At 42.9% G+C, this 489,975-nt stretch overlaps 2 protein-coding genes and 3 long non-coding RNA genes across 11 annotated transcripts; 4 read left to right on the top strand and 1 right to left on the bottom strand.

Annotated features, from left to right (window-relative positions):
• The first annotated feature begins 2,841 nt into the window (after positions 1 to 2,841).
• On the top strand, positions 2,842 to 36,566 carry LOC128350626 (uncharacterized). Of its 2 annotated transcripts, none has more exons than XR_008319360.1 (3): positions 2,842 to 2,925; positions 33,406 to 33,513; positions 36,442 to 36,566. It is a non-coding gene; the product is annotated as an uncharacterized LOC128350626 (long non-coding RNA). The 2 variants fall into 2 exon arrangements; XR_008319359.1 differs by having other exon boundaries at positions 2,861 to 3,115.
• Positions 18,722 to 171,982, bottom strand: GPATCH2 (G-patch domain containing 2). Of its 6 annotated transcripts, none has more exons than XR_008319351.1 (11): positions 171,514 to 171,982; positions 163,198 to 163,914; positions 157,425 to 157,486; positions 153,714 to 153,896; positions 151,913 to 151,992; positions 78,607 to 78,674; positions 76,539 to 76,578; positions 66,861 to 66,931; positions 43,037 to 43,119; positions 21,971 to 22,095; positions 20,056 to 20,185 (listed from the first exon to the last, which is right to left on the bottom strand). XR_008319351.1 is itself a non-coding variant. In XM_053308990.1 (11 exons), exons 1-10 carry the CDS (start codon positions 171,567 to 171,569, stop codon positions 21,678 to 21,680), a joined length of 1,407 nt encoding a protein of 468 aa, XP_053164965.1. In that variant the 5' UTR covers positions 171,570 to 171,982; the 3' UTR covers positions 20,060 to 20,185; positions 21,633 to 21,677. The 6 variants fall into 6 exon arrangements, 3 of the variants coding, with proteins under 3 accessions (XP_053164960.1, XP_053164965.1, XP_053164976.1); XM_053308990.1 differs by lacking the exon at positions 21,971 to 22,095 and adding an exon at positions 21,633 to 21,724 and having other exon boundaries at positions 20,060 to 20,185; XM_053309001.1 differs by lacking the exon at positions 21,971 to 22,095 and adding an exon at positions 20,545 to 20,603 and having other exon boundaries at positions 20,068 to 20,185; positions 171,514 to 171,981.
• Positions 171,916 to 311,274, top strand: SPATA17 (spermatogenesis associated 17). The gene is given in 11 exon segments (XM_053309011.1): positions 171,916 to 171,975; positions 171,978 to 172,054; positions 178,158 to 178,247; positions 182,168 to 182,249; positions 185,028 to 185,078; positions 196,343 to 196,446; positions 235,496 to 235,619; positions 253,687 to 253,878; positions 263,733 to 263,881; positions 272,546 to 272,678; positions 310,692 to 311,274. Coding segments are annotated over 11 exon segments (1,128 nt in total). The 5' UTR covers positions 171,916 to 171,930; the 3' UTR covers positions 310,773 to 311,274.
• Positions 311,275 to 350,331: 39,057 nt separating this feature from the next.
• Positions 350,332 to 356,411, top strand: LOC128326548 (uncharacterized). The gene is made up of 3 exons (XR_008308112.1): positions 350,332 to 350,516; positions 355,730 to 355,815; positions 356,279 to 356,411. It is a non-coding gene; the product is annotated as an uncharacterized LOC128326548 (long non-coding RNA).
• An 80,406-nt stretch (positions 356,412 to 436,817) lies between these two features.
• On the top strand, positions 436,818 to 454,800 carry LOC128340545 (uncharacterized). Its single transcript, XR_008313783.1, has 3 exons — positions 436,818 to 437,125; positions 448,046 to 448,222; positions 454,157 to 454,800. It is a non-coding gene; the product is annotated as an uncharacterized LOC128340545 (long non-coding RNA).
• Positions 454,801 to 489,975: the final 35,175 nt, after the last annotated feature.

The raw sequence follows: 489,975 nt of genomic DNA, 5'->3' as shown, positions 1-489,975 counted from the left end.
AACAATGCACTAAGTTCAAGAAAGACAGAAAGGTAAAGCAAAATAGCACCTGTAGTTAATAATCCATAGTGAGTATGGGAGTGGTGGAGAGGGGTTAGTTAGCATGATGAGTTGATGAGTTAGTTAGGGTGGGGTTTCCTCTGGCCCTGGACAATTAAACCCTCAAAACTTAATCTCCCAAGGTCAGGGAGATGAGGGATGAGTTATGCTAACTAACTCATCATGATGAGCATGATGAGGGATGAGTTCGCATGGCTTCTGCAAGGGCAAGTCTTGCCTCTCTAACCTGTTGGAGTTCTTTGAGAGTGTCAACAGGCATGTGGATAAAGGTGATCTGGGTGACATAGTATACTTGGCCTTCCAAAAAGCTTTTGACAAAGTTCCCCACCAAAGACTCTTGAGAAAACATAGCAGTCATGGGATAAAGGGACAGATTCATGTATGGATTGGTAACTGGCTGAAATACAGGAAACAGAGGGCAGAAATAAATGGATAGTTTTCCCAATGAAGGGGAGGTAGAAGTGGGGTCCACCAGGGTTCTGTACTGGGACCAGTGCTCCTTGTGGATAAATGATCTAGAAGTTGGGGTAACCAGCGAAGTAGCCAGATTTGCAGATGACACTATACCTTTTAGGATATTTAGGATACTTTTTCACACAGTGCGTAATTAATCTCTGGAATTCTCTGCCATGGGATGTGGTGGCGGCCACTTGCTTGGATGGCTTTAAATGTGGCTTAGACAAATTCATGGAGGACAGGTCTATCAATGGCTACTAGTCTGGTGGCTGTAGGCCACCTCCAGCCTCAGAGGCCTCTGAACACTAGCTGCAGGGGAGCAGCAGCAGGAGAGGGGGCATGCCCTCACCTCTTGCCTGTGGGCTGCCCAGAGGCATCTGGTGGGCCACAGTGTGAAACAAGATTCTGGACTGGATGGGTGTTGGGCTTGATCCAGCAGGGCTGTTCTTATGTTCTTGGCATTGGAAGACTAAGCTCAAATATTACATATCTGTCTGTCTGTCTGTCTAATTTGTATGCCCCCCCTCCAACTTCCGTCTAGCAAATTTCATTCACAGTGCATAACATGGTTCATGATTGTAGCCTCTCCAGTCTTCCCGCTAAGGCGTGCGCATGTGTGTGCGCTCACATGTTTTTGGATATCCGCTCAGTTAATTTTAGATCCTGTTCAGGTTGAACCAGGAAGGCCCCACTCTGAAAGCACCTGCACACACACTGCCTTGACACTGCCACCCAGAACAAAACTTATTCCACACACAGATGGAAAAAAATGGAGAACACTGAGCCTCTCCTATATAACGTTAAGGTGAGGAACATTAAAATTAAAAACAATGCTGCAGTAAAACCTGTTGATTTGAGAAAGGGTTAAATAGGGTAGGGGGAGAACAATGGGGCCAGCCCTACCATGGAGCAGGGTGAAGCAGTTGCTTCAGGTGGCAGATTGTGGGCCAATTCTCAGGAGCAGCCAGTAGCCCAAGCAGCCCCCCTGCCCCCCCATGAATGGCCTGCAGAGGGACAAAAATGAAATGGCAGCTTGGTGCTTTCCTCTTCCTTTCCTCTTTCTGTGGACATCCGGTGATGTTAGAGAGGGGATACATGTCCCTGGTGTGTTCTTCCTTCCCTGTGTGAGTAGGGGAGCAACTGGACACAGTTAAAGTTTTGGTGAAATCATCAAGGCTATTGATAAGTTAGGCGTGAGAAAAAGAAAAGGAAGGAGGAAGGAGACGTTTGAAAGAAGAATGGGTTTTTTTTTTTTTGCTGAAATAGAAAAAAAGAACGAGAGAAGGGGAGGGCAGGGAGGGGTGTCATTTGATGCTCATTTCAGGCAGCAAAGTGTTGTGAGCTGGCAGTGGTGGGGGAAAGAGGGGATAAACGTGAGTTGTAGCTATGCATGTAGCTGGAGAGCCTAAATAAAAATGCAATTGCAACGAAACACAAACACTTTTCTGAAAAAAACTTGATGAGAAATCAGGTCTCATTGTTCCACTGCGAATGCAATGATGTCTGAATCAGAGGGAAGATTTATGCTGTCTGACAATTCAAAGACAGGAGACAAGTCTAATGTACAGATAAAACCAGAAGTGGCAATAGTAGATCATCACACTGACAGTTAATGGGACTGACTCGCTGGAGAGAAATCTGGATCTACTTAAAATGTCAGGTGTGTAAAGTAATGAGTCTGTGCTTAGTGGGAGACCACCAGAAGGAGACTTCATGGTCCACTTGTCAGTTGAATATATATTAGAGCAAACCTGTTAAATCAATGAGTATTTAATTCCTAATGACTCAGGGTTTTAACAATCCCCCCCCCCAAATACCCATTCTTACGCCTAAGATAACTTGTGCTTTTAACAAATCACAATTTCTTAAAATAAATCAGCATTATTGGAAGGGTTAATATAACAATAGCTAAGGTGAGCTTTCTTCTACTACAAAAACAGCTTGTGGGGAAAAATAGAATGGTTGATTACCCCATCATTTCAATGCAGATCATTTTATATTGCAGGAATTCGGGCCAGGCAGCAAGTCTTGGAGACTGAGGAACTTCTAGCCTGACTCTGAGGCCTGGCCTGGATACCATTTGAAACAGTAGCTGCCTTTACACCTTTCAGCAAACCGTGGATCCAACAGACCCGCAGTTTGCCCCCATTCCCCGCCCCTCATGTGCTTCCAGATGATGCTGATCTGCAATCTAGGAAACTGCAAGGGGTGGGTGAGTGCTGACTGCACGGGCTTCCTGTTTCGCATGAATGAAAGCCATGGCTTCCAATCGGAGAAGAGAGGGAGGAGCTTTCTACTCACAACCCCCAATTTACATAGTGGCAGCGCAGCCTTCCAACGACATGGTGCCACTTTCTGACCTAAGGCTTTGGCAGTCAAACTCAGGTGGAACCAAAGGTTCCAATTCAGGTTTGGGGTTGAAAACCTTGTGTCACTTTTGTAATGGAACTGTTTCTGGGGTGTGTGCCTAACCACCACTAGAAATAGACTGTGTTACTACGGAAACTCTTCATACCATGTGAAGAATCATGTAGTATTGAACATTATGGTGATGGAGGGAAGGTACCACAGAAAGGTTGTTTCAGCTGGCCTCTAGACTGTGAGTTAAAGAAATGTGCAAATGAGGATTTAGCTGTGCTCTGGGGTGGATTATGGGCTGCTTTGGTTTTCACCCAGGTTCTCAAAGGAATAACATAAACTTTAAAAGTTTTAATCGTTAAAGCCTTTAAAAATGTGTTTTAAAAACAGCCTTGAGGGCCTGCTTTGAGTTATACTGTATAAGGCGCGATGTAAATCTTCATAGTTTTCTCTTCTCCAGGCTAAACATATCCAGTTATTTCAACCTTTCCTCACAGGGGTTCTTTGTCAGACCTCTGCCCATTTTTGTCACCCACTTCTGAATCTGTATGGTGCCCATAGTTGGACATAGTACTCCAACTGAATTCTGACTAGTGTGGAATAGAATGGAATAATTACTGATCATGACTTGGAAACGGTTATTATGTTAATACAGTCTACAGTGGCATTTGCCTTTTTTGCGACTGCATCACACTCCTGGCGTATTCTGCTTGCAATAAATTGCAATCCTGAGATCCTTTTCATGTGTTTGACTGCCAAGCCAGGCATCCCCCATCCCATACTTGTGTACTTGATTTTTGTTTTGCCCAAGTGCAAAGTGTTATGTTTGTCTGCCTGGTGAATTTCATTTTGTTAGTTTCAGCTCAGTTTGCCATTCTGTCAATATCATTTTGAATTTTATTCCTTGTCTTCTGTGAAACAGGAACAAACTCTCTCTCTCTCTCATTTTTGTGTCATCTGCAGATTTGATTGTTCTTCCCACCCCTTTGTTTTTCATGATGCAGAATTACTGTATGGATCACTGAGGCAATCTATGTAAAATGCTTTGATTACAGGAAAAACAATGATATATGTAGAACTACCCTTAAAATTTCTTCACTTTGGAAATAATTGAAACTTTAGCTGGTTCAAAATGTCATTGCCAGAGTGGCTTAGTGGAACACGTCATCCCAGTATTGTCTGATCTGCACTGGCTTCCAGTTTGTTTTCAGGCTCCCTTAAAAGTGTAGGTTCTTACCTTTAAAGTCCTAAGCGACTTGGGACCTGGGTACTTTAAGGACCTTCCTCTGCACTCTGCTCAGCACTTAAGATCCTGCTTTATGTTCCTCCACTGACTGAAGCAAGGCAGCTGTCCATGGGGAGCAGGCCTTTGTGAGTGATAACCCCAACTCCATGGCATGCCCCACTCAGGAAGGCTGAACTATTATTTATTTATTTAATCAAATTTGTACACCACCCCAAACTTTTGTCTCTGGGCGGTTAACAATTGCATAAAAGCAGTTAAAACATATACAAAAAACATAAAAACAATTTAAAAATAAACCAAAGATTAAAACCCATTTTTTTTCAGGGAACTGAGAAAGCTTGGGCGAAAAGATGGGTTTTCAGGTGTTTTTTGAAAATTGCCAGAGATGGGGAGGACTGTATCTCAGCAGGGAGCGCATTCCACAATCTCTATCCTAAACTGAGTGAAGATAGGAAGCTTCCATTTTACTGAGTCAGCCCATAGGGCCATCTAGCTCAGTATTGTTTACCCAGACTGGCAGCGGCTTCTGCAAGAAGTCTCTCCCAGCCCTATCTGGAGATGCCAGGGAGGGAGCTTGGAACCTTCCGCATGCAAGCATGCAGGTGCTCTTTTCAGAGGGGCCCCGTCCTCTAAGAAGAATATTTTACAGTGCTCACATGTAGTCTCATTCAAATGCAAACCAGGGCAGACCCAGCTTAGCAAAGAGGACAATTCATGCCTGCTCCTACAAGACCAGCTCCCCTTTAAGGCAAAAACCTGATGTTTTAGAAAGGCCTTTGGGACTGGTGCATTGTAACTGTATGCTGCCACTCTGCTGTTGAAATGGGACGATGTTCCTTTTCACTGCTTTGTTGCTGGTGGCTGATAAGATGCACAAGTCTAACGGGGATGGAACAGATCAGCAGCCCCATTGCGGTGAACCTGAAGCTGCGGTGCCACTATTTCTGACCAGCAGGTTCTCATGCAACGTCCCTGCAGTTCATCCCATTCGCTACAGTCCAGCCTTTGTTGTTTGTGATGATTTGATGAGTTTTGTTCCTTGTTGTCATGTGGCTTAAACATTGATTTTGTTTTAATTGATTTTGTTGTTAGCTACTTTTTATTTTGAAAAAGGGGTTCCTTTTTTTTTAAAGTACCTAAATACAAATGAGACCGACAACAAAATGGAGTGGAGAGGGTGGACAGAGATAACTTTTTCTCCCTCTCTCACAGCACTAGAACCAGGGGTCACCCCATGAAACTGAAGGTCAGCAAATTTAGGACCGACAAGAGAAAGTACTTTTTCACACCACGCATAATTAATCTATGGAATTCCTTGCCATGCGATGTGGTGATGGCCACCAGCTTGGATGGCTTTAAAAGGGGCTTAGACAGATTCATGGTGGACAGGTCTATCAGTGGCTACTGTTCTGGTGGTTGTGGGCCATCTCTAGCCTCTAAGGCACGATGCCTCTCAATACCAGTTGCAGGGGAGCAACAGCAGGAGGGAGGGCATGAACATACCTCTTGCCTGTGGGTTCTTCAGAGGCATCTGGTGGGCCACTGTGTGAAACAGGATGCTGGACTAGATGGGCCTTGTGCCTGATCCGGCCAGGCTGATTTTATGTTCTTAAAATGTTGCTGTGTATCTTTGGACCTGGAGTGGAACTCAACCTGTTTAGGGCTCCACTCAGCCTGGAACAGAAGCTTTGTACAGCTGTTCAGGCCTCAAGATGTGGAATTTCAGGAGTGGGGGGAATGGGAAAAGGACTCATTTTCTTTCCCATTCCCTTGAAGCTTTGCTCTGCTGTGCACTATAAAAATAAAGTGTGCCGTTGAGTCGGTGTCGACTTCTGGCGACCACAGAGTCCTGTGGTTGTCTTTGGTAGAATACAGGAGCATATAGCACTGTGCAATAGGCAAGCGTTATGTGCATGCCCTCTTTCCTGCTGTTGCTCCCCTGCAACTGATATTGAGAGGCATTGTGCCTCTGAGACTGGAGGTGGCCCACAGCCACCAGACTAGTAGCCATTGATAGACCTGTCCTCCATGAATTTGTTTAAGGCCCTTTTAAAGCCTTCCAAGCTGGTGGCCATCACCACATCCCATGGCAAAGAATTCCATAGATTAATTATATGCTATGTGAAAAGGTACTGTTGCTAGTGTATATCTGATGTTTCAATTGTGTGCCCTTGGGGGATAGGAAGCCATTTTATTTATTTGTTTATATCTATGCAAACCGCTTTGGGAACTTCTGTTGAAAAATAATATATTAATATTTGCCGTCGTAATATTGGCTCTAGGAAATATTAATGCAATGACTATATATAGCACTGGTATGCTTAATAACATGCATAATAACTTATTATTAAAATATGTTGTCCTCCCAGCAGTGGGCAGACTAAAAACTAGACATACATCTAAACAAGGATGCAATATGGAATGACATGAATTACCAAGTCTTTTCTTTAATTGTTGGCTGCACTCCCGAAACAATACTTTCAGCGTGGATGTTACCTGTCGATTCAATTTCACTTGAACACCCTATTCTGCATTTTAAAAAATCAAAATGGAAAGACATATGGTAAAAAAGCCTCAAGCTTATTAATAATGATCCCCTTACTCATATAATATCTGAAAATGCTTACAATTTCTCACAGCTTCCCTGTGTTGATTATATATTGAATGAACATACTGTACTTTTATTAAAACTTCTCATGTATGTACAATACTCTAGTATTACTTGGATAACAAATTAATCAAATGTATTATATACCTAACGGGTTTCCTATCATTCATTCTGTGCATGCCAAGACTTAGAAGGATTGAGATTTATAACTCTATTGACGAGAAAAATATCTGCTTAAATTTTCTATCCACTAGTAGATCTTAACCATCAAAATACTCACACTGGTATTTTACCACAGGGCATAGCAACTTTGAATTAAAGTAGGTCTTGTAATAAACTAGTTTAAAATCTGAAGTACAAATCAATTCCAAAGTATTGGGGTTGTATTACTAAATATCTAAAGTGCCCCCTTCCCTCAAGAACACTGCAAACTGTGATCACTAGCTCCACTTACATACATCTACATTGCAAGAGAAAATTTTTCATGGGATGTGGTGATGGCCACTAGCTTGGATGGCTTTAAAAGACAAATTCACAGACAGGTCTATCAATGGCTACTAGTCTGGTGGCTGTAGGCCACCTCCAGCCTCGGAAGCAAGATACCTCTAAATACCAGTTGCTGGGGAGCAACAGCAGGAGAGAGGGCATGCTCTCCCCTCTTGCCTGTGGGCATCTCAGAGGCATCCGGTGGGTCACTGTGTGAAACAGGATGCTGAACTGTATAGGCCTTGGGCGTGATCCAGCAGGGCTGCTCTTATGATGTTCTTAAGAGGAACTGCAATGTATATTACAAAAAGACATGGTAGGGTGGTGATCCCCTTACTCATATAATATCTGAAAATGCTTACAATTTCTCACAGCTTCCCTGTGTTGATTATATATTGAATGAACATACTGTATACTTTTATCAAAACTTCTCATATATGTACAATACTCTAGTATTACTTGGATAACAAATTATTGCTTGGACGCATGAAGATGCAGGGACATTATTTGGTAGCAGGATCACTCTGTTAAATAGGTATAATTCAACTTCTGTATTAATCATGAGAATCTGTATGGAAATATGACCATAAAGATGGGCTGTAGTGCACTGGGTGTACAAGAGTCAATTGTGAATTTCCCTCCCAGCTTTGTCCCATCTTTAACTCCTGTGAACTCCACTTTCACAACTCTTTGTGAATCTTTTCTAAGCTGCTTCCTTACCCTCCATCTAATTCAGCTGTAGCCCATCTTTGAAGCCATTCTTGTGCAATTTCTCCCTTTCTCCAACGCCTGGTCACTCATGTTGTAAACAAATAGTCATGCTGAGTGTTGGTCACCTCTGCCCACATTCATTCTTGACCCTTTGCATGGTATTTTCTGCAGATGTGCTGGTTGTTAGGCATGCAAATAGATCTGAAATGAGGGTAGGGATTGGTGGAATGGTGGATGCTGTCACAAAAAGGAGAGCTGGTCTTGTGGTAGCAAGCATGAATTGTCCCCTTTGCTAAGCAGGGTCCACTATGATTTGCATTTACATGGGAGACTACATGTGAGCACTGCTATTCCTCTTAGGGGATGGGGCCACTCTGGGAAGAGCATCTGTATGCAGAAGGCCCCAGATTCCCTCCCTGGCATCTCCAAGATAGTGCTGAGAGAGATTCCTGCCTGTAACATTAGAGTCACTGCCAGTCTGTGTAGACAATACTGATATAAGACAACTTCCTATGTTCCTATGTAAAAGAAGGGGAAAGCTAGACTATCTCCCTATGTATTTCCTAGGGGAAAGGGTCATTTGCAGGGCAGTCTCCTGGTGAAACATTGTTGGGTCTCCAAATACATAGGCGGAACTGGGGGGGGGGGCAGCCAGGGCACGTGCCCTAGGCGCCATTGAGGAGGGGGCACCACGCCAGTTCCTGCCACCCTATTGCCCACCTGCCCAGCCCCAGGGCCCCTGCTTGCCTTGCCTCTGCTTGCCTTGCCTCTGGCTCCAGCCTAGGATCGGAGCGGCCTGCAAACTGCAGAGCTCTTCTTCTCTCCCCACCTCTCAGCTGATTGGCGGGTGAGCGGGCTTCCAGAGGGGCCTCTGAGTAGGCCTCCTTGAAGCCTGAACTCGGCAGGCCCCAAGCAAGCCAGGAAGGAGGCAGGCAGAGTTCTCTGCAGCAGACTTCTGCCCCGACCATCCAGCACAGCTTTTGCAAGATAGACTGTGAATTCCTTTTTGTGGTTACCCCCCACACCCACCCCGGGTATATAGGGATCTGCTTGCCATAGGGCTTTGATATGGGGGTGGGGAGACTGAGAAGGCTCTGAATATTTAATTTAAAACAAATTGAAAAATGTGCTGGCTTTAAAAACAAAAACTATCTAAAAAGGCGTATAAGTGGTTTGTTTCATGGCAGAAAATTACAAAAACTTCTGGAACAAATATTTATTTATTTATTTATTTATAAATGTACTTATGTTCAAGTTTTTTTGCAACCCAGAAAGTCTGAGTGAGAACTGTGAAGCATATGTTGTGCTTTTATTTTATTTTATTTTTCTTGCGTGTGAACTGCTCTCCAATAACTTACAGGGACTTCAGGGTGAATCTGGCCAACATGTGAATGCAGCACCTCCATTCCAGAGGAGATGTGTGTTAAGGGCTTTAAAAGCCTCATGTGAAAAACCTCCTGGAATCAAACTTTACTGAATTTGTTTGGAATTCTGAGAAAACAAACATAGGCTCACCCTGCATGGTTGAAAGTCTCCTTTGCTAATCTGCAGCGAGGGGGCCATTTTAATAATTAGCATTGGTAGCTTGTTCTAGGCATTAAAAGTAGCACAAATATATACTACTCAATGTATATCACTATATATTGTGAAGTGTGCGTGTGTGTATTCAGTGAAATGTATTTCCAGGCAGCATACTTATTTTGAAATATCAGACTTAAATCCTTGGGGGCCTGGGGTGGGTGGAGGCCCTGGACTTTGAGGGGCTGGGGAGCCATTTTAAAATCTTATCTTGACCCATTCCAACCTCATATGTATTGATCACTACACATGGGTTTCTGCACAACACCTGCACAGAAGAAACTTCCATGTAGAAAATGTGTCATTTATTTATTTATTTATTTGATTTCCATACCACCCTTCCAAAAATGGCTCAAGGCGGTTTACACAGAGAAACAACAAATTGACCCTGAATTTTCCATCCATGACTGGGATATCTGAGAGTTAGCGTCAATAATAAAAGAACAGCACACTGCTTGTGACAAGAAGGGACAGATTACAATTATTTCTTAGTCTGGCAGGGGCTGGTTTTGGTCCTGACAGAACTTGGCTGTCTGCTCCTGTTGAAGATTCCACTGTCTAGTGTGGCAAACTAATGTATCCTCCTCCCACCTGGTGTGAAAGTAAGCACTAGTGTGGTGAGTGCACATATACCCCATCATGAGCCAACAGTCATCACAAGACAAAGGCTGGCAGGAATCATTCACTGGTTTATAGACCCACCCCCTCTGCCATCACCTTCTTCTTCCCCTATTTTGCTAGTGGCTATTTGGGCAGGTGATCCTCTAGGACAAAGTCATGTTTTTTAAAAAGCATGAGATGAGACAGAGAAAATGACACTTGGAATCCTCACATAACTCCTGACTGTTGTTCTAAGTCTTTTACAGAGATGGCTCATGTTTTCAGGTTTTGATCAACAACCATGTTTAGATGGTACAGTGTTCCTTTTAACAGGGATTTCCAGATATTGTTGTCTACAAGTCCCATCATTTCTGTTTGGACAGGGGCGCAATTTCAGTACTTGCCCTAGGTGCTCTTTTCCCTAGATACGCCTCTGCCCAAATACAAACTTTTCTTTCCTTTCAGCTGCCTGATATTCTGTGGTCTCAGAGTTTAGCAAAAATTGTCCCTCAAGGGCTCACAATCCAAATATCTTTTCAAAAAATCGCAAATAATGCAAACTAAACCAGCGAGTGTCTGTAAGTGTGAGAAGACAACGGTGAGTTCAGATACCCCATGAAGCTAATGTGGGAATCTCTGACTTTGGGAATGTGAAGTCAGAAGAAATTTATATCCAAGTTCTCTACCTCTGTTTTTCTCTACCTACTAGAAAGATCGTCTTGGGTTCAGATCTAGGCTTATTTCAATACTACTAATAATAACATAATAACAACAACAATTAGAATAAACTGATTGGTAGCTTTGAATGTCACCATGATCCTAGCATCTTCTGGATGGCAACAGAAAGTCAAATTCTTCCAAAATGTAAGCGGAGGAGGAGGAGCACACACCTTTAAGGCCTGGGGACTTTGCACAAAGCCAAGGCTTAACCTTGACTCTGCATGACATCTGGAGCTGCCCAATATGATGTGATTAATTCACACTTGTACATGTTGCTCTGGCTTAGAGAGCTAATGGCCCCATCTCAACATGGTGTAGTATTCTGTTGCCAGCCTGCTTACTTACAAAACACTTCTCCTTAAAAAAACCTTTTCCTTCCTTCCTTCCTCCCTCCCTCCCTCCGCCCCCCTCTCTCTCCTGGAGTAGTTCTGCTGGAAAAATCATAGCAATACTATCCATGTGTGGCACAATGGTGTGCTACTAGAGTGCATGACCTACAAACTGATGAGGCCGTTCACACGAGCAGCCAAGTCTGGGCTGGGCTGCCTATGTGAAGCATTGGGATCAGTCTCGATCCCAGCACTGCCATCACCCCGAGCCTGGGAATTTAACCTGGGTTTAAGGGCACATGCATGCCCTTAACCCTAGGTTTGGGGTTGTGTGTGCACGTGGGCTGCAGACACACAGAGCTGGGCAGCAAGAGCGTCCGGCTGAGGGGGGATCCCTCAATCCACCGTACTTCTGGCATGATGCACTGAGGAATGGCAGAGGATTTCCTTCTCTAGACTTCCTCTTCCTGCTCTGATGCTCGCTTGTGTGCTAAGCAAACGGGGGAAAGAGATTGCATGTGTGTGGAGGCAGACCCCCCCAGCTGCAAATCAGGTTGTATGTACGACTTCAAAGGATACCTGAGGGACCGCCTGCTTCCAAGGGTTGCTGCCCACTTGACAAGGTCATCTGAGGGGGCTCTGTTCCGGGTGCTGACTGAGTGAGGCTCAGTTGTCGTGCACGCGGGACAGGGCCTTCTCTGTGGCTGCCCCCAGACTCTGGAATGCTCTCCCAGTGGCTATTCGCTCCTTGGTCTCCATCACAGCTTTTAGAAAAAGTGTAAAATCTTGGCTTTTTGCCCAGGCATTTATTTGATTCTCTGCTGCTGCTCTTTATAGTTTTTATTGCTTTTATTTTAAAATTTTTAAATCAGATTTGTTTAATATTTCCCCCCCACTTAATATTTTAATTGTGTCTTTTTTTACCATCTTGTGTTAAATTTTTTTTTAATGTAAACTGCCTTGGGATTGCTTTTAATGAAAGGCGGTATATAAATTTAACAATAAATAAAATAAATAAATAAAATAAAGGATCTTCTCGTTTAAAGTCCAGTTCTGCAGACTAGCAACTACCCTGCTATCTATCTATCTATCTATCTATCTATCTATCTATCTATCTATCTATCTATCTATTTATTATTAAAACTTTTATACCACCCTTCCAAAAGGCTCAGGGCGGTTTACATTAAAACACCATTAAAATCAATTAATAATTAAACAAAAATTATAAAACATAAAACAATGATTAACAATTAAAAACACAATAAAACAACAATTAAATAATCAAAACAGTTTAAAAACAAGTTTTAAAAAGCTGAGAAAGCCTGGTTGAAGAGATGTGTTTTCAGGTGTTTTCTGAAAATTGCCAGAGATAGGGAGGATCGTATCTCAGCAGGGAGCGCATTCCACAATCTCGGGGCAGCAGCTGAGAAGGCCCGTCTCTGTGTAGCCACCAAACGAGTTGGTAGCAACTGGAGACGGACCTCCTCAAGTGACCTCAGCGGCCGGTGGGGCTCATAGCGAAGAAGACACTCTCTTAAATACCCAGGGCCTAAGCCATTTAGGGCTTTATAAGTTATGACTAGCACTTTGTATTTTGCCCGGAAACCTATTGGCAGCCAGTGTAATTCCATCAACAAGGGAGTAATGTGGTCTCTCCGAGATGACCCAGAGACCAACCTGGCTGCTGCATTCTGAAACAGCTGAAGTTTCCGGACTACGTACAAAGGCAGCCCCACGTAGAGCGCATTACAGAAGTCCAGTCTGGAGATTACCAACAAATGTACCACTGTTTTGAGGTCACTGATCTCGAGAAATGGGCGCAGCTGGCGTATCAGCCGGAGCTGATAGAAAGCACCCCTGGCCACCGCCTCAACCTGAGAAACCAAGGAGAGATGTTGATCCAGAAGGACTGCGAACCTGTTCCTTTTGGGGAAGTTTGACCCCGTCTAGAACAGGCAGATCAAAATCGTCTCTAGAATTCCGACCCCGCACAATAAGTACCTCCGTCTTATCTGGATTCAGCTTCAGTTTATTCTCCCTCATCCAGCCCATTACTGCTTCCAGGCAGGCATTTAGGGAGGATATGCCAACTCCTGAAGAAGTTGACATGGAGAAGTAGATCTGGGTGTCATCAGCATACTGGTAACACCCAGCTCCAAATCCCCTGATGATCTCTCCCAGCGGTTTCATGTAGATGTTAAAAAGCATTGGAGAGAGTATGGAGCCTTGAGGAACACCATACTTAAGCTCAGATTTTGAAGAGCAACAATCTCCAATCGACACCATCTGGAATCTGTCCGAGAGGTAGGAGCAGAACCACTGTAAAACAGTGCCTCCCACCCCCAACACCCTCAGACGTTACAGAAGGATACTATGGTCGATAGTATCGAAAGCCGCCGAGAGATCCAAGAGGACCAACAGAGTCACACTTCCTCTGTCCATTGCCAATTGGAGATCATCCATCAGGCTGACCAAGGCAGTCTCCACCCCATAGCCTGCCCGAAAACCAGTTTGAAATGGGTCTAGATAATCAGTTTTCTCCAAGACCGCCTGGAGCTGAGAGGCCACCACCCTCTCAATTACCTTGCCCAGCCATGGGAGATTGGAAACTGGCCTATAATTGCTCAACTCTGAGGGATCTAACGCAGGCTTCTTTAGAAGAGGTCTAATAATTGCCTCCTTAAGACAAGGAGGCATCCTGCCCTCCCTCAGAGAAGCATTTATGATTTCTACCAGGCTGCCTACAACAGCCTCACTGCTAGATAGAACAAGCCATGTTGGACAAGGATCAAGAGGACAAGTGGTAGGCCTCACTGCTCCAAGCAACTTGTCCACATCATCAGGAGTCACAAACTGAAATTGATCCAGTCGGCCCCTTCATCCATGATCAAATCATGGATGAGTTCTGATGAGTTCATGAACTCATCCATGATCAAATCATGGATGAGTTCTGATTTATTCTGGACCGACCTGGCATTGCAGAGGAGCAAGGTAAGGTTATGTGGGATGTTGGCAGTGTCTGGAGATGGGGATCCAGGGAGTGCCTTCGTTGAAGGTGGGGCAGCTATTCCGGTGGTGTTGGGGAAATAGAAGAAGAAACGTTGGCAGGTCAGCAGGCTGTTCTAGGGGAAGAGTGGTCAGAAATCTAGTAGCTGTCACCCTTCCCCCATCCCTCAACTAATTGTCTCTTTTTCAACTACAGCACTAGGGGTTGGCAGTAACTGGTGAAAACTCTGATTGCCTGTATTCTTCTCTATCAAACATTTTCCCGGCAGTGCTATCAGGATTTTCTGGTTGTGGTGCCACACAGACCTGCCCGCCCATACACAAGTATCTATGGGCTCAACCCATGCATGTTGCTCTGACCTCTTGGCCACCCCACAAAGATTAAAAAGTTTACACATGAGGATTTTCTTCTGGGCCTGCCTATAGACTCCACCCCTAAGCATCCTCTTTATCTCTGGACCTGTGCTTTTCTCAGGAGCATAATCTCTGTTCCAACCTTGTAGGAATGCAGTACTCTTACAAGCAATACCCTGACTTTAGGTAGCAGTTAGACATAACTTCTTTTAAAGAATCATTTTTCCACTTTCTTCCTTGTAGCACCCTTCTTCTGGCTACAGTTCAGGGGTCCCTAAAGATACTTTCCATGGCTCCTCCCTTCCTTTTCTGAGGATTTTGGCGATATACCCTGTTATTGTAAATAATTAATAATAATAATAATAATAATAATAATAATAATAAAATATTGTATCAGGCTATCACCCCTCTTTTAGGAAAAAGTAATGGGCCTTATCCTGGCTGAGGCTATATGCCTGCAGGCAAAAGCAGCACAAGTGCAGTGGCTGTGGCCCCACTTCTGAAGTGTGGGTGCTTGCAGACAAAAGGTGATTTTTCCTCCTTCTCTCTTTGCCCAGAAGTGCTCCATGCCACCCACAATTACATTCCTGAGGGTTGTGCAGCCCTCAGGGACATAATTTTGGATGACACAGAGCACATCTGGGAGAAGGGGAAATAGGCACCCCCCGGATGTTTAAACCTGTGCTTTAAAGGTGAGGCCACAACATTTGTATTTGTGCTTGTTTTGCTTGCAGATGTGCAGCCTTAGTCAGGGCAGCTAGTAGTTGCAGTATGGACCTGCCCAGAGCCACCTTCTTATTTACATCCCTTTTTCTCCTCACCATCCTGTATACCGCAAATGTGAAATGCTGCAGCTTCAATGTGAAATATGTACAGAAACACTACCACCCCATGAGCTAGACTACTTTATAATCCAATTGTATGCTGATTGCGAAGGACTTTAAAGTCCTTTCTAGTGTTTAAAAAAAAAATTTCTTGCATAGGAATTAGAGCACGGGTTTATGTGCTGTCAGCTCCAAAATCTGACCTTTCATATTTTGACAATTTAACCCAATATTGTTCAGGAGATTAAAAAATTCCAGGAACTGAGTTCATAGAAATATTAACAAAAATGTCTAAGTTAAAATTTATTTCAAAAAGGCCTTCACAATGTGGCTGATGAATGCAGAGTTGTGGTCAATGTAGCAATCTTATATTATACTTGAATCCTAAATGCATTTATTCAGAAGACCCAATGATAAATAAATGACTTTAATCTTACTTTCCCATCCTCTTTGATGCAATCTGCAATGCTTCTACTCACTGCAAGCCATTAAAATCCTCAGTTGTTTATCAGAATAAACAAGAAAGAAAAATGTGCTAGAAAAACTAGGCACATATTTTGCTACCAAGATCAGTACATACAATGTTTTAAATATGTAATTAAATTAGCTTTAAAGAAAAACAGAAAGGTACTAATTTTGTATGCCAGCTCAGAATGTTATTGTCTTGCCAAACAATTCCTCTGCTATGGAGATTAGAGGACTGTATGAGTCGGGTGGGGGTGAGGGGGAGGATGCTAAAGGAGAACTAACAATGTATTAGAAGCTCAGAGATCTGATCTAAGCTGTTGACCAGAGGCTTTCCTCTTATCTATTCTTCAGCCAGGTAGCCTGGATCTTATTGGGTGAAAGGGGAGAGAAGAGATAGGAGACTGCAAAGGCTGAGGGTATCGATGTAGATCGAGTGCAGAAGTTAGTTGCTTCTGCAAAAATGTAACCTCCTAACCAGCTGACATCCTGGCCTCTCTTCCCACACCCAGAGGACATCTCATGCTAGGATGCTGGAGCAGGGAACTTATGTGGTGGCTTGATATAGAAGCATCTCAAAGATTACACTTATTTATAGGCCTCTTTGAATTGGGTTTACTATGGAACAATTTATGTGAATAAGAACATAAGAAAAGCCCTGCTGGATCAGGCCAAAAGCCCATCTAGTCCAGCATCCTGCCTCATGCCATGGCCATGTGCATCTGGGAAGCCTGTAAGTGAGGAAAAGAGGATGTCCCACTTTTCCACAACTGCCCCTCCTGCTGCTGTTCCCTAGCACCTGGTGCTCAGGGGCATGTTACCTCTGAATCACTTTCATAATTCTTATTTCAAGGCCATGTCTACCCAGTATTTTTCCCACTGTGTTTTTCTCTTCACTACAAACATCAATATCTCCTCACCAAAGGCATAAGTGCTTCCTCCTCCTTTGTTTTAATGGAAACTAGCAAAATGTCATTATGACAGTCTGGAATGATGCAGGGACAGCAAATATATTATAGGTACTTGTGTCTGGCGCAAGCGGAAAGATCCTGATGAGAGTAGCTGACATAGGACACCACACAGGACTCCACAGGACACCGCACAGGACTCCACAGGACACCGCAGATCCAAGAGTGAGGCACACACTCCCTCTGTGAAGTACTCAAAAGCACAATCACGCTACTTGCAGAGGTGGGGATGATCCATGCCTACTAAGCCACTTGTGTTGAGATTCCCATTGGGAATGATAGGAGTTGCATCACAACTGTGATTATGCAAGGCTTAGTAGACACACAGCAGCCCCGTCTCCACAAGCAGTGCAGATATACTTCTGAATGCATTGCAGCCTGGTATGTGCCTCACTCTTGGATGTGCAGTGTTCTGCATGGTGTGCCAGCCAGTTTTTAGCCTACTTTCCAGTAGGCTTATGAGATCACCCTGGTTTCTGTGTGTGTGTGTCCATGTGTCCCCCAGCCTATCAACTTTGCAACGCCTGGACCGATATGAACCAAATTAGGTACAGTTGTAGGGATACCTCAATGGTGTAGTAGTTTGCAATGTTGTCATTCACCCCAATCAAAGATGGCAGATGTGAACTTTTGAGGCACAAATGGGCTAACTTGTGAACCACTTAACTGATTTGAACCAAATTTGGTACAGCTGTAGGGACACCTCAATGGTGTAGTTTGTGATGATGTTATCTACTCCAATCCAAGATGGCAGTCGCATGACTGTCAGGCGCAAGATGGCTAATTTGTGGACTGTCTAACCCATTTGAACCAAATTGGGTACAAGTGCAGTGAGTGACACACAGGGAACCTTCAATGGCATAGTTTGCAATGATGTCACCCAACCTGATTCAAGGTGGTGGAACCATAAACTTTTGAGGCACAAGTGAGCTAACTTGTGAACCACTTTCCTGATTTGAACAAATTTGCTACAGCTGTAAGGACACATAGGGAAACCTCAACGGCGTAGATTGTGATGATGTCATCCACCAATTCAAATTGGCGGACACATAAACTTTTGAGGTGCAAGTGCACTGACTTGTGGACAGTCTAACTGATTTGAAACAAATTTGGTACAGTTGTAGTGAGTGACGCACAGGGACACCTTGATGGTGTCGTTTGTAATGATGTCATCCACCTCAATCCAAGATGGCAGATGCATGAACATTTGCGGTGTAAGAGATCTAACTTGTGGATTTTGATTTGAACCCAATTTAGTCCAGTTGTAGAGACAGTGAAAGGAAAGTAGGCTGATTAGTTCTTACTATAACTTGTTCTTCCTCCTTCAGTGGGAATAATTGAAAATAGAGCTGGCTCTTGCCCTGATTCCATTTCTTGGTTATGCTAGAGTGATGTACAAAAGTGACAAGAAGTTAGGATCCAGGAACTGGATTTTATTATTTGCTTGTATCTCCCTGCTGTACAGCTGTTGTTGAGATTAAAAGCCAAAGTACAAATAGAGAAAGGGTAGGATCTAGAGAGCCCCTTCTGTTTACAGAAGACACTTCATGCAAAAGAAGGGTTCTGCACTTTCTGTTGATTTCCCTTCTGCCTGGTGCCACCCTCTGCACTATGTCCCATGATGTCCCAGAGGCATTCTTGGCTTTCAGGGACACCTTTAGGGGGCAGGGGAGGAAGAGAGAAGAGATGTCATAGAAAGGAAGAGACTGGGAAGCCCATTGCATGTGTGGAACTCTGCTTGCAGTTCTCTGGATCCTTCCCATCATTTTTGGTAGAACTAATTTGGGAATCTTGCTACACCAAAAGGAAACCAGTAATGGGTGGGGTAGACTCTAAATATGGTCATATCTTGACACCAGTGTGTTATATGAGTTCTAAGGCAATTACTTTGTGGTGCAAGTATGATTAAGCCAAGTTAACATCCTCATTGAAATAAATTCTTAGTCCATTGGTAAAAGATGGCCTCTTTAATGGATTTGAACTGTCAGCACAAGATAAGCAAAAATATTAAGCTGGAAGTTAAGGCTGTTGATATTACCAAAGCATTGCTTACTTTACTATTTCAGGTTTCTCTCTCTCTCTTTTAGAATATCTGCTTGGGAAGAGGGTAAGTACCCTCAGGAAGCCACCATTTGTCAGTTAGGAAATATACCCCCAAATTATACCTAAAATTGACAGACTCTAAGGATACTGTCCCATTTTAAATCCACATAGCTATCAATGGGTTAAGATACACATTCACAGTGATTGGGAGAAAGATAGCAATACCATAATCCTTGCTTTTAAAATAAGACCATCTAAGATGCAAAATCCAATTAAAACTGTAGTTGGAAGATGAGTAGTTAGGCAAGAGAAGAGGATGGAGTTAACATGCTGCAACTGTTGGAAGAGAAACCTGCAATTTGCTATGCATTCCTTGCACAAAATTGCATGCTGGGGAGCAAAGGATTATTAGGTTAGCTCATCTGAAAATACTGTAATCCACAGGAAATATCAAATGAAACTTTGTCCTGAAATGGGGCAAACACATGAAGGACAACTGTCCATTAAGGTGTCAGAGGTTAGATGGAAAATAATAGCTAGAACACTATAGAGACAGGGCTGCCATCTTTCAAGAACGTGAAATCTGCCATTCCTACTTTCTAGCTGTGCCTCCCATGTTTGAAGCGGTTCTCTATCCATGTTCTCCTTGGTGGACAGCCCAGCAAGCACTTCTGTGATGTAGCTTGCAATTAATGTAATGTGGTTTATGCAGAGGTCCCACACAAGCCTTACTGAAATGGATGTAAGATACACAGCACAGTGCTTGCACCTTCACCACCTAGATAGTAACACTACACTTTCCCTAGGGTTAATTCTCCATGCTAATTTCAGCTAGCAAAAATGGTCTTTTATAAAGGGGAGCTGGAAAGAGACAACTTGAGTGCAAGTTGGCTAAGCTCTAACTGGGGAAATAGAAAACAATCTAATCAGTTGTTGGAATTTTTGACAATAGAAATCGTTAAGACCACAGAAAATTTAAAAAGTACAATTTAAAATGTTAGCACCATTACAGAGTTAGGACATCAGGACTGACCTAATGGCTGGCCCTTGCAGCTGTAAGAGAAAACACTGATGTTTCTGTATTCAAAAGTTACAGTAAGAATCACGGGATGTTTTGACAACAGCTGGATAAAATATTCTCAGTTATTTCAAAGTTAAGGTTGATCGTCTTGATGACTGAGCAGCAGCTGGAGTGCCTTTTGGTCAGCTGAATCCAAGTCCAAGTCCCTTTGGCCTCTGGATTGCTCGGATTGGTTCAGCTATCCCTTTGCCGTCTGGTCCAAGGCCTGTGCCAGGTGTCCAGCCCATACTCTGGAGCATCCTATTGCCAATGTTGCTATCTGAGATTGGTTGAGCATTTTCACCTACAAACCCTGAGATTAAAAAACAAAACAAAACATGCAGCATTAATCAGCACGGCCATATGCAGAAGAGCAGGATAATCTCCTTTAAAGCCTTAAACCTTCTTATTCTCCTAATTTATCTAATAGGTTGCTAGAACAGGATGTCTTTGTACATGCTGACCTCAAGGTTGCATGCTGGTTTGAGAATGTTATAGGCTAATTTCTTTTATTTCAAAGGGAATGGATGATTTAAACTCTTAATACCATTCACACTGTGTATGTAAGAAATTCATTAAACATTGCAACATGACCCAATGGGTGTAAGAACCATATAAATAAAAGCAGAGAAACCCAAATGCATTGTTCTATGAGGAAATCTCAAACCATACCTTGGATGCTCAAACCATATGGATCGATATAGGTTAAATAAATGTTTAAACAGTGGTCACTGCAGCAAACAAAACAAGTGGCATTTCAGTCCGTTGCAAAGAGATACATAGGACCATTTTTTGTGAATAGCTGCTATGGGAAAATCCTTGCATATGCTACTTGCACTGTGTCAAGCTGGTTGTGTGCAGATGCCACAACATGCAGAATTCAATCTTTTGGACCAACATAATCCACATTTAGGGGCATGCCAAAACCAAAATCTAGTCCATGGTGGCAAATGAATCAAGCTGTCCTCCAAATGTGTATGAGTGGATTATAATTCTTTTAAATCCTTTTCTACTTTCTGGTAATGTTCACTACAGTCACTCCCCCCCCCCGCCCATTTTATAAACTACATCAAATGAATGGCAAACTTTCAAAGAACAAAATCTAAGATTTCCATGAGCTCAACAGTTCAAACTGATAAACCACATGATTTGTACTAAAATAATGGCAGGTGGTAAATCTGGGCTGAGATCAAGCTGCTTCCAAAACTCAGGAGGAACCCCAGAAATAGCTTCAGATGCGCTGTTCAGTACTGTGGTTAGGTAAAACCCAGCTGTGCATATGCAGGTGCTTGCACACACCTAACATTTTATTTAATTTATTTAATATATTTGTATACCTCCCACTACCGAAGTCTCTAGGCAGTCCGCAGTAATAAAACCAAGAAGTTTAAATAATTAGAACATATAAACATATCAAATTAAAATACCCATTAAAACAGCCAAATAGCTAAAAAGCCTGGCTCTTTGGACAATTGCCATGGTATGCCAAAGAACAGTTTTTCTAAGCAGGTGGCACTAATTTCTGGAGTACCACAACACTTAAAGTAAATTGTCATGAGTTTGGGAGGGCGATGTCTGATTGAACCCCATTTGATCCATCTGGATCTAGGCCCCTTCCAGTAGGGAACAAGACATGTGAGGAAGCATCTCCCACCCACATTTAGCATTTTGAGATAACACCACATGGGACAGATCAGTGAGCCATCTCCCCAAAATAATGCAGGCATTTAAGACAAGGATAGTAGCACATATGTACGCACATTCCTGTTTTCTCCTCAGAGGATGAGAGGGTAATTCAGGAAAACTTAGTCTGGATCATGAACCTTTCTCAGCACTTTCTGAATTAGCATCTCTAGAAAAGTGGATAGAAAAATCTATCACCTTCTGTCCTAAGCATTATACATTTTCTACCTGATTACATGTGCTGGTCAACGACCGTAATAAAGATTATATAACCTGATTACATTCAGTTCTCATTTTTGGGGTGGGATGGGGTAGGGAAGGAAAAAGAGCTAAAAAGACAGCTATTTAAAACATCCAGCTACTAAGTAGCCTTGTCTGAGACAATACAGATTACTACTTTACTATGTATTCACACCTGTAGCATGCAATTGGTGATGAAGCTACCCTGGGGTAATGGAGTCATCTGTATTATCTCTGTCTGTCTGTCTGTCTCTCTCTCTGACTAACAAGGTTGTTGTCTCAAATGATGCTCTGAACTCGCTGGAAGCGAGATAGAAATGTAAGAATAAATTATTACGGTTAAGTAAGAGTCTGGAGCAGTGATAGTCTTATAATAACCCTGTTAACAGAAACTACCCCATATATAGGAATATAAAGCTGAACAATTTGTACTCTATAGTGCACAACTTTATAAAGTGATCTTTCTATTTTTGATACTATGCCCTTAATACAAAGTATGCAATTTTCTCTTGACTGACAGGTAATTGAAAGAGGTTTGTTTTTAGCTGATGCTTAAGTACTTTAATATACAATATAATAATTTTTCCTCCTCAACACAGAATGTAATTATGCGAGTTTGAAAGCCCTGGATTTCCCCCCACTTAGCATCTATAAATGTACAAGCAGCAGCTTTGTTGTCTGTATAGCAAGACCACACATGGCGGTTCCTATGTTAATACAAGCCAGTTCATCTAGTGCAGGAGTTGGATGTGAATTAGTACTCAAGTTAATCCTAGCCTTAACTATGAAGTGCACTGGATGGCTTTGGACAAGCCACCAACTCTCTCAGCATAACTTTCCTTACAGGACTGTTTTGAATGCTAATACATTAGCATTCATTAATCTAGCACAGTGCCCGTGGCAAGTGCCCCCAGCTCTTAGACAAGCAAGACACTCAGCACAACCCAGAAATCTCTCACCAGAGGTCTCATTTCCCCTGCCATTTCTGAGAAGGTAAGAAACACTTTCAGTCAGAAAAATCATACAGTTTACTACTCAGGACATGAAACCCAAAGAAGAAACAGTGTTGCTTTCATAGGAAGGATATAGAAATGACAGTACTTGGGTACAATGCAGTCAGTTACCAACTAATTTCAATTAGATTTCGTGGACAACCCTTTAACATGACAGTTCTTCAAGTCTATGCCCCAATGACTGATGCAGAAGAAGAGGAAGTTGATGAGTTTTACGCTCAAGTCCAGGCTGAAATTGACAGAACATGCAAGCAAGATGTGATGTGGTGGTTGGAGACTGGAATGCCAAAGTTGGAAAAGGTAAGGAGGAAAACACAGTCAGCCTATATGGTCTAGGAAACAGAAACGAAGCAGGAGAACGACTTATTAGTTTCTGCCAAGTCAATGATCTCTTCATTGCTACATTCTTCAAACAACCAAAGCAATGCTTATACAGATGGACATCACCAGCTGGAGTATACAGAAATCAAATTGATTACATTATTGGTGCAAGGAGGTGGAAGAGCTCAGTTATAACAGCAAATATGTGGTCAGGGGCCGATTGTGGAACAGATCACGAACTGCTCATGTGCAAGTTCCACATGCTAAAGCGGAAAAACAAAGCTATCCAGCTTCCACAATATGATCTTGAGAATGTACCCACCATTTCCAAGGAGAACATCAGGAACTGCTTTGAAGTTCTGAACTTCATTGATAGGGAACCAGAGGAGCTGCGGAATGAAATCAAAGAGGTTGTTAAGGACAAATGGACTGCCTAAGACCAAGAAACAGAAGAAAGCAAAACAGATCTCAGAACAGACAGTGGAAATTGCCAAGAAGAGGAGAGAAGACAAAGTCAAGAAAGATAAAGACTTCAGGAAGGAACACAATAGGGAATTTCAGAAAGCTGTTAAAAGATACAAGGAGCAGTATTACAATGACATCTGTAAAGACCTTGAGGATGGAAATAGACATCGAAAAACACAGTTTTCCAAAAGATCTCTGAACTCAGAGGGAGGTTCCAACCTCAAATTGGTATGTTAAGGGATGCCAAAGGACAGATAGTAACTGATTCAGAGAAGGTCAAACAGAGATGGAAGGAGTACAGTGAAAATCTGTACAGCAGGAATGTCAACATCCAAGATACTCGAGAATACATTCCCTACTTGCAAGAACCTCTAGTACGGGAAGATGGAGTGAGATCAGCACTCCGGTCATTACCATGTCGGAAGGCTACAGGAATTGATGGAATAGCTACAGAAATATGGCAGGCAACAGAAGAAGAATCAGTCAAGGCTCTAACCAAACTATGCCAGCGAATTTGGAGAATGACACAGTGGCCAACAGATTGGAAGAGGTCAGTCTACATACCCATACCAAAGAAAAGAGATTTAACAGATTGCACAAACCATCACACAATATCCTTAATTTCACATGCTAGCAAAACAATGCTCAGGATCATCCAACGCAGATTAGAGCCCTATATGGAAAGGGAAACGCCGGATGTTCAAGCTGGCTTCAGAAAAGGCCGAGGAACAAGATACATCATTGCTGATGCATGCTGGATAATTTAGAAAGCCAAAGAATACCAAAAAGAAGTCCATATGTGATTTATTGACTACAGAAAAGCCTTAAATTGTGTTGACCATGTCAAGTTGTGGAATATCCTTAGGAAAATGGGCATCCCAGAACATCTCATTATTCTTAAGAGAAACCTATACACAGGAAAGGAAGCCACAGTCCAGACGGAACATGGTGAAACACACTGGTTCCAGATCGGCAAATGAGTAACACAAGGCTGTATACTTTCTCCCTCTTTATTCAATTTATATGCTGAACATATACTGAGAGAAGCTGGATTGGAAGAAGATGAGCATAGTTTTAAAGTTGGAAGAAGGAACATCAATAATCTGTGCTATGCTGATGACACCACTCTGATAGCTGAGAATGTGGATGATCTGCAAGGTCTAGTAATGAAAGTCAATGAGCACAGTGAAAAAATGGGACTACAACTAAATGTCAAGAAGACTAAACTAATGACAAAGGGTACAGCAACTAGCCTCAGAATTGACAATGAAGACATTGAAGTGGTGGATAGCTTCTGCCTTTTAGGATTGACTGTGAACAGTAAAGGACCCAGCAGTCAAGAAATATGCCACAGACTAGAACTTGGTAGGGTTGCAATGAAGGCCTTGGAAAGGGTATTTAGATGCTGTAACATGTCCACACCTACAAAGATTAGAAATGTTTGGACAATGGTTTTCCCTGTGACACTCTACGGATGCGAAAGCTGGACTTTGAAGAAGCAAGATAGAAAAGGCATTGATGCTTTTGAACTTTGGTGCTGGACAAGACTTTTGAGGATACCATGGACAGCCAGGGAAACAAAACAAATGGATCACAGAACAAATCAAATCAGAATTTTCACTTGAGGCACAAATGACCAGGCTCAAACTATCATACTTCGGACACATTATGTGAAGATCCAGCTCCCTTGATAAGTCCATAGTGCTGGGGAAAGTTGAAAGAAAGAGAAGAGGATGACCAGCAGCAAGGTGTATGGACTCGATTACGACAGCAATGAATGCACAACTGAGAGACCTTAAAGGCCAAGTTGAAGACAGATAATCCTGGAGAGAATCTATCTATGTGGTTGCTAAGAGTCTACATCGACTTGATGGCACTCACTCACGGAAAAGCAGGAATCTTTCTGAGCCATAGGAGAGGGCTCCCACTGTTTTTTACAAGTCCAGAGGGTGTTCCCAGTTGCCAAGTCATGACATGACATCTGTACCATGCCTATGTAAGTTTCACTTTCTAAAAAGACCTAGTAGATGCAATCCATATTTGTTGATTGTAGAAAACTTTGAAGCCTCAATCTGATGATGACTTTCTAATGTGATTCACAAATTGTAGTTATTTTACTTGTCTTATTTTGATCGCTGCGTTATTTCTGAGGCAGCAATTGCAATCTTATTTCTTGAAGCTCTTCTCTGCCACGTAAGACAAATGAGAAACAAACAAATGCAAGATTTCTCAATGTTTATTTGCTGTAAGGTGAGGAACAGGAACACTTTACGACTTCTAAACTGTTTAATTAAAGCAACTGCTTCAACTTGGATCATCATAATACCCAAAATGTTGGGAAACCATGCCTTGGTTTCCCAGCCAGGTGCTTCAGGAGCATCCTAACATGTTGGCCCCAGAAAATATGGGGTTACTTTTGGGGTTCTATTCTAACCATGACCAACTGCTTATAAGTATCAACTGTTATTAACTCAAAGAAATGCAGGTATGCAGACTGTGGAAGTCAGGGAAAATTTCTAGATATTTCATCAGGGAAGACTTTGTGACAATCTGGAAGAGAGCAGGGGTCATACTGTTTGCAAACAACTTGTGGTCTTCCAGTGGCACACAGGCCCCTTGGCCTTTTAGATACAGTTGTGATCAAATTTTGCAGCAATGAATAATGCCAGATTTCCCCAGTGAGTGTCCAGACTGTCAGAGCAGTGCCAAGATACTATATAAGGGAAGGGCAAACAGTTGATGGACCAGCAGCAAAGCAAAGCTGTACAATTCTTGGGACAACACTGGGCAGTCACAGCAAGCCAATGAGTCTTATGATGTTACCAATGCATGCTCTCACAATTTCTTGGGACAATCCTTACTTATGCAAATGTTTCAGACGTAATATCAAGTCCATAAAAGCAAAAGGCAATAAAGTTTGTATATAGTAAATCAAGGCATTCCTTTAAAAAAAGAAAGAGAGAGAGAGAGAGAGAAAACAAACCCTGCAATTAAAATTTTATTTCAAAATAATATTTATGATGTCATTAAAGGTAGATTTCTATGAAAATTAAGGCATGTAATTTTTCTCAACAGCTGTTGGAACAGGTACATTCTGGTTAAACAGAGCACTAGCATTCAGTGCCATACCCTTGATTTTACAGGGATTGCCATGAATTAATTTAATTCCATCTGTAAGCTAAAAATCAGATCAGAGGTCTAACGCTGCTGCAGGCTTCACATCTGTTTAATCATTTTGGGATACAACAGCTTGCTGAAGTTCAGGTTTTACATTTGCTTAATATTTAAGAAATAGCGTTTGTTAAATTATAGCTTGAGAAGTAGAGCAGAACACACACACACCCACACACCCTGAAATGTTGCCTATACCTTTACAGATACTTTCATAATAAAAACCAACCAACCACTTTATCTGTATATAAAGTAAAAAAACCCAAAATTGTATGCCAGCTAGATACTGAACACGCAATGATTAACAATTAAATTCTTGATTCAAACCATGTTAACATTAAGTGCTCACTCTACAGTTGAACAACATACCTTCCTTTTCATGTCAGTAAGGATCATATCAGCAGTCTGTCATAAATTTTGCTTTCCCTTTAAGAGGAGATCAGTGCTACCATGCCAACATTATTCCTAGGAAAGAGTAAGTCCCACTGAACTCAGTAGGAACTTACAGCTTTGGATGGGCTGTAAGTACTACATCGCCAAAGAATCGGAAGAGAAATAATAATACAAAAAAAAAAATAAAATAAAATCATGGTGGTTAAAAACATGTGACACCAGATCAGTTTGTTTTTATGAAGTATTGTTTTATTGGGTTTTTATATTTTTTTCTATATTCTTTTAACTGGCAGCACCTTGAGTTGCTTTTGGCAATAAATATGGGATATAAATATATATAACTGGCCCTATCCACCTCCAGCACAGTACTTCCAGTGACTGTTGCTGGTGTCTATCTTATGTTTCTTTTTAGATTGTGAGCCCTTTGGGGACAGGGATCCATTTTATTTATCTTATTTATTTATTTCTCTGTGTAACTGCCCTGAGCCATTTTTGGAAGGGCAGTATAGAAATCAAACGAATGAATGAATAAATAAATAGTTGTAAAATAAGTAAGTTTAAAGTGCCTGAAATGACAAAGATTGATGTTTTTGTAGGGCACACAGGTCTGAATTAGGCTGTTTTTAGAAGCAATTTTGGAATTAATTGAACACACTTTTAAAAATGTAATTTGACCAATCATCTAAACACTCCAGCCTTAAATAAATAAGGAAATGCTTTTCTAGCCGAGTGGAAAAACTGGTTAATATACACTGGAAAAATGTGGGAGGAACAGAGTACTCTTGGATTTATAATTAAGACAACATGCAACACCAATACTGAAGTATCCAATTAAATAATTTTGGATTTACAGTTGTCTTAATATTTCTATTTTATGCTGTTTAAAAACAGAACAAAATTGTAAGTGTATTTGGCATGTCATTTTTCTTTGAGAAGATTAGCAAGTTATTTTAACTTGGTTGCAGCAGGACACCCTAGAAGTATTATTTTTTTCTATACCCCCTGGCAGCCCTAAATCCTTTAAGTCCTTTCCTAGAAGGATCTCTTTTTGCTTGGACAATTTTTGCACTGCGTGGCCTGATAACCCTGACCCCCCTATTCTAGATCTCACTTATGCCTATCACAGCTGAGTTAGTCTTTCTACCTTAAATTCCCAAGGAGCACTGTGGATGGTAATTCACTTGAGTAATTGGCTCAAGAGATGAAAATCTTGTATCTGCCTCTCTTAGCCACTAATCTATCCAGCTGACTGCAAGCCTAATTGGCAGCTTGTTTAGTAATTTGGCTCCTAAAGTGTTGTATTGATGTTGGATAAACAGCCAATGGAAAATGGGGAGATACATGCTGCTTCGCTTTATAACCTAGTGTACCTTTCCCCCTGTTCTCTGAAGGCATTTAATATTCAGAGTATTCCTTTCAGGGCTCTATTTGTGGCTGCTAAACTAGACAGCAAAATGCAAAGGTCTAAAACAGTAGGCTTTGATCTTGATGCAGGGCAACTGTGCTATCACAGCATTGCTCTCAAAATGATAAGCTGTCGTGCTCGGCTTCATTTTTCCTAAAGGATTCCCTACAGCAAATAAACCACTATGAATATATCTATATCTATCAATTTATTGTTGAATAAACAAAACAAGAATATAATGGGGAAGATGTTTTGGCTTCCGTCTTCTTCAGCTGCTCCGATGTTATAGGAAAGATATAGTAGTACAAAATAAAATAAAATAATAATTATTTTACATTTTCTATCCCGCTCTTCCTCCAAGGAGCCCAGAGTGGTGTAGTACATACTTACGTTTCTCCTCACAACAACCCTGTGAAGTAGGTTAGGCTGAGAGAGAAGTGACTGGCCCAGAGTTACCCAGCTAGTTTCATGGCTGAATGGGGATTTGAACTCAGGTCTCCCTGGTCCAAGTCCAGTACTCTAACCACTACACCACACTACACCAAATGATATAAATAGCAGGATCCCACTCAGTTACAAGAGAGAGCGAGAGAGAGAAATTATGATTTTCAAGAACTCTTCAAGTCATCCACTTATGGCTACTTCTATATTCTTCCAGCTCCAGTTAATGGGTCATAGAACAAAGCAGCTCAGTAGCCGGAATTTTCATGCCGCAACGGCTCTTGAGTAGGGATGTACAAACTGTTTCGGGGTCGAACCAACTCCCCCCCCCCCGCCGGTCCCATCTGGAACAAGACTGAAACCCCCTCATACCAGTTAGCAAAGGCCACGGGGTGTGTGTGTGTGTGTGTGTGTACACGCGTGCGAAGGTTCCCTCTCTCCCTGCCGGCCTCAGTAATCACTGCTGTGGCCTGTTTGTGCCTCCATAAGTAGGCACGATGGTCATTTTGCCTGCCGCCGCTTATATGCATATGGCCTCTAAAGATCTGTGAACCCCCCTGGACTAAACTGAACCAGGGGGGGTTGAAGGGGGGGCTAGATCAAACTGATCTGGTCAGGTTCGGGTGAAGTTCACATTTGAACCGAACTGGGCCAGCCAGTTCCGTGCACACCCTTACTCTCAAGGAGACCCCCACTGGGAGTCTCCAACAAGCCTCCCTGCCTCAGGGGTCTCTCCAGGATGCCCTGTACACTCACACATGGCATCCTGGGACTTCCGGGTGTGTGTGTGTGCACCCCCAATCCCCACCACCCCTGCCGGCTCTGTGATGGAGCCAGCAATCATGTGAGCGGCCAATCCAGTTGCCCAGGGACGGGCTCCCTGCCCGTGTGCGGGGTGAGTGGGCTAAGCCCACTCTCCCCGCACAAACCTTGATGGCATTTCACACTAGCTTTGTGCTAGCATTTACAGCCCACTTTAGGCAAATGAGGAGGTCCTATGGGTATGAAGGACTTCCTTATTTCCACAAGTAAAATGAAAGCTCTACACTCTGGATTTTCTCCTGCAAACTATTAAGTTGAAATAGTCTAGATAGAACACGATGTGTTTCACATTCTGGGCACTGCAGAAGCTGTTAGTCCACTGCAGAAGCTGTTAGTCCAAGCAAAATCTGCCAATTTGCATCTTCCAATACAAAGCCAATGGACAATATTTAAAGAGCTCCTAAACTCACACAAGGGGTTGCACACATCCAACAGAGCAGGGGGCTACAGCTCAGTGAGAGAGCAAGCACATTGTATGGTTCAGTTCCTGGCATCTCTAGTTAAAAAGTTTCTGGGGTAACAGGATTGAGAGCAACGTCTTCCTCAGACACTGGAGTGATAAACAATATGGAGCTAGATGAACCAATGGCCTGATTAATACAGCTTCATGCATTCAACAGAGATTCTCCCTTGTCTCCTATTAGCCGCTCCTTGAACAACACCAAACAGGATTTCTAATTTTGTCTCCAGTTTCAGGAGCAGCTTGCTGAGAAACAGAGGACTTGACTTGGGGGCGGGAAGGCAAATTCATGATACTGTGCCGTATCAGAACTGATGACATCCCAGCTTCTTCATACTGTAAATGGAGACTACAGACATTTTTTATTGGTTCTTCTCTTTGGCAGAATATTTAAAACAGGCTGATCACACAATGCCAACAGAAACTTTTGCTTAATACAGGAAATGAGGAAGCGGATAGATTATAAATCTTACACAGAATTGGAAGCAAGCTCTCATGACCAATGTGTTGGAAATTTACTCCAGCTTATCCAGCTAACCCAAATCTGTCTTCTCTCTATAAACAGATCAGAAGGCTGACCTTCACCACAAGCTAGGCCTGTGTAACCTCTGCTGGAATAGTATAATCACAGTATTTTCAAATTATCATTTTGGCACCACACATATTTAAGTCTGATTTTTAATCACTGCCACATTAAACGTCAGCAAAATAGTTTTGCTGGCAATTTTTAAACGGAATGAAAACATTTAGCCTTTTGATTACCTTGTTAAAGAGAGTCATGATGACCTTATAGCAGTATTTGATATTACACGCCATAATTGAGAATCTGTCAGATTTTTCATTAAAACACTTTCTTTTTTTTAAAAAAAGTTGATAACTCAAGTCATTTCAAAGTGCATCAGCCTGAAACGTGACATGTAGCCTACCAACCCAGGCAGAACATTAAAGCATTTCTTTTGAACAAATATCATCTACAAACTTTGTTCTACGGTCATATGCCAGGATCTGCTGCATTTCAAGAATGATTAAAAGCATGCTGCAGCATTCTGCCTCGCATGTTTTAGGATCACACTATTTATATGTGGTTTTGGGTTTCTTCTTGCTATCTAGGAAATGTATAGTGTATGAAGTGCCCTCAACTACTTCTTCATGGTCTCTGGGCAGTCAACCTATAGGATCTGAGCCTGTGTAGAGCCTTGTTTGGGACATTCTAGAGCACGGCTTCAAGAATTTTGGTGTGAGTCTCGCCTCCATGGAAAGAGGTGAAAGGCCAGTCCTTTCAGTACTCTTTCATCCTTGAACTGTATAAGCTCTTCTCCTTCACTAAGTCAAAGCCCATCTCTTCCCAATCTCCTGTAGCCATGCAAGTCATATGTGACTCTGTGAGCCTCTTGTTTGTCTCATATCTTCTCCAGTTCTGGAGAATGACATGGCAACAAATCACCTTAGATCATGGGCTTCTCACTGCTGTTTGCAATGGCTGCGTATTAGGCTTTACTCCCCCTGCAAGTCTTCAGGACTACTGGTCCCACACTAGTTCTATTCAATGAAACAAGAATCATGCTTTGCAAAGATGCAATTGTTCTCTTACTCAAAAATATATTAAGCGTTCTACATTTGCTACTTTACTCTTCCCAAATGGGACAGTGGCCTCTGCCCTACCCTTGCCCTATGTAAGTATCTTGATTTGGATGATTTCCATTCCTACCACCCTTTACTTCCTGTATCCAGATGCATCACTAGACTTAAAGGATGTCTATATCCATATAGCCATAAGACCCCAGCATTAGAAGCATGATCTTTTGCTATTAGCACCCATGCATTCTAGGACAAAGTCCTTCCATACAGACTGTTTCTTTTGTGTTGTCAGCGAATGTATGTTGGTGGTTGCTGCTTATCTTTGGCACCACCACATCAGTATATTCCCCAATACTGACAGTTGGTTACTGGTTGCTCGCTCTCATCATTGCCTTGCTGAGGATCCCTGAATAACGATCCATGCTCTTAACTGAGACAATTCCTCCCTTCATGCATCCAGTTTATTGGTGACATGCTAGACTCTTCCTGAGCCAGAGATTTCCACCCCTTGTCTCTGTGTGATACTTTCACAGCATTGATTCTGGATATTTTCCACCTGGGCTTGCAAACTGAGGTTAAACCTTTGCACATCCCAGTGAGTGTGTGCCTGCCTCTGGTGGTGGTCTCACACCAGTCTCTTGATAGAAGTTCCTACTACTGCATTGACTCCCTGACCCACAGCCACCCGCAGATAACTCAGACTGGGGCACTCCCCATGGGGATGTTAGTGCATCTTAATCCCGTGCCAGGCCACATCACTACATCAAGTGACTTGAACTCTTGGAAATTTCCAAAGCCCTCTTGGTGTTTTACTCCCACCAAGCCATGGACATTGTAGACTCCACAACAAGGTGGTTGGAGATCCCAGTCACCTCTCCTTTTCTTTCCTCTTCTGGAACTGGCATCCTGCTCAATGTTCTTCTCAGGGGCATAACTATAATAGGGCAAGGGGAGACAGTTGTCTGGGGGCCCACTGCCTTGGGGGGGCCCCCAGAGGCAAGTCACATGACTGACTCCCCCAGCCGTGCACCTGCCCGGGCTTCCTTCAGTTGTATTCATCCTCCAAAATTGATGGGAGTGTTAAGATCTGGAGCTACCAGAACAGCATGTCTTTCTCTAGTACAATTAAATCACTTGCATCATCCACAGTTTACAAAACCTTTAAAAACATAATTTAAGATTTCTTTACTTCATTAGCTGAGCTTCAGTGAGGGGGGCCCCATTTTAAAATCTTGTCTCTGGGCCCACTCCAACCTTGCTATGTTCCTGGTTCTTCTCTCTTTGATCATGAATCTGAGAATGTTTCACTGACTCTTCTCCAAAGGCAACTCTGAAACTCCCACAAATTGACACTTGCATACCAAATATACTACAGACCATTTTAGGAAGTTGGGGGACCCTCATGCTTGACCCATTTGCAACCTGACACAACTTACAATGCTAATCCTTCTGCAGCAGGGTTGGCAATGACAACCATAAACTGTGGGACGCCTTAATACAGAGTTGGGATGATGGACTGTTATATCTTTTTTCTACCATAGGTGCTTCACAAAACCTTCACTGACTATTGGACTGCATCTTGATAATCCCATAGTGACCATGGCAACCATGTTTATCTTTCACAGGACCACTACATTCATCTCCCTCAGGTATCACACTTTCTATCTAGGAAATTCTTTACTTAACCACTTGGAGACTCCTGTCTTGATCAGGTCTCACCCTGGCCCTGCACTGGGCTCTCAAATCCTGGAAACCATTAACCCCATCACAACTACGCTGGAAGTGGTCTTGGTTCTCTTCCTTCAACATCCCATGGATTGTTTCAGTGTTGGTGCCCAGTGTTGCTTGCTGTTCTATGACCGTAATAAACTAAACTAACTAAACAAAGTGTTGGCTTCCATCTAGGGATGTGCAGGCCATTCTGAGTGTTTAAACACCCTTTAAATAAAGTGCTTGTTCCGAGCTTGGAACAGAATGACTCCGTTTTGAGTCTAAATGTTTCAAGTGCCATTTTGGAGGCCTGTTTTCCTCTTGCTGATTTTCTATTCCTGACTTCTGATTGGCTTGCAATCTCCTTGATTGGCTTGTTACCTTACAAATCAAGTATTGTCATGGGCAACTCTGTTCCCATTGGCTGGGGGGGAGGGGGGGAACCGGAAAGGAGGGAGTTTCAAAATGTATAGGGACTGGGAGGCCTCTCTCACTGCTCTGGTCTGCTCTGCAATCTGCAGTGCAAGGTGTACTCAGTCAAAATGTGGCTGAATTTGCTCTAGTTGAGTTTAGGGCTGTGCTTGCTGCTAAAGATACTCTGTGGCAGCTGTTGCAGTGCTAGACGTAAGGAGTAATAATTGTGTTAGAGACAGCAACTTGTGCCAATGATATTACTACAGCACAGGCATTGTGGCTGGCAGTGGATTCTGGGTCAGTGATCCTTTTTTGTCCATGTTTGTACTGTGTTTGAAATGTGTGTGTTGGGAGGGACAGAGTCCCTTTTACTGTGTGCTTCAGAGTTTTTCACGGCAAAGTTGCAAAATGCTTTGCAAATTGCAATACAGAACTTGTCTGCACTCTTGAATGCAGCTTGCTCCAGTTATAGGGAACAATGGGGAAATTCAAAACATCCCATTGTTCCTCATGGGTAGCCCCTAGGGACACCAAAATGGGTTGTGTGGTAGAGCATGATGGGTGCTACCTACCACACAACCCACAAAAGAAATGGGCAAGTGGGCAATTTTAAACATTTTTTAAACTCCCCCCTCAAACCACCCATAGGATTTGTTAAAATTCATCCGTTTGCCAATTTCCTTTGTGGGTTGGGTGGTAGGTAGAACCCATCATGCCCTACCACACAACCCACTTTGGTCTCCCTAGGAGCTGCCCAGGGGGAACAAAGGGGTATTTTTAGTTTCCCCATTGTTCCGTATGGAAACGTTTCTAGTTTTGTTTTGTCGAAACAGCTGGGTCAACCGCTGTTTTGACAGAAGGTTTCAGTCATTTTTGTTTCATTTCAAGCTCAAAATGGAACACAAAATCTGTTTCATGCACATCCCTACTTCCATCCCCTCCAGCATCAAGTCCTTTTCTTAAGGGCTTCAGGCCTCAGGACCATCTCTCTTAGTACCTTCTCTTCTTTCACTTGACAGCAGTTTCTGCCTCCCACCCACCATTACTGTCTGGAACCCTCTTCATCGACTTCCCTGGCAAAAGCTGCTTCTTTTCTATACTGCATTGGTTTGAAGGGCTCAAACTGTCTTTGTATGGTACACGTTTTAAATTATTCTGTAGAGTTTAGACTACAACTGAACCACCAAAACGTGTGCGTGTGCGTATGGTGGGGTGGGGGGGAGGATAATAAAGCACAACATGCAAGGAGAGAGAAAATGATGAAAAGGCACCTGTTAGGATTGTGCCCATAATGGAGAGTAGTTCAGGATTCAGGGGAAGTAAACTAAGAGATGGCATATTCTTAGTTTAGATGGCTTACTCTTGAAAACAAGATGTCTTCAGCACCAGAAAAGCTGAAGATACAGTCAGAGCTGCAAACCCTGCACCAAGTGAGAAACTTTGGGTGAATCTAAAGTCTCTTAGGGGAGTCCCAGAAACACAGAGGTGGCTGATGGTACCCTAGTTTAGTTTTGAACCTCAACACTTCTTTAAACTTCCATTGCCAGCCCACTTGTTTGAATGTATAGCTACGCAAACCAGTAAAGTGTAATACACACAATCAGTGATATACAATGTAGTAAAACTCGGGCAGCTGAGCACCGCTCAAACTGCTGCATGTGTATATACACCACCCACGTTGTTGTGCTACAGCCTTGTTTCAGTGTGGTGACTTAAAATTGTGCAAGTGCAGTTGTGTTATGCAACATGCATTGTAAATAATGGACATAACATCGTGCAACTGCACTTGCATGACTTTAAGTTGCACCGGAACAGGGCTATTCTGCAACAGCATGGGTAGGATTTAGACACATGCAGCAGCATGGGTTGTGCTAAACTGCCCATATTTTGCTGTGCTGTGTGTCAGTATTCATTAGGTGAGGGAAAAAAGGTCTCTACTGAATACTAAAACTGGTTTCTTGGATGTCCTCCTTTCCTACTCATACTGCACACAACAGGGGAACAGGAAGATGTTCACAACAATGAAAGCAGAAAACTGTGTTCGTGCACGTGCACACACACACACACACACACCCCTCTCAAGGACAATCTATTTTTGCAATAAAGCCTCTTAAGGATCCATACTGAATAGTGTTACGTTCAGGTGGTTAGCAAGCAGACAAAGGCATTTAGAATGACATGCTCCCATGTCAGATACTGTATTGCTTCACTAGTCATCAATTCCTTTAGGTATTTATTTCCTGGAACAAATTCATGGCTGCCCTAAGAGGAACAATACATTCTAACCATTCTTTGTCATTTTAAGAAGGTTGTATGTAAACTGTAGGCAATATATGAGAACCATCTTTTGTTTCAGTTGATACTCTCACTGGTTAGTTGCTGCAATGTTTAAAAAGAAGCTTCATCTTACACTATAAAGTAAAATGTTTCCTTCTTTCTTTCTTTTTCAACAGATTAAGGCCCTATTGCTTCAGCTGTTGACTGGAATTATCTGACAGAATTCACCTTATTTTCTTCACTGCTTTAGTTCACCTTTACAGATGACATTTTTCAAACAATAAAATGCTCTCCACTGCTAAAAGTTTCTTGCTTCAACAGTTTCTCATTGCTGTGAGAGTAAATCTACATCCTTTGTTACTAATACACAAGGTGCTATTGGTATGTGACTTTGTCTCAAGGCTGAGAACAGGCTATAAATTTAGAAATCAATAGCTAACTCTATCAATATTCATTTTACTTTTTCAATACAAAATACAAAGGTGAAAGAGCAGTAAATAAGCCAGAGCGCTGAAATAAATTGGGTGTTCTTGTCACAATTAATAAATGTTTAACCAATAACACTTCTAGCTACAGTAGTCTACAGCCCTGTAACGTAGCTGAAAGTACTTTGCAGCACAGGTGCTGAACAGAGGATTCACAAATATATAAGCAACTAGTCCAACCGTCTGTTTGTCCTGCCATGCTATCTATTCTCCAAACATGCGTAAATAAGTCCTTTCAACATACTGCATGTAAAGATAAGAAAACCATTTGTCTCTGACAGACATTTATGAATTTAACAACTGAAATATTTTTATCATGGCTTTGCTATGTTCATAAGCCTTTACTTCTATTACTATGAAGTACACTTCTTCTTTAAACACATCTGAGCCTTTGGGATAAGGTGAGATAAAATCTAAGAAAATGAAAAACAGTAATTAAACTTTTCTTCACTCACTCACAATATCATGTACCTAGTTACAAATGATTAAGCCCTTTTTGACTTAAAGGTGGGGGGAAACTCATCTGTCTGGGTGCACAATGGTATAAACAGTCACAATGGTATTTAAATATAGTTTCGTTCTTGTATTTCACTAATCTAGTCTTGTGGAACTGTGTGTAAAAAATGAGAAGATGAAGAAATGTGGCTGTTAACAATCTAATTTGATTTTTTCAAAAGCAGAAGGGCTCAGTCCTATTGCTCAGTGCTCAGGGCATGTAAGCTTAGGTCTGAATTTGTGCTAGGATTTAGCCTCAGCATCTGGTTCCAATGCCTGCTCTCAGCTCTGGGAGACACAGAAGAAAGTGTCTCTCAGTGGTACGGAATATATTTTTCATACCACACAGTAACTATAAAGAGCGCACATTAGAGATTAGGGGACAGGGCTTCCATGATCAAGGGCTATTGATGCACTTCGGCCCCAGAATAGCTTTTTCTAGATGTTAAGCACTGCATCATTTCATGCCCGAGGGCCCTGGTGTTCTCTCTGCCAGTTTACTGCCTGAAACCCCAGCACTGTAGCATCTATTGGTGTTGCTGCTACAGGAGCTGCCTTCTGTTCCCCCACTCTTCTATGCAATGATGCCACATAAAGGCACATGCACTATGATACTGGGAGCAGCAAGGTCACTTTCTGAAACTGGTATGGTCCTTCAGGCCTTTATTAGATTTACCCAGGCTATGGAGTTTGGACCAGTCCTCTATCATCTCTGCCATATGTTTGGGGGTAGCTTTCTCTGGCAGGAAGCATAGGTGGATTATTCTTGCTAAGATTGGTTGCTGACTGAGCTGCAGTACCAGCTCACACTTTGTGTGACTAATACAGATAGGATGGGGTGGTGCGACTAAAAGATAATGGTTTGTTTTGGGCCACCAAGTGGCCAAGTTGACCTATGAACCAACTTGGGGGAGCAACCAAGCTCACAACTCAACTGATTTGTGATGTCAGCTCTGTCCAAGCTGACCTTTATGGAGCAGCAACATTATTAGCAATCTCAAAGGCAATTCTGAACATCTTAAATAAATAAATCACAAAAGTCACCGAAACAGTGTAAAACTGTTATGAAAATAAAAATCAACGTGTTTTTGTCAGATACTAAGAACTTTTCAGGCCATCACCACAAGAAAACTATGCAGGAGTGTCAGCTTTCAGAAATAGAATACGATGTTAAATATGTTGGAAGCCCGGCTAAAATGTGTACTAAAGTTAATTTTATTATGCTTTATATGCACGTACACCTTACAAAATTACTTCCTTCTGTCATGTATAGGTTGTGAAGTTAAAATCACCTTGTAGAAATAATTATATTATCCTCTCCTCAGCCATTAAGCATTTTTCTTCTCACTACACATATGTTCGGAGTCTTAGGACCTGACCTAGACATTCTCTTTTTCCACATTACTGCCACTAAGGTACTTTAGCAATGAGAGTGTTCTTGGTCTGTTTCTGTCACTGATGACTGAAATATTGTGAAAAGGAAAAGGCATTTTACTGGAAAACCAAAGTTAAAAAACTTCACTGATCTACAAGCCAGTGTAAGAACTATATGTGTATACTTGCTTTATATAGGCACAATAAATAAATTGGTATATTTGAAAAAAATGTGGACTATAGTGGCCAGCATCCAGATAAACCCTGCACCAATGGGCCAGGGTTTCCCACTGCGTGAGGGGCAAATTTCAGTGACCACCCGCTCTCTTTGCCTCTGCAGCTGCTTGTGCCTCCTGAAATTATGTCCCTGAGGGAAGGGGAGTGTCAATGAAAACTGTGCCCTGTGCCATGGAGAACTCTGGCATGTTGGCACAGGATTAATCTGGAGGCTGGCCACTGACTTCCAAGCATATATAGCAGTGTTCTTCATTGAAAGGCCTGGGGCCAGTGGCATACCCCTTCAACCTTAAATGCGGCCCTCTGACTAATTGCTTATTGGGCCTGTGTGAAGCTTTGGCTGAAGTTGAATACTCTGCTGAGGTCCCCCTGGCACCATATGGAGATGACCATTTCCATTGTGCAGTGCTGCGTTTTGCCCAGTGCCTGGGGTAGGAGGAATGTTCCTTGAAGGGAAACTGAGCCTTCTTGAGCCCCTGCACCATCTTGGACGGTGTGCACAGAGTGTTGAGATTGGGAAGTGTAGCTCTTTCCAGCGCTTTCCTCCTAGAGCTCTTAAGAGATGGCTCTTTCTCTCCCAGAACTGAGAGAAGTACAATACTGTGAAGAGGTTAGCACAGTGGGAAATGGCTCTCACACTGAAGTTTTGTTTTTTTTTGGCCAAAGTGGCCTCTGCTTGAAAAATAGGGAAGATCACTGATACACAGAAACAATTTAGGATAAACAGTCAGACAATTAAGAGCAGCTTATTTTATAGGCGTCTCCATGTACAACACATGGTTCTCATATATCTGAAAACAGTTTTCAGTCAAATTCAGTCCCTTTTGTATGGAACATACTGATCTCACATAGCAAACTCAGATTCATGTGCCTAGTACTAAATATTAAGCAAATATATCATTAAAGACTAAGCACTAACCATATGCTAGAACACAGACAGGTAACTGTCTGTGATGAAAAGACTGACGATTTAAGTGAGACTGAAACTGGATTGAGAAGCCTCTCCCCACAGCATGTGCCGATCCGCCCCCCCCCCAATTACCAAGGCTTGGGGATCAAGCAGTAGTTTGCTGGAATGTGGTGGGAGTGTGCAGGGCAGCAAAGGCTCAATGCACGATAGGCTCCACAGCAAACACTCTATGGACAAATCCGGCCTTGTAACAAAGTGCATTGCTGTGCTGTAAGATGCACTGCCACTTTTTAGACTAACCAGTTCCACTGCCACAAGCCAAATGCACAAGGCAATGCATGTTGGGGAGCAAAACTGTTGATCTAAATCCATCCAGACATTTACAGTTGAAGTGGGAGGGACTGAGTTAGCAGAATGGTGATGACAGAGGAGGAGAGGAGCAAATGGTAGAGGCGAGGCGATGGAACAGGGGTAAAAGGAAGGATACACAACGTGGGGGGAGTGCTGGCTGGGAAAGTGTAGCTATTAACCCAAGCTTGAGACCTCCTGGCCAGGAATGTCTCTCTCTCCATTTCTAAAATGCAGTTGTATGCAACACTTAATTCTATTTGCTGCTATGCATTCACATCTTGCTATAAATACCATGACCAACCTGTTGCACAGCATAATGTGGGTGTGGGTGGTGCCAATCGGCCAGCACTCCTGCAGGCTCCTAATGAAGCACGGGCAGCCTTGTGTTGTAGTGCAAGAGTGAAAACACTTACAAATAGTACGGCTGCACTCCAGAGTGCTGCGTAGATTGGAAACACATTTCTCGTCTGTCAGTTACATGTTTCTGATCTAAGCAGTGCTCCTGGAGTGTGCGTGCAGTACTTAAAAGTATTCGTGCTCTTGCACAAGATTGCTGGTGCTTCTTTAGGAGCCTGCAGTAGCACAGGCAGATCGGCACCACCCACATGATGCTGCGAAATGTGTGGGCCTAAAACTGCAAGTATCAAGGACAGAAGAGGAGGTCAAGAAGGTGTTCTGGGGCATTCGCCCTTAGGATTCCCAGACAATCCTTACTGTTTTTCTTCTTACTTCAGTTTGTCCCAGTAAGTAAAGTTGTGCCATTGAGTCGGTGTCGACTCCGGGCGACCACACAGCCCTGTGGTTTTCTTTGGTAGAATACAGGAGGGGTTTACCATTGCCATCTCCTGCACAGTATAAGATGATGCCTTTCAGCACTTTCCTATATTGCTGCTGCCCGATATAGGTGTTTCCTATAGTCTGGAAACATACCAGTGGGGATTTGAACCAGCAACCTCTTGCTCCCTAGGCAAGTTATCTCCTTGCTGAACCATTAGGTGGCTGATTCTCCTTCATATGTTTCTTGAAAAGATGCACTTCCTCCTCTCAGAATTGTGAGTATGGGTATGTGGGTGCATGCGCGCGAGCGCACACACACGCACATTTAAAGTAATTAAAATAATTACTGCAGGAGTGACCTGCAGAACTTTCCATGGGGTAGTGAAGTAGTCAGTGCTGTGCAAAGTCAGAAACAACCCATCTGCTTTCCCCAACAAAATATATAAAAGAACTTAACACAGTGGAGATAGTGAATGTTATAATCATTGGGCGGAAAGGAAATGGGGGGCGGGGGGAGGAAAAAGTAAGGAACGGAATGGTCACAATGAAGGAGGGGGTCATTGTGAGATGTTTGTGGGCATATTGTGTGAGGTTTATAGCTCTCTAATGGGATCTTAATTTTCACATGAAAGAGCCAGGCTATGAAGAACTGATAAGGACCAATCTGTGGCAGGATAAGGGATGAACTGCACTAGAACTTCCTACTGCTTTCAGTGTCAAATTGCAAGACAACGTTTTTTAAACAGGTATTCTTAAGAACTATGTATTGCCAACTGTCTTGTTATATGCAAATAAATTCCAGTAGATGTCCTATTTACCTGAATCCAAGACTAGTTTTCCCCCTAGTTCTTTGTTGCTAGAAAAGGGGTGGCAGTTGGGGTGCATCGTAAATTCAGAGTCCTCTTCCTTTTGGGTAAATACAGGTATAACTTGTGTCTAACATACTTTTTTTTAAAAAAGGAGTTCATCTTAAATTCAGAGTAATCTTTTATTTGAGTAAATACGGTTATTGCTTCTTCTTTGAGATGGTTCACACATACACTTTAACTTTAAAGCTGCCAGAGCTTTTAACCGTAGTATGACCGAATGCACAGAACCCGTTAAGTCTCAAAAGTTAACTCCAGTTTGCCCCAAACAACTCCAATTAGGACCTGAGTTTTTCTAAATGGTACACTGCTGATAACTATGGTTTTGCCACCGAAGTGTTATGCCTGAAGGCAGACTCGTCCCTAACTGGAGGTAAGTGCCCCTGTTTGACAACAATCACCTTTCAGAAATTCAGCCCTCCCCGCCACATCCTTCCCTCTCTTCTCTGTTCTGTCTGGCAACAGTGATGTGTGCTGTGGAATTTAATGAGACACAAACCTACTAATTCCTGCTGCAAGGCACTGTAAAGTCTTTTGTTTCACAGGAAAGTAAAATCATTTTTTCTATATCTGTTGTGTACACACAAACCTCTAAAAGCAAGCCACACTTCTACAGCTGCAATCCTATGCACTCTTATTTAAGAGGAAGCCCACTGAACTAAATCATTTACTTTTGAGTAATCCCATCAAGCTTGCAAACTGTTCTCAAAACTCAGGAAAACAGCTACTATTGCATGGCCTGGGTGATCGTACTCCCCACCACCACCTCCCTTCACACAGCCACAGCTTGTTTCGGATCTTATCTTGATGTTTCAGACTTAACACGTTTATGTGTGTCACGAAATAGTTAGCTGTCTTCCTGAGTTTTGAGAACAGTTTGCAGGCTTACTAGGATTACTCAAAAGTAAATGATTCAGTTCAATGGGCTTCCTCTTAAGTAAGAACATTTCTCTTTCCCCGCCCTGGACTGCTGCAATACACATAGCTAGGAGCAGAGTGAGGAAAGGGTTAAGCTGTCATCTGCCTGAGGAACACGCCTCCTTTGAGATTGTGGCCAATTGCAGCCACTTTGCTGATGTGGTGATGCTTTGCCCACAGCCAGGCTGCGGAGCTTGCTGGGATGTCCTGAAACTGGAGTTTTGCTGGCCACAGTTAGTTGCACGTCTGTGGCACGAATTGGAGTATGGAATTTTAACTCCAGTTAGTGTTAACTGCCGTTAAAGTGAAACTGGCCTTTGTTTTGCTTTTGTAATGTTGCCATAGTGAACCTGCTTACCAGTGGGTCCTGGCAGTGGTGCAGCTTTTCTCCTTCGTTTGATATCTCCCATACATAAGGATCCTAAATGGACACTTGTTTGTCTGTGAACAATAACCAGAGAGATCTATTAACCAAACAGTGAGGAAACGATCTGTACAGAACAATTAATATAATAAATCCCACACTTTACTTAAAACAGTCTCAATAAAGATGGAGTTAGACACTGGAATCCTTCATATACTGAAACCTAATTATGTTTGTTGACAAGCACTCAGCACATAAACGCAGTATAAATCGCTTCTGGAATAAATAATGTAAAGGGAATGCTTTTAATTTTTCAAAACTGGCAATCTTTTGGACTGAACATAAAATGAAATGCTGATGCTCCTGACAAGAAAATAGACAAGATTAATTATCTAAAGTGATCACAATATTGTTGATGAGTTATCAGTTGGTTACTAATGCCTGCTGTTGGGACAACATTTGTTATGGCAAAAACATCATCAGTTCCTTTTTAAAGTAACAAGCAGCCTTCACAGGATGAAAATTTGTGGCAAACAAAGCTGTCATTTTCAACTGCATTGTGAAATTTAAAATGAGACACACAATAGTATTTTGCTTCATTCTCACATTGTTGATCACAAATTGTCACATTAGCACATTTTGTAGTAAAGAATTCCATGTTGATTATGCAGTGTAAGAAGAAGTACTTCTGTTTGCCTGTCTTGAAAATACTGGCAATCAGTTTCACTTGTTGATCCAGAGTTCCAGTATTGGGGGTGGGGTGGTATCACCATTCTGTCGCCATAATGGTCATAGCTCACTAAGTTGTGGCCAATATCCTTTGAGGGATGTTTTTACTCATCTATTTATCCTATCACAACAAGAAACATGCTTGCTGACATGTTCCTCAGTGGAATGTGAGAGATTCTGAACCACCTACACTGCTGCAGGCATCTAAAACATACGATTAGTAGCTGTTCCACTACTACCTACTGTTGTGTGATTTCACGTTGCAATGCAACTTGCATTGGGAAGATCTGCCACCAACTGGATTACTGATCAGTAGGGACTCTCTAACTATGGTAAGTAATTGCTTTGGGATACTACGTTATACTGTAACTATCTTACAGTATATACATCCTATATAATAAAAGGCTTGAGTGTGATCCCGTGCGCCCGTGTCTTTTTCGGCAGTTCTGAGCATGCGCGGAGCGCATGCTCAGAACTGCCGAAAAAGACATGGCCGCCCAGACACTGGCGGTCATGTTTTTCAAAATTAAGGGACAGACCATGTTGTGTTGTTTTAGATTGAGGGCCCAAACGGCCCATGTAAATGGCCCTGCGGCCGCCGCCGCCGACCAGCTGCCCGCCCTCCCAGCTGTTTTTTGCTCCAAACCCCCCGCCACGTTTAAGGGCCAAAACGGCCCATGGAAATGCCCCTGCGGCTGTCGCTGCCAACCGCCCACCCGCCCTCCCAGCTGCCGAGACCTCCTTACCCATTCTAGATCTCTGTAGCCCCAGGCCACGTCCTTCACTCAAATACATTAGCTATTTAGAGAAGGAGAGAGGAGCTCGCACGCAGAGCTCCTCTCTCTTTAAAGCCTTTTCCCAAACTGGCGCTATGGATGCAAAGGATGCAATAGGCGTCCTTTGCGCCCAAAGCGCCAGTACGGGAAGAGGCTTTAAGGAGTGAGGAGCTCTGCATGCGAGCTCCTCTCTCCTTCTCTAAGTTGCTAATGCAATCGAGTGAAGGGCGTGGCCCGGGGCAGAAGAGGTCTCGGACAGTTGGTCAGCGGCGACAGAGGGCGGACGGTTGGTCAGCGGCGACAGCCGTGGGGTCATTTACATGGGCCGTTTTGGCCCTTAAACGTGTGTGTGTGTGTGGGGGGGGGGGGTTTGGAGCAAATAACAGCTGGGAGGGCGGGCGGCCGGTTGGCGGCGACAGCCACGGGGGCATTTTAATGGGCCGTTTTAGCCCTTAAACATGGGGGGGTGGGCCCAGAAAGACAGAAAGAAAAAGAAAAACACACACTAGCGCCCGTTATTATAACGGGCTTAAAAATACTAGTTATACTATAGCTTCCCATCTCTTTTCATGGAACTCCCCAAAGGTTATCATATTCTGTCTTAGTTACCTGGCCAAAAAGACAAAAGGCATTAACATGAGGTGATTAAGGTTATGAGGATCTGACCACTCCCTACATGGGAATACACAATTGCATTAATTAATTAATTATTATTTATTTATTTTAAAATGTCTATACCGCCCAAAACTTACAAAAAACCTTATTTTTTTGTAAACTACACAAAGGACAAACTTGCAGATAAAATAAATAAAAATAAAAAATGTTATTTCTAACACAGTATTTACCCTAGATGACATTAATATGGATGTAGGGCAGCATCAAGTCTAATTAGCCATGTCTAAGCCCTTTTGGAATACATGAGATGAGTTAGTAATGACGAACTTAAGTCCCCTTAAATTCAATGGGACTTAATCATGACTAACAGTCTGGATGCTGCCTGTAGTTTATAGCTTAGTTAGTTAGTGGAGAACTGTAGCAAGAAGCAGGAGTTCCTGAGTTAGAAAACAAAGTGATCTGAGTGATCTCAAAACAAACTGATCTGGAAGCTAACTCAGTAGTTCAAAGTGATTGAGGAAAGAAGAATAGGCAAGGGGCACCCTTATCCTAAAGTCTCTCACATTAAGGTTGAACACACAGGAACATAGGAAGCTGCCATATACTGAGTCAGACCACAGGTTCATTTAGCTCAGTATTGTCTACACAGACTGGCAGCGGCTTCTCTAAGGATGCAGGCAGGAATCTCTCTCAGCTCTATCTTGGAGATGCCAGGGAGGAAACTTGGAAACTTCACTCACTAGCAAAATCTGGTAGTCACATAATGTTTCTGGTTCTGCTGCTGGTAACAACTGGACCACTCACTGAAGTGTCACAGATAATAAAATATACTTCTATTATGTTATTACTAACATATAACAAATATCCTTTAAAACCTGCAGTCTGAGATCTAGAACATATTATTGTTGCTTCATAGTACATAAAGAGCACACGGATGTGTCCAATATATATATGTATATATTTAAAAAAGAAGGTGACGCCTGCAAAACAAAAAACCAACTCTCTCCCATTCCCAAGCAGACTCAGGGTCAAGCTACACATTTGTCTTCAATATCTTGCAGGATAAGTGTCATCAAGTATCCTCGACATTACCATGTGCCCCCACCAGCTCCTCACATGCAGTGTCAGGGGACATTTCTGTTTTAGGGGTGGCTTGAACCGAGTACTCTGCTGCTCACACTTTGGGTCAAACTGGACTTAAGTGTTTCCTTGAAAATTAAACCACTTAATCCATTATATCCTACAATTTATGTTTTCTCTGAAATGGTCTAAATTAAAATGTAAAGAATGCCAAACTTTAAAAATTAGACCTTGCAGATACGCTAAAGTCATGTCTTAAGTTGGTCCAAAAGTGACTGTATATCAGTGAGTGAAAAATCTAATATAAATTCCACAAAGAAACATTAAGTCTCTCTCTCCTCTGTCCATACCAGCTCCTAATAGTATTGCAGGGTCATAAACAGTGAAAGACTTCTTTCTAGCCACAGCTTGTTCTATAATAGAATGTAGTATTTGTCAGGATTGCTATAATGAAGGGAGTCTGAGAAGGAATGGGAAGGAGGGAAACAAGAATTCAAGTAGGATGAAAGATAAAAATTAATAAAGTCAGCCAATTGAACTTGAAGACCCTAGCTCCAGGAATAACAGCTAGCTGTGCTTGAGTAATTCTGCTCAGATTGATTATCTGTTACACCGCATTGAGATATCCAGATTATTGATCAGTTAGATTATGGAACCTGGATTCCTCCTCCCTATTTCCCTATCGGCACATGCAATGGAGTGGCAACAAATAACACTAAGGACGGACGGACTACTTTGTTATTGTTGTCACCCTTTGTGTAGAACATTGCAGTTACTTTTTAATTTAAAATCAATGAATGTCTGAAAGGCAGTGGTGTTCTTTCAGTGTAAATGAATCATTTGTCTTTGCAAAGCACAACAATCTGATCATTAGACAAGGTGAGTGCAATTTTCCTCCCTATTGCTATTTTGAGAAAAAGTAGTAGGATTTTGCATAGAGGAAGCAATTAAGGACTGTTAAAAAGCAGCAACTCAAATGTAACGCCACTTTAAGACATTTTAGTGAAAAGCGACTAATACATTAAACAAATATAGAAATAGACTTCTAATTCTATTAAAATCCTCCCACCCCTCTCAAAACAAGACTATCAATTCGTTTGGTCAACCTCTTAGCCTAAAAATCAAGGGCTACTTTGCATAACAACTTACAGTGTACAAGAGGATTTGCAGACTGCCTCCGCCCCCCACCGAATTCTAATGTGCAAAAAGTGACATGTTTGCCATGTCACTATGAAGAGCTGCAATCGAACCCTGAATATGAAGTTCATACACCTTTCTGCTAAAAAGATCTGTGAGTTTCAACCATGGTGGAAAGTGGGAGGACAAGTCTACTTTAATATCAGATTTTTAGTACCAGTTGTCGCACATGAAGCAGCTTTGAATTTCAAGATGTACTATAAAATAAAGGGTTCATTACAAACAAAGAATCCTAGAGTTGGAGGGACCCTCTAGTACTGGTACCTGACAGATGCAGGAAATCCAGAGCTAATGTATCCCCATGCACTAGCTGTCCAACCTCTGCTTGAAGACCTCCAGTTAGGGGTGTGCACAAAACCAGTTTGCCCAATTTGGTTAGAGTACGAACTGGGCTTGAACCAAATTGGGCATGTTCAGTTTTGGTGCCCTGAATGAGGGGCCTGGCTTGGCTCGAGTTTGAGCCAATTCAGGTCCTGTTTGGGTGTGCGAGGGATGATTTATTTTTTTTAATGGTGAACTTACTGCCTCTGAGGCCTCGGGGGCTGCTGCTGTGGCCATAGGGTGTGTGTGTCTCCGGAGGTTCCCCCTCTCCCCGCCGGCCTCCCTTGGATCTCCCATGGGCCATGGGCAGGCAGGAGGAGGGGGAACCACTGGATACTCCACTCCCGCAGCCCTCCCCCAAAGCCTTGGAGACAGTAAGTCTGCCATTAAAACCAAAAACCCTGAACCAGCTCAAGGGTGAGCCCTTAGACCAGGCTGGCTTGATGGCGAACCAGCTCAAGGTCAAGCCAGTTTGCACACCCCTACCTCCAGTGAAGGAGAGTTTCACCCACCTGTTAATCAGTTCTTACCGTTAAGATGTCCAACCAAAATCTACCTTCTGTAAGGGCAGGTTTCCTATCTGTAACTGTAGTTCTTCGAGTGGTCTTCTGTGCATTCACACTTGGGATATGTGCCTGCGCAGAGACCAGGTTTCGGAACCTTCCAAAGCTTCACCATAAAAGGAAAATAGAGTGGGAAAACGTAGCTCCCCCTATAGGACTCTATCCCACTCTACCTCAGTCGACTGCTGCCAGAGTTTCCTCTGTCTTCACTTATCTCAAAGCATACTTAATTTGGTCATTTCTTGTTTATTTCTAGGTTTTTTCCCCTTCTGTCATATTCAGTATTTCTGTACGTGTTGCATTTTGATTTCACTTGTGGTCCCCTCCCCCCATTTGTGGGCCTGTGGGCCATTATTTTCTTTATGGTCACAGCAACAAAACTACTTTTAAATGTTGTGCGAGCTGTGCTGCTAAAATCCCCACTTCAGACAGCCACACAAATTGCCTTGGGTGTCTAGAGGAGACTCACAGAGTGGACACTTGTACTATCTGCAGAGGCTTTACCAAACATGCCTGACGGAATTGGGCTTCCTGCCTGGGAGTGCATTTGTGGGAACATGCGCTCCAAGCAAGTTCAGCGGCGACTGAAGAGAGCCCCTTGAAATGGGCAACCTTCTCAGTCTCCTCTTCTCCAGGCTAAACATACACAACCTTCATCCTTCAACCTCTCTTCACAGGACATACATCAGTATTGCTTTCCACAAAGGCTTTGCTCTGTGCTGATCTGCATTGTCACAGAAAAACAAAAGGCTGAATGGGTTGTGAAATTTCATTCATCCAAAGGGCCTGGAGGACATCCAAAATGCAAGACCCACCAGAGGTCTACCAGTTATCCTCAGGTTATGTCTGAAACTCTGCAGGCAGTACAGTCTATTTAGATGAAAAGGCTTGTTTATGGAGACTTGGATTCCAAATGTCCCACTATATTCTGGGGAAGAAATAAAGCAATAAACTTCTGCTACTTTTATTAAGGAGAAGTATTAATGGCTCCCTAATTTATTGACACACACATTTCCATTCCCCAGTTCCTTCAGTGGGACCCGGCAAAATAGAAGAAACTCTGACCAGTCCTGCCAATTCATTCCTTAATATGAAACTGCAGACTTGAAGATTACTAAGAGCGATTTCCCCGATTCCTCTTACTTATCCATAGCTTGCTGGAAGCTATCATTTATAAATAGTGTTCTGGCAGGAAGCTGGGCATGCTGTTTGGCAGGGGGGATAGAACTTGTTAAGACCACCTTGCCTGAAAACTTGGCTGTTGATGTGCTGGTGACAGGGACTCGAGCAAGTCGTGTCAAAGGGAATAATTTTAAAGGGAAGACAACAGGAACTTGTCGCCTCATTGTATGCATTTACAAACAGGGCTTTCCAGAGTATTAGGCCTAGTTAAAACTGCCCCCTGGATAAAAAGTGTTCCCGAGCAGCCTCAGACAAGCTCGGGAGACAAACAGATGTGACTATGGTCCCTGGCATTTGGCAAGAACACTCACTGTCACAAAGAGAAATATAAGCCTGGACAGGGCATCAGCTGCACAACAGTGGAGCAGGCCTGCAAGTGTCACGGCAGCGGCAAAGTTGTGGCAGAGGGAAGAAAAAGGGCTGGAAAAGCCAGACTGGTGTGAACTTACACTAGGAGGCCAAATACATATCTATATCTCTATACACACACACACACACACATATACACACAGACGTTTGTTATTGTCATGCATTTTCATATTAAGTGAACAAACAGAAGATTGGAAAAACCCTTGCCAAATTTAAAAAACAAACAAACACTTTTTCTTTTTTATACAGTGTTTGAAGTCTTCTAAACTGTATGTAATTATGAGAGAGAAATAAGGGGCGTCGTTACACAGAACTGGGAAATAATTTATGATAAATGGAAATGTACAATTGCCATTAACAGCTATTGCATATCATCAGGGTTTTTTTTAAAATGCAAATTTACCAATATACATTGTGTCTACTATTTGATGCGGACATTTCCTTTGCTTTCTTCCCTCTCTTGAAAGTCTCATTCCCTTACAATTTAATTTCACACTTTGTTATTCTGCATGGCAAATAAATATTTCCTTTAATGTCCACAAGAAGTTGTTGCCATCATTGTGATCTAAAATGCGAGGAAAAGTCTCTGTTGTGAAACATAGCATATGGATGCTGCTATTTTTCAGTGCCCTTTTATTGGGCACTATCTGTCCTTTTACTTAAAGGGCACTAATCCTCCTCTGCCCACCGCAGCACAGGTGAGCCTACGGGGTCTTTCTCCTTCCCCTCTATGATGCAATGTAGATAACTTGCTTTAACCATTTTTAGGGGCACGATACACATCATCTTAGCTTTTAAATATTGTGACATCACTGAGCTGATACTTATCAAGAAGCACCCTACCTCTGTTGACAAAACAGATAATTAAGGATCCGTTCACATATGCTATCTGTCCTATGTAAATATAATATATGTGTAGGGAAAATTACCCATATATACTGTTATATATTAAGCTGGTAATATATAATGCTTTTCAATATCTACATGAAACTGCTGGGTGAGGTCATCAGGAGATTTTGTGCTGGGTGTTATCAGTATGCTGATGACACCCAAATCTTTGCATCATCATCAATAAATAGCACTCATTCTCTAAATGCCTTCCTACAGGCAGTAATGGGCTGGATGAGGGTTAACAAATTGAAGCTGAATCCAAGCAAGACGGAGGCACTTATTGTGGGGGCTCAGAATCTGAGGAGCGAGTTAGATCTTCCTGTGCGGATGGGGTTACACTCCCCCAGAAGGAGCAGGTGTGCAGCTTGGGAGTATACTGGACCCAGGCCTCACCCTGGTATCTTAGATGGAGGCCATGGCCAGGAGCGCTTTCCATCAACTTTTGCTGATTTGACAACTGCATCTATTCCTTGAAGAGAACCATCTGAAAACTGTGGAGCATCAGCTGGTAACTTCGCAGCTCGACTATTGCAATGTACTCTACATGGGGCTGCCTTTGTACATAGTCCGGAAACTTCAGTTAGTTCAAAATGCGGCAGCCAGATTGGTCTCTGGGGCAACCCAGAGAGACCATTTTATGCCTGTCTTGAAACAGTTGCGCTGACTGCCAATGTGTTTCCAGGCAAAATACAAAGTGCTGGTTATTACCTTTAAAGCCCTGAATGGCTTAGGTACGAGTTATCTTAGAGAGTGCCTCCTTCTGCATGATCCCCACCGCACGTTAAGGTCATTTGAGGAGGTCCATCTCCAGTTACCACCCGTTCGTCTGGTGGCGACTCAGAGGAGGGCCTTCTCTGTAGCTGCTCCTGGGCTGTGGAATGCATTCCCGGCAGAAATCTGTAATTTGAGTTCATTACTGTCTTTCAGGAGAGCCCTTAAAACCTATCTGTTTGGCCTGGCTTTCCAGGGTTTTTAAACTACTGTAAATTGTTTTAAATGGTTGCCCTGGTTTTCCATGGTTTTTAGCTGTTGAATGTTTAATCGGTTTTATTCTGTTTTTATAGTTTTGATTTTAATCATTAACTGGTTTTAATTGTTTTTATCCTGTTGTAAACCACCCTGAGCCATTTTGGGAGGACGGTATATAAATCAAATAAATAAATAAATAAATAAATAGATAGATGAATAAATAAATAAATAAATAGTACAAGGGTTTCCCAAAGCATGCATTTTGCACATTTGCACAAAATCAAAAAAACTTTACAGTGACATGTATCATTTTGACATGTTAGGACTACATGCTTTCTCACTGCTGAGGTTATCTTTATGTAAAACCAAAACCATGTGCTCAGTTTAAATGCTAATTTACAATCCCCACAAAGTTCCTTCCTCTTACTAAATGAAAATCCTATATGTGTGTTAGTGTACAGACTTTACAAAACAGCAGGATGATGGCATGCATTAAAAATATATTAGCTGGATCGGGCGCAGAGCATCTGCGCCTCTAGTTTGTTGCCTGTCACCACTCACCATGCCCCCCCCCCGCTGTTGCCTTTTTGTCACCTGCCCATTGTCGCCTCTTTCTTTCCCTGCCCGTCCATTTCCGCCTCCTTCTTTGCCCACCCCGCCCGTTTCCGCCTCCTTCCCTTGCCTGCCCGTTTCTGCTTCATTCTCCCCCCTACTGCTGTCTCCTCTCCCCCGCCTGCCTGTTGCCACCTCCTTCTTCCCCTGTCTCCGTCATTTCCCCTCTCGCCCACCAGCCAGCTGGCCAGCCTCTGCTGCCATTTCCCCCCAGCCACACATCCTGTGGCTAGCCTATCCGGCTGCTCTCCAAACTCTCACAAGAGCTGCCATGCATGGAATTAGCCACGGGTATGCCTTCGAGAATTAAATATATAGATGTGGTCATCACAGTGGTCGTCATTCAGGGAAATGCATGCATGTACAGCTTCACCCACATTCCCCACTGCTGCTGGCGAGTCAATGTATTGCACCAAGGGAAAGCATGGCTAAGCTGTCAGCTCTTACTGCAGCATGGCCAGTTATAGGCTTGATGCTCACAATCCTTCTTGAAAGAATCAGAGTTTATGAGTATCTGCAGGCTTTCAGGGATTTAACCTTGACATCCTAGAGGCAACATTTAAGAGACCCCAAAGCTTCATAAAAGCTGCCATTTGCTGAGACGGACCGTTAGTCCATCTGGCTCAGTGTTGTCTGCACTGACTGGCAGCGGCTTCTCCGGGGTTGCAGGCAGGAGTCTCTCTCAGTCTCTCTCATGCCAAGGAGGGAACTTGTAACCTTCAGTTGCCATGCTAACTGAACAAAGACACACCTTTTGAAAAGTGGTGATTCTCTTTATTGAGCAGGAGAACAACTGGCCCTATCTATCCCCAGCACAACATCCCTCCAGTGGCTGCTGGTGGTGTATACCTTATGTTTCTTTTTTAGATTGTGAGCCCTTTGGAGACAGGGAGCCATTGTTTGTTTGTTTATATCTATGTGAACTGCTTTGGGAACGTCTGTTGAAAAGCGGTATATAAATATTCGTCATATTTGTATTTATAACAATCTGATTACTGTCAATGGCTGACATTCTAACGGTGTGCTTGTGCAATGAACAAAGTTGCGCTCATGCAAGAAGACTGCAGAGCTGCATGAAGTTGGGTGCTCTGCAATAATGCACAACCACTACTTTTATCAGACAAATATAAGGTTGCAAGCAACCCACTGTTGCAGGACTCTCACAGACATATTTCTTGGAGGCACAGGGAGCTGCAGAGGAAGTGGAGATCAGTGGAAACTGCTCTTCCATCACTTCATGAACCAAACATGTTTCAGCATGCACAACATTATTATATCAGATGTCAGTCAACAACAATTGAATGAGAAAAGACATATCCTTGTCTCAAAGGGCTCACAATCTAAAACTGAAACAAGGGAAGGGAAGGAAGACTTGGGAAGAATATGCAATTATTTCATTCACACCTGTTTAGGTTTAGCTAAAACAGACTAGGGAGCTGGGTGTAAGGTGTCAGCCGGTGGGGAAGAAGTGATTAATGAATGCAAGTGTCCCACATTTCATCTTGCTTCAGTCACCCAAAGGCACTACCGAGAATGTATTTTGTCTGGCAACTCTAAATGCCTTTATTTACAAGTAAGTTCCATTGAAAACAAAGGGGCTTTCATTCAAAGTAAATGTTTTGAGCCCCTGCACAAATGATACCCAAGTTTGTCGTGTATTTTAAATTTAACCAAGGAACCCTATTAAAAATGATCAGGAATTTGTTCCATTTATAAGAGGTGGTGTTTTTCCCAATATAGTCCTGAAGTGACTGGAAAAGTCTAATACATTGGAAAGCATCCTAGTTTAGAGCACTTAGAAGCCTTTTCTTTTGGACTATAGATTCCTCAATGTTAACCTGAACTTCCAAAGAAGTGGCTGTTGAGAGAAGGAGTTAAAGATACTGTTTCTCTAACCTGCAAAACAAGTAATAGTTACTGCAATTTTGTGCATTATTTCAGAAAGCTTCCATTCTACTGAAGCTTTATTTAACACAATCTTTTCTTTCTTTACCCCCTTTCAATCAGTAAGTTGCTCTCACTTTGCACTACACTTTTATGCTGCACTTAACAACTCATTAACCCAATTAGAATCATGACATTCTATGAAAATAGCAACAGGAATTTGGCACAGTATCAATGAGTTCCTGCAGATGGCTGTAGAACCCTTTGGTTTTATCCCTGTTGGATGCTGCAGTTAGTCTGTGGCTTTGACAAGAGAGACCTTCTAAGGTGGTCTCAAAAGGATAATGTAAAATGGTTGGAGTTAAGTGCTCTTCATCTCAAAAAGGATAGAAACACATTTTTAGTAAAGGAGGCATTTATTTCTTTTCAAGAACTACTAGAATGTTGCTCATTCAGAACACGAAGTAGTCTCCAGACATTTTAGCAGGTTTCCACAGCATTTAATAAGGAAGATTAAATTATAGGTCATGAGAGTTCATTTTGAAAGTGTTCAGTTGCTCTGACCAACATGAGTTAAAATAAAGAGCCATTTTACTTATGGTGGAGGCCATGTGCATGTCAGTGTCACATGGGGGCAGCTGCGAGCATAGCTGGGGGGAACACTGTATTTATGGAAGTGGCAGCCGGCGGAGGGGCACGTATGGACCTGCTCTCCTCCATGTTAAAGGGGATGTGTAACTCCTCCATTTTGAAGGGATGTGCTGTGATTTGGTTTCCAAATTGTGTTTTGTGCACATCCCTAATGTAGACTCTTGCTTCACAGGAATGAATTATCATGGATGTGGAAATCACTTCAGATTTTTACAAAGCCAAGACAAAAAGGGCTAGCCCTTCTCATATATATTACTGTACTACTGTTGATCATGTCACATTAAAATAATAACCAGTGCTTGTGAAATACTACTGAAAAAGAAGATTCAGAATAGTGCATGCTATAGACCAGTAGCTCTTAACCAATATGAGGGTTGTAATCTACACATCATGATGATTACATCATGAGCTATTCACACGACCAACAATGGAACTATTCACACGACCATTCGGGAGGGAGGGTGGTGGGGAAGGCTGTGAGACCTTAGCTTCACCCCAGACAATCCTCCGAACGTTGCTGGGAGTGCAGACTGCACTCTCAGACAAGAAGAACTGCACCAGGCAGTGCGGAGCTCTGAGACAATGTGTCCTGGCCTCTGGGTATCCCACAATGCACTGTGTGCTGAGTGTGGTGTATTGGGGGATTCCCCTGTCAGATGGCTACTCTAGGTGCCTGACTCTGTGTCTCCTTGGGCTGCACGCAGCTCAAGGAGACACGCAGTCCTGGCAGCTAGGTTAAGGGAGCCCTCACTCCCTCAACTTCGACTAAGAGCCGGGCTTAGAAGTAAGGTTTGGCTGGGCAAGAGTATCAGGATCCGTGAGGATCCTTGCGCTCCACAAATGTTACAACTAAAATAACCTACATCTATCAATCTCATTGGAATCTAACAACCCTATGCATATGTCTGACAAACCGAGACTACAAAATATGCAATTAACTTGTGCATTCATCCTGTATCTGACTCTACCTCAACCATCTCTTCAACAAGCTTATGCACGAACATGAGTATATGACCAATACAAAATCTCAATTTCAACAGGATAAGGATAGCACATTAAAGGGCAAACATACATGAGAATGTACACGTATGTGCCCCTGAGATGTTTCAATGAATGCTCATGGATGGGCCAGGGCCAGGCAGATGGGCACACAATTCTATGGTATTATAGTGTGTGCATAAGCAAGAGCAGCTCCAGTGTGGGTGGGATGGGGTGGCTTCCATTTCTGAAATGGGTGGGCCCCATTTCTGTTTCAGATGTTTAATATGGGGGACACAGCTTGCCCACCAAGAAATGCACTTTGCCCTTCTGTGCCGCCACCTCCCCCCTTTTTTCTTCTGGTGCTGCCACTGTGCACAAGCCCCAATAATTTCATCAAGTCTAATGTATTAAGCATAAATTATAATTAATATAAAGTGTCTGTGATAATATCAGTAGCAACTTCTTTAAGAGGAATGCTATTACATTTTCGTTATCATCAGATAATAAAATCTTAGTGGTAAACATGTCACAACTGCACAAAGGTAGACTTGGCACTGCATTGTATCCTATGAATGGTCTTCCCATCTATGCCCTTTTCTACACCCCATAACTTAAAAAAAAATCCTTTGCTATTCCTACCTCTTTTGCACCCTCACATGAGTCACAGAAGATGTGAAAGATATATACATTCCCTCCCTGTCTCATGTGGAATGTATATATCTGCTGTGGTGAGATGTGTCTCTTCCTCTGTATGGGTGGGCACACATGTTTTGTTGTGGAGCTCTGGAAGCACTGGGAGGTGGGGTAGGTAGAAGAAAGGGAGCAAGTGTGGTTCTGTCTTTTTTTGTTTCTGCAGTTCCTATGAAGGCACACCTGCATCACTCAGGGTAGTCTTCACCCAGGCCCTTCACTTCATTCTTAAATTTCCATATGCCAAAAGATCCTATAAATTTCTGAAGAAGAGAGAGTAGGGCAATTAGATGAAAAAGGAGAAGGCTCTTGCACTTCGGATAAAAACATGAATTGACTTCCTGGATCTAGCCAGGTGATCTAGTCCAGCATTCTGTTCCTGACAGCAGCCAGCCAGGTGCCTCCAAAAGTTAATGAACAGTGCATGAAACTGATGGCCATCACCTCATGTTTGTTCCCAGAATCTGATAACCAGTGATAGAGTGCATCTGAATATGAGCAATCTCACTCAATGATTACAGATGATTGCTCTTGATATATTCCTTCATTAACAAATATGTGAAAGAGAATGCTCACAAGTGAGAGCTTTCCCAAGCAGCAGCTGTGGAAATATTTCCTTCCACATGTTAGGACCCTGTACTTTATTACATCTGGGCACCCAAGGAAGGCAGGAGGGAGAGGTGCTGTACCAGCCTTGATGTGATGGAAGAAGCTCTGCACTGTTATGAGTCTGCTGTAAGTTGCCTGAACAGCATTCAAGCCTATGATGCCCACCCCCAGTATCAGCTCAGCAGCAGCCTCTAGTGTTATTAATTCTTAAACAGCATCATCTTCAACTGGGAAAAGTTAAGGTCAGGAATGTGTTGGCTCTAAGACTCCCACACCAAGGCAAAATGTTATCTTTAATTTGCAACTTTTAAAGTTGCAGTGTATGCAATGCTTCACAGTTTTGGGAAACCAACCACCAAGAGTCTTCAGTCAGTAAACAGGAAGACAGAGTGATCGATGGAGGAATCGGATTTGGTCATTTAAACATTTACTGAAATTGCTAACTGGTAAAGCTCATTTTAATGGTTAAATTCTTAAACCATTTAGTATTTAACATCCTTACAAAGAATCCAAGTCTCAGAAGCTGGCATAGGTCTATTGACTGCTGTCCTGAATATAAAAGAAAGAAAGAATCTGGGGCTGGACAGCAGCTATGGATACAAAATAAGGTTAATTTGAAAGCCTTCACAAAATTTTAGTTTCTCTTCATTTTTTATATTTTTGAACAGTCATTTCAAATTTACTGAAAAGTGCATCTTGCCATCTAAAATTTTTAAGTTTTTTATTTTTCCTGAGACACTGAAATATGTTTCAATAAAAACAGTTTTTTTTAACAGAAAAAAACATTTATCTGCCATCAAGACTGCTCTTCATTTCAATGTGAAACCTTTCCCTTGACCCAACAACTGAGGAGATCCAGGGATGATCCACACTTTATGTAGCTGTCAGATTTGCTATGACAAACATGTCTATGGACACATGTTAGGAAGCTACAGTCCACTGCAGCCCCCAGCACGTTAACCACATTCTCCCATATATTTAAAGCAGGGCTGCACAACTTCAGCTTTCCTGCAGATGCTGACCTACAGCTCCCATAATCCTCAACTGTTGGGAACTGCAGCTGGGGATGATGGGAGCTGTAGTCCAAAAATAGCTGGAGAGCTGAGTTTGTGCAGCCCTGATTTAGAGACAGACAAGTCTTCTTTATGGTCTTCACCAGGAGACATGTTGAATGAATGGTAAATACATCTGCCACATGAAGTTTGGTGACAAAATTGTACCCTTTTCATACAACACATTCTTCCTTAAGATTTACTTCCTCCACAGAGCTTAGGTGTCATTAGTTTTAAGGCTGAACATAGAGTAATTTTCAGAAAAACACCAGATGGAGTGGAGGACAGTCATTCCTACCAATGAAGAAGAGTTTTCTCCACAAGCGGTATTTTAAGAAGAATATACATACGTAATCCTTCAAGGCATTTTGCTATTTTCTGATTAAAATGAATTGCAAGAAGTGTGTAAATAAGGATCAAAGAAAACTCAAACATTTCTCAGATATTAACACATTGTTTCTAGGATTCTCAGTACTTCGGCTGGTTTAAACAGTGACTAAATTCTCTCAGCTTTAACTTGCAGATTGACTTTCAAAAACAAACACACACACACACACACACACACACACACACACACACACACACACACACACACCTCAAACCTACCTTGCTGATGTTTAAAAACAGCCTAGTCTGGGAATTTTGATGCTCTATTTTATACAGACCCCATAAAATATATGCATATCTTGTAATCTATTACCACTCTCTTTTCAAGATAGCTGTCTACTTTTAAATTGTGTTTTTAAACCTATTATGAAGGTTTTAAAATACAATTTAAAAGTAGACTACTATCTTGAAAAGAGAGTGGTAATAGATCACAAGATATGCATTTCTATTTTCCCTTCTGCCACATTATAGTTTCACTTATTTAGGTCATCTGTATCAAGAAAAATGTAGGGGGGAGAAACCATATCCAAAACAAAAAAGCAAAAAACCCAAGGAGGAAGGTATAAAATCATGAGAGCAGTGAAGATTTGTTATTTGCAGGCACAAAAACATAGGAGAGGAAATTAAAATGGTTAAAACTGGAGATGGTTGATATAGAACAAGTTCCTTGAAATGCAGCATTATCTAGTTATATTATCCTATAATTCTAAAATTACTGATGCAAAAATAGACAGTCTTCCACATGTTATATGTGTGCAGCCCATATGATGATATACTGTGCCCTTCTAGTGCCATTCACATAATGGATTTCTGTTCACAGAATAACTCAGGCAGCCACCACAACTGCTTCAATTGAAAAGGTAGAAAAACACAATTTATTCTAAGGGCATAACCAGACAGCAGCCCCCTGAACTCTTTGTTAGGAGTTCTATTACAAAACCAGGAATGTGGGAAGTGCCTTGGGAATGACAGCTTTTCTCCTGGAGCTACCATGACACTCACAATGGGAACAGCCAGCTCTGTGGACCACAGAACCTGTGCTGGTTTTGTGTCAGCAAGGAAAACCAGAGTCTCTCTACAGCATATCTGAATTGTACTGATCCAAGAATACACTCAGTACTGAAAACTGCCTACACGCTTGGACATGCTCAGTGCTCTCTGCTTCCTCCTTTTAAATGTAGAGCTAGTGTGGTGTAGTGGTTAGAGTGTTGTACTAGGACCAAAGAGACCCGAGTTCAAATCCCCATTCAGCCATGGAACTCACTGGGTGACTTTAAGCCAGTCACTCATCTTTCAGCCTAACCTACCACACAAGATAGTTGTGAAAATAAATATAACCATGTACATTGCTCCGGGCTCCTTGGAGGAAGAGCAAGATATAGATGTACAAACAAATCAGTAAATGCGTGTAAAAATAAATCAGAATATAAATGTAAAAATTAATAAATAGATTTTAGAGTTTTTTATAGTAATAAGAGGGAATGACAACACTGGTGGATGTGCCACTGACTAGCTTGGTCAAACCTCTCCCATCTTTTCGCATGCTGCGGCCTTTGGGATTATTGGCTATACACATTCCCCCCCCCCCATTATGTTAGCCTGTCTTCCAGCTATGCCAACTATACTATGCCCAGAAATCTACCTTGAAAAAATGTTTTAATATCCAGCAAGCTCATTCTTTTTTCAAGCAGTCTTTCCGAGAAGATATAAAATATCTTTGTATTTTGTATTTAGGGAAAATTTTAAGAAAATGTATATCTAAAAGAACATTTAAAAAACCAACCGAAACTCCAAATGTTGACTTTTCATATCTAACTAGTTTGTTCAGTCAAATCAGTGTCAGAAATCTCACACAGCTTTCACAGCAAACTTTATAGCATTGTTGTCTGGCAGTGGTGTGAGCAGTCAGTGTCAGCATGGAATGCAAGTTTCAGTTCTAATGTCTACAGATGAAATGTTGACAGCTGCTATCTTGGCAAACTGTACACAATTTTTCACAACTTTGGGGGCTGGAATTCAGAGAGAGCATGAAATTTCTCATTTCAGGCTACATACTAGGGGCAAAAGCTTTGCCTTGCATTCACATCCTTCCAGACCTACTTAGCAAGAAATGACAGGGACTAGTTGCTTACATTCACAGCTTTTACAGAAGCAACAAGAGCTGACAGCAATGGCATCAAATAAAATCTGAGGGGCACACTGATGGAAATACTGACCATATACTAATTTTATTATGTATTGTTCACCTGAAACGTGCATCTTAAAGCTATATAAGTGTAAGCTAGAAAAGTGTATTGTAATAAATACATTTTTGAAATCAAAGCTTTCTTCACAAGTCCGTCTCCAGTTACTACCAGTAAGTCTGGTGGCGACTTGGAAGCGGGCCTTTTCTGTAGCTGTTCCTGCCCTATGGAATGCATTCCCAGCAGATATCCGCAGTTTAGGCTCGCTGTTGGCCTTTAAGAGAGCCCTAAAATCTTCCTTGTTTGACCTGGCCTTCCAAGGTTTGTAAATGGTTTTTTAAAAGTATTTTAATTAGTTTTAAGTGGTTTTGAATTGTTTTTAGCACTGTGTCTTAAATGGTGTGTGTTTTTATGTCTTTTTAAATTTCTTATACACCGCCCAGAGCCTTTGGATGGGGTGGTTTATAAATGTAATAAATAAATATTAAAAATCATAGAATTGCAGAAGCTTTTCCATAATAATTTAACACAGGGTTTCCCAATCTGTGGTACTCCAGATGTTGCTAAACTACAACTCCCATCATCCCCAGCCACAATAAACTGGAGGGCCAAAGTTGTGCTTCCCTGATCTACATTAAGAGCATAATCCAGAAAAGTTAGAAGTGTCTAAGTCCTGTATGAGCAATAGGTCATAAACACAGAGTTCATTTCAGTGGCTAACAGAGCCCCATAGGGAATGCAGCACTAGCCATTGAACTACTCCCTGTATTCTAGGGAGAAATGTAAGACTTCATCTAGCTCTCTGAAATTCCTCCAGCTGCTGACACCCCACTTCTATCTGAAGTTAAAGCAATTGGGATCAACCTGAACAATATCCCAGGGTTAAAACTGTCTCTACAATCCAGTGCAGGTTACCAGAGGAAAACATTCTCTGAACAATGAGTCTCTGGATGCATTTGCAGGATGCTGTGTACAGGCAACTACAAATCTATTTGCCAGTTCACCAGTGGCAAGTGCCCCCAGCACTCTGGCAAGCAGGATACCCAGCACCACACAGATCTCCTCACCAGAGGGGCCATTTCCACTGCAATTTTTGAGCAAGTAAGAAATAACAGGAATCCTTTCTGAGCAATAGGAGAGGGTTCCCACTGTTCTTTACCATCTCCATTTTCCTAGTGCAAATGAGAGAAGACCTGTCTCTCTCCTAAGCCCTCTCCCTGTGTGCCAGAAAAGGATCTGAGCAAAGAGAGGGAATTGGTGGCAACCAAAAATAAACGTAAATTTGTGGATCCCAGGTGGGCATAATGTCTAAATGCACTAGACAAGAAATTAGTCACATGCATCAGTAGCAACTGACTGGGGAAGCTGCACCTGTTCAATTTGTGCCTGGAACCTCCCTTCCCAGCCCAATGTTGAGCTGAAAGACCACAACAAAATGTGGGAGCATGGAGTCTCCCATATTATACTTGTAAAACAAGTATAATATGGGAGACTGTGCAAAGTCTACTTATGTGGTGTGGATGTTCAGGTGACCACTTTAACTGGCAATTCCCATGACTTTTGGAGCACAAGTAACAACTATAAGCATCTTATCTATAATCAAAGTTTTTACATATATGTGTGTATATACATATAATCAAAATTTCACACTGAATTCAGTTGTTGGCTTGCCGACTTCTGAAGCCTTTCCTCGGGCTTCCATCCATCTATAACAATGACATCATCAGCGTAACACACATTGCAACATCTGCTTTCATACTACTGAGAATGCTATTGTATGAACAAACAAGAGCTATGGCCATTCTTCTTCTTTTTAATCAAATGTTAAACAGATGTGATAGAACAATTCAGCCCTGTCAAACTCCTTTTATATAATGCCAGTACGTTAAAATTGGGGCTTTAATTGTGACACATTTGTTTTATATGGAATGGTAACATAATGTGACTATGAATGAGGAAAAAATGCATTTCTCTTGCCAGGAGACTTTCTCAGTTCTGTGCACAGTACTCTAACACCTCCTAGCTGTTCTAAACCTTATTCAAACATACCTGCAGTAAGCAGGTTTGAATTCTGAAAAAAGAAAACCTAGCAGGAAATGAAGTCCAATTGTAGAGTTATTTTTAATGCACTACACCGCCTTGCCTCCAGAGACTCATGAACTTTATGCCAACCAAAAAGACTTTAAAAAAACTGTATTAGAGTCTTATTGTCCTCAGAAAGGATAATGCATTGTTTTTTCTTGCTTCTAATTAGTAATTTAAGCATATGTTCAGCATTTAACTCTAAATGTTTGCCTTTTCCCCAAGCTCTAAGACAGCTGTCCAAGATGTGAATGCCAGAAAGCATTTAAATATCAACATCTGTTGAATTATGTTAATGCAATGTAATATAATTGGGCATGAGTTGGAATTGATCAAAAGTATATGAATTAGACAAAGGCAAATCCAAACCAATATTTCACTGCACAAACAAGTCAAAGGTAAGAAAAATCTGTTTGTTATTAAACTAACATGATCAGAGCACAATGTGCAGGATTCCCAGGTCCAAACTATGAGACCATGGAGGAAAAAAGCATTTTAAAAATCATCTAATATAAACTGCAGCAGAAAAAATCTCCAAAGCAGGCAGTGCTTTGTTAGCTCTGGCCTAGAACTTCATTTGTTTTTAGAAATATTACTTTATAATCTAAGACAAGCTAATAAAAAACAAGTATTTTAAGCTAAGAAACAATTCAGAACATGGAGAGATGTTTCAGATCTAGTGAAACAGAATATATTTACAAGATACTGTTATGTCCTATTGTTTCAGAAATTCCAAGGGAAAACAGTTGACTATCTACGTTTAAGGAAAAGTGCTGACAAAACTATAAACAGAACTTTGTATTACAGAAGTTGATGTGGAGACGAGTTATCTGAGACTGAAGACTTATTCCTACTTAACCAAAGAGGTGTTGGACCAAACTCTTCAGAGAGGTCAATGATGAGTGATAGTTGCTATCTGTGGTGTTAGGTTAAGTATAGCAAACATTAAGGAGTGCTCAATGACCTAGCAGACTTGGAATATTCACCAAGCACTGAAGAGGGAGGCTATGCTTAATTTGTAAGCAATTTTGATTTGGTTTCTCCCCACATCTGTAAGATGGTTTAATACTTGGTTCTGGCTGTACTATTTCCTTAGAGTTGAAACAACTTTCATTGATGGTTCTCTGTAGCTGTCATGCGCATTCTGAATCTGTTTCTATAACTATGACTACTATGCTACTATGACATTTAAATCTCTGTACAAGCTTACTAATCAGGTAACTCCTTTCATGCGGGAAGGTAATGTATTGCACCAGAGAGCAGATTATCAGTGTGCCAGCAGGGCAGCAAGATGCACCCCTGCCACAACCACTGGAGCAGCTCTTCAGGACCAATCCTTGCAAGTTTTGGACTGCCTCCTGTTTCTAATCCACTGAGTGCTATGGAAGTGTAATTTCCAGTTCCTCCCCTCATAATCATTCTCTCTTCCGTTCAAGAGTTTTAAGCAAACAAAATAATCTCAAATTATGATTGAAAATAATGCAATAAACTTGATGCAGTTAGGTTAGCACAGCCTTGTAATTAAGTCCCCAAACCTTACCTGCCTGAACAATTGTTTACTTGTCTGCTTACTTTTGTTGTTGATGATGTGGGGTCATTCTAAAGCAGGCCTGCTCAACTTAGGCCCTCCAGCTGTTTTGGACAACAGCTGCCATAATTCCCAGCCACAGTGGCCAATAGCCAGGGATTATGGGAGTTGCAGGCCAACATCTGCAGGAGGGCCGAAACTGAACAGCCTTATTCTAGAGAAAAAGGGTAGGAGTTGGCTGCCAGGGACGTTATTGGCCTTTCAAGAGTGGCTGAAGTCACTGCTGCCCACAGAGGCAAGTTTCAAAAAGAAAGAAAGAAAGAAAGAAAGCCCTACCAAAGCCATTCACCCTGACATAAATTCCAGGACACCTATGGTGACCAGGCAAGTGCTTAAAGAATAGACCAGATTAGTATAGTTATGACAAAAGTTTACATAAGAATGAAAAGATCAGGCTTAGTAAGAATGGGAAAGTTATTGTTTCCTGAGAATTTTTTGTTCAGTATAGGTTCCTATTAGATTCCTAAGACTTATCTTTTTTTTTTTTTTTAAAGATGTTTTAGTTGTCAAGGCAGCTGGGACTTGAGCTTGGTGCTTTCAGACTGCATTCTACAACTCTGTCGTGAACGAATGAAGGATGCAGAATGGCAGATTAATTGGGCAGTGATTCTCCTAAACCTCTCCCCACACAATCTAGACTACTGGTTTCTCATGACCTGGCTTGGTTGTAAAATCTTCCAGGCATGGCTTTGGTATTTGCCTGGGCAACAGACCCTGGCCTTGTGCTGTGTGGCTCTCTAGGTCTTATTCTAGGTATATCTGCCTGTCAGTCTGCTGGATCCTCCTTAGTCACCCAGCATGCCTGCTTCTTTACCAGTCTGTCTCCTTGAGTTCCACTGTCCTTCCGTTAGATTCCTCAGCTCAGGCCTTAGCTTGAAACTATTCTGCCTCTGGACTGATCCTAAGAGGGGAGAACACAACTAGCTGTATTTTTTAAAAATCAAATAAAACCCAGGCATATTGCTATTAAGGTATGTTGATGCCACTTTGCAACTACAACAATGAGACCGTGTTCACCTTTTGGATGCTGTCATCATTCTCCACAAAAGCCACATTAAACAATTATAGTTCTAGTAATAAAACAGTAAGTGTAATGTACAGTTTTTCTACCCCAATCTATTAACAGCTGCTCAAAAAATGTAGTAATTAATGGTTTCATTTATTTTTGGCAAACCTGCAACACGACAAATAATTTTCTATCTACTGCAAATTAGGATTCCTTCCCAAACAACAGATGACATGGTGGGAAAAAGGGAGCAGGCATAACTCTTGCACATCTTTGCCTCTTTAGAAGATCAAATAAAGAGCAGCTGTAATTCTATTTGTCACATCTGTGTAACAAAATATAGTCATCTGTATCATCAGAAGAAAATGAACACACACCGTTCATATGGAAATGGATTTTCCACCAACCTGATGGGAAAACGCTCGCTACAGGCATAATAGAAGGTTTTGTTGTCTGCTCTCCCAGTGCTGTTTTCTCCCCCTATTCCTTTATAACTATGACTTATTCGTTACTGTGAACATCAACATTAAACATAATCACTGAAACATACATATATAATTTTGTTCCGATATCACCAAAAGAGTATAGAGATCAGCTAGGTTGGTTGTGTTAAAGGAAATAAGAGCACACCAGATCTATTTAAACAATATGCTGCAATACATCATAAGTTTAAATGAGCCCTACATTTTCTTCCAACACTATTCAATCTGCCCCTTCTAACAGCTTTCAGATCCTCCAGAGAGCAATTTTTTGAAGAAGAAAAATTGAACCAAACACAAAAACCCAACTGTGCTACTCGGGTAATAGATTCACTAGCCATGAAATTCATGTCTTAATTTTTCTATCAGCCTCCCAAAGTGAGGGTTTACCCATGCTGCAACACTCATTTTTAAAATGCTGAACAAAAAACACACAATATGGGGGGAATGGTACTTGGGATGTTTGGAAAAAAGAAGAAGAAAGAAATCAAAACTATCTGTGATAAGGAGATGAACGAACTGTCGTTTGGGGAGGAGCAAGTGTTCATTTTAAAACCTGGCTATGATGCTTAGAGATGACTGAACAGCTATCCCAGGTGTGTAAATCAACCAACATCACAATAAAAAGGAAATCTGATGGCAAAGAAAAGAAAGAAGAGTCTGTTCTATACATCAGAATATCCATTGTGTAGTTTATTCGATATGTAATATCCTGCTTCTTCCAATAATGAGATTCCTAAAACAAATACACAACAATATTCATGCCCAATTGAATAATATGCGCAGGACCCTTTTAAAGACTCTAGTAGCAGGGGAGGCGACAACAATGACCTGTTTTGATTGGCCCTCAAGTAAGGTAAATCCTCATCAGACAGACAGACAGACACACACACACGAAAGCTACATTGCATATTAAGCTCACCTGCTTGCTGTTTTCACGGAGATGTTTTTCTTGTGTCCTCTCTCTGACCGGTTGTCCCGCAGCAGTTGAAGCTATACAAAATATTCAGAGAACATAAATACTAAGCCAATGAGTGCATTTTTCAAATGAAATACTCATAAGCTTTGTTTTGTTTTTATACTACATTTCTTCAGCAATAGACCTCACAGTCTTGAGGTAATTTCTTCATAATGCATCTGTTGAGACAGGTTTAACTGAGATCCTCCCTGAGTTCACTACCCTATTCCTATATCTCTTCCTTTCCCCTCGCAATGCAAAAAGCCTTGCATTGTTGTAAAAGTTCATGGAGGTGAGCTGTGGCTTTCTACTATCAAGCCTCCTTTGTTCGACAGCTGGGAGCCTTGGAGCTGCCCCTCCCCTCCCTTCGTTTGCTGGACGGACCAACTTAGCCCAGCACAGTCCTGCTGCCTAATTGGGATCCTCCCTTCCCTCAAGTGCCGATGTTTACCACCTGCAGGCACTGACTGATCACATCAGCTCTACCCAGGGTCCTTTGAGAGAGGAAGGACTCTGGAGGCTATTTAAGGGAAGGGCTACGGCAGCAGGCACAGCCTGCAGGCAGCCGCCAAAGGGGGCCAGCCTTTGGTGCTGACCCTCGGTGTAGGGCTGCACTCTATTCAGTTTGGCTATCTGAGGAGTTGCAGCAGTAAGTATGCCAGCTTTGTTACTGAGATTGGGTAATGTGTTTGGGTCTGCCTGAAGATGGGGGGACAGGGGGCGCCTTCACTGAATGTGGGGCAGCTATTGTGGTGGTGGGGAATAGAAAAAGTAACGTTGGCAGGTCAGCAGGCAGTTCCAGGGGAAGGGTAGTCAGAAATTTTAATAGCTGCCAGCTCTTTGACCTCAGGGAGCACTGCCAACAACCCACATAGCCTCACCTTGCTCCTCTGCAATGCCAGGTCGGTCCAAAATAAGCCAGAGCTCACCGGAGATTTGATTATGGATGAAGGGGCCGACCTGGTTTGTATTACTGAGACTTGGTTGGGGGAGGCACGTGGTCCAGTTTGGTCCCAGCTTCTCCCTCCAAGATATTCTGTAGAGGAGCAGGTGAGGGGACGTAGGCAGGGAGGTGGAGTGGCTGTGGTCTATAAGGATGACATCTCCCTTACCAGGGTCCCTGTTAGGGTATCGGACCATATGGAATGTGTGTACTTAAGTTTGGGAACCAGGGATAGATTGGGACTTCTGTTGGTGTACCGATTGCCCAGCTGCCCAACTGAGTCCCTTACTGAGCTCACGGACTTGGTCGTGGGACTTGCATTGGAGTCTCATAGACTTTTGGTGCTGGGGGACTTCAATGTTCATTTTGGGACCAATCTGTCCATGGTAGCTCAGGAGTTCATAGCAGCCATGACAACTATGGGCCTATCCCAAGTGGTCTCTGGACCGACACATATTGCAGGTCACAACTTTATCTGGTCTTTTCCTCTGATCAGGGTGGTGTTCCATGGGTGGGGACACCTACAATCTCCCCATTGTCATGGACGGACCACCATCTGGTTAAGGTTGGGATTACAACCAGTTCCCACCTCTGCAGGGGCGAGGGGCCTATTAGAATGGTCCGCCTGAAGAGGTTATTGGATCCAGTAGGATTCAATGAAGCCTTGGAGGAATTTAATGTTGGTTTTGCCAGTGATCCTGTTGACGCCCTGGTTGAGAACTTGCTCACCAGGGCAGTAGACATGATTGCTCCTAAGCATCCCCTCCGACCCACTTCAAAATTGGCCTCTTGGTATGCAGAAGAATTACGGGGGCTGAACCAGCAAGGTAGGTGACTGGAGCGCAAGCGGAGAAAGATTCGACTCGAATCCGACAGATTACGACATAGAGCACATTTAAAGATCTATGCTTAGGCGATATGTGCAGTAAAGAAGTAATTCTTTTCTGCCCGTATTGCTTCTGTGAGTTCATGTCTGGCGGAGTTGTCCAGGGTTGTGAGGGGACTAGTATCTGCCCCCCCCCTTGAACCAGAATTTGGAAGCATCAGTCACCCACTGTGATGTGTTTAATGAATTTTTCGCAGACAAATTCTCTTGGATTTGGGCCGACCTAGATGGAGACTCCACAATTAATCTGATGTCTGAACTGGAGGTGTCCAACAACTCCTCTTATGCAATCCGGCTGGATCAATTTCAGTTTGTGACTCATGCGAATGTGGACAAGCTGCTTGGATCGGTGAGGCCTACCACTTGTTCGCTTGACCCTTGTCCAACATAGCTTGTTTTATCTAGCAGGGAGGCTGTTGTAGGCAGCCTGGTAGAAATAATAAATGCTTCTCTAAGGGAGGGCAGGATGCCTCCTTGTCTTAAGGAGGCAATCAGACTTCTTCTAAAGAAGACTGCATTAGATCCCTCAGAGTTGAGCAATTATAGACCTGTTTCCAACCTCCCGTGGCTGGGCAAGGTAATTGAGAGGGTGGTGGCCTCTCAGCTCCAGATGGTCTTGGAGGAAACTGATTATCTAGACCCATTTCAAACTGGTTTTTGGGCGGGCTATGTGGTGGAGACTGCCTTGGTCGGCCTGATGGATGATCTCCAATTGGGAATTGTCAGAGGAAGTGTGACTCTGTTGGTCCTTTTGGACCTCTTGGCGGCTTTCGATACTATTGACCATAGTATCCTTCTGGAACGTCTGAGGGGGTTGGGGGTGGGAGTGTTTTGCAGAGGGAGTGTTGGGGGTTGGAGATGTTTTACAGTGGTTCTGCTCCTACCTCTAGGACAGGTTCCAGATGGTGTTGATTGGAGATTGTTACTCTTCAAAATCTGAGCTTAAGTATGGTGTCCCTCAAGGCTCTATACTCTCTCCAATGCTTTTTAACATCTACATGAAACCGCAGGGAGAGATCATCAGGGGATTTGGAGCTGGGTGTTATCAGTATGCTGATGACACCCAGATCCACTTCTCCATGTCATCTTCTTCAGGAGATGGCATATCCCCTCAAATGCCTGCCTGGGAGCAGTAATGGGCTGGATGAGGGATAAGAAACTGAAGCTGAATCCAGATAAGATGTAGGTACTTATTGTGCGGGGTCCGAACTCTAGAGATGATTTTGATCTACCTATTCTGGATGGGGTCACACTTCCCTAAAAGCAACAGGTTCGCAGTCTGAGAGTACTCCTGGATCCACACCTCTCCTTGGTTTCTCAGGTTGAGGCGGTGGCCAGGGGTGCTGTCTATCAGCTTCGGCTGATACGCCAGCTGCGTCCGTTTCTCAAGATCCATTACCTCAAAACAGTGGTACATCTGTTGGTAACCTCCAGACTTGACTTCTGTAATGTGCTCTATGTGGGGTTGCCTTTGTACATAGTCTGGAAACTTCAGCAGTTTCAGAATGTGGCAGCCAGGTTGGTGTCTCAGAGAGATCATATTACTCCTTTGCTGATGGAGTTACACTGGCTGCCGATAGGTTTCTGGGCAAAATACGAAGTGCTAGTTATAACTTATAAAGTCCTAAATGGCTTACGTCCTGGGTATTTAAGAGAGCGATTTCTTTGCTATGAACTCCACTGCCCATTGCGGTCAACTGAGGAGGTCTGTCTCCAGTTACCGCCAACTCATTTGGTGGCTACACAGAGACAAGCCTTCTCGGTTGCTGCCCCAAGATTGTGGAATGTGCTCCCTGCTGAGTTACGATCTTCCCCATCTCTGGCAATTTTAAAGAAACATTTGAAAACCCATTTTTTAACCCAAGCTTTCTCAGGTTTTTAAAAAAATACTGTTTGTTTAAGTTTATGGTTTTATGGTGATGACACGAGGGACCACAAAACAAAGACTGAGGGACTTCAAAAAGGCAAGTGGCTCCGCCGTGAAGTTCGTCTGCTTTGCAGCAGTGGGAAATGGGGTGCCTGGCAGAAGGGGGTGGAGGGGAGAGGAGACTGGGGAGGGAGGCGGGGGAGAGGAGACTGGGGCGGGAGGTGGGGGCGGTGCAGAGGAGACTAGGGCAGGAGGTGGGGGTAAAAAGGAAGCTGAAAGGGATCATTCCAGAAATTATGGAGCTTATTCAAAACCACAATAATAGAACATCAGTTGGAATGTATACTAAGAAGGAGGAAAGGTACCACTAAGTTCAGGGGGACGCCAGTGTAGTTAACAAATAGAGTCAGGAAAGCTATAAAAGGGAAGAAGACTTCCTTCAAAAATGGAAGTATTGCCCAAATGAAGAGAAAAGAAAGGAACAAACTCTGGCAAAGGAAATGCAAGGAGATAATAAGGGATGCAAAAAGCAGGTTTAAGGAGCATATAGCTAGAAGTATCAAAGGGAATAACAAAAACTTCTTTAAATATATCAGAAGCAGAAAACCTGCCATGGAGACGGTTGGAGCCTTAGACGATGCAGGTGTGAAAGGGATTCTTAAGGAGGATAAGGAGATTGCAGAGAAGCTAAATGCGTTCTTTACACCTGTCTTCATGATGGAGGATAATGACCATATTCCCACTCTGGAATTGATCTTCTCGGGCTTGGAGGCTGAAGAACTGGGCCGATTTGAGGTGACGAGAGAGGATGTTCTAATCTGTCTTGGAAAACTAAGAATTAACAAATCGCCAAGGCCAGATGGCATCCATCCAAGAGTTTCAAAGTAACTCAAATGTGAAATTGCCGATCTCCTAGCAAAAATATGTAACTTGCCCCTACAATCAGGCTCTCTACCACAGGACCGGAAAGTAGCCAATGTAGCTCCAGTTTTCAAAAAGAGATCGAGGGGGGAATCCAGGAAATTACAGGCTGGTTAGCATAACTTCTGTGCCGGGTAAATTGATGGAAAGCACACTTAAGGACAAAATTGTAACAGAAGTACAGGCCTTGCTGAAGGAGAACCAGCATGGCTTCTGTAAGGGAAAGTCTTGCCTCACTAACCTTTTGGAGTTGTTTGAGAGTGTCAACAGGCATGTGGATAAAGGTGATCCAGTTGACATATTATACTTGGACTTCCAAAGGGCTTTTGAAAAAGTTCCCCACCAAAGGCTCTTGAGCAAACTTAGTAGTCATGGGATAAGGGGACAGGTCCATGTGTGGATCGGTAACTGGTTGAAGGACAGGAAACAGAGGGTAGGAATAAATGGACAGTTTTCTCAATGGAAGTAAGTAAGAAGTGAGGTCCCCCAGGGATTTGTACTGGGACAAGTGGTCTTTAACTTGTTCATAAATGATATAGAAGTTGGGGTAAGCAGCAAAGTGGCCAAATTTGCAGATGACACTAAACTATTTAGGGTAGTAAAATCCACAACAGATTGTGAGGAACTCCAAAAAGATCTCTCCAAACTGGGGGAGTGGACGACAAATTGGCAAATACAGTTCAATGTAACCAAGTGTAAAGTGATGCATATTGTGGCACACACCCCCCACCCACACATATACACTGATGGGGTCTGAGCTGTCAGTGACCAGATCTTGGGGTCGTGGTGGACAGCTCACTGGAAGGGTCCACTCACTGTGTGGCAGCTGTGAAAAACGCAAATTCCATGCTAGGGAGCATTAGGAAGGGGATTGAAAATAAAAATGCTAATATTATTATGCCCTTATAAAAATCAATGGAGCATCCGGTTTTGGAGTACTGCATGCAGTTCTGGTCACCGTATCTTAAGAAGGACACTGCAGCATTGGAAAAAGTGCAGATAAGGGCAACCAAGATGACTGGGGGCCTGGGGCTCCTTCCTTAGGAGGCAGGGCTACAGCATCTGGGACTTTTTAGTTTGGAAAAAAGCCGGCTATGGGGGACATGTGTATAAAATTATGCATGGATTAGAGAGAGTGAACAGAGAAATTTTTCTTCTTGTCTCACAACACTACAACCACGGATCTCTCACGAAAGGGCAACAAAAGGAAATACTTTTTCACATAGAGCATAATTAATCTATCGAATTCTCTGCCACGAGATGGGGTGATGGCCACTAGGTTGGATGGCTTTAAAAGGGGCTTAGACAAATTCATGGAGGACAAATTCATGGTCTATCACTGGCCTCTAGTTTGTTGGCTATAGGCCACTTTCAGCCTCAGGCAAGATGACTCTAAATACCAGTTGTAGGGGAGCAAGAGCAAGAGAGAGGGCATGCTCTCATCTCTTGCCTGTGGGTTGCTCAGAGGCATCTGGTGTGGGTCACTGTGTGAAACAGAATGCTGGACTGGATGGGCCTGGGCTTGATCCAGCAGGGCTGTTCCTATGTTCCAGGGGAAGGGGAGACTGGTGAAAATCATCCTGGCCCCCATGATCCCCGGAGCTGTATTAGTACAACTTCACAGTAGAACCTGCACTTCTTAACTAGCACCCATACTGCAGCTGACATACCTACCCCACTGCATTTCTGGAATGACTTACTTATGCAGTAATAAGTGAAAATGAATAATAACACAAGTAGAAGTGAAAGACTACATGAAATATTTAATAGTGAACAATTATGTACATGGATTTTATAAGGTTTAAACGTTCCATGGGAGACAAAGAAAAATCTATTCTCCAAATATCCTTCCCCAACATTCAGATACTAATTTGAATAGAGGATTTTAAAATTAGCATAAACTTCATAACTAGTCTACTGTTCAAACAAAATAAAATCATTTGCTGAAACATTAAAAGACTTCTCCAAGATTAAAACACATCATTAGTTATTATTAAAAATCTGCGTTCAAAAGACTGACACTTGTAAATTATAAGAATAGCAAGGCATTGCTTGCTATACGATTATATAAAAATAGCTATATATACTCACTAAATGGGGAAACAAATCTCAAAAGGGCACTTAAGATTATTGCTTTAATGGAAATAAAGCTAAATAAGAATTCAGTGGCCAAATAAAATCGGCAAATCACTGTAGCAGTACTTAAGAGAAGTCATGATCAATTTTTTTTTTAAAAGGAAATGATTGGAGGCACTAAGGACTTCAGATTGCCACTTTATTATATTATTATTATTTTTACATTTATATCCTGCTCTTCCTCCAAGGAGCCCAGAGCAGTGTACTACATACTTGAGTTTCTCTTTCACATCAACCCTGTGAAGTAGGTTAGGCTGAGAGAGAAGTGACTGGCCCAGAGTAACCCAGCTAGTTTCATGGCTGAATGGGTTTTAGGTTTGAACTCAGGTCTCCCCGGTCCTAGCCCAGCACTCTAACCACTACACCACGCTGGCTCTCACTTTAGTCACAAGAAAATGATGCTAAACTCTGAAAAACCTTCAAAGGAACCTGAAACCTAAAACCAGTCCTCGAGAATTCCCTATATCCTGGTTTTGTTTTTTTTAAAGTGTTAACATGGATCTCAAAGAATATGAATGTGTATGCATCTGTACTGTAAGGAATGTCTAGTGTCACTTATTTTGATATAATGGCCAGAGGTCTCATTTCTGTCTTTGTCTGTGTTTTATATCTCTAGTAACTTAGGTGACTAAACATATCCATTGTTAGGAATCCAAATGAAAAAGTCCACATTTTCAATTGTGAACACTGGAAAGGACAAAAAAGACCTCCCTAGAGAGCGGTTGCCAGCCAGTATAGACAGTAATGAGTTAAATGGACCAATGTTCTGACTTCTGTAAAGGATGCTCGGGAATTTTAGTTTATTAAAACCATAAGCAGCAACTTTCCTTAGCATAGCTTAAACCTTACGATTTACCACTTGCCTGTTCACCTTGGGAAATCAAACTTGGGTATGTTCTGAAGTAACATAATGTAATAAGCTTCATGAAGCTATGCTGTTCTGGGTCTGGTGAATGCTTTGACTGTCTCGTGCCAAATGTTTGCTCTCTTTAACTCCATGGAGTGGAGGAGAGGCGAGATATGTATGTAATGCATACATAATAAATCATTACTCCCTCATATGACCATCCAAATTACAATGTAAGTGGCTTCACATGGAATATGGTAAGAAAGGTTGCTGCAAACCTAGCACAAGCTACTACTTCTGTGCCAGTCATATTGTCTGAACGCAGTAACGTCGGCTTATCCTACAGCACTTCGCTCTGACAGCCCCAAGATCTGTAACCAAGTTTTGAAATTGGTTACAGATGTCAGGTAGCTGAGAGGAAATGCTGCAGGATAAACTGACATCTCCAGGTTTAGACGCAATTATTGGTGTCGAAGTAGCAGCTCGTACAACCAGAGGGAACTGGCTTTCTTGCCATATTATTTGTGAAGCCCCCCTCTGAATATCCCTCCTGTGGGGTGCTTTCACACCTTTTCCTCAAAAAGCAAGCACCTCAGAGAATAATCCTGGCACAGCATTGCCTTCTGTTGGGCAATGATGGGTCAGGTGTGCAAGAGTCTGAGCTTCTCCCTCTTCTAATTCTTCCTCTTTTAATTCAAAAGGTGCTGACCCTCAAAGGCGAATACAAGGAGCAGCAATGCAGAAGGAGGAAGGCAGCACTAACTGAGCAGGATTGATGACCAATTCAAAAACATTATTATTATGCCAGCTTTGCAAATAATGTTATCAGCCACAGTTTTAGCCCTCGTGTCGGTTCTGGGAGCAGCCAGTCTCTAACAGCAGCAAACTCTTAGGTCAACGTATTTGCTACCTCAACATTATTGCATTCCACCCCCCTTTCCCTATTCGTTCTAACAGTTTCAACCATCACCAATTTGAGTTATAATCCTCAAAGCTATTTACATGGTAATGCATTTGTCTGTTACACATCCAAAAAGATGTTAACATTTTTAAATGAAGTCAAATGTTCTAGAGGCTTCCTTTCTACCCCTATCGACCTCAATTAATATTAATATTTTAAGGCACAAAAGTCTTCAAGGAACAAGAATACTTTCTTTAAAAGATAAACTGACACTCTGATTTTATTATGTAACGAAATAAGGACCACTTGAAGTGCGTTCAGTCCAATACAGAGACCTGCTTGGGTACACAGGAACTTTGGTGTTCACACATACTCCTGAGCACACAAGTCTCCTATCTTCTTTATATATATATTTCTCTAAGGCATACTCGCTGCTAATACCATGTGTGGCAACTCTTGAGAGAGTTCGCGAGCAGCTGCCCGGATAGTGATGGGGAGAAAATAGTGATGGTGGCCGGACCCCACTGGCTGGCGTGAGGAAGCAGCAGGAGGAGCGGCAGCTGCCGGCAGGAGTTGGCAGGCTGGCCGGTGTGCAGGAGGTGGGTGAAAAGAGGTAGCTGCCAGTGGGAGTTGGCAGGAGGAGGCAGCCAGCAGGAAGGTGGGCGGCTGGCAGAGAAAATAAGTGCCAGCGGGGGCCAATGGCAGCGGGTGGGCAGAGAGAAAATGGCTGCGGCAAACTAGAGGGGCAGATGCTCTGCACCTGGCCCAGCTAGTTCACTATAGTATCAGTGGAGTTAATGAGGCACCTGCCACCTGGTGATCTCGGGGAGTGCAGTGCAGTACCCATATTACATTCATGCTGGGCTGTTTGTCAATTTTTTTTTATTGTTTAGTAATTTAAATGTATATTGTTTTATAGCTGTTGTGAGCTACCCTGGATGTTTTTAAAGATGAAGAGCAGCATATACATGTTTTAATTAAACACATTAATAAAAATAAATAAAACAAGTATTTTCAACAGCTATTGGGGAATAAATCCACTTCTTATTTCACAAATTGGTGCCCCGTTGCTTTGGCCAAGCAACAGTTAAATTCTTTCAAATATATGAAATAAACTGTTCTTGATCAAAGTAGTTCTTACCTGGCTATGTTCTTTCCTAGCCCCAGGGCTAAACCAATGGCTATGGGAGAAAAAGGAAAAAAAAGTTTAGTAACATAGCAAACTGAAGCACGAGCTGTCATATGACCAGCCTGTGCGTGCTCTCGGGTATTTTATTGTCCACCAGAAAAATGTAGCCTTTGGCTATGATTTATTTAAATGGGATATTTTACAGAACTCTCAAGGTCTGTAGCAGTTTTCACAGGAATGTAAGAATGTATCTCATTCTGCAGATTTCTACTGCTTAGGCAAGTGAATATACACTAAATCAATTTGGAAATTTCATGCTGCATATCCTGCAATCTTTTATATACTTCATCTTTTTGATAATATTTTCATTGAGTTGGTGCTACAAAGATCTAAAGTTCTGACTACTGCATAAGAGAAACTAAGAAGCATTGATGGCTAACAGGAACATGTTTATTCATTAAAGAGTTTGAGTTTAAGGCCTATGCTCTGTTGCACACATACACATGACCCAGGATGTCTAAAATGCAATGCAGTTGAGCATTAAGGGTACTTTCTGAACTGCAATAGCCATTGTAAGTGGGGATATCACCAAGCAACAGGAGACACACCATAGCTTTAGGCAGTAAAGGGAAGTAAGGGAGTAAGGGACACTAAGCATCTGTCCGTATCATAGCTTAAGCATGCTGGAACAAAAGGCCAACACTGTTTTATCCATGATAAAGCCTCATTGATTTTGAGGGAAGTTACATCCAAGTAATTATGGGTACACATTATTCAAAGGTAAAGCACATGGAAGTTCTAGAGATGAGCAAATTCTTACACTTAGGTGATCATGCCATAAAATAAACACCCTGTGCTTGCACAAACTAAAATGAATGCATATGAGTTTAGAGAGCCAGTTTCACCAAGTGGTCCTCTGGTTTGTCTGTCACACAGGCAGAGCAGTTTTCATCTGGTAAGATGGTGCTAGAACAGGGTTTCTTAACCTTGGGCCCCCAGATGTTGATGGACTACAACTCCCATCATCCCCAGCCATGTCCATTGTGGCTAGGGATGATGGGAGTTGTAGTCCATCAACATCTGGGGGCCCAAGGTTAAGAAACCCAGTGCTAGAAAATAAAGTTACTTTATAGTTTCTTGAAAACCATCTGGTTGCTTTTCAGAACTATTGGACCACACACTGAAAACTGCCTTATTCTGAGTCAGACAACTGGTCCATCTAGCTCAGTGCTGTCTACCCTGACTGGCAGTAGCTCTCCAAGGTTTCAGGCAGAAGTTTCTCCCAGCCCTACCTGGAGATGCCAGGGAGTGAACCTGGAACCTTTATGCAAGCAAGTGATCTACCACTGAGCTGTGGCCCCATGCCCGAAGGCAAATATCTTACAGCAGACAATGCTCACATGTAGTCACCCATCCAAATGCAAACTAGGCTTGACCCTGCTTGCAAAGGGGACAATTCATGCTTCCTGCTGCAAGACCAGCTCTCCTCCTCACACTTTGCTGTGGAGCCATTTCATAAAGAGCTGGGACCAAATTTTCAGTTACGTGTATGTTGGTTCTTCATCTAAATATAGTCAAGTATTGAAGCTCTCAATCATGCACTAATTTTGGAAAGCAGTGAATAAATGTCCTATTTCTCATGTCCCCACTGTCCCCTAGAAAAGCAATCCATTCTTACTCCAGAGGCACAGAAATAAGTCAATCATTTCTATTAAGTCAGAAATAAGTTGAGGGCATACTCAAGCAAGATCTCTTGCCTCTCTCTTTCTTCTTGCCCCAAATGTAGAAAGAAGGTGGTGATATGTACACATACATAGAGAGTGTACAGCATGGGCCCTAACAGTCTCATGTTGAGGTTAATTCACCAATGTCTTTTCAAACAACAATACTGGAAAGGGCTGCACATGCTGTAAGAGCATTATTAGAATTATAAATAGTCTGGTAGACTGGACACTTCGGATAAAAAATCAAGATGTAATTAAAAGAGTCAAAATGTAAAGCAAGCAAAAGAAATAGTGATAACCCTAACACATTTATTTAATGAGTTAAATAAATAATAATAATCCTGACAAATACTTACTCATGGTGATGAGAGTCCTGGGACAAGTGTGCAGCTTTCTTGTTACTACATGAACCTGGAGTAGTAATCTAAAGGAGGCACAAATAAGTTTCATAAATTGGGTGGAAGAATGTAAATGCACACAATGCTCACTGAAAGCAAAACACCTGCTTTTAAACACTGAAAACATTAAAAACCACGACAAAAACAATCAGGTGTGTGTGTGTGTGTGTATGAATATGTATTTATAAATTAAAAAAACACAATGAAAGTTTTCATGCTTTGATACAGATGCTAAATTCAAACCAAAATTTTAACAGATCAAGTCAGCTTTCTGTGTTGTATATCCAGTTGCTAGTTTGCATCCTGAAGATGTAGGATTGAAAGCCCTGACTGAAGCTTTTCTTGGAATTTTCCTTTCCAATATTTTTTACAATACCAAGCCATTACAATTTCCAAGATTACTATCAGTAGTCACCTGGAGATCTATGCCACTTACTGGACATGGCAGGCCAATCCTGGAAGGCTGGCAAGCCTATGAACACACCATGATGCTTCCTTTTAATAGTTTTCCAGAGCTGTTACTTTTCTAAACCTTTCTTCTACAACTTTCATTAGCACAGGCCTCACCCATACCCCACTTCTTCAATAGGTTGGTATAGCAGCTTGAAGGAGGAGATTTTCCAGTGATCACACTGATGTGATCACTGATGTGCTCCTCAATCAAAAAGTGTTTTGAATACTATGCTGCGGATATAATTAGGCAATGACCAAATATTACCTGACATGGAACTGACAGAAGAGTTGGATGAAAGTACAACACTGCAGCAATATTCAACCTCCTGCAGCAGGAAGCTGTTACAGTTTGTCCCAGAACCCTAGAACTGATGAAGGACAGCAACAGCACTACAGCAGAACCTGCCAGTTAAAATGGGCTTCTTACCTATTACAGATGATCTGGCAGTGATCCAGCGACATTAATAAATAGTGGGTTCTGCGCCTGCACAGACCGCTTCGGGCAAAAGTCGTTAGCCCCTCAAGATGTCCCAAACCTCCGGCTGCATGTGCTCTGCCCTCATTAGAGAGCCAGCGTGGTGTAGTGGTTAGAGTGCTGGATTAGGACCGGGGAGACCTGAGTTCAAATCCCCATTCAGCCATGAAACTAGCTGGGTTACTCTGGGCCAGTCACTTCTCTCTCAGCCTAACCTACTTCACAGGGTTGTTGTGAGGAGTATGTAGTACACTGCTCTGGGCTCCTTGGAGGAAGAGCGGGATACAAAATGTAATAATAATAATAATAATAATAATAATTGAAAGGCTGTGGCAGAAAAAGACCAAAATAATCCCAGTGGTAATTGGCGCCCTGGGTGCAGTTCCAAAAGACCTTGAAGAGCACCTCAACACCATAGGGGTCACAGAAATCACCATCAGCCAATTACAAAAAGCAGCTTTACTGGGAACAGCCTATATTCTGCGACGATAACTATAACAATTGACAATAAAATTCTGGCATCCCAGGTCCTTGGGAAGGATTCAATGTCTGGATAAAACAAACCAGTCAATAACACCTGTCTGACTGTGTAAACAAGAAATAATAATTATTATTAAAAGCACCAGCAAAAGGTGCAGTTCCAAGTAATTATAGACCGATAACCTGCCTGCCAACCATGTTCAAATTATTAACTGGAATAATAGCAGATGAAGTGATGCAACACTTATTAACTAACAAACAGCTTCCAGTTGAACAGAAAGGAAATTGCCCGAACACCAGAGGCACAAAAGACCAGCTGCTGATTGACAAAATGATTTTAGAAAATTGCAAGAGAAGAAAAACCAATCTAAGTGTTGCATGGATTGACTACAAGAAAGCCTTTGATTCATTGCCTCACACATGGATACTAAAATGTTTAGAAACAACTGGTGTCAGCAAAAACATTCAGATATTTATTTAAAATGCAATGAGCATGTGGAGTACACGGTTAACAACCAATGGCGAGACACTTGGACAGGTTAGCATTAGTAGAGGCATTTTCCAAGGGGGCTCACTATCCACTCTGTTGTTTGTAATCGCCATGACCCCACTTTCACAAATACTAAACAAAACAGGCCTCGGATACCAAACATCTAAAACATCAAGTCAAATCAACCATCTGCTGTACATGGATGATCTGAAGTTGTATGGAAAGTCCCAGTCAGAAATGGAATCACTGCTAAACACTGTCCGTATATTCAGTAGCGATATAGCAATGGAGTTTGGACTAGACAAGTGTGCTGCATTAATAATGAACAGAGGGAAAATAAGAAAAACAGAAGGAATAGAACTGCCCAATGGAAGCAAGATCAAGAACCTGGAAGAGAAAGAACCTTACAAATACTTGGGCATTCTCCAGGCTGATAACATTGCACACACTGAAGTTAGAAGAAAAATGGGAAGTGAATACATCAGGAGAGTTAGAAAAATCCTCAAGTCCAAACTCAATGGCGGGAACACCATACAAGCCATAAACACCTGGGCTATACCTGTTATCAGATACACTACAGGAATAATAGACTGGACCCAGGCAGAGCTAGAGACGCTAGATCGTAAGACCAGAAAAATCATGACCATCAATCATGCCATGGGGCCACAGAAATCACCATCAGCCAATTACAAAAAGCAGCTTTACTGGGAACAGCCTATATTCTGCGACGATATCTATAACAATTGACAATAAAATTCAGCCATCCCAGGTCCTTGGTAAGGACTCGATGTCTGGATAAAACAAACCAGTCAATAACACCTGTCTGACTGTGTAAACAAGAAATAATAATAATTATTATTATCAGCAGTTCGGCGTCCTCCTATTCAGTTCTGTCGACCGACAACGTCTCTCTCTCTCTCTCTCTCTCTCTCTCTCTCTCTCCCCCCAAAAATATTTTCTTTAGCTTGTGCTCTGCAGTGAGGATGGATGAGAGGATTTTATGAATGTCACTGGATCACTACCAGATCATCTGTTACAGGTAAGCAACCTGTTTATCTGGATATCGATCCAGCGACAGTCATAAATAGTGGGTGATTTATGGGCTTCCCCAATAGTGGTTGGAGCCGCAAGCTATTGAAGCACCCACTTTAGAACTGCCCTTCCAAAGTTGGCCACTGCAGCAGAGCGAAGGTCCATAATGCTTTACGAAAGTCTGGTCTGAGGCCCAAGTAGCAGCCATGCATATGTCCTTGTATTTTAAAACCGACAAATGGGCTGCTGAAGTTGCATATGCCTGAGTAGAATGGGGTCTGAGTAGAAACTGGTGGAGTCACCTTCTGTTGTTTACAGGCCATAAATATCATTTCCACAAGCTAATGTGATACCTGCTGGCATGAAGGGGATAGGCCCTTTCGACAGCTCTTAAAGCACACAATCATTTTGTCCTTCTAAACTCACTTGTTCTCTTCAAGTAGAACAGCAGAGCTCTGTGTACATCCAGGCAATGCAGTAGATGGATTTCTAAAAAATGTAGGAAGAATAACATTTTGGTTTCGATGAAGTTCCGGGACTATTTTTGTTCGGAACTCTGGATCCAAATGGATCACCACCTTATCTGAGTAGAACTTGGTGTATGGTCCGTCCATGCATAGTGCAATGAGTTCACTCACTCATTTTGCACTGGTTATAGCCACCAAAAATATAGTCTTCAATGCCACTAATCTCACAGTCGTAGTTGCCATAAAATGGTTTTTCTGTTAATGTGGAAAGCACCAATAAGAGACTCAATTTTTCAGCAAACCTTTTATCAAAAACATTTTGCATTCCAAGTGGGAAAATGCAGTCTCCCCATCCCAAACTTTGTGGTTGGATGAAATTGCAGCTAAATGTACTCTTATAGACGCACTGGCCAATCAACTGGTTTTCAGGGACGTGAGGTAGAGCAACACTTCCCTTAGAGATGCTTTCCAGGGTTTAAAGTGTTTTGTTTTTGCATATTCACAAAATCTCTTCCATTTAGCAGAGTAGTTTCTTCTAGTGGATGCTTTCCTGTCATTCAGCAAGATCTTTCTCAGTAACCTGTCTTCCATGCCAGGGTCCTTAACTTTGGATGCAGTAGTTGTTCCCTCTCCTGCCTGGGACATTAAGGGAGTCGTCTGTGGTTCTGGCCAGATAGTTTGAGTAGCTGCGGGAACCATGGTTGCCTTGGCCACCAGAGGGTTATTAGGATGCCTTTGGTCTTGTACTGTAGCAGCTTGGCAACCACTCTGTTCAGCAACGGATAAGGAGGAAACAAATAGAACAAACTTCGAGTCCATTGGACCTGGAATGCATCGCTCTTGGAATGAAACCCCAAGCCTGTTCTCAAACAGTATTGTCTGCAGTACCAGTATTGTCCTGTTCCCCTGTGTCGCAAAGAGATCTACTTTTTGGAGTCCCCCAGAGATCAAGCAGTTCCTTTAGGAGACAAGGGTTCATCTCCCATTCGTGTTGTGGTAGCAGAATTTGTGATCTGCTTTGCGTATCTGCTAAAATGTTGTCCTCACCCTTTATGTGGATGGCCACCATATATATATTTTGAACAATGCATCAATTCCACATCTGTAGGCTGTGTTGGCACAGATATCGCAACACTGTTCCACCCTGCTTGTTTATGCAAGCTACTGCAGTGGTGTTGTCCATCTGAATCTGTACCACTTGGTCCGTTAAACGTCTTTCAGATGATTTGAGAGCCCTGTACACTGTGAGCAGTTCTAGAAGGTTTATGTGTAATGTATTCTGCTGCACAGTCCATAGGCCCTGCACTCGTAAGTCTGAAAGGTGAGCTCCCCAGCCCAACATGGAGGCATCTGCAGTCAATGTCACTGTGGGCACTGGTGTCTTGAATGGCAACCCATGTAGAAGATTTGTCCTGCGAGTCCACCATTGTAGGGAGGCTTGGACCCCCTCCGGAATGTACAAAATCATGTTCTGTGAATTTACATTGAGGTGGAACAATGACAGGTACCATAATTGAAGTTTCCTCAGATGCAATTTTGCGTGATGTACTATTGACATGCAGGAAGCCATTAGGCCCAGGAGTACCTGAATAGATTGTGCCTTTTGTCATGGTTTCACTAGAAATGTCCGTACTAATAGACTCATTCTTTCAAAACGGTCCTCCAGCGAGAATGCCTTCTAGTGTTCCATGTCCAATACTGCCCCTACGTACTGAAGTCGCTTGACTGGATCCAGATGTGACTTTTCCTTATTGATCTGAACTCTTAGGTCATTCAGTAAGGTTGTTACACACACTGTATCTGTGAAAGTAACTGGTCTTTTGATTTTGCTGTGAGTAGCCAGTTGTCCAGATATGGAAAGACGGACAGACCCTGGGTGTGAAGGGAGACTATGATCACTGCCATACATTTTGTGAATACTCTCGGGGTTGTTGCTAGGCTGAAGGGTAGTACATTTTACTGATAAATTCTCTTGCCGACTGTGAAATGTAGGTATTTTCTGTAGTTTTCCTGTATGCCGATATGAAAATAAGTGTCTTTTAGATTCAACATTGCAGTCCACATCTCTTCATGTAGAAGAGGAAGGATTGCCTGCAGTGTTATCATGCAAAACCTTCTCACATTGACATACAGGTTCAGCCAGCGAAGTTCCATTATCGGGCAAATGCCTCCATCCCTCTTTGGGATTTGGAAGTATCGGGAATAAAAGCCCATTGTACTGGTGATATCGCCCTCTTCTCCAAAAGTGTCATGACCTCCTCCATCAGCGCGGATGTTGAGGGAGTGTATTTTATCCCCGTGAACAACAGCAGAGAAATGAATTCTATTGCATCTTCAGTCTGGACTACTCTTCAGACCCACTGGTCTGATGTTATATGGTGCCATGCTTGCACATGACTTGCTAGTTTGATGTTGTTCCTGGCATATGCCAGTGAGATGTTGGTTCTGGGATGGATGGTGTGGTCATGTTGTTTTTGTTTGCCATCGATGGTACAAGTGCGTGTGCCGACTGATCAAAGTTTGGCCGGTTGCATGGTCTTATTATGGCTTCCCTGATTTCTTTTATTCTTTGTCACAAATGCCTTTCAATTATATCTCTGGAAAGGCTTTCTAAACTCTCATTTTGTTGGTATAAGTTTTGTCTACGTTGGTATGGCTGATATCGTGTGCCAGTAAATTTGGGCATCATTTTTGTGAAAGCTGTATTCTTAGATTTCCCCCCATTTCTCCATAGACATTTTTTGAGTTGTTGTCAGTAGAAGAATTTGATCTATCAGAAGCAGCCTTATCAGGTTCCTTTGACATTGCTTTTTGGGTAGCAATACAATGAGGTAGAGATATGGTTTCTGTACAAATGGCATGAACTGCCCTCGGTACAGCAGGTGTTTGAGTGGACATAGCCACATGAAGCTATCCACGTGGAGGAATAGCAAGTGGAGGCAGTAAATTTGTTTGTATAGCCACATCTTGATTTGCCGATTACAGTGCTTGTTTGCCAGTGGTCTGTACTGAGGCATCCTGAATTACTAACTTAGTACGTGTGACCCGAGTGTGGAGTCACTATTCTTTGCATCTTCCAAATCTTGAACGGCTTGCACACCTCTGACAAAATTGGTATTGTGGTAGCAGAAGCATCTCTCCAACCCCACACAGGCAGCAGTCCCTGCAGTGGGGTGGTATCATATGCATATCCCAAAGTCACTGATGGTGTCTTCGGTACTGGTGGTATATGCTCTAGTTCATCAACATCCTCCACATCTAGCCCATGGCTTAGGAAACCTTTGAAAGTAGTTGTAGATGGTGTACTCTTGCTATATTCTAGAAGAGCCATAATGTTGTGTGCCAGTGCAGGGTCTAATGCTGCCTCAGCATTGAGTTTGGCACAGAGCTTGGTATCAACCGTAACCAGCGATCATCCTCCAGGCTTCAATGCCGCAGACGTCACTGTCAATAGCAGTCAGTGTGGCATTGGAGATTGATGTGGAGTTGGCACTGGTGACAAAGAAATCACTTGGCGTAATGGAATTGATGTCAAAGTGTTGTCCAGAGAGACATTCTATCCTAGAATTCACTGAGGAGTGTCATGGCTCAGACGTCTGACTCAGAAGAGTCAGATCAGGAACGGGAGGATTCGCCTGCTAGTGAGGGCTCAGAGGCACAGCAACAGGAGCTGGCAGGGAGACCAGACTCTGGAGCTGAGGATTTGCAACAGCTGCCAGACATGATTTCTGATGGGGAGGAGCCTGGGATTTTACCTGTCTTGAGAAGACGGCTCAAGAGGGAGACTCAGTGGAAGACACGCAGGAGATCACTAGAGAGGAAGCCGAAGTGCTAACTCAGGGAAGCCTGACTGGCTGCTGGTTCTCTTGAGCCATAGATATTTGGCAGTCTCTCAATTGCTCAAGTGCTGTTTGCAACTTTCGCTGGTCCGCAGACAGTGTGCTATTGAATTCCAAAACTTTGTCTGAGTTCCAGTTTGTCTTGTTTATGCTTTCCTGCTTTGTTCTGTTAATTCCTTGCTTCTGTTGTCCTTTGCTATTTTCATTCCTTGCTCTGTGTTTTCCTTTCACTTATTACTCAGTTATTGTTGTGGGGGCGGGCTAGTTCAGTTCAGGGGACTTAATTCATTTACTGTTTTTCTTTGTGAGCCTTTTATTTTTCACTCGTGCAGTTCTGCTGCTGCTTTTTGTTAAATCACTGGGGAGTGCTGAAGGGGGTTGTAAATCCTGTTGGGTTAGCCGAGCTAACATATTTACGACAAGGAGTTGAGAAATCCGAAGAAGTGATCGCATTGGCGGTCAGAAAGAAACTGAATAGGATGCAGAGCATGCACAGCCGGAGGTTGGGGGCATCTCAAGGAGCTAACAAGTTTTACCCAATGCGTTCTGCGCAGGCGCAGAACCCACTATTTATGACTGTCGCTAGATCACTATCCAGATCTAATGAATTTTAGTTCTTTCGATTGAAAATGTGTAAGTAAGTGGAACAAAGCTTGTCCCTCAGATCACACAGTCTGCTTCTCAGACTTGAGAGATTCTAGCAAATTCAAGTTCTAATTGTGAAATAGTGATTGCTGCTAGGGATACAATCCTTTAAGACAGCAGAAGTTTGAAAACGTGTTCATGCTTGTCTATCATGTTCACTGCAGCACTTTCAAGCATAATCATGGAAAGCACACCAAAGTATGGATTAATAGTTGTTAATCTAGAGCAGGATGCAGGTGGCAGTGATGGACCGATGAGCAAATGAACCGGTTGGGGTGGGCTGGAACGGCAGCAGCAGAAGCAGCAGCAGTATCAGGCGGGCACAGGCAAAGGGTCACTCTTTTGGTCAGTTCCCTCTTCTCAGCGGTGGGGGTGGGCATCCTCTTTTCTCCCTGGAAATTGCTTAACATTGTTTATATGTTTACTTGGAAACATATCTCAGTTTACCTAGTAAGGCTTACTTCCAAGTAAACATGCCTAGGATTACAGACTGAAGCAACAACGATTAGGGAGAGGAGATGACTTGGCATTTATCTGGGGCTGTCATGTACTCCAGATGCCCCACTGACTGAGCAGGGACAGGGCCTATTTTCTGGCCACTATCCTTGATTAAAATTGTGGGTCCCTTGACAAGGGGAAGAGATCCACATGTAGCTAATAAGTGCTTTCATTAATACTAATTAATGTTAATGTAATAACTGATGTGCTGAAAATTGACCTTGGCCCCCACACACCAAGTCATGGTTGGTTCTGGCCCCCTGGGGCACTTGAGTTGTGCACCACCACTCTAAAGGATTTAAAAAGCATACTCTCAAGAAAGGCAAATAACAGGAAGACACACAGCCAGAATGAACATGCAATGCCTTGCAGACATATTGCATCTTGCATCTCACTAAGGCATCTTTGCTATTAAAAAAATAAAATAAAAATCCTAAGCACACTTATAGTTTCTGAACCACAGACTACAGGCTACAAAAGCAGCCTCTGATTCTTACAACCTGCAATGCAACTCATGCTATTGCCCTACTGGAAAAAATGTCATCATGTACGTTATTAGGCCTGAAGATTTATATGGTACAAGCTGGCCCATGTGCAGAGCATCTGCACCTCTAGTTCTCCCTCATTCTCGGCCCCTCGTTTTCAGCCCTCCCCCTCCTCTTCCCCACTCCAATGTTTTTTCTCTCTGGCCAGCTGCCTGGCCAGCCACCTTTTCCAGCTGCCCATCACTTTCTCCCTCCCTGCCCCCGGCGGCTGCCACTTTCTCTGCCCGCCCACTGGCCTGTCTGTTGGCCCTATGTTCCCCACCGACATCACTTTCCTCTCCCCCTCCTCTCGCTCGTGAACTCTTGAGAGAGCTGCCACTCATGGGATTAGCCACAGGTACATCTTAGAAAATTATATATAGATAGATTGCATGCAAATTCTTGGTATCTAGGTTCAGAAATCATCCTACATCAGAATTAAGGCTTGGCTTAGCTTACATGTCATGCAGTGTATAGTGGGTGTTGCAGAACTGCCTGTACCACAGCAGGGTTCTATCATGTGGAAATGGAGCTGTGCAAGAGTACAACCAACATGCTGCATGATCGCACATTGCGCACAACTTCCATCAAGAATAACGGAAATCATGCATGACATGCGATCACGCAAGAGGTCAGTAGTTCCGGCACTGGCCTCTTGCACAGCACCATCATCACTGGATGTGTTAGAGCCTCACAGTGGTATGAGCAGTTCTGCAATGCCAGTATTACACCACAGGATGTATACGCCACTATTACAACCCTCAGGCTTCCCTACCACCTCCCCTAAGGGGAGAAAATTCACAACAACTACTCCTGGCTTAAAACAACCCAAAATTTGTTACTGTGCCCAGATCTAGCAAATCCTGTTTTCATTTAACTGCAGTTCATGAATAAGCCAGGATATCAAACTTAAAGTCCTAATTTGATAACCTGGTTCACAAGCTGTGGCTAGAACATGTTGGGATTTTCCAAGTTCAGGGCAGTGAAAAATCCCAGTTCATTTTAAAACAAAATTCAAGTTATAATTTTCCTCTGCTTGTGGAAGAGTCCAAGGCTTGTGATGGTAATGCTAAACCATGGTTCCATCATGGTTTACTGCAATGTCTGATCTTTGAAGCCAACCACTGTGTCACAGATGTATAGAAAACATGTTCCCTGCAAACTGGGCAAAGAGGACCCTTTAAAAAGAGGACTTTCTAAAGTTCACATATCTAGCAGAGGGAGAGCAACAGTTCATATTCAGACCAGTAGAACATCCCTCTTGTTAGCTGTTGCTAATGGTGTGTGTGTGTGTCCCAAATGAGACAGGGAACATTTTTTTTTTCATACCCTTTGCTATGAAAACTGCTCAGAGAACTTTTTTTTAAAGCTGAAAAGCAGCATATAAATCTTTTTAGTAACGATAATGTAAAGCAAAGGTATTTCCCATGGTATGTGTCAAAAATTGCTATTACTTTCCAAAACATGCCTCTATTAAATTTCATTGGAAATAAATATTACAGGATTTTGCTTCACAGTGTAAAAATAGATGTATAACAGGGAAAAAAAGTTATTTTCATATTTGACTTATAAAACTGAATATGTTCCCCTTCTCTCTGGAAGAAAGTGGAATGACTGACTGATTATAACATTAACAACACAACAGTTACTTTTAACGCTGGAGGTAAACATTTGGCTCAGCTCTCAAGTTGCATCCTGCATTAATCTCAAAATGAGGTTTTCATGCTATTCCAGTGGGTATCCCTGGAATATAGTAATCCATTTTCTACACTGTGGCTATAAGAAAAGCCGACTGTGCCTATGTCATGCTTTGTTAGAGGTTCATGATCACATTATCTCATGGTGGACCTGACACTTTTATTCAGTTTACAGTATGTTCTGTGTACAGGCAACTTATTTCCTTTGCCAGGGCTGCTGACAACCTTTTCCACACTATATTAATCTTGTTTACTGACTTTATCTTGGTACAAATATCAGAAAACTGAACTTTTTATCTCAGGGAGAAAATAAACAACGTGTTGACAGAAGCAGAAGCTATTTTCTGGACTAAAATTGGTTGTTTACCTCCAGCCATACTTATGGAAAAATGTTTTTAAGTCCCCAGCTCACTCAAAATACATAATCTATAATTTAATAAATGTGGAAATTCCATGGAAATTCACTCAGATACCCTGGAAGGGATAAGGAAAACAGGAACACTGAACAAAATACAATTTGTAGCTAATTTACACATACACATGTTTTATCTGGCCAACAACTGACTAGAGTTCAGATTTGTTCTACATACCAATCAGAGGGTTTTCATTGTCATAATTTGCACCAGGGTGCTGTTGTAATCTACGCTCCCCAGACCACACTATGAGTGATGAAGGTGACAATAGCTTTTGGAGCTAGATAATCAAGTTGAAGCCCTCCCTGTTGCTTATCATTACCTCTAGAAGTCCCCACTTGGGAAGTCAGTAATGAAGTCTATAACGAAACGTAAGAGGAAGCAACATTAGTGCATAAGTCCAGAGGCCATCAGCACTCATATCAGAGACTTCTTTAAAAAATGGTGCCATTAATTCAAAATAAACCAGTTTTAAGTGGTTCAAATCTGCGTGAGACTACCTCAGCTTATTCAAGTATTGTGAAAAATATACAAGACCTCAAAGAAAATTTGTACACAGAACAGGTAAAAAATGAAAGCTTAAAAAAATGAAATATTTTTAAAAGGATATATTGTTTAAAAAGAGAGATAAATATTGATCTGGAGATGGTGAAGAGTGCAGGAAAATGTTGTTGAATTTGTATAGCCTTTGAATAGAAACAGAAATATCAATAACTTCAAAGATCAGATTTTGGATCAACTCTTCTCATTTGGAAGAATGCAAAAAGAAAAATTGCATAATGTTTATGAGACTGAAGAAATATCTAAATATGTTCAAATGTTCTCTCTAAGGGGTAACAAAGGACTCTAGAGAAAGGAAGGATGTGGCAGCTGTGAATAAGTAAACTGATTTCATCCTTCCTCATTAATAAGGTTTAGTGAGAGTAAGAAAAGTGTGCTGTGAAGTACAAGGAAAATTGGAACTTATAGAGACAACTGTTGGCAGGGCCATACCAGGTAATTGTGGTGTGCTTAGAGTGAGGATAAACAAACGTAAAGAAGGAAAAATATATTGTCAAATTAGTGTCCAGCTTTATATAGCACGCTGTGAGTGGCCTCTACTGGCTGACCAAGGGCTACATAAGTCACCTTGTCATCTGTTGTTATGATGGCAGTTTCACAAAGCATCTGCAAAAATAACATGAAATAAGCCTCTTATCAAGGTAACACACAAAGTTTAGCCCACCCAAGAAAATAGTGAGAATGCGAAAGTAATACATTTCTATAATATTAAGAAATGAACAAGAAAGTTACATACACAAACATCTCTTTTATTCTTTCCCGAAGACAGAGAAGTTTGTAGTTGGCAAATTCAAATTAGAACTTATTGTGGTCAGGTGATCTATTATGATAGCAGTGATCAAATTATTTGAATTCTCTCTAGCACTGATAATTTTAAAAACCAACTCAACCCAAAATATCTGGTCTGGCCCTCTGATCCTATTTTTATAACTTCTTTCTATTATTAATTGCAAAAGGGAACAGCAGAAGTTTACAAAGGTTGCAGTCCAACTCCCACTGAAATAAACAGCAAAATTCCTATTTATTACAGTGGTTGTGGACAGGGCTGTGCATATGATGTACTTGGGGTTGTGATGTGTAAATATGATACAATTCAAAAAAAATCTATGCATATTTACTTATTTCAGGAAAGTGGCAAATTGAGGGTGAGCCATTTCCACTCCCCAAGAGACAGCTGTGTCTCTGGAAGGAGCTCTTCTCTCCCGTGCTGTTGTTGGCTTGGTGTGGTGAGATGCATCTCCAGAGGGACTGGAAAGCAGGTGGAAGTGATTCTGGTGCTAGATAAATGCCAGGCCAATGGCCTGAGGACCGGGAATAAAAGATCCAATTGCTTTTCAAAACTTGATAGAAGAATGGTAAATTGAGCCCACTACTGTGTGGATGGCTGACTTTTAGGGCAGGGGACTGCCCTTGGTGAGCAAAACAACACAACTTAATGCCCTCTCTATCATCTCAGTATCATGGCTTTCCCTGGTTTACAAGGGAAACTGTTTACCCTGGATTTGCCTGGTTTACAAGGGCACTGTAACATCAAGATGGCAAGAGAGACAGAATGAAAGGTGGAAAACCCAGACTAAATCTGATTTCATGTGGTTTAGAGTCTACTATGCAGATATGTTGTGGTGGTGGTAGCAATAGTGGCAAAGAGAGCTTCCTTTTTCATCACAATTGCACCAGCAGAAAGTAATCTAGTAGAGCTGTGCTAGGTGATAAATGCATTGATGATAAATGCATTCATGAGGGTGCGTTAGTCTGCTCTAACACATTTGCAAGATGTTCTGCAGACAAAGTCCAAGTTGGAAGCTGCTGTTAGAGAAGCATCTATGCCCAATTTGGCACAAGCAACTGTTTGCTGCAATTGCTTGTATCGGTTTCTGTCAGTTTCCCTTAAAGATAAAGATACTATTTCCTTCATGATTTTGTGACTGATCCTTAAGAAAGCATGATTAAACAGGTGAGATCCCTTCAGCTATGGTCTCGTGTCCTGCTTGGTGTATCTGGGGAAGGTGGCAGAGAGTAGAAGCTTCACAACTCCAGATTTTCTGGAGTATGCAATTTTTTTTTTACTCCTGCCAATTCAGCTTTCAGTGATGGAATGCAAGTGAGTTGTTTCTAATGAGGCTGCAGGACCATTAGCCAGCTCTGGCTAATTCCCTTCTGGGCTGAATTTTAGATGCTGCTTCTATCTCCTTTTCGAAACCATCTTAGGTCCAGCATATCTTAGGGAGCATACTCTAAGTTCTTAACCGATCTTGGAAGACAAGGACTTTCTTAGTGATGGCTCTCTCTTTGGAAGTCTTATAAAAGAATACCACCAAAACACACTTTAAGTCTTATAAAGTTAAAAAAATAAAATAAAGTTCAGGATATTGAATTCTGGTCCCAATAACCAATCCGTACTTGTGCGGAATCACAGAATTCACACAGTTCTGCTTGTAGATGGCACTCAGAGCAACCAACTATCGTCTAATTTTGTGATCCAGATCACAGTTATGCATTCTTTATTTACAATTTTAACTAAACAACACAAACACCACTACTAGATGTTACAAGAAGCCGCAGAGAACAGAGAAAATTTAGTAGTTAAGCTGGATTTAATAGTATGATGCAATTTCTTTTCAATATGGTAAAATAAGTACATCATTAATAAAGTATCAATGTATATATTTACTATTTAATGGAGAAGCAAATGAATCCATTCTATTGCAAGGATATTTTGGCAACTGGCTGATTAGAGGGTGACACAATGACCACTTACCCTGGTATTGTCTATGATTTCAGTGGAAATATACTACTATAAAATATCAGTGAATTACACCCTGGTACTTAAACACAATTTGAAAGTAGATGCACTCAGATTGCTGTCTCGCATCCAAATCCTAACTCTGTTTACTCTAACGTAAGTTCCATTGCTTTCCATGAAACTGACTTTCAAGTAAGCAGGCTCAAGAGTGTAGCCTTGCTCTCTTGTTCAGTATGGGATTATGCACTTGATTCTACCATTCCCTTAATTGCACCCTATTAAGGAGAATGTTGTCAGACCTAAATGACTAATGATGCCAAAAGGTGACTGTAGTTGTAAGAAATATTATTTTGTCGACACATAGCATGGTACTCTGGGATATTTCTAGCCTTATTTCAGAATTCTACTTCGCTTCAGAATTCAGTCCCATTATCTTGACTGCTCAAAATTGTTCACAGGGTTATCTAGCTGACATATAAGATAACCCTCCATCTCACTAGACACCACTGGGATATGACATACTGACCCACAGTAAGCCTTGATTATTAGCCTGAAATATATACCACACAAAAAGGGAGCTCTAGCTCAAGAATGGCTTAAAAAAATCTTTCCATTGTATTTAATTGAAAAAACCATTTAAGATGTGCAGTAATCAATTTACTGGATAATTTAAAACAAACAAATGTTATATGCTTACACCCAGATCCTTAAGAAATGTACTGGGAGGCAAGTTCTACTGATTTGAATGAAATTTTGTTCAAAATAACTTTGTTTAGAACTGTAGACCTACATATTTTACCAAGAGATACACGAGAAGCTATTTCAGAGTAAACGGAGAGTGGACTGTAGCAATTCCTTTGATTTATTAATTCTATTCAGTCCAAAAGGTATTTTACAGTTGGTCTTATTTACACTGTAGAAAAAACACATATATCTATTGTGAACATACATAGGGAAAACCTTCCACCACTTCATAATACTACAGAAGCCGCTCCACTCAAATTACTGAACAAAGGTCAACAAGTACAACTACATGAAGCATTTTAGGTGCGAAATGTGGGTAGGCTTAGAACTGATGCAACAATCTGCCAAGTTTGAAGCAGGTAACCCCATTCTGACATCACTTCTTTATGATAAAGGGCCAGACACTACTGTTTAACTCTTGTTTGATAGTTGGGGTGAAATGTACCTTGAAGATGATGAAAACAATTTATAAAAATTTTATTTGAGTCTTCTACAACTCCATGCTTCATGCATTTCTCAGCTATGATGAGGTTTGAATTGTCGTGCAATGTTTCAGAAGGCCTAAATCTAGCGAAAAGTTGATGTGTATAGTCTAAGTGTTTTGGGGTCAATTCTACCCCAATGACAAGGAAATTGAAAATCATGGACATAAGGTGCTTGGAATTCACATGAGCCCACAAACTATTGCTTTTGCTGTTTTATTGTGGATTTTATATTTTTGTTTTGACTGTAACTTTTACAATGTACATCATACTGGGACAATGTGAAAGACAATTAATAAATACTAAAACAAATACATATTACATGCATGGTACTGGCACAATTCATTACTGTATTTAAAACACCCACAGAATCAATTAGACTTCACACACCATTCTTGCAGGCGTTAGGCACTTTACACTGTGGGGCATTATTGACCCCGAGAACCTCTTTGCACCTATATTGTTTTACTGAAAAAAGAAAGTTCTCAATGAAGATTTGTTTTATTTGCAAATTTTGCCAATATTAATGCTACTCCCAGATGTTTTATTTTTATGGTTTTCTTGGGGGTACATTTGATCTTCAAACCAGGTTGATACAGTGAATCCTACGATACAGAGAATCCTGCAATTATGGAACTGTCACACTAAGAATAGTACAAGATGCTTTTAAGCAAAACTGATTGATTAATGTTGGTTTTATCACCAGGACTACTGTGTTCACTACATAATTCTAAAATAACTTTTCAGTTGCTGAATTTAATTGTTGCTACAGGTGGAGAAGACTGATGGATGCCTCTCCATTGCCATGGCCATTCTGGTTTTTGTTTCCTCAGATACACATACGTTAGGAGGATCTGTAGGGGAGTCCTCACGCAACTCCTCCACTCCTCCTGCGCATGTGCTGTTGTGCAAGGGACTCCTTCTGCCCTCCAGAAATAGGGATGTGCATGGAACTGGTTTTTCTGGTTAGGCTCGAATCCGAACAGGATTTGAACCACCCTCGGAGGCTTGGGCTCAACTGAGCTGGGCCCGGTCCGGCTGTCAAGCCGCCTCACGAGTTGGCTCAAGTGGGTTGAAGGATATACTTGTAAAGGGGAATCTGGCAAGAATTCCCATTTACAAGTAAAGGGCTTGGCAGCAGCAGAGACAGTGGTGGCTACTCCCATCCCCTGCTGGCTTCCCAAATGACAGGTCACGCAGGCTGCGGCCTGTTTTGGGCTTCTGCATATGTGCAACTGCAATTAGAGTGACCTCCACATGTATGCAGAGGCCAGTTGTGTGGTGTCACTCTAATGGTGGCCATGCATGCACAGAGGTCTGAAACAGGCCGCAGCCAGCCTGGCCTGTCATTTGGGAATCTGGCAGAGTTGGGAGGAGCCCCCGCTGCCAGTGGCTTGTTTTAAAGGTAAATACGACCTAAAGACTATCTTTTCCCTCCCCCCACCCTATTTACTATTGGAAAAGTTTGCTAAAGGGGAAACCTTGAAATCTGGCCCTGGGCTAGATGTATTAGAACTCTTGGTAGCATGCTATGACACATTTGCACAGCACTTTGAGGATAAAGTTGCTTGCATTCACCAGGAGTTCCCTCTACGGCTGATGCAGGATCATTGAGCGAGGTGCCCAGAGTAAAACCTGGCCTAGTTTTGTTGGAGGATTTTCAATTACTGGTCCCCAAGGATGTGGACAAGGTATTCAGTCAAGTTTGGCCAACCACTTGCATGCTTGACCTTTGCCCACAATGACTTATTAAATCTAGTAGGGAGAAATTTTTTAGCTTATGCTTCCCTTCTAGACTGGCTTCCCCTTCCCTTCCCACCCTAATTCGAACAGTTATTTAAAATGGAACTTGCTTCCACATCAGATTTACAACTCTAGCACATTAAGACTTTTCAGAGTTGTGTAACGGTACATTGTCTTTCACATTTTGCCCAATATATTGTTAAAACACACAGAGATATTGTTAATACATGTGCATAGCTTGAGAAATTCAGTCTATAATATACTTTCCACATGCGCCAACATCATTTGCTTCATAAGGCAGCTGAAGTCTGAGAACAAAGAATTGTTCAATATCATGACAGTTTCCTCTCAATCATTTGAAAACATTCCCATGGTTTTGTTTTTTAACAATATTAATTTAATTTTCATTAAAACATGAAGTGTGATTATGAAAGTCATGAAGATTTGTGCAAAGTTGTACCCACTTTTATGAAAGCGTATGAATTATCAACAATCTCCACCAAAACCAAACCAATAGGACCACAAAGAAAACAGCATAGCAGAAAACCTCTGTGAGAGAATATAAATAGAAGTTTTCAATCACAGGAGCTCTGGAACTGAACAGAGACCATAATCCAGTGCAGTTATTTCCATGAGATTTAAGAGCAAGCAAGGGTGATCTAGAAAGCAACCAATGAGTTTTAATATGTGTAATCTGCAATATCCATATTTTGATACCTTATAAAAACATAGAAACCTTATGAATCTCTCTCATACACTATTACTCCGTGAAAAGCACTTTATGTCTTAACTCTGTGATTCAGCACCAATAAAATACTTCAGTGAACATTATTCAATTCCAAAATAAAAAAGTAACCACTACTGCATTCTAACTCTCTTATGCAGGTCCTTGGGGTGGAATGTGGATCAGCTTTGCTACTAAAACCTGTCCATCTTGGCAGCTGTTGAAAGTGGCTTGACAGTTCCAAATCAATGTAAACCATGCGACAAGGCAAGCTTATTTCACACCAGAAATCAGATTCGGATTCCACCTGCCTCTCCTTTTCATTAAATTGTTTATGGACAGAGCAGCATGACAGAATACCCAGCAAACATGGTGTCATGCCAAGTGCTAGTACCTCATTGTTGACAGGCATCTGACCTGACACGTCTACAAATATCCAGAAGTGGTGGTGGTGAGATGTTTTATTTAAAGCACTTGTACATCAGACTATTGGGGCAGAAGATGAGATGCAAAATAGGAAGTCACACTTCAAATTATGGTGACACTGATTTTGATATTCTTTTCTCTACGGCAGAACTTCAAAATTATTATTATTCCTACAGAGCCACCAATTGCTTTAGAAAAGAGACAGATCTCTGCCCCAAAAAGCTTAAAATCCAAATTCTGACACAGTGAGGGTGGTAGTGGGAGAGAGAAAGGGAAGACAAACAACGGAGAATGAAGGAATAGGAGAGGCAAGACTACTGAGAAGTACATGTGTTATGTGTACCTAGCCTTCGTTTTCAGATGGCAATGAGGAAAAATTTGAAGAAAGAATTAGCAATCACAAAACTGATCTGGAAAAGAGATCATGTCATAAGGGGCGTGGTTGGAATCACCTAAGAAAAAGAGAGGCACACTTTTGGGTATCTGGGGGTGGTAGAGCTGCAAGAGCAAAGAATCCCTTTAAGGAATATTATATTATTATTATTATTATTTTATTTTTATTTTTTACATTTATATCCCGCTCTTCCTCCAAGGAGCCCAGAGCGGTGTACTACATACTTGAGTTTCTCTTTCACAACAACCCTGTGAAGTAGGTTAGGCTGAGAGAGAAGTGACTGGCCCAGAGTCACCCAGCTAGTTTTTTTTAATGGCTGAATGGGGATTTGAACTCAGGTCTCCCCGGTCCTAGTCCAGCACTATAACCACTACACCACGCTGGCTCTCTCTCAGAATAAGGAACAAGAGCAGAAAGAATGGTTGGGCAAGGTCATGGTGAACTTTAAAGGACAAAGAGGTTGTGTTGGATGAAGAAAGGGATGGGAAGTCAGTGTTCGCTTTTAAGGAGGGGTGATGCATGGTGAAAACAGTTCGAATTTCAAATAATAAATCCACTTCTACTTCACTTCTGGCCTGGGTTTGGGATTGAAAGAGTCTTGGTTGCCTTACTGGATGGTTTCTGCCAGGAACTAGAAGCAGAGTGCATCCCTGTTGGCTCTGCTAGACCGCTCAGTGGTTTCAATACCACAGATAATTATATCCTTCTGGATCGCATTGCTGGGATAGGACTTGGGGGCATGGTTCTTCATTTACTCCAATCCTGCCTGCAAGGCAGATTCCAGCAGGTGGTATTCAGGGAACATAGGAAGCTGCCATATACTCAGTGAAACCATTGGTCCATCTAGTTCAGTACTGTCAACACAGACTGGCAGCGGCTTTTCCAAAGTTGCAGGCAGGAATCTCTTTCAGCCCTCTCTTGAAGATGCCAGGGAGATTACTTGGAACCTTCTGCATGCAAGCATGCAGATGCTCTTCCCAGATAAGTCTCATTCCCTTAAGGGGAAAATTTTACAGTGCTCACACATAGTCTCCCATTCAAATGCAAATCAGGGTGGACCCTGCTTAGGAAAGGGGACAATTCATGCTTGCTACCACAGGACCAGCAGGGATTCCTGTTATGCACCTTGGCTGTCACCTATAGTGTCTCACAGGATTCAGTACAGTCTACCTTTTAAAACATCTACATGAAAATACTAGGAAAGATAATCTGGAGATCTGTAGTTAGCTGTCATCAATATGACAGCTTTAAATGTCTTAATGGCTACTGCCTTTAGTAAACACCTGGTTGTAATTCTGCCTAAGGTGGTTTTAGATGTATGAGTTTTATATGTTCTGTTTTAATGAATAAAGTTTTATTATAAACTGCTTTGGCAAAGCACCGTGCTTAAATGTATAACTTATTATACATTTATAAAATAAACAAATATGTGGATGATACTCAATTCTCCCTCTCTCTTTGCCATCTCAAACCAGGGAGGCTGTGGAGGTCCTGTCTGGGATCAATGATGGGCTAACGAAATGAAATTTAATTAAGGCAAAGATGCCCTTGGCCAGAAGATATGCAGACCCAATGGTGGAGAGTTGTCTGTTCTGGATTGGGTAGCACCCCCTGGAAAGACCAGGTTCACAGCTTGGATGTAATTCTAAAATCCAGCCCTTATCCTAGATGTCCAGGTGGAAGTCATGGCCAGGATATCTTTGACAAGCTTTGACTGGTGTGCCAATTGCACCCATTCCCAGTTCAGTCAAATCTGGCAAGAGTTACCCATGCAGTAGTGCCATCAAGGATGGACTATTGTAATGTATTTTACATGCGGCTGCCCTTAAAAACTGTTTGGCAAGTTCAGCTAGTATAGATTGCAGCTGCCAGACTGCTGACACACCATATCACACTGCTGACACACCATATCACACACCATCTTCACTGGCTTGATCTGTTTCCAGGCATAATAGAAACAGCTAGTCATCCTCTCTAATAAAAGCCTTGGTGTCCATCCGTGGACACCCAGGCGTGTGTCCGTGCCTCCCTCGGCCGTTCTGGGCATGCGCGGAGCGCATGTGCAGGACGGCCGAGGCAGAAACGGACAAAGGGACCAGGCGGCCATGTTTGTTGCTTTGCCCGGCCGCGGGGTGGACAAAGGCGGCCACGGGGAGAAACTTGGGAAGAGCTGGCAGGGGAAACTCGGAAAGAGGCAGTGGGGGAAGAGGCGGTGGGGGAAACTAGCCGAGGCGGCGGCGGAGCTGCCGCCTCAGCCAGAGGACGCGGCGCAGCCGAGGCAGCGGCAGAGCCATGGCCGAAGTCTGGCCGCGCCGCCGAAGCCGGGCGGGGGAAAGAAGCGGCGGGGGAAGCTGACCGAGGTGGTGGCGGAGCCGCCGCCGAGGCCTGGTGGCACCGCCGAAGCCGGGCAGGGGGGAGAGTTTGGGGCCCTTGCCCAGCTGGTGAGACCGGCCACGGCATGCAGGCTGGCGGCAGAGGGAGGGGGAATGGCGGCTGGGGGCCTGGAGCGCCACGGGAACTCCAGAGAAATAGAAGAAAGGCGGCAAGAGAGGTTACGAGGGGGAGGCTGGAATGGAAAGGAAGAGCAGGGCCGACGAACTGCAATTCCCCCCGATGCAGGGGGTCGCTTCAGCTGAGGAGGGCCACGCAAAGCGGTGGGAAGAAGACCGAGCGGGCTGAGGGGGCGGCGGCGGAAGGTATGTGGCCGACAAGGCGGAGGTGCTGCTGAGCTGCGTAGAAGGAGTGGCAGCAGCAGGCTGTGAGAGAGAGAGCGAGACCGTCGTCGAGCGGGGAAGGTGGGGCTGGAACAGACCTGAAAGAGGGGAAAGGATGGGGGCTGAGGCTTTTGACTGGGGGGCTGGGGTGATGTTTCTGGGGTGGGTGGGGGAGATGGGCAGGCAGGCTAACCTCTGGGTCTCAAGTGCTGCTGCTGGGGTCGAGCCCCAGGGAAGAGCTCTAAAACAGGCTCTGTACTAGCGCCCGTTATTTTAACGGGCTTAAAAACACTAGTTACCTATAAAACCCAACATAGCTTAGGACCGAGACACCTAGAGGAGCTGTTCTAAGGTTGCTTGCCCCCTAGGATTGCTGGGTGAGCCCTTGCAGTGTATCCTGTCATCACTAGAGGTTCAGCTGGTGGCAACATGTGAGACGGCGTTTTCCACAGTGGAACCCAGGCTGTTGAACTCCCTGCCCTGAGAAGTTGTTTAGTTTTACTCTACTAGTGTTCTGCAGATTGTTGAAAATGTTTTTGGTTCACCAAGCATTTGACTTAGTCTGCTTTCCTGTGTTTCAGGTTAACAATTCATGCTTTCTTTGTCACCCTCCCCTGGCTCCACCGCTGTTTAAAAAAAAATATATATATATACTGGTTTTATTGGATGTTTTAATTATGTTCATTAGCCTTAGGAATCTCTTGTTGAGAGAAAAAAGGTGGGATATAATTTTTTAAAAAAGAAGTAATTGTTTGTTTTGTCATTGAGAATAGCACCAAGGAAAAGAGCCCCAGATGCTGTAGACTAGTCTCATAAGGAAGGTGCATGAAACTGAAGGTTGGGAAATTTAGGACCGACAAGAGGAAGTACTTTTTCACACAGTGCATAATTAATCTATGGAATTCCTTGCCATGGGATGTGGTGATGGCCACCAGCTTGGATGGCTTTAAAAGGGGTTTAGACAGATTCATGGAGGGCAGGTCTATCAATGGCTACTAGCCATTGATAGACCTGCCCTCCATGAATCTGGCTGTGGGTCATCTCCAGTCTCAGAGGTAAGATGCCTCTCAATACCAGTTGCATGGGAGCAACAACAGGAGAGAGGGCATGCACATACCTCTTGCCTGTGGGCTCCCCAGAGGTATTTGGTGGGTCATTGTGTGAAACAGGATGCTGGACTGGATGGGCCTTGTGCCTGATCCAGCAGGGCTATTCTTATGTTCTTATGTAGTTTTAAATAACTAGTCACATCCCACCAGACAAAACTTTGCAGGTATAACCTGCCAGATTTTCATCATTCCACTCTTGAAGCCCATAGTCAAAGAGTTGAAGGCATGCCCTCTCTCCTGCTGTTGCTTCCCTGCAACTGGTATTTAGAGGCATCTTACTTTTTAGGCTGGAGGTGCATACAGCTAATTTAAGTGGCAGAATTGTCACTGTCTCTACCATGCAAAATTTGGTAGCTGCAGGTCATGGGGAAGTATGTTGTTCACAATTTCTTCTTTAAAAGCCCAACCTTTCTTTGAGCATATTCTGCTGTAAAAAAGAAGAGAGAGAGGGAGGGAGGAAGAAAGAAAGAAAGAAAGAAAGAAAGGGAGTGAGAGTAAACAAGTGGAGAAGGAGGAAGACAGAAGGTGCAAGGCGAGTGAGGGAAGGTGACATGAGGTGGGTGAGAGAAGACTACAAGAAGGTGCAAGGTGGGTGTAGTCCCCTGGAGATGCATTGGAATCAAATCCGGCCCACCATGCAATATGATTCCAATACCCCTGCCATAGGTTAATTATGCATTGCGTGAAAAGGTACTTCCTTCTGTTGGTCCTAAATATCTTGGCAATAGTTTCATGGATGCCCCTGGTTCTAGTGTTACATGAGAGGGAGAAAAATTTCTCTCTCTCCACACTATGCATAATTTTATAGACCTCTATCATGTCGCCTCTCAGCTGTCTTTTTTCTCAACTAAAAAGCCCCAGGTATTGTAGCCTTACCTCATAAGGAAGTTGCTCTAGGTACATGAAGTCAGGGGTCTGGTGTCAATGTATTATTTAGTCACTTTACAGGATTCATATCTGATGGAGCACTAAGAGCAAAAAGCCTAACTATAGTTAGCAGCATTATATTTAATCAACTATAGTTGTATGATGATTTGTGACTATTTCAAAGGAGGATGCAAGCATCCACATGCAATAAACTCAACTGTAGACATTTCATATGCACCAGAATTACAATACATTTTCTACAAAATAAGCCGATTAACTTGTAAAATGTATAATCCCTATATTTTACGTGTTATATGTATCCATTCCTTCAAAATCAGCCCTTTACCTTATTATTATTACGAATATTTAAATATCACTTTCTGACCAAAAAAATGTGTAAAAAGAAAAAGAAATAAGGTAGTTCTCTGTCCCCGAAGAGCTCACAATCTAAAAAGATTATTAATCAGAAATTTTTAAGTGGCTCATACCCTTATAAGTTTGCTATTCAAAATTTGTAAGTAAGTAAATAAATAAATAAAAAGTCCAAAGCTTTGCCAATATACATCAACCTATACCAACAAGATACATGGCATGTATATGCTATGTGCATATAACAGAGCAAACTCCTTTAATTTGCCTGATAAAATATGATTGCTCCTAGCTTTTTGCAACATCTATTCTCTTCTTCCATGTTTTTGAGCTGTAACCTTCATACTTGTTTATTTCACAGTGAAGGAGATTCATTGATTTTAAACCTAATAATGGTTTACATGTTGAAAATAGTGTGCGAGTGGGTATAACTATTAATATCTTCTGTCTCCATCTGCAACATTGAAACAGACTGACCACTAGATGTTTTGAAAAGGGCAACTGCCACATTGTTCCCTTGGCACACCAGAATGGCAGGTCAAACTTTTGTTCCTCTTGTCCTACAAACAATTTTCGAGCCCATGCTCAATAAATAAATTTGGTCTCAGCACTCCCAATCAGGGCTGCTCAATCCCCTCAGTAGCAGACCTATGATAAATGGACTTATTTTCCCAAATCAAACACTTGAATTTAAATTCAGATGAGTTAATGCAAAGGTCAACATTGTAATCAGTTCTTTTGATCTTTATAGAATTTCTGGAGTAATACATAATAAATCTGAAACAAGGCAATTTGCAGCGCTGTATGTGTGGCTGGTAATAAAAATCTTAACGATTAGAGCCTTTATGTACTTAGGGAACGTTTTATAGTAATAGCTATAGTGAGAACCTCAATGCACGAGGAACGATGGCAATAGATAACACAGAAAGACATGATTGCTTGATTGTTTGTGGTTTATACAGTATGTGTTCATATATACTATAAAACAAATTAAATCACACATCTGCTGATGAGTTTAAGGCTCCTGTGTTCCTTGCTCATCGGCGGTGTGTAACTCACTGCTATTTAACCCACCCAAAGCATCAAAATTCTTGCTGAAATGCTAACTGAAAATTGTTCAGTGAGATGTTTGTTTCACAAAACAATTTTAAAAAAATCTCAACAAAAACTGAGTGTTCTTTAAAAATGTGGAGGTGTGTTTATAAGTAATGGCATGGCATGTTTTTGTTTTTCAAACACTCATTTTAAAATCTCAGTTTTAGACTATGGTATATCAAAGGAACATAGGAAGCTGCCTTATACCCAGTTAGACCATTGGTTCATCTAGCTCAGTACACTGACTGGCAGTGGCTCTCCAAGGCTGTATGCAGGAGTCTCTCCCAGCCCCACCTGGAGATACGAGGGAGTGAGCCTGGGACCTTCTGCAAGCAAGCACACAGATGCTCTTCCACTGAGCTTTGGCCTTATCACCTATGGGAAATATCTTACAGTGCTCACATGTAGTCACCCGTCAAAATGAAAGCCAAGGTAGACCCTGCTTAGCAAAGGGGACAACTCATTAGGGGTGTTCATGGAACTGGTTCTGTGCACACCCGGGGGGGGGCTCCTCTAAGGCATGGGGAGAGTGTTCCCCACCAGCAATGCTTCAAAAACTGCTGGTGCGGGGTGGCTGTATACTTTCTTGCCACCCTGGTCAGCGTAATACTGGACATGCATGGGCCACTTCCAGCATTATGCTGACCAGGGCAACAAGAGGGTATACAGCCGCCCCACCCCACCCTGCGGGTTTTGAAGCAGCGCCAGAGGGGGAAGTGTGGCGGGGGAGGTAAGGACACCCTCCCCACGCCTTAAAGGAGCCCCTGCCCCCACATTAGAACTGGTTCGAATGCCAGTTTATGAATGGGTTTCTAGGAATAGAACGCCAAACCAGTTCGTCACATCACTACAATTCATGCTCACTACTACAAGACCAGCTCTCCTCCTTAAACCAATTGCCCTGGTGGCGCAGTGGTAAAACTGCCGCCCTGTAACCAGAAGGTTACAAGTTCAATCCTGACCAGGGGCTCAAGGTTGACTCAGCCTTCCATCCTTCCGAGGTCGGTAAAATGAGTACCCAGAATGTTGGGGGCAATATGCTAAATCATTGTAAACCGCTTAGAGAGCTCTGGCTATAGAGCGGTATATAAATGTAAGTGCTATTGCTATTGCTATTAAAATGAAGCCATATTAAGAGTGCAGTGCACCATGCTCTTGCACAGCTCCCCTGCATCTCAAAGGGCTATATAAAAAAACCTCCCTGTAGATAGCGTCCTATGTCAAGAGCACGAGCTTGAAACCACTTTGCAAAATGGTTTGCAAAGACCGCCCAGAGACGGAAGTTTGGGGTGGTCTATAAATGTGAAAAATAACAATAAAATTAAATAAGAGCTCCAGAAGTCGTAGAGCTACACAAGGAAGTAACTTTAAGACTGGAAACTAAAGAAAGAAAATCTCAACTACTACATAAAGCTATAAATACTATACAGACAAACGGAAGGCATTCTAATTTTCAAAACTAAAAGCTAAGCTTGAAAGCAATATGACTGAAAAAATATTTTATGTTGTTCTGTAGAAGTTCCTATTGTTAAACACCCTCCTTTTAAATGAAAATGTTATATTTACATCTATTTTCAATAAGCAGTGATTGAAAATCAGTAGTGAATGGCGATTTCCATACCACATAATGAAATGTGCATGAAATTCACTTCTAATTTCAACCTCTGAAATCAGAAAGTTTAGGTAGTCTAGCCTCTTTGTCCACAACAACTGACTAAGTGTGTGGGAGCTGTAAGTATATGTTGGGGAGGGAGTACTTTACGTAGGGCTGTCCTTGAGGACTCTTTGGAAACTTAAGCTCTAGCTCCAGAATGCAGCTGTGAGAATTCGACTAGGGTCTTAAACCCAATAATATCTGTTCTCTTGCAGCTGTATTGGTTACCAGTTAGTTTCTGGGCATAATTCAAGATGCTGCTTTTGACCTTTAAAGTCCTTAAAGAGTTGGAACCAAGGTGCCTGAAGGATTGCCTGCTCCTACATGTATCTGCCTGCCTATAAGAGCATCAAGAGAGGTCCCCCTACATGCAAAAGAGAGGTTCTTCTGAGGTATGGTTGGTGGATAGATGGATAGATAGAAGAGGTCCTTGTCTGTGGTGACTCCCTCCCTCTGGAACTTCCTCCTGTGTGGGTTCTGACTGGCACCCTCACTCCTGAGGTTTCATTGCCTGGCGAAGAGCTGATTTTTAAATCCAACTCTCTCTCTTGCCATGTGATTATTGTTTTTTATGTGTTTCTGATGAAGAAGATATTAAAAACATCAGGAACTCAGCATTTTATCCTGCGTTTTATTTTTAATTGTTCTATATATTTTATTAAATGTTGCAAGCTGTCTTGAATTTTATCTCAAGAAAGGCAGGATATCAATATAATACACAGGCCTCAAAAGATTCTTGAGTGTTAAAAACCATCCCCGCAAATAGCTAATTGTTTCATTGGACATTACAGTGAGTGGGAAATAGATGAAGGAGATACATTCTCTGGATAGTTCAGATGCAGGGCCAAACCTTCACTCTGCATTACGTGAACTAGCAATCAGAAGCCTTGGGCTTGCGTGCTAGTTCAGATAAAATGGCAAATTATGGTTTGTCTCAAACCAGAGCAGGAGGGAGGGAACTGCTGTGTAAGAGGGGAGGGGGAAGTGTGTGAGCCTGAAGCTCCTGACTAGTCATTCATGTAACGCCAAACATTATTTCTGATCCAACTCTGACTCCTAGCCAATGATCCCTGTAACAGGGAGTCCCAGATGTTGTTGACTACAACTCCCACAATCCCCAGCCAAAGGCCACTGCAGCAGGGATTCTGAGGAGTTGTAGTCAACATTTGGGAATCCTGGTTACAGGGGACACTGCTCCTAGCCTTGTTTATTATTCACAAAATGTTTAAGATACTAAGTTCTACACAGGAGATACGTTTCATCCAAGATCAAGGTGAACATAACCACTTGCTGTTCACCAAATTAGGATTCACTCCAGTCTAATTATGTCTAATTTCTCTACTAAAATCACATCTTGTATCAGGGAATTCAATACGATGTTTTGATCCTTGTGTTTTTCTGGTTTAGAAATAATTTCTCAGGATAGTCCCATGACTAATTTCACTGGCCAACATCCATCCAGACTAGCATGTGTGCACGCAGCAGTGGAAGTTCCAGACTACTTCTGTGCTTTCACTGAATTGGAGAAAGGGGCAATTTTCTCTGATCACCCCTTCCCTCTGTAGCCCACTGTGTCCCTGAGAATCATGTGCTGGCCACTTAGTTTTGAGTATATGGTATTAGAAGGATGATATATTTGGCCACTTTAGTTCACACAAAGTATTAGCTGATGCCAAGGGGCATGTCACTTTCCGATTTGCTGGGAATTGTTGGAGACTTGACAATGATTAAGACATTAAAGTCACCACATAGTTGCTGATAGAGGTAGATATTCTCCATGCAACTGGCAATCTGAAAGGTGAATGACTTCAAATGTCACATTCCTATGCCCAAATTTAAACATTTCAGCAGTAATCACATGGTAGCCATAATGGCCTTTCAAGTAAATAAACATCCCAATTGAAGTACAAACACCAATTGAAATCACACCAAAAAAACTGGTCATCACTGTGACATCCAAAAGATGGTGTGTATATTTTGCTGAAAGTCTTTCTGGGATCTCACCTGAATATTCACACATTACTATAAGTTATAGCACAATATGGCATATGCATGTAAAGGTGATGGTTACAGGACTCCATAAAGTAGTATTATAAGCATAGGATCAATGCAAGAGAACCTACAGGTAAGCAGAAGAGCACACACCCAGTAATGAAGAGCACATGGCCCCATTTCGCACAGAATGTCATATGCCCACAAAACTAGCCTTTTCAAGTAACCTGGAACAGGGAGAAAAATCAATCCTTTACTGTCAAGCAAATGATGAGAAGTTCATTGGATTCAACTGATGAATCCCCAGGAAGAAAAACAGAAACTGATGCTTTGTATCTCAAGGGACTTTGATCATGAGGACAAGTTGAGTTATTAGTCTGTTTCATAGACAGCCCAACATAGCTTTTTACAATGTCATTCTGGGGACGACATTACTATCTGAAGTTGTATACCCATGAACTGAGGCACTTAAAATGTGAAGATTTTAACTTGCATGTTAGTACAGCTATAATCTATACACAAAGGAAAGAGGAATATGCTACATTTGTCAACAAATATGACATGAATGCAACCAAAACCTTTAAGCATGTCATGTTGGTGCATTCCCAACCTCTGGCTCAGCAGAAACCACCAGCCCTTCCTTTGGTTCATGCAAAAATGACTAAGTATTGTTCTATTATGAAGGAAGATGATGCCATCTAATGAAAAATAGGAACAGATTGCAGCTGCAAAGCTGCTCCAATGTTTCTTCCATCATTTTGCCATATTTCAGTTATTTTCCATTTTACCTCTTTTTTCCTTTGATCAAGGTCTTCATTCTGTTTCTCCCCAAAAGTGTGAAGAATATTAAGTCATCAACTCTGTTTGCAAGCAAATATCACTCTCAACACTGTTCCTGGTTTGTTTGTTGGTTGGTTTTTTTTTTAATTTAAGCTGCAAAAATTGTGAACTGTGGATTTCTGCCTTCTGCTATAAATCCAACAAACCATGAGTCTGAACATTACCCACCAGTGACACAAGCATTACTTGCTAGTAATGAATACAGGACACTTCACTGTCATATCAGTGCTGGAGAAAGACGGAAAAGTGCATGTTTATGCATTTAACAAATATTTTCACCCTTCACAAAATGTACCCCGTGTGTATGTGTGCGCGCGTGTGGAGGTGGTGTCAGCAAGAGGGAACTCAACCTCATTGCCAAGGCCAACCTGGTAGATATACCTTCTCCCCAGTCCTATCAGGCACAGTTGATTAGTTGGGGTAGAATGTGGATAGGGACACATATTTAAAAGTGCATTTGAATGTACATCCCATTGAAAGTAATGCAAAGATGTATTACATCTACATGTGCATCCATAGTCTTCTCCAACTAGTCATGTGAAGCTAGATATGGCTTGTGGGAGGAGTAATTGTGTTACCCAAAGATGGTAAACAAACTATCTGCACAGTGGTGTAAGACAGGGCAGATTGTCCTGGTTGCCTGGGTAATGGGCATGTGTCCAGTTTCTTTCTCTTTCCTTTCACTCATCTTTTCAGACTGAGAACAATAGAGATGGGCCTTCACTTGCCCTTAATGCCACTGGACAACATCCCAATGCTGCGCAACCCTCAGGGACATATATGTGAGTTGCACAGAGAGCTTCCAGGGGAAGGGGAGTTCGGCAAAAATTACACACCCTGCCTGCTGTGCATGAGCCCTCCATGCTGCTGAAGTGAGAACACATCAGCCACCGTAACACAACTGAATCTTATTGCCTATATGGTGCTATGACATAACCATGTTCCCTAGGTGACCTAAGGGATTGTGCACAGAGAAATAAAAGAAAAAAATAGATAGAAGCAGCCATAGATTGGATAAACAGTTGCTGTGATCAGGTCTGAAAGAGCAAAAGATTTGTTTTTTGCATCCTCCCTGTATTGAAATGGCAACTCAAAGCTCACAAAATGTGGAGAACTAGGGCATACTCTTTAACAGTTGGCTTTTATTTCATCCCCTGTCCCAGAGATCACTCTGCACATGGGATCTATTAATGCAAGTCATTCCTGGATGAGAGAAGTGGATGCACTGGTCTGTTGCTGCATGCCTCTACAAATAAGATTCCTTGCAGCCATGCAGAGGAAATGGTTTTCTGAAGATGAATTCACATCTGTGCCATTACATGTGTTTTCCCCTCATTTACTATAGCAGTTGCATGTAATGTCTTTTTGTGTATGAGCAACTGTGAATCACAGAAAACAGGGCAATTGTATTAAAACAATAACCACCTTGGAGCCATTTAGCACAGGGTAGAAAAATAAAATAAACCACCTAATTCAGTGAACACTTCCATGGAATAATTTAGTATAAAATACGGGCAGCACTTGCGCTCAGATAAATTTTACTAGATTGCACATTCAAAACAACAAATAGATAAGTCTTAATTGACAATGTAATCCTCTTTAACAAGTGAAAGTAACCTCCCTTACGTATTTTTAAAACTCCTGTTCCATGTTGAATTTTCTCATTAATACTATTTCCATATACACCGATACTACTCAAATGTGTCATCCTAGGGAGCATGTGGCAGCAGAGGGGGAAGGGGCAATGTCCACATCCAAGAGGATTTCAGCTGGACAATGATGAAAAGTCCATATGTTCCAATGCCATCATAAATTATGTTGGAACGTATGGTCAGGCCACAAAGGAACTCCAAAAATAGGCTGGAAACAGCTCTTTGACTGAAAACAAATTGCCTAAATTCCAGTATGAGAAAACAGTGTTCTTGACATATATTTTCAGTGGCCATTGCTGTTTAAAGCTAGGCCCTGAAGAGATGAAAAAGTATATGTTGCAGTTTTAAATTTGGAAATTATTATTCCATCCAGACACGAAAATGCAGAGAAATCTGCATGGGTCTGGTGCCTCTAGGCTCAGAGATTTATTATGAAGTAAAGGAAAAATGAATGATGATATGTCAGCTGGCCAGGACCCTGGTAATCATCCTACACATTAAAATATGTTTGTAAACCATTTATTGGTATTCTGGCCAAATATTTAAAAATCAAACTGAAAGTATTAAGGAAGCAGAAATTAAAAGGAAAATTATGCTGTCGAGTAGCATGTCCTTATAGGAACATATAATTTGCTAAGAGTACATTATTTTAAAAATTGGCTTTAAAAAACCCCTAACGTCTAGCTAGTATTTAATATACCAAGATAATACCACATCTTATGATAAAAAAATAAAATATTAAAACTGTGACACAAGTGTATATACCTGATGAAGCCTTTTCTGTATTGTGCATCACAGAAGTAATATGCAGTTTAATTATACTGATTCCACAAGCTAACATTCAACAAACAAAACCGTTGTGCGTACTAAACAGCTACTGCACTTCTAAGGGAAGGAGAGGAGAAGTAAGCTGAGGTTCTCTGATACAAGTTTGCCAATTAATCTTATGATCTCACTGAACTATCTAATTATCAAATGAATATTACATCAAGCGCTATGTTAAACTATGCAACTGTCGGTTTTTCTGAAATCCTGCCTCTTACAGGCTTTAAAAAAAAATCATACTGGTTCGATAAACATGTTTGAAAGCTACACACACACACACACACACACACACACACACACTCTATAAACTCAGAAGAACTACTTTGGCAGAATAAAGGTATAGAATTAAAATGCACTAACACATTTAGACTGTATATGATGCAAATCTGACACATTTTGGGTGCTTAAATCTTATTGAAGTTAATCAGATTGAAGTAATTTAACAGCATGCAGGATGGCAACCATAATCATTACAAGTAAATTGCTAGAGGCTAAATCAACTTAAAGTGGCAATCCTAACGTCTGTACTGTTTGGGGACTCTCTGGATAACCCAAAACATAGTCTCAGGAAAATGTCTTTTAGATAAAATATTTGAATTATTAAAAATATGCAAGGTTTGGACTATAGTTTTACATGCAATATTGTTCTGTTTAGATTGTGTGAAGTCCTTTTATTGAAAGTTTCTATGCAAATACACAAATGCTTGGCCTGGGGCAAAATTTAAAAAGTGAGCGAAATATTTAGTTATTTTAATTACCAGGGCTGTAACAAACAACACAAAGCCATATTGTCCCACAGCATGAAGTGATCAGATATCTGCCCAAAATGATGGACAGCTCTGGCCTATTGAACAGGCAGGAAAAAAAAGAAAGAAAACCCATTTACTTTCTGCCAGATGGGACCTACTGGACGCTTCAGCGCAAACAACTCATCCTTCTTCAGACCTTCTTGTCCAGCTCTTGAGCTAGCTCCAGCTGATAATGATGGATATCAAGGCTACAGTAAAGTGGGTGACAAAAGCAGCCTTGTTATAGCTGCCAGTCTTTCAGTCTTGTCATTATTACACATTGAAGATTTATTTGAGTTTATTGTTGTGCACTGGGTCTAGCCATTTGCAATTCATCACCTAGTACAGAAGGTTCAAGATAGTGGCCATAGCTATAATTGCCACCTCCACCTGCTTCTGGAAATTATGAGGTCAGCAGCTAGGGCAGCCCACTGCTCACGGAGCTACACACATCAGGAGAGTTGCCTGCTGTAAAATACTAGGCCTGCTCTTCCCTACAGAAGTGCTGGTGCCAACCTTGTGGAAATTCAGCATTACATTTTTAGTTAACCCAAATAAATCTACATAGGGTCTGGAATGACTTTAGATTCACCAGAGTTTTAAGAACTACACCACCACTTCGATGCTGCTACAGCTTTACTTCCACAGAAATCTATCAAAGTCGTGGAAGAACTGCTTGGCTGAGCAGTCACATTTTCCTATGCGAAACAATACATTAAAACCATCAGAACAATCCTACCTAATTTTTAAATACATTATCCTAAGTAGTTTTTAAATTTCTGAAATGAAAGATTCTTTGGCCTACCAGAACATTATTATACCTTTTGAAATGGAATTTCTTCCCTCTGATCCCAGATTTGTTGTGGCTGGGGGTTGTTACCTCAGCTATGAAGAGGAAGAGGCACACTGCACATACTCAAAAACATACAGCACACATCTGTATTATTTCCCCTGTGAGGTGACTGGACCCTAGACCAGGCATTCAGAAAGAGGCTCCACTTAAGCTTCCTGCGATATCGAAATAAACTACTAACATAAAGGAGTTTATTATGGATAACATTTTCAATGTAAAAATAAACTGGGTAGGTTTGCTCATAGAATCATAGTTCTTAGACAAATAATTGAAAACCATCATTTTTTCATGACAGATGTTGACATTTCTAGGTTATCTTAAAATTCAGCACATTGTCCAAATTATTAAACTACACCACAAAGTTCAAGTTTGCACATACATTTCATCTCTTCCATGCAGAGCACTTGTAATTCATCAATATACCAGAAGAATACAGGGGTGGAAGACTGATGGTCTGGTGCAATCACTGGCTAAATAACACAATGATTGGACAGCTTGTTGCTACAGAGGTAATAGCAGACACACACACATACACACACAGAGACAAACTCTATGAAACTGACAGTAATTCTTTCATGTCTTGATATAAGCCACCATTTATAGAGAGTATCAAAACATCCAACCTTGAGCTTTGCAATCAGACAATAAGGCGGGGGGGGGGGAGATTGAGATTCCACTCAGGTTTAACATCAGTTAAGGGTCACCAGTGTAAGAACTCACAATAATAATCAGTGGGCACACCAGTTAGGTTTTGCTTAAGAATTTTTAAGGAAGTGCAGCACAAAATAAAGACGTTGGCTGACATCCAAACTTATGTTGGGCTAGAGTACTGAAGTTGTGCGTGCACATGAAAGCAGAACATGATGCATAAATCTACTTATGTGCCATGTTGCACTAGTATAACCTGTTATGATAGCACATTAGTCTGGAATGCAAGTTCCTAACTTAGTGCAGCAGCCTTGCACTAGTGCAACATATTTGTGCAAATACAGCATTAATTTTGATGTCAGCCATTCAAATATAGATTTATAAATGACTTACATTTTTAATATACAAACTAGAAGACTTCTACTATACTACTTCATTGATAGCTATTATTATTCCACACTGGAAAGAGAGACGTTCAAGGACTTTAACATACGATCACAAATGTTTTTATGAGTTTCCAAACTCACACGGAAGTGATCAAAAATGTAAGAGAAGCATTTGGTTTTATTGCTGGAAAATCTTCCTACAAAGTCACTAATAGAAATTGTATGTTGTGCACTCGAAGTCACTAATAGAAATAGTATGAAGGGTGACTACATTAGCTAAAACAAAATGTTACATACACACGTGGACAAATGTGTTGGTACCCCTCCACAAAAAAAGAACCCCCCACAATTGTCTCTGAAATAACTTGAAACTGACAAATGTAATTGGCACCCATCATTGTTTATTCCGCATTTGACAAAAATCAGACTTTGCTTTAGTGTTTTGATGCAACAGAATATTTCAAATAATAACACAAATGAAAATGGCATGGACAAAAATGATGGGACCCTTAACCTAATATTTTGTTGCACTGCCTTTAGAGGAAATCACTGCAAACAAGCGATTCCTGTAGCTCTCAATGAGACTTCTGCACCTGTCAACAGGTAATTTGGCTCACTCTTCCTGAGCAAACTGCTCCAGCTGTGTCAGGTTTGAAGGGTGCCTTCTTCAGACTGCATGTTTCAGTTCTTTCCATAGATGTTCCATAGGATTCAAATCAGGGCTCATAGAAGGCCACTTCAGAATAGTCCAATGTTTTGTCCTTAGCCATTCTTGGGTACTTTTAGCTGTGTGTTTTGGGTCATTATGGAGGATCCATGTTGGAGGATCCATGACCTGCGACTGAGCTTTCTGACACTGGGCAGTATGTTTTGCTCCAGAAGGTCTTGATAGTCTTGAGATTTCATTGTTCTCTGCATAGACTCAAGGCACCTCATGCCAGATGCAGCAAAGCAGCCCCAAAACATAACTGAGCCTCCTCCATGTTTCACAGTAGGTATGGTATTCTTTTCTTTGAATGCTTCATTTTTTCGTCTGTGGACATAGAGCTGATGTGACTTGCCAAAAAGCTCTAGTTTTGTCTCATCTGTCCAAAGGACATTTTCCCAGAAGCATTGTGGCTTGTCAATATGCATTTTAGCAAATTCCAGTCTGGCTTTTTTATGACAAAACTGGAGCTTTTTCACAAGTTAATTAATTACAAATTAAAGCACATGACCCATTTCTGTGAAGCCTGAGAGCAAGCTTTGTAGATTCTTCTTACGAAGTAACTTATCTAAGAACAAAATCTTTACTGGGTTTTTAGAGCTAGAAAGCCAAATGCTGTAAGAGCCCCTCTGTCAAGAAGTCAAACATTTTCTCCACCCCGCAGCTTTGATTATTCAGTTTCAAAATACTCCACCATCTGATGAGAGAAAAGATTCAATTTGTATATTAGCTACCCAGCTTCTAGAGGGAGGAAACCACCATTCCTTCCCTTAGAAGATTTGCAAGCAATATCGTTTAGCGAAATAGCATAGAGAGGGCAACAGAATTAGATGTTACTATCCCAGACCAGAAGATGTAAAAATATCCCCTTGAATAATATTAAAAAGCAATTAGAAACACCATTAATTCTAGACATGTTGCTTGCATTGCTGAAGGATTGCCACTACCTTGGATTAATAGCAAAAACAGCTGCTTAATATTATGCCACTTTTAATATTATGAGCTGCTTAGCAGACAAGAATGTCTCTGATGTCGTTAAAACTTGAGAAAGGTTTTCTAGAAATGTATATCCATGCATTTAACCCATTAAAATGCCTCCTTTGTTTTGACAACATAACTGAGCCCTTTTAAAACAAAACCTAGGAAATACATAGGAACATAGGAAGCTGCTATATACTGAGTCAGACCATTGGTCCATCTAGCTCAGTATTGCCTTCACAGACTGGCAGCGGCTTCTCCAAGGTTGCAGGCAGGAATCTCTCTCAGCCCTATCTTGGGAGAAGCCAAGGAGGGAACTTGAAACCTTTTGCTCTTCCCAGAGCGGCTCCATAAAAGAGATCTTTTACCAAATCTCCAAACTTGTTTTCTTCCTAGTTGGAAAATCATATGGAACAAGCTGGATGGGGGAGAGCTGCAGAGAGGAAGTCTCAGAAAAATTAAGTTCTCTATGCAAATGTAGTCTACACCTACAAATCCAGAAGGCACATGCACAACATCTGTATGTACAAATCTCTGATAAGGTCACTTTACCAATTAATATAAGAGGGCTGGAAGATTAAATTCCTAGGTATTTTTGGAAAAAAACCTAACATACTCAAAAATGACCTGATTAGAATAGTAGGTCTTGTTCTATGAATTTTGTTAGAAACTACACTCTTCCTGCATCCACCTAAATTAAGAAATGTAAACGGGTGTCCAGATGTTAAGAAATGACTGTCAATTGTATTTATGTGAGGAAGTACTATATCCAATTGAATTCTGGCCTCTAGGCAGCCCAGGTAAAAGGTCCACTTAGATTTTATTATATTTAGAATAAACAGTATATACTTGAGCTATGAGACAACTGTACTTGTTTAGTAAATCCCATGCATGCTGCCACAGAAGCAAGTCACATTGATTCAAGGGGGCTTACCTCTAAGTGTTCACAAGATCAAAATGTTGCAGCACATCACACATGTTTACTCAGAATCAAGTCCCACTGTCTTCATTGTGTTAAAGTAAAGTTTGCAAGTTAAAATGTCTGTAGGATTCTTGTCTTAGGTTCTCAGTCTAAATAACACACATTAACAACTGAAGCTGGTGGGCCGTGGTACTCAGGAAACATTTGGAAGAGCAGAACCCATGTTATTTTTGTAAAGATGTGATGATCAGGCAGTAAGTAATGAAATTGTTGCAACTCTTTATGAGCTGAAAGGAAAGGCTATACAGTGCTGTGTGTTCAGAACATTTCAATAATAAAAAAGTAATAAGAGCAGACTCCTCCTAAAGGGAGTTAATAATTAACTAGGAAAAAAAATCTAAATTAATCTGAATAGGTATGCACACCATCACTCAGTTGGGCAGTTGATTGCAGACATTCTTGTCACCACTGGTCATTACTTCTCCTCTGCCAATCCTTTCAAAAGGTCAAAAATCATGACTCAATATGTTGCACACGTGAGTCTTGGATAGTGCCAAATTCTCTAGCATGCTACTTGTCAAATATTCACACAAGCCTCCCCACAATTATTGTAAAACATTAGCATATATAATATTGGAAGTGGATGCCATAATCAACAGAATATATAATTAATACATCACAAAGATTCCTCTACTATTTTGATTTGAACTATCAGTGCAAGCAGAAATAAGGAAAAAAGAAAAGTTGTGCTGTCGAGTCAGTGTCGAATCTGGGCGACCACATAGTCATGTGGTTTTCTTGACAGAATACAAGAGTGGTTTACCATTACTTTCTCCCACACAGTATGAAAGTATGCCTTTTATAGGAATAGCGATATTCCTATATTGCAGCTGCCCGATATAGGAATTTCCCACTCATATTCTGGGAAACACACCAGTGGGGATTCGAACCAACAGCCTCCTGCTTTCTGGGCAGATTGCTTCCCCACTGTGCCATTAGGTGGCTTGCAAGTAGAAAAGGACCATTTAAATAAATGAAGCATAACTAACTTAAGTTCCCCAAATTTAATGGGATTTAGTCATTACTAACTTAGTCTGCCCAATGGCTGACATGCTGAGCAGCCATATGAGGGAAGAGCAAGAGCTCCATCCTCACATGGAAGAAGGGAGGGGGAATGATTTTTGCTTTTTCTCCCCCTCTTGAAAAGCCACTTCTGTGCCCATGAATATGCCCATGAGGGCTGTACAACCCTCATGGACATATTCTTGGATGCACAAAGGCCTTTTGAGGGAAGGGGAGAGAACAATTGCTTTCCCCTCCCTTCTGCCCACCCAGCACGGCAAAACAAGCCTCACATGGTTAGTTTAGTCACTCCTTGGGAGGATGGAGCTCTTGCTCTGTCCTTGTAAGTTTGTGCAGCATGTCAGCTACTGTTTTAATTATAATCATGGGAACCATAATACCTGAAATGGAATTGGATATCCTTTCGAACATTTTCACGACAAAGTAAACCTTCTTCAAGTATTCTGCATGAAAACCAGAACACACAAATTGTTCAAATGGGATACAAATATTGCACTCCGGTCTATTGGTGCAATTGATTCTGGCAGAAATTCCATTGATTTCATTGGAGGAGAACAGTAGCCAATAGTTGACAACTACAAAAACAAAACAGCTGGAACTGGCCTGTTATATAAATCAAAGAGAGGGCATAAAAACTGGAAAAAGTGATGAATCTTAAACATATGGCTAATTAAATACTGAGGAATTTTCTGTGTCTTCCTGACTAGCTGATGCCTGTGAAATAGCAGAAAACATACTAAGAACAGCACCAAAAGTTTACCACCCCTAATTTGACAAGCGATATAAAAATAATCTCTTAAGAAAGATAACATTATTTGCAAATTGAGCAAGAGGACCCCAATGATAGCCATATATAATCAGTTGTCACCTTGCAGCTCAATTAGCCCTCATGTAAAAACGAGGCATGTAAGGAGAAATGAGGTTTTGACATTATCTCTGCCAGCAAGATAATTACACAGCCTTCATTTAACAGTAGGGCAACACTACTGTAGCAACAAATTAACTCAGCTCCATTTGCAATTCATGGTGTGTTTTCTCATTTAACACCATTTGTCTTACTCCAGTGAATGTTTCCATTAGTTTTCTTCAGCACAGCAAAATACTCTGTTTTGACATTACGTCATCAGATCACTGTTCCAGTAACTCTGAGACAACCAATATACATTTGATTTAAGTCTCTTTTGATACAATTTTAACTAAAACTTTGGGGGTTTGGTTTACAGATGAATAGAAGTACTTTTGAATGTAATGACTGCACAAATTTGTTTCACTTTGCATTCATTCAATTCCATGAGAAGCCTAAGCTGTCATTTTATTAAAATAATGATGGAAAGCATGCACTAGATTAAACTGCCAGTATAACCAGCAAATTCTTAAAGGTTAGTTGAAAGGAAAGGAAAGGTTGTGCTGTCGATTCCTGGCGACCATAGAGCCATGTGGCTTTCTTGGCAGAATATAAGAGGTGTTTACCATTGCCTTCATCCTTTTATGCCTTTTAGCACCTTCCTATATAGCTGCTGCCCGATATAGGAGTTCCCCATAGTCTGGGAAACACACCAGTGGAAATTCGAAGAAACAGCCTCCTGCTCTCTAGGCAGGTTGTTTCCCCGCTGCGCCATTAGGTGGCTTAAAGGTTAGTACTATAGGGCTTATGAGCTGATGCAAAGCTAGCTCATTGCAAACCACAGTTTGCAAATAAGGAGACAGTCTCATGAAAGTACACTCCATTCTGTTTTCCCCCTCTTGAAAAGAAACACTTTCTTCCTTTCCGTGTTTGCCTTTATTCTATTTAGTGTTGAGTGTGCATCAATACTAAATATGGCTAAAGTTACCCAGATTCCCAATAAACCAGGGTTTGCAAACATACCTCAAATCTTGTTTTAAAATTCTGGTAAAGTACAGGGCTGGATTAAGGCTATGAAGGGTCTAGGGGATAATGGAAGGCCTAAGGTAGAGCCAAAAAATATGAGGACCTAAAGCTACAGCCTTAATCTGGTCTTGGTGAAGAGGGGAATCCTGCTTAGCATGACTGCATATGTAATGATAAACCATGGTTAAGGGCTATAAGACATGGGAAAGGGGAAATTTGTTTCAGTGAGGAAAGGAAGAGACGTCTGTGTCAGAGCAGAGTGCAGGCATTTTAATATCCTCTATTTTTCCAAATTTTGGTGCTTATTGCCAGAGGTGGATGAGTTGATTGTAACATCCCATGTTTACATGCTAAAAACCAACACAAAAAGCCAGTGACCAACATCCTCAGTAATGGTGCAGTAATGGGATATAAGGTGTCTCCTTGGCATTTTAGTAATCCAGAGTCCCACTGCATGAGGGCCCATTTTCATCAATCTCTCCTTCCCCCCAAAGCTCTTCTTTAACATCTATAAATATGTCCCCGAGGTCTCGCACAGCCTTCAGGAACATATATATGGCCGTTAAAGAGCGCTTCTGGAGAAGGAGAGATCGGCAAAAACTGCCCCCACATCTGCTGCATAGTAGGATTCTGAATTACTGAATGCTGAGGAGGTGCTCTGCAAGTGGCGCATCCAGCTTATTTTTAACAGAAATCTTTAAAAATTGTAAGCCGCTTTGGAGGCCTTACTGGTTTGAAAGGCGGGATTAAAATCCTTTCAATAAATAAGGAAATCCCCATTTCTGGAGCAGGAAAAACTTTTCATATGACAGGGGCAGAAAAGCAGAGGCGCTTGTAAGTCATTTATTAAACACCGCTACAAAGACACATTTATTTCCTCAAATGCAGAGCTTTGTTTTTTTTAAGTAAATGAACAAACCACCAAATTGATGTATGCCTTTAAAAAAACCTGTAAGGGGTTAGCTATCGTCTTTTGTACCACTGGCAGCTCTATCATCATTCAGATCATACTGAAAGCTTATCCAAGAGATGCCCTCTCCTTATCTTCCAATAGTTCTTTGTGCTTGCTAACATTAGCTTACTAACACAAGGAATCTCTGGATTAACCAGTATAGCTATTTGGAAAGGTCTTTGTTACTATAAAATAAGGCCAGTTACATTAAAGGCATTCACATAATTATGGTTACCTGGAAAGCAGCAACAAGAAAATACAGAGCCAGCACTTTACGAGAAAAGCCCATGCAAAAGCTAATTAAAAGGACCTGAAAACATTAGAAATAGTCTTTTGAAACTTTTCTGTATTTATACATTATGTTGAATGTCACCCTTTTCTACTTCGAATGAATGACCTCTGATAATCATCTGACCCTTTGGGCAGGGGGTAGAAATAAAACTAGTTATACTCCTTGCATTATTTAACACACGTTAACTTCATGAGTGTCAAAGGAAAGCACCAACTATTTCCAAAATTAATTAAACAGAACAACAAATACAGCAGACAAACAGCTGATCTGTCTAACTCAACTTCACAAAATCTATCTAGCCTATAGTCAAAGAAAGGGTGTCACTTTCTGTTATGTGATTCCAAGGTGACTGCTTATATTTTGAACTGCTAGGCTAATTCTAGCCTGAGCAAAAATCTGTCTTTTATTTCATAATTAATTCTCAGTGTCAAAACTGGTAGATGTCCTTTTGGTACCAACCTACTATGGCTGTTCACTAAAACACAACAAAGTGTGATTAAACAATATTACAGTCCTGACATTTAGAAAACATAAATAGAGTAAAGGCTATGGCAAAATGACAGGCAATATGCATTCCTTAACTATATTCTTAACCAGGTTAAAAGCATATTGCATTTCTAGATTTTTTTAGACAAACATTTCAAACACGATGACAATAACGAATGGTGAAATCCCTGTCTCCACAATTTATCAGATGAATTATCAGGGCTGTATCCTGATACAATTTGTTCCTAACAGAAGTTCCTACATGACTGCAATAGAAACAATCAATTTAGCTAGACCATCCAATAACCTGGTATTAATTTTTCTGGTTCAACAGAAATTTTCGGAGCCTATATCAGTCTATCCCAGTTAAGGAACAGAAGAACAGTACTCATTTATATCCTTATCGTTACTTATTTCTCTAAATCAAAACATAGCTTTCCTTCTTCAGTGTACAGAGTTTCTAGTTTTTGCTAAACAGGACAGAAAATTTGGTTGCAAAGACCTATATCAACCATATTTACATTTTCTGATGTATCAGTAGAGAGAGAACCCTTAAAAAGGCAGAGCACAAAAATGCTTCCTGAAGCAAAGGCCTATGTTCCAGGACAACTTCACATACAGATACGTGTTTAATCTTTCTAGCATATTACCAACATGTATTGAATAGCCCAGCTAAGAAAATATTAATCAAGTATTTTATGCCTCAGTTCTAAACAGGGTTAACTTCAGTTCTCCAAGCTTGGATTCAGATACGAACTTTGAAGATGCAGAAACCTGCCTCCTCCAAAGGAGAAGAGAACTTCCATGGCTCTCAGGAATCTCAGCTTGGAAAATTAAGTTCTCTTAACACTAGTCCCACAAACCCTTCCAAATGGGCATTTTCCCTTACCCTTGCAGCAGTAGTGCTGGTGGGTTGCAAGCAGCAACCAGGGAGGGGGATTTCCTTTCTCCCTCTACTCACTCATGTTACTCTGGCACATGAGGAAGTTTCTTTTTCCTTTCCTTCTTGCAACTGTGACTAGCCCCTGCAAATACTACAACTTCCAGTAGCCACTGTGCCACTCTTCCTGATGTGCTGAGGACCCAGCCAATCTGATCATTTGCAACAATGGAGGAAAGGGAGCAAGGAGGGAAACAGCCTCCTTGTGTGCCATGCACCAGGACAACACATTGAGGGGTGGTGGTGATGGGATAGAATCCCTTCCCAACAATACTTGCTTGCCACCTGCTATTGCTACTGGAGATACGAGCTATCATGTGAACAAGATATTGTGTGATTCACAGCTATGTGTGAATAATCCCCAAGTCTCATTCTTTCTATAGTAAACAGGCAAAACAGATGTGGCAAAATACTGAAGAACAAAAGCTGAATAAAAGCAAAATTTTCAACAATTCTTCACATTTTAAACTATACTATCCTGAAAATAGTATATTTTCAGTTAGCCCATTTCAGCCTTAAATGTTCACATGTCCGCCATCTTGAATCGGGGTGGATGACATCTTCACAAACTATGCCACTGAGGTGTCCCTACAACTGTACCCAATTTGGTTCATATTAGTCCAAGCATTGCGAAGTTGATAGAGGGGGACACACAGAAACAGGCAGAATGCCGGGTGATCGCGTGAGCTTACTTTCCAGAAGGAAAGCAGCCTAAAAATAAAAGTGCATTTGTTGTGAGAGAGTTAGTGATCAAATAGTTCAGCGCTAATACAGTCAAGCCATCAAAAGAAAGTACCATGATCACATTCAAGGTTTGAAACAAATGTTAAAAGACATACTTGAAATAAGAGTGTTAGGTTTCCACATGCTGCATTCTAAGCAACTGAGGAGATTCAAAAGCAACACATTATGCATAACATTGTGAAGAGCACATTAGGGCATAGATCCCAATATACACTGAAAGCAACATCTGTGTCTACATGTATTAGTGGCAGTGACAATCATATCAAGATGTGCAATGTACTCCCAGAAATGAGCAATGTTGTTATAAATCAAATCCAGGAGTTACAAGGATTCTCTTATTAAGAATAGATTCCTTGTAGAAGTTGTTAAGATTATGACGTGCTGGTACAGACACAGAGCTATTTCCCTGCAACCCGTAATCTACGATCTGTGAGCTCTCCTTAGGGATGGGTGTTCTTCCACAGTTCTCTCTTCAGAGCAATTTCCTCTTATTCAGTATCAACTATGAGTTCATATTACACATGCACCAATTCTGTTTAAAATGTTGTGCCCCCATCTTCAGCCCCAGGGTAGCTTACAACATAATTAAAAAACAAAAACAAACAACTGTCAAAATCAATAAAATAAAGTGAGTGAGAAAGCGAGTCACTTATACTATGAAACAGAGCCTGTGCACCAACCAAATCAGAGAAACAAACTGAATGCATCGTGGAACAAAAATGCCTTTAAGGCTTGCCAATTACCAAAGGAAGCCCATCAGATTTCCCAGGAAAGGGAGTCTGACAACCTGAACATTCTTAAAATTCTTGCTCCCCTTGCCCCAAAAGTGCCCGAACCACAGTTTGAATCACAGTTTGTGCACATCCTTACTTCCTTGAGGTGCTGACCAGAAGTGCTTTAAGGTAATTGTGCAGCAGCCCCAATGCTACGCTAATGGGGTTACTTTTGAAGTAGAACCTACTGGGTTCCTACCATCGATGGTGGATTGCGCACCATGTCGCCCATGGTCTCCTAAATGTATCCCAGCCAGGGGTCCAGAAAGATACCTCAAACTTCCAAGCAACTTGTCCATATTCTCAGGATAAACAATCTTAAATACATTTAACAACATGGGACAAGCAGAAGTCAAGGACACATCCACAGACACATGTTCTCAATACGGAATCCAAGCTGGAGTGATTTAATTAGCAAAGAAGCTTGCAAACTGGTCACAGTGGGCTACCAAGGACCCCCATCTTCTACGGGGCTATTATGCAACAAACCGCTCACCACTCTGCTGGGATGATACTGCACTGATGCAATGGTGATGGAAAAGGAAGAGTAGACTAATTCTGTTCATTAAGATTTGCTGTGAGCTTTCCTCCTGGTGTAAATCAGGATCCCTTGTAAAGTAGAAAGGTGCAACTAGCGGTGACACTGGGAGATCCATGATAAGATCTGCTGCATTTAAAAAGTTTAATAGCTGTGGTGGGTGAGGATTTGATAGGGATTGTAGTACTGGAGGTGGGCTTAACCTTTTTCTCACACCAGTTTTCTTAATGAAAATGCCTCCCTCCTAGCTGAAGCTGCTGTTTGGCCTGCAAGAAAAAAATGTACAGGTACCCATCTGGATCCCTCATCATGGCTGCTATTAAAGTTTTAAAACAGCAGAAATTCAAATCGCAGGTCTTTCAATATCATGTCTAATTTAGCCTCACAATCAGAGGGATTCTGCTTTGCACTAGCCATGGAAAGTGAGCATGCATCCCTGAGGCTGGCTCCTCAGGAATGGTTTGCAGATTATGATTATGCAGATTATTAGAATTATGCTTGCATTAGCTCTATATACAGTGCTATGGTCAAAACTATTTCTTTATAGTAAAAAATATCCCTTTTTATCATGTGGAGAGACATGGCCATGCAAATTCCCCACCACCCCAGACAGTATGCCAACTCCTAATTGCAACCAGATTTGGCGGTGGATTTCCATTCCCAGCTACGAAGGTGCATAAACCACTTCACTCCCAGCTATGCTCTTGCTGCCAAACTCTTACCTGCACTTTGGTACACAATATATCCACAGGTATGGCCCCTCACCAGTTACGATATCTATAATATTAATAAAAAAATATGACACAGGGTAGAAAACTACTTCAAAATAAATAGGCCTTCTATGGTGGGTGGTTTCTTTCCCATGCCCATGTTAAGCCCTTTGGGATGGTGGTGAACACGCTGTTTATCTGTGGAAACTTCAGTTTCCCCCCACCTTGATGATGATAGTGTCTCAAAACCAGTCTGAGGCATTGCATAGTTCTGTGTTCTCAAGTCAGGACAGATGAAACCAACCCTTCCCAAGATGTCAGACCTAGTGTTTTGAAAAAGTAAAGCATTTGGAAGCATCTGACCTCACAGAAGCAGGGATTTTAGCCAGCAAAACAAAGCCAAAAGGATCATAACAGCAACCACCACCACAACAAATCAGCTTCAGTAAGCCTGGCATCAGTGGATCAACCATCCACAGTCCATCTCTGGTCTTTCCCCATTTCTCCTAGTGGGATACAGCCTAGAAGCGGGGGTTGGAGCTTGTTTCCAGGTGGAGAGAACATGGAGATGTAGAGGTGAAATGTGCGGCACTCAACAGTCTACTTACTGAACCTCACTCACCTGTCAGTGGAGGTACCAAGATAATGGGTTACATGAGGAGCAGAAATGGCAAAAGGTGGTCTACAACCAGACTATCACTTGCCCACTTCACAGTGGTGAGCTGGGGTTGGGGTCTTCTGGTGAGAGGCCAGACTAAGAGAAGTTTAGTCCAGCAGGAGGAGACAGTGAGTGAAGCAACTCCCTTCCCCTTTAATCTTGGTGTGCGGGAGAGAGAGAGGATGGTTCAGAACAAACCATCATGAACCCTGAGGGATGAATCCAAATACTGCCTGGAGTCCTGGTGAGCCACTGCCAGTCAGAGTAGACAATGCTGCTCTAGATGGACCAACGGTCTGACTCAGTAGGCAGTAGCTTCCTTGGTTCCGATGGAAGCACCTTGAATTAACAGAACTGATAGTGTATCTTAGCCTGCTAGTCCTGGTTGGTGTGTTTCATGTCAGTTATGAAGCACTGCAGGGCCTCTGGGTAGTACATTTGGAGTCCTCCCATTTCTGTGCCATGATGCAGCTGAGATGATTTGAGGTCAATACATGTAATTTAAGGTTTGATGACAAAGCCACCTGATAGGAGAGAAGAGTGATTGCCAAGCTGGCAACCATTAGAGGAATCTGGAGCTTGTTTGTGCGAGAGCTGCAGCACAGCTCCATTCCAGCAGCTGTTAGGATTCCGAGATGCTGTCCCTTCTGGCAACACATGACAAGCAAGCCAAATAAGGTTTGAAAATATGGTGGTGCTATGATGCAAAAAATAATAATAATAAAAAAAAATCCTACCCACTGATCGGTAACAAGCTCACCAGTAGAAAGGATAAAAGCAGATTAGAAATTGGGCAGGAGCCTAGGTGTATGTATGATCAGGAGTGAAGACAGGAAGGAATTGAGGAATCGCACCTGAGCATGCTGGGAGAAGGGGACAGACTTCAGCTACATGAAAAACACCTGAGATTTGCTGTCTAACAGGAGCAAGGAGTGAAAGTTAACCCTTTGTGAGCCGTGCCCTCTGAGGGAGAAGGACCTCTGTCCCCAAAGGGCTCATAATCTAAAAAGTAACATGAGAGACACTGGCAACAGTCACTGAAGGCACTGAAGGGGTACTGTGCTGGGGGTGGATAGGGCCCGTTGCTCCCCCCCGCTAAATAAAGAGAACTGCTACTTTTAAAAGGTGCCTTTTTGCCCAGTTAGCAGGGGCATCCTGACTAATCTGAATCCCTGATTCAAATTAGCATGCCTCTCATGTGATTAAAGGATGTGCCAAGAGCACATCAGAATATCCGCCAGTGACATCAGGGCATCTACTTCAGAATAAGAAGTCCTACTCATATGTAAAACATGATGACTCCAGATGAGGGTTAAAATATTTATTTATTTATTTGTGGCAGAAGCTGAATTTGATGATAGGGACATGCAATTATATAAAAAGTGGGCAATGTAGATAAAATTATTTTATTTATTTCTTACATTTCTATACCACCCCATACAACCCCCCCCCAAAAAAAAAACCAAACCCTGGAGGTTCACAATTTAACAATACCAGCAATCATCATACTTGCATTTTCCTAACAAATGCAGCTTACCCCCACCCCCAACCTACTCTGAAGTACAAGCCAGTAAAGCTGCAATCCTTAACATTCTTTCTTGCAAGTAAATTCCACTGAAATCAATGTGTCTTCTTTCTGAGTAAACATGGTTAGGATTGGGCTGCAAATACTATTCCTGAACGAGTGACAAAGAAATTAAGGGACAGCATAGAAATGATTGGTGGATTAAGCACCTATTGCAGAAACCTCAGGTGAGTAAATTTTTGCATTGATTGGCAATGGCTTGACAAGAACTCAATCAGCACTTAAGCAGGAGTCAGGGGATCCTCTGACAGAAAATTTGATGGCATGCGATAAGCAGTCATTCTACTAGCCAAAATTCAGAAAAACCAAGGTAACTGACTAATATAGACAACAAATATGTAAATAAACAATTCTACCATTGAAGCTGAAAGATATCAAGAATTCAGAATGGATGTTCCCAGCTTTACTTTTATTGAACTGCAGCGATCCAAATACATTCACATCATGAACTAATTCCTTTTGAATTAAATGAATTCTATTATAATGGAATGAGTGAGAGACTTGAAAGAATTGCTTACAATTGCACACAGAAGGAGAAAAAAAGATAGCTAAGTCTAAATTAAGATGTCGGCTATGAAGTTTCCAATAGGACCTTGACATGACTGTTGACCTACTCATGACATGATCACACCAGTAAGGATTTGGAATTCTATTAGTATTACCAGAGGAAAAAAGTCAAGGAGTCATCAGGAAAACAAATCTATATCTGCTACTCCATCAGCCAATTACTGTTGTTAAAGTGGAATTAGATGGGTATTGACAATGCGAAGGGGATAAGGATTAAACAGATGACTGAGTATACAGCTAGCAATGGGGCTGTGCTTTTGCTGCATAAAGTTTGCAAGCAAAATGTTCTGGGAAAGGAAAAGAATAGAATTATATTGTGAATCTCAATAACAGAACTTAGAAGAAAAACAGGTGTTTATTTTTTCAGCAAGTCAGACCATTTTCTTCTAGATGAGGTACTAAATAACAGCACTCTACTGGAGTGCACTAACAGAATATTATGTTATTAACTTGGCAACACAGTTCAACCACGATTATCTCAATGCCATGGGGGACTCTGAATAATTTTAAATAATTACCTTAAAAAATAATAATCAAGGGATTTCTTTCAATTGAGTTAACAGATGTCTGGGGGACATGAACCTGATAGTGGTGAATGGAGTTTGCATTAGAGAGGACGGACAGTAATATTAACACATGCATACACAGAGAGACTTATATGGCATGTTTACTGGCTATATTATCTGCGTAAAAAAGCAAGCAATATTATTCCCACTTTAAAGAGAGACAAACTGTTGCAAAGTTATTGGTCCTAACATTTTGGGCCACAGTGTACTGTGGCTTGTACATTCTTCTGTGAATTGAAGGAGATCTGTGCTTCCAGAAGGACCTCTTTTAATATAAGAACTCTTCTGTTCATGAAAGCCACTCCAGGCGAAGGAGTACCACAGTGTGAAAAGTCAGATTCTAACCCAGCAGTGACTCACACAGGAGACAAAAAGAGCACCGAGCACAGATGTCATAAGTCACTCCTGTGTTAAATACATTTGCTTTCTGGAGGCCACATGCAGGGCTTCGCATTTTGTCTACCAAACACAGATAACAAAGCTTCAGTGTAGCCACCATTAAGCAGCCATTGTGGAAACATGGTACCACCAATGTTCCCTCTAACAGGGACTCCCAGATGTTGCTGACTACAACTCCCATAATCCCCAATCAAAAGTAATAGCAGCTGGGGATTCTGACAACATCTGGGAATCCCTGTTAGAAGGAACACTGGGTACCACTAATGGCAGCTACAATCCTGGCCATTTCCCACCAGGAGCAATTAGGAACAGTGGCTGACATGCAGACTAATGAAGCATCTATGCAGTAAGCAAAGTTGCATGAGAATGCAAGCTTCGGATTTAGCACAATAGCCTTGGACTAGCACAACACGTCTGAGTCAGCACTTCGCTAATCTGAATGTCAGTCAGTATTTAAATATGATACACCATTTTAATTTAAGAGATATTTCAAAGCAGTTAATGAAGCCCAACAAAAATCAATTTAAATATTCTCTCTCATTATCTGGGGCATGTCTCTGGTAATAAAGTTAATTGCTACGATATCCAGAGTTGCATCCTCCTGCGGAGAGGCTGCTCCTAACTCTCCCCAAGAAGCAGAGTGTGCGGGAAGCAATTTTTGCTGCTCTTCTCTACCTCCATAAGTGCTCTTTGCCTTCCAAAAATATGTCCCCCAGAGTCACTTTTCTGAAGTATAAACGCTATACACTCCGCACACACACACCCCATTTTATATAACATACTACCTGCACTATTAGGCTTAATGAATCCTCTGGTGAGCTACTGTTCTGGCAGACATGACCAAGTATGATGAGTTCCAGTTCAAACATCATAATCCTATCTTTACTTGGGAGTAAGTCTCATTGAGTTCAATAGGGCTTATGCCCAGGACCGTGTGCAGAGGACTGCAGCTGTTTCTTTCCTAAGATATTCAAAATGCAAAGCAAAAGTTGTTTGATACATTTCCCTATCCTCTGACCCATAATTTTTTCTTGCAACACATTGGTTTGATATATTGAAGTATTACAGTGCTAAAAGAGATCTTATGTTCTTGTGACTTATTACAGTCTATTCTGATTAACATTATCCAGTGGAATATTGAATCTATTCTTTATCTTGAGAACCTAGGCAAATTTCATATTTACTTTATGTATTAATGGACACACAGTTGCCTCACTTGGCTAACCAAGAGTGCTGCCTTGTGACATTTAAGGGTGAGAGAACAGCAACAATGTTTGCTTCACACTACACACACTCTTGATTAGTCAAGAGAAACTGCTGGCAACTACAATTTAAACATTTGATACAATTTTCGCACAAGTCAAGCAAGGACTACAGAGTATTCTTCACTCTGAAGTGTCAGAAATAACAGTTATTTTATTGCTACAGCAATGTAGCAATCTTTAATAAAATGATTACATTAGCAGCTATAGTACTATGGAAACACATTAAACTTCTGTTTGGTGGGAGGGGATTCTGTTTCTGAGTAAAGATGACAAATCGCCCTTTACTCTGGCAAAATACTGCAGAAGCTTTTCCATTTTTCCTTAACTGGGAGGGTGGAGACTGCCGCATCACAAGTGGAGAACTGAAAACTGTGATGTGGTAACTTGGCCAAGGCTACCCAAGGGATTTCTAGAGGAGAAACACTGAACATGGGGCTGACATGGGTTGAATGCAGCCCTCTTTTACTAATGGGATGGGCCAGTGTACTCCTCAAAATAAGAGAAACAATTCTGATATAATCAGCAGAGGCAGTTAGCCAATAGACAATCTATATATTTAATTCTCTTAGGTGCAACCGTCGCTAATCCTATGTGTGGCAGCTCTCGTGAGAGCTGCTGATTAGCGACAGGGGACTGCGTGTGTGTGGTGGGGGAGAGAAGTGGCAGCCTGGCGAATGGCCGGCTGCCAGGGGAGGTGGGGAGAAGACTGGTGGCTGGCGGACAGGCGAGTGACCCCAGTAGGTGGCCGGCTGGAGCAGCCACAACTGGTGAGAGTGCCCAGCAGATGGGCGGCCATGAATGGCAGTCATGAATGGCAGGTGGGCCCGGAAGGCGGGCAGCCACAGCCAATGGTGGGTGGCCGCAACCAGCAGGCAGGTGGCCACAGCAGCTGAGACCGGCCAGGAAGAAGAAGGTAGCAGTTGCGGGCGGGGTGAGAAGAGGGGTGGCAAGCAAAAAGGCGGTGGGGGAGGGGGGGACTAGGGGCGCAGATGCTCTGTGCTGCATCAGCTAGTCCTTAATATTTAGTTTGATAACTCAATCTGTAACTCTAAACATTTCCCCCCTGAAGATGTTTCTGTTAGTTCAAACAAGTGTATTTAGGATAGAGCTTCCCAGCTTCCAATAACTAAAGCACTCCCCCCCCCCGGAATTAAATTTGAAGCACTGTTCACTTTACTGTAACTATCACCCTAACCCCACCCCCAAGTGCCCACTCCCTCTTTTCACTTGCTTAATCACTGAGTGCTATTGCCTCCTCAGGACAACAACACTGTCATTCCCAACGTAGAAATACAGCAGAAGACAAGGCCAGAGCAGTGACTCATTCAAAGATAGTGGGCAGCACTCCGTCTGGGCTCCCAGAAAGCTTTCCTTATTAAATTATTTTATTTCTCATGGCACAGGACCTATCTTCGTTTGCCACACACTGTGGCCAAAAGTTCCTGCTGCCAGATTTAACACATCTGCCTTCTGATTTGGCTTGAGCTCATCATAAGGCTGGCTGCTGGCAGTATACTTCCTTCTGAATAAGCAAAGTTTTCTAAGCACTGACAAAATAGGGGATACCACCAGCCAAAAGAGTAGTATTGATCAGGCATGGAAAACAAGGGAAAGAAAAAATTGTTCCCAACAGTACACAGATACATGATCTGTGTTTTAACTAAAGAATTCAACTGTAAGTGCAATCTAGAACTTGCACAATTTACTTCTGCAGTATATCTTAACTAAGATTTCAGTTCTATCTTTGTTAGAACAACTTTCTGACCCACTAAACTCATTTCTGTCTTCCAAACTGTAGATATGAACATCAGAGTTGGTGATGATTTACAGCCAGTTATTTGAGAGGACAGCATTTTCAAGATAAATATTAAAATGGACTTTTTCTATGTCAGGATTAGGGGCTTTTAAAAACTCTAATACTGATTTTGAATAAAGGGCAAAAAAGTGAAAATGTTTAATATAAGGGTAACAGACACAAATATAAATTTAAAGCAATCTACTTTATGTAACCTGCCTTGCCAGATCTTTTTTTTAACTTATTGGGAAAGTCACTCGACTTAATATTGACACATAGATGTATAAATCAATACATTCAGAATGAGTGATATATTTTAATTTTAAAATGCTCAAACTATAGCAGTAAATCTATGCACTTAGCACATACAGATCATCAAAAAGGCATGCTTCTTGGGATTTAATATTGAGATATCACATGAGCACGGGGTACATATCTTGCAATGCAAATCTAAAATCTTTTTATTTGTCCCCTTCCAACTGTACACCACTATAAAGAGGGGATGCCATCACAGACAGGGTGCTTGAATTCCACAGAGGTTAATGGTGTGGCTAGAGAATTTACATGGCAAACATATCACTCCAACATATGCATCACCGTGATAAAATATTACTATGCATGTTCAGCAACTTGTACGCTATCTAGCTTACCAGCTGATTATATTCATAAATGTTCTTGCTGTTAGCATTCCCATCCAGTGAAATGAAAGGGGAGAACTTTTACCCAGACAGTAGTCTGAGGAACAAGACCAAACCAGAGTCTTTAAGTCTCAAATTTTTTATTTGAGTTCATATCCCACTTTATCTGGGAGGTTTGGGACAAGCAACAACATGTGGTTTAAAATTGCAAATTTAAAAAAGTAAAAAGTAAAACTAAATTTAAACAACCACACTACTTGTTTAATCTTCTTATAATTATTTATAAAATGTCTCACTTTCTGCTAGATGTTGCACAGATAAAACACAAAAACAAGTCCTGAGCAATGGATTAAAGCCTATATATTTCAGTCACCAAATGCTTGTGAACACAGAAAAGCATTACACTGCTTCCTAAATAGGGCATGTTCAACCAAATGTTCTTGTGATCTTTCAGGAGAAGGGAGCTCTATGGTTGCACAACACCAAACTCCTTCTGTCTTTAATGTATGAACTTTTTGTACAGGTATTGTTATGAAGGCATACGATCGGTCATGGGGAACATAACAGGATAGAGAGAAGAACATTGCCTTTAAGTACAAAGCCATTAGGGCTTTAAAGGTAATGGTCAATACCTCAGTTAAAGGTATTGGAGGGTTGCTGAAAGCCAGTGCAAACTCTGTAGTACCTGCATAATTGTGCTCTTGGCATGATTTATGTCCCTCAAGAGGCAAGCTGTTGTTTTCACCAATAGATGCAGGCTTCCAACAGCCTTTGGAGGCAATTTTACAGTATTAGCATGATATATGTGAAGGCATTGGCCCACATTTTCTACAGGCAGCCTGGACAGGAGAGGAGAGCTGGTCTTGTGGTAGTAAGCATGACTTGTCCCCATAGCTAAGCAGGGTCTACCCAGGTTGCATATGAATGGGAGACTAGACGTGTGAGCCCTGCAAGATATTCCCCTCAGGGGATGAAGCCGCTCTGGGAAAAGCAGAAGGTTTCAAGTTCCCTCCCTGGCTTCTCGAAGATAGGGCTGAGAGAGATTCCTGCCTGCAACCTTGGAGAAGCTGCTGCCAGTCTATGAAGACAATACTGAGCTAGATAGACCAATAGTCTGACTCAGTATATGGCAGTTTCCTATGTTCCTATGACACTACCTATGCTGAAGGCTTGCTTCTCGGAGCAGCATGCGGAGAGGGGAACATGGACACAATGTTCACTTTTCTTCCCCTTCCCACAAAAGTCATGTTCACTGACAGGAATATGTCTGAGGGCTGCGCTGCCATGTTTTATTACTCAGAATGGACTGGGGAATGACACTATTTTTATTTATTTATTAAATTTATATACCGCCCTTCCAAAAATGGCTCAGGGCGGTTCGCAACATGATAAAAACAATTAAAACAAATTAACAATTAAAATCAAACTATTAAAACACAGTAAAACCAACAAAACAGCTAAAAGCTCTAAAACAGTATAAAATTTAAACCACACATTTAAAAAGCTGAAAAAGCTTGGGTGAAGAGGTGGGTCTTCAGATGTTTTTTAAAAATAGTCAGGGATGGAGAGGATCGCATTTCAGGAGGAAGTGCATTCCACAATCTCGGGGCAGAAATCGAGAAGGCCCGTCTCCGTGCGTCCACCAGACGAGCTGGCGGTAACTGGAGACGGACCTCCTCAAGTGACCTCAGTGGACGGTGCGGCACATAAAGAAGAAGGCGTTCTCTTAAATACCCAGGGCCCAAGCCATTTAGGGCTTTATAAGTTATAACTAGCACTTTGTATTCTGCCCGGAAAGCAATTGGCAACCAGTGTAGCTCCCTCAGCAAGGGAGTAATGTGGTCTCTCCAAGATGACCCGGAGACCAACCTGGCTGCCGCATTCTGAACCAACTGAAGTTTCCGGACTACGTACAAAGGCAGGCCCACGTAGAGCGCATTACAGAAGTCCAGTCTGGAGGTTACCAACAAATGTACCACTGTTTTGAGGTCATTAATCTCGAGAAACGGACGCAGCTGACGTATCAGCCGGAGCTGATAGAAGGCACCCCTGGCCACCGCCTCAACCTGAGAAACCAGGGAGAGGTGTGAATCCAGAAGTACTCCCAGACTGCGGACCTGTTCCTTTTGGGGAAGTGTGACCCCATCTAGAACAGGTAGATCAAAATCTTCTCTGGAGTTCCGACCCCGCACAACAAGTACCTCCGTCTTATCTGGATTCAGCTTCAGTTTATTCTCCCTCATCCAGCCCATTACTGCCTCCAGGCAGGCATTCAGGGAAGATATGCCATCTCCTGAAGAAGTTGACATGGAGAAATAGATCTGGGTGTCATCAGCATACTGATAACATCCCGCTCCAAATCCCCTGATGATCTCTCCCAGCGGTTTCATGTAGATGTTGAAAAGCATTGGAGAGAGTACGGAGCCTTGAGGGACACCATACTTAAGCTCAGATTTTGAGGAGCAACAGTCTCCAATCAACACCATCTGGAATCTATCCAAGAGGTAGGAGTGAAACCACTGTAAAACAGTGCCTCCCACCCCCAACACCCTCAGACGTTACAGAAGGATACTATGGTCGATAGTATCGAAAGCCGCCGAGAGATCCAAGAGGAGCAACAGAGTCACACTTCCTCTGTCAATTCCCAACTGAAGATCATCCATCAGGCCGACCAATGCAGTCTCCTCCACCCCATAGCCCGCCGGAAGCCAGTTTGAAATGGGTCTAGATAATCAGTTTCCTCCAAGACTGTCTGGAGCTGAGAGGCCACCACCCTCTCAATTACCTTGCCCGGCCACAGGAGGTTGGAGACAGGCCTATAGTTCCTCAACTCTGAGGGATCTGATGTAGGCTTCTTTAAAAGAGGTCTAATGATTGCCTCCTTAAGACAAGGAGGCATCCTGCCTTCCCTCAGAGAAGCATTTATGATTTCTACCAGGCTGACTACAACAGCCTCCCTGCTAGATAGAACAAGCCATGTTGGACAAGGATCAATAGAAGAAGTGGTAGGCCTCACCTCTCCAAGCAGCTTGTCCACATCCTCAGGAGTCACAAACTGAAACTGATCCAGTTGAACCGCATAAGAGTTGTCGGACACCACCAATTCAGACATCAAATTAATTGTGGAGGCTCCGCCTAAGTTGGCCCGGATCCGAGAGATTTTATGTGCGAAAAATTCTTTAAACACATCACAGCGAATAACTGATGGCTCCAAATTCTTGTTCAGGGGAGGGGGGGCAGATACAAGTCCCCTCACAACCCTGAACAGCTCCGCCGGACGCGAGTTCGCAGAAGCAATACGGGCAGAAAAGAACCGCTTCTTTGCTGAACATATCGCCTGAGCATAGATCTTTAAGTGTGCTCTATGACATAATCTGTCGGATTCAAGTCGAGTCCTTCTCCACCTCCGCTCCAGCCACCTACCTTGCCGCTTCAGCCACCGTAGATCTTCCGTATACCAAGGGGCCAGTTTTGAAGCAGGTCGGAGGGGACGGTTAGGAGAAATCTTTTAACGAAACGCGGTATAAAAATGCAAAAAATAAATAAAAATAATAATAATAAAAAATCGTGTCTACTGCCCTGGTGAGCAAGTTGTTCCAATTCTCAACCAGGCCATCAACAGGATCACCAGCAGAGCCAACATTAAATCCCTCCAAGGCTTCTTGGAATCCTACCGGATCCAATAACCTCTTCGGGCGGACCATTCTAATAGGCCCCTCGCCCCTGCAGAGGTGGGAAGTGGCTGTAAGTCCAACCTTAACCAGATGGTGGTCCGTCCATTACAACAGGGAGATCGTAGGAGTCCCCACCCACGGAACACCACCCTGATCAGAATAAAAGACTAAATCAAGCGTGACCTGCAATATGCATCGGTCCAGAGACTGCTTGGGATAGGCCCATAGTTGTCATGGCCGCTATGAACTCCTGAGCCGCCCCGGACAAATTGGTCCCGAAATGAACATGGAAGTCCCCCAGCACCAAAAGTCTGTGAGACTCCAACGCAAGCTCCGCGACCAAGTCCGAGAGCTCAGTAAGGGAATCCGTTGGGCAGCGGGGCAATCGGTACACCAACAGAAGTCCCAATCTATCCCTGGTCCCCAAACTCAAGTACACACATTCAATATGGTCCGATACCCTAACAGGGACCCTGGTAAGGTAGATGTTATACTTATGGACCACAGCCACTCCACCTCCCCGCCCACGTCCCCTCACCTGATCCTCTACAGAATATCCTGGAGGAAGAAGCTGGGACCAGACTGGGCCACCAGCCTCCCCCAGCCAAGTCTCGGTAATACACACCAGGTCGGCCTCTTCATCCATAATCAAATCATGGATGAGTTCTGATTTATTTTGGACCGACCTGGCATTGCAGAGGAGCAAGGTAAGGTTATGTGGGTTGTTGGTAGTGCTCCCCGAGGTCGAAGAGCTGACAGGACAGCCAGAAGGGGAGACAGCTATTAGGTTTCTCACTACCCTTCCCCTGGAATGGCCTGCTGACCTGCCAACGATATTTCTTCGATTCCCCACCACTACCGGAATAGCTGCCCCACTTTCAACGAAGGCACTCCCTGACTCCCCATCTCCAGACAAACCCACACACATTGCAACTTCAACCCAATTCTAAAACAACTTAAAAACTAATTACACAGAAGCCCCACTATTGAATACCCCGCTACAAATAGTTAGATAAAGTGTCCCGCCCTCGCCCTTGTCTCTCCCCCGAAGTGGCTCCCCCGAAGTGGCGATCCCCTTTGGTGTCGCCCTTCGGTGGCGACCCCGCCGTTGGCGGGCCCGCCACCACTGGCAGTCTTCCTATATAGGCTGAGCAGCCAGCAAAGCAGGTGGAACCAGGAAAAAAACTGCCCAGTCACCCTTGCAGCCCCAGTCCTGCAAAGCCTCACCACAACCAGTCCTGGGGGAGGCAGATGGCAACCAGGGGGGCAGAGCAGAAGAGGCAGCCAGGCTGGCACCCCAGCCTCTCACCCTGGGGTAGATGGTGTTCTCCTCTCCAGCAAGCTTCTCACCCTGGGGTAGATGATGTCCTTCTCTTCAGCAGGCTTCTAGGGGGCTAAGGGCACTGGCAGTCTTCCTATATAGGCTGAGCAGCCAGCTCAGCAGGTGGAACCAGGAAAAAACTGCCCAGTCACCCTTGCAGCCCCAGTCCTGCAAAGCCTCACCACAACCAGTCCTGGGGGAGGCAGATGGCAACCAGGGGGGCAGAGCAGAAGAGGCAGCCGGGCTGACACCCCAGCCTCTCACCCTGGGGTAGATGGTGTTCTCCTCTCCAGCAAGCTTCTCACCCTGGGGTAGATGATGTTCTTCTCTTCAGCAGGCTTCTGAAGTTCTAGGTGCTTGCACATGATCAGAAGGGGGTGGTTTGGGGCTTGGAAGAGTCCTTACCCCATTTTGGACAGACAAGCATAGCCTCCATTAGGCTTTGCAGCCCCTGCTCCCAAACGAATGCTGCAGCGGTGAGCTTGGATCAGGGAAGTCCTCCAAGAACTGGAAGAACCTTCCCACAATGCACCATGTGGCCAGGAGGTGGCAAACCCATGAATTCAGCAGCCACACTCTGATTGGTCACAAGGTGCAGGAGGCATGCCCAGCCCTATTCAAGCCACTGCTAGCATGAGACCATAGAGCATGGTATGCACATTCATACCTAGCAGCCCCTCAAACCGCAGGGCTTTCTCACAAACATGGCGGCTGACTGCCGCAACCTGAAAACACCGGGAAAAGTGGACACATAAGTCTAGGCACTGGGGCTCCTGCACTTCACTAACCTGAGTTAAGAGTGAGGGTTAGAAGCAGGGTTATCCAGATTCGGACTACTATGGCTTGGAGCATTTGCCCTGGTTCCTATGTGCATGCAACCCTGGGTTAGAGGCAGATAACCCAGGTTTAGCTGCTCATGTGAAGAGGCTTACTATGTCATTACAATAGAATTATTCCTCCTGCACTCCACGGCGGCGGGGGGGGGGGGCGGGGACACGACACATGATGGTTGTAAGGTGCTGGAGGTGAAAAGAGCCTGTCACCACTCATTACAGAGGACAGCATTTTCTGTAAAAGAAAGAACACATTCCTGCTGCCGCCACTGGTAAACACACCCTCAACTTCCGAATATTTTCAAACATTTTGTTCCCACTCAAATACAGGGGCTCCTGTTTTCACTGCCTACAAAAGGAATAGCAAAAATTGGGTACGTGGAGGCTTTGATCCATATGACTTCATGTTACAGGGAAGGAGACATTGTGCAACTGCTTTCAGTGGGAGCAACATGTCTCCATCAGTGTATAGGCCCGGCTTTAAAATGAATAAAAAGGTTGTAGTCTTTTCATCAGATGAATTTATAAAAAGCACCCCAGCCACTGCTATAAAAGTATAGGTATACAAGGAAGGTGCTACCAAGTATCCCAGCCAGGAACCTCCACCTTTTCTGCATATATCTTCAACTACACATATAATAAAGTAATAAGATCTGTGTGGCAAGAGCTGCCAGAGCCGCCAGTGACGTCAGTGAGGGAAGATGGCTACTCTATTAAGCGCTAACAGATTTATTTAGAATGTCTTTTTGTTAGTATATTTCAAGTTTTGAGCCACAAAAGCTTTTCCTCAGAGGCAATTCTTGGGTAAATAAAATTGATCTCATTGACTTATTGGTTTCTCTGGAAATATCACCCTACATCAACAAGAGTATTTATATATTTCTTTCAGGAGCAACTCTCTAAAACCGGGAAAGATATAAATACTCTTGGTGATGTAGGGTGATATTTCCAGAGAAACAAATATAAGTCATTGCGATACATTTTATTTACCCAAGAATTGCCTCTGAGGAAGAGCTTTTTGGCTCGAAACGCATAAGGCAAAACTGAACAAACCCACCAAAATGTACTAACTAAAATACATTCTAAATAAACTTAATGAAACTTATCAGCATCTTTGGGAATCCTTCCCGCCTTTTTTCCATTTTCAATTTGCTAGTGCTGGGTCATTTTCATCCCCCCTCCTTCTTTGTTCTTACTCTATCAAGTCCCTTCCCTTGAGGAGTGACTATCCAGAAAAGTCACCCCATACTGTAACTAAGCTTAAATATGCTAACCTGAAGTAATCACACATTCTTCCTCAGTTTGTACTTGCTTCCACTTCCCTTTTCCCCCTCTGTTGTCTCCACTGTGTTGATTTTAGATTGTGAACTCACTGGGACAGGAATCTATTTTTTCATTACTTGTATAGAGCCATGTAAGCTAATGATGCTATACAATGAATACTAATAAATAATACTAAATATTACTAAGTAGAACTTGCCAATGTCAAATAAACAAAGCAGAGTTAAAAACCAAACTAGGTACTACTTGAAATGCACAGTTAACCCTGTGGTTTGGATTCCTTCCTTCTTTAATAAAAGCAGTGATGGGGAGGGAAAAATTGGGATCATGGGGGAGAGGACACATTATATACAGTGGTCCCTCGACTTACAAACTACTCGACATAAGTATTTTTCGAGTTACAAACGGCAGTTTTAGATCCAGTTTTAGATGCGGTTTTTTCGACTTACAAATTTTTAGATGGGGTTTCCTCGACTTACAAATTTTACATGCGGTTTCCTTGACTTGCCTGCCTGTTTACTGCCTGTTTATTCTTGAAAAGAAATGTTCCTGTGCAGTTTGCAAGCCTTACTGGGGGTCTGGGTCTTTTTTCTAGGCTCCGGAACGCATTAATCCGTTCCCAATGCATTCCTATGGGAAACCGCTTTTCGACTTACGAATTTTTCGACTTACAAATGTGCATTCGGAACGGATTAATTTCGTAAGTAGAGGGACCACTGTACTTGATTTGCGGTAGTACAGTCTGAGCAAAGAAAGTTTACCAACTGACAGGTGTTGATAAGACTGCTTTTGAGTGGTCCTACTTGTCCTGGTCCAAAGGCGTGCGATGAGTGTCAACTGGAAATCTCTCTTGTTTAACCTTTCCTTCCTATGACATTTTCCTGCTGAGAATGAAAAGCTCTTTCCAACAAATAGCAGCCAGGGGAGGGTTCAGAGCAAAAATGGTGGAGGATGGAAGGGTTAAATCCCACCCCCCACATATCCCAAACTGAATTTGGGGGCCCACAACTGTTTTGGGTGAAAGTACAAATCCCAAGCACAGAATTCATCCTCACATATAGAGTAACATCTAGTTCGGCAATATACATCTCACAGCATGACCTCACCAAATGACCTCATATATGCATTGAGCATGAAGGGTGAGGAGAAATGGACCACCACAAGAGAGGTTTCCAGTTGACACTCATCACATGCCTTTGGACCAGGACAAGTAGGACCACTCAAGAGCAGTCTTATCAACACCTGTCAGTTGGTAAACTTTCTTTGTTCAGACTGTACTACCACAAAGCAAGTATATAATGTGTCCTTTTAACAGTAGGGCATTTTTTAAAAAATCAGGTACAGTTTAAGGCAATGGATTCTCACTCATTTCAACAAAGAGAGAGATCAGATAATCCAGACGAGACACATACCGTTTTCTCAGAATTAGTTACTTAAAAGACCTCTGTGCTAAGGGGTGCATAAAGAGCTTTAAAGAATCTGCACCAGGCATTTTGCCAAGAGACAGACCATTAAAGTCTTCAATGATCTCCTCCTCAGAGATGGACCTGCCAAGACAAATCCTCTCAGATATACTAGGGAGGTTAAATGAGGTCATAAAGTCCCTCCTCTCCCAAGCTGTGGGTGCATTAGCAGTTTGAACATTTTGCTAGAGAAATAAATGAACGCTTTAGGAGTTTATCTTTAATTAGGCTGGTGCCAACAGAGTTTCTCTGAGCTGGTACTGTGCTTGGGCTTTTGTCTGACTTGATTAACTCAGCAAAACAGCCGACTAGTTCTGTCACTCTACTGTAGCAATCTGTTTGGTGAAAGTCAAGGCCACTGATACCTCTGGGCTAGATGGATGCAGACAGAAGAGCTGGCCACTTCCAGCTCTTCCACCAAGGCATAAAATGAAGCACAAGTGTACCTCATCCTCAATGATTATGTTTTAATTCTGCAGAGATTAAGTCCACCTAATTCTTTGGAGGCATCAAATATACTTCCAAAGTGGCAAAAATATACTTCCAAAGTACAAAATGGGGTGGGGTGACCCATATAATTCTAACATGCATTTTCACAGGAATTCTCAGCAGAGGGATAGCAAGTGAGCAGGGGACTGGACTAGACCACTTCAAAAAGCCCCTTACAAGTTCCAAATCTAAACATTCTATGGTTCTATAAATAGTACCAACATATACTATAGCATGCATATAGTGTTGTTTGGGGTGTTCAAAACACTTCACATACAGTAGCTCAGAACTCTATACAGCAACTTTATAAAAGGAAAACCACGATTATTATTCCCATGTTCAACTATGAGCCCCTTGAGACCAGGTCAGGTCTTTCTCCGTTGATGAGAGTTCTATGCATAATAAATGCTGCTTTGCATTCTCTGAAGGGCTAGGACAATGGAAGAAGCCCTGTACGGGTGCAAAAAGACTGGAGATTAAGTGTGATCCAGGCTTCCTCTGAAGCCCTAGAAGGGAGGAAGGCACAATTTTAGTTGTGCTTTTAGATAGCTTTCAGTGACCCTCAGGAAAAGATTCCTACATGTGAAAACTTTATCTGGAGAGAGGAGAGAGCAGTGAAAATTGTGTCTTTCTCCCCTCCACCAGGGCTGAGTAGGAAGACTGGAGCGCACTTAATCTCCAATCTTTTTGCATCTATGCAGGGCTATTTCCCTTGTCTTAGCCCTCCAGAGAACGTAAGCCAACAATATTGCAATTGAGAGGAGAGGCTGAGAGAACAGAGGCTTGACTAAAGTCTGCTACTGAGTTCATGGTCTAGGTCAGTAGTTCCTAAACTGGGAACCTCCAGATGTTGCTAAACTACAACTCCCATCAGCCCCAGCTACAATTTATTGTGGCTGGGGATGATGGGAACTGTAGTTCAGCAACATCTGGAGGCTTCCAGTTTGGGAAACACTCGTCTAGGTCAGGGTTTCTCCATGTGTTGGTCCCCAGATGTTATTGGACTTCAACTCCCATAATCCCCAGCCCCAGTGGCCTTTGGTTGGGAATTGTGGGAGTTGAAGTCCAATTACATCTGGGGACCCACACATTGAGAATCCCTGGTCTAGGTGATATCTGTGCTGATCCACAGCACCTTACTATATGAGCTTATAGAAGAAAATAATACAGGACAACTACAGTTTTGTTGTAGAAGATTTGAATAGTCCCTATTCATAAATACTTTTAGGGCTAGAAAATTCCACACTAAAAAAATAAGATGAGTCCTTTTGGAGCAGACCAAAGGCCTACCTAGACCAGCATTCTATTTTCCACAGCGGTCAGATGCCTCTGGAAAACTCACAGGCAGGACATGCAGGCAATAACTCTCACTTTTGCTCTCCAGCATGTGGTGTCTGGAGACATACTACCTCTGAAGTTGGAGACACTATCCAGTCATTAAGACTAGTAGCCTTTGACAGATTTATCCTCCATGAATTTAGCTAATCCCTGTTTAAAGCCATCTAAATTGCCATCACCAAAACTTATAGCAGTGCATTCCATCAATTAATTATGTGCTGTGTATAGAAGAAACTTCCCTTTGGTCCATTCTGACTATCTGGTCAATCAGCAGCACTAGATTAACCTGGCTGGTGGAGAAGGAAATTTCTCTCTACCACCATTCCTAGGGAAGTTAATGCAGAATGCCTTGAAGGTGTCTGAATGTTCTTCATGCTTAAAGGATGTAATTTTGACATTTTCATGGAATTCTACCTAAATTCCTTTGCCTTGCCTAGCTTTGAGCAACTTACTGTAGTTAATAGTACTTGACAGAATTAGAAAACTAATCATGCAACACATCCAACATGTCAGGACACACAAATTCATAAATACACCTTGCCGCAAAAATATTCAACTCCCACAACACAACATTTTCCTGCTACCTGGGCATAGTTAGGTTGTGGCGATATTATACCCCAAACTCATTTCTGTTTTGCTTATCAGAGATTATTCCTAGTTCAGGATTGTCACCAGCACTCCAGTGTCTCAGGCTGTGATGTGGAATAACTCAAGTTGAGTCTCAACTTGATACATTAATAAGCACTTGTAGAACAGGGATTGTACATTTTAATAGCCTCCTTCCCCCTCTATTGTGGTTGCAAGATATAGTGAAATACAACTCAATTTCTGGTTGCATATAACTTTTAGTACGTACACACACACACACACACACACACACACACACTTGTGAAATAACTAGAAAGACATATTTTGTGGATTAAAAGATGTCTATTCTAATCTAAAGTACTCTTGGGACACTATCAGTGGACTAATATATTCTTTTTTCTTTTGGCTAGCGTACCTTTACTTGAAAATTACTTTATTAATGAGGTCTTGGCAACACCATAATGGCATAAGACTTCCTATGAAAATCAATTTAAAGAGAGAAAACTGAACATATTGACACTATTTTTAGATGAACAGGTAAGACCTGTAATTAATGTCTGCTCTTTAGTGAAGAAAACATCTGTTTTCTTCACTATGTAATTAGTGAAATTAATGAATTCTACTGCTTCTATGCAAATGATTTCTTTACGTCTGAAATCAATCATTTCAACACCCAAGATGTTATCAGCTAGCAGATTCACCAATATGCAACTTCTACTTGATCTACTGTATTTATTATGTCATTTTTCTTCCCAGTTGTCTTTGTAGTGTTTTCTAACATTCTCCTAGTCTGTCAACATTGTGGAGTCTATGGTGTAAACAAAACATGATTAGGTATTATGACATTTGTATAATAGGTAGTAATTATGCATAATGTCAATAACTGAATCTACAAGTCATCAGAACTATCTTAGACTGTGGCTGGAACTATACATGCAGCAGAATGAGGAGGTAGAGTTCTGAAAAGTATTATAGATTGTAATGCTTCAGACTTCAATAAGGGGGTCAGATTTTTTAATATATCCCTATGTAAAAGACAGAGAGAGGGCTAGGCTATAATTTCTCCACATGCTAAGCTAGTTTTCTACTTGGAATTGTGTATATGGTTGTTGTTGTTTTTTAAAGGAAAGTAGCTTTTTTTTAAAAAGGCATCTCCTGCCAGTAGCCTGAAGTGGTACAATCCACTCTGCCACTTCAGGACCGACATCATTACAATTTCATTCTGCCACATTTACAGATCTGGCCTGCTCATGTGTTCAGAGAGATGAAGTGCTTGCATGTGATTCCAGACAAGTGATTTCAAATCTGTGTTCAATTAAGAATGAAAAATTTGGAAACAACAACAATAACAACATTTCCATGGGGAAAAACACACCCTAGACGCAAACCTAGCACAAAGGAAGTGGGCCAAGTCAGAACCATTGACCCCAATGTTTTTCATTTGTCAGCCATCTCTTACCTTCAGTCTGAAGTGGTATCATTTACTCAATCACTGCAAATTTAGATCTGGCCACAGACTGGCTCCCATACTGCACAGGGAACCTCTGATCCAAGAGAGGAATGGAATCTTTATTTTGGTCATGATGCAAGAGAGAGGTACCTGCGCAGCTTGCAAACCACTTGTACAGCCTGCCCCTGCTGCTTCCAAAGGCGTAGCTGCTCCATGCCATCACAGTCACAATGTTACTCCCGCCATTCCTAATTGGAGTAGCATCGCAACTGTGATGACACACTCCCTTGTAGGCAAAGAGCAGCTATGCCTTCGGAAGCAGTGTGGGTGGGCCTGTCTCTTGGATTGCCTGTCTCTTGGATTGCCAGTTCCCTGCACAGCAGTTACTCACATGATCTCCAATATGTACATAATCTCCTCTGCTGAAAAATGGTTTCCCACTTTCAACTGAGCAATTTGAGAGAGAGAGAGAGAGAGAGAGTGAGTGTGTGTGTGTTTTCATACTCTTGTGTGTATGTTGATCAGCACTCTGCACTGAAATTAATAGTGATTCCTGAATTATCCTAGAGCTCTGAGTGTCACAGCATGCGAAACATTTGTGCTTGGAAAGCAAGGTTGCATTGTAGAAGAAGAGGAGGTCTTTGGATTTAAATCCATATTCCTTTGCCCTCTCCCCCAAGCATAGAGTAGTTTGGTTTTACCATCTATCTTTTTAACAGCAATGTACTGAAAGAGACAAAAAAAAAATCATCTGAGCAATGAATTGATCAATCCTTGGAGGATTTTACTTTAAAATAAAAACATTTTACATTGATATTTTTCAAACAAGTTATACTGGAAGTAGTTTACATATCAGAAAATAAAGTGTGAAGAAGAAAAGAGAGATGATTACAATGGGAAATATCTATCTAAATGTGTGCAGTATATGTCTGTAGAATTACTATTGTGTTCCCATTATTAAAAGATAACAAAAGGCTGTTGGTAACCTCAGTACATAAAAACAAATGCAATGGGGTATTTCTCCTCATCTGTATGCAGTTTACAAAATCTCACATAGTTTGTTCATTTGGTTTAATTTTTTCATATGAATCAGAACTGTGTTAAAAGTATCCCAATAATCTCATAACTATTTGTTTACTACCTGGTCCTTTTTCAACAAGTTGCAATGAAAAGCCTTTTGATCATGTTATAATAAAATTTACTGAATTGCATCAAAGTTCAAGGGTATTAAAATGTGCAAAGGACACAAAAGGGAAAATGGTTGGGTTATAGATTTTAACTTCTTAACTAGAAAATTGACTCAAAATAGATTTTCTAATTTACAATGAATCAAAAGAAAAAAAACATTAGACCATAGCAAAAGTGGCACAAATGTATCAAGCAGCAAATGAATAAACATTTGAGAAGATTTATTATTAGAAATTGTAATAAATTTTCAAAAGATGAATTGATTTTAGTTAAAAGGTATAACTGACAATTTATTGGGCGGGAAGATGCATTATTTTCCAATTGTTATCCACCTACAGTAAAACTGATTTGTGTCCTATTGTATTTTATGGAAAAGGAGAGAGCAACTTTCAGTGATTTAGATTAAATGTATTAATCATAACCAGACACTGTGAACTATATATCTACTATTAAAGAAGATTTTTGACATTTAATTCTGTAGCAATATTTTGACTCTGTACCTCTCTTCCTAAATCTAATTCCTGCTACAGTTGGCAGATTTCTTCCTCTAAATTTTATGAGACTTAAAGTAGCATTTTAACCACCCATGCGGTAAATAATGCGGGATTAGAAATATTTAGTGTTTTGTTTCCCTTTGAAGAGTACAAATCCATCAAACCCAAAAGGGGTTTTTTGGGTGGTTTTTTTAAAAAAAGTACAGTTTTAGCAATAGTCAATATCGGGTATAGTAATAATAAAATCTATATAAAAGAATGCACCTTGAATATATAGTTTTAAAACTAAAATAATCTGACATCTATGAACTGGAAGTGAGAAAAACATTAATAAATTAGGAATAAAAACATGTATAACAAATATTAATATTAAAGTATTATCCATGGTTAAAAACTTGTTACAGACAGATGAAGCTAATATCAAAGATTCACATCCTGAGCCAGCAACAGCTATCTATACATTGGAGCAACTTTGTAATGCTCTCTTAGATGTGGAAAAGTGTTGAATGGGATGAGAAATCCCATATCCAGAACTATGAGATACAGATGTCGTGATCTCTACTGAACTGAGTTCAGGTGTAATTAGCTTTGACAAGATCACATAAGGGGTTTTATAGCCCCTGTTCCCAACAAGCTATTGAAGTAGTAAGAGCTGGCTGACTCTCTGCTCTACAGCAAACACATGTAGGTACTTGTGTGCAGCACTATTCCTGCATGCAAAGATTGTGGCACAAGGTCTCAAACCTGCTTGGCCCTCAACTCTAAAACTACTCCAGATGTGTTCAGTCTATATCCTGGATTTACTCACAACCTCACACCAAAACTCAACCTTGACCTCCCCTACTCCAAATATTTTCTAGCTTTTTCTTTGCTTTCTTTCACTGTATTTTCTGAAACAGAAACTCAAACTTAAAGTAAAGGTGCTTACTAACCCCTGCTAATGGAGCAAAGAGAAATCTTTGAAAGTGGTGATTATCTTATATTTAGCAGGGGGAGAGCAACTGGCCTTATCCAGCCCCAGCAGAGCATCCCTCCAGTGGCTGTTGCTGTTGTCTACCTTGTGTTTATTTTTAGATTGTGAGCCCTTTGGGGACAGGGGACCATCATATTTATTTATTTATTTATTTTTCCATGTAAACCGCTTTGGGAATTTTGTTGAAGAGCAGTATATAAATATTTGTAGTAGTACTAATGTGGACAGTATTTATCAACACTAGCCTGGAAAGAAATATTATGTGTGCTTACCCCTCCCAATTCCTGAAGCAGCTCTATTTAGGTAGGGGACTTGGAATTCCCAACCATATTTCCAGAAGGATGGTTGAACTGAAACTGGAACAGATGAGTCAGCACAACTGATCTTTGTTAAGATTGACCCCTGCTGTGAATCTCTACTCTCCCAATGACACACTTCTCTGTTGCAAATTTTGCTAGAAAACAACATATGGTATTCTGAGTGTTCCCAGTGTTTCATATATATAATCTAATCCTTACATCACTCATCAAGAAGACTCAGAACTATTATCCCCATTTTGCAGGTGAAAGACTAAGCTGGCATGCCCAAAGCCACCTAGTGAGGTCATGTCAGCAGTGAGATTTGAACCAGGTCTTTCCCTTTTCACAAACTCTTAGTCATAAGAGCACAGTTGAAAATATTGCAGCTCTAGGACAGATATTCCACCTAAAATTTTCTCAAGTGTTACATTAGAAGGCTTCTTTACTGAGTCTAATGATAGCAGTTGTAAGGGGTGTGCGTGGACCATTCGCTGTGGTTTGGTCAGAATTTAGACCAAACTGTGGGTCTGTGAGCCAGTTTGGTTGAACTGAACAGCTAGGCCAATCGGTTCGCTGAACCAGCTCAAACTGGTCCAAATTGGCTCATGATCAAACTGGCCCAGTTCTCAGCAGACTGGTTCTGCATATTCCTAGCAGCTGCACCTATAACATTAATTAAATCAACCACTGATAAGTAAATGGCACCACTGGAAGGGCAATGGGCTGGATGCATGTTTCCCAGAGAGTTCTATTTTTACCTAATGAATTAGGTTAGCAAAATCCTACACATATCTAGAAAATCTTTTCTCTTCTGACACATATTATCATTTTTCCACATTACCTGATGTATGGAATGAATCTTGCAGTTGAATGGTTGAAGAATTCACCCATCTGGTGTGAATTAAGAAGGCTTTCATATTTTATAAAATTTTCAAGTGGTGATTGGCTTTTTAAAAATAAATATATTCATTATTTTGGATCCTAGAAAAGAATTCATCTAAAAGATTCTGCCTTTAGGAAAAGTGAAATGTCAAGGCAGTGGTCCATTTAAAGGCAAAGGTCTTGACATTAGAACCAAAAGCAGAGCATTAGAGTCAAAAGCAGAACTTTAAGGGATGCTAGAGTCAGAACTGGCACTAATGGGTTATTCCATTCAACACCATCATAGCCTCCATCTAGATGGAGACTAGGATGGTGTTGCTCTGTCCAACCCTTGTTTTTTAAAACCTCTAAAGGAAGGTTTCCCTACCATTTCCCTAGGAAAATAACCCTATATCGAACTGCTCTTTTGCTCATCTGATTGGGAGGAGGGGATCCTCTGTTGATTCCCCCCCGCCGAGTTGCAGCTCCCACATACCATATCCCATGCCATTCTAGAAGGTCACCTAACCAGAAGAAGCAGCTTTTCAGGGAGCACAAAGAGTGCAGGGGAAAGGCAATAAAGCTCCCTAGCATAAGTGAAACTCCACTTAAGTGTTCTGTATCACATATATTAATTTTTGCAATATTTGAAAATAATCAACCATACTCTGTATTTGTGATTACCTGTGTACAAAGAAAGCTAGATGTAGAGATACCATCAAAATAATAGCATTAGTCCTGAATCCATGGCTCCACATCTTGTTGTTGCTGCTGCTGCTGCTAAAAATGGTATTGGCTACTTTCATAGACTACTGGTTTATCACATTTATACAGTTATACAATTAATACAAGATTTTGTATTGATAGGCGTAGGAAATGGCTTAAATCCAAAAACCAAGGAATGGAGAAGATCTGCGAAGTTAAGACTATGAGCAAGCTAATTCAGCACATTGGACAAATTAGAAACCCAAATTTGAAAACTAATACAATGGCCATCAGCTTTCACTTTGTATGCTGAATGGTTGTTCTTCCCCCAAATGAGTGTACCTCCTATATACAAATGCATCTTTTTTTAATTTCCTAAAATGCCTGTAATTTTCTTACCCTTTGTTACCCAGCTTACAGTAAGCATTTGTGTGATAATATTTTAAATGCAAAACATACTTCTCTCTCATTAAGTAATAATCATTTTTGTATTATTTACTTTTGTTTATATTTAGATATTTAAGTTTTCTCTTTAACTATAATGTTTTATTTTGCTTTTGGAAAAAGGTAATTTGTTTAATAAAGTTCATGTTTAAAAAGAAGTGGGAAAGCTGGATATCCTTAAGATGTTTTTCAGAAAGATGTGGCATACTGATCAATCATCACTCAAATGGCACTGGATTCAACTTCAGATAGCCCACTGGAGAGTCCATCTTCTGGGCAGGCTTATGTAGAGGCTACAAGATTTTTAATTACGAATGCCTTTGTTACAATAGGTGGATTGCCATCAAGTTAAATCCTACTGCAGCCTGTAAATTTTGGGTGGTGTGGTGTGGGACCAATAAAAATAATCCCACAGTTTCCTATAGTTGATCCATTGTAGATCGTTATCAGAATTTCTGGGCATCCCAGATGTATTATCAGGCACTAGGTATACCATAAGCTGTACAGACTTGTGTGATCATCAGATCTTCGCGTGTAAAGCATATACAGTTTAAGACTTATACCCCTGCATTCAGAGGATGTTATTAGAAAATGGGTACTTTCCCCCCTTCCTTGCTTTCATAGGCATCAAGCTACTGTTCCTGTGCAGTCATCACAAGCTCATCTGTGTTAAAAGTGAAAGAATTAGGTCATAATCCCAATTCTGTTCAATGAGTTGTGTTTGCAGAATTTTTCACCTTTGCTCAGGAAATTAATCTTTCTAAAAGCACTTTTGCCTTCAGTGTAACAATCTAATAGCAGTAATTACTTCTTGTTCTGCATTACCAGATGACATAGGTATTACATATTTTCTTCTTTTTTCATTGGCTTTCGGCATTTTAAAGACTGCCTCTGAAATCTCTCCATTGATAATGAATAAGCATATGTGTTTTGCCTTGATAGACTAAATTTCCAAGGCAAATGTACTGGGAGTCGTGTGTGTGTGTGTGTGTGTGTGTGTGTGTGTGTGTGTGTGAGAGAGAGAGAGAGAGAGAGAGAGAGAGAGAGAGAGAGAGAGAGAGAGAGAGAATTGCCAAGCTGCATATAAAGCAGGAAATTATGCATGGTAGCCAGGACTGAAGTGTACTATTGCGCAATAATACAGATACATTCTCTTCATCTTGCCTATAAAACTGTGGCATTCACAGCAGCCTAAACACCTAAAACACCAACCAAACTGCCGTTTATATGGGGAGAGTCAGAGTGAGATATTTGATTTGTTTTCCTCTACCAGCATGTATTTGGAATGAAGAAAATTAGCCAAGTAAATATTTTTCCCTACCAAGGTATCGAAAGAATCACAGAAGCATACCACCTTCTCAAAAATATATGTTCACAAACTGAATTGGTAGTAAATATTTTGACAGAAGGGCTAGTGCTTTCTGTAGCATTTGACGATACAAATATATCTTGCTTTCTAGGAATTATCTACCACTACAAACTATGTATCTATATCACACAATGTTATAACATCCACTGTGTATTTTGTGGACAGAAGAGAGGGTTTCAGCTATTGAAACACTGTATCAAAAACAACTTTTGACTCCTGTTATATGTATACACAGATACAGTATATCTCCATCAATTGAAACTTAATCACCTTTTTACAATTTAGAGGGGGAATGCAGTTTTTAGTATGGTTAAGTCATGTATCATCAATACCATGAAGTTAACCTATCAGTTGTAATAGCTTCTATAAAATACCAGAGTGAAATTGCAATAAGCCTAGAAAATGGGCTACAAATCCCAGATATGCTCAAGCAAGCAGTGAACCAAAAATAAAAATAGGGAGATCTGAAACCAGCAGCCAGATACTATTCATCTGATTCATGACCACTAAAGGCAAAGTTCACAGGCCAAGGTTTTAAAGTATATTATTCAACTCAGAACTGCCTGTTTCTGAACAAAGGAATTCTAAAATCTTCCTCTGTTACCCAAAATGTTTTCCACAGTCTTTGTTCACAATCCTATAATATTTAAATTAGCAGAAATCCCAGATATCAGATTTTAGCTATAACCTATAGTTTCAAATGAACTTGATAAGTTAGATATTTGTTTTTGGCTTATGTTATGCCTACTATAGCATGAGAAAAATTCTCAGATCCCAGGATCAATGCGACATCTTTCCCTACTCTAATTTTGAAAACAAAGAACCATCTACATGTTTACATGCTTTATTTTAACGCACCCTACTTTCTTCTCCCTGTTCTCCCCTTTCCCAGTTTACTGTAGCTTTCCATTTAGTAGTTCTTGTGGGTTTTCTACCTTCTTTATCATCTGCTAATAGCACAACAGAGATATTTTATTAATAATGGTGCAAAAAGAAACCAGATGGATTTTAATTCATCTATAGAACCAGTATCATAACCACGGAAGGGGAACTATTGTCTTTAAACACATTTTAACCTCAGCAACAAAAATGACTTTGGGCTAGAGGATGTAAGGAAGCATTACCTGAATTAAAGATATAAGTACATCACTTTAATACATATAGCTTCTCTCAACTATACTTATTGCTGTCAATTTGACCTTCAGAAAGAACATTCATATTGTGTGCAATGAATTGATACAGTTCTGAAAGGAGAACCAAGTATTAGAACACCAGAAGAGTCTGACCAGTTTTGATTTGCACCTTGGAAGAGAATTATTTTCAGTTATGTACAAATTGTAGAATTTTGAAGATGCTGCAATTTTATGGGAATACAGTTCAACGTACATAATAAGAAGTAGCCTACCATTGCAGTTTGGTTTCCTACAGCTTTTTTGATGCTCCTTGCTGGCATTCCATGAAGATGACTAAATCTTTTTTGGAAATCTACAAGTAGAAAATACAGCACAACTTAAATACACAATACTTAGAGATTCAAATAATAAAGGATCAATTTCAGAAACAAAGACTCTCTCCTCATCTTATTTTTCTAACCTTTTTGTTGGTTTCATTTTGCCACCCCTTATGCATATACAGTGTTGAATAAAATCACAGTAACTAGGCCTGAGATATAAAATATAAGAGTAGTTTATTATTTCCTTGAACAACTCTCTAGAGCAGGGCTGCTCAACTTTGGCCCTCCAGGTGTTTTTGTACTACAGCTCCCAGCATCCCCAGCCACAGTGGCCAGTAATTGAGGATGATGGGAGATATAGGCCAACATCTGCAGGAGGGCCAAAGTTGAGCAGCCCTGCTCTAGAGTATATGACTGCAAGAACAAATGCCAAATACAAACTATGTTGTATAGAACTGTATGGGGAGCAACTCACTGGAATTTTAAACCACACATAATGATACTGGCACCAGCTACTAGTTATACTGGCATATGAAGTGATTTTACTATGCAAATGAAGTTGTATTATCTGAAAATGAAATGGACCAAATCTGCCCTGAAATGCTGCCTATCAATTTCACTTCTACATGCTGCATATCAGGCACAGACTATCATTTCTGAAAAGCAATGAGAATAACTTTTCAAATAATGCTACTTTGGAACTAGCTCCAATTCACTAGGTGCACAGTCATCAGAAATATATTTTCGGGTGGCACAGGGTACCTCTAGGGGAAGCAGGGATCAGAGAAATTCCCCTCCCCGCATCCATGTATTGTGCAGCTAAGAAAGCTCTCCACAGATAAGGTGTGTCTTTCTGGCATGTATCCACTCCATTAGTTAGGATGTCAGCCACTGTGCTGAGATTGAATAGGGACAATTGCTCTTCTCTTGTTAATGTAAAAGAACCATCACTTTAAAGGGTGTTTCTTTGCCCATTTAGCAGGGATTATATTTTGGTAAATTGTCCCAATTTACACTCAGTGAGGGGGGAAAGGAGATATATCCCCTAATCATAATCCTCTTGTGGAAACTGGTCGTCATGGTAAAATGTGAGACCTAAAGAATTAAGACTTTGTGAGAAAGGACTAGTAGTAAAAACAAAGATAATTTGAAAAAAATTCTGAACTTGAAAATTTTGGCTGACATCCTAACTAATGATTTAGCTAGCTTTGTGAGATGCACTGGTGAGGTGAATGAGTTCCATACTAACACAGCGCTGGTATCTGTTGGGGGGGGGGCATTTCAAAGATCTCCTCTTCCCCCAGAAGTACTCTGTGTTACCCAAATATATCCCTGAGAGTTACAGAATCTTCAGGAAATATTTTTGGGTAGCACAAAACGCTTCAGGGGAAGGGAAGGTTGTTGAAATTCGCCGCCCTCCGTGGAAGTGCCAGTGCTGAGTTAGTCAATATCGTCTGCAGCACCAAAACATCTCATGAAGTACTAGTGCTTCGTTAGTCAGGAAGTCAGCTCTGACTACAACAAAGGACACAGTTGCATGCACATAAAACCCCACCGAAATCAAGGATATGTAACAACTACAGAAAAGGATTATGATTTCATCATATACTAGAGAATGTTTTAAGCTTTACAGCTGAATAAAAGATGGACAGGAAGATTTTCTTACTGCAGATTTCTATTAACAATTCTGTAGCACCTGCAAAGGGATTGACAGTGCCAAAATATATTATTCTGCTTTTTAAATGTTGCTGACCTCTCTTGCCTGAATGGGACATAAGAGGGAAACTGCCGGTTAAGATACTTTCAAAGACTGGATCAGGCAACTCTTTCTCCAGTTCTGCCGAGTCTTCCTTTTCCCACCAGGGAATGATCCCAGTGATCCCACAGGCACCTCCAGATTCACTTTCATGAAACCAGTCACTCTGCTCATCATCACCTGTGATAACAAACACCTCATATTAAAAAAGAAAGTGAGACTGAGCTTTATTATCCAAATATAATAATCAGAATGCTTTCCCCGTTAGTGCTATGCTATAGTTGCTCCTCAAATGCAGCTCTGCTTGAAATGTGGTTTTTGCTATTGCAACAGGTGTCGCCATCAACAAGGACATAAAAGCTAGTGTTTTGCAACCAATTTAGAAATGTGCAAAATAATAAACTGGCTAAGCCTTTGGTGATAATGGCAGGGAAATTCATTTAGGTTGCTGCTGTTTCAACACTAACAAAAAAAACAAGCCTTAATCTCCTACAGGGAATTAAAAGGTATAAAACTGTGAAACCCGTTCTTTGCAGCTGATAATAGTATATAATTAGTTTAATTTCATGATTTGTATGGTATATAAAAGGGAGAAACAATCATGAACAGATGTGACCAAATAAAATTAATCTGATTAAGTTCATTAAGAAATAAGTTTTGAAAAAGTTGATTTTAAATGAAACATGACAGTACCACAGGAAATGAAAATCCAAGAATATGTTAATGGCTCTTATACATTTTTAGTTTCTAAGTAAAATAAATTGCACATCACCAAATCAACATTTTAAATGGTTACAGAAGTCTACACAATTCACTCTTGTTTTAGCACCCAAGAACAAATTTGTACAGGGCCAATCGCTGCAGTAGTGGACTGGCAAATGGGGCAGGTGACATCAGGGCTGACATCACAGGCCTGAAGCTCAGTGAGAAGAGTGATTCAGCTGCCTGACTGATTGAGACATGTCACCCTGGGGACACAAGTGAGGGGGAAAGCGATGACCCCAGTCATTTTGACAGCAGAGATGTTGTCTTGTGCTGTCCTGGAAGTCATGTCATACTTTGGACAGTGGTAAGAGGCATTTGCAGGATGAGAGGCTGCATATAAAGGTAGAGAGATGCCTGGCCAGGAAAGGTTTTCCCCAAGGCTCTGCTGCATGGAACAAGTAGGTTCAGGGGCACGGCTACCCCCTCCCTATCATCTGAGGCTATACTGGCAGGAATCTTCCCAGCTTCATATTTTCTTCCACATAAAACATAGTGTGCAAGTTCTGGTAACCCAAGGTTTAATATGCATTATTAAGAAACGGTGCCAAAATCTGAATAATTAAATCTTGATTGGCCAAAATGTGATTTATTAGCATCATTTTTTGTTGGCACAAAATGTAGGGCTTGCTTCTTTAAAAAAAAAGAAATTTAGATAGATAGATAGATAGATAGGTGTGTGTGTATAAATATTAAAAAAGTGTTTGTTCCCGCTCTTCTGTTTGTTCCTGCTCTTCAGTTTTCAAGTCAAACAAGCTAGGCAGATAAGTCATCTACTGAGCAGTTCCTAGTTTGTACCCTCTCAGGGATCTTTGCCAGGGATAGAACCTAGGATCCTCTGAATGACCACTGGAATGTAAGAACATAGGAAGCTGCCTTATACTGAGTCAGGGCATTGGTCCATCTAGATCAGTATTGACTACACAGACTAGTCGCAGCATCTCCAAGGTTAAAAGCAGGAGTCTCTCTCAGCCCTATCTGGAGATGCCAGGGACTGAACTTTGAATCTTCTGCTTTTCCCAGTGTGGCCCCATCCCCTAAGGGGAATATCTTATAGTGCTCACACATGTAGTCTCCCATTCAAATGAAAACCAGGATGGACCTTGGCAAAGGAGACAATTCATGCTTGTTACCACAAGACCAGCTCTCCTCCCATAGCTCCCACTGAGCTTGCAAACTGATTACAATCGTTTAGAATTCCATTGTTTCAGAACATTAACTTGCTTTTTCGCAACTAGGATCTCACTGTGTCACAGCTGTACCAAATGTATGCTCTAAATACTTGACGGTTGACCTATCATTTGATCAACATAACCTACTAATACTACTACAAATATTTATATACCACTTTTCAACAAAAGTTCCCAAAGCCGTTTACATTGAAGATGGATCCTTGTCCCCAAAGGGCTCACACTCTAAAAAGAAACATAATCTAGACACCAGCAACAGCCAGTGGAGGGATGCTGTGCAGGGGTTGGATAGGACGAGTTGCTCTCCCCCTGCTCAATAAAGAAAATCTCCACTTTAAAAAGGTGCCTCTTTGCTCAGTTAGTAGGGGAACCACACTATTTTTTTATTTATTTAACACATTTGTATACCGCCCAAAATGCAAGTCTTTGGGCTGTTTACAACAAAACAATTAAAACAACTGATAAAAAGATTAAAACATTTCAGCCATCTTCTCTCTCTCTATAATTCTGTTAGACATACCCGTCGCTAATCCCACGTGTGGCAGCTCTTGCGAGAGTTCGTGAGCAAGTGGAGGGGGAGAGGTAAACAACGGTGGCAGAGAACATAAGGCCAATGGACAGGCCAGTGAACAGGCAGGCGGGGCGGGGGAGAAAGTGAAAGCGGCAGTGGGTGGGGGAGAGAGAAAGCAAGAGCGGCGGCAGGGTGCTGGAGGAGAAAAAGTGGAAGCGGTGGCAGAGGGAGAAAGCAAAACTGGTGGGGGGGAGAGATAAAGTGGTGACGGCTGGGCGGGGGGAGAAAGTGGTGGCCGGCCGGAAAAAGCAGCCAGCCAAGGGGGGGGGGAACATTGGAGGGAAGAGGGCTGAGGATGAGGGGCCAAGGATGAGGGAAGAGGAGGGGGAGGGCTGAAGAACGAGGGGGGGGGCGAGAATGAAGGAGAACTAGAGGCGCAGATGCTCTGTGCCTGGGCCAGCTAGTTAAAATTTAAAATGTTAAAACTATTAAAAACACAATTAAATCAATATCTAATTAAAAGCCTAGGTGAACAAATGCCTCTTGACTGCCTCTTTATGAGATGGGGAGGCTCTTATTTCAGCAGGAAGTGTGTTCCAAAGCCTCGTGGCAGCAATGGAGAAAGCCTGTCCCCGAGTAGCCACCAGACAAGCCGGTGGCAACTGCAGATGGACCTCTCCAGATCTCACTAGGAGGTTATGTGTAGAAAACAAAACTGCAATAGCACTAACTTTGGCAGATGAAATGGTGCTGGGTGGTGGGGCAGAGGTGGTCAGGTACCAACACCAATACACAGGAATTAAAGTGTCATATGGCATTTGATCTTTATACTTTATTCTGTTTATTGCTGTTGTTGCACTGCAGCTCAGCAATTAAAATTAAAACTACTGTAGTTTGTATAATGTTTTATATCAATCTTGAAAAAAATACCACCACCAAACGCTTACTTCATAATTTTTCAGGCTTCATTAAACACATTTTGAACCTAATCAAAAGATCTGGAATTAAATGGTAGCACAATGTACACAAAAGATATATTTAGGCAATAGATGATTGTACTATAATCTTGAACCCCAAACAAGACTTTTTTTTTAAAAACCCAATGAAAACACAAATCCCCAAATTTTTAACGGTAAAGGTATTTTTTTTTAAACCAGAATATAAATCAACCACTTATGAATTAACAAGCAATGTTTACAAAACTTAACCTGAACACACACACACAAACAGCACTCTTTTCAGTACCTTGTCTTCCCTCATCATTGGTAAATAAACCAGCATCACTACTACTCAGGCTACTTGATTCGCTGTAATAACAAAGAGAAAGAAACAGATCAAAAGTGCAATTGATATCTCGGTCGTAAAATTTTATAAGAGACAAGATTGTACTCAGATGAAACTTAAGCCTGACCAAAATCTAAAAGAAAATAAGATAATTTAAAAAGAAAAAAGAAAAAACCAAAACTGCAAATATTTCAGTTCCATTAACTGCAGAACATATTATTTTTGATACATAAAACCACAGGAATCTAATGGGACCCTGACAGTAAGCCAGATGTGACTGCAATGAGGTGCTGACACAATTGATGCATTTTATTATCTGTTTCCATCAAATGCTCTCTGCTCCTTTCTTATGCTCTGCAATTCAGCTTGATCCCAAACACCACTGCTCAATAAAGGGAGGGGCAATCTCAATCAAAAGCATTCTCAACCTTTCTTCAGCACATGAAATAAAAGTGTCTAGAGACCGAATGACTTTTCTTAGAATGTGCAAATATCCTGGAAGGTACAGGCATCAAATCCACTACAATTCTACTATATAGAAGAACGAATGTTAACAACAACTGTAACCCATTAAATCAAAGTAAATGTCGCCCTAAGAAAAATATGATCAATATGATCATAATGCTGGGTGGGTGGGTGGCGGCGGCGAGAGAAAGAGCGAACACAGGTTATAACTCACTTTCTTGTAACTTTCAACTGAGGACTACTTTATGCAGTCACACATTACTTTCATGTACAGCCTACAAAATTTTTAGCCCTAGTTGCGACTAAATATGTTCCATTAATTTCAATAGGACTTAGTCATGAGTAACTTTCTTTGGATACAACTCAGTGAGTGCATGCAAATGTGGGCTTATACAGTTACATGCATCAGGGAGTGGAGATAGCGGATCCAAACTTTTGCTGCCATGTAACGCATGAAGCAGCCTTGAAATAAAAGCACATCAGGGTGCTATTTAGGGTGGGCTTGTATTTCATACCATGGGTGATTGCTCCTCTGAGGTTAGTACAAAGTATTAGAATGTGACTACAGTGTCTATTTTAAAATACAATTTATTCACATGTGCTGTGAATCTTTATCCCTAATACTGAAATATTTTCAGCCAACCTGAAATGTAACCTATTAAGTTCATATGCATCTACAGGGAAGAACCAACCCTACTGCATGAAAGCTCCAGAAGAGAAGGTGCATTACTTTTCTTGTTTTTTAAAAATAAAAATCTCACAATATTAAATGGAAAGTTTCTTTGGATCTAGAAGCCATCCCAAAAATTTAGGGGCCAAACAATGGACACTTGACAAAGTTACCAGATGTAATGATGGACAATTGGAGTTGTGGGGAAGGAAATGGGCTTCTCTTGATCCCCTTTACAAGCAACATACTCAAGAGGAAAAGGGACAAATAAAGATTTTATTAAATAACACACTCTCTCTCAGGATATCCTGGTCTAGGGTCCATGGTTAAATTTCTAGGTATTATGGCTCCCTGGCACCTGGGATTTGTCACAAACCCTGCACAAGAGGGTAAATATATCTGTAACACTGTTAGCTTCCCTCAGATCAGTGTGGCAATAACCTTATATGAACAGAACCAAAGCTTGAAATCACACATACATATCCCCCCATGATTTAAGTAATAACATTTCTGCACCGATTATTAGAGTTCCTTCCCTGCACAAGGTGCAAAAGAAATTCTGCCATGTATTATAATGTAATATAATGTAAATGAAGTTTTGGGAAATGTTTATAATGTGGCTTAAAGCAATGGCATAGCTTCACTTATGTCCAGTTGTGCACAACCAAGGAGGATGGATTCAAGTTGGAAGAGAAGGATTTGGGAGCAGTTCAGGAGTTATTATTATTATTTTATTATTTTTACATTTATATCCCGCCCTTCCTCCAAGGAGCCCAGAGCGGTGTACTACATACTTGAGCTTCTCTTGCACAACAACCCTGTGAAGTAGGTTAGGTTGAGAGAGAAGTGACTGGCCCAGAGTCACCCAGCTAGTTTCATGGCTGAATGGAGATTTGAACTCAGGTCTACCCGGTCCTAGTCCAGCACTCTAACCACTACACCACACTGGCTCCTATTATTATTCTCAGTCCAGAACTGCAGTCAGAGACCAGGTGGCAGCTGTGGCCAGAAGCAAGTAAGCTTCATCTGGCTTACTACTAGGTCCATACACATCTGGAGAAGAGGGATCTAGCAGCCATTATACATCCATCATACACATCACTCCTATTCTAAAAGAACTACACTGGCTGCCAATTTGTTTCCGGGCAAAATACAAAGTGCGTGGTTAGAGTGCTGGACTAGGACCGAGGAAACCCGAGTTCAAATCCCCGTTCAGCCATAATACTAGCTGGGTGACTCTGGGCCAGTCACATATCTCTCAGCCTAACCTACTTCACAGGGTTGTTGTGAGGAGAAACTTAAGTATGTAGTATACCGCTCTGGGCTCCTTGGAGGAAGAGCGAGATATAGATGTAAATAAATAAATAAATAAATAAATAAATAATACCTATAAAGCCCTTGAGTGGCTTGGGCGCAGGGTATTTGAGAGCCTTCTTCATGAATCCTGTCACCTATTATGGGGGGAGGTCCGGTTGTGGTTGCCACTGGCTTGGTGGCAACCCAAAACTTGTCCTTCTCTAGGGTTGCCCCGAGGCTCTGGAACACACTCCCAAATGAAGTTAGAATCTCCCCATCTCTGGTTGTTTTTAAAATGACTTTTGAAGACACACCTGTTTCATGAGGCTTTTAGTTTATGATGTTTTAGGATTTTAAAGTTTTATTTATGGTAATTTTAATCTGTTTTACATGATTTTTAGGTTTTAGCTGCTGTTTGTTTAAAGTCATAAACCGCCCTGAGATTTACATGGAGCAGTATATAAAAGCGGGAAATAAAAAAATAATATAACCTTTTACAGTCTTCGAGTACTGACCACTGCAATCGTTACAATCTTCCAATACTGAGATGATGTGGGGTTGCCCTTGAAGAACGTTCAAAAGCTTAATTTCATGTAGAACACAGCAGCTCACCTTTTCTTAAATGTGAGATAGTGGAATTATATCATTGATGCTGCAACAGTGAAACTGACTCCGAGCTTTCTGAATGTATTTCAAGTTGCTGGTGTTAACCTATTAAGCCCTAAGCAGTCTGACTCCCGCCTATGTTCAGAAGCGTTTCTCTACACTTAGAGGCTATTCTCACGATTGCGGAAAACCAGGCTAGCCTCTGCTAGCCCGATTTTCTGCAATCGTGAGAACCACCGGGCTCGGCTGCGAGCCCGTTGGTTCTAGAGCGGGTAACCTGCTCAAGTACCCCTCCCCTAAAACCAGGTTTGCAGAGCGAGTGCTCCGCAAACCCGGTTTTTTAAAATCATGAACAGCCGCAGCTACTCACGAGGAGACCCCTGGAGGGGAGGCGAAAAGCCACCTCCCGGCTCCGGGGGTCTCACCAGCATGTCCTGCATGCTCACGCAGGGCATGCTGGAGCTTCTGGGGGCCGATCAGCCCCACTGGCTCCGTCACGGAGCCGGCAATTGTGTGGGTGGCCAATCCAGCCACCCAGGGCTCCTGCTGTGATTGTCTGTGGGGAGAGTGGGCTTAGCCCGCTCTCCCCGCTCAGCTCACCAAACCGGGTCTCACCAATCGTGAGGCCCAGCTCTTAGGCTCACCAACCACCTGTTGAGTGTTGTCTGAGGAAGCCCTACTTCAAGTATATTCAATTCACATCTAGGAGACTTCCAAAAACGGTTTTCATTTTGGCAGATATCAAATCCAAGAGCTCCTGCCCTTTCAAGGCCTGCCAGACTCTCCCTGTACAGGCTTTTAGGAAAGCTTTCCTTACTTCTTGTAACAGATATATTTAATTGTGGATTATTATTTTTAATTGTCATTTGGTATTTAGTATTGTATTCAGCAGCCATTGGATGTTCTCTTCCTTGGTGCCACTTATTAAAGAGGGAGGGAGGGATAAATGTAAACATTTATAAATAACTAGATGATTGTAGGAAAAATATCATGAATAAGCAGAAGGTGTCAAAACAGCTAGGCCTGTTGAGCAGGTCATGATACCAGCTGAGAAGAAACAGAATTAAAATGCATAATTGATCAAGAGAGTGAATAGAGAACAGAGGACAGAGATATACAAACTCAAAGGGAAACTTGGAACAAAAATATTAGTATAAACTATTAATTATAAACTTCTGATCCAATAATGTCCTGCAGTTCTGACTCCAACAGGAGGGCCAGTGACCATAAAACGTGGAATAATTTTAAACCACCTCCTTTGACCATCTTCTCTGACTTACTATTCCTCAAATTATTATTTTACATTTTTAAGACCAAAGTACTAAAACCCACCTCCTCTGCCCCATCCTCAAATCACTAGCTTGCTGAAATTATAACAAATACAAACATTCCTGAAAATATAGACTCCTTGCTGCTTTATGACTTGCTTGGGAAAAGTGAAACAATAAAATAACTTTTAACTATGGGCTGAGCTGAAACCCATGTGACTGCCACGAACGCTTATTTTGACTTGGCCCAGCACAACACTAAATGCAGAAGTGAACTAGGGCTTATTAGGAGGACAGAGCAGAATGGGAGAGGGGCGGTTTAGATAGCATGCAGCAAGCTGCACACCCAAGAGAGATGCGGGCTCACTGGCCCCTACAGCCAGTCTGTGCTTCTCAGGCAGACAAGGGAGGGCTCAGTGGGAGAGATGCATTGCATCTCTGTTGCTGCTGCTGCACCCGCCTTGCAGAATTGTGTGATGCAACATTTTGCTCTCACTAAGCCCCTCCCCACTATTTGCATGAGGGGCACGGACAGGCTGCTGAGTGCCACAGAGCCAACGAGCCCACATCCATCTTAGGTGATGGCTTGCTGTGCAGTATCTAAGACAGATTCCAGAAACAACAATAATCCAAAGCTTGCTTGCCAATGTGGAGTGGAAATTAGAATTCTGATATATCTCTTAAAGCCAATTGTGGCAATCAAAATCTGAATTAATTTACACATTGATTTTATTTACTTGCATAAATTCTGTTTTCCTGATTTCTCATCTCATGCCGTATTTGAGAAAGGGAGGGCTATGCCATGTGTGTGCTTTGTGTCAAAAATAAATACAAAAAAATTTTACAATAAGAAAAGATGAATTAGGTTACATAAAGTACACAAATGTGCATTATATTAATTTGCATAACTTATTCTGCAACTTTTATTTACTCATTCCCCACTACTGCAACTTCAAGGGCTCACCGCTTATTTTCTCTTCATCCCAACTTATGCTACCATGACATGTAATTACACACACACACACACACGGCTGAAGTTACTATGACTGCAATCCTATGCACATTTACTTGAAAGCAAATTCCATTCAACTCTGTATGATTTATTTCTGAGCAAACAAACGTTCATAGGATTGCACTGCGCATGACCTTCAGAATACAGAGTTATTTTCAAATAAAATGCAAATGTTATTTACATCGTAGTAGAAAAATACCTTGTAGACCAAAAAACCCCTTTGTAATTGGAATTTTGATAATAGGAGCTCTAATTTAGAACAGTACAGGAAGTCTCCAAACAATTTTAAATGCTACATAAATGTTATTACACTTTGATTTTGAAATACAGGAAAAACAACAGTTGTGCATAAATGAAAAACATGATTAAAACAGGAGGGAAATAAACTCTGGAATTAAATGAAAATGTAAAAGTAACCTGTCACTCATGTTTTCATCCGAGCCCTTTTGTTCTTCATAGTCCATTTTATCTTTGCTTGTCTGGTTGATTTCGTCATTCTCTATGACCACTCCTTCATCCAAAATTTCTGGTCCTTGCCTACTTGTGGCTAGTTTCCTTTTTTTAACTTTGCTCTTTGCTAGCTCTTGATGTTGGCAAGACCTATGATCGTTGTCCATTTCCTGATCCTTAATGTTATCCTGCTGCTGAGGTAATGTCAGTGTGTTTGTTACTTCTGAAGGTAGATCTATTGCCATGCGTTTCACTTTTCGTCTTCTACGCAGAGTCCTATTTCCTAAATTATCAACTGCTAGATCAGGTTCATGCCATAGAGGCCTTTTGCCTCTAAGGTTATTTAAATTTGAAGATGGTCTGCGTTTTGCAACCAACAGTTGGTCATCAGAGTCACTGTGGTCTTTCTTATTATTAGTGTGGTTCTCTCTATAATCCTTGTTTGGTTCCTCAAGGCTAGAATCAGAGCCTTCACTTAAACAATGTCCAGTCTCCCATGGATGATGGGTGTTAAAGGAGCGCCTTTTTCGTCCCCTTCGTTTTCGGGCCTGGCGTTTTAGAAGACAAGAGACACTGCGAGAATGATCTCCTGTATCTGCAAAGCCTCCTCGTGCTTGCTCTGAACTTTCCTCCAGTGCTGAGACCAGATCATGAACGAGCTCCTCCATAGTCTTGCTGAAATGCCTATAATAGGGAGGGGAAATTCCAATTACAATAATTACATGAAAACAAACTGATGATCAGCATTTAAGATTATCATTAGACATTCCAATCCCAGAAAGCTCCTAATTTCTCTTGTTTGAAAACCAACTTTGGCAAAATCTGAACACCTTCAAGCTTTAATAAAAATAAATTTAAACACTATTGAAAATAAAGAATTGAATATACAACTTGTGATCAACAGGGCTCCACAAATCCCCTTGTCAGGTCATTAATGACGACAGTCTCTTTCACTCTCAGTAAACCAACCTTATGGTTCTCAGTAACTTCTCTGCAAAAAGGTTGGGAAAGAAAGGGTCTGTCTAAACCAGGCCTGCTCAACTTAGGCCTCCCAGCTGTTTTTGGACTACAACTCCCATAAACCTCCCATTGTTGGAGGCCAACATCTGCAGGAGGGCCAAAGTTAAGCAGCCCTGGTCTAAACACTGGCTTTGCAGCACTTCCTGCCTTCTCCAAATCCCCTGCATGAGATGCAACAAGACCCTGACCCTTTCCAAGTCCCCTAAATATGCCAAGACATGACACAGGCCTTGCTCATCCTGTGTGGGGCTTTTGCCAAAGGCAGAAGCAGCACAAGTATCTCACAGTGCTTCTGCCTTCTACAAAGCCAGGATGAAAAGGGACACCCTGCCTAAAATCTACTAAATGCTGATCTATATAAAGAGATTGTACTGTGCTTTATCCCACTGTACCTTAAAACCTAGAATAACTATTTTTAAAAAAGATTTCAAACACATGTTCTTTTAGGTATTCTAGATGACTTCTCACTTGGCTTACCCCCCCCCCACTTATTTATCTTTGTGGCTCTGACCTGAGGTTTCCTCACACAGACCCAACACCCTCCCCACATCCTTGATCCCTCATCACTCCCAAGTAGTAGTAGTAGTAGTAGTAGTAGTAGTAGTAGTAGCATTATTAATTTATATTATTTATCAATCATCATCATCATCATCATCATCATCTACTTGGTCATCTCAAATTAAAGAGAGTTACTGTAACATGGTTAAAGAAAGTTACTGTAATCATTCTGCAGGGCATCTGATTTGAGCTGTAATGCCTATCAACATAAACAAAGTACTGAGACTTTTCTGTTTTTGAAAATAAATGATTTTAGTGGAATGGTCAAGGAAGAAAATGGAACTGAATAAGCCTTCCTTAGCTGTATGTAGCAATACAAAACTTTTCAAATGATAATTACAGTGGTCCCTCGACTTACGAACTACTCGACATAAGTATTTTTCGAGTTACAAACGGCAGTTTTAGATCCGGTTTTAGATGCGGTTTTTTCGACTTACAAATTTTTAGATGGGGTTTCCTCGACTTACAAATTTTACATGCGGTTTCCTTGACTTGCCTGCCTGTTTACTGCCTGTTTATTCTTGAAAAGAAATGTTCCTGTGCAGTTTGCAAGCCTTACTGGGGGTCTGGGTCTTTTTTCTAGGCTCCGGAACGCATTAATCCGTTCCCAATGCATTCCTATGGGAAACCGCTTTTCGACTTACGAACTTTTCGACTTACAAATGTGCATTCGGAACGGATTAATTTCGTAAGTAGAGGGACCACTGTATTGCTTTTGAATACCCTAAACGCACTTGACTATTGAGAAAACTGTTTCTACTAGTCCAATGATCTCCGCTATTTTTCAAGTGGGAGCCACTTTGGCAAAAACCAAAACAACCCTTCAATGTGAGAGCCATTACCCACTGTGCTGACCTCCATACAGTACTACACTATTCTCAGTGCTGGGAGGGCCCTGTATGAGAGAGGAAACCCTCTCTCTTAAGAGCTCTGTAGCCACCTAATGGCACAGTGGGGAAATGACTTGACTAGCAAGCCAGAGGTTGCTGGTTCAAATCCCTGCTGGTATGTTTCCCAGACTATGGGAAACACCTATATCGGGCAGCAGCAATATAGGAAGATGCTGATCATCTCTCATATTGTGCGGGAGATGGCAATGGTAAACCCCTCCTGTATTCTACCAAAGACAACCACAGGGCTCTGTGGGCGCCAGGAGCCGACACTGTCTTGATGGCACACTTTCCCCTACAGAGCTCTTAAGGTAAGCACTGGGGAGGGCTACAGTTCCCAGCACTCTGTGCACTCCTTCCAAGATGGTACAGGGACTCAAGAGGGCTCCCTTTCCCTTAAAGGAGCCCCATAGGACCTGGGCAAAGTGCAGCACTGGACTGTAAGAGTGGTCATCTCTGTATGGTGCCAAGGGAACTGTGCAGAGTATTCAGCTTTGGCCAAAGCTTCACGCAGACCCAATCAACAATGAGTCAGGCAGCCGCACTTAAGGCTGATGTGGGCTGTCACTGGCCCTCGGGCCTTACAATGAAGAACACTGTATTAGTCTATTTTCAGCAGATGTATTAAGCTACTATCAATAAAAGACAACTCACCATATTTCAGAAAATGGAATATTTCTTTTTCAAGTGGAAAATACCACCTATATAAACAACATTCAAGTGGCAAAATTTTTACTAACAAAAATATTTAAGCCTCACGGCAGTGTGAGGTATACCTGCTAAACGTCTCTCAAGCTTTTTAAAAAACATCCTCACCTCGAGTGTTTTACATCACAGCAAAGACAATTACAGAAATGCCCCACAGCTAGTGATAAAACCTACTTCTTGTTTCACAGAAGACATTAAGCTAAAATAACTGTAGTTTGCCTACAATGACCTTTACGTTTATCTATAACAATAAGGTTAACTAAATGCTGACCTCTACATACTACAGGGAACTGTTTCCAGATAATGTACACAGGAAGCTGCCTTTTACCCAGGTAGCTTCCGTCTATCTAGATCTAGCTCAGGATTGCCTACACAGACTGGCAGCAACTTCTCCAAGGTCGCAGGCAGAAGTTTGTCTTAGCCCTAACTGGAGATGCCAGGGAGGGATCTTGGAACCGCATGCATGCAAGCATTTAGGTGCTCTTCCAAGAGCAGTCCCATCCCCTAAGGAGAATATTTTACAGAGCTCACATGTAGTCTCCCATTCAAATGTAAACCAGGGCTTAGCAAAGGGGACAATTCATGCTTACCAGTTCTCTTCCCATGAAGATACAAGAACTGCATTGCAATGATGCTTAAAGTTATAATGTTGCACCCAGTCATGTGCCCTTAAGCTTCCTGGATCTAAAGGGTCTGTGTGTGTGGAACTGAAGCCTGGCCATTCCAGGGTGGATAAAAATAGTTGATTTAATTATTTTTAAGAGGCATGTCGGATTTGCTTATTTTATTTATAAGCAGTGACTGACATCCTAACAAAATGCACACATAAAGAGGGACTGCCAGGACATGACTGGGGCCCATGCACAACTTCCCCAGTCCCTCTGCGCATGCACTATTGAACATATCGGAGAAACATCCCCACTCTGGAGTACTCTGGAAGAAAGGAAGCATGTTGCTAACTCTAAGCAACACTTTTCTTGCTTCCAGAGCGCAGAGTGAGACTGCTTTTCCTCACAACAGAGCTGAGAACACATGCAGAGGGACTTGGGAAGTTTTGCGAAGGCCCTAGTTGTGTCTCCAGAGTCCCTCTTTATGCATGTGCTTTGTCAGTCAAGATGTCAGCCAGTGTTTCTTTTGAAAAGGAAGCTGGTTTAAAATGAATTCTGAATTTAATAACATTACTTCCTTCTGTACTTACAATCTCTTAAAACTGAACCACTACTAGATTTGAGTTGAGGGCTGTTTTTTTAACATATAAAAAAATCACAGGAAACATATTTGACTTCTGGGGTGAAATATAAATGCATAATGTCATTATTGTATTTATTACTGTGGGCATCCTACTGTGGGCATCCTACAGGATCCAGGGATTAATCACACATGCAAGAATCCATGAGATGCCACGTTGTACTTGGCATCTCATGCCAGCGTGGTGTAGTAGTTAGAGTGCTGGACAAGGACCGGGGAGACCCGAGTTCAAATCCCCATTCAGCCATGATACTAGCTGGGTGACTCTGGGCCAGTCACTTCTCTCTCAGCCTAACCTACTTCACAGGGTTGTTGTGAAAGAGAAACTCAAGTATGTAGTACACCACTCCGGGCTCGTTGGAAGAAGAGCGGGATATAAATGTAATAATAACAATAATAATACTTCACCAAGATCAATCACCAAGCCCATACTGGTGATCTTATACAGAATCCCTATTTATGCCTTCTAACAACCCGAGCTCTACAATGTGTTCGATTCTCAGTTTATAACTTTACTAGCCGAACAGAACGAGATTTGCTGCCCATTTATTATAGAGAAACAGGGTCCAATAGTTATCAGCCGATTTAACTATTAGACTTTGCTTATGGAGAATTCAGTCATGTGTATGTTTACTCAACCCAATCCAACGGATGCTTATTCAGAAGTAATTCAGAACTTTGGTCAATATGGGATTTAACTTCCAAATATGCATGCTTATGAGTGTATCCCACATCATCTTGTGATCTTCTCAGTGTCTATGCATGTGTACAGAGAAAAAGAAAGAGAGAGAGTGCCGAACAAATAACTACTTTATATTTCTAAGTAGATTCTGCAGGGCCTGCGGACTGCATGATCAGAGATTTTAGATTATGCTTCTGAATTGTGTGATGACACTATAGCAACCAGTTAGCATGCAACCTTGTTCCAGAAATATATAAATCTCATCCCATTTGAAGTGCTAGTGCACCAGATGGTACAAGACACACCTCTGTTAGTTTTCACCTGAACATCACTATGGGACCCTTCACCCAGCATACCTTGCACTTATTGCTTGTAGCCTGCAAAGATAAGGTTACCAATGCAACAGGATTTGTGGTAATACCAGTGGGGATTTTTTTTTACTAACTCTCAAGATATCAGTGTCTGTCCCATAATTGTATCAATTACACATCAATGAGTTTATCAATATAAGTAGATATAGGAACAAGAACTACTGCTATAGCTATTATAGATTTAACGAAAAGGTACCTTCAAGTTTGCCTTTAAATAGCACAGAGCAAACAACTACCCTCCATTGGATGGTTTTATTTTTAAAATTTATAGGCCACCCTTCCAGCAAAAACCTCACTGTGTGACATAACAATATAATTGCTCAATCCTTCCAGCTACTAAGATGGCTTTTTACCTTTTTTGTGCCTTTATTGGTAGCTCTGTTACCCGACAGCCCACAAGTCCTCTCAGACACTTTTAAAGGTTTTTTTTAGGTGGCAACACTGTTGACTCTCAGGTTTCGTAGAAGTGGAGTTACAGAAGGAGAGGATTAGTTCCAAATAAGTACAGCAGCCTTCTCATCCTTAGAGGCCGGATATGTCAAGGCAGGGTTTTGTGGTCTGATGTTTCAGAAATGCAGGCAAGAGATGGTGAGAGTCCACCTCAGTTACAGAATGGCCATGCATTGAGTCAAGTCTTGTGTGTCCATTTCTGTGTGGTAGTGGAAATGTAGTAATGGAAGCTTTGCTTTCCCCCATAGCTATGTGGAGCAGGGCAGGTATATCATGAGAACTTGGAGAATGGAAATAAATTTCAAACCACCAGATTATCTGAAAGGCATCCCCATTTTCAATACTTATGCCCTGCACTTCCATTCATGAAGTGTGAGAGGCAGCCTGCTGGAAGAGATGGGGACCTCATTATCCTCTTCCAACAGGTACAAGTGGACACCCATCTTCACAATACGACCTAGCTGACTGAGATGATGGGGCTAGTGTTAACCCAAAATATGGGCGAGGACCAGTTATTACTAGGGTTCACAGTACTTCTTCAAGTAAATATCATGCTATCATTTTCAGCTCCATATTCTGCTGCTTCTCCTTCTTCCTTCCCCCACCTCTGCTGCCACAATCCTAAACCCCTAATTTCTGGTTCAATATACCAGAGACTACATGAAACCTGGCTCTCTTTTGTTGGTTTGCAAAAGCCCGATTTTGCTTACAAGAATTTCCAATTAATGGCTAATTAAACTATTGTTGTTAGTCACCTTGTGAAGACTTGGTCTTGAAAGAAAGCATATAAATCTTTTAAACAGGAAAACATGACATGATCCTCTTTCTTGACAATATTTATTCTTTGCCCATTTAGTACACTACTGCTCAGGGCAGCTCTGTGCTTTTATATTTGTTTGGGTTGTATTGCTTTATTCTTTTCCATTTTTCATACTGTAACTTCTTTTGAAATTTTGTAAGTAGTTTTTATAGGAGGGTAAGTAAACAAGATTTAGTGACTGTATGATCATCATACAGATCTCCTTCTCCCCCACATCCAGGGGAAGGGATGTATTTCAATAAGTAAAGGCCCTGGCTACTGTAGAAGGCACTGAGCAGCCACTGCTTGTCAGGTCTGTAGCACTCACCAAGTCTGGAATATTCATAACAATAATGATATAATTATTCCACATCACACCAACTTTTGCTTTGTCTCTGCCTGACCTTCCTTTCAGACAAGAGCTCCCTTCTATCTAGGTTGTGAAAATATCTAAAACAATCAGAAATTGAGGAAAGGCAAACAGCTTCAGTTGGTACTACTGAGCATTCTCCCACATATCCAACATGTTCAGCTGCTAACTGGGCAAAGAGGCACCTTTTACCGTAGTGATTCTCTTTATTTAGCAGGGAGAGAGCAACTGGCCCTCTCCACCCCCAACACAGTACCTCCAGTGACTGTTGCTGGTGTGTGTCTTAAGTTTCTTTTTATAATGTGAGCCCTTTGGGGACAGGGAGCCATCTTATTTATTTATTATTTCTCTGTGTAAACCACCCTGAGCCATTTTTGGAAGGGCGGTATAGAAACTGAATTAATAATAATAATAATGTTCAGTAGCAGCAGACAAGAAAGGGAGTCTTCCAGGTAGAGGGTTCAAATAACACTGTTTCAGACTTCTATGGAAGCAGTGCTGCCAAGTCTCCTAGAAAGACCCCATTCCCAACATACCAAGAATCACCTCAGTTATGCAGGAAAATCCACCAATATCCAGTCACAAAGGACACGTCCACCTCCCATAAACATCCTCCTGTTAGTCCAAGGGCTCCACACCTCTCCCCACTTCCCCCTAGGGGCCTTCCTTCCTATTTTCATCCCCATCTCATTGGGATTGAGTGTGCTACACTGTCTCCTTCACAATATTCCATTAAAAAAAAATTCAAATCTTTGTCACCCTTGATTAAAAAAAAAAAAAGGGGGGGGGGGGTGATTCAGAGGCACGGTTGCCAGTTTCCAACTAGCCCCAAGCAGCTGTGTCTTGGCCAGCAGCTTGACGTGCAGACCGTAGTAGCAAATAACAAGGTAGATCCCCATGCTGCCTGCAGCTTCACCTGCTGCTTTCTGCACTGCTCCAGAGACTGCTTAGAGCACAAGAGCGGGCCGGGCCGGGCTTTGTCCGCGCCACTCGGCCGGCAACTGCACGCTCCGGGCCGTCTCCCTTTTGGCTTCAGATCTGTTTCTTGCCAAAGGGCTTGACCTCGGGCCTGCTCCAAGTCGCCGCCGCCCCACCTTCCATGAGGGGCCAGAGGCCCCCCACCTCTTTTTCATGCCCTCCCATAGACCCCCAGCCTCCTCTCCCCCAGCCTCCTCCCGGCCTCTCACCAGCTCTTTCTGGCGGCCGGAGGTCTGCTCGGGCTGGGCTCAGCCGCCCGGAACATGTACCCGTCGGCCGCTCCCTGGGGAGACGGGGGCCGCTTCGCAGAGACTCGGGAGGGCGACAGTCCACCGGGCCATCCACTCTCCGCCTGCGGCGCGGCGTCTCACTCCCCCATGATGGTCTCCCGGAAGCAGCCGCGGCGCGGGGAGGAAACGGGGCCCGACCATTACTTCCTCCCGCCAGCAGGGCCGGGAAGCTTCACGGGGCGCTTCTCGGATAAATAACCCCTCGACCTCGGACGCATTCTGGTCCCCCACCGCAGCCTGTCTGGCCTAAGCCTCCGACCGCTGCTCTTCTTCCAGCCTGAGGGGCATGGAACTCGCCGGCCCCCTCCTCTGATGGTGTGGTATGGCCCAGTTGCTATGGCGACAGCGTGTACACCATCCATGGGAGCCGGCTGGGAGGAGGGCGGGGGAAGATGGCCACCCTGGCCAGGCTTCAAGGAAGGCGGCGGGACTTCAAGGAGGGGTATTTCCATAGGAACAGGTAACAGGTCCCCCGGGCAGCTGCCCTCTCCTTGCGGGGACTCTGGATCGCCCTCGGAGACGATGTCCGGTCTGTGGGTTTGGGGCTGGTTCACGTGTTTGAAGGAATAGAGGCTGGCAAATTGCCTCCCAGTAGGGGAGAGTTCGCACGTATCGCAGCAGGGCAGCAAGCCCTCCTTACTGCTGAGGCAAGATGCCCAATAGAGGGGGACGATTAGCGGGGCGGGCGACAGGTCCCTTTGGAGGGCAATAGAGCTTGCTGGAGCTGGGGCATGAGAGGGGAAGCAGAGGCACACTGGCATGGAGGAGGGGGCGTCCCCCCACTGCCAAGGGGCTTCCTGGCGGCGGGGTGGGGGATCCAGCGGGGCAAAGGATCGCCACACTGCAAACCCCACGGAAGCACAACGGAAGAAAAGCGCCGTGTTTCCCTTCTGTTTTGCTGTGGAGCTTCGTGATCCTAGGGGGAAAACCGCCTTTCCCACGACCCAACTGCCCTATCCAGATATTACAGTTCTGCCAATCCTGAGATTGCCGTAAAAGCCACACAAGACAATCAAACTTCCCACGAGTTTTCATAGCTTTACTTTTACATCCATGGCATGCAGTGATGTCTCACTCTTGGAGTTTCACTTGGAGAGGGTTGCAGTTCAGAGATCAAGAGTCCAGGAGATGAATTCTTGAAGGCTGTGAATTGTGGAAAGGTGATTGCTTGGTGAAAGAATCTGTGGCTTTGCTAACCAGAGTTCAGAGAGAGCTATCATGTTGCTCTCCATAAGTCTGGGATGTTAACTAAGATCAAGGGGTGGAGCTGCTTACTCTGGATTGGCTGAGGAAGAGGAAGCTGTCCAGATAAATTCCTGTTTATATAACCAAGTATTCCTCAGTAATTCAATGGTATATAGACTAAAGGCTCTAGACAACTACACAGGCTTGTGGCCAAGCCACAGAGCAATAGTGCACAGTGTTCAAAAATAAAAATACATCACAACATAACTCCCTAGTTTGCATGCATTCTAAAACCATGATGCCCTTATGGCAGAACAATTATGTAGTTCATGTGTATAGACATCTGTATGCATGAAACTTTTTTGAGTGTGAATGACTGTACATATGCTAATTTTAAAAAAATGGTATCCCATCACAGATAGGGCTCTGCCCTCTTCAGACAAGCCCCGCTCTAAGTGTGAGCGGCAGGGCATGCGGATGAGTGACACGGCAAGGGTGGGACTTCCTCTCACTTTGCCCTGCTGCACATGGCTACTGATTGATTGATGACTGATTGCCGTCAAGTTGGTGTCGATTCTTAGCGACTACATAGATAGATTCTCTCCAGGATGATCTATCTTCAACTTGGTCTTTAAGGTCTCTCAGTGGTGCATTCATGGATGTCGTAATCGAGTCCATCCGCCTTGATGCTGGTCGTCCTCTTCTTCTCTTTCCTTAAACTTTCCCCAGCATTATGGACTTCTCAAGGGAGCTGGGTCTTCGCATAATATGTCCAAACTATGATAGTTACATGGCTACTACAGCAGGACTTGTATGTGCATTGAACATAATGTGTGAATAACTGTATATGTGTACAGATCTGTACACTGTTGTATGTGTGTGTGTTGAACATAATGTGTGAATAGGGCTAGGTGCTTTGAGAATTCCTGCTTCCACCTTTGTGGCTTTGCCAAAATGCAGCACATCCACTCCCTTATCATGAGATGTGTGTAGGTGGAGAGTTGTACCGAGAATGGAGGTGACTTGCATCTTCCAACAGGTGCAAGCTGCCCAGGGCTAGCATGCCCACTAGACAAACTAGGCAGTTGCCTAGGGTGCCAAGTGGACAGGAGCAGTGGTGGCTTGGGTCATGTGTGACTCAGGGCCAGCCTGCTCCCTTCCCCCATGTGTGTCTTGTGTGCCTTGCAAATGAGCACTCCTGTTGCCCGCCTGCCCTCCTTCCCCAGTGTGGTCTCTGCCTCCACCCACCACTTTCTGGTGAGTTATAATGATGTTACCGTGTGACGTGGCAACGTAACATGACAATGCCACCACTGCAAGAGTGGTGGGTGGCAGCGGCAGCAAGGAGAGTGGGCAGGAAGGCAGGTGGCAGGGGAGCTGGTTTGGAGAGGAGAGCTGGTCTTGTGGTAGTAAGCATGACTTGTCCCCATAGCTAAGCAGGTTCCACCCTGGTTGCATATGAATGGGAGACGAGAAGTGTGAGCACTGTAAGATATTTCCCTCAGGGGATGGAGCCGCTCTGGGAAGAGCAGAAGGTTTCAAGTTCCCTCCTTGGCTTCTTCAAGATAGGGCTGAGAGAGATTCCTGCCTGCAACTGTGGGGAAGTTGTTGCCAGTCTGTGTAGACAATACTGAGCTAGATAGACCAATGGTCTGACTCAGTATATGGCAGCTTCCTATATCCCTATGGGGAACACCCATCCACCCTCCCTTCTTCCTGCAGCTTCCACCCGCCGCTTTTGCAGCAAGCTATAATGACTTCATAATAGCTTACTGCAAAAACGGCGGGTGGAGGCAGTGGTTGCCAGGAGTGGGGATGGGTGAGTAAGGGGGAATGCCCACCTCCACTATAATGACATCACTATGATCACTGCTAAAGCAGTGGGTGGAGGTGGCGGCCAGGAAGGAGGGCTTGCTTGCTTATGAGAAATGTGAGTAGGTGAAGGATGCCCAGTGAGCAGGGCAGCGATGACTTGGGTCGTGTGTGACCCAGGGCCAGCTTGCGTTTGCCCCCACAGGAGGGCACGTCTTGTGGGTGGCCATTCCCACTTGCTTGCCTTCCCTCCCCTGCCTCTGCCTCCATCCCCCATTTTTGTGACAAGTTATAAAGATATTGCCATGAGACACAGCAACACCATTATAACCTGCTGCAAAAGTGGCAGGTAGTGGCGGCAGCAAGGGGGGCATGAGGGCTGGCAGGCAGGCGGATGGGTGATGGGAAACGCCCAGCCACTCATCTGTCCACCCTCCCTCCTGGCCACTGCCTCCTTTTCCACCTCAACCCCCCCCCCCCGTTTTCATGATGAGCTATAATAACATCATTATAAAGGTAAAGTGTGCCTCAAGTCGATTTCGACTCCTGGTGCCCACAGAGCCCAATGGTTTTCTTTGGCAGAATACAAGTAGTTCACCATGAAAGCAGTGGGTGGAGGCGTACAGGTGGTCAACGTGGAGGGGAGGTGCCCCTGAGTCTTGGGCTGCCCCTGACGTTGCCCCAGTGATGGAGACATTAATGCCTCTTCATTAATAACATTAATACCAGCACAGCTGGTAGCTCCTCAAAATCAGTTTTGTGCAGTAGGTAGAGGTCAGCACCCTCCTCATCCCTGCTTTTACACCAGGAATAGGACCAGCCAGTGGTATCTAAAAAGAAGGAAGTATGCATTAAAAATGTTATGTTTAAAAATGAACTACACTGAATAGCCATTGCAATGCTTTGATTCTTGATAAATGGCAAGACTTCAGAATGGCAATGGACCGACTCTCATTTATTCTGTTTATTTACTTAATTGTTAACTTTTTATACCGCTTTTTATTAAAATAATCCCAAGGTGGTTTACAAAACATTTAACAATATAAAACCATAAAAACGACACAATAAGAATTTAAATGGAATATAAAAATACAAATCTAATTAAAAAAATAACCATAAGATACAAAGCAGCAACAAACAAAACACTCATTTAAAAGCTTGGGTAAAAGGCCAATATTTTACTTGCTTTCTAAAAACTATGATGGAGACTGAGGAGCAGAGGCCCACCGGGAGAGCATTCCAAAGTCTGGGGGCAATGAATAAGAAGGCCCTGTCCCACGTATATGACAGGCGAGCCTCCCTCATTGTCACCACACAGAGCAGGGCCCCCTCTGATGACCTCGTCAAGTGGCAGAAACCGTTGGGAGCAGGACTGTGATCACGGTTAGGATGCACCAAGAATGTGTCCACCCTGATGTCATTGTAGGACATCCCATTGCCCATTCACTCACACACAAGGGAGATGATCATTTGAATTGCCCCCTCATATGAGTAAAGGACATCCTGATAATGTGATAGGACAACCTTTAGTAACGTCAGGGCAGGCTTGTTCTCAGAGCGTCCCGCCTTCATTGTGTATAGTGGCCTGGAGATCATGTGAACCAGCCCAATGGGAGTCTATTTACTTATGTAATTCTGTGAAACACCATGTACATTGATGGTGCTGTCAAAATGAACAAACAACAGGAACAACTACTCTTTCACCAAATGACCATAGGAAACCAGTGATGACTTGCTTATACAGTGGCCTGTATGAGCTCCCCCAACAGTCCAACCAGATGCTATTGAGTGTCAAGCCAGCTGAATTATTTATCTTCTAAATGACTGTAGGATACATTTGGGACATTGCCACATTGGACCTCCAACAAATAGCCAAAAGTTTGCTTTTGCAATTATTCTCTCACTTCCCCCTTCCCTCCCTATGCATCAGAGGAACATATTGCTCATGTAAATGGCCACAACAATCAATGTATTATCGTACATTTGTTGTCTGTGATTTCTGTGAAAGGTCTATCATTGTCAGTCTGGATGGAAAATAGAAAAATGACACTGGGTGTGATTTCCAGCCCTACATTTTCAGGTTCTCATGACACAAAATCAGGAGTATGCATGCTGCTTGGATCTAGGATTCCTGCTTTCCTGCCAGCCTGGATCATCATGGGAATGTGCCCTAAAAAGCGGCTAGGGGTGTTTCCTGAACTGGCAATTCAGCTACAACGGAAGGATTTGAGATGATCTTCTGGAGATGTTCTTCTGAAAGGATCTGCTTGGCAGATGATCTTCTGGAGATGTTCTTCTGAAAGGATCTTCTGAAAGGATCTGCTTAGGGCTAAACTACATCTTAGGCAGACTTCGGTCACTGGAACTCAGGTCCCCCCTGTCCCCACCTCTGAAAGCAGTCATGGGATTGGAGAAAATCCAGATAATGGCCAAGAGTGGTGCCAGTGTCCTGACTGGAAGCTCTTCCCTGCCCTACCCCACAGCTGCTCTTTGCCTTGTTAGGGAACATTTGCTAATTTACTAGCAGGGCAAACAGCAGCTGGTGGCGTGGGGGCATTCACATCAGTTAATTGGTGGGGCAAAGGTTTCACACACACACACACACACACACACACACACACACACACACACACACACACCCGCACTGTGCTCCCAGTCTGAATTTGGGCCCTGACTTCTTTAAGGGGATGGGGGACTGCAGAGGTTCACAATCAGGGAAATCTCTGTAATGTTTACTTTGACCTTGAGAAACAGGACTCTGGCTGTTGGAACAGGCAAAGCCAAGCCAAGAGAGCTGTGAGTTGGATGAAGGTGAAACACCTTGTGGTTCATGGTCTCTGTGTGGATCTGCTGCCCTATAGGAATGCCTGTCCACCTCCACTTATTCTCTGCTTGTATATTTCTTAATAAAACAAATCATACAAAGACACCCAGTCTTTAGTGCTTTCAGGTCCAAAGGAAACTAAACCTGGTACCACCATACCTGGAACTTCTCATTGGTAGCAGAAGTGGGGAGTGCATAGCAGTATTTAATTTGTTGGTATGTTTTGGGGTCCTGAAAATTAGGAGGTCCTGATTGGCTGTCAGAACATATAGAGAGACTCTTCCAAAGAATGTGGGGATACCTTGCCTACAGCTCCCTTCCTCATGGCCTTAATTCCCAAACAATTGCCCTGTTCTTCTAAATGGATTGGAATGATCTTGCACAGTGGTCTGTAAAGTACAGGAGACATCCTGCATGACAATGATTATAGAGAAGCATTGGGACTTCTCCCCACTGGACTTTGCAGCTATTTTGTGGTTATGGTCCCGATCCCTGTATTTTATAAATAAATTGGGACAATCTGGTGTTACGCACAATGATCTTTAGGAAACATCACCAGGCATCCTCACTGAGTTGTGAGGCTAAAATGTCACTCTGAGTTCCTTGGAGAAAGAGTGGGGCATATGGTTAATACAGTAAAGGATAGTGAACGTATTCAAAGAAATGAATGACTCTTATTGTGCTGATCTTAAACATAATGGAGCAAAACGTAAATTGTGAAAGTCATCTCTTGCATTTTCAGATGTGTAGATGAATTTCGAAAGACAGAACATTATGCTGCTGTAAAAATTCAGAGTTGGTTTCGAGGATGCAAAGTCCGGGCATATATCAGGTAACTTGTTTTGCCTTGTAATCCTAAACATTTTTACTCACAATTGATTTATGTAAAGTAAAGTAAAGTTGTGCTGTCGAGTTGGTGTTGACTCCTGGCGACCACAGAGCCCTGTGGTTTTCTTTGGTAGAATACAGGAGGGGTTTATCATTGTCATCTCCCATGCAGTATGAGATGATGCCTTTCAGCATCTTCCTATATCACTGCTATAGGTGTTCCCCATAGTCTGGGAAACATACCAGCGGGAATTCAAACCAGCAGCCTCTTGCTCCCTAGGCAAGTTACTTCCCTGCTGCGCCATTAGGTGGCTCTTTATTTAGGTAATTATCCATTATTCATTAACCATTATTTATTTATTTAGAATATATTTTACTTCACCTTGTTTTTTAAAAAGTGTGCAAGATGGTTTACAAAACAAAATCATATGGAATTTGAATCCCTGCAACTTTCTTCATCCTTCAGCATCTTGGATGGACAGGGCCTGCCTCTTCAACCTCTTCCTCTGCTTTAGTGAGGTAGAATGGCTGTAAATTGACACTGTTCTTGGAGGGAAGGGCCAAGTGACTACTGGTCCTTAAACTGCGTGTAGTGACATCCTGACCAGTGAAGCTCTGCATACGAAGTGGCTCTGCAAGGACATGCCAGGAGTCCACACATGACTCACCCAGTTCTTCCATGTGTGTGCATTTGTGCCAGAAGGCTAAGACTTCTCAGCGCTGCTCGTGCTTTGGAAGTACTCTGCGGTGGTGTTGTGCTGCAGGAATAGGCAGGGACACAGTATCGGTACCTTTCTCCCTCCAGGTTCTCAGCAGGGATGCAAAGCCCTTTGTCTTCTAAATTGAAATAATCTGCTGCTCTTGCTATTCCAATTGTTTGTTATTGTCATAGCTCCTAATGGGGGGGGGCGGGGGGCGGAGTTCACTGGGGTGTATCCTTGACTGTAAGGGATTCACAGTAGGCTGCAACCATCCACTTTATTTTAATATGGGGTAAACTACTCTCTCCATATAAGATTCATGGTGGTGGTGGGGAGTGTAAAGTGGCAAAGAGAGTTTTCATTAACCGTGCAACTCAGATTCAAGCAATACAATAAAGGAAAATAGCTTCCCTCATGCATCTAACTGAACTGGTCCCTATCTTATTACTCACAGGCAGGGATCTTCCTGCTGTCTCCAGTTTCCTGGCTGTGGCCTTCCCATTTCCCCAGCAGCTTCCCAGCCAGCTGTTCCCTCAGGGCACTCTTGGGACAGAACAAACAAAAGAACAAAGCCTTCTCTTCTCCTTCTGGTGGCTGTGAGTGTAGTTCCCACAGTCCTCTGGATTGGTCCTTCTGTTTTGATTTTTCTGGAATTTCCCCCTTATTAGGAAAGTCCCACCCTCCCAGCAGTTTCTCTAAGGGAAGCCTAGTCTTCCCTCAAATCCTTCACATCACTACAGTTACATAACTGAGTGTTGATGACTACAACTGATTCTATTGCTATTCTTCCTGTTTTCTGTTAAAAGGACAATCCAGACTGCTTTTCTGGGTGAATAAACACATGAGATTCAAGCTCTGTAGAATTAAGAAACTATTCTAGACTTCTTGGAATAGAAACCCCCAAATTATTACATCATTCTAAGTGGGGGTGTGGGTAGATGTGGCCATAGAGCGTGGCTGTCTGGGTGGGTGTGGCTATGGCGGCTGTCATGGAGTGCATTCACTTCTAAATTTGTGATTACATCACTGGTGCTCTGCAGGATTGAAAACACATTGCTGAGGGTCTTTTGTCCTCTGCCTCAACAGTATGCAAGTTAGAAGACTGGGGTAGTTGCATGCTGGCTCCTAGCGCATCCCCACAGTGTCTCCTTACCTGCGCATTTTGTTAGTCAGGATGTCAGCCAGTGGGACTTATTTGTTGGCATAACCTCTGGACGACGGCCTTACTATATTTTAACCTGTGTTTTCAATTATTTACCATTTTGCCAAGTCAACTGATGTGATTGAAACTTTCTTGTTCGGTTGTGCTTGAAAACTACTATCTTGCTTTCTGCACAAATTAACACACAAATCCTCCTTTTTAAAATTTTTTAAAGGCTTACTAATAGATCTTGCATCAACTCTTTTGGAAAATTGTTTTCTTAAAAATGATTAGGCATAATAAGCTGGTGGAACGAATTTAAATACTCTAGGCAAAATCCAGACTAAGATTTGTGCAAGGAAGGAAGGTTGATTTACACTGACCCGCTCCTCCCTCAGCAGCCCCCCTGTGCCCACCCATCTGCTCCTAAGGGTCCCTAGCCTTCACAGACATCTTTTCAGGGGGCACAGGAGATTGAAGAAGGAAAAGCAGTGAGTTAAAATCATTCCTCCCTCCTCTTTCATAAGCAGAATGCCTTCCATTCATATGAATCTTAGTCTGGATGCTGCCCCCTGAGATCAAGCACTTATCTGTGTATGTAAATCAAATAGTTTTCCCTTGATGGTTAAGTTTATTTTGAAAAAGGACTTTTGAAATTATTTTGAAAGAGCACCTCAACACCATAGGGGCCACAGAAATCACCATCAGCCAATTACAAAAAGCAGCTTTACTGGGAACAGCCTATATTCTGTGCCGATATCTATAACAACAGCAACAACATTGACAATAAAATTCTGGCATCCCAGGTCCTTGGGAAGGACTCGATGTCTGGATAAAACAAACCAGTCAATAACACCTGTCTGACTGTGTAAAATAATAATATAATAATAATAAAATACTGAGTTGCTAATGGAATATTCTGTTTATTTATTTGTTGCATTTTATACCACTTTTCTGCCTTGACTAAGGCACCCAAAGCGATTAACTACAAATAAATGAACAAGTTACATAAGATTTACAAAGCAGTCTTGTCTCAGGCTGCTTGATGGTCTTTCAGGAGCTGAGGGCAAGAGCTCCCTGGCCTGGACACCTCCTTTCTTGCCTTTCACTCAGGGCACACAGGTCTTTCAGTACTCTAAATTAACTGGAAGATGTTCTCCAGGGTTTCAGGCATGGATCTTTTCCAGCCCTACCTGGAGATGCCAGCGGTTGAACCTGGAACCTTCTGCATACAAATCACATGCTCTACCACTGAGCTGTGTCTCTTCTCTTTATAGTAATCTTGTGAAATAGATCACTATTATTCTAATTTTACAGATGATAAAATTAAGCTGAAAGAAAGTAGCTTACCCAAGAGTCCATGGTGACTTTATCAGCACAGGTCTCCTCTGTCTAAGATCTATCCTTTGTTCATTGGACTCCAGCTACCAAGTAGTATTATGCCTGGGTGCAGTTGGTAATACTTTCCATGCCTCAGTGTTTGGACAAACATAAGGTGGCAGAGGGTAGTTACAGTTTTTATTATAATTTTGCTAACATGTTATTGTCAGAAGCTGGCACTAAGACAAAAAAAGTTAACTCTTTACAACCTCTTCCGTATCTAAATTCTCTGTGGAAGGGATAAATGCTCCAGGCAACACTTGAGTAGTGAAATATAGTTTCAACTTCCAGTTGGTGCCATTTGTTGTACGAAAATCTAATGAAACCATCAAGATTTTCGTTCTCTTGTCATCTCATATTTTGGATGCAAGTTTCTCTAAAAGTTACGGGAGTGGACTTTTCAGATTCTGCAGTTACCAGCACTAAATAAGAAAATCTAAATTATGTATATATGTATTTATTTGATTTATATACTGCCCTTCCAAAATGGCTCAGGGCGGTTTACAACAAGATAGAAACAATTAAAACAAGTTAACAGTTAAAATGAAACTGAATAATGAAAATCTAATGTTCATCAATGCCATCCCATTGCTATCTTGGCTGCTCCCCAATCAATGAAACTGATGGATACTTTGCCATTATGAAAGAAAGGCAATTAATGCACACATGGTACTATTTTCTTATAAAGATATTTTGTTTTAGGTTTCTGAACAAAATGATGGTTTTTATCCAGAAATGGTGGCGGGGTTATCAAGGAAGAAAAAAATTCAGAAAAATGGTGGAGGTAAAAACTCAATTTGTAACTGAAAATTGTTGTGTTTGATAACACTGCATACAGATATAAAGTGGGTGAAATCTCTTTTATTGGGCCTAGTAGTTCTTTAAAATGTTAACATGTTAAATGTTAACATAAGATGTTTAAAATGTTAAAATTTTGTAAGCTTTCAAATGTACATTTTGGCTGGGCATAAATGTTCAGGATTAAAATGAAATGAAATAAAATACAATCAAATAAAGCAGATTGGATCATCTTATGTATCTAGACTGATGACTGTCTTACTGGGTCTGTTGCTTTAAAAAAAAACGGTGAAAGAAGGCTTTCACCACAGTCTAGGGAACTGACAGGGTAGGTCCTTAGCCTCAGTGAAGCTTAAAAAAAAATATTTTCCACTATCTAAACTGGACAAGAGTATTGCTGATTGAATAATGGCAGCTCACAGTACCAACCTTAGATATAGTTGCACCTGAAAATTTTTAAACATTTTAATCCCATAAAACCTCCTGTTCGAAGGACTCCAAGAAACAAAAATTTTCTATTGATATTACACAACTATACAATATTTTTTCTTGAATTTTTACAGTTGACTGATATGGCAAAGTTGGGAGGTACAGGGTTCTTCAAGGAATTGGTTACCTGTTCCACCACACTCTTGCCTAATATTTTTGGAAAGCTAAACATCCTTCATGGCAGAGAAATAAGTGAATGGGGATTCATGCTGTTCCTCCTTTTCTGGAGCAGAGGAGAGTTAGGAGTTGCCTGAGGCAGAAGCCCTACTGCTGTTTTTCCATTAACTGCAACACAAAGAACTCCAGGAGACTACAAGGCTGACGATGGCAAGTGGCTGGGTGCAGCCAGGAGCCTACTCTCCATGCAAACCACTTCCTTGGAATTTGTGTTGCCTTTCTTGCTCCAAATACATCAAGATATATAACTTTATAGAGATGAAGCAATGTCAGCAGGGAAGTCCACTTATTGGCATTCTGGTGCTAAAAGCTGCAGAGGTAGGCCACTGTGTGAAACAGGATGCTGGACTAGATAGGTCTTGGGCCTGATCCAGCAGGGCTGTTCTTAGGTGACAGTTCTGGGCATTATTGGAGTCTGTTGGCTCTTCAACTGCTGTAAAACAACTCTTACTTTCTCTTATTTCTTTTTTAAAAGGTCCCCCCCATCAGTATTGTACACCTTTTCAGGCATTAGCATGTGAATTGCAGAAATGCCCACCTCCGATCCACAACACTCCACTCCCTACTCAGGCAGTTTGAAATGTGGTAGTTCAGAACTTTTGAGGTAGTGAATAGAGACAGGAAGAAGCCATGTAGGGTCTCTGTCCTGGAAGGAGGAGAGAAGGTTTGCTCAGGATTCCCTGTGTCAAAAGAAGGTTCTTTTGCTCCTGTCAGTGGCTCTAGGGAGTCGGAAAGGAGGTTTTTCTAGCTTTAAAAAAATCAGAATTCTTTCGTGTTGCATTTAGAAAACAAATAACAACCCTGTCCCATCTCTGTTATTCTTCCTGGTTATATTATTAAGGAAGCAATATAATATTAAAGTGAGCATTTTAAAAGCCCCTTTAATTAAACTGAAGGAATTATGCCTCGCCTAATGTAATGAAGAAAGCGAATTTAAAATGAAGTAGCATCATTGTGTTCATTTGTAAATAACATATTGCAGCCAACTGTTTCTTAATTGCCCAGACTGTTGATAAATAATCCAGTCCTGCTGCTCTCCACAGACAATTTGCTTTGGATCAGACTAGGCAATTCAAATAACACTAATTACAGTGAAACCCTTTTACAGTGAATTCCTCTTTGCCAGGGAGGAGGAGCAAAAGAGCAGGGAACTGCAGATCAGGGGGAAAGTACTTTTCCCTTTGATTTGTAGTTAAACCTCCCCCTCTTCAAGCCTGCATGTTATGCTAAATAAAGGACGTCTTCTGCCTTGGAAGTACTTATTTTACTTTTTATGATACAGTTGTGAATTATGTTCATTTTGCATTTGTAATTAGAGGGCGGAACAGATGTGAAAGCTTAGTGTAAAGTGATGTATCCATTAAAATAACCTATCCTGCCAAGTGAGTGTTTGCTCTAACAGGAGATTCTTTCACTAAGAGCGGGATTCTTCTTTATTGGAAGGGAACCAGGAAATGTTTTCTATATCAGGGGATTCACTGTAACATGTTATCATTGTATTTATGATTTTATGATGTTAGAATGAATATTAAATGAAACAAAATTCCCAAGGATTACTCAGGAGGCAACTAAGTACATAACATTTAGTACAGATGGTTGGAAGGCACAATTTTGCTCCATCACCGCATCCATATCCTTGAACGATTTCGACTGAAGACAGCATTTCTTTGAATTTTTCATTAAACCAGACGTCTTGAAATATGAATTCCTTTTATGTTTCTGTGAGTTTTGGTTAAAAGAACCCCAGTGAATAAATCATACAATACTACGTGTCACCAGCACTTGTGAATATTTCTGCTTTGTTATTCTACTCTCAGTAGAGCACCATTGATTATCAAACTCAGCGGAGAGCATTTTATGATCATATATCTCCATTAGCTGCTAGTTTGACTACCATAGATTTTTCTGGTTAAGCCTGCATTATGTATTAGGAAGCCTATCTTTTCAATACAAAGTTTGATTTTATTCTCTCTAAGCCTAGAACTCTTATTATGTATTATGTATAAAGATTCTTATCTTTTATATGTAAAAATAGGAGTACTGTCTTTGTGTAACTGAAATGTATGCCATCTCTCCCCCCACCCCCTTTGATTCACAGACAGCATATTTTATTATGAAGATGAATTTCTACAATGAAATGGCTGTCAGGGTAAATATTTCTTCACTTGTTAAACAAATGAAAAGTCAATTGTGCTCTGAATTTGCTTTTAATAAAATGAGCAACCCAGAATAATATAAACTTGATTGATATGCTAATGGTAAAGTGAGGAAATGGTATATAGTTACAAATTTAAAGTTACACTAAGTAATCCAAGTTGCATTTCAACATTAGATTTAAGATATTGATGTGTAAATTCTTTATCTCTTTCAAAATTCCTTATCTCTTTGCTATAGCTGGTGATAATATTATTTATTTATATGCCACCTTTCTTCCATGATGGCATGCCTAGTGTTCCTAGGCAGCCTCCCATCCAGGCATGGATCAAACCGACCACCACCTCCTTCTCCATATCCAAGTATTATATACCACTTTATATACCACTTTTCAACACAAGTTCTTAAAGCAGGGTACATTGATGGATCCCTGTCTCAAAAGCGCTCACAATCTAGAAAGACAACTGCTGCTGGTGGGATGGTATTCTGGGATTGGATAGGGGCAGGTGTTCTCTCCAAGTATAAGATAATTACCACTTTGAAAGGTGCCTCTTTGCTCAGTTAGCAGGGGTCAGACCTGCTGAGCTTCAGCTAGGTTGCTACGTCATGTACCTCAGACCAAACATTAAACACATTTAATTTTTGCCCTCCTCCAGCTAGGGATATACATGCACAGCAGCAAGCTTCTCCCCATCTGTCCATAGCTGGATGAAGTGCTGCATGAGTCCTGCATGCATGGTTCCTGGCACTACAAAGCCTCTTCTAGCAGCCTGGGTGTACTTGTGCTGTGTTGATGAGATCTTTGAAGTTTGCACTGCTGATCTGTTCAAGGAGTACAGAAGGAGAAAATATTATTGTTGTCAGGTCATCTGCTCCCTCCTCTCCTCAAACAAGTCGAATAGCTGTTGGTTGGTTCAGAATAAGACTGAAATCATCCATGACTTGATCATGGATGAGGGAGCCGACCTGGCTTGTATAAATGAGACCTGGATGGGGGAGGCTAGTGGCCCAATTTGGGCCCAGCTTCTTCCATCAAGCTACTCTGTTGTGGAGCAGGCTAGGAGAAGTGGGAGGATGTATATGTGAGTGAAGTGGCTGTGGTCCATAAGAATACCATCTCCCTTGCAGGGCCCCTGTGAGTCGGCTGACTTATATTGAGTGTGTATTTCTGAGGCTGGGAACTAGGGATAGATTGGGGATTCTGTTGGTGTACCGTCCACCCCGCTGCCCTACTGACTCGCAGCTGAGCAGACGGAGCTAGTCTTGGAGTTGGTGTTAGAGTCACCCAGACTTTTAGTGCTGGGGGACTTCAATATCTACTTTGGGGCTGGCTTGACTGGTGTGGCTCAGGAGTTCATAGCAACCATGACAACTATGGGCCTATCCCAACTAGTTTCAGGACCAACTCATGTTGTTGGCCACACACTCAATTTGGTCTTCTGTTCAGATCAGGCAGGTGTTCTGTGGGTGGAGGATCCTGTGGTTTCCCCGTTGTCATGGACGGACCACTACCTGGTTAAGTTTGGTTTCACAGCCACAGCGCAGCCCTGCAGGGGTGGAGGACCTATTAAGATGGTCCGCCTGAAATGGCTGCTGGACCCAGTAGGATTCCAAAAAGCCTTGGAGGGTTTTAATGTTGGTCCTGCCAGTGATTCTGTTGATTCCCTGGTGGGAACCTGGAATAGGGAACTCACCAGGGCAGTATACGCGATCGCTTAATAAGCATCCCTTCTGATCTGCTTTAAAAGTGGCCCTTTGGTAACCTCAGAGGAGTTGCGGGGTCTGAAGCAGCAAGGTAGGCAACTGGAGCACAAGTGGAGGAGAACTTGGCTCAAAATTGACAGGACAAAGCATAGAGCCCATTTGAAGTTTTATGCGGAAGCAGTGCATGCAGCAAAAAACCAGTTCTGGTCTGCATGCATTGCTTCTGCAGGTTCATGTTCAGCAGAACTGTCCTCAGTTGTGAGGAATTTGATTCAGGTTCCTGCTATTTCAAACCAGTCCCTGAAGACTTTGTTCTGCTATGATGCTTTCAATGGTTTCTTTGTGGACCAGATCTCTTGTATTCAGGGTGACTTGGACTCCACTGTTTTTGCAGAATCTATTAAGGTGGTGTCCAGCAATCCCTCTTGCAGTATTAGATTGGATCAGTTTGATTCTGTGATGCCTGAGAACGTAGACAAGCTGCTTGGGGCAATGCGGCCTACCACTTTTTATATTGTTTTAAGCAGTACATTTTAAATGGTGTTTGTTTTATGTTCTGTAAACTAGTTGTGCACCACCTAGAGCCTTTGGATGGGCCAGTCTAGAAATGTAATAGATAGATAATCTGACCAGAGTATGCTGCCCCAACTCCCTGATGGGATGTTGTCAAAAAGTCACATATGCAGTAGAAAACTGTTGTGCACATGTGCAACTGGGTAGGCTTTTGTCTATATGAACCACAAGAAGAACTCACATGCATGTCATCCCACTTTCACCATCTTCCTGTCTTTCACATGTACACCTTCCATGAGAGTACAGAACCATTCCAAGGAGGAAGAGGATGAAAATTAGAGGAGTACTCCTTTCTCTGCCTGCAGAAAACTCCTGCATGTCAAACTCCTGCATGTCAAACCTGACTGACTCAGCAGACAGACATGGAGAATAAAAGCTGGATAAAGCCAAATCAGTATGCAGTATAGACAGGGATCCCAAAATTTAGGCTTAGCTCACTAGCCAGCCATTATTTCTGGTCGCCACCAGTGTTCCCTCTAACCAATTCCCAGATGTTGTTCACTACAACCCAGCATCCCCAGCTACAATGGCCTTTGGCTGAGAATTCTGGGAGTTGTAGTCAACAACATCTGGGAATCCTTGTTAGAACACTGGTTGCCACTAATCCCTTATCTTCCTTCAAATCCTTTTCTGGCACACAGACATCAGTCTTAGGAGAGATGCAGATCTTCTGTTATTTGCACTGGGATATGGAGATGGTAGAAAACAGTGGGAGCCCTCTCCTACTGCTCAGAAATGATTCCTGCTGTTTCTAACCTTCTAAAAAAAAAAGCGTTCAAAATGGGACCTCTATGGAGGAGATCCACGTGTTGATGAGTGTCCTGCTTGCCAGAGGGCTGGAGACACTCAGCACTGGTGGATGTGGAAGTGGATGTATAGATGCCTGGGTATGAAGAACCTCTAAACATTCTAGTACCAAGCAAAGAGAGCAATACAAGCTCCAACATTCCCACCACTGAAATGCATAATCTTCCTAATGTTGGTATATTTGATATAAGGTGGAGAAGAATCACAATTAGTGCTATGATGCTTGGATGTTATTCAGTCTAACTCCAGAAAAATCCTAGCTGCATCTTTTCCATAGGCTGATTGCTTCAAGGGGAAAGAGGAAAAACGCTTTGTTTGTGCAAAAAACTTTAGTAGGCCTGATGTGACTCTTAGAGGCCTTAGCTGCTTACCTCAGCTCTAATGTACACATGTGATTTTCCTTCAACTTTGGGAAATCATTTTTGAATAGGGTTCAGGCAGAAATTAAAAGCACCGTTGTTAGTGTAATGAATTCTGAATCATAATATGTTCTTTAAAGCTGTCCCTTAATTATATCTGACCCATTACTGTCGAACTCTCACCTTTGGAACATGAAAAAACATAAAGAAAGCAATTATTGTAATGCATAATTTTCCTTATATCAGATTTATTTTTATATTAGTGGGTTGTGATATATTAATCTTTTTCATTGGGCAGGTTTAAGGGTTGCTATGAATTTTCAACAACAAAGGTAATCCCCATTTAAAAAAAAATCTTGGTGTGAGCAGATGGCTTTTGATATATCAAGGTTTTGCCATTTGTTTTAGTGCTTAAAATAAACATTATTTATAAGACCACTTACATTTTGATGTTACTTAATGAGGAATATGCATCATTGATTTGACTAGCTTAAGAGGTCATTTAGAACTTGCCCGTTAACAAGCTGTAATCTGCTGAGCACACAATGACTTTGTTTAAAATTATCTGTTTGGTACTGATCAATGACAATAATTGTTTGGTACCAATCACCATTGAAAGTTGCTAATTACTTTGAAGGGCATACACACTTATCTTCTGTAGGAGTGTGTAAATAATCACCTTGGAATTATAAGGTGTAGTAATTGAAATACTGTATTGTATTTTGTAACATATTCAGGGGGAAAAACCAGATTTTTGTAACATATTGGGAAGTACCAGAAAAAATATCAGGCATAGGGGACATCTGTTGTACAAGGGGAGACTGAGAAGATTAGAACTTTTCAGCATCAAGAATAGATGGTAGAGGGGGCATACAAGGTAAATCAAATCAAGAATATATCAGGAAAAACAGTAGTGAAAATGTGCGCCCCATTTGGAATAATACAGATATGCGAAAGTCTCTGATAAATTTAGTATGTAATAGCATTAAACACATATACACACCAGTCTCTTAAAACATAAATACACACACTGTTTACCTTTTGTCAGTGGAAGTTGATGACATGGATCACTCATGGAACCACTCACAGTTGCTGTGTGGCATTCAAGGGGGAAGGAGAAATCCCACCCTTATTGCTTGATGCTGGAAAATGGCAGGAGAGGCAGGGGGTATGCCACAGCCTGCATGTGAGCACTATACAAGGGCACAGTTACTGACTGGACAGTTTCCTCTACTCATAGCAGCAGCTCATGCAGGGCTGAGTGTCTGGTTAGCGATAGAACACCTGCCAAGGGGCTGTGCCACAGGGCAGCAGCACTCAGAGGCAGGGACTGTATGCACAGAATTGCATGACATGATGCCCATTGGAAATAATGGGTGTTGTGTCTGTTTGGATTTATGTGTATATACATTGTCTTTGTTCTTGCCATTGATGTATTGTATGTATATCTGTATATAGGCTTGTGGTAGAATTTAGAATGTTCATGTCAGTCATCAGTTCAGCAGGCTGATTAGTCAGCTTGTTTACTTCCATTTCTTACTGGACGCTTATTTTCCTGTTAGGATGAACTTTCACTCAGATTAGGATTGTTGTTTATTATTTGGTAAGTAATAAAGCTTAGTAACTTTGTTCAATAAACCTAACAAGCCTCAGTTCCCATTCTGTTACACTCCACTACATGGGATTATGACCCAGAGTCCTGGAAATAATAAAATAGGCAACAAGACATTTATGAACAAGAAATGGCTACTTTCGGGTCTACAAAGATACAGCCAGCTGTAGAGATGCTGAGTGATACAAACTATAGAAGTTGGTCATTTAAAGTAAAGATGTGGCTAAATATTCTTGGACTGTCTTGGACTGGAAGAAGAATAGAGACCATTAGAGAGTGGAAGAGAGCAGTAGGCATGGGATGCTACGAACATGCAGGACATGGGACATATCTCTTTAACTGTAAGTGATAAATTGATATACTATATCATATAGAAGATAAGAAAAATGCAAGAGAAATGTGGAAGAGATTGAAGGAGGTTTTTCAACAGAAAATTGTGACCAGTCAAGTCTCTCTTATGCTAAAGTTGTGCAACAAAAGATTCAAAGAAGGATAAAAGTTACAGGAGCACATAGGCTCTTTCTTTGGAGTGTTGAAAGAATTAAAAGAGCAAGAGATAAGATTACCTGAACCAGCCCAAACTGGGCTCTTGCTAAATACTTTGCCTAAGCATTACGTAAGTATTTACTTCCTGCAAATAAAGAATATTTTAATAAATAATAAAGAATAAATAAAGAACCATTTAGCCATGAAACTAGCTGGGTGACTCTGGGCCAGTCACTTCTCTCTCAGCCTAACTTACTTCACAGGGTTGTTGTGAAAGAGAAACTCAAGTATGTAGTACACCGCTCTGGGCTCCTTGGAGGAAGAGCGGGATATAAATATAATAATAATAATAATGTGACTAATTTTTGTACAAGAACGTTTTTTGGAGTTTGATCTGAGAGAACAAACAGAAAGGGAAGAAGCAGTCCAAATATTTTGTGTGTGGAAGTACTTCACATTTAAAGAGTACATGTCCTAGCAGAACAGATAAGCAATTTCAAAGAAAGATAAGGATAAATCTCAGAAAAGTGGATTTTTTAATAAACAGACTTCTGCACATAAAAATGAACGTAAAGAAAAGCTGTGAATCAGGAGTGGCCAGTGCGGGCACCAGCATAGTGGCAAGAGGTGGTGAATAACAGAAAGGTGTGTACTGCAAGGGAAATTATTTGCAGAATTAATACAAACCAGAGTAAAAACAAGATATTTGTAGACAGTGGAGCAACTTCACATTTCCTTAATGATTTTCAAGATTTCTCAGACATTAATATGATAAATGGTCAGTCAATTTTTGCAGATGGAAAAGGCACAGTTCTAAAATGTAATGTTGGAGCAGGTGAAATAAATGAAGTACAGTAAGCATTCCAGATGTCTATTATGCATTCCAGATGCCATGTTTGCAGAATAGTTTATTTAGTGTCAAAACAGCTACAAAAAGGAGCTGCAGAATTATTTTTTAGAAGAAATCATTATTTTGTATTTAAAGAAGGAGAATTATTACTTAAAGCTATGTTAAAAGATGAAGAGCTTCATGTAGAAGAGAGTTGTAGAAGAGAGTTGGCAAATGTAGCAAGTGACTGAACACAAGGACTGCATAACCTTATGGCATCATAGGATGGGTCATTGCAGCATCTTTGAACTGGAAGAGGAGCAGTTGACGAGAGATATAAAAATGAAGCCATGCAAGTTTGAAAACAGTTGCACTGAGTGTGTTAAAGAGAATACTATCAGAAATACATACTCTTCAAACAAGGAAATTCAGTACAGTGAAGTCTTGGGCTTGTTTGTGGTCCCTTCCCAGTGAAGACACCAGGGAGAAATTTGTGTTTTCTGACTTTTATTGATGATTTTTCTTGCTATGTATATAATATATTTGCTGAAGGACAAAAGTGAATATTTATGAAACTTAGTATGTGAGTAGAGTCACTAACAGATTTGGGAAGAAATCTATGACTTTGCATGCTGACAGTGGCAGTGAATATTGCAGAAACGACATTGAGCAGTATTTAAAGGAACAGGGAATTAAGGATGAAAGAACCATTCCTTATACTCCAGAACAAAATGGAATATCTGAGAGGAAAAATAGGTCTTTTCTTGAAATGTGCAGAAGCATGCTACTTGACGCAGGACTGAAAAACAAGTAATGGGGGGAAGCTATTAAGACAGCAACTTATCTACAAAATAGATTATCTACCAAAATCAAAGATTTAACTCCTTTTGAATTGTGGAATGGAAGAAAACCCAGTAAAGCATGCACGTACATCCCTGAGGAGCAGAGAAGAAAATTGGATTGTAGACTCAAGGAAGTAATTTTTGTGGGATGTAAATTGGGCAGTAAAAATTATAGAATACTCGACCCTGCTACAGACACTATCAAGTTGTGCAGTGTTGCTTACTTTGATGAGAAACAGAAATCAAGTGTCCATACAATTTCTAATTGTGACTTAGTTTTTCCGAAAGATAAAGAAACTGAATTACAATGTCAAAATAAAGAAGTAATCGTCAATATTAATCTTGCGGAGAGATCTGATCAGGAAAGTATGATTGACCAACAATTAGAGGTGAGATGTTCAAATAGGATTAACAAAGAGATTCCACCTAAAAGATTCTCCTTTGAGGAAAAAGAGGAGAACCTGCCTGGATCCATAGACTGGCATAAAATAAAAGGAATATCCAATTACGTATAAGTCCAACTTATGTAGATACTTTTTCCTCAGGCTGCTAAGGAAGAGATTTACTTCACTTCACTTCATAAGAATAAGACATGGACACTTGTAAAGTTACCAGAAAACAGAAAAGCTGTAGGATGGCAATTGGGCTTATAAATTAAGGAACAAGGCAATGAGAAGGGGAACGTTGGGATATATATATATATATATACACACACACACACACACACACACACACATACATTGTCTCTGTTCTTGTTACTGATGTATGTATATCTGTGTATAGGCTTGTGGTCGAGTTTAAAATGTTCAGTCATCAGTTCTGTAGACTGATTGGTCAGTTTGTATTTCTTTCTGGACACTTGATACTGTTATTTTCCTGTTAGTATGATCTTCCACTCAGTAGTAGGACTGTTGTTTATGATTTGGTAATAGTTATGTAATAAACCTTAGTAGTTTTATTCAATAAACCTAACAAAGCCTCAGTTTGTGCTTTGTTACACTCTGCTACAGCGTCGTGTTACTCTATGCATGGAGCCCTTACTGCTGAGCACTGTTGCCCTGCTGTGCAGTCCCATCATGGGTGTTTACATGCACTCAGGGGCACGAGTGGTGCTCAAACTGCTCGTGTCCCCCTTGATATTCCCTTTCCCCCTCAGTCATAATATAGTAGCTTATATCTAGAAGTGCCTCACTCACCATCACTGGCCTTTATTCCAGGCCTGCAAAACATGTGAGCCATCATGGCTATTGTAGATTATCAGCCTTATATGGCAGCCTACTAGAGATTCAGTTAACCTCTTGAGGACTTTGTCACACATCAGATACATCATAACAATGGCTTATGATTGTTAATCATAACAATTATGATTGTTAATCATAACAGGGGAGACATGATTGATTGATTGATTAAGTGCCATCAAGTCAGTGTCGACTCTTGGCGACCACATAGATAGATTCTCTCCAGGATGATCTGTCTTCAACTTGGCCTTTAAGGTCTCTAGTGGTGCATTCATTGCTGTCATAATTGAGTCCATCCACCTTGCTGCTGGTCACCCTCTTCTTCTCTTTCCTTCAACTTTTCCCAGCATTATGTACTTCTTGAGGGAGCTGGGTTTTTGCATAATGTGTCTGTAGTCGTTTGTGCCTCAAGTGAAAATTCTGGTTTGATTTGTTCTATGATCCATTTGTTTGTTTTCTTGGCTGTCCATGGTATCCTCAAAAGTCTTCTCCAGCACCAAAGTTCAAAAGCATCAATGCTTTTTCTGTCTTGCTACTTCATAGTTCAGCTTTCGTATCCATAGAGTGTCACAGGAAAACCATGGTCCTAACGATTATAATCTTTGTAGGTGTAGACACATCATGGCATCTAAATATCCTTTCCAAGGCTTTCATTGCAACCCTACCAAGTGCTAGTCTGCGGCATATTTCTTGACTGCTGGATCCTTGATTGTTGATGGTCGATCCTAAAAGGCAGAAGCTATCCACCACTTCAATGTCCATTATCAATTCTGTGGCTGGTTGCTGTACCCGTTGTCATTAGTTTAGTCTTCTTGACATTTAGTCGTAGCCCCATTTTTTTCACGGTGCTACTTGACTTTCATTACTAGAGCTTGCAGATCATCTGCATTCTCAGCTATCAGAGTGGTGTCATCAGTGTAGCCATGTTATTGATGTTCCTTCCTCCAACTTTAAAACTACACATATCTTCTTCCAATCCAAGAGAGCGGTCAAGCCCGCTCTCCCTGCAGAACCCCATCCAGCTCTATACACTGATCGTGTGTGTGTGTGTGTGTTTGTTTTTACATCCTTACACACTTTCTTCAGAAATTGCTGGGTTTGTGGGTTTGTGTGTGTGTTTTTGTAGTGAATATAGGATTTCTACAGTTGCACCCATATGACTCTCACACACAATGAGTTTGAACAGTTTGCTGAAAGGGGGGTGGTATAGAGGACTTGAGACAGGATTTCACACCAACTATGCTGGTGCAACAGTGCTGACATCTAGACTAAGGCTGCACCATCGCTGGGGGAAAGAGTTATTTTTAACTATCTCCCCTTCCCTCTGAAGCCCATTGTGCATCACAAAAGTATGTCAATCAGGGTTACGTGACTGTCAGGGACATATTTTCATGACACACGTGATGGCAGAGCCTTGGACATCAGCACTGTTGCACCACCATAGGGCTGTTCTGGATGGCAGCCTGTGTCAATGTTATACTTATGGTAGAATAGGAAGTGCATGATCCCACATCTCTTCCTAGCCATTGTTCCACTTTTCCTTCTCTAGAGCTTTTTCTGAATGCCACAGCTCTGTGCACATTTACCAAGAAAACCATTCACTTACTAATTTCTTTTCACAGTAACTAATAATGCAACCTTTTGTGTGTACAGTATGTTCAAAAATAAATAGAACTGTGATCAAGCCTGGAAATGTTTTGGGCCCTAGATACCTGAGGGATCGCCTGCTCCCAAGGGCTTCTGCCTGCTTGACGAAGTCATTGGAGGGGGCTCTGTTCCTCATGCTGACAATGAGGGAGGATCAGCTGTCATGCATGCAGGGCAGGCCTTCTCAGTTATTGCTCCTAGACTTTGGAATGGTCTCCCGGTGGGCATCCACTCCTTATCCATCACAATCTTTAGAAAGCAAGTGAAATTTTGGCTTTTTACCCAGGCTTTTATATGAGTTATTTTTGTTGTTGCTGCTTTGTATTTTATGGTCTTATTGTGTTTGTATAAACTTTTAATTAGATGTGTATTTTTACATTCCAATTTACATTCCAATTACATTTTACATTCCAATTTACATTCCAAATATTTTTATTGGGTAATTGTTTTATTGTCTTACATTGTTTTAAATGTTTTGCAAACCACCTTGAGATTGTTTTAATGAAAGGAAGTATAAAAATTTAACGATAGATAGATATCAGCCACTGACATTAATTTTAATTAAGACTAGTCAGTTTCCCTATTTAACCGGTATTTGTAACCAGAGTTTGAAACTAGTTAAATTAACAAGTACCAGTTAAGAGGAAGTCTTGGCCCCTTTCCAGCAGGAGGCCGAACCGTTCAAAATTTGTGTTTAATCCAGGAAGAGGGGACCTGTTTTCTCTATGACAGAATATAGCCCAGCTCTTAAGATAAAAAGTGTAGTGAAGTTTGACGTGTAGAGAAGCTAAACATTAACTCCAGACAGAGAGCCATGGTACACATTGTTCTGTGATTAACTTTGCTTATAACTTTGACATGATTATTGATCTCTGTCTAATGTACAATATTATGCAAAAATATTTCCAGCTCATTCTCACTTTAGCCTACTGTAGCCTACTGTAAATATTCTTTTTTCATTATTTGACCCATGTTACTATATTAATATATTACCTTTTGTACCACCATATTAATGGGCAGGCAAGTAAATATATGCATGCCTGATGTTAAAGTGGTGTCATCCCTCAGGAAATAGACCAGATATTTCATATAAATATTTGACAACGTTTTCTCTGTTGCAAAAAGGCATTGAAGCAAATATATGTGCTTTCCCCTCTTCTAGATTCAAAAAAGATGGCGAGGCTATTACATCCGAAAATATATCCATAATTATTATGCACTGAAGAAGTACCTGGAAGCTATTTCTTTGAATAATGAGATAGTCAGGTAAAGATAAAAGAACTGGGTGGTAAAACTTTAAATTTCTTTTTTTAATATTTCTGAATAGTTTATGGTGCTAATTAAATTATTTCTTTATAGAAAGAATTGCCTCCATTATCCAATATATAAAATAGTCTTTCCCCCTGTCTAAGCATGTGGTGCCAAATTATGATCTCGTTTATACTGGTATGCATGCAGATATGATTCTGTTGAATTCACTGGAATGAGTCCAGAACTGATATAAATACAACAAAACAAAATTTATCTTCTTGAATCTGTGCAGAAGATAATAGTCTAGATTTCCTATATGATTAGGAATAATGCAATAGTATAGAGGCCTAACCACCTAATGGTGCAGTGGGGAAGTAACTTGCCTAGTGAGCAAGAGGCCGTTTCGAATCCCCGGTGGTGTGTTTCCCAGACTATGGGAAACACCTATATTGGGCAGCAGCGATATAGGAAGATGCTGAAAGGCATCACCTCATCCTGCATGGGAGATGGCAATGGTAAATCCCTCCGGTATTCTACCAAAGAAAACCACATGGCTCTGTGGTTGCCAGGAGTCCACACTGACTTAATGGCATAACTTTACTTTATAGAAGGCCTAAGACTGTGATTATGGCCTATCTGTGGCTCTAGTTCAGAGGGGAAGGAGAGAGAGGAAACATTAGGAAAGGGGTTGAAAATAAAACTGCTAATATTATAATGCCCTTATACAAATCTGTGGTGCGACCACATTTGAATACTGCATACAGTTCTGGTCACCATATCTAAAGAAGGAGATTGTAGAATGGGAAAAGGTGAAGAAAAGAGCAACCAAGATGATCAGGGCACCTTCCTTATGAGGCAAGGCTACAGATTCTGGGGCATTTTAGTTTGGAAAAGAGGCAACTACTGGGAGACATGACTGAGGTGTATAAAATTATGCATGGATGTCAGACTCTCAATATGGCCATCTGCTTTCCACTGAGCAAAGACGTTGAAGTGGCCTCAGAGTTTCTCACCGAGGGAGCTTTTCAGGACAGGGCTTGTTACATTCACCAGCCCCACCCTAGCCTAGCTACTCCCACTGCTCAGTCAGAGTCCCAAGGCTCCTTCCACTCCGAGCCCTCCTCTAGAACTATCCCCTCATCACTGGCCAGTCCTCCCTTATATAGCACCTGATGGCTGAGGTAAGTCTTGTGAGATTCCGTCATTAAATCTTGCAAGAGCCACTCCCTATCCTGCAAGGCCTCTTTGTATTTTGACAGTGAGACCATACCTTCCTGCTTGGGCCAGTGACAATGACTCCATATGGGTGTTTTGGTGTATATTTCTTCCCCTGCCTGACTGGGATATCCCTGCAAGTCTTGGGTGGGGAGAGCCCTTTCCAGGAGTTCTTTGCCTTGAGGATTCCCTGACAATGGAGTAGAGAGTAGACAGATACATTTTTCTTCCTCTTTCACAACACTGGAACTAGGGGTCATCCCATGAAACTGAAGGCCAAGAAATTTAGGACTGACAAAAGGAAGTACTTTTTCACATAGCACATAATTTATGGAATTCTCTGCCACGGGATGTGGTCATGGCCCCTAGCTTGGATGGCTTTAAAAGGGGTTTGTACAAATTCATGCAGTACAGCTCTATCAAAGGCTACTTGTCTGGTGTATATAGGCTACCTCCAGCCTCAGAGGCAAGATGCCTCTGAATACCAGTTGCAGAGGAGCAACAGCAAGAGACAGGCGTGCCACAGCTCTTACCAGTGGGCTTCTCAGAGGTATCTGGTGGGTCACTGTGTAAAACAGGATGATCAACTAGATAGGCCTTGGGCCTGATCCAGCAGGCTTGTTCTTATTTTCTTAAGGCAAGGACTGTTAGATCCAGATAATAGGCCTGTGCAAATTCAGATTCAAACATTCAGATTTTATCCGAAATTGTCTGAAATTGGTAAAATCCAAACCCATGGTGTGTTTTGATGTTGTTTTTTAAATCAGTAAAGTCAAAATTAATTCTGAAACATCAAAATTAATTTCAGAAATACTTCAGAATGTCAGAATTAGTAAAATGGAATAGAATTTTTCCTGATAAAGATGAATGGAGAAATCGAAGAAAAATCAATTTGAAGGGAGAGTGAGAAATTATTTCTAACCACAAAAACAGAAAAATGCAAAGTACTTTCACTTACAATGACTGTGTCCTTCTGCAATGGGGAAAGCAAGAATTAATATAAAATCAAAGGAATGTCCTTGTTCCTCCACATGGCGGTTGATTGGTGGTCTTAGAAAGGGCTTCAGATCCAGAATCTTTTGTAATGTCCTGGCTTAAAACAAGCCAGTTTTAGCCCTTTTGCCTATTTATTGGTTTCTCTCCCTTAAAAATTCCCAAAAAATCAGAGGCGTTACCCATAACCTTGAAAAATATAACACAGAGTCTTGCCAATGTGGACTTCTTGTGTGCCAGTTTCATAAGTGTATGTCCATCCATTCAGGAAATATAAAAGCGGGGGGAGGGGCATGCTGTTGCCCCTTTTCATGAAGACAAAGGGCGGATTCCTCCACATGCTGGCGGAATGATGGTCCAAGGAGAGTCTTCCATTTCAGATGGTTTTGTAATGTAATGTAATTTTATTTACAGTCATTGACCAAACAGAGTTTTGTAAAGTTCCGACTTGAAACAAGACATTTTTAGCCATTTTTAAATAAACATTTCAAAAATTCACCAAAAATCAGGGAATTGACCCATCGCTTTGAAAAAAATGGCAGAGAGTCCTTTCCAAACTAGAAAGCCCCATAATCTGTGGCCTTGCTTTCTATAAGGAAGGTGCTCCAGGCGCCTGATAATCTTGGTTGCCTTCTTCTGCACCTTTTCCAGTTCTACAAAGTCCTTCTTAAGATAATGGTGACCAGAACTATATGCAGTACACCATAGATTTGTATAAGGGCATTATAATATAAACATTTTTGTTTTCAATCCCCTTCCTAATGATCCCTACATGGAATTGGCCCTTTTCACAGCTGTTACACACTGAATTGACACTTTCAATGAGGCGTCCACCACATAACCCCAAGATCGCTCTCCTGGTCAGTCACTTATAACTTCACTATATGTGAAGTTTGGGGGGTTTGCCCCAATATGCATCACTTTACACTTGCTTACACTGAACTGCATTTGCCATTTTGTTGCCCGCCCCCCTCCAGGTTGGAGAGATCCTTTTGGAGCTCCTCACAATCTGTTTTGGATTGCACTGCCCAAAATAGTTTGATGTCATCGACAAATTTGGCCACTTTGCTGTTTACTCCAACTTCTAGATCATTTATGAACAAGTTAAAGAGCACTTCTCTCAGTACAGACCCCTGGAGAACACGACTTCTTACATCCATCCTTTGTGAAAACTGCCCATTTATTCCTACCCTCTGTTTCAGTTTCTCTTCTGTACCTTGAGCCTCTCTACTTCCTTAGGGTTTCCAAGGGGAAACCAATTAGAGGGCCTCTGTTCTTTCAAGAGTTTGACAAAAGTGAGAATCTCACCAGATATGATTTCCCCCATTATAATGCTGAGGTTACAGGAGTAGCCTTGCTTGGCAGACTCTTCCTTTCTGAGCAACTCTAGAAAAAGAATACTCTGTTGAAGAAATATTAGTTCATGTTAATGTACAAACCAGGATTCACCCTTTATGTAGGATTAGTAAATTTACAATCATGCCATTTGCACATGTTTTTTTAAAATTGTTAACACCAACAATAAAAAATGAATATAGAAATACAATAGCACTTAGATATATACTGTATGCCACTCGTATTAAACTAGCGCAGAAGAGCAGCAAGCTAGTATGTTTCTGGCTAGCATTTTTTGTTGTTGTTCTTATATTTATGTAACACACATGTAAGATTATGTTTTCATAGTGAGACTGGGCCTTTTACAAAGATAAATTGGTTTGATTAATTTAAATGCTGAGTATGTACTTGCTAGACGTGTAGACTTGCAACCTATAGCCCCATATGCAAAAATTGCCCCGGGTTATGAACAAGAAAATGATATCATGAAATTAAAAACTAGCCTCAGAGATAGAGATTGGCAGCATTAATAAAACATTATAAAGCTGATCTATAGGGAAACTTACAGCGTACTCAGTTGCTCTTCTACTTTTACTGCTTAGCTATTCGTTGGTTTTAACTGTTACTTAATAGTTTGCAACATTAGGTATGATGCAATCAAGTGAGAAAATGAGTTAATTTCAGGAATAGATTGAGTTCATTAGAACCTGTTATCCACAAACCTCCTGCTATGGCTCATGGCTTTCAGCTTCATTTGAAATAAGTCTCACTGGAGCTTCTTTGGATTGCACTACAAGTTACGAAGCAAACATGGGATTCCCAACTGTGTTTTGCCTCATATCACTAATGTGAAGACGCTTGCAAGGAAGAATCAGGCAGAAGGGGGTGCTTAACCTGCTTAATCATGTCCGCAACTGCAAATTCTCCCCTACAACCCCTTTTGGCAGGTTTCTTCTTACCCCTTTTCACCAAAGCCAAACTCCTAAGATGGAAATAAGCCAGCAATGGTGGAAAGGGGGACAGTCAGAGGGGCAGGCATTTAGAGAGGAGAATCAGTGGGCATGGGAACACTCCCACCCATTGATTATCCCTGTAAATCCATCCCTACCCCCACCCCTGTGTTCACAATTCATTGTTAAATGTGAGTTTGGGAATTAGTAATGTGTAGTTCTGTCCCTTTCCTAATCTCTAAGGAAGTAGCCTGGTCAGAAACTGAACACTGTCCATTCTCAAATCTAGGATATCTCATGGAGCTGCTATCCTTGTGAGTAATAGCGTAGTGGTTAGAGTGCTGGACTAGGACCGGGAAGACCTGAGTTCAAATCCCCATTCAGCCATGAAGCTTACTGGGTGACTCTGGGCCAGTCATGTATCTCTCAGCCTAACCTACCTCACAGGGTTGTTGTGAGGATAAAAATATCCATGTTCACCGCTCTGAGCTCCTCAGAGGAAGAGCTGGATATAAATGTAATAAATAAAATAATTATCCTGCTTTTAACACAAGAGCCTGAGTTCCTTAGAGATCCAAAGGAATTAACCATGCAGATTGACTTCTAAAAATATCCTAATTTTTACTTTGTACTACTTTGCCAAATCTTTGATAAACTTTCCAGTCAAGCAAAAGAAAAGCCTGCCTTGTTTGTGTTGGGAACAAGCATGAGTTCTCCAGAAGTCTGAGCAGCCTGACATAACCTTTCCCACAAATATTGTAGAATGGCCTTAAACATGCTGGCATTCCCTTATGACAAATCATCCTATCCCCTTCATTCAGCACCAACTCAGTCCAAGCCTATGAACTCTTCTACATTTTGAAACATTCTAACTAATTTCTGTTTTCATAATCTCTTCTTTCCATACCTTGTTGGCAGTGAAGCTTCAAAGTGCAAATGTTCTCAGCCCCATCAGTGCTGACTCCTTTTGACCACTAGGGGCATAAAGGAGTGAAGATAGCGAGTAAGGGACTCTCAGCTGATCTCCTTCTGCTATTTTTGAATTCAGCTTTGAGTCATTTCTCATTGGTAGATTGTTACTCTCAGGGCTCTTTCTCTCTGCTGTATTCTGTATTTACCTGAATCTAAGTCTAGGATTTTTCCAAGTTCTTTGATATTCAAAATTGAGGGATCATCTTAAATTTAGGGCCCTCTTCCTTTGGGGAAAATAGTATACCTATTTTTTGGCCATTTTTGAAAGGGGGTCATCTTCTATTTGGGTAAATACAGGTATAACTCTCACTCTCTTGCTTGTTCTGTGAGTTCATTGTTGCCTCAGACACAGTGAGGTCATTCACACAATCAAAAACTGTGTTCTACCTGGGTTTGGGAATTGTGTGTGCTCCCAACTTTCAGTTCTGTGGAAGCAAGGTAAGAGGAAAACCTGGGTAGAAGTGATTGTGTGGAAGCAAGATAGGAGGAGAAGTTACCCAGGTTTTTTTTCCTACCTTGCTTCCACACAACTGAAAATTGGGAAAACACACAGTTCCCAAACCTGGGTAGAACACAGTTTTTGATTGTGTGAATGACCTCAGTGTCTAAGAGTCTCTAGCTCAGCATTTAGACTGATTTAGTCTGTCTGCCTAGTTTCTTTTAGTACAGGGTGCAGGTTATCCTATTTTGATTTATTTCAATAAAACCTTTATTTGTTGTTTTTTTAACATAACTTGATATCTCCAGACAATCTGTTATTGCCAAAAATCTTTACAACCAGAGAATACTCTACTGCATGGGGATCAACCAATGTTCTTCCCCATACCCTAACCACCAGTTAGTCAATGCAGTGAACTGTTGGGAGCTGTTGATGGCAAATCCACCATCTAGATGTCTAGGAGAGGCCTGCAACCTTGGAAAAGCCTCTGCCAGTCTGTGAAGAGAATACTGAGTTAGATAGACCAATGGTCTGACTCAGTATAGGGCAGCTTCCTATGTTCCTGTGTACATCAGATGGACCATAAAGATCCTGCAGTCTGAGGTGGTGACTGCTTTTCAGTGACTGCTTAAGGGAATAAACTCCTTGGGACAATTCAGGAATATTTTGGGAAACTGAGAGGAGTAGTGCATATTCCATTTTATGATGGGTAAAGGTTTCTGTCAAGGTCTGGTTAGTGTCCTGGTTGACTGCATCAGGAACCGTACCCTGGAGTGCTGGAGAGAACCCCGAGACTGGGAGGCTGCTTGCAGCCTCCTGGCTGGGGGTCTCCTTATGTGTTGCTGCGATGTCGAGCTGCAGCACGGCAATACACAACCACAAAACCTGGGTTAGTGGAGCGCTCACTGCACTAACCTGGGCTAAGGGGAGGGGTAGGTAAGTGGGTGACCCACTTTGGGGAAACCGGGCTCAGTTCCCACGGTCCATGGGCTAAGCTCCCTTAGCCTGCTTTCCACTGATAGTGAGAGTCACCTCACGATCTCATTTAAGTCCCAGATCCCATATCAATTTCTTTAGGAGCTTTAATGCAGAGGGAGAGCATTGGGATGGAGGGGGGCACAACCCTCCAATGAGAACAAAGGATTGAAGCTGCGGGAGGGGGAGAATGATTGATTAGGATGGGAGAGGAAATGGACTGAGTTATATGGATGAGAGTTGGGGAGCATGTTATTGAGCAGTATCTCACTTGGTCCTACAAGTTATCCAGCTCAAAGTGCTTATGGGGAGTAGATTGTGTCTTAGCCACAAATTGCCTTTCACCAACTCCCAAGACAGCTTTATATCTGATGAGGATGTAACTGTTGTCATTCAGTCCTTCACCTGGAGGATAGTTTACTGGAATATACTCTTTGTACAGCTACCCTTGAGGTCTGTTTGGAAGCCATGCATTTATTTATTATTTATTTTTCTTTGTAAACCGCTTTGAGAACTGTTGCTGAAATGTAGAATATCTATGCTCTGGTGGTATTCCAGTGTGAAAGTTCAGTGGGGCCCAAGATGGTGATGCGTAACAGGAGTACATGAATAAGAGCACATTGAAGCCATGTTCCAGCATCTGCACTGGCTTCCCATTAATTTCCAGGCACAGCTTAAAGTACTGGCCAAATTTGAATCTGTTTGATAAAAAAAAACTGGGCAACTAACCTTTTTTAAAACCAGTATTTAATTGAACAATGCACTGCAGTGAAGGGATGAATCTAGCATTTCTAGAGTAGAGGGAAAGTAATTATGGGGCATTTTGACTGCTGAAGAACCTTTATTAAGATTACTTACAGACTTTAGTGTCTTCTGTAGATTGATTCTGCTGTTAAAATCCAAGCCTCAGTGTGTATCACCATTTTATATAGTCCCAATTGCAACAGATTTCACAGTCTTCTACTTTATCTAAAGTGGGATCTTAACTGTAAAGTAAGTAGAAAAGAAGGAAAAGGTGCAGTTTCATTAAGCTCTAACATATCATTGGCTGTCAGGCTGGCCTTGTTATGCTGTCCATCCTCATTTAACTATCCCACAAGATCTCTTAATGAAGTTAAGCCCCAAGTTCACTCCAATAATTCTGTGGCAAGAGTTTGTGCAATGTAACAATTCATCACTTGTCAGGAAGGCACTTTTAGTTTATACATTTAATAAGGGCATCCTCTAGCTTGGTTAATTAGAAGTGAACAGTTTGCATATTTACTAAATGTGGAGTGTCATTGCCACCACGGCCTATTGCCTACATGAATTATTTCTCTATCTGCAATAAACAGCTGGGTAATTATTACTGCCATAATCAGATAAATTCCCTCTGTAAGGCTTTTCTTACATGGCAATTCTTTGAACTCATCCAAAGCTGAACAAAATTTATGAACTCCAGCAGCTAGGCCACTTTTTCATACGATGCTGTCCCTATTTCAAGGACACATATAGCATCATAAATATTGTGTAAATCTGGAGGATAAATATGATTACCTAAATATTATATATTAATAAATTTGATTGTTCAAAATATAGTTCTCAGATTATAACATTTAAATATAGCTGTCCTGCCCTTATCGAATTGTAGCTAGCTGTCAGGCCGTCTATGGTACAGGGTAAAGGAGCCAAGCTCTGAGACTAGAAATGAAAATGACTGGGAGAGAAACAACCAGGGGTGGAAGTGTGTGAGTATGTGTGGTGGTGACATTTGCTCAATTCGTATGAACAGTTCTCTAACTTTAGTGCTTTCATAGGCATTAACCAAATTTTAGAAGCAATCCTTTTAGTAGGTGATTAAAATTATACAGAATTTCATATATTATTGCTTTCCAACCACTGTCTTAAAACAATTCTGTTTATCACTAGAAAAAAATATACTGATGAGCTGTAGCAGACAGCAAATGACTAATATCATGTAGCTATAGTCCCACAGTCATGTGTGCATTCCAATCATTCCACCCATAGAACTTTTTTTGCTCCAGGATCTATTGGGATGTATCCTAATCCTAGAGCTCATGGAAGAAAATTCCTACATGGGAGCTTCCCTACCCCTTCCTTCTGCCCACAGCAGTTCCATGGTCCCTGAAAATTCATTCTTGAGGGTCAAGGGACACTCTAGAGTAGGATAGGATGTGGCATAGAAGACTGTCCAAAGATGAGGAGATCAGTGAAAATGGCCCTCCCTTGCATGAATGAAAGTGCCTTCCATTTACACAAAAGCTGGTTAGTATATAGCCAATTCTTGTTCATTTCACTGATCTGCCTTTAGGTTTTTTGGGACTCCAGACTATGGGGTTCCACTGGGTCCTATTAAGGAGGGAGAAGGGGCTTTAAGTGAAGCAAAGGGTCTAAGCAAGACAGAGATACTCATTGTGGGAGGTTGAGACTTAAGAAGTGATTTAGATCTGCCTGTTCTTGACGGGGTCACACTCGCCCGGAAAGCACAGGTACGTAGTCTGGGAGTACTTCGGGACCCAAACCTCTCTCTGATTTCTCATGTTGAGGCAGTGGCCAGGAGTGCTTTCTATCAGCTTTGGCTGATTTGTCACCTATGTCCATTTCTGGAGATAAACAACCATAAAACAGTGTTGCATATGCTGGTAACATCCAGGCTTGACTACTGCAATGTGCTGTATGTTGGGCTGCCTTTGTATGTAGTTCGGAAACTGCAGTTAGTACAGAATGCAGCAGCCAGGTTGGTCTCCAGGGCTGCCAAATGAGATCATATTACACCCATTTTGAAAGAACTACTGTGGCTGCCAATAAATTTCCGGGCGAAATACAAAGTGCTGCTCATTACCTATAAAGCCCTTAACGGCTTGGGTCCGAAGTATTTAAGAGAATGCCTTCATCTTCATCAACTCCTCTGCCTCTCAAGATCATCTGTGGGGGGGATCCAGTTTAGGTTGCCACCAGCTCGTTTGGTGGTCACTTGAAATTGGGCCTTTTCTAGAGTTGCCCCGGCACCCTGGAACGTGCTTCCTAATGAAATTAGAGTTTCCCATTCTCTGAACGTTTTTAAAAAGGACCTAGAACCATACTTGTTTAGTCAGGCTTTTAGTTTATAGTTTTAAAGTTTCAGTTTTTAGAGTTTTTACTGTATTTTAAATTGTTTTAATTATGTTTATATTTTAATGGTTTTTATATTGTGAACCGCCCAGGAACTTTTTATATAGCGTGGTGTATAAATGCACTCACTCACTCACTCAATCAATCAACCAATCCCTTTTCAGGTGTTATCAGCATAAGCAGTGCTCACGCTTAGGGCAGGGAAAGCAGGAAGGAAGTCCCACTTCCCCACTGTCACTCACCCTCTCCCACCTGACAAACATATGGCACAGTTTGTCTGGAGGTGCCTTAAGTGTGTTCACTGGTGATTTTGTGAGCAGCAACCTTGAGGTTCCAGCTCACAAAATCACCGGTGAACATGCTTATGGCGCCTTCCCCTTCAGACAAACTGTGCCGTGGTGTGTGTACCCCGCGGGAGCAGCTGGCTGATAGCAGCAGGCTGGGACTTCCTCCCCTCTGTCGCCACTATAAGCATGAGTGTCACTTGTGCTGATGTCTGAAGAGGGCTTAAGTGGGGCTGGAAGTGTGTCAATGAATGCAAAAGATCAGGAGGGGGTAGCAGATGGGGCAATGAGTGAAACTAAAGTGTAAGATATGAGCAAAGAGGCAGCAAGACAGAAGAGTGAGCAAGAAGGGTAGCAAGGGGGGATAAAGAAGCAGGTGGTTCCAAGCTGAACAATTAGAAAACAAACATCTCATGAGTTGCAGATGGCTGCTTTCCCATATCAGACGTGTCTTCGCAGCTTGTCATTTTGTGTCATATGGTTGCTGGTGACCTCTTTTGGCAAGGGGACATTCATCTGACAGGCGACAATGTATGGGGCACCAGGTCTCCTCAGTTCCTTATGGCCTGGAAATGTTCCTTTGATGTTAGTTACCAATATACCTTCTACTATCTCCATTCATTTCCATTCCCATGTTCCCATCTTATCCCAGTCCCACCCCACCTGTAGTTCCCCCTAATTCAAACAATCCCAGCACCTCGCATAAACAACATCTTCCATTCAAACATTCTGTTTCTTAGCCCATTGATTGCTCAGATTTCTATGAGGCTGTTGTCATGCATAGCCTAACCTGGGCTAGGGATGCCCAGCCCGGGTTAGACTGCACATGAGAACTGCTGGGCACCTGATCCCAGTGCGCCATGCGCTGCCTAGCCTGGCTTTTAAGTCCAGCTGTTAGCTGAGGTTAAGGGAGTGTGCACTCCCTTATCCCCGGCTACCTGCTCATGTGTGAGCACCGGCTGCTTCCAGCCTAGCTGATACAGAGATAGGTGCCTAAAGTGCCCATCTCTTGGGGGGATCCTCCAGTGTATCGTGTGTGTCATGCGCTGCATTGTTGGCTTCACATAGTCTGGGACAGTGAGTCCCAGCTTTAGATCAATCTGCCCTGCTTTGTGTGGATCAGCACAGAGCTGGGCTGATTGTGTGGGAGTGTGCTTCATGCTCCAAACAAACAAACAACAATCGTGTGGGGGCAAGGCAAGGTTTGGGAAGCCATCCCCCTGCCTGCCTGCCCGCCTGCCTGGTGGGTCATGTGAATGGCTCCTCTCAGTTGTAAGATTAGCTTATGCCCTTTATATATAAATTTAGTAGTAAAAAACCACCGGTTTAAGATGAGAATTAAGATAGGCTTATATTTTCACTCATGCTCTAAAAAGCATGGGAATTCCAAGTAAAGGTTTCCACCTTAACTTATACACCATAGACGCACCACCGCCCGCTTATACCCAGCTGCACAGACCAGTAGGGATCTGCATGGAACAGGTGGGGGCCGGTTCGACGGTGGGGGTGAGATAACTTGAAGGGTGAGGAGGGTGCACTTTACCCCTTAATCAACTGACACACACACCCCCCGCCAGTGCTGGCTGGAAAACTGGTCCATCAGGGCAGCAGTATACCTCCCTGCCGCCCCATATGCTCTTTGGACCAGAAGTAGGTGGAAGTAGCTTGTGTGTGTGCACTTTGTGCATGCGCCCGATGAGCGTGATGTGCTCATGCACACACCTGACGTGCACACACGCATGAGTGTACTACGTTCTACGTAATTCCACCTACTTACATAAGAACAGCCCTGCTGGATCAGGCCCATGGCCCATCTAGTCCAGCATCCTGTTTCACACAGTGGCCTGAAGAGCGGACGAAGAGCGGATGGGGCGGCAGGGAGATACGCTTCCGCCCCGCTGGACTGGTTTTCCAGCTAGCGCCAGCCAGGTGGGGGAGCAGAGGGAGGGGTAAGTGCACCCTCTCCCACCCTTAAAGTTATCCCAAACCCGTCAAACCGGCCAGTGTCCAAACCTGTTTGGAGGTCCATAAAAGGGCCTCCAAACAGGTTTGTGCACATCCCTACAGATCAGCACGTCAGTTTTGGCTAGAGGTCAGGACAAAACGCGTGGGTTTGAAGGACCAACGACTGTGGAGTACCGACAACTGAAGTTGAACAGTGCTTTTTCTAAGGCAAGGGAGCAGTATTAAAAGATATAGATGCAGTGGCGGGAAGAAAGAAGAGGGCAGGGCAGGAAATTGAAGGGATGGGCTCTCAAAGCTCTGACAGGTTGGAACTGACCACTATACTGGTTGTGGGTAATGCTGTGGGCACTGCAGCTTCAAAAGTCATACTGCACAGATTTTTAGCAATAAAGATGAATGTTTCAGCCTCTGAAAACACAACTTTGAGGATCAATTGTGAAATTGATTGGATCCCAGAGGGATATATAAGAGGCACTTTTATATATCCCTCTGGCATGCTGTCTAAAGGCTGAAACTATGCAAATTGACTACAAAATCATTTAAATTCTACTTCCTCAGTCTGAAAGAATGTTGCCAATGCTTTAAACCCCTGTTCAAAAGAGAAAAACTGCTCTATCTAAACCATTTTTCAATAGATCTTCCACCAAATTTGCAGGGCAAGTGTCTCTTGTCACTTAGTGAATGTTTGCTGATGGCCAGGTAGATTGGACAAATGGTTTTGATTTTATAAGCAATAGAATGTTCAGGGCATATAATGGTGGAATGTTGAAACTACTAGAACGACTGTGTGAGTATAATATACCACTTTGAGAACTTTTCCTGTTTGTTCTGTTCTGGTAATAATATAGAGCATATACTTTTATCTCTGTACCAGCCTTCAACTCTATTGCATGGTGGAAATATGTGGCTTTTCTATCTCTTGTGTTTTGGGTGTGGAGCTTTGTGAACCTTACAGATTTGTAAGACAGAATTCCAGCTCCAGGAGAACTTTGTTGATTGTGGACCGGCACCTGCGGTTTCACATATCCGCGGTATGGTAATTGTCACCCGACCTTGGTATACATGGAAAAAAATAGACATTTAAAGTGTCTCGCATATCTGTGGGTCAGGGATGGATGGAAATGAACTCTGAGGTTATTTCCGCCTGCCATTTTGTGGACAGGAGCCATTTTGTGGCACCTTTTGTTTGTTTTTTAAAAAATGAGGGTAAATGCTATTTTTCATGAAAAAACCCCACTTTTTTGCTTTGGGAGGCATTGCTGGACAGCTGGGGACACACAGAGTATCGTTGGGTACCCCCCCATTTCCCCCACTTTCAGTCGATTTTTCATCCCATTTTTGCCAGCCCCCCTGTGCCGTTTTTGCCAACCCCTTTGCACTTTCACCAGCTCCTTGGCACTATTTGCACCAGCCCTTTTGCAGTGTTTCCCCCCTATTGCCCTGCTGCCTCAGGAACCTAACCCCCCATCTCCCATTGCCCTAATGTCCCATTATCCGCAGTGTCACTATCCGTGGTCCCCCTGTGGAACGGAATCCCCGCAGATAACATTGTTCTCCTGTACAAGGTTCTTGAGACAGACTGATAAACATGAAAAGTAAAATTGGTGAGAATTTTGACTCACCATTTGTGGTGAGTCTTCTGGACAAGGACCTTTAAATGCTCAGTTGCTTCTGTCCAGCAAGCAGTAAAATAGGTAAATGGATCCAAGTTTGGAAAGAAATTGAGGTGTTCAGCCCACTCAGCCTTGTATTCAGGTAATAGGCTGGAGGACTACTGACACAACACTTTTAGATGGAAACAGGTGCAATGAAATTCTCGTGGTCATGGAGAGAATATTGTAGAAAGGCTGGTTTGGAAGTTAGCTTAAGTCCTCAAGATTCATTTATACGCTAAATAAATGTGGCAATGTAAAGCTCGTAATTCAGTGAATGATCAGTTTTCTTATAGTAACTAGACCAATGCTTCATTTAAATCTCCATTTTACCAAAATAATATTTTCTGTAATGGTTTGGATTACTGAACCTTCTGAAACACAGTGGCCGACATGTTCCAGTGTTATGAGGGAAGAGCTAGTCTCTTCCACAGATTGACTGCGGTAGAACAAAGCCATGTAGCCAATCACATGTGCAGGGGAGCGGGGGATGTGATTTTTGCTGCTCTCCCTTTCCTTCAAAATATCGTTTTCAGCTCCCAGAAATATGTCCCTGCCCTGAGTGCTGTGCTTGAAAGAGGAGGAGAGGGGTATGTGTGAGCCTTCAGCTCTCCCACTCTCATTCTTGTAGCAGTTTATGATTTCTTGTTACATTTGAGTTCTGCCAGTGTTTCTTTGATGTTGATGGCAAAAGATAATATATGCTGTCCCTTGTCACATTTTGAGAGATTCCATAATGCATAAGAAGATCCTCCAAGGAGCTAGCTACTGCATCTCCTCATAGATCTGTTTGTAGTTGTAGCTACATCCCCTTCCCAAACTTGTATCCAGTTATTTGTCTGTCTATTGTTCAATTTATATACCATCTGTCATAAAATGCATCCCAAGGCAGTTTACAAAAGTTAAAATACATTAAACTCCATAAAAATCACATTAAAATATTAAAATCAATTAAGAACAATGCAACCATTAAAACATCAAAAAGCAGCCGCCATAAAAGGACAAAGAGCAGCAGGAGAGCAAAGAGACTGGTGACACCTAAGGGGTAAAAGCTTGAACAAATAAAGTTTTTAGTTGTTTTTCTAAGCAGCCACAGATGTCAGAGAACGGGCACTTAGCGGGGGAGCATTCCAAAGCTTAGGGGCAACAACAGAGAAGGCCCTGTCCCATGTGCAGAACAGTTGAGCCTCCCTCAGTGTCGGCACATGGAACAAAGCCTCCTAAGATGGGGGATCCTTTTGGATCCATATGGGTCCTCCTGGGCTCCCCTGTCTCTTCTTCTTTCTGTTTAGAAAATATATGTTGGTGAAAGTCATTGTTGGGAAAGGTGGGCAGTGTCCTGAAGGAATCACTGCTGGTGCAACACTGGCTGTAATCCCCAGATGTTGATATAATGTGGAATGTTCAAGCTCAGTGCATGTTCCTAGCAAGACTGCGGAAATCAGATTGGAGGTCATGTATCCATACTCTTTAAATATTACTTTAATGTAATTAATAACTGAAATATGAACTTTGCAGTCTTTTGAAATAGTTCAAGATACATATGGGCTTAACTGTTGTTGAAGATCATTAGAAAAACCAAATAATAGAGGATGGGCAGAATTTGTTGAGTTTAATGGGGCTTACTCCCAGGAAAGTGTATATAGGCTTCCAGCCTTGCTATACAGAATGGCCACGGTCCTTACTTAGTCCTACTCAGAATAGATCAATTGAAATAATGGTATTTAAATTAAATATGAAGTGAATTCCCATTATTTCAGTGTGTCTACTCTGATTAAGACTCAGCCAGGATCCCAGCCAATTAGTTCAAAACTGCTGTTAAGAAAACCACCTTTTCTCAGACAAATTCACCAGAAATCATATGGTCATGTTTTGTAGCTTGTGAAAATATATTTCCATTGACACCTTACACAACAAAATTGTGTTTTTTTCTCTTCGCTGGGAGAGATCATCAGGAGATTTGGTGCAGGGTGTTATCAGTATGCTGATGACTACCAAATCTGTTTCTCCATGTCAGCATCATCAGGAGAAGGCATAACCTCCCTTACTGCCTGCCTTGAAGCAGTGATTGGCTGGATAAGGGATAACAAACTAAGACTGGATCCAAATAAGGCGGAGGTACCTATCGTGAGAGCCACCTAATTGCGCAGCAGGGAAATGACTTGACTAGCAAGCCAGAGTTTACAAGTTCAAATTCCCGCTGGTATGTTTCCCAGATGATGAGAAACACCTATACCTGGCACCAGAAAGATAGGAAGGTGCTGAAAGGCATCATCTCATACTGCGCAGGAGATGGCAGTGGTAAACCCCTCCTGTATTCTACCAAAGACAACCACAGGGCTCTGTGGTTGCCAGGAGTCAACACCGACTTGATGGCACATTTTACCTTACCTTATTGTGTGGGGTTGGAACTCACAAGATAAATTTGTTCTGCTGGTTCTGTATGGACTCACACTTCCCCAGTAGGAACACCTATGCAGTCTGGGAGTGCTTTTGGACCCAGACCTCTTCCTGGTGTCTCAGGTTGAGGCAATGGCCAGAGGTGCTTTCTATCAGCTTCGGCTGATACACCAGCTGCGTCTGTTTCTTGAAATAAATGAACTCAGAACAGAGGTACATACTGTATGCTGGTAATCTCCAGACTTGACTACTGCAATACGCTCTATGTGGGGCTGCCTTCGTACGTAGTCCGGAAGTTGCAGTTGGTACAGAATGCAGGAGCCAGGTTGGTCTCCAGGTTATCTCAAAGACTGGAGGACTGGAGTGGTGGAGTGGCTCAGAAACATCTTGGGTTAAATATTACTCCTTTATTGAAAGAACTACACAGGCTAACAAGTTTCTGGGGAAAATACAAGATGCTGACTATAACCTATAGACCCTTAAACAGCTTAGGCTCAGGGTATTTAAGACATCTTCTTCAACTATGAGCCCAATCACTGATTGAGATCATCTGGAGAGGATCATCTGCAGTTGCCATCAGCAAATCTGGTGGCTACACAGGGATGGGCCTTCTCTGTTGCTGCCCCAAGTCTCTGGAATGTGCTCCATGCTGAAATAAAAGCCTCCCCATCTCTGACAACTTTAAAAAGTCTTTAAAGACACATTTATTCACCCAAGCTTTTAAACTAGATTTGTGTTTTTAAATTGTTTTAAAGTTTTCTGTTCTAATTTGTTTTATGTTGCTTCCCCAAACAAAGGTTTGGAGCAGTATACAAATATAATAAATAAATACATACATAAAATTGGCCAAATACTTACTGAGATAATAAGATTTAATATGTGTGTGATGCCGGCCATCTTGATGATATCATCACAGCCAAGAACCACACATGCAAGAGTGACACCATGGTAATTCTTTATCTAGAGAGGATTTCAGATCAAACAAAACCACCCATATAAATTTCTCACAAAGTTTGCCACAAATGTACGTATGTTCCCAGGCTATTATAGCAATGGAGATATCTTCCGATACGCTACATTTGACCATATAGCTACATTTAGAAACCAGCCCCCGCCTCTATATCACGGGCAGTATATAAATATGATTGACAGAAAAATCAATAAATTTTGTGTGTGTTTGTAAGGTAATCCATTGGTAAAACTAAGTAGGTAGGTAAAATTGATTTGCAGTAGGTTAACTTCTCTTATGCTAAGGCTATCTATTGCCTAAGTTGTAGGAATTTTATGATTTGGGAGCGAAGCCATTTTGAATCAAAATAACTTTGTGTTCTTTCCTTTCCTAGGCAAATTATACTATATATTGATTTTTCTGAATTGCCCTTTGCTTTACTTAGTCCTATGAATTTATAGTTATCTAGTCACACTATCGCAACATTCTAGTTAAAGTGCAAACAAAATGCAATATTGTGATAGTTCAATTAAAATATGTCTGTATAAATCTGCAAAATCATAGTGTTCTGTGCATCACCATTAGGATCTGAATATTGCTGAAATCATCATTTAGAAACCTTCACCAAAATGCTAGGAACAATATTATATGTGGTTTCATAACCTTTATAGAAACAGAAGGAGCACTGTCAACCAAATTTGCATCTTATAGCTGGAACCAACACCACTGCACACTGCATAATGAAAATTCAGAATAACAATAAGTTACCTTGGCACATGAATGAGTTTTATTTTTAATACCTAAGCAAAAGTGAAAAATTCACTGCCTTAGACATTTGTTGCATATAATCTTAGTTGAGTCATGATGACAAGTGTTCCTAAGTGCATTACTTCCAAAACAGGAATGCATTTAAGAAGTGAAATGATCTAAGTTATTATGGCATTTTATCACAGAAAGATTCTATTACTGGTTTTCCAATTTTTCCAAAGTATTAGCCACCCATTTTGGCATTTAGTAAGGCATTTGGGGACACACTGTCAACCAGCATTATACATATTGTTGAATAACAATAACTACATCAATTACTCATCCACAGCATTCCTTTTTGGTGGTTTGTGTGGACTGTTTTCCATGGTTTGGTTTGAGTTTGAACCGAATGTTTTGGAGATAAGCTCTCAGATCTGTAATTGAAATGGTTTCAGTATTAACGTGCAAGTAGCTGGACACTTTTTTCTAGGGCTTCTTTAGGCTGCAATCATATACACACTTTCCTGAAGTAAGCCCCATTGAATACAGTGCCACTTGCTTCTAATTAAACATGTAAAGGGTATAGGTTTGCCATAGTCATTGGAGAGAATTCCTGGACGTAACTGTCAAATGGAGTGGGGCAAAATGTAAAACCCTAATTTTAGCCTACTAAAACACTGCGCGGGAGAAGGCAATGGTAAATCACTCTTGTATTCTACCAAGAAAACCATGTGGCTCTGTGATCGCCAGGAGCCAACACTGTCTCGACGGCACAATCTTCCCCCTCTCCTTAAAAGTAAGCTTATGAGATCACCCAGCTTTGTGTGTGCGCGCGCGCCTAGACTGCACACATTGTGTGTTGCAATGCCTAGACTGATTTGGATCAAATTTGATACAATTGTAGTGACACACAGTGACACCTCAAAGGCATAGTTTGTGATGATGTCATTCACCCCAGTTTAAGATGGCAGACATGTGAATGTTTGAGTTGCAAGTAGGTTAGTAATCATTGATAGACCTGTCCTCCATGAATTTGTCTTTTAAAACCATCCAAGCTAGTGGCCATCACCACAGCCCATGGCAGAGAATTCCGTAGATTAATTATGCAATGTGTGAAAAAGCACTTTCTTTTGTCAGTTCCTAAATTTCCTGGCCATCAGTTTCATGGGATGACCCCCCCCCCCGCTTCTAGTGTTGTGAGAAAGGGAGAAAAAATTATTTCTGTCCCCTCTCTCTATTCCATGCATAATTTTATACATCTCTATCATGTCTCCCCATAGTTGCCTCTTTTCCAAACTAAAAAGCCCTAGTTGCTTTAGCTGAGAGAAAATTTAAGAGTGCAGTTCAGCACTGTACTGCTGAGCACTTCTAAGTTTTGGTGGGAGAGGTAAGCACACACCTCATACTATGGACAACTTTTAAATAATACTCATAAATATTATTAAGTATTAAGTATAAAGTATTATGAAGTATTATAAATTATTAAGAGAGCATCTTCTTCACTATGAGCCCCACCGCCCATTGAGGTCAATTGAGGAGATCCATCTCCAGTTACCTCCAGCTCGTCTGGTGGCTACACAGAGACAGGCCTTTTCAGTTGCTGCCCCAAGATTGTGGAATGCGCTCCCTACTAAGATACGATCCTCTCTATCTCTGGCTATTTTTCAGAAACATCTGAAAACCCATCGTTTCACTCAAGCTTTTTCAGCTTTAAAAAATTTGTAGGTTTTAATTTTGTGGTTGATTTTAAATTATTGAATTGTTTTAAATTTTTATATGTGTTTTAATTGTTTTATTTAACTGTTAACTGCCCTGAGACAAAAGTTTGGGCGGTATATAAATTTGATAGATAGATAGAGTAGGGTATGGGTTGCAGCAGATTTCTCTCCCCTCCCTGTGAATTCCTTCTGGTGCAAAAAATCATCCCTAACCCTTCCTTTATTAGATACCAAGCTGTTCAAATGCTGGCTCCCATCTCCCTAGTAGATCCTGCCTCCCCAATAGGGTAACTGATGGCAGAGTCAAACTAAATGTCTGGAGCAATCATAAGTTTATTAAACATGGTCTTGCCCCTTTGTTTATGTTTCTGTCTGCTCTACTCCTGGTTCTGTTCTGTACCTTTCTGGTTTATCTGAAATGTTTGCACATTCACACCTTAGAGGACTTTGCTTGCCAAACCAGATACCACCTGTTCCTGTCGGCAACCCCCGAGGCATCATTTCAAAAGCCGCTCTGTGACCTTTTTGATTTTAAGCACCAGCAATTGGGTTCCATCTAGGTTTAAGTGGAGCACATCCCTTTTGTACAGGCTTCATTTGTACAAAATGTATCCCAGTGCCTAACAAATCTAAACTCCTCCTCCTGGCACCACTATCTCAAACACGCATTAGATCCTTCAGCTCCGCCTGCCTTGCTGGCCTTGTGCATGGAACAGAGAACGCCACCTTAGGGGTTCTGGACTTCAATCTGCTACCTAGCATCCTAAATTTGGCTTCCAGGACCTCCCAACTGCACTTCCCAGCATAGCTGGTGCTGATGTGCACCACAACAGCTGGCTTTCCCCCAGCCCAACACTGCCTAACAGCCTATCTAGACGCTTCGTGACGTCCACAACCTTGGCACCAGGCAGGCAAGTCACTGTGCAGTCTACACGTGGGTCACAAATCCATCTAAGAATCAAATTGCCCACTGCTAGGAGGCTCCCAGCCCCCAGAGGGGCATCCTCTGTGCGAGAGGATAGGGCACATCACCCAAGGAATTGATACCTTTTAGCATTCCCTACTTCCTCAGACTGATGTCCTTCTTCCCCAAGAGTCTCATTCTCCATGACATGAGGAGCTGTCAGCCTGGGAGTGGGATGTCTCTATCACATCCCTGAGGGTCTCATCCACATACTTCTCCTCCCCTCTGAGCTTCTTCAGATCAGTCACATTGGCTTCAAGATTAACAACTTTCCCCTGAGAACCAGGAGCTCTCTGCACTGAGTGAACACCCACAATCTGTGCCCCTCAAGCAGATAGTCGTACATGTAACACTCCATGCAAAGAGCTTGTTTGCATGAAATCTAGTTCTTAGCTGCAGTTGCCAGCTAATTAAAGGTTCTAAGCTCTATCTTCCAAGAAAATTGCAAAAGTGGGGTACTACTCACCTTCTCCTCGTGCTGTGTGTCTCCTTTGTGATAAAGGGGGATTGCTTGTGTGCTTTCCCACACACTTCCCTGCTAAATTCCGCACAAAACTCCTTCAATATCTGTTATCAAGTTTTGATTCATGGCCACTTAGAAAAACAACAAATTCTGAACAGGTTTCACTGAAGTTCAGCCTCACAGCTAAACCAGAAGCCCACCACAACCTTGATAACCCTAGAGATCTAAAAAGTGGGGCATAGGGAGGGCTTTACTGAGCCTTATAGAGAGAGACAGCCTAGCCAGTTAGCAGTATTGGTGGCAGAGAAAGAGTAAGAATATAGTGCTTTTAAACACTTGCACCATGTAGCTACAATGCTTGGAGAGAAGTGTTAGGAAAATGCGTCAAATTCATTAAAGGAATCTTCCTACTCAAATCCTGGAACTTTCATGTCAAGGATGACACTTCCTACATCCTAAATAGGGTGTCTGATTCCTGCCCTATCCAGGCCTGTCCTGGACATGTGGCAGCCCTAATAGGATGGCACTGGTGATCAATTAATTAACTAGATGAATCAACTTAAATCCTGTTGATCAACTATAAGATACCTTGCTTAACTGGGCTACCTATGTTATTGTTGCTAAAGTGTTTATTTTAGAATAAGGCCTTTTAAAAACTGCAGATTGAAGGCACCATCTCAAAGCAAGCCTTTCCCCTTCACCCTCACACAGGAGCGAGTACTTCTTCAATGTAGGGATGTGCGTTTCGTTTCGGATACAAAACGTTTTGTGAACAAAACAGGCCATTTCGGCTGTTTTGTAGCCAAAACAAAACACCCAATGCTCAAAGCAGATAATTTTGTAGCCAAAACAAAACGTCCCTGTTTTGGATACAAAATATTTTGTTGTTTCGGCTGTTTTGGAACTCCATTTTGCAATCGCAGAAAGTCTTTCTCCTTCAGTCTCCATTTTTAGTTTTGACATCTGTTTGAATTTCCAGCCCTTCCAGACCGCAGATTGGCCAGCGAAAGCATAGGCTGATCTGCTGGCAATTGCCTCCTTATTCCTTTTAAGCAAATTTAAGGGTAGATTTTACCCTCATTGGCCAGTGGGGCAGTGTGCATTTCGTTGTTGTTATTTCACACTGTTGTGTTTAGATCAATTGCATTTCGGGCGGGGGGGATGTGGATGTGCATGACTTTTGGAAATCTGCCTGATTTTTTCCAAAGCTCTGCTGTTGTTGATGTGTGATGTTGATGTTATTTGGGGTGGATTGGGGGCAGAAAGGGGGCTTTAGGGGCAGAAGAGTGGTTCAGGTGGTAGTGCCCCAATGGGTGCCTGCTGCCACCCAGATTCCAAAGGAATTGGGAAAAGGGCTGATTTTTAAAAAATTTCTGAAGTTGAAATGTCTTTGGGGCAGATTTGGGGCAGAAAGGGGGCCTGAGGGGCAAAACAGTGGGTTGGGTGGCAGTGCCCCAAGGGGTGCCTGCCACAACCCAGATTCCAAAGGAATAGGGCAAAGGGCTGATTTCTTAGGAATTGTTGGAAGTTTATGCTTCTTTAAGGTCCCCCCCCCAGGGAATAATGGAGGTTTCAGCAGACCCATAACTCCACCTGGGGGCACTGGGGTGGCCGGGAGTGAGTGGTGGTGTAGTGCACATAGGGTGCCAACTGCCCCCATGGGTTGCTAACCCATGGGGTGCTGGGTTCTGTTGTTTCTGAGGTGTTCTGAGTGTAGATTCTCTGGTAGCATATGAGATTTTCAATGACAAACCATGAACCCACTCTCATATGCTACCAGAGAATCTGAATCTACACTCAAAACATCTCAGAAACAACAGAACCCAGTACCCCATGGGTTAGCAACCCATGGGGGTGGTTGGCACCCTATGTGGTCTACACCACCACTCGCTCTGGGCCACCCTGGTGCCCCCTAAGTGCAGTTATGGGGCAGGAATTATGGAGGTCCATCATTCCCTATGGGGAAGAACTTTACAGACACACAAACTCCATTACATCTTTAAAAATCAGCCTTCTTCCCAATTCCTTTGAAATAATTGTGGCAGCTTACTTGCCCCCACTGGGCACTACCACCCACCCTACTCTGCTCTGGGCCACCCCTTTCCCCCCAACATGAAGCTATACTTTTGCTAAAACCTCAATTCTTCCCTAAGGGAAAAATTTGGTGAATTTTTGAAGGGAAAAATCCTATACTTCAAAAATTCACCAAAACCCAGCCCTTTGCCCAGTTCCTCTGAAATTTGGGTGGTAGTTTCCACCCATTGGGCACTACCACCCCCACCCACTACCACCCCCACCCACCCTGGGGCCATTTTTTAAAATCCAAAACGTTTCGGATTCGGATTTTTGCCATTTCGAACAAAGAACAAAATTGGGGTGTTTCGGATTGGCTGGTTTCAAACAAAGAACAAAATGGGGGTATTTCGGATTCGGGCCAAAAACAAAACAGGAAAAAACAACAACACACAACCCTACTTCAATGATGGTGCTTCCTGCAACATACATCTAAAAACAAAGAATAGCCTTTAACTTAAAAGCTGTTGTTCCATTCATATGTAGATTTATTGGATTTAATCAATAACCCACTCATTAATTAAAATGCCTATGATGAATCAACTAAGATTTCTTTAATCAGGTGAGAGCCCTACTTTTCCCCACATGTGGTGCAAATGTGAAATAGTTAAAAAAATAAAAAATAAAAATAAAAGCTTTTGGCGTAACACTCTGAACTTGATTGTCATATATGGCACTGAGCCGCTTTTAGCTCCAGATTATGCTTTGCTGCATTATAATAGCAACGGAAGGGTACCCAAGTCCATGTCTATCCTCATATCTTATTTGCTATTGGCAGCAAAGCTAGACTTGGCCAAAAAGTGGAGTTCCACCCAGCCCCCTTCCAACCTTTAATGGTTTGGCAAAGCTTGTTATTTCTTTATCACTGAGGAAATCACATACCACATTAGAATCTGTATGAGCAATGCTAAAATAGAAGCCTCTCTGCTTCTCTGAGGTCCGTTTACTGAATTCAGTAAAGTTGTTGATAGATCACCACCACAATTTAGAAAATACAGAAAGATATACAGTATCTGTGTTAATGCCCAATGAGAGCAGCCCTAGCCAACTGTGAGGGTTGATTTTATGTCTATTGTGCTTGCTATACTGGTCTTCAATGATACATATACTGGTCTTCAATGTCTACAGTTAGTTTTAATTTATGCTTTTGACACTGAAGTTGTAGGTATTAAGAACATAACAGCCCTGCTGGATCAGGCCCAAGGCCTATCTCGTCCAGCATCCTGTTTCACACAGTGGCCCACCAGATGCCTCTGGGGAGCCCACAGGCAAGAAAACATAAGAACAGCTCTGCTGGATCAGGCACAAGGCCCATCTAGTCCAGCATCCTGTTTCACACAGTGTAGAGACCTGCTCCTACCTCAGTTTCCCTTTGTTTGGGCTCCCAGCACATCTGCCCCTTAACCATAGAAATACACCATAACCATAGAAATACATTTAGTGATTATATCACAATGAATTTGGATTGATGATTATGAATACTAGCTGGCCAAGTTTTTTCTTAGGCAGATCACTGGTAGGTAGTCCAGGAGGCCGTTGGATGTCTCTGAATGGAGTATTAATGGCCCTGAAATATTCTGAGCCCTTGGAGTCTGCTAAAATGGCAGATACTCAATTCTGTTTGATGGGAGGGGCTATGAGGGTGTAATATGACCGATTCCTCCCCGCCCAACCCATGTGTGTTAAGGAAAAAGAGCAGCAGTGGATGTACCATGCTGACCATGCACATGGTCACCATGCATGCACAGAAGCCATGTGCATGCCGGCTTCACACACAGGCTGCTGGGAGAGAGCACCACTGGTATGTGGGCATAGCTGGGGGAAGAGCTACCACTACAGAAGTAACCATAAGCAGAGGAGGAGCAAGGATGGACCTGCTCTCCTCCACGTTAAAGGGGTTGTGGCTGGGCAGGCCCTCGATTTTAAAGGGATTGTGCTGTGATCCAGAAGCCGAATCACATTTCGAGTGCATCTCTAGAAGATAGACAGGCACCTTCTGAATGAGACAGAGACTGGAATAGAGTCTAACAGAGGCAGCAGAAAACAAAACTATCTTGGAGCGCAGGGGCTACTCTCCGGGAAAGTATGTAAACTGTTGCTGCTTGTAGGAGTGCTCTACTATTTCAGCTGTATCTAATGCTCAACTTGTCTATTTGTAACTAACTTGGCAAAGAGGCACTTTTTAACGTGGAGATTCTCTTTGTTTAGCAGGGGGAGAGTAACTGGCCCTATCCACCCACAGCATAGTACCTCCAGTGACGGTTGCTGGTGTCTATCTGATGTTGCTTTTTAGATTGTGAGCCATTTGGGGACAGGGATCCATCTTATCTTATTTATTTATTATTTCTCTGTGTAAAACGCCCTGAGCCATTTTTGGAAGGGTGGTATAGAAATTGAATGAATGAATGAATGAATAATAATAAATTAACCAAATATTACAAAGACACCATAAACTCCAATGATCTCTCCTTCAGGGGAAGCCAGAATCTGGGTAGCATTGCAACCCTGGAACTTCTTACTGAATGGAGAAATGGGGAAGATATATAACAATATTGTCATTAGGCACACAACATTATTAATGTTATGGAGTACACAGAATATGTTTATTAGAATGATGAATTGCAGCCAGTTGTCTTATGCTGATTTAGGATGAGGCTTTTCTTCTCTCATGTGCTATTACATTGTAGCATAAATGCATGTATTGTTTTTTTTAGGTCACTGTGCATCCCTTAAGGATCTCAAGGCAGTTGGGGATGCTTTATTCTGGTGGAGAATTGATCCTTCGTTTTACCACCCTAGCAGTGCGGTTACAATAAGGCATAACATAAAATACAACTCATAACTTTTTATAGTTGCTTTTTTCTGGCTTTTGCAGTTTTTAGACTGCCTTCCTTTTTGGATAATGGATTACTCGTAAGTGTGCTTACTCATTGTTGTAATCTATCTAGTAATCTTTTATGTTCTGTTATTTAGAAGTTTGTCCGAGTGGGGATCCTGTATAGAGTGTCGGGATGGAGCCAGAAAGAAAAGGGAGGAAAGAAAGAAGGAGAAACATGGGAGTTACTGAATAACATCATAGTTAAATCTACATAAGATTACTTTGTGTTTACAAGGGAAACAGTTATAGAAAACTCATTCAGTTCAATTGCAGGTGCTGTAGCATTTGCTCTTATTTACCTTTTTCATATTTATAATACCACCTAACTCTAGATAGATAGATAGATAGATAGATAGATAGATAGATAGGTATCTTCTGGTGGTTTAATTATATAGTTAATACATTAGTTAAAGGCCTGATTAAACAAGTGTGACTTAAGAGGTTTTTGTTTTTTTAAGGCAGCCAGAGATGGAAAAATTGTTATTTTGATAGGGAACATGTTTCAGAGCCTGGAGCAGTCATAGAGAAGGTCTGATTCCAAGTAACCAAATGAGCTGCTGGCAGTTTTAAACAGACCTTTCTTGATTACCTCAATAAGCAGCCAGGTTCATAACAAAAAGGGTGCTCTCTTAACTACCCTGATTCCAAGCCGTTCACGTTGGTTCACATTCAATCACACCCTCACATTCCTCCATATTTAAAGCCTTTTTGCCTAAGCTTATTAGGGGTGTGTAAACAGGTTCGACTCCGAACCTCTTCGAGGTCAAACTGGTTCAGTTTGACCGTTCGGGGTCGAACCAAACCCCGCCTCTCCCCCCATTTGGTCCAACCTTGGACGGAACCCCCCAAAAGTTGGGGGGGTTGTGATTTTTAAAAGTTTTTAATTTTTTTTTTACCCTTGGCCCCTTAGGTGGGCTTCTTTTAGGCTGCGAGGAGGTGTGTGTGTGTGTGTGTGTCCATGAAGGTTCCCCCTCCCCGCCGGCCTCAGTAAATAAAATGGCTGCTGCACATGTGCAGATGGCCTCTGTAAGGCCCTAGGCCATGCCAGGCCTCACAGAGGCAATTTGCGTATGCGTGGCAGCGGAGAAAATGGCCGCCACACTGGAATACTCAGGACCGAATGGGCCGAAAAAAGCTATAAACTGGGCTGAGGCAGTGCTGACTGAAGCCAGTGTGTGGAGGGGGAGCCTTCGCAGACCCTCCCCCCATGGCCTAGAAGAAGCCCACCTAAGGGGCTAAGGGTAAAAATAAAATTTTAAAAATAAAATTCGTGAACTCCCCTGAACCAAACCGAACCAGGGGAGCGGTTCTAAGGGGTGCTGGACTGAACTGGTCTGGTCAGGTTTGAGTCCAGTCTGGACTCAAGCCAAACCGGTCCAGCTGGTTCCGTGCACATCCCTAAAGCTTATGAGATCACCCAGCACTCTGAGTGAGAGAGAGTGTCCCATCAACTTGAACCAAATTGAATACAGTTGTGGGGACACAAAGGGTCATCTTATCGGCATAGTTTGTGATGATGTCATCCACCCCGATTCAAGTTGGCAGACGCATGAATGTTTGAGGCACAAGCAGACTAACTTGTGAACTGCCTAACCAATTTGGACCAAATATAGTCCAGTTGTAGGGATAGTGAGATGAAAATAGGCAGATTAGTTCTTTCAGGAACTTTGATTGACCGTAATAAACTTTGATTGGTTCTTATCAGGACTACTCGTATTATATGGGACATGTTGCAATGCTTAGAACTCGTAGAGGGAGAGTGGAACCCTTCTCCTTTTTGTCTATCACTTTTCTCGAGTACTGTCGAGTACCTAGTGTTAAGCCTCTATATAAGTGACTATATACTCAGTTATTGGCCTGGCTCATATGTAACACGAAACCGGCGGTTGTCAAACCTGCAGTTTTAATTTGGAACTGTAAATCGCACAGCAGACATTCGTCAAACTGCAGCCAGCCAAACTTCAGTTGCAGGAGATGGTAGCTCCTCCCTCTCCTCATCCACTGAGGCCGATCCCAGCTAGCTCTATGGCCAGGCTGTGGATAAAGTATTGGCACGTCAGCGGATCAGCCACAATTGGCCATGATCTTGAAGGGGACATGCTGAGCGCGATCATTCATTTTTAGAGTATGCTGCCAGCCATCAGCAAGGAAATGACATTTAAATCCATTTAAAAGCCCTGCCATGGCAGTGTATTTTCTGGCAGTGATTGCACCTGTGGCTCCCAAAGAGCCCTGCACCGATAGTCCAGCACAAGCATGGATCTGGGGGTGGGGGTGGTCAGGAAGGGGATATTTCCCTGTTACTGTGGGAAGGGGGGGGCATTGAGACTTCCTAGAAGGGGATATGTAGATGAGGGAGGGCAAAGGATGCTGGGGGGTGGGTCTGTCCCACTGTTACATAGAATGATATTGTGAGGAATAACAATGCCAAAGCAGTCCCTCCAGACCCAGCGAACATCCTGCTCAACCAGCAGCTTGCTGCCAGTGGGCTCACCCTTTCATGAGAGGACCAATCTTCTGGGGAGACCAATGCAACTGTGATGGTGCTGGTCAGCCCATGGACTGCGAGCTCATAAGCTGAGCCACCCCACCCATCCAAGGGGCCCCCGCTTGTGTGGAGCCTCAACTCTCCATAGTAACAGACAGAACAGAATCTCTGCAACCTTCCCACCTCCATTCCCTGTGAAGACTTGCACACACCCAAAAAGGATCTAGACCAGGGATTCTCAACGTTGGGTCCCCAGATGTTATTGGACTTCAACTTCCATAATCCCCGGACTCAGTGGCCTTTGGTTGGGGATTATGGGAGTTGAAGTCCAATAATATCTGGGGACCCAACTTTGAGAATCCCTGATCTAGACAATCCATGTGCCATAGCCTGGACACATGTGTGGAGGGGGGAAATGCCAGTACAGACTTTTAAACCCATTCAGAATTCAAGGTCCCAGTCTGGCATCATGCCATATGCAGATTTGCCAGCGTGTGAAATTGCAGAAGAGGGGAGCCCCCATTTTCAAGTGACCCCGGGGCAGTGGGATCACTATTTTGGGGCACCGGAAAGGGTGCACATGTCCACATAGGCAGAGGAGCTTGCAGGAGACATATTCTGACTACTACTTGGTGGCAATCGCCAAGATAAGGAAAGCAGTCTGCAGGATACGCCTTCAGATGGCTTACCTCCACATAGCAACCTGGCTTGATATAGAGCCCCCCACCACACACACACACACACGCAAGGGCTGTCACTCCCATGAGGGAGCAATCCGTGGGAGAAGGGAATGTTTTCCATCAGGAATCATGACTGAATTTGTTCAGCATTTATCTCCCCTCTCCGCTGATGATTCTTCTCATGAGTTGTGTGTGGGTGTCCCCATGATTTCTCATGACTGAACAGTGTGCCTTGGGTCGAGTGATTTTATCTTTGCAGCAGTATTGTACTTCCTGAAGACTGGAGCACAACTGACCCTGACGGTTGGCCTTACTTAGGAGTAAGCCAAGGGAGTGAAATCCCCAATGGTGAATGGCTGCCCCCTGTTCCCCAAACTTTCAGTGAGGAAAAATAGAACTGGGCTGCTCCAGAATCCCTGCTTGGGGTTGCCCCCCCCCCCACAAAGATTTTGCACTGATGGGCGAGACACCGGACATTTAAACCCATTCAGAATTCCTGGGTTTGGTCAGGCATTGCGCCATATGCAAAACTGTTGGTGCAGGGCTTCACAGAAGAGGGGAACCCTGACATCCTGCTGCCACAGGACAGTGGGATCACCCTTCAGGGGCAAGGGCAAAGGTGCACATGTCTACATGGGCTGTCAGGGTGCACTCTTTAACAGCTACTTGGCAGCAGTCACCAAGACAAGGATAGCACCCGCCGAAGTCCCTGTCTCTGCGTTTTTCCTCATAGAGCTCAATTACTGAGCCCCGATGGCTGGTACTCTCAGGAGAGAGCGATCTGTGGGATAATGGGTAGCAAGTGCTTAAACAGCATCTTGTACATTTGAGATTAGTGCTCAAAGATGAGAAGGGTTACAGAACGCAACAAGAGCACCTCCAAGAGCTTATTTATTCTTCACAGATGGTTCTTCTCATGAGTAAGCCTAGGGTCTAATAACCTCCAAGGGGAAGGGGCTGGGTCTCCTCCCCCCATCTTTCTGTGGGGAAAAAGATAGAGCTTGGTTGCTTGGGGCTGCCTTTTAAGCCCGGCTACGGGAACCCTCCCCGCATGCCAAATGTTCTCCCAGTGCTGTGATGGGGTGCCCTGCTTATATTGACACCTTGCGTGTCTGTGCTTGTGAACATACAGCACTGACCCTTACTTCTTGGGAAGCAAAGCCCTTGGTGCCCATGCTGTCATCCTTTTTCCTTTCCCTCCTGTGCTTTCCAGGTGAGGGGAGCAAGGGACAGAGTGGGAAGAGGGAATGCCCACTGAGAGGATAGCAAGGCTGCAATGTGGCATAGCAGCATCCCTGTTGCCAGGTAACTCCATAGCTACATAGGTGACAGGAGAGGTGGGGCTGGTTCTCTGAGAGGTGACCAGCAAGAAGTGCCACTGGCATAGAATTGCAACATCCCTGGGTGGATCTGTGCCACCGCCTCTATGATTCCGGTTTGAAAATTGGTGCGAAACCGCAGTTATGGGGGTGTCTGGAGTCAGACATAATGCTTTGATGGCCAAACCACAGGTTTCAGCAGCAAACCTTTGTGCAAACTGAAGGTTCAAATTAGAGTTTGCTGAGGCAAACTGGAGGTTGCTTTTGCCGTGAAACTGCGGTTTCACGCATCCAAACATACTGGAGTTCCAACCTCTGCCACGTTTAACTCCAGTTTGGCATTACGTATGAACCCGGCCTATATTTGTAAATAAGGGTGCTACTAATAATTATAGTAGTAATTGTCATTCATTGGATACAGTGGATTATCCTTCCTGGATTGAGCAATAAATTATTTAAGATATGTATGTCCATAATTTGGAATCAAATATCGCAAAAATTTTGCATAACCTTTGATATAAACCAGGGATTCTCAAACTTGGGTCCTCAGGTGTTATTGGACTTCAACTCCCATAATCCCCAGCCTCAGTGGCCTTTGGTTGGGGATTATGGGAGTTGAAGTCCAATAACACCTGAGGACCCAAGTTTGAGAATCACTGATATAAACAAATGTAGGTTATTTGACATAGGTTAAAAAAATCTTTAGATCAATATAAGAGAAAATGTTTATGGGCTGACATCAGATACTGATGAAGAAATAAAAGACTTCCTGGACACATAGTGGTTGTGCTGAAGTAATGCTGTATTGCAATGTGCCTTATTTTAACCAGGGACTGAAAAGTCATTTAATTTCTTCAAATTATGCTATTGAATCAAATGTTCAGATTATTGTGAATCCTCCTTGAGGAAACAAAATCATTTTAGATGTAATTATAATTAAAGGCACAAACACACTATATAGATATTTTTCTTCTGTATTGTTCATCATACACTTGTTTTTGAATAGTGCATGCTCTTGCCATTGTTGGGGATGAACAGGAAAAAATATGAAAAACATTTATAGGCATTTTATTCGCTAGTTTCAGTGACACTGAGACTGACTGAATGAATCTGCAGTGAAAACGAGTAATTACTAAATATGAGACATGTGCACCAATGTTGACAGGTGTAATTGCTTAAAAAACAACCACCCCGAGAATGTATGTTTATTTATGTTTAATAATGCTGTCCTAAAAATGCTTATTTACTCACGTTTCACTGCTCTGAGATCTGTACTTTAAGGACAAAGAAAGGTCACCAGTCTCTTCAACTCCTAGTTCTTTGTCAAAACTGGACACAGTTAATGAGGTTTGTTTGGTACGGCACAAATTCTCAGTCACAGATAGAGATCCTTTCAATGGAAACAAATTTGTTTGGCTTTACCAGGTTACTTAGCGATTAATAATAGCCTTGAGATGCAGGTCAGGAAGGTCAGTGTACCCGCTTGCCAATACAATCTAAAATGTGCAGCAAGTCCAGGTCTGCAAGCTTGGAGGCCTCCAAACACTATGCATAAAGTAAAACAGGCTATTTTCCAACTTCTTTTTTCATATTAATAAGCAATTTTCAAGAGAAGTGTGGCAAAATGGGGGCCATGCCACTCTAAGTAATTCATTTATTTTGCAATTTAATCTTATGTTGGGAAAAAATTACACTGCTGCAAAAGCATAGCATGGTGATTTTTAAACGTCAGTATGTTTCATAAGTAACCTTGTATGAAATATTGTATTAGAAGCCTTTAACAGTAAACGGCAACAAAAAAAAGTCCAGGGATCGAAACAGAACAATACATCTTCTCCTATCTTTAATTTATTTCTGGTTTGTTCTTTTTCCTTGTACATTTGAAAGAGAAACGTGTGATTTACTTAACATTTTACTTACATTTCTACGTGCCATGGATGAATATTTTGGTAAAAAATGAAAAAAGAACATAGCCTGCAGTTTTTGGAACAGAGTCCTGTATTATCTGTAGTACAATTATAGCCAAATTACATTTTTTGAACAAGATGTATCCCATTATAGTATTGAAAATGTTTAGAATTACAATGATCCATTTTACATGGTCCTTTGAACTGTCTGAAGAGCTCCAGCATGCATTGGAACACACAATGCCCCACATTTTTTACCAGCTTGACTCTCTGGAGCTTTTTCAAAGAGAGGTGTCCATATAGTTCCTCATGCATTTGGCTTTTTCACACAACCTATTCAGTAAATGATCCCCAAAAATGAATGAAACTAATACCAAAAAGTCCTTCATCATGAGAATCTACTCAGACTTCATAGGACGCACAATCAAAGATAGGATAGGAGAAGCTTCCTGCCTTAGTTTGGGTGTCGTGTGCCCTCCCAACATTTGATTGTCAGTTAGAAACAAGGAGGTGCCATCTGGGATCATGTGCTAAGCAGCAGCTGGCTCCCTCCTACCCAGCAGCTGTTCCTTGCTGCTGAATGAGGTAGGAGAAAAAGCCCTCCTACCCAGCTGCTGCTTAGCACATGATCATGGAAGGAGTCTCCAATCTCATTTTCATGTGCTAAGCACCAGGCTTCAACTGGATAAGGGAGCTAACCCAAGTCCTTGGAATAGCTGGAGTAGGTCTTTGGAGGTGTTGCAGGTGTGACAAACGCAGACCTCTACCATCTTGAAGCAAGAGCATCACTCCACTTGCTCTCCACAACATCTAACAGACCCTTTCTTCACCAATTCTTTAATCTTATCTGACACAGGTGATAGGGCCACTTTACATCTCACCACCCAGAGGGGAGGAAATTAGAATGCTCTTTGAACTACAGACAGGTGTTAGACCCACCATCACTTGGGCCCAGCTCACCCCCTCCCTCATGGCCTTAAAGCTAGAGAACAAAAGCCTGGCCAGTGTTTACCCTTTTCCATCTGCAAATGGGTATTCCAGTGAAGAAGCTGTAGAGATTAATGCTCTCTCAGCCAAGGACTTGACTACTGAGACCCTAAGGTAAAATTCAGTGCTAGTCAGTTAATGTTTTTTGGTATCTTTTGAATTCCTTTCTGCCTTTCTTTACTTCCAGTTTCAACCTATTTCCCCCTAATTCCTTATTCTGTGTGCATCTCTTGTTTCTTAATAAAGTTCATATACTTAGAAGTGGCTTCAGTCTTATTTAACAGATTCCAGAAGATTACTTGCAAAACTCTTCTCCATGTGCCTCATAAGGTCATATGCTACTTTTGAGTTTTCAGAATAATATCTTGTTGTCTAGAGCTGGGTTGTGTGGACTCTGGCTGTACAGTGGCTGTAAGTCCTAAGCCAGACAGTTCAAGGTTGTTGGAGCTGTGTCTCAGCCAGGTCAGTGCAGTGTTTCCTCTAGCAGAGATTCCCAGATGTTGTGGACTACCACTCCCAGCATCCCCAGCTGCAATGGCCTTTGGTTGGGTATTATGGGAGTTGTAGTCAACATCTAGGAATCTATGCTAGAGGAAACATTGGGTCAATGGCTTTAGATCAGTCTTCAACTGGTGGTAGTTTAGATCAGTCCTCAACCCCTCAAAGCAGGCATCCCCAAACTGCAGCCCTCCAGATGTTGCTGAACTACAGCTCCCAGCATCCCTAGACACAATTTTTTTGTGGCTGGGTATACTGGAAGTTGTAGTTCAGCAACATCTGGAGGGCCACAGTTTGGGGATCCCTGCCTCAAAGGAACGGCATGCTCCTAGATTGGGATCAGAGCAATTTCTCTAATGAGGTTAGATCCCAGGAAAGCCTAGAGTAACCCCCGTTTCATCTCAGCGGCCTGGGACAGTATAGGAACTACAGCAGGAGACACATTTGAGCAGAGCTGTGGCTTTCGGCAAGAGCAGAGAGTCAGAGATCAGGAACACAGAATACAAGGAATTGGGGCTAGCAAGCAGGGCAGCAGTTCAGGCTCTTACTCTTCTTCCAGAGGAGACCCATCTTGCGGCAAATGCCATGCTGCCAAATTGTGCTCTTCCTCATCGCCTGCAGAGCTTCACAATTGCACTGGCATCTGCGGGTTGTAAGACTGGGTGGGACCTCCTTCAAGGAGTGCGGAGTGCCTGGTGGAGGCCGTGGAGCCGTGACATCCTGGAGTGGGAGGGCTTTAAGTCACAGTGTCTTCCTCTGGAACAGGGCCAGGGTTCTGAAAGGGACTGAGGCATGGATGAGTGTCTGCGGCATGCATCTGGGCCTGGTTCCTATCCTACAAACTCCCTGTGGTCAACAGCAGGTCCCTGAGACTCGTTGGGGCTGTCTGGTTTGTGTGAGAGTGGGACAATCCTCCATGGGGCTGCTGAGTGGAGGATTGTCCACCCAGGGGAGTGGCTTCTCATCAGATGAGGAGTTCCCTTCAACTGGTGGGATATCCAGGGAGTCAGGACTGATTCTGGAGAGTTCTAGGTGAGCTTTAGCTTCTAACAGAGGCTGCGAGGACTTAAGATATTTCTACTTACAGATTATCAAATATCGGGAGTATGCACAGTTCCCAAACTAGGGTTGGAGGCTTCTCCTACCCTATTATTGATCATGTGAACTGCTTTAATATCTGCTAGATTCTTTGGGCTGCAATCCTCTGCCCACTTACCTGGAAGTAAGTTCTGTTGAGGTCAGTGGGATTTATTTTCCAGTAGATATACACACACTTGTGATGTAAGTGCTATAAACATCTGCTAGCTCTGATACCTTGTCACATGCAGTTCAACTCTTGCATTGATTCAACATTTTAACATGGGCAGCCCTGAGAGAACATCTTATTTGAGTCACATATGTCACCATCTGCCAAGACATTGTAGGTCGCTCTACGTGACAAGCCATTTGTGTGAAGTAGTTTCTGTGCCTGAAAGGATTGCAGTGGCATTGTTGAAATCAGCACAACTAGTTGGGGAGCCACTTCCCCTGAATATCATGCCATGAAAACAAGTTTGCAGGAAATTGCATATCAAGCAGCAACTAATATGCAACTAATATGGGTGAATATGTGTTGAAATCAGGTTTTAGAGCCAAGCAGAAATCCCAGGTGCTCCATATCTGTTGCTGGGTTGTACCATTTCATAGTGCAATGATAGTATGCCCCCCACAAAAGACAGTTTATACCATACTAGTATGACAGGGGAAAGCTAACCTAGCTTCTTCATGGCATGCTAATTTTTTATGTTGAAAACCTTCACCTTCCCATTTGTAGTATGAAATGGTACAGTCCAGCAACAGATGCGTCACATGGGACTTCTGCTTATCTCTTTAGCGCAGCTGATAACCCTTTAACTCATTATATCATCACTTTTTGTGTACATGGTCATAGCAGTGGTGCTTGTACCCCTGGACTTTGGGGCCAAAGTCCAGGGCCTCCACACCCCACAGAATAAATCCTATTTAGTCTGTCCTGAGTGGTGTGGTTGCTGCTGGCCTGCACTGTGCCAGGCAGCCAAGTGTGATTATGACCTGTGATGGGTGCTTTAGAGCAGGGATTCTCAACGCTGGGTCCCCAGATGTTATTGGACTTCATCTCCCATAATCCCCAACCAAAGGCCACTGGGGCTGGGGATTATGGGAGTTGAAGTCCAATAACATCTGGGGACCCAACGTTGAGAATCCCTGCTTTAGAGACATAGAGGGAGTGGGGAAAGAAATATGTGGTATGAGAATAGAGGGGTGATGCTTAACTTGCAGTGGGAGGAGGGCCTCCAGCAAGGGGGGTGGGGCTCCAAAGGCCTATAGGTCCAGGCTCCAAAATTACCTAGGTGCACCTCTGGGTCATAGGAGTGAAGGCAAGTTTAAAGGCAAGTGTTGTCCTTAGATGAAACCTCAGGATAGCTGTGTGAATGATCAGCCCATGAAGTAAAGTTATAGCATCTTTTGGGAGGACTGCCTTGAATTTCTCATTGTAAGTGCTCTTTCTGCTTGACCTTCATTGCTGCTTGGTACCTAGTTATTGTTAACATCTGCACCCAGACTTCTGCTTTGCAATTATGTACATGTTGACACATAACAATGGTGGGATTTGCAAGTCACATTGACAACCTTGGTTTAGCAGCCTCTCATCCAATGAATGGACTCATATCCATAGGCCAGGATCTATTGGTCAGGAGGATCCACATGAGCACCAGGGCTTTTCCAGCCCTACCTTTCTGCTGCACCCCCCTGTGCCCCTGAAAGGTTACTCAGGAGAGTTAGGTGAAGCAGAGTTTGTGTCTGCTGCAGCACCAGGGGTGCAGGCAGGGGGGAATATGACACCTCTGGGTGCATGGAACTCTTTGGATCCCAGCCACTACATATCATATTTGTTACAAACCAGTGCAATTAAAATCATTGAGAGTTTCGTTATTAAATTCAATGGCATGTAGACTGTATCCACTGATATTTAATTGATATAGAATATGTTGAGGTATTATAAATATTTACCCTACAGGAACGGAATTATTTTTAACGCTGCATTTTATGTAAGATGCCCTGAAAAAGGTCAGAACTTACCTAATTAACATTTATTAAATCTACATACACCACTGAACAAAATTTATGTCTTTCACACACAAGGTTAATTTGAATTAGCTGTTTCTTAATACCAATAACAACAAATGTTAATCAAGCTAACTTCTACTGTGGGTGTATGTGTAGAGGAAATGCCGTAATATATTATCAATAATGCTATGTAATCACATTTAATCTATGAACTGTTCTTTAATTAAAGTTTCAATAATTTGTGATAATAGTTACCATAATCATCATGTAATACAAAAATGTGTAGGAACAAATTTTAAAGGGCAGGACAAATTCACAAGTTTTGTGTTTAATAATGGTTTTTAAATATGTGGCAAACATGGGTTCAGCTTCTACATCTAAACATATAATGTTGCCATATACTAAACCAGATTAGATAGTTCATCTAGCAAGTATCTTCTAGTCTGGCTGGCAACAGCCCTGCAAGATCTCAGGAGGAGGTCTTTCCCAACCCTGCTACTTGAGTTCTACCACTACACTATGGGCAGCTTCATGCATTGCAACAAACCACTGGCTTGGCTGAATGTGTGTGTGAACCCAATCCCCGATGTTGGGAAGGATATGGCAACATTGGGCATGATGTACGAACCCACCAATGTCAGTATATTCTATGCTACTTGCGTTACAGAACTGAACATCTGTAACCAATATTTGAAGTGAAGAACAGATGTCCCCCCCCTCTAGTAGGGTAGAATATGCCAACATTGGAGGGTTCACACATCATGCCCAATGTTGCCATGTCCTTCCTGCCACTGGAAGTCGGGCCTGTGCGCATGCTTGGGGAACCAGCAGTTCGGCTGAACCAGCTGTTCATCATGACATGTAAAGTTGTCCTAAAGCTCTCCTCCTAAGACATATGCAGTCATATGTTTTCTCTATAGAGACCTTACTGAGGAAACAAACCTATAGTTCCTCTACTTCTTGCACTCATATCTCAACCAGGGGACAAAAGTTTATTCAACAACTATAGATAATGAATATTGCCTTCCTAATTCCCTTTCTAGTTGGCTCCTGTCAAAATGCTAACCTAGAAGGATCTGCTGTATCCAACCAAAGGTCCATGTAGTCTAAGCTTCCTGTTTCCTCACAGGAGCCTATCAGATGCTTCCAGGAAACCCAGAACGAAGGCTGAAGCCCTTCTCTGCTGTTGTTGCCTGGAAAATGGTATTCTGTGGGATACTGACCAATCTGGAAGTTTCATTTCACCATCACGACCATCAGCCATTAATAGACCTCCCCTCCAAGAATGTTCCTATTTCCTTTTTAACCATATCTGAGCCAGTTCCACATGTTGCAATGAATTCTATTCTCCACACCTCCCCCTGCCCCAGCATGGTGTATATTATGTTCTTATGGATACCACTACATGCTTGTCCAGAACCATATGTTCTCAGGTGGTGTCAAATTTTTATTATGCATATATTCGCATATGTACCAGTATTACATGGAGCAGCTTATTTATTTATTTATCATATTTTTATACCACCTGATATATACATCTCTAGACATACATTATTCCCTTGTATAAAAGTCCTGACCCAAACCTAAAATATTCTTGCATGTTCTTGACATGCAAAATCAATCATATCTATCCAACTTAAAAGCAACATTATTTTCATAATCTAGGCATAATGATATGTTTAAATTCCATCCTTCCCCCCACTTCCCTTTACCTATGATGCTGAAAACTCTCCCTTGCTAAATAGCTAAAACCAGGGTGTATCTCAGTCGTACAGAGAGACTGGTCATTGTAGCACACTGACAGAATGTGATTTTAAAGTGTTTGTTTTAACAAATGTTGCAGTAGTAGCCCTGTGTTGCTAAAGGTGCTAAGTATATCCTGATGATGTTGATTTTCAGGCAACAGTGGCCAATGCCAGAATATCAGTCGCTGGGGAAGAGCTATGACCAGGTTTGAGAAGTATTAACACATTTTTTATGTTGGCCCTGTAATCAGCTAAATTGTTTCGATGCAGGAAAGAACTGGAAGAGTTTGCCGAGATGAAGGAGAAAGAAGAGGAGAAAAAAGCTCTCGAAAGGGAAGAAAAGAAAAAGGATTACCTCGCCCGAAAGATGCATTACCTCCTTAGCACTGCGCAGGTTGGTGTACCTGTCCCTGACAGCTCATGCAAACCACTGGGGCCCCTAGCTTGACAGAGATAAACTAGCAGGCTGAATGGGACATGACTTGTTGAAAAGATATCACAAAGACACTACTTCGAGTTCAATTTAGTGCATTTCTATAGGCGAGAGCAGGTACCATGACTGCTGCATGACAGCAGCTTCATAGAGGCGGCATCAGCGTGGCTGGCAGAAAGAGTCCAAGTCAGCAGTTTGATCTGCCACGGTGATAACACAACACGAAGGGCATAACCTCACTTTAAAAACTCATTTTGACTGGCTTATTGTTGTGTTGTCTCACTTGTCAAGAACTAACAAGTTATTAAGCCGAGGAGGGGTTTCATTTTTTCCGTTTTAATTGAGCTAATGCTTTGATCAGAATGACATTCTTCTGCCATGTTTTAAAATATAGATTGAAAGTGCGAAATATCTGTTGAAACTTTCCTGAGATCTTCCTAGGTCAGCAAATTTACCTTGATTGCATGCTTACAGGAACTCCCCTTGAATGTATTCTCACTGATCTATTTACACTTCTCAGAATATTTGTTTGAATTCTGAAGAGCTGTTTGGTATGACAGGTGTTCCCCCTTTTAATCCCTGCTTGTGATCATCAGTGCAAAGAAGCCTTTGTTTGCCTGTAATAAGTGTCTGTTTATATGAACATCCATATCAGAAATACAAGCACAATTATTTCAGTCCTGCCGCATATTCATTATTGATGATTAGGCTTTTCAGTTAGCCGCGTACTCGTTCTCTGCTTAAGATGTGAGATTCTCCCAATCAGGGATCAAATACAATGTCATGTGATTTTGCCACAGAAAATTTAGCCCTTTTCTTTTGTGTCACATCAGTTTTGAATAAGCAATGTAGGGATTTGTTTACTTAAGCTGCATAACAATTAATTATGGAAAAGTGAACTGATTAGTGGAAATTAGTTATTTTAATTGTAAATTTAGTAAAATCAAGGTTTGTTTGTGAAGAAACAGAAGAAAAGGATAATTAGTAAATGAATATTATTGAGAATGAATTATTCATCTGCTTCTAGAAAGAGTTCACTGAAAATATTCTCTCTGGGAAAAGAGACTTTGCATTGTTTTCAAACTATAATTAGAAGATATTGTTACCTCAAAATATGATAAAGATTTTGCAGAACTGGCCTCAGGCAGGACAAAACATGGGGGTGCTAAAGGTCTATTTTTAAATGAAAACTCTCTCACCTTCATGATTTCAGAGATCTTCTTGAGACGTTCTACACAAACTTGGTGCAACATGCACTTAACTTAGCTTATCTCTTTGGCAGAACACACATAGCACATTAAAAAGTAAAAAGCACATTCATGCATAGTAAAAAACATATCCATGTCTGAAATTTAACATCTTTGTTGAGATCTTGCTGAACTTAAGAACTGGCACTTCAAGTACCAAACAAAAAAAAATTTACACATCCCATTGCAGAATTACAATGCATCCCCACTTTGATCTGGTGTGCAGCAAGTTAAGGCAAATACTGTCAAAACAGGGTTAACTTTCTGAATTTTTTGGTGTAGATTAAAATATCCAGCTTGCTTCATCTCTATATGTTACCTTATCAAGATGCTTAATGCTGGTATAAACTTAGCAGTGGAGAGAAGTTAAAAATAGAATTCTAGTTGTATTTTGATTAAAAACTCAGGTTGCTAGAAAATCATGCCTGGAGAAATAAATGACAAGCTCTGAAACTTTATCCTTATGAAATATTGAGCTTTTAATCAATGTTCTTCGTTTATCAGTAGTTTCAATAACTAGTCAAGTAACACCTAACACATCTGAGCCTTCCTTTGTTTGAGGAAAATTCTTTCTTCGTGATCCCTATAATTATAAAGAAAACCGCTGTAGAATCTATGGCCTTGTTACCAAATCATAAATTATGTTGTCTGCTCCACCTACTGGTTGCCTTGAGCAAAACTGGATCGCAACAAGAAATGCATCTACATAGTGTGAGATTTCTGATCATGTTAATATAATTTCTGTTGAGAGTGAAATCCTTTAAACTAAGGCATTTCAAATGGGCATTTCCCCCCTTAATCTACTTTCCAAATGGGGAAAAAGATATTAACAAAAATACTTGTCTGCTTTTTCTCATACAATTCCTCTCTAATGTTTATAATGTCTGCACAGAAAAGACCAAATGGCTTCATTTTCATTTTAAATAATTTCTGCACACTATATTTCTAAGATAGATCATGAGCAGAAATACTGGATAATTTTTGTTGTTTGTGTAATAATCTTATCTGTTTAAAAACTGTTTATTAAATACATTTTTTAATTTTTGTAATTTGTAATAATTGTAAGAAGCAGGCTTCCCACTGTTAAAATATTATTTACTTTTGTAGTTGAAATCTACATTGGAATTTTTTAAAAAATATGAATATGAAATACTGAGTATGGCTTTAAAGTGCAGTTCTAGGCAGCCTACTCAGAAATTATTTCCACAGAATTTAATGGGACTGACTCAAGGTAAGTATGTTAAGGATTACAGCCTTAACATATCTTTTTGTTCACTGAACCATAGCAAGATATGCTGAAAGGGTTTACCCAGTTATAATAAAAATTGCTTTCATAAGAACTCCAAAGCAACTGTTTTATCTGAGTTTACCTGTTCTGTGACTGATATTCAGTCAAAAAAGTCATGTGTGCATAATAGCATCTCTGCTTCTGAAGTTTAAGGGTCTCATGTAGTGGTGAGAATTTTCGCCAATCTTTTCTTCCCTTGGAAGCAGCATGAAATTATGTCCCTGAGGGCTGCACAACCCTCAGGGACATACTTTCATCCTGCTCAGAGCACTTCCAAGAAAAGGGAATGTCAGCAAGAATTGGGGATTGAAAGTAGGAATACTATCACTGCTTGTGTGCTCTTTTTTTTTTTCTGCATTCATGCAGCTTTAGTTAAGATGTTAGCCAAAGTTAATAGCTTCATTTTATTTCCTTAAGATGGTACTAGAATTCTCATCCTCATATAACTGACATGTCTTAGAATTTTATAAAGTCTGTGAAATAATCTTGAATGCTCTTCTCTATCATAATGCCGAAAATACTGTTTCTCTATGCCTATCTAAGATTCATCAGCAATCTGGTTGAAACAACAAAAATAGCATTAACATTAGTCCTAGGATTAGAAAAATTAAACTATTTGACTATGACCTAGTGATAAATAGCTTCACTTGCAGCTTGGCCTGCTTACACATGAGCAGTCTGGTGATTTGGTCTGAAAACACTATGATATTTGCTGTGCTATTAATTTACACACGTTTAGTTTTATTTTGGCTTGGCATGTAATGCCCCAGGCTTATATTATTGATTCAAAAAGAGCTAAATAGTCCATTGTAACTGTATGGGCTGCTACAGCTTTCTAGAATCTGGAGACAAAGATGATGTGCCTACACTGTTTTCCGCTTTTTACACAACTCAATAAAAATAATAATGGCATTGTCCTTGAAATACAGCTTGGTGGTACAAAGAAAACGTTAAAATATTGCCAGTTCCAAGATAGTAACAAACCTGAAAAATACAGTAGTTTTCCTCAGAATAAATAAGTTGGGGAAAATTCTCCGGAGTAGTTGAGAAAAAATGGTTACTTGTGCATCCTGATTTGGACATATTCATCAACACGTTTACCATGTTCAGTGGGGCCCTAGATGTTAATGTGCCTCACTAGTATGTGTGTATGGGTCTCTCTTTTTGGATATGAGTGTTATTAGCTAGATTCCAAATGTGGAGTAAATCAAATTAATATGCCAGTTCAGAGACTTGCTACAGTTGTCTATTTTTAAATAATAAGAAATTAATGGGAAATAATGAAGAATCCTCTCAGAAGACACTTCAGCTTTAAAAAAAAACACAACCCTAAGCTAATTTAAAGGAAAGGAATACAGAAAGTGTTATCAAAATTTAATTGATTCCTAAATAACTATAGCAGAGCAACAGTGAAACTAAACAATCTCTCAATATAATGGCATGATATGAAGGAACCAAATTTCACAGTCTAATGTAGAAAGAATGTTTTGTTAACACATAGGCCAAATATTTACATCTGAGAGCACAATTGTATGTATGCCTACTCAGGAATAGTCCCTCACTGTGTCCAGTAACGCTTACTCTCAGGTAGGTGTGTATAGGATTGCAGCCTTGAATGAATAAAACAAGCTACTGATTTAGACTTGCTCCCAAATCAATATTATTATTATTATTATTATTATTATTATTATTATTATTATTATTATTTATTCAATTTCTATACCGCCCTTCCAGTAATGGCTCAGGGCGGTTTACAAAGAGAAATAACAAACAAATAAGATGGCTCCCTGTCCCCAAAGGGCTCACATTCTAAAAAGAAACATAAGACAAACACCAGCAACAGTCACTGGAAGTACTGTGCTGGGGGTGGATAGGGCCAATTACTCTCCCCCTGCTAAATAAAGAGAATCACCACGGTAAAAGGTGCCTCTTTGCCCAGTTGCAATGTAGAGCATTGCAAGTTTTTTCTTAAGCATTACATTCCTTAGAATATTAAATTCGAGAAAATGGTTCATACAAAATTAAAGGTTGAACATAAAGAATCCATTTTCCCATTTGTGTCCCAATGCAATTTAACTCTACTCCATGAATTTGAGGTTGTTGATGCTGTCATGCCCTCGCGCTCTGATAGCGAGGAGGAAGGGGAAGCTGACAGCCCCTCAGCCGATGCAGGGGTGCCTGAGGGGCAGAGCCCGGCTGTCGGTTCCCAAGAGACGGCTGAGGCAGGTCCAGCTGATGTTTCAGAGCAGGCACAGCAGTCTGAGGCAGCAGAGACAGCGACGGACGAACCTGAGGATGAGCTCTGTAGGCAACCCCCACTGACTCCACAGCAGAGGTGTGTCACAAGGCAGCGGGCACATCTGGAAGCCATCAGGAGAAGTAAGCGCCTCTTGCAGAAGGCTGATAAGCCTTGAATCCTTGCCAGCTGAGAGTTATCAGCTTGGACTATAAAGCACGTTGACAGTTTTCAGTTAGCTGCTGGAAGCAGGCTAGGACTGGCCTGCCGGGCAGTAAGCCGGATGCCCAGTGTGCCCCTCGCCTTTGCGCCCTGCTGCCTCCGGATTTGCGCCCTCCTCCCTCTTCCTGAGCTCCCTCCCAGCTTGCCTCTCTCTTCAGGGAATCTCTTGCAGGGAATCTCTGCAGCCAGACAGGCTGCTGCTTCAATCAGGCGGCTTCCCTTCCCTCTCTGATGCTAATGCCGTGGTCTGCTCTGCATTCTGCTAGGGAGGGTGCAAAAGTGCATTTGCACTCCCTTTGAATGAATGTAGAGTTTGACAGAGATCGGGCGTAATGCAAGGGTTAACATTTCTCCCAGCCCGATTGGTTCTTCTGGAGTCTGTCTTGTGCTCCTCCCTGCCCCATATTTGTAATTACAGAGCCCGCCAAGCTGCTTGGTCTCTTTCAAGAAGGAAACGCAAGCAACACATTTGGTAAAAAAAACAAAACCCAACTATTTGCTGATTGTTTTGTGTGTGATTTGTTCTCCTTAGTCAAGCTACCGTGTTGGCTCTTCCCCCCCACCCCGCAGGAACCGTGTGTGTTTTGTACAGGCTAGAGAAGTCCGTGTGTGTGTGTGTGTGTGTGTGTGTGTGTGTGTGTTTTAAGCTTAACTGTTTGAGTGCTAACTTTTAAGAAAAATCCTCATCCCTACAGTATACTTTCTTGTGAGGAAATTAGTCAAGCAAAAGTATTAAGAGCTTTGAAAAGAATGGTGTGGCGGGGGGGAGGAGCAATACTCTAACAAGTATAATAATAATAATAATAATAATAATAATAATAATAATAATAAAAAATAAATGGATCTGTTGTTTTTGTTCCTGCCCCTATCTCTAATCTAGTCTCTGTGTGGGGGTTTCTTTCTCCCCGCCACCACCCTTATTAAAAATATTGATAGGCAGCTTTTTTAAGCTACAGAGTTCTCAAAATGGCTTAAATAGCAAAAGATGAAAAAATGGCTCTCTCAACATGTTTCCCCTTTTAAACATTTTTATTTTATTTTGGTTTGTGCTAGTAGCAGGCTCCCCCACCAAAAGTCTATTTTTGTACACTTGCTTCAAAACAAGGCTTTGCAAATCAGTTCACAAGAAACTCATTTTTAAAACCCCTTTGCCCATGAAACTCCTTTGCCTCTGAGTACCAGTTGCAGGGGAGTAACAGCAGGAGAGAGGGCACGCCCTCAGCTCCTGCCTGTGGCTTCCAGTGGCATCTGGTGGGCCACTGTGCGAAACAGGATGCTGGACTAGATGGACCATTTGGGGCCTGATCCAGCAGGGCTGTTCTTATGTTCTTATGAAATGATTGGTTGTCTTTAAATTCTACAAAATTGGGGTTACTCTATATATGACATTCTGCTGTCCTATTTGAAATCAAAATGGTGTCTTTTCTTTCTGTAGTGCATAGACACACATTTCGGACTCCTGCCTCAGAAGGCTGGATGGGGAAGGAGCAAGGCTGGTGGGGAGTCCCTACTTGGAGAGGGAAGGAGCCAGAGCTGGTTGGTCTGGTTGGGGCACCATGAGGCTCTCCTCTTCTCCCCCTTCCCCACAAAAAGCCCAAACACTACAGGCTGGCTCCTGCAGCCCGGCTACTCTTGTCTCACACATTTATCCACTCCCTTCCACCAGTTATTTATTTTCTCCCCGCCCCCCACTGTCATTTCTCTTCACCTCCATTTCTCTGCAATGATATCCTTAAATGCTTTGAAATTCTATGACGCTATATATATTGTTTGGAACTGAAAATAATTTTCCTCTCTTGGGTAGGTGTATGGGGCTGAGGGGTGAGAGGGCAGGCATCTTGTGGAAATTGGTGGGGAGAGAGAACTTAAAACAGTGCTATTGTAGTGCTATTAAGATGCCATCCACTTCATTTTCTAACAAACTTGCAGGAACTGGAAATTGTGCTTCTTAATGGTTACAAGTGATACTTCATTTGAAATATTTATAGTAACCTATAAGTAACAGAAAACAGGGGTCAGACATCAAAAGTTAACAGAAAAAAATAATTATTAAATGAAACCACAAAAGTATGGTGAAACCCACTCATTCTGCTCAAAAAATTGTAAACTGCCCTGAGCTATTTCGGAAGGGCGGTATAAAAATCAAATAAATACATAATAAACCTGGCGCCCTCCTCACATAAATTCCCCTGCCCTCTCAGTGCCCCCAGTCTGGCCCTGGCTGGAAGACAACGTATGTCATCCCTCGTGTCGACAGCTTTCAGCCTGCGCCAGAGAGAGAAACTTCTGAGCCATGTTCCGCTTCTGCAACCTAGTTTGTTTTGTGAACTATCTTCCTGGACTTCACTTCCGGGTGGCCAGATTGCTGACAGATGCCTCATAATTCTAATCTTACTTGAACATGTGTGTTCTACTGAAACTATTGAGACTCACTTCCAAGTGTATGAATATAGGAATCTTACGTGGCGGGCAGCCTGTCTTGCAGCTAGCAGGAGCCACCCAGGATGTGGCCGACTCCAGAATGGGGGCAAGAGAGGGCTAGCATCCCCTCAGTTTGGCCCTCAACCTGTCCGCATTTCTTTTTCAGAAATCTAATATGTGGGACATAGTCTACTCATCCATAAATACCCTTTGCCACTTCTGTGCCCCACTAAGTCCCCCCCACCGCATGTCACCATTGTAGCCTGAAGCTGCAATGTTTGAAGCAATTCAGAATGTTGCCATTTAGTTACATTCCAGCAGAGTTGGAATCTAGCAGAAGGCTCTGTTTTGTTGTTTTTCTCAACTCTGAATGTTAGAAATTCTATCGTGAATTACCAAAAAAATCCTCTAAAGCTAATTAATCTATTATAATATAAAGATCTTTGGTTCTGTAGTTCTCTATTCTAAAATCTGTAACAAGCTCTGACAGCAATTACAAGAAATTGATATTATTTATAACAAAAGATGAGACCCTATAAAATGGCTTGCAATCCCCTCGTTTAATTCCTCACAAATACCTTATGAACTTTGCCATAACGGAATGAATTATTCTTTGGCCACTAGAATCTACATTAAACAGATTCATCTTCTGTTCTATTAATTTCATTTGAATATACCAGGGTGGCCAACCTGGGACTGTCCAGCTGGGATGATGGGAACTGTAGTCCAACAACAGCTGGAAAGCCTCATGTTGGTCACTCCAGGAATATACCATTGTCTTTTAGAGGATTGTTTTTAGCCTACATTCCTTTAATACCCGGCATTCTGTGTTTGTATCGTGTGTGTGTGTGTGTGTGTGTGTGTGTGTGTGTGTCCTCCTATCAACTTTGCAGTGCCTGGACCAATATTAACCAACTGTTGTAGGGACACCTCAATGGCGTAGTTTATGATGATGTCATCCACCCTGATTCAAGATGGTGGACACATCAACATTTGAGGCACAAGTGGGCTAACTTGTAAACCTGACTAGTGTTCCCTCTAACAGCGAATTCCAGATGTTGTAGACTACAACTCCCATAATTCCTAGACAAAGGCCATCATAGCTGGGGATGCTGGGAATTGTAGTCAGCCACATCTGGAATTCCCTGTTAGAGGGAATGCTGCGCCTGACTGGTTTGAACCAAATTTACTACGGCTGTAGGGACACATAGGGATGCCTCAAAGGCACTGTTTGTAATGAGGTCATCCACCCCAATTCAAGATGGCAGACATGGGAACATTTGAGGCACAAGTGGGCTAACTTGTGAACCACCTCACTGATTTCAACCAATTTTGGAACAGTTGTAGGGACACACAGGGATGCCTCAGGGCATAGTTTGTGATGATGTCATCCACCCTGATTAAAGATGGCGGATGCATGAATGTTCCAGGTGCAAGTGGGCTAACTTCTGGATATGAACCAAATTTGGTACAGTTGTTGTGAGTGGCACATAGGGACACCTCCATGGCATAGTTTGTGATTATGTCATCCACCCCAATTCAAGATGGCAAATGAACATTTGAGTCCCAAGTGGGCTACCTTGTGAACTGCCTAACCAATCTGAACCAAATTTCCTACAGGTGTAGGGACGCATAGGGACAGCTCAAGGCCGTAATTTGTAATGATGCCATCCACCCTCATTCAGGATGGTAGATGTGTGAATGGCTGAGGCTAAAGTGGGCTAACTTGTGAGGATGGTAATTATCAATTAAGATTATAGTAAAAGAAAAATAGGCAGATTAGTTCTTACCTGAACAACTTGTTAAAATTATAAAATGTTCTGCCACTATTTCCAAAATATGTTTTTCTCCCCTTTTGTAATGTTTAGGTTTCCAAGTCGTTCTTTTACCTCTTGAAGGGAAAGAAACCCCACAAGTTCCCTTTCTGTCTAGGGATTAGCCAGATTGTTCACTGGAATTCTTGTGTGGAAGCATAACTGCAGTAGTTGAAAAACTATCATGTTTCTTCTCAGTTCTCAGCAAGAGTAATTGAATGTTGAATATCTTACTAAACGCTGGACTGTGACAGTGTGTTAACACTCTGACTATCTCCTAACAGCAGGGCAATTATTTGCTGAGTGGGATTTTTATAAATCCCCTGGCAGTAGTATGTCCTGATAATTATGATGAAGTGCACTGGTCAGTGTGGATTCAGCAATTCCATTTCTAGCAAATATTTCATTCACACCTCTCCTTCGTGCTTATACTTTTATGATTTTAGAAAGATCTGTTCTCCTTTTCTTCACAACTTCTTTTTTTTTTACAAATTAGGACATATTACATATGCACATACACGCACATACACACACAAACACACACACACACATAGGACTTTACCTTGCTAGTAGTGCAATAACCTATTGTCATAGAACAGTAGCTAATTTACTGCTCTGGATTGGGTCACATTCCATCTTTGGGATCAGGTTGACTTTTGGGGGCTGCTCCTGGATGCTGTATTCTTCATAGATTAGGTTTAGGTTGTAGTTATGTCCTGAAGTGCTTTTTGCCAACTTCAGCAGGCACACCAGGAGTGCCATCTTCTGGATGACAAAGGTGTAACCATTGTCCTATGTCCCTTGGTAAAGTCTTGGCTTGATTGCTGCAATGTGTTCTATGCAGGGCTACCCTTGAACAGAGTTCAGAAAATGTAGCAGTTACAGAATTCAGTTGCACATCTAGTGGCAAGCATACTGCACCAGTACCCAAGGATCTCTACTGCTTACCAGTTCATTTTCAGGCTCACCTCACAGTATTCATACTGACTTTTAAAGTCCTGATTGGCCAGGACCCCAGGGCAGCTCAAGGAATGCTTTCTCCCATATCAACATATTAGCATGCTACGATCATTGGGGGAAGCATTTCTTTATACCTGGAGGCCAGACTTGTGTCCACTAAATGCACCACCTCCTTAGAATATCCTCCCAGCAGGGAATATCCTCTCAGCTTTAGGCTAGCTCTAGGTTTAGAGGCAGCCTCAGAGCGCTCTTACCCGTGGACTTCCAGGCTGAAGTCCAGGGATTCCACGCACCCTGGGGCCCCCCAAATCCTTTTCAGTCTGTGCAGGGTGGTTTGGTTGTGTTAAAAATACTGTTTGGCGGGGGGGGGGGCAGGGGCTCCAAAGAGCTTTCGGTCCAGGCTTCAAAATTACCTAGGTGCAGCCTGGCAAGGTGTCTCTGAATACCAATTGCATGGAAGCAGCAGCAGGAGAGGGAGCATGCCTTCCTCTCCTGCTTGTGGACTTCCCAGAGAAATCTGGTGGGTCATTGTGGGAAACAAGGTGGTGAACTAGATGGACCTGATCCAGCAAGGCTCTTCTTATTTTTATTTTCATTTACACAGAGGCCCACCAGCTCCAGTCTGTTGAAGCATTTAGAAAAATAATAAAAAGATTTCTTTTCTGCCAGGCATTTGAGAATTGTTAATCGAACTGCTCTTTTTTTACTGAATGGATCTTGTTACTGCTGTTTTGGGGATTATGTGTTAGGATAATAGTTTATTATTGTTATATGTATCTGGATTGTTTTGTTTTTTATTCTTACTAAGAATAAAGAAGAACATACCTAAGAACAGCCCTGCTGGATCAGGCCCAAGGCCTATCTCCTCCAGCATGCTGTTTCACACAGTGGCCCACCAAATTCCTCTGGGAAGCCTACAGGCAAGTGGTGAGGGTATGCCCTTTCTCCTGCTGTTGCTCCCCTGCAACTGGTATTTAGAGGCATTGTGCCTCTGAGGCTGGAGGTGGCCTATAGCCCTCAGACTATAAGCCACCATGAATTTATGAATTGTTCTCCATGAACTTATCTAAGCCCTTCTTAAAGGCATCTAGGCTGGTGGCTGCCTGTCGCCACATTTTGTGGCAGAGAATTCCATGGGTTAATGATGCATTGTGTGAAAAAGTACTTCCTTCTGTCGGTCCTAAATTTCTTGGCAATCAGTTTCATGGGATGATCCCTGGTTCTTGTGTTATTTATTTATTTATCATATTAATGTAATAAATGTGAGAAGGAGAAAAAATTCTTCTTCCATTCTCTCCACACCAGGCATAATTTTATAGATCTCTATCATGTCACTCCTCAGTTGTCTTTTTTCTAAGCCCTAGGTGTTGTCGCCTTACCTCGTAAGGAAAGTGCTCTAGAATACATAAGAAGAGCCCTATTAGATTAGGCAAAGAGGCATCCTGTTTCCAACACAGGATGGCCTCCAGGAAGTCTTCAAAGAAACCATGAAAGCTACAACTCTGTATGTCCTGAACATCATACTGACTAACATCTTGACTAACATTGTACAGGTGGAGCCCCCAAAATTTCACGTGTGGCGGTTGTTTGCCTACTCCTGAAGCATATCCTATAGCATAGGGGGATGGTTTTTTCTAATCTCCTCTTCCCCCAGAAGTGTGGTGTGTAACATACAGATAAGTCCCTGTGGGCTTTGTGACCCTCAGGGATATATTTGTGCATTGTACAGAGCACTTCTATGGGAAGAGGAGATCAGTGAAATTTAACCCCCCCCCAACACACTTCAGCATATGCGCTTCAGAAGTAGGCAAGGAGTTGCTGTATGTGTGCTTTTTTGAGCTCCACATGTGCAATGTTAAGAGGTTGGCCTATGCCTGGGAACCGCAAAGCTCCATTTAGCCATTACCCTGGCTAAGACCCATTGTTAGACCTGTCCAATTTTGTTTAGCCCTTTTACAAAAGCTATCTGGACGAATGGCAATCACCATCATACCTCCTTGTGTCTGACCTGAATCTTGAGCCAATCCATTTCACTGGGTGACCCTGAGTTCTAGTATTGCAAGAGAGGGAGAAAAATCTTTATTATGAACCTCAATCTTGTCTCTGCTTAGTTTGTCTTTTTTCTGAAGAACTTTAGCCTTTTCCTTGTAAGGTAAGTGCTCCAACTTCTTGACCATTTTGACTGTTCTTTTCTGCACAAAACACTTTCTGAAATGGGGTGATCAAAACTGTACCCAGCATTCAAAATTCAGTCACATCATGCATTTATATACAAATATGATGATGCTGACAGTTCCATTTTTGATCCCTTTCTTTATAATTGCTAACAGTGAATTTGCCTTTTTTTTTTACTGCTGCTGCACACCAAAATGAGGTTTCAGCGAGCTGTCCATCACGTCCTCGAGATCGTTTTCCTGGATAGTCACAGCTACTTCAGACCCCACTGAACTTTGCTTTAGTGTGCATCACTTTGCATTTTATTTGCATTGAATCTCATTTGACATTTACTTGCCAGTTCACCCAGTCTAAAAGTTCCTACTGGAGCTCTTCACAATCTGCTTGGATTTAAGCATCCTAAATAACCTGATAACATCCATACACTGTTTTTTGTTTGTTGTTTTATGGAAATTGCTCTGTTTTGTTTGGAAGTTTCTTTGAAGACCTTTTTTGCCAAATGATGGGGTAGAATTTTCAAACAAATGAAATCAATATACATGGGGAGGAGAAGGGAGTTAGTTAGCTGCAAGGGGAATAGAGATTTGTATGCCTCTTTCCCCTCTTTTAAAAAATGAAACTGTGTTTGAAGTAAAAACTAGGCAGTCCAGCACTAGCGAGGGGGAATCTAAAGCTTAAAGGGTATTTTTTACAGTTGGTAAAAAGTTCAAAATAGTGGAATATTGATGTGAATGCAATGACTATAGCTTTGCTAATATCCTCCAGGTTTGCTTTTGTTGCTTTAGAAATTATAAATCGCTACATGAACACTTCCACTGAAGTGGTATTGCAGAAATGTTCTTTTTCTTAAAATAAAAAAATAAAAAAACCCAACAGTTAAATGAGTGCATTAAAATGAGTTTTAAAAGGTGTTTTAAAAACAAACACAGCCATGAGGAAGTGTTTTGTTGGCAATTGCAATGGCATTGGCACTAGCCAATACCCACTAGCCACCTAGGGCATTTGCACAATCCTGGTACATTCAGAATTCTGAAATCCAACAGAGAATGGACCCATTTGTGTTTCTCAATGACAACATATTGTGATTTATGGCTGGGAAAATGTTATTTCTCCACAACAGACCTACTAGCTGGAGGAAAACATGGGTTTCTCACAACTGAATCATCATCATCTTCTTCTCAAACATACCAGGGGCTGCATATTAGTTAACTGAATAACTGTGCATTACACCCATCACCTGAAAAGGCCTATAATTCGAAAAGGAGGACTCATCTGTTCCTAGTTAAATGAATTATGTTAGTGAGTAGAACTTTACTTTCAATTCCTGGCTTGGTCATCAGTCAGTCAGACATCTCATCTTGAAGTTATTTTTCCTGAGAAATGAATGGTTTTTATAAGAGGCTTTTATATTTATGATTGTTACAGCTAAGATAATAACTTTTAGACTTTCAGAGCTCACAAGAGAAAGTAATGTGGAATACTGTTTTACCTACAGCTTAATTAAATTCTGTGGCAACTACTTCCTTGACAATCTGGGTTTTTGCGATGAAAATGTTTGAGTGCCTGAGTTGAAATACCGAATCCCTACATATATTTATATATATTAAAAATGATTGTGTCATAGGAGGTAAGCTTATCCTGTATAACATGCCTAGGTACCCGTGAATCTTGTGGGAGTTCCTGGAGATGGGGTCATATCTCAGTGGTAGAGTACAGATTTTGCATGCAGAAGGTCCCAAGTTCAACCCCTGGCATCTCCAAGAAGGGCTGGGAAGGACCCCCGTCTAAGACCCTGGAGAGCTATTGCCAATCAGTGTAGACAATACTGAGCTAGATGGACCAATGATTTAACTCAGCATAAGACTCATCTCTGTGTAATAACTGCAGGATCATTTTCTATTATATATTTTGAAGTGTTTGTGCAAAATAAAGTCATATTTCCTAATTACTTACAGAAACTGAATTTTGCATCCACAATCCTGCCACTTAAATTAGCTGAATGCACTACTTTTTACACCAGAATATTCTGGGTGGAAGGTTCAAATAAATTTTTATGTATCTCTCTTTTTTTTAAAGTGGAAATGCTGAATATAATTATCATATTTTAACTGTCATTGTTCTCGACAGATTTTTAACACTCAGTAATTAGATCAATAATTCCAAAACGGCATCATGCCCAAGAGAAGCAGAAGATTTGAAAAGAACTGAGAAGTATAGATTCTGAGAGATTAACTGTACTAGTTCAGTTAGTCCCATTTTGTCCCCTTCTTTCAACGATTCCTTCATATGTTTTTGCATCCTTTTTTGTGGGGGGGAGAGCTGTAAACTTTTCATTAGCATCCAGCTGGCTACACAATCACTGCACAATCTCTTTAAAACCGAGAGCTTACACAGCCCCTTTAACATGGAAGAGAGCAGGTCCATACCTGTTCCTCTGCTTGCCCCCAGTTCCAGAATTGTGGCATTCCCCCCACCTCCTCCAGCTGTGATTGTGCACCAGAGAGGCATCTCCCACCCACTGTTCCCTCTAAGAGGGATTCCCAGATGATGAGGACTTCACCTCCCAGAATCCCCAGCTGCAGAGGCTTTTGCTTGGGGATTTTGGGAGTTGTAGTCCACAACCTCTGGGAATCCCTCTTAGAAGGAACACTGCTCCCAACTGCCCTTACATGATGCTGGCATGCACATGGCCGCCACACATGCCAAATAACAGAATTCTCCGTTTCAAGAACTGACAACTCTCCTTGTGAGACTCTTCCAAAAACAATTGATAACTATGGATAAAACTATATATCTCATATTCGCTCCTGTTCTGCAGTGTCTGGTAATCCCTAGTTACCAATTATAAAAATCATAACTCACCGTTAGAAGAACATAGCTGCTACACATGTTGCCTTCTTCATACGTACGTGTGTGTGTGTGTGTGTGTGTGTGACTTGAACATCTCGTGTGTGCTATTTATCAGATTCATGAACTTGATGCCTCCAAGTGAAACCTTTCTCCCTGCCTTCTACATGCAATTCTCAATTACAAAGATTAAAAATTATAGGAAGAAAGCAAAATGGTGCATTCTTAGAAATTGAAATGATTCCAAATATTAATGTAATGCCAGGGATGGCTGAGTAACAAATGGTACATTTGTTCATATGCTCAGGGTATGGCAAAATTAATAACACTTCTGGGTCACGCACGGGTTTCCCTGGTGGAAGGCCTGATGAGGAGAGAATTCTAGGGCAAAAGAGTAGACTGAGTTTGTGTAGCTCATTTTTTTCTTTTTCCAGTGAGTCAGAATCCTAGCCTTAAAAAAAAAAAAAAAAGCCAACAGAGCTTTCACACCTCATTTGCCATATTCACCACTGGGCCACTATTCAGCAGAAGGGCGTGCTGCAAAGAGGTCAGTAAGAAGCTATTAGCAGAGTCTCCCCCAGAGGTTTCTTTGGTCTTATTGAGTTGGAAGTTAGCATGACAGTACTGCAAATAACTCAGTTGTAGATTTTTTAACGGTTAGCACAGATTTCCCTATAGTGTTTGTCACTTCAGAAAATTGTTCCTGAAAATGAAGTCCCAGAAAGCCAGCTTTGACAGAGGCCCTTGTGAGAAGCGCTTCTGAGGAACATGGATTGGATACATAGGAAATGTGTCATGCTCCCCATGGCCTAGATGTGATTGAATATTGTTATTGGTAATCTGTTGTAGTGTTTAGAAAGGAGGTTGAAAAGCACTCTTTAGTTTTTCAAAAAACGGGCACAAGGATTGCATAAATATATAATTAGTGGGAGGATCACAATTAAAATGTGCATTTTCTGCCATATGAAGGTCACACTGACTGACATCCTGACTAATGATGCAGTGGGTAGATGGGAAAAATACTGCTGTAGCACCAGTGCTTCCAAAGACTCCCACCATTTCATTCCACCATTCCACCTTTAAAAAAAATACATATGGCGCAGGCAACATGTGTAGCAGCCATGCTCGTCTAATGGTGCATTGTGATTTTTATAATTGGTAACTAGGATTACCAGACACTGCAGAATAGGAGTGAATATGAGATATTTATTTTGTCCGTAGTTATCAATCGTTTTTGATCCTCATTCAATAAAATGAATAATGCTTGAAATTGAAATCCTACACATTTCAAACTGTTCTCTGACTTACCTTTTGCAAGCACATTAATATTTTTTTTCAAACCCTATTACTTATATTTCATTTCTTGAACTTGCCTATCAATGTAATTTGCCCGGGTCTCTCCTACTAGTATTAAGTATAGAAGGGCAAGTCTTGTTGCAGAACAATCAGCATGGCTATTGCCAAGGGAATTCCTGACTTTGGAGTTATTGGAGAGTGTCAGCAAATAAGTAGACAGGGGAAGATATTTGTACTAAAAATAAAGCTATTATTATAACAATTCCTTTTTATGCATCCATCGCATGGCCACATTTGGAATACTGGTTGTAATTCTGATGTTCCGCTACCATTTCAAGAGAAGTAATTGTAGAGCTGAAAGTGCAGAAAAGGGCAGCCAAATTTATTAAATGTTTTGAGTGCCTACCCTACAAAAAAGCTAAAGAGTTCTTATGTTCTTGCCTTACAATATAAAAGCCTTACTTAACTTTTTGACATTAAGACCTGGAATTTTCCTGTGGGATTTAGTAATGAAAGATGCATTAGAGCTAATTGGGGAGCACTCTGTCCTCTCACTCCCAAGAGATTAATACATTATGAGGAGCCTGACTCTGGTTCTGAGTTTTCCTAGATGCCAAAATGCAGCAGTAGAGGCAACAATATAAACATTTACTCTGCCCTTTCATTTGCTTCAGATAAATGCTAATGTTTCCTCTCATTTCTCTTATCCAGGGATTCTTAGTATTAAGAAGATGGTGAAAGCAAAATTGAAATCCCCTGTTAACTGAGCAGAGGCACTTTTTAAAAGTGGTGATTCTCTTTATTTAGCGGGGGAGAGCAACTGGCCCTATCCATCCCCAGCACAGCACTAGGCTTGAGCCTGAAATGTTTTGGAGACCATTATAGAGGCCTCCAAAATGTTTCGGCCACCGGGCCGTTCCAGCAGCGGGAGTGGTCCCTTAAGGGCGGGGAAGGGTGCCCTTACCCTTCCCTCCTCATTTCCCCTGCTGGCACTCCGTTGTAGCAAAGCCCCTTGGGGCGGCAGCATACCTCCCTGCCGCCTCATTGCCCTCATCGGCCAGAAGTGGCCAGACGTACTGAGTGGCATGCACCCATCGCATGCGTGCCTGTCTCCCATGCACGTGCGTGAATGCAACAGGAGCACGTGCGCCCGATACTTTCAGCCACTTCCAGCCGACGGGGGCAACGGGGCCGCAGGGAGGTATGCTGCCACCCCGAGGGGCTTTGCTACAATGGAGCAGGGCTGTTCTTATGTTCTTGTGAGAACAGGGCTGTGGCAGATGGTGTGGGGAGTGGGTGTTAACTTTTGGGGAGATTTGACAAGAGACCCCAGCTGAAAACAAGACCTGGTTACACCTGCCACTGTTACAGATATTGTTTGATTTGCTCCTGTGTCTGTTTTAGCTGTAACTTATTTTTTCTCTGTGTTAGTTTTTTAATATTGCTGTTCTGATATTTTAATGTTCATAAGATAAAGAGCAGCCTAAAAATGCAATCAATCAGTCAATCAATTTGTCTTTAGATTGCAGGTGTATACAACTCACCATACAGAAAATCACCTCATCCAATGGAATTGCAGTTAAGGAAAGCTAAGCCTTTGAAACACAGACCACAACAAAGCCAGAAGGGTGCTATGGATTTCTACTGGGACTCAGATTCCTTTAGTTTTCGATCAGAGCCACCTCTTCCTCCAATTGGAAGGCAAAAACCTCAGGTAATGTGTATTGGTAGCACAACCATTTCTGACTCTGGTCACAATACAGTTGCATATTAAATATGCTTAGGCCCATTGGTTGACATCCAGAGTTTGGTTGACCATCCAAACTACTTGCGGAATGAGCAAACAAGAAGTTAGCTTAGTTGCACTAAAAATGGAGCTTGCACAAAATTCCCCATGGAAATAAATGTGGTGTGCCACAGTTGTGCATCTGCAACCAAAATGATCAGGGGGTTGGAGCAACTCCCCACGAGGAAAGACTACAGTGTTTGGACCTTTTTAGTTTAGAAAGAATATGGGTACCTTGGTAGAGTTGGGTACATGACAGAGGTCTATAAAATTCTGCATAGCATAGATAAAGGGGACAAAGAGAAGTTTTTCTATATATATATCATAATATTAAAACCTGAGATCATTTATTGAAACTAAATGGTGGGAGATTCTGGACAGACAAAAGGAAGTATTTATTTACACAACAAGGTCATTCTGATGAGTAGTCTTTAGTGGGTAGCAGAGGGTTAAGCCAGTTACAAAAGCTTGTCTGGAGCCACAGAAACCTCTCCTTCCCAGCACCTGCCTAATTATGTAGCCTAGCTTTTTTACCCAGGCTTTAACCGAGGTAGGACAGAAACTCCTGCTGTCCTACCTCAGCTTTTGATCATCTGGGTGATCAGAGCTGCTTCTGTAGCTCCCCGGAGCCAGTGGCCATATTTACAAGTGAGTCCAGAGGAATCTGGGTCCCAAGGAGAGGCACGCTGCTACGTTGCTGAGGGCTGCCTCTCCGCTGCCTGTGTGGTGCATTGTGAGATACTGAAGGACTCCCAGCTCCTGAATGCAGCCCCAAGGAACACTGCTGTGGTATTCGTGTGGTGAAACCATGCAGGTGTTAAAATCCAACGGTGGCTCTGATTGTATGGAAAGGAGCAGCTGTGTTCTTGCCCGCCTTCCAGCTCTCTCCCCTTGCCCCGGTTTGGTCATAATTACCTCAACTGGTAGTTAAACTATGGAATGTGCTGCCACCAGATGTGGTGATGGCCACCAATCTCGCCGGTTTTAAAAGGGGATTAGATAAATTCATGGAGGATAGGGCTACTAGCCTTGGTAGCTATATTCTTCCATCAGGATTGAAGGTGGTATGTCCCTGAGCACCAGGTGCTAGGGAGCACCAAGGGAGGGGTCAGTTTATCTTTCCCCCCCATGAGGTAGTCGTAGTACTAAACATTTAGCAACGTAGCAGAATAAAACTGTAGCATATAGTCACTGGTGCTACAGAGCTATGGGCAGGAAGCACAGCTGGAAGGTAGAAGAGTAGAACTTAGGCATGCTTACCCGTGTGGTAAATTGCACCCTTTTCCAGTGGTTCAGTGCACACATGGGGTCTGATTCCACATTAATTTCAATGTTAGGGGATGCTCTTTTGCATAAATACATAAAAGTTTATGCAATTGATTGGACTACTGCAATGTGCTCTATGTGGGGCTGGCCTTGAAGATGGTTTGGAAGCTTCAGATGGTCCTGAATGCTGCTGCAAGGATACTTGTGGGCACTAGTCACTTCACAAGTGTTACACCCATCCTGCAGCAGCTTCACGGCTTAGCAGTCTGCTTCCGAGCTAGATTCAAGTTTGTGGTCTTGACCTTTAAGGCTCTACATGGCTTGGGGCTGGCTACCTGTTGGACGCGATTCACCCCCTCCATAGCAGAGATCCAGCTGGCGGGACTAGAGACATGGTTTTTTGGGTTGTGGCCCCTCAACTTTGGAATACCCTCCCAGAAGAGCTTTGTCCTGCTCTCTCCCTCAGTGTTTTTAAGAAACAAAGACACATCTTTTAGATATGTTTTTAAAATCTTTTATCTGCTGCTGCTATCTGGTAGCTTTCTTAGTTTTTAGCTTTTTACTTATAACTTTTAATTTGAAACTTCTACAGTCTGAAACATTTAAATGTGGTTTTAGCCTGGTCTTTTAGCTTTTATTCATTTTATTTCTTTATTGTTTTATGTTGTATCTATTTTATGAATGTTGTAAACTGAGCAGTAGTGTACTGATAGGTGGGGTATAAAATTTTTAAATAATAAATAAATAGATAAATTGCAGTGAGTTGGACAGACCGAGCTCACATAAAGCACTATGAGGACCTCTTCCAAAGCAGGGCATTCCATAGCATAGGGGGCAGGGCAGTGCCCGCACTCCCACAAAGCTTTGAGTTGTGCCCAATAATTAGAAAGCAATCTCAGAAATGTAACTTTGTTTTCTCCAGTATCATTTTCAAAATCAGAAAAATGTATTAGGAATGGCAGATGAACTTTACTTATTTCCGAGGTTGTACCTACACAAGTCTTATTGAAGACTTCCTCTGCTTGCCATTTAAGTGAATCTGACCAAAAATGTCTATGGACTCCTCCAAGGTGCAGAAGAGTCAACAGGCATTCCTAGAGCCCGAAGGAGTACATTTTTGCCAGCCTTGCATTGTGTAGAGAGCCTATGAATATTTTTAAAATTCCGAACGAAAAAGTTATAGAAATAGAATTTCTCTAACTACTTCAGCCTGCCAGTTTGAACTCACTACAATCTGGTTATAATCCTTGGTGGTCACTTAAAATCAATTAGAGTAGATGGAGTATCCTGATTGCAGTCTCCTGAAGGAGAGCAGTTTGTTGTACAGTGTGTTGATCTGATAAGTTTCTCTTGTTTAGACTATTTTGTAGGATTTTTTTTAAAGGCCTAGATACAGACAAAGAAACTTACACAAGAAAGCCTCCCAGAACAAAGCAGAAGACTTCTGTTTATTTCTTGAACCTTGAAGAGGGAATTTACTGTATAATACTTTAATCCTTTCAGTGCCCTGGGATGTACACTGTGGAGTAAATTTTCAAAGTGCGGTGCGTGGATTTAACTGCGCGACTCTTATTGATGTTAATGGGAGTCACACGGCTAAATCCCTGGACAACACAATTTAGAGGTGTATGTCTGGGAAAGGACATTGGTCTGAGCTGATGAAACAGCTGGAACTGAAAATCCATCAGAATGCACTGTTCTGAAAGTGGTCTGGTGGTGTGACAATGAGGGATTTATAATTACTAGCCATCCTTATGGCTTAGTTCTCGGTGACAGCAGTCTTTGACATTAAACTTCTGTACTTTACACATTCAGCCCCATGTGAGGGATGGGCTACCAACAATGTGCTTGGCTCTCAAGGAGAGTTTTAAAATGAGAACCGTATTTGTGTCCTGTTTTGAGAGAATGAACATTGTGCTATCCATTGGTTCTCTCTTAGGGCAGCTGCCATTTAGAGTGTTGTTTTTTGGTGCAATAGGGAAGTATTCTCTTTGTTTGACCGTGCATATAACATAGAAGTATCCATACAGCTGATATATAAGTTCTGTCAGATCTATGACTTTTATGACCAAATTAAATAGAATTAGAGACTGGTGGAAGTAAAGATGAGGGTGAAATTAGTCATCTCTTCATTAAAGGTCATTAACAAGAGCAGGTAAATTGCCTTATTATTTTCCTCCTTTTCCTCATATTGTCCACTATAGAAGGCAAAATGTGGATTGGATCAGCTGCTAAGGCTATTGAACTGATGCAACATTTTAAGTCAACATTCTAAGTCATATGTTGCAGTGGTTTAACAAAACATCTAGGTGCACGCTGGTGTACTCTGCAAGGCTTTGTATGCATTAGATATTGTTAGAGCATTATTGTTATGCTTTGGATATTGTTATTGTGGTGCACTCAAGACAGATAAGGGTGCCAGCACTGTGTACAATGCTGATGATCTCAACAGAAATGGAGACTCCTTTGCACTGATGCAATATGTCAACTACAGACCATTAAGCTATTCCCACGATCACTGAAAAGCAGGCTAAGGGAGCTTAGCCTGCTTTCTAGTGGTTGTGGGAACCACCAGGCTCACAGGCGAGCCACGTGCTCCCAAGGGAGCTAGCCGCATAAACCACCCTCCCCTTAAATGAGGTTAATGGAGCGAGCGCTCTGTTAACCTCATTTAGTTGCTTGTGTGCCGCCGCAGCAGGCTCCGTGATGGAGCCGGCAGTCATTCAGGCGGCCATTCCACCCACCCAGCTACGAGCGGCTGCTCGTCTGCGGGGAGAGCGGGCTAAGCCTGCTCTCCCCGCAGAACCCCCTCAGGCGCTTCACACGTGTCGTGTGAAGCGTCCCCATGAGTACTATCTCAGAGATGTAAGTACTGAGGATCAAGGCTTAGAGGTTAGACAGAGCACTGTATGCCACTTAGGAATAGGCTGCTGAGTAGCTTTTCCATGTTCAAGTGGCAGTACAGCTCTGGCACTTTGTAAACATATATAGCCTTGTTGAATGATGGAGGAAAGTAAAACAGCAATGCATAGTTATCTTTCATCGCAAAGTTTCATGTTAATTAGCAATAAAACTATGGAAAATCCATCAGTCTCTCAACAGAAAAATCTTTGAGAAGATTAGCGAGGGTGTTGGTAATATTACTGGAATTGTGAGCTAGGGATTCCCAATCTTTGGTACTCCAGCTGTTGCTGAACTACAACTCCCATCATCCCCAGCTGCTGGGATGGGGACCCCTGGTCTAAAAAGGGTTGGGAAGCCCTGGTCTAAAAGCAAGGCAAATTATGGTTGACAGAGAGAACAATGCTTGGCTGCTGATATATGTCAGTTATGAGTATTTACTGTGCTTGTGAGAGCTAAACAACAAAACATTTACCATTTTATGACTCCTTATCAGACCATGCAACATTTCCAGTATTGAGGCCTGATGTTTTATATCTCTGATTTTACACTTCATTGATATAAGTGTTTATGTGGCAAATTATCATAATAGTTCAATGCTTTTGAATCAAGCTTTTGAACAACGTATACTTCAAGATAAGTAACCATATTACTTTATAGGGATTCTAGTACTTTGGTTTAGTTGCTCCACTTGCTGAATGTATTTCTTAATATAAATAGGAAAAAGGAGGAACTAGGGCAACTGGAAATTTAAGTGTCTTTTCAAATGAGCTTTTCAGTGAGTGTGTCAGTGATAGGAATAGTTCACCTATACTGACTTGCAGCTGCATCAGCCAATGGCATGCTGGAAAGGTCTCAGGTTTAATCCTTGGCATCTCCTGTTAAAAGAATCACAGGTAGCTGGGCTAGGAAAGCCCTCTACCTAAGACCTTGGAGAGTTAATGCCAGCCACAGTGCAGAACCAGATAGATGAATGGTGTGGTTTGGTATAAGACAGCTTCATGTTCGTCTGTAAATATATCTGAGATTGAGCCCAGATTAGCTTTTGACATGCTACGGCTGCTACATGGTAAAAGTAACAGCTAGAATTTCCCCCTGCTAACTGAGCAAAGAGGCACCTTTTAAATTCTCTTTTAGTTAGCATGGGGAGAGCAACTGTCTCTATCCAACCCCAGCACAACATCCCTCCAGTGGTTGTTGCTGGTGTGCACCTTACATTTCCTTTTAGATTGTGAGCCCTTTGGGGACATGGAACATCTTCTTTAACTATTATTTATTTTTGTATGTAAGCTGCTTTGAGCACTTTTGTTGAAAAGTGGTTTATAAATATTTGTAGCAGTAGTGTGCACACATTTATTTTTTATTTATTGTTAAATTCATATACTGCCTTTCATTAAAACAATCCCACATCCCCTCTATGTGTGTCTAGAGTACTAAGGGAAATTGTTTTACGTGCCAAGTATGAGCTCCTGTAAGCATGAGCTTTCCATTCATTTTAATGAAGGATACGGCTCCACATTCCTTTGGATGTGTGGAGGTACCCTCTCTATTGAAATTAATGGGAAGATACATGCAAGTGGCAAAGACACCTTTGTACATTTAAGAGATTGCTGGATTGTGGCAACAGAGCACAATTCAGCACACAGTTAAATGTCCTTGAACTCCCTTTACGATCTGAATGATTTTCTGTGTGTTGGATTATGCCCATAACACCAACATATGGCACAGAAGCAACATGACAAGAATTAAGGGATACTTTATAATAAAAAAGCAATGTCAGTCTTGTTTTTCCCCCACTGTATACATGTATTCCCATTCTGTGCTTTGAGTCTACAATCACCTAAATAAGGTCATGATTAATTCTTTTTTTCATTTTATGTTCTTAATTGCAAATTTCCCTTCTCAAAGACTAGATAACATAAGCAAATAACATGTGTTGTTGGTTTTTTTGCATCAATTACTTGGTTGCACTCATTATTCCTGTGAAATGTAATACCCTTTTTATTTCTTTTTTATACCCTTTAAAAGCCTGTAGTGGTTCCAGTAAAATAAATTTGTTCTTGGCATATTCAGTCTAAAAGTGAATCAAGGAAAGAAGGGGAAACTCTTGCACAAAGCATAACTGCTATGATTATTTGCTTCCTTAAGGGATTTTTCTCCCTGGAGGCCTGGCAACTGGGGTGCTATGCCTTTAAAAAGTAAAGTTCCAATAAAAATCCATTAACAACTTTCAAATATAGCAATCCTCCTGTCCAGCTGTGAAAAGTACTAGATGATACTTATTTGCCATTTGTGTTATTTACGGTCCATGACTTTTATGGTAACTGGTTCCTATTATTGGTTTCTATTAATGTAAAACATAAGTGAACATAAATGAGGCGTGAATCATTTCTTTTTATTAGCCCTGCAGTCTTCACTCAGTTCTTGCAGTAACTCCAGCTGTGACTTGTTAGTGATAACCTATTTAAAGAAAGAGATCCTTCAGAATAAGAGGCATGATTAGGATGTTTGCTCGCCTCCCTTTTTAAGATTGTTTCAGGACTTCAGCACTAGAACAACAATGGTAAAAGGAAAGTAGGCTGTAATTAGCAACTCAGCAAAAGACAGAACTGCCTGTAAATTGTAATGAGTTATGGTACTAATGTTGCTCCTGGTGAATTTGTACTGATTACTACCTAAAAGTAAGAGGTGATATAAGTTTACAATGCTGGATAGCATTGTCTTTTGCCATATATCTATGGTCTAGTTCTTTAAAACAGCAGATTAGGTGATAAACTGTGCCTGTACTAGACTAGTTCAGATGGTAGGTGGGAGCTCAGATGATAAAATGCAGATATATAGATACAGATATAAATCTCCTACACATAGATATAGATATAAATCTCCTTCACATAGAAAACTAGCATGTCAGGGAGATAGCTAAGTTAGGACTCTTTCCCCCAATATCCAGAGAACTGGAGGGGGATGCAATCATGTATTTTGAAACATGAGAGTCCAGATACTGGTTTACCATCTCATTTGCCATTTGTGAAAAGTGGCTGTGCAGTACAATCCTATGTACGTCTGCTTGGAGGTAATTCCCATATGTTCAATGGGGTTTGCTTCCATGTATGTGTGCACAGGATTGCAGCCTAGGTTATTAAAGGGAAATAAATGTATTGAATATATATTTTTTGAATTTTTATTTAACTTCAACAAATACAGTACATGTGTAAAAACCGTACAGCAATGGAAAAGAACAAACAAACAAAAATTGAATATAAGCCAGAAATTAAGAGCCATTTGAGGTTATACGCAAGTCCAGTGTTAAGAAGGGATTGTCAGTTGCTGAGCATGCAGGTACAACTTGATAAGAGACAACTGAAAACAAATTCAAGAAAGAACATCATTCCAAAATTTGATTTGAGTGGATAGAGGATTACAAACTGACCATCCCTTATTGACATATTCAATAAATGGAAACCATATTTCCAAAAACTTGTCTTGTTTTGTTACTCCTCTAGCTACCCTGGCTTGATGGGTTAGCTTTTTGGATAATGTGATCTTTCAGACCCTATTGAACCAATTTTCAGTGCATAGACCCTTTGAGGATTTCCAGTGTTTAGCTACCTCTATCTTGGCTGCTTCTAGCAGCAGAGTTATTAGATCTTTATGAGGTATATCTTTGTGAGTACTTCTGTAAACTGATAAAGGTGCTAACACTAGATCAGGCTGAAGATCGAGCTGGACTATTTCAGAGATTATATGAAAATTTTTCTGCCAATAGCCTTTTACGTATGGGCAACCCCACCATAAATGAAGGAGAGTACTTCTGTTTTTACAACCCCGCCAACAAAATGGGGAAGATGTTTTGGTGATATAGTGCATCTTGATTGGAGAAATATGCCATCTATGTACAACCTTTAATGTTGCCTCCCTTATCTGGGCTGATGTGGTTCTAAGTGGTTGTCTCAGCCAAATTGCTTCCCATTCATTATCTTCAAGAGAGGTTCCTAAATCAGTTCCCCATGTTGCTTTCAGCCCTCTCAAGGAACCATAGGATTTGGAGATGAGGGTATTCATCTCTGACCCTAACCCTGAGCCATTTTGGAAGGGCGGTATATAAATCAAATCAATCAATCAATCAATCAATAAAATAATAAATAAATATTGTATATAAATGAGGCTATCCCCCTTGTTTTGTTAGTTGGTGAGACACACAAATTTTCATAGATAGTCAAAGATCTAGTAGCCTCTCCTTTCTGTAGCAACTTGGATGCAAATGACTGGATTTGAATTTTCTGCATCCAAGTAGCTTGGTTGCCAATCAGCATAGTATCATTGAGCCCCTGGTGGCGCAGTGGTAGAACTGCTGCCCTGTAACCAGAAGGTTACAAGTTTGATCCTGACCAGGGACTCAAGGTTGACTCAGCCTTCCATCCTTCCGAGGTCAGTAAAATGAGTACCCAGAATGTTGGGGGGCAATATGCTAAATCATTGTAAACCGCTTAGAGAGCTTCCAGCTATAGAGCGGTATATAAATGTAAGTGCTATTGCTATCACGTTTAGCTTCTGATATTGGCTTTATTTTTTCAATAATGTCCTTCAGTCTGTAAATCCCTTTTGACTCCCACTTCTCAGATTGTTGATATTTGCTTGCGTCTGCAAACACAGGATGATCTAAAATAGAGAAGAGTGGTGAAGTGGGTGGTACCAATTTCTTAGCCCAGGGATGCCAGATGCTCAATGTGGCGGCCAAGAACTCAAACCTGATAAGTTACTCAGACCTATAATTTAGCTTCAGTAACCTGTTAATGTATTTGATATTTAAAATATATTTAATATGTAGATTATTGTCAGAAAATCTTGAGTGTAAGCCAAATAATTGTTAGGTTTAACTTTACATTTTAAAAAAAACCTTTGAAAGAGAAATAAGCCTCTTCCTTTTGTGTGTGTTGATTAAAGTTTCATAATTTTAATATATTTGAACATCCTTCCAGTAACTTTACTCATTGTTCAAATACAGTGGATTTTTAACTGGTTATTTTATAATGTGTGTTTAAGTATTTTAGAGTTTTAACGTGTGTGTCTGTGTGTGTCTGTGTGTGTGTGAATTTCTACATTGTTCTAATAAAACATACAGGAGACTTGAAAAATGATATATAATGATTCTGAAATCTGAGAGCTTTATATTTTCCTTAGGTATAGATCTGGGAAGAATGTAGTAGGGAATAGTATTTACAGCAAATTATTTATTTAATCCTCCAACCCTTTATAAGGGACCTGGTTTTAGTTATGGAGAATGCATAATAGTGAAATCCGTGCCTGGTTCTGTCTCTCCTTCTGGTGCTTTAAAGACATGTTATCTCTCCCTTTATGTGATCTGTGTCTATCTGAACAAAGTGCTTTAGCCATGAGGTTAATTAATCATTAATTTAACTGTAGTTCTGATGTTGTAAGCCATCTCAAACTTATATTTCTGAGCTAATATAAAATGAATGAATGAAAGACGAAAGTATTGTCACACTTTCCTGCTTCTCTACAAACTTCTTTATTAATGATAGCCTGCAAATTAAAAAGAAAACAAATATGAACAACTCCAGTATAAAGCATATATCTTCTCCTGCATCTACTAGGGCCCTTTCCGTGATCCTGCTGAAGTACTGCAGCAACGTTTCAAGCCTCTGGAACCATCCTTGAGACTGACAGCGTCAAATACTTCACTAAGGAATGCAAGAGAGAAATATAAACAAGAAGAATGGAGAAACCGTGTGCATGATGATGTGTAAGTTCATTGTTTTTATTTGCATTCTCAGTTTACTGTGCAGCTTCTTTTGATTACTTTTACTGCACGTGACGGAAACAAAGAAGAGGTTGATTTCTGAAAAGTGAAAAAGCGACAATTATGTGTGAATCCATCTAAATATAGTGGCTGACATACAGTGCGAGGAGAGCCTGCGTGACAGAACTTCCCAATTAACTACACTGTTGCAGGGGGAAGTGGCAATTTTTGATACTTACCCTTCCCTAGGAAGGGCTGCACAACCCTCATGGGCATTATTTAGGGTGGCACATAGGGCTTTCTGGGGAAGGGGAGGGAATCAAAAACTGCTCCTTCCTCCAGCACCTGTGCAGTTAGTTGGGAAGTTCTGTTAAGCTGTTTTCTTGCTGCACTGGTGCATCCTTGCTTTGTATGTCAGTCATTATTTCTTAGACCAACATTCTCAAATTCTTGGGCCCAGATCTAACAACTATGTAAACTGAAGTCCTTGGATTACAGCCTGTTTAGCTCAGATGATACCAACAGGACTAAATCAGATTAAATATAGGTCTATTTCAGTTTGATTTGTGGATTGGGCTTTCATTTTATAATAATCTCACTTACAGGGCTGTTGTTATGGTGGGCTGACTGGGGCGATTGCCCCCAGCTCCCTGCTGGCACAGGCCCCGCTCTGGGCACACTGCAGCCTGCCCTGCTCTCCCAGACCCAAAAATGTATCTTTCCCCCGCAGCACAAGCCAAGAGCCGGCCTTTTTTAAAGCACCTCGCAGGCTTGCCTGCCATTGAAAGGCTCCCTGAGCTTCTTTCCTCTCCCCTTCCACTTTTCAGGTGTTCAGCAGGTGGTTGTGGGTGGGGCTTCCAGAGAGGCCTCTCGCTTCCGGCTTCCCTGAAGCTTTCCGGTGCCGGCTGGCAGGCAGACTGCCTGCTGCAGGCAGCAAGGAAGGAGGCAGAGTGGCCAGTGCTTGCTGCCCATGCCCACTACGGCGCTGTTCACACGCCCTGCCCTGCCCAACCTGTGCCTACAGACAGCCGGACTCCTCAGACCTCGTAATGGAAGTAGAAAGTGATTTCCTTTTTGTGGTTGCCCCCGCCCCCGCTTTGAATATTTATGGAATGGCTTGCCATTGGGCTTTGATATCGGGCACCCATGTAGGGCAGATTGGGAAGACTCTGAATATTTAATTTGAAATGGAGTGGGAAATCTATTGATTTTTATTTTAAATGTTTTTTAAAAAAACATTAAAAGGTCCCATAAGTGACTTGTTTCATGGCAGAAAATTACAAAAATGTCTGGACCTAAAGCCCCGCCCCACCCGCCCCGCCTTAGACCATCATTCCACACCAGCAAGAGCCACTGGAGCGATGCTGTGCTAGGGATGGATAAGTCCAGTTACTCTCCCTCTGCTAAAAGAAGGTGACATACTGTCCTAGAAAATTAGACACTCCTGGCCAAGAAATAACTCCACGAACTCTTCCATTACACACAATCTGAGCACCTAGTGGATTTCCACAGTAGCCTGTAGCCTGCCTCCTTTCTTGCAATAATATTTTATTCACTCTGGAGACATCTGAGTTTAAAAGTAGCTGTTGTGTGAACACAATGACCAGCATCCAGACCGATGCTGCATGCACAAAATAACATTTTGTGCATCAAGGAAGGGGCAGCCTGTAGTCCTCAGGGACATATTTTCAGAGGGCACAGAGGGCTGAAGAGAGAAGGGGGAGTTGGTGACAATTGCATCTCTCTCATTGCATATACAAAACATTATTTAGTGCATGCATTGTTAATCTGGATGCCAGCCAGTATTTCTTATATCAGCATTTCCAAATGTCATAGGCTGTGATCTGACATCTAGTAATTCTGTACCACCCCCCAAATTAGATATTGGTACATACATAGTCCAAGGCATCCTGAGTGTTTTACAAGTCCAAAAGTGAGACATATTTCATCTAACAGATAAAACAGCCATTAAGCTTACTCTATAATTGACAGCAGACTAGGGCTAGTACGGAGCAAGCAAAACTGCACATGGGATGGCCCGTTGGGCTGTGGAGATTTCATTTCCCCTTCACATGCATGAACCAGCCTTGGGGAGACCTCCAGAAGCAATGAGGAATGTGCATCTAGGCTTTCAGAATGCAAACTTCAATTACTAGACAGATATATATACTCATGTTTTCTGCTGGTGCAGTGCTGACAAAGTACCAGACTCAGGATTCATATCTGCATTATACCCCATTGATGACTAAATAGTGAAGAAAGAATTATGTTTGTAATCTTCCCTGCAGTGGCAAAAGGTCCAGAGGGAGATGACCTGCCCATTTGCTACTGCATATGTATATCATGCCTAGCAACCCAAACAATTATTGATGCTATCGGCTTCCACAGAGCCAATCACCCTTTTCAAGGGGCAGGGAGCCTAAATCCATCAATGCGATTTGGGAGAGGGGTGGAGAGTCAGAAGGTATGAGCCTAGATTTGATCTATCAGCCTTCCCCGATAGGTGATCAGTTGGTGTCAAAACACCGTAGTTCCCAGTTCATTGTAGGAAACTGCACCCATGGCCCCAAGTACTGATTGGCACATCCAGTCCTGGGAACTATGCACACAGATCCAATTTGCCTGCAGTGTTCAGTCCAGCAGGGTATGTGCAGGCAGAAGTATATTCCTGGCCCAACGTGATTGGGGTATTTGGGGTTGGAATGTGAGAGTTTGAAGACAGTTGTTGTGGAAATGGGCACCAAACGTTATGTCTTACAAATCTAACACATCTAAAACTTTTTCCAAGTTATGTTTGTCATATGCTTTGCAACTTTAGCAATTTGCATATTTTCTGGACTATTATTGTATTATGATAAACAGGGATTATCATATATTTTCAGATAATGTTTTCTTAACAATTCAACTTCTATTTGTAACTCTTCCATTTATTTTAATTACTAGCACAGTGTGCAACATTTATTAATCAGCAGAGCCTTTTTAAGTTAAAATACTAAATTAGCTAACCCCATTAACACAGAATACTCCAAACAAGCAGTAATAGGAGAGGTAGTTACTGTGCAAATCGTATTATACATGCGGGTGCTCTAGGGCACAGTTAAGCATGATTACCCTCTTTTGATCCAGTATTCCTCTGCCTCTTCTAGCTAATTTCCAGTGGAAATTTACAAAGTGGTGCCTTCATTTTTCCAGCTTAATTTTTTCTAATGAAGTTCTGGTACTTTATAACACTGGGGATGTAGATAATAAGTCTGTATATAATTAAGAAGTTCTAGAATTTGTCTGCAAAGAAGAGGTCTCTGTTACTTTTGCTTTAAGCAAGAACTAGGCTGGCATTTTGTCTGATGCTTTTACTTCTGTTGCAGACTGGGATTAAATCAAAACAGCCCAGTGATTCTTACTTTTATATCTGAAAACATGATGTGTATGGTATACCAAACTAATAACTGGGATATAGCCTATGTACTACTACATAACAGTTTAAAACAGTAATTCTCAAACATAACGTTGAAAGACATTGCATTCAGTGTTCCTAGTTATAGTAGATATTTCCTGTTTCTTTTTTTTTAGCATGCAGGGGTTATTGCATGAAATTTTGTCACACAGGGGAGCTGAATAAAGAAAGCCATTAATTTATCATAGGAACATAGGAAGCGGCCACATACTGAGTCAGACCATTGGTCTATCTAGCTCAGTACTGTCTTCACAGACTGGCAGCAGCTTCTCCAAAGTTGCAGGCAGAAATCTCTCTCAGCCCTATCTTGGAGAGGCCAGGGAGGGAACTTGAAACCTTCTGCTCTTCCCAGAGCGGCTCCATCCCCTAAGGGGAATATCTTACAGTGCTCACACTTCTAGTCTCCCTTTCGTATGCAAACAGGGCAGACCCTGCTTAGCTAAGGGGACAAGTCATGCTTGCTACCACAAGAAGGGAAGAGGTGCTTTCAGAATTCACACACACTTATGGTGTGGTTTGGCTTTGTTTTTTGTTTTAGATTGAGCTCTTTGGAGACAGGGGACAGGGATCCATCTTTTTAATTTATTATTTATCTATGTAAACTGCTTTGGAGACTTTTGTTGATAAGTGGTATATAAATGGTGGTGGCCTCCATGGCTGGTTATCAGGAGTTAGCAGAAGTCTGTTCCAGGCTGTTGGGGGCAGAGATCCAGGGAAGCTGGCTAGCAGTCTGGATGCAGAGAGAGAGAAGCATGGTCCAAAACACAGAAGACTGAACTCCTGAAAAGGCAGATAAGGTCCTGAAGGGCCAGAGACAGAAGTACAGTCCAAAAAAGGCAAGAAGGTTCTAAGGAGACAGATAGGGATCTGAAGCACTAGAGACAGGGGTTTACAGAACCAGACAATAGGTCAAGTTATGTAGAAGGCATATCCGGATCAAAGGGGATAGAAGCAGGAGCATAGCTGAGAGCAGGCTGGTGTTGAGATCTATGGCCGCAATACCAGGGTTGATGGATGGGTCAGAAGTGGGGACAAGGTGAGGTTGGGCAGGAATCACAACTCAGGGCAGGCAGGCAGTAAAAGGGGGTTGGCAAATGAGCAGATTCTACACACTTGAGACAAGTTGCTTAGAAAGAGGAGCAAACTCTGAGGCTCAGACTTTATAGGGCCTGGTAAACTTGGATTGGGCAGTGGGATCAGCTGATCATGTCCAGGTATGCTGCTACTGCACCCTTGACCTACAGAGCTTAGTCTTTCAGGCTTGCCAAGGAACTAGAACACTGATGGTGCAAGAAGAAAGGTACCAGAGCTTGGCTGTTGAAAGCCCTGGTTCAAGGCTCAGTTCAATCCAGTGCCTTAAACTAATTGTGCATCACTGCCACTATTTTACGACTGCAGTATTAATCCATGGTATAGCAATTCCTATCTTGTTTTCCTCTGACAAGATTTACAGGATTCATCACGGTTCCTTCTAGTGACGGCCTGCACAGTGTACGACTCACAAAATTAAATACAGCCTACTGGCCAGGTATGGTGATATACCAGGAAGGCTAGATACTTTTCCTGTTGTGCTGCCTGCCTGAAATTGCAAAAACAGGGAGATTGCTCAAGCATCCAGAAAACTACAGTAGATGGACAGAGGGCTACATTCAGCTTGGTGGGTCACAAGTTGTGCAAGCCTAGTCCAGTGTGGGGCGATGCCTGCTGGCTCTATGTTTTCAGTATACATTATACTTCCCTTTCCCAATGGTATAAGTGAAACATCTGAGCAGTACACCATATTGCCATTACCATCAGAGCTCTGCATCTCATTAGAGATCTCTGGACAAGTACCATCTATAAAAGAGTGACATTATTCAAACAAAGGACCGATATCCCACTGTTGTAGCTACGGTAGTATCCAGTACTGAGCTGTTCTTTCTCAGGGCTGTTAAGCCAAATTCCAGAATTTTCAATGGGATTTCTGTGGAATAATTTCCCATTGGGGGGGGACGGGACGTTCATCTTACTAGAAGTTTAAAACACGTTCTTGGTCAACATCACCTATATTTTTGAGCTGCCTACTTTTAAGCTCACCTATATTGGGCAGCAGCGATATAGGAAGATGCTTAAAGGGATCATCTCAACTGCGCGGGAGATGGCAATGGTAAACTCCTCCTGTATCCTACCAAAGAAAACCACAGGGCTCTGTGGGCACCAGGAGTCAACTCCGACTTGACGGCACAACCTTACTTTACCTTTAAGCTAGAATTAAACCCAACACCACCAGCAGAATTGTTTTTATGTGGTCTCTCTACTACTATGAATATTTATATACTGCTCTTCAACCAAAGTTCTCAAGGAGGTTTACATAGAAAAATAAATAATACATAAATAAGATGGTCCCCAGTCCCCAAAGGGCTCACAATCTAAACAATCTCTCTGCTGTGGAACAAGTTCCTTATGACCTACTCTGAGAACTTTGATTTAGTCTCAAATGTTATACAGGGAGGTCTGAGCTGCCTATACCCATCTAAAGCCCAGCTCAGGTGATTGGCTTTATCACAAGCTTTAAATATAGTACATATGCCATTTTCATCTGATTTTCCAATATGCAGGCACTGGGTCAGCCAATATAGAAGCCTGTCCATTATATAACTTACTGTGAATCACAAAATGTAATTAGTTCATGAAACCCCCTACTTCTCTAAACATTTGCAATATGTGTTTCCATTCTGGGCTATTCCCCTGTTTGCTTTTATTATAAAAATGCAAGTCTCTCCTGGAATATAAAGTTAAGCTTAATTTCTACAAATAATATGGTGTATGTGTGTTTCAGGAGCATTGTCTCTGATGTTTCCTAATCCTTTAAGAATGCATTTCTTATTATAGAAATATTTTTTTATTTTTTTTAAATACCTTGTTCCAAGTATGAAAGCTATCCTAAATTCCATGCATTCGTGGGCAAATTCCTAAGCTACTAGCCTTGTCATTTCAGTCATCGTCCAATCCCTGGAGAGAGCCAATTTTCTTTCATGTCTGAACAAAAGAAAAATGTACTATTAAAATGCAATTCAGAAGTGATAAAAACTGTAAGTGGAGCAGCCGGCTTTCAGCACCTCCTATGTATACTCAGGGACATTGGGGCCACATTAATTTTTGTGTGTGTGATGTCCATCCCATGTGCAAATTAGCCCTCGAAGTGCTATAATCTGTCTTATATGAGAGCCACCTGTCCCATGAGTATATACATGCTTCCGTAGCTTTGTATAATTTAAAGCTCTGCTACTTCTGTGCTTTTGTTTTGTTAATTTTCAAGAGCCTTTGGTTTGGAATTCTTTATGGGCAATTTGACTGGCCAGATGCTAATAAAGACCAATTTGTTTCTCCACAAGGAAAGTTTATTGATATAATTTACTGTTGATAAAATATTAATTTCTTCCAATAAAGGATTTTAAAATAGAATTTAGCAAGGTAGTTAAAATAAGGAGACTAATTCTCTTTAGGTGCCTGTACAAAAGTTTTACATAGTAATTAAAATCTTAATATTGTTAGTCCTTCAAAAAAAAATACTGTTTCTTTTTTTAAAGTCTTTTGTTTTGTGTACTTTTCTGTTTAGCATCTGGGGAAAATAACATTTTTATCCTTCCTTATAACATCTGGGGACAATAACGCCTTTATCTGCTCCTACAGACATTTATCATTTTAGCGATCTAATCATTTAGGGTGTGATTCCACTTGGGACTTCTGTTATTTCATAAATGAATTTACTCCCAGGGAGGACATAGGTATATGTAATTGCCCTTCTACAGGCACTATCGTTATGCCATCCTTTTTGATACCCCACTCAGTGAGTAAGCAACTGCCTTTCTCCCCTTAGCGAAAGCTTCTCTTTTTCACATAGTTCGCCACTGTTAATTAATTATTTATTGATCTGATACCAGTCAAAACAACTGTAATCCAAATACATTTATGGCCTAGTTCTTAAAACCTAACAGCTCCATGGTTGGACCTGTGGAAATTGCCATGTTCATCTGGTTAAAAAATGCAGATTTTTAGATTTAGAGTACAATGGACAACAAATACTGAGAATGTGAGAACATAAATTGACAGTTTTTGCTATCTTATGATGGCTAATGGCCATCACTACCTTCCTGTGACAGTGAATTCCATCATTTTTTGCTCCTGGCACCACCTTTCCCACAGTTTTAATTGTGGCAGCAGTAGTCCTATGGTTCCGAGTGGCTGGTGGCTACCATTTTTTCTCTCAGAAGTCCCTAGAGTGAGGGCAGGAAATATTTCTCTCCCTCTGATTGAATGCAGAATGATGCTCCATCATCATGTAGTGTTGTTCTGCAGCCTGTCAAAGTGAGGATAATGCCTTGTGTCCAGTGGCATAGCAAGGGTAGAATGGGCCCCTGTTTACTATCATGGGCAGGCTCTGCACTCATGGTGGCACACACCTATGGGCCGCTATTGTTGGGAGAAGCCACTGAGCTCCCCACTCCCACTGCTGCTGCCGGTGACCACTGCCGCTGGCACCAGCCATCTCCTTCTGCTGCTCATCTGGCTCTGCCCATCCTTCTTCTATCAGCTGGGCTCCCAGGTGGCCAGCACCAGCGGCATCTGCAAGTGGCCAGTGGCAGCTGCAGCAGTAGCCTTGGCCAGAGGGAGGGGGGAGAATGTAGTCTGGATGCTTGGTAGCTCCCAAATGGAGAGCATGATGGGAACCCATCTGCTCTATTACAGCTCCGCCCTTGCTTGGATCCTGACTCTAGGGACAACTGGGAGGAAAAAATAACATGTTAGCTACTGGGAGTCTCAAAATGGTGGTAAATTGGCTAGCATCCCCTTTTGTGCCCCCTCTAAAAATCCCCCAAATGACCCCAACTTTGTACCCTGAGAATGGGGTGGTGAATTTTGGCTTAGTTTTCTTCAGAATCATTCAACCAGGAAGTAGGCCATACCTCAATTCTTTCCATTGAGAGGATGGAATTTTATAAAACAATAATTGTGCAATTCACTCAGCCATGCTACAGAGATCAGAAGGCCTAGTTAAGAAATGGAGACTGTCTTAAAATGCATTCATTAGCTATATGGCGTCAGTGATAGATGGTGACTGCACAAAAGGGCTATAGGGTGACAAATGCTTCCCATATTTCATTTTGTTCCTGATTTGAATGACTTGTAGTAGAAGAACGATAAAGTAAGCATATCTATGTTTTACCTTCTAGGTTTTTGCCATTCTCATACAAAATACCTGAAAAGTATGTCCCATCAATGCAAAGAGCAAGTCAATATGGTCAGTCAGATTATGGACTCAAACACTTCCGGGAACAATACCCAAAGAAGTGGGTAACAAAGAAGGTAAGCTGTACTGGAAAACCAAGCAAAGTTTCAGTTTTCTAGACTTTTTAAAAATATCAAAATCAATCAAATCCACTCCACTGAATCAATTTGCACTGCAATGACATAAAAGCTCACTGAAATTATTGGGAAACTATACAATGATTTCAGTAAGCATTACATGAGAGTAAAGTATGAAATAAAAATACATGAGAGTAAAATATGACACATAGTGAAGGAATTTTTCTTCAGTGTATTTCAAAGACTATGTATTTCATAGAATAATGCAAGGTGAAAATTGTTAAAAGCTTTGCAAGAGATTGAGTTTTGAAGGATTTTCTTTAGGATCTTGTAACAATTGACATTGGATAAATATTGGCATTGTTATTTTTGGAATCTGGTTATAGAGACTGTATTCAAAACAACCTGTGCTGCCCAAAAATATGACTATGAGGGCCGTGCAGGCCTCAGGGACATATTATTGGGTGGCTCTGAGGGCTTCCTAGAAAAGAGGAGGGAGTCAAAAATTGCTGCTACATCAGTGCAGTTATTTGGGAAGTTCTCTTGGATTGCTCTCTCGCTGCACCAGACTGTATCCTTGCTGTGTATGTTGGCCACTGTTTTTGAAATATTGTGTAGACTTTCAGATTTCCACCCCCTGCTGAAAGAATATGCAAAATAGTTTTGTAAAATACTTACCAAGTACATGTATGTACTTACCAAGTACATGTATGTAAAGATACCTGCTATCCTTGTTGTGCAAGAGCTGGAGCAACTGGTCAGCTATGTGATCTTCTCACATGGGTGCATCTTTGTTCATTGCACTAGTGCAATGTTAGTCTGAATGTCAGCTAGTATGTCCAGATCTGGAATGAAAAAACCCTTTGAGTTCCATGTATGTATTGTTGCCAGATATCCAGAATGTTGGGGGCAATATGCTAAAAAATCATTGTAAACCGCTTAGAGAGCTCCGGCTATAGAGCGGTATATAAATGTAAGTGCTATTGCTATTGCTATTGCTATTGCTATTGCTATTGCTATTGCTATTGCTATCACTGTGCAGAGTCCAAATTATTGGCTTGTTCCTGATCCTGGCCAGTCTCATATCATGCTAATGATACAGAGGGTGGTCAGGATTGTGTCAAGCTGATAATCGTTATCAGCTTGATGCATCGGGCAGGGTGGGGGGAGACACATAGGCTTACCTTAAACAAAGAGCTGGTCCTCCATGAAGAAGCAGTTGCCAAGAGGATGAGTGGGGTGGCAGAGATTCAAATTGCTGCCTTTCCCTTGACTCTGCTGCTACAGAGTGCACCAGGGCAGGAAACAGCATCATTATCATTACCGCCCTGAGCTATTTTGGAAGGGCGGTATAAAAATCAAATCAAATAAATAAATAAATGTTGTGTCCATTTCAAATGGCCATGCCCTGTAACTATAGGGTGCCTCAGTGTGTGTCCCCCCCCCACCGCCCAAGTACTGTGCCAGGAAAGGGATGCAATGTAATGACCAGGAAGGGGATGCAACGTTCCCCCCAGTAATGTATTAGGAAACATTGCATTCTAGAGTGCCAGAGTCAAGGGAAAGGCAGTAATTTGAATCTCTGCCCCCTTGGTTGCCTTCTCAGCAGCTGCTTTTTTCACAGAAGGCCAGCTCTTCATTTACGATAAGCCTCACCTCTCCTCTGATAGGTTTGAAGCCATGTTCATATGACACAGCCTTGTATCAAATCTACTGCCACTATTGGAGAATTTTTTCTCCAGAATAGTTTTCAGAGAAAACTGCTCTAATAGAACTTGCATTGCTTCCAAACAAATTAGTAGTTTGATGCGATGCACAGCCCTTTTGCCAAGAAAAGCACTATATTTCCTTCTGAAACAAGAGATGATGTAGCCATGGCTTCTCCCTTTCTTCCACTCCATTCATCTTGTCCTTCCACCCCTGTTGTAAACAACCCTCTGTGTGCACGTACACGAATACACATTTTTAAGCGGCCTTCAGTACCGCTTAAAAATTATCTTCAGATGCAGTCATTGTTTAGATCATCTTTCACTGCTCTGTACCAGTGTCCCCTCTAAGGCACACACTCCCACGTGTTTTTTTATGTCTGCTCTGTCAATTTTAGATCCCGCTCAGGTTGAATTGGGAAGGTCCCACTCTGAAAGCATGTGCACACACACACCGCCTTGATATTACCACCCAGAACAAAATTCATCCTGCACACAGATGAAAAAAATTAGAATGCACACTGCCCTGTACACATGCAGAATTTTCTCTCAACATGTGTGACTACGAAAATCCATATGTATGGTGCTCAGGACTGTGGTCCAAGTTCTATAAGATCAGTAGCTTTTTTCTCCTTCTCTGAAAAACCTTGAAAGGTGGGGCTAGTCAACAGTTTACAACAGGCTTAACAAAGGCTGAAGACTTAACAGGCTGCCTCTCCGCTGAAATGGATGGGGGGAAACCTTGTGCCATGTGCATGCTAGAGGTCACCCTTGGGTTAGGGCGGTATAAAAATGTGCTAAATAAATAAATGAATAAATTCAGAAGGAGCTTCATGAATGCTCTGGAAGCCACCTGTTCAGAAGAGATTGTTGGTAAATATTCAGTTGCCTGAATAACATGCAGTGACATTATCCTCTTTTGTATGCTATTCTTCATAAATTAGCTGGAGGAGGGAGTAGAGGGGATGCTTATCGGATTTGCAGATGACACAAAGCTGGTGGAGGGCGGGGGATAGCAAACACCTTCGAAGACAGTATCAAGATTCAATCTTATCTAGACAGGCTCAAATAGTGGGCCAAAGCAAAGATGAAGTTCAACAGAGTTGAATGTAAAGTCCTGCATTTGGGTAAGAAAAACCAATTGCACAAGTACAGTATGGGGGAGACCTGGCTTGGCAGCAGTATATGTGAAAGGGACCTATGTGTTCTAGTGGACAAGAAGTTGAACATGACCCAGCAGTGTGAAGTAGCTGCTAAACAAGCAAATGCAACCTTAGGAAGCATTAACAGAAGCATAGTGTCCAGATAATGAGAAGTAACTGTTCCATCCTATTCTGCACTGGTCAGACTTTATTCTGGGCCCTATGTTTTAAGAAGGGTGTTGATAATCTGACACGAGCTCAGAGGAGATCAACAAAGATGCTGTGAGGATCTGGCAACCAAGTCCCATGAGGAATGGTTGATGGAGGTAGGTATTATTTAGCCTGGAGAATGGAAGGCTAAGGTGAGTGTGACCCCCTCATTAATAGTGGGTCCAGCACTCATGGTTTCATATATCTGTGGTCAGGTAATTAGTACCCGGCCTCAGTATACACAATGTTAAACCAGCAAAAAATGGGTTACATCCGCATATCCATGGATCAGAGGCAGCTGGAAATTACCACAGAGGTCATTTCTGGCCACCATTTTGTGTATTGGAGTCATTTTGTGGTTCATTTTGTTTTTAAAGTCCCTAAATCATGATTTTTCAGAGGGGGGAAAAGTATTTTGGCGTTTTTGGGGAGGGGGGCATTGCATGGGTGCTGGAGGCCCACGGACCATGTTAGGGCACTTTATTTTGCACACACACACACACACACACACCCATTTCGACCTGTTTTTATTGTGGTTTCCCAGCCTTCAAGAACCTAACCCCTGTGATTACATTACCTGTAATGACCTGGTATTTGTGGATTCCTTATCTGCAGCAATGTGGGGGAATGGAATCCCTGCAAATACTGAGGTTTTCCTGTCTCTGAAGGGCTGTTGCACAGAAGAAGGAGCAGATTTGTCCTTTGTGGCTCCTGAGGGAATGACTAAAACCAGTGGGTTGCAATTACAAGGAAGCAAATTCAGTCTAGGGGAAAAATCCTGACTGTAAGAGTGGAACAGTCTATGTTGTGCAGTCCTAGACTCTCCTTCACTGGAGGTTTTCAAAGAGAAGCTAAGTGGCCATCTGTCAGAGATGCTCTATCAAATTCTTGCATTGAACAGGGGGCTGAACTAGAAGTTCTAGGGTTCTAGATGATATTTCAGTGAAGCAGGTTGGAAGGAGGGAAATTTTGTTGGAATACTTCAATAACAGGAACAAAGGAAGCAAACTGGTGAGATTCTTACTTTCTCCCATTTTTGTGTCCAAATTCAAACATGAGTGAAATATGTTGTTGTGTTCAGACATTTTCATCATTTGTCTGATTGTCAAAAATCCTTTCAGCATTTCTTACTATAGGCAATGATGTTTCTTGAAACTTTTTAACATTGTAGAAATAGCTATTCAGTGGAAGGAATTCAATACAGGATAGGATGTCAAAAGTTTAAAAACTGAACTCGTGTAGATCATCAGTCACAAAGCATGAAATGGAAAGAAAACAATTGAACAATTGCTTCTTGGCTGCTTTTTTGAGTTCTTGTCAGCTTCGGGAAGCAAAAGATTCTGATTTTATGTAAGCTCCCTATGGATTTGAGTTAAAACTGATTACAGAAAAAGTTTGTTACACACTGGGTCTTGATACATTGCAGCATGAATTGGTTAGATGAATCTTGAGGTGGAGATTACAGCATTCTGGACATACTAACAGTCTGCAGTGTCGGAGAGTAAAATTTAAATTATTGTTACACAAGGTATTGGCCTGGTTTGACACATTCTAGCTCTCAGCTGCATTAGTCTACAAAAGCAGCAAGACAAAAACTACTAGTTTTGGCTGTAATCCTGCTCACAGTACTGCTGCTTAAATCCCATTAAAGCCACTGGGATTTAAGCAGCCTATACGGGCACCGGATTACAGCCTTGATCACCTGGCTGCTTTAGATCCTTATATAGTGGATCAGATGCAACCAACGTAACACTGAACCATTATTTGATGATGCAGTGGAAACAAGTTCTGTGCTCATGCACTCCCTCCCCTTCTGCACACATGCTTCCCTTCAGTTAACTGCTTCCTGGTTTGCTCAAGCTGTAGTTTATTGTTGCATCTGAACTGGCAAAATATCATTTGTGCTCGCCCTCCAAACCAAGATCCCAAGCCAAGCTTTGAAGCTGCTTTGCAACTGGCGGAGAAGTGCCAACCGTGGTTAGCCCGCTCATTTGTAAACGGTTGTTTGATAAAACCAAAGTACTAACTACTTTGAGTACTAACTAATAAATACTAACTAATTGAAGTGGACTGTGTGAACGGGGAAGGGAGGGCTCATACCCATGACGCAGGGCTTCTTCTCACTTTGGATTTTGTACTTGTGTCCCTATTGACTGTTCAGATTTCTGTGCAGATGTATATGTTCTTTATGTAATTCAACTTTCCCCTCCCTTTCTGTTGGGTTTGTTGATGACCCAACAGAAAGGGAGCCAACAGTTTGGTGACCACAGGGCTGCTATTGTCACCAAACTGATCACGCATTGAACCAAATAATGCTTTTGAACAGGTTATACCCTCTAAGTACTGTATTCCAATATTTAGTACTGTATTGCTATATTCCAATCAAGAGTCTCATCCCACCAGGTTTCAGTGATTCCTATCAGATCATATTTGCTTTCCTGCATTAGGATTTCATGTTCCTCCTGTCTTTCTCATACTCTGTGCATTAGTGCCATTAATGTCATCTCTTAATAGGGCTACTACTGTATTGTCACCAAACTGGTTCATAAATTGAACCAAATAATGGTTTGACACTATGGGTATGAGCCCTCCCCTCTATGGGTAAGAGCAGCAGTGTAGAGAGGCTGGCGGTGGCCTGTGTGTGGCCTCTGCAGCGGCCCCTGACCCCGCCCCCGCATCTGACGTCAGACACGGGGGTTCAGCTAGCCACACCCTCGTGTCTGGCATCAGACATGGGGGCATGGTCTCCCTCCCAAATGGGGCCACGCGGCCCCGTTTGGAAAGGAGAACAGCCTGAGCTGCATTGGGTAGTGTGTCCCGGAGCAATTCTCCCTGCCTTAAAGGCAGGGAGAGGCATTCCAGCCGTGCTGCCAATGCAGTGTGGGCCGATCTCTCTCCTAAATGTTCCCATTTGGGAGGGAGATCGATCATCCCTGCTGTGTTGGCAGCGAGACCTTTAAGGCAGGGATTGTCACTCCGGCCGCACTGCCAATGCAGCGCAGGCTGATTTCAGCTCCAAATGGGGCCTTGTTTGGGACCGAAAAAATGCCCCCCGCATCTGATGTCAGGCATGGGGGGGCGTATCTGGGGCCTCACTCGCGGCCCCTAATTGGTGGTGGCCCGGGTTCTTTGAACCCGTTTGCCCAATGGTGACTCCACCCCTGGGCAAGAGTGAGAAGAAGTCCCGCATCATGGGTCTTATTTGAATGAAGGTTTCACAGATCCAAGTTCACTGCATGGACCAACTACACTCACTCTCACACAGGCTTTAAAAATGGAGGCAGGAAGAAGAGGCCAGGGAGCAGCCATGGCACCAGTCCATGCCAGTTCTTTCTGCTGTGCAGGTGGTAATTTGTGAACTGAACTGAACTAAAGAATTACCTTTTAAAAGTGGTGACTCTCTTTATTTAGAAGGTTGAGAGCAACTGGCCCTATCTGTTCCTCCAGTGGCTGTTGCTGCTGTCTACCTTATGTTTCTTTTTTAGAGTGTCTGGGGACAGGGAGCCATTTTATTTATTTATATCTGTGTAAACCACTTTGAGAGCTTTTGTTGAAAAGCAGTATATCAGTATTGTATTCATTGTATTCGTATTATGCTATGAAGTCACTGACCAAATCCATACACACATAAGGAGATGAATGGTAAATACTTACTTTTGACTTCCATAAATCTGACAGATCTGAAGTAAAATAATATACATCATTTAGACGTCACATTTGGTACAATTGCTTTCCTTGGCCCAAAGCCAAGACTAGAACTGCATGTGCAATAAGTGTGAAGTTTCTACATTAAGAACCAACAGACACCTTGAACTTAATCGACAATGATGGGTCCCATGAAACTGGACAGTCAAGAAATCGGATATACTAACTATAATCTTTCAGTTGTCAAAACACTTGCGCACGTTCATATCCACTGGAGCGGAAATGATAGCCTACAGCCTTTAATCAGAAGTGGAATTAGTCTGCATATGCATTTTAGACAACTGACTTTTAATGGTGGCAATTTGTGATGTTTTCTTTGTTTCCAAAAATCAGGAAGTGGCATTTTAAGACGCTCATTGTGGGAAAAGCCTTGTCTCATATTCCTTATTATAGGTGACTTACAGCACAGCTGCAGGCCTCTTTCCTTATTTGCACATGCATATTTGGGCCTAAATAGGATTTTATTATCTACAAAGCATAAAAATAGCCAGTACTCCAAAGAATTAATTTAGAGAACCTAAGCATATTGCACAGAACATAAAGTTGACCTTTACCGTCTGCAGCTTTTGAAATGGAGTGGGATGTGGAACACATCATAGGTTTAATGTGGCACAACGCTGTCTGCAGAAACTTGGGTGGGTCTGTGACTGCCTGCCCATTGCACCCGATGATTGAATCTGCTGTCACCAGCATCCTGATAATAATGAACATTCAGCTTAACGACCGTGATTATGATTATCATAATTGATGTGCGAGTGCAGTGTGTGGGGATCATTACAGCTAAACTGTACGGCAGAGAAACATGGCTTAGTTATGGATAATTTTACTTTTACACACTGATTGGTATAAAATATGCTTTTCAAGCTCAACCGTCCATCCTACTGCAATTTTAGGAAGAAACCTGCATGCATGGATTGATGATTCCAGCCTGCTGCAAAACAGCCAGTTGAGCTGTTTGTTTTAAATGGTTTCATTTCATTAATATGGCAATTAATTAAATAAATAGGTATCAACAAAGGGAAACCTCTTCTGGGTGCAGGTTGCATTAATCAGATGCCAAGTTAAACCTGTTCCTTGCATGTTCAAGCTATGTTATTCACAACTGGTGCTATTCCATTGATAATGGTTAAGGCTTTGTATTGTCTCTTCCAAATAAAAATAGAAAACATTTTCTCCCTGCTTGTTAGTGCTAAAGATTACATCATTGCCATAATTGAATAACTGTAAGCCCAGATTTTGCCAGGTAGACAGGGCTGCCACCAGCATCTCCAGGATGATCCTGTAATTCATTTTTCTTAATAAGGCCTCCCTGAAAGCGATATTGGCTGACATCCTGACTAGTGAAGCACTGGTGCTTCCTGAGATTCGCCAGTGCTGCAGACAGGTTTCTGACTAATGCAGCATGGGTCTTCTGCATCACCAGAAAATATGTCCCTGAGGGCTGTTCAATCCTCAGGCATATTTTCAAGTGACAGAGTACTTCTGGAGGAAAGGGAGTTCATCAAAATTGCTGAATGGTATTCAAAGGCTATTGGAAAACCTGGTAATGTAAATACTGAACATATAACCAGGGGATGGTGCTATAGCTCAGGGATAGATCATCTGCTTTGCATGCAGAAGGTCTCAGGTTCATTCCTTGGCATCTCCAGGTAGGACTGGGAAAGACTCCTGCCTAAAACCCTGGAGAGCAACTGCTAGTCAGTGTAGACAATACTGAACTTAGAAGGACCAATAGTCTGACTTGGTATAAGGCAGCTTTCTGTTCCTAACCAGAATATTAACCACAGACTGCCTGCGCTGATGAATAAAGAGATTTCAGGTGGTATGAAGCAAATTAAAATCCACCCAATTGTCTCTACCTGAGCTATGATTTCAGCTGGTGTAGTTTCATTAACCTTTAGGCTGATCACATGGAAATGAGGTCATAGCTCCAGTACCTTTAGTACTTGTATAGGAAAGACTTCTTTGATAGGTGCAGCATGGCATGCAGAGGTGAGATAGCCATACGTGCTCAAATTCCCAGTTTTATGCTACTATTAAAGATACAGGAGCCCTGCTCTCTGTTGCATCTGTTCACTTGAACGTCAGTTAAACTTTTCAGCCACAGTCTAAATGCATTTAAACTGATACATTTCAGTAAGTTAAAGCACACTTCACTCTCTGTCTCTGTTGGATTATGGCACTTGGAAATATATTGTGGATTGGGTTGCACATTTTTTAAAAAATCTCTCCTGAATCCTAACTTCTGTTCATGGAATTACTGCTCCGTCTTCCCACTGCAGCCCCCTGCACATTGCAAAAAAGTTACTCATGAGGGCTGATGAGGGACAGTGTTCCCTCTAACAGGGATTCCCAGATGTTGTTGACTAGAACTCCCATAATCCCCAAGCCAAAGTCATTGCAGCTGAGGATTCTGGAGATGTAGTCAACAACATCTGGGGATCCCTGAACACTGCTGGGGGACCTTGTGGGATAGCATGAAATGTGACATAGTAAGTTGCAGCAGAAAGTGGCACTCTGTAAAAATGGGAGGGGGGGCTCTTGTAGAAACAAAAGGGATTTACATTTGTGCAGTTGCAACTTTGGATCCAAGTCCCTAATAACAGATGATGGTGGGGGGAGAGACCTGTAGCAGCTTCTCTTGAAGGTTACTGGTGACTCAATAAATAATAATTTGAAGGAAGAATACAAAGTAATGACTAGAAAGATTTCAGCCATTCCATGAAGTTATTTGCATGAGAAAAGACGCTGTCCTCACTTTCTAATCTTTTGAAAAGGGTTTGTCAGCAACCAGTTGAATATTTTATGACACCTGATTTTTAGTTATAAAATTTCTCAGTGAGAAGCGCCATGTTTTGATAATGTTCCGGGAATTTGAAGAATAAATAGATTCTCAAGAGAAAATTAGATGGTACTTATTATACTATCTAACTAGCAATCCAGTGTCATTTGTCTGTTGCATGATAAATGTCTAGCATTGCCTACTTTCTAAGTTTGTTTGGGCATGGGAACGAAATCTGCCTTTTGACTGCTGGGTTAGAGTGCAGATATTTCAGATTTCTAAATTATTCCTCTTTTAAAAATTACTGACTGTTCCAAAAACAGCAACAACAAATACTTATATGCCGCTTTTCAACAAAAGTTTTCAAAGCATTTTCAAAAAAAGTTTTCAAAGAAATAATTAATTAATTAATTAATTAATTAATTAATAAGGCCCCCTGTTTCCAAAGGGCTCACAATCTAAAAGAAACATAAGATAGACACCAGCAACAGTCACTGGAACTATAACAGAGCATATGTGAGTTAACAAAATGGCTACTCTCTTGGCAAACTAGAAACAGATGCAGAGACCTCCCAGGAGTGTGGGGCTGCAGTGATCCACCACAAGTTGTTCTTCACCCTCCCCAAAGCTATTCAGATTCTTTCTATGGATATGGATATTTCTATGACATTCCCTGCAGTGCAGGGAAATGGAAGAAGCCCTTCAGCAATGTAAAGAGTCTGGGACCTAGCTGTGCTTCTTCCTCCTTCCGCAGTTCAGTGTAGTGGAGGGGTTGAGTGGGGTGATTTTTGCTGCACTCTTCTCTCTCCTAAAAGAGTGAGTACTCACTTGTACAGGCATGCTCATATTTGTAAAGAATGTGTCCCTGGGGGCCTTGCATGGACACATTCTGTCAGGGATACATTCCTGCAAGTGAATAGCCCTTTAGGAGGGAGGAGAGAGCAGTGAAAAGATCACTCCATCCCACCCTTCGTTACAGGCTTTTCCTGTTGTTCTTACACAGTAGCAAGGCTGGAGCAGGCCCTGAGACAAAAAGTGAAGATGGGCTCCTGCCCTCTACCTTATTCATCAGAGAGGCATGAGGGGGAGAGCAAAGAACAAATTATCACCCAGCCAGTGGGCCCTCTCCTTGCGGCCCTAGGACATTTGTCCCTCCTCTCCTGTTTAGTGGTGGCTGCACCTTGATGCATCTCACTTGCACATGACTGGGCAGGACTATGGCAGAGGGAAGGCAGGGTTGAACCTACCTCCCCCCCACCCCGATGATGGTCTCTGATTTGTTTGGCGTGCCCCCATGCACCTAAATGATCCCTGCTGCTCTGTGTAGCGCAGACCGCTGGAAGCTGGGAAAATGAGTCCCAGCTTCCAGGAATCCCATAATGCATTGGGGGCTTACCCCAGGAGTCGAGGGGTCTAGGCACCCGACTCTGTGTATGCTCCAGCTGCATGCAGCCTGAGCATACACACAACCCTAGCAGTGGGGTTAATGGCGTGCCTGTACCCTTATCCCTGGCTAAACACCAGGGTAAAAGGTCGGGCTACCCACATTGCCCAGGACAGGATATCTTTGTCGTTTTACCCAGAGCAAGACAAGGTGTTAATTTGAGGGCAGGGTGATATCCTAAGAATGTATACCTGCCTTCTGTGCCACTGCATAACCTGCTGTTCTGTTGGTACAATCAAGTGGGTGTCAGAGCCTGGGACCTGGAGAAGTAGAGAACAAGTCAATCAAACAATGCAAGACTATGCATATTAAAATAGACTTGGTGCCCTGATGTGAAGCTGCTTGATTGAGCAGTGCAGTGTCAACCATGTCTTTCTTCTAATGCTAAAAGTAATGTACATAGACAGAGTGACAATCAGAGTACAGCTTCCCATCAGCTGTAATTAATCTTTTAGTTAACAGAAAGACTAGAAAGCCTCTCATCAGCCACTTCTGAAGTCGAAGAGACCCTGCTTTTTGATGTTTGTATTCTGAGTAAAATTGTCCCCACCAGTTCTAACAAATTGAAACACCAGGCTAATTATGGCAGCTAATGAAGTGTGTGGAATGGTCACAGCTTGTCGTGAAACTGTTCCTTCAGCTCAGATTAGAGTTTCATCAATCACTTTTTTAAACTGATCCAGAATTGCTTCTGCCCGGTGCTTGGCATTTTTAATGCTGTTTCTGTAATTGGTTTTTTCCCCAAAGCTTAGGCTGTTTTTTGAAATATTACATTCTTGGGATAGGACACACAAACTCCAGTTTATATATATTAAAAAAAATCATTATTGCTTCTATCAGCTGATCAAGTGGTGGAAAGCTAATAAAAGGAGCACGAGTGTAAAATTTGATATACTGCTTTTAATCCAGCTAAAGGTAGCAATAAAGCATATACACATATATGCATATGAATGGTTATTACTGGGGCCTTGATGTATACTGGCATAATCACATGAGACGTGGTGTGTAGCTGGATGGCTCACTTCCTGCCAGAGGTTCTAAATTAAATGAATGGGATAGGTTACAGTTCTCTGTATATCATTCAGCAAAGTTTGGCTTGATTTGTTGTTTCCAAGCTGCTAGCAGCAGAAGTTCAACCTATCTTAGTATTCCCCAAATATGAACATTTTAGGGTGGATCTAAAGCATTTGGGACCATATAGGAAATGTGCTTGTGTATCTCATTTTGCCTCTTGTTTTCTCAAATGTCAAATCCTAAACTCTTTCTCATTTACAAACTCCACTGACACCCAACTATATGATAGTTTCTTACAGATCCTCTGTAGGTATCATTCTGAGTCAAATTCAGTCCTCCTGTATTCATATTATTGATTAGAAAGGCATAATCGGAATGTTATTTAAATAACATCAAAGCACGTGTTCTAGGGGGCGCAGGAGGAGAGGAACCCAACCAGTTTCCTCTTTGGGTTCAGACATGCATATGTGTTCAGTGAGCCAGACCTCTCAAAACCTTGATTATAAATGTTATAAATCACAATTAAATAACATTTTAAAATATCCATATAAGTACTGTCCAGCTAGGCTCCCTACTTAAATATTTAACATATTTAAACAAGGACCTCAGATGGCCAATCTGTGTTACCTGACTCCAGTGGAGTATAGCTTCCTTTGTTACTGATCACAGATGGAAATAATCAGCCTTGCAACAGTAGACATCTCTTAGATTTTTATACCCTTCTTTCCCATCATTCTGGAATTTTCTACTCCTGACTTCCTCTTTCCCTACATGTAACAACATCTGGAACTAAGAAAGTTTTGTGCACACTCCTAATATCTAGGCAGCAGGCCATTACTAAGAAACTAAGAAATTCCACAGATTTTTTAGGCACACCTGAAAAATTATTGGGGAACCCCACCCCATTTTGCTACTTGAGAATATGGTGGAGAAAATGGAAGGGCTGTTTTGGGTCAGCGCTACTATTTGTGAGAAATATCTAGTAGGGATGTGCAAACAGGTTCGGGGAGTTGACGGTTCGACCCCCGAACCAACACCCACCCACCCAGTTCAGTCCTGACCCGGACCAAACCTCCCCCAAAGTTTAGGGGTTCGCAGACCAAAAAAAACAACAACCACCAAACCAAGCCGTCGGGGGTGGGGGGTTGAGGGGGTGCTGGACCAAACTGGCCCAGTTGCGTGAACTGGCCTCGAACCAAACCGGGCCAGCCAGTTTTGTCCACACCCCTGATATCTAGGTGGCAGGCCATAACGCAGCAGCAGAAGTCCCCTCCCTTGGCCATAAAGTATCTGAAGCTACTCCTGCTCTGCAGAGGACCCTATCTTCTACAGCCCAGAGGGCCTAATAGACATGGTAGGGCCAGAGGTAAACCTAGGTAATTTTGGAGCCTGGACTTGAAAGGCCTTTGGAGCCCCCCCGCTCCCAACAAGTTAAGCACCATCCCCTTACACATACACACCCTAACATGCAGTGTTTTTAATACTTGGGTTCTTGAGGGCACAAACAGCAACTGAATTCACAAGAATATAAAACAGGTATATTTATCTGTATATTTATTTGCCCAATATGTTTCTGGGGAAAAGAATGCTTGTTATTAGGTCCGGCTTACCTTAGTGAGCACCTTCTTCTACATGATCCCCACCACACGTTAAGGTCATCTGAGGAGGTCCATCTCTAGTTACCACCAGTATGTCTGGTGGCGACTCAGAGGCGGGCCTTCTCTGTAGCTGCTCCTGGGCTGTGGAATGCACTCATTGGAACATAGGTCTGACCATTGGGCTATCTAGCTCAGTATTGTCTTCACAGACTGGCAGTGGCTTCTTGAAGGCTGCAGGCAGGAATCTCTCTCAGCCCTATCTTGGAGATGCCAGGGAGGGAACTTGGAACCTTCTGCTCTTCCCAGAGTGGCTCCATCCCCTGAGGGGAATATCTTACAGTGCTCACACATCAAGTCTCCCATTCATGGGAAACCAGGGTGGACCCTGCTTAGCTAAGGGGACAGATCATGCTTGCTACCTCAAGACCAGCTCTCCTCTCCCTCATGGCAGAAATCCATCCTCTGAATTCATTACTGGCCTTCAGGAGAGTCCTTAAGACCTCTCTGTTCGGCCTGGCCATCCAGAGCTTTTAAACTGCAAATCTTTGGCATGGTTTTCCAGGGTTTTTTAAGACTGTTGTAAATGTTTTAATTGTTAATTGGTTTTATATTGTTTTTATAGTTTTTGATTTTAACTGTTGATTGATTTTAATTGTTTTTATTCTAATGTAAACCTCCCTGAGCCATTTTTGGAAGGGCGGTATAGAAATCAAATCAATGAGTAAATAAATTTATGCAAATATGCATTAGCAGAAACATTTCAACACACAATGTAATATATTCCCATCGAACATATTCCCATTTCTTCACTCCCCACTCTGTCTCTAAAGCTGAGGTAACACTCGGCTACCTGGTGCAGCACAAGCCAGTGGCACAGCACAACAGGGGAACCACACCACCCGGGTCAGCTAAAGAGGATTTGGGGGCCCCTAGGGGGTGTGGAGGCCCAAAGTCCAGGGGTAAGAGGGCCCTGGGTAGGGCTGAAGGGTCATCCCAAAGTGGGGAAGCCCTTGTTGGGCTGTGCTGAGGGAATTAGGGACAGTCACATCATCAGATCACATTCCAGGGGCTTTTAAAAAAGCCAGGAGTACTGTGTCCTGAATATATGGGAACTGGCTAGTTTTACGAATCCCTCTTGAGACAGAGGGATTGAAAACTGAGAACTTCAGATCCTTTGCACAAAGCAAGTGGGCAGTAGAAGCCCTGCCTGTCCTGCTGTGTGCATGTAAGCAGCGTTGGAAGAGTTGGGCCACAGAGCAGCTCTGCTGAGGCAAAACGCAGGACACCGATTATTTCCAATGGGCATCCTCTTGCGCAACCATGTCTGCACAGTGTTATGGAGCAGCAGAACTGCCCTGCAGCGCAACTCTTCCAAAGCTGTTTACATGTGTGCAGCCGTGTGGGCAGGGCTCTTACCGCGCACTTTGCATTGTGCAATATGTCAGCCAGTGTTTCGGGCTAAGTCTAAAGGTAGAACTTGTGTTTGGTTTTGTTTGAGGGCGGGAAGGAATTTTGAACTTAAATACAACAAATTACAACAAGAAAATTTCTAAAGGAGATTCCATTTGAGCAGGAGTGTCTGTTATACTGACGGGCAACCTCCTCTTCCATGATTTTATGAAAAATAAACACATTAAAATGTGTTGTTTCAAAACCACATGATGGATTTTCAAAGACATGTTAAATAATACTTCAGAAGGGGGAACACCCAGTATAAACAGTGGGAATTTTTCTTTTTACCTTTCACATCTATCATTGAGATGTACAAGAATCCTGTTAAGCAAGGGGGGGGGGGAATCTAAGCCATAGCTAATGTAACATATCCAGGCTAGAATACACTGGTGTTTTTAATTGCCAAAACTACTTAACCTACAAGATTTCCCCCCCAAAGCCCGCTATTCATTGCAGTGCACCCGAATTAATGAACACTTTGTTGTAGTTTATTGGATTCCTAGTAGTTCCTATGTGCCTGAAATCTATATTAGCTTTCTAAAACCTTCTATGAAACCATTTCAGAATGGTGGAAACCATGACCTCTGACCTGCCATTGAATTCTTATACTAATCTGATCATTTTCTCTATTTTTGATGGTTCTGAGCTGGAGCTTTGAATGTAGGGCTACTCTCTACCTTATCGTCCTATACTGGCAGGGTATTATTTATTTACATTTCCCCCCCACCGTAGGACCCTGACATTAATAAATCACATTGATTGCTATAAAGCAGTGAGGTTTAGTGAACAGGCTGTTGATCTTAGAGCAGGAAAACCTTGGCTCAAATTTCCAAGCAGCCATGAAGCTCACTAGATGACTTTGGGCCAATCACTGTAGCCCTATTCCGACATTATGTTGCATGAGTGTACAAAAGTCTGTACACTTGTACATGTGTTTGTGTGAGTGATTGTTCCTGAGTTCATTTAAATGTTTAGCTGGGCACAGGTCCCTCAAATGCACGGTACAGATAGGAATTGTACTATTGGGTTTATGTGAAATAACTGTACATGTGAACTGTGGATGCTTACAGAACTATACCTGGGTATACTGTATGCTCATTCAGTTCAACATAATGTCTGAAGAGGCCATGTTCTGTTGTCTAATCTACCTCAAGGTGTTCTTGAGAGAATAGCATGAGGGAGAGGAAGAACATCTTCTGTTCTATCCTGTCCTCCTTGGGGAAAGAGTGGGATTAAAATGTGATAAATAATGAGTGACTGTTGCTGGTGTCTATCTTATGTTTCTTTTTAGATTGTGAGCCCTTTGGGGACAGGGTTCCATCTTATTTGTTTGTTATTTCTCCGTGTAAACCGCCCTGAGCCATTTTTGGAAGGGTGGTATAGAAACCGAATGAATGAATGAATGAATGAATGAGTGTAATTTATTTCTAAAGGATATTTGAAAAAGTGTATTACATTTTTACACAATCTACTTTTAGAGGCTGTTCACACATGCAGCAAAGATTGGGCTTGGCTGCCTTAGCCTGATCTTTGCAGTGTGTGTATGAATCATCGGGAACCATGAGGCTCCTACCGGTGGCATGGCGGCAAACCCGCCTTCAGAGCCCACCTCCAAAATGAGGCTAAGGGAACGCGTGCTAGGCTGCATCCTGCAAAATGGCTGCATCCATTTTGTTGATCTTCTGCCGCCCCTGGCTCCTTACAGCTGGGGTTTGGAGACTGTGGGGCTCTTGGCTGGTGTCAGAGGGGTCCCCATAATGCACCACAGACTCATGCAGTGCATTATGGGATTGGTGGGGGACACATCCTGGCCCCAAACCTCCGCCACTGCTCAGGAGATTGCGCTCCCAGCATGGAGAGTTCAATCTTCTATGGAGGAGGCAAGGTTTTACTGCCTTCCTTCCCATGCGCCCCAAGTCCTTTCTCACAGACCATGAGAAAGGGCTCTTACTTTTGTTATGTGTACAGTGGTGAAGGCCAATAAGATAACTGAAAGATAAAAAAACTTTCTCAGGTTTTTTCAACATCTTGTAAATGCAATATATTCATGTGTGCATAGAAATATAATGTTAGGCATAATCCAAATCATGTAGATTTATTATGTTCATAACATTGTTTATTACTAATTTGTATTTTCATATTTGACAAGTGCCATACATAAACTATGAATAAATGAAGATGAAGCTATTGAACATCTATTTCCTTTCTAAGAAATACTTTTGGAAATTGGCCTCTACTAAACTGAGGCTTGAATTACAATAGCCAATAAGTTCCAAATACCAATCCAACAATTTCATCTGTACGTTTGTTTTTTAGCTCTGATTCAGTAAAGTTCAAGGGTATCCAAGTATGAAATAGCTTGTGAGGAAATTCACATCACTGTCTTAATTTAATTTGGCTGTAATAAAGACTGCATTAGTTCCAAAAATAGAATATTATCTTTGGCAATTTTGGTTCAAATATAGATATTAGGCTTGTTCTGAAACTGCCAGAACAAAATAAGGTGAATAGTGCTGCTTCCTGTGGCATGAGACATAGGAGAAATGGGGACAGGCATTCTCTTGAAACTTACTGGCATATTTTTATTGACATATATACCCTAACCCATCCTAGGAGCCTAAGGAGGGTAACAATGACAGCAGAAGAGGATAGGAAAACATTATTATAATATCCTACAGGGAGTTCTATAACTATGAGGCAACTACCAAAAATGCCTCTCTATGCAGTGACAGCCCAGTATTTCAGAATACCTGAGGCAGGGCACCAAATGCTCCCTCCCCCCTCCGCCACTGGCCACCAGCCACCAGCATGCTTCTATTATTGTTTGTAGCGGTGGCAACAGCTACCACCATTTCATTAGACATGTCCGTTGAGTCACATGCCTCCACCTCCTGCTCCTCCTGGCTCTTATACCCTTCACACAGGACTAGTAATAAAAAAGAGGATGAAATGGAAGAAGGAATGATGAAAGCACAACAGAGAACAGGAGAAGCTCCATTACTGTTCCATAATTTCCTCTGCAACTTCCTCCCCCTTCTCATTACTAGCCCAGTGCACGGGAGATAGGAGGGTGCATACTGGCCTAGAAGGAGGAGGAAAAGGAAGAAGTAGCAGCATCAGAAGACAGTCTTGGGGCAGTTCTTTGCTGAATGGTCGCTGTGCCACAGCTTGGTGAAGAGCTGCTCCAATGGCAGTGGGCAGCAGATGGTAGAAGGAAGCAGGGGAGGTGGTGGAGGACATCTTCTCTACTCACTGGTGCTCCAAAAATCTGATGCTTGAGGTGACTGCCTCACCTCGTCTCATGAAAAAACATCTCTATTTCCTTGGTTCCATGTAATATTCTAATTTTCTGGGATTGTGGATTTGGGGTTTTCATGAGCTGTACGCCATGATCATCACAATTATAACAAATTAAGGCTTGACTTATCTCGCTTTGCATGTAATGCGTCTGTCTCATATATCAGTTTCACCTTTTAATTTGCATTACTGAAATTAATGGACTTTTGCACGATATTCTAATTTTCCGAGTTTCACCTGTAGATGAAAATCTCTTATGTTCTGGACCTGTTTTGACTGCAGCACAAGTCCATATAATCTTTGTGGGCAGGATGCAGCCCAGCCTACTCCTTTTCTTCCTCTCTTTTCTTCTCACACATTCTGGCAGCCCGCAGGAACATATTGTTGGGTGACACAGAGGACTTCTTGGGTAAGGAGAGCTCATCAAAAACTGCCCTCTCTCCGCCCCTGGCACTGGGGCTATTAGTTTGGAAGCACTGTTATTCTCATCCTCTCGGTACACTGGGGCTTCCTTAGGATGTTGTCCTTTAAAAAAAAAAAAATCCCCCCTGGCTGCTGCACTAATCGTTGCACCCTTGCCATACTTCCAGTGGTAGCTGGATATTCAGACAGGCAGAGCCGACTATTTTTAGGGTGCGCATCTGCAGGTTCTTTCCTGGAGAGGAGAGCTGGTCTTGTGTTAGCAAGCATGACCTGTCCCCTTAGCTAAGCCGGGTCCACCCTGGTTGCATATGAATGGGAGACTAGAAGTGTGAGCACTACAAGATATTTCCCTTAGGGGATGGAGCCGCTCTGGGAAGAGCAGAAGGTTTCAAGTTTGGCTTCTCCAAAATAGGGCTGAGAGAGATTCCCGCCTGCAACCTTGGAGAAGCTGCTGCCAGTCTGTGAAGACAATACCGAGTTAGATAAACCAATGGTCTGACTCAGTATATGGCAGCTTCCTATGTTCCTGTGTCCCTACTAAAAATAAATAAGGAGACTGAAAGCACTTTCTGTCCATGTCTAAAAATGTATGAGCGATTCTCATACCCACAGTTTGGCTTTTGTTATCAGAAATAGCTAGCAAGAGCATGAGAACTAGTGGCTATAAAAGTAGGAAGTGGCAAGCAAAAGCCTTCTGCCAGTATAACTCTTTCAGAATTGAATTCATCCCATCTGCAAGACAAAAGGAGAAAGGATCTGTGGAAACCGAAGCTGGATTCAGTAGCTGATATTCTGACTAGTGGCGTGTGCATGTAAGTAAGTTCTGCAAGGATACAGCAGCTCACGCAACTCCTGCATTTTTCTGTGCCCATGCTGTTGCGCAGAATACTATCCATGCTCCAGAAACACTCTGTAAGAGCGGGAACCCATTGTTGGCTCTCAGCAATCTGTTTCCATTCTTACAGGGCACTTCTGGATCCCAGTCAGCACTCTGAAGTATTAGAGGTCTTGCACAACATCACGGGGTGGGGAGGAGATGGAGAGGTTGCGTGCGGGTTGTTGCTGCACTCCTGAAGACCCTACTTACACACACACACTTAGTCAGGATATCAGCCAATTGTGTGGGTTTGGTGTGCATCTGAAGCAAAATCAATTTCTTCCCGCAAAATGCTTATGGAAACAAGCTATAAGAGTTACTACTTGAATTTCCCTTTGGGACAGTTCAGGGAACAGTCTACCAATGCTCTACAAATCTTCATTTGGTCCATTTGTAAAGGGACAATCAGATAAGGAATTATTCAAACCCAAGTCGTAATTATACATCTTTAAGAATTTCTAAAAAGACTGTTTGATTCCAGTTGCTTGATTGTCAATACTGAGAGAACTATGTATATATTAGTTCTTTCTTAAGAGACTTGGTCAAAATTTAAGTATAGTTTTAATGAAATGTTTGTTGCATCGATTGAACAGCATATTAATATGTATTCTGCCTCTGTTTGAAAGATAAGATATTAAAATAATGTTGTTAGCAGACTTCCCACTGTGAGAATAATTTCCTGATATTTGTACAGCATATTATCATATGCTTTCTGTCAATAACCAAATAAACTATTAAGCAGAAAAATAGTATGATGAAAGTATCATGCAGAAGGACATGACATTGTTTTATGATGGCTAGCCAGTATCATTTATATTTTTAAAAAGAATAACAAGTTGATTCAAAGACGACTTATAAAGTCATTAGAGTAATTTGAAAATTGCCCTCCATTTTAGTCAGTTTGCCTTTTTAAATCAGAGAGTTTTTTTACTGTCAGCATTGCTTGCATTTGCAGGAGGTAATTAGTCAGTGAGTTTGCCATATTGTCTTCAGAGGCACCCCCAAGCTCATTGAGAAATATCATTAAATGCCTCTGCAGAAAGATTGCTATGAAGGAAATTATTCAGCTTCAAATGATTGCAGGGGTGGCGGGGGCAGTATCATAACCATGTGAAGAGAGATTATAACTATCCACCATGTAGGCACAATGTAGAAAGTGCAAGCCTCTTTTACTAGGCTTTTACCAGGAGGAGGGCTGGTTTTGTGGTAGCAAGCATGAATTGTCCCCTGTGCTAAGCAGGATCTGCCCTGGTTTGCATATGAATGGGAGTCTACTTGTGAGCACTGTAAGATATTCCCCTTAGGGGATGGGGCCACTCTGGGAAGAGCAAGTTTGCATGCAGAAGGTTCAAAGTTCCCTCCCTGGCATCTCCAAGATAAGGCTCAGAGAGACTCCTGCCTGTAACCTTGGAGAAGCCGCTGCCAGTCTGTGTAGACAATAATGAGCTAGATGGACCAATAGTCTAACTCAGTATATATCAGCTTCCTATGACTCTTCTTCAGAGTCAACATGTTCCAATGTACCATCTTGACACAGAATCCAAAAGTTAAATACGACCACCTAGATCTTTTCATTCACAAAACAATGCTATTAGCTTGTACTAGGTTGTCCACAAATTGGTGGGAGTGGTCAAGTCCCTTTCTTTGATCAACTGACAAAGGACAGCTTTGTATGAAAGCTAGAGAATGGTTGAACATGCTCACAACTACTATAATAACAGCAGCTGGATGGCATTTACTGCCTACAGCAACCAATTTTATGCTGATCCCCACCTGTGAAGGAGTTCGTTTGAACTGCTTGTTCTGAAGCCACTGTGGCCCCATTGACTCCAGAGGATTTAAAAGACTAATCAAAATACTGCCACGTAGTTCGGTTGTTCATTGGACTAAAATCACTACCCAACACAAGATATTAGGTAGACCCTTTTCAGTCTGGTTTCTGTCCTGGATATGGGACTGAAACTGCCTTGGTCAGTCTAGTGGATGACCTGTGCCGCGAGCTAGACCAAGGGAGTGTGTCCCTGTTGGTTCGGCTGGACCTCTCAGTGGTGTTTGATACCATTGACCATGGTATCCTTCTGGATCACCCTCGAGTATGGGGATTAGAGGCATGATTTGGGTCCATTCTTGGTTGGGGGGAGGGTCTAGAAGGTAGTGCTGTGGGACTACTGCTCAGCTTCTTGGTCATTGGCCTATGGGGTCCCACAGGGTTCAGTTTTGGCCTCCATGCTGCTCAGCTCCTTGGCTATTGACCTGTGGGGTCCTGCAGGGTTGTGGTTTTGCTCCCCGCATCTATATGAAACCACTAGGAGAGATAATCTGGGCACTTGGACTAAGTTGCCAGCAATATGCAGATGACACTCAGCTCTATTTCTCCTTGTCACCTGATCCTAGGGAGGCAGTGGATGTCCTGAATTGGGAGCTGGAGGCAGTGATGGGTTGGATGTGGGCTAATAAATTAAGATTGAATCAGGGCAAAATGGAGGTGCTGTTAGTCAGTAGGAGAGCCAAACAGAGGAGATCCAACCAGTTCTGGATAGGGTTGCACTCCCTGGATGGGGTGCACAGCTTGGGGGTATTGCTGCATCTGGCTCTGCTTTTGGAAGCGCAGGTGGAGATGGTGACCAGGGGTGCCTTTACACTGCTTTTGCTAGTGCTCCAGCTCGTCCCTTTCTCAAGGCGGCAGATCTGGCCAATATTACCCATGCCTTAGTCACGTCATTGCTGGATTACTGTAACCCACTCTATGTGGGGCTGCCCTTGAAGAATATTCAGAAACTGTAGCTAGTGCAAAATGCAGCAGCTAGGATTTTATCCAAAGCTGCCTGCTGGGATCATATTACACCCATTTTGAAAGAGCTACATTGGCTGCCAGTTTGTTTCCGGATCCTATCCAAGGTGCTGATTTTGACTTTTAAAGCTCTTAATGGTTTGGGCTCTGGATACCTGAGGGACTGCGTACTCCCAAGGGTTTCTGCCACCTGACAAGGTCATTAGTGGGGGCTCTGCTCCATGTGCCAACAATGAGGGAGGCTCAGCTGTCATGCACACGGGACAGGGCCTTTTCAGTTATTGCCCCCAGACTTCGGAATGCTGTCCCAGTGGGCATCTGCTCCTTGGTCTCCATCACAGTTTTTAGAAAGCAAGTGAAATCTTGGCTTTTTACTCAAAACACTTTTAGATGTTTTAAATGTTGTTTATTCTTTATGATTATATTGTGTATGTTTTTTAAACTTTTAATTAGATTTGCATTTTTATATTCCATTTTAATATTTTTATTGTGTAGCTGTTTTATAGTCTTATATTGTTCTAAATGTTTGTAAACTGCCTTGATAGTTTTTAATGAAAAGCGGTATATAAATTTAACAAGCGACATTCCATAATTTCAAGTGTGGAGACAAGCTCAAAGTTGCAAGAAAATAGTAAGATCACATTAAGAAATTTTTAAAAATGTGATATTTATAATACATTTGGTGTGCACAAGAGACAGGACCATATTTGTGGAATTCCCTCCCCCAAAGGATATGTCAGTCTCCCTCTCAGAGGTTTACGTGACAATTGAAGTCATTATGTCATCGGCAGGTTTTTAGAGGCTAGGTTATTGTTGCTTAGTGAAACTCTTATCTGTTTTTAGGCTATTGTTCTTTTATTGATTGTTTTTATAATCTTTATGGAAATTTGTTATTGTTAGCAGTCTTGTGCCTGTTTCACAGGGAAAGGAAGAATATAAATTATTAAAATAAATAGATAAGTTATGACATTAGTAGAAATTAAGGATGTGTGCACATAGGAAGGACAGCTGTTTTTTCATGTTAGCAGATACTGTTACACCAATCCACAGGATCATGTGTCCTCAACTGTGCACACAAATCTCTCATCTGTGCTGTTTTCTCCCTTTAATACAGGCCTGCTCAGCTTCAGCCTTCCTGCAGATGTTGGCCTAAAACTCCCATAATCCCTGGCTATTGGCCACAGTGGCTGGGGATTCTGGGAGTTGTAGTCCAGAAATAGCTGGGGGGCCAAAGTTGAGCAGCGCTGCTTTAATATAATTGCACATTCATTTCATATGGATGGGGCCACAGCGCAGTGGTAAAAAGGAGCAGCTTTTCCATGATGCAATGTGAGGCATTCGCCTCAGGCGTCAGAATATTGGGTCACCAGCAGAGTGGCAAGATACCCCGCTCCGTAACCATCAAAGCAGCTCTTCAGAACTGATCTTACCCTTGCAGACTTTGCAAGCTGTGCCTCTCCTCACACTCCTTGCAAAGCATGCAACAAGCCTGTTCTAGATGGGGTTGCACTCCCTGTGAAGGCCTAGGTTTGCAGTCTGAGGATGCTCATTGATTCAGCACTGTCGCTAGAGGCTCAAGTGGCTAGGGGTGTGCACAGAACCGGCTGGCCTGGGTCGGTTCGAGTCCAGACCGGACCCGAACCGGACTCGGCTAGATCGATCCGGCACCCTCTCGAACACCCCCTCCGGTTCAGTTCAGGGGGGGGCTTTGCAATTTTTTTTAAAAAAAATTATTATTATTATTTTTATTATTATTATTATTATTATTATTATTATTACTTACCCCGTTGTTGGAGGCAGTGTTAGGGGGTCTGCGATGGTTCCCCCTCCCCACGCCAGCCTCCTTTATGCCACCACCGGCCATTTGGCCAGCTCTTCGGTGCGTTCGGGCCTTCCCCCTCTGGCATGGTGGCCATTTTGGCCACCTGCACAATTGTCCTCTGCATGACCCAAAGTTTGGAGGCCTCCAAACCTCCACGGACACACACACCCTGCCACCTCCAACAACTCCCCTGAAAGGGTAAGTTTAAAATATATATATTTTTTAAAAAATCCGCAAACCCCTCCCCCCAGTCGGGGTGGGTGGGTGTTCGGTCCTGAGTCAGACCGAACAGGGGATGGTTCAGTTCGACCCCAACCCATTGAACCAAACAGGTTCAACATCAAACACATTCGATGTCGAACCTGTTTGCACATCCCTACAAGTGGCTTCTGTGGCCTGGAGTGACTTTTATCAGCTTCAGCTGATGTGCCAGCTGCAACCTTACCTGGACAGAGATAGTTTGGCCACAGGTACCCATTCTCTCGTAACCTTTAACTTAGATTACTGCAATGCATTGTATGGAAAATGGCTGCCTTTGAAAATGGTCCGGAAACTGCAGCTGGTACAAAATAGGGCTGCAAGATTATTAACTGGGACTGGACATTTTATTATTATTATTTATTATTATCATTTATTCAATTTTTATACCACCCTTCCAAAATTCGCTCAGGGTTGTTTACAAATAAAACAAAAACAATTAAAATCAATCAACAATTAAATGTTATTAAAAACCATAAAACAGTTAAATAATAAAACAGTTTAAAAAACCCAAAAAACAGGTACATTAAAAACCCTTTACAGTACAACAATTTAAAAACCCTGGAAGGCCACGCCAAACAGATAGGTTTTAAGGGCTCTCCTAAAAGCCAATAAAGAGTTCAAATTATGGATTTCTGCAGAGAGTGCATTCCACAGTCCAGGAGCGACTACAGAGAAGGCCCACCTCTGATTCGCCACCAGACGTACCAGTGGTACACCATTTTGATCATATTACACCAGAGCTTTGTCATCAGCACTGGCTCCCATTCCATTTCTGTACCCAATTCAAAGTGCTGGTTTTAACCTTTAGATCCCTAAATGGCTTGGGACTGAGTTACCTGAGGGAGCACCTTGCTCCATATGTCCCCACCCCTACCTTAAGATCTTCTTCACAGGTCCTCCTCCAGATGCCCCTGCCAGACAAGGCGAGGTGGGTGGCTACCAGGGTGAGGGCCTTTTCGGTGGTTGCACCCCATTTATGGAATAGCCTCCCCAGTGAGATTTGCCTGTCTTCATTACTTCGTTCTTTTAGACACCAGGTAAAGTCCTTTTTTTCACGCAGGCCTTTTAAATCTGGGTTTTCAGATTTGATCTGATTTTTAACTAATTTTAGAATGAGTTTTTAAGCTGCTTTGTATTGTATTTTGTATTTTCTTTTCATCATTTTTTTTGTCTGTTATGATTTAATGTTATTTGTTTTTATTGTATGTTTTAATCCTCTGTTGTGAGCCACCCAGATAACATAAGAACAGCCCTGCTGGATCAGGCACAAGGCCCATCTAGTCCAGCATTGTGTTTCACACAGTGGCCAACCAGATGCCTCTGTGGAGCCCACAAGCAGGAGGTATGCAGATGCCCTCTCTTCTGCTGTTGCTCCCCTGCAACTGGTATTGAGAGGCATCGTGCCTCTGAGGCTGGAGATGGCCCATAGCCATCAGCAGTCGTTGATACACCTGTCCTCCATGAATATGTATAAGCCCCTTTTAAAGCCATCCAAGCTGGTGGCCATCACCACATCGCATGGCAAGGAATTCCATAGAATAATTATGCGCTGTATGAAAAAGTGCTTCCACTTGTCGGTCCTAAATTTCCCAACCTTCAGTTTCATGGAGTGGCCCCTGGTTCTAGTGTTGTGAGAGAAGGAGAAAAATTTCTCTCTGTCTACCCTCTCCACTCCATGCATAGTTTTATACACTTTTATCATGCGTTCCCTTAGTTGCCTCTTTTCCAACGTAAAGAGCCCCAGATGCTGTAGCCTAGCCTCATAAGGAAGGTGCTCCAGGCCCCTGATCATTTTGGTTGCCCTCTTCGGCACCTTTTCCAGTTCTACAATATCCTTCTTAAGATACGGTGACCAAAGCTGTACGCAGTACTCCAGATGTGGCTGCACCATAGATTTGTATAAGGGTATTATAATATTAGCATTTTTATTTTCAATCTCCCTCCTAATGATTCCTAGCATAGAATTAGCTTTTCCCACAGCTTCCGCACACTGAGATGACACTTTCAATAAGCTGTCCACCATGACCCCAAGATCTCTCTCCTGGTCAGTCACTGACAGCTCAGATCCCATCAGCGTATATGTGAAGTTGGTGTTTTTTGCCCCAATGTGCACCACTTTACACTTGCTTACATTGAACTGCATTTGCCATTTTGTCACCCAGTTCCCCAGTTTGGAGAGATCTTTTTGGAGTTCCTCACAATCTGTTGTGGATTTCACTACCCTAAATAGTTTAGTGTCTTCTGCAAATTTGACCACTTTGCTGCTTACACCAACTTCTAGATAGTTTATGAACATGTTAAAGAGCACTGGTCCCAGTACTGATCCCTGGGGGACCCCACCCCCTACCTACCTCCATTTGTGAAAACTGTCCATTTATTACTACTCTCTGTTTCCTGTCCTTCAACCAGTTACCGATCTACACATGAACCTGTCCCCTTATTCCATAACTGCTAAGTTTACTCAAGAGCCTTTGGTGGGGAACTTTATCAAAAGCTTTTTAGAAGTCCAAGCAGACTATGTCAACTAGATCACCTTAATCCACATGCCTGTTGACACGCTCAAAGAACTCCAAAAGTTTAGTGAGGCAAGACTTTCCCTTGCAGAAGCCATGCTGGTTCTCCTTCAACAAAGCCTGTTCTTCTGTATGCTTAATAATTTTGTCCTTAAGTATGCTTTCCATCAATTTATCCAGCACTGAAGTTAAGCTGACTGGCCTGTAATTTCCTAAATCCCTTCTTGAAAATTGGAGTCAAATTGGCTACTTTCCAGTCCTCTGGTACAGAGCCTGATTGTAAGAACAAGTTATATATTTTTACTAGGAGAGCGGCAATTTCACATTTGAGTTCCTTCAGAACTCTTGGGTGGATGCCATCTGGCCCTGGTGATTTGTTAATTTTTAGCTTTTCAAGACAAATTAGAACATCTTCCCTTGTCACCTCAAATTCACCCAGTTCCTCAGCCGCTAAACCTGAAAAACTCAATTCTGGAGAGGGTATATGGTCAGTATCCTCTGCTGTGAAGACAGATGCAAAGAACTCATTCAGCTACTCTGCAATCTCCTTATCCTCCTTAATAATCCCTTTCACACCCTCATCATCTAAGGGTCCAACCGCCCCCCTGGCAGGTTTTCTACTTCTGATATACAGGTAAAACTCGAAAAATTAGAATATCGTGCAAAAGTTCATTAATTTCAGTAATGCAAATTAAAAGGTGAAACTGATATATGAGATAGACGCATTACATGCAAAGCGAGATAAGTCAAGCCTTAATTTGTTATAATTGTGATGATCATGGCGTACAGCTCATGAGAACCCCAAATCCACAATCCCAGAAAATTAGAATATTACATGAAACCAATAAAACAAGGATTGTAAATAGAACAATATCGGACCTCTGAAAAGTATAAGCATGCATATGTATTCAGTACTTGGTTTGGGCCCCTTTTGCAGCAATTACTGCCTCAATGCGGCGTGGCATGGATACTATCAGCCTGTGGCACTGCTGAGGTGTTATGGAAGACCAGGATGCTTCAATAGCGGCCTTCAGCTCTTCTGCATTGTTTGGTCTCATGTCTCTCATCCTTCTCTTGGCAATGCCCCATAGATTCTCTATGGGGTTCAGGTCAGGCGAGTTTGCTGGCCAATCAAGCACAGTAATCCCATGGTCATTGAACCAGATTTTGGTACTTTTGGCAGTGTGGGCAGGTGCCAAGTCCTGCTGGAAAATGAAGTCAGCATCCCCATACAGCTCGTCTGCGGAAGGAAGCAAGAAGTGCTCCAAAATCTCCTGATAGACGGCTGCGTTGACCCTGGACTTAATGAAGCTCAGTGGACCAACACCAGCAGATGACATGGCTCCCCAAATCAACACAGACTGTGGAAACTTCACACTGGACTTCAAGCATCTTGCATTGTGTGCCTCTCCATTCTTCCTCCAGACTCTGGGTCCTTGGTTTCCAAATCAGATGCAAAAGTTGCTCTCATCAGAAAAGAGGACTTTGGACCACTGAGCAACAGACCAGTTCTTTTTTTCTTGAGCCCAGGTAAGACGCTTCTGACATTGTTTGTTGTTCAGGAGCGGCTTGACAAGAGGAATACGACATTTGAAGCCCATGTCCAGGATCCGTCTGTGTGTGGTGGCTCTTGATGCACTAACTCCAGCCTCAGTCCACTCCTTGTGAAAGTCCCCAACACTTTTGAATGGCCTTTTCCTGACAATCCTCTCCAGGCTGCGGTCATCCCTGCTGCTTGTGCACCTTTTTCTTCCACACTTTTCCCTTCTACATAACTTTCTATTAATGTGCTTTGATACAGCACTTTGGGAACATCCAACTTTTTTTGCAATTACCTTTTGAGGCTTTCCCTCCTTATGGAGGGTGTCAATGATGGTTTTCTGCACAACTGTCAAGTCAGCAGTCTTTCCCATGATTGTGATTCCTAATGAACCAGACTGAGAGACCATTTAAAGGCTCAGGAACCCTTTGCAGGTGTTATGGATTGATTAGCTGATTGGAGTGGGACACCTGGAGCCTAGACTGTTGAACCTTTTCACAATATTCTAATTTTCTGGGATTGTGGATTTGGGGTTCTCATGAGCTGTACGCCATGATCATCACAATTATAACAAATTAAGGCTTGACTTATCTCGCTTTGCATGTAATGCGTCTATCTCATATATCAGTTTCACCTTTTAATTTGCATTACTGAAATTAATGAACTTTTGCACGATATTCTAATTTTTCGAGTTTCACCTGTATTTTAAAAAGTTTTAGTTATTCCCATTGACACTTCTAGCTATATGCTCCTCAGATTCTCTCTTTGCATCCCTTATTGTGTTCTTGTATTTCTTTTGCCAGTGTTTATGTTCCTTCCTGTTCTCTTCATTTGGGCAGGACTTCCATTTTCTGAAGGAAGTCTTATTCCCTTTTATGTTTTCCCTGACTCTACTTGTTAGCCACGCTGGCATCCTCCTGAACTTCGTCGTACCTTTCCTCCTCCTTGGTATACATTCCAGCTGTGCTTCTAGTACTGTGGTTTTAAATCAGTTGCATGCTATCCGGAGTTATTTGACCCTCTTGACTTTCCCTTTCATCTTCCTTCTTACCAGTCCCCTCATTTTTGAGAAGTTTCCTCTTCTGAAGTCCAACGCATCTGTGTTAGATTCCCTTGACAATTCTCCACTCACATATATGCTGAATTGGATCACACTATGGTCACTGCTACCCAATGGTTCTGCAACTCTGACATCTTGCACCAGGTGCTGGGCACCACAAAGTATTAAATCCAAAGTCGCCATCTCTATGGTTGGTTCTGCGACTAACTGTTCTAAGGCACAGTCATTTAGTACATCTAGAAATTTGGACTCTCTGTCATTACTTGAATGTGAATTTACCCAGTTTATGTGTGGGTAGTTGAAGTCACCCATTATTACTGCCCTTTCTCTCTTTGATGCCTGTCTTATTTGTTTCTCCAACTCCAGGTCATTCTCAGTGCTTTGATCCAGAGGGCGATAGCATGTCCCTAGTAACACATTTCCTTCCAGTCCTCGTAATGTTACTCATAATGATTCTGTGGAGGACTCTGGTCCACCTAGGTTTTCTAGCTAATTGGAATCCATCCCTTCTTTGATATACAGCACCACTCCTCCCCCAATCTTCCCCTCCCTGTCCCTTCTATACAGTTTATATCCAGGGATAATCGTGTCCCACGGGGTCTCACCATACCACCAGGTTTCTGTTACACCCACTATATCTATGTTTTCATTAGTAACCAAGTACTTCACCCATCTTGATTCGGAGGCTTCTGGCATTGGTATACAGACACCTATACTCTGGGTCTCTCACCTGATGTTGGTGTGTGCCATCCCTCTTACCATCATTTGACCTATTTGGCAAGCTGTCCTGCGCTTCCTTCTACTCAACTCCTGGCTCTACTATGTCCCCTTCTGGTTTATCCGAAACATGTTTACTCTTACACCTTAGGGGATTTTGCCAGCCAAAGCAGATACCACCCTGTTCCTGCCGGCAATCTCCCAGGTGTCATTTTAAAAGCTGCTCTGCTTGAATTTCAGCGCCAGCAGTCTGGTTCCATTTTGTTTCAAGTGGAGCTTCACTTTCCCCAAAATGTATCCCAGCTCCTAATGAATCTAAACATCTCCTCCAACACCACCATCTCATCCACGTATTCAGACCCCTCAGCTCCACCTGTCTTGCTGTCCCTGCACGTGGAAAAGGTAGCACTTCAGAGAACACTACCCTGGGGGTCCTGGATTTCAGTATGCTACCTAGCAGACTAAATTTGGCTTCCAGGACCTCCCGACTGCATTTCCCAACATCGTTGGTGCCAACATGCACCACAACAGCTGACTCCTCCCCAGCACTGCCCAACACCCAACTAGATGCAGTGTGACATCTGCAACCTTCGCATCAGGCACCTTTTAACATAGTGATTTTCTTTATTTAGCAGGGCAAGAGTAACTGGCCCTATCCACCCTCAGCACAGTACCTCCAGTGACTGTTGCTGGTGTCTATCTGATGTTTCTTTTAGAATGTGGGCCCTTTGGGGACAGGGATCCATCTTATTTATTTATTATTTCTCTGTGTGAACCTCCCTGAGCCATTTTTGGAAGGGCAGTACAGAACCTGAATAAATAACAACAACAATAATAATATGGGCGTATCACCCGAGGAAGGGGTCCCTGCTAAGGGAGCTTCCCCCTCTTCTTCAGACTGATGTCCTCCTTCCCTGAGACCCTCATTCTCCATGACAGCAGAAGTGCCATCAGCATGGGAGTGGGATGCCTCTACCACATCCCTGAGGGTCTCATACAGACACCTCTCTGCCTCCCTGAGCTTCTCCAGGTCAGCCACCTTGGCCAAGGAAACTAACTTGTTCCCTGAGAGCCAGGAACTCTTTGCACCAAGCGCTCACCCACGACTTCTGCCTCTCAGGTAGATAGTCATACATGCGACATTCTGTGCAATACACTGGGAAGCAGCCCCTCCCCTGCTGGCATTCTACCTTCATAACTATTTTTATTGGCTATTTAGAGTATAACAATTGGGTGGCTAACACATAAAGTGTATTTATGTTTATTATTATTATTATTATTATTATTATTATTATTATTATTAAGCACAAGGAGAGAAGGGGGGCTGCTAGCAACCTTCCCTCTTCCCTGTCGCCTGAGCTAGCAAGAGTGAGTTTTGCAAGAAGGTTAACCTTCAACTAGGGCACAGGCCAAGGCAGCATTTTGCACCTTATCTCAGGCACCGCAATACCTTGACCACCCCTGGTGGTAGAGTGGAAGGTCTATCACTTCCTGGTGGTAGACCTTCAGTCTTGCATGCAGAAGATTCCAGGTTCCGTCCCTGGCATCTCCAGGTAGGGCTGGGAGAAACTTCTGCCTGAAACCTTGGAGAGCCACTGCCAGTCAGTGTTGACAATACTGAGCTAGATGGATCAATAGTTTGACTTGATATAAGGCAACTTCCTATGTTCATTTGCACCTGTGGATTAAGTCCCCTCACTGAAATGAGTCGAGGACTACTCAGGCAGAGAAATTCTATATTCATGGCAGCAGTTTTGTACCAGTAAAATTACTGGACTGGAGCACCTAACTATAGTTTTCATAGGACCGATGCTACTCATCAGGGAACAAAATACCAAGGAGACAAAAAATGTCCTGTGCTACTTTTGCAACTTTTTACTGTAAGATTGCAGGAGATTCATCAGCAATCTGTGGATCTTTATTGACATCAAGCTGCAACGGATAGTGTGTGCCTGCTCCATAAAAAGGAAATGTCCCACATTCTGGATGATTATTTTGGTAGGATTATACATAAGAATTAGTTCCCTTTGGCCATAGGAAGTAATTGTTGGTCATGATTAATATCCCATCTCATTTCTCTCGATAGTTCTTGTGAGCAATGCTACTTAAGGTGTCCAAAATGTACTAGTGGGAATTGAAAATTATAGTGTAGGCCCCTTTCACTAGCTGAAATATTTTAAACCTGTTTCACTGAGGCCAGTATTGGTGTCAATGTACTTTGTGTGAAAAGTGCAATAGAAGCATTAGTATTTGACAGCCCTTGTTGAAATAAGTGAAATTAATGGAGCTCTTTTCATATACGACAAGGCCATGGCACCCCTTTCATGCTGCTTACAGACAGAGAAAAGTCAATACTTTTTTATTACTTGACGCTGACCTACATTCTGCACTACAAGTGCCAGGCCCACTAATTGGTTTCAGTTGTGAGGAAAGTTTGCCCCAAAGAAACATTGGAGCAGATAAATCAATCTTTTTTAGGGTAGCTTAGTGGTTTTGAGCACTTGAAATGACATTTGTGTTGTATTGACAGAAGGGGCTGTTATACTCATTTTGTCATGTCAGAAGCCATTGTACTAGTTGGAAGTGTTAACCAGTACTAATACATTTATGAGGGAAGCCCGGTCTTCGCTGGATCAACATTTAACTTTAATAGCAGATTGTCATGTTTGTTTCTCTCCCTCCGCCCCTCCCCCTCTTAAATTGCACTGCATGGCCATTAAAAGGTCATGGAATGTCTTGCAGCTTCTCAGTTCAAAGCTCTAATTTTGCCATTACTGGCATTAGGATTGGAGGAAGGACATAGACGAGAACCCCTAGAGTTAAATGGAAGGAGCCATATTTGTGCCATTGATTTTTAAGCAGAACTTCCCACTGAGTCCTCCTCAAATATCTATGCTATGAAATGCCCCCAGGTGGTTTATTCAAAATAAAACGGAGAACTGTAGCAAATAGTTCTTTTAAAAAATCATGTAACTAGCAGTTACTAGCATTTAAATGTACGGCTGATATGTAGGCAGAATAAGGACATTCTGTGTTGCACAATTTTAAATATAACCATAGGGATTATAAATGTAGAATCGGCCTATGAATATTCTGTGGATAAATTAAGGATTGCACATCCTGTGTTTGAAGCAAAATGACAGGAGTTCTTTCCCCTCAAATGCACGTGTTTCTTGAACTTTCATCATGCCATAGACTTGAAATATGCACTTGGAGCACTGTGTTGTTTTATTTATAGTGTTTTACTGGATTGACATGAAATCTTGCTACTGTGGTACACTATGTGAGGGGAATTGGGCACGCTGAAATCATGACGAAATTGACTGCTAGAAGGTTACTAACTTTGTGCAGCTTCGAACAATCTATCTTTAATCTTTCTATAAAAATCACAGACAAAAGATACTTGAAGTACTCCATCCTATATTGTTGGAGGTTGCCCTTTAGTCAGGAGGTGTCCACTTATATCTGTTTTTGCCATTTTAAAGTCAAAAACTGATTGACACTCTAGGATTTCTCAGGATCCTATATTAATTGATTGTAAGTGACTGTTATGGTTTTAAAGAAATAGCAGTAATTAGTAAGCCTCTCCGTTCCCCAGATGAGGCATCATAATTTTAAAATATGTTAAATATCCTCAGTTCCTGCCTGCCTAGATTTTGTACATAGAAATTATTTGGGCGCGCTCTCTCGCTCTCTCTCTCAAATAAATTTAAACTTTTGACACGTGTGCAATGTAATGATCACCTGTCCAAAATTTTCTCTTTAAGCATATAGGTTTTGCTGTTAAATTTATTCCTTATGCATTTTTTTGTTTTGTTTTTTAATGTTAGGAACATTACAGTGAGAATCACTTAAATCTTCACATGCACTTTCACTTGGCTAACCCCACATCTCCATGAACAGAATATTGATTTGCCTCATGAGGTGGTGAGATCCTGCCCAGCTGTAGTCAGTCAGCTAGGCAGGCCTTCACCACCCGCTGTCCCATGATCAGATCCAGTTGTTTAAATATTCAGCTGTGCGTGTGCAGTGAAATGGCTTTTAAACAACCAGATAAGCAGTACAGCTGCCAACATAAAGTCATCTTACGCTGAGAGAGTGAATGGCACAGCACACTCCCTCTTCGTCACGTTGACTTGAATTTGAAGCTGGGCATGGGCTTAGTTCCAGCTCAAAAAGCCATTCCCTTCAAAGGCACCTAAATTGTCCCAAGGAGCTAATTCTGGCAGTCAGTTGTTATTGTCTGGCAAGTCATCCTCATTGCAGAAGCCGTCTGCTCTCTCAGATCAGTGCTTATTCCAGGGGTCAGACATGACCAATCCGTGTTTTATCTTGACAAGAGGGTTAGGCACAGAGGTATACTGATAGAGGAATACTGACAGCTGTTTTTCTTCTTCTGATCATATTTCTGCTTTACTTCCTCATAAATTACCATTTTGTTCTCCTCCTCCCTCTGCATACCTCCAGTGGAATTCATATTTTGATGTAATTAATACAGAGTAGCTCCCAGGTGTCGCATTCGGTGAGCACTGGATAAAGAGAGCTATATGTATGCTCTGAGACTAGTATACTTTTACTCTTGCACAAAACTGTTTTTAATGAGGATCTCTGTGTTTTGAAAGGGGGGAAATTCTAGCTCTCATCGTAAATATACTCTGAAGAATCCAAAAGAGAGAATGGGCATAAAGGGGTTGCCCAGCTCCTTCCCGGGAGCCTTCAAGGCCTTCCAGCTCCTACCTCTGCTGACCAGTTCATCCCCGGCCAAACGCCCTTTAAATAATGCCCTGCATTCAAGGCAACCCTGAGCCTCTCCCCTTCTGGCCATTCTGTCCCTCTACTTGTTTCCCTGGCCGCGATTCTCAGCCCTGCCCCCACTTCTGGCACTATCACACAGCACCCATAGCAAAGGGGCGGGAGAGCCCTCTCTCCTCCACAAACACATGACAGCCTTTCGGTCCATGCTGGCCCAGCCCTGGACAGCCAGTTCTCCAGCTTCCTCGCTCTCCCTGTGCTCAGCGAGTGGGCGCCACCGGCTCTTGGCAGGGATGGGCACATCGTGGCCTCCCTTCCTGTCGCCTTGCAGTCCAATAAGCATGCTGATCCTTCAGGAGCCGGCAGGAGGGCCCAATATTTGTTGGCAAAGATCGAAGTAGGAAGAGGGAGAAGTGATGATGTGCTAGCAGCCACGATCTGGATAGGATGGTGCAGAGTGTGCTTTCCCTCCACTCTTGATACCGTGCTGGGTACACAGTGTGGGTTGGCCACCCCTGTCCTTCCCACTGCACAGTCACTCCCCATTCCTCCTGCCTCAGTTTTTGCTGACACACAACCATTTTTTGCAAGCGTGCACAGGGCTTGGAGCCTAGCTGGATGCTCCTCCTACCCAGATGTCAGCAGTGAGAACCAGCCCAATGTGTGGGACTTTCCATGGTTCCTTGTCTAAAAACTGGCACAATTTCTTCCTCTGCTATTACTGCTCACACAACTCATGGCCCATACCTCTCTGTTCAGCCTTAACACGTTCCAAAATATTTCCACATTTGTGAAAGCACAAAACCTTTCTCTTCTTAGAAATAGGTTAATGAAATGTGTGCAATGTGTTAGGTTTCTTTGATATAATTTGAAATAGGTTTTACTTTTAAAAGACTTTTTTTAATTCCAATTTATACGAACGTACCTGTTTGTTTGTATGTATCTGTTTGTATCTGTTTGTTAATATGAGGCACCACAAACAATCTGATCCAATGGACTTATGGAATTTCCTTCTCATTGAAATAAGCAAAACACAGCCTGCTTAAACTCATGGGCAAAGCATATGTGATGTGAAGCATCTGCCATCAGATCTCCTGATGTCTCTTTAGCCTATGGAAAGCAAGCTTATAAGATCACCTGGCATTGTGTGTATTATTACCCACTCATCAACTTCGCAATGCCTGGACCAATATGAACCAAATTTGATACAGTTGTCGTGAGTGATACATAGGAACATCCACCCCGATTCAAGATGGTGGATGTGTGAACATTTGAGGTGCAAGTGGGCTAACTTGTGGATCATCTAACCAATCTGAACCAAATTTGGTTTAGTTGTAGTGAGTGACACATAGGGACACATCAACTGCATAGTTTTTGATGATGTCATCTGCCCCAAGATGGTGGACATGTGAATGTTTGAGGCGAAAGTGGGCTAATTTGTGGACTGCCTAACTGATTTGAACCAAATTTAGTACAGTTGTAGTGAGTGACATATAGGGACACCTCAATAGTGTAGTTTGTGATTATGTCATCCACCCCAATTCAAGATGGTGGGCATGTCAACATTTAAAGCTGAAGTGGGCTAACTTGTGGGGATGGTAATTCTCAATTAAGATTATAGTGAAAGGCAAGTAGGCAGTTTAGTTCTTACCAGAACAACTTGTTCTGCATTTCAAAACAGAGATGGGGAGAGGAAGTGGCATAGGGTTGGGTGGGGATAAGATTGGCTAACCTTTTCTGCTCCTGCAATTTTCCTGATCTAATCCTCTCCACAAATACTCGCCATGGTAGAGGAAAAAGGCAGGTATAATACAGGAAATTCTCCTCGCCCCCCTCCAATCAGATAACAACTTGGGGGAGCGTTTTCATCCATGGAACGGGACAAGAGGAAAGGGTTAACCCCCTCTCAAAGCACTTCTATCCCAAACAAATTAGCAGCCCCCATTTGCTGAAGTAAAGCAAAAGCCATCAGGAGATCCAGCCACAGATCTCTCATGTCACATGCAGTTTGACAGCTACACTGCAGTTAAAACATCTGCAGTAGGAACTGCAGCATAATCACCTGGTGGATCTACTTCAAATAACACTAATTTGAACAATGGCAAATACCTCCTTCAACTCTATGCTTCTATGATGCTATTCACATGTGAATGCAGAACCAGACTAAGGGAGCCCAGCCTAGTTTTGCATGCACTTGTGCACCTCCGGGATTGTGCCTGATCCTGTCGGCACCACAGTGGCAAACCCAATTGTGGATCCCCCCCCTCTAAATGGGGCTAGGAGAGCGAGTGCTCTCCTCCTAACCCCGTACATCTGCTTGTGTGTCATCCGCGACTGCTTCTAGCTGTGGCTGACAGACTCAAGGAGGGGAGGGGGATCCGCATAATGCACCGCGCGGTGCATTATTGGAGCTTGTGGGGGGAGGGCAGGGCAACATGAGGCAACACACCCAGGCACCCTGACCCTTGGAGTTCCTGGCAGGAGCCGGTGCTTGTCTGGGTGTGCGATCCACCCACCCAAGGAGGAAGAACTGCTCGTCTGCAGGGAAGGTACGTTAAACCAGCCTTCCCTGCAGCCTGCCCTCTAGAATCACAGTCAATTCTCAGATTGTAAGAAGAAACTCAACTGCATTTTTCAGGCCTGTGCATATTGGAATTTTTGCACATATGCTATTCTCAGAAACACACCAACACACACACACACACACACACACACACACACACACACACACACACACACGAATATCCATGCACACCCAGTGTGTCAGGTGGGAAGGTGCAAAATCATTCTCCAACCGTGCTCAGGGAGAAGACTGGGAGAAAGTATTATCCTATCTGGACAGCAGTCAACATAATACGAACAATCAGATTTAATTTTCTCAAATGTTTGCCTTTTGTTTTCTTCTAGGACTTCCTGACTGTGGTACCATCAATTCCTCTGTTTGGAAGGTTTGGCAAAACCTATTCCAGAACTGGAACAATAGTGTAAATGTTTCTCCACCAAGCAAGTGTATGACATTTTAAAAGCTAGTAGTGGGTTTTTTTGGAAAATGTAAAGCAAACATGTTGTTTCTGGTCACCATGGACTTCCTGACCTTTACCTACTGAAGGCCCCAGTATGTAACCTAGTTTTGGAATTCTGGATGAATAGCTCCAAATCAATCAGTGAGTAAGACATCCACTTAAATTGCCACCATCATAAGCTCTGGTAGTTTTTGTGAGGGGCAGCTGAAAACATCTGTACAGAAAGATCTCCCTCTTTCTTTTCCAAATTCACAAACTCTTGTGTATTTAAAATCTCACGTCAGTTTTTTTCCATTGACAAGATTGAAATCGAAGGCATTTTTGGAGTGAGTTCAACAACTTGAACAATTAGGTAAATGTATTTACTTAGATAATAATAGTATTTGTCTTTACAGTTGGCTTTGAAGTGTAGCATTTTTCTTCAATGGAAAATAAACAAAAATAAAAATAACAACTTCTGCTTGTTATTAATCGTGTCTTGTCATCTCGGGGGCACTGTCTTACAGTAGTTCCGTGGAGCCGCTGGGTCAGTGGAGCCACTGGGTCAGTTTCATTTCCCAGTTTGGGGTGAGATTTCATCAATACGCTGATGATACTCAGCTGTATATTGCCATCCCAGACCATTCTGGAGATGCTGTTTTTGTGCTTACCCGATGCCTGGAAGCTGTTAAGGTCTGGATGAATCAAAATAAGCTCAGACTGAATCCCACCAAGACTGAACTACTCTTACTCAGCCCTCGTACTGGCCAACAGCTGGATGTGCACCTTGTTTTAGATGGGGTGGCACTGCCCCCGAAGGAGCTTGCATGTGACTTGGGGGTCATTTTGGATTCGCACCTCCTGCTTGAACAGCAGGTGGAGGCTGCAGCCAGAGTGCCTTTGCCCAGCTCCATCTGATTCGTCAATTATGACCTTACCTTGATCAGCAAGCATTAATGACAGTGACCCATGCCCTTGTTATCTCCCGCCTAGATTATTGTAACGCCCTCTATCTAGGGTTAACTTTGAGGATGATTGGAAAGCTACAACGGGTCCAGAATGCAGCGGCTCATTTACTTATGGGTGCCAGAAAATATGACAGGGTAACACCTCTGCTGCAGTCATTGCACTGGTTGCCTATCCGCTACCGAGTTCAATTTAAGGTCCTGGTTTTGACCTTCAAAGCCTTGCGGGGTTTGGCACCTGTTTACCTACAGACCCGCCTCTCCTATTCAGTTACATCCTGTCCGGTCAGATCTGGTCAGATGACCCTTTTGTCGGTCCCCGATTTCCGAGCGGTTCGGGGAGCTGGAACCAATGAAAGGGCCTTCTCGGTTGCCGCCCCACTCCTCTGGAATTCCCTTCCCCTGCAGATTCGTTTAGCTCCTTCTTTGTTGATTTTTAAATCTTTATTGAAGACTTTACTTTTTCACCAGGCTTTTACCCTGTAGTTTATCTATTCCCCCCCTCCCCCACCGTTAGTTACTTTAGTTTTATTTAGAATGTAATTGTAATGCTGTTTTGTTTTGCATGTTTTTGTACACCGCCCAGAGTCTTCAGAGTGGGCGGTATATCAAATGTTTCAAATAAATAAATAAATAAATCTCTACATGATTCACTCTATTGAGAATCTGGTGTAGTACTCACAAGAAGGTACTTTTTTTTTTTAATTGGCATGGCACTATGGAAACCAATATATTTATATACCAATCCTAAATATACTTCCTTATAAATCCCTTTGATTTCAATGGGTATGCCAGTCCTGACCTTGGAAGTAATCATGTGATCTACCCAACTCATGTAGTGAGGCTGTTCTCACGCACAGCCTGACCCAGGCTACGGAAGCTCAGCCTGGGTTAGGCTGTGCGTAAGAACTGCCAGGATCACGCCCAATCCTGGCAAGGCAATGCCACCTAGCCTGGCTTTTTAGCCTGGTTCCTAATCAGGGTTAAGGAAGCAAATGCTCCCTTAACTCAGGCTTCCTGATCATCTGTCTCCTCCAGCTGCCTTCAGCTCGAGGAGACACATGACAGCCTAGAGTTCCTGTCTCCTATGGGAATCCCCCAAAGCACTGCACTTGGCACGCAGTACATTGTGCGATACCCAGAGACTGGGACCTGTCATCCTGGCCTCTGGAGCTGCATGCCGCTTGCCATGTGGTTGCATGCTCTGTGCTCCCAGGGACCTTTTCTTGATTGTCTGGAGGGAAAAGGAAGGCGGGGATTGCGCAGCCTTACCCCTACCTGTCCACCCAGTAGGTTGTATCAATAATCCCAGTTTCTAGTTCCAGATCTTACCCCCGCTGTTTTGCGCTCTCTCTCTCCCTACCACCCCTGACTTTGCTGATCCTTGCCTCTTTTATCACCAGTATATAGGGCACTCTGAGAGGATATCACCGTTTATATACCATTGTAGCATTTCCCTGCTATACTGGTGTGTTTCTTAAGCATTCATAGTTCATAGAACTTGGTTGACAAGCAAAAAAGTACTTTGGATATAGACAGTGGCTAAATGCTAGAGTATACATGGCCACATTATTTTACTGTTCCATAACATCTGATGATAATTTCTGGAACACAAAGGAAGGAGAACCAAGCCCGCAGGGGCAGGTGCAACACATATTTCATTTTCTAAATGACAGCAGTACAAATCGAAGATGTCAGATTATTTTTTAAAAAACAAGTATATTTTGCTGTCTCTTTGTACTTTTTAACAAATTCAAACTTTTGAAAGTTTTGCATTTCTATGCTACAACAGAGAACGGATGTTCTTTAATTCTGGTAAGTGAAGAGTAGCAACCCAAGGCAAGTCTCTTGTGTTAGGATTTAATTTCACCAAATAAATCTGAGTGCTTTTGTTCTTTGTTCAAGGGGCTGAACAGAATACACTTGCACAAAGGTGTTGATGAATAAGAGATGCAGTAATTTTTATATGTGAGGGCTATCTATTTGATTGCTCCAGCTTCAAGGCAGTTCATCTATTCATGATAATTCACCCTGTGTTGCTGCTTACCTTTCTACCACATTTTTCCATCAGTCCGATTAGAACTGGCAATGCCTTTATCAGATTAATCTTTCTTTCTGGGTTTCTTTTAAATATCTCTGGCCCCAGGATCAACATAACCTATGCCAAGCAAGCCATCACTGAAGCTGCTGGAGTTTTCAGTTGCTGATGGTACTCTGCATATATTAAGGTTAAAAAGAGTACTTCCAATTCACTCTAATCCACTCACTCATCTATGGTGTAGCCTTCATTCAATCTCTTTTCCTTTCTTCGTCTAAACAGGCCAATTTTAATAATCCTTTCCGTGTGCAAAAATATGCCAGTGATTTTTATGAGACAGAGTTCGGAGATGACTGTCTCCCATTTTCCACTAATGTAATTTTGTAGGAAAGAGTATGCTTAAAAGCAATGGATATGGATGTTATTTAATTCAGAAGTCCATGCTCACTTCTGCTTCCAGGCATATATTTCAAATACCACACCACCACCACCACTACTAGTACAGTTTTGCAAGCTGAAGGCTTAGAATTCTACTGCTAGCTGCTCATGTAGGAAGAGCTAAAATCACTACAATCAAGTTGCTAGGAAAAATCAGAATTAAGGAAGGCCTTTAATATCACACCTACTTCCTTGTGATAATAGGGAAGTTAAGCAGTCCTTTTACTAGGTTATTCTGTCATTTCTGTCTTTTTGGTCTCTTTATTCTGTGTAAGCCTTCAACCCCTTTTAGCTAGACTTGCCACTTAAAGAGCTCCAAAATAAGGAACACCGTGTAAGAGCTTAATGAAATGGCGTTACAAAGCTATGCACGCCAGCAGCCCTACCTGGGTAGGGCTACTCCTGTGCAGTGCTGGGATTAAGCCCGATCCTGGTGCTGCCTTCCCCACAAGCCCAGGTTTTATTCACAGGCTTATACATGGGTTAAAGGGTGCAAGTGCATCCTTTACCCCAGGTATGGGGTCGTGTGTATGCTAGGGTTGCATGCATCCCAGGCATACACAGACGGGTGCTTAGAGCACCCATCTCACAGGGTATCCCCCAATGCACCACGCTTACTGCATAGTGCATTGTGGGATTCCTGGAGGGTGGGACAATAAGTCCCAACCTACAAGGAGCCATGTTGCATGGAGCAGCACTGATCAGATGGGCACACAATGACACACCCACGAAGTCACTGAGGATCATCTGGGAGGAGGGTAGGTGGAACCCTGCCTCCCACCCACCACCCACCATCCATCTACCCACTTGGTCATGTTAATAGACTCTACACATGTCAGAACATTAACAGTACTTTTTAAGAATATACTGGCTGGGTTCACACAATCAAAAGGGATTTTTTGTTTAATTTCAATGTTCCAGAACCTTCTGATCATAATGAAACATGTTGAGGCTGTTCACACAACTGAAAGCTGGGTAGGACAAGTGACCTACCCAGGTTTTGGAGCTGTGCATGCTCCCAATTTTTGGTTGTGTGGGAGTGAACTACTAGATAGGAAGAGGGAGAAGTGATTGTGTGGGACAGAAGCTGGGTAGGACAGTGCCTCCTACCCAGTATTTGACCACAGGAAAAGGAACATTTGTCATATCCAGCTCCGGTCTCCCACACAATCACTTCTCAAGGCTGTTCTAATGAGCAGCCAAGACAGGGTTAAGGCAGCCATGAGAACCGCCAGGAGCTGTGCAGCTCCCAGCAGCGCTTTGGTGGCAGACCTGGCTATGTAGCCTGATTGTTAAACAAGTTAAGGAAGTGAGTGCTCCATTAACCCTGTTTAACTGACCGTTAAACTTTTAACAGTCCTTTCAGCACTGACACTGCGGGGCACCCACCCATCACCGGGGGGATACCCGCAATGCACTGCACACTTGCACGGTGCATGTGGGATTTCTAAGGGCTGGGACGTGTACCGGCCCCTGCAGCTCCACACTGCCAGGGACAGCAGCAGATCATCTGGACGTGCAATCCACGCTCCCAGAAACTGGGAATCCGTTATCTGAGGGGGAGACAAGCTTCTATAGCCTTCCTCCCCACACTTCCTCCCACCCAAGTTCTTGATCCTGAGAAAGGGCACATATTCTGCCTTTATTCCCAAGCTACCTAATGGCGCAGAGCAGAAGTAACTTTCCTAGGAAGCAAGAGGTTGCTGGTTCAAATCCCCACTGGTATGTTTCCCAGACTATTCCCACACAACCCAAAATTGGGAGAGCTCATCGCTCCCAAACCTGCTCCCAGTTTTTGGTCCTGTTAATAGCCTTGTTGAATGCTTGTAGTTTCAAATACTTACTAAATGAACGATATTTGCATTACGGAGTATTTGAATACATTATTTTCTGAAAGAACAACACAACACTAAGGGGATTTTATCAATATAATAAAGAAGGAACCCCAGAGAGATCCAATTTTATTTCATCCACTGTATTGGTGAAATGCCTCTTCAGGCTTACCCCTGTGTAATACCACACAAGAATTTCAGAAACAGATGGAATCTGCTTTACTGAGGAACTTCTCCTGGTGAGGTAGAGAGGGCCAGATGGCTCCGCTCTGAAATAAATAAATTATGAAATGAATAAATTCTTTCAGAGTGTTTAAAGGAAGTAAAGATTTTATTAATATTGATGGTTGGACATAGCGTAATACACAAGGTAGATTAATTACAAACCCTGATTAAATGTAACAGAGTGGAAGAAGCAGAGCAGTGTTTGGCACTGAGCAACCTTTCTAGTCTTTGCTCCAGCCAGACAGCTGTTTTGTAAGAAAACGCTCAGAGTAGATACAGAAAGGCAGAGGTGGGTTCTTGTAGAATTCCAAGTTCATTTATTCACTAACTTATACACTACAGAATGGAAAAGTGTATTTAGAGGATTTAAACATCTAAAAAAACACTCTGCATGCAATAAAATACGAACCAGAGTTGATCATGTTACTGAGGGCCACTTCACACTACATGCAGTAAATGTGAGCCCTGATTGGCTGTGGCTGACATTCTAACACTGTGTTTGCACCAGAATGTTGCGCAAATGCATGGCTGTTGTCCTAGCTATTTGCATTAAGTCTAGAGTTTGTGTTCCAAACTACCGTAATGTTGTGCTAACAATAAAGTACACCTTGTGGCATGCGCCCCGCCCCCCATGTTTTGCTGATAACTTTTGAACAAGATTGTAATTCCAAAAGTCCCTGTGATTTAGTACAGCTGTGCAATCTTCTTGCATGAGCACAACTTTGTTGCACAAATGCAGTACTAGTCAGGATGTTGACCTGTGACTTCCCAGGGCATGGCCACTGAGCTGGCTTATGGAGTAGCAACCTAGAGATTCCCCCTTTACCTTTGCCTTTGCTGCTCCTCGAACACTTGGAGTCCTCCTTGGTACAAAAGTTAGGGGAACAGGATGGACAAAGGGCCTGGTAGAAAATGAACAGAAGATGCATTTAATGTCACATCTAGTTTAGCCTTGAATGTTCAGGGACTTTGCAATTTTCAGCTCCAAAACAATGCACAATTAAATCCCACTGAAACAAATGATATTTAAGCGCACACACAGGAGATTCTCATGATCGGGTGAAATCGGGCTAAGGGAGCCTAGCCTGATTTTGCCCGCGCATGAGAACCACTGGGAACGCAGCCGAGCCCGGTCTCACCAAAGCGGGTAACCCGCTAGAGTTACCCTCCCCTAAGCCCAGGTTAGCAGACCGAGTGCTCCGCTAACCCAGGCTTTCGTATCATGTGTTGCCACGGTGTGGCTTCGCACTGCAGCAACTCACAAGTAGACCCCTGACTGAGAGGCTAAAAAGCAGCCTCCCCACTCGGGGATCTCTCCAGCATGCCCTATGCGCTCAAGCAGGGCATGCTGGAACTTTCAGGGGTCGCGCGAACCCTGACCCCTGCAGCCGTCGCCGGCTCCATAACCCCATCTGGTGGTTCCCACTGATCGTGGGAACTGCCTCACAATGCTGCACAGGATTCTGGGCTACAGGAAACACTTTTATTTGTTCCATTCATATACTACCTTTCAGGAGCATATCTATAACTGAACTGAACAAGGGGGCGGGACAAATGTCCCTGGGTCCTCCCACCTTCCTGACTCAGTGGCAAGCTGCTGGCACCTGATCAGAGTCTGGAGAGTGTGTGATATTAGATCAGTGGCTACTAATCTGATGGCTATAGGCTACCTCCAGCCTCAGAGGCAAGAAACCACTAAATACCACTAAATGCAGGGGAGCAACAGCAGGAGAGGGGGGCATGACCTCAGCTCTTGCCTGGGAGCTTCTCAGTGGACCACTGTGTGAAACAGGATGCTGGACTAGATAGGCCCTGGGTCTGATCCAGCAGGGCTGATCTTGTCTTCTGATTTGCATAGGAGCAGGAGAAGCGGCATTCTGAGAAGTTTTTGTTTTTGTAACATGTTCATATTATTCTATAGCAAAGACATGGTGGCAAGGAATGGGGCAGAGAAGGCGGCGGCGAGGGGTCCAGGGGTCTAGCTCCACTTCTTGTCTCGGGGCCCATTTCAACCTTGCTATGTCCCTGCTAACTTTCTTCCATCATGGCACACAAGGTGGTATACGTAGGGCTCCCAAGTGGTCACCCATCCAGGTACTGGCTACAGCTAGACTTGCCTGTGTCCTCAGATCATGCCCTGGGACTATGCTGTGTTTTGCAAGAAACCCTGGTATGCCTTCACTTTAGCCATAGCACTCATGATTATCAGGTAAGGTGTAAAGCAGCTGTCAGCTGAGGTAGCTACAGAGAACAACAGCCCCCCAAACATCAGGCTTGTCTCCACTGCTCATTAAACAGGAGACTTTCAGGGACTTAAATGAAACTTGCCTTGTTTGAGTCAAGACTCACTAGTGCCCACACTAAAATTAGCTGAAATCAACAGAGATGCTGAAATTTGTACAAGTCTGAATATAGCCAGATTTGTCCACTTCAGTTTACTCATTTACAAAATGTGCATGGGGGATGCTGTGACCTGGATATTACATGTGCCACCGGTAAGCAGGGTCCCTGTTAGCGCCAGGGAATTAAACAAAGGTGTTTTCTTGGCATTCTTCTCCCAAGAAAACACCTTTGTTTAATTCCCCGATGCAAAAAAACCTCAGGTTTTAAATGTCTTTCCCTATAGCTTTGCACAAATCTACTAGCTAAAAATCCAGCAGTCTCCATTACATGGGTTGGGGGTGAGTGAGAAAGAGGTGCTTATATGTAAGCAGATGTCATGGTTATGCATGAATGCCCAATTGCACAGCTCCTCTTAGAGATTTTGAAAAAGGAGTGGGAGAGATCCAGAGAACAGTAGAAACCAAAAGTTTGCCACACATATCTATAAACAACCTACTCATCCCAGCACAAGCCAACATATGCTAACTGGGCAAAGAAGCACCTTTTACCGTGGTGATTCTCTTTATTTAGCAGGGGGAGAGTAACTGGCCCTACCCACTCCCAGCACAGTACCTCCAGTGACTGTTGCTGGTGTCTATCTTGTGGTTTTTTTAGAATGTGAGCCCTTTGGGGACAGGGATCCATCTTATTTATTTATTATCTCTGTGTAAACCGACCTGAGCCATTTTTGAAAGGGTGGTATAGAAATTGAATTAATAATAATAATTAATAATAAATTAATAATAATATGCGGACAGAAAATGCACATCTAACACTGAAACGGAGCAGATATCCAGATTCAAAGATGCTGTGTTCAATGCAGCACAACTGTGTATCAGGGGAATGTGCTATTAAGGAATGGTCTCTGCCTAAGGAAAGCAGGATACAGTTGATTTGTGTAGTGCTTTCCCCATGATCCTCTAACTGTGTCACTTCCAGGAACAATTGAAAGTTCTCCTGCACACATTTAGAGCATCTCATAACTTGGGACCTGAGTAGCTGAAAGATTGCCTACTCCAATATGAATTTGCCTGTACTGTACACTGAGGTTATCTCTGGAAGCCCAACCCTTGGTGTTTCTGCTCTCTGAGGTGAGGTTTGTGCTGACTGGACACAGGGCCTTCTCCATAGTGGTAGGAAAGCTGGTCTTGTGGCACGAATTATCCCCTTTGCTAAGAAGGGTCCATCCTGGTTTGCATTTGAATGGGAGACATGTGAGCGCTGTAAGATATTTCCCTCAAGGAATGGGTCTGCTCTGGGAAGAGCACCTGCATATTGCCAGCAGAAGGTTCCAAGTTACCTCCCTGGCATCTTCAAGATAGGGCTGAGAGATACTTCTGCTGGCAACTAGGGATGTGCATGGAACCAGTCAGGTGCTCCTTTTCTGGAACACTCAACCGGTTGCATGGACCAGCGTCTGAGCCAGTTCAAAGGTGGGAGGGTTCCCTTAAGAGGCAGGGAAGGCTCTGCCTACCGGCCAGTCCCCACCCCACTGCTCTTCCCCCACTGGCACTCTCTCCAAAGGTGGGCGAGTGGGACAGCAGTATCCCATTCTTCATCTCCATGCACATCGGCCATTTGGAAGGGTGAGGGAAGAGCGGCAGGGTGGGGGTTGGCAGACAGACAGCACCTTCACTGACTCTTAAGGGACCCCCCCCATGTGTGCACGGAACCGGTTCCATGCACATCCCTACCTTCAACCTTGGAGAAGCTGCTGCCAGTCTGCAGATAATACTGAGCTAGATGGACCAATGGTCTGACTTGATATTAGGTAGCTTCCTATGTTCCCTTTGTCTAACACTCTCCTTGGGGAGTCCCAAACTTTTGCATTCTTTCCTGGATTGTACTGATACTACTTTTTAACCTGTTGCCTTAAAAAAAAAATCTTGTATTGGATCTAATTTTAAGCCAATAATATTTGAATGACATTTTCAAAAATTCATTAAAATCAACAGGTGGACTGATCTCCTCCAACATCCACACATTTCATGCTACCATTATGTGCTGCCCTCATATGGATTTTGAGGACTTTTTGACCAGCTATTCTCAAATTATAACATGAGGTACAAAAATGGGGGTACTACTCCTTCTATATGAAGACAAAGAGCAGCTTCCTCCAAATGAGGCTTGAATAATGGACAGAAGGGGGGATTCAATTTCTAAACATTTTGTAACTTTTTGCCATGGAACAAAGCAGTTATGGCACTTTAAAACAGTTTTAGAAACATTTTTAAAAAATTCATTAAAAAATTGAGTGAACCAATATCCTTGAAAGTCCACACTTTCTTGGTTTCAGTATCACCAGATTAGCTCCTTATTCAAGCAAGATTGTAAAAAAGGTCTTAATCAATCAAAGTCAGAATTTGAACAACAGTTGTGTGACAAGGAAGACAAACTAGTTTCTAGGATGTATGATATGTTATTGTTGGAAGATACAAGAACGGAAGTAGTGAAAAATTCAATGATTAAATGGGCTCAGGATTTTGGTTACAATATAGACTTGGAGAAATGGGAAAAACTATGGATAGAAGACATGAAATATACTGCCTGTTCTAATTTAAAGGAAAATAATCTTAAGATGATGTACAGATGACATCTAACTACTAAAAAGTTGGCTTTAATGTACAAGAACATGTCAAACAAATGTTGGAAGTGTAAAAAAGAGGAGGGTTCCTATATACATTTGTGGTGGACTTGTAATAAGTCTAAAGGCTATTGGGATTTAATATACAATGAGCTTAAGAAAGTGTTTAAAATGACTTTCCCTAAGAGCCCAGAAACAATACTATTAGGCACTGATAATAGCTCATTGCCTAGGAAATATTGGATCCTCTTTATGTATCTGACCGCAGCTGCAAGATTGACATTTTCATACAAATGGAAAGACATCCATTGCCAGAGTAAAGAGGATTGGCTACTCAAAGTGTTAGAGTTGGCAGAAATGGCAACGCTAACAGCATTATTAAGAAATAAATTTGAAGCATTTAAAAAGGAGTGGGACCCTCTTCTTATTTACCTAAAAACATATTATAAAATGGATTTCTATTAGGCTTTTGAATGGTAACAAAAATGTTTTTAAAATGCCTTAGAGCTGACTTTCGTACGATTTAACGGGGGGAGAAAGATTATATTACAGGCAAGACTTGGGTATTGTAACTGATACTTGTTCTAATGATGAGATGGAAGTCCTCTTTTCTTTCTTTCTTTCTTTCTTTCTTTCTTTCTTTCTTTCTTTCTTTCTTTCTTTCCTTTTTTTCTTTTTGTGTGTGCATGTGTGTATCTCATATTGTGAAAAATTGAATAAAAAGTTATTTAAAAAGAAAGTCCACACATTTAATGCTATCATCATGTGATAGCATTAAGTGTTTAATTCAGATTCATACCATGTGATATTTCAGAGCTTTCTGCCCAGTCATTTTGAAGTTATTAATCCTTTTGAGTTTTTTATTGATCCCTATGGGGAAATTATCCAATGGGGTCAATGTTCCATTCTTGCACCCAGGCTCCTTCAGAACTTGCTATGTCAATGAATGGGTCTGTGGCCTAAGTATGTATGACCTGAGACCCAAATCTCTTTGCTAGAAAAACAGTGGAGCAACCATCTGATCTGTGTGGATAACTCTGCTGTGGATATGATAAAGTATACACATTTAATCCGAGGAGTCCTTTAATTTTGCTGAGAATCTCCTACTCTTACACAGAAATCTATTTGCTTCCCAATGCACCGAACCATGAAATGGCTAGGGATGTGCCCAAAGCATGGTTCAAAGCATGGTTTGAGCACTTTAAAGGAAATTAGAAAGGGATATTTAAGAAAATGGAGAGCCACAACCCCTTCCATCTTCCTGCTGGGGCAGTGCATGTCCCAAAAAGCACAGCACACCGTTAGCATGCACATGGTGTCCTCGCATGTGCGGGCACCATTTGCATGGTCAGCAAAAGCATGCTGACCACACAAATGGCACCCGCACATGTGCGGACACCACGTGCGTGCTGATGACAGGCGGGGCTTTTGTAGACATGTGCTGTCCCAGCAGGAAGCTGGAAGGGGTTGTGGCTCTCCATTTTCTTAAAGATCCCTTTCTAATTTCCTTTAAAGTGCTTGAACCGCTCTTCGAACCGTGGTTGGGCACATCCCTTGAAATGCCCCCTCGCTTCCCTCTCTGCACTTCATGGTTAATCTCTAAAGACAGAAGTTTTAGAACATGTTCATCAGCTCTTCTCTACAACCAAACAGAATACTGAGCATGTTGAGGGGAGAGGAGATTGTGGTTGCTCCACCTCCAACATCAAAGTGGGCAGCAAACCCCAATGCCCCAACCTCTATATGTTTGTTGGCTCTTCTGTACGGAGCTTAGAGTTGATGAATGTCTGGAAATCAAAGTCAAGTAAGCCTGCCTCCATGATCCCACTATCCCCTCTATGCATTCAGTATCTTTATTTGTGAACAGGACTAGAATCTTGCATTATTATTTTGTAAAAAAATTAAAGCTATCACTGTTAACGTATGAAATAGTTTGCCCAGTATCATTAATATATTTGTGCAGCCTGTTTATAGGTTCATGAGATAAAACAGCTCCAATCACACAGTTTTTTCACATCACACCTTGGTTTAGAGTATTCAACTATTGCTTGAATGGGGCAGAATCTATACTAACGTGACGCTTCTGGGACCTGTAACCCCCTCCAATACTATCAATGGGGCTCTCCTTTGCAGAAGCAGCTTATATGAAGTTGTCTTATACTGAGACAGATTGTTGGTCCATCTAAATCAGCATTATCCATACTGACTGTTGTAGCTTTCCAGTGTTTCAGGAGGAGGTGAAGATGCCAGGTGCTGAATCTGGGACCTTCTGCATACAAAGCATGTTCTCTACCACTGACCCATGGCCCCATTCCCCCAAATGATGCTGCCAAACAATGCAGTAGTTAAAGTGCTCTCATAATTGCTTCACTAGTAAGAAGTACAACATGATTCATCCACTTAAGACCAAAATCAAATCTGATTTCATTCCATCTGAGGTGCATTAACCCCTTCAGTTACTTTACCTTTAAATATGCCTTTTTGATCAATCGTTAAGTAAATCTAACAGTGTTCTAGGCATGTAAGCGACACAATCTAAAATATACAGGTCATCATTTTTCCCTACAATTTTCATAGTAGCTTTTCCTTTACACATTTTATTATTAATTTTATGATGGCCATTAAAGGGCTTCCGATGCTTTCTCGATTGCTTGAGAAATAGTGAATGTACTGTATATATGGTTTTTAATAGTACAATTAAATGTAGGCAGTGCTGCTATTTTATTAAATACATCACTGCAATTAATATATTGTAAATGCCCCAAAAGGGGATTCTTAAGATAGCATATATTGGCTGTATTATATGTTAATGCTTTAACGCATTTGGCAAAAAGAGATTTGCTGGATGACTCAATTCTGTATTTCTACAACTGATGCTGACTAAAGCAAGATGGATGCTTTGTTATTACTAGAGGTGCCCATGAAATTCTCTGAGTTCATCCTCTGGATAATTTTGGGAGCTCAGAAAGGCTGGCTTCAAAAGTGATGTTCCCTTTCAGATCCCAAAATGCAAAGGTTCACCAGCAAAAGCCTCCCTTCTCCCTATCAGTCCCTCACACTTACACAAATTGTTCTCCTTGTTCCCTTTACTTCCTAGCACTGTCAAAAGGAAAGGAAAGATTGTGCCGTCGAGTCAGTGTCGACTCCTGGTGACCACAGAGCCAGGTGGTTTTCTTGGCAGAATACAGATGTGGTTTACCATTGCCTTTTCCTGCGCAGTATGAGACCTTCCTATATCACTGCTGCCCAATATAGGAGTTTCCCATATTCGGGGAAACACACCAGCGAGGATTTGAACCAACAGCCTCCTGCTTTCTAGGCAGGTTGCTTCCCCGCTGTGCCATTAGGTGGCATCGATTCCTAGTACTGTGCCTGACTTTAAAAAATAAATAAATCTTCAGGAGTCTGGAACTAGATTCAGTACTCAAGTTGTAACGTTGCAACTGGTTTTTTTGTTTTTTGAAGTGTGATTGACAGACTTATATCATGTGCAACTAGATTCAGTTTGTAGATACAATTTACCCCTAGGCGAGGGTAGCCAAGCCAAAGCTCTCCATCTGTTGGACCACCACTGCCATCAGGATCTGCCACAATTTGTGGCTGAGATGAGGAGAGTTGTAGTCCATCAACAACTGGAGAGCCTCAGCTTGGCCAACTCTTGCTCTAGGCCAGGCTACACATCTTTGGCCCTCCAGCTGCTGCTGGACTTCAGCTCCCATCATTCCCAGCCGCAGTGGCCAATAGTCTGGGATGATGGGAATTGTAAATCAACAGCAGCTGTAGGTGGGCCAGAGTTGTGCAGCCCTGTTTTAGGCACTGGATGTTATTATTCATTCATTCATTCATTCATTCATTCATTCATCAAACTTATATACTGCCCAAACCTTCGTCTCTGGGCGGTTAACATAAAACAATTAAAACACATATAAAAGTTAAAACAAAAAAGCTTTCCATGACATAACCACTGGATGTAATAATCTGGATAGGAAAGTTGTATTTTTACTATATTTAGCTGGTCACTAAATGCAGAGCCAGTGGTAAATGATGTCATGAAGTCAAGAAGGTAACAACCCACTCAGGTCTGCACAGCATACAGCCTCTGGACCATACATGACCATGCTTTATGGTTCACCTGGTGCCAAAGAAAACAGGAACCACGACCACAAGTGGGGTGGGCTGGGGGGTGGGGAGCTAGGAGCCTCTGGTAGGTTCTTTAGTTTTGTAGTTTTTCATTTTTATAATTCTCATTTTTTAGCTTTTAGAAATTGTTAATCTGCAATTTAATACTGATGGTGGGTTTTAACCTGAATTTTAACTTGCTCACTTAATTTGGTTAATTTTATTACTTTTATCATATATTGTATCTATTTTATTGTTGTGAGCCACCGCGAGCAGTAGTGTACTGGAGGGGCAGGGTATAAATATTCCAAATAAATAAATAAATAGATAAAACTTGCCTTCCCCTAGATGACCAGAGCCCAATCAGGGCTTTGTTGCCCGTGTGCCCACACAAGCGGCACAGCAAGGAGACAAGTAGCAATTTGTGGGGAGAAAGTGGGGTTGCCAGGTATCCCACAATGTAACCTACCCTTAGAGGAAAGGTGGAATGTTTTTAAAAAGTGGTAATTACTTGGAATGCCCTTTGGGGTTGCCACTTTTTTCCTGGGCAAGCTCCCCCTATTCCTTTAACAGACTGCATGACAGCCAGAATTTCAAAGATATTTTATTATTTTTATTATTTAAAATATTTATACCCCACCCCTCCAGTACACGACTTCCCGGGCAGGCTCACAACATTAATAAAATAGATACCATGTAAACCATGCCTCATAAAGTTAAACAAGTTAAAAGACCAGGCTAAAACCACGTTTAAAATTACATTTTAAAAAAAGTTTCAAATGAAAAGTTATTAATAAAAAGCTAAAAACTGAGGACTATAAAAACTGAGGGAACTAGGTATGGTTCCCTAAAAACTGTATGTCCTTGCTGAGGGAGGTTGCAGCTGTTCTTCCTGTCATGCAGCCAGGTGCTGAGCGAGGCTGGAGGTGGCCCATGTCCGACCGCTGCCACAGTCCCCTGGCCCGCCCCCCACGTCTGACATCAGATGCGGGGGTGTGGTCTCCTTCCCAAATGGGGTCGCACAGCCCCATTTGGGAGGGAGATCAACCCCGCTGCATTGGCAACGAAGCCAGGAGCGGCTCTCCCTGCCTTTAAAGGCAGGGAGAGTTGCTCCAGCCCAAGCTACCAATGCAGCGCGGGTCGATTTCGTTCCCAAATGGGGCCGCAGGGCCCTGTTTGAGAGCAAAATAACACCCCCTGCATATGACGTCAGATGCAGGGTGGGGTGTCAGGGCCACAAGGCATGGCCCCTGATTAGCGGTGGCCTGGGTTCTCTGAACCCATTTGCCCAATGGTGGTTCCGCCCCTGCATGGAGTTGATTAGGTTGCCAGTTTGGACTCAGAACCCAAAGACTCAAGGCTGCCCTGAAGCTGTTTGGAAGCTATTGTGCAAGCACTGATGCTGCAGTTTTCCCCAGTCACCACAATGCAGAAAACTGCCATTGGGTTTTTGCGCAGCAACTCCTCCAGAACAGGGTTGGGACTGCTACTTTAGGGATCTGCAGCATTACATCTCCATTACACCTCCTTCTTCTGTATGATCCCTACCTCACATTAAGGTTATCTGAGGAGTTCCATCTCCAGTTACCACCGGTTCCTCTGGTGGCGGCTCACAGGTGGGCTTTCTCTGTAGTTGCTCCTGGCCGATAGAATGCACTCCCAGCAGATATCCGCAGTTTAGGCTCACTGTTGGCCTTTAAAAGAGCCGTAAAGACTTACTTGTTTGGCCTGGGCTTCCAAGGTTTGTAAATTGTTTTTAAGTATTTTAATTGGTTTTAAAGTGTGTTAAAATTGTTTTTATATTGTTTCAAGTAGTGCGTTTTAAATGATGTTTGTTTTTATGTTTTTAAACCAGTTGTACACTGCCTAGAGCCTTTGGATGGGGCGGTTTATAAATGTAATAAAATAAAATAAAATAAGATAAATTAATGCTGCTTATGATGTAAGCCATATGTGAGGTAGGTTAGACGAGGGGTAGGCAAACTTGGTCATCCAGCTGTTGTTGAACTACAACTCCCATCATTCCCAGCCACAGCTGGGGATGATGGGAGTTGTAGTTCAACAGCTGGAGGGCCATGTTTACCCACCACAGGGTTAGACTGAGAGATAGTGACCAGCCCAGGTTTACCCAGTGAACCTCACGGCTAAGTGGGGATTGAATCCTGATTCTTTCTAGTGGAAGACACTAACTGCTGTGCTATGCTGGCCCTCTCCTATGCCTGGGAAACAACCAGCTAAGAAATCACAGGGTCATTTGTACTGCTTTATGCAAAGAATTAAAAAAGGAAATTATATACCGAGGAAATAGCTCCTAGTTATTTTAGAGCTAAGGTAGTGTACTGTGATTAATGGTTTAATTTAATAGGGCACAATGTAGCACTTTCTTCCAAAACACTTTTGAGTTATTGTAGGGCTTTACATCAGAGAGCGGAAAACAAAACTATGACTCAAGCCACGCTCCAAAGTGATTTAATAGTTTGCCAGGGTATTGCTCATATTGCAAAAGAATGGCGAATGAGTCCCCATAATCTATGACTTACTGGCTGTTTCTAAGTGTTTCTGGCTGTGTCAATAAATTGTTCACAGCTCTAATTGTGTTAATGAATTGAACATAATTAAACTTACAGCATGTCATGAGCTTCCTCTGGCAAACACAGTTGGTTTCTTAAGTAAGACTTCCAATGGGGAAACAAAGCACAACTCTCACCACTGCTGGTATTTAAAATGCCATAAACTTTCACTGGGAAAGTCTATACGAATTAGGAACAAATGACTAAATCTCTTTGGTGGTTGCAGCATGAAATAAAGTAGGATGCATTAAAATAAATGTACAGATCATGCTCTGACAAATAAAATTGAGTTAGGAAAATGGGATGTCTTGGAATGAGTGTATCACGCATACATCACTCAGATCTGGTGATGGAGATTTGTGTATGTTAGCAGGTACGTCTGCACAGGTATCCTTTGCTAGATCTAGAACCAGGGATGTACTGTAAATCAAATGGGCACCAGAATGTAGATGCTGTCTGTTTGCACTGTGTTCCTTTCAATGGGATGTATATTCTGATGTGTTTCTGAATGTGCATCTCGATCCACATCCTGTACACGTCCACGTGTACATTTATTTTAAAAGCATGACTAGAGCTGGATGGCATAAAATAACCATGGGATGGTTCACAAGGTCAATTATGTCTCAATAAAATCCTCCCTGAAAATATGCTCCCCCAGAAAGCATTCCTACCAGTAATGGGATGGAGCCGTAACCCAGTGGTAGAGCATCCATTTTGCATGCAGAAGCTCCTAGATTCACACCCTGGCATCTCCAGGTAGGTCTGGGAGAGATTCCTGCCTGAAACCTTGAGGAGCCAGTGGTAGTCCCGACAGATGATACTGAGCTAGATGAATCAATTGTCCGGTTTCATATAAGGCAGCTTCTTATGCATCTGTCTTGTATGGACTTTATTTATCATATTTATATACTGCCTGATATGTGTATTGCTAGGCAGTGTACACAATTTAAAACACAATCATAAAACAGAGTAAAAACAATTCAAACAACCTCACATAATCAAATTAAAATAATTTCATGGGATAAAAACAATTAAACAGTTTAAAATTAATTTCAGTTAAAAGCCTAAGAAAACAGGTGCCAAGGAAATGGGCCTTCTATTTGATTTGCCAATGTTGGAGTGGAGGTGAGGAAGCAAAGCCTCTATGTCTTTCAAGGATGCATGGTTTAGCAAGCGAGGCTTTCCCCAGCATGGAGAGCAATTAACAGGAAAAGCTTAATCTTATTCATTCATTCATCATTCATTCATTCATTTATTCATTCCAACCATGCATCTCTTGAACAGCAGAGATGTCATTCACCAGTCCCCAAATTGGCAACCCTAGCAGTGTGCCCTCTAACAGGGATTCCCAGATGTTACATAGGAACATAGGAAGCTGCCATATACTGAGTCAGACCATAGGTCCAACTAGCTCAATATTGTCTACACAGACTGGCAGCAGCTTCTCCAAGGCTGCAATCAGAAATCTCTCTCAGCCCTATCTTGGAGAAGCCAGGGAGGGAACTTGAAACCTTCTGCTCTTCCCAGAGCGACTCCATTCCCTAAGGAGAACATCTTACAGTGCTCACACATCAGGTCTCCCTTTCAAATGCAACTAGGGCAGACCCTGCTTAGCTAAGGGGACAAATCATGCTTGCTCTCCACAACTCCCAGAATCCCCAGCTGCAATGGCTTTTGCTTGGGGATTCTGGGAGTTGTAGTCAACAACATCTGGGAATCCCTGTTAGAGGGAACACTGAATCCTAGCCTACAGGCAATATTTGGAGGGGGGAATTTCTGTGATTATGGTACTTTCTGTGGATAATACTGGTTTGTATGTGTGAGACACCAGCAGCATCCAGACAAGTTAATCATGTCAAACATCATCAAAATCAATGAGACAAATTAGTCATGACTAATTCAAACCCCATTAATTTCAGTCATGACTAACTTAATCTGGATGCTGCCTAGTATTAATATATTATGTCTGGGGACACTGGAGAGACCATTGAAGAGTGACATGAAATAAAAACTGACCCCGTGTAATGCCGCTATCAAGTTTAAGTAATCATGGGCATGTAGAAGCAGCCATCTCAGCTGAATCATCACAGACCGTGCTTTTGTTTCACCTCATATCACTTTTTCAAACACAGCTAGTTCACCTGTTCACCTCTAAGGTTTAAGGTATAACTCTATCACAGTTAATGGAGATTATTATTTTTTAAAGTATTCAGAGGAGAAATATTTGAAAACAAAATTGAACAGGTCCGAAACTCTAGGAGTCAGATTTAGATTTTGAAACACTGCCAGCTTTTGAATTTGTGTGGTATTTTCATTTCCACTCAAATCCCCCCAAACCGAACATATCCTACCAATCACAACAGTGAAACATGAAGAACAAGGCCACAGTTTTGAAACCTTTGTGTACTTCTGTGCTGGTCCTAAGTTAGAAGTCCTCTTTTGGCTATAACTGTATGCACACTTACTTCACAGTAAACCCCACTGAACACAGTAGGACTTACTTCTAGGTAAATATACATAGGATTGCACTCTTAGATTCATTAGATAGCCTAGTCAAATCCCAAAGCTTCAATGGGGCTTGCAAGAGGTTTTACAATGGTTTCCTATCTAGACACCCACTCCACGTATGTATTGGTGATCTGAGTGTGATAAATTGCAGTAGCCATGTGGCAAATTGCGTTTATCATGCAATTTTGGCTGCCTCCTCTGCCCTCTGCTCACTAATTTATCACCACTGGGAGTACTTCTCAGATTCAAACATCTGAGCACCACCAGAGAACGTACCTTTAAATCCAACCGCCAAAGTGCATAAAGTGGGTTTCGTTAACTGTAGTAAATCCTGGAGATGTCACCGCCCTTTATTTAACACATTCCATGAGATTTTAGCTGAACATATTGCCAAAACATTGTAGCAGTACAGAGTTTTGATTTGAATGATCAGCTGAGAAATGGATGCTGATTCCATCTCTCTGTCCACAAACTTTCAAAAAACAGAAGTTCCATATAATCACATTCAGATTATTTTGAAAAGGTTGGGAGCTGGAAAACAGAATAACAGCCTGATCTTATGAATTAAGCCCTACTGGGCTACATTCTGTGCAGCCTTCCATCTAAGTAACAGACCCACAGGGGCTGCTGCACAACTTGAAAGGCAGCTCTGCCGGTGTGCCAACAAGGCTGCTGCGGAAAGACTTTAAAGTGCTTCAGGAGGGCTGAGTGCAGCTCTCCTTTCCATTACATAAGAACAGCCCTGTTGGATCAGGCCCAAGGCCCATCTAGTCCAGCATCCTGTTTCGCACAGTGGCCCACCATTTGCCGTTGGAAGCCACAGGCAGGAGTTGAGGGCATGCCCTCTCTCCTGCTGTTACTCCCCCGCAACTGGTACTCAGAGGCATCCTGCCTTTGAGGCTGGAAGTGGCCTATAGCCCTCCGACTAGTAGCCATTGATAGACCTCTCCTCCAGGAAGTTTTCCAAACCCTTCTTAAAGCCATCCAGGTTGTTGGCTGTCACCACATCTTGTGGCAGAGAATTCCACAAGTGGATTATGCGTTGTGTGAAAAAGTACTTCCATTTGTTGGTCCTAGATTTCATTGCAGAAAGGAAGACCGGCAATGGCAGAGTATGTGAGTACAGCATACAATGAGCAGAGCAGAGCAGAGCCTTCCGTGATGTATAATAGCCTTCAGTGATGTATAATAGTCTGTGCAAAGTTAATGGGCAAGTCATTGACTCAAGGGTTCTGCAGCCTATTGGTATGCAGGTGTAACAATCCTCCCACACCCAGGGCCCACTCGGGCTATTGTGGGATCCTAGAAAAGTGCTAGCAGTCTTATGTTTTTGCACAAAAGCAAGAATAGCAGCCCACCCTTCAGAAACCCTAGTCAGTAGGCCTTTGCATGTCAGCTATTCGGGAATTCAGATGGTGGAATTCCTGGCTCCGACAACCAGGAGGCATTAGAACGTGGAGCAAGTTACTATATGGGAGAAGCTTACTAAGAGGAGAAGCTCTGCACGGGACTACAATCCCCAGAAGCCCACGCGTCCTCCCAGCAGCCATAAGGGCTTCCCTCCCAGCCCTCCCCGCAAACTCCTAAACATCACTGCACTGCCCAGCCGCCCCAATGCTGGGCAGCCAGTTAAAGTTAGCGTAGTGGTTAGAGTGTTGGACTATGGCCGGGAAGACCCGAGTTCAAATGCCCATTCAACCATGAAACTCACTGGGTGACTCTGGGCCTGTCATGTATCTCTCAGCCTAACCTACCTCACAGGGTTGTTGTGATGATAAAAAATAACTATGTACACTGCTCTGAGCTCTGAGGAAGAGTGGGATATAAGTGTAAAAATAAAATAATATAAAATAAAGGGCCCCCACCATCATAGGCTACCCAGGGCACTTGCTCCATGCTCTAGTGCCTCCTGGTGCTGGGGACTGGGAAATCCAAAATCAGAATTCCTGAATTTCCGACATTCATAGGCATAGTAGTTAGAATGGGAATACATCACTGAGGATCAAGCACTTATTTCCAGTATAACCAGCATTTTCAGAGTGTGGAGACACTACTTGAAAAAATTCACTCTGGCTCAAAGGTGCAAGGCTGCCAGTACTTCACTAAAAGCTGGCAGCAGCATGGGTTGATCCAGGGTGAGACTACAGAAGGCAGGGTGGAACACAGGAACATAGGAAGCTGCCATATACTGAGTCAGACCATTGGTCTATCTAGCTTAGTATTGTCTACCCAGACTGGCAGCGGCTTCTCCAAGGTTACAGGCAGGAGTCTCTCTCAGCCCTGTCTTGGAGATGCTGCCAGGGAGGGAACTTGGAACCTAGATGCTCTTCCCAGAGCAGCTCCATCCCCTGAGTAGAATATCTTACAGTGCTCACACTTCTAATCTCCCATTCATATGCAACCAGGGAGGATCCTGCTTAGCTAAGGGCACAAGTCATGCTTGCTACTACAAGACCTTACTATGAGAATTGCTATGTTACAAAGAGATCCCTATTTTCACCTGTGACATGTCAGAGAGAATGTACATGGACTTGCCACATTTTAAACACAGCTTGGAAAAGGCACATGAGCAGGCCAGCATGTTTTCGAGTTAGTTGGCAACCTTAACTGTAAGAGGGTTTTCTTCTTCTTCTTCACAGAATGCTGACTTCTAAAGAAAGTTGCAGTGCTATAAACTGGACCAAAAGACCTCTGAGCATTGAGTGCGGCTGGGAGGATTAGAACACAAATGTCTGACTGAGAGGAGAATGGATAGCAAAACAGCCTGGTTTGTCTGGGAAGCCAAGGGAAATAATACAAATTAGACAAGTAATCAATAGCATTCAGACTTCTAAGTGAATGCCACAGAACAGAGACCTCAAGCTCGTTTAAATTGTGTCTCTGGGAAGTTTCCCTCTGTTGCAAACTCTAACAACACTTGTTACAGTTTTGTTAAGTGATATTCCCATTTTGATGGAGATTGTTTATCCAAACAAGGGAGAGAAAGCAGCTGTGTTAATTCTTCTTCCACGCGGGCTTTTTATGCATGAAGTAGCTTATTATGAAAGAATTGAGAAATTTCAAGATTCAATATTTCATTGTGAGCCTGATTAATTACACTTCATTAAACTAAAGATTAAAAGGAGTCAAGGCATATAGCTGTAGCTAAACAGCAAATGAAGGATGGATAGGATAATCATTAATTGTTTAGTGGAATTGTTTAGGGTCATCTAGCGGAGTATAACAAGGGCTAATGGAATGAAAAGAAACAAAGAGGAATTTAGGCCAAACATATCAGGCAAAATTTCCTAAAGGGCAAGGCCTACTATTCCGAGGAACCATCTCAGTGGGGAGGGCATCTCTTGAGCCTTTTAGTATGGGTTTGGGCCAGGACAGGGCAACTTGCTCAGCACTGAGGTTCTCTATTGTTAGATCATGACCCCAGAGGACCTCCACTGAAAGCACCACATCCAAAACCCGGCTGCTTTGTCTTGTATGCATGGAGCTTAACACCACATTGAAAGAGACTGAGATGAGCAAAGCAATTCATTTTTAAAGGACCAGTCAATGAAAATTCATACTTAGGCTGCCATGGGCGCCGGTGGTTAAAAAAAAAAACTTTTTAAAAGGAAAAAAAAAATGCACGGAGGTATAAGGCTGAAGCCTTCCTTGGACTTTGAAGATTGTTTCAGTCTGAGAATGGAAAGGTTAGGAAGTCCCTGAAGACCTAAGGAAGTTAAGAGTTTAGCCATCTATACACAGGGGTATGGTGGGAAAAGCAGTAGTGCTTCCTTTGAAAAATATAAGAACCAGTTTTAAACCATGGGCAGGGGCATAGCTAGGGGAAAGGGGGCCCGTATTCACCCCTCTTCCGGTGGCCTCTCAGAGTGAGGGAGATAATGAAGAAAATGGGGGGGGGGTTGGAGCTGTGGGGCCCTCTGGAGCTGGGGGCTCTGGGTTCTTTGAGCAGATGGGTTTCTCCCATCTGCTCAATTATAGCTACACCCCTGACCATGGCTAAGTCCTTAACAAACAGCCCACCCTCAGGTGGGCTCTTAAGTGCAGTTATGTTGTCTGTATCAAGGGTTATTACTCTTGAAATAAAACTTTCTGGGCGGGATCTGCCCTGCTTACAGAGCAAAAGGGCACCTTTTAAAATTGTGATTCTCTTTATTTAGCAGCGGGGGAGAACAGGCCCTGCTAGGGGAGAACCAGCACGGCTTCTGCAAAGGTAAATCTTGCCTCACAAACCTTTTGGAGTTCTTTGAGAGGGTAAACAAGTGTGTGGATAAAGGTGATCCAGTTGACATAGTATACCTGGACTTCCAAAAAGCTTTTGATGAAGTTCCTCATCAAAGACTCCTCAGAAAACTTAGCAGTCATGGGATAAGGGGACAAGTACATGTGTGGATTGTTAACTGGTTGAAGGACAGGAAACAGAGGGTAGGTATAAAAGGAGAATTTTCACAATGGAGGGAAGTAAGAAGTGGGGTACCCCAGGGATCTGTACTGGGGCTGGTGCTTTTTAATTTATTCATAAATGATCTAGAAGTTGGGGTAAGCAGCAAGGTGGCCAGATTTGCAGGTGACACCAAACTGTCTAGGGTAGTGAAATCCAAAACAGATTGTGAGGAGGACCAAAAGGATCTCTCCGAACTGAGTGAGTGGGCGACAAAATGGCATATGCGACTCAATGTTGGCAATTGTAAAGTGATGCACATTGGGATGAAAAACCCCAGCTTCACATATACGTTGATGGGATCTGAGCTGTCAGTGACTGACCAGGAGAGGGATCTTGGGGTTGTGGCGGACAGCTCGTTGAAAGTGTCTTCTCAATGTGCGGCAGCTGTGAAAGAGGCCAGTTCCATGCTAGGGATCATTAGGAAGGTGACTGAAAATAAAACTGCTTATATTATAATGCCCTTATACAAAACTATGGTGTGGCCACACTTGGAGTACTACATAAAATTCTGGTCACCACATGTAAAAAGGATATTGTAGAACTGGAAAAGGTGCAGAAGAGGGCAACCAATATGATCAAGTGCCTAGAGTACCTTCCTTATGAGGCAAGGCTACAACACCTGGGGCTTTTTAGTTTTGAAAAAAGACGACTGCGGGGAGACATGATAGAGGTCTATAAGAACATGCATGGTGCTGAGAATGTTGATAGAGATAATCCCCCCCCCCTTATAACACTAGAACCAGGGGTCATCCCATGAAATTGGTTGCCTGCAAATTTAGGACCAACAAACATACTTTTTCACACAACACATCATCAACTTGTGAAATTCTCTACCGCGTGATGTGGTGACAGCCAACAACCTGGATGGCTTTAAGAGGGGTTTGGATGACTTCATGGAGGAGAGGTCTATCAATGGCTACTAGTCAGAGGGCTGTGGGCCACCTCCAGCCTCAAAGGCAGGATGCCTCTGAGTATCAGTTGCAGGGGAGTAACAGCAGGATAGAGGGCATGCCCTCAACTCCAGCCTGTAGGCCTCCAGTGGCATCTGGTGGGCCACTGTGTTAAACAGGATGCTGGACTAGATGGGCCTTGGGCCTGATCCAGCAGGGCTGTTCTTATGCTCTTAACTGGCCCAATCTATTCCCAGCACAGCATCCCTTTAGTGACTGTTGCTGGTGCCAAACATATTTCTTTTTTAGATTGTGAGCCCTTTGGGGACACGGATCTATCTATCTATCTATCTATCTATCTATCTATCTATCTATCTATCTATCTATCTATCTATCTATCAACCGCTTTGGAAACTTTTGCTTAAAAGCAGTATATAAATTTTCTTTGTCATCGTCGTGGTATCTGCAATTGGAGTCAGCAGTAGTACCCACCAAGTTTGGACAGTGTTCAGGACTAGAGCCAAATGGAAAAGCTATATATTCACCTGAGCTTCACAATGTTTAAAGCAAAGGAGGAGAGAGAAAACAGACTTTTTGTTGGGTTTCCTGGCAGAACAAAAGCTTCTGATTGCATATGACAGAGGAGGGAAAGGGAGATTGGGAGGACATGGGTCTGCTGAGGCACATAATAAAGCATAGGCCTCTAATCACTAGCAGCGTTTGGATCTCACAAGCCTGTTGTAAGGCAAAAAACTGATATAAAGGAGAACATTTAAATCCTTACATTAGGTGGCGTTACCTAGTTGTTGAACGGGCTAAATGTTGTGTACCCTCAGTGAAAATCCCATCTCTCTAGTTAGTGGAATGTCTGGATGGCTTCACAACTGCTGGCCAGCAGGTGGAAGTGTGAACATTGAGCAAGGTCTGTGCTCAGTGTCTGATTAATTGCAATATGATATTGCACAGGAGGCTATGCAACCCTATGCAAATCTGGACCGCAAGTGAGATGGCATTAGAAACTAGTATGGAAGCTTTTAAAAAGCTCACACTTTAATACCTTCTAGAAAGGCCCACGGTGTGGATATATTGTGTTTACCCTGCAATACCCTTATTATTGTTACTAACAGAAAAACCTTAAGAGCCCTTGAAAAATTTCATAGGATACATCTGAAACAACCCTATATGAGGGCCAGCGTGGTGTAGTAGTTAGACTACAGCTGTCAATAAGAACAATGGCAATAGAATTGCAAATTGTGGGGGGAAGCTTGTCAGTGTAGGAGTCTGCTTGTAGAATTGTTAGCTCTCAGAATAAGAAAATTCGGCGACTTGGGCGGGGCTTGGAGGTTGGAGCCAAGAGTGGATCTGCAGATGGAGCCCATTTGGGGCAGTTCCAAGGTAGAAATGGCTTTGGTGCTTTGGAATTCTGGGGTTCAGCCCAATGCAATAGGTTCTTGTTCACTCAAGTTGCTTCCAGATCTGCTACCCCAAATGCCTTCAGCTGTAGATACCATGCACTGAATTTGGCACTTTCAGTATGCAAAATTAATTATCAAGCACCACATTGTCTCCACATTCCTCTGCAGCCATGCAAAGTAAATAGGATGGGATTTTCATGATAGTAAGAGTGCTGTCCATTAGTAGAGAGTTTAGGGACCCCTGTCTGGAAAAAATACAACTTATATTAAACATGAACTTGCTGACATTCTGATTACACAGTCTTACTATGGAAGAATAATGCCTACAAACAGAGGGGGGAAATTATACATTGATAGGATCTTGCCCCTTCAACATTTACTTTTATTTCTGTGCAGATTTGCTAATATGAAAATATAATCGGAATTAGGTGTGTGTGTGTGTGTGTATGCGCACATGGAAATTTTTTGGAATTAAAATATTTCTTTTGATGAAAGGGATTAGTCGAAGTTTGCTCACTTGGTGTAATTAGTGCATATGGTCCAGCTGTGAAGAAGTAGCTGAGGACTTCTAACTTATTATTAATTAGGCTCATTAAAATGCAAGTAAGAGAACGATGCCTAGGTAAACAATACCTTATGTCATAAAGTCATTACTTGACAAGAGCTTGTCTTGCTAAAAGAAGCTGTTCCTGATATTTTGTGTTTTTCTCCCTTATATACATTTTTTTAAAAGGCTCTGTGGGTACTAGTTAACTACTCCTGACTGACATCAAGGACAGGCGTGCAAAGCTAGAAGGAGCCAGCACTATGGTGCTTATATTTCTTTTCAAATCATTTCATAATATGTCTGGGTGAGGTCAAAGGTTGACAGGCAAATGACAGGCCCTCTTCAGTTGCTGTGGTGTCACAGCGGGTGTGTGTCAAGGAAATTTTTCCTAGGCCCCTCTGTGATTTTTTTTTTTAACATGTTCACATTTCTTTTCCTTGTCTTGTCCAAAATGGACCAGGATTGGCAGATTTGTAATTAAAACCTCAACAGGGGAAGTTTAGAGACCGAGCCTAGGTTAGGAAATAACAGGAAGCGCTGCTCATAATTATAAGGACCTTTTGCACTGAGCAGATAATGGAATGCTTTATGAATAGGCACTGATTTCAAGAGAGGGCTCTGCGATTACAAGGACTTTTCATTGTTAATGAGTGATGCCAAGTTTCCTATAAGGCAAACAGATCCTAAATTACAGCATCACAAATGACACATTCTAATCAAGCACTAACCATTTCAGTAAACAAGACAGCCCATGGTGGGATCCCCCTCCCCCAGTTTTATAAGTGTTTTTCTTTCTTTAAAGTCGATGCCTGCTCACTTATAAATCACTCTAGTGATGCAGCCTCCAGTATAAATGGATCAAAAGATGCTATTGACAGATGCTGAAATGAGTGTCTACCTTTAACACAGGGTCAATTGATAAGTGTCTGACCTAGACTTTTGACTGACGTGAAGTGCTGCCAGGCAGGTCTCTTTATAACAACTGGTAGCTAAACAATGTCCTCCCCCCCACTACCGCCACCCCTCCACCCCAAATCCACATAAATGGGATGTTTGAGACAATAATTTGTGATGGGGAGACGGGTTTAAAGCCAACATAAGAAATTTTGAGACCAAGAAACTTAATGGTTTTGGGATTTGAAAGATTAAAGTTTGATTCAATAAAGCTTCCCCAGTGTCACTTTATCACTATCATTCCTTTTAATCAGCAGCCTGAAAGTGGATATAGGAAATTCTTTATCACTGATGTTTAAAACCTCCCATGGGAAATGAGCAATGGACTGAACCACAAATAGTTATACTGTTCAAAAAAGGAACTTCTTTGCAAGCCCCTTTAGGCCCAAAATGGGTGTGAACCAATGTGGCAAGCTAGTACAGGAACATAGGAAGCTGTCATATACTGAGACAGACCATAGGTCCATCTTGCTCAGTATTGTCTACACAGACTGGCAGCAGGTTCTCCAAGGTTGCAGGCAGGAGTCTCTCTCAGCCCTATCTTGGAGATGCTGCCAAGGAGGAACTTGGAACCTTCTGCTCTTCCCAGAGCGGCTCCATCCCCTGAGGGGAATATCTTACAGTGCTCACACTTCTAGTCTCCCTTTCAAATGCAGCCAGGGAGACCTTGCTTAGCTAAAGGGACAAGTTATGCTTGCTACCACAAGACCAGCTCTCTTCCGCATCCCTAGCAATCCTTGAGAAGGGCACTATCCAGTGTGGTGGCAGCAGTCAGGAGGCTGGCTGAAGCAAAACAACATGTAGGGAAAGGTGAAGTTCATTCACTGGGCAGCTTCACATGATCCACCACAAGTAAAGAAGGGGGAAAATGTTGGGGACATGTTGGGAACTGGCAGTGTGAGCTCCCAGCAGATGTGTTGTGAGAACCTCCCCAGGTCCAATTCCTGAGTCTGTTGTCCAGTGTTCTCCCAAGATCCTTCACCTAGCTTCATATCTTGGTAACTGAAGTCGGGTGGTTGTCGTGAGAATTTTGGGCAGTGGACTCAGGAACCAGGTTTGGGAGGGTTTGCATGACATACGCAGCTGGGAGCACACGCTGCTAGTTCCTGAAATTTCCCTACTTTCTTGTGGTGGATCATGAGAAGCCACCCACTGAGTGATAAAAGGAAAGGAGATAAAAGCAGTGTTCAAAACCCTGGGGGAACATTCTGGAAGCAAGCCAAAGATGAGCCAAGCCTGTTCATAGCTATTATTGGGATTGGTAGTTGTGAACCAGACTAGAGTTAGCGTATGTAACATGTGCACCTACAACTCTGAGGCTGTCCACAGTACTCCAAACCCTGAACCTACCTCTTCTAGTGGAAGTGGACCACTTACAAATAATTTCCTACATGTGTCACAGGAGCCAAGGCCAAGTCAACCCCCCCCCCCAATAAATAATCCATTTCCTTGGCAAGATTCCTAAGCGTGGAAAAAACCTCTCCCCAGGGGAATTATTGGGTTGAACTTAACTGTTAGGTCTGGAGTTTGCTGCTGATGTATTTGGTCTACCTAAAGTGCTTTCTGGAAGATATTTTAGCCTTCATATTGCTGGCTTAATATCCTTCTCACTCTCCATGTTTATATTTATAGCCCCCTTTTCAGGCCCTTTTGAGGACCCTTGCCCACTAGGGCCCTGAAAGCTGAATGATGGAATAAATATGCAGTCAATGAAAAAACACCAATGGAAAACCAACGATAGCAATTGAAAACTAACCAACAATATATAAAAGTGTAAAGAAAGTATAGGAACAGCTGCAGAACAACAGAAAAAGTAAGCCAACCATCCCCAAGGCACTGCAAAACAAATTTGTAGGTTGGCCTCTAGTCTTCCTTCAGCAGGCACTGTTCAGATTTAATCCAAAAGAACAATCCAGTGCAGAAACCCCACTGAAAAGAATGGGAGAGGCAATAGTGCACCTGTGAATACTGTACACTTGCACAGCTCCTATTCATTTCTATGGGGCTTTCACAGGAGAACTTCCAGGTGGATTATGGGATTAGCAATTATGCCTCAAGGTTGACAGCTGAAGTGGTTTGTGGACAGCAGCTATAAGATCAAATGGAAAACGTGAAGTTTTCCTTTCAAGCTTCAGTGGTCTGCAAGTCTGGAAGAATTTATCCATAGCTCTGTAGAAGAAAGTTCAGCATGAGTTTATTTCTCCATGCTGAGGAAATACAGTATACGGCACAGCAATCAAAGATTTGTGTTGCTGCATAACAAATATGGTAATGTTTGCTCCCTTGACTAGGAGTAAAAATGGTGAACATTATGTACCGCAGGAGGGAAATACTGAAATCTGGCTAGGAAACCTCATTAGAGACTAATGTAGCAGTTGGTCACCTACAAATTATGGTAAATTGCTGTATAGAATTATGAGACTGGGACTATCAGCTGGTACTTGAGTATTACCTACTGGCAGTCAAAACATGTATGTATTTTATCTCTCTCATTTCCATGGTTTTGGGGTTTCCAAAAATCTCACTTCTTTGTAAAGCAGACACTATTTTGTAAATCTTTAAAAGTTGTTAGTTGTTAGTGGTGCATTTACACTGATCTGTTCAATATTCCTTCAATGAAAAGCTTTTTGAATACCATTTCTCACAAAACAGAAAGTATATTCTACCTTCAGTTTTAATGCCATGAGCATGCTCTGAATGCCTCAGTGACCTTCCCCCTCCCTTCCCATCACACGCTGACACATCTAGCCTAAATTTGTGTCTTGCATCACCTCAGGATACTCATGGCTAATTTCATTATTTTGGAGAGAAAATGCAAATGAGGCCAGACAGCTGGTGCTTTCCTTGTGGCTAGGAGTGATGGAGAGGCCTGAGGCCTACCTCATCAGAGGCTCTAATACCCTTTTGCTTAGACAGGCCCTGGTGAGAAGAGAGCAGGGAGGCTGCTAGAGCAGCATGAACAGATGGCAAGAAAGGTAAAAAGATGGAGAAGCAAGGCTAGCTTTAGCTGTTCAGAGGAAGTTGTAATGTCAGTGATGTGGGCAGACCGATATGGCATACTGCAGGATGATAACAATAGTATCTTTCAGATTCCTCGTCTTTTCAGATTCACAACCTGATTCAGATTCACAACTTGAACGGAGTATTTAAAACACAGCCACTTGTTTCAGATTGTGTAGTGTCCTGAAACAGCTTATTTGACGTAGTCAATACTAGCTAGAGAAACATCAAAACACTGAGCTGTCTGCTAGGTCAAGTGTATTGAATCGTTATCTCTGATGTTTTTTCAGAGAGAGAGAGTGAGGGAGTGTGAGAGAGAGAGAAAGGTGCAAAGGGATGTAAAAACACAACCAACTGAGTTTTGTTCAAAGTTACCTTTCTTGTAAATGAGATAAAGAAAAAAAGATTTGCAGTCACACGTCTGCAGGATAAGGGCTGATTCATTCACACACTGCTTCTTTGTGGGGTTTGCTGTGGCAAGAGTCAGTCATCCATCTCCATATTCCCAGAGAATACTAATGTTTGAAGTGGTAAATGTCTCACCAGCAGTCAGAGCCAATGCATTTTCATACATAGATCTAACTACTGGCGAGACCTCTATTGTTATTTCCTTGAATATTACAATAAACTCTCATATCTGCAAAGCTTGAAAACAGGGTAATGCATGAACCAATCTTGTAAAATGTCAAGGAACCATAGAAGAAGCCTTAAAAGAAATAGTCTGAGGAGATACTTTGCTAAGCAATCAATATAACAAAAAGTGTGTTATATCCAAGGAGAGTATCCTATCAATCATGCTCCAGAGAAACATGTGCTTGGTGCAAAACTAAAAACTGTCAAAACCTAATGCCTTCTGACTTGAAGCCCAATTGCCACATCTGCACGTAATGCAGAATCGAAGGTCCATTGGACCCTCGGTTCCACCCTGCTCCCCACCACCGCACGGTTACCTGTCCACATTCGGATGTAACAGGCAGGACCCTGACTGCAATTAGGGAGACTGCAGACAGGAGGGGGAACTGGCAGTGTGGGCTTCCTTCTGAAATGAAAGACAGCCCTGGCAGCCAATCACAGCTGGAGCAAGGGAAGAGCTTCTTCCCTCAACTCCAATTACTCCAGCATCCTGCATTCAGACATAACGATCCTGGAATGGAACCTCAGGTAGGAGTGGTAAAACTCATGACAAACTTAAGGTTCAAACGAGTTTGGGGAAGGAAACCTCAGGTCTCCTTTGTGTGCGAACTGCGGTTGCATGCATTCGGACGTACAAGAAATTCAACAGCGGGCCACTCCAACTCTGGTTTCCTGTTACGTGCAAATGAGGCCATTGTGTTTCGGGTGTTGGGTAAGATGGCCTACAAGGTCCCTCCAGCTCTATGATTCTTGAAATATGCTCTTCTTTAGAATATTCAAAGAAAGTGGATATTAATGAATTTTATTTTGTAGCTCCTACTTAAAGGCTCTTCTGCATTAAATAGCCTCTAAGGAAGGATGTATTTTTGCCTCAAACCCATTGAATTAGAGTAGTGTAGAGTATTTTTATGGGTTAACTTTTGGCTGGTGCTCAAGGTCATCCATTAACTTTAGAGTTCTGTCAATTTCACCAAAAGTGAAATTTTAAAATGGATTTGGAGGTTTCTTCTTTGGTAAATAATTGGAGGAATTGGGGGGGAAGCAAAAGTCCTCTCCACTGAAGGCCATTGCATACATTACACAGCAGTAAACAAGTGACGGGCAAACCTCCCTCAACTCAATGACTTGTCAAAAATAAGCCAGGCCATTGCCTCAAAAGTTCGGAAATGTTTTGACTCTTTTCCAAGCAATTGGAATTTGGCCTGGCTTAATTCACCTCTAGCGCTGCCATTCCCTTATTCCCTTCCTCACACCCAGCCCCTTTCCCACATCCAATCCTGAAAATCTCTTTCCTCCTTCACTTTAAACCACACTTATTATTTGGGCTGGCACTGCTTCCACCAGGTAGGTTTCTATTGTGTGCATGTATCACAGTGTTCTTGAAATCTCAGTCTGTCTCAGTTTGTTCCATGGCTGCATTAGGGCATTAGTATATGGAAGTTAAGCTGTCCCTTTCATATGGACTCAGATAGGAAGAGGTCTAGAGACCCATTCACACATTATGTTCCACACTTGTATGAGTGTACAGTATATACATAGGTACAGAACTGTATTCAGGTCATTCACGCGTTAAGCTGAATGCAGGTACAGAAGTACTTCATAACTGTGCTATGCCTTTGAAAGCCCTATATCCAGGCTCACTTTTAAACTGAACAAAGGTACAGTTGTTCACACAAAGACCTGCACAAGTGCACAGACATCTGTATACTCTTACAGCATAATGTCTGAATTGTGCTTGGTGGATACAGAAATGAAGAAGTTGCAAGTATGGAAGTGAGACCGGAAAAGCAATTTGGAGCTATGGAAAACACCATCACACCTTGGAACAGGAATGCTCTGAATGTTTAATAACATCCCAGTTGATTCTCTTATATTCCTAGTTTTAGAAAAGCAGAGGAAAGGGCTCCTGCTCTTTTAAATAATTCTATCCACTCACCCTTGCTGCTCCTTATTCCAGCAATTCGCTCCCTGAACAGGTGCTGCCTCTTCCTTCCTTCCCCATGTTCCTTGAAAGTGTATGGTGTCACCCATAGCGGAAATAAAGCACAAGCTGCACATTTGCACTTCTATCACACTCGATCCCTCTCTGTGCTGTTTCTTATTCTTCTTCCCCCTGTTGTCATCCTCATGACTGAAATGTAGGTGTTAAACTCCTTCATGCAAAAGTCTGTCTTCTTTGTATACTACTAAAGCATCAGGTATAAATAATACAAGTTAATGAATATAATGTATAACATTGCACCACACATATAAAAATAAGAGCGGACAGCCAGACTAACACTGCACTAGCGCAAAGAACAACGATGGAGCCACGCAAGAAGGTCATGTAAGTGAGCAGATGCTCAATCTTGCTCAGTCTCTTGCGCTCTTGGGCTGCTTGTGCAAGCATATGCTTCTGCAACAAGGACAATGGATAACTTCGCATCATTCCCTGCCACATAGATGGACTGAGGAGGAGCAGAAGGTGTGCACACAATGTGTGCAAGCAGACCCTGTTGCACCAGTATGACACTAGACTGGAATGCAAGCTCCAGCTGTAGTGGAACTGGCTTGTGCAACATGTCTGCACTAGAGATGTGCAGAACGGTTCATGGTCAGAATGTTCCAACCACAAATGGGGCAATTTTGAGTGTTCCAAGCTTGGAACAGACCACCCTTCAAATGAAGAGCCTGTTCTGAGTTTGGAACGGAGTTACCCTGTTCCGACTCGGAACACTTAAAATGTTCCAAATGCCATTTTGGACTCCAAAATGGTGCTTTTCTGTCATCTGCACAAACATGGCAGCAACTTGTGTGATCCGCACCACTACCATTAGCCTGGATGTCAGGCCTCATTCATTCATCCATTCATTTATTCATTCATTCATTTAATAAATTGGTATAGCAACCACTAATGAAGTCTCTAGGCGGTTTACAGCATAAAACAAAACAATAAAATAAAACAAACCAAGAATTCAACAGTTAAAACATATAAAAATCAGATTAAAATATTAATAAAAATACACCAACTAACTGAAAAGCTTGGCTGAAGAGATGCATTTTTAGTTGTTTCCTAAAAGCCATCAGGGATGGAACAGCTCTAATCTCAGCAGGAAGTGCATTCCATAGCCCTGGGGCAACTACAAAGAAGGCTCGCCTTTCACTTGCAACCAGACCAACTTGCGGCACCCTCAGATGAGCCTCCCCTGAAGATCTTAATATATCCAGGATTAGCCTAGATGTCAGCTGATATATTTGTACATGAGATATATAAAGAGTAATAAAAAGAATAATGGCTCTCTGGTAGCAGCAGTAGGTAAAGGTGCTTTGTCTAGACCACTGGAACTCAGGATAGGCAACAGCAGGCTAGGAGAATTAATGGTATGAGTCTATATGAGGCAGTTGCCTTGTCTGGATCCCATCTCTGTTGCTGCTGATGACTTCAGTCCATTGCTAGAGAGCAGGAGACCACAAGCTGCAGCAAGGGGGCTGGAAATAGCTGGGAGCTCTGAGATGGGCCGACACTTGGCCAGCATCATGTTGGCTGCCAAGGATGCCCATGACACTCTTTCTAGTGTGATGGGGACATGACAAAGAATCTCCTCTGCATCTGTGTGGCTTGCTGCCCTGCCTTTGAGAGAGGGAGGATGGCTGCCAAGTAGGTATAGGTATAGCTTATATAGCTTATATAGGTTCTGCTCCCACACTGCACTGGGGTAGACCAGGTGGGGCAGGCTGGGGTGTAGTTAAGCTTCAGATTGGAGTTGCTGGAAAGGAAGCAGGATGGGACTCATATGAGTACTGGGAAGCAGGATGGGACTCATATGAGACGGTTTATTTGGCTCCATAGTATCTACACTGTTTGGCAGCTACTTTTTAGGTTTTAGAGTTCCAGAGAGGGGTCTCTCCTAGCCCTGTGTGGTGATGCCAGGGATTGAACCAGGGACCTTCTGCACACAACACAGAGGCTTTTCCTACGAGCTACAGCCCCCTCATCCTTCCCCTTCCTCTCCATGAAAGACAGCACTGAACTGTTGCTTGACCTGGGCCTTCTCATGACTACATCATTACGTTTATAGAATATGCACACCTGCTTTTCTGCCCCACAGACAGTAAACACTTGGTTTTCTATTTAACATGCCAAAAAAAAAAAAAAAGGTAGCTTGACAAAATTCTGTTTTACTGGCTTTGCGGTGCCGTCAGGTCATAAATCCCAGCATCTTGATCTAACTGGATCTGAGGCCCATCCATTTCCTAAAATATGAGTAGCAAATGTCTCCCCAACTGGAGAACACCACATGTTCTTCGTGATTGTCCTTTGAGTAGAAGTGTTTGCTACATATTTAGAAGCAGAGATGAGCTGACAATGGCTCTTGGGGAAGTCATTAGTTTATGAAGTCTGACCTTTGCTCTCTACAGTATTTGCTACAGGCCTGATCCTGACCCAAATGAAATAAGTGGTATTCCCTCCTCCTCTCAATGAAGCCAATGGGATGAAAAATGTGATGACTGTAATAGAGTGAGTGAAGTATGAATATGGTTGCCATATTAAAGCTCACCAAATCCAGGTGGCCTAATTTGCATATTATGCAAATTATCTGGCAACTAATTTGCATTTTTATTTATTTATTTATTTATTTGGCAGATTTGTATACTTTCCCCTCCTTCTCTGCCCTCCCATTTGATAGGAGAGTAAAATCCGGGCAATCTGGGCAGCGCATTTGAAATCCGTGTAGAATTTAGCAGCTGGGTGGAGGATCCAAAATCCAGGGGCTACCCTAAATTCGGGAGGACATGGCAAGGCTAAGTATGAACAAGAGACAGAAAAAGTATCACAAGGTTCTCTGAGTGCATTTGAAAGTCAGAATTATTCAATGAGATGCAAAGAAAGATATAGTAGACCTATTTTTGGAGTTCTATGGATATGATCCTTACACAGAAGTTCATACACAGACTTGACACACAGCTTTTAGTTCATTCACAGACTTGACACACAGATTTCTGAGCTTATTGTACAATTCATATTTGCTTCTCAGTCTTTTGGCTAAGATCAAGCGTAAACATTATCTATGTTAATCAATCTGTTCATATCAGTTCCATTCACTTACGGAACCTGTGGCTATATTTTCAGTGTTGGTTGTTGCTCTCAGGATGCAAAAATATATGATGCAGGAGATCTATGATCAGGATACCTTGGCTCAAATACTGCACAGCATTCTGCAGGAGCTTTGAACACTGCAGGCACTGATGCAGCTTCCCAATGCAAGTTGCAAATGAAAAAAACTCCATGAGAGCACTTGTGCAATTGCCCAAATTGTGCAAGGCAGTTGCGTGGTCTCATGGCCATTGTTAATCACGGCTGTGCGGTACCGCAATGCCTTCATGTAATTTTGACATTTGAGCAAGTGGGCTCTTGCACAACTTGCATTTGATGCAGCGTTGCTTGCAGTGTGCAAAATGCCTGCGCGAAGCTGTATAGTATGTCGGCCCCTAGGTTTTTGTTAAATAATAATATTTTTTTAAAAAACCCAGGGACCATTGAGAGGAAAGCAATAGGATCAGGACTGGGGATTGGAGGAGGAAGGGTTAGCTTGTGCTCAGTGGCATAGCCAGCAGAGCAGCAGCCTGTGTTTCGCCATGCCGGCGCCCCCCCCCTTTGCGCATGACATCTTGCGCATGGGCCCCTCCCCTTTCTGTGATGTCACATGCTAAGGTGTGGGGCCCAGGCTCCATGGAATCCATGCAAGCTCTTTGGAGCTCATTTCCAGGCAGTGCTTGCTGTTGGATCAAGTTTATTTCTGGATCACGTATATTATCTCCTTCACTGGAGGGAGAAGAAGGGAGATAAATGCAGCCCAGCAGCAAGCCTGGAAATGAGACCGGAAGGGCTAGTTGGGCCCTCTAGTGATCTGGCCATACCTCCTTTGCATGTGACATTATGTGCAATGCGGCCTCTGGCAGCCCTTTCCATTAGTGGCTCGGGTTCTTTTCAATGGTGGCTCCGCCCCTGCTTGTGCTCCTGATGCTGCTCCTCCCCCTATTTATATACCACTTTTCAACCAAAAAAGTTCTCAAACCAGTTTACGCAGAAAAAGAATCATAATAAGAAAATGGTTCCCTGTCCCCAAAGAGCTCACAGTCTAAAATGTGACACAGGGTAGATACCAGCAAAATCCACTCGAAACCTGGCTGTGCAGGTTTCTTAATGTGAACCCCCAAAACTGTTGTTAACTCTGCAGGGAAAAACATATATTTGTACCTGTTTGCCCACTTGCCAGTATGTTGTTTCAGCAGGTCCAGCTGCTGGAAGGACTATTTGCATAGTCAATCCCAATTTTCATTTGCCTTCCCTTCATTGTTCCCTTTGCTCCAAACCTTGCCCTGGTTCTTCAGTTGTGCAGAAAGACATACAGTGCTTTGCTTCTTGCCATTTCCTTTGTTCTCTGCTCTTCAATATATGTGACCTTGCCCCACTCCCTGTTATACACTCATCTGTAGGTACAAAGATACCTAAAGATGCCACTACATAAATTCATTGTGCAGGCACACATTATATTAAAGCAAAACATCAAAATGACACCTCCTACTCAGTAATTAATTAAGCTCCCCCCCCCCCAAAACAAACAAACTGACACACAACGATGGTGACTGGAGACAGGAAAATGTTATTTCCTCTGGAATCTGCTCAAAACCATTTATATACGTTTGCTTCATAGTAAGAACTGAGGAGGCTGGCCTAACAAGCCTGACCTTTGATCTCAACAGGATTTGCTGCAGACTGAAGCCCTATTCGGACATTATTTGGAGCCCTATTCAGACATTATTGTACAAGTGTACAGATGTTTGTACATGTTTTTGTATGAATGACTGAACCTGCATTCATGTTAAAAGTTAATCCGGATACAGGCCGCTCAAAGACACGGAACAGATACAAAGTGTGTTTGTGTGCTGTGTTCAGCATAACATGTGAATAACTGTACTTGTGTACAGATCTGTACAAGTGTTCAACATAATGTCTGAATAGGGCTTGAATAATGAACCAGATCTACTTCACCAGGCTCTTCATTTATGAAGCTCAGTGTGAACTGATGGTAATCCTGGAATTCAACACATACTGAAAAGTTTGTCCAAGACAGGTCCATTGTTGTTTATTAACCAAAATGGTCAAAGGATATAGATAAGAATACAAATATAGGTTATGGAATATGCCAGTGGCTCTCAGACTATGGTCTGTGGAACACCAGTGGACCATGCACTCAATCTAGGTGGTCCACGGGGCTGGCCGGCTCTGAAGGAGAAAATGCATTATTGGTTAATATCCCTTCTGGAGTTCTTATGTTTCCAAAATTTCAAGATTAAAAAAACCCTGATCTCCATTTACCTGTCTTTGCAGGTCAAGGTTTCCACACACTCTCTGCAACTTTTGTAGTTTTCTTGAGGAAGTCTGATAGTATAAAATGTTCAACTTGTACTTTTTTTTTTTTTTAAAGTGTGCCAATGAGTTGGTGTCCACTCCTGGCGACCACAAAGCCCTATGGTTGTCTTTGCTAGAATACAGGAGGGGTTTACCATTGCCATCTCCCACGCAGTATGAAGTGATGCCTTTCAGCATCTTTCCTATATCACTGCTGCCCGATATAGGTGTTTCTCATTGTCTGGGAAACATACCAGTGGGGATTTGAACCGGCAACCTCTGGCTTACTAATCAAATACGGAGACATTTATATGAGTACCAAGTATGTTGAGGGGGAAATTAATAAATAGTAGACAATATATATGAATCTTGCCAGTTCTGGACAATGCACATTGTCCAGAACAATGTGTATTGTGAACAATTACACAATTTAATTGGGAATTCTACATCTATGATGAAAGTTCAATCTTTCTTTCTTTCTTTCTTTCTTTCTTTCTTTCTTTCTTTCTTTCTTTCTTTCTTTCTTTCAGATTAAAATACACGAAACAATGAAAACGCATTATTTTTTTTAAATTATTAAAATTAATTCTAATTAAAAGCCTGTGAGAACAGGTGAGTCCTGAGATGCTCTTATTTCAGCAGGGAGCATATTCCAAAAACCCTGGGGCAGCCACAGAGAAAGCCCAGTCCTGGGACACCACCAAATGACCCAGCGACAATCGTAACCGGACCTCTCCAGAAGATCGTAACAGGCGGCTGAGTTCATGATGAAGAAGGTGCTCTCTTATGGCTATAGGTATGCGATAAATTGTTCTGTTACAGTTTAGGTAGTACGTTTATCATGTAGCTCACAAACTATCATGTGGGTATTACTTTCATGTATATGCTGCCCACAGGGACATTTTGGCGGGGGTGACACAGCATGCTTCAGAGAGAAGGGGAGATCACTGGAAATCACTGCCCCCTCATGTGAGCACCTGCATGGCTTTAATGTGGAATGCAACAGCTGCTTGCACACTCCCTTTGCTGCATGCACACTTCATTCGTCAGGATATCAGCCTGCATAAACAAATAAGAGTCTTTGTGTGGGTCCACAAAGAAAGTGCAGGTATTTTCAGAGACTCATAGGGTTATAAAAGAGCCACCTTCCACTGAGCAGGGAGTTGTACTTGAGTCCCAACTCCAACATTCTATGATTCTAAGAATAGGGGTACAAACTATCAGGAGGTCCACCTGTGAACCAAGGATGATGTCAGAGGCCAGCATTACTGGATAGCTGATGAGGGCCCTGAAGTGTGAAAAGGGCCAACTCCTGATCCCTGAGACCATACCTGTGCCCATAGTCTTCATGAGGTGGTGGTGAAGTGGTTCTCTTGGGGCCTATTAGGTAAGAGGGGACCTGTGGAGGGCAGTTTGCTGAAGGCTTTCTGGATCTGGCCCTGGCTATGTGCTGTCGATTCCTTTAAACTAGGCTTGTGCAAGAAAACTTCCCAATGGACAATATTCCAAATCAACATGTGACCCAACTCCCTGAAAAAGACAGGGCTATCCAGTCACTACTGTAATGTTCAACGGTCAGTTTAAGAGTCAAAATAGGTTACCTCCATGCAGGTACATTTCTGACGTTCTCCCCTAGGATAGCAGACTGCAAATTGCTGTGTTTGTTTCTAATGTGTTTGTGCAGTGCCTGGTGTGACCCAAGGTCATGGTGCAATGTTTAGGTTCCAGTGCCAGAAAAATAACCATAGCTTTTGCATGGGCTGAGTTTTGTATGGCTGTCTTTGAATAGTTGACTCCTGGTCCATTTATGATGATATTATGGTTACACAGCTCTTTAATTCTAACAGAGGGCTTTTCATAATCTTTTTTCTTATTGACACATTTGACCATGTGTAGCACATTTTCACTATTTCCATTTTACAGGTAAGAAACTGCTGCTAAGAAACAGTAATGTCCAAGTTAACACACTTGCACCTAGCTTTAATAATAATCAGAATACTAAAACTATGTGTTATATATTAATTGCAGGCAACATTTAGGTGTTGTACAAAATTATTTTAAAAATATCTTGGGGAAAAGCTTATAGTGAATGTCCACAATCTGGTATACATTCATATGCAAATGTTACCAATCCCAGAAGAGTGTTGTGAATGCTTGAAAACTCAGAAATATATCAGTGAATATTCACAATCACTAAATATTGCTGTTGGCATTCACGTATGTATGCTGAAGACATTAATTATAAGATATCTTCATTTGTTGCATAGTACCATATGATAATACCATTTTCCTAATACCACAAACTAATTCAAGTACTCTTTATGAACAGCAACAAATAGTTCTACCTGATTTAGAAATCGATTGGCACATACAATCTGAAACCAACCCATTGTTTTTAAATGGAGAAAGCATAAACATTACAATATTTCCAGTAAGGAGCTGTGTAGCTTGGTAGTGTAATACAAATAGGTTATCTCAGCAATTACATTTTTATACTGTTTCCCCATAAACTGGAGGCTGTAAATATTCCACATTCCGCCCAGCCAACCCCTTCTCTTTTTGTGGCTGTTTCTGGCCACAAAGCGTTGCTTGATATCTCATTCTGATCGCAGCTGCAGATGAACCCTGTTTAGTGCAAAGCTTTTTTTTTTTTTAAGAGGCCTCTCATTTGACCATGAACTCTAGACAGTCTAGTTAGCGTTACTGTCAAGCATCCCGCGGTCTTTTTGAAAAGCAGGACTTGTCCGTGCTGCCCTCTGGCCAACTTCAGTGGGACTAAAGCACTATTGAGAGCCATCAAACTGCCTGACAGCTTGTCACCAGTGAGGCGCCATTAATTTACACACATTTTCCACTGTTTGGCATTTACCATGATAACTCTTTTCTTCCCAAGCAGCTCCCGTTTGCATTTAACACTTGGGTTAATTTTCATCAGAGTTTAAATTTAGCCATCAGTTATTTCAGGGGAGCTGTCAGCTAACATATGGAGGAGGGGGGGAAATCCTTCTGAATTTATAATAAAGTTGAATCTGTTGAATGTGAAACAAAAAGCAACTGCAATATACCACAAGGCCCCGATGGGGGGACTAGGGTCAGGAAAGAATAGCAGAGTGGATTAGTTGTTCTATTCACCAGAGTGGCATCTGAGCACCTCAGGAGCTTCTTGATATATCAAAAAATGATGGAAAGACACAGTTCAATTTGTCCCCCTTTTATAAAGGATAATTAACCTGTCAGTCTTGCTACTTTAACAACTTCATTAAATTGGAGCCGATATGGGTGCAGGGAACCCATGCTGGTTTTTGAAAAGAACACAGAGCACTTGCTGAAGTGATTTAGGAGGGCATTGAGGGTGAAAAATCCAAGATCATTATCATTGGGGGGTTGCTAAAAAAAATATGGAATGCGCTTTTTTAAATGATGTAATCCAACTGACTTTTATATGACCCTTGAGTGGTAATTTACTTAACTATGAAAGGTGAAAATAGAGTAGCAGGCCAACCAGGAAATAGAGGCACGTAGTTGAAAGATTGAGGTGATAAGGTTGCAAATGCTGTTGAACTGTTAAACAATCACAATGGTGCCTCCTAAAGGTGAGATACCTTTTACAAGCAGCAAGCTAAATAGGGGGAAAGGGGCTATTATAAAATTAATGTAACATTGAGGTTTGTGCATTGTTTTTTCTGGGATGGGGTGGCCTACGGGAAGGGGTGCTGTTGCTGCCGCCGCTAAAGAAACGGCAGGAAAAACATGGAGTGGTGGGGTCGAATGCTGCTGCGTTTCTCGCCAGAATGGAGATGCTGGGATAACAGGAAGCACAAGGACTCTGGGCTTCTTCTTTCTCTAGCCTCATTCATACTTTATAAAATTGCCCCATTGTAGAAGTGTATGGTGGAGCGAAGGGGGAGGAAGTCCCGCCTCCACTGTGTCAATCAGCAGTATGCCCCACTGCTCATACTTACAGTAGGGCGTGTCTGAAGAGAGATGAGCCAAAAGCGTGATGACGGGTGTTTCTGTGATTGCAAGACTGGATCGATCCAGTTGTGACCACCATCACACTTTGGACTTTCCTCTCTTCAGACAAGCCCCACTGTAAGCGTGAGTGGCAGGGTGCGCTGCTGATGGATGTGGTGGGGGCGGGACTTCCTCTCCTTTTGCTCCGCTGTACACAGCCACAGTGAGGCGATTTTATAATGTCTGTAGGAAACTTTGGTTTTCCATAATTAAAGTCAAACATGGGTACCTCTCTCTGTGGTCATATGTGCATTCTGCCTCCACATTGGATGATTTTGCATATGACTCCTGGGAAGTGAGGATGGGTGATGGGATGGTTGCCAGAACCTAAGGGGTATACTCGTGAGTCAAATGGGCCGTAAGCCAGAATTTGGCTTTTTAAAAGCCAAATCTGTCCACCTAGGCGGGAGATGTAGAAGTTTCACTACAGAGATTACAGAGGTGTTAGGAAACCAGATCTAATGAGGCACTTGTGCTTCCTGTTGCTTGCATTTCAAGATTGTGAGGGGCTCTTAACAAAAGCAAACAGAAAAGCTATCATTTGTATCCAGATTCCCATGTGTATGCCCATATGCATCACACCACAGTGGGGGAGATTAAGGAAAAAAACAATCCTTTATTGTTTCATCAGTTCAGCAGACAGCTCAACAGCCTTGTTGCTTTCTCACCCAACTCAAGAATTGTTCCGAGGTTTCTTTCCCTCCCTCCCCACACCTGCCGGAAGGTTCTACATGATTTGTCTCTTAAAGGGACAGTATTATATTAACAAGCAACACAAACAAAGCCCCAACCAAACTGAATGACATTTCAATTGCCTTTCACATATTCACCTAGAAGCTTTCTAGAAGGCTTCTGTCATTGGAGAATACAGATTGCAAGGAGTGTGTGCATGAATAAGCTAGCTCCACAGGAATGACTGGGTGACTCCTTACAGATGGGAGCAGTGTTCCCTCTAAGGTGTGCACATGTGCATGCACTTACAAGTTTTTTGATGTCCCCTCAGTTAATTTTAGATCCCGCTCAGGTTGAATCAGGAATGCCCCACTCTGAATGCATATGCATGCACACTGCCTTGCTACTGCAGCCCAGAACCAAATTCATTCCACACACAGATGAAAAAAATTAGAGAGAACACTGCATGGGGGACCTTTATATGCACATCCACACATGCAAACTTACACAGGATTCCAAGGCAGGTGAATAATGTGAGGTGCTGAATCATGAGACCTGCCCTCTGTATGCCAAGACTGCAGTGGTGCTCTTACCCCTGGACTTACCCCTGGGGGCCAAAGCCCAGGGCCTCCACACCCCCTGCCCCCCCCAATCCTCTAAAGAGGACTGTCCCGGGTGGCGTGGTCACTTCTGGCCTGCACTGTGCTGGGCGGCTGAGTGCTGGGTGCTTTATGACCTGTGCTCGGTGCTTTAGAGAAAGGGGGGAGTTGGCAAAGAAAAATGCTGGATTGGAATATGTTAAGTTGCATGTTGAAATGTTTCTGCTACTGCTACTGCATATTTGCGTAAAGATACCCCATGTTTTAAAAATACTGTGTTTGTCACTGTGTGTGTGTGTGTTGTGTGTGTCTGTGTAGGGCGATGATACTTAACTTGCAGTGCCAGGGGACCTCCGGTGGGGTGGGGGTTCCAAAGGCCTTTATTTATTTTTATGTATTTTTTACATTTTATATCCCGCTCTTCCTCCAAGGAGCCCAGAGCGGTGTACTACATACTTAAAGTTTCTTCTCACAACAACCCTGTGAAGTAGGTTATGCTGAGAGAGAAGTGACTGGCCCAGAGTCACCCAGCAAGTATCATGGCTGGATGGGGATTTGAACTGTGGTCTCCCTGGTCCTAGTCCAGCACTCTAGGCTCCAAAATTACCTTAGTGCAACTCTGCAAGACTGGCACAAGATTTCATTATGTGTATCGAAGCCATTAAGCCAACCCACATGGATGTGGATAAGTTCAAATGCATTTGTTTTATTTTTCATATTTCAGTTCAACCGTAACCTTCCCTTCCTCCACAAAGGTTCAGGCAACATTCAGAAAGTATTCCTCTTTTATCCCCACAACAATCAGACAAGGTAGGTCAGGCAAAGAGACTGCAAGTGGCTGATTCTGACTTTAGTTGCTTGGCAACTCAAACTTTGGGAATATGCATCAATAGCTAAAATTACTGCATATACTAAGAATAAATCTGAAGACTTCTTTCAGACATGGAACCATTTATTCAATATAATATATTGCAGGGTTTAGTGCTTCATCCGAGATTTGGTTTTTCTTTGTAGAGAGACTTAAGGCAGACAGTTGTGTATAGATAGCAGGAGCATCAATTTTATTGTTATTGTTATTAATTTTTTACTTTTTTAGTTATATATTTTTCAGAGTAGGGGAAGGAGGGGAGAGAGATGTTGGTTGAAGGAATTCAGGTTGATACATACAGATTGTAATGAGAATTGGTGTATTTTTATTCTATTTTCTTTCTTTTCTTTTCTTCTGTTTTTTTATGTCTCTTGTTTTTATTTCTGATAAAACAATTTAAAAAAGAGAGAGACTGCAAGTGGTCCGAGGCTTCACATCATCTTTGGGGCTGACTGAGGAAATGTCCCTGCCTGCTATGGGTCCTGAGCTGTGGAGGATTCTGCTCTTTGAATTCAACAATTTTAAACAGGAAAAGGGTAAACTTTTACTTGTTTTGTATATGCATTCACTCATTCAGTAATGATAAAGTTGAGAGGAGGAGCTCAGAAAATGAGGAGTGTTTACACTAACTAGAACAAATTGTTAACCACTTAGAATGCTTATTATAATCAAAATGGGAATTGTAAAATCATAAAATGGTAAAATGGTATAATAATAAAATAGTATTAACTATATCTGGGCCAGGCACAGAGCATCTGCTGCTCTAGTTTCCCCACTCGCCTGCTGCCGTCGATTTCTTTGCCCACCCCCACCCACCACCACTTCCCCCCTGCCTGCAGCTGCCATTTTCTCCCCGCCACCACCGTTTTTTTTCCCGCCCCGCCACTTTCCTCTCCCACTGCCATGCATGAGATTAGTGACGGGTACGCCTTAGAGAAATATATATATAGATAATATCTAAATGCAACTTTGCAACACAATGTTCTCATCATTATTAGTCATGTTTCTGGATTTTTTGCGGGGGGAGGACAACAATAATTCTTTATTTTAGAAAATGAATGTATAATATACCTTTGAATATTTTTTTGAAAACAATATAATGCATATGCTTTGTGTGCAGATGCTCTTTTGAAACTATTTTGTTGTATATGTGTTTATTTTAATACTTTTCCCCAACAAAAATATAGGGGGAAAGCATACATGTAGCAGCTTTTAGGTGGCTGATTCATTTATGTGATGAACACACATTTACCATCTGATACAATAAAAAATATGACATGGTTTGTTTGATTCCAACTTAGACCTCTGTCTGCCTGCATTTGTAAAAACAAATTAAATCCTTGATTATCTCTCATGCAGAGCTATTGTGAACGAAGAAACCAAATTCAAAATGGCAACTGTTCTTGCCACTGGTGATTTTCCAACTTGAACGCTGCCTCAAAAATGTGGGTAGTTAGATGTGGAATGTCAGTGTTTCCGCGCAGCACTGATGTCTGCCTTCTTTATGGAATTTGTCATGCTTGCTGGTATTTCCTTTCCTCCCTTTTTTTTTTTTTAAAGGCCGCCCAAAGGCCACTGGTAGTTGAGGACTGGTGATGTGAAATAACACTCAAGCAAGCAAAACTCCTGTTTGAAACATTGTGGATGTGAATGTCAATGACTTAAATTCTTCATATGAGTAGAAGAATGAATATGTTATGTAAGTGAGACAGGGAGAGGGACAACAACAGGAAGTGGTTTGGCCAGATCTGACACAATAGGCCCATTCACACATTATGTTCAACCCCTGCTAACTGGGCAAAGAGGCACCTTTTAACATGGTGATTCTCTTTATATAGCAGGGGGAGAGTAACTGGCCCTACCCACCCCCAGCACAGTACCTCCAGTGACTGTTGCTGGTGTCTATCTTACGTTTCTTTTTAGAATGTGAGCCCTTTGGGGACACATCTTATTTGTTTCATGTTATTTGTTTGTTATTTCTCTGTGTAAACTGCCCTGAGTCATTTTTGGAAGGGCGGTATAGAAATCGAAATAGCAACAACAACAACAATAATGTTCAACATTCATACAATGAGTGTATAGTGTACACAGGTACAGATGTGTACAGATCTGTACACAGGTATAGTACAGATCTGTACACAGGTATAGTCGTTCACAAGTTATGCTGAACACAGGTACAGAAGTGCACTTCCTATCTGTACCATGCATTTTAAGGGCCCGTAACAAGGTTCACTTTAAAAATAAACACAGGTAGAGTCATTCACACAAACCCATGTGCAAGTGTATAGAAATCTGTAGACATGTACAGCATAATGTCTGAATCAGGTTAATGAGAGATACCAACTGGCCTCTAAGTTGCCAATCAAGGGGTAAAAGAGGGTATGGAGGATGTGGTGTCTGTGGTAGCAGGACTTGCCAAAAAGCCCCTTTGAGGGGTAAAGATGTGTTCTGTTCCCATACTCTGTTCCCAAAGCAGCCCTCCAAGAAAACTAGTTGCTGATCAAGAGCATAACAGAAACACTGCTGGGCTATGCAGACAAAGTATCTAAGTGTAGATGAAACAGGGTATCACCTGCAATCCTTTGCACACTTAGAAGCAAGCACCAGTGGGATCAGTGGGGTTTACTTCCAAGTAAACATTCTTAGGATTGGGCTGTCAGAATAACATTTAGTACCATTTTGCTTCCCATGTCTGCCATGGAGAATTCTAGAGCAACCCCCTTCAGGGCTCATTCCCTAGGAGAGACTGAAGACTTATGGTCCCTTTAATGATTTTTTAAAATTTTTTTAATATACATCAGTGTATGTGTTGAGTAGGTAGGTAGCAATAGGCATGCAAGCAGGAGATGCTAGTCCCAAAGGACCATCAGTAGCCAAAAGCAACAACTCCCTCCCTTGAAATTCTCCTCCCCCAAACCTAAAGTCCCTTTCCCCCCTTGGCCTTACCCTCTGGCCAAATGGGGTGGTGGGGGAACCTGCCTCCTTGGCCCAAACCCCAGTCTCTTCTGGGGTATTTCAGTCTCTTCTCTTCCTGCACATGATCTGCTACCTTGATTGTCCATTAATTAGCATTCGTTGTTGGTAGCTAAGACATGCCAAAGCAAAGTTAAAGGGAAGCTTTGAATAATGGGACTTTGAAGTAGGGTGGATCTGAACGTATACAATGGGATTTATTTCTGTTTGTGTGGTGTTACTTAGGGATGTGCATGGAACCAGGCGGGGGTGGCTCGAAGGGGTGGGGGGGTAGGACTTTAAGGGTGGGGGAGGGTGCAGTTACATGTTATGCTGAACCAAATGGCCTCATGTTATGCCCGGTACTTCCGGCCACTTATGGCCGAACAAGAAGAAGGGGCGGCAGGGATGTATGCTGCCGTCCTGAGGGATTTTACAAAACTCCAGCACTGGCAGGGGGAAAATGGAGGGAGGGGTAAGTGCACCCTCTCCACCCTTAAAGTCCATAAAAGGGCCTCCAAACAGGTACGTACACATCCCTAGTGCTACTTGCTCAGCAGGGAAATGGCTTGACTAGCAAGCCAGAGGTTGCTGGTTCAAATTCCCGCTGGTATGTTTCCCAGACTATGGGAAATACCTATATCGGGCAGCAGCGATATAGGAAGAGGCTGAAAGGCATCATCTCATATTGCGCAGGAGAAGGCAATGGTAAACCCCTCCTGTATTTTACCAAAGACAGCCACAGGACGCTGTGGTTACCAGGAGTCGACACTGACTCGATGGCACACTTTACTTACTTGCTCTTAGAAAGCTTTTCAGTCTTTGGAGAGGTATCTGCAACCAACATTTATGCACTACTTATGCTTACTTAGCCCCAAACAATAAATGTCTAACTATTGTACCTTGAACATCATTTTTGCAGTGACCCAGAACCTTATGCAAAGAATTTGCCATTGAAATATTTGCCCATATTTCAGAATGGTGAGTGGTTCCACCCCATTTTTGAAACATGTATTGCTGCCTTACATGTGACTGGCCATGGAAGGAATGGGCAGTGATATTTCAGGCAACTCCTTGAAAAGTATTTTTTACTTAGGTGCATAACTCTGATGTTTGCATATAACAGAGAGAGGAATGCTAGAGTGTGGCCTATGAGGCCTGGCTTCCTAGTGAATTGCTCATCAGCCACTTCCAGTGTTCCCTGTAACAGGGATTTCCAAATGTTGTTGACTGCAGCTCCCAGAATCCCCAGCTGCAATGGCTTTTGGCCGAGTATTCTGGGACTTGTAGTCAACAACATCTGGGAATCCCTGTTAGAGGGCACACTGGCCAAAGGCCACTTCCCTCCTCCACGATCTCTTCCAGAAAGAAAAGACAGCAATGGAGGCACCTGCACAGAACATGGGAGAGAGCTCCTAGCCTCACCTTGCTCTCTGCTGCTTCTACCTTCATAGGTGCTGTATTCTAATATTTGAGACTTTTTTTAAAAAAGTAATTATTCTGCGGGGCAGTATGACTGAGTTGAATTCTCAAAAGAGGGGCTGTGGACCAGGGACCTGGATCTTTCAAGTACTGTACCTAGCAATGCCCCTGAGAGATACCATCCATGGGTAAGTGAGGGTTGAGAGGAAAGAAGGGCATAGGCTGACTCATCTCCCCACTCCTTACCTGCCCAGCAGTGGTTATGCTGTGTAATTCATTTGTGGGGAATAAGAGGGGGCAGCACTGCTAAGAAGCAGGGTGAAGTGGGCTGCTTCAGGCAATAGATCATGGAACTCACCCAGCCTTCTCCTCATGGATGGCCTATAGAGCAGGGAAGGCAAAATGGCACCCAAATGGCACTGCCGGAAAAATATACCCACTGTTTATGGGTATTTCCTCAGTTCCTCTCTTCTTTTTCTGTGAGAATTGGAGAGGAAGGGAGGGTGTTGTGATTTAAATAACTGAAAGCGAAGGGATGGGAGATCCCTTCTATTTGATGTTCTACAGACAGCTACATGCCATTTGTTTATTTATGTTTCTTTGTAAACCACTTTGAGAAGTTTTGTTGAAAGGTGGAATATAAATACTTGCAATAATAGTAGTAAACCTTTTGGGCAGGGGACAGTTTGTCATTATAAGCAACTGTGCTTTATATTTGTACACATAACATTTGGAATTTGAAACAGCGACCATGTTATCATTCATTAATCTACTGCAGTGTTTCTCTGACATCTGATAGTTGAGGGACATTTTATTTCTGAACTAAAATCAGAGCCATATCTCGCTCCCACACCCTCTAAAGACAGTGTGCATGGATACGAACCATGTATCCTCATAGAAGCCTGCCTCGGATGTCTCAATGAGTCACCTTTATGGGTATGCTTCTACAGTGAAGTGACAGGCAACCGTGCCCTTCAGCTTGAATGGCATTGGTTATGAGCTTACCTTTTGCTGACAGTTCTCTTCTACCTTATAAAATTGGTGCATGCACGCTGATGGTTCTGTGGGCATGCAGTTTATCATATACGCTCCTAGGAATTTACTCAAAATAGAGAAGCCAAGGTAGGTAAGTCGGTCGGTAGGTAGGTAGGTAGATTTTATTTCGGTCATTGACCAGTAAATGAAAACAGTTACAAAAAAGTACAGCAGTACAAAAAGCAGTTACAAGAGCTCAGAACGAATTTTACAGACAATATAACAAAACTTAGCTATTCTGCAAATAATCTTCTTATTGGTATTTGCCAATAAGAAATTTAGATATAAATTGTCAGGGCATCCAGGGAGGTTTTCCAGCAAAGGAGAAATTAAACTTAAGTGTTATATCCCTATAAAAAGCACAGTATAGAATGACATGTGAAGTAGTTTCTATGGCCTTAGAGCCACATGGACACAGCCGGGAAGAAAAAGGTATCCCTTTAAACCTACCACCAAGATCCGCTGTAGGTAATGTGTTAACCCACGTTAGAGTAAGGGCACATCTAGATCTGGGCAGAGGAGAAGACAATAAAAAGGCTCCGTTAAAGAGGTTGGATTGCATAACCACCACTGGTGTGTGACTGTCAGACCAGAACAGTGAATCATTTAGAGATGCAGTGGGCAGACTCATTTTAAGTGAACACTTTGGGCTCACAGGTATCTTTGACTGATTTCTTGAGACATGCTACCAGTGCTCTCATGAACACTGTTGGAATTGCTGTTTTGACCACAGTCTATTGTGAAATAGGATCCTGCTTTACAGCTGTGCATCTAGTCCTGTTAATTTACATCAGGGCTGCTCAACTTCAGCCCTCCTGCAGATGTTAGCCTACAACTCCCATAATCCCTGGTTATTGGCCACGGTGGCTGGGGATTATGGAAGCTGTAGTCCAAAAACAGCTGTGGGGCTAAGTTGAGCAGGCCTGATTTACATCTAGGTCATCAAGTAGGGTCTAAGCCACAGGGAAGGTCTCCTGCACAAGCCACTGCCATGCTCCGGCCCCTCTCCCATTCATTCCCATCTGACTTGCACAGGAGAACTTCTCAATATCTGACTACTTGCCTAGATGCAAATTGAGAGGGACTCAATACACAGCCTGTACAGCAGAGAACCATCTATTTGGAGTGGTTCAGGTGAAATCATATTTTTTTATTGACACATTAACTCTTGAGTACAATGCAAATAAAACCTTCCGCAGAATGATTTTACATGACAATATTTTACTGTAGGTGCTGTTTGCAGCCATGATTTATAGAATGTGGTAAAATGAAAGGGGGGAAATGCAACTATATACTTATGCAGAGAAAAATGCTTATTCCCTAAACAGCTGTAGAACTTTGTTCAGTATCACATTTAGTAGCTGCCACACACAATGAGGAATGAGCTCATAAAATAGATGGGGACAGGCAGGTAAGACATTAAAAATTCAGGGATAGTTTTCTCTTTCTTTCTTTCTTTCTTTCTTTCTTTCTTTCTTTCTTTCTTTCTTTCTTTCTTTCATGCATTGATATATGGTTATGCAGACAGTACCAGAAACAGAGCAACCAGATGACACTACATATACCCATAAGGTAACCAGTGACAAAAGAGGACAGGGCTTCCAATAGTGTGTCAGTTCTATATGAGAGGTTGCACCTGCCAAAATTCCACTTGGAAAGATGCAGAAATCATGTGCTCTTTTGCATATGTTCACCCTAGACATGCTCATTGTAGTAGTTGAAAAGTTATTTGGGGGAAAAACAACACATAACACCAAACTCAGCATCTGCATGGAGATGGCCTATAGCCCTAAAACTAGTAGCCGTTGATAGACTTCTCCTCCATTATCCAAACCCCTTTAAAGCCATCCAGGTTGTTGACTGTCACCACATCTTGTGGCAGAGAACTCCACAAGCTGATTATGCACTGTGTGAAAAAGTACTTTCGTTTGCTAGTCCTAAATTTCCTGGCAATCAATTTAATGGGATGACCCCTAGTTCTAGTGTTATGCGAGAGGGAGAAGAATTTCTCTCTATCCACTTTCTCCACACCATGCATGATTTTATAGACCTCTGTCATGTCTCCCAGCAGTCATGTTTTTTTTAAACTAAAAAGCCCCAGGTATTGTAGCCTTGCCTCATAAAAAAGGTGCTCTAGGCCCCAGATCATTTTGGTTGCCCTCTTCTGCACCTTTTTCAGTTCTACAATGTTCTACTTAAGATGTCGTGATCAGAAGTCCAGGTATACTATGTCAACTGGATCAACTTTATTCACATGACACTCCCAAAGAACTCCAAAAAGTTCATGATTTACTTTTGAGGAAGCCATGCTAGTTCTCCCACAGCAGGACCTGTTCTAAGTGCTTTACAGTTTTATCCTTGAGAATGCGTTCCATCAATCAATTTCACTGGAACAGACGTCAAGCTAACTGGCCTGTAATTTTCCAGATTGCCTCTGGATCCCATTTTGAAAATCAGTGTTACATTGGATACTTTTCAGTCCTCCAGTGCAGAGGTTGATTGTAAGGATAAGTTATATATTTTTGCAAGGAGGTTGGCAATTTTGCATTTGAGTTTAAAACGTCATCTCCTGTCACCTCTTTCTGACTTATTTAGCCCCCTTCCCTGAGAATACCAGTTCAGGAACAGGTATATGCTCAGTATCCTCTGCCGTGAAGACAGATGTAAATAATTATTGTAGCTTCTCTGCAACTTCCATATACTCCTTAATAATCCCTTTCACTCCCTCATTGTTTAATGGTGCAACTGCCTCCCTGGCAGGTTTCCTGCTTCTGATGTATTGAAAGAAGTTTTTCTTATTCCCCTTGATGCTTTTAGCTAAATGTTCTTCAAACTCTCTTTTCGTCTCCCTTATTGTCACCTTGCATTTCTTTTGCCAGTTCCTTTCGGTTCTCTTCATTTGGGCAGGCCTTCCAATATCTGAAGGAAGACTTCTTCTCCTTTATAGCTTCCTTTCCTGTTAGCCATGCTGGCATCCTCCCAGTCTTGGTGGTACCTTTCCTCCTATTTGGTATACAACATAGGAACATAGGAAACTGCCATATACTGAGTCAGACCACTGGTCTATCTAGCTCAGTATTGTCTTCACAGACTGGCAGCGGCTTCTCCAAGGTTGCAGGCAGGAATCTCTCTCAGCCCTATCTTGGAGAAGCCAGGGAGGGAACTTGAAACCTTATGCTCTTCCCAGAGCGGCTTCATCCCCTGAGGGGAATATCTTGCAGTGCTCACACATCAAGTCTCCCATTCATATGCAACCAGGGCAGACCCTGCTTAGCTATGGGGACAAGCCATGCTTGCTACCACAAGACCAGCTCTCCTCTCCAAATCTAACTGGGCTTCTAGTTTTATGGTTTTAAGTAAATTCCGTGCATTCTGGAGCAAAGTGACTCTCCTGATTTTCCCTTTTCATTTTCTTTTCACCAAAATCCAAATTTTAGAGAAGTTTCCTCTTCCGAAATTCAAAATGTCTGTGTTAGACTTCCTTGGTGATTCCCTTCCTGCATGTATGCTGAATTTGATCACACTATGGTCACTGTTCCCTAAAGGGTTGATGACACTGACATCACACACCAGGTCCTGGGTGCCATTCAGGATTAAGTCCCAGGTCGCCTTCTCTCTTGTTGGTTCCAAGACCAACTGTTCTAGGGCCCAGTCATTCAGCGTATCTAGAAATTTGATCTCTTTGTCATTACCTGACTGTGAATTTACCCATTCTATGTGTGGGTAATTGAAGTCGCTAATTATTACTGCCCTGCTTCTCCTTGACTCCTCTCTGATTTCTTTCTGTATCTCCCAGTCACTATAAGTGTTTTGATCCAGAGGGCATGTTCCCAGTAGCACATTTCCTTTCAGGCCTCCTAGGTTTTCTAGCTAGTTAGATTCTATCCCTTCTTTAACAAACCGTGCTACTCCACCTCCAAGGCGCCCCTCCTTGTCCTTTCTATAGAGTTTATATCCAGGGATAACAGTGTCCCACTGATTCTCACTGTTCCACCATTTTTCTGTTATGCCCACTATATCTATTTCTTCATTAGCAACCAAGCAATCCAGCTCACCCATCTTGGCTCAGAGGCTTCTGGCACTGGCATCTAAGCACCTGTACACTGAATCTCGTACCTGGTCTGTGGTATCTTTCTTTTGGCTCTTTGATCTCTTTGACCAGTTAGCACAGCCTTCTATCTGTTATGTGTAGGAAATACTGAGCTAGATGGACCAATGATCTGATTCGGTATAAGGCAGCTTCTTGAGTTCATTTAAACACCATTTCAGAATCAGTCAAAAATTAATCTACACAGTATGGTTTTTGTATACTATGAGCTGGTTGACACTTCACGTAACTTTCATCATGTGAGCACTGCACGTTTAAGGACTCTCCATTGAAAGTGATCTGATTCCATCATCTTAACTTGTTTCAGAGCTGACACTGAGTGATATACATGGTCTGTCTATTGTAAATATATGATAGTTCATTCACACATAACAAATAAAAATGCTGCTACAATCACTGAGAAATGAATATGCACGTATGAATGAGCCCAAAGATTTTTCTGCACTCTCGACCAGGCATACACCACTTGTGACTCACTCAAGTGAATGCAGCACTCCAGCCTCAGGCTGCAGATAGAAGCTATCATTTCTGAATGCTCCTCCATTTAAAAAAAAAAAGTCTCTAAGAGTAAACCAAAAATAGCACATCAGGGAGAAAAGCACTAGGCCAGTGCACTGTGTGCTGTGCTAGTTTTGAACTGGCAGCCAGTCTTTAATGTAGAATTCAAAAACGTTGGCCCACACCTGCAGTCTGAGGTGGTCCAAGGCGCTTTCCAGACTAGACCCTACAACGGGGTCAGGATGTATTTCGGAAGTGTGCTTCCACACTTCCTGCATCATGACACCACAGTCCCTACGAGGACAGCAGTGTACCATTCACATTTCCAATGCCTTGTTTCGTCGTATATCCGATGTGAAAAAGTTGCTGTTTTTAGGGATTGTTAGTTGCTGCGAGACTGCTCCCCTTTCTGTTTGCGCTTTGGATGCAACTTGCCCGAATGGAGGCATTTTGCTGCTGATGAGCAGCTAGTCTGGAAAGCGCCATGCACACCTTATCATCTCAGGACTCTGCCACCACATTCTCATATCTTTTTGCTGCAGGGATAGATCAGGACTGTAAGATAAGTAACCCTTTTTGTCCATCTGATTTTTGTGCTTCTGGGTCTAGTCTTTCTACATCCAAAGCATGAAGCTGTCCATCCCTGCATTTATTTGATTTACATCCCACTTTTGTGCCATGGGCACCAAATGGCTTACGGCAATTTCCTAAATGTTAATAATTCTGTCCCTAGTGGCCCACGATTGAAATAATTAAATGGTTTGGGGGACAGAAGAAGCCAAATGAAATAAAAACGAGACACTGGCTGCATAAAATCCATCTGAACCATGTTGGCTGGCATACTGCACAGCATTGTGTGTGCATCGCAATGTAATATTTGGGCATTTGAACAAGTGTAAAAATTGCACAAATGCAGTTGTGCAACAATAGGACCATTATTTGTACTGTGCTATTATTTGTACTGTACTGCCACACAATTCCATTTGTGCAATTTTTGCGCTTGCACAAGAGCACACTTGCACAACTGTGCAAAATTATGTTGCTCTGTGTATGTGATGTTGTGCAGTATGTCAGCCAATCAACCCACAATACCCATGGCACACCATAGATAACCAGTCCAAAAAGCCACCCAAGAGAAATGCTTTTTGCAGACAGCACCTGGTAAATGCCTATTTGTTGAAGAGGTGCTCCAAGGTTGAATAATGTGGGTGATGCCCAGAACTCAGTCTCGGGTGAGGTGGTATCTTTGGAATTCTGCCCAGGTGGTAGGTAGCTCTCAACTCCTAGAATGTTCCTCCTCTCCAACACCATCAGCTGTCAATGCTGATTGTTGGACAAGGTGCTCCATGGAATAGACTCGGTGGGCAGATGTATACAGAGATGTACAGGCACAAAATGTGGTAGCTGCTCATGTTTCTCCTCATGGCTTCTCTCTTTGGATGCTGCACTGATGCATGAAAACTGGGCGCACAAGTTATGCATTCACCTGCTATCCTTGTTTCTCAATAATGTCCTGTGTATATCTCCTGTGAAGGAAGACAAAGAACTATAATAAAAGATGTGACTGCTGTGTCCTTTCTTGAGTGCATAATCAGCATTTCTGCCAGGCTGGAGGAACAGTCACCTTCTGCAGAGTTCCCTCTGCTGCGTTGCTGTGAGGTAGAGCGATGCTGGTGGTGTTATATTAGCAAGCTGACAAATGGCTGTGATAGTGACATGTCTGCCATCCGTCAATAGTGAAAATGTGTTTGTATAGTTCAATGAGTAAAATCCATGACCCCCATTCTATGTTTCACTCAGCTCAGAGTTAATAATTGGTGTTGCCACTCTGTGTCTTAATCGCTTTTCTTCTGCACTTCATACATCGACTGTGCTCCTAATTGTATTGTTCTTTCAGGTTGTCTGACTGTTAATTGGTAGTTTCAGATGGCCAAGTGCTGTGCAGCAGCTGCTAATAATTCCATCGTGTGGTACCTGTGGCCACATGATGAGCCACCATGTGCAGTGACCAGCCATCATATGAAGCTACTATCCCTGCAGGTACTTCTCCTTGTCTGTGTGATTGCTCACTACAGATGGAACAAAGAGAAAGGAGACCCCAAAGGTCCACTAGAAATGTAGACCATTCCAAATCTTCATGGACCATTCCAAGTATTTTTCAGGGGCAGCTATCAAAGAGAAATAATATACAATCCATTTATCAAAATCAATGAGAAGACAACTGTAAACACTCATGTCTTTAAAAAACAAACCACCCCTAGATACCGTAGATTACAAATGAACAGCCAAGAATGAAATATAAAATAACATAGGAAGTTGCCTTAGACAGAGTCAGACCACTGGTGCATCTGGCCCGGCATTGTCTACAGTGGGGCTGCACAACTTTGGTCCTCCAAGTGTTGTTGGACTACTCCTTCCAGCAGCCCAAGTGGCCAATGATCAGGCATGATGGAAGTTGAAGTCCAGCAACAGTTGGAGGGCCCAAGTTGTGCAGCCCTGGTCTGTGCTGATTGGCAGTAGCTCTCTGGATTTCAGGCTGTTTTCCCCTAGCCTTCCCAGGCGATGCTAAGGAGCTGGAACCTTCTGCATGTAAAGAATGTGGTCTACCCCTGAACTACAACCCCTCTTCAACATGACACAGCCTGATACCTAAACAACTTAAAAATTGCTATAAACATACATAGGCCCGGTTCACACATAATGTAGCCCCAAAGTTTGCTACAAGCTGATGCAGCCCCAGAAATACACGTGGTCCCTACTTCCAGTCTCAGTATTGGTATGCTGAGGTTGGGCAAGTCATATGAACCCACCAATCTTGGCATATCCCACCCTGCTTGTGGCATGGAACCTGTCACTCACCTCAAATCTTAAGTTACAGGCATCGGGTTCCTTGCTGCACAGAGGGTAGGAAATGCTGAGGTTGGTGGGTTCGTAGGACGTGTCCCATCTTGGCATATCATTGCAGAGACTGTAGGGCTCATGTGTGCTTCCGAGACTGCAGCAGCTCACAGCAAACTCAGGTGCAACATTATGTGTGAACTCTATAGTTGATTCTGAAGAAGAGATGAACATAGGAAGCTGCCTTATACTAAGTCAAACCATTGCCCCACCTAGCTCAATATTGTCTACACCAGGGCTGAACAACTCAAATGCCCCAGTGGGCCGGAATGAACCATGACTTGGTGTGTGGGGGCCGAGGTCAATTTTCAGCACATCAATTATTGGATTAAAATTAATTATTAAGAATATTAAAGCGAGGAGCAGAGGGTTGCAGTCAGGCAGGAAGGTGAGGGGAAAGAGGGATGAAGGATTGTGTCAGTAGGTGTAGGACCAGCAAGGCAGGTGGGGGGCACCTGGTCTCAAGCAGCCAATTGTGTTGAGCCACGGCTGCTTGCCAGGGGGACAGGCCAAGAGCTCTTCATGGTTCTTGCTGTCACTGCAAAACATTCCTTCTTTGGGGCCAACACAGAAGTCCTCATGGGCCAGATCTGGCCCCCGGGCCTTATGTTGTGCAGGCCTGGTCTACACAGACCGACAGAGGCTTTTCCAAGCTTGCAGGCAGGAATCTCTCTCAGCCCTATCTTGGAGAAGCCAGGGAGGCAACTTGGAACCTTCTGCATGCAAGCATGCAGATGCTCTTCCCAGAGAGTAGTCTCCCATTCAAATGCAAACCAGTGCAGACCCTGCTTAGCAAAGGGGACAATTCATTTTTGCTGCCATAAGACCAGCTCTCTTCTTCTTAAGATGTCAAGGCTTGAAACATATGGGGCCAAACAAAACATTTCTAGAGCATGTTTGAGGTCTCCGCTCATCCTTGTACTGGAGCCTACGTCCCAACTCTATAATACATCTCTATATCTCTTCTGCTCTCAGCCAATGACGTATGTACTTCTGCACTCAGCCAAACACCTTAATCCCAAGAACACTTCAGTGGAGTTCCTCCTCCCCCAGAAAAAAAATATCAAACATTTACCTCCAAGTCAATATTGTTAGCATCAGGGGGTGTTAAGTAAAACCTTACAATATGCGTCAGATCTAGCCCCCTTTTCTTGCTTGAAAGACTGCCACCTACTCTCTGCTTATGGCGGGCTCCAAGAAAGGCACCTGTGGTGAAGAATGAATATTCTGATGCTTCTGAACCTTTTGGTGAAGGTGAAGGGGGCTTGTTGAGAACATTGCTGTGAGCAGATGGACCCCTGAAACCATCTGCTATCGAAGCAACTAAATGTTCAATGATGCATTACGGAATTATTTAGCTCTCAAAGAGCCTGAAAGTAGTTAGTAATGATGGCATCTGTACTGAGAGCAAACAACCTATTTATATATGATCTATCACTTCATAAACTGCTTGGAGACCATCTATTTTTTTTAAGGAGCCGTAGACTTATTGACTGCTGCTGTATAAAACTGCAGAAAAATAGAGATAAACCACTGAATTGGTAGCTGATTCAGATCTTGTCCCTCTAAATGAACATTTGAACAACATGAGGAAAATATATTTTAGTACACTGTATATTATGTACATTCTGTAATACTGTGTTTCCCCGAAAACAAGACAGTGTCTTATATTAATTTTAGCCCCCAAAAATGCACTAGGGCAATTAGCGGTACATCCGAAATTACTGCTAGGTCTTACTTTCGGGGTAGGTCTTACTTTCGGGGAAACAGGGTATATATAAATGTATATTAGTACATTTTCTCTCTCCAGTGTCCCTACTGATGTGGTCACACATGGCTCACAAAGGAACCTCGCTGTTACTTTGTTGTAATCATCTTAAGATACTTCTACTTTCCCTCTTCGTCATGATATTGTCCTCAGCTGATGTTTGTCACCTTAAGCCCTATTCACATTATGTTCAACACTCATACAATGAGTGTGCAATGTACACAGGTACAGATCTGTACACAGAGTACAGTAATTCACACATCTTGAATGCAGGTATAGTAGCAAACATCCTGTCTATAGCATGCATTGAGAGACCTGTACCCCGGTCCTCTTTTAAAATGAACACAGGTACAGTCATTCACGCAAAAACATGTATGAGTGTACAGACATCTGTACACTCATACAACATAATGTCTGAATAGGGCTATAGCGTCTCCTTTATTCAAGCCATAATTCTTCTTTTTCATGTTCTTTCCCCTTTTTTCCTTTACGAACTTTTTTCCATATCTCTCTTCCAGCTTCCCATGTACCTGAAACAGAGACTGCAGCACACAGGGATAAAAAAAAGGAGAAGGGGAATCCCCATGGAAAACACTACCTGGATGAAACTGAAACAATACATGCAGCAGGGTTGAAACAAAAAGCTCCTATGGCTCACTGACACAGACAGTCCATTGCTTTCCTTTCTTGAATACCTGTCAATCAATCACCAGTCAATCACAGAAAGGCCCAATCAGCCACTTAATGACAGCCAGATGGCATCTACACCCCATGAACTGTACTCCTGAAGTCACACTTGCTGCCGGTAACTAGCAGCGTCTCCTATCCGGTGAAGTAATGAGGTGTTTTTTGTATTCAGACTAAGCTGCAATGCCTTGCACCTCTGACAGGACACCCTTGTGAAAAGAATACATGGCTGGTCTCTGGCTGGCATCATTTGGCCTTTAGTAACAGAATCAATGGTGCTTTATAAACATTGATGTCCTTCCATCTCCCACTCCACACAGTCATCGGTCTGCTTGACTGAGAGTAAATATGACTTGTAAATAATGTTGGAGTTTTAATAGGGGTTTGTACAAGAACTGCTCAGGCCAGGCACAACCAGGGAATCTACACCGAGTCTGATCAGATCTCTTTCATGCTGGTTTACCAATGATTTCAACCTTGACCCGAAGGGAAAACCTTTTCTTCAACGGATAGGTAATTTAGCCTCGTTGCTTAGTTCTGGGGCTCTCCTGTAGTGAATTATGTATGGTGCTTCTATGAGGCGAACCACTGTCCATGGAGAACTCAGCTGAAGCCGCTAAATGGCTCTTTGAGCCCTCAGTTAAATAAAGTTATAAATGATTACCTTTAGCACTTGTTTGTATCTTTTGAACTCAGGAGGATTTTTTTTTAAGCTGCACACTTTAAAGCTGTTACTTGCCCCTTTGAACCCAATGGCACATCTCTGGGGGCTATAAGGGTTTGGATATGCTTCTGCAGGAATAAAATACATAAAACAGTCTTCCCGAGGCAGAGTCTAGTATCCTGATTTTGATGGTGGCCAACTCTAGATGACATAGAGCTGCACTGAACCATTTTTGATCCACCAAGCCAAAGGAAGCTCACCAGCCAAGTATGGTGTCCCATCACAGCTCAATACTCCTAATTTTGCCATCTCTCTGGGACTAAAAGGTTACAATAGGAACATAGAAAGCTGCCTGACACTGAGTCAGACCATTGGCCCATCTTGCTTAGTATTGTCTACACTGACTGGCAGTGACTTCCTAAGGTTTCAGGTAAGAGTCTCTCTCAGCCCTACCTGGAGATGCCAGGGATTGAACCTGGGTCCCATCCTCTAAGGGAAATATCTTACAGTGCTCACATGTAGCCTACTCATCCAAATGCAAACCAAGGTGGGCCCTGTTTAGCAAAGGGCACAATTCATGCTTGCTACCACAAGACTGGCTCTCCTTTCAGCGACTAATGGGGAGTTCTGTTTAGCTTGGTAGGTCAGTGGCATCCTTCTACAGAGCATAGAAACAGAATATTCCTTGTTCATCCTGCTCCAGGCACTGCCACAGTCTCTGGAGGCGGAGACGAAGGACGCCTCAGACCATGGAGAGTTCCCAGGGCCACAGGTCAGAACCAAAGTCATCGCTGGCCTCAGGGATATACAGCTGGATATTGGAACAAAAGAGGAAGTTGTTCCAACTGTGTCCCTTGGTGAACTGCTGGATTTTGAAGCCTGGTGTTTAGGCAAGTGGCTGATCCAGCCCTATCCAGAAACAACCTTTGGTCTTCAAAGAGGCCTTGCCTGATGTTGCAGGTGCCTGTTCTGATGGCATTGGAGGGCCTCTGTCATGGTTGGGAAGTCCTCAGGAGACTCCTCTGAATTGGAGGACACCAGCAGGGCTGTGGCTAGTGATGTGAACGGAACTGCACCTCAGCGATTCAGCACTGGGGAGGGCGGCTCTTTAAGGGTGGGGGAGGGTGTACTTACCCTTCCCATCACTTTCCCCCCTCCAGCACTCCTGCTTTTGAACGCATTTGGGGCGGCAAGGTACCTCCCTGCCACCCCTTACCCTGTTCCTTGGCTAAAAGCTTCAAAAGGCTGACTATGTGCATGCACGCTGCACGCGCATTTCACAGCTGTGCATCCCATGTGTTGCACACGCACATGTCTGATGCACGCAGGCACGCATGGGACACACGGATGTGACACGCGTGGTGTGCACACGCGCAGTCAGCCTTTTGAAGCGTTTAGCCAAGGAACAGGGGAAGGGGCGGCAAATGCATTCAAAAGCAGGAGCACTGGAGGGAGAAAAGCTGCAGGAGGGGTAAATACTCCCTCCCCCACCCCTAAAGGTCCACCCTCCCCAGTGCCGGACCGCCGGACCGGCCCCAGGTCTGGATCGGTCCGGAGGCCCTTAGAATGGTCTGTGCACACCCCTAGCTGTGGCCTTGGGGTACTGACTGGACTACCCCAGGCATGGGGGTTTCTAGTGGCATGGGGTTACCATGCCTGGGTTGGTGGTGCCTTCCAATCCAACTCCTCTCTCAGACACTCTGCTCCATCCCATACATCAGAGGGCTCGTGGCACTGTTCATGACACTGTTGTAGGGATGTCAAATGTTTCAAGCTCAAAACAAAACACCCTATAAATAAAGGGTCTGTTTCAAGCTCGGGGAAAAACAACCTCATTTTGATTTGAAATGTTTTGATATTTCAAGCGTCATTTTGGAGGCCTGTTTTCCCCTCGCTGATTGGTCTTCTGGCAATGGCTTCTGATTGGCTTGAGATCTCCTTGCTTCTTGGTTGGCTTGTTATCATACAAATCAAGTGTTGTCATGGGCAACTGTGCCCCCATTGGCTGGGGGAAGGGAGCTGAAAGGAGGGAGTTTCAAAATATATTTTGAAATCTCTGCCTCCCAGTCCAATGAAGGGATTGGGAGGCAGAGAGAGCCCATATAATGTGCCCCTCTTGAAGAGGATACAACAAAGGAAGGATCAGAGACTGCTGCAGCAGACAACAGACTGATGGTGGCGGCCCGGCCTGCTTGGCTCAGTGGACAGAGACAGAGGCAGAGAGTGCCTGCTGCCCGCCCCCTTTTTGCAGTGCCAATCAACTGCCCCCCCCCCCATTTTTCTTAAAATTGTACCAGCAGCCCCAGTGGCTTTAATAAATGAGGTGCTGTTGACTGGGTCTTTTTTTTTTTTTTTTTGCAACCCCAAGCTGCACCTTTGCTGCTGCTATTCTGTAGCCAGGAAGGTGTAAGGCAGGGCTGCATTTTAGCCCAACTTGTTTAATTTTTATATAAATCCCTTAGTGGAGAGGCTAAGTAATTTAGATCACCACGCTCCAAAATTAAGCATCTAAGCACATATCTGTGCTCCTTTATGCAGATGATGCTGTGATTCTATCTTCGTCTCCCATTCGGTTAAGAAGAGCATTGCAGTCTCTTGGTAAATTTTGGTAAATTACCAAAAACCTAAAAAATCATAATGTATGCAAAGTCCCCTAAGAAGCTGAATTGGAGCACTGGCAGATTTAAAATAGATTTTTAACACAAGTCCAACTTCAGCAAAGTAGTCGGTGACCGAAGAAGGTGCCTCCACAACAAAATAACAGAATAAAACAAGAAACAGTAAATAATAGAGAAGGAAGAGAAAGAAAATGAAAGTAAAGTTACAATTAGCAGTTCTTAGACATCTCATAATTACATATACATCATTCAGGAAGTCCAGCAGCCCTCTGTTCTCCACCTTCCAAAAGCACCCACTCACACAAATCCACCCTTGCCAAAAAATACAGTAGAAGAAGAAGAAGAAGAAGAAGAAGAAGAAGAAGAAGAAGAAGAAGAAGAAGAAGAAGAAGAAGAAGAGAGAAACAGAGAAAACATCAAAATAGCTATCTATCCTAGAAAGAAAAGCCAAATCTTGGATGGCAGTGTTGACCCTGTGCTAAATTATAAACTATAAAAGGCTCCTAAGTAGAAATAAATGTTTCATCCAAAGTATTACATAAATAAGCAGTGACCTTAGCCATAGAGGCATATTCCCATAATTTCAATAACCACTCATCTACCGTTGAGATTATTTGTTGTCTCCATTTAGCCGCATATAAGATCCTGGCTGCAGTGATCATATACAAAGACAACTCTGAATACTTCATAGGAATATAGGATTTAGGCATGTTTAATAGGGATGTGCGAATCAATTCGGATACAAATCGATTTGTACCCAAATCTGGCTGATTTGGGTGATTCGGAGACAAAACGAATCACCCCTGTGGTCTATTGGCTAGATTTGGGTAAAATTTGAATTGCGGCTGATTCGATTCGAATCGATTCGGGTTTCGGACCTGTCCTATTAATTCCCCCAGATTCCCAGCTTTCATTTTTTAAAAAAGGCTAAGCTCTAGCCCTTATAGAAGTGGAGTTATGGAGCAAAATGTGTGGTCACTATTTTTCAAGTGTTCGGATTCTTTGGTGTATAATAACTTTCACTCAATGAATCCTTATGAGGATTCATTACACACCTTCATTTCTTCTATTCATTTTGACTATCTTTTAGACAGTGCCAATTGTCAACTGCCATGTGCCAACTACACCCCACTCCCACCCACCAGGCAGTGAGGTACTACTCAGTTTAAGTTAAGTGCCTAATGGGTAGAGGCTACCACCCAAATTGCAGAGGAATTGGACAAAGGGCTGATTTTTGGTGAATTGTTGAAGTTTTCAATAGGAAATCATGTAGGTTTCAGCAGCCCCATAACTGCACTTGGGGGGTGCTGGGGTGGCCCAGAGTGAGTGGTGGTGTAGTGAACAGAGGGTGCCAGCCACCCCCATGGGTTTCTAGCCCATGGGGTTCAGGGTTCTATTGTTTCTGAGGTGTTCTGAGTGTAGATTCTCTGGTAGCAAATGAGATTTTCAATACAAACCATGAATCCACTCTCATTTGCTACCACAGAATCTACACTCAGAATCTACACTCTTCAGCTGCAAAACCTGAAAAGCGCAATTCCAGAAAGGTATATGGTCAATATCCTCCACTGTGAAGACAGAGCTCGCTTGGTCTATCCCAAGTCTGAGCCACGCCCCCGTGTATGTGATGTCACATGCAAGAGGAGCATGGCCTGGGCTTCAGATAGCCTGAGCGAGCTCTCCCCCTCTCATTTCAGACAGTGTTTGCTGCCTGACAGCATTTATTTTCCTTCCTCTCCTTTTCTGGAGGAAGAAGAATGGAAATAAACACTTTCAGGCAGCAAGTGCTTCATGGAAATTAGACTAGGAGGACTGGGGTGGGCCTACTGGCAATTGGGCCACACCTCCATTTTGCGTTATGTCACGTGCAATGAGGGCTTCAAGAGCCCTTTTCATTGGCGGCCCGGGTTCTTTGAACTCGTTCACTCAATGGTGGTCCCACCCCTGTGTCTGAGTCACTTTTAAAAATTATTTTTCTGGCTGGAGGTGAGCTGGAGAATTAAAAGATACTGACAAACCAGAATTGGGATTGAACCCAATTTTTTAGTGGTCTGACTCCCTGTTAGGGGTGTGTAAACAGGTTCGAATCCAAACCAGTTTGACATTGAACTGATTCGGTTCAAAAGTTTGGGGTTGAGCTGAACCACCCCCAGTTCGACTCAACCCCGGACCAAACACCCCCAAGTCATGGAGGTTTCTACTGCGCAGACATGGTGGCCTCCAAAATGGCCATTGTGCTGAGGAATAGGCCTGGAAAGGGCTGAAGATCCCTAAACTAGGCGATTTTTTTTAAAAAATGAAGGCTAGTGGGGGGAGGGGGAACATCTGCTGACCCCCACCATCTTGGAGAAGCCCCCTGGATGGGATAAGTTAAAAAAAAGATTCCCTCCAAAGTGTTCAATGAACCCCCCCCACTGAATCAAATGGGGGGGATGTTTCAAAGAGGGGGGAACCAAACTGGCCTGGTGCGGTTTGGGTTCAGTTCAAACTTGAACCAAACCAGGCCAGGTGGTTTTGTGCACACCCCTACTCCCTGTTGAATTCTCTTTCCCTTTTGTGTCTCATGACCAAACCATACATGCTAATTATCCCTCTCTGTCCAATGCATGTAAGTTCCAAAGATCATTTGCATGCTGTGCAATTTGCCTTGCTTTACTCCAGCTCTTGATTCCACTTGAATCTGCCCTGGCTGTAAAACAAGATTCTGACTCTAGATTTCCATTTCTGAGGGACCAATTTTACCTGAAGCTGAAGCTGACATTTGACACTGCTTTTTGAGGCTTTCCTAACTGAGGCATGTGTGAGGCTGTCTTCCTTCCTGTTCATGATCACCTGAGAGAATGGCAACTGAATGGAATGGCAGCCATGTTTATTTGTTCTGCCATATCCCAGGAACACTAACTTGGGGTTTTGTCTTGCAGTTTACGCAAAAGAAAGGTGTTCTATCCTGCCAAAGGCTAACTCTTGGATAGGGAAGAGGGTGCCTTGTCACTCAAGGGCAGGCAGGTTTGCATCCATTAAGGATGGAATGTAAATGGAGACAGTCCCTTGTGTGAAATGCTAAACCCTTCCCTACACTCTCAGCCTGGTTGCTGGAATGCAGACAGAGAATCTCATTAGGAACCTAATACAAAAAGGGCACACAGATCCTCGGGTTGAGGGGTGGAAAATCAAATTAACTTCATTACTTTATTCTACACCTCACAGCGCTTCTGCTGGTGGACAATTACATTAGATCAGAGAGGAGATCAAAAGGCAAAATCTCCCCAGAAATGCTGCTTTTCATTGTCTCATTGGAGGCGGGGGGGAAGCATTAATGTTGATGAAGGACACATTCACCATAGCTAACCAACATGTTTGAGAAGTAAGAAGGCATTACTGCTTTGATATTACAATGCAGGATGGTGATCAAGCTTCATCCACCGGCTTTTACAAGGATGGTGATATTGGGTGACTATTGGACTTGAGAGGCCTAGATTCAAATCCTTGCTCCACTATGAGTGTTTGAGAGGAAGTCATTTTCTCTCTGTGTTTGTTTTTCTTTTACATAGGAAGCTGCCTTATACTGAGTCAGACCATTGGTCCATCTAGTTCAGTACTATCTGCATTGACTGATAAGCCCTCTCTGGGACTTTCCCCAGATGGGTATTTCCCAGCCCTCCCTGCTGATGCTAGGGATTGAACCTGGGACCTTCTGCCTGCGGGCCAAATGATCTTCCAGCTCTGATCCTTCCCCTAGCTTCCACTGAGCTATGATCTTTTCCCCTGCTGAAAGCAACCAGGCCACATTTTGCCATGGCGCAACTTCATGTGGTGCTGGAATATATACAAACATTCACCACATCAGTCACATGGCCGGGCACATTTATAACCTACACTCAGACAGGTGCCTTCAAGACTTCTTGGAAACCTCAGTTAGCCAGGAACCTGGCTGTTTTCCCCTGCTAACTGAGCAAAAAGGCACCTTTTTTAAATGGTGATTCTCTTTATTGACCAGCTGGAGAGCAACTGGCCCTATCCACCCCCAGCACAGCATCCCTCCAGTGGCTGTTGATGGTGTTTCTCTTATGTTTCTTTTAAGATTGTGAGCCTTCTGGGGACAGGGAGCCATCTTTCTTTTTTTATTCTTAGTTCTCTATGTAGACTGCTTTGGGAACTTTTGTTGAAAAGTGGTATATAAATATCGGTAGTACTAGTAGTAAACTGGGACTGGTTTTTGAGGAAGATGACTTGCTGCTAGTCTGTTGCCAAACTTAATTTAAAGTGCTGGAGCTAACCTTTGAGGCCCTATATGACTTGGGATGTGGATACCTGAAGGAATGTCACCTTTATCTCCCCATGCACTGTGATAGTTTATGGAGACCATTTGCCAGGTGTCCGTACCTTTGGAAACCAGGTGGGCAGTGACTGGTGAGAATGGCATCTGTAGAATCCTTTCCCCAGGGAGGATCGCTTGCTGCCTGTTAGCCCTATTCAGATATGTTACACCTACATTCAGAGGTTTGCACAGACATACATGTGTTTGTGCGAAATGCCAATGGAGCAAAGAGGCACCTTTTAAAAGTGGCAATTCTCTTTATTTAGCAGGGGGAGAGCAACTGGCCTATCCATCCCTGGCACAGCATCCCTAGAGTGGCTGTTGCTTGTGTCTCGCTTATGTTTCTTTTAGAGACTGTGAGCTCTTGGGGGACAAGGAGCCATTTTGTTTGTTTGTTTATATCAATGTATTTTGGAATTTTGGTTGAAAAGCGGTATATAAGTTTTAGTTGTATTCGTATTCATAAGTGACTGCACCAGTACTCATTTTGAAAGCGAACCTGAGTACAGGCCCCCTCAGTTGCAGGACACAGATAGGAAGAGTACTGCTGTATCTGCATTCAACAAAACAGGTGAATAACTGTATCTGGTGTACAGATGTGTACCTGTGCATATTGCACACAGATGGTGCCAGTGTTGAACAAAATGTGTGACTACAGCCCTGCTCTTTTGCCTTTTGGGTGCCAGGCTAAGACAACTTTGTCAGCTGCACTTGGTTTGATGCAGTGGTTTCCCCTCCCCTCCTGTTTTCTTAACCCTGCTGATTTTATGCTGGTTTTTTATCTATTATTTTTTAATTGAATGAAGTTAAAGTTATTGGTTCACATACAGCTCAAAGTTCCATGGGTGTTGCAATGGAACATGCATGCAATTGTGCAAGAGCACTCTTGGCACAACTGCAAAAAATGCACAAATGCAGTTGCATGATGGAAGGTATTGGAAATAATGGCCACCCATCATGCAACTGCATTTGTGCAATTTTTGCATTTGTGCAAACAGCCCTTTTGTACAATTGCACACATGTTCCACTGCAATGCTCATAGAACTTTTCACTCTGTGTGAGCCATTGTTAGATGCCCTGAAAGTTACACTTATAGGCCGTAGCTTACAAATGTATGTATTTATTTTTAAAGACATACATACCTACAGTTAATCAATAATACCCAGTGATGGCATCAGGGACTGGTACAGTTGGGCAGCTGATGAGGGCCCAGGACCTTCAGAAGAGCCTGCTACTAATCTCCAAGACCACCTCTGTGCCCACAGCATTCATATGGTGGCAACAAAGCAACTCTCTCAGGGCCCACCCAGGTAGGAGGGATTGTGGCTAGGGATGACAGGAGTTGTAGTCCAACAACATCTGGGGACTCAAGGCTGAGAATCGCTGCTTTAAGTAATGTTCTCCCAATGAAGCTCTGAGGTTGGAAGTGATCTAAGTAGGGAGAATGCTCCATTAATGCAATGGAGCACAGTCCAAGTGAGGTCAGGAAGGGGAGAGAGTTGGGTTTCATTCCCATGAGGCACACACAAAGATAAAATACATGTTACCCCCATGTCATTTACATAGGAACATAGGGAACTGCCTTCTACCGAGTCGGACCATTGGTCCATCTAGCTCAGTACTGTCCACACAGTCTGGAAGCAGTTTCTCCAAGGTTGGAGGCAGGAGTTTCCCTCAGCCCTATTCTTGGAGATGCCAGGGAGGGAACATGGAACCTTCTGCCCTTCCCAGAGCAGCCCATCATCTTACAGTGCTCACACATGTTTCCCATTCAAATGCAAATCAGGGTGGAACTTGGAACATTCTGCTCTTCCCAGAGCAGCTCCACCCCTTAAGGGGAATATCCTATGGTACTCACACTTCTAGCCTCCCATTCATATGCAACCAGGGTGGACCCTGCTTAGCAAAGGGGATGAGTCATGCTTGCTACCACAAGACTAGCTCTTATAGCACCAGAAATGAAAGGATAGGAACCAATGGTTTTTTGGCTCAGTTAACAAAAGGAAGCACCTGAGATGTTTCCCTAATGAGCCTTCCTAAGGAGCATGTATTTGGCCCTCAGTAATCAGTATGCCCTACTTCTGCTTAGGAACTAATCAACCATCAGCCTTCATTCCTGTGACTAGTTGTAATGAATTCAGTTCAATAAGGCTGTGTTCACATGACTGAGAACTGGGCGAACCCACTGCCTATCCAGGATAACTTATCCAGAGCACTCCCAATATTCACTCACCTGAGCAGAAATCCTGGTCAAATCCTCCAAAAGCGATTGCATGCCACACAAGAGATCCTTTCCTAGATTAAAATTCCTGGCTAGCTTGTACTAACAAACATGGCACACAAATATTTCTGGGTGAGTTAACTGGCATTTCTGCTTGTAGATGAGCAAACCTGGGAGTGTATCAGGTGTGTTATCCTGGATAAACAGCAAGTTAACCTGGTCCTCAGCTGTGTGAATATGGCCAGAATACATTGCATGAGATTCAGGAATACTAATGAGAAAAGACTGTTGGTTGGAGTAACCTGACAAACCTTTCATGGAAAATAAAGAACCGCGCTGCCACAGAAGAAGAAGAGGAAGAAGCAGAAACACTTCCATGGCTACTGTGGAGGCGAGGAACGAAACCATTGAGCAATATAGGAAGTTCCTTTTATATAGGCTAAAAGCCAAACCACTATCAGAAAATCATAAAAAAGGAGAGAGGAAAAAATCACTGAGGAGGAAGCAGAATGACAAAATGAAGACAAGACAGCTCAAGTTAGTCAATAGCACAAATAATTCAAGAAGAATATGACACGTGCAAAAGGCTGGTTTTTTCTTCTTCTTCTCCACAGACAAAAATCTATATGGTGAAATACTACTGACAAGAATGTCTGTTTTACAGTTTATAGAATTTTTTCCCCAAAATGCCTTTAAAAGGAGAGATCTCCCTAGTAATTTCAAGGCACATCAATATCTGCATACTTTAGCCTGCATCTGACAAACCCACATGAACTGAAAGGGATCTAAGCACTGCTTTCCTCCTTCCTCAAAGACAGAGGTGGACAGATTTAAGGCTTCCAAGAGCTCCTTTCTTTCTTTTTTGTCAGAGCCTTGGGGACTACCAGCATAAAATATTTCAAATGGTTTTATTTTTAATTGTGAACGGCTCTGAGTCATTTTGGATAGGTTGTATATGAAATGAATGAATGAATGAATGGATGGATGGATAGACAGCCAGCCAGATAGATAGATAGATAGATCGATCGACAGATAGATAGACAGATAGCTTGGGGAGACAGTCAGTCACAAAATGGTGGCTTGAGGAAGAAGAGTCGGTTACAAAATAGCAGTTTGTAAGAACAGTTACATAGACAAAATAAAAGACAGAATAAAGGATGTTAACATCAAAACACCTGAATTTCAGGAAAATTTTGCTGCAGAATAGAAAGGGAGCAAGAAGGAACATAAGAACAACCCTGCTGGATCAGGCCCAAGGCCCATCCAGTCCAGCACCTTGTTTCACACAGTGGCCCACCAGATGCCTCTGAGAAGCCCACAGACAAGAGGTGAGGGGATGCCCCCATCTTGCTGTCCCCCCCCCCCCGGTATTTGGAAGCATCTTGCCTGTGAGGCTGGAGGTGGCCCACAGCCACCAGACTAGTAATAGCCACTCATAGGCCTGTCCTCCATAAATTTGTCTAAGCCCCCTTTTAAAGCCATCCAAGCAAGTGGTCCTCACTAGTGTCGTGTGAGAGGGAGAGGCTGCCTTCATGAGAAGAAACTGAAGAGAAATTGATGGGAGAGAAAGCAAAAGTAGCCCTGATAACTCAAAAGAGAGATGGAGGTCATTCACACAATCAAAAACTGTGTCCAACCCAGGTTTGGGGGCTGTGTGTGCTCCCAGGCGAGCCCGGTGGCCTCCAAGTGGTTAACCTGCTTAAGTAACCTTCCCCTTAGCCCAGATTAGCAGAGTGAGTGCTCCGCTAACCCGGGCTCTATGATCGTGAGTTGCTGTAGTGCGGCTCCACGGTGCAGCTACTCACCAGTAGACCCCCGACCGGGAGGCTGAAAAGCAGCCTCCTGGCTCGGGGGTCTCTCCCCCGCATGGCCCCCTATCCCCCCGGCTCCATAACGGAGCCGGCAGTTGTGTGGGCGGCCGGTTCAGCCGCCTAGAGCAAACTGACTGCTCGTCTGTGGGGAGAGCGGGCTTAGCCTGCTCTCCCCGCAAACCCCATCCAGGCTCTTCTCACTGATCGTGAGAAGAGCCTCATTGTGTGGAAGCAAGGTAAGAGGAAAACCTGGGTAGAAGTAATTGTGTGGAAGCATGGTAGGAGGAAAAGCTATCTAGGTTTTCCTCCTCCCTTCCTGCCATACAACCAAAAATTGGGAGCACACACAGCTCCCAAACCCATGTTGGACACAATTTTTTGATTGTGTGAATGACCTCAGAGACATTAAAAATGGCAGCCATGATTTGCAGGAGTGGCTGTAAGGAAAGGCAGGGAGAAGCAAGCCCAAAGGCCTGGTGTGCTACTTCAGATAAGCCTGGGAGTTACTAATGGCTCCTAAACTACCTAATGCCCACCCGTGCTCTAAGGCACTGGTAGTCAACCTGAGATTCACCAGCTAATACTGTTGGACTACAACTCCTACCATCCCCGGCCATGATAAATTGTGGATAAAGGGACCTGTAGTCCAACAACAGCTGGTGAGCCTTAGGTTGGGAACCCCTTGCTCTAGGATCTCCATCCATGCACCCTTCCTTTCCTCTTTCAAGACGCCCATGATAAACGTCTTCCATTTTCCTGCCTGTTAACTTCCACACTGACAGAATATGGAACAGGGTTTAAAGGCTAGATGTTCTGACAAGAAGATTCCCTTGTTTAAGAGCTCTAGTCATGAGGCACCCTTAATTAAAAATTGTATTGATTTCGCTCCCCCCACTGCCTGCTTCCTACTCTTAACGACAGCAACTGGTCTGCAAAACTCCCCTTGTTAGTTGCATTGACAGTTTAAGTAGTGAAACAAAAGGCATTTATACAGCACTTAGTGTAAAATTATTCTGATTAAAAAGTGATTTATCATGATAATGGGCTCTGCTTAGACATGGGGGTATATCACACGCACACATACACACACACACACACACTCACTCGTTCACATAAAGGAGTGAAAACCAGCTAAAAAGCGCTACATTCAGTGCCCCCCTTTTACTGAATCGTTCTTACCAAACCTAATAACCCACGTGTCTGACATACTGTTTAGTTGGTTTTATTCTGTTTTTATAGTTTTGATTTTAATTGTTAACTGGTTTTAATTGCTTTTATCCTCTTGTAAACCACCCTGAGCCATTTTGGAAGGGTGGTATATAAATTGAATACATAAATAAATAAATAATACTGCACAAAATTCCTTATATATTTTAATGAAACGAGCATGAGGCTGCACCAGAACACTCTTCCAGTGGTATGATGGACAGCTATTATTTCCAATCCCAAATACAAGTTTCTCCCCCTCCCTCCCCCGTGATTTGCCTTTCCTCTCCCCGCAAAAACTTTGAGGAGTTGCTCCTTAAGCTTTATCTCTGTCTTCACCTCTACAGAGGAGAGATGAAGCTAGAGGTTGTATTTAATTAATTTGTTCTCAGTGGGCATTATTTTCTGATAATGCCCCCCCCTCCGTCTCAAGGTCCTTTTCAACCCATGGGGTCAAGATACTCCCTCTCCCATCATGCTGTTGAAAAGCAGCATGGGTAGCATGATTTTGACTGAAAAAGAACCTGCACAGAAAGGTTCTCTCTGCCATATATCTGATCCAGTTTGCAGCCTCTTATCCTATTGTTTTGCTTAAAATCTTTCAGGTGACTGTGTCACTGTTTCACACCTCTGACTTCTGATGCCTAGTTTGGCCTTTTCAACAGGATACAATAGGATGCAACAACAGCATCAAAAAGGTAGGAGCAAGATGCACAAGCTAGATAATTTTTGTGCATCTTTGCTATATTAGGATTATTAGCTACCTTTCCATTGTGGATGGCAAAGAGTTCTGTGACATGGTTGATTTTATAGCCTGTGCTTTATTCTAACAAGACAGGTGTTGTGTCTCAAATTGTCATGGAAGTCACATGCATTCTGTGATCTGGAAGTCCCACCTACAGATTCTGAATGTATGACTGCTGGCAGCTGGCAACCCCATAGTGAAAGATGTGCACTCTGTGCATGCTCCTACCTTTTTGTGCATGCTCCTACCATCCTGTCAAATTATTGTTTAACATTTTCAGTTCCCAATGTGAAGTTCACCCTGAGATAAAGGGTGGTTAAAAGGTGATTTAATGTTAAAGGGTGACTTAATACAGAACCTGCAATTCTCCAGCCTGAGATATGGAGGAAACCTGTCCTGAAGTTGGCACTGCAGCCCATCATATATCTTGATTTGAGTAGAGCCAGAGGTATGCACCCGGAGAGCCAGGTCTCTCAGCTAGGAGTGGGATGCTATCCCAGCATACCTTGTGCTGTCTCTCAGAGAGACTATTCTCATGATGGGGGGAAACCAGGCTAAAGGAGCTCGGTTTCCCCCCATCATGAGAACCACTGGGCTTGTAGGTGAGCCTGGTGGTTCTCTGGCAGCTAGCCCTCCGTAGTAGCCCTCCCCTTAACCCAGGTTAGTGGAGCGAGTGCTCCGCTAACCCGGGCTTCCTGATCATCTATTGCCACAGTGCAGCTCCACGCCATGGCAACACATGAGGAGACCCCCAGCCAAGAGGCTGCAAACGCTTGCGTGGGGCATCCTGGAACTTCTGGGGGCCGCACAGCCCCCGATCCCTGCAGCCCCCACTGGCTCCGTGACGGAGCTGGCAGTTGTGTGGGTGACCAATCCGGCTGCCCAGGGCTAGGGATGTGCGAACCGGTTTGAACTTGAACCGGTTCAAATTCAAACAAGGGTGGTTCGATGGTTAGAATTTGAACCAAATCAGCCATCAGGTTCGAGCTGCAGGTTCGAATTCGAACCAAACTGGGGGTGGTTTGATTCAAACCGGTTTGAACAGGTTTGAGCAGGTTTGAACCTCCAAAAGTGGGTGGGCTGGTGGCTGGCACCCCTGGGTACCTACCACCCAAACCCCAAAGCAATCGGACATTTGTACGATTTTTTAATGAATTTTTGAAATTTATTTTTATTTTTTCTCATAGGGTATAATGGGACTCAAACCAGCCCATTATTTCATATTGTGTAGCACCCATACCCAAACCCCGAAGCAATTGGACACCCCTATGATTTTTAATGAATATCTGAAATATTTTTAATTATTTTTCTCATAGGGTGTAATGGGACCCAAACCAGCCCATATCCCCTATTTTGGAGCACCTAGGGACACAAAAGTGGGGTGGGTGATAGGAACCCAGGGGTGCCTACCACCCACAAAACCCCAAGGCAATGTGGCACTCCTCTGATTATTGGTGAATTTTAACATTATTTTTGAATTCCTCTTAGGGAATAATGAGGATTGCAGCAAATGTATAGCTTCACGTCGGGGGGAAAGGGGTGTCCTAGAGTGGAGTGTGGTGGGTGGTAGTTCCCAAGGGGCGCAAGGAAACTATCAGAATTTTTTGAAAGGAATTGGGCAAAGGGCTGATTTTTAAGTGATTTTTGAAGTTTACGCATCTTTAAGGTTTTTCTCCATAAAGAAGCATGGAGGTGTCAGCAAATGTATAGCTTCACGTCGGGGGCAAAAGGGTGGCCTAGAGCAGAGTGTGGTGGGTGGTAGTTCCCAAGGGGGCGGGCAAGGAAGCTATCAGAATTATTTGAAAGGAATTGGGCAAAGGGCTAAGTGATTTTTGAAGTTTATGTGTCTTTAAGGTTAGCAATGAGAATGGATTCATGGTTTGTCATTGAAAATCTTATATGCTACCAAAGAATCTACACTCAGAACACTTCAGAAACAACAAAACCCAGTACCCCATGGGTTAGCAACCCATGGGGGTGGTTAGCACCCTCTGTGCACTACACCACCACTCACTCTGGGCCACCCCAGTACCCCACAAGTGGCTTTAAGGTTTTTCTCCTTAAGGAAGAATGGAGGTTTCAGCAGCCCCATAACTGCACTTGGGGGGTGTTGAGGTGGCCCAGAGCAAGGTTGCCAACCACCAATGGGTTAGCAAACCATGGAGTACTGGGTTCGAATTCAAACCGAACCAGAGGGGGGTTCGAGCAAAACCAAAACCAAACCATCCCCTCCTGGTTCGAAAACGAATTTGAACCGAACTGGGCAAACTCGTTTTATGCACATCCATACCCAGGGCTGCAGGAATGCTCGTCTGCTATGAGCCCCTGGTGGCGCAGTGGTAAAACTGCCGCCCTGTAACCAGAAGGTTACAAGTTCAATCCTGACCAGGGGCTCAAGGTTGACTCAGCCTTCCATCCTTCCGAGGTCGGTAAAATGAGTACCCAGAATGTTGGGGGCAATATGCTAAATTCATTGTAAACCGCTTAGAGAGCTCCGGCTATAGAGCGGTATATAAATGTAAGTGCTATTGCTATTGCTATTGCCAAGCTCGCTCTCCCCGCAAATCTCATTCCGGCGAGTCTCACTGATCGTAAGACTTGCCTCATTATGTTCAACATGCATACAAAGAGTGTACAGTGTGCACAGGCACAAATCTGCACATAAGTAGAGGCATTCCCATGTTATGCTGAACGCAGGTACAGAAGTACACTTCCTCTCCGTGCCATGCCTTTGAAGGGCCTGTATCCAGGTTCACTTTTAAAACGAACACAGGTACAGTCATTCACACAAACATGTGTATGTGTACAGATGTCTCATACAGCATAATGTCTGAATCGGGCTATAGTTCATTAGGCCCAGCACTTCCCTTCCCAGACTAGATCCACTAAGGCTCACCACACGAGCAGTGTGGAGAGCCTGAATGGGGTTTGTGGGGAGAGCGGGCTTGACTCTGGGGCTTGACCCGCTCTCCCCACACACAAGCAGGAAGCCCTCTCTGGGTGTCTGGATTGGCCACCCAGACGATTATCAGCTCCGTCACGGAGCTGATTCGGGCGATGGGGCTTGGAGGCCTCCCCGCCCCCGGAAGTCCCAGAATGACCCACATGAGTGTGCAGGGCATTCTGGAGATCCCCCTGGTCGAGAGGCTACTTGTGAGTTGCTGCGGCATGGAGCTCCACTGCAGTGAAACATGATCAGCAAAATGGGGTTAGCCGAGCGTGTGCTCCGCTAACCTCATTTAAGGGGGGGCATTTAAGCGGGCTTGCCACCAGGAGCCGTGCGGCTCCTGTTGCAGTATATGACTAGCCGAAATCAGGCTGGGCTCCCTTAGCCCGGTTTCGGTTGGTCGTGAGAATAGTCTCAGTGGCTGATATACAGAGCAAAGATGCACAGGTGCTAACTGCACCTGTGCAGTGAAAAAGTGGCCGTTTCTGACACCCTCGCCTGTTGCCTTTCCCAGGAGGCAGCCCTTGGGGATATATACATATATTTGTGCCACAGAGGGTTTTCTGGGGAGGAGAGGATGTCAAAGATGGCTGCTTCCCCACCGCACCAGCACAATTAGTTGGGAAGTTCTTTCTGACTGCTCTCTCACTACACTCCTGCATCTTCTTTCTCTCTGTGTCAGACAGCAATTATGCATATTTTGTATGTGGTGAATAAAGTAGCCCTTTAAATGGCAGCTAATCATATACAACTCTCCTGGGAATTAGTATCACTTTCCCTGACTACATCACTGTCTTTAAAGATTTTAATTCTCTGTACCTTTGGCAGCTATTGCAGCAGTTTATTTCTTAGGATAATTATACCTTTGAACCCTCTAAATTAATTTTCAGAAAAGCAGAGAAATCCTACGTGTAATGCAATGATGACCCATTATTATACTAATAAATTAGGGCAAAATCCAGACAAAGTTAAGCAGTTTTAAATCCCATGGTTTTGAATGGGACAGAGACACAAGCACACTCTGTACTTATTCTTTCTTTTGCGAAGCTAACTCAGTTCTCTTCATTGTCAAGGAATCTTTCAGTTGATTTACATGTCTGTAACCTGAGTCAGTGATTTTCTATTGGCGTAGGAACTCTAGTGGCAACTAATTTTTGCTGGCATGGGCTGTTCCATTAATTTCAAAGGAGGACCAGGCCTCTTTGTGCATGTGGCTTTGCTTCCTCTCTTGTAAATAATGGAGTATCCCTTACAATCAGGAAAGCTTCATGCATCCTGTGGTACACATGTGGGGCTCTGGAGTGAGGCACTGACTGACAAAGCAGACATGTAGTTCTCAACTCAATGTTAGTCTCATAAAGCTAATTTGACTTTAGGGATGGTATGTACAGGGAAGAGCCAGTGGGAGCGAGGGAGGGAGATGTTTACTTTAGGTTGACTGAAATTGGCCCCCATGTCTTTCACTGTTTTCACAGATGTGAAAAGAGTGCAACATCTCTTTCTCTTTGCAGGGGGGGGGGCAGGGGTTTGCGGAGAACAAAATTTCTTAAAAGGTTCATGAAGGGAAACTCCCCTCCCTCCTTGGTTCTTTTCTGAAGTCTGTCAATCAGGCTGAGGGGAGGGTTGTACTCAGTACAGCCAGCCAATCAGAAGCAGAGGAGGAGGGTCTTCACTCTTCTCCCTCGCCTTCTGTAGCAGACATATCACAGGATGTGTTAGTGTCAAGCTGGCAACCCTTAGATGAGGAATAAGCAGTGAGGATCCAGTATGGAGAGGCAAGAAGGCCCCAAGTAGCTCCAGGGAGCCCTTCAAATACCCCTAGGGGTACTAGTACCCCCCCCTTTGGGAACCGCTGCCATGGAGCATGTGGGATCTAGCAGTTCACAATAACTGAGCCCTTGCTTTCTCCATTGTTTTGAACTGTAATGCTGCATCATCTGTGACTTGATCTTCTTTTTCAGCATTTCCCCTGCAGTGTATAGCTAATTGTCATAGCTCATTGCTTATTGCTTTGCTTACTTTAACATATACATTTCAGTTTCAAACCCAGCCTTTGGTTTAGGGTTGAAATAATCTGTGATGTATCTGAGGGCTGCTTGGAAGGGTCATCCCTTCTCGCTTGCAGTGTGCCAAATATATCATTGAATTCTTATCCTGTATAATACAAGAAAAATGCTTTCTTTCTGGTATTATCAAAACCTCAAAATTCCAACCTACATTATATGTCAGTTGTGTGCTTGAGGCCTGCATGCTTGGTTTGTCCCGCACACTCAGGGGGAATCCAGATTGGGGCCATGGCAAAAAGGGAGCTTTAACCCTTTGTCCTCACTGTGGTTGTAGTCCAGATTGGGCCCGCTGTGGCCATTTGTCCCAGGGCAAAAGCTCTCATTACCACATTTAGGCAAGCATCTCGTTTGATTCCAACCTGCCATCTTGTGACAGATTAATCCCTGGATATTGTATTAGCCAGATATCAGATTCAGCACTGGTGATGCAGTCCATAAGACTGGCTTGTCAATCTTAAAGCAGTATGAAAAAAACAAAACCTTATTTGCTTTGACCATATATTTTCCATGTGTCTGGTTTAGCAAAGTGCAGCAGAGGATTGCCAGCCCTCACGAATTGGCCTGGAACCTCCAGGAACTGGCATCAATCTCCTGGAGGCTTTACAGACAGGGCTTATACCCCAAATCTCCTTCAGAAGAGAGTATGTGCATTCACATACCAGCCAAACTTACCCCAAAGACCCTTCAAGATCCTTGGACCCATTCCACACACAAACTGGGCTTTGTCTTACAAATTCTAGCTTATCTCGAGTTATTTATGGGTTTTTAAGATGCTGGTTTTAAACTACTTTTTCTGAAAACATTGGAGCAAATAGGGTCACTGTCTTTAGAAATGCAGATGTAGCTGTTTGGTAATCTCTCTCTCTCCCTCCCCTACTCCACCCCACAATTGGCTAGAAGGAAAACACAGAGGCATGCCATTTGAATTTGTAAAAACAAAAACCGAGAGCAGAGGGGAAGGGCTGCTTCCCTCAGTGCCACGAGTGTGATTCGAAGTGGCTTTGCTCAACATTTACCCCACAGCATGAAGCCATTTGCGAATAACTCTCAGGTGACTGTTGAAAGCATTTCAGGATATTATAATGTCTTGGTATTAGGGAAATAAAATACTGGAGAACGTATGAGGTGGGAAAAATCTCCAGGAGTAACTTCAGTCAGGGCTGGCAACTTTAGGAACATAGGAAGCTGCCTTATACTGAGTCAGACCATTGGTCCATCTAGCTCAGTATTGTCTACACAGACTGGCAGCAGCTTCTCTAAGGTTGCAGGCAGGAATCTCTCTCAGCCCTATCTTGGAGATGCCAGGGAGAGAACTTGGAACCTTCTGCTCTTCTCAGAGTGGCCCATCATCTTACAGTGCTCACACATGTTTCCCATTCAAATGCAAACCAGGGTGGACCCTGCTTAGCAAAGTGGATAATTCATGCTTGTTATCACAAGACCAGCTACAATTTCAGCTCCTAGTTGATGGTGTGGAAATCTACAGATGTACCCTCAATGTGAATCCACGTAGCTATGCTGAAGTAGCAGAAATCCATTTTATATTGCCTAAGGATCTGACAAAGTACTTTAATTTAACATTGCGATACTAAGAGGATCTAAATCAAATAAAATAGCCAAAGAGCTCACACTGGCAATAAAACCTGCACATTAATCCTGAGTTTCAGGGCAAAACATACATGACATAGGATGACAAAAAAATAGAACAAAACTAAGCCACAATTATATATAACAGATCTTTACTAAAACAGCAAGCTCTGCAATGCTTTTCAACTGTAAGTATGAGGGTGCAGGTGAGATCTTTCCTGGAGTCAAAGTTCTTCTGCCTGCGTTATGATCTCCCAGACTAATTTTCTTAGCAGTCTGCATCTTTTCCCCCCACTCGCTGACAGACTGTGGCTGTGTTAGCTTTGTGGCATTCATTGTATAAGCAGGTGTCCTAGTGGAGATGCAGGTGTTCTCTCCCCTTGCCAGCTTAATCTAGTCCTATGGGGATACATAAAGTTGCTTCTCCATAGAAAATATTTCCTACATGCCCTTGAAGACAATGTATGAAATTCTGAAGGCTCTGATTATACATAGGCGCTTGAGAAGAATTTGTCCACCTACATTCTAATTTCCAGCCAAGGATATGGTGAATTTCTTGTAACAGGAGGCTAAAATTGCAATCCAGTGCAGCAATATATCAAGCCTCCAGTCTTATAGACACTTTTAAGAACACAGAACATTTGAACATAGGAAGCTTCCTTATACTAGGTCAGACCACTGGTACATCTAGCTTAGTACAGTCTACACTCACTGGCAGTACCTCTCCAGGGCTCATCTTGATGCTGGTTAATTGGAGCAGTTTGACCAGGATTGCCCTGAAATTCTGTGTTCACACAATCAGCTTCGCTGGGCTCACTAATCGTAATTAACTTTTAAACCAGGATCCTTGTGATTGTGTGAACTCAGCCCTCATAAGATTGTAGTAAGGGTTACCAGTACAATTCAAGTAAATTGCTCCCTAAAGTTATCTTCAAAATTCTTCTTGCATGTTGATGTTGTTGATTATTTGATGTACTCATTTGACACCAAATGATATCTGGTATCACACAATATTACCCAGATGATATTCAACAGTACTTGATAATTCAAATGCTATGGTATACACCACAATGGTTTTCAAAATGTCTACCTTCAGGAAGCACATTCTACATCAACAGGTCAGCCAAATAACTTCTGGATATCTAGAATGGATTCTAACATACCTTTTAAAGGGCAAATTCAGTTCATGGTGGTGGGCCTCACTGTTGCTTGGCATAAACAGAAGAAAATGCAGAGGAAATGCAGAGGAAAATGAATAGCTGTCAGGTATTTTGAATTCAAAATTCCTTGCTCAATATTTGAATGCCAAAACTGAAAGAATTTAGAAATGTTGAATGTTTAAGAATATTTACAACTCTGTTTGCTAAGATGATATATGTGAAGCACTTTGAACACTTGGATGTAATGTATAAACACTTGTTTAATGTAGCACTTAAAAAAAAATTGAATTTGATTGCAGTATAGTTCCACATTAAAAATCTCCTTTCCTGTCCTATCTGGTGGCATTATCTTCCAGCCAAGGGAAGTGGTCTTATAATCTTACCTTCTACTGTGTTTCTCCAGTTTACAAGAAGGGCCATTTGTCCACTGGAATAGCAGGAGACAGAGATGCCTCTGTCTAATGCGCTGTTTCCTCTGACTATCTCATGAGTGCCCATGTGACCAGCTGGAGGTAATGAAAGCTAGTAGAGAAGCAGGTTGAAAGGATTGCCTACACATTAAACCCATTCTTTCTTGCCCTTTCTTTTTAGATCCAGGCATTTCCTAAGAGGCTTTTGAGTGGGGAGACAGAAGGAAAGAGTAGAGGGCAACCTAGCTTTGTGGACTAGCGAAGCAAAAGTAAAAATTGCCCAGACTGGGGGCAAGAAGCAGGAGCCTTCTTTCCGAGGGTTTGCTAATGGCCCGCGGAGCTGCTGCACAGCAGTCATTTCACAGATAGTATGGCAGGTCACCACGACAGATGTTCCCAGCATATGTGGAGAATTAATTACCCACTAGTAAACAAAATCTCTGATGCGGAGAGTCATTTTATCCAAATTTCCTTCGATTTTGCTGTTATTAGGAGCTTAATTTTTCTTGATCAGCCAGACTCTCTTGAATTAAAGTGTTCCTTAATGGGCTGTGCGAAACGTTTCCTGAAGTAAAGTGTGGAGCAAAAGTGGTGAGGAGGGGGCCTGGGGCGAGACACACGTTTTGCTGGAGATGAGTTGATTGTGATGCCATACTGAGTGATTAGGGGAATGTGTCACTAAAAGTCTGGGTACTGTTCATATAGGATTGTTTTAAAAAAGATAACCTGCATTCAATAGCATTTTCACTTAATTTAACTGTAGATTATGAAACAGCTGGAGCCTGGGGGTACATAATAATGTTCCAGGAGGAAGGGCTTTGGAAGGGAAAGCAGTCCTATTTTCCTTTGCTGTCAATATTTTGGATGTGTTAATGTCGAGGGACCATATTATGCCATTGGATTTTACGCAGAACTCTGTATTTAAATCAATGATGAAATCAGCTTTTCAAAAAAAGAAAGAAAAGAAAATCAATGGTTCTGCAACATTAGAATACAATTCATATGTTCGTGACCCAGATAACAAAGCACGAAGGCCAGAAACCACATGCCAATTCTCACAGCCCCTTTAATGAGACTATGGCTGAAAATGACAGCATGGATAGAAGCGGACGTTAGATTTTAACGGACAATGAAAATCTGAATGGCTTAAGGTGGTGACTGTTTTGCAAGTTGTGGTTTTCACCACATTTTACACAGTCTTCTGATTCCGAGGGGACACATCATGCTTCTGATTTGCTGTGGTGTCCAAGATGACTCTTGTTTGGTACTACTGTGTAGTGTTGATTGAGTGCCAACAATGCCTAATGTGAAATAAAATGACGTGTCTCCAAAAAATATCTTCTGAAGAGAAGATCCAGAATTAGTATGCTGATCCAAAATGTACTTGTCCTTGAAGAGAAGTTGAAATTGTCATCCTCTTGGCCAACTCACAATATTTACTACTACTACTGCTACTACTACTATGAATATTTATATACCACTTATTAACAAAAGTTCTCAAAGCAGTTGACATAGAAAAAATAAATAAATAAGAGGGATCCCCGGCCCCAAAGTAGAGGTGTGCACAGAACCGGCTGGTCCAGTTTGGTTCGAGTCTGAACTGGACCCAGACTGGACAAGGCCAGTTTGGTCTGGCACCCCGTTTGGTTCAGTCTGAGGGGGGCAGGTTTGTGGACATTTTACAGAAAATATATATTTAAGATTTTTTAAATTCACCCCCTCCAGGGGGCATCTCCGAGGCAGCGGGGGGTATCCACGGAGGTTCTCCCTCCCCCAGCTTGCCTTCCTTCTAAAACGGCCCCATCCAGCTGTTCTTCAGCCTATTCGGGCCTTTCCCACAGTGAGGTGGCCATTTTGGAGGCCGCTGTGCCTGCACAATGGGCCTCTGTGCAGCCTGGGTCATGTCATGCAAAGGGGAGGGGGGGTTCGGTCTGGGGTTGAGCCGAACTGGGGGTGGTTCAGCTCAACCCTGAGACTTCAAACCGTTTCGGTTCCAAGCCTGCTCACACATCCCTACCCCAAAGGACTCACAATCTAAAAATGAAATATAAGATAGACACCAGCAACAGCCACTGGGAGGATGCCTTTCTGGGGCTGGACAGGGCCAGTTGCTCTCCCCCTGCTACATATAAGAGAATCAACACGTTGGAAGGTGCCCCTTTGCTCAGTTCGGGGTGGGGGTTCCCAAAGTCTTTTAGAAGGGGGGGGGGAAATGGTTCTCAGAGTGGTTTACATAGAAAAAATAAATATGATGATTCACTGTCTCAAAAGGGCTCACAATCTAAATAAACAAACAAAAATGATAGACACCAGCCAGACACTGGAAAAATGCTGTGCTGGAGTTGGATAGGGACAATTACTTTCCCCCTAAATATAAGAGAGTCACTACTTTTCCAGAGGTAGTCCCAATTCATCCGTTAAATGTACAGGGAGAAAATGGCAAAATGCATGGATCATGGCATCAGTTATGAAAGGCACATATGCCTTAAAATGACGGAGTTTCTATTTCAGTAAACTCAGAACCAGAAAGCAGGAAAGAATTACCTCCCCCAACTTCTATATTTATTGTAGCAAAACCTAGCTATTCTAATGCAGGTGCACTATTCACACCAAGCATATATTTTGGTATTTGCATATGGCGACTCTTTAGCAGAGGGAGAGGAACTGTCACAACCCTCCAGTGGTTGTTGCTGGTTTCCACCTTTTGTTTCTTTTTAAACTGTGAGCCCTTTTGGGTCAGGGAAACAAACTTATTTCTTTTTCTGTGTAAACCTCTTTGAGAACTTTTTGTTGAGGTGGTATATAATTATTAATGAAATGAAATGAAACAATAACAATAGTACTTTGGTAGACAAGTTCAAGATGTTAGTTATGAATCAGCCCTGCAGCAATTGTCCAAACCCCCCTTTTCCTTTGCAAGAGAAGCAGTTTTGTTGTAGTGGTGAGGCAGGGAGAAGGGAATGCCAAACCCAGCTGCTTTCTTCCTCAACAGTTTCAGACCTAAGTTTATGAGGGGGAAAGCGAGTTCCATGTGGACAGGAGCCCCTTCCAGTCATTCAAGAACTGCGTGCATGAGTGCACCCATCTTTCCACCAAAGACATTTCCACCAAAGACAAAAGCACTGTTTAGGGAGGTGCCCGAAGTGGCTTGGGCAGCCATGGATGGGGTGAGGAATGCTTCCTTTAAAAACAAGGTCAGCAGGTCCTTACCTGCTCCTCTGCCACGCCACTGCTTTTCTGGGTGCAGCGCTCACTGTCCAAAAGGCCGCATGTGGGTGCAGCTGCAGCGCTGTAGCCACACACAGCCTTTTGGAAAGCGAGCGCTGTGCCCGGAAAAGCGGTGGGGTGACAGAGGAACAGGTAAGGTCCTGCTTACCTGGTTTTTAAAGGAACCTATCCCTGCCCTGCCGAATCGGTTCAGATGGGGGTGCCTGAGCTGGTTCAGCGGTTCCCTAAGGAGGTGTCGAACTGGTGCAGGCACATCCTTAATAACTGCTGAAGATCTGGGTGCCACCTACTGTTACAGTGTCTGGCATGTAGCCTAGCATTATGCTTGCAGAAGAATGCTTTCTATTGTGCAAGGAAGGAGATGCAGGATTAAGCTATCCCCCCCTTCTCTCTCAGCCTTCTATGCCTCCCAAAACAAACTCTCTGAGGATATTGTGGCTGCAGAGGGAAAAGAAAATAACACTTTTATTTTTATTTTTACATTTATAGCCCACTTTTTCCTCCTAGGAGCTCAGAGTGGTGTACATTGTAATGTTTATCCTTGCTACATCCCTGTGAGGTAGGTTAGACTGAGGGATACACGACTGGCCCAGAGTCACCCAGTGAGTTTCATAGTTGAATGAGGATTCAAACTCAGGTCTTCCTGGTCCTAGTCCAACACTCTAACCACTATGCTATGTTGGCTCTTCCCCCTTGCTTACAAGGAAATTCTCTTCTGCCAGTATGGTGTTAGTCTGGATGTAGGTCAATATTTTTTCTCTGTGTGTGTGTGTGTGTGTGTGTGTGTGCGCGCGCCAACTGAATAATGGCACTTCATGCATCTGATGAAGTGGCCTCTAGTCCATTAAAGCTTATGCTAAAATAAGTGTGTGAGTCTTTAAGGTGCCACAAGATTCTATTGTTTTTGTTAAAAATACGCCGTCTAAAGAAACACAGTAGAGGCAAGATGGGAACCACTTAAATGCAGAATAATACATACTTTATTAACTGAATCTAAAGGAACACATGGATTGTTTTCAAAGATGAGCGTAATCCCGAAGGAACTCTTCTTGTGGAAGCCTATTGGAATATAGGACAGTTGAGTAATGGTACAATTGTGCTTTATGTACCAACACCCTTCTCAAAAGGAAAGATTTAATCAGTGGTGCACCCAGGTCATTTGGGACCCCAGCCCTGAAGGGCTTCAGAGGCCCCCCGCTGTCATGATGATGTTGTTGTTAGGAGAAAGTCCCCCCCCCCACTTGAATACCTTTTAAAAAATGCCACTGTGCAGTGGCGGCACTAACTGCAGGGAGGGCAGGTGAGGAGGGGAGAGTCTCCCTTTAAGGAGATGTTTGCCCAGGGGGGAGAGGGGAGGGGGCACAGCAGTGGTGGTTGCAGGGAGGGTGGGGTGAGGAGGGGAGAGTTCCCCCTGTTGCATCCGGGACGGGAGGCAGTGAGCTGTCTAGCTCTGCTCCCTCCTCTCAAGTGATGGCCTCTCTGCTGAGCGGCCTTCCTCGACGTGGAGGAAGCCGAGAGGCGAGAGGCTGTCACTTGGGAGGAGGGAGTGGAGCTGGATGGAGCTTGCCGTCTCCCATCCCGGAGTCGACGGAGGGTAACAGGGGGAACTCTCCCCTCCTCACCCCCCTGCAACCACCACCGCTGTGCCCATCCCACCCTCCCCCAGGTAAACATCTCCTGTCCCCTCCCCGCCCCCTCCCCGCAGCTAGTGCCGCTGCCAAGCAGTGGCGTGTTGTTTTTTGGGGGGAAGTGCACTGGAGCCACCCAGTGGGGTGGGCACAGGGGCAGTGGCAGGGCAGTGCAGAGTGGCTGCAGGAGGCCCTCCCCCAGACCTTTGGAGGGCCCCCTCCCGGACCTAGGAGGCCACGGGCCAGAAACCCAAGGTCCAGTGGTAAGAGCTCCTCTGGATTTAATTAAAAACCAATTAAAAGTTCGCCTTTTGAATTGGCAATGAACTCATTAATCAGCTCGTCAATTAATGCTTTCAGCCTCGATTACTGATTTTAAAAACCAGCTGCCTAAACTGTATTTTGAGCACCAAAAGCGACAGCAATTGTATGTGCCTATTGGCTTGCATAAATATTTGCATTTGCGTCTTTCTGGTCAGAGTAGCAATAGAAATGCTGAGCACACGCTTTCCGAAGATTGTGTTTAGCAGCTCCATTGTTATGCAAAAATATTACTAGGATATCCAAGCCCAACTCTTCAAAGTCATCTACTCACTCTTGACCAACATACGATTTTACAATAAAATCAGGTTATTTTTTTAAAAAGTAGGATTGTAAAGGTCTGTTTGGCTTCTATGCCTACGATGTTCTTATGCCATTATTTACTACCCAGAGGACTAGGAACACCCAATGCTCATTTCTCAAAGTGCTCTGCTGGGGTGAGCATTGTTCCAGTGAATGAGGCTCATGCTGACAGAGGATGTGATTAGATCCCTCACATCAAGATGGGCCACAGGTGATCCACAGTCCTGTGAAACAACCTATGAATCTTTTTTCTAGGTTACCAAGGAACGGACTTTGGCAAGCCAAATGCCTTCTTTGTGGTGAGTACTTTTTTCGCCTGCCTGTGCCAGCTCTGACTCATAAGAACATAGGAAGCTTACTAGTGGTCCATCTCGCTCAATATTGCCTACACTGACTGGCAGCGGCTCTCCAAGGTTTCAGGCCGCAGTCTTCCCCAGCCCTACCTGGAGATGCCATGCACTGAACCCGGGACCTTCGGCACGCAAGTATGCAGATGCTCTTCCATTGAGCTATGCCCCCATTCCCTCCTTTGCTACAAACAGAACCTGCCATTTTGTGCACAACACCATTCAGCTCTCATTGACAATGGTTACAGTGGCTTTCATTACTACAGGTTCTGCTTGCAGGCGGCAAAGGTGAGTCAGACGTGGGGCATGTCACCAGCAGAAGGGGAGGGGAAACAGTGAATATGTGCATCAACATAGTCAGAAGAAAGGAGTAAACAAGTTTCAAAAGGGTGTGGGGGGGTCACTTGTTCTAGCTGTTTCCTATTTCCCTGGCTTGTGATGAAAGGACATATATTTTCCTCAAAGTATCAGCTCCTTATTTGAGCAAAGAGTGGGCTGGGGGCAAGTTCTTTAAATCAGTCTTATTCTTTTTTCCTTTTCAAAACACACAGGCATATAGGAAGCTACTTTATATCAAGTCCGCTCAGTATTGTCTACACAGGCTGGCAGAGGCTCCCCAACACCTTTCCTAGCCCTACCTGGAGATGCCAGGGATGAAACCTGGGATCTGCATGTAAAGCAGATGCTCTACCACTGAGCTATGGCCCAATCCCTGAAGGGGACAGTGTCACATGCAGTCACCCATCCAAATGCAAACCAAGGTGAACCTTGCTTAGCAAAGGGGACAATTCATGCTTGCTACTGCAAGACCAGCTCTCCATCCCACTGCCACACAATCAGTTTAAGATTAATCAGGTAAGATGGAAACAAACCGACACTCTGGATGGGAACCAGAGTGCCTTGTAGTAACATAGCAACAGTGGCATCTTATATTTGTCAAATAAAGCAAGCAGCTCGTTAGCTGCAATCCATGAGAAGATACCCCTTGCATAAAGGCTCTAGTGCTAGAATCACAAGAACCCCGAAACAAATGCATTGTTTTCAAATTGTTTTATTTGGAGAGCCCTAGGATATATGGGAAGCTTATTAGTGTTTCCCATTGATTAATCAACAACGGCTTTAGTTGATTGATCTACCAATTTAACCAATTAAAGCTTACAATCTTATTAACAAGACAGAACAGTAAATTCCAACCAGGCAGTACGTACACGCTTTGGGGTGAAAGATCACCAAAAAGATAGGAAGAATTCCAGCAACAGGAAAGTAGGTACATGTGTGTAATATTTCTTGGTGATTGCTGTGATGAGCTCCATGTCTGGCCTTGGCACTAATTTGTGCTGCACTCAATGCTCTGCTCTGCAATGTGTTTGGTGCTAAAGGTGCTCTGTGGCAGCTGTTGCAATGCTAGGAAGTAAGGAGTCATAATTGGATGTGAGAGAGCAACTTGTGCCAATGATGTTACTGCAGCACAGGCACTATGGCTGGCAGTGGATTCTGGGTCAGTGACTCTTTTTTGGCCTTTTTTGTAATGTTTTTGAAATGTCCTGTGTTGGGAGGGAAAGATTCCCTTTTACTTTGTGCTTGCAGTGTTTTTCAAGGCATTGCAAAATACATTGCAAATTGCAATGCAAAACTTGTGTGGGCACTCTGTGAATGCAGCTTGTTCCGGCCATAGAGAACAATGGGGAGACTTGAAACACCCCATTGTTCCCCATGGGCAACTCCTAGCGACCCATTGTTCCCCATGGGCAACTCCTAGGGACACCCAAATGGGTTGTGTGATAGGGCATGATATGTGCTACCTATCACACAACTCACAAAAGAAATGGGCAAGCAGACAATTGTAAACAAATTTTTAACCCAGAGGATCTTTGGAGAAAGGTTAAAAATTTGTTTAAAATCACCTGCTTGTCCATTTCTTTTGTGGGTTGGGTAATAGGTAGCACCCATCATGTCCTACCACCCAACCCACTTTGGTGTCCCCAGGAGCTACCCATGGCAAACAATGGAGAGTTGTTGTTATTATTTTATTATTTTACACAGTCAGACAGGTGTTATTGACTGGTTTGTTTTATCCAGACATCGAGCCCTTCCCAAGGACCTGGGATGCCAGAATATTATTGTCAATGTTGTTGCTGTTGTTATAGATATCGTCGCAGAATATAGGCTGTTCCCAGTAAAGCTGCTTTTTGTAATTGGCTGAAGGTGATTTCTGTGGCCCCTATGGTGTTGAGGTGCTCTTCAAGGTCTTTTGGAACTGCATCCAGGGCGCCAATTACCACTGGGATTATTTTGGTCTCTTTCTGCCACAGCCTTTCAACTTCAATTTGTAGATCTTTGTATTTGGTGATTTTTTCTATTTCTTTTTCTTCTATTCTGCTATCCCCTGGTACTGCTATGTCAATTATTTTGACTTGTTTTTCTTTCTTCTCGACTACAGTTCTATCTGGTGTATTGTGTGGCAGATGTTTGTCTGTCTGTTGTTGTTGTTGTTGTTGTTATTTATTAGATTTGTATACCACCCTTCCAAAATGGCTCAGGGCGGTTTACAATTGCAAATTTCCCCATTGTTCCCTCTGGTCGGAACACTCAAAACATTTTGAGTTGTTCCCTCAGATCAACCACTTCAAATGCCGTTTTGAAGATAGGTTTCGGACTTCTGTGTTTTGTTTTGAGCTTGAAATAAAATGCAAAATCCATTTCGTGCACATCCCCATTAGTCACAGTCATGATGAAGACAGGAAACAGTGTGCCTGAAACCAAGGCTACTTCTTACATTTTATTTCATGCTCTACTTATTGATTTTCTGTCTTTGTTTTTACAGGCTTAACCCATCACAGGAAACACAAACTCTCTGAATAAAAAGGTATTTGATACATAACACCAACTGGTGTTATATTTCTGCTGTTGCTATCCACATTTTTATATAGCTTGTTGCATCAGGAGTTTTCTGCTTCCTCTGCCGTGCTAACTTTAAAGGACTGCAAGTAGTCCATCAGTGCAAAAGCATTAAAGAACATGTAGATGTTTATTGTGAAGTTCTCAGTCTACTGATGTCAAGGAGACAGTGAGAACGTTGCTGTTGGCTGCAAGGAATGATGAGCTCCAGCAAAACAATTCAAGCAGCCACATCCGAAACATTTTGGCAGCAGTGGGGGGCGGGGTTGTAGCTTTAAGAATGAGGCACGCAGGTCCTTACCTGCTTTTCTGCCGCCTTGTAGAGATGTGTGAACCAGCTCACATTGAGCTAGGCTCAACATTGAGCCCGCCCGGTTTGGGCAGTTTGAGTTACCGGACCAGTTTCTGCAAGGGGAGTGCCAATCTGAGTTCGAACCGGACCACCCCCAGTTCTATGAACCAGTTCACGGGCTGGCTCTGGGGGGTATACTTGATGGCAGTGGTGGCAGCGACATCAGAGGCAGGGTGGGGGCTTCTCCAAACCTTGCCCCTGGCCCTCCAAATGACTGGCCAGGCTGGCTGCAGCCGGTTCAGGCCTCTGTGCACATGCGGAGGCACTTAGAGTGCCCTCTGCTTGCATGCCCCAACCACCCTGCCCCTGTTCCAGTCACGGCACTGTCCTTCCCCAAAGCCTGTGTGCGGCTGCATCACAGTGGTGGCATGCAAATGTGCCATGGTCATTTGTGTGGTCAGCAGCAACACCATGCTGACCATGCAAATGGCCATCGGTGAGACGCAGCCATGTGCAGGCTTTTGGGAAGGACAGTGGCAGGGCAGCGGCGGAGCAGGTAAGGACCTGCGTGCCTCATTCTTAAAGTAACTGTTCTCTGTCATTGCCCCGCTGCATGGCTGCCTGAAATAATTTGTGGATATCCCTAGTAGCTGATGTACAGGGCAAAGATGCACCTGTGCAGTGTGAGAGAAGCCAAACAGAACTTCCCACATAAATTCACCAGTGCAGTGGGGAAGTGGCAGTTTCTGATGACCCCCCCTTCTTCAGGAAGCGCTCTGTGCCACCTGAAAATATGTCCCCGAGGGCTGCACAGTCCAGAGGGGCATATATTCAGGTGGCACAGAGGGCTCCAGAAACCACTGCTTCCCTGCCAGTGTGGTTAGTTGGGAAGTTCTGTTAGGCTTCTTTCTGGCTGCAGCAGTGCATCCTTGCATGTCAGCCTCTGTCACTAAAGAATGGTAGGGAACAAAAGAAAGATGGAAAGCCAATGCTGTACAGAAGAGGTTCTCAAACTTGTCAAAGTATAACTGCCATGATCGGGATGGCAGTAGTTGTAGTTCAGCAACATCTGGGAACCAGCCCCAGCTCCCTGTCCCTGGCTGAGTGCTAGTTGTGGCTTGCAGTTGCCACAGCCAGCCAGCTGGACTCGGGGTTGAGAGTGCTGGGCGGCAGGGTCCCCACGCCCATATTGTGTGCAGGGCACCACTACCCACTACCCAGGCCCTGACATCTGGTAAGAATGGTGTCACTGCCTCTCCTGAGGCTGGGCTTCCTTCCTTCCTCTCCTTCCTTCCTTCCTTCCTGCTCTGCTCCTCTGGATCCCAGAAGTCCAGCCAGTGGCCAACAGAGTCTTTCCTTCCTGTCCCACCCATCAATAATATTTGGTTAGGTCAGCCAGTCAGTGCCAGAAGCTTCATCGCCACCAGACAATTACAATGCAGATACACCAAACTCATAGCCAATTTGTGGGAGATCCTGCTCCAGATGGCATCAACATTTTGCAACAGTAACTCTAAATGACCACTAGGGGCATTGGGAGCAGAGATAGTCAGTTAGGGTCCTCTTCTCTTTCCTGTGTATCTCTGCTTCTATGACCCCTGAATTGATAGAGTGTACTCAGGAACTTCCTGGGAGTGACTCCCCTCCCCTCCTTCCCAGAATGTTTCTATAAGTCTTTTTCTGACCGCCGTGTACCCAGTGGTTAGATATAGGTCTTTTCAATCATTATGTATTTCTAAATAAAGTAGATTAGTCTAACCTTAAGTCAATCTCCATGCTTATCATTTACAAGCTGTTGCCCCTGAGACCCTGTTAACTTCTGCTGTAATGGGAGGGATTTAGCTCCTTAAACGCTCTGCTATAAAAGTAATTACCCCCAACACAATTCACAGACAGAATCCAGTTTACAAAAAATTTAAAGATGAAAACTATCAATTAATTGTTTTGGAGGAGGAGAAGCATCTTCTCCCGTCCTGTATTGTGCTTTTCACACAGTGAAAGCTGTCTTTTGCAAAGACCAAATAATGCAATTATTGCTGTTCTGCAATTATTTGCTTTTCTCAGAAGCAATATAAATAATTAGATGTAGGTCAGATGGTAAAAGATGTTATGCAAGCCACTTAAAGGCAAACCAGTGTAAACTAAGGTATTCGTCGTCCCACCAACACTTAGTGATAATTAACTTTCCACAAGCAGGTAGTCAGTCCCCTGAATTCTCCTAAGCGATTACCCTCAGTTCATAAAGTGCTTAGTTCAAGAAGCAGCTTGTATGGACCTCATCTGCTCTAATTTATTATTCCTAGCAATAGATGATTAGACCAATTCTCTGATTAATCAAAACCTCACTTTGTAACCAGCTGTGTGAGACCAGAATTTTAAATCAAATGCCATAAGCTGGAGCTGTAAACAGAACAATCCTGAAACATTAATTTTTGCAAGAAATATTTAGCAAATAGCCTAATTTTCCACTCAAAGTTAGTCTCACAGTCAGGCATCATTTATCCCATAATTGTCCACTTCAGGGATTCCCCCCACCCTTTTTTGCTCCTTCTCCCAAAGCACTTTATATTGGCTCATGCAGCAGGGAACATGCATACATAGAATATCTGTGCTGTTTGGTGTGGAGCTACTGTGTTTTCAGACTATGCACACTTCTCAGAATTGGTAAACTAAGCATGCCATGGAGCTAGGGCAGGTCTGCTCAACTTCAGTCCTCCAGCTCTTTTTGGACTACAACTCCCATAATCCCCAGCTATGGTGGCCCAGAGCAAGGGATTATGGGAGTTATAGGCCAACATATGCAGGACTGATGAAGTTGAGCAGCTCTGACCTAGGGTGAGGGTGGCCAATCTGAGTCTCTCCAGCTGTTGCTGGACTACAGCTCCCATCACCCACTGCTGTAACACTGAGGCTGTGAGTGATGGGAATTGTAGTCCAGCAGCATCTGGAGAGACTCATGTTGACTACTCCTGGTCTAGGGGATCATGCCACACTTAGTATTGGTCCCCCTGCATGTCTGACAGGGCTGGTTCAGAAGGACACTGTGCAGCTTCCATGATAAGGCTGAGGATGCCCCAAGAGCACGCCCACCTTGATGTCACTGAAGGGTGTCCCAATGTGCTCATAGAAGAGTGTCCCAACGCGCTCCTTTAATTATATGGGGTGGGGTTTAAACAGGGTTTTGGAGTGTGTGTAGAGTGGCGATTTGGATGAACATCACCCCCCATGCAAGTAAAGGGCATCCTAAGAGCTCATTGGGATGTCCTATCATGATGTTAGGGTGGGCGCTTTCTTGGGGCAACACCCCAGTCTTCGCACATATGCCAGACAGTGTTCATCTGAACTGGCCCATAGTGTGCCTCTTTGGACATATGCTCATACACACAAAGTCCAATTACTTGTATGCCATTAGTGGCCACACATATGTGGGGATTAACGTAGGTAAAGGTAAAGGTAACGTGTGTCGTCAAGTCGATTTTGACTTCTGGCACCCACAGAGCCCTGCGGTTTTCTTTAATAGTATACAGGAGGGGTTTATCATTGCCTCCTCCCACACAGTATGAGATGATGCCTTTCAGCATCTTCCTATATTGCTGCTGCCTGATATAGGTGTTTCCCATAGTCTGGGAAACATACCAGCGGGGATTTGAACTGGCAACCTTCTGCTTGTTAGTCAAGCATTTCCCCGCTGCGCCATAAGTACTACACGCCATTTAGCCATTGGGTCAGTGCAGGCTGACCTTGGCCCAGAGATGAGGCAAAAGAGAAAGCTTCATGCGCTTAATTTTGCACATGAAGTACAGAGTGGAGAACCCACTGCTGGATGAAAATAATTTGGTTTTCCACAGCCAGATAGTGAAGAGAGGAGCCTGGGTCACTGAAATAGCAACCGCACTCAGCTATGCTGGGGCCTGTAACTATGCTGGAGGCTACCAGGAGTGGACCGAGAAGGAAGGGAAATGAACTGTGGGGAGATCCAGGCTCTGGGTCCTGGCCAGGACCAAGTCCATCCTGAAGTCTTTATTCCTTCTTTGCTTCTCTTTCCATTTTAAGCTGCTCTTATAGGCAAGCATATGGACGGCCCTGCTGGATCAGGCTATCTAGTCCAGCATCCTGTTTCCCACAGTGGCCCCCCCATAGGCAAGAGCTGAGGGCATGTCCTCTCTCTTGCTGTTGCTCCCCTGCAACTGGTATTTAGAGGCATTTTGGCCTATAGCCACCAGACAGGAACAGGGCTAGTGGAGGGTGGGAAATAGCAACTGGACTTGATGCTCTTCTCCTCTGGGCAGAGACAACCCAAGACATTTTGATGCTTGAGGAAGAAAATCCAGTGGCACCCCCAATGGTGAAAGTTTGGCCAGACATGGTGGCCTACCTCAGGTTGTAGGTTTTGAGGCACCATTAGGAGACATCAAATTATCAGCTATTATGACAACTATGTCCTGTAATGCCGCCTCATACTCTATTGACTGGTGGCTCACTGTACCTTGCCCAATAGTAGAGATGGTTGTGAATGCCTCTTTTAATGAACCCCAACAAACCAACCCAGCTCAAATTTTACATTGATTTCATTCACCTGGCCTGCTGGAGTTCCATTCTCCTCCTGGAGAAACAATGGGGGAAATGGGGAAATGGCCCCATTATCCTATTGACTATTTTCTTAAATCCAGTGCTACTGCTGGCTTTTCCTCTGCTTTTTCATTTGGAACCCCTGGAACATTACTGCATTCTTGAATACTACTACATGAATCATAGAAGAAAACTTTATCAGAGAAATTGTATCTCTTTGATTGCTCTCGATTTCTCCTTAAATACGCAGCATATATTTTACTTTATATCCAGGTTTCCTCAGTCATTTACATACCTGTTATCATGGAGGAAGTGTTTGTTCTGAACCTGCATTAAGAACTCAATCAATAGGAATAAAAGGTGGTGGGTGGGTTACTTACAGGATGAAATAATTTCCATTAACAAGTTACCTAATGGCACTACACATTTCTAATTAGTCACAGGTTCAAATGCTACTGTTATTGGTTTATGCTTCAGGGCATGAACAACCTTGAATTAACAGAATAAACTTATTATAAACTGATAATTAAAGGTAATTATAAAGTGAGCATAAGAAATCAAGTGATGCAATTGGCTAATAGGAATACAGAGGTTTGGAATTAATATTGTCTGACATAATTTTGGGGCTTGAAATCCTGTAACTAATGTATATTATATTTCAAAACATTTTGTAAGAAAATTTTATAATTGCAATAAGACATTACAGAATCATACATGGCTAGTTGCATTGATGGTAACATTAATTCATGCTTGGTGTGTCACTTGATTGTTACCAATATACAGCCAGTCACAAATTAATTCACCCTGGTTCACACTCTGTCATATTTGGGGCTTAATTACTTTTTGGCTTTGCTTCATGTTATGCAAGTTTGGTTTGAAGGCTACTCAGATATCCATAGGCAAACATAGTGTCGGTGTTCACTGTGGCAGGAGGGGCAATGAGCCAGGCAGCTTATGCCTTCAGTAAATGGCTGAGGTGCAGGTATGCAGTCATTTCAGAGCCATTTACAGGAGAGTAAGCCCATTATTTCCAGTGGGCTTACTCTGTGCATTTTGCATTTTCTGCAATGCGTAACTTCTGCAACTTGCATGCATGCAGTGCTACTAGGTTGGAGTACTGTGGCATGGTATATCAGCCAATTTAAGCAATACTGAGATTGTGGGACCAGTGATCTGGTTTGCATCGAGGAGAGCTTACAAGACAAGCTGTGAGACAAGTGGAGTCCATAGCCCCCCAGAAGGAAAGGCTAACAACAACAACAGCAACAACAAATATTTATATACCACTTTTTAACAAAGGTTTCCAAAGCGTTTTACACAGAGAAATAATAAATTAAAAAACAGAATGGATTCCTGTCCCGCAAAGGGCTCACAATCTAAGAAGAAACATGATAAACACCAGCAACAGCCACTGTAGGGATGCTGTGTTGGGGGTGGGTAGGGCCAGTTCCTGCCCCCCCCCCGCTAAATAAAGAGAATCACCATGTTAAAAAGGTGCCTCCTTGCCCAGTTAGCAGGGGGTAGGGTTAACACTTTCTCCTAACACTTTCCTGATGTATAAGGATTGTGCATAGATGGGGAGGGGAGGGTCATGGCAGAAGGCTCCACCCCCATTTATGTGCATTCAGTTGGGTGCCTGAGCAGAACATCTGGACATACAAAGTAACATAAGAACATAAGAACAGCCCTGCTGGATCAGGCCCAAGGCCCATCTAGTCCAGCATCCTGTTTCGCACAGTGGCCCACCAGATGCCGCTGGAAGCCACAGACAGGAGTTGAGGGCATGCCCTCTCTCCTGCCATTACTCACCTGCAACTGGTACTCAGAGGCATCCTGCCTTTGAGGCTGGAAGTGGCCCACAGCCCTCCGACTAGTAGCCATTGATAGACCTCTCCTCCATGAAGTCATCCAAACCCCTCTTAAAGTGAATGACCCTCAGCCTTCTTTCTGCTAGGAAGTTACTCACTAGCATTCTTCAGGTGACATAACAATTTACAAGGTGTGTACGTAGATATGGAAGTGGGATTACAGCACAGATGAGGGAGTAGGATGGGGGACCTGCCCATCTGCCTACATAGCTCCTTCCTTATTGATTTTTAAATCTCTGTTGAAGACTTTGTTTTTTGCCAGGCTTTTTACCCTGTAGTTTACCTATTTGGTTTTTTCTTTTTGTTAGTTACTTTAGTTTTTAATTTAGAATGCAATTTTAATGCTGTCTTGCTTGGTAGGTTTTTGTACACCACCCAGAATGTTCAGAGTGGGAGGTATATTAAATGTTTCTAATAAAAATAAAATAAAAAAAATTCAATACTTGGCTGAACAGATCCTGAGGTCATCCTTACAACTAGGTCTACCTGGGCTAGAGCAGTCCTACCCAGGTAGACCTGGTTTGGAACCTATTCCAGTGCTCCTGCACCCGGTAGCCCAGGTTTTTAACCTGGTATAAAAGTGAGGTAGGAGAGCATGCACAACCCTCCGACCTCACTGCCTGGTTGTGTGGGTGCATAGGCTGCCGGCAGCCATTAAAACCATAGAGGTCAGAGGAAGGAGAGCTTCAGGGATTTCCATAATGCACTGCGTTGCTCATGCACTGCATTGTGGGATACCTGAAGGCCAGGCTTCATTCCCCCAGCCTTCAGATGGCTGTGCTGCTCACTGCAGAAGCGATCATTTGGGTGTGTGAGTGGCACAGATTGCCCAGAGGTTGTGTGGGGGGAAGGTAGGAACTATTCTGCCCTCCCCAGCCCCATATGAAGCAGTTGTGTGAATTTGTTTTATTTATTTATTTAATACATTTATATACCACCCCAAACCAAAGTCTCGGGGCGGTTCACAATAATAAATGAATGACTTTCCTATGTGCATAGGCTGTGAACATGCAACTCTGGAACCCTACAAAAGGCAGTATCCTGGATTGCATGGAGAAGCCAACACATACATAGTTTGTACACAAGTAAGATCTGTTCAGAAGACCAACTGAATGCGTGTTGACTGAGGGTGGGACCTGCTCTCACAATCCTGCTCCCCTGTTTATTCATGTTTTTTGCACAAGTTTATGTCACTTCAAGAGTGCTGGTGAATAACTTTGTAGTAGATTGAGGATAGTTCACACATTGGCCGAATTCAGATGTAGCCTGAAACTGATGGTTGGAGAACCCATGGTTTCCATTAGAAACTTTAACTTGCAACGCAGATGTTCTTCCATCAGTGGTCTGCCAACCTCCAGTTCCAGGAGAGGGGAGCCCCTCCCTGCTCCTCAGGCACTGAGGCCAATCCCATCAAGCCCCATGGCCAGACTGTGGGCAAAGCATCACCATGTCAGCGGAGTGGCCGCAATTGGCCATGATCTTGAAGGGGGTGTGCCGAGTGCAATCCTGCATTTTTTGAGCCTCCTGCCCACCGTTGGCATGGAAAGGGCATTTAAATCCCTTTAAATGCCATGCCAGTGCTTCTTCAGCCACCAATGGCACTGCCACCCTCCAAAGAGCGCCTAAATAGTCCCATACAAGCATGATTTCGAGGTGGGTGGGGGGATATGGGGGGGTCGTTATTTTTCCTGTTAGGATAGGGAAGGGAACATGAAGACTTCCTAGGATAGGATATGTATATGAGGAAGGGCAAAGGATCCAGGGGTAGTGGTGGTGTCTGTCCTGCCGTGACCTAGGATGCTGTTGCGAGGGATCACCCAGTCACAGCAGTCAATGTGGACCAAACTGCACTTCTGCTCCTCTGGCAGCTTGCTGCCAGTGGGCTAACACTCACATGAGAGGGTCAGTCTACTGGGGAGGACCATGCGGCTGTAACCCCTGGGTCTCCTGTTGGACCGTGTGCTCACAGGTTGAGCTAACCCAACAACGGGGCCCCTGCTTGTGTCGGCCCCAACTCTCCATGGTAAAAGATAGAACAGAAGCACTGCAAAAAAGAACAACAACACCCCACCTTCCCTGTGAAGCTGTGCATGCACCCAAAGGAGATTTAGTCACTCCATGTGTCAGAGCCTGGCTGCATGCATGGGTGGGGAGAACATAGGATGCATGGATGCATCTTTTAACCCATTCAAAATTCCCAGGTTCGATCCGGCATTGCACCATATGCAGATCTGCTGGTGCAGTGAATCACAGGAGAGGGGAGTCCCGATCTCCAGGTACCCCGGAAGAGCAGGGTTGCTATTTCAGGGCACATCAAGGGTACACATGCCCACATGGGCAGACGGGCTGGCAGGGTCAAACTTTGACACCTACTTGGTGGCAGTCACCAAGACAGGGAGAGCATTCACCAGGGTAGCCATCCCTGTGACTTTCCTCCGTAGAGCAATCTGACACTTTCATGAGAGAGCGGTCCTTGGGAGAGAGGATTGTTTTATCATTGCACATTATTAGAGATCTTGCTTGGCAATTCTCTCCCCTCCGCTCTGACAGTTCTTCTCATGCATTGTGAGGTGTTGTTCCCATGACCTGGCACTCTTGAGCTAGTGTAGCCTGGCCCAGGTCATAATCTGTTATTATCATATATGCCGAATGGTTAATTTTCTGGAGCATTGCTGACCCTGGTGACCGGCCCTGTTCATAAGTAAGTCTAGGGAGCACAAACCCCCAAGGGGAAGCGGCTGGTCCCCCTTCCCCAACTTTCTAGTGAAAAAAATAGAACTTGGCTGCTCGAGAATCCCTGGTTGGGGCTGCCTTTTAAGTCCAACCCCGGGCACACACACCCAGCCATCCCCCCCCCTCCTGGCACTGTGATGGGGTGCCCTGTTTATGTTGCCACCTGCAATGTTTGTGCTTGTGAACATACATCATTGTAACTTCATTCTTGGGGAACAAAGCACTTAGTGCCCATCCTGTCACCCATCCCATTTCCCTCCTACTTTCTTGGTGGCAGGAGCAAGGGACAGAGTGGGAAGAGGGTATGCCCCTGTGTGACTGTGCCACTTGACAGGCTGACAAGCTTGGGATGAGATGTGGCAGCATCCCTGTTGCCGGGCAACTGCATTGCTGCATAGATGACAGGAGGGGCAGGGCTGAGGCTGCCAGCCAGAAGCGCCACAGCCATGGGAGAGGCTGCATTCCCAGGTGGGTCTGTGCCACTGTCTCTATGGCTGTGGTTTGAAAATTGATGTGAAAGCATGGTTAAAGCAGCATCTGGGATTGGACTTAACACTATGGTGGCCAAACTGAAGGTCTTGGCGCCAAACCTTCGAGCAAACCTTACTGAAGGTTCAAATAGGAGTTTGGTGAGGCAAACCACAGGTCGCTTTCAACACAGAACCATGGTTGCATGAATTCGGATGTGATGGAGTTCCAACCTTTGCCCCGTTTAATTCCAGTTTCATGTTATGTCTGAATTTGGCCATTATGTAGAATGAAACTAGAGTTTGCCATTGAATATGAGCTGGGAGCTGCAGGTAATCACAGCTTCCCACAACTGCACCTGTATGATGTACATGCTGACAAACCTCTAATTGCTGCATTTAGATGCTACATTTTTACATGTGCACTGAAAAGACAATAGGAGTAGAAATGTAATGTGTATACTGAACTAATCCCAGAGATGTCTCTAGGGCTTAGCAAGGTCCATTTGAGAACATTAGGGCATTATGTGCAGAATAGGTCAGTATCATTTCCAAAATTTAAAACCATAACCTTTATACTGACTTCTGTGGAAACTAATTTGGATTACAGCAGAGTTAAAGCACAGTATTTTGTGCTCCAAAACACCCTACAGTATGGAAGTACATCAGAAGGAGGACAGAAACTTTATTTCTTTATGTAGCTGAACAGGTGGTGTGTGTGTGCGGGTGTGTGCTGTGCTTGAGAATGTAGGTCAGAGCATTAATATACATTTGATCACTTCTTTATTCTTCAACATTCCCTACAATAAATCAGCTCACCTCTTCACCTCTAGTCCCCTCATACATTCCACCCTTTCTGTCCTGATTTCAGATCACCAAACGTAAATCTATGACAAGGGTATCTATATATAATATTACTGGGGCTGAGGAGGGGTGGTGTGAAATGTGAGCGCTTGCCAAATAAGGAGCGATCAGAGCCGAGCTGTTCATCCTCTCTAGCATGCTGTACATCATCTGCAGGACAAATGTAACATCATTAGGCAAAAACCCCAGCCATTCTGCAAGGAAATGGCTAAGCTGGAGGTACCAATCAATCTAGCCAAGCCGGGTTCCCTCTGATACTGTCAGAGGCAACAGACAAAACAGATTGCCGCCTTGATCACAGAGCTTTTCAAAGCAAAGCAAAAACAATCCCACTCTTATCTACGAGATGCCCGTGTAACCAGTTGTTGCATTCTCGGAATGTGTTTATCTAGATGAGTCGAACTTGGGTGCTTTGTTCTGAAATAAGCAAGCTTTCTTGTGATATCCACCATAGTAGTGCAAACACTGAAGAGTGACAAGGGACAATCACAGTCTGAGTGGCACTATGGGCATCCTGAACCTATGCATGTTTACTTTGAACGAAGTCCCAAAAGCTGACGTGCAGAGGAAGGCAGTACTGGTGCAACAAGAACAGCCTAACAGAACTGTCCAGCTCACTGCACTGGGGAAGTGACCTTTTTTTTTTGCCCTCCCCTTCCCCAGGAAGCCCTCTGTACCATCTTAAAAAATGTCCACAAGGGCTGTGCAACCCTCAGGGACATACTTTTGGATTGCCCAGAAGGCTTCTTGGGGATGGGGAGGGTGTTCCCATTTAACCGGTGCAGTTAGTTGGGAAGTTCTGTTAGGCTGCTCTCTTGCTGCACCAGTACTTCCTTGCTTTGCAGGTCAGCCACCGACTTTGCTGCCAAAAGGTAAAGTTGTGCTGTCGAGTCGGTGTTGACTCCTGGTGCCCACAGAGCCCTGTGGTTTTCTTTTGGTAGAATACAGGAGGGGTTTACCATTGCCATCTCCTGCACAGTATGAGACAATGCTTTTCAGCATCTTCCTATATCGCTGCTGCCTGATATCGGTGGAAACATACCAGTGGGGATTAGAACCAGCAACCTCTTGCTCCCTAGGCAAGTTACTTCCTTGTTGCACTATTAGGTACTGCTATTTATATAATTTTTTTTTTTGACAAAAAGAAGTCCTCCGATACTTCTTATATAACAGTACATAGAAAAAGAACAATAAGGTGGTTCCCTGTCTAAGGGAAGGTTTCTTCTTAAGTCTAAGAAGAAATCCACCACCATGAGCTAAAGCTAAAACATTAAGAAGAAAGATAAGGGAGATAACAGCATCAGCCACTGGAGGGATTTGCTTCCCCCCTGCTAAATACAAGATAATCACCACTTTGAAAGGTGCCTCTTTCAAAGGGGTGCCCAGTTAGCAGGGATTGAACATAACCTGGAATAAAAGACTGAATAGACAGTTTTAACTGAGAGTAGGGGGATCTATGCCTCTACATGAGACCATCTACATATAAGCACCACTCTTGAGTACATTTAGATGTTTAGGCTCAGCTTGGTGTTTCTGTACTGCTGCTGTTATTGGAGGATGCCACGCAAAAGGCACCATAGTTAGAGCAATGTGCTGGGCATGCAACATCATTATAGAACTATAACATACTTTCTTTTTAGAAAGGCATTTGGCCTGTGGAATTTTATCCCTCTGCCTGGGGAATAGCCAACAGAAGCTGGACAGTATCCGGTTCGGCAAATGCCATCTCTTAAAGTGTGAGGGTGCAGAGGATTCAGATAAAACAGAAGGGAACTGAGTAGGACCACATAAAGAGCAGACAGAAGGCTGTGCCAGCTAGTCAAAGAGTCAAAAGAAAGATAGCAGACACCAGGGAAGAGATCCAGCGTATAGGTGCTCATATGCCAATGCCAGAGGCCTCCAAGCCACGATGGGTGAGCTGGAGTGCTTGGCTGCTAACACAGAAATAGACATAGTGGGCATAACAGAAAAATGGTGGAAGAGTGAGAACCTGTGGGACGCTGTTATCCCTGGATATAAACTCTATAGAAAGGACAGGGAGGGGCACCTTGGAAGTAGAGTAGCACTGTATGTTAAAGAAGGGATAGACTCTAACAAGCTAAAAAACCTAGGTGGACCGGAATCCTCCACAGAAACCCTGCGGGTGACAATACAAGGCCTGGAAGGAAATGTGCTAGCGGGGATGTGCTATCACCCTCTGGATCAAAATGCTGACAATGACTGGGAGCTGCAGGAGGATATCAGGGAGGCTTCAAGGAGAGGCAGGGCAGTAATAATTAGTGACTTCAATTACCCACACATAGACTGGGTAAATTCAGTTAGGTAATGATAGAGAGGTCAAATTTCTAGATATGCTGAATGACTGTGCCCTAGAACAGCTGGTCTTAGAACCAACCAGAAAGAAGGCAACCTTGGACTTAATCCTGAGTGGCACCCAGAACCTGGTGCATGATGTCAGTGTTATTGACCCTTTAGGGAACAGTGACCATAGTGTGATCAAATTCAGCATACATGTGAGGAGAGAATCACCAAGGAAGCCTAACACAGTCACTTTGAATTTCAGAAGAGGAAACTTCTCCAAAATGAGGCATATGGTGAAAAGAAAGCTGAAAGGGAAAATCAGGAGAGTCATTTTGCTCCAGAATGCATGGAGTTTTCTCAAAACCTCAATACTAGAATCCCAGTTAGATTGTATACCCAAACGGAGGAAAGGTACCACTAAGTCCAGGAGGATGCCAGCATGGATGACAGGTAATGTCAAGGAAGCCATAAAAGGGAGGAAGACTTCCTTCAGAATTTGGAAGGCCTGCCCAAATGAGGAGAACAGAAAGGAACACACACTCTGGTAAAAGAAATGTAAGGTGACAGTCAGAGAGGCAAAAAGAGAGTCTGAGGAACATTTAGCCAAAAGCATCAAGGGGAATAACAAAAACTTATTTCAATACATCTGAAGCAGGAAACCTGCCAGGGAGGCAGTTGGATCATTAGACAATGAGGGAGTGAAAGGGATTATTAAGGGGGATATGGGGGTTGCAGAGAAACTAAATGAGTTCTTTGCATCTGTCTTCACAGCAGAGGATACTGAGCATATACCTGTTCCTGAACCATGCTTTTTGGGGATGGAGGCTAAAGAACTGAGTCAGATAGAAGTGACAAGAGATGATGTTCTAAACTGTCTGGAAAAACTCAAAACTAGCAAATTGCCAGGGCTGGACAGCATTCATCCAAAAGTCCTTAAAAAACTCAAATGTGAAATTGTCGACCTTCTTTCAAAAATATATAACTTATCCCTGCAATCAGGCTCTGTACTGGAGGACTGGAAAATAGCAAATGTAACACCGATTTTCAAAAAGGGATCCAGGAGCGATCCAGGAAATTACAGGCTGGTTAGATTAATGTCCATTCCAGGCAAATTGATGGAAAGATAAAATTGTAAAGCACATAGAAGAACAGGCCCTGCTGGGAGAGAACCAGCATGGCTTTCGCAAAGGTAAATCTTGCCTCACAAACCTTTTGGAGTTCTTTGAGAGTGTCAACAAGTGTGTGGATCAAGGTGATCCAGTTGACATAGTATACTTGGACTTCCAAAAAGCTTTTGACAAAGTTCCTCATCAAAGACTCTTGAGAAAACTTGGCAGTCATGGGATAAGGGGACAAGTACATGTATGGATTGCTAACTGGTTGAAGGACAGGAAACAGAGGGCAGGGATAAAAGGAGAGTTTTCACAATGGCGGGAAGTAAGAAATGCGGGTACAGATCCCAGGGATCTGTACTGGGACCGGAGCTTTTTAATTTATTCATAAATGATCTAGAAGTAGGGGTAAGCAGCGAGGTGGCCAGATTTTCAGATGATACCAAACCCTTTTGGGTAGTGAAATCCCAAATGGATTGTGTGGAGCTCCAAAAGGATCTCTCCAAACTAGGGGAGTGGGCGACAAAATGGCAAATGCGCTTCAATGTGGGCAAGTGTGAAGTGATGTAGATTGGGACGAAAACCCCCTACTTCAAGTATACGTTGATGGGATCTGAGCTGTCGGTGACTGATCAAGAGAGGGATCTTGGGGTTGTGGTGGACAGCTTGTTGAAAGTGTCAACTCAATGTGCGACAGCTGTGAAAAATAGGGATGTGCACGAACCGGTTCGGAGGCCATGTTGGAGGCCTCCGAACCGGTTCGGAAATGGACCGGTCCGGCAGTCCGGCACTGAGGGGGGGATCTGCCTTTAAGGACGGGGGGGTAGAACTGCCATGGCGCGCGCATGCGTGCTTGTATTACTGCTTCTTCCGGGCAATGACGGGGGCAGGGGCGGTAGGGAGGGACGCTGCCGCCCCGAAAACTTCAATTTAAAACACAGCGCCAGAGGGGGAAGAGCGACAGGAGGGGTAGGTTCTACCCCCCCGCTCTTAAAGGTAGACCCCCCCTCAGTGCCAGACCGCGCCGTGTGGTTCCATGCACACCACTAGTGAAAAAGGCCAATTCCATGCTAGGGATCATTAGGAAGGGGATTGAAAATAAAATTGCTAATATTATAATGCCCTCATACAAAACTATGTCCTGATTTTATTTTCCTTTCATTCTGTTGCCACCTCAGTGCATTCCTCCAGGAGCAACATAGGGTGTTGGGTGCCACCAATCCTGTTATTGATGATATAGTGTACTTCAAGGTTGAAGTGATGTGTCTGCAACCTGGTGGGGCTCCCAACGATTTGATTAATTAAGTGGGGTTTTTTTTAGCATTTGTATCCAGCTCTTCCTCCAAGGAGTCCAGAACGGTGTACATGGTGGTTTATCCTCACAACAACCCTGTGAGGTAGGCTAGGCTGAGAGATAATTGACTGGCCCAGAGTCATCCATTGAGTTCCATGGCTAAACAGCTATTTGAACTTGGGTCTCCCTAGTCCTAGTTCCCCACTCTAATCATTGCACCACAGTGGCCTTAAAAACCCTCCTGTTTGTTGCTGAGTCCAGTTCCTTGTTACGTATACTACATAGGAACAAAGGAAGCTGCCATATACTGAGTCAGATCACTGGTCTATCTAGCTCAGTATTCACAGACTGGCAGCGGCTTCTCCAATGTTGCAGGCAGGAGTCTCTTCCAGCCCTATCTTGGAGAAGCCAGGGAGGGAAGTTGGAACCTTCTGCTCTTCGCAGAGCGGTTCCATCCCCTGAGGGGAATATCTTACAGTGCTCACACTTCATTCATATGCATTCATATGCATTCACACTTCATTCATATGCTCCCATTCATATGCAACCAGGGCAGACCCTGCTTAGCTTTGGGGACAAGTTATGCCATAAGACCAGCTCTCCTCTCTCCTCTAGCCTGTGGGCTGCAGTACTATACAGTGGTCCCTCTACTTACGAAATTAATCCGTTCCGAATGCACATTTGTAAGTCGAAAAATTCGTAAGTCGAAAAGCGGTTTCCCATAGGAATGCATTGGGAACGGATTAATGCGTTCCGGAGCCTAGAAAAAAGACCCAGACCCCCAGTAAGGCTTGCAAACTGCACAGGAACATTTCTTTTCAAGAATAAACAGGCAGTAAACGGGCAGGCAAGTCAAGGAAACCGCATGTAAAATTTGTAAGTCGAGGAAACCCCATCTAAAAATTTGTAAGTCGAGGAAACCCCATCTAAAACCGGATCTAAAACTGCCGTTTGTAACTCGAAAAATACTTATGTCGAGTAGTTTGTAAGTCGAGGGACCACTGTATTTACCCAAATTTGACTAGGTCCCCCCTCCCCAAGTTTTCCTGTCAAATATGGGGTGGGAGTGTCATACATTCAGAGTCCTCTTTCTTTTGGGTAAATACAGTTATAACCTATAACCTGTATTTAACCTCTATCTTTTAAGGTATCATTCTACATTCATAGTCACCTTCTATTCGGGTAAATATGGTATCTACCAAAGGAATACATGGATTTTTATTAATTCAATTTCTATACCGCCCTTCCAAAAATGGCTCAGGGTGGTTTACACAGAGAAATAATAAATAAATAAGATGGATCCCTGTCCCCAAAGGGCTCACAATCTAAAAAGAAACATAAGATAGATACCAGCAACAGTCACTGGCAGTACTGTGCTGGGGGTGGATAGGGCCAGTTACTCTCCCTCTGCTAAATAAAGAGAATCACCATGTTAAAAGGTGCCTCTTTGCCAAGTTAGCTGGGGTTACCTCTTGGTGCCATTTTCCTGTTTTTTTTAAAAAGGTGAGTCAGCTCATCCTTAATATTATTGTTATCAGATTCCATTCTAAAGCATTTTGACTATATAAAAGTGCTTTGCAATCTTCATCTTATTCATCACCAAAACATCTGCAAGATGGCTCATGACCAGTATAGTTTTAAAGAGAGGCAATGGACACAGTGATAATGATATGTCCCACACTATCCAGTGAGCCTCTAATTCACAAATAGGTTCCCTGGATCCAACTCTCACTCTGTTTGTGAGGCTGTGCTGGCTCTCATTCTAGAAACCAAATTTGAAATTGTGAGTAAAGTTTAAAACCCATCACCAATTACTCATTTGTGGAATTAGATTTAAAAAAAAAAATCTTCTGGAAGAAATAGATACACATGATAAGTGGTGGGAAAGCAGTCCTTGTCCCACCAGTTCTGTAAGAGAAGCTTCAAATATAATGAAAAGCTTGGCTGGAGACATATTTGTCTGTTAATTGTTGCTATAGTTAATATTTCTCAGAAACAAGGAATTTATCTTTTAAAGATAAATACCTTTAATACACCTATTGATTTCCTTTATTTAAACTATTAATAAACTGACTCAAGCAGTCTTTTCTTTTTTCTGAAAGAGACGGAAAGAAAATCGGACTCAGGCACCCACAAAATGTTTTCTGTGTATTTCCAAGTGGTTTATATATTAAAACTGGAATTAAAACTGATTGGTTGATAATGACTGCAGATGCTGACCTTTGGAGAGATTTATTAGTCCTGCAAACGATGAACTGGGCTACCTGCTCTCTGTGACCTTGACAGAGAAATACAGAAATAACCTACAGTATATTTAACCCCTTCTAGGTGCTAAAAATAGATCATTGGGAAAGTGTGTGTGCCAGTTTTAGTTTAATACATCTCCAAAAGCCATGGAATAAAATCCTACTATAAGATCAAAAAACGGGGAAGGAACACACTATGATCAGTTTATTTTCCATTATTATTTTTTGGCCTTGCAAATTATTTTACTTCTGTACAGTCTACAATACATTACACATATTCCAGGGGGCAGGGAATTAGATTCATTTTAGCAATTCCTTAACTAAAAATTATTCCTGTTCATTTTACTGGGACTTAAACTTACTCATCTTTCTGTAGATCATACCACGTACTGTATGTATTTTGACTTCTTTCCCACATTTACCTTGTTCTGTGATCATAAAAAATTGTCTCCATAGGTCAGGCAGGTTACTCACTGACAGCAAATGTCTCTGTTGATAAGATGATCAATTATGATCATCACTTATGATCAATTAGTATTAGTATTAATTATGAAATGTTTGCATCATAGGAACATAGGAAGCTGCCATATACTGAGTCAGACCATTGGTCCATCTAGCTCAGTATTGTCCCACAGACTGGCAGTGACTTCTCCAGCGTTGCAGGCAGGAATCTCTCTCAGCCCTATCTTGGAGATGCCAGGGAGGGAACATGGAACCTTCTACATGCAAACATGTAGATGCTCTTCCCAGAGTGGCCCCCTAATATCTTACAGTGCTCACACATGCCTCCGATTCAAATGCAAACGTACTGTATGCTTTGGTAGTTTGTTGGTTCAATTAAAAAATCTTGTCCTATTTAAAAAATAATAATCTTGTCCTATCTTGGAGATGCCAGGGAGGGAACTTGGATCCTAGATGCTCTTCCCAGAGTGGCTCCATCCCCTCAGGGGAATATCTTACATCTCTTTTCAGACATGCTTTCACCGCAAAATTCAACTCTTAGGCTCTTGGGCTCTGAGTCAAGGAGCAGGAGTCAAGGAGCAAGGAACATTCCAATGTTCCCACAGTGCCTAAACATTTATTAGAGCATTAGTATTTGCTGAGTTCTTTGAGAAATGTAGTCCTGTGGCCCGATCCACTTGTCCCTTTGGGACAAGATTCAGGCTTAGGAACAAAAGCTGGCAGACCTGGACACATGGACTTGATGGCACAGAAGAACAGAGGCACTGATCCAATGCGTAGGGACTCTCTAATGGCTTAAAGAACTAGAGTCAGGAATTAGTCTAATGCTGTCCAAATATCATGAAGCTGGTTTTGGACTCTGTCAGATACATGTTATTTTTTGTTCATGATCTTGCTTTATTTATTATTTCATTTCAGATAGGTACTGTATATCTTGCCTTACCATTTAAATATCAGTGTTGGCTCACATAATATAAAACAACAATAAAAACAATGGCTGACACACTGCACAACATTGCGCATGCAGTGGAATATAACGTTTGTGCAGCTGCACAGAGCGCTGTTGCACAAATGGAAGAACGCACAGAGTTGCATGACGGTGTAGCCATTAGACATAATGGCTGCATTGTTGCACAACTGTGCCTGCACAATTCTGGGGCATGCAGTGCTCTTGCGCAACTGTACAAACATTGTGTTTCACCACATATGTAGCGTTGTAGTATGTCAGGCAAAACAACACTACAAAATAATCACATGAGAGAATGAGAGGGCAGATAAAACCACATACCAGTAAATTATTAAAAACCAGCAAAAGAACATAAGAACAGCCCTGCTGGATCAGGTCCAAGCCCCATCTAGTCCAGCATCCTGTTTCACACAGTGGCCCACCAGATGCCGCTGGAAGCCTACAGCAGGAGTTGAGGGCATGTCCTCTCTCCTACTGTTACTCCCCTGCAACTGGTACTCAGAGGCATCCTGCCTTTGAGGTAGGGATGTGCGGACCAGACTGGCAGTCTGGTGCGGGGGTTCGGAATAGATCCGAACCACCTCCCCGGTTCCGTCGGACCGGAACCAGACCACCGGTTCCGGTCCAGCCAGTCCGTGATTTTTTTTAAAGATTAAATTATTTTAAAAGTACCTTTAGCCCCTTCGGGGGGGGGGGCTTGCTGAGGCCGTGGGAGGGGGGGTGTCCACACGGGTTCCCTCTCCCCCCGCAGGCCTTCTTCATCACTGCTGCAGCTCGCCGCAGCCGGGTAAATGAACATTTTCGGCCCTTTTGGGCCTCCATAGGAGTGTGCGGCCGCCATTTTGGCAGCCGCCATGCATGCTCCAATGCCCTCTGAGGCATTGGCGCATGCACCACCACATCTCGTGGCAGAGAATTCCACAAGTTGATTATGCGTTGTGTGAAAAAGTACCTCTGTTTGTTGGTCCTAGATTTCCTGGCAATCAATTTCATGGGATGACCCCTGGTTCCAGTGTTAAGTGAGAGGGAGAAGAATTCATCTCTATCCACTTTCTCCACACTGTGCATGATTTTATAGACATGATTTTATATCATGTCTCCCCGCAGTCGTCTTTTTTCTAAACTAAATAGCCCCTGTGTGTTGTAGCCTTGCCTCCTAAGAAAAGTGCTCTAGGACCCTGATCATCTTGGTTGCCCTCTTCTGCACCTTTTCCATTTGCTGCATCCATTGTTTTCATTTTGCATCTAATTCATTGAATGGCTCTGGATATAACTCTTCAAGTGTGGAGGAGGTAGCTTGAACGCATAAGTGCTGCATTCCAAGTCATTTATTTTCCAGCAGACAATATATGTTCAAGAAACTGCTGCCACCACACCTGAAAGTATGTCTGTTTTCACCCCAAGAGGCACTTTATACCTTACATTTATCCATCAGCATTGAGAACAATGAAATGTATTGACAGAGAGATCGTAACGCTGGCTGACATGCCGAGCAAGGATGCACCAGAGCAGTGACAGAGCAGCCTAACAGAACTCCCAAACTAACAGCACTGGTGCAGTAGATAAGCTGCATTCTTTGATGCCCTCCCCTTCCCCAGAAAGCCCTCTGGGCCACCAGGAAATATGACCTTGAGGGCTGCAGAACCCTCATGGACATATTTCTGGGAGGCACAAAGGACTTCCTGAGAAAGAGGGTGTGCAGTTAGCCTCTTCCCTGCTGCACTGGTGCAGTTCTGCTAGGCTTCTCTTTCACCACACGGGTGCATCTTCGCTTTCTATATCAGCTAATGAGCTAAAGGTCCATCTCTGTTCCACTTCCCATTTTTAGGAGTCTTACTTTAATAACAGAGAACACTGGATAGAAGTGATTTCTTCAGCACGTACATGCCAGTGCTTTATAAGTTGTTCTTCTAATGCTGCATCTTGCTAGGTGCTAGAGCCAGTGGTGGCCAGTGAGCTGATTTGCTAGTCAAAACCAGTGGCAGCCTTTGAATGGGAGGAGAGGAATTCCCACCATGTAAATGCACAATTGCTGATTGGCTAATCTCCCCTGCTGATACAGCAGTTGGGTTCCAGGGCAACTGTCCAATCAGCAATTGGAAGGTATGGCTGGCATTCCTCTCCTTGATTGCCACACAGCAGTTGCTGATGGTTTTTCACCATATGAACTGCTTTACTGCCGACCACTAGAGCAGGGCTTCTCAACTTCAGCCCTTCTGCAGATGTTGGCCTACAACTCCCCTAATCTCTGGCTATTGGCCACTGTGGCTGGGGATTATGGGAGTTGTAGTCCAAAAGCATCTGGGAGGGGGCTAAATTGAGCAGGCCTGCATCAGAGCCTTCAGCAGGTATTAATTTCTAACCATAGTCTGCTCCAAGCTTGATTTTAAAAGGGCATACACCCCATTTCAAACTCAGAATAGGTATTCTAAAAAACATCCCAAGTGCTACAAGTGCTGATAAAAGCTGTGATTTTTTCCAAAGGTAAATCTACCCATAATCCCACTGAGCCTCATTAACTGGCACTGAGAGCTAGTATCCCCTCCCCACATCCCATTTCATTTGCTTTCCTGGCTGCTCCTGATGTTTATCAGCTCCCAACCAGCACTTATTTCATGCTGCCATTCATGCATGCTTACATATACGTGCACAGACACTTCATTCCACTCAGAAATATGTAGGATACCAGCTTTTTAGAACACTTTTCAAAGGCCAGGGTTTGCCTCCTAAATCAGATGGGCAACCAAACCTGGTTAGAGAGGCTCATTTCCATTAAAAAGAGGCACATAAAGAATGAATTTCACTAAAATTGGCATTGTCCAGTGGACAAGAAAATTATATTTTTGCAGAAGTGAATTACAACCTGAGACCATCTTGATCCTGAACATCATGTGACCTAGCATTATAACAGAAAGTATTACAAGGTAAATAAATATTTCCAATATGAATCACTTCAGTAAGCCACATATGTGGAGCAAGTTGGCAAAAAAAGAAAAGAAAAGTAAAATACATTTGTGGTTATTGTATATTAATGGCAGTGATGCTTGTGCTTATGTTAATGCACATTCATTGGAAACGGCTTCCGAGTGAACATCCCATTAAATACAGTTTCAATAAAGTCACGCACAAGGATTTCACAGGCTGATAGGAGTTGGGCCACTTTGGCGTTTGCTGCAGATAATGTCTAAAGCACAAAGGCTGCCAAAATCTTATTTGTCCTTCACATGAAGTCCATATTGACTGTCTCTCACACACAAAACACGCACCAACTCCTCTTTGTATGAGCCATTATTTTCAAATTGTTTCCCAACTTATACGGCAATTGAAAATTGGACAGCTCTTCAATGGTGCCTGCTTTTCGATTGATTATCAATACAGTATTTCAGAATTAAGAATATTGTTCTATTCTTTTCCTTGGCATCATGTTGACTTTGTGGTGTGGTCATTTCAATATTGCTGTGCAGTTTTTGCATTTGGACTCTGGCATTAAGATAACACATGGGAGAATCAATTAGATTTATTATCTCTTTTCAAACCCTACTGTAGGCGATAAGGCAAACTCTATACATAATGTAGGATTTATTTTTCAAGGGCTTCTATGATTAGCTGCAGTTATACAGGTGCAACTTGGAGTATCAGATACAAAAGCCTGGAAGTTTCTAGTTTAAAGGCCACACACACACACACACACACACACACACTCTATATATTATAGAAAGACATCTAAGGACCAGTTTGGATGATACCATATTTACTTTAATCCAAGATTAGGTTCCCCCCAAGTTCTTTTATGTTGGAAACTATGGGGAGGGGTCATCTTCAATTCAGAGCCCTCTTCCTTTGGGGTCAGTACAGCTAAAATCTGGATTTGATCTGGATATTTTAAGGGGGCCATCTTAAATTCAGAGTTGTCTTCTATTTGGGTAAATATGGTACATCCAAACTGACTCCACTCATGTATGGCATAAACAAACACATCCTGCTGCCCCTCTCAGCATGGAGAACAGGTTTATCAATGGCCACTAATTTGGTGGCTATAGGCCACTTCCAGCCTCAGAGGCAAGATGCTTCTTCATACCAGTTGCAGGGGAGCAACAACAGGAGAGAGGGCATGCCTGTAACCTTCTCAGAGGCATCTGTTTGGCCACTGTGGGGAACAGGATGCTGGATTAGGCAGTAGGGATGTGCACGAACCTGTGTACAGGTTCGAATGACTGGTGGTTCAACTGGTTTGAAGGAAGGGGATACCTTTAAGGGCAAGGGAGGGTGCTCTTACCCCTCCTGCCACATTTTGCCTGCTGGTGCTACACTTCAAAAGAGTCCGGTGGGGCAGCGGCATACCTCCCTGCCACCCCGTTGCCTCGTTGGACCAGAAGTGACAGGAATTACTCAATGTGTGTGTGCATGTCTACATGCACATGTAAACGTTGCGCGCCCCTGAGTTGGGGAGGTGGCAAGGGGAAAGTGGAGAGCAAGCTAATGACCCCTGCTAACTTGGCAAAGAGGCACATTTTAACATGATGATTCTCTTTATTTAGCACAGGGAGAGTAACTGGCCCTGTCCACTCCCAGCACAGTACTTCCAGTGACTGTTGATGGTGTGTATCTCATATTTCTTTTTAGATTGTGAGCACTTTGGGGACAGGGTTCCATCCTATTTATTTGTTATTTCTCTGTGTAAATCGCCCTGAGCCATTTTTGGAAGGGCAGTATAGAAATCGAAACAACAACAACAACAACAACCCCCAGTGAGGCACTACCTTGGCGTGGTTGTGGGACTTGCGTGCTCTGAGGAAGATGAGAGCTATGCCAGAGGTCCAACCATAATGGACAGGTCTCACCAGAGGAGCCAGACAAAGAGTGCCTCTCCCATCAACAATATGGTGAGATGTAACTTTAATAAATCTATAACGGATCGGTCGTCACCCGGGTCAACAAGGACCGCACCAGGTGCTGGAGTCCCTGGACATCTGGTGGCAAGTGGGCAACAGAACTCAGGATCTTCAGTTGAGCAACCAGGGCTGGAGACTGCAAGGTTACTGGAAGAAACGTCGCTTAACCAAAAAAATATATACGGAAAATGCAAACAAGGAAATAATGATCTGCTATTACAAGTCTAGTCCCACTAGAAGAGGTTATTTAAAAAGAATGTACCAAATTTGGAAAGAGAAGCATCCAGATACAGAAATAACAGAACAAAGGCTAGCAGACCAGAGGAGATTCATAATAAGAAATAAAGTATTCACAGGAGTTGAGCTGGAAGAACTGCAAATAGTAACACAGGCTCAAGATATGGAAGAAGAATTACCACCAACTGAAGAAGTTGCTCAGGCGCAGGTGGAGGAGGAGGTGTTGGAAATAGAGGATGCCACTGTTGCTGAACTGTTTCAAAATCAAAACCAGGCAATCTCCCCTTTGCCTTCACCTCAAAAACCCGAATGCTGTTTAACAGAAAAGCAACAAGAACTAAAGCAAAAAATAACTGAGCACATGAACCAAACAACCACCAGGGTTCGACTTCCAGCTCTAAAAACAGTTGCCAAAAGACAACTTGCTCAGGCATTAAAAGATGTCAATGCTGCACTTGCAGAAATAACAACCAATAATTTGCAAGAAACAAACCAACTAATGTACAGTGCAGCAACAATAACAACACAAGAGCTCGGATATGAGATCAGTGGACCTGTCAAAAAAGAAAGTAGTACATCACTTAAATGGAAGATTAGATTAGAAAATAAAATCGCTTAGATCAGATGCTTGTAAATTGAAAGATATGAAAGACAAGAAGCTGAAGAATGAAAATACCAAACAGTACCTAATCCAAAAATACCACCTAGATTCAAGGAAAATTAGAGAAGTCCTGGAAATAATAAAGCAGCAAATAACAGCAATGTCAAAGAAGATTAGCAGATACAAAGCCAGAATTACACAACACAGGCAGAATCTCCAGTTCCAGTCGAATCAGAGACATTTCTACCAAAACATAGAAGGAGAAACTGCAAGAAACGTAGAAACAACAAATAAAGAAGAAACAGTGCAATTCTGGGGGAAATTATGGGACAATCCAATAGATTATAATAAAAAAGCAGGCTAGGTGAAAGAGGTCGACACTGCAGGAATAATAGACTGGACCCAGGCAGAGCTAGAGAAGCTAGATCGTAAGACCAGGAAAATCATGACCATCAATCATGCTTTGCACCCCCGCAGTGATGTAGATAGGCTATGTACCTCCCTCACAGCTCAGGTGGAAGAGGAATGCTGCAAGTCCATCAAACAGTAGAGGAGGAGAAAAGAGGCCTTGAAGAATATATCAAGGACAGTGAAGAAGATGCACTTCAGATGGTCAATAATGAGAAACTATTCAACACCAATGAAACAAAGCAGGCCTACAAGAAAGAACAAGTCAAGAACCAAGCAGAAAAATAAGCCCCTGCATGGTCAATATTTGCACAATATAAGTGGAAAATCAGACATCACCAAGACCTGGCAATGGCTTAAGAATGGCAACTTGAAGAAAGAAACAGAGGGTTTAATACTGGCTGCACAAGAACAGGCACTAAGAACAAATGCAATAAGAGCAAAAGTCAAAATGTCAACAACAAACAGCAAGTACCGCCTTTGTAAAGAAGCAGATGAAAGCGTAGACCACCTACTCAGCTGTTGTAAAAAGATCACACAGATTGACTACAAACAAAGGCATGACAAGGTAGCAGGGATGATGCTACCATGATCTGCACAAAATACAAGCTACCTGTAGCCAACATCTGCAAAAAATACAAGCTACCTGTAGCCAAAAATTGGTAGGACCATACAATTGAAAAAGTTGTCAAAAATGAAGATGCAAAAATATTATGGGACTTCCGACTACAAACAGACAAACATCTGCCACACAATACACCAGATATAACTGTAGTCCAGAAGAAAGAAAAACAAGTGAAAATAATTGACATAGCAATATCAGGGGATAGCAGAATAGAAGAAAAAGAAATAGAAAAAATCACCAAATACAAAGATCTACAAATTGAAATTGAAAGGCTGTGGCAGAAAAAGACCAAAATAACCCCATTGGTAATTGGCGCCCTAGGTGCAGTTCCAAAACAACTTGAAGAGCACCTCAACACCATAGGGGCCATAGAAATCACCATTAGCCAATTACAAAAAGCAACTTTACTGGGAACGGCCTATATTCTGCGACGATATCTATCATGACAGCAACAACATTGATAATAAAATTCAGCCATCCCAGGTCCTTGGGAAGGACTCAATGTCTCGATAAAACAAACCAGTCAGTAACACATGTCTGACTGTGTAAATTATAAATAATAATAATAATAATAATAATAATAATAATAATAATAATAATAATACCCAGCCATGAACCCCACTCCCTCAGGAGTCCAGGGACATTGGTGTCTCCCCTTGTTCAATTATAGCCACACCACACCAGCTACCATTCATAATAATAACCTCAATTTCACTATAATATCAACATCAACCCATTTTTGGATATTAAAAATGAAGGTTTAGTGAAGGGTTGCCAACTTTTGATATTAAAGGGCCTCCTGAGTAGACCAGAGGACTGATCGAATAAAAGGAAGCACAGTGAAAGAAGAATCTGGCAATTGAAGACCAGATCAGGGATAGGTTCTTGTGAGGAGTGAGGATGGAATTTGGCAGATTATGGCTTGAGTTTGTCAGATTATGGTGTACTCATGGCTAAGCCTATAATAATCTGCGGTCAACTGGCTTTTCAGACTCTAGGGCTGGTTACTAGACAGCGCACAGTTTCACTGGCTGGACCAGTAAAATCCTGGCAAGTTGGCAACTTGAGGTTCATGTAGAGGAATGCACAGCAGATCTCATTTCTGGTTTGTTTTATGTGTGACTTAGTTGATATACTTTACTGAAAAAATGTTATTAAAATATTGATTTTCCAATCACATTTAGTTTTTGACCAATTATTGGAAGCTGTCCCATTTACTTCCGGGAGATATAGATTGCACCCTATATTTCATTTATTTCATCTATTTTCAGAGTGACATAGTAGAACTAGTCCCGTTAATGAAATTAATTAAGAAATAATATGGTCACAGAAGCCACAAGTGAATGGCTGCACCTGCACTTTGGAGTCATTTAAAGGGTGGGCCAAATTCATTTGCACTGCAGCTAGACATTTAAAAATACAACTACCACAGTACCCTGAGAGTTTGTCAGAAATCTCATTGAAATAAATGGGACATATTCCCATCAGGTGAGCTAATGGTTCAGCTACAACAGTTCAGCTACAACGCTTGCCTCTATGTCAGAACCTACACTAGTCTAACTCGCTGGTATCATGTGTCCTCCTTAATACAGTGTCAAAAGCACAAGAGTAGGGGGAGAGAAGAGGCAATTGAGCAACGACCACCAGTTCCACAATGACCCTAGCAACTCTGTCACCACTCACTAATCACAGAGGTCATTCACACAATCAAAAACTGATTCACACAATCAAAACCCCAAATCAGGTTTGGGAGCTGTGTGTACTCCCTATTTTTGGTGGTGTGGAAGAAAGGTAGGAAGAAAAGCTACCCAAGTTTTCCTCCTACCTTGATCCACACAACCGAAACTTGAGAGCACACACAGCTCCTAAACCGGGGTAGAACACTGTTTTTGATTGAGTGAATGACCTCACAGTTTCACTCCTGATGATGCTCCACATTTTTATTCTTATTCTTATTTACAGTACATCTATATATTATTTACCTGAGGTCCTTCATCCTGGGACTTCAGGGTGGTGAACAACAAATTAACAGACAATTAAAATGATAATAAGAACTTCATTAAGGAGACCAATTAAAATCCAGCAGCCATGGCTGTAACATTAAGTAAAAGAAAGACAAAATGACAGCTACTTATTAGTGAAAGGCCTAAATGAAAAGGTCAATCTTCAATAGCCTACTGGGAGTGAAGGAGCCATATGAATCTCACCTGAGAGCAAGTTCCACAGTCTTGGGGCAATAATCAAGATGCCCATGTCGTGCATGCTCAACAAACAGCATCAGCATACAGAGCAGAGACCTCCCAGATGACCTAGTTGGGTGTGTAGAATTCAGCTGGGAATTCATCTATGCATGGAAAGTAATAATATACATGCAAGAGTGACAGTAATGTCATGATGACATCACTTAAACCATGCCACATTCTCTCCCACACACTAGGGACAAACATGCTCTCATGAAGAACCCATAATGCACCCACGAATGCCACAGCCTAGTGGTCAAGAAGGCAGGAGTCTTGCCTTCAGCTTCAAGCACGAAGGCATTCTTCAGACAAAGGTTTGATTCTGGTAGCAGCCCAACAAGCAGTAGACTGCAAACAATCATCCATTGGTCAGGGGAATATGTCAGGGCCCCACAGAGAAGGGAAAACTGCCATTTCAATTATGACACGCCACTAGCTCCATAGTCCATTAGCTATGTTACTGGAACTGTTCTGGGACGCTGGCAGAAATGTCCTGAGACTACTTTTGGGCTTGTGTGGGGAATTAGCGAGGCTTGAGTGAACTGTCCATTACTGTTCATTACTTTGCAATTGTGCAAAGAGTTGGTCTGGAAATAAAGACTTCAGATAGGAATATAGTACAATCAGATTTATTTAAGGATTATTGGGGTTCAGGAAATGAAAAATAGGCAATTGATAAAAGGCAATAAAACCTAACTAGCAAAATAAACCAGAGACTCATGAAAAGGTGTTGTAGCTTAAAGGTCTGCATTGCAATTAGATTATCTTTAGGCTTGTCAGAGAGAGAACGTGTAGTGCAAATTTAGACTTACAAGGATGAGGAGGGAGGGAGAAGGGGGGGAAGAGATTATTAGTAATACCTCCTTCCAATTCCATTGGTGTGTCTGTCACACTTGCGAGATTGGGAACGCTGGGGTATTTCTTCCCAGGGACCAAGCAGAAGGACAGGATGGAGGAGAGGCAAGCGTGCCACTCACAAGCCAGGGAACTAGGAAAGCAGCTGGTTCCAGGGAAAATCCAGGGGAGGTCAATTCTCTAAGGCAGCCAAGGGTGATGCGTGGTTTGGATACGGAGACAGGTCCACAGCAGATGGTTGAAGTGGAGCTGGAGCAATAGATGGAATAGCCAAAGCCAAAGCACTGGCTGATGGCATTGCCAGTGCAAAAGCATAAGCACACATGGATGGTGGTTCCAAAGAAGGAGCATACAATTTGTTAAGATCTGGGGTAGATATAGGCAAAAACATGCCTTCAGGCCAAACACGAGTCACATCTCCTGGGGTGCAGGGGCTGATGTCTGTGGTTAACAAAAGAATACATGTCATGTGATTCATTCATGAGTGTGTGCAATCTTGAGGAACAATACAGTGAAATGGTTTGAAAAATCTGTATGGGATAGGGTAAATGGGCAAGCTTCCTCATGAGTCAGGAAGACCTTCCAGGTGTGGAGATCGGAATTCTTTTTATACTAACAAGCCTCTTCCTCTGGTCCCTGCCAGACCATTAATGCTGAGATAGTGAGGTGGGAGTGTTACAGCCTTATCTGAGTTCCTGTTGAGGTGATTAGTAAGACTAATCCTTTGTGCCCATGAAAAGAGGAGCTTTACTATTCTCTTGAGAAATAGCCCCCCTCCTTAACTCTGGTCTGCTCAGCCAACTTCCTTCTTTGTATTGCAAAAAAAGAGACACTATGGGGAATATCTTATAGTCTCATGTCATACTTGACCTGGGGTACAGTTGCCCCATGCTGGTCCATCTAGCTCAGTATTGTCTACACAGCAGTGGCGGCCAGTGAGGGCAGCTCCGGGAGGGGGAGTGTGGGGGGCGGCGAGAAGCACTTTTATAAATACATCAACAGGTGCTTACCAGCATTAGGGAAGCATCTCCAAGCTGCCTCTAGCAGTGGCGCTCCACCTGAGATCCCACATGAGGGGGTGGTGCCTCACCCGGCATCCCTGTGGGGCAGCGGTGTGGCCCTGGCCTCTGTGCATGTGCCCTCACCGGCTGCTGCTACTACATAGACTGGCAGTGGCTTCTCCAAGGTTGCAGGCAGGAGTCTTTCTCAGCTCTATCTTGGAGATGCCAGGGAGGGAACTTGGAACCTTCTGCATGCAAGCAAGCAGGTGCTGTTCCCAGAGTGGCTCCATCCCCTAAGGAGAATCTCTTATGGTGCTGCTCACAGATCCAAATGCAAACCAGGACAGACCCTGCTTAGCAAAGGGGACAATTCATACTTGTTACTAAAAGACCAGCTCTCCTTCCTGTGGAGATTCCTGTGGAGACAGTAGTGTTCAGGTTCCTGGGTGGGGGTTTATGTTTCGCGTCCTGGGAAAGAGTAGCTGGCAGCTGAGGAGAGAAATGTTATTCATTTGTCCTTCCTATATTTGTTGTTCTCTGCAACTGTGGCTGGTTCAAAATGCGATCTTTATACAAAGTGCCTTTCAGCAAAGTACCCCCTCTTTTTAAGGCACAGCTAACTGTACTGGGTTAGGCGATTGCTTATGACATAATTAGCTGGCAATCTGGCATCAGGCAATGATGTGTGAGTCTCACAATCATGAAGTGAATTGTGAAAAGGTTAACCAAATGAGATTTGTATCTCTGAAACCTTTACAAAGAAGAGGTGTAAGCCTTTTTTGTTGTTGAAAAGAACTCACTTTAATTTAATCCCTTTAATTAAATTAATGTAATTCATTATACCATCTGAAGAAACATTATTAACAATTTAATTGCTGCCTGGCTTAAAATAACATGATGCACATCCTTTTATTTATTTATTTTTTGTTTTACTTTCTGAAGCCCTGCTATCCAACACAGCCAGTATTGCTTCTGTTCTGCAAGCATAGGGAAGACCTATAGGCTCACGACCCAGTGATGTTGAAAACCAGGGGAGTGGGTACTTAAAATTCCTTGCACAGATAATTGCATCATGTCTAAAAGAGTAAAGTGTTGCAACCTTCCTCTGATATTTTTAGCTCAACTTATTTAATCTTTGCGCAAGCCGAAAAAATTTGATAATGGTAGCAAATCAATATTATAACCGAGAGGAGAGGGTGGAAGCAGTCGGACGGCAGCCAGATCTCAGAGCCTGGTTGCTAAGCAGATAGGAACAACTTCATCACTATCCTTTAGAAGTCGCCTGAAATGACCATCCTTCGTGCCTTGTTTTATGACACTTGGACGGGTACCGCCACAGACTTCCGAAATGCACTGCTCAGTTGCTGCCATCTCACGTTCCTTTGTGCAGCTTGCTTTTCTCTTTTCCTCCTGCCTCCTCTTGGGCAGCGGGGAGACAGTCTGAAGAGCATGTTAGTCCGCAGCTGCCTATCTGTCGAGGACAGTGGGCTTGATTAAAGGGGAGCTCCCTCCTGGATTTCACACATCACATCAATCATATTGATCAGCCCCCAGAAAGGCAACATATTGTCTGGGAATAAGCCAAGGAGGGATATCAATTTCACAATAGCACTTATGTCTTTCAGCCAAGACCCAGTTTATTTTTGGTCACTGAAAGCCGAGACTCACCGTGGAGAGCCTCTTGTGTTTGGAGCTTTGCCTCCCCTATTCTTCTGGATCTATATTTTGCCGTTACGACGACAGTGCTGTGTGTGGTGTTGCTTTTGTAGCATCCAGGACTGCGTAAAGCTCTGTATATTTATTCTGCACGTGTGTGTGCTGTCTTCTGCTGGCACTCCCATTCTCCCCATAACACAGTTTCAACCCTCTTGTAAACACGTTAGTTAAATAAAAACATCTGTACAGTCATCTCTTGCCAGTCATGGTTTTATCAACCGCGGTTTTGAGTATATGCAAATAGGAAATTGTGACAGGTCTTGCCAACTGCAACCCAAGTATCCACAATTGATGAGGGGTTTTTTTAGTGATGGGGGGGGGTTCAGAGTTTTGATCTGCTCATTCCTCTTGGTGACCCCTGCTGACCTTGCTGTCCCTTGCCAATTTAAAATGCCTTTGAGTGATTTTGGAGGGTTCAGAAAATTTCTAGAGGTTCGATCTACTCATTCTTCCTGGTGACTCTTGGTGATATTACAGGATTTTTTTTTGGTGGGTTTTCTTAGCAATGTTTTGGGTATTTTTTCCTTTATTTTTAGGTCTTTTTGCAGTCATGGTTCCCCTAACCCCATAGACTTTAATGCCTCACCAACTGCGAATTTGTCAATGGCAAGGTTTTGCCAGAATGGAACCCTAGCGGTTGGCGAGGGATGCCTGTATGGCTTTCCTCAACTATGCAGGAACATGGTGGTGATGAAGTCCTTGCAGTTTTTTCTGCAAAGGAAAAACCAAGCTCATCATTTGATAGCAAACCCTGGGGACCTGAACCAGTAGCAGCTCAAGACATCCATGTGTTTGAGGCGGTCTGTTAAAGGTTGCCGCTCTGCCTCCCACCACTTGCATGCACTCTCCTCCCCCTCATACTCTCTCTCTCTCTCTCTCTCTCTCTCTCTCTCTCTCTCTCTCTCTCTCTCTCTGTGTAAGTGTGGTGCTGGAGGGCATCTTGCTGCCTTGTCACCTGAGGTGACATATTATTGTCACCTCACATCTTCCAGCACATGGTTCCCATGTAGATTTACGCATTAGCATCTGTGATAGTCATTCCTAAGTGGCTTGGGACCAGGTTACCTGAGAGAGCACCTTGCCCCAGATGTCCTAACCTGGACCTTAAGATATTCTTCGGAGGCCCTCCTCCGGGTGCCCCTACCAAATGAGGTGAGGTGGGTGGCTACTAAGGAGAGGGCCTTTTCGGTGGTTGTACCCCGTTTATGGAACAGCCTCCCCAGTGAGGTTTTCCTGGCTTCATCACTTGGTGTTTTTAGACGCCAGGTAAAGACCTTTCTGTTCACTCAGGCCTTTTAAATGTTGATTTTTAAATGTTGATTTTTAAAACTGATTTTTAAAAGAGTTTTAAAATTGCTTTGTATTGCATTTTGTATTTTCTGCCCCCGGTCTGTTATGATTTAATGTGTTGTGTGTTTTTATTTCATGCTTTAATGGTGTGTGTGAGCCACCCGGAGAACATTTTGTTATGCGGTGGCTAACAAAGTTGTTTATTGTTGTTGTTGTTGTTAATATTGTTATTATTTATCATCAGAGTCCCAAGGAGATTTTACTTCCCTTTTTGAGAATGTTAAAATGACTTCTATTCCATGAGTCATAATGTTATTGTTTTCTCAAAGTGCAACTAGTTCCTGATCAATCAATCAGAGCTCTGCATTAACTTTAGTTACTCCTGGAATGTGAGTACTATGGTCTATGAAAGCAAACATGCCGGTTCCAAGAGGCCTAATCGCCGACCCATCAGAGGAGGGAGGAGAAATGGTAATGGTGCTCAACTGGTGTTCGGGTGGTCTCCTCTTTCCTTGGTGCTGAATTAGGAGAATTATTTCCACTGCACATAATTGCCCTCCAGCACCTACTGAGGGAATTCAAAAGGAAGAACTGATTTCTGAAGAAATCAAAGTAGATTTTATGTCCAGCTCTTGCCCTCTGTGTATTGGGTTCCCTTTAAACAATACTTTATTTGAATAAAGTAAAAATAAGTCCTGGTACTTTATACATATTTCCATGTAGAATTCCTAAAACTGAACTTCAGTGCCATAGTTTCAAAATGTCACTCAATGAATTTTTTAAAAAAATATTCAGTATCAATGAACAATCTTTTCAGCCATTTGTGGGGCCATAAAAGGAAATTTATACTACTACCTTGAAAATCAAATAGCTAATATTTTCCCCCAACCTCCTAATATTATGGTTTATAAAATTACTATTTAGTAATGATTAGTAAAAGTCCTAGGGTTCTTTAAGTTATATTTAATATGTTATTGTATATCACAAATGGGAAGCCATTTTAAACACTGTTGTGAATCTTAATTCCTTTTAAATGTTTTGCTCTGTATATTAGCAACCCTTTCTGGAATTTCTGCTTACTAAAGTACCCTTATGCTTACTGATATTTAAGATGTTCATATTTATTTTCTACAAATGATTTAATTTCATAACTTTCTGTATATAGATGCAAATTTAAAGATTACAATTATTACTGTTAATAAACTTAAAAACAGATCTACTAGACAAACAACATGTTGTAAAGGGTAATTGAATATTTTGGTTATTGCCCCCCTAATAATCTTGAATAGTTAGATTTATTCTTCCTCTATAGCAAAACAAAGAAGGAATGCTGTTTTCAGTATATATAATTATTTCATTACCAATGTTCCTTCGAAGTTATGGATTTCAGTTTGATTGGCAGCAATACACAAGACTCTGTATGGAAGAAAAATTAACAATTTGCTTGCACTATCATGCAGAATTTTGCTCATCAGTATAACTTAAAAGAAGATGCATTACACACAGCAATAGCAATACTATTTTCCTAGGTAAAAAAAATTAAAAAGCAGAAACAGAAAGTATACTACATTTAGACACACCGATAGCCTTTAGAAATGGAGAGACCTAAAATTTGCTGGAAAAAATTGTCATAATTTTCACTGATCATCTTCATTGTTTTCATCTTGATCATTCAAGTTATCTCTCTACGATTTCCATACGTAGCCTGGATTATCATACGCTGAACTAAGTCAGCAGTTCTGACATCTTCATTTCGATGTCCTTTTCTGTACCTTCAGCAATGTTAATGTTACAAATTATAGGAGGGTATATTAATAGCCATACCCAAGAAGCAGAAAGAAAAGAGCATGTTTTTTTCCCCCTTAAAAAAAAAAAATCCCTAAGTACTAACTTGGGATTTCCTGGGCCCATTGTCAAGTCAGCCGAACCCTCGGCTCTTCCATTGTGATGATAATGGATTCCGTGTTGTTGGCTCAAAGGTCACCAGGTCACCGTAAGCTCCTTAATGGACTGTGAAATAACTTTAACTGCATTAACCTTTCTGGATCACATGGGTGGCACCGGCATCCACTCCTGAAATTCTCATTCGCTTATAGAGACAATACCATTAGATTATTATATTTTTCTTTTTGGAATAGCAATAGCTGCTCAATGTAATTATGCAACTAAGCATTTCCATTAAGCGAATAAGACTTTAAAGAAGATTAACTGGAGCTTCTCCTGCTTCCGATATAAAGGCAGACCTAAGACAGTGGATTCCCGACCCGTTAGAACTCTGCAAGTGATCGTACACTGCTTTTAAAGCAGGAAGTCCTTAACAGAAATGTAACACTTTTGCTTTCTGTATAGTCTACAGAAGAATGCAGGTGGGTTGGGTGCAGCATCTGAGTACATGGTTTACTAATGGCTTGGCAGAAAGATTGTACTAAAGAAAACTACGTGATGATGGGGCAAGGGGAAAATACCTTTTATTAAGAGAATATCAGAGGCAATGTGACAGCTTGTTTTCTCTACAATACGCTGATGGCTGAATGCTTTCGCATTTGGGCTCTCTGAAATGATCCTGGCTCTAAAATGTTTTTGAGATCATCTCAGAATTCAGGGTTGATGTGATATATCAGGCTGTGTCTGGGTGGGAGCAAATTCCACAGGGTTGTTTTACATGGCACGAACTCTGATCTGCAGCTGACCTGTGAGATTTGTGTGATGTCACAGGTCAGTTGTACTTTGATTACATGCCAATGCCCTACTCTCCAATTGTACCTATTTAATAGGTGAAGAACCAATGTGTTCCCCACCGCCCAAAGCTTTAGCTAGTATATAAAGTATGAAATTGTGTTTAATATTGGAGTGAGCTGCCAAGTGTAACTAACTTGGGGGCCTTTTGGGGGAAATTGATCATAGGAAATGGTTAGTGCGAACCCATTTTAAAATTCTAAATATTTTAGCAGAAATGTGTGTGTGTGTGGGGGGGAGGACTGAAACATGCTGGTAGGCTATTCACATGCACATGCAAAACCAGGTAAGGGAGCGGCTCCACGGCGGCAAACCCGCTTGTGGCAAACCTCACTCCAAAACGAGGTCAGGAGAGTGTTTCTTGTTTTTTGGATCGTCTGCAAGCAGCCGTGACTAGCAGACTCAGGGAAGGGAGGAGGTGATCTTCATAATCCACCACAAGTGTGCGATGCATTATTGGAGCTATATTGGGCTGGGTGACGTGTCCCGACACTCTGACCCTCGGAGCAACCAGCAGCAACCGGTGATTGTCTGGGCGGGCAATCCACCCGCCCAGGGGCAAGGACCTGCTCGTTTACAGAGGTGGTAAGCTTTACGAGGCTTCCTCCCCTTGCCCTGTCAGAGTCCTTTCTTTGCTTGTGAGGAAAGACCAGAGGCGCTCTTACCCCTGGACCTCTGGGCCAAAGTCCAGGGCCTCCACACCCCTGGGGGACCTCCAAATCCTTCTTATTCTGTCCTGGGTGGTGCTAGCCTGCCCGTGTGCCGGGTGGCCAAGTGTGACCACTGCTTTAGAGGGAGAGGGGAAAGAACTATGGGGGATGGGAATATGTTAAGTTGTGTATTTGAAATGCTTCTGCGAGTGCATATTTGCATAAATATACCTGTTTTATAGTCTCACATTCTTGTGAGTTCAGTTGCTGTTTGTGCCCTCAAGAACCCATGTGTTAAAAATACTGTGAGGCTATTCCCACGATCAGGCAAAATCGGGCTAGGGGAGCCTAGTCTGATTTCTCCTGACTGTGAGAACCACCAGGCTCACAGGCGAGCACGGTGGCCTCAAAGCGGTTAACCTGCTAAACTACCCCTGCCCTAAAACCAGGTTTGCGGAGCGAGTTCTCCGTCAACCTGGTTTTTTGAATCGTGTGTTGCCGCGGCATGGCACCACATCATGGCAACTCATGAGTAGACCTCCGACTGGGAGGCTTAAAAGCAGCCTCCTGGCTTGGGGGTCTCTCCACCATGCCCTGTGTGCTCGTGCAGGGCATGCTGAAGTTTCCAGGGGCTGTGCAGCCCCCGATTTTCCCAGCCCCTGCCAGCTCCGTGACGGAGCCAGCAGTCGTATGGGAGGCAGCTTCGGCCACCCAGAGCAGACTGCCTGCTTGTGTGCTGGGAGAGCTGACTAAGCCCGCTCTCCCCGCTAACCCACTCCAGCTCTTCTCACTGATCGTGTGTGTCCCAGTGGAGGGGAGGCCTCCAAAATGGGGGGGGGGGCTCCAAAGGCTTCTAGGTCCAGGCTCCAAAATTACCTAGATCCACCTCTGGACAGGACTTTATGATTTATTTGTGAAAAAGTATAATATCTAAGGGGATGAGCCAGAGCACACAGCTTTCTGGAGGTGGAAGGAGGAAGAAGAGGGGCTTAGCAATAGGGGAGTTTCATGACTTGGCTAAGAGCATAAGACCAGCTATGGAAAGGAAGGCCATGTCAGGTGTGGGCATGTGAGAAGTGGAGGGCCAGAAGGAAGAGGAGCATGGTATAAGGGTCTATGATACTTGTCTCCTTGCTGAAGCTAAGCAGGTTTTGGCATGGTCACTGCCAAGATGGGAGACCCATGTATGCCACCTTTGTGGAGACTCATGTATGCCACCTTTGGGGATAGGGCCATAGCTCAGTAGTAGAGTATCAGCTTTGCATGCCGAAGGCCACAGTTGCAATCCCTGGCATCTCCAGGTAGGACTGGGAAAGACTCTTGCCTAAGTGCTTGGAGAAGCTGCTCCCAATCAGTGTAGACAATACTGAGCTAGATGGACCAATAGTCTGATTTGATATAAGGCAGCTTCCTATGTTTCTGTTTGGGCCAGGATATAGCATTATAGTCAGAGAGCCAGAGGTAGGATGGGGCCAGGCTGGGGTTGAGTACCAAGGGAGCCAATCACTCAGAAGTATGGAGGAGCAAGTCCATTCTGCTATTCTGAGGCAGACTGCCAGGCTGACCACTGGGTTCAGCTGACAGTGTTGAATGTAGAATTGCACCCCAGAAAGTACCTTTGACCCATGAGGTTGTAATCCCTCCTGCTTGCTGCTACGCCAGGAGCGGGTGGCACAGAAGGTAAGGCACCAGAGACCATCTTCCAGGAGAACCACTTGAGCCCCTCCATGCTTTATGGGGAGCCCTATCTGTGAAGTGGGATGAGCAAGACAGAGATCAAAGGAGGTGTTGTAGGGCTGGATGGTCCCCTAAATGCAGAAACATGCATTCTACATGGCAGAGGAATGCAAACTTTGAATCAATATTTCAAAACGCCTGTGGCTTGCCATCCTTACAATACCCAATAAAATCCTTGCTAATTTGACTTGCTTGTGAGCACACTATGAATTTCTGGTTCATATCAATTAAAACAAGAGTGTCTGTTTTGAAATCATGGAAGGGACACCATATGCCACCAATCTCTGCTTCAGTTTGGTGCAGGTGTTATACAGATGTCTGCCTGCCCTACTGTTCTCAGTGGAAAAGGTACAAATTGTACCCTGATCAGTTCTCCTGCTTCCTACTGTGTTGGAGTGGCAACCTTCAGTGATAGAAACTTTGGATGCATCTGCACGCAGGTTGTGGAAAGGTTCCTAGGAGTTGATGCAAAGTCCTGATGTACACATGTATAGAGAAGCTGATACCGTGTCTATCCTTGCAGTTCTCTATCTATCTATCTATCTATCTATCTAATATTTCTATACCACCTGATATGTAAATCTCTAGGCGGTGTACAAATCCCAACATTAAAAAACACAGGTTAAAATACATAAAACACGATAAAACAAATTATTAAAATTATTAAAATTATAATAAAAAGCTTATGAGAACAGGAAAGTCTTGAGGGTCTTCCTGAAAACAAACAGAGGAGGAGATGCTCTTATTTCAGCAGGGAGCATCATCCAAAGCCCTAGGGTAGCCACAGAGAAAGCCCAGTCTTGAGTCACCACCAAATGAGCTGGTGGCAACCATAACCAGACCTCTCCCAAAGATCGTAAAACATGGGAGAGTTAATGACAATGGAGGAGCTCTCTTAAATAGCCTGGTCCCAAGCTGTCAAGCACTTTATACAGAAAAGGATCTGCCAGACAACAGTACCAGCTGTGCAGACTGCACAACTAGCTTTCCAGGTTCGAAATGGGGGAGAATAATATTGTTCTTTTCCTCAGCAGATCCCAGGTTTAATCCCTGGCATCTCCAGGCAGAGCTGGGGATAGACCCGTGCTTAAAACCCTGGAGGGCTTCTACTCCTCAATGTACTGAGCTACATAGACTCTGAGCCAGGTCTCACGATCATGGAGACCCGGTTTGGGGCACTGAGCGGGGAGAGCGGGCTAAGCCCGCTCTCCTCGTACACAAGCATGGCTGGAGCCCTGGGCGGCCGGATCAGCTGCCCACACGATTGCCAGCTCCATGACAGAGCCGGGCGGGGGCTAGGGCATGCTGGCGAGACCCCCGGAGCCGGGAGGTGGCTTTTTGCCTCCCCTACAGGGGTCTCCTCATGAGTAGGCATGGCGCGAAGACACGCCACGGCGACTCATGATCTTCAAAACCAGGTCTGTGGAGCGCTTGCTCCGCAAACCTGGTTTTAGGGCAGGGGTTCTTGAGTGGATTACCCGCTCTAGAACCACAGGGCTCACAGTCGAGCCCGGTGGTTCTCACGATCACAGAAAATTGGGCTAGCGGAGGCTAGCCCAATTTTCTGCGATCGTGAGAATAGCCCCTATGTGTAAGGCAGCTCACAATGATTCATATCCCACCCACCTCCATCATTTAGGGCAGGTTCAGGTGACTCACAGAAAGTGAATGGGAAGCAAGTAGCAGTTCCCAGTGTGTGCTGTTAGAAGCCTAGAACCTAGACTGCTGTTCCCTCAATTTACCTTCAATTCCTAGAGATTTTCTTATATAAAAACCTCTGTGCTTCTGCCATACACCAGTCCTCAGGGGCGTTGCTAGGTACTTAAAAGATCTTCAATAATTAAACTCAGTCATGCCCTCCACCCCAAATAATTACATCTGATTCCTCTCCATAGGAAAACTGGAGGGGACAAATGCTGTATAGGGGACTGGAGGATCTGTTCTGTCCCCAGCACAGCACAGTAGGGGCTCATCCTAGCAAGCTGGGGGCGGGGGGTGCCACCAAAGGAGGCAGTTCTGGTGGCTCCTCAATCTCCCATCCCACCTGAGAGCCATGCTGCTTGCAGATTGACCATTGGTCAGATAGAGCTGTGCAGTTAACCTATCTGTACCATGCATTTGAGGGACCCAAGTTCACATTTAAAATTAATGTAGGTGCAATCATTCACACAAAAACAAGTCCACGTGTACAGACATCTAACCACAGATTCAGCATAATGTCTGTTTGTCTGTGTCTATTTATCCCCGGTCCCAGAAAAGTTAGCGGATGTGACATTTTCATAGCACTATGCCTTTGCTGAAGTCAATGGATAGTTGATGCCCATAGCATCCTTTATTTCTGAAACTTTGATCTATCAGCTCTAGTTTGCCAGCACTTAGAACTGCCCATTAGGAACTATGCTGTTATGGTCACAATCATTCAGAAGCCCCTTCAGTTCCTAAAAGCCCCAATTTAGAAAATGTGCATTGGAAGTCAATGGGGATTTAAGACATGCTTAAAGTTAAACATGTGCATTAGTGCTTTGTGGGAGAGTAATGGATTTCAACATATGCTTAATGTTTAAGTGGCCTGCTTAACTATTTTGCCAAAGCTGCCAAGCAATCATGAAAATCTGAAGCTCATCTTTTCAAATTGGAAAATGAAAACATTGCTATATAGTTGCAATATGGTGCATATAAATACAAGGATATGCAATCAATAATAAAAAATTCCTGCAGTTGCTTTTTTAAAGTTTTTGATACAGAAAAAAACTATGTACATTCGTTTCCTGGCAATAGAGCGAATAGTATAATGGAGACCTGCAAGCTGCAAAATAACAGAGATGGAGGTAAAGATCTGGTACTATCTTAGGTCTTTAGACATTATGGCCAAATTCAGAAGTACACGAAACTGAAGGCGGGCGAAGCCGCAGTTTCAATTTTAAACTATAAATCGCACCACAGATAATTCTTGCAAACATGTCCCACCAACCTCTGTTTCCAGGATAGGGAACCCCCTCCCTGCAGCTCGGCCACAGAAGCCAATCCCAGAAAGCTCCATGGCCAAACTGTGCTCAAAGTGTCAGCATGTCAGCAGAGTGGCCGTGATTGGCCACAATCTTGGGGGGTGGGATGCTGAACACAATTGTGCATTTTCGGAGCCGCCACCGCTGGCCTGGAAAAGCCATTTCCATCCATTTAAATGCCACGCCATGCCAGTGGTTCTTCAGACAGCAATGGCACCGCCACCTCCAAAGAGCCCTGCACCTAAATAGTCCTACATAAGCATGATTTTGGGTGGTGGTGGTCTAGGGTGGATATTTCCCTGTTACTCGGGAAAGGGAAAGGGAGATGAAGACTTCCTAGGAGGACATATGTATAGGAGGGCACGCGTGGGGTGGCGGGCGCATGCGCGTCGGGCGCATGCGCGGCAGCTACTTCCGGTATTTTCGGAAAACAACAGGGGCAGGGGCAGCAGGGAGGAATGCTGCCACCCCAAAAACATTGTCAAAAAATGGAGTGCTGGAGGGGGGAAAGCGGCGGAAGAGGTAAGTACAACCCCCCCGTTCTTAAAGGGAGACACCCCCCGGCACTGGACCATGCCTCTGTGGTTCCATGCGCACCCATACTTTTAAACCTAACCCCAGGTGCCCTCTCCCCAGCCATTTGTTCCTCTCCTAGTGCTGTGATGGGGTGCCTCGCTTATGTTGCCACCTGGAGTGTTTGTGCTTGTGAACATACATCATTGTCACTTCATTCTTGGGGAGCAAAGCACTTAGTGCCCTTCCTGTCATTCCATCCCTTTTCCCTCCTGGGGGAGCAAGTGTCAGAGTGGGAAGAGGGGATGCCCCTGTGTGACTGTGCCACTTGACAGGCTGACAAACTTGGGATGGGATATGGTGGATCCTTGTATGCCGGGCAACTCCATAGCTGGATAGGTGACAGGAGGGGTGGGGCTGCTGCTCAGACAGGTAGATAGAGGGAAGTGCCACATCCGTCTCTATTATAGTGGTTTGAAAATTGGCAGGAAACTGGTTATGTCTGCATTCAGGATTGGACATAACACTTTGGCGGCCAAACCGGAGGTCTCAACAGTGAACTTTTGTGCAAACTAAAAGTTTGAATTGGAGTTCGGTGACACAAACCACAGGTTACTTTCAGCTCGAAACCACGGTTTCACAAATTCTGTTGTAATGGAATTCCAACCTTTTCCCTGTTTAACTCTGGCTTTGTGTTACATCTGAATTTAGCCACTGGTTATGAGTTCCAGCCAGTAGGTGGCGCTAGCACTTGGTTGGAGTTGGGGGCTGGCCAGAGGAAGAGTTCTTGTTCATTCTGTTTGTTTCTTTTGTACAATAAATAAGTCTTTACTCTAAAGGCTGCTGTCCTCTGAGCTCCTGTGATACGGGTGCTGTAGTCAAATGAAAACTCCTACCTCCCATCTGCCTTATGCTTGGTCTTGGAGCTCCTTACCTTGGTGGTCATTTCTCATCCATCAGTCTCTCCCCATTCTGACAGCTCCTGGCTCCTGACAGCTCCTCTCCTCCCTGTGTCTTAGTGTGCTAGCCCCCAAACCTGACCTCCAGCAATTAAGACCTTGCCTTGAGCTTGCCTCCACAGCATTTCTGAGGAGGCTCAAGTTCCCTATCCTTACAGGGAAGAGAGCTGGTCTTGTGGGAGCAAGCATGAATTTCCCTCTTTGCTAAGCAGGCTCCACCCTGGTTTGCATTTGAATGGGAGATGTGTGAGCCCTGTAAGATGTTCCCCTCAGGAGATGGGGCCACCCTGGGAAGAGCACCTGCATGCTTGCATGCAGAAGGTTCCAAGATCCCTCCCTGGCATCTCCAAGATAGGGCTGAGAGAGGCTCCTGCCCGCAGCCTTAGAGAAGCTGTTCTGTGTAGACCAGGGATTCTCAATGATGGGTCCCCAGATGTTATTGGACTTCAGTTCCCATAATCCCAAACCAAAGGCCACTGGGGCTGGGGATTATGGGACTTGAAGTCCAATAACATCTGGAGACCCAACGTTGAGAATCCCTGGTGTGGACAATACTGAGTTAGATAGACCAAAGGTCTGACTCTGTATAAGGCAGCTTCCTGTGTTCCTACATCTCTCTGTTTCCACAGCAGCGACATCAGATGCATTAAAAAGCACTAGGAACAGCAAGGCCTTTGTGTTTGTTCTTCACTGCAATGGGGGCCAGTGGTGGCCCACTGACTAATGCTGAGAGCCAGCATGGTGTAGTGGTTAGAGTGCTGGACTAGGACCAGGGAGACCCGATTTCAAATCCCCATTCAGCCATGATACTAGCTGGGTGACTCTGGGCCAGTCACTTCTCTCTCAACCTAACCTACTTCACAGGATTGTTGTGAGGAGAAACTTAAGTATGCCATACATCGCTCTGGGGGCTCCTTGGAGGAAGAGCGGAATATAAATATAAATATAAATATAAAAAAAAATAACTGATTATTGGGTCTGCACAAAGCTTCAGCCAAAACTGAATATTCTGCACAGTCTTCTGGCACTACATGGCCCTGCACTTTGCCCAGCACTGCCCACCATCAGCTCCTGCAACATCTTTGAAGGTGTGCATGGAGTGCGAGGAAGTGAAACCTTTCCCATTGCTTTCTGCCTAAAGCTCTTAGGGCTCCATCTCTTTGAAAGGACCCTTCCATCACTGCGAAAACTACAGTACTTTGCAGAGGTCAGCACAGTGCAAAATGGCTCTCACACTGAAGATGTTTTGCCAAAGTGGCCACTACTTGAAAAATAGTGACAATCGCTGGCCTAGAAAGTCATCTTGTGGTAAGGAAAGTTGCTCAGATAAAAACTTGTCAGTTCTCTTGCACTAGTGGAGCCAGACCAGGGGCGGCCCGTGTCTGGCCGTGGTGGTGGCCCTGCTCGCCCCACCCCCTATTTCTGATGTCAGACGTGGGGGTTAGCCATGCCTCCGTGCCTGACATCAGACGTGGGGTGTGTGGTCTGGCTCCTGAACGGGGTGGCCCCATTCGGGAGCCAGATCACACACCCCACATCTGATGTCAGCGAATGCAGCACCAGCCATTTAACTCCAGAATGGGGCTGCACGGCCCTGCTCAGGAGCTAAACCAGCACCCCCCTTGGTTGGGGTGTTGGAGCCACGAGGCACGGCCCCTGAGGGGTGGTGGCCCGGGTTCTTTGAACCCCATCGCCCAATGGTGGCTATGCTCCTGGTCTCTTGGTTTCTCCTAATCATGCTTTTTTTCATGACCAGTGCTTGAAAGTGTGTTTAGATGCATGTCTTATGAAAACTAGCATTTTAAATAGATCCTGTGCCTATCACCATAGTGGCTTCCAGTTCACTTGCAATAAAAACAACTGCATCACCACCACCAACAGTAATACTGGTACTGCCCAGTGTGATAAAAAATAAAAGACAGGTGCCAGTCCTAAGGAGCTGACCATCTACATTTAGATGGGGGAGAACAGTGGGGAAACCTACAGAGGGGAGAGATGGAGGAAGAGGTAGTAGTAACAAAGAATGGATATGAACAAATGCTATGCATACTGCAATTTTATTTTAGTTGGGGATGAAGCATCCTTCTGGCCTAGAGTCTGGCACTTCTCCTCTTCATCAAATGCAAAGTTCCTGGTGTGAGAGTGGTCAACTCTCTGGGGGTATCATGTCCAGGGGCTCCAGTTCTGGGAATTTTTGCAGCTCTGGAAGGCTGACAGGGTTTGGGACTGATTTACTACCAACTCTGCCTCCTCAGGGTCAGCTTCAGAATCATTGCTCAGAGTGGAGGTCATGACACCCATCTGAGAAAGCTGGGGTTAACATCACATGCAGTTTAGCCCCGTCTCCAAATTCAAACTGGAACACAATGCTTTTTCTGCCTCTCCCACTTGCTGCAGGGTGTTACCTTTCATAGACCAGAGAGAGAGGGAGGGAGGGTGCGAGGGAGATACAGAGACAGAAAGACAGAGAGATTTCCAACCATCAAGGAGTATTAATCTTCTTTAACAAAATAATATTAAAGTATTTGACCACTCATCAGCTTCCAGGAGGTTTTTCACATCCAGCTGTTTGTATGCATTTCCTCTGGAATGGAGGTGTGTGCTCACATATCTGCCAAATTTACCTCAAAGTCCTTGTGAGCTATTAGGGAGCACTTCACACACAATTAACGGTTTGGGCCCTGGATACCTGAGGGACCGCCTGCTCCCAAGGGTTGCTGCACACTTGACAAGGTCATCTGAGGGGGCTCCGCTCCGGGTGCCAACAATGAGGGAGGCGCGGCTGTCGTGCACTCAGGACAGGGCCTTCTCTGTTGCTGCCCCCAGACTCTGGAATGCTCTCCCAGTGGCCATTCGCTCCTCTGCCTCCATCACAGTTTTTAGAAAGCATGTTAAAGCCTGGCTTTTTACCCAGGCTTTTATATGATTGCCTCTGCTGCTGCTTTGTATTTTGTATGGTTATATTGTGCTTGTATTTTAAATATTTTTAGTCAGATCTATGTTTTTATATTCTCTCTAGCTGAATATTTATCTATTTAGCTTAATAATAGCCAGCATGGTGTAGTGGTCAGAGTGCTGGACTAGGACCGGGGAGACCCGAGTTCAAATCCCCATTCAGCCATGATACTAGCTGGGTGACTCTGGGCCAGTCACTTCTCTCTCAGCCTAACCTACTTCACAGGCTTGTTGTGAAAGAGAAACTCAAGTATGTAGTACACCACTCTGGGCTCCTTAGAGGAAGAGTGGGATATAAATGAAAATAAACAACAACAACAACAATAATAATAATAAATTTTTTTAAATAATTAATTTTTATAGTCTTGTTTTAAAGAAAGGCGGTATACAAATTTAACAATAAATAAAAATAAATAAAATAAAAATAAATAAAATAAAAATTCGGGTTTTTCATTGCGTGTTAGAGTGTCACCTGATTTATATCAGGGGTTAAAAAAAATCCACTTTTTGCATTGGGGGGGCAACTTCAAATGCACAGTAAAGCCTTACAGAAAACCTGCAGTAGAACCTGCTGTTCGGGAAAGCTCCTGATAAGAAGCCAATTCACAATAATCAAGATCCTCAAACTCATAACTGTGTACTACCAATAAAAGTAAAATAAAATTTAGCCATGGAAATAATTACTTAAACAGTGATGATATCAATGTAATTTCTTTTGTTTCTATTGACAGTCAGAATCAGAAATGAAGAATTCTGGAAGTGAAATGCTGCTAGGAATTACTTGCACGAAAGAAATTTTTTTGTATTCTTTGATATACACTGTTTCCCTATTTCTGCGTTCCCTTCCGCACCAACTTATTCACTTCCAGAAGACTGGTTAGATTTGTTTCAGCCTTCAATTGTCTCTGGTGAGTAACTTCTGACAGCATACTCATCAGTTTCTCAGTTTCTATTTGAAATTCTCTCTCTCTTTTTGTACTCCTTACGCACCTGATTTGGGTTCTCTCTGATGGCTAAAAATCAACCTGTTTTCATTTAATCCATCTGACATTTCAGCCAATATTATGGCCTCTCGTTTCTATGATTTTCAACATTTGTCACAGTTTGGGATGAGAGGTAGGCACTCACTAACCAAGCAATGCCACTTGCCTGCTACATCTTTCTTTTATTTCTTTGGCAGCTGAGGATTGTCAACTGGTTTCTTGGCTTGGGGCTTGACATGGAGAGATACTAATCACCTGTAAGTCCCAGTGAATATTGGAAGAACATCTGAGGCTCAGGGAGTGAGCTAGTGAAATGTATTTCTGATTACTTCCTTCTCAAAGGCAACTGTAAAGGGACAGCACTTTGCTGAAGTTAGGCTGATCTTAAATATCAGAATTTAAACATGTCAGTGCTACGAGAGACAAAAGATTTTGGCTGCAATCCTATGTTCCCTTTCCTGAGAGTAAGAACCATTAATACAATGACACTTACTTCTGATTAAACATGCATTAGAGGAGAGCTGGTCTTGGGGTAGCAAGCATGATGTCCCCTTAGCTAAGCAGGGTCTGCCTTAGTTGCATTTGAATGGGAGACAAGAAGTGTGAGCACTGTGAGCTATTCCCCTCAGGGGATGGAGCTGCTCTGGGAAGAAAAGATGTTTTCAAGTTCCCTCCCTGGTCTCTCCAAGATAGAGATGAGAGAGATTCCTGCCTGCAACCTTGGAGAAGCTGCTGCCTGTCTGTGAAGACAATACTGAGCTAGATGTCCATTGTTGGTCTGACTCAGTATATGGCAGCTTCCTATGTTCTATTTTTAGGAAAGGAGAGCTGGTCTTGTGGTAGCAAGCATGACTTGTCCCCTTAGCTAAGCTGGGTCCACCCTGGTTGCATATGAATGGGAGACTAGAAGTGTGCACTGTAAGATACTTCCCTCAGGGGATGGAGCTGCTCTGGGAAGAGCAGATGGTTTCAAGTTCCCTCCCTGGTCTCTCCAAGATAGGGCTGAGAGCGATTCCTGCCTGGAACCTTGGAGACGCCGCTGCCAGTCTGTGAAGACAATGCTGAGCTAGATAGATCAATGGTCTGAGTCAGTATACGGCAGCTTCCTATGTTCCTATGCATAGGCTTGTGCAGTTAGTGGTGCAGGGAAAGTGCAGTCTGGGGCATGTGGGCAAACATATTTAGATTTGAGCAAGTCTGGTCAAGTGGTTAGGGTGTCTGACTAGAATGGATGAGACCCATGTTCAAATCCCCAGTCAGCCATGAAGGTCAGCGAGTGACTTGGGGACAGTCTACCACTACAAATTGCATTCCCACATCAAGTTCCCTCTCAAATGTGTGATAAACTTTCCTCATGCCTGGAGTTACTGCATTGTGCTTTTCTGTGTTCCTGCTCCACCTCAGTTGCTGAGGAGGGTGGGGAAGCATATGGAAAGATGATACTAAGACAAAGGATATATTACATATTATGGAGATAAAGATGAAAACGTTGACACAGAGATGCTGTATTTGGTGGAAATCCCCTGTTTCTTGTAATGCAGGGGTTCTCAAACATGGGTCCCCAGATTATATTGGAATACAACTCCCATCATTCCAGCATAATGGCGTTTGGCCATTTGAGAACCCCTGTGTATTGAGTAGTTTGAGAATGCCGATGTAATGGGTAGTCCTGCCCTGATCATATGGAATGTTACAAGATATGTGTAACATATGTGTATAAAGGGTGAGCAGTGTCATGTAGGATGTGCCCATGTTAAGTTGATTAAGAAAATCAATGAGGAAGGGTTTGTGAGATGTATGCAAAAAGCAATTTTGGGCCGCCATTTTTCAAAATGGTGGCCGGAGCTCAATTCAAAATGTTTGAGGTTTTTAATATGTTGCTTATAACACTGACTTCAAAACTTTTTGACTTCCTCCCTGCTATTTGTTTAAAATGAAGGTAAAACAACCAGGCTAATTATGTTCTTGTTCTATGTACTCTTCAGCTTTCAACAACAGAGGGCCAACAGCATTTGAACAACATAGTTTCAGGCTGGTCGGAAATAAAATTACATGCTAAGAGAAAGGCAAATTTCACAAAACTTATGTGGTTGTACTTCAGGGATTGCACACATTGGAGGTTCAAGCAGTGGCAATGAAATTGATTGATCACCCAAGGAAAAAAAAAATTCCATGAACTCTGTCCCCATGAAACTGCTCCATATAAACTTTATATATGTTAGTTCTTAAAATATAATATCATTTTCACATGTGATGCATTTATTTTCATAAGTAATTTGCAACCTTGGATCAACCCCCATCTGAGAACACTAGCAATGGAAGCTTTACCACCATGGGTCTTGCTCCCATTAGTTTCCCAATAGATGATGGATTTTTAATATGCAAAGGCATTTTTCATATATTGGAAGACAATTAAGAAAGGAGAGCTTTGCTAGCTTGGAGTTCCCCTATGTTCACCTCATGGTATTCAAGGACAATTCCAGGTCTCTTGGGGTTTATTAAGCCTCCATTTTCCTGACAGAGCTGAGGAGAATAGCCTAGCAGAAATACAAAGCAGTGTCTGTATATGGCTGTTACGTCGTCTCCCCAGCTCTGCAGCTTTTAAGCAAAATAAAAATAAAACCTTGTGAATGCCCAGTTAAGGTGGAAAATATTGATGGAATTAAACTCTAAACTAAGGCCATGAAATCCAATTTTGATAAATTTTGTCAGTATCCATCTTGTTATCTTGTTTCAGCCATATTCAGGCCTGGTCAAACTTTGGAACAAGTTTTGGTTTGTCCTGGAACTTTTCCCATTTGCTTCATGTAGTCTAGTGTGTGGAGTCCCTGAAGTGCAACCACATACGTTTTGTAAAAATTTGCCTTTTGCGTAGCATTTCACTTAGCATGTTCTCTGTATGTCAGTATGTCAACCAGTATTATTATTATTTAACCAAACAAGAAGGGAAATGAGATAGGCTGAATCTCCACACACAGAACGGGGATGGAGTAAGAAATTAGTCTGTACGACTTTAGACCTCAGGTGGTGGGATCACATATTTAAAATGTGATGTAAAGTGCTCCCCTATGTAAAGAGTATTTCCTAAAGGTTGGAAAACAAGCACAACAAGGAAAGGCTGGACTACTGGAATCTCCCCCCTTAATACACTAGTTTAACAAAAGTGTTATCCCAACCAACCCAGGGATAATACTAGGAACAGATGTCTTGTTTTAATGTGTCTGAAGAGCATTTACTCACTCATGTTCTGCCTTCCTCAAATAGCTACTGCAGGAGCAAATAGCCATTTCGGGGTGAAGTTTTCTGTGGGGAAATAGCCCATTGTATAGGGCCCTAAAACTGTGCAAAACTGTAAAGCCCGGTTTGGTTGGAGTCGAACTGGATTTGAGTCGAACCGGGCCTGATCCGGTTTTGTGCACTTCGAGCTAGGCCGTGGTCTGGCTTGAGTCTAAACCAGTTTGGACCCAGCTCGGGGTAGGGGGGCATGATTTTTTAAAATAAAGAACTTACTGCCTCTGGCAGCCTCGTAGGTGCTGCTTCAGCTCGTAGGTGCTGCCTCAGCCTCGTAGGTGCTGCTGAGGTGCCCCCAGCAGTTTCTCTTCCCTCTGCCGGCCTCCCCCGGTCTTAAAAGGGCCATTTTGGCCCATTTGGGGGCCTTTTCAGATCTTTCTGTGCTGACTGTGCTATTTCCACTGGAAACCCTGACTGGAAGAAGTAATCCCACTGAATGAATTTCAGCCCTTTTTCTTTCAGTGAGACTATAAGTAATTTCCCTCCTGATGTCAGCCAATGAAGATCTTCCTTGGAAACCTTTAGGACAGCCTTAAAGACCTATCTTTTTAGCCTAGCTTTTAATGATGTCTAATTTTAATTTTAATCGGGTTTAAATGTTTCCTGATTGTAATTGTTTTATTATGTGTTTTTTATTTTAATGTAAACTGCCCTGAGCCATTTTAGGAAGGGCAGTATATAAACTGAATGAATAAATAATAGAGAATTTTGGAGCACGCATGCACACTGGCCATTTGGCCACTGACAAAATGGCCACTACCAGCACAGAAAGGGCCGAAAAGGCCCCAAAACAGCCCTTTTAAGATGGGGGAGGAGGAACTGCTAGAGACGCCCCATGGCCATGGCAGCAACCTCCAATGCCACTGGAGGCAGTAAGTTCTAAAAAACCGTTTTGTCCCCAAGTAGAACCCTCGAACTGGCCCTGAGCTGGTCTGGAGGGGTTCAGTCTTGAGCTGGTCTGGAGGTTCAGCTCGACCTCAAGCCCAACCGGGCCAGGTCCGGTTCAACAGCAAACCAGCCCGAGGGTGAGCTGGTTCGCACATACCTACCATGGGGAAAGAATGCATCTCCCCCTCCTCATGCACTCTGCTCCTGAACCCTCCCCTCCCATGCAGCTGTTTTTGACCAAAGGAAGAGGTGTCCAGCTGGAAGCATGTCATGGTAGTCCATCTATTTCAGCCCTAAAATAGAGTGCTGTTAAGTTATCTGAAACAAAATACATTTGGTCAAACATTTGGGTCATGTGCAGAGTCTGTTTCTCACAAGGACAGGGAAGGTTTAGCCCCCCACTCCAACAATTTATACATCTTTATTTTCTCCCTTGAAAATGAACGACTACCATTCAGTTACGCAGGAAAAATTCAAAATGTACTGGGGGCTATTGTTGACGGAATAGCAAAACCTTAATCCCCTACTAGCAATGGATTCACTGGCATCCACTAAGAAGAATCTTGTGGATAAATGTGTGCAAAGATTGTATCTAACCCAGTGGTTCCTGCAATACATAGGCCCTGTCTCTGCCCCCACCTGTCGTAATTATGGGCAGTTTTCCAGTATAAATAATTTGATATATATGTAACCAGCAATTTGTTATCTGGAATTCTTGCCTTTTCATTCCTTCTTCACATTATACAACAGTTAATGTGTGAGCATTGATGTGAGGGAAAAGTTACAATCCTTTTGAAGCTCGTTTGGCATACTACCTAGGGTCAAGTTGGACTATTTTTGTTGCCACAGGTGAAAATTTCATCCCCATCACACAAACCCCACATCATATTGCATTAGGGATGTGCACAAAACCATCTGGTCCAGTTTGGTTTTGGCCCCCTTCAAACCCTCCCTGGTTTGGTTCAGTCTGGGGGGGAGCGGTTCAACAAGCAATTTTTTTAAAATGTACCCCCTCTGGAGGCTTCTCCAAGGTGTGTGTGTGTGTGTGCGGGGGTGTCCATGGAGGTACTCCCTCCCCCCTCCTCCCTCCTGGGAAGTTAAAACTTGCCCGGTTTGGGTGTCTTTGGCCCTTTCCAGACCTATTCCCTGGCACGGTGGTTATTTTGGCGGCCAATTTGTAATATCTATGCAAGCTTACAGATCTTTGCATATTACACTGTATACAGATTGTACAAGTATTGGCCATAACATGTGAATAGGATTACTGTGAATGACTGTGCATGTATTCATTTTAAAATTTGTGACCCACCTAGAGCCTTTTGAGTCAGGTGGTATATAACCTGAATGAATGCATGCCTGCATGCATGCATGCGAACCTGGTTACGGGTACCCTCAAATGCAGGGTACCAATAGAAAGTGTACTGCTGTACATGTGTGAATAATTATGTGCATACAAATCTGTACGTGTATACACTGTACACAAATCTTGTATACATTTAGTACGGTGTGTGAATAGGACTTGAAGCACAAGCGTAAGCATTTCTGTGTATAACGGTTTACCATCGAATGATATTTTGGAATGGATGTGTTGCTTCTTTCAACCCATTTCTCTTCTGTTCCTTCTCTCTCCACCGTATTGTGTGAAATGTATTGATTTTATTTCTTATATTTTTAATCTAGTAAATCCCATTATGAGCAAAAAAGAAGAAGGACTCTGGCCATGATGTTCAAGGGCATTCTTAGATTGAGGAAACACAGGCATCCCAGGATCGTCTTAGCTGTGTGAAAAGCTGAACTGCGCTGATGGTGTCTGTTCTGTGTGGGCAAGGAGGACGGACGCATGGAAAGGCTCCTGTCTGGAATGAAGGTTGTCAGCACCAATTGGTCCCCCCAGGCAGAATTAGATAAGATGCAGCTGTATCTGTCCCAGTTGCCTAGTTCCCTTTTGGCATAAAACCGCACAGGCAGCCAGCTCAGTGAACCCACCAGGTTGGAAGGTGTATATAATGAGGCTAAAACATAAGGCGAAGAAATAAATAAACACAAACACTGTTTAGCTTGCCATCTTTTAGGGCAGTGGACATTTTGTAGCAGAGAAGACCCTTTGTGAGGAATGGACCAATCACCAGCACTTTGGTCCATTGTGAAAGCAAAGCAGAGGGGAGTTTTTGCTCCCTTCTCTTTGGGGACCGCCGATAATGTTTTTCCTGTTATATAAAAAAAAAAGTTTACATGCTGCAGAAGGGAAAGTGTGGGCTTTTGTTATTAATGTTGTAGAAATACAAATATGTCCACCTAAGAAAAGGAGTCTTCATTAACTCCCACAGCCCAGAAAATTAAGGCACGGCTCATCAGGATCTGTGCTTGCTATCGGCTAAATTGCAAGGGACTAGTTGAGTTGCTGGGCATCATAATGCTGATAGAGCGGTTTCCACGTGAATGAAGGATAAACAGCGATTAATTTCAGCCAATAAATAATGGTTTGAGGTCCACACTGAAAGAGGAACAATTACTTTTCCATTTTTCCTGCCAAATGAGCTGATAAGAGAAAACAGGGGAGTTGGCCACGTAAATCAGTCTTAATTTTATCTTCCCCATTAAAAAGCAGCCATTAAGACCATCTTCGGCTCATTTCATCCTCTTCTTGTTTCACTTTTTCAATTTGCACAAAAGGGGGGAGTTTGCTCGTCATAAAATTTCACTTTGGCCAACCTATCATTTGCATCTGAGCCAATAAATAGCAATTAGCATAAACATTTAAATCAGGAACTGGAACAAATTCTTGTTCCCTGAGCAAGCTGTTAACTTACAGTATTTTGTGATATATAAGAAGCGTTAAAAACAAGATCTGCTGGGCACAATTATCCCTCCCCAACAAGACAGGCTGGAAAGAGGCAAGGGGAAATCTCTTTCTTGCCTGAAGCCAAGAAGCTTAATCAATAGGAGGCATTCAGAACATAAATGCATTAAAGTTTGTGAGGTACTGAAAAGCTTGTGAGAAAAGGTACCACATAAGTACCCTTAGTAGAAACAAAACGCCGCTGCTGGAAGTTTGTGTTAGATCCAAACCATCCAAAATATCACAAATAAAGAATAATAGATCAGTGGGAATTCTCTGTAAGATCAAAGAAGGGATAGTGTGGAGACAGGAAGCAAAAGATCCATGAGAAATCAGAGGAGACGTTTTGCTGCCTTCCATGTAGGTGACAAAGGAAGTTAGGGAATGGGGCCATAGCTCAGTGGTAGAGAACATAAGAACAGTCCTGCTGGATCAGGCCCAAGGCCTAAGCATGGTTTCACATAGTGGCCCACCAGATGCCTCTGGGAAGCCCACAGGGAAGAAGTGAGGGCATGCCCTCTCACTAGCTTTTGCTCCCCTGCATCCGATATTTAGAGGCATCTTGCCTCTGAGGCTGGAGATGGCCTATAGCCCTCAGACTAGTAGCCATGGATAGACCTGTCTTCCATAAATTTGTCTAAGTCTCTCTTAAGACCGTCCAGGCTGTTAGCTGTCACCACATCTTGTGGCAGATAATTTCATAGGTTTATTTATGACACATTTTACATGACACATTTTATACCACCTCATACGCAAGTCCCTGGATAGTTCACAATCTAAAAAACGGAACATGTAAAACATTAACACAATTAAAACAGTTTAAAATACAGATAAAAATCCTAAAACTTTAAACTTTAAAACTGTCAACTAAAAGCCTGCCTAAACAAGTATGTTTTCATATCCTTCTTAAAAACATCTGGAGAAGGGTAGGCTCTAATTTTGTTAGGAAGCATGTACCAAAGTCCTGGGGCAACCTTAGTAAAGGCCCGGTTTTGAGTTGCCACCAGCTGATCCAGTGGGCAACCACAACCAGACCTCCCAAGTTGATCTTAATAGGTAGTGCGGTTCATAAAGAAGAAGGTGTTCTCTTAAATACCTTGGACCCAAGCCATTCAGGGCATTATAGGTAACCAGCACTTTTTATTTTGCCCGAAAACTTATTGGCAGCCAGTGTAGTTCTTCTTAAATGGGTGTAATATGATCTCTTCGGGTAACCTGAGAGACCAACCTGGCTGTTGCATTCTGTACCAACTGCAGTTTCCAGACTATGTCCAAAGGCAGCCAATGTAGAGTGCATTACAGTAGACATCTGGATGTTACTGGCATATGCACCACTGTTTTAAGGTCCTTTATCTCCAGAAATGGATGTAGCTGGCATAGCAGCCAAAGCTGATCAAAAGCCCTTCTGGCCCCTGCCTCAACCTGAGAGACCAGGGAGAGGTTTGGATCCAGAAGTACTCCCAAACTATGTACCTGCTCTTTCTGGGGCAAATCTAAGCCACTTCCTAAGTTCAGACCTCCCACAATGAGGATCTCCATCTTGCTTGGATTCAGCCTCAGTTTGTTCTCCCTCATCCAGACCATTAGCATCTCCAGGCTGGCATTTAGGGAAGTTAGGCCATTTCCTGATGAAGTTGACATGGAGAAATAGATTTGCATGTCATCAGCATATTGATAACACCCAGCACCAAATCCCCTGATGATCTTTCCCACTCCCAGTGGCTTCATATAGATATTAAAAAGCACTGAAGATAGAATGGAGCCCTGCGGGACCCCATACAATAGCTATCATTCTGAAGAGCAACAATCTTCAAGTGACACCATTTGGAGATAGGAGTGGAACCACTGCAAGGCAGTGCCTCCCACTCCCATCCCCTTCAGGTGCTCCAGGAGGATACCATAGTCAATGGTACTGAAAGCCACCGAGAGATCCAAAAGGATCAACAGAATCACACTCCCCTGTGGATTCCTAATTGGAGATCATTCAACAGGTCAACCAAGGCTGTCTCAACCCCATAGGCTGCCCGAAAACCAATTTGAAATGGGTCCATCTTCCTCGAGATGTGACTCCACCACCCTCTCAGTCATCTTGCCCAACCTTGGGAGGTTTGAGAGAGGCCTGTAATTGCCTAATTCTGAGGGATCCAATGCAGGTTTCTTCAACAGTGGTCTAATAATTGCCTCCTTGAGACAAGGAGACATCCTGTTCTCCCTTCAAGAAGCATTAATAAACTTAACAAGACCCTTTCCACCCTTTCCAGTAACCTTCCTGCTAGATCATATAAGCCAGGGAGGGCAAGGATCAAGAGAACAAGCTGTAAAGTGAAGTATCCCAAGCAGCATGCCCACATCCTTGGGAGTCACAGACTGAAACTGATTCAATTTAACCATACAAGAGGAGCTGCTGGACACCTCCACAGTAGGCTCTGCAGTAACTGTAGAGCAGTGATTCTCAAACTTGGGCCCTCAGGTGTTATTGGACTTCAACTCCCATAATCCCCAACCAAAGGCCACTGAGGCTGGGGATTATGGGAGTTGAAGTCCAATAACACCTGAGGACCCAAGTTTGAGAATCCCTGCTGTAGAGTCTAGTTCAGCTCAAATACGAGAGATTTCATCTGCAAAAAAATTCATTTAAAATGTCACCATGGATAACTGATGGATCCAAATTTTCATTTAAGGGAGGAGGGGCATGTACTAGCCCTCTCACAACTCTAGATAACTCTGCTGGACATGAACTTGCAGAAGCAATGTGGGCAGAAAGGAACTGCTTCTTTGCTGTGTGCGTTTCCAGAGCATAGACTTTCAAATGCGATCTGTGTTGTAATCGGTCAGATTTGAGACAAGTCTTTCTCCATTTGCACTCTAGCCATCTACCTTGCCACCAGCCACTGTAGTTCTTCTGTATACCATGGGGGTAATTTCATTATTCCAAGTCTGAACCAGGGCATCTACAGAATCATCGGCAGAACCAACCTTAAAGCCTTCCAAGGCTACTTGGAATCCTATTGACTCCAATAGCCTTTTCAGGTGGACCATCCTAGTAGGTTTTCATCTCTGCAGAGAAGGGTTGTGGCTGTGAGTCCAACCTTAACAGATGGTGGTCCATCCATGACAATGGGGAAATCACAGGAATCCTCACTCACGGAATACCATCCTGATCAGAGAAAAAAACTAAATTGGGAGTGTGACCAACAACATAGGCCCATAGTTGTCATGGTCACTGTGAACTCCTGAGCCAACCCTGACAAGTTGGTTCCAAAGTGGACATTAAAGTCCCCCAGAAAGTCCTATCAGTCTGGGAGACGCCAATGTCAGCTCAACAACCAAGTCCATCAGCTCAGTCCATAGCTCTGCCTTACCTTCTAGGCAGACTACACTAGGCTTTTAAAGTGAAGTTCAGCAGTGGCTGGTGAGGGGGAGCACTGATCTATATTTGCCATGAGATGGCAACAAGTGATGTGGATGGGCAGGTGAGAAAGATGGGGCCAGCCCAGCTCCCTGGTGCTAGCAAAGGCATCAAGACCTGGCTCCCTCACCTGCCTGCCTGTGCATTGCTTTTCTCACATCTTGCAGCTCTGCCCAGCATGCTGTGCCGGGTTTCTTTAAAAAGTCCACCGAGGCCAGCTCCTTGTTTTCCACAGGGGCCAGCCACATGACTTGGCAGAGCCCACAAGCAGGGCATGAAGGCGGTAAGCTCTCCTTTTGGGGCTTTCCCCTGTATCTCATATTCAGAAGCATGGTGCATCTGCACATGAAGCTTTCCCTTAGATATTATGGCTAATATCCATTGATAGACCATCCCTGCTTGATTTCACCTCCTCCTGTAGTCAGCCAGGTTAGCAGCTATCATCACATCTTTTGTGTTGTGTGAAGAAATGTAGCCCAGGGGCATATCTATGGAAGGGCAAGCAGGGCATGTGCCCCGGGCGCCACTTGAAGGGGGGTGCCATTTTTAAAAATTTTAAAAAATGGCCACCAAAAACAAAATGGCCACCGCGCATACTCAAATGGCCTCTGTGAGGCCCTAGGGCATGCCAGGCCTCGCAGAGGCATTTGAGCATGCATGGTGGCCATTTTGTTTTCAGCGGCCATTTTTTTTAAAAAAAGTTATTTTAAAAAATGGCCACCGCACATGCTCAAATGGTCCCTGAGAGGCCCTAGAGGCCAGCGGGGGGAGGGGAAACCTTTTCAGACCTCCCCATGGCCTTTAGGAAGTCCCCCGAAAGGGCTACATGTAAAAATGTTCTTTAAAAAATATATAATATAAGTCACTGTACACATATTTAGTTTGGCACTATGTACAGAGAATCTGGGCTTGTGAATACTGAGCTGAAGCTTATGAGCTAGAATTGTATTCATTTGCTCTTACTTTGCTTCTTGTGATAAGTGAGTTAAATGTGATGTCTTAATAATATGACTATTAAAGGTGAGTTTGTCTTTGAATCAGTGTGAAATCCTTAGTATTAAGACCCACTGGGAGTTTCTTGCTCTCTTTCTCTCATTTTAACTGTCTTTCTTAAATACTAGACTATATTCCAAGCAGTGACACAGTTTACTCTGCATATCTCTTAATTATTTTCAGAGTATCTGGGAAAAGTCAAATTCTCCATTTATTTTTAAAACATATGTAATAGTGATGCTACAATGCATAGTAGAGAATTAAGCAGGCACTTCTGTTTAGTTGTCCAAGTATACCTCCACATAGTATTTGGGTATTTCATGAGCCCCAGCATACTGAAATTTCTAGTTTTCCAGCATTTTTTGGACTGGCTGCGTCCACTGCTAAATAGTTTTTGAAATATTAAAAGATTAATGAGCTTGACTTGTATTTTTGAGCTGATAATATGAGGTGCTATTTGAGGTGCTATTTTCCCTAGATGCACCTCTGATGTGGCCGCATGGGTCCCTGCACTCCAGGCCTTATGGAACCACTTTGAATTTCAAAACTGGCATGAGTGAATAACACCCAGCAATAAGATATAGGTCCTTGAGCCGAGCCTCAAAGCCAGATCACATATTACAATTGCCAAAGGGATGCCACTGAAAACATGAAGCCATATGATCTCTGACCTATGGTGCACAAGAATTTAGCACATCTACCATCACTGACAATACTGCTCCATGGTCTTGATGGCCACTAACACAGGTGTGGACTCACAACAAGATGGTGGAGATTTTATTTGTTTGTTTGTTTGATTATAATATTTCTATACTGTGCAAAACTAATGACTCTGGGTGGTTTACAATTAAAATCATTTAAAACATTAAAACATTTAAAACCCAGTATTAAAAATTTTAAAACTATAAATCTAATTAAAATCTTGGGTGAATAAATGTGTCTTCAGTGCCTTTTAAAAAGTTGCCAGAGATGGGGAGGCTCTTATTTCAACAGGGAGCGCATTTCAAAGTCCAGGGGCAGCAACGGAGAAGGCCCATTCCAGAGTAGCCACCAAACAAGTTGGCGGCAACTGCAGATGAACCTCTCCAGATGATCTTAACAGGTGGTGGGGCTCATGGAGAAGAAGACATTGGGGCGATTCTCACAATCAAGAAAAATCGGGCTAGCAGAGGCTAGCCTGATTTTTGTTGACCGTAAGAACCACTGGGCTCACAGCCAAGTATGGTGGTTCTCGAGTGGATAACCCGCTCGAGAACCCCTGGTAAAAAGCAGGTTTGCGGAGCGAGCGCTCCAGCAAACCTGCTTTTTACGATTGTGAGTAGCCGTGGCGCACCTTCACGCCGTGCCTACTCACAAGTAGACCCCCAGCCGGGGGACTCCCCAGTATGCCCTGCGCGCTCGCGTAGGGCATACTGGGGCTTGCGGGGGCCACACGGCCCCCACTCCCCCCACCTACCGCCAGCTCCATCATGGAGCCAGCCATCGTGTGGGCGGCCAATCCAGCCGCCCAGGGATCCGTGCCCGCTCGTGAGCGGGGAGAGTGGGCTTAGCCTGCTCTTCCCGCTCACCTGAGGAAACTGGGTCTCACTGATTGTGAGACCCGGTCCATTATCTTAAATATCCAGGGCCTAAGCTGTTTAGGGCTTTATAGGTAATAACTAGCACTTTGTTTTTTGCCTGGAAACGTATCGGCACCCAGTGTAGTTCTTTCCATTCATTAAATCGGGAGTTCCCAACCTGGGTCCCCAGATATTGTTGGACTACAGCTCCCAGCATTCCTAGACACAATGGGATGGGGGAGAGGGACGACGTCAAACATTCACTGCTTCATTCATTCATTCATTCATTCATTCATTCAATTTCTATACCACCCTTCCAAAAATGGCTCAGGGCGGTTTATACAGAGAAATAATAAACAAATAAGATGGATCCCTGTTCCCAAAGGGCTCACTATCTAAAAAGAAACATGAGATAGACACCAGCAACAGTCACTGGAGGTACTGTGCTGGGGGTAGATAGGGCCAGTTACTCTCCCCCTGCTCAATAAAGAGAACCACCACATTAAAAGATGTCTCTTTGCCAAGTTAGCATTTCTTCATAGGGATGGTTTTTCTTTCAGCCCCTCCCCGCTTTTTGACATAGTATACTTAGACTTCCAAAAAGCTTTTGACAGAGTTCCCCACCAAAGGCTTTTAAATAAACTTAGCAGTCATGGGATAGGGGGATCAGTGCTCTTTAACTTGACCAGTGCTCAAGTTACGGGGACCAGTGCTCTTTAACTTGATGATCTAGAAGTTGGGGTAAGCAGCAAAGTGGCCAAATTTGCAGACGACACTAAACTATTTAGGGCAGTGAAATCTACAACAGAATATGAGGAGCTGCAAAAAGATATCTCCAAACTGGGGGACTGGGCGACAAAATGGCAAATGCGGTTTAATGTAGGCAAGTGTAAATTGGGGCAACCCCCCTGCCCCCAACTTCACATATACTCTGAGGGGATGTGAACTGTCAGTGACTGACCAGGAGAGAGAACTTGGGGTTGTGGTGGACAGCTCTTTGAAAGTGCTGACTCAGTGTGCAGCTGCTGTGAAAAAGGCTAATTCCATACTAAGAATCATTAGGAAGTGGATTGAAAATAAAAATGCTAATCTTATAATGCTCTTATACAAATCTATAGTGCGGCCACATCTGGAGTACTGCGTACAGCTTTGATCACTGTATCTTAAGAAGGACACTGTAGAACTGGAAAAGGTGCAGAAGAGGGCAACCAAGACGAACAAGGGCCTGGAGCAACTTCCTTATGAGGCTAGGCTACAGCATCTGGGGCTCTTTACCTTGGAAAAGAGGCAACTAAGGGAACACATGATCGAGGTGTATAAAATTATGCATGGAGTGGAGAGGGTGGACAGAGAGAAATTTTTCTCCCTCTCTCACAACACTAGAACCAGGGGTCACCCCATGAAATAGAAGGTCGGGAAATTTAGGACTGACAAGAGGAAGTACTTTTTCACACAGTGCATAATTAATCTATGGAATTCCTTGCCATGGGATGTGGTGATGGCCACTAGCTTGGATGGCTTTAAAAGGGGCTTAGACAAATTCATGGAGGACAGGTCTATCAATGGCTACTAGTCTGGCAGCTGTGGGTCACTTCCAGCCTCAAAGGCACAATACCTCTCAATACCATAGGAACATAGGGTAGCTGTCATATACTGAGTCAGACCATTGGTCCATCTAGCTCAGTATTGTCTACACAAACTGGCAGGGTTTCTCCATGGTTGCAGGCAGGAATCTCTCTCAGCCCTATCTTGGAGAAGCCAGGGAGGGAACTTGGAACCTTCTGCTCTTCCCAAAGCAGCTCCATCCCCTGAGGGGAATATCTTACAGTGCTCACAGATCAAGTCTCCCATTCATATGCAACCAGGGTGGACCCTGCTTAGCTAAGGGGACAAGTCATGCCTGCTACCACACCAGCTCTCCTCTTCTCCTCCTGCTGTTGCTCCCCCACCAGTTGCAGGGGAGCAACAGCAGGAGAGAGGGCATGCATATACCTCTTGCTCGTGGGCTCCCCAGAGGCATCTGCTGGGCCACTGTATGAAACAGGGTGCTAGACTAGATAGGCCTTGGGCCTGATCCAGCAGGGCTGTTCTTATGTTCTTATGATCCCACCCATGCCTGCTGTTGTCTCTCCCTGCCGCCCACATCACCCTTCTGTTTAAGCATGACAAAGGTGGGGAGGGTTTCTTAGAAAGGAAAGGGAATGAAGGGAGGACTGGGTCCCTCTCTTCCCACTGCACCTGTGTAATGACAGACTGAAGAACTTTTGCCATAGCTGCTGCAACCTGTGTTCCTGATGATTTCTGCTCTGGCCGTCATCACAAGGCCCATTTGTTGCTCAGTAACAGGTCATTTCTCCTGTGGGTCCGAAGCCACCGCTTCAATGTCAACCTGCCTTCTTTCCTGATATGCGCCATAATGCAGCCAGCCTCTTCCCCATACCAGTCAGGTTCCCCATCTCTAAACCCTTGGGGTAATTCTGCAATATAGTGCCAGCAGAGGAGAAACACAGATTTATACCTGAGGCAGACCCCCCCCCCATTTCCTGTGCACATGCAGTAGTTAAGCGTTAGGTAGCATTGGCATAGGCACACAACACACTTTTGGGGTGAAATGTGAACACTCTATTTTTCTATCCAATCACTGAAGGGTTGCAATGGGAATGGCAATCCCAGGTGTATCCTGGAATGATCATTTATGGGACCACAGCTGTGCCCAGTGGCATTGTCCAAGCTTCTCTCGATTTAAGAGCGGTGTGCCTTTCCAACACCACACACCTGCCTGCCTTCCTGTTGGGCTGGTAGAAGATGCTCCCATGCGTCTCTTGTGAAATCTGCTAGTACTGCCTGCACCTCCTTGCTGCTGCTCTGGATACTCTCTGGCAGAGTGGAGGCGGATGTCCCATCCACATCTTGCCTGGGCACCTTCCTGCTCCCACTCTCACTTGCAGGAGAGGCTGGCATATCTGGGTGGTCCAACAGCAGGATGTCTCCTCTGGACTTGCAGATGTTTTGAAGGCTGCAACAGGCCACTATCACCTGTGGGACTTTATCCTCCTCCATATCCAACAAGGTGTCTAGGGCATGCCAGCAGGCCTTCAACCTACCAAAAACCTGCTCTGTGCCAGAAGTTCGTATGCTGCTGTGACAGAAGTTCCTCTCAAAGGCACTTGGTAGGGGGTTACTAGCCACTTTTGCAGTCCCAAACATCAGAGGCTTTACAAGGTGGCCGCCGACAGGTATGGGTGGCGCATTTACCCAGGTCTCACCCCAAAGCTTTGATGCAAGAGGAGAGATCCAGAAGATTGCTTCTCTGGTGTAGATTATTTTACATTTTATATCCCATTCTTCCTCCAAGTAGCCCAGAGCGGTGTACTACATACTTAAGTTTCTCCTCACCACAATCCTGTGAAGTAGGTTAGGCTGAGAGAGAAGTGACTGGCCCAGAGTCACCCAGCTAGTATCATGGCTGAATGGGGATTTGAACTTGGGTCTCCCCGGTCCTAGCCCAGCACTCTAACCATGAACCATGAGGATGTCCATGAACTGCCTTGTGGAGTCTACAACAGCTTGCAGGGTCATGGTGTAGTTGTGGTTGCAGCAGTAGTTCTCATTGTGCAGTGGGGACTGGGGAGGCACTAGAATCTCCACATGTGTGCCATCTATATAACCAATGACAGCAGGAAAACCCTTCTTCAGGAACCCTGCCATCACCTCCTGTGGGTTGCCTACCTGGATCACATCCACAAGGAATAGCACATTCAAAAGATTAGCTACCTCTTGGGAAAGTTTGCATGCTGTCGAGTTGCCAACCGCAAACAGGTTGCTGAGTGTCAAGTAGTTCAAGTTGGAGGCAGGCTTGTACAGCATGAGGGCAAGGCACTTACGCACTGGCACGGCACAACGCATGAATGTGTTTTGATGGTGGAGAATTGGCTTCATTTCACTGGCAAGGAAGTCAAAGCTCTCTCTAGACATTCTGAAGCTTCCCATGAACCACTCACCATCCCACTCTGAGACGTCTTCCATGGACTGCCAGGTGTTCTTGTGCCTTGGCAGTACCCACCTCCTGTCCGTGGACCAGTCCTCCTGCAGAAGGTGAGCCAAGAAGGAAAATGCCCATGAACTTCTTTGAACACTTGCTACGGCAGCTCTAGAGCATGAAATCAACCCATTGTATCTTGTTGATACAGCGTGGAACCTCACTGCAATAACCCCCTCCTCTGCTGAGATCTATGTGTGGCTTCCTCCATCTGCAGTGTGTCCAGTATTTATTCGGTATAAAAATGGATTGATTGATTGATTGAATGAATGAATGAATGAATAAATAAATAAATAAATAAATTTGCCCCAACAGGCTACTTGTGCCAGGGGAGCTTCACAAGCTCCTGCTCTATCAGGGAACCCTGGCTCTCCTCGTCTAGTGGTGGGAGGGCATTAGTGGCTGTAGGGACTCGATCTGTGTCTTGCTGTCCTCCCCTGACTCCATGGAGTAGAGCCCGGACTGGAGGTGTACTGCACTGGAGGTGTACAGCACAAGTGTACTGCACTCTCTACCTTCCCTGTAAGGTTTGGTGGCAGCAGACACACCTGTGTGCTACACGGTGGGCTGAGGCCCATGTGATGGGCCTGCCACCCCAGAGCAGCTTTGTTGCCCTAGCCAGGAACATGGGCATGGCTGTATAGGGTGCCATTGCTATTATTACATTTTATATCCCACTCTTCCTCCAAGGAGCCCAGAGCAGTGTACTACATACTTAAGTTTCTCTTTCACAACAACCCTGTGAAGTAGGTTAGGCTGAGAGAGAAGTGACTGGCCCAGAGTCACCCAGCTAATATCATGGCTGAATGGGGATTTGAACTCGGGTCTCCCCGGCCCTAGTCCAGCACTCTAACCACTGGACCACTAGGATGGGCAGAGGATGTAGTAGTTGTAGAGGCGATGGCCAGGCCAGCTCACTGCACAGGGGGCCTGCTGTTCCCCTGAGCACTTCCCATTGCTGCCATTTGGCTTGCCCTTTGCCTCTTGTTTTGAATAGGATGCCCAGTCCCAGCAGTGGCCCTAGTTGGGCCTGGTCCTCTGCTCCATTCCTGACAGCTTGTTGTGGGTGGTCACCTCCTTGAACTTCTTTTTCAGCTGCTGGAGTCTCTCCTTGCACTGGGCCCTGGTGTGTTGGAATCCCCTCTGTGCCATCTGCCGGGAAATCCAATAGAACATGCCCTCATTCCTGAACTAGTTGTGCAGTAGTGACTGTACACTATCAGAGTTCCAGAGGTCCATGATCACCGCTGTTTCTCCATCCGTCCACAACTTGGCATGGACCGTCTTGCTTCCATCCCCAGCCTGGCTGCTCTTGGTGGCAGGGCCACTGGAGGAAGGATGCTGGGACTGCATGGCTGGTGCCAACTTCCAAAGCAGGGAGTTTGAGGAGCAGGGTGTAGTACTCCAACCTGTTGTCTTCACGCAAGAGAGAAGGTGGATGGATGGGGGTGTCTGTCGCTTGCACGTCTGGCCAACATGGCATGGGAGGGGTGTGGTCAGCAACCTCGTGCACGCACAAGAATTGTGGTGCAGGGACCAGCCCTAAAGTCCTTTTAAGAGGTATCAGCTATGCTTTGCCCATGAAAGCATTAATACAGGCATTGTTTGCACAAGCAGCTGCCAGGCAGGAGATAGCACCAAGTTCACTCAGTATGGACAGTGCTGAAAGATAAATGAAGGAGTTCATGGGGGACAAGTCTGGCCATGCAAACTGTCTAGGGAACTCAAGGAGGCATGTGGGTGGAACATACCTGCCATTTTGCTGAACTAACCCCTAACCCCTAACCCTACCCCCTCATCCCATAATATCCACACTGTTAGGTGTTAATAAGTAACCCTGTGGTCATTGGAGGGGTAATGTAAAGCAATGGTCACTTGAAGGATGCCGCTGCACAAACAGAGCCCTCCACCCCCACTGCAGCTTGACTGATCCCTCCTCCCAACTCTGCCCTGATAGATGGACTACCCTCCTCACATAATCTGAAGCACTGGTGCTTCCGTAGAATTAGCAGGCATCCCTTTGCATTTCTTCACACCTGCCCACCAGATAAAACCAGCAGAATACATCCCCCCCCCCGTGCCCTCTTTCTGTGCTCCCAGAAACATCCACAGTCCAGCCGCCAAGGAGAAGTGTGTTGTCCCAGGGTGCATCTGCACATTACGATGACCCCCTTTATAATGGTGACATTGCACATTAAGACTTTGGGCCAGCTGCACATTGGCCAAGTGGCACATTTATGAAGTCTAGAGGGCCAGAGTCACATAGCGCATTGCAGAAGCACTGTGGAAGGTGGGAGGGATGTGGGTGTGGGAGGAAGCAGCCCACACTGAAAAACAACATTGCAAGTGTCCCTGTTCTAATGATGTGAGGACTGGGCGTGGGGGTGATAGAGACATGAGTGCTGCATGGTCCCCATGTCTGTTTTCTATAAGGCACCACAGTGATGTCAATGTCTCCAGCTCACATTCCTTTCATGGCAGGGAGCACCTGAGTCCCAAAACATGCAGTGAAAAGCAAGCATCCATCGATGTGCTTCTTTCCATTTAAATGCTGGACATGGCATTCCTGCTGCCAAGCAGTGGCAGGAGGGGGAAGAGGAAATCAGGGGGTGATGAGAGGCGGCCAGCGAGAGGCACGGCTGCCCTAGAACTGAGCCAGCCCCTCGATGGTAGTAGTAGGATCTTTGGCATGAAACCCAAGTTACAGAAGCAGCAGAATTCCAAAGACATGATGCAGCCTACAAACCTGGAGTTTCAGTGGTGAAATTTACTAAAAACCAGTGGTTCAGATTACAGTTTGGGGTCGAAAACCTCAGGTCGGTTGAGTGATGAAGCCGTGGTTTCACACAGTCAGGCAACTACGAAATCAAACCTCTGGCTTGTTCGCTTCTGGTTTGGTGTTATGTCTGAAGGCAGCCACTCTCTCAACTATGCCTTATTTTGTTTTAATGTGTCATTATTGTAAAAATTTTATTAGACTAGGGGCCTCAAAAGCTGGAAGTGGCCCAGGCTTCTCTGAACCTATGAGAGGGCCTGTGCCCATCTACTCAGCCTGGACTTCAAATTGATCCTTTTACCAGCTGTGATGGCTATCTGTACTCTCTAAGATGTGTGAGTCCCCTTTTTCCTCCTTTAATCCCCCCCATTTCTTTTCGTTAGACAAGTAATTATTTTGCAAGAAAGGATTTTTCCACTCTATACTTTTAAAATTTTATAAAACCACTACAGAGAAACCCTACGTCCCCTCCTTTCATGCTTCAGATTTCCGTCTTCAATAGTTATTCCTTCTCAAATTCTCTCTAGATGCTCAAATCAATAATTGCATACCAGTCTCTATTTAATCCATCGATCCTCTTCCAGACTCTGCATAACATATGGGTGTCTTTTTTGTATGAAAAAGTTATATTATGTTGTGTCCCCTGTGAAGCTAATCAGACAACACATAAGGTAATAATCATGGAACGTGCAAGTCTTGGAAAGAAGAACCGCTCTTAATTGACACATAAATCTGAGTTTAGCCCTGTTGTTCTTCTGCACTGGGAGAGTGTTTGTAACAGTTAAAATGAGAATGAAAAATATGGGCCTGGAATAAGCATTGCTTTATCCTGCCAGGCTGAGAGTTCACTGTGGTAGCCAGACATATGTCTGGCTTTCACCCACAGATGCTGCTGTGCTTGTGCAGAGGAAGAGGCAGGCAGTATAACAATTGAGGTGTAAGAAAATAGAACACTTTTGCCAGTGCCAGATTTTCAAAAAACGATGGCTCCAAAGAAATCATTAAAATAGGAGATTATTAAAAATGACAGTTTGGGGAATCTACATATTTGTCCTTTCTGAACCTTCATGATACACTTAATTAATATTTCAGGCTTTTCATCACCATGTAATTTTCCCTCCTGTAGAATCATTAAACGGGTCCATTGAATCATGCTCAGCAACCTATGTAGCTCATTAAGAGAAATACAGTGGTAGAAAGATCATATTTACAATTAGTAGCATTGGGATAAAAATAGAAAAATTGACATTTACTCTCCCCCCGCCAATCTGTAACAAATACTTATTTATTATGTATAGATATATGTATATTTATCTCACAAGTATCTTGAGCCAATAAAAGGTATCAATGGACCCAAGTCAAGGTTTTCAAATCTGGTTCCAATATAAGAATGCAGATCTTGGTTAGAGCACAGACGTGGTAAGGTTTACACAAAGTATGCATTGAGATGTTAATAATGCTTAATTCTTTAAATAATATATAGTATTTATATTATGTGTGTCAAATGTCTTTCAGTATAATGGAAAGATTGACAGTAATCCTAAAAACAGTCCAGAAAGGTCGAACATCATATTATAGATATGGAGCTGATGATGAGCTAAGGATGAGCATGGACACTATTCAGACATTATGTTGTACACGCATTCAGGTATCTATACATATGCACTTGTTTTTGTGTGAATGTCTATATATGTGTTTATTTTAATAGTAAACTTAGATATATGCCCCCTCAAATGTAGACTATAAACAGGAAATGGACTGCTATATGTGCATTGAAACAAATGTGTATACAGATCTGGACGAGTGTACACAGATTGTATGTGTGTTGAACATAATATGTGCATAGGTCTTTAGTTCAGGTTTGAGCTAAATGTGCAACTGCCACACATCACACACTTAGCTGTTACACTAGCAAAATTGCAACCGGAGAGTATTCAGAGTTCATTGCGTAGGGGAGTCCTAACCCAGATAATACTCCCCCTCCCCGGGTCTAAAGAAACCAAGAGTTGCTTGCTCCCAAGGGTTGCTGCCCTCTTGACGAGCTCATCTGAGGGGGCTCTGCTCCAGGTGCAGACAAAAAGGGAGGCTCGGTTGTCGTGCATGCGGGACAGGGCCTTCTCTGTTGCTACTCCCAGACTTTGGAATGCTCTCCTGGTGGTCATTCACTCCTCGGACTCCATCACAGTTTTTTAAGAAAGCTTGTTGAATCTTGGATTTTTATCCAGGCCTTTACATGAGTTGCTGCTTCTGTGTGTTTTTATCCATGTACAGTTTTTGTGTTTGTATATTATATATTTTAAATCAGATTTGTTTTCATATTTTTAGCTTAATAGTTTTAACTGTCATTTTTATTATATGGTTTTTAACTTTTGTAAACCACCTTGGGCTCATTTTTAATGAAAGGTGGTATATAAATTTAACAATAAATAAATAAATAAATAAGCCTGGATAATTTTAAAAGAATTGATAGTACATTCAAATCAAAAAGATTGGTTGATTGAGTGATTGAAGGAAAATAACAGTGGGCAAAAGCACCATCTGCATATATTGTGACCTTATTAGACTTTGTCTACATAGTATGGTTTTTATGCAGTGACTTTGTGAAATGGTCTCCACATTATGACTGAATGCAGAGCTGGCCACCGAATTGTATTTTCCCATCATGTGGGAATGCTTCACTTAATTGCTACACACTCCGGGTTGGAGCTGTTGCTGATGCAGGGTGTCTCCATGTGATACAAAGTATGCCATAACGAGCAGCACAACCCTGTATGGCAAGGGTGGGATATGACAGCAGGAAGAGGCCATATCAAGTGAGGCTCTATGATGTCATAACGTAATATATAGGTGAAACTCAGAAAATTAGAATATCGTGCAAAAGTCCATTAATTTCAGTAATGCAAATTAAAAGGTGAAACTGATATATGAGACAGACGCATTACATGCAAAGCGAGATAAGTCAAGCATTAATTTGTTATAATTGTGATGATCATGGCGTACAGCTCATGAAAACTCCAAATCCACAATCCCAGAAAATTAGAATATTACATGGAACCAAGAAGACAAGGATTGAAGAATAGAACAATATCGGACCTCTGAAAAGTATACAGTGTACTGTGCTTGATTGGCCAGCAAACTCGCCTGACCTGACCCCATAGAGAATCTATGGGGCATTGCCAAGAGAAGGATGAGAGACATGAGACCAAACAAAGCAGAATTGCTGAAGGCTGCTAATGAAGCATCCTGGTCTTCCATAATACCTCATCAGTGCCACAGGCTGATAGCATCCATGCCACGCCGCATTGAGGCAGTAATTGCTGCAAAAGGGGCCCAAACCAAGTACTGAATACATATGCATGCTTATACTTTTCAGAGGTCCGATATTGTTCACCTTTTAATTTGCATTACTGAAATTAATGGACTTTTGCACGATATTCTAATTTTCCAAGTTTCACCTGTAAATCGGCCCTCAGTCAGTGATGATCCTAAGAATACTTTTCTTTAGAGGACTGAATGATACATATTTACCATGATCCTTTGGTCATGATGCCCTTGAAGGGAAAATATATTGGATAACTGCTTAGGTCCGAGTTATCTAAGAGAGCGCCTTCTTTTACATGATCCCCACCTCACGTTAAGGTCATCTGAAGAGGTCCATCTCCAGTTGCCACCGGTTCGTCTGGTGGTGACGCAGAGGCGGGCCTTCTTTGTAGCTGCTCCTGGGCTATGGAATGCACTCCTGGCAGAAATTCGTAATTTGAGATCATTGCTGTCCTTCAAGAGAACCCTTAAAACGTACTTATTTGGCCTGGCCTTCCAGAGTTTTAAATGATTAATTGTTTTAAACTGTTTTAAACTGTTGCCCTGATTTTCAGGGCTTTTAGCTGTTTTATTGGTTTTATTGTGTTTTAATAGTTTGATTTTAATTGTTAATTTGTTTTAATTGTTTTTATCATGTTGTGAACTGCCCTGAGCCATTTTGGAAGGGTGGTATATAAATCTAATATAAATCTAATAAATAAATAATAAATAAATAACTCAGAGTTATTATGTCATACTTGATCACCCTATGAAGGGCAGAAAATGGGTTCTGATGTCACAGCTGACATAAGAATGTTGGAAATCCCACAGAATGCTGGAAATGTGAGATTTTTTAAAGCATACATTTAAACATACCATACCATTGGGGGTATTTCGCATCAACAGGACCTAAGCATTCTTAAGCTTATAAGTTTCCCAACACTCATGATTTTGGAAGGGGTAAAAAGTGCATTAAAAAACCTTTAAAACATGTGGGCAATTTCTGCCAAGAATGGGGAGACTTGAGCTGAGACTTGTAGTCGATCTTGGGGTGGATCTTTTCTCTCAGCACACATTTAAACCCCTCCCCATGACCCATAGATTCTGTCCCCTTCCCACCAAAAACCTGTCCTTAGTTAAAAAACAAAAACAGAATTTAACTTGAACTGTGAAAACAAATTAGGTAGAATACCACACATTTGCTTAATTTGCATACTGCATGATTATTAGTATGTTAATAACCATGTATTATTATTAATAATACAATGCATTGCAGAATTTGTGGTGAAGAATGGACTTGAGAATTTTTAGTTTGGTATTCCAGACTCTCTACATTCTGTCACTCTGGTAATTTCCAGCTAATTTCAGAAACTGCATTTGTAGCTTATTCTAAAATATAGCTGAAACAGTGATAGTGTGTGTGAGCACGTATGTGTCTAAAATACCACTGCGATTCATTGCAGTGCCCGATTCAACAATGCAATGCCTACCTTTACATAGCATGAAAGGCTGCATGTTAGACCTTGTGTTATTTCTACATGCCATTAGCAGCCATTAATGTTCTGCATATATTACAAACATTACATTGGAGCCGTCACAAACCCTGCCGTGCAAATTTTCATAAGGCAATTTATTCCTACCTAGTGGGCACTTAAACCCTCCTTGGTGAATAGGAGCAAAAAATTGGGGTCTGACAATAAGAACCAGAGTATAAATGGCAGCATCTTTCCCTTTCAGCTCCCCCTCCCCCTTTTTAGACTTGTAAAACCTTCAGTGCGTTGAACTCTAATTTTTTCTTAATTGTTCCGACGGTGCTTCTGGTGTTAGAGAGAGAGAGAGGCTAAACTGAGCTTTGGAGCCCTTTTATTGGTTAACTAGACAGAGCACAACAGGTTCGGTGACCTAGTTTTGCTTTTGACAGTGCAAGTCAAAGTACTTAACTTCAATCACTATCTCATTTACAACCCCCCTCCCTCCAAAAATAAAAAGCATGACAGTTAACACTAATATGATGGTAATTTCATATTGTTTCTGCTTATGAATTTGTCTTTCCATTATTAATCATCCCATAAACCACTGACACTGCAGAATCCTGACGTTGACCAACAAACCATGTACTAAGGACAGTAGCACCCAAAAGGAAGGGGCTATGGCAAAACTGGAGAAGCGAAAAGTTTTATTAACACCAGAGGCCCATTAGAGTGCTCTCTGTTCACCTTCAGTGGAGCAATAAATGAAGAGAGCCAGAGAGGAGAGGACTCCTACTGTCTTTGTGCTGGTAATGCACAGCCAAGCTGTAGTCATGTTGTAACGCTTGTAAGAAACAGATGTTCCTTCCCTGACAAATCTCCTTTCTTGATTTATTATTCATTTGCTCAAATCACAATGGAAAGTCTTTGGCCCATTAATTAAATTCCAAGCAAAATAAAATTTGCAGCAGAACTCATTACTGGTAAATGACTTTGACACTTCATCAGATTTGAAGGTAAAATAGGCGACTTTAAGGAAGTTAAAGGTGGCTAGCGCCTGGGCCCTTTCTGCAACCGTTGCAAGATGATAAAGATTGTGATGAAATTTTTATGTTAAGCACTGATCTTGAGAAGTTCAGTCTGCTGTCTTTCCACCCCCCACCCCCCTGCTTCCGCTGCAAGTGCTGGGATCTTTCACATAGAAAAGATCCAGAGTACGAGAGATCCTTACAGGCTAAGAAAATGTGCTGTAAATTAAAATAGGTGTCGGTGGTTAACTCAAACAAGCCCTTGCGGCAGACAGAAAAGTGGGAAGAGTTTGCTTTTCTCTTTTGGAAAAATGCTGTCAACACAAAAGCAGGACAAAGCAATACAGAAAATGAGTATCTAGGGAGCTTTCCAGAGCTTAGGAAATTTTATCTTTTAGAAATGATAATAGGCGGGGGGGGGGGAATGAACTGAAGCAAAATGGAATTTAATAAAACAGAATGGAATTAAATAAGTAGAGTAAAATGGTATTAAATACAATAGAACTTATGAAATAGTAGCAAGGAACAAATCATTTAAAATGGTGGATTGAAAATGCCTGGTTTTAACACTACTGTGGTATGTGTTGTGAGGTCAGGCTGTGGCAAATTAAATTTCAGAGAATACAAAGGAGATCTGCCTTCATAGAGAGCCAACAGATTTGGTCCTTGGCAGAAATTGTATAACATGTAACACCTTGACAAGAGAAAAATGGCCAAAGAGAAATCCAAAAAGGATTCTTGACAGAATTTTATTAGTGCTTCCTCCTCCTATAACTTAGGGTTCACTCAGGTGCTTGCTCCTATAACACAGGGGTTCTCAACCATTATGGCTGGGGATGGTGGGAGTTGTAGTCCATTAGAATCTGGAGACCCACGTTTGGGAACCCTTCCTATTACGGATGTATCTGTGAGCAGCCTTTCTTTATCTGGAGGATTCATTGTTAATATCCATGTGTGTCTGAGCAGAAAGTATCCTATAGAAGACTATGACAGAGAAAATATGTATGGGCAGGTGGCTCTGCAGCCACCACTGTTCCCCAGTCAAAAATGGAGAAAATGAGGCATATGTGAATTCAACGCTTGCACTTAGTCCAGTATTTTCTCACTGGCTTCAGTAAATACTAGATACATTTGAGGAAGCAGACAAGAAACAAGGTAATCCAGTCTGTCTTGCCATGTTCACAATGGGACCTAGAAAAACATTTTGGTTTATCACTAGGGAGATATCCATAAATGTCAGCCATGTGTTGAGAACCCTGGTGGAACCCTTTTTAGGAATTAAGAGAGTTTGGAGCTACTGTCTGAGATGTTATGTGCATGGATTGGGGCAAGGATGGAGAACTGACTAGTTCCCTCCCAATCACTACAGTATGAGCAATGGCATCATTGTCTTCTTACTTCTTCTGTTGACTCTCAGCGCTAAATAACAAAAAGGTAATTCATTGGCTGATTTTCAGACTGTGCTGACACACCTGTGTTTTCTGTTATGCACCAGGGGAGAGGTGATTTTCCGTGCTGTTCCTTTCCCTCTGAAGCTGCTTCTGCTTCTTGAAGGTATGCCCCTGAAGGTCCCACAGACCTCAGGGAATAGTTTCAGGAGGCAAAGGTGGCTGCAGAGGGAAGGGAAGATAATTGAAAATTGTCCCTACCCCATTGTTGGCATTGCATTAGTCTGGATGTCATCCACTGTTTTTTATTGGGCTTTAGTTTTTTGGGATCTTCTCCTTGGTCTGATAATTCTCTGCTCTCCTGCTCCACAGAGCAACATCTAACAACATTGCCCCAGCAGCAGATAGAATAGAAACTCATGATGGGGCTTTTGTAGTCTCCCAGGAGCCTGATATACCTCTTTAACCCATGCATGGAAGGATGCCAGCCACATAGCCTGATAACAAAGAGGCTCTATGTGGAGCTGTAGATCTCTAGAAAAGCACAGGCTCAGCAGGCAAGGGTGCTTTCCAGGTTAAACCCTACAACAGTGTCACTACAGATCTGCTAAGTGTGCTTCCATACTTCCTGTGTTGTGACACTGCAGTCCCTGCACTGACAGCAAGGTAAAAATTCACATTTCCAATGCCTTCTTTCAGATTTTAATCTTTGCATTATAGTACTACAGTGTTGCATGTCCGTCACAGAAAAATAGCTGTATTTTCCCATTGTAGGAGTTTGAGATTCTGGGGATCATTTTAACACGATCCTGCAAAGTTGAAGCATTTTACCCCTGTTGTAGTGTGCAATCTGGAAAGTGCCAAGAAGTTCAACCCCTGGGCAAGGATTCCTGGGAGAAGGAGCTGGGGAATGTCTCATGCACCCACTCATTTTTTTGATCGTCTGTCAGCTGTGGCTGGAAGCAACTGTGGCTGGCAGACTACAGCGCTCTCTGGAAGGTGAGGGGGAATCCCCATTATTGGAGCTTTTGGGGGGGCGGTGCAACATGGAGCAACGCATCCTGGCACCCCGACCCTCAGAGCTACTGGAAGCAGCCGGCCATTGTCTGGACAGGCAATCTGCCTGCCCAAAGAAAGGAAACTGCTCGTCTGCAGGGGGGTCATCTCTTCAGGGCTTCCTCCCCACTAATCCTATTGGACTTTCTCACTGGTCATGGGAAAGGGCTCAAGGGCTGGGTTGCCAACTTTGTTCTTCTCTTGTGCCTTTGTAAGCTGCATAACAGAGGAGTCGCCATTGCCGCTTCTCCCAACTTTACATCCCCATGCTGGATATGACTTCAGCTGCCACATTACTGTCTATCAAGCAGCTTTCAAAAGCACAGGGGCCCTGCTAGAACAGAAGGCAGCAAATCCACATAAGAATCATTGGTTTCCCACTGGTCACTCTTGCAGCTGGAGGCCTTGCTTGCTGGTGGTCCACATGGACATGGTGGGGGAAAGTGGGTGACATCCCTTGCCTCTGTGCGTGTTGAAAGGATGTGCAGTTGCCTGTAGAGAGAAATGTGGGGGTTGTGCTGTGTAATGGGTAGCAGATACAACAGATGGTTCCTGTGACCCTGTGCTAATTAAGACTTCTTGACTAACTGAGAAAGGGCACTATCTTCTGCGTATTCTTCCAGTCTGCATGCCTCAGCCAAGCTCCTTGCTTTTCCCTATGCATGGTAGTCTCCCCAAGGTATATGTATGGGGAATCTCTTGTTGGTAGACCTAATGTTCTCATTAAAGACAATACTCAATGCTCAGCCACTGAGCTACAGTCCCTCCCCTAGAGCAGATGATTAATATTTATCTTAGAGCCCATTACAGGGACCTCCCCTCAGACCTCCAGACAGAGGCATCCACCAGGAATCACAGCTGCACTGATGCAACTGGGCCATAAGGCCAAGGCCCCTACTGGCAGGCAAAGGACTCACCAGGGATGAGGAGCCATGCCGCAGTGCTGAACACACTCCATCCCTTCCCTCTAAGCACTCCAAAGCTACACAGACATTCAGTCATCCATATACATAGTCACTGGCTGACATTCAGTCATCCAATGCATTTTCCATGCCTCCCTGCAATTTAAGCAAACTCTGTACTGGCTTAAGGGCCCTCCTTTACTTTACAAGGAGGAGCAGTGTGTCCTATTCCATAGCCACACTATCGGCTCATTCTCATGACCATCTGGAGTTGCAGGAAGGCACGCTCCTACCTTGTGTCTCTCAGACAATCAGAGCCTTCTTTGGGCTCCGCAACTCACACGCCAGCACAAACACTGCAGCGGCTTTCTCCATTGCTGCAATCGGCATCATACCACAATGCACTGCAGGAGCAGCGGAGAGGCAGCCCTCATCACAGCAGCAGCTCCCCTCTCCTTGGCCCCACAAGCCACAGGACTCTCTGGTTAACATGGCCACCAGATGTCTGGGAGCACTTTAAAGCTGTACAGCAGTGCAGACAACCAGAAGAAAAAGTAGGATGGACTCCATTTTCCTCCTACCTAACATTTAACCTGGGCTACCCAGATTCAGAACTGCTGGGTCAAGAGGCCTTCCAGATCCCCAGACAACCATGGATCCCTGGATTAACCCAGTCCTATGCAGGGATCTATGGTCGTGAGAACAGGCTTTATAATAGTAATAGAACAGTGGCATACATCTGCTGCGGTGCAGAAGTGTACATGCAACCCTCCCCCCTAATAATAACAGTAGTATTAGTAGTAGTAGTAATTTCTTTGGTTATCCTAAACCCTTGGAAAGGGCCCGATAATTAAAGTACCAAATCCAGTCAGTAACATCTGGTAGACTGTGTGTCAACAGCATAATAATAATAATAGTAATAGTAGTAGTAGTAGTAGTAATTTTGGAACCCTGTTTATTGGCTGGTTCAGGCCCATTTTGGTGTAGAGCCATTTGTTTTGTAACCCATTTAGATTGTCTCCACTTGTTCCCCACATTCATACCCTTTTTTACAAATACGATGAAGAATATGTGGTTCCTCCATTCATTTTCATTCATTTAGTTCCCCTGTTCATCTTCTTTTTTCATGCCAGTGGCCATTGTTACCCATACTGCCCCAGGATGACATTGTGTCCAGGAACACTTATGGGTATTTAAAACGGCACCCATGAGGAGTTGGCTACCCACTGCAGTTCCTGCCAGTATAGATGGCAGTGAAAACTTCCGCAAAAGTTAAATCCTTTAAATTAATAAAATGAATGGGATTCCAAAATGAATCCCATTTGTACACATACATGCCTATTTCTGGACCATCACATTCATTTTTGAATGATCAGCTGAATGGTTCCTATTCAGTTCAATTTGTCCCAGAAACAAATGAAACACCCTTCCTACAGTGACATAATATTGCATTCATATCCCCACTTGGTACATGTAACTCAAGCACAGGATTGCTCTGTAGGCAATGGTGTGGGGAAGATTCTTCTTCAGATTGACATCTTATATTGTTACTTGGACTCTTTTTTAATTATTTAATTATTGTATTCAGGATTCAGGGCTGTATCCTGATTTGTGAATTCTTTGAATGGAAAGGCAGTGGAGACATTTCAGAAATAAATAAATAAATAAATGCATTCTGATTAATTAACAGAGCTGTTGCAAAATTTACCATAAAGATCAGATTAAGACAAAAGTACAAGAAAAGAGGGGAGGATGGAACAAGGAAAGCAAGCGAAAAGGCAGCCAGAATGATAAAGGATCCCTGGAGTTTCCATGTTAAAAAAAAAAGATTAGTGTAGTAGAGTGTTGGACTAGGACTGGGGGGAGACCCAAATTCAAATCCCCATTGCAGCCATGAAAGTCACTGGAAAGGAACATAGGAAACTGCCATATACTGAGTCAGACCATTGGTCTATCTAGCTCAGTATTGTCTTCACAGACTGGCAGTGGCTTCTCCAAGGTTGCAGGCAGGAATCTCTCTCAGCCCTATGGCTCCCAGAGGACCAGCAAGAGTGCCCTAAGATCACCAGCAAACAGAAAGATAGTGAGCTTGGTAAAACATTCAGGGAAACCCACTCACATTTCTTAAAAGAGTGTGTGGTAGCCAAAAGAGTGTGGCAGGGAGTAAGCAAGCTGTTAGAGTGGCCTGATTTGGAAAAACAGACTTGGGAAGAACTAACCTCGGGTTTGAGTGATAAAACCTCCTTTCGAGGTCCCAGAAAGAAACCTTCAAGGAAACGGGATGGAACGGGTGCCCTCATACTAGGGAATTGGAACGTTCCCCTTCTCGTAATCAGGTTAGTAAACCTGTATGTCATTTATGCAATGCTCCTGCATAGGACTAGGGAGGGAAGACGTGACTAAGAGGTTCACGCAGATGAGACAGTAAATCTCTTCTGGAAAAGTTTGTATGGTTATGTGCAAAAAGACAAGAGTATCTCTTCTAAACAGCAATGGGACAAATTGTGGAAATGGACGTCGGACGTACCCCCCCCCCCGATTACCTGATGTGCCTTGAAATCCCCCACCCCCGAGTTACAGTACTACCTGCATATACTTCATAACCTTGTGGGTTTGCAAATCCTTGTGTGTAAATCTTTGTAGATATATCATGTACAAACAACCACTTTGTATATAATTGTGCTTTGGCAACGTACTGTATGCTTTGGTAGTTTGTTGGTTCAATAAAAAAAATCTTGTCCTATAAAAAAATCTTGTCTTATCTTGGAGATGCTGCCAGGGAGGAAACTTGGAACCTTCTGCTCTTCCCAGAGCAGCTCCATCGCCTGAGGGGAATATCACGCAGTGCTCACACTTCTAGTCTCCCATTCATATGCAACCAGGGCAGACCCTGTTTAGCTAAGGGGACATGTCATGCTTGCTACCACAAGACCAGCTCTCCTTTCCTATTCTGGTGATGATTGATTCTTGTGATGAATCATCTGGTGATGATTCTGGGCCAATCACTTAACTCTCAGAGCCTAATAAATGTAACCATGTACACCACTCTGGGCTCCCTGAAGGAAGAGCAGGGTGTGTGTGTGTGTGTGTGTGTACACAGTCTTTGCTGAACTAAGTTTGAAATGGGAAATGGCTCAGAGATGCAGGTTGTCAAACACAACAACATTATAACGCTATTTTAAAAAATCCAGGTAAAAAGGAATTCAGGTGCCATCATCAGTTTCTTTGGAGAAGCTCACATGTGGAACCTAACTGCCAGAAACTGTCACAGCAGCAAAATACTGAGACACAGAAAAGTCCCCAATCTAGTTAAATTGACACAGTATGATTTAATAGGATACTATATTATTTCCTTTGGCTTAAATACAACCAAATTGGCTTTAAGTCCCGTGCTTTGGTTTAACTGCACTGAGCATGGCCGGCCAGCAAAAGAGACTAGTTGGGGCAGCCATCTCAATCAGCAGATTGGCAGATGCAGCAGATTGCCTTCTAGGCCACTGTCTCTGGCTGTCTTGGGAGCCTTGCTGCTTCACCCCAAACTCAGTTGCCAATGGTGGCGCATGTGCTAGCCACCACCCTCACCTTTAGATTCCTCCTCCCTCCTGCCCACCCCATCCTGCCTTTTCAAAAGGCAGAGAGTGAAGCAGAGTGGCAGGAAGTGTCATGAGATCACTTCCTGCCACAGTGGTCCACACCCTTTACCTTTTGAAAAGACTGGGTGGGACAAAGAGCTTGAGCAGTACTAGGAGGGGTGGCAGTGGCTGCCGCCACCACCTCCAGCACCACAACCAGAAAAGGGGAGATGGGGTGGCGGGATTGGGAGAATTAAAGGGTGATTGGGCATGTGTGTAAAGAGATCAGAGGGAGATTGAGGAGAGTGGGGGAATCAGCAGGGGCTGAGGTGGAGATTGAGTGTGGGGAGATTGAGGTTATGGGGATATTGGTGTGCTGTGCACAGTATGTGCTCTGTGGGTAAAGAGGGAGATTGGGTAGTGGTGGGGAAAATCTGTATGTTTCATGCTCTGGACACTGAGAGGGTGAGGAATTGGCAGTGACTCACCAACCACTCCCTATAGCTACTGGGAGCCGTCTTTTTCCCCAGTGATGCAGTGGGGAAAGGATGCAATGTTGTGACATGTCTTCCTGCCCCAGGGCAATGTGGGGCGATTGCCAGGGAGGAAAAGAGGCAGTTTAAAGCACTGCCACTACGGTTACTCAGAAAGCAGGCCGTTTTCAATTAGAATAATTCAAGTAATCAGAAAATTATTCGAACTTTCAATTAGAATAATTCAGGAAATAATTATTCTGAATTATTCTGATTAATTCAGTTAAAACAGTAAACCCCCAATATGATATGATATGATGCAATATAATATTGTATTGTATCATACCTTTTTATTGGACAAATATTTCATTAGATAATATCGGATGAAAAATTGTCCAAAAAGGCTTGCATCTCATTGATAATTCACATCATCATCAGTTCAGATTATGAACTTGATGCAATGCACAGTCCTGCCAGTCATACCCTAACCCTTGTTTGCTGTTTCTTGCTTTCTGCTTACCTTCGGTCTACTTCGCTGTATTGGATGGGGCTGCAGCTCATTGGCAGAGCACATGTGTAAATGCAAAAGGTCCTAGTTTCCATCCTTGGCATCTCCAGAAAGGGCTGAGAAAGACCCATCTCTGAAATGCCGGAAGGCTGCTTCTGTTTAGTGTAGGTAACACTGAACTAGATGGATTAATATTATTATTTCAGCAGAAAGCTTTAAACATGTTTGTATTGTGTGACTTTTTGCTTGACCCCACTTTTGAATACTCTTTTCGGTGAGACATTTTGGAACAGCTTGTGTTGTGGGACATGGACTTTTGCTTAATTATAATTAGAATCAGAAAAAAACCCAAATGGAGATTTTGAAAAATTCGGGCTTGAAAAGAATTGTTCCTTTTCTTATTTCTTTCTTGTTTCTTTCTTTACTTTAAGGGCAATCATGCCCTTAAATGCCCTTAAAATTAAATTTATTTTATCACTTCAAAAAGTGTCTCTCAGAATTTTAGTTTCCTTTTTTCTTTGATTTAGTAATTCACATGAGAATAGATAATGTATTTCTAAATATAGTGTATGCCATGAAGAATTTACTTATTTATTTATTGAGCAAATTTGTACACCGCCCCAAACTTTCATCTCTATTATAAAAATATATTTAAAACATATCTTTCAATGTTTCATCAACTGAATTTTCTTTGATAAGAAACATATATTTAAGAATCAGTATATATTAATAGTGCAAAGTTTAAAGAATTTGTATATAATTTAATTTATTTTAATTGGCATAATTTTAATATGTAGTGTAGCATAAGAAATGAACTGAAGTATAAGTAAGAAATGAACTGAAACTGTAGTATGTAAAATGAGCCATTTCATACCAGTCAGATTATCTAAAGTAGAAATAATTCTATTTCAGACAAGTTAAATTTGAAATGATCCAGATGTATAGTCTAATGTTCTTAGCAAGTGACAGCTCTGATACCTGAGCAAGCAAATAAACAGTCAAATTTGATTAATAAAGTTAAAAGGTGCTGTTTAACATTATTAAGGCACCCTCCCGAAAACCACGTAAGACATCTTTAAGCATCCGTGTCATCGAATCTAGACTTCAAACAATAAAGAAATTCAATATACATATGCATACATTGTCTCACAATACATAGGGAGGGCACAAAGTAACAATTCAGCCAAAGTTCAGCACTTTCAAGTCCCATTGATATCAAGGGGGGGGGGCGGATTTAAGTACATGCCTGACCCATGCTTGCTTGATGTAAATCAATGTGAGTTTAAAAAGTGCTGAACTTCAACTGGATCTTGCCCTGACATTGTAGGAGATGTGCAAATGAGAAGTTGTATTAGCACTGTATTCCTTCTAAGGGTAAATAACAGTTTTGGCAATGGCGCCAGACCTTCTTTTTCTTTATACAAAGGTCTCTGGAAATTAGAAGTGAAGACAAAAAGTGAATGCAAGCATATATATGGACAGGATGCATGCATTTTAAACACCAAGTCTGGTATTGTATTCTGGACCTTTCCTGAACGTAGATGTAGAATGTATCTGTCTAGCTCAAGGTGGGCAAGTGTATTTTGACAGCTAGGTCCCCTAAATAGGATTTCATTTGGAAAGAGAGAAATGGTCATTGTACCCTGGACGAAAGGATGCTTGTGGCTTCAAGAGGGTCATGAAAGCAAAAGCAGCCTCTGTCATGCTTTTCAAATAGTCAGCATCCCACATGAAAGGAAGCGGCTTCACCAAATACAGTGAAGGAAAAGGGGGAATTGTACATATTCAATTAGGGAATAAAGCCAAACGGAAAGGGTTAAAAATTGTCACTTTGCGCCAGTGTTTCCCTTAATTCCCCCCGGGTTCAACATGCTATGGGAAGAAAAGCAATTAACAGCCCAAGGAAGGAGGGATTTCTGTATGTGCTTTTCCTTTGCAAAGAAATGATGGCTTTTACTAGATACAAAAACAAATAAGCTGAAAGGTTTTAGCTTTTGAAACCCCAACCAGTTTAAAAACAAACAAAAAACACCTGCATATTTGGAGAAGAGGAAAGCACAACAACACAATCTATGGCTATCGCAGATTCTACCAAACAGAAGCCTGAATGAGGAAGATCAAATGCCCATTTATCTGCATCAGAGGACAGTTTGGTTTTTATAATGTATTGTTCCCTATTCCCTGCGAGGCAGCTTTGTTTGATAAAATGCTGAGTGTGGTGTAAAAATATCCCTTCTCTCTGTAATTTGCACTCCTCTCCATTTAAAGCTATTCTTGCTGCAAACGAGAATTGAAAGCTGCTAAAATTAAGTGGTGTCAGTTTTCAATGACACTTTAATGATAGAGCGCTCAGCAAATGAGATGAGAATGAATCCCAGCATCTCGGCTAAAGATAGTAACCAGCGCTAAACAGCATCAAGCTCCGGCGAGGCTACACTTCATCTGCTTCATTCATATTTAGTACGAGCTGAAATTGGGAAGCTATAATTAAAATGGTCATAACCGGAGAAATGCAAATGGCTAACGTATATAGTGTGAAACAAGCCAAGCTGAGGGAGTCAAAGCACCTCATGGGGTCATCACCTTAAGGAATAAAGGCCATTAAAAATAAATAGGCTGACACATTAAGAAGAATATACCCAGGTGGCCAACTATTGCCTTATGATGCCTTCTGACTGACTCAGATTATATTTTTATTTTTTGTTTGTTTGTTTATTTGTTTGTTCAGTTTATAGACCGCCCTTCCTAAAGTGGCTCAGGGCAATTTACATTAGAATAAAAACACATAATAAAATAATTAAAATAAAAAACATGTACTAAAACAATTAAAATTAAACAAAATTAAAGCAGATTAAGATTAAAATTAAAACAAGATATCATTCAAAGCCAGGCTAAAAAGATGGGTCTTTAAGGCTCTCCTGAAGGCCTCCAAGGAAGATAATCCTCTTAAATCCATGGGTAGTGCATTTCACGACTCAGGGGTGACAACTGAGAAGGCTGTGAGAAGGTCCGATCACAGGTTGCCACTGGATGAACCAAAGACGGACCCCTCCTGATGATCTTCATGAGTGGTGGGGATCTTGTAGAGAAAGGATAAGCTAATGACCTAAGCCATTCAGGGCCTTAAAGTTAATAACCAGCAGTTTTTGCGATGACCATAAACGTATTGGCAGCCAGTGCAACTGTTTAAGAACAGGCATAATGTAGTCTCTCTGGGATACCTCAGAGACCAATCTAGCTGCCACATTTTGAACTAACTGAAATTTCCAGACTACGTACAGAGGCAGTCCTACATAGAGTGCATTGCAGTTGTCCAGCCTGGAGGTTACCAGCTGGTGTACCATAGTTTTCAGCTCATTATCCTCTAGGAACATGCAGTTGTTGAATCAATCACAGCTGGTGAAAAGTGATCCTAGCCACAACCTCAACCTGAGGCACCAGGGTGAAACCCAGGACCAAGAGCACTCCCAAGCTATGAACCTGCTCTTTCTGGGGTAGTGTAGCCTCATCCAAAACAGAAAGTTCTATCCCATCTTGCAGATTATGACCCCCAGCAATGAGCACCTCTGTCTTGCTTGGATTCAACTTCAGTTTATCATCCCTCATCCAGCCCATTACTGCCTGTAGGCATTTATTTATTTATATTTATATTTATATACCGCCTGATATATATACATCTCTAGGTGGTGTACACAATCCAAATTACAATATAAAAACAAAAACAAAACACTTTCAAAGAATAAAAACAATTAAAAACAATTCACAGAATGAAACAAAATAATTTCACAGGATACAAACAATTAAGCAGATTAAAATTAATTTTAATTAAAAGCCTGATAAAACAGGTGTGTGTTTCTTTGTAAAAGCAATCAGAGATGGAGAAGCTCTTATTTTGGCTGAGAGTGCATTCCAAAGCCCCAGGGAAGCTACAGTAAAGGCCCTGCCCTGAGTCGCCTCCAAATGAGCCAGTAGTAACTGGATCTCCCCAGATGATCTTAACTGGTGGCAGCATTCATGACAAAGAAGATAGTCTCTTAAATATCCTGGACCTAAGCCATTTAAGGGGCTAAATGGACGTAAACCATTTAAGGGGCTAATGCCATTTCCTAATATTAATGACAATAGATTTGGTGGTCAGCAGCATATTGAGAACACCCAGCACCAAATCCTCTGATGACCTCACCCAGCAGTTTCATGTAGATGCTAAAAAGCATTGGTGACAGAATGGAGCCTTGAGGGACTCCATATAGAAGCTCCCATTTAGTAGAGCAACTGTCACAAAGCACCACCACATGAAACCTACCCACAACATAGGAGTGGAACCACTTTATGGACAGTGGCTGGTCTTTGGGGGTGGGGGTCAGAGGTTCCCACCCACAGCCTCTAGGGCCAAAGGACACTTTATGCTAAATACTTATTTGTCCCTGAACATTTGTTGGGTTTTGGTGGTTGTAAAAAAACACACAAACAAACATGGCGGAGGACCCAATTCAGATTGAAACCATGACGAGGCAACCTTTCCATAAGGCAGGGTGAGGTAGTCACTTCAGGCATGGGTGTGAGGAGGTTGCAGGGGGAAGTATGCATCTTCCTTCCTGCCACCACAGGTGCATCCATCTGTAGATGTGGGGACTTTATACTGTCCTTCACCTCAGGCAACAAAATATCTTAGTCTGCCCCTGGGACCATGGCCTGTGGGATATGGAAATAATTTGTTGCCCTCACTGTGGTCCTAATCTGGATCAGTTCCCTGCAGAGCTAGTATTTGTCCCAGATCTTATTGGTGCTAAAATTCATGCTTCTGGGTTCAAGACGAATGAAAGCAGAACTACAGAAATACAAGTGAAGGGAACAGACAAGGCGCCTCTTGATCGACACATCACAGTAACCATATGCCTAGTGAAGGTTTGTTCGCATGGGTATGATTTTTAAAAGTGCAATTACAAGCAAGTGCTGCAAAACCTTATCTAGTTCTTGGGCATCAGTGGTCCCTTGAGAGATAGTGCACACTAATTTTAAAGTCATCGGAAAGGATCCAGATTAGTGGTGTGCATGCATCATGCAAGAAAAGAGTGTTCCTAAGTGATTTGCACTACTCTGCAATGTTGCATAACTGCTGGTGGAAAATGTTTCTTGAGATGTATACGAGATTGTGCTACATGTTCTGCAGCAGGTAGTGTTCCATGTTTCACTAGAGGTATTGTGATATCTTCCACTAGTGCAAGATCTATTCCAGAACCAGGGTTTCTTTCTTCATGTAATCTCCTTAAGCAATGTCCTTGTGCTAGTGAAATGCAAGCACAATATTAATGAATCCTGCTCATTTTTCTCCCCTCATTAGAACCCTGCCTAAGATCTAGGATGAGTTTGGACTGAACAAACTGCACCTTGCAAGCTAAGTTGGGTCTGCAGATGCCAGATTACCACATACTATGGATGTATAAGAAAAAATATAATTGTTTGTCAGAAACTGGGATATTTGCAATATTCATTTGGCTATAAGTGGTGCAGCAGGGAATTGCTTGACTAACAAGCAGAAGGCTGCTGGTTCAAATCCCCGCTGGTATGTTTCCCAGACTATGTTTCCCCTCTTAAATGAGGTTAGCGGAGCGAGTGAGCACCCCACTAACCCAATTTTACTGATCGTGTGCCGCTGTGGCTTGGCTCCGCGCCATGGTGACACATGAGTAGACCCCCAACTGGGAGGCTACAAGCAGCCTCCCAGCCTTGGGGGTCTCCCCAGAATGCCCCGCACACTCACATGTTGCATCCTGGGACTTCTGGGGGCCGGGGGGCCCCCGATCCCCACTGCCCCTACTGGCTCCGTGATAGCTCCCTGCTCTGTCTCTCTGTGATGGCTCCCTGCTCAGGGACAGTTCCCTGCTCATCTGCAGGGAGAGCGGGCTCCCCGCAGAGCCCAGTAAGGCTCTCCACACTTCTCATGTTTGTTTGTTTTTACATGTACATGCCATTCTTTGTCCAAGAGGCCCAGAGGATGTACATGGTTATGTCTATCCTTACAACAACAGTGTGAGGTAGGTTGGGCTGCGAGATGTGATTAGCCCAGAGTCACCCACAGAGTTTCAAGGCTCAAGAGGGATTGGAACTCAGGTTTCCCCAGTCTTAGTCCATCACTCTAACCATGACACTGTGCTGGCTCTCAAAGAACCACAAGTTCTATGAAAGGTGGCATATTAATTTAATATATAAAGCAAAGTCAGTGGAAGAGAAAAAAAGAGGACAGAACAAGGGGGAGAGAAAGGCAGTCATCATGGGAATAATAATATAATGCAGAAGATAAAGGTTGTCTTATTACCCTGCATCAACAGTACGAGTGAGATGATTTCCTAATCTGAATCACGCTGCTACTGTGAACTACTAGGAATATTTCTATACCACTTTTCAACAAGAGTTCTCAAAGTGGTTTACATAGAAAAACAAATAGTAAAGAAATAAGGTGGAATCACAGGAACGACTACGGGGGGGAATAATGGGGCGATCAAGAGGGAGGGGAATTTCTACTCTTACCTGTAAGTACTGAGAGCCAGTGATGGAGGCAGAGTTGTCTCCCTCAGCACCATGCAAGTGTGCAGTTGCAAACGGGATAGGTATCCTCACTGTTGTCAGCATCCTACACCTGTGCCAGGGGGTGGGGGGCGGGCGGGTGTATTCTCCAGTCAGCAATCTTGTACTTGCTTGGTGTGGAGTGAGCCACCTGCTACGTGAACTGCTATCTCTTAGTGCTTTCAGGTGAAGACAAGAATTCCCCTTTCCCCTGTAAAGGCAACTGGCAGTTCCAACTACAGTGTGCCTCAGATGCTATTACCCTGCCCATTGGGCCCTCCATATTAAAAACAAGTCACATATTTCTAAAGAGTCATCCCAAATGACATTTCAATTAGGGATGTGCCCAAACTGTGGTTCGAAGCACGCCCCTTCCAGTTTCCTGCTGGGCTGGCACATGGATGGGCATCATTTGCATGGTCAGCATGGTGTTGCTGTGTGTGTGCTGATGGCACCTGGGGCTTTTTGGGACATGCGCCACCCCAGCAGGAAGCTGGAAGGGGAAACGGAAAACAGATAAGCACCTGCTCTCCTTTTTCTTAAAGTTCCCTTTCTCATTTCCTTAAAAGTGCTCGAACCATGCTTCAAACCACAGTTTGAGAACTTCCCTAATTTCAATCTCTTTGCTTTATTCTGCCTTCTCAAATCTAAAGAAATGAGGTGTTGCTCTTCCTCAGAAATAATGTAAAACAGGGTTTCCCAACCCAATTGTGGATAATGGGAGTTGTAGTTTAGCAACATCTGGAGTACCACAGGTTGGGAACCCCTGATTTAAAACAATATGCAGCAGACATTATAATTTACAAGTAATTTTTAGCCTGTTGAATAATGGGCGCTAGGAAGGGAAGGGGCCGAAAACCGCCCTCCCGCCCTCCCAGCTGCCCGAGCCCTACTCACCCGAGTCAGCCCGCAAGAGCCGGGCGAAGTGCAAGCATGTTTTCAAAAGGTACAGAGAGGAGCTCGCGAACAGAGCTCCTCTCTGTGCTAAGCCTCTTCCCAAACTGGTGCTTGGACGCACCAGTTCGGGAAGAGGCTTAGCACAGAGAGGAGCTCTCTTCGCGAGCTCCTCTCTGTACCTTTTGAAAGCATGCTTGCACTTCGCCCGGCTCTTGCGGGCTGACTCGGGTGAGTAGGGCTCGGGCAGCTGGGAGGGCAGGAGGGCAGTTTTCGGCGGCGGCGGCCCTTATTCCTTTGGGGGGGTGGGGGGAAGTCGGACAGCTGGGAGGGTGGGAGGGCGGTTATCGGCGGGAGGGCGGTTATCGGTCTCCCCGGCCGGGCAAGGGCCACAAGCCGGCCGGCTTCGGCGGCGGCGCCAGGCTTTGGCAGCGGCTCCGCTGCCACCTCGGCCGGCTTCCCCCGCTGCCTCCTCCCCCCACCCGGCTTCGGCGGCGCGGCCATGGCTCCGCCGCTGCCTTGGCTGCGCCTCGGCCAGTGTCCCCCGCCACCACTTACCCGGCTTCTTTGGGCGGCCGCTTCTGGCCGCCCAAGATGGCTGCCGGGTGCTGGCGGTCGTGTCTCCCTGGCTCTGTTCTGGGCATGCGCTTCGCGCATGCCCAGAACCGCTGAGGAAGGCACGAACACACGCTTGGTGTCCGTCCACGGACGGACACCAAGCATTTTATTA

This window comes from Hemicordylus capensis, chromosome 1 (genome assembly GCF_027244095.1).
Source record: "Hemicordylus capensis ecotype Gifberg chromosome 1, rHemCap1.1.pri, whole genome shotgun sequence".
Lineage (NCBI taxonomy): Eukaryota > Metazoa > Chordata > Lepidosauria > Squamata > Cordylidae > Hemicordylus > Hemicordylus capensis.
The sequence above is the reverse complement of the archived record's forward strand: the minus strand, read 5'-3'. Positions and strand labels throughout refer to the sequence as shown.

Bases quoted from the DNA above. Each gene is read 5' to 3' on its own strand.
- GPATCH2 (XM_053308985.1), bottom strand. From the start codon at position 171,569: ATGTTCCGGGCGGCTGAGCCCAGCCCGAGCAGACCTCCGGCCGCCAGA. The intron at 163,915-171,513 runs GTGAGAGGCCGG...TCCCTATTATAG, and splicing joins CCGGCCGCCAGAAAGAGCTG to GCATTTCAGCAAGACTATGG. The intron at 157,487-163,197 runs GTTACTTTTACA...TTGTTATTACAG, and splicing joins GATGAAAACATGAGTGACAG to CGAATCAAGTAGCCTGAGTA.